This window comes from Mobula birostris, chromosome 22 (assembly GCF_030028105.1).
Source record: "Mobula birostris isolate sMobBir1 chromosome 22, sMobBir1.hap1, whole genome shotgun sequence".
NCBI classification, from domain to species: domain Eukaryota; kingdom Metazoa; phylum Chordata; class Chondrichthyes; order Myliobatiformes; family Myliobatidae; genus Mobula; species Mobula birostris.
In genome coordinates this window covers 15,773,289-16,210,327 of record NC_092391.1, presented here as the reverse complement: position 1 = coordinate 16,210,327, position 437,039 = coordinate 15,773,289, and the positions used below count along the sequence as shown (strand labels likewise).

Here is a 437,039-nt window from a genome sequence, read left to right as displayed (position 1 = left end):
GATGGAAGGTTACCTTCCAGGTGTCAGGGTCAGGGACATCTCAGATCAGGTCCACGGAATTCTAAAGGGGGGAAGGTGAGCAGCCAGAAGTCTTGGTACATATTGGAACCAACGACAGAGGTAGGAAAATGGAGGAGGTCTTGAAGAGAGAATTTAGTAAGTTAGGTAGAAAGCTGAAAAACAGGACCTCTGGGGTAGTAATCTTTGGATTGTTGCCTGTGCCATGAGCCAGTGAGGGTAAGAATAGGATGATCTGGCAGATGAACGTGTGGCTGAGAAACTGGTGCAGGGGGCAGGGATTCAGATTTCTGGATCATTAGAATCTCTTCTGGGGATAATACGACCTTTACAAAAGGGGCAGGTTATACCTGAACCCAAGAGGGACCAATATCCTTGCAGGCAGGTTTGCTAGAGCTGTTGGGGAGGATTTAAGCTAAATTGACAGGGGGATGGGAATCAGAGTCATAGGGCTGAGGATGGGACAGTTGCTATACAAGTAGATACAATGAGACTGTCAGGGAGAACAGGCAAAATTGCAGTCAGTGGGATGAGTTGCAGTGTAACATGGGGATAAAACTGAAAAGGGTGATGAATAAAGGACTGAAGGTGTTATATTTGAATTCACACAGTATACAGAATAAGGTAGATGATCTTGTTGTGCGGTTAGAGATTGGTAGGTATGACTTTTGTGGGCATCATTAAGTCGTGGCTGGAAGAAGATCATAGTTGGCAGCTTAACATCCAGGGATACACCTTGTTTCGAAAGGACAGACAGGTAGGCAGAGGGGGTGGGGTGGCTCTGTTGGTAAAAAATGAAATCAAATCCTTTGAAAGAAGTGACGTAGGATTGGAAGATATAAAATTCTTGTGGGTAGAGTTAAGAAACTGTAAGAGTAAAAAGACCATTATGGGAGTTATATACAGACCTCTGATTAGTAGCGAGGATGTGGATGACAAATTACAATAGAAGATAGAAAAGGCATGGAAAAAGAGAAATGTTACGATAGCCATGGGGGATTTCAGTATGCAGATAGATTGGGAAAATCAGATTGGTGCTGGATCCCAGGAGAGGGCACTTGTAGACTGTCTGTGAGATGGCTTTTTAGAGCAGCTTATAGTCTAAGGGAAAAGCAATTCTGGAATGGGTGTTGTGTAGTGAACCAGATTTGATTAGGGAGCTTAAGGTAAAGGAACCTATAGGAAACAATGATCATAATATGATAGACTTCACCCTGCAATTTGAGAAGGAGAAGCTAAAGTCAGATGTATCAGTATTACAGTGGAGTAAAGAGAATTATAGAACCATGAGAGAGGAGTTGACCAAAGTTGATTGAAAAGGGACAGCAGCAAGGATGACTGCAGAACAGCAATGTCTGGAGTTTCTGGGAGAAATCTGGAAGGCACGGGATGGATACATCCTGAAGAAGTCCAGGATGTTGAAACTGTGGCTGACAAGGGAAGTCAAAAATAGTATAAAAACAAATGAGAAGGCATGTAGTAGAGCAAAAATTAAAGGGAAGCTAGAAGATTGGGAAGCTTTTAAGAACCAACAGAGGGTAACTAAAAAGTCATAAGGAGGGAAAAGATTAAATATGAAGGTAAGCTAGCCAATAATATAAAAGAGGATACAAAACGTTTTTCAGATATATAGAGTAAAAGAGAGGCGAGAGTAGGCATTGGACCGCTGGAAAACAATGCTGGAGAGGTAGTAATGGGGAACAAGGAAATAGCATATAAATTAATTAAATATTTTGCATCTGTCTTCACTGCGGAAGACACAAGCAATATGCCAGTAGTTTGAGAGTGTCAGAGTGTAGAAGCGAGTGCAATTGCTATGACTAGAGGGAAGGTGCTTGGGAAGCTGAAAGGTCTGAAGGCAGATAAGTCATCTGGACCAGATGGGCTACACCCCAGGATTCTGAAAGAGGTAGCAGAAAAGACTGTGGAGGCATTAGTAATGATCTCTCAAGAATTACTAGACTCTGGCATAGTTCCAGAAAATGGAAAATTGCAAATGTCACTCCACTCTTCAAGACAGGAGGGAGGCAGAAAAAAGGAAATTATAGGCTAATTAGTCTGACCTCAGTGGTGGGGAAGATGTTGGAGTTGATTGTTAAGGATGAGGTCTCAAGGTACTTAGAGGCGCATGATGAAATAGGCATGGTTTCCTCAAGGGAACATTTTGCCTGACAAATCTGTGGGAATTCTTTGGCAGGTATGATATTGTGGCCATCACTGAGACCTGGCTAAAGGGTGCATGTCTCTGGGAGCTGAATGTCCAAGGATACACGGTGTATTGGAAGGATAGGAAGGTAGGCAGAGGGGGAGGCGTGGCTTTATTGGTAAGAAATGATATTAAATCATAGAAGGAGGATATAAAGTTGCTGCAGGCCCTCTTAGCAGCAAGTAAGAAATCAATCACTAGAAAATGGCTAAATCCAATACCACCTACATTAGAAGATTGGTACGAAATTATCTTGGAAATATTTAAAATGGAAAAGTTGACTTACTCCCTGAGAACTCAAAAAGAAAAATTTTATCAAATCTGGAATAAATGGATTGAATATATAACCCCAATGCGAGCAGACTTTAGATGACTCTCCTAATGATTTATACTGCTCTTCTCATCAACACAGTAATATTGCTAACGTAAGCACCCCTAGTCATTTTTTTTGTTTTCTTTTGGAAAATAGAGAATTAACACAAGTAAAGGGAAAGATTTGGGAAAGGGATAAAAAAATGAAAAAATTAAGTAAATAAGTACATAGGGATTGGATAATTATGTCTGCGGGCAGGAGCAAGCATGAACAAATTAGGATATAAACACCTACAATGGTTGATACATAGGCTTATATACAACATTTTGGACCAGTGGAAATGGTCCAGAAGGGTTATATGGAAACTATTATTACCATTTTTCTTAACAACTAATTCCATTACTTAGCCTAATAGGTTAGATTTACCACAGTACATAATTGTCTATTTAAATGTTTATTTTCCTTTTATATCATCTCAATGTGTACTTAAGAATGTATAAATAATTGTAGTTTTATACATATAAAAAGTGGAAAAGGTTATATGTGTGAAAAAAGTACATGATATGTGTGAATTCCTTATCCAAATAAAAATAAAATTTAAAAAAAAAGAAAGAGGTGATATAGGATCGGAAGGTGCAGAATCTTTATGGGTTGAGCTAAGGAATAGCAGGGGTAAAAGGACCCTGATAGCAGTTATTTATAGGCCTCCAAACAGCTGCAGGGATGTGGACTACAAATTACAACTGGAAATAGAAAAAGCTTGTCAGAAGGGCAGTGTTATGATAATTGTGGGGGATTTTAACATGCGAGTAGATTGGAAAAATCAGGTCGGCACTGGATCTCAAGAGAGAAAATTTCTAGAATGTCTGCAAGATGGCTTTTTAGAACAGCTTGTTGTTGAGCCCACTAGGGGATCGGCTGTACTGGATTGGGTATTGTGTAATGAACCGGAGGTGATCGGAGAGATTGAGGTGAAGGAACCCTTAGGAGACAGTGATCATAACATGATTGAGTTCACTGTGAAATTAGAAAAAGAGAAGCCGAAATCTGATGTGTCAGTGTTTCAGTGGAGTAAAGGAAACTACAGTGGCATGAGAGAGGAACTGGCCAAAGTTGACTGGAAAGAGACACTGGCGGGAAAGACGGCAGAGCAGCAGTGGTTGGAGTTTATGCGAGAAATGAGGAATGTGCAAGACAGGTATATTCCAAAAAAGAAGAAATTTTTGAGTGGAAAAAGGATGCAACCGTGGTTGACAAGAGAAGTCAAAGCCAAAGTTAAAGCTAAGGAGAGGGCAGGGCATACAAGGAAGCAAAAATTAGTGGGAAGACAGAGGATTGGGAAGTCTTTAAAACCTTACAAAAGGAAACCAAGAAGGTCATTAAGAGAGAAAAGATTAACTATGAAAGGAAATTAGCAAATAATATCGAAGAGGATACTAAAAGCTTTTTCAAGTATATAAAGAGTAAAAGACAGGTGAGAGTAGATATAGGACCGATAGAAAATGATACTGGAGAAATTGTAATGGGAGATGAGGAGATGGCAGAGGAACTGAACAAGTATTTTGCATCAGTCTTCACTGAGGAAGACAGCAGGATACTGGACACTCAAGGGTGGCAGGGAAGAGAAGTGTGCGCAGTCACAATTACGACAGAGAAAGTACTCAGGAAGCTGAATAGGCTAAAGGTCGATAATCTCCTGGACCAGATGGAATGCACCCTCGTGTTCTGAAGGAAGTAGCTGTGGAGATTGCAGAGGCATTAGCGATGATCTTTCAAAAGTCGATAGATTCTGGCATGGTTCCGGAAGACTGGAAGATTGCAAATGTCACTCCGCTATTTAAGAAGGGGGCAAGGAAGCAAAAAGGAAATTATAGACCTGTTAGCTTGACGTCGGTGGTTGGGAAGTTGTTGGAGTCAATTGTCAAGGATGAGGTTACAGAGTACCTGGAGGCATATGACAAGATAGGCAGAACTCAGCATGGATTCCTTAAAGGAAAATCCTGCCTGACAAACCTACTACAATTTTTTGAGGAAATTACCAGTAGGCTAGACAAGGGAGATGCAGTGGATGTTGTATATTTGGATTTTCAGAAGGCCTTTGACAAGGTGCCACACATGAGGCTGCTTAACAAGATAAGAGCCCATGGAATTACAGGAAAGTTACATACGTGGATAGAGCGTTGGTTGATTGGCAGGAAACAGAGAGTAGGAATAAAGGGATCCTATTCTGGTTGGCTGCCGGTTACCAGTGGTGTTCCTCAGGGATCAGTGTTGGGTCCGCTTCTTTTTACATTGTACATCAACGATTTGGATTATGGAATAGAGGGCTTTGTGGCTAAGTTTGCTGACGATATGAAGATAGGTGGAGGGGCCGGTAGTGCTGAGGAAATGGAGAGTCTGCAGAGAGACTTGGATAAATTGGAAGAATGGGCAGAGAAGTGGCAAATGAAGTACAATGTTGGAAAGTGTATGGTTATGCACTTTGGCAGAAAAAATAAACGGGCAGACTATTATTTAAATGGAGAAAGAATTCAAAGTTCTGAGATGCAACGGGACTTGGGAGTCCTCGTACAGGATTTCCTTAAAGTTAACCTCCAGGTTGAGTCGGTAGTGAAGGAGGCAAATGCAATGTTGGCATTCATTTCTAGAGGAATAGAGTATAGGAGCAGGGATGTGATGTTGAGGCTCTATAAGGCGCTGGTGAGACCTCACTTGGAGTACTGTGGGCAGTTTTGGGCTCCTTATTTAAGAAAGGATGTGCTGACGTTGGAGAGGGTACAGAGAAGATTCACTAGAATGATTCCGGGAATGAGAGGGTTAACATATGAGGAACGTTTGTCCGCTCTTGGACTGTATTCCTTGGAGTTTAGAAGAATGAGGGGAGACCTCATAGAAACATTTCGAATGTTAAAAGGCACGGACAGAGTGGATGTGGCAAAGTTGTTTCCCATGATGGGGGAGTCTAGTACGAGAGGGCATGACTTCAGGATTGAAGGGCGCCCTTTCAGAACAGAAATGCGAAAAAATTTTTTTAGTCAGAGGGGGGTGAATCTATGGAATTTGTTGCCACAGGCAGCAGTGGAGGCCAAGTCATTAGGTGTCTTTAAGGCAGAGATTGATAGGTATCTGAGTAGCCAGGGCATCAAAGGTTATGGTGAGAAGGTGGGGCAGTGGGACTAAATAGGAGAAAATGGATCAGCTCATGATAAAATGGCGGAGCAGACTCGATGGGCCGAATGGCCTACTTCTGCTCCTTTGTCTTATGGTCTCATGGTCTAAATAGCAAGCAGGAAAGACAAAGGTGGATGTTGTATACTTGGACTTTCAGAAGGCCTTTGATAAGATGCTGCACATGAGGCTGCTTAACAAGATTAGAGCCCATAGTAAGACAGGAAAGATACTAGAATGGATAGAGGATTAGCTAATTGCCAGGAGACAAAGAGTGGGAATAAAGGGAGCCTTTTCTGGTTGATTGCTGGAGACCAGTAGTATTCTTCAGGTATTGGTGTTGGGACTGCATCTTTTCACGTTATATGTCAATGATCTGGATGGCAGAATCGATGGCCTTGTGGCCAATTTTGCTGACGATACGAAGATAGGTGGAGGGGCACGACTTCAGGATTGAAGGACGTCCACTTAGAACAAAGATGCAGAGAAATTACTTTAGTCAGAGAGTGGTAAATCTCTGGAGTTTGTTGCCACAAGCGGCTGTGGAGGCCAAGTCATTGGGCACATTTAAGGCAGAGATAGACAGGTTCTTGATTAGCCAGGGCATCAAAGGGTATGGGGAAAAGCAGGGGAGTGGGGATGACTGGAAGAATTGGATCAGCCCATGATTGAATGGTGGAGCAGACTCAATGGGCTGAATGGCTTACTTCTGCTCCTATATCTTATGGTCATATGGTCTTATGGGTAGGTAGTGATGAGGAAGCAGTGAAGCTGCAGAAGGACTTAGACGGATTAGGGGAATGGAAGTGTCGGGAAGTCTATGCTCATGCATTTTGGTCGAGGGAACAATTTTCTAAATGGGCAGAAAATTCAAAATTCTGAGGTGCAAAGAGACTTGGGATCCTCATGCAGAATTTCTTAAAGGTTAACTTGAAGGTTGAGTCGGTGTTGAGAAAGGCAAATGCATTCACTTCAAAAGGAATACAATATAAAAGCAAGGATGTAATGCTGAGGCTTTTTAAGTCACTGGTGAGGCCTCACGGAGCACCGTGAGCAGTTTTAGGTCCGTTATTTAAGAAAGGATGTGCTGTCATTGGATATGGTTCAGAGGAAGTTCACGAGAATGATTCTTGGAATGCGGGGCTTATTGTATGAGAAGCCTTTGGTGGCCCTGGGCCTGCACTTGCCGGAATTTAGAAGATGAGCGGGAATCTCATGGAAACCTATCGAATGTTGAAAGGCCTAAATAAAGTGGATGTGTGGAGTATATTTCCGATAGTGGAGAGACTAGGACCAGAGAGGGCACTGCCTCAGAATAAAGAGAACTCAATTTAGAACAGAGAAGAGGAGGTATTTCTTTAGCCTGAGGGAGGTGAATCTGTGGAATTCATTGCCGCATGTAGCTGTGGAGGCCAAGTCACTGGGTGCACTTAAGGCAGAGTTGATAGGTTCTTGATTAGTCAGGGCATCTCACCTTACTGGGAAAAGGCAGGATAATGGGGTTGAGAGGGAAGATGGATAGTTACAATGAAATGGCAGAGCAGACTCAATGGGCTGAATGGCCAAACTCTGCTCCTTTCTCTTATGGTTATCAAAAGTAATGTGTAGCAGGCAGGAAATTAGACAAAACCAAAAGTCACACCCACCATGGTTTTTTGAAATTTAGAGTAAGCCCAAGAGTGAAATAGCTTATTTCTGCTCTTGTGAGAAAATATTACAAATATAAGAAGCAAGAGTAAGAATAGGCACTTCAGCCCTTTAAACCTGCTATACCATTCACTAAGATCACAGTATTTTAATCTTTTAGTCCGACTCTAACTTCTAAACTGTTTTTCAAAATGGTATGAACTAAAAACTGTGACAGGACCTTTAGCTTCTTTTCAATACACATCAAGTCAATTCAGTCAAACAACTTCTCAGCATGTAGAGAGTACTTACAGTCCTCTAGAAAGGATGTTTTTATTTTCTTTATTTTGCTATTTTTAGAGATACACTGTGGAACAGACCCTTCCAGCCCAACAAGCCACACTGTCCATCAGCCTATCCACTTAACCCCAGCCTAATCAGAGGACGATTGACAATGACCAATTAACCTACTAACTGGTATGTCTTTAGGACTATAGGAGGAAACTGGAGCACCTGGAGAAATCCTACATGCAGACGGGAAAGAGTACAAACTTTCTTACAGAGCAACAACCGAATTGAACCCCAAACTCCAATGCCCTGAGCTGTAATAACATAGCATTAACTGCTACACAGCTGTGGCACCCCAAATGTTGCCCCTTCATTTTAAAGTCAGCACCAAGGAACTAACATTACAGTTGCCGGTCATCTTAAACACTTCCATGTACTTGTCAATGATATCACACACCTAGAGTTATTTTTTGATCAGTTATTCTGGGGGTGTTTAGTTAAAATTATGGCACATTCATTGACTGAAGGAGTTTGCCACTGGAGGTAGATATGCTGATGTCATGGTCGGCTACCAGTAGACCTCTCTCTTTGATAGATAGATAGATAGATAGATATACTTTATTAATCCCGAGGGAAATTTGGTTTCGTTACAGCCGCACCATCCAAGAATAGAGTGTAAATATAGCAATACAAAAGACCCCAACAATCAAACAACAAAATGCAAACTATGCCAAATGGAAAATAAGTCCAGGACCAGTCTATTGGCTCAGGGTGTCCGACCCTCCACCCTCCACAACAGTGATCATCACTTCGACAGGCACAGTCCATTCCATGAAAAGAAACAAAAGGATTAGATGGAAGTGAATGTTATAGCTACTGAAAATTCTTCCTAACATTTATTTCTTCCCATGTCGTGAGGCTGAGAGGCATTATTTGTGTTGCTTTCGATTTCTTTACGCAGGAGTGTCCACACTCCCTCCCTGGGCGAATGGCTCTCCTCCTGCTGCCTCTTCCATTAGTGAAACAATCAAGACAGGGAAAGCATGACAGGCGGGGGCTGCCCTTGCCTCTACTGCTGTTCAGAGTAGCAACTTGCAATGTTACTACACACAGAGACCGAATCAATTCAAATTCCACCCCCAATCACCATTTGTGAGATAGTAAGCATAAAGCTGATTACTAAGACTTTGAAACTCACTTAGGAAGCAGCAATGCCTTCCTTGTTCCTCAACAGCAGCTTCATAGGAGTGAGGAGAAGATGGCGACGCGACGCAGTGCACGCCGCCATTCCGAATTGATATCGTATCTGTGAAGTAGGGTGCCGTGCACAATCCTGATTTGATGGAGACAGACGTGAAGAAGCACGGAGGAACATCTGGAGAAACTTCTGAAATGCCTGCTTCGCTGCCGCTGCTACCGTGCGATCCAGAAACTCGGGAGACCCCAAGTCCCCAAATCCTCAGCCTTGCCCATTGCCGGGGCCGGGGTCGAAGTGATCGGTGGAGATGGTGTTCGGTGCATCGGTGTCGGGGAGCTGGTCGGAGGCTCGGAGTTTTCGGACGGACTCGGAGTCGGACTGTGGTCAGATGCTTCTGGGATGCTGCACCAGCAAGTTTGCGGCACTGGAGGTTTACTGTCTGTGTGAGATGATGGGACTTTTGAGAGACTTTGAGACTGTACCGTGCCCATGGTCTGTTCTTTATCAAATTACAGTATTGCTTTGCACTGGTGTAACTATATGTTATAATTATGTGGTTTTTGTCAGTCTTTCAGTCTTGGTTTGTCATGTGTTTCTGTGATATCATTCTGGAAAAACATTGTATCATTTCTTAATGCATGCATTACTAAATGACAATAAAAGAGGACTGCATGTCTTCATAATCTAATCTAATCTAATCCATTTTGGGGCTGTGGGGTAGGCAGCAGGCTGAGTGACCAGCAGCTACAGAGCAGGAAGAGACCAGGTTGTAGGAGACAACCAGAGAACCAAGAAGAAAGAGGGAAAGCTCTAAGAGGAAGGGAGTGAGGGAAAGGTGGTTGAGACACCCAACTCCTCCCTAGGCTTGTCTTTCCTTTGTGGCCCGTCCCCTGATTTATTGCTCACTGTAGTGCACCACAGGTGTATCTCAGCGCCTGCTTGTTCACCAGAGGCCACCACCAACAGCCATCTCACACCTTGGACTTTCCTGCTGTTAAAGGTATCTGCGCAGTAATGGCACACAGTGCTGGAGACGGAGAGGGATCGTGGGGAGGGCTTGGGATGAGGTTGTTGCTGGCAGAAGGGAGAGTAGAGAATACAGTGGAGGAAAGAGAGATGACTGAGGGGCAAGGGGCAAGAATGAGGATGTGATAGAGTGACAGAGGTGAGACTGAGGGAGGGAGGAGTTCACAGTGGGTGGGGGGGGGGGGGGAGGGTTCTCTGAGGGAAAGGAGTACCAAGGATGAAAAGTGTCAAGGGTAAACTGGATCAACTGGTTGGCACAATTGTGGATTAGGGTATGACCAAGATGCTTAAGTGGGATCCCACCACCAGTATTGTGTGCAGCAATACAAATGTGCTGACTGATAATGTGCGTGTGTGTATGTACGCATATGAGTGCACACACACACACAAACGTGCGGTAGAGCATGGAGACACACACATTGCCTTCTTGGAACACCTTGGTCATTGGATCAAGGTTTCAAGCTCTAGCAAGGTGATGAGGAATGGATAGCTCATATTAAGTGTAGTCTCACATGGGCAACTACTTCTCAATATGAAGTTTGAAACCTAGAATGTCAGGGTTATTATGGACCACCCCAACAATGATAAACCTGAACATCACTCTGCTCTGAAAGCCAGGGGAGCTGGGCAAATTGACATTGCTCCCATGAGAGGAATAAGGCAGGCAGGGCATGGCCAGATTTAAAAACAAGGTAATACCCATGCCTATTCTGGAAGGGACTAAGGGAAGAGGAGCACTGCTTTCATGTGGTGAACCCATATTCCAGAGAGAAACAAACTGATCCTCCTTGATGGTATCAAGGAAAATGCACAATGCTCTGCAAGGGCATGATTAACAGGGAGGAAATAGGGAAACCTAAACCTGTGGAATTTTTCTGACAAAACACTTGGAACATTTGTTGTTACCAGCATCTGATTTTGGCTGAGACAAATGCAAGATATCACGACAAAACTCCTTCTTGATCCCACTACTGGCACCTATTCAATATCATTGCCTGAAGGAGAAACCACACAGATGTCTGCATCACCTACATCATAACAAGTAATAACATCGGTTGGACTGTCCACAGAATTGAGTAGGAAAAGCAAAGCACAAGCTGAAAATTACTAAAACTACTTCTGCTAACAGTGTCTGAATTCTAATGCTTTGGGTTTGAACAGTACAGTGTTTAATGGCATTTTAAAAGCAACTTTTGATCACGGTTTTCGTATTGCGTTTATGCTGAGCTATCATGTTTCATCGCCGTGCTGACGATCCCAGCCAGCACTGGGCACAACCTCAAGCACGAACTGCTCATAATTTATAATGAATGGCAAAAATCTACTCTTCCTTTTAATAAGAAAACTAAATTACTTCTCCCAAACGGTGGCCATTCTCCCAATATAGCGCTGATTTTGTTTGATTCCAGTCATGCTGTCTTCAAGGTATAAATAAAGTACTGATTATATTGCAGATCTTCGTGCTAGTTTTATTCTTGACACTGGACGTGAACAAATACAAAGTAATAAGTAGATTTCACAGTCATTTGGTTGTATTAATTTGGGAACTGTTGAAATTTAATAGAAGACAGAACACCCTGGAGTTGAGTATGTAATTAAATCTGAAGGAAGGGCAATTCAAAGAGAGAAGAAGGAACTGCATTTATCTGAGGCAGAGTATCAAAATGTTTCATGGTAAGTAAATTATTTCTGAAGTGTAGTCACTGCCGTTTTGCCAGTTGACCATCGCAAAATCCGATAGATGACTATGGGAGTTGGGAGATAAAGTTGTAGGAGACGGGGAGGCAAAACGGGTGCAATGCAGGAAATATGAACGAAGCAAAAGAAGAAAGTTCAGGAAATTCTCAGCAGTTCAGACAGCACCTGTGGAGAGAGAAGCAGTTAATGTTTCAGCTCTGGCACCCTTACAGAAGGAGGAAAACGAGGTAACATGGTGTGTCACAAACAAGAGAACACCTGCAGATGCTGGAAGTCCAAGCAACACACCAAAAGGCTGGAGGAACTCAGCAGACAAGGCAGTATCTATGGAAAAGAGTAAATAGTTTACTCTTTTCCATTGATGCTGCCTGGCCTGCTGAGTTCCTCCAGCATTTTGTGTGTGCAACATGGCATGTAATCCTATGCAGATTGCGAATAGAGATCTCTTTCACATTTTTAGTATTGACATGGCGAAGGAAGGGTAGTGGGGTGGAGATACATCTCCACCAAAGGAGGTGTAAGGCCTTTGTTCCCTCCACTAGCCTGCAGGTCACCCTTGGGCAAGGTGTAGCATCTGCTTAGCCCCCCATTCAGGGTCACGTGAAGCCATGGGACCAGGTGGTGGATGGTTATGTATCACCAAGCCCTGGTTATGTAACCCCTGATGGCAGGCAGCCAATCTCTGAAGAGTATTGACAATGGCTGGGGTCACCCAGCTTGTAAATCACTTCCCAGAAGAAGGCAATGGCAAACCACTTCTACAGAAAAATTTGCCAAGAACAATCATGATCAAGACCATGATTCTCTAACTTCCGCTAAGGCCCCACCTCCCCCTCATACCCCATCTGTTACTTATTTTTATGCACACATTCTTTCTCTCACTCTCCTTTTTCTCCCTCTGTCCCTCTGAATATACCTCTTGCCCATCCTCTGGGTCCCCCCCCCCCTTGTCTTTCTTCCCGGACCTCCTGTCCCATGATCCTCTCGTATCCCCTTTTGCCTATCACCTGTCCAGCTCTTGGCTCTATCCCTCCCCCTCCTGTCTTCTCCTATCATTTTGGATCTCCCCCTCCCCCTCCAACTTTCAAATCCCTTACTCGCTCTTCCTTCAGTTAGTCCTGACGAAGGGTCTCGGCCTGAAACGTCGACTGCACCTCTTCCTACAGATGCTGCCTGGCCTGCTGCGTTCACCAGCAACTTTGATGTGCGTTGCATGATCAAGACCATGATCACCCACGTCATATGATACGGCACATAGTAATGATGATGATGATGATGATGATGGTGGTGGAGAAGGAATAGAAAGTTGTTTATCTAATTTTGTGGATGATATTGGTATTGTAGTCAGGGGCAGGATATCAGGAAGGAGATAGATTAAACTAATAGAACAGTACAAATGGAACTCACTGGGAGAAAATTTGGGCTGTAGCTTAGAAATAGCTCAGAGGAATTTGGGTATCCACATTTAAATGTAAGTAAATGGTAGTGTTCAGTTATAAAAAGAATGGTCTTTACACTAAGGTAGCTAGAAGACAAAGCAGAGGAATTGAGGTCTATCATTGTTCGTCTCTGGGCATTGCTCCTCAGGAAAGGAAATATAGGAGTGGAGGAGGTGGAAAGATGATTCACCAGTGAGCTCTTGGGGCTAACAGGGTGAAATTGTGATGTCAGTGAGATAGTTATAAATTCCAATAAATTCTTGATTATGGATGTTAGGCCAATTGCTTTGTAATTCCTTTGTGTCTCTCTCTTAGCCTTATTAAATTGAAGAGCGATGTACACAATTTTCCAATCTGGTTCTCAAAACAACAGATGTTGTACCAACAAGAGTGGATTGTAGTTTGGTTATACTGCAACTAATGGCTCAGTTCTGACTCCCCAAAGCCTCCCTGAAAATGACAAGGTGTGTCAGAGGAATAATGGAATGCTCACTGCTTGTTTGGAAGGGCATAGCTCTAAAAACACCCAGGAACCTCAACACCATTCAGATCAAAGTTACACATACACACACAAAATCCTGGAGGAACTCAGCAGGTCAGGCAGCATCCATAGAGGGAAAAGTACAGTTGATGTTTCTGGCCAAAATCCTTCATCACGAGTGGCTTAATCACTTTCCACCACATAACAACAGGCACAAAGAAATGCTATACAGCAAGTTCCACTCCAGCTCATGGACCAAAGTGATCTGGAAATATATTACCATTCCTTACGCGTTCTTGGGTCAAAATCCAGGAACTCCTTCTGTAATTGCAACTGCTTATTAGCATTCTATTTTATTCGTGAAAACAATCCATATTCAACTTCAAACTTTGAAAATCTTTATCAATCACCTCTTAACATCAGCCAGAGAATCAATGTTGAAGATTTTTGTCTGCAGGAGTTACATGGTAAATGACTACCCTGGGGAGTGTTGTAGAACAGAGAGACTTAGATGTGCAAGTACATAGTTCCCTAAAAGTGATGACACAGGTAGACAAAGTGATAAATTGAGCATATGCTTAAGATGGGGTACGGACAGGAAAAATTGGCGCGTCATGTTATAGCTGTATAGCATGCCGGTGAGACCGCATCTGGAATACAGTGTGTAGCTCTGGTAGTCATTCTTTCAGAAGGACAAGGCTAAAGCAGAGAGGTTCACAATAACGTTGCTGGGTCTGAAGGGCTTCCATTATGGAGGAGAGCTTGGATAGGCTTTTCCCTGGAGTGAAAGACTGTTGAGGGGTGACCGCTCAGAGATTATAAAATTATTAGGGGCACACTTTAGACCTATGGATCTTTTTTTTTCAGGGTAGGGGAGCTTAACACTTGAAGGCAAGATAAGAGAGAAAGATTTAAAGGGGTCTTGAGGAGTAAATGTTACACACAGAAGGTGGAAGGTACATGAAATGAGCTGCCAGAGGAAGTGGTAGAGGTGGGTGAAACTTAAATAAAAGAAATTTTGAGCAGGTTCATGGATCAGTAAAAATTAGATGGATATCAGGCAAACGGGACTAGCACAGGAAGATATTGGATGATTTGGGCACAAGAGCTGTCTAACTCGCTGAGAATTGGTGAGGGCATTAAATATTGGTCTTGCCAATGGTTCTAGCACCTCTCAAAAAAAAAGTAACGTTATATTTCTTACTCCCACCCCCCAAAACGTATTGCATCATTGTTGGTAACTGTTCACTCCAATATTACATGCAGCTGAAATCAATGTTGTTTTTGTCTTTTGCACTTTTCAGTTCACTTGAAAGAACATCTCTGCCCCTCTCAAGGGAGCCTGCAACATTCCTGGTCTCTACCTCACATAAAAGCTTTTCCTTTGATTGACTAATCATTTCAATTTTAACACTGCTTTCATCTTAAGTTATAGATTGATGTTAAAATGATTTAGCAGGTCACTGCATTGGTCAAGGTCTGTTGGCTTGAGCTTCAAGAATAAAGCTTCAGAGGATTGTAGCTGACTTTAGGAATATGTCTGAGAACTTTGAAATCCCGTTTGATAATTAACTGTTTCTGCAGGGGGTAGAACTCATTGGACTTCACAAATATAAAAATTATAATGACTAAGCCACTCAACACCTCAGATTGCTCCACTATTAAGATTATTCCTCATTTGACTGCAACTTGAACACATTCTTGCCTACCCTCAGGAACCTTTCACTGTTTTACTTATCAAAAATCTCTCTGCTTCTGTCTTTAAAATAATGAAGGACTCTGCTGTCATCTGCTTCTGAGGAAGAGAGTCCAAATACTTTGGGAGAAAAAAATGGCGGCTCATCTTTGCCTTTTATTGGGTAACGCCTTACTTTACATCTTCAGATGTGGACAGTCCAGCATATCTGTAGATGTGAATTTCCCACTATTCAGGACATTTACAGAGACAGGTGCATAAAAAGGGTTCAAAGGATCATTGGGAACCCAAGTCACCCCAACTACAAACTCTTCCAGCTGTTACCATCCAGGAAACAGTACCGCAGCATTAAAGCCAGGAACAACAGGCTCCGGGACAGCTTCTTCCACCAAGCCATCAGACTGATTAATTCACACTGATACAATAGTATTTCTATGTTATGTTGTACATACTATTTATTACAAATTACTATAAATTGCACATTTAGGCGGAGACATAACGTAATGATTTTTACTCATTTACATGAAGGATGTATAAAGTCAATTCAATTCATTTCAAACATTGCCCACCCCCCCACCCCCAAGCTATATGTTCTCCAATAATAAGACATACTGTATCCTATCTACCTGTCAAGGCTCCTCAGGACTTTGTATGTTTCAATCATATCCCTTTGCTAAAAAACATGAATACAAATCTAGCCAACCAGCCAACCTTTCCTCAGAAGACAATCCACTCATTCCAGATATTAGTCCAGTAAATTTTCTCACTACTTCCAATTTAAATACACGGGTTCCAATGTACTAACAGCCTTCCTTAAATTAGGAGGTCAATACTGCACACTGTGTTCCAGCTTTGTGCAGTTCTGGTCACCCTCATTACAGGAAGGATACAGAGGCTTTGGAGGGGGATCACCAAGATGCTGCCTGGATTAGAGAGTATTAGCTATAAGGAGAGGTTGGATAAACTTTGATGACATTCTCTGAAGTGCAACCTGATAGACGTTTACAAAATCTTGAGAGGCAGATAGTCGGGGTACTTTTCCCAGGGTTTGAATCTCAAATGCTAGATGTCAGAGCTGTAAGATGAGTGGTGGAAGTTTAAAGATGTGCGGGTTAGGATGTTTCCTTACAGAGAGAGTGGTAAGTGCCTAGAATGTGCTGCCATGTCTTACGCTGGACTGAGTTGTGATATGATGTACAAGATGCATTTAGACAGACACATGAACACACAGGGAATGGAGGGATATAGATCATTTGCAGGCAGATAGATTTAATTTAACTTGGCATCATAGTTGGCACATACACAGAGTGCTAAAGGGCCATTTCCTGTGCTGTACTGTTCTTTGTTCTATGTTGCCTCACCAGTGCATTATTATAACTGAAGAATAACCTTCCTGATTCGGAATTGAATTCTCCTAGTAATAAACATCAACTCGCTTGCTGTCCCTGCTAGGCTTGTCCTCTATGAATCATGCACAATGACGTGCAGATCCTTTTGTATCACAGAGCCTTGCAATCTTTCACCATTTCTTTATTCGTTTTCCTGTTAAAACTGACAATTTCCTATTTTTCTGTATTATGCTGCTTTTGCTAGATCTTTTCAACTGACATATTTATCTATGTTCCTTTATGTTACTTTCATAATTTATATCCTACCTATCTTTGTGCCACCAGCAAATTTAGCAAACAGATTTTTGGTGTCTTTTTCCAATCTATATATCTATATACACACACACACACACATATACACATGGTGAAAAGTTAAAACCTTAGCACCAAACACTGTGGCACAACACTTGCCAAGCATAAAAAAAACAATTTATGCCAACTCTTTGCTTTCTGTTAGCCAGCCACTCTCCTGTCCATGCCACTGTTATCTCCTACACTATGTAGCAATAATTCCTCTGAATGATATAATGTAGGCTGACTATTCTTCAATGAAAATGAAGGAATAAGCAATGGTTTGTCTGTCCTAACAAATGGAATTATTGTACCTGTAGATAAACACATGAATGGTAAATTGGCACCACATGAATATATTTTTGATTGACAACATTTCAGCAAATTCTTAATTTGGGTGCAAATTACATGTTTGGGATCAATAAAGTACTTATTATTATTATTAAATGTCAGATGGAGAAGAGAATAAAATTGATTATTCCAATGTTCTTCTAACTGGCCTTTCATATTCCAGCCTACATAAAATTTTGCTACCTCCTGTGTTACATGAACTCCACTTGCTCCCAACTAATCAATGGTTCAGTTTCAATATTTTTGTTTTCAAATCCCTCTTAAGCTTTCCCTCCCTATCCATTCAATCTCCAACAGCCTGTACAAGTTGTCCAATTCAGTCCCCATGTGGCTTCCCCAATTATAATTACTCCATCGTTGGCCATCAGCTGCGTATGTCCTGAGCTCCAACACCCTGACCAGAATTCCTCACTGCCTCCTCCTTGAAGACTATTTAAAATCGACTTCAGCGACCAAGCTATTAATCATCAGCCTAAAGTTGGTGGCTCAGTGTCAATTTCTTTTGTGCCTGTGTTGCTCCTGTGAAGTGCCTTGTCACATTTAACTACATTAACAGATGCTATATAATCACATAGTTTTGCTGCGGCAAGGAGATTTAAATTATGCCATTTAGAAGAACATATCCAAATAGGTAAGGAAACACATTGATCAATGAAGATGAATCCGAGCAATCTCTAATAGTCTGCAATTGATTAGTTAATATTACAGAAGCCAATTTGCTTAGAGTTAACCTGCAGTGCTAGTTCTTGGGAGTGGTAACCATTAATCCCATTGTATTAAGTGCACGGATGCTGAAGGACAAACACGTAGCAAAAGGTTACATTTGTGTGACAGATTCTATTGGAAGCGGTTTAAATTGACATTGCCTTAAAAGATTGGTGTTGAAGTTTGTTGAAGTGCAAGTACACTTAACAGAGAGATAAGGGTAAAAGAGCTGGATGGATAAGCGATGTCTGGGAATACACAGAGTGAGCATGAATGAACAGCTGGATGGAAGGACAAAGAGTGGGGGATGCAACAAGGTGAAAAACAAAATAAAATCCTGGGTAAAATAAAAACGCGTGCAGAACGATGGACAATAGGATGACAGATATTTTGCTTGATTATGCTTGCAGAGTAGTCAAATCGAAAATATTTTATTTTATTAAGAAAATAAAAGCAAAATTAGATTCTTCTGGACAGCTGAACTAAACTGGGCTCTTTTTTTATTGACTGCGTGAAAAAAAACGTTTGCTTGGAAATACTTCTAAAATGAAGGCGTATCACATAATATTTGGTCAATTTTTATTCCTTATATCCTTTTTCTCTGCATTTGTTGCCTCCCTTTCTCTGACAATGTGCATGCCACCCCAAATGCAGGGCATCTTTTCATTGCTCAGCCATGAACTGTGTCACAAGCTTAATCAAACAGTTATGCATGGTTCTGTAACATTCCTGCTCCTCACATCTACCTTATTCCAGCAGGAGTCATGGAATGATGTAACATGGAAAGCGGCCATTTGGTCAATGCCAGATTTTTGAAAGAGTTAGCTATGTTTACTTATTTATTTATTGAGATACAGTGCGGAATAGGCCAGCCCTTCGAGCCACACCATCCAGCAATCCCTGATTTTATCCTAGCCTAATCACAGGTCAATTTACAATGACCAACTAACCTACCTATCGGCATGTCTTTGGACTGCGGGAGGAAACACACGCGGTCACAGGAAGAATGTACAAATTCCTTACAGGCAGCGGCGGGAATTGAACTCAATTTGACTGCACTGTAAAGTGCTGTGCTAATCACTACACTACTGTGCTGCCACTAATCATACTGTAAATATGGTTTTCTTTGGTCATTTATGATACCCCCTTCCAAAAGCATGTTATTGAATTTGCTTCCGCTATTCTATCATTCAATTAATTTCCGATGACGATAAATCATCAAGCCTCAACTCATCAGGACTGGCATCTACAGAACCTCTTGGACTATTTTGTGCACGTTGCTCAAGATTTTTATTATAGACAATAGACAATAGGTGCAGGAGTAGGCCATTCAGCCCTTCAAGCCAGCACCACCATTCACTGTGATCATGGCTGATCATCCACAATCAGTACCCTTTCCCTGCCTTCTTCCCATATCCCTTCACTCCGCTACCTTTAAGAGCTCTATCTAACTCTTTCTTGAAAGAATCCAGAGAATTGGCCTCCACTGCCTTCTGAGGCAGAGCATTCCACAGAACCACAACCCTCTGTGTGAAAAAGTTTTTCCTCAACTCCGTTCTAAATGGTCTACCCCTTATTCTTAAACTGTGGCCTCTGGTTCTGGACTCCCCCAACATCGGGAACACATTTCCTGCCTCTGGCATGTCCAATCCCTTAATAATCTTATATGTTTCAATCAGATCCCCTCTCATCCTTCTAAATTCCAGTGTATACAACCCCAGTCCCTCCAATCTTTCAACATATGACAGTCCTGCCATCCTGGGAATTAACCTCGTGAACCTACGCTGCACTCCCTCAATAGCTAGAATGTCTTTCCTCAAATTTGGAGACCAAAACTGTACACAATACTCCAGGTGTGGTCTCACCAGGGCCCTGTACAACTGCAGAAGGACCTCTTTGCTCCTATACTCAACTCCCCTTGTTATGAAGGCCAACGTGCCATTAGCTTTCTTCACTGCCTGCTGTACCTGCATGCTTACTTTCAGTGACTGATAAACAACGACACTTAGATCTCGTTGTACTTCCCCTTTTCCTAACTTGACACCACTCAGATAGAAATCTACCTTCCTGTTCTTGCCACCAAAGTGGATAACCTCACATTTATCCACATTAAACTGCATCTGCCGTGCATCTGCCCACTCACCCAACCTGTCCAAGTCACCCTGCATTCTCATAACATCCTCCTCACATTTCACACTGCCACCCAGCTTTGTGTCATCTGCAAATTTGCTAATGTTACTTTTAATCCCTTCATCTAAATCATTAATATATATTGTAAACAGCTGCAGTCCCAGCACCGAGCCTTGCAGTACCCCACTAGTCACTGCCTGCCATTCAGAAAAGGACTCATTAATCCCTACTCTTTGTTTCCTGTCTGCCAACCAATTTTCTATCCATGTCTGTATCCTACCCCCAATACCATTTGCTCTAATTTTGCACACTGACCTCCTATGTGGGACCTTATCAAAGGCTTGCTGAAAGTCCAGGTACACTACATCCACCGGCTTTCCCATGTCCATTTTCATAGTTACAACCTCAAAAAATTCCAGAAGATTAGTCAAGCATGATTTCCCCTTCGTAAATCCATGCTGACTTGGATTTATCCTGCCACTGCTATCCAAATATGCCACTATATCATCTTTTATAATTGATTCCAGCATCTTCCCCACCACTGATGTCAGACTAACTGGTCTATAATTGCCTGTTTTCTCTCTCCCTCTTTTCTTAAAAAGTAGGATAACATTAGCTACCCTCCAATCCGCAGGAACTGATTCTGAATCTATAGAACGTTGGAAAATGATTACCAATGCGTCCATGATTTCTAGAGCCACCTCCTTAAGTACTCTGGGATGCAGACCATCAGGCCCTAGGGATTTATCAGCCTTCAGTCCCATCAGTTTACCCAACACCATTTTCTGCCTGATGCAAATTTCCTTCAGTTCCTCTGTTACCCTAGGTCCTCTGGCCACTATTATGTCTGGGAGATTGTTTGTGTCTTCCCTAGCGAAGACAGATCCAAAGTACCTGTTCAGCTCATCTGCCATTTCCTTGTTCCCCATAATAATTTCACCTGTTTCTGTCTTCAAGGGCCCAACGTTGGTCTTAACTAATATTTTCCTCTTTACATACCTGAAGAAGCTTTTACTATCCTCCTTTATATTCTTGGCTAGCTTACCTTTGTACCTTATCTTTTCCCCCCGTATTGCCTTATTATTATTATTGCTGTATTATTTGCAGAATTCCTTGTTGGCCTGAAACATTGACTGTTTATTCCCTTCCACAGATGCTGTCAGACTCACAAAGTTCCTCCAGTATCTTGTGTGGGTTGCTCAAGATTTCTAACAACTGCAGAATCTGTTTTGTCTAAAATATCTTCATGCTGGGTTTGTGTCATGATTAAAACAGGTCAAATGAACATCAATTTAAAATTATTACTGAGCATTTTAGATGAAATTTCTTTATACAGTGAGTGTGGGGGAAAAAAAGGATAAATATTTGGAGCTAAGGATGATCCAAGGCTTTGAGAAGAGAGGAAGGAAAGAAACCTCTTGGATTATTTTAGCAGATTTCTTGCTCCATTATGCAAAGGAGAGATTTGCAACAATTAACCACTACCAAAGAAGTAATACAAATGATTCCAATTAAAATGTAACTTTTGCATAAATCATATCTAACTGCATGGAATCCCAAAAGGGGCCATTAGGTATTACAAACTCAAGTACAATGGACTCTGGTTAATTCCGCTATCGGTTAATTGGAGCAGCCTCTCAATTGGGACAACTTTTAAAAGAACAAAAACTAATTGAGAAAATATCCAGGATTCTATTTGAGATACTATGCCAATTAATTGGGAGAGGAGGCTGTTGCCAAACAGTTTCTAACTGGTATCAGTTGTGTTCGCCTGTAGCGCCATTAGGACACTACACTGTGCTTAGAGCGAATAGTATTTAAATATCATCAATTGCATGTGTTTGTGTTCAAAAAGCAGTGATTTTTGTCACTGATAGTTGGCAAGAAGGCAGTAAGACAATTCAGAACTGTTTTGCTCACTGTGGTTTTAAGCATTGAGTCTTGGAGATATCACAGACAGCAGGGAGTGAAAATGAAACAATTCCACTACTTCAACAAGTTAGGAACTATATAGATTTAAGGTATCAACAATTATCTTGAACGTTAAAGTGAAAGCACTGTATGAAGGCAGTCCATAACCTGCATTAGGTGTCTGTGCTGATTTTGTTAATTTGCAGTAATCAAAAGAACACAGCAACGTACACTGGATGAATTCCTTCATCAATAACTATTAGGAACTAATACACAATCTTATAATACCATAGCAGTATTGATATTGTTCTAATTCATTCTGTAGTTAATTTGAGTACATAATTTGTTACTCAATCAAATGGTAGCTTGCCTTTTTCAAAGCAACACACACAAAATGTGGAGGAACTCAGCAGGTCAGACAGCATCTATGGAAATGAATGAACAGTTGATTTTTTTGGCTGAGACCCTTCTTCAGGAAGAGAAAGGAAGGAGGAAGGCAGCAGAATAAAAAGGTGGGCAGAGGGGAACTAGGATTGCTAGAAGGTGATAGGTTAAGCCAGGTGGGTAGTAAAGATAAAGAGCTGGCGAGGAAGGAATCTGATAGGAGAGGAGAGTAGACCATAGGAGAACTGAAAGGAGGGGGGGACTTGGGGAGAGGTGATGGACGGGTGAGAAGAGGTAAGAGGCCAGAGGGAGGAATAAAAGAAGAGAGAAGAAAACTATTTTTACAAGCAGGAGAAATCGATATTCATGTCATCAGCTTGGAGGCTACCCAGAAGGAATATACGGTGCTGCTCCTCCACCTTGAGGGTAGCCTCATCGTGGCACAAGAGGAGGCCATGGACCGACATGCTGGAACATGAATGGAAATTGGAAATAAAATGTTTAGCCACTGGGAACTCTGGTTTTGGCAGATGGAACGAAGGTGCTTGCTGAAGCGGCCTCCAAATTTACAGTGGATCTCACCAACTTTGAGGAGGCTGCATCGGAAGCACCGGACACAATAGACAATCCCAGTAGATTCGCAGGTGAAGTGTTGCCTCACCTGGAAGGACTGTTTGGGGCCCTGAATGGAGGTGGGAGATGAGGTGAACGGGCAGGTGTTTTATACATTTTCAACCATTTCCATGAAACTTTGGCTAATTGGGCCAAAGTGTACTGGTCCCAATGTGTTTCAATTAACTGGAATCCACTGATTTTTCACTTAAATTCCCTCAGCTGCTGATGTACTTGCTATTCCTCCAAAGTCACCCTCCATGTTTTTGCAAGGCATAAATTTCACAGGATGATGGAAGGCAGACTGATGCTATTAGGGTGGGCAAATTTTATTTCTAATAAAAACACACAGACAATGCTCTGGAAACACACCACCAGTTGGGAAATGGGACTTGGCCATTTCTAAAGAGGATACATCATCCTCACTTACTGCGATGTAATTTAGCAAACTTACATCTCATGGAGTACGATCCAAGGATAGATGACAGACTAGATCTTTATTTCATCATGATGATTGGTCATCTTCAAGATACCATGTAAGAACTGTCAATAAAGGAAAATTGCACTTGTTTTGCATTATTGAATGTTTTTCTCTAAATCAACAGCTAAATAGACAAATATTACTCCTCCTCATTCCTTACAGTTGTCAATCCATGACAGGGAGTGCATTAGAGAACTACCTTTTAATCAGGAGGTGAACTAGATTTTAAAAGCAGAGTTTCACGGTGATTTATGAAAAAGAGCTTTGACCAGTGACTGATCAGTACTTGAGATTGATTAGCAACAGCAAATTAAAGGAAGGCTGTGGCAAGCACAGCGGCCATCATCTGAGTGGACAGATTCAGAGTGGTGATCTTGAGGCTTTAGCTTTTCAAGGCTTTCGCAAAGAGAGGCTTCAGTCAGAGAAGGCAAAGGAAAGAAAAGCTCAAGGTCAAGTTTTTTTCTTCCTTTCTGTCTTTGTATCTGCTCGGCTAGGACAATAGATATGCCAGGTAGGGTAGTGCAGTGCTCCTCTTACAGGATGTGGGAAGGCAGGGAGACATCCAGTGTCCTTGACGACTACAACTGCAAAAGTGCATCCACCTGCAGCTTCTAACTATCTACTTTAAGGGGTTGGAGCTGGAAATGGATGTACTCCAGATCGTTCGGGAGGCTGAGGGGGTGATAGATAGGAAATATAGAGAAGTAGTTACACCCAAGGTTCAGGACACAGGAAAATGGGTGACGGTCAGGAAGGGGAAAAGGATTAAGGAGCCAGTGCAGAGTATCCCTGTGGCCATCCCCCTCAACAACAGGTATGTCACTTTGGTGTGATTAGTGCCCTAAGCTGCATATATTTCAATGCAATAAGTATCAAAGGGAAGGTGGATAATAGTGTTGAAGATAAGGTAACTGGTTTACAAACAGAGGCCATGTGTAGTGAGGAGAGGCTGATGATAGGGTAAAACTGCAGTCAACAGGATCAGTTGCAACATAAAAGGCAGACAAAATCCAAAAGGGTGAATACAGGACTGAAGGTGTAATATTTGAATGTGTGCAGTATACGGAATAAGGTAGATGACCTTGTAGCACAGTTGTAGATTAACAGGTATGATGTTGCAGGCATCACTGAATCATAGCTGAATGAAGATTATAGCTGGGAGCTTAATGTCTAAGGATACACATTGTATTGAAGGGACGGGCAAGAAGGCAGAGGGGGTGGTGTTGCTCTGTTGGTAAAAAATTAAATCAAATCATTAGAAAGAGGTGACATTAGGTCAGAAGGTGCAGAATTTTTGTGGATAGTGCCAAGAAACTGCAAGGGTAAAAAGACCTTGATGGAAGCTGTATACAGACCCCCAAGCAGTAGTAAGCATGTGATCTACAAATCACAATAGGAGGTTGAAAATGCATGCCAAAAGCGCAATATTGCAATAGTCATGGGGGATCTCAATATGCAGGTAGATTTGGAAAATCAGGTTGGTGCTGGATTCCAGGAGGGGGAATTTCTAGAATGCCTACAAGATGGCTTTTTTAGGGTAGCTCGTGGTTGAGCCCAGAAGGGGATCAGCAATTTTGGATTGGGTGTTGTGTCATGAACCAGAATTGATTAGGGAGCTTAAACTTAAAGAACAGCAAGGGAAAGTGACCATAATATGATCAAATTCACGCTGAAATTTGAGAAGGAGAAGCTAAAGTCAGATGCATCCATATTACAGTGGAGTAAGGGGAATTACAGAGGCATGAGGGAGGAACTGGCCAGAATTGATTGGAAAAGAACACTGGCAGCGATGACGGGAGAGCAGCAATGGCTGGAATTTCCAGAAGCAATTTGGAAGACACAGGATATGTACATCCCAAAGACAGAGAAGTATTCTAAAGGAAAGTGTGTGAGGTTACCATAACTAGAGAGAAGGTTCCTGTGAAACTGAAAGGTCTGAAGGTAGACAAGTCACCTGGACCAGATGGTGTACACTCCAGGATTCTGAAAGAGGTGGCTGAAGAGATTGTGAAGATAATGATCTTTGAAGAATCACTAGATTCTGGAATGGTTCTGGAAGACTGGAAAATTACTAATGTCACTTCCTAAATAGTCAAGTCAGTCTGACATTAGTGATTGGGAGGATGTTGGAGACGATTATCAAAGATGAGGTCTCAGGGTACTTGGAGGCACATGATAAAACAGGCTGTAGTCAGCATGGTTTTCTCAAGGGAGAATCTTGCCCGACAAATCCGTTGGAATTCTTTGAACAAACAACAAGCAGCATAGATAAAGGAGAATCAGTTGATGTTGTGTACTTGGATTTTCAGAAGGCTTTTAACAAGATGCCACACATGAGGCTGCTTAACAAGCTAGCATGGATAAAGCAGTGGTTGATTGGTAGGAAGTAAAGAGTGGCAATAAAGGGAGCCATTTCTGGTTGGCTGCCAGCGACTAGTGGTGTTCAACAGGGGTCTGTGTTGGGACCGATGCTTTTTACATTATATGTCAATGATTTGGATGATGGAATTGATGGTTTTGTTTCAAAGTTTGCAGACACTAGGAAGATAGATGGAGAGGCAGGTAGTTTTGAGGGAGCAGAGAGGCTACAGAAGGACAGACAGATTAGGAGAATGGGCAAACAAGTGGCAGATGGAATACGGTTTCAGGAAATGTATGGTCATGCACTTTGGTAGAAGAAATGAAAATACAAAAAACTGGGGTGCAAAGGGATTTGGGAGTCCTTGTGCAGGATTCCCTAAAAGTTAATTTGCAGCTTGAGTCTGTGGTAAGGAAGGCAAATATAATGTTAGTATTCATTTCACGAGAGCTAGAATGTAAAAGCTATGATGTAATGTTGAGAATTTATAAAGCACTTGGAGACCTCACTTGGAGCACTGTGAGCAATTTTGGGCCCCTTATCTTAGAAAAGGTGTGCTGAAACCGGACAGCATCTACAGGAAGTTCATGAAAATTATTCCAGGACTGAATGGCTTGTTATATGAAGAGCGTTTGATGGCTCAGGGCCTGTATTCACTGGAATTCAGAAGAATGAGGAGTGACCTCATTGAAATCTATCGAACAATGAAAGGCCTTGACAGAGTGGATGTGGAGAGGACGTTTCCTATGGTGGGAGAATCTAAGACCAGAGGACATAGCCTCAGAATAGAGGGGTGTCCTTTTAGAATGGAAAATGAGGAGGAATTTCTTTAGTCACCGTGGTGAATCTGTGGAACTCTTTGGTAAGTCTTTATGTATATTTAAGGCTGACGTTGATAGATTCTTGATTGGTCAGGGCATGGAGGGATACAGGGAGAAGGCAGGAGATTGGGACCGAAAGGAAAATTGCATCAGCCATGATGAAATGGCAGAGCAGATTTGATGGGCCAAATGGCTTAATTCTGCTCCTACATTTTATAGTCTTATTTTCTTATAATATGACTATCAGTGTTCTAATCAATGATCCAAATATGAAATCCTTTAAATAGCTTAAGTTCTCACTATAATGGGGTTTTCAGATGTTCCCATTAATCCAGCAGAGTTTTTATCATGTTCCAATGATTGCATTTTCAGTTCTATATGGCATGATGAATAGAGAAATGTTAATGACGCTTTCTGGTTCCTCATGGGAGAAGCGAACTGAAGAATACACTGGTAGGGTTAGGTGAAGAGTAGAGCATGCACACCAGTTTAGAATAAGCAGCACAGTTTTGTATGCAGCATCATTCAAATAAATGGACTTTAAGATCAGCTGGGTGCTTGAGTAAGACAACTGAATCAAACTGGTAGAATGCATATTACAGGCAAGCAATAATGAAGCAATTTCATGGTTTTTGTGACCTTGAATTTACATAGAAATTTACACAAGGTTCTAACAATCCTTTGCAAAAGAACGCTTTCTGGTAAGAGGAATGGATTTGTCTTTGGTCTTCATTATCCTTCTGTTATTGCTTTACTCACATCGCTCTAGTCTGCGACAGTTTGCTGACTTGATGCAGATTATGCTTTTCACCGTACATTTCAGTGTACAGTGCATGACACAAATAAACCTTACTTTAAAGATAAGATTTTATCTTTAAAATGTTAACCTGTTCCCAGTTTGTACCAGTGATTACTATCAATCCACATGGTGGGAGATTGTCATGGGCTTGCTTATGAAGCACTACCCAGCTTTGTGTTTCTTGTCGGTTTGGTGAAGCAAAATGCTGTGTGGTAGCTCCACAGAGTTGAGATGAGGACAGGACAACATGGTGGAATAAGTCCGCATAACCAATGCTATGGGACTACTGAATTATCCTGTATATTAAAGGCCAAGGACTGACCAGCTGGAGGTCATTATGATTATGGAAAGCTAGAACAGATGAAGTAGATTTGTGGAAAAGAGACAAAGTGGAGTCAACTGCATTGAAATTAAGTGGGAAATCAGAAGAGTGATGGATTGTGGTCATAATGAAACATTTAGATGATTTATGGATGGGAAATCTGAAGAAAACTTCATATAGCTCGATTTAGATGAGGATGAGAGAGTGGTATTTGCGTGGAACATGAATGCCATCTTAGAATGAGGGGCATGTCTTTGTAGGCTGCAATACTCAAACAATGGAACTTACCAAGGACAGCATCATAAATAACAATATGCACCAGTTGCGCAGAATAGCTTGCTGTTTTGTAATATCTGTTCTGTACAAAGGAACACAGCTACACTGCCAAATCACAATAATGAGGGCTTTGTACCTGAGATACCTGACCTGACTCCGTGATGCAATTGAAGATCCATTTTGGCCACATTGGAGTCCCTTAAGCACGAAATGCATTTGGTAAAATCACCTTCCTCTCTGTCACCCTACATTCTTATCTGCCAAATTCTGCAACAGGGCAACGGTTGAGATTCTGGCTAAGGAAAATTTGGGAGAGGATAAACATTGATAATGTCAGATTCTGTAATTGGCGTACTGCTGCTCTATAAAGAATATGGCAAATGTTAGTTAGCTTTTCATTTTGAGCAGTGTTTACAACTGTGCACTGACTTTGTAACTGCATCAATAACTGCAGCCCAGGGTCATTAACTCAGATCGCACATTTAAGGCATGGTTTGCTAAAAGCATAACTGCAGTTCCCTTCTGAATAAGTTCCACCATCTTTTATTATCCCATCACAATGTCAAGTAAAAATAATCAAAGTTTTCCTAATTCCAGTTTAAAACTGAAGGGACTAAATGGGAATCTGGTTAAAATAGTATGTGTGAACAATGGAAATAGTGGTGGGTAACCAATTTGATTAATTGTGCTTGCTTTAAAGATAAAATCCCTGCTTCTGAAATGAGTTTTGTATCTTCAAAATATGAAGGATTTTCATAGATTTTTTTTCCAACCTACCTGGTTAATGTGAGATTGAATATCACTTTGCTTAATTTTTTAATATTTTAACAGGAAACATTTTTCAAGAAATTTGTTCTGAAAATTTTCAGAACCCTAAATCCCTTGATTTTGCAGAAAGAAATGTTGTAGAAAATGTACATGCCTTTATGAACTTGGAAAGGATGCTGAAGGACAGTGGGTTGGTAATGGGCAGTGGACCATGGTTGTTGATCTCCAAGCTCTGCTGCACAGAATCAGCCACGTCTCTCCAATCTCTGCAGATTGTATTGACAAATACATCAACACCTGGAGTTCAGCTTCTGCACCTCACTTACCTCTTTAAAGGACGGGATAAATGTTGCAGTTTTAACACTGTGAATGCCAAAAGTGACAGAGGTTAATGGAAGAGATCATATGGTATTTCAGAGAAAAAAAATCATCTCACAGCTGTCCCTTCTGCATGAGGTGTCATGAAAATTTGGACAGGGGTTATTTTCTGTCAATTAATGACTAAAATTTGGTGCTACTTAGGCAGAACCCTTTTAGAATGCATGTATTGATTCTTTCCTGTCATCTCATTTTCTGTGGGTGGCTGGACACAAATGTGAAGATAATCACCCATTGTTAATATATATGAATAACTCACCTTTAGATGGAGTATGAATAACTCACCTTTAAATGAGACACAAGAGATTGCAGACACTGGAGCAAAAAAGAGCTGCAAGAGGAATTCAGCAGGTCGGGCTGCATCTGTGGAGGGAAATGGATGGATGACATTTTGGGTCAAGCCACTTCACGTGGACAGAGAATAGAAAGAGATAGCTGGTAAAAACAGTTGAGGAGGAGGGGTGGGAAAGAGTTGAAAGGATGGGAACAATGAGGAAGGGTTGATTGGCTGATGGAGTTAGGTGGGAGAGGGATTAGCAGGTATCTTGTCTCACCTTAAACATGGATACAAACCTACAGAAGGTAAGCAAGATACATCATGGTAGCATAGCAGTCAGAAATGCTTTAGAATGCCTGCGATCAGTGATCTGGATTCAATTCCTGCCACTTTCTGTGAGGAGTTTGTATGTTTACTTTTTGACTGTGTCGGTTTCCTCCTGGTGTTCTGGTTTCCTACCACATTCCAAAGAAGAGTAGTGTGAACTGCCTTAACGACTATCGTCCAGTAGCACTCACATCTGCGGTGATGAAATGATTTGAGAGGTTGGTCATAGTTAGAATCGACTCCTGCCTCAGCAAGGACCTGGACCTCTACAGTTTGCTTATCATCACAATAGGTTTATGGCAGACGCAATCTCAATGGCACTTCGCACTGCCTTAGATCACCTAGACAATACAAACACCTATGTCAGGATGCTGTTCATCGACAATAGCTCAACGTTTAACACCATCATTCCTACAGTCCTGATCAATTAGCTGCAGAACCAGAATCTCTGTACCTTCCTCTGCAATTGGTTACTTGACTTCCTAATCGGAAGACCACAATCTGTGCAGATTGGTATTAATAACTCCTCCTCGCTGACAACCAACACTGCCGCACCTGAGGGATATGTGTTAGCCCACTGCTCTACTCTCTCTATACCCATGACTGTGTGGATAGGCATAGCTCAAATACCATCTATAAATCTACTGATAATGCAATCATTGTTGCCAGAATCTCAGATGGAGACAAGAGAGCATATAGGAGCAAAATATACTTGCTTGTTGAGTGGTGTAACAGCAACAACTTTGCTCTCAAAGTAGTAAGACCAAAGAGCTGATTTCAGAAAGGGGAAGATGAGGGCACACATACTAATCCTCATAGAGGGATCAGAAGTGGAGAGAGTGAGCAATTTCAAGTTCTTGGGTATCAATATCTCTGAGGATCTAACCTGGTCCCAATATATCGATGCAGTTACAAGAAGGCAAGACAATGGTTATATTTCATTAGGAGTTATGGAAGTTATGGCGATTTTGTTTTTCACCTAAAACCCTTGAAAACTTCTCCAAATGTACCATGGAGGGCATTCTGACAGGCTGCATCTGGTATGGGGGTGGGGGCACTACTGCACAGGATCAAAAGCTCCATAAATTTGTAAAATTAGTCGGCTCTGTCATGGGTACTAGCCCATAGTATCCAAGACATCTTCAAGGAGCAGTGCCCCAGACAGGCTGCATCCATTATTAAGGATCCCCATAACTCAGGACAAGCCCTTTTCTCATTGTTACTATCAGAACGGAGGTACAGAATCCTAAAGGCACACACTTAGCAATTCAGGAACAGCTTCTTCCCTTCTGCCACCCGTTTTCTAAAGGAACATTGAACCCATGAACACTACCACGTTTAATTTAACTATTCAATATACATATATTTATTGCAATTGATTTATTTTTTTCTATATTCATCTTGCATTGTATTGTACTGCTGCTGCTAAGCTAACAAATTTCAAGACATATGCCAGTGATATTAAACCCGTTTCTGATTCTGATGCATGGGTTAGGGTTACTAAGCTACTGGTGCTGGAAGCATGGAGACACTTGCGGGTTTCCCCCAGCGCAATCCTCAGACTGTGTTGGACGTTGACTCTAACAACACATTTTGCTGTGTTTCAATGTTTCGAAGTACATGTGACAAATAAAGCTAATCCTTACCTTTATCTGTGAAAAAGTTGTTTTTAAGGAGAGACAAAATGATGACCGGGAGGTAAGGAAGTTTTTTTTGTGGGGCCTAGACACTGAAAGCAGGTCAATAGGAGGGAAACAAGACTGGATGCACAAAACGTCATCCAGAACAGGGGTTCCCAACCTGGGGTCCGCGGACCCCTCAGTTAATGGTAGGGGTCCATGGTATAAAAAGGGTAAGGAACCACTGATCTACAGGAAAACATAATGAGCATTTGCAGGACATAGCTCACTTCTATTTAGTGTTCAGTATAAGTGAAGAAAAGATGCAGTAAATTTGAAGATTCTGCGACGAGCACGATAGTTTGTCTGGAATAGATTTAGAATTTTAAAAATAAATATTGTTTGGTTAACTGCTGCAGAATCTATATTTCTACCATTTGCAATTAGGCTTTCTTTTCTCCTTACATCACCTGTTTAGATAAAGCTCTCCATGGGCAATAACAATGCTTAAGAGCAGTGGGATCGGGCTGATGAGGTTACATTGAGGATATTTGACACTAACATATTTACGTCCAATACAAGTAGTTGTCTGAGGGTCAATAGAAGTTTGGAGCAAAGGCAAAGAAGAAATATAGCTGAATGTAAGGCATATTTCTCTATTGTAATAAATGAAGCTTTAGCTTCACTATGCAATTTGCTCAATGCAATCAGTGCCCCGAATATCTTCCCTTCCATCACATATCTATCTCAGGCATTACAGATCCTACTGTTTCCCTCATTCACATTGGAACCAAATGTTAAATTCTAGTTGGAACAATGTTTATTGGAAGTCCTACAACATAGTTTTGCCAAAGCTTCTTTCTCTTTGCTCCTTCCTGGCATCTGTGTTCAATGGAGAATCCCTGAACACGGTTGCATTTTTATGTAAATCATTTATAACTATCCACGTTCTGGTCTCAAAAGGCAGGAGGAAGTTACTGAGAATGCACTCACATGCGATTGCCTGGGTAACCTGTTGGTCTCTCTTTCCAGTTCCTGCTTTACTGGTTTTGGTGGGGTATGTTGGGAGGGGGCAGAAAGGTTGTCACTTTGGAGGATGAATGTAATTATCATATTTCACCCACACCAACTACATTAGTCCAAAAAAGCAGGGAAATCAGTGGCAAAAATAAACCAAAGAGGATACAAAACATACACACACAGTGCTGGAGGAACTCAGGAGGTCAGGCAGCATCAATGGAAAAGAGTACAGTCGACGTTTTGGCAGTCCTGGTAAAGTATCTCGGCCCGAAACATCAACTGTACTCTTTTCCATAGATGCTAACCTGCTGAGTTCCTCTAACATTTCATGTGTGTGTGTGTGTGTGTGTGTGTGTGTGTGTGTGTTGTGTGTGTGTATGTTTTGCTTGGATATCCAACATCTTCAGATGTTCTCCTGTTTGCGTTAGGATACAAAATATATGGTGTTCAAAGATAAAAGACTGGAAAGTCTCTGGGCAACCAGGAATGGGTGCATGCATAACTCATGTTCTAATCATTTTGACCACAACCTCCTCTGGTTTATACATAAATTTAGCCATGTAGTTGAAAAATTCATCAGCTTTACTGAATTATGATCTACTTTACCTAGATTTTTTGATCTTTAATCTCTTCAGACTTCCAAATCTGAGCTTCAGCTTTAGTTATCTCAACACTGATCATGAGCATGTTCCCACCTGCCTTCCTTGTAGTAAGTATAGAAGTACTTTGCATATTTCACCCTATTTCCCTTTATATTTGGGATCATGTGAAAATCAGAAAAGATCAAGTCCATTCAGTTGGTCTTCACATGATGTAACAAGCAAAAGATCCAACTACCAACCACAACCACCTCTTCCCCTTTCCAACACTACACCAGAAAATGTGGATCTCAGGTTCGCCTCTACAGTCACCTGAGGATCCACCAATAGAAAGAGACAATCTTTAGCAGAACATACCCAACTCGAGTGATTGTACTACTAAACTCATTACAATAGATGTAACAGGATGAATCAATCATAACATTCCAGCCACCCTGATCTAGTCATGATCTGACAAAAAATTCAGCTGGTCGTGAGCTTAAGGAATTATTGATCCAATCTGACCTATTCTCTCAAGCATCCTGGCCTTACCATGTTATGTCTCAAATTATCATCACAGCTTTCCAAGTTAAGTCAATGCATGATCCCAGCACTTAAGCAGAATTATTTGAATTTTGAACCTTTGATACAACCATCTGGATACACATTGGCGAGGCATATTTTATTAACAGTGCAACATTCAAAAAGATAGAAAAGTGATCCCTCTTTCAGATGTAATATGCAATTGTGATCATACAGATATCTGCAGATCATGAAAGGTACACAATATATGGACATTCAACAGGATTTAAGAGAAAAATGAATAATACATTTAAAAGGAAACATTTTATAAATGGAAAAGGATAAGCAAATAGCAAACAAGTGAGCTAAACTAAGTAACTTATTTTTTTCTGTAAAGATTTTATCATTCCAAGTAAAGAACTTATCTGACATATAATCTGGTATTCCCTCCAGTGCTAGTTGATGAACTGTGGCATTTAACATCTTGGGGTTTTTTGGAGTGCAATCTGTTCACTATTGGCTGGCTATTTCAAGTTTTTACTCATATGCAATTAACCAACAAAGGGGTTAATCGTGCTGAAAAGTACTGGTGGCATTTAGAAAGTGGTGCCTGCTGATATAAGAGATGTTTGTGAAATATTCAGAGAGAATATCCCACTCCGAATGCCTTACATTCACCCTATATTCTCCATTTCATCTTATCCAGTGCAGAGTACCTGCTGACAAGTCAACAAATACCAGAAAACTCTCCAGTGGTGAGGAGCATTGATCGCCATCTGCTAAAGTTCAGTTGAATAAAAAGCCATAGCCACAATATAATTAGAACTTGGGAAACCCCACATAGGGCCTGTGCCTCCCACTCAATATGCTATTCCACAAGCAGGCTTTGTGTTAAAGGGAGTGCATTTTAAAAGTTATGTCCAACATTTCATTCTTTATTTTTTATTTCTTTTCTCTAATTTAACTCTTGAGAGAATAGGGGGTATGTCTACAAGGCCAGTGTTCTGTTCTGGGTGTCAGATGTGGAATTTCCAGGAGACTACCAGTCTCCCCAATGGCCACATCTGCAGCAGGTGCATCGAGATGCAGCTCCTTAGAGACTGTGTTAGGGAACTGGAGCTGATGAACTTTGGCTTGTTAGGGAAAGTGAAGAGGTGATAGGCAGGAGCTACAGGGAGGTAGCCACCCAAGGCTACGGGAGACAGATACATGGGCGACTGTCAGGAGAGGGAAGGGATATCGCCAGGCAGTGGGGAGCACCCCTGTGGCCATCCCCTACAACAATAAGTACTCCATTTTAAGTACTGTTGGGGGGACGACCTACCTGTGGGAAGTCTCTGGCACTGAGTCTAGCCCTGTGGCTCAGAAGGGTAGGAAACTGAAGAAGACGGCAGCAGTAACTGGGGACTCTATAGTTAGAGGGACAAATAGGTGATTCTGTGGATGCGAAAAAGAAACATGGATGGTAGTTTGCCTCCCCGGTGCCAGGGCCTGCGATGTTTCTGAATGTGTCCACAATATCCTGGAAAGGGAGGGTGAGCAGCTAGAGGTCGTGGTACATACTGATATCAATGACATAGGTAGAAAAAGGGGGCAGGTCCTGAAAACAGAATACAGGGAGTTAGGAAGGAAGCTGAGAAGCAGGACCTCAAGGGTAGTAATCTTGGGATTGCTGCCTGTGCCACGCGATAGTGAGGGTAGGAATAGAATGAGGTGGCAGATAAATATGTGGCTGAAGAATTAGAGCAGAGGGTAGGGATTCAGATTTCTGGATAATTGGCACCACTTCTGGGGAAAGTGTGATCTGTACAAAAGGGATGCATTGCACTTGAATCTGAGGGGAACCAATATTCTTGTGGGCAGGTTTGCTAGAGCTGTTGGGAGTGGTTTAAGCTAATATGGCAGGGGCAATGGGAACCAGTATGATAGAGTTGATGATGAGCCAGCAGGTTTACAAGTAGATGATGGGTGTAACATAAATGTAAGGAAGAACAGCCCAATGATTAAGTACAAATGCAGAAAGAGCAAAGAGTTAAATTATAAGTACAGAGGCAACATTCAAAAGGGCAAAGAATGCAGGACTGAAGGTGCTTTATTTAAATGTGTGTAGCATTCAGAATAAGGTGGACGAACTCGTGGTGCAATTAGAGATGGGCTGGTATGACATTGTGGACATCACTGAGTTGTGGCTGAAAGAAGGCCATTGTTGGGAGCTTATCATCAAAGGATATACTTTGTATCAAAACGACAGGCACGAAGGCATAGCCGGTGGTGTGGCTCTGTTGGTAAGAGATGGAATTACAACTTTAGAAAGAGATGACATAGGGTCAGGGAATGTTGAGTCTTTGTGGGTGAAGTTAAGAAACTGCAAGGGTGAAAAGATCATTATGGGGATCATATATAGGCCTCCAAACAATATCCAAGATGTGGGGTTGAGATTGCAAAGAGAGCTGGAAAAGGCATGTAATGTCACAGTTGTAGTGGGGGACTTTGACATGCAAGGGGAAAGTCATGTTGGTGTCAGATTGCAAGAGAGGGAATTTGTTGAATTCCTATGAGATGGCTTTTTTGAGCATCTTGTGCTTGAGCCTACTCGGGGAAAGGCTATCTTCGATTGGGTTTTGTGTAATAGCCCACATCTTATTAGGAGCTTAATGTAAAGGAAGCCTTCGGAAGCAGTGATCATAATATGAATGAATTCATACTGCAATTTAGAGAGGGAGAAGCATACGTCAAATGTATCAGTATCACAGTGGAATAAAGGGAATTACAGAGGCATGAGAGAGAAGCTTGCCCAGGTGGATTGGAGGGAGATACTGGTGGGGATGACATCAGAATAGAGGTGGCTGAAGTTTCTAGAAATAGTTTACAAAGTGCAGAATAGATATGTACCACAGAAGAAGCTCTCAAATGGCAGGGGTAGGCAACCGTGGCTGACAAGTGAAGTTAAGGATTGTATAAAAGCTAAGGAAAGGACATATAAGATGGCAAAAGTGAGTGGGAAGTTGGATGATTGGGAAGCTTTTAAAATCCAACAAAAGGCAACCAAAAAAGCTATAAGAAGGGAAAAGATGAAATATGAGGGCAAACTAGCCAATAATATAAAACAGGATACCAAAAATGTTTTAGTTATATAAAGAGTAAAAGGGAGGTGAGAGTTGATATTGGACCATTGGAAAATGATGCTGGTGGGGTAGTAATGGAGGGGTCAAAGAAATGGCAGATGAACTTAACGAGTACCTTGCATCAGTCTTCACTGTGGAAGACACTAGCTGTGTGCCAGAGGTTGGTGAGTGTCAGGGAGCAAGAATGAGTGCCATTCCTATTACAAAGGAAAAAATGCTAGGCAAACTCAAAGGTGGATAAGTCACCTGGACCAGAGTCCTGAGAGAGGTTGCTGAAGAGATAACGGATGCATTGGTCATGATCTTTCAAGAATCACTTGATTCTGGCATGGACCCAGAGGACTGGAAAATTGCAGATGTCATCCTACTCACTAAGAAGGAAGGAAGGCAAAAGAAAGGACATTATAGGCCAGTTAGCTTAACCTTAGTGGTTGGGAAAGTTGGAGTCTATTATTAAGGATGAGGTTTTGGGGTACTTGGAGACTAATGATAAAATAAGTCAAAGTCAGCATGGTTTCTGGAAAAGAAAAGCTTGCCTGAAAAAATCTGTTAGAGTTCTTCAAGGAAGTAACCAACAGGGTGGACAAAGGAGAGGCAATGGATGTCATTTACTTGGATTTTCAAAAGGCATTTGATAAGGTGCCACACAAGAGGCTGCCTAACGAAATAAAACCCTACGGTGTTACAGGAAAGGTACTGGCATGGATAGAAGAATGGCTGACAGGCAGGAGGCCACAAGTAGGAATAAAGGGGACCTTTTCTGGTTGGCTTCTTGTGACTACTGGCGTTCCTCAGGGGTCAGTATTGGGACTGCTACTTTTCACATTGTTTGTCAATGATTTAGATAATGGAATTGATGGCTTTGTGGCAAAGTTTGCAGATGATACAAAGGTAGGTGGAGGGGTAGGCAGTGCTGAGGAAGTAATGCGATTGCAGCAGGACTTAGACAAATGGGCAAAAAAGTAGCAGAAGGAATACTGTATACTGTTGGGAAATGTGAATGAAAGACATCCTGGTAAAAGGAACAATAATGTGGACTATTATCTAAATAGGGAGAAAATTTAAACATCAGAGGTGCATAGCGACTTAGGAGTCCTCATGCAAGACTCCCAGAAGGTTGATTTACAGGTTGAGTCTGTGGTGAAGAAGGCAAATGCAATGTTGGCATTTATTTCAAGGGGAACAGAATATAAAAACAAGAAGATAATGCTGAGGCCTTATAAGACACTAGTCAGGCTGTTCTTGGAGTATTGCCCCGTATCTCAGAAAGAATGTGTTGTCATTGGAGAGAGACCAGAGGAGGTTCACAAGGATGATTCTGGGAATGAAAGGGTTAACATACGAGGAGCATTTGGCAGCTTTTGGCCTGTACTCACTGGAATTTAGAAGAATGAGGGGGGAATCTCATTGAAATCTACCGCATGTTGAAAGGGCTAGATAAGGTGGATGTAGAGAGGATGTTTCCTGTGGTGGGGTATTGAGCACCAGAGGGCACAGGCTCCAATTGAGAGGCAACATTTTAGAGCAGAGGTAAGGAGGAATGTTTTTAGCCAGAGTGTAGTGAATCTGTGGAATGCTGTGCCACAGACTGCAGCAGAGGCCAAGTCTGTGGGTATATTTAAAACAGAAGTTGAAAGTTTCCTGATTGGTCAGGGCATCAAAGGATATGGCAAGAAGGCAGGTGTGGGGGGTTAAATGGGATCCAGGATCAGCCATGATGGAATGGTGGAGCATACTCAATGGGCTGAACGGCCTACTTCTGCTCCTATGGTCTTATAGTCTTAAGGTCTTTAACTTGCTAAAATTTATCATTCTGAGATGAGATTATTTTCAGCAAGCTACTTGTATTTGGACACTTCCACAAATTGAGATCCAGTGCAATAACTAATGTAATTTTTTCTAGGAGTTCAATGAGTTTTTGCCACACAGAGTTGATGTGATCGTATGTGAAACTGTAGCAAAAGCATTCATTCTCCTGGTAACAGTCAGTGTGAAAAATTAAAGGAATGTTGCAAGTCAAACAATCTGCATTTATCCCCTGAACTCCTATAATCGTATTTCTTAACCATACATGCAGACAAATCAACAAGTATCAATTTATGCTCCAAGTAAATGTGAGAAAGATTGGAGTAATTGCCTTTGGTTCTCAATACAAGCTCTGGTCCCAAGTTACCAATCAACACCCTTGATCACTTGTATAAAATTGAACCAAACTGTTTGCAACCTTGATGCCACATTTTATCTTAAAATGAGTTTCATGTCACATATCCCTTCATCACTAAGACTGCCTGTTGCCAACATATTGCCTCTGTCTGTCACAGGATGATCTACCTTTTAGAAATAACCTCATTTCTCTCCTTCTGTCTTAAAGATAATCCTTAAGCCCTGCCTTTTTTGATCAGTATTTTTGGACAGTCCTTTAATATTCCTTTATGTGGCTTGCTGCCAAATGTTGTTTGATGATGTTCCTGTAAAGGGACATGGGATGTTCTACAAAAAGATCCTATAAGAATTCAAAATTCAGAAATATTGCTTTTGCTTAATTAAGGTCATAAAATGATAAAGAAACAAGAGGAAGCCAGGACAGAAAAAAAGAATGTGAAAAGTCTCAGTTACCTTAACAGTTAAACATTGATTGTCTGAAGCCTATCTAGAAATAATGAGGAAAATGATCCTCTTCTGGTTTTATGAAAGTCTGCTGCTATTTTATCAGTAGCCTAACAAACAACATTAAAGAGCTGGAAGGGTAAGAAACTGGTTGCTGCAAATGCCAGCTTCCCTAGAGCCAAATGTTGTTTCTCCTCTTCTCACCTGCTTATCACTTGCCCCTGGGTCCACTCCTCCTTCCCTTTCTCCTATGGTCCACTCTCCTCTCCTTATCAGATTCCTTCTTCTCCAGCCCTGCACCTTTCCCACCCACCTGGCTTCATCTACCACCTCCTGGCTCGTCTCCTTCCCCTCCTCCCACTTTTTTATTCTGGCATCTTCTCCCTTCCTTTTTAGTCCTGAAGAAGTATCTCGGCCCGAAACATTGACAGTTCATTTTCATAGATGCTGCCTGACCTGCTGAGTTCCTTCAGCATTTAGTGTGTGTTGCTCTGGATTTTCAGTATCGGCAGGCTTTCTTGCGTTTATGGATTCTCCTAGACTGTGGTAATGCAGGTGCCAAAAGAAAACAATACAGTATCGATACTGGGACTCTCCCACACATTGTTAATGCAATATTTAGCAATAAAAGAGCTTATATAATAGACTTGGTGCTACTCTTGTGGAGGGGGAGCTGCTGCACACTGTATGGGGTTGTAGCCACTGGAAAACCTGTCATTACAGATGCTTACAAATGTTATGTGAGATTTAAATAGCTGTGACTTTTATTTAAGTATCTGCAAACCCTAAATTCAAATACAACTAATAATAACCAGGCTATAATTACACTCAGACACTCAAATTGGCAGCCATTCATACCAGATCCCCAAAATAGACAGTCTACACAGGGCCATAAAAAGGGTTTACTAGGTAGACAGAGGAAAAGGGTGTTTTCAAAAACACTTCCAAATTGCGTTGCATTTCTACTGACTTTTGGGAATCCATGGCTAGTGGTTGCTCCAAACACAGGACAGCACTGAGAACCTTCAGTACTTTTATTGGAACACAGAGAACCTCAATGTAACTGGTAGAAAGAGTGCACCTCCTCACAAACTATTCACTCACCTGTCCCATGAGCACCTTCTGGAAGAGTCAGGGTGGTAGGGTCGGCAGTATTAAACACTGCAGAGACCACTGAACTGGAGCAGAAGCAAGTCACCTTCAATTCCTCGGGACCCGCATAAGAACCAAATTAAGCTAATGTAAAAGAAATAACATTAATTCCAACGCTTTACCAAATTAACATCATTTTATCGAATTTGGTAATGATGTATAATTGGAGTTATCAGAAGGAGCACAACAATTATAATCTCCACTGTAAGCAGGCAGAACACTGGCAGATGAAGTTAAACATGAAAGATTCTGCAGATGCTGGAGATCCAGAGCAACACACATCAAATGGTAGGAGAACTCAGCAGGTCAGACAGCATCCATAGAAGTATACAAACAGTCGACGTTTCTGGCTGTGACCCTTCTTCGAGACTGGAAAGGAAGGGAGAAGATGCCAGAATAAAAAGCTGTGGGGGAGAGGGAAGGGGGTGGCTAGAAGGTGATAGGTGAAGCCAGGCAGGTGAGAGAGTAAAGCATTGGAGAGGACAGAATCTGATAGGAGAGATGAGTGGACCATAGGAGAAAGGGAAGGAGGAAGGGCACCAGAGCAGGTGAGAAGAAGTAAGAGGCCACAATGGGGAACTGAAGAAGAGGGGAAGGGGAGGATTTTTTTTTTAACCAGAAAGAGAAATCAATATTCATGCCATCAGGTTGGAGGCTACCCAGAAGGAATATAGAGTGTTGCTCCTCTACCCTGAGGGTGGCCTCATTGGGGCACAAACGGTGGGGGGGGGGGGTGTCAGAAATAGAACAAGTCAATTTAAGGGCAGGGTGGAACTTGGAGGTAAAGTTGCTGAGATTGATGAGCTCAGCATGGGTGCATGAAGCAGCGCCAGTGTAGTCGTCAAAGCAGCAGAGAAAGAATTGGGGAGCCTTACTGGGGAAGGCTTGGAACATGGACTGTTCTATGTAGCCAATGAAAAGGGAGTCACAGCTGGGGTCCATGTAGAGCCCATGGCTACCCCTCGAGTCTGGAGAAAGTGAGAGGAGCCAAAGGAGAAACTGTTGAGTGTGAGAACTAGTTCTGCCGGACAGAGGAGGGTGGTGGTGGAAGGGAACTGTTTTTTTTAATTGAGAAAGAAGTGGAGAGCTTTAAGGCCTTCCTGATGGGAAATAGAAGTATATAGGGATTGGGAAATAGAAGTATATAGGGATTGGGAAATAGAAGTATATAGGGATTAGGCATTAAAAGTACAAAGAACTGAAATATGACCAAAGTCCAGCACAAATGTAGAAGTGTGGGCAAATGGAGTGAAATAGAGTCACAGAGTGCTACAGCACAGAAACAAGCTGTTTGGCCCATCTAGTTCAGGCCAAACTGTTACCAGAACTCCACAGAATACTCCAAATTTGGCCTCATCAATGCCTTGTGCGACTTCAGCATAACATCCCAACTCTGGTACTCAATACTCTAATTTATTTTACGTATTGAGATACAGCATGGAATAGGCCCTTCTGGCCCTTCAAGACATGACACCCAGCGATCCCCCAATTTAACCTTAGCCTAATAACAGGAAAATTTACAATGACCAATTAATCTACCAATCGGTACAGCTTTGGACTATAGGAGGAAACGGGATGATCCTGAGGAAACCCATGCAGTGACAGGGAGAACATACAAAACTCCTTACAGGCGGTGGCAGGAAATGAACCTGGATCGCCTGTACTGTAAAGCGTTTGCTAACCACTACGCCACCGTGCTGCCCCTTTATGAAGGCCAGTGTACCAAAAGCTCTTCCTTACGACCTTATCTGCCTGTGATGCCTTCTAATTTTCTGTGATAGCTACCGAAATCAAAGAATATTAGAAAGTTAAAGAACTTAGCTGACTCAACTGAACATTCCAATAGTGAAAGGCAGTAACCAAAGTCAACAAAAGGTTGAACACAAAACAGGGGAAAAACAAATATACATTAGGTCTCAGTCAAACTGCAGAGTCTGGCCAGGTCTCAGCTTGAACTCTACCTCTGTTCTGATGCCAAGACACAGACTAAAGCTGATTGTCACTTTCACTGTGAGGACAGTGAGTTTCAGTGACTGTGGTTGTAGGAGCTCACATGGTAGATGGTGTGATTCAGTGCTGGCTTTGACTAAATTGCTCATTTCATACCCACCTTCTAAGGTTTCTAAACGACTGCTCCCTCTGTATTCTGTAGTGGCGGGGGTGGAGGGAGATGGATAAATTATTCATTAGTGTGCATTCATTTGTTGTCTGACTTGCTCAGCACAGCTCTCAATCCTGTTGTTTCTATTTCTCCGTTATTGGCACATGATGATATGATAGGAAATACCAAACCAGTCCTGGGAAGCTTTCCTTGCAAATTAATATTTCTTGTCGGTCTCATGCCATCAGAAGCAGGAAGCAATCAGAAGTTAATCTAAATTTGTGGATACGAAATATCATTTAATTTTCCAGGAAAAAAAATTACAGCAAAATGTCATTATCAAATTGTGAAATTTCAGTCCCCCAAGCTGCTTCACAGCTTGTCTTGGCTGATCCTAGCAACAGTCTTCATTAGAATTTAAGCCAGGTGCATTATGCAATGTGAATGTAAATGTTAAATATTTGGAACTGTGTGTTAATATGTGTAAGTATTTCATTTTGGGCTTAGTGGGGCAGTGATAAAGCAGAAATGCATTTTGAAATTTGGTGATGCTGGACTTTGAGGCAGAGAACTAGTGGAAACAACCTGTGCCATTGCTTGCAACCCAAAAGAATTACAAGGCATGATTACATAATTGCACACACAGCATGGAATTTCTGAGCCATGCTGCTTCACATCAAAAGAAATATGTCAAGAGATAATGGTGGTGCACATTCTGACATTCCTGTCAAATACTGAACCAACGTCATTGAAAATGTTTTAGGTTTCAGCAGATTAAAGAAAATGGCAACATGTTACATGGAAAATTAAAATCATCTACTTTGGTGAAAATAAAGAGTATATTTTAAATGGTCGGGGGGTGAAAATTGCTGGTGTTCACAGGAGCTCTGGATGTCTTGGAACATTAGCCACTGAAAGTTAATCTGCAACTACAGCAAGGAATTATGAAGGTAAATTTGAGTGTAAGAATAAAGTTTCCTTAGTAACACACACGAAATTCTGGAGGAGATCAGCAGATTAGGCAGCATCTATGGAGATGATATTTCAGGCTGAGACCCTTCATCAGGTTGCAAGTATTTTAGGTGTTTTACTGCCAGTTACCAGAATCCACAGAATCTCTTCTGTTAAAGATTTCTTACTCCAATTATACACAGGCCCTGGTGAGACTGCATCTGTACTATTGCTTCTGGTTCCTTGTCTAAGGATGGTTATATTTATGACAGATTGATTCCAGTGATGAGAGATTGATTGTTCCATGAGGAGAGATTAAACAGACTAGGATTATGTTCTCTAGAGAAGAATGAGATACAATTTGATTGAATCATATATTATTCTTATGGGATTAACAAGGGACATGCAGAAATGATCTTTCCTCTAACTGGGAGGTCTGTAGCAATGGACTACAATTTCAAAATAAAGTGCCAGACTGAAATTAAAAAATAAAAAGAAGGTAGTAGGTCTTTACAATTTCTCTGCTCAGGAGCTGTGGCAAAGTGCATTCAAAGCCGAGTCTGATAGATTTTTGGGTATCAAAGGAATAAATGGATGTAGGTTAATAGCAGAAAGTGGTGCAAAGTTAAAAAAAATCTGCCAGGATCTTATTGATTAGCAGAGCAGACATGAGAGACTATTGGGAGTTCTCCTGCTTCAATTTCTAATGCTCTTACAAGCCCAATGACTTTTCACTAGAACTTTGATATACATTTTCAATAAACCATTTGGGTTGGTGTATGGAGGGGACAAAAGTTACCCGGGTCAAAACTCTCATGTGCCGACCAGGTCAGTGACTACAAAGCAATTCCTCTCTTTGTTTGGCTAGTAGTTCTCCATGAGGTAATGACCACAATAGGCCTGACTCTTTCATTTAAGAACTACCACAGTACAGATCAAGGATTGAACTTGAACCCCTCCTGGTCTACAAGGTACAATACCACACCCAGGACTCCTTGCATTCACCCGCAGCGTTTTTCATCTACATTGTCAGTGCATGTGAGAAAAGGACTTAATGATCTGCACTGATGTGTTCAGGATGCCTGGTGGACAACCACATGCAACTAATGAGAAATCGTCTAAGGAGCTCAATACACTGCAGCACACAGTAGGAGAGTCTACTCGCACAGTAAGTAGGCCAACTCAAACTTTGTATAAATAGATAAAATAGGAATGTGATTAATTAACAAATGAAGAAGATGAATTGAGAGAAGCACACATGAGTGAAAGCGTGTGATCTCACTCACACAGCTTTTGAAAGTGTTGCATTATGTTGTTAGAATCAGCTTATTTTTATTGGTAGTTGCACTGGCTGTGATGAATTCTTCACATTTATGAAAATGAATAAATAAACAGACTAATCATCTAATGTTGGACTATTTGTTAACCTTATGAGTTACTTTCCTCTAATGAGGCACCAATTATAATAATTCTTATTCCATCATTATATCTAAATATATAACTATGAAGAACAGAAAATAGCAGTAGTCTCATTATGAAACAATTCTTTCGTCGGTACATATATGCCAAAGTGCAAGAGAAAGTATAATACCTCAGTTGATCTGTGAAAACAGCAATAATGTACAGGGTCTCAGCTGTGCATTGGGTTAAATTCACTACCATTTTATGTCGCTATTGTGGTTTGAATCCAATCAAATTGATTGGAAAAACTGTTGTACTTTTGCTGGCTATTTATAAAAGGAATATTGGACAGGTCTAATCCCACTCCTCGTACTAACAGATCAAAGGCTGCACATTGCTGCTAATTCAGCACAAAATGGCAATAATGTTCAGTGAAACCATAAGAATATCGAACACGAGAATTGGAAATGTCACAGTCGCATTACAAGGTATACTTCTGGGGCTTGGTGTAAACCACATTATCATAGTAAAGGGCATGGGGAGGATGGTGGTAAGTGTGATATAATTTTTTATTTTGAAATTGACAGAGGAAGGTTTTCATTTCCTAGTTAATATTTTGATACGCACAACTCCATTATCTAGTCTTTTTTTAGGAAATGATCCTTCTGCTTAGAATTACCTAAGATTTTTCTCAAGTAAGTTGTTGGACAAGCAGCAGTTAGGGTAAACTGCTCAATCATCACAAAGGAAAAGTAGATAAGACATTTAAAACACTGGAAGACATACAGTAAGTTTATAGAGAAGGCGGGCATGGGTATTTCATGCAAAATTATTGCTTAGATTCATTAAGGAGCGACTGATTACGTGCAGCTCCAAGGGAATCATCAAGTATTCCTGTTTAGGATACTACAGCTGAAATCCACAGCCACGGATATTTCAGTAAGCAGCATTGTTTTAAGATAGTGAAAAAAATCTATCAATACTCAAAATCAACAAACCTCAGGTCAAGTGTGCAGTTCCCCTTAAAGAAAATGGAAGCGGGGTCAGCATGCCAATCTGCAAGCATGATTGAAATGCACAGGTTTTACATCTTTCAATATTCTGCTGGCAAATGTGCAATCAGTTGCTCCTTAATGAATCCAAGAAAGGCCTCAGAGTAAGATTGTTCTACGAGAGGGACATCAGGGACTGGCTGTGTACTTTGTTTCATGGAAACATGGCTAACCCTCATCAATTCACTTCACGATTCTCCACAAAGACAGGACAGTTGAGTCTTTTAAAGGCGAAGGAGGTGGAGTATGCTTTATGATTAATATATCATAGTGTGGTTCTTCTCAGTCCTGCTCTCCCAACCCAAGACATTTAGCGGTCAAATGTATCCATTTTATCTGTCCAGTGGGTTTTCCACCAAGATGCTGATGGCAGAGTATATCCACCTCAAGCCAACGTCATGCAGACAATGGAGGACCTGAGAAACATAATTAGAGACATGAAACTGCATCTTGATGCTTTCACTATTATCATGGGAGAGTCCAACAAGGCCAGCCTGAAGAAGTCTCTGAACAACTACCACCAACTTATCATCTGTGGAACCAGAGGAGCCAACACAGTTGACCACTGTTACACTGCTTTCAAGAACACCTATCATGCCATCCCATGCCCACACTTTGGAAAGTCCGATCATCCGACTGTACTTCTACTCCTAGTATATAGGCAGAGACAAAAGACTGCAGCATCAATGGTGAGGACTGTTCAAGGGAGGCGGAAGAGCACTTATAGGACTGCTTTGAGTTGGTAGACTAGACAATATTCAGGGATTCATCTTCGAGTATGAATGAATACGCTGCAGTTTGTCACTGACTTCATTAAAATCATGGATGAGTGTGTGCCTTTGAGAAATATACTGGACATACCCAAACAAAAAGCCCTGGATGAACCAGGAGATTTGTCGTCTGCTGAGGGCTAGATCCGTGGCATTCAAGACCGGTGAATCAGAAATTTACAAGAAGTCCAGGTACGACCTATGGAAAGCTATTTTAATGGTGAAAAACAATTCCAATTGAGGCTAGAGACGGAATCAGATGCACATCCGCTCTGGCAAGGTTTGCAGGCCATTACTTCCTACAAAGCAAAACCTAACATCATGAATGGCTGTGATTCTTCATTCCCAGATGAGCTCAACAACTTTTATGCATGCTTTGAAAGGAAGAATGAAACTACACCTGTGTGAACCCCTGCAGCATCTGGTGACCCTGTGATCTCTGTCTCGGAGACCGATGTCAGAACATCTTTCAGGAGGGTGAATCTTTGCAAGTCATCAGGCCCTGATGGTGTACCTGGTAGGGCTCTGAAAACCTGTGCCAACCAACTAGCAGGTGTGTTCAAGGACATCTCCAATCTTTCACTGCTGCAGTCGGAGGTTCACACCTGCTTCAAAGGGCAACAATCATACCAGTGCTAAGAAATGCAGGGTGAGCTGCCCACTATCGCACAGTGGCACTCACATCTATTGTGATGAAGTGCTTTGAGAGGTTGGTCATGGCTAGAATCAACTCCTGCCCAAGCAGGACCTGCATCCACTGCAATTACAACACGATCATACCCTCAGTTCTAATCAACATGCTCCAAAACCTGGGCTTTTGTATCTCCCTCTGCAACTGGATCCTTGACTTTCTCACCAAGTGACTACAGTGAACTTTAGAAATAACATCTCCTCCTCGCTGACCATCAACTCTGGCAAACCTCCAGGATGCATGCTTAGCCAACTACTCTACTCTCTCTATACCCACAATTGTAGAGCACCACTCCAACACCATCTATAAATTTGCTGACAACACAACTATTATTGGCAGAATTTCAGATCATGATGAGGAGGCAGACAGGAGCGAGACAGATCAGCAACAAACTTGCACTCAATGTCAGTAAGAGCAAGGGTTTGAATGTGGACTTCAGGAAGGGGAAGTTAAGGGAACACACTCCAGTCCTCAATGAGGGATCAGAAACGGAAAGGGTGAGCAGTTTCCAGTTTCAAGTTTCTGCATGTCGATATCTCTGAGGATGTATCCTGGGCCCAACATATTGATGCAATTACAAAGAAGGCATGACAATAGCTATATTTCATGAGGAACTTGAGGAGAATCAATATGTCACTGAAGACATTCACAAATTTCTACAGACATACTGTAGAGAGCATTCCAGCTGGTTGGATTACCATCTGATAAGGAGGTGCAACGGCACAGGAATCCGATAAAGCTGCAGAAAGTTATTAACCCAGTCAGTTCCATTGTGAGCACTAGCTCCCCTCAGCATCTAGGCCACCTTGAGAAGGTGATGCCTCAAAAAGGCAGCATCCGTCATTAAAGACCCCCATCACTCAGCACATGGCTTCTTCTCATTGCTACTATCAAGGAAGAGATACTGGAGCCTGAAGATGCACATTCAACATTTGGAAACAGTTCTTCCCCTCTGCCTTTAGATTTCTGAATGCACAATTAACCCACGGACACTACCTGAGTATTTTTCCTCTCTTTTTGTACTACTTATTTAATTTAATTTCCTTCGCGATACAGCATGAAGTAGGCCCCTTTCGGCCTTTTGAGCGGCACAGCCCAGAAATCCAAATAACCCTAACTTAATCGCAGGACAATTTATAATGACCAATTAACCTACCTGGTACATTTTTGGACTGTGGGAGGAAAGCAGAGGGCCTGGAGAAAACTCATGCATTCCACGGGGAGGATATACAGAGACTTCGTACAGAACAGCACCGGAACAGAACTCCGAACTACAGAACCCCTGAGCTGTAATAGCGTTGCCCTAACTGCTATGTTACTATGGCATCCAATATATATATACCTCTTATTGTAATTTCAGTTTTAACTATTAAGTATTGCTGCAGCAAAACAACAAATTTCATGACATACCAGTGATATTAAACCTGATTCTGATTCAAAAACGAGTATGGGTTGAATTGCGTTGTCTAGTGCTGTACCAATTTTTTTTTGATTCTTCCAGATTAAATCACATAGTTACCAGTCTTATACACAAAATGCTGGAGTAACTCAGCAGGCCAGGCAGCATCTATGGAAAAGAGTAAACAGTCGACATTCCGGGCAGAGACCCTTCATCAGGACTGGAAAAGAGCCTCTGCCTGAAACGTCGACTGTTTACTCTTTTTCACAGATGCTGCCTGGCCTGCAGTTCCTCCAGCATTTTGTGTGTATTACTTTGATTTCCAGCCTCTGCAGAGGTTTTCTCTTGTTAGTCACCAGTCTTGCTGGGTCCCCTGAGAAAAATAAGGAGCACTGCTACTGAATGCCGTGAACACACCCTCCAAATGGCTTACAGACGACACTGTGAGCCACAACTAGCACTTTCCTGCCCCTCTTATAATTTAATATGGTTGAAGGATGGGCACAGCATTGACCTACAGCCCCACCAGTATGATCATTTTAGTGTGTGTTGGAATGAACTACAACAAAAATGCCCAGTAAGCAACATCTCAATGAAACAAGCACAAAAAAAAACTGCAAACTGAGTTTCTCATTAAAGTAATGTGACCTTTAAAAATAAACAAGCCCAATTGTGCTTATTATAAGCACACCTTGTCAGTCATCTCTAAACACTCTAAGACCAATGTGTTAGCTAGGAGGTCCGGACTGCAACTTGAAATCAAATGAGTCAGTCATTTCAAAATCCGACAAATAAAACTCATTACCAAGCACAGTTATTAAAATGAAAATACATCAATTAGTTGTGGTAATTAATTTCAAAAAGGAACTTGCTTGTTTGATTGCACCATAGCAATCTTTCCTCAGGATTTCAGGTTTGATAGCAGAGTGTGAAGCCTAATACGTGCCATTAGCAGAACAAGCAGCTGATCAGTAAAGTGCTGTGTTCTTGCTCTCACTTCATTTGCACCTTCATCCTAGTGACGAAGCAATAACATGTGATAAAAAAAACAGGTCATCTCTCATTTTAGTTTCTTTTTAGAAAATATCAGAGCAAGGAAATTTATCTTTTTGAAAATAAGTTAAAGGAGTTCTTATTGAAACATATAGATGGCCATCTCAGGCAGCTGGTATTGATAATATTTTTGTATTGTAAAATGAAAAATTATGTACAGAAACAGGAAAATAATAAGACTGTGGCATTTGTAGCATGCATTTCAGGTGCAGACACTTTTTGAAAATTACTTACTTCTTGCATTCACACTTCTAAGACCTTTCCAGTCTCACACATTGGTAGTTGCATAATGTGTGAACCAATTTAGTGCTGGGAGCTGATGTGACTGATTCATGCCATGGGATTCTCAATGCTTTCTTATATTTTGCTCCAAGTATTACAGAAGTATAAGCAGCAGTAAGAAAATCTTGCCTACATGATGGCTGAACTCAAGTTCTGACTCAGATCAGATGAACCAGGTAATTAATAGCAACCTGGTGGTAGCAAAAGTTTTGCGGCATAGATCTCACAATGCTAAGGTGTCACAGCTTTGATCTGTAAAGCTGCTGAGTTGGCTGACTTGAATCAGCACAACAGTACAGGTGCTACAATTGACTGCACGTTTCAGGTTCAAGGAAGGAAATATCAGCTAAGCTTCTGTGTAATTTTTATCTTTAATAGTATTGAATCTTCAGGTACACGTACCAGTAGACCTGCTGCCTTACAGGTCAAGGACTTGGGTTCAATCTTGATCTCCAGTAGCGCTTGTATGGAATTTACTCATTCTCCATACAAACATGGAGATGGTCTCCTCCAGATGTTTCAGTTTTCTCCCGCATCTAAAGATGCTCAGACTGATAGGTTATTTGGTCTCTGTGTGTTGCCTGCGACGTGCAGATGAGCAGTAGAATCCAGTTGAGCTTGCGAACATGGAGAGACTAAATGGGCCTAGTGTAAGTCGATGCCTGATGTTCCAATATTTAAGAAAAATATTTTTATTCTACATGGACTCATGAAGGACATTTTCCATTGATGACATACCTATGTTATAGAGTCATGGGGCTTCATGGCACAGAAAAAGGGCTTTTTGGCGCATCTAGTCTGTGCTGAACTGCCTGGTCCCATCGACCTGCACCTGGACCATACCCCTCCACACTTCACCCATCCATGCACTTATCCAAACTTTTCTTAATCGACCCACATCCCCCACTTCTGCTGGCAGCTTTTTCCCACACTCAAAACTACTCTCTGACTGAAGAAGTTTGCCCTTGGATTCTCCTTAAATATTTCACCTTTCACCCTTAAGCTAGACCTCTAGTTGTAGTCTCATGCAACCTCTGACTAGAAATGTTCTTTTATGTAATTGAGGTTGTAAGCTTGAAAAATACTATCAACAAAATCTCTCGTTGCATTCTGCACTGTGACACTTAGTGCTGGGCTAAGAATGCTGTAAGATAGGTTCTTAATCAACTTGAATGCTTTCTCCTGCATGGCCTAAAGTATATTAAGTGTTGATACAGCTGTACCCTCCAAAGAGAAAGCATTCTTCCTTGTAGATGGCAGACAGCCTTTGGAAGGCAGGAAAGTCACTCAATTTAAACTGCCTGTGGCAGCTTCCTGTTTACCCTGTCTGTTTCTTGTACACCAAAACAAGATGAAATTATACCCAATTATGCTACCACTATTAAATGCTCCCAATGGCGTGCGGCTCAAATAGCCTCTGACAACCAAGTCCAAGCTCCTGGCCTTCACATGTGGCTTAGCTATGAACCCAGCTGAACCATTTCTACTGACAGGAAAAAGGGCAAAGGCAGACTACTGGCGCCTTAAATCGGTGACTTTTGGCAGATGGGGCTAGTCAACCATGGCTGGCACTTCATCTAGAAGGAAAACTCTGATCTCAAACCTCTGCTGCCTTTCAGCTATACCCAGTCATGGGAGGTGGAGTCCTAAGGCAGTCCTATGTTGAGTTCAATGCTGACTGGCAACTCCTGAGATGCTACTGGGGGCAAACTGCGTTGGTCTCTATCCTTCCTTTGGGTTCATCAGATACATGGAGAGGAGGACCTCGCTATATGGACAGCAGCTTGCTATCCATATTAATGCAACATTCATGGTTGACTCTGACCAATGGATACCTTATCTCATCTGTGCTTCACTATACAGTGCCTATAAAAAGCATTCACCCACCTTGGACGTTTTCATGTGCTATTGTCTTACAAAAGTAAATCACCGTGGATTTAATTTGACTTTTTTGACACTGATCAACAGAAAAAGACTCTTTCGTATCAAAGTGAAAACTGATCTCTACAAAGTGATCTAAATTAATTACAAATAAAAGATTGCATATGTATTCACCCCCCCCCCCCCTTTAATATGACACACCAAATCATCCAGTTGGAGCCAATTGGTTTTAGAAGTCACATAATTAGTTAAATGGAGATGTGTGTGCAGTCAAGGTGTTTCAATTGATTGTAGTAAAAATACACCTGTATTTGGAAGGTCCAGCTTCTGGTCAGTCAGTATTCTGGTAAAAACTATACCATGAAGACAAAGAGCACTCCAAGCCGCTCTGCAAAAAGGTTATTCAAAAGCACAAGTCAGGAGATGATTACAAGAACAATTCCAAGTCACAGTTGTCAATAATTAAAAATGGAAAGAATACAGCACAGCTGTAAATTAGCCTAGAACAGGCCATCCTCAAAAAACTGAGTGACTGTGCAAGAGGAGACTAGTGAGGGAGACCACCAAGTGACCTATGACAGCTCTGGAGGAGTTACAAGTTTCAATGGTTGAGATGGGAGACATTGTGCATACAACTGTTGCCCGGGTGCTTCACGGGCTTTATGGGAGAGTTTTATGGGAGAATGGTAGAGAGAAAGCCACTGTTGAAACAAACTCACATGAAATCTCAGCTACAGTTTGCCAGAAGGCATGTGGGAGACTCTGAAGTCAGCTGGAAGAAGGTTCAATGGTCTGATTAAAACAAAATCGAGCTCTTTGGCTACCAGACTAAATGCTATGTTTGACATAAGACAAGTAGCACACATCATCAAAAACACACCATCCCGACCGTGTGAAGCATGGTGGTGGCTGTATGGGATGCTTCATTGCAGCAAGCCCTGGAAGGCTTGTGAAGGTAGAGGGTAAAATGAATGCAGCAAAATACAGGGAAACCCTGGAGGAAAACCTGATGCAGTCTGCAAGAGAACTGCATCTTGGGAGAAGATTTGTTTTCCATCAAGGCAATGACTCCAAGCATAAAGCCAAAGCTACACAGAAATGGCTTAAAAACATCAAAGTTAATGTGTGGAGTGGCCAAGTCAAAGTCCAGACCTTAATCCAATTGAGAATTTGAGGCTGGACTTGAAGGTGCCATTCACTCACAATCCCCATTCAATCTGACGGACCTTGAGCAGTTTTATAAAGATGAATGGTGGAAAAACTGCAATGTCCAAGTGTGCAAAGCTGATAGAGACCTATCCACACAGACTCAAGGCTGTAATTGCTGCCAAAGGTGCATCAACTAAATACTGACTTGAAGGGGGTGTATATTTATGCAATCAATTATCTTGTGTTTGATATTTGTAATTAATTTAGGTCACTTTGCAGAGATGTTTTCACTTTGACACAAAAGAGTATTTTTCTGTTGATCAGAGTCAAAAAAGCCAAATTAAATGCACTGTGATTCAATGTTGTAAAACAATAAAACATGCAAACATTCGGGGGGGGGGGTGAATACTTTTTATAGGCACCGTATGTAATAATCAGAAATGAAAAGCAGAAGCACCTATCATCAATCATTTGTGTCCATTACATGAATAAGTCGTGTGCAATGCAAAATCAAATCAAGTACCTCTGTTGTAGTTCATCATCATATCGGTCTTGCTTGCCTGTGTATTTCCTGTATGTGATGATGTTATTAAAGTATGCTGTTTGTGTTGATTACCTACAAAACTTTCAGAGCTGACTCACAGTAAAATAAGAAATACATCATACTGAAAGTAGTGGGTTCTGTATGATTAAAAAAATCAATGGGATATTGCAGTTACATTTTGTAAATTATCTGTTGCCTCCTTTGCGCACGTTGTAACAAAAATCTCTCTCAAGTATGTGATCATTGCCCCAATACTTCTCTGGCTCAGCTATAGCTCATGGCTATCAACCAGACTCCTAGAAAACTTGTTCCCACTGCCACATTCATCTAAACATCTCTAAAACCTCATTATCTCCAATCCCATTGGGCTCTTTCTCAACTCAAGAGAGTCCACATGTCCTTTATACCACCACAACACTGACCTTGACTCCCACCTTCCTCTTCCTACAGCTTGTCCCCACCCTTTCAGACTCTGATCTGTTTCCCATGCTAGTGTGAGCTTTTAACAACTGGACCAATTTCCTACAGGTCAGTATGGGAGTGCCATTGTTGAAGTTCAGAAATCAGGAGTGCCTTTGCAACATTCAGTTTCTATATGGTGTACAGGCAGTATATTCAGTACATTCTTAAAGCAAAGATGTCCCAATCCCACTATTTTTAAATGATTTCTAATTATATATCACTGTTCTGCTCACTGTGAATATACCTTACAAAAATGTCTAAACTCTAATTTTTAGGTAGTCACTTATGCCACATTAGACATTATTAGAGTACTGGGGAATTTGTTATTACCAATGTAAGATCTATTGTGCAGTTGACTTGTAACAAAAACATAAACAGATATTTTCTCCAATACTGAGTTAGAACCTTGGGCCACAGAAAGCGTATATAGGCAAACAGAGGTTAGTTGTGACAAGTAGAGGCAAGAGTTGGTATTCAGCTCTTCTCTCTTGTTCTGTGACTGAATTACATCATGACTAACCTGCATCTCATTTCTATTACCCCTATCTTTGATCTATATCCATTGATGTTACTGCCTAACAGAATTCATTTGGTCGGTCTTTGATAATTTCTGTGAAAGCCTGCTGCTTCCACAGAGGGTAGTTCAATGGTATTTTAAAAATCATTCTTTTTTGGGGATTCTTCCAAATTCTTTTAATTTGGCCTGTGGCATGCCAGTGGCTCTACTTCATGAAGAGTTTGAGAGATACTGGCTATGTCACCAGGAAATCCCTACAGATGTTTGGTAGAAAGCACTTTGACTGGTGCATCACTGTTAATGTGGAGCCCCCAATACACAGGATCACAAAAGGCTGCAAAAGGTTGTAGACAGCCATTTCCATCATGGTCAAGGATATTTTCAAGAAGTGGTGCCTCAAGCATATATCATTAAAGATAGTCACCATCCAGGACATACCCCCTTCATATTACTACTTACCAGGAAGGCAGTACAAGAACCCGAAGACCTACATTCAAAAGTTTTAAGAACAGTTTCTTCCCCTTTGCCATCAGATTTCTGAACTGTCCATGAACCCCATGAAAACTACAGTACCTTGTTATTCATCTTTGCACTACTTATTTTGTAACTTATAGTAATTTTTATATTTTGTACTATACTGCTGCTGCAAAACAGGAGATTTCACAATGTATGTCAGTGATAATAAACCTGATTATGATTCTGAATACAAATTCTCCATCAGAACAATTCTCAGACTTCTAAACTTGAGATTACAGATCAACCCAATCCTGTAACCTGATTTTATAACTCACTTTTTACGTCATATGCTGTATCCTTTAAGGTCCTTCTGGAGCCTGCTCAAGATTCTGCATTACTGAAGCTCACATAACTATGTTGTCAACTAACACTCTCATTAATTACCTTGGCTATCTTAAATTGTATATCTCGACACTTTAATCTCTTTATTTGCCTATAGTTCCTCGTATCATCATTCAGAAGGTGCTTTGTTTTGTCCTCCTTGCTTGCATCAAGACCCACCATCTTACTCCTTGTGCATAGTTTTGCATCCACTGAGTGTCCTTTCTAATATCCTGCTCCCATCTTCACAATTTACTATATCTTCCTAACTTGGGATAAAAGGTGGGTAGGGGAAGAAGGCAAGCACTTGATCTTGAGCAACACATAAAAAGCTAGAGAACTCAGCCAGTCAGGTAGCATCTATGGAGAGGAATAAACAATCAACTTTTCAGACTGAAATTCCTCATGAAGGGTCACATTGCTCTGGATTTTCAGCATCTACAGAATCTCTTGATCTTGATATCCCATTATTAAAATATTTCCTTGTCTATCATCGCTCCATTCCAAACCTGACTCAGCTCAACAGAAAATGAATCTCATGTTTGTATATGGTGACATATATGTACTTTGATAATAAATTTACTTTGAACTTTGTATTGTATTGTTGCTGAGAACCCTTATTTGTGCCATTATTACTGGGACAATCTGACTATTAAATACTTCTGAAAGGCATTCCCCGTTACATCTTCTGAATGTCTGAGATTATCCAATGCATTGTAGGCTACATGCTATCTTGTAGAATACTATGATCAAAGGGAAACAGTGGTTCCTATATTAGTGAAGTTTCTATCTTAAAAATATCACGATTCTTTTATCATTCTTCTCTGTCATATCCCTCCTTATCTCCATAATCAAATACCAAGATATTCACAGTCTTTCAACTTTGGCTTTTTGATTTTCTTCATATTTAAGCTTTTCCATTGCCATTGTATTTTTAGCTACCAGAGCCTCATCATCCTCGTCATATTAACCAGGCTTGTGGTCACCTGCCGTATTTATTTCTGCCTATGTGGCTTACTATCAAAATCTGTTTTATACTATAGCTACGAACTTCTATGAACTGCCTTGGGATATTTAACTACATTTTAGTATTCAAATTTGTTAGGGTACATGACTTTGAGCAAGAAGATCTGTGTCTATATTGAAATGTGATACTTTACTAAAATTACAGAAAACATTAAAGACTAAAATACTTCTTTTAAGTATAACTATTAGATTCACCTTTAGCCTAATCATTAGTGTTCTCTCTGCTTGGGTGAAGGAGTTTTGGATGAAGGTTAGCAGGGTAATGGGAAAAATACACATTGCTGCTTGAGTGGTGTTGCACTAAGAGAACGTTTAGTTCCACTGACTTATCTCCGCTTCTACTGAAGATTAGTTTTGCCTGTTCAACCCTACACCACTGAAATATTCATTTTGTTACAGATCAATAGCTCATCATCAGACTGCTTCCCACAAATCACAGTGATGTATCTATGCTGCATTGCACCTAACGAACTCCACCTCAGGAATTGGTGGTTTTTGATTGAAATAGCATTGGGGACATCCTCAAGCTTCAAAACTGGGATTAGTTTCCTCATCAATTTAACAGTGCACTTGCAGGTTTAAGATTAGCCCCAAGATGAGGACATCATATTGTATTTGGAGGGACAAAAATACACATACACTCAGTGGGCTCTGAGTATTTGCTTGTGGTCTTCTGCTGCTGTAGCCCATCCACTTCATGGTTCGATGTGTTGTACATTCAGAGACGCTCTTCTACACACCACTGTTGTATCGTGTGGTTATTTCAGTTACTGCCACTTTCCTGTCAGCTTGAACCAGTCTCCTCTGACATCTCTCATTAATAAGGTGTTTTCACCCACAGAACTGGTACTCACTGAATATTGTTTCTCACATCATTCTCTGTAAACTCTAGAATCTGTTGTGTGTGAAACCTCAGGAACTAAGCAGTTTCTGAGAAACTCAAACCACTCCATCTTGCAGCAACAATCGTTCCATGGTCATAGTCACTTTGATCACATTTCTTCCCCATTCGGATGTTTGGTTTGAACAACCGAAACTTTTCACCGCGTCTACATGCTTTAATGCATTGAGTTGCTGCTGCAATTGACAGATATTTACATTAATGAGGTGTACAGGTGTACCTAATAAAGTGGTCCTTTAGTGTATATGATGTGGCTTTAAACATTCAACAATTCTGATATTAATGCCATACATATGTGATCTTCTAAACATGGGGATTGTACTTGTGCTTCTTTCTGTTTAAATTGACAAATGCCAGATGTTTCCCATTTTGGAAGTCAAGAAATTTTTTTCTAGTTTGGAATTTCATTTTTAAAGACAAATTTTCATTTCTGATCCTTGAAGTGTTGCAACATTTTCAAAATTAATTGATGCCACTGAAGGTAAATCGCACATCAACAAAAGAATTTACAAACCCTAACTAATCTTTAAACATAAAAAATTATAGCATGAAATGCACATTCAGATTAGGTTACTATCCCGTACCCATCACTATGTGAGTACACCAAGCCGTTGAGGTACAAACTGCTTTTCTTAGGCTCAAAACTTTGAAAGTACAAAATGAAAATCAATAAGCTGATGCTGGCAGCCTGAAATTTTAAAAAAAAGCTAGATTCCTTCAGCAGATCAGGCAGCATCTATAGGGATAAAAAAAAAGTTAATAGTTCAGGTTTGAGACCCTTTGTCAGAACAGGAATAGAGACAAAATAGGTCAGTTTTCAGTCGCACAGAAGGTTGGAGGAGGGAGTGAGGGTGAAGGCAGAGTTAAAAGCCATCCCATTCACATTGCTAATAAATGACATATACAGTGGCATGCAAAAGTTTGGGCACCCCAGGTCAAAATTTCTGTTACTGTGAATAGCTAAGCAAGTAAAAGATGACCTGATTTCCAAATGGCATAAACTTAAAGATGACACATTTCTTTAATATTTTAAGCAAGACTACTTTTTCATTTCTATCTTTTACAGTTCCAAAATAACAAAAAAGGAAAAGGGCCCGAAGCAAAAGTTTGGGCACCCTGCACGGTCAGTACATCTAACACCCCCTTTGGCAAGTATCACAGCTTGTAAACACTTTCTGTAGCCAGCTGAGAGACTTTCAATTCTTGTCTGGGGGGATTTTGGCCCATTCTTCCTTGCAAAAGGCTTCTAGTTCTGTGAGATTCTTGGGCTATCTTTCATGCACTGTTCTTTTGAGGGCTATCCACAGATTTTCGATGATCATGGCAAAACTTTCAGCTTGCACCTCTTGAGGTAGTCCATCGTGGATTTTGAGGTGTGTTTAGGATCATTATCCTGTTGTAGAAGCCACCCTCTTTTCATCTTCAGCTTTTCTACAGACGGTGTGATGCTTGCTTCCAGAATTTGCTGGTATTTAATTGAATTCATTCTTCCCTCTACCAGTGAAATGTTCCCTGTGCCACCGGCTGCAACACAAGCCCAACGCATGAATGATCCACCCCTGGTGCTTAACAGTTGGAGAGGTATCCTTTTCATGAAATTCTGCACCTCTTTTTTCTCCAAACATACCTTTGCTCATTGCAGCCAAACAGTTCTATTTTAACTTCATCAGTCCACAGGACTTGTTTCCAAAATGCATCAGGCTTGTTTAGATGTTCCTTTGCAAATTTCTGACGCTGATTTTTGTGGTGAGGATGCAGGAAAGGTTTTCTTCTAATGATTCCTCCATGAAGGTCATATTTGTGCAGGTGTCAGTGCAGAGTTGAACAGTGCACTACCACTCCAGAGTCTGCTAAATCTTCCTGAAGGTCTTTTGCAGTCAAACGGGGGTTTTGATTTGCCTTTCTAGCAATCCTACGAGCAGTTCTCTCGGAAAGTTTTCTTGGTCTTCTGGACCTCAACCGTTCCTGTTAAATGCCATTTCTTAATTACATTACGAACTGAGGAAACAGCTACCTGAAAACGCTTTGCTGTCTTCTTATAGCCTTCTCCTGCTTTGTGGGCATCATTTATTTTAATTTTCAGAGTGCTAGGCAGTTGCTTAGAGGAGCCCATGGCTGCTGATTGTTGGGACAAGGTTTGAGGAGTCAGGGTATTTATAAGGCTTTGAAATTTGCATCACCTGGCCTTTCCCAACGATGACTGTGAACAAGCCATAGCCCTAACAAACTAATTTAGATTAGATTATGAGGACACTCAGTCCTCATTTATTGTCATTTAGAAATGCATGTATTAAAAATGATACAATGTTCCTCCAGAAAGATAACATATGACAAACCAAGACTAAAACTGACAAAACCACATAATTGTAACATATAGTTACAACAGTGCAAAGCAATACCGTAATTTGATAAACAGCAGACCACGGGCATAGTAAAAAAAAGTCTCAAGTCCTGATAGCCCCATCATCTCACGCAGATGGAAGCACCCGACCGCAGCCGACTGAGTCCGTCTGAAAACTTCGAGCCTCCGACCAGCCCTCCGACACTGAGCACTGAGCACCATCTCTGCTGAGCGCTTCGACCCTGACCCAGCCGCCGAGCAACAAGCAAAGCCGAGGACTCGGGGCCTTCCCCTCCGGAGATTCTGGATCACACAGTAGCAGCGACAGCAAAACAGGCATTTCAGAAGTTTCACCAGATGTTCTTCCATGCTCTCATGTCTGTCTCCATCAAATCAGGATTGTGCATAGCATCCTACTTGCCAGATTAACAAGATATCATTTCACCGGAGTGGCCACTGCAAGCTGCGTCACACTGCCATCTTCTCCTCCCTCCTATACCTTAAGGACCTAGACCTTGGTAAAAGTCATCTGAGAGCTGAAATCTCTTGGGGTGCCCAACTTTTGCATGGTGCTCCTTTCCTCTTTTTCCACTCTAGAATTGTATAAAACAAAAATAATACACTAATTTTGCTTTAAATGTTGAAAAGAATGTTTCATCTTTAACTTTATGACCTTTGGAGATCAGTTCTTCTACTCACTTAACTATTCACATTAACAGAAATTTTGACCGGGGTGCCCAAACTTTTGCATACCACTGTATAGAGAGTATTTATGTAAAAGTTCAACTTTAACTTATTCTACATAATGTTAAATACTTATTTATTAATGTCAGTGACATGGTGCTATAACTTGCTTGCAGGGATCATATTCTTCAGAGGCAAGCCCTACTAAGGTCCAGTTGTGTTTTCTGACCTTGTAAAATCAGTCATAATGTTCATATTTAGAAACTACACATGTCGTCTGCCTCTCTTCTTTTTCTTATGATCTCTGCAAATACTCGTACTGAAGACAAAACACTTCAAAAATGGAACAGCTTCTATGTTCTTTTATGGCTTTATGCTTTTTAGCACACAGGCCTAAGAAACATTTTGAATGGAAGTATCATTATTAATCCTATTGCCCTCTTGGGCTACTTTTCAAACTGGCTAGTTAAACTAATATGCCTTGAATATCTAGAACAATAGATGCCTTTGTCACAATCCCTTCAGTAACCAGCTTGTGTAGGATGTGGGATCTGGGATTAGACATGCGTGCAGTACCGATATTGAAGTGGTCTTTCATTGCAGGTGGTTCTGTTAAGATGTTGGTTGCTGCTCATCAGATAAAATAGGCTTAACAGGCTGCCTTAGATTCTAAAATCTGTCACTGGACATTGAGAAAATCACAAGATGGAGACCTGTATGTAGGAATTTCTTGGGAAGTGGAAGAATTTCCAGGGAATCAATATTCTTAAAATCATCAGAAAAATTAGAATTTTGAAATAGTCCTTTGTGTGAATCATTTTGGAAAAGTAACAGTTCTACATCTAGTTGATAGATGGCATTCTCTGGCCATCATGAGCAAGCTCACATAAGATTGAGATAACAGGTGTTCAGTCTTCCCTACAATATGGCAGAAACATACCAAACAAAATGATGTACAGTCTCTGTCTGGAATTGAAGAAATACTAAAAAGTCTGGGGCCTGATCTAATAAAATCTGTCTTTTCTTCTGATAGATTGGTGGTACAGTCTCAGTATTTTCTCCCATTTCAGATTTTTGACATTTGCTGTTTTCCTTTTACGTTCCATGTTTGAACTCAAGACCTTGAACTTGATGAAATATGGAAATGGTGCAAAGAGAAAAAAGACAGATTTACAAAGCACTTTATCACATCTGACAAATATGTCAGTGTTCTTCACATAGTGAATTACTTCGAAATGCAGCTGTTTGTAATGTAGGCATAAACATAACGGATGTTTTCTTTATTAGTTAAAACTCACAGACCTGCCATCTCCTTGACTGACATCCACGTTTGTCTTCCCTTGCTGGACATTTTAACAGTTGCCAAATGGCCACTAGCTGTTGTGCTACATTTAGAATGGGAAAGATTCACTGCTGCAGTTTCACCTTGCATAAATATACATGCCTTATCACTGATAATCCTTACTGAAGCCCTGATCATAACTGTACTGGAATCTTCAAAGTGTAGTCTGGGAGGGAGCTGAAGGATAATGGTAAACTTGCAAAAATAGGAATGGGGTTGAGGGTGTCAAACTCACATAGCAGAAAATGAATCTGTTTACTGAAGGTTGATGACTTAATCATGGAATCAATACCATTCACAGCACTAGAAGAAAGAGCTGTGAACATCAATGAAAAATGCATGAGTTTTCAGGCAGGACTGGGAATAGAAAATTAAAACCATCACGGCCACATTCGGCCCAATATCACCAGGAAAATTAGAGAATAGAATTTTCTTTCTGTGAAAATCTCAGCCATTTAATTAAACTCGTATTTGTTTTGCTTCACCTTTTAATAAAAAAGGATTTGTTAACCTTCTTCATTAATGAATGACATGACAAAACAAAAAAGTTGATGTAATATATGCAATAGTGACTATTCCCCTGAGTAAGTTCGCAAGAAATAGATACGATAAGTGCAATCTGAAAACAAAGAGAAAACCATAGAAGAAGAAGGAGATAGCTAACCAGGCTGAGAACCTTTACCTATGGACATGTCCTTCTATTCTCAAGGCAAGGCATACATTAGCGACTTACCTTGTTAACTGAAATAAAATTCAAGCTTATGAAATAAGATGTATTCTCTTGAGAGTACTTAGCCACCTGTTCATTCTAATTGAGCTGATCTATAAAATGCAAATGAAATTGCATTGAAATATTTAAATTCTGAGTTGAAATGTTAACAGCAAGGAGAAGAGGTTTCTCACTGCTGATTACTCCATGCACAAAAAGGACAGGGAACAAGTAAATTGTCTTGCAAATTGGTATCAGAATGTGTGAGCAATATTCCTCCTTGGAGCTAGGTGTCAATACGCCTTTCAAGAAATTTGCATGCATAAACTTGCTGTTATTGGATTAAGTGACACCAATGGGAAGTGAAAACGCAAGTTATTTCTAGTAAAAGAAGTGCTCTGCCAAATTCCTAAAAATTAACTGATTATACCCCCAGCGACTTCCACGGGCCATTTACACCCTCCAGCATGAATGCACAGGTAAGTCAAGATTGGAAGTAATCACAGATTCTATGCTTTAACTAAATTATATTAAGGGATAAAATATGTATTTACATACTGTAAAAATGGAAATATTGCTTTGTGTCCACTGCATTTACACATAGATAAAAAGTTGCTGCTTGCTGACTTGCATTGAATACTAGAAATCATAGAATTACTGGGAAAGTAATCTTCTGTCTAGCCCTCCACCTTCTGCTGGGACTTACATTTTTATGAAGAAGCCCTGAAAGTGAAGGCAGTGCTTGTGTAAGCCAGCATCATCTTCTGTTCTGCTGTCTACCCACTTCACTGTACAGGTGGAAATCCCAAGCAGTCCAATGAAGCAATATGACCAAGCCTAGATTTTCCAGCTCTCAGACTTGGGAACTCTGCATGGAATGCCCATGTCTGGTTAACCTTAATGCAAGTACAGTGGTTCCACTGAAACCAAGTGAAGAAATGGTTGCCAGGAGAATAGTAAGTAATAGTAAATAATATATTATTTGTTTTAATTGTCAGATTTAATGTATCTAAATCTTTTTTTTAAGAGTGCAAGAGTAATTTAATGCTTTTTAAAATAGTTTTAGTTTTTAAGTAGTGTTTTTACTTTTCAATATTCCTGGATACTTTTGAAGGATTTAATGATAATGCTCACAGATAATCAAGTTCAATGCTAGCTTTGACAGTTGGTGAGCTAGGGCACTGAGTTTCATTGGCTGTTAAAGGAATTCTGTGAGCATTGCCAGAGGTCCTGCAATGTAATGCACCACACAACGTGATATCAGCCAGCATCCCAGCTGCACTTCAATCTATCCTGGAAGCAGCAACATGCAAATATAGTCACGATCACAGGACAAGGAAACATCTGAATGATTGATTTTATATTTCTATAGATCTAAATGAACCTTAATAGAAAATACATTTGGGACTTCTTTCCATCTTGGAGGACAATCCCCTTCTTGGCTTTGGTGTATTCAGATTGATTTTATTGACTGTTCCAAGCTCCCTAGAACAGTCTGTTAAGGAATTAAGTGCATTGTGGTCCACTTAAATTAGTTGGTGCTCAGAACAAATATGTTCAAACCTCAGAATGGACTTGAGCGAAACCTTTCCTTCCTGTTTATCTCTTGTGATAACTTCTTCCCACCTTATTTGACCATGAAAATTGATTGGAGATGCATCTTGAATCTAAGTTTTAAACAGGAAAGGACTGAAATTCCACCTCCCCCCTTCCAAACACTAGATAAACCTTTGAAAAGCAAGGATGCAGCTTGATCTGAGATCCTTTCCCAGTAAGACTATCCTCTGGGGATTAGTTGTCAGCATCTTCTTTCAATGAAATAAATGTTTACTCCACACCTTTCACAAAACTGAGCAGTCAGAATTACCTTTGGTTGTCAGATTGCTGATTTGTTTTGTGTTTGATGTTTTATTTTCATTGGCACCAGCTATATTTTCTATACTAACAATACAGTACACTCCCTTGAGGTAACTGACACTTTCTTTTAGAGGTTAGCTAGCATAGAAAGAGGCTGCAAGAAGAATACACCTACTTTAACCGAGGTTACATTGCATGGTCCAAACATTATTATTTATTTTATAATCTTATTAGTATTTATCAAGCATGCTCACTATTATGGTGTAGGAAGCTTGCCAAGCAAGTTGCTCACAACTAATGGCCATCTGATCCAGGATCAGGCGCTGGTTTCGGAATAAAATTTGTCCTAGATAAGGAGAAACCATCCCTACTTTTCTTCCCTGATCAGCTTAAATCTTGGTTTGAATGAAAGAAGATGAGAGTTAAACATTTTAATTTTTAAATTGACATCCTGAAACCTTAGCAGTATGATTAGCAGTTAACTGAAAAGAATCACATCATAAAAGGATTACTGGACTTGAAATGACATCTTTTTGTGGCCGGTTCATTTTCTATTAACTGTGCAAATACTGTAACATCATACTGGTCAAAGCATTTTAACAGTAAGACAGATAGCAAGAGGCTTATGAGGCAGAGATATTAACCTGGCATCTGTCTCTAGTTTAAAGTTGAAGTGCTCAGGGTTTGTTGATGCACCTTCAGCTCTCAAGTAGTTTGACAGTAAAATCCGAGCCCTTCAAATGCTGTTTCCAATATAATTGAAGATATTGGTCAATTGTATCAATGTATCAGGGATGGGCAGGAGAGGGTGAGTGCTGAGATAGTACTAAAAGGAGTAAATGTCTGCTCAGTTCAACAGAACCAAGTATAGAGATCAAGAACTCTTAAATTATGAGGAAAAAGTTCAATGAGTAAGGGTTTTTCTCTTTGGAGCGAAGAAGGATGAGAGGTGAGCTGTTAGAGGAGTATAAGATGAAAAGAGGCATAGAGGGAACAACCAGAACCCTTTTCCCAGGCCAGCAATGGCAAATACGAGTGGACATTTAAAGGTGATTGGAGGAAAATACAGGGGTGATGTCAAAAGTATTTTTTTACAGAGACAGAGAGTTGTAAAATGCATGCAACACACTGCCAGGGATGGTGATAGCGGCAGGCACACTAGGGACATTTAAGAGACTCTTAGATGGACACATGGATGAAAGAAAAATGTAGGGCTATATGTGAGAGAAGGGTTGGTTCATCTTGGAGTAGTTAAAAGGTCAGCACAACATCATGAGCCTAACAGCCTGTACTATGCTCCATGTTCTATATAAGAACAGTGGTTCTGTTGATTTTGCAACAACTTGTTAACAGCGGATGTATTAGTCCTGATCCACTTTTTTTATATACATCTTTAAAGAATTGACAAGCAGATAATAAATTATACTAAAATTACTATCATTGTAACTGCATTTACTAAGCTGAATAGACTGAATCTAATGGCTCTTTGTGAATTAATCCATATTGTAATTTTTTTATTATTTCCAGTCATAACTTGATAATAAAATCCCATGGAATTTTAACCACCCTTTTCAGACTCATTTCATGAAGCGATTATTAAACAACGGGCAGAATAGAGCGAAAGGAAAGAAAGTTTCAATCATTCCTGGAGTTAATCATACAGAAGAATTATGAATTTGAAACTCCAAATACTTGCAGAAATTTGGATTGTTCTCTGGAGCAGACGCTATCATTGAGATAATAATGTTATTGCAATGAGTATACATACCCCTAATGAGAGGACATAGTGAATTAATTGTGGTACACAAGCACTGGAAATAGCCAAGCTGCTTTGTAGACTCCTGTGACTGAAAATGCAATCACAGTTCAGTGTTTCACATTCAATTAATTGAGAGTTCAAGTGACAGACCATGACAAAAACAGACCTAACAGCCCCTGGCCAGATTACAGAAATAAATCAGTATCACTTGCTTAAGTGCTTTTGATACCACTAGCTTTCAGTTTGTAATATGACATTTACCAATCTATATGCAGAAATACTAAACTCAATACACAATATAGTTACTAATTTGCACTAACTTTGACTGACACAGAACAGAGACATTAAGTGGTGGGGGTTACTTACTCCAGATGTAGCTTTGATTGGAAACACATCTCTTTAATATGGAAAAGAACTGCAATTCTCAACTAAAGTTCAATGGTATCACAGCAGCATAAGTGGTTTAACATGTATGCGCAGTAAAGGGAAGATACTGGAGTCTACTGTATACTTGGAGAAAGTTGTTGCAAATTTTGGCTGAGTGAGTAGCAAATGAAACTTAACGTGGAAAAGTGTGAAGCCATGGTCTTCAGTAGGCAAAGTCAGAAAGTTGACTTAACCTAAATAGAAAGAGAAAGCAAAAGGGCCCGGGTACTTGTGTGTACAAAACATAAAAAGCTGGCAGGCAGGTGCATCAAGCAAATAGCATTTTAATTTTTATTGTTGTGGGTTGGAATTTAAACGTAGAGAAAAATTTTTTTACAATTATGCTGGATGTTGATGCTGATGCAGTACAGTGGAGTGATGTGTACAATTTTGGTTCTGTTATTTAGGGAAGGATATAATTGTACTTGAGGCAGTCCAGAAGAGATTCATATAGCTGACTCCTGAGATGGGATGATTGTCTATACATGAACAGCGAAAAAAGAGTTAGACCTATATTGTTAACACAAGAGATTCTGCAGATGCTAGAAATCCAGAGTAACACACACACAAAGTGTTGAGGAAACACAACAGGTTGGTGATATGTCAGAATGGCATTGAATTTCAAGGGGAGGAGGCTACATTCTCTTTTAATGAAGATAGTCATTGTGTAGTCGTAATGTTACTTGCAATATCAGACCCGACCTGAATGTTTTACAAATCTTGGTTCATTATCCAAAGACTATGAAAAAAAAGAACAATGTGCAATAAGAAAACATCCCCACATCTGAATTTATTTTCCAGTGAAGCTTATTGAAGTAACTAAAGATAACTGAGTAAAGGACACAGCCTTGTGAAACTTCAGCTACAATGTCCTATTTTGAGAAAATTGCCTTCAAATTGCCATCCCACAACTGGCCACCATGTGTTGAAAAGGCAATTCATCACCTATTTAAGATCAAGTCATAGAACACTACAACTCGAAAACAGGCTCTTTGGCCTACCTAGTCCAAGCCGAACCAGTAATCTGCCTAGTCCCACTGACCTGCACCTGGACCATAGCCCTCTGTACCCCTCCCGTCCAAGAACCTATCCACATTTTTCTTAAATGTTGCTATCAACCCTGTACTCACCACTTTCTCTGGCAGCTTGTGCAACACTTTCGCCACCCTGAGTGAAGAAATTCCCCTTAAACAGTTCACCTTTCACCCTTAACCCATGACCTCTAGTTGTAGTGTTGTAGTCTCACCCAACCTCAGTGGAAAATTCCTGCTTGTATATACCCTATCTATACCCCTTATAACTTTGTATAGCTCTATCAAATCTCCCTCAATCTTCTACTGTCTGGGAATTAATTCCTAACTTATTCAACCTTTCCCTATAACTCAAGTCCTGGCAACATTGTAATTTTTTTTTACACTCTTTTATTCTTATTTACATCTTTCCTGTAGTAGGTGACCAAAACTGCAGACAGTACTCCAAAACAACATCTTATACAATTTCAACATAACATCCCAACTCCTGTACTCAATACACTGATCTATGAAGACCAATGTGCCAAAAGCTTTCTCTATGACCCTATCTACCTGGAATTACAGATAGGTATTCCTAGATCTCCCTGTTCCATCGCAATCCTCAGTGCCCTACCACTCACCATGTAAGACCTATTATGGTTGTCTCCCAAAGTGCAACACTTCACACTTGCCTGCATTAAGTTTCACCTGCCAATGGTCAGCCATTTTTCCAGTTTTGTCACCTTGGACTAGAGAGCGAGTTTGTAAAGCTGGTAGGAGTAAAGCATGCTGGGAATAGTGAGGGTGGAGCACCTCAGGAAGGGTGTGGTACAGGTGGCAGAGAAAGAGTGCCAGGGCGGAGGGTAGCATGGGTGCAGACACACCCAGCACTGAGATACCAGGGAAGATCATTTGATTCCAAACAATTGGTTTAATGATCGTCACAGAATGTTCTTCTAGTGCTTTTCGCTCCCTCCCCTCTCCATTCCCCCTTTCCCAATCATGATTCCCTTCTCCCTGCCCTCTTCCCACTCTCAGTCCACAATAGAGACCCAAATCAGAATCAGTTATATCATCAGTCACATATGTCATGAAATTAGTTTTTTTTTTACAGCAGCAGTACAGTGCAATACATAAAATTACTACAATGCAGATTTATTTAAGAAGGCATAGGTGAAGCACAGCGACATCTTGCTGGGAGTAAACAAAACTATTAACTACTTTATTGATCAATTTTTTTTCTTGGAAATGATCACTGCAATTAATAACCTACTTCCCTTTCGGAGTTGAACTTTTGAACCGCCTGTACCACCTGGTATTTTTGCACTGTGAACTGAAGTACTGAAGGTTCAGCATGGTTGTGGTGTGGTAGGTACAAGCCAAATTGAGGCGTTGGGGCCTGGGCCCGAGAGCGGGGAACGAACCAATGTCTGCCCAATACTGGAATGGACTTGAAGGTGATCGGAAGCAGCAGTACTGAGGCAAGGTGAGGCAGCGAGACCTGGGCCCGAGAAGGGAGAACGAAGAATGATCCGCTGCTTGACCAAGTTAAGTGCCAGGCCACATTGGAAAGGTCCGGTATGGGCTGAATTGAAGCAGCAGGGCCCAGGCCTGAGAGCATGTCGAAGTGACAGGCCCCTGGTCTAATTGCAAGGAACAACCTGAAGTTTGGCCGATTTAAGTGACGGGCCATATTGAAAAGGTCAGGGTGTTCGGGCCACGGGAGGGAGACAGGCCGGCGTTCGGCTTGCTGCTGTTTACTCTCCTCTGCGCTGAACTGAGGCTGTGGCCTGTACTAACGTGCTCCTGGATCAGCTGTAGTGATGACTGCCTTTGTGGCTGTGGACTTACTTTCGTGAACTTCAATTCTGAATGTTATTGCTTGCTTTTATTGTTTGCACGATTTTTGTTTTTTTTCCTCTGCACATTGGGTGTTTGATGGTCTTTTTCACAGGTTCTATCGGGTCTCTTTGTTTTGTGGCTGCCTGTAAGGAGACAAATCTCAAGTGTGGCCTCATCATGGCATTACAGGAGGCCTTGGACTGACATGTCAGAATGGGAACGGGAAGTAGAATTGAAATGGGTGGCCACTGGGAGATCCTGCTTTTTCTGGTGGAGCAGATGCTCGGCGAAGCAGTCTTCCAATCTGCAACCAAGACTCAATAATGGCTACAATGTCATAATTTCATGTGCTGATCTTTTCCCTGAGCTCATCTGCCTTTCCTATAATACTCCTTACACTGAAATATCCACAGCTCAGAATATTAATTCCACCATGCTCGACTTTTTGATTCCTGACTTTGTATGTAGGCTTTTTCCACAACCACTCCACTATCTGTTCTGGCACTCTGATTCCCATCCCCGGCAACTGTAGTTTAAAATCCTGCATGCAGCATAAGCAAACATTCCCACTAGGGTATTAGTCCCCTCCCCCAGTTCAGGTGCAAACTATCCCTTCGGTATAGGTCCCACCTTCCCTGGAAGAGAACCCATTGCTCCAAAAATCTGAAGTCCTCCTTCCTGCACATCTCCTTAGCCACATGTTAAACTGTAAGATCTTCCTATTTCTGGCCTCACTAACACGTGGCATGGGTAGCAATCCTGAGATCACAACCCTGGAGGCCCTGTTATTTAACTTAGCATCTAACTTCCTGAATTCACTTTGCAGGACCTTGTCATCCTCCCACCCATGTCAATGGTAATGATGTGGACCACAACCTCTGGCTGTTCACCTTCGCACATAAATGCTGTGGGCTCGATACAAGATGTCCCTGACCCTGGCACCCGTGAGTCAACATACCATCTGAGAATCTCTTTCTCATCCACCGAACCTCCTTTCTGTTCCCCTAACCAAAGAACCCCTTATCACTACAGCTCACCTCTTCTCTCCCCTTTCCTTCTGAGCCACATAGCCAGAGTCAATGCCAGATACCTGACTGCTGTGACTTTCCTCTGCTAGGTCACCTCTCCAACAGTATCCTGTTGTTGACGGGAATGGCCACAGGGATACTCTGCACTGACTGCCTGTTTCCTTTTTCCCTCCTGAAAGTTACCCAGTGTCCTGCACCTTACTACCATCTTGTATGTCCTAATACACACAAAATGTTGGAGGAACTCATCAGGCCAGACAGTATCTATGGAAAAGAGTAAATAGTCGATGTTTCGGACTGAAACCCTTCATCAGGACTGGAAAAAAGAGATGAGAAGTCAGAGTAGTAAGGTGGGGGAGAGGGGAGGAAGAGGTACAAGGTAGTCGATTAGTGAAAGAGATAAAGGGCTGGAGAAGGGGGAATCTAATAGGAGAGGAGAGAAGGCAATGGAAGAAAAGGAAGAGGAAGTAGCACCAGAGGGAGATCAGGTGAGAGGGGAAAATGGGTATGGGGAATGGTGAAGGGGAGTTGGGGGGGGGGGGAGGCAATTACCAGAAGTTTGAGAGATCGTGTTCATGCCATCAAGTTGTAGGCTACCCAGACAGAATATAGGTGATTGCTCCTCCAACCTGAGTGTGGCCTCATCATGGCAGTACAGGAGGCCCTGGACTGACATGTCAGAATGGGAACGGGAAGTAGAATTGAAATGGGTGGCCACTGGGAGATCCCGCCTTTTCTAGTGGAGCAGATGCTCGGCGAAGCAGTCTTCCAATCTATGATGGGTCTCACCAATATACAGGAGGCCACACTAGGAGCACTGGATACAGTAGATGACTCCAACAGACTCACAGGTGAAGCGTTGCCTCACTTAAAGGACTGTTTGGGGCCCTGAATGGCAATCAGGGAGAAGGTGTAAGGGCAGGTGTGGTGCTTGATGCTTGTTGGGGGGGGGGGGGAGGGAGAACAGGGAAAGATGTGCTTGGTGGTGGGATCCCTTTGGAGATGATGATTACAGAGAATTATGTGATGGACGCGGAGTCTGGTGGGGTGGTAGGTGAGGTTAAGAGGAACCCTAGACCTGTTGGGGTGGCGGGTGGATGGGGCGAGGGCAGATGCGTGAAATGAAAGAGATGTGGGTGAGGGTGGCATTGATGTTGGAAGAAGGAAAGCCTCTTTCTTTGAAGGAGGACATCTCATTAGCTCTGGAATGAAAAGTCTCATCCTGAGAGCAGACGCAGTGGAGACAGAGGAATTGAGAGAAGGGTTGGCAATTTTACAAGTGACAGGGTGGGATGAGGTATAGTCCAGGTAGCTGTAAGATGCTGCCTGGCCTGCTGAGATCCTTCAGCATTTTGTGTGTATTACTTTGATTTCCAGCATCTGCAGATTTTTCCTTGTTTCTGTACGTCCTCCCTATCAAACCCTCAGCTTCCTGAATGATCTGGAGTTCATCCAGTTCCAGCTCCAACTCCTTAACACAGTCTGTTAAAAACTGCAGCTGGATGCACTTCTTGCAGGTATAGTCATCATGGACACTGGAGGTCTCGCTGCCTTCCCACATCCTGCGAGAAGAGCATTCTACTCTCCTGCCCGGCATCCCCACTGCTCTAAATGAGCAATATGAAATAAAGAAAGAATAAATAACTGAAAAGATCTATCTACAGTCTATGCCTCTTCGTGCCAAAGCCTTAACACCCCACTCTAACACTGGCCGCTCCACTTAAACCTATCTTCTTTTTAATGGATCTCACTAAGTGCCTAATTACGCACAATCCAATGTCTCCTTGGGAACTGTGGCACACAAAATGTACACGCAATTGCTGTGGGAGGCTAATAGCTCACCCAACCATCACATCATCTGAATGAAGCACTCGACGATGAAAAGTCCATCAGTTCAATTTAGTATTTTAAAAAAAACATGACATTCAAAACTCACAATGCAATTTGAAATGGAGAATTTCTAGGTTCCAATTCAACATGAAATAATTCTGGCTATGACAAAACAAGATTTATAACAAGCTTACCTGCTTAAACCATTAAAGTAACATTTCTCTTGAAAATGTTGTTGAAGCACTAGATGCACCTCAATCCACATCATTTTCAAGTGAGACAAGTATAGGAATACTCATAGGTCCATTAGAAAAAGCAACTGGTTTTGGACTAAAACTGACATGGAAAACCTGGGCAAATGTAACCACCATTTTGCCTGATCCTGTGGAGTAACCGGCAATCTTTTCCTAGATCATTTCTCTTCAGAAACCTCTCATTAGACTGAGGTTAAAGGCCAATTCAAATTATGATTTTCTATTATGACTCGACAATTTAGTCTAGTTTCTGCTTGCTGTCTCACCAAAAACAGTGCAAAGACATCTTCAAGAACATTCCAGAACCCCATGTTGAAATGTGAATAGACTGATGGGTGTGATATTCTTTCATACAATTATCCGCTACCTCTCATAAAGAATAATTACATTAATTTCCCGAGGTATCAAAAATTAACTGCATATTTCCTGCTGTCCATCAAATGTCTTAGGAACAATGGTGTTGAAACTGAAGTTAATGATGAAATGTTACCTTGAGTCTTATAACTGCAATATAGCCATCTCTACAATCATATGTTTAATATATGTTAATTTAGTTAACGAAATGAAAATATGACTGAGAAGTAAAATGAATTTCAGAATTACATGGTGAGAAGTGAAAACACGAAATAATCTTAAGTGTTTGTGGCAGAAAGCAAAGAATAAGACGACATAACCCTTGGCAAAACTTTGCTGTAAACATTAATGGCTGTACACTTAAATGGAAGAGCCTTATGAATTTCTGATTTTAGCACAGACAGCCGAGTATACAGGTAAAAGAAGCTTGACTGGAACATGATATGAATGCAGAATAAAAAGGACGTGTATTAAAGTAAGTCCTAATGTACACATGTAAACCATGATATAATTTTTTTTAAATTTACACTTAAATGTTAAATTCAATGATTTACATACCCTAATTATATGTAACACTATTCATATGAATTTAAGGTCTTTTATAATAAAATAATTTTTTCTGAATACAAAATTGGTGGAAGAATCATTCTACCCTGCAGGAAATAGTTTAGAATCCTTAAACTAGGCATATCAAATCAATGTCTTTGAATCTTGTGAAGTATACATCATTAAATCCTGATATGATCCTTAGCAACTAGACCAGGAGTCAAATGTTACTGCCTGCAAGTATCATGAAAGGCCTCAAGTGTGCGGAAGTCCCTCCATGTGGGAGGTAGTCCATCCTGAAGAAACTTTCCACATCGCTGGCATGTAGCCTGGAATAATTTAATGTAACTTCGCAGCCAAGTCTGGAAAAAATTAATCAGAGAAACAAAAGATCAACTTTTTAAAAATATTGCAACATTAATTTTAAAATTTCATTAAAAAACCTGCTGCTTATCAATAATTTTAAACAAGAATAACAGCTTGCGCACCATTATGCTCCACTTCAGTTCTTTTACAGATCTCTACTTTTGAAGTTTCATAAGTTAAAATTCTGCAGTCACACAAATTCCAGGATTGACCAGAGGATACCATTTGGAACACCTGTCTTGTACAGCTGCCCAGCTTATATCCTTCACTAGGAGTTCTGCATTTCCAACCTAAAAGGTCAGAGAAAGGTCTTGACTTGTGCTACAGTAATTCTGTGAACACAACCAAAATCCCGTGTTTTTAAAAGATCTATTTTATTCTGATTCTACACAAATGTTGAGGGCACTGACATGTACTCAAAGATGTGATTACCATGAAAGCCGATTTTTATTTTGCTCAAGTCTGATGGAACATACAGGACCCATTAATCATCTTGCTCATTACAGCATGTTTAATCAAACTCCACAGGAAATCTACTTAATCAAAATGTTAAAATTAATAACTTTCACCAGTAAAATAAGAAATAGAGGAAACCTAATTCCAAAAGGGCGTGTGACCACAATACAGAGGTATTGTGAGACTTGAAGATGAAAGAGACTACAGTTGCTGGAATCTAGAACAAAAAAAAACACAGAATGCAGAAGAACTCAAAGGGTCAAGCGACATCTGTGGAAGCAAAATGTATACCTTGGTGTTTTGGGTTAAGACAGTACATCAGGAGGAAGTGGGAAAAGAAAGCAGAACGAGAAAGAGATGGTGCAGAGACTTGTAGCTGATTGGTGGAACCAGATTTAGAGGGGAAAATGGGTAGAAGCAACCAGATGGGGATTGAGGAATGGGGAGGGGATGGGAAAGATGAACAAGGGAGAAGAAAACTGGATGAACAGGTACTAAGAACACTGAGGGTTGTGGGTTACCTGAAATTGGAAAATTTAATGCTCATAGCATTGCATTGTAAGCAAAATAAGATGTTGTTCTTCCAGTTTGCACTTGGCCTCTCCATAGCAATGGAGAAAGCAGAGGACAGACAAGTCATTGAGGGAGTGGGACGGAGAATTAAATGACACCAACGAGAAGTTCAAAATGGCCATGTGGACAGTGGACAAAGCACAGATGCTATGTAAATTGGTCCACGTTTGTCTTCTCCTAATATCAAGGATGCCACATCTTGAGCACGGAATGCATTAGACAAGTTTGTAAGAAGTGCAGGTGAACCTCTGCCTTACCTGGAAGGGCTGTTTAGGTACTTGGATGTTGGTGAGGGAGGAGGTGAAGGGATAAGTGTTACACCTCTACATTTTTGGGGAAAGTACCAGGGGATAGGGAAGGATTGTTGAGATGAGATAAGGGGACCAGGGAGTCATGGAGAGTGTGGACTTTGTGGAAAGTATAAAAGCGGAAGAAAGGGGAAGATATCAATAGGCATGTTGGAGCTGGTAGGAATGGCGAAGATAATATGTTGGATGTGGAGGTTGGTGAGTGAAAGGTGAGGACAAGGAAACTCTTGTGCTACTCTGTTTGGGGAGAGGAGGCTGAGAAAAGACATGCAGCACAAGGCGAAAATTTGTTTCCAGGAAGAAACACATTTCAAAGTTCAAAGTTATATATTTAAGATATTTGATGCATATTTGAGATAGCTGTGGGAGTCAGTGGGTTTATGGAAGGTGTCATTGTCTGTCTCCTGAGATGGAGACAGAGAGAGCTAGAAAAGAGAGGTGTCAGAAATAGCCCAGCAAATGTGAGGGAGGGCAGGGTGGAAGCTGGTGGGAGGTGATCAAATTAATGAATTCCACAGGTGTGCAGAAAATGGCATCAATGAAGTTGTCGATGCAGTAGGAAAGTAGCTGAGGTGGTTGAGGGAAAGGGGTGGGGTGCCAAAATAGTCTTGGAGCAAGGACTATTCATGCAACTAACAAAAAGGCCCATGCAAGTGCTCCTGGTTACCCCTTTGACTTGCAGAAGTGATTGGAATCTTGAGGCCACAAACAAATTCTATCAAACAGATGAGAGAATTAGTGAGGAGAACTATTTGAGTCTTTGTTCAAGAAAGAAACAGAGGGCTCTGATGGGAAAATGAAGCTGCATAGAGACGCAACATGTTTGGTGTAGATGAGCTAGTTGAGATAGGGGAGTAGGAACTTATTGAAATAGTGGCGAGCATGAGAAGTATCCTGGATGTGGGAGAAGAAAGGACAAGGGGTCACACGATGGGAGTCAGGTTTGAAGGTACGAGTTCAATGGGACTAGAGAAGAGAGCAATATGGGCCATTTTGGGTAGCCCTGCCCATGAAACTTAGATAAGAGACAAGAGTGTGAGGAGGGGCACAGTGAAGTTGGAAGGAACATCTTATGATGAGATGAGATGAGGTCTACAATAGTCCCAGAGACACTGTTCTGACTTTGCGTTCATTTTCGTGGTCCACAGTGATAAATAATACATCCCTAATTATGGAAAGTAAGTCAAACACAATACCACATTTATTTTAATAGGGTCAGTGTTAGTGGGTATTGTCTTAACAGATCCATATACATTACTAAAACTCTGACATACAATATCTGTGAACTATGTTGATATTGGTGAAAAGTGGAAAAAATATGGCATCATTTAATATTTCATTTCCACAAGGACCCAATATGACAGAGCCTGCACAGCTGAAAAATACAAATCCTATTCAGGTTCAAACATCAGGGCTGTTTATTACTTACAAAGCTATCTTTAATTAATTGTTTTATCTGTGGGACTCAGCTGAAAAACTCATTAATAACTTATATATCCTTCTGAACCATGATGCTAGTGAAAAGGTAAGTATCACTAAAGCCCTTAAGGACCTTATTGGTAAAAGAGAGCATCCTCCAAAGACCTGAAACTACTATGTTTTAATCTTGCAGATGAGATTATTATTAAATCTGGAGCCACCGAAATGAAAATAGCATAAAATAGATTGCATTTTCTTATAAAATAACTCAAATTTAATGCCAACATTAACCCTGTCACTGTTACTGTAACATAGAACCAACAAAGTAGAGAACGGGAATACATTTTTACTATTTCTTTAGTACCATCACCTTCCCTTTCTCATTAGACTCAGACACACACACACATAAACATATTTTTATCTTTTTGAAGCTCACCATTGAATTAATAGGAAAGGTTTTAGCTTTGATACATCAGAAATGATATTTTCATGTTTCTTTGGCCCCATCCCCAAATTAAAGTCATGTTTTTTTGTGGCTCCATCATGTTGTAAGCAGAATCAGAGACATTCAGTGGAATAAAGAGAGGAACCTATTTTAAAACAACACACACAAAATTCTGGAGGAACTCAGCAGATCAGGCAGCATCTATGGAAAAGAGTAAATAGTCGTTGTTTTGGGCTGAAACCCTTCTTCAGGACTGACAGGGAAGGGGGTGATCATATTTTAAAACTAGTTGGTCTCTATCCTGGAACTTAGGAGATATATGTAGTTACAAGAGGAATATGCAGACTGATAGAGCAGGTTTAAATTACAATGTAGCTCAGCAAGAGGACCTTCAGATGATTTAAGAGCTCTTTGTTAGTTCATTTGGCTGCAGGCAGGATGTGACTACACTAGCGAGAGACCTCCAGTACATAAACTAGTACAGCAGTTCTTACATTTATAATGAGATATCAATTTAACACACACAAAAAATGATTTTTAGATTAACCGCATCCTTTATAAGTTCAGAAAAAGAAAGGGTCTATGGTTAAGGCAGAACCTTTCAGATTTTTTCAGTCTTGAGTAATTACCTTGTACTTCATTTCTTTAAGTTACTTTGTATCTGCAACAATCAACCCATCCTCCACAATACCAAATCAAATCAATATATATCAGTACCTCAGATAATCAAGGAAGTATCAACAGTTGGAAGAAATGTCAATAATATAGAACTAATGGCTGAGATCATATCATAAAATGTATTTTCTTCCAAAAACTACTCACTTGGATGTTGAACATCAAACACTTGCTATGAAGATTAAAGGAAAACATTCTAAGTGAGCTAGTAAACTAAAGCTTTGAGTTTTAGGTTATAAAAACATTATTTATTTATTTGGAGATACAGAACGGCATAGGCCCTTCTGGCCTAATGATGCACACCTCCCAGGAACCCACTTATTTAACCCTAGCTTAAGCACAGGACAATGTACAATTGTTAGCCAGAAAGAACTACAGCCTACAAATCAGTGAATTTGAATGAGTTAAGGACAGTGGAAGCAAACAAACCAATTGTCTTTGTTCTTGCCGTAAGGAAGAAGATGGAGGCTGCCATTTTATGAATAGACTCTCTGTTCTCCATTTGTGAGATCAAGTTGCTTGGCTTGATCAGTGTTTTAGAGTGGAGCCAATTATGCTTCAGGTAATCTGCTGAACAAGAGATCATTTACAAATAAGAAGTTATTTGTGAGGTGTTCTTTGGCTGGTTTGTGACTGTTGGGGTCTGCATTTGCCCTGCATGACTCAAGCTGGTTGCTGATTGAGAACAAAGGGCCATAAGATACCGATTGTCACTTGCTGAGAGGAGGGCGATAAATGGATGCTGGCCTGGAGTAGAGCCAATAAAAAGGTGTTAAAAGTGAGATACACGACCAATAGCCAATGACACTAGAATGCAATATTTGAATTGATAAGAAATGAGTATAAAAGCAGAGGTTTTCACATACAAGACAGCGATGACTCGCCTTTGTGGAAGTGAGATGCCTCACGGACGTGGAGATTCGAAATGAGACTATGAGGAATACATGGCCAGCAGCAGAAACTCTTTTTTAACTTGTTTCTTTTCTATTCTTTGACTGTTTATGGAAGGCCAGGAAAACTTAGAAGTGTGCACACAGATATTCTGTTGTGCAAGTTCACATGTTCTTGACTCAATAAAGGTACTTTATCGGTAATTACAGATTCTCTCTGTTCCTCTCTGACCATTATTACAAAGGGTGATTCTTGTAACACAATGGCCAATTAAATTACTGACTGGTACATCTTTGCACTGTGGAAGGAAAAGCAAATCACCCAGAGGAACCCCATGTGCACATGGGGGAAACTATTTATAGGGGACGCTAGAATTGAATTCCAAACTCCAACACCCTGAGCTGTTGTGCTACCATGATGCCTACTCTTATTTACAGTTTCCACAAAAAGTTCTTACAACTAGTTTATTTCAGCATCATTCAAAGTTCAAAGTAAATTTATTATCAAAGTACGTATTTGTCACCATATACTTTCAAGATTCATTTGTTGCAGGTATTCACAATAGAACAAAGAAGTACAATAGAAAAACTAACACGAAGACTGACAAGCAATTAATGTAAAAAAAGATCATGCTCTGCGCAAATACAAATAGATAGATAGATAATTTTTTTTGAAAGCAGTTAAGTAATACTAAGAACATGAGTTGTTGAGTCCTTGAAAGTGAGTCTGTGCAATCTTGGAGAGGAAGGATACATGACAGCAGATTATCTGTATAGGGCATTTTATAATGTCATGGAAATGGCAGTACAGTATTGGACAGAGAAGTCTTATGGAGTTAATTTCTCTTTTACTCCCACAGAACTCAGTAGGATTATCTAGCAACATAAAAAAAACTGATTTGAAACTCATTTGAGAACCCTTCTGTTTTGGGGTTAAGTATTTAAATATGGGAAGTACTGAGGCCCACTTTAAGACCCATTAAATGCATGAAATTTAAATATCACATAATTGGAGGCCAGACGCATACATGGAGGGTTAGAGAAATCCAGCTGAGTTTCTGATTGTGCATCACTTACCATGAAGGACCTGACCACTACGTCCGGCATTTGAGGCAGCTGATAATGCAGCAATGCTGTAGTGGCATGATCCGTCACCTGAGAGAGAAATGAGAATAAAAGAAAGCTGGAAAACATGACCTTTGAGAGAACTGTCTACAATGTTCAACTGATTCATTGGAAAAATCAGTTATTTTGGTCTAAACTGAAATGTATATAAGTGTATCCAAGAAAGAGCTAGGAAAATGAATACTTTACCTCGTTGCCGAATTTCTGATTTTTATTGGTTTTACAGACAGAATTACAGTTCCAAAATTGCTTTAAAAACTCTTCTATATTTATAGAAATTAACACTTCATTTACAGAAAATAAATCCAATTAAGTATTTTCAGCCTAACATCTGGTTTTCATTCAGGTTTTTTTTATCAGTTCATTGCTGTAATTTTCCAATCTTGTCCTTTCTATTTTTCATTCAGTCCTGTGAACAGTATTTTCCTGGCTTTTGACTGCTCAGTGGTAAGGAAGTAAAGTAGGGAAGCATCTGAGCTCAACTGGACAGATGGGCTCCAACCATCGCCATGGACTAAACATCACTGATAAAATCCATCTCCGGATCACATCGATGCAGTATGACTGGAGAAGAGTGGGACTACCTCTAGTTTGATCTGTCAAAGAAGTGGCAATGTTAGGAAAATTCCCTCCTACCGCCCTGTAGATTTCCATGACCAGAATGAATTGCATAGATTCAAATTAATTTTATCTAAAATGTTCAGAAAGAGATTTTGTATTTGTTTACATTACTGCTTCTTCAGTAGTAAACATGCTATCAAATCAGTACATAATTTTAAAGATAGCTTTTTGTTTGGAGAAAAATGAAGGAATAGACAGATAAAACATTGCTCAGTCAGTTATTTCTATGTTAAATAATGAGATACTGTACATCCCATTCAACATAGTAAAATGCAAGTAAACAAAAAATCTATTTTATATAAAAACAAAAGCCTTCTCTGTGGCCTGTCAATGGAAACTGTCTGGAGATGAAATTTAGTCAATTATGTTTTCCATCAAGATTATGAATAAATGGTTCTTGGGCAATTTTCAGATCGGATCACTTTATAATTCATGAGAGTGGTGTAGATGAGATAATGCGATTGATGGCTTGCAAGCAATCTTCATGCAACATTTCAAAAAATACATACTGTGGAATTAGTGGCTGTTCTTTATGTATTTGCAGTTCTTTAATGTAAGTACCATGGTGAAAGATGATGATGAAAATGTTTCCTGCAATTATCATTTTTTCATTATTATCTGAACCATAATCCAAAAAAGTAATTTTACTTAAACATTAACTAACAGCATGTTTCCTTCCACCACTTTGTAACTGAGAGATAGCCACAGGACTAAATGTAACTAAATTTGCTTATGTAGTAATGAATCCTTTGAAGAGTTCAAGGTATCAGTGCTCTGAAATTTCTTCTTCCAGTTCTCACTTCATGTTGTAGCAGGATTGAGTTCAGTTTTGTGATCATAGGATTGCTGTTTCAGAGGAATCTTTCAATTTCTTGCTTTGAGTCTTTATATGCCATTTCACGACAATTGTCAGTGATAACAAATCTGATTCTGATTCTACCAGGATCATGATCAAACAGACAGAAAACATGGAATAAATGCCAATATATCAGAGTTCCAAACTTAAGAAAATAAACCTCCACTGAACTCTTGACAGTTTCACTCTTACACCAGGCATGAGTGCGGTCATTTTTTCAATACAGGATGGATTCTAAAACGAAATATTGGAAATTCTCGAAGGGCTCAGCCAGCCAAACAAAATCTGCAAAAAAAAACCAGTCAACGTTTGGGTCAAAGTTCTTTTCTCAGAATTAGTGGTAGAGTGGAGGGACATCGCTTTTGAAAGCTGAGCTGGTGGGGGGGGGGGTAAGGGAAGAATGAGGTACAACATGAAAAACAGAATGGAGACTGATTAGGAGCATGAGTACAGTTAGCAAGGCACTATATAGAAACAGCGGTGAAAATGGGACAGACATGAAACGTGGGAAATTGCAAGACAGCAGTTGGAAAATTCATTCATTCCAAAAGATTGCAAAATGCCTAGAAGAAAGATATTGTTTCTCTAGTTTACTTTGGGCCTCACTATACAGTGGAGGAGGCTACAGATAGACCAGGGCGAGAGTAAGAGTGAGGCCTAGAATTAAAGGGACTTGCAAAAGGGTTCAGAATCAGCCCTGCAGATGGAGTACAGCTCTCCCACCAAGCAATCGCCCAATCATAAGATGGATCCTAACTCAGTTTCAAGACCCACGACACAAAATGCTGAGAATACTCAGCAAGTTGGGCAGAACCTATGGAGAGAGAAACAGAATTAAAGTATCAGGTCTGATTAAAGGGAAACATAACCCTCCAAAGATTCTGACTGAACTGCTGAGTATCTTTAGCAGCCATGGTGTTTCAGTATCCAAAAATAATGGGGCCAACATTTTTTGAAATATCCTGAAATTTGCCCACTTTCTGTTAAATTTTTAAAGTCAATACTCCCAGCCGGAAAAGTCAGAATTGGTCCTTGCATGGCTTTTGCTACCAAGGATGCTTGATTTCCGTGAGTTCTTTCATTTTGGGAATTCTTTGCAAATACTTCACTGACCCTGCCTTACAAATATGTCAAGCCTCATGAAAGGATATCAAATGAGGAAACTGAACAGATTTGTGTGCACATGTTGCCTGTCAGTAACTTGCAATTAATGAGACTCTGCACAAGAGATAAAAGCAATGGACACTTAAATCAGAACATGCAACAAAAAAAGACTGCACATTCTTAAAATAGAGCAAAGCTACTTCAAAAGGACCAAGAATAGCAATCATTTTCACTGAGCATCAATTGCAAGAGCAAAAAATGATGCTTATGCTCAGGCAGAGAGAAGAACTGTAATGTGTAATTGTAATGCCTTCATCAACATCAATCTGTTCGCGGTTTGTTTTCTTGAAAGTTCAAGTTTATAGCTCTCATTACATGAAGAATTTAATGGATAATGTTCCTTTCTCTCCCACACATCTGTAACAACATGTATTTGCAAGTTACTAATTCAATTTGCCTAGAAACTGGAATGCACCTTAATTAGTGAATTAAAAATTACTACGTTTAGTACCATGCTCCAACATTTTAAGCCACTGCTTGCCTTTAAGGGATAATGCCGTTCTCTGATTGTTGCAGGGTTGCAATGTTTTAACACTCTTACAGCTCTTACACACTTCTTATTGACTAATTCTGACCTATTGACCAACTGCAATCTTCCCAAAAATTTCAGGATTGGTAAAAAGCAAATGCTCACAGCATAAGTACAATAAGCGAGAATTTATTGCCTTTAAATATAAAGTGATAATTTTTTCTGGGCAACCATACATCAGACCTGCTAAAAATCGATCAGCCCAATTTATTGCCCATGATATCTGGATTTTACATTACAGCTTTTCAAAGGAAACTCCTCATTTTTAACTGTCAGGGTTAAAGAAATGCTTGTAGCCTAACTTAACAACCTTTTGGAAAAGAGCAAGTCTTACTGAAGGAAAAATTATGAGAAATGATCCATTACAATGGTGAACCACCCAGATGCCCGTGCTAAACTAGGCAGAGTTTACTAAAATTTGTACACTTTACAACAAACACATTTTTTGCTACATGGTTAAGCCTTTGTTACAACTTGTTATCTACTTACTAGCAGAATCAGATTTTTTTCACCACAAAAATGTGTTAGTTTTGGTTCTCTGTAACAGTTACCATTTGGTTCCATTCCCTTCTTAAAAAATGTAAACGATGTGTTCATTTTCTGAAAGGCCAATGTAGATTATGCTTCCATTCAGTAGAAAGAAAAAGTCATAAGTTTTTATTCCTTTGTTCTTTTAACCTGTTTAAAATTGAACTCCCCAGTCACTAACTCACTGACCTGGGGAAATAACAATTTCTAACACATTTTCTCAAAATAAATCTTTTTAATTAGTCACAGCAATTATTATGATACTCTTTTAAAATTCAAGATAAGTGAATTATATTATAACATACTTGAATTAGATGCACACACTTTGACAGGGTACAGTATGTCACCAATTTAGTGCTCTTGGATTTTTTTGTTACAGCCTTTCAAAAGAAACTCCTAATTTTTATCTATCAGGGTTAAAGCAATGGCCATTGTCTGACTTAAAATATGCAAGTCCTTGAATATCATATCATGTCAGAGGGTGTCAGTATATTTTGGGGCTGGGCAAAGGCACAGGGTCTCAAAAAACATCAGCTGAGGCCAACACACAACCCACGACAGCCTTTACTCAATCAGTAGTAAGCCAGACCTAGTTTTATTCTATTCATGAAAATGAGATACTTTTGCTGATAATTTTAATGATTAAGGCTAGTCCATTTTGGTGCATCAGATTTTAATGGCATAATTACTGCTAAACCATTCAGCACTGACATTTTGTTACTTATTTCATAAGGTCCTTGTCTGGTGAATTAGAGCAGGAGTCTTGAAGAAACCATCTGAAGATGTCCCATTACTTTCCAAACTTAAATAATTGCCTGTTGTGTTTACTTAGTACTGAGCCACAATTAAATGCACTTCTAACCACAACAACTGTCTCCAATAGGTATCTGGCCAAGTGAAAGTATAATGTGCACTGAGTGACATTCAGTTAAGTTGACCACAAAATAATGGCTTGTGTGTTTCCATGTTTGAGAGGTTTTGTAAAACTAAATCATTTCTCCTTTGACATTTATGTACCTCATTTCAGTGATGGATACATGTGTTTGTGTTTCTCTTGAGAAAGTAATGATTTAATACAGTATGGCCAAGAACAAACAGCACTCTATTTACTAAGAACATTAATAACTGCATGTAAACATCAGATAATTTTACAATTATATTCGTAAGTTATTCTTAACTAGCAACCATGACACAATACATTAAGTACTGTACTCAGTTGCTTCAGCTCAGCAGATTTAGGCCATTTAACCAAAAATACATTGGAAATTCATTATCTATTGATAAAATGGGCTCAATCACAGGATTAGAGGAATTACGATCTTTTTTTTTGTTCACTAAGCAGATGATTAAAATGTTATTCTCTTTTCAATTGAAAGCAAGATGGCAAAAATTACTTGAATTAAATCTCTCTCACTCCATCTCAGTGGAACAATTGGCCACTCGTCTCATTTCAAAAGTCTGCTTGAAGCTGGCATTCATATAAATATGGGCAACATTGAACTGAATATCTTAAAAAGAATAATAGGATACTCACCTTCTGAAAGACTTGATAATTTGACTTGGACCATATGTCCAGCTGTAAAATAAGAGGCAAAAATAAGAGACTGTAGACCACTAAATATAAATAAGATAATTTCTGAATGAAATTATGAAGTACTTCATTTGCTTGGAAAATCATTTATGTGAAATAAGTAGTAATAAATCTAGAACAATTGAATAAAACATGCAGCATGGTAGGTTTGAAATCTATCAATTTATCTATAGATTCCAATCCAACATGATTTCAGATAGAAGTTTGGACTAACAGCTGTTTAGCCTTATTTGGAACAAGACCAGTCATGTTCAATCTAATTTCCAATTGCGTCCACTCTCACCTGCTTTCATACAATACCAGGACTTGTTCATTTCACTCAAGAGGAGCCTGACTAATACACTTAGGAAATAATGGTGAGATTGTGACTGCTCCTTAGAGATGAGGGCTGAAGAGTACCACATACCTTAAATCATCAATGCTGTATGTAAACTGAGAATCCTGTAGCTTGCTGATGTGAATATTCTATTCTTAATTACTATTTAGCTGGAAATAATACTGCAGAAATACCAATCTGACATTCCCAATATAATACTAATTAATGGCAAAGTTATGGTCTTTGGATTTTAGGATTACTCTTGTGGGGAATGGGATTGATTAATCCCATTTTAATTTACAAGGGCAAAACCGACAGCTATTCTACTTATCTCAGCTGAGTTTGAATCCTGATCCATAGATCTGAACACCAGACTCTTACAGACTGCACCATCTAGTCTCTCACTTGTCTCAAGTAATCTGAAAACCAGATTAGACATTATACACATAACGCCTAGCACAAAGGAACATGCGTGATTGGCTCCCTACATCCCACACTAGAGATTCCTTTTCCTACATCACTAGTGTACTGTGATTGCAGAAAGGTGTGGATCCTCAACTTCCTGAAGAACAGGCCACAACCAGTAAGGGTAGGTAGCAAAATCTCCATTATGATTATTCTAAACACTGGTGCTCCACAAGGTTGTGTCCTTAGCCCTCTGCACTCATTACTGTATAGCCAGATTCTGCACCAACCCCATCTATAAGTTTGTGGATGACACCACTGTACTGCACCGTATCTCAAATAAGAATGAGTCAAGTACAGGATGTATGGAAATAGAGAGGTTAGTAACATGGTGTCGTGACAACAATCTTCTCCTTCAATGTCATCTAAACAGAAGAGTTGGCCGTTGACTTCAGGAAGGAGCGGTGGTGGTGGTGGGGGTGGGGAGTGCATATGCCCCTGTCTACATCAAAAGTGTTGAGATTGAGAGGGCTGAGAGCTTCAAGTTCCTAGGAGCGAACATCACAATAGCCTGACTTAATCCAACCATGTAATGCCATAGCCAAGAAAGCTCACCAATGCCTTTACTTCTTCAGCAGGCTATATAAATTTGGCATGTCCCTGTTGACCCTTACCAATTGTCACTGATGTACCATAGAAAATACTGTATCTCATGCAAAACAGCTTGTTATGGCAACCACAGGGATGTGTGCTTAGACGCTGCTCTACTCTACATCTAGGACTGTGTGGCTAAGCACATCTCCAACACCATATACAAGTTTGTGACAACACCACTGTTGTGGGCTGTATCAAAGGTGGTGATGAATCAGCATACAAGATTAAAAATTTGACTGAGCGGTGTAATAACAACAACCTCTCTCACAATGCTAATAAGGCCAAGGAAGTGATAGTGGAATTCAGGAGAGGGAAAGTAACTATAAATTCCTGGGTGTCACTATCTCAGAGGATCTGTCCTGGACCCATCATATAAATATAATTGTGAAGAAAGCACGGCAGCACCTCTACTTCCTCAGGAGACTGCGGAGATTCAGCATGTCATCAAAAACCTTGGCGAACTTCTATAAATGTGTGGTGGAAAATGTGGTGACTGGCTACATTACGGCCCGCTATGGGAACACCAACGCCTTTGAGTGGAAAATCCAACAAAAGGTAGTGGATTCGGCCCAGTACATCACGGGGAAAACCCTCCCAACCATTCAGCACATCTACATGAAATGTTGCTGTAGAAATGCAGCATCCATCATCAGAGATCCTCACCACCCAGGCCATGTTCTTTTGTCGCTGCTGCCATCAGGTAGAAGGTACAAGTACCTCAGGATCTGCACCACCAGGTTCAAGAACAGTTACTACCCCTCAACCATCAGGCTCTTGAACAAAAGATGACACTCTTATTGAAGGACTCTTTTATCTTGTTATTTCATGCTTGTTATTTATTGCTATTTATTTACTATCTGTATTTGCACATTTTGTTTACAGTTTACAGATCCTGTTTACAGTTACTGTTCTATAGATTGCCAAGTATGCCTGCAGAAAAAAATCTCAGGTCTGTATGTGATCACATGTATATACTCTGATAATAAATTTTACTTTGAACTTTGCACATGTCGCAAGAAACTGCAAAGAGTTGTGGTCACTGCACAGCACAACGTGGAAACCAGCCTCCTCCCCATGGACTCTTTCTATACTTCTGGCCTTGATAAAGCAGCCAGCGTAATCAAATACTGCACCCACCCCAGACATTTTCTCTTCTTCCCTTCTCCATTGGGCAATCCCACTGTTATAAGATTATTGAATGATTCCCTAGTAAAATAAGATAGAATTACCTGATCTCACAATATCTCTTGTTATAATCTTGCATCTTATTGTTTACCTGCACTGCACTTTCTTTGTAGCTGTTAAACTTTTTTCTGAATTCTGTTAATATTTTATCTTGTTCTACCTCAATGCACTGTGTAATGATATTTAACCTGCATGAACAGATTGCAAGTGAAGCTTTTCACTGTATTGCGGTACATTCGACAATAATAATCATTCCCATTCCAAAATATATTTTGTAATGGCCCATACTTCCCACATGCCCCATCACCTAGAATGGCATGGGAGCATGGTGGTTAGCACAACACTTTACCGTACCAGAGACTGAAATTCAATTCCCGCCACTGCCTATAAGGAGCTTCTATGCTCTCCCCGTGACTGCATGGGTTTCCTCTGGGTTCTCTGGTTTCCTCCCACAGTCCAAAGATGTACCATTTGGTAGGTTATTTGGTCATTGTAAATTATATCGTGATTAGGCTAGGGTTAAATCAGGATTGCTGGGCGACATGGCTCAACTGGCCGGAAGGGCCTATTCCGCGCAGTATCTCAATAAATAAATAAATAAAGTAAATAAATGACAAGTTAGCAACCACATGGAAAGTCTCTACAGTTCCACTACGTTACATATGATACTGACTAGGAAAGGCGTAATCCTTTCTCTGTTGTCATAGGTCTGGGTCGTGGAACTATCAACCAAGCAACTGAGTGGGAATGTCTTCATTCAGTTCAAGAAAGTGGTGCAGTCATTTCAAGGGTAATTAGAAATGAACAATGAATTCTAGTCTGCCAGTGCTGGAATTAAAGAAACTAAATAAAACAACCATCATATATGCCACACAGATTACATTACCATATTTGCAACGTACTCTTTTTGAGAAATAGCTGACATATCGTCTGGTGGAGAGAAGTTTGCTTTCCAATCATTTAAAAATAATCAAGTTCACTGAGAGAGTCTTGTATCATTGTATATCTATTGCAACACCGAAAAATTTCAAACAGCAGTTTAACTTGTCAAAGCAGCAATTTCAAATGAACAGTTTACTTACTCTGCAAATGTTAACTAATGTGGGAAATATATTCAGTAAAAGATGCTTATTCACTAAACATGTTGGACAGTGCAACTGAATTTGTTCCAGAAAGACATTTTTCACACAAAAATCGTGTCTTAAGACCAACTAACAACCAAATTTTCATAAACACAAGAGAGGAATAAATAAGCAATGTTTCAGGCTGGGACATTTCACCAAGACTCGAAAGGAAGGGAGAAGCCAGAATAAATAGGTGGAGAGGGGAAGGAAATGGAGTGCAAAATGGCAGATAATAGCTAAAGTCAATTGGGTGGAGCAGATGGGATGAAGTGAGACGCTGGAAGGTGAAAGGTGGAAAAGGTAATCGTCTGAAGAAGGAGAGCAGAGTGGACCATGGGAAAAAGAGGACACTAGACAGGGATGAGAAGAGAAGGGGTAAGAGGAGAGCCAGAATGGGGAATGGAAAAAGAGAGGTGGGTGATGGGGGTAGAGATTGCCGGAAATGATTGAAATCATGAGAGACTAGCCAGATAGAAAATGAGGTACTGGTCCTCCAACCTGAGTGTGACCTCATCATGGCAGTAGAGGTGGCCATGGACTCTCTTGGAGCCTATGTGATATTACTAAACTACCACATTTTAATAAGAAAGATCAGCCTTCCCTTATCTAGAGCATTCTGCAAACATGTTAACTTCACCTATAACCATCTTCATTCAAATTAGGCTTTATATATTTCATTTCTGTTGTCTGCAGATGAATTACTTTTCTTGGAATGAAACAAGTAGAAATCAAGATGCAGTTTGCTGGTGTCTGACTTCTCACCCTGAATCTGAGCTCAACCATCAGACTTGTGAAAAGTCTCTTTTGTGTGTGTTTATAGGAATCTGCTGGAAAAACGTATTAGGTCAGAGAGACCCAAACATGATCAGGCAAAACTGAAAATCATTTATTAATGCTCCATTTCCCTACTCCATCCCAGTCCAGCACCAGGTAACTCTTGCAAGTTCTACGTAGCTGTGTGAACTAAACTACAATTGCAGGAAGTGTCGATTACTTATAATCCCTGTTTCTTGCTAAATGGATATTTTCCCAGCTCATCAGTACAAGGGTTAGATTCCGAACTCTTTTCTTCTTCTATGTGATTTAAAATCCTAATATGCACAGGGAAATTGTATCCAAGCTGGATTTTTCTATGTGTAAATTTAATAAATTCGTGCAGAGAGTGACTAAGATTCTTTGCATTGACTGAAGCCCACCAAACACCAACACTTATAATGTTCAGCATTTCAAAATAAGTAACTCATAGCATAAAACAGACTGTATCTATTTCACAGTTAAGTTAATGACCCTGCCTGCCAAAAGGTAGGTGCAAATGAAATTTAAGAAAACGAAGTCTGGATGAGAACTGCCATTCACACCATTGAAGATCATCTTCTTCAGCAACTTCTTTAAAAGCAAAATCCAACCAGATACAGACTCTTAACTTTGAACTATCTCACAAATTATTTTAAACATTTACCAGTTTTTAAGAAAAAAAAGATTTAAACTTATATTTAAAAGTATACAAAAGGAACATCCCATCTACTAATTGAATATTTGATACAAACTTGATTTCTACTAACTTCCTTGTTTTCAAGTTGTAAAACATACACTGTGGCCAATTTATTAGGTGCAGGAGTATATCTAATAAAATAGCCACAAGAGTGGAACTCGATGTCTTCAACTGCTGTAGCCAAAAAAATGTTATTTTGACAGTAAAAAAAAATCTAAATAGTGACAGAATGCAAAGCTTTGAAATACAGAAAAAATGGGTATGCCTTTGCACAATTTTACAAATGTTTATTGAGTATACAAGTAAAGCGGGCAATTTAAAATATTATTGTTTGTTACTGTGGGAAGTTACAGTATGAAGGTATTGGTCAGACTGCAACTAGGCTATTAAGTGATAGCATTAGTTTTCTTATTTTAAGAAAAGATGTTGTTGTGTTGGAAGTAGTTCAAATACATTTTTTTTATGAGAAAGGATTCGATAGAAAAGGCTGGCATCACTGGAATTTAAAAGGGGGACAGATGACATGACTGAAATATACAAGATCCTGAGCGGACATGACAGAGTCAATATAGAGAAAATGATTCTTCTTGCAGAGGTCAGTCGTGTAAGACAGAGATGAGGTAAAAAAAAATCACAAATGTTGGAAACTAGAATGATAAAAATGAACACTGGAAGGACTTTGCAGGTCAAGCAGCAGCTGTGGAGGCAAATAACACGTCAACATTTTTGGTTGAGTCGAAACGTCAACTTTCATCTTTTTGATTGCTGTTTCATGGATGTTGCCACAATGATACTTGCACCATTTGATCTGGCTACAAATAGTCTAAATAGGGACAGGGCTAGGCTATGTAGCCTCTCGAACCTGTCACACCATGACTGATCTGACTGCAATCTCAGTTCCACATTCTTGTTTACCAGTGGTAATCATTCAGTGACTTGCTTCTCAACCTACTACTGCCTTAAAAATATTCAAGGGTTCTGCTTCCACTATCTTTTGAGGAAAGGAGGGCTAGCAGTATGGTTAGTGGAGCTGCTGAAGCACAGTGCCAAAGATTTAGGTTCAATCCTGACCTCAAGTGCTTTCTGTGTTTGAACACTTCCCTGTGGCCATGTGGATTCCTCTGGGTGCTCTGGTTACATTCAACATTACCAAGTCATGCAGGTTAGTAGTCAAAGTAAAAAAAATATATCAAAGTATGTATATGTTACCATATACTAACTTGAGATACATTTACAGGAAAATACAAAAACAAAACAATTTATGAAAAACTGAAAATAAATGAAGTTGATTGGTTGCTTTAAATTTCCCAATGCGCGTAGCTGATTTTTAGAATCTGGGGCTGTCGTTAGGATATACAGAGAACACAAAAACATAAGAAGTAGGAGCAGAAGTTGGCCATCTGGCCCGTCAAGCCTGCTCTACCATTCAATAAGATCATGGCTGATCTGGCCACAGACTCATCTCCACTTACCTGCTTTTTCCCCATAAATTTATGGATGTAAAAGGTGTAAATTAACCTTTTAGCTTGAGGTGAAGTTCAGAACTTAAGAGACATTGAGTTAAGATGATGGTTGCAATAAGCAATAATGTGCTGATGATTTTAAAAAAAGAGAGCAGTTAAGAATATGGAATGCAAGTAGGTAATTTAATTATAACATTCATTTTGGATGAGTATCTGAAAGAGAAGAACATACATGGCTTTTTTCTTCTTCTTCTTCTTGTTTTATGGCAGTTGGCACCCAGCTGAATGGAGACCAGTACACTCTGGAAACGCTGAATGGTCCCCTTCCATTTAGCAACCATTCTGTGACTTCATCATTTTTAATTTCAGTATTCTGTTTTGGAATTTGTAATTACCTCTAATGGTTCATTTCTTGTTATAATATTGTAAGAAATTTGTAAAATTACACCCAACATCTTTAATGGACTCTGTTGATATGTTTAATTAATATTCATAGCCATCCCCTCATTATCATTGTGATTCCTTTTATGAATGCTCTCCTTCTTCTCAGGATTTAACAGGCCAGTCAATCCATTTCGATTTCCAGTCAATCTGCTTTCATGTGCCATTAAACATTTCTGATTGCTTCTTTTTAATGACATTAATTCCCATAAGGACAGCCACCACTTGTGGCTCATGCTAGGTTACCCACCCTTTCCTCAATATCCATGACTTCTCCTAAATAGACAAATGCAATTTTGTCATCAATGGCATTTAGATAGGTGCTTGGACAGGAAAGGTGTAGTGGAATACTGGTCTCATGCTGGCAATAGAATTGACATCACAATCGGCTTGGATGAGGTGGGTTGAAAGCGACTGTTTCTGATTTTATGAAATTATAGAAATTACAACTTTATCATTACACCCAAAATGACCAGCAAACGTACAGATGTGCTGTCTCCTAATCCAGCTTCTTTCACAACCATTCCCCTGTGTTCCAAGAAGCAGTTCTAATTTTCCTCAATTTGATCTTATTAGAGTTCACTACACTGTAAATAATACTGCAGTGATCACCTGTTTAGATTGCTCAGTTTCCCACTGCAAGCAGCTTAATTTAAGGGAGTAGTTAAATACTGACTACTCTAATGCAGAGGGCACTTGCTCTTCGATATTGATTTACAATGTTTTCAAAAATGTTTCATTCTTATGGTACAAACAGGTTGCCCACAATGTGTCTGTGATTTATGACATCTTTGTGGTGATCGAATGTACTAACCATGCTGAGAATTAGTTGGCAAGCTGGTGACCTAGTGTACCACAAAGTACTGCTGTATTAGGGCAATACAGCATAACAACTACAGTCTCATTGTTGTTCCTCAAGCCACCATCAGTTGACCTAAAATATGAACCTCAGTCAGCTATCTAACATCGGTGGGCCAAATAGTTTTCTTTTATCAATGAACTTGTACTAATCAAGGTGTTCTATTTGAAGCTATTTTATTTATTATGTACATGCTTGCACATTCATATTGCCATCATAATATATGGAGCAGTTTTATTGTGTGGCCGCTTGGAACCAATGTAACTGACCCTGTACTGTAAGTCTTTGGAATGTGGGAGGAATCCTAGGCACCAGGAGGAAACCCACTTGATCATTGAAAGAATGTACAAACTCCTTACAGACAGAGGAAGGAATAGAAACCGGGTTGCTGGCACTGTAACGTGTTTCACTAATCACAATGCTACTGCCTCGCACACCAAAGCACCAAGACTGATATATATCCTGTCAATGTCAGATCCTTTCTGTTGCTTTTTTTCTAGCATTCTCTCATGGAATGAGAACAACTCTGCATAAACTGTAAAGGAAGTATCTGGAACACGGTTTGAAGCCTGGAAATTTGTTCAGTGTTTACTAAGCTGATCCATCACCCTAGTAAAAGACTGTAATTACCAATTACAATATCAGTTACCAAATTAGCAATACTTATTAAGGCGGAATCATATCCAGAGCTTTCCTGCATGGTTACACACCGGATAAATTTGTTCTGCCTTGGGGCATGAATACCTCTTTTACGCTTGAAGATGATAACTCATGCTGATAAAAGCTTGTCAGGTACCTGCAGGTTTATGGTTCGTCCTTTAGTTTATTAGCTGAGAATCCAGTCTTCAGAAGAAGTTTTCACAACAGAGAGAAGTCAAAAAAAAAAGGAAGCTAAACTGATTTTTTTTACCCTTCTAATCCTAAGATCACTTCAGCCAAAGATATGCTCTCATTAATGTACATCACAGCATGAACAAAAGCTGACTAGCTTGATTATTCAGAATGACTTGCAATGCTGTCTGCAATGATTTAAAGAAAGAGTTTCTGTGTTTTTGGCAAAATATTCAATTATCTGTAATTTGCACATTTTTCGCATGAACTTAAAACACGTCAGTTATGATGAAAGGAAATATCAGGTAAAAAGGACACAGGAAACGTATACAACAGTAAATTGAATTTACGAATCATCTTGAATGCAATAAAGTTTCCCAAAATGCTTAACAGTAAAATGCTGGGAACCTGAAATTAAACAAAAAATGTTGGAGACACAGGTCAGGAGTTAAAGTTTCAGGTCAATAACTTTCAGTTCCAATGACAAGGTTATTGACCTGAAATATTAAGCCCATTTTTGTCTTCACATATTCTGCCTGATTTGTTGAGATTTATTCTGTTTTATCCCAGGATGCCTTACAGGGACATAATAAAACAAAAATTATTTTCACTACTATGGCAGTGAGCCAATATTTACTCACCTTGAAAGACAATTATTAAGAAAGAGAATGAGCAGATTGAAGAAACACAACCATACAAATTAACTATTATCAGGCAACTTAGGTATAAATTAGAGTCATAGATTTGTACAGCACGTAAAAAATTGTTTAAATTTGATCTACTGGACCTGATATAATACTTCTGGGCAAGGGTTTCTCCTGACCATGTAATCCTGTTGCAATGCTCTCACACCTTCAAGCAATAGATCAAAAGCCAACAAAATAAATAATGCACTTTCACTTGTACATTATTGCTCATTTATGCACCTTCAATCACTGAAACCACAATTTCAGGCACTTTCTGCATCTAAATTAAATCCAAGCTATTTTTGCTGTAGGTTTTTCTTCATGGCAAGCCAAGTAACGAAGGATTTGAAGGTCATCGGAATGATTTCAAAAGGACAGAACAAGTCAAACTGTTCCCTGTATCTAATATCAAACAGGGCTCATGTCAGCACTGATTAATGAACCCACATTCAGCAACACCACCCCCCCCAAAACATATCCCACTTTGAAGTTAGGATGATCGGGGATCAGAAATGACCCAGGAGACAGATTTCAGCATCTTTGAACCTTTGCTTTGAAAGATTTTTTCTCTCTCTGCCATTTTGGGAGGCACTTCCTTGCCCCTGTTACTGCGTAGCTAACAATGCCTTGGCACAAATACAACCTTAGTGATTTGAGATGAAGCTTAAGTCATGGCTGCATGCACATCTTCACAATCAACACAGAAAAATATTTACTGAAGAATTATAAGATCATAGTCTTTTCTCCAATGGAAAAAAAGTGGAATTAACAATCAAGATTTAGCATTTTGCCTGCTTCAGCATTTCAACAAATTATTCTTTTTTATTATTTATCAGATATCACAAAAAATGATCAATAGTCAATTTCAAATAATACAAGGTTTTTAATTATATTCTTGTTCAGCTGGAGATTTTATTCATTATCACTTTCATCATTAAATACAGAACCAATAGTCCAAATACTTTGTTAGTCATCTTTCCTCACCCCTCTTCAGGTTTGGTCGAAGAAGTAGAAGGATGCACTGTCTTATTTTTCATAATGTCAATCAAGGTGAATAAATATTGTGAAAATGCTGACATTATACACTAGTTCTCTTGCGTATGAACTGAAATACAATCAATGGCAACATTATTAGCTATACTTGCTTGTTAACGCAAGTGTCTAATCAGTCACTCAATGTCAGCAAGACCAAAGAGCTGATTATTGACTACAGGAGGAGGAAACTGGAAACTGGAGCTCCATAAGCCAGTCCTAATCAGGGTTCAGTGGTGGAGAGGATCAGCAAATTTAAATTCCTTGGTGTTATCATTTCAAAGGATCTATGGGTCCAGTACGCAAGTGCCATCACAAAGAAGTACAGCAGAATCTCTACTTTTGTAGAAGTTTGCATAGATGTAAAACTGTGACAAACTTCTATAGATGTGTGGTGGAAAGTATACTGACAACTTGGTATGGAAACACCAATGACCTTGAATGGAAAAGAATACAAAATGTAATGGAATTAGACCAGTCCATCAAGTTAAAGCCTTCTCCACCATTGAGCACATCTACAAGGATCAATGTCACAGGAAAGCAGCAGCCATCATCAAGGACCCCCACCATGCTCTCTTCTTTCCTGTGCCATCAATAAAATACAGAAGCCACACAATCAGATTCAGGAACAGTATTTTACACAACCATTAGGTTCTTGAACTGGGGGGGATAACTTCAGTCAACTTCACTTACCCCAACACTGAACTATTCCCACTACCTATGGACTCACTTTCAAGGACTCTTCATTTCATCATAATCTTTCCTTACAGAAATGAATAAAGAGTCGACATTTCAGCCCAAAGTGTTTTCCATAGATGCTGCCTGACCTGCTGACTTCCTCCAGCATTTTCTATGTGTGACTCTGGATTTCCAACATCTGTAGAATCTCTTGTACTTAATCTTTCCTTTACAGTTTGAGGAGAGAGCAAGATAAAAACAAAAGTAATGACACCTCTACCCATGGAAGAGTAATAACATTATCATTTCTCTGTTCAATATTGCTCATACAATAAACATGTCAAGATTCAAACAAGATTATATTGAATCAAACTACCTTGCAACATGTATGTATTCAATGTGGTTAGTAGCGCTTGGAAATGTTTGTTACAAAGCAGAGAAGCAGTAAAACAAACTCACTGTGAAGATTAATACACCAAGTTTATATATGGCAAGGTATTAGTTGATGCTTTGCAACTGGTTTTTAAGACTTTACTATTAGTGATTATGATATGGATGAACAACCATATTTATTTACCTTTTTTGCACTGAGGGCTGTGGGAAACATTTAATTTTCAAAATGATCCATTTATTAGTCTACATAACAGAAGATATAGCTTGACAGCACTTGAGCCCAGGTGCAGTATGAAACATGAAAGCTCAAATTTGCAACCAGGCAGCTAGGAATCAATGATTCAACTACCAGAGTGGCAAAGATGAACTCTGGTGCGAAAGGATATAGAATGTGTCATATTTAATACATCAAAGAGAGTGAATAAGCTGATATGTCAATGAACAAATAGTCCTGGGATACCCTTCAAACATTCATGAGATCAATAGATTACAATTGTTTTGCAGTAATGAATAACACAAAGATGAAAAAAGCACAACACAAGGGCATGGAGAACTCACATTTTCTCCTAATTTGCAAAACTTCTGTGTCAGCACTAGCTTCTGTTTCTACAAAACTGAATCAAACTCTTTTAGAAGTGCTCCCTCCTTTTTAATGTCTTCTAAGAATTAACTGCAACCACCTACTGTGCGATTCCACACACCTTCAAAGTTCAAAGTCCATTTATTATCAAAGTATGTACACAGTACACAACCTTGAGATTCGTCTTCTTGCAGGCAGCCACAAAATAAAGAAACACAATAGAACCTGTTCAAAGAAATATCCCACACAAGACCCAAAGTGTGAAAAACAGAACAAATCGTGCAAACAATAAAAAGTAAACAAATAACATCAGCCGTAAGTCCCCAAAAGTGAGTCCTCAGCATTCTGCCGATGATAGTTGACAGCATTGTGCTGATGGTATGTGTCAATGGCTGCAAACCGCAGCTGCAGAATTAGTTCAGCACTGAAGTGCTCTAATTAAATCATGTAAATAGCTCTAAACAAATAAACAAAAACACAAGGAACATGAATGACAGAACTCTCAAAGCGAGTCTACAACTCTGGAGCGCATTCAGCGCAAAGGCAAGCCCGTCTTTAAGCCCGATAGTTGCAGGTAACAGCCACTTGAGAACCCGGTGGTGTGGGACCCAAGACTCCTGGACCTTCCACCTGCTGGCAGTAGCAAGAGAGATCAGTCAAATGCAGACAGATGGCACTGACCACCCCTGTCTGTTTTCCACTCACGTTGTCCACAATTTAAATCTTGCTTGACACTTTAAATGGCGCGGAGTAATGAAGCAGACCACAGATTTGTGTTCCGCCTTTAGGAATCAACACAGAATCTCACCCACGCCAAATTCCCCCGGAGGTCGCAGAAGTTCCAAATCTATCAGTTGGCCCAAAATACATGCTTAAAAGGGAAATTACAAGCTCTAATCAATCACAGTTCAGAAGAAGAGGTGGAAGAAGTATATTTATAAGAAGAATAGTATTCAGTAGTTTTGTAAGCTATCTGCAAGATGTCACCATTATTTACTCGTGCCATTTTGACACTTCTGTAATGAACTTCTGTCACTGGAATTCAAGTTCCTAACCTTCTTCATCATACTTTTCATTTTTTTTATATAAAGAAAACCTTTTAGTTGAGTTCTGCAATGGATTCCCAAAGTTTTCAGTTTAACTGGCAATCTTCCAGATGGAACTTTGCAAGTGTCCTCTGAAAATTTAAAATCAAGTCCCTTATAGGAACTTCTGCCACCCTTGAGGAGACTCAAGATACACCAGATGAAGAAAACACAATAGATGCGAAGCTCCTGAGTTTTCAAGGACCCACCAACAAAATAGTGGAGAATAGTAAAGTGGAATAGAAACTGGTTAGAAAAACTGCAAACAAAATGCAAGCTGGGAGTAAACAGGAAGAATGTTTAGAATGGATAGCTGTGTTAGTAGAGGTTCCATTCCGAAATTTCTTATGGTCACTGCAAAACAATATTTGTGTAAGATAGTAATAAAAAACTACTATACTTCGGAGGAAATCCTTGCAAGCAAGAAATCAGTGAGCAGCCTCGTAATATTAAGGTTAATGCATGCAAAGGAAAGGGAACACCTTTTGTACAGCATTACTGCTTCCTGTGGGACCAACTATCTTGCTCGCCTTAGGTCGCATCTGGAAATTCCAGTTGGCAGACAATTTCCCTCCACGCCGCTCTGACATATTGGGAAATCATGTACTCAGCAGGTTACAGCAGTGGTTTACCTTTATCTACTGCTGGGTGAGTTTAAAGAGATCACCACCTCTTGCAGTGGATGACCAGGACGTCTAAGTGCCTTGTCGTGCTCTTAGCACTCCACCAATGCCTGCTGGCCTGCCTTCTTAACCGTTGGACCATTAATCGGTCTCCTCTACTCCATCTGCCAGGGCCAGACTTCACACGCTGGAATAGGCAAATCCCCAACCTCACCGAGGGTCGAAGACCCATTGGCTACCCTCACCTGGTTTGGCCCATCTGCTGAGATGAACTAGGTTTTCTAACAACAGGATATAGATTTTATGGTTTAATTGGTTTTAAATTGTTTTGGTTCTCTAATTTCAGACATTTTAAAGCATTAAAAAAGGATCCTAAGAAGAAAAATGGATACTAAAAAGGAAAAAGGATAATACAGCAAAATCTGTGAACACACCTTTGCTGATTGGAAGTTTATTCAAACAAGTTTAGCAATGCAACACACATCAAGGTTGCTGGTGAACGCAGCAGGCCAGGCAGCATCTCTAGGAAGAGGTACAGTCGACGTTTCAGGCCAAGACCCTTCGTCAGGACTAACTGAAGGAAGAGTGAGTAAGAGATTTGAAAGTCGGAGGGGGAGGGGGAGATCCAAAATGATAGGAGAAGACAGGAGGGGGAGGGATGGAGCCAAGAGCTGGACAGGTGATTGGCAAAAGGGATACGAGAGGATCATGGGACAGGAGGTCCGGGAAGAAAGACGGGGGGGGCGGGGGCAGAACCCAGAGGATGGGCAAGGGGTATATTCAGAGGGACAGAGGGACAGAGGGAGAAAAAGGAGAGTGAGAGAAAGAATGTGTGTATAAAAATAAATAACAGATGGGGTACGAGGGGGAGGTGGGGCATTAGCAGAAGTTAGAGAAGTCGATGTTCATGCCATCAGGTTGGAGGCTACCCAGACGGAATATAAGGTGTTGTTCCTCCAACCTGAGTGTGGCTTCATCTTTACAGTAGAGGAGGCCGTGGATGGACATGTCAGAATGGAAATGGGATACGACGGAAGTTTAGCAATGAATCATATAATCACAAGGGATACTAGAAATCCAAGTCAACACACACACAATGCCAGCAGAACTCAGTAGGTCATGCAGCATCCGTGGAAATTAATAAACAATCAATGTTTTGGGTTGAGACTCTTCACTAGTACTAGAAAGGAAGTGTGAAGAAGCCAGAATAAGAAGGTGGGGGAGGAAGAGATAAGCTTGAAGGTGACAGGTGAAGCCAGGTGAGTGGGGAGGGGTGATGGGATGAAGTAAGAAGCTGGGAGGTGTTAAGCAGAAAAGGCAAAGGGCTAGAGAAGGAATCTGATAGGAGAGGAGAAAGGGAAGGAGGAGGGGCACCAGGGGGAGGTGATAGGCAGGTGAGGAGAAGAGGTAAGAGGCCAGTGTGGGGAAATGAAGAAAAGTATTGAATCAACCATTTTATAGGTGTAGCTTGTTTTGAGAATCATATGACTCTATAATGTTGTGCAAGGCTCTTCCACAGCACAGACTCACTATTTGAATCTAGATTTATCCTTTAATACAGTTCATTGTTAAACCTGGACAAGATGAGATTTCTGCCCATTTCTGCAGTGAGCTATTATATTTCTATGTGCTAAATCTTTCAATTTATTGCTCAGAAACATTCTTATTATTTTACCTATCATCAATGGTAGTTAATAGTTGTTTGTAAGCATGAACCCACTGGAGTTTTGATATTTAACCATTATCTTTTAATATATACAATATTATATATTTTTTCCATAAGCACAATGAAAGTTATAAATTTCTCCAGTTTCTAATATAATGCCCATCTATAAAAATACGCTGATAAATTGTTGTGGTAAGTGATGCACATCCTGATTTCTTATCATGAACCAAGTTAATTGCTCAGATGTCCATACCTTCCCATCTTCTGTGTAGACGTTTTCATTGTAAGCCTTAACGATTGTCCGATCAATGAATAGACTCCTCATTACAACAATTGCCTTTAAAACCTTTCCAAGCGTAACCTGTTAGAAACAATAAGGAAATGCCAATCAATTATTAGGGAAGTTTGATTCTTTCCAGATGCAGAAAGTTGCTAGGTATGATCTTGACAAAACATTAGCATGCTTGGTCACAGGATATAATTTTCTCACATGATATTTAAATGCACCCATGATCAGAGATGCTGTTATCTTTAGGGTAATCCATTTATAATAAGCATTTCATTAGATGTCACAGGAACTTATGTCTATTTGGCAGAATGCACAATTAAACAATTGAACTCTTTTAAATGTAGAGACAGCAATGACCTAATGAAAGGTCTCAGCCCAAAGTATTGACTGTTTATTCCTCTTCAAAGATGGTGCCTGGCCTGCTAAGTTCATAAAACACTGAACATAGAAATCTACAGCACATTACAGGCCCCTCAGCCCATAATGTTGTGCCGACCATGTAACCTACTCTAGAAACTCTCTAGAATTACCCTACCACAAAGCCCTCTATTTTTCCAAGCTCCATGTATCTATCTAATAGTCTCTTAAAAGACCCTATTGTATCTGCCTCCACCACCGTCACCGGCAGTGCATTCCACACACACACACCACTCCTTGTGTGAAAAACTTACCCCTGACATCCCCTCTGTACCTACTTCCAGGCACTTTAAAACTGTGCCCCTCATGTTAGCTGTTTCAGCCCTGGGAAAAAATCTCTGGCTATCTACGCGATCAATGCCTTTCATTATCTTACACATCTCTATCAGGTCACCTCTCATCTTCTGTCGCTCCAAGAAAAGGTCAGGTTCACTCAACCTATGCTCATAAGGAACACTCTCCAATCCAAGCATCATCCATGTAAACCTCCTCTGCACTCTTTCTATAGTATTCACATCCTTCCTGTTGTGAGTGACCAGAACTGAACACAGCACTCCAAGTGGGATCTGACCAAGGTCTTAGATAGCTGTAACATTACCTCACGGCTCTTGAACTCAATCCCACAGGTGACAAATGCCATCACACCATACGCCTTCTCAACAACACTGTCAACCGGCGCAGCAGCTTTGAGTGTCCTATGGACACACACCAAGATCTCTCTGATCCTCCACACTGCCAAAATTCTTACCATTAATACTACATTCTGTCTTTTGAACTCCATCTGTCATTTCTCAGCCCAGTTCTGCATCCTATTGATGTCCTGTTGTAACCTCTGACAACCTTCCAGACTATCCACAACACCCCCAAACATACTAACCCACCCTTCTACTTCTTCCTCCAGGTCACTTATAAAACTCACAAAGAGGAAGGGTCCCAGAATAGATCCCTACGGAACACCACTGGTCACAGACCTCATGCAGAATACAAACCACCCTTTGCCTTCTGTGGGCACCCCAATTCTGGATCCACAAATCATGGTCTCCTTGGATCCCATGTCCCCTTACTTCCTCCAGCATTTTGTGTGTGTTATTCTGGATTTCCAGTATCTGAAGAATCTCGTGTTAGTGATCTGACAAAAGCCTTACAATTATGAATTGATTTAACAAGAAGTATATGAACAAAATATTCTGAGTCGTTAGAAATCCAAGCTCAGGAACATAAATACGAAGGATGCTATTTTCCAACTGTGCCTGTGCCATTTTCCTGAGTAATCTAATTCCTAATCCCATAGAGCCAGCTGCTATGGATGCCAAGGATGATAATTTTTAATAGGCAGTGCCTCAGGAAGACAGCATCTACCATTAAGAGCATTTCCCTTTGTATCACCAACATTGGGGACGAGATATAGGAGGCTGAATGAGTTACACAATGATTCAGTAACGGCTTCTTCTCCTCCTCCCCTCCAGTATCAGATTTCTGAACACTCCATGAACCTCACTCTTCCATTTTTGGCCACTAATTTTGTAATTCTATCTTTGCATTGTACTGCTGCTGTAAAACAACAAATTTCACATCATACAAGTTAATGATATTAAATCTGATTCTGAGTCTTTCCCGTAACCTATGCTCTTGCACATGTCCATTAACTTTACCCTGATTCTCTAACTACCCACTTATATTAGAGTACACTAGAGTACCAAACAGTATAGAACTTCAGAGCAAATTGAAGCGTGGGGGGCGGGGATCCTAAGAAATCACAATGGGAACACAGAGAACAAAACAGGAGATGATCACATTAGAGCTGCTGCAGAAGTAAAGCAGTAACACCACCTTATTTCCCTTAGTGAAATAAGGAGGATCTGCATTACTTGAAGAGTGGTTAAAATGTAACTGAGGCAAAGAAATGCTTTTTTCAAAAGGATTTCAAAACTCACTGAGTATATGGGAACGCAAACACGAAGAAATCTGCAGGCGCTGGAAATTCAAGCAACACACATCAAAGTTGCTGGTGAATGCAGCAGGCCAGGCAGCATCTCTAGGAAGAGGCACAGTCAACGTTTCGGGCCGCGACCCTTTGTCAGGACTAACTGAAGGAAGAGCTGGTAAGAGATTTGAAAGTGGGAGAGGGAGAGGTAGATCCAAAATGATAGGAGACGAAGGGTCTCGGCCCAAAATGTCGACTGTACCTCTTCCTAGAGATGCTGCCTGGCCTGCTGCGTTCACCAGCAAACTTTGATGTGTGTTGAGTATATGGGAAGTTGTGGGATAGGGGACAGAGCAATAGAAATTATGCTCTATTCTTGGTTGGTACAGCTGTAACGAAACCCAATTTCCCTCTGGATCAATAAAGTATATCTATCTATCTAAATAAATAAAAGGCATATTCTCACAGCCTCTTGTGTAAGTGGAATATAAGCACACGAAAACTGCATGGGCTGAATGGCCTGTACTGAATACACCATGCAATTCCAAATTATTTTTCCAAAACATAAATGATGGTACTCAATTTAAATCTGTGACTGTTTTCAGAAGCTGAGGGATCAATACATTTTCAAATCACCAGACTCTCACTTCCTGTCTCCAGGCAATCACTGGTCTCACTTTAGCTCCCTCTATAAAATGACTTGGTTAAGATCAACTCGCAGTGTATGACTGGCAAGGGCAATTATTTGTCTGCATGGCCATTACTGTGGAATTTGGTGATGGATTTCACATTGCTGTAGTCCTGAAATATTGTGAAGAACAATAGTTTCTACTAGTAGAAATACAGTAATAAAAAAGAGCAACACACACAAGAAAGGGTATTATTAGTAATCAGCTGCATCAACTCCAGGGAAAACTTTTAGAAACCTGTCAAACACATCTAACATGCACTATATTACACTTAGCTCTCTGCATTAGCTGTGAGAAATGTGGCTGCAGGCTATAATGAGCTTTTAATCCCAAAGAACACTTCAGAAAGTTGCTCAATACACCAGGTCGCACAGCCAGAGGCTATAATAATTACAGAGTTCTGTGAATCTTTCTACTGTGAGTTAATGCAGCTAATATTCTTACAACTGTTAACAATTAATCAGCATATTTAATCAGTTATTACTACAAAAGAAATGAAGTTAGAAGTAAGGCTGTCAACAGTTAATTTTATTAATTGATTGTGCATGTTGCACATGGAAGTCACAACATTTGCCTTGCATGCTGTTCTGGGAATGCCAGTGCACTAAACTAAAAAAAATCAATTTTATCATGTACCAGGAATTAAAATGAGACAGTGCAAGGCACAGTCCAGAAGCGTAGGAAAGTACATTGCATGAGGAATAATTCTGGTTATTACATCATTTTCTTTTTCCTTTTACTCTTGATTTGGAATCAGTTCACAGTCTCTCCTGGCTTTTCTTTGTTGATGTGACTGAAGTAGAATCATTGGTACAAGCAAATGAACCATCATGTTGTGGTTCAATATTTCACAGTAACAATATAATGCATCATTCCTACCCTCAAAAAACCAACATAGTCATTAGTTAGATCATCATTTCAAAGTCACTATAAATGATTCTTGGAAATACTTTATTTGTACTATCCTCTTGAATCCTTCTATCACTTTGAATACCTTAAACACATGAGATTCTGCAGATGCTTGAAATCCAGAGCAATGCACACAAAATGCTGGAGGAACTCAGAAGGTCAGGCAGCACTGATGGAGAGGAATAAACAGGTGACATTTCCAGCCAAGATCCTTCGACAGAATGGGAGAGGAAGGGGGAAGAAGCCGGAATAACAAAGGCAGATCGTGTTGGGTCCCATGGACCTGGTGGATAGTGGGCTTAGGAGCCGTGACCACTGCAAAAGCCTCCACAGTGCTCCTCCAACATGCTTGCCATCATCAAGTCATGCCTCTTTTAATGAGCTGGGGATGTCCTGAGGAATAGCCAAGGTTTGCTGGCAAGTCAACAGCTGAAGCAGCTAGCACAGTGAGAGGCCAGTTGAATCAGAAGCTAGAATAGTGGGAGATGACAACTACAGGCCTAACAGACCCATCCCACAGACCAGATGTTGACTGTAGGCTGTTTGCAGCACATCACGATTCTCAGAGTCCGCCATGTCTTTACAATAAAAATCTCATTCCTCTGCCTTTTATTATGTGGTATTATTCAATAATATGGGCCAGCTGGTGGTGCAATGGACTTTGAGGCAGATGGTCCTGAGTTTGAATCTGACCGGGTCCCAACCTGGGCAGCAGCAGTATCTGTGAAGAAGAAAGGCCTGGCAATCTACTTCAGTGTCTTGCCACAAAAACTCTATGGACAACTACACTATCCATAGGGTTGCTATGAGTTGACGATGACGACTTGACGGCACCCAACAACAACAATTATGCAATATATCCAAGAATCCCAGATAAGGTGTTGAGATCACTGTTCAACCCCTGGTTTTGGTGTTTACCTAACAAAGACATTCTACACATTTTTCACATGAAGATGGGCTTGTTTGCATCAAACAGAAGAAATCTAATGCCCAATAAATTAATTTTTGACAGAGGAGTAAAAATGGCAATAAGAAGGCAAATTTATTTAGTTTTTTTTTGTATGTTCCCAGTTGCAGTCAACCATGTTGGCTTTCTGACTATGTGCAAATCCAATACATATTTTATTTAGAGATTCAGCACGGTAACAAGCCCTTCTAGCCCTAGGAGCACACACCACCCAATTTCACCCATGTGAATATCACAGATCACTTAAGCCCCAAATAGAGTAAAAGAAATCTCTTGAAAAACATTATTATTGGCAAGAAGGCTAGATATATCTTCTTGGGAAATTAGAAGTTAGAACAAAATGCTTGGCTCAATGCCTTAGGAACTTTAACAGCAATTAAAAAGCAATAGTTATTAATGAGACCAATAGATGAAGTTAAGAAACAGTGAGCTGGGATTTTCAATTGGTGAACACATAAAACAAAATTAATTAGAACATAAAACGGAATTTTCTTTTTTTCCTGTTTATCAGAATAATTAATCACATTGGGCCACATGGAGAAAATAATTTTATTACGAAGACTTACAGATCTAGACGAGACGAGATTCTCCTAACTTATTGTATATAGATTAAAAGAATTTTAATTTTTATTGATAAATATGATACATCATTTATTATTATATTGTAATTTGTCCTCTACTGTGCCTATTGTTTAGTTTATTAATTATTGTACTGCCCTGCACTGTTTTGTGCACTTTATGTAGTCCTGAGCAGGTCTGTAGTCTAGTGCAGCTTTTATGTTTTTTTATGTAGTCGAGTGTAGCCTTGTGCTGTCTCACATAGTCTAGTGTAGTTTTGTGTTGTTTCATGTAGCACCATGGTCCTGGAGGAACGTTGTTTCGTTTTTACTGTGAACTGTACCAGCAGCTTATGGTTGAAATGACAATAAACTTGACTTGACTTGATAAAGACCAAAAGAAAGGGTAATAAGTCAAATTTTCTTGAACTCAGCTCACCACCTGTAATCATTGTCAGCCTGCATTTATCTAGACCAGATATGGAGGATCAATCTTGCCCCTCAGTTTTCTCCCAAAATCCAAAAACATATGGGTTAGGGATTGTAAGTTGTGGACATGCTATGTTGTTGTCAGAAGTATAGCTACACTTACGAACGGTCCCCGACACATCTTTGGACTGAACAGGTTGTTAACGCAAATGACACATTTCACTGTACAGTACTGTAGTAATTTTTCATATTGCACTGTACTACTGACACAAAAAAAATTTCATGACATATGTGAGTGACGATAAACATGATTTCTGATATGGGTCTCTATTGTGGACTGAGAGTGGGAAGGGGATAGGTAAAGGGGAATCATGGATGGGAAAGGGGGAAGGGAGAGGTGAGGGAGTGGAAAGCACCAGAGAGCCATTCTGTAATGATCAATAAACCAACTGGGGCAGGTGGTAGCACAGGTGCAGACACAATCAGTCCTGAGACACCAGGCAAGGTCATATGATTCCAAACAATTGGTTTACTAATCATGTTTCAATGTGCATGTGGCAAATAAAGATAATCTTTAATCTTTAGGAGTTAGCAGGTGAGTTCTTAACAGCAGCTGGACTTCAACCATTGATGTTCTGTCCCCAAGCACATTCAGGCTTTCACAGAAGATAAAATTAAGTTTGGAGATTGTCAAATCTGTGAAGTACTTTTAGTAACTTTTTAAACATCTTCATTTAGAGACATTTAACAACAACTGATGAAAACAATAATCATTATAGCATTAAAGATACTATTTAAAACACAAACTTCAGTAAAATAAAGAAAAATATTTCATCCTCCTCTTGCACAGGTGAAGACTGCCAAAATGAAGAAGGTCTCCAATCCTAAACTGCCCCTGATGTGGTTTAGGTTAATTCTCCAGTATGCTGCTGGGTAGATCTTAACAAGACATGTGGATTGCAATGAAAGAATGTTTAAAAGCTCCATTTTAGTGTTAAAAACACTACAGGACTATTAAAACAAAAACTTCACGTCATCTTAAAAGTTTCTTCTCCAGGCAGTTAATCTGATCAACCATTCTAGTTAGCCCCTACCACCTCTATCTATTACCCCTGTCATGCCACTGCACTGTAAACACTTTAAACCATTTTTTTATAATGCTGCTTACATTGTAAATACATGCTGATATTTATGTATTCATGCACATTTTGTTCTACATCTGTACTTTAACCTCTAGCTTCATTTTTAATATAATTCTCTATTCTTTATAATTGATGAATGTTGTTGTTCTCTGCTGCATGTCACGGCCTAACCAACACACCACAGCTAATTCCTAATGCTGTACATCAAAATGTATACAGTGAATAAAGCTGATCCTTGAAATCCTGCGGTTCACTTGGAAAATGCTGACTACAGTCAAGAAAATTCATCCCAATAAAACGCAATAAACAAGAATCAATCCAGTGTTAAAATTTATATCATCAGTAGTTTAACAATGGTTCTGTTAGTCTTTCATAGACATAAATGATACAGAATTAATGATACATAAATGATACAGATAATCTTGTATGTCCAATCCATTGAGCTCAATAGCCTAAAGCGAACAAAGGATTTTAAGGAAGTTCTCAGTAATTTCAGACTAAATGTTAAGCAAAGTCATTGTGGTATCTACCATTACAAACAATTAAGGATGGCCAGCCAATCTAATACTTTGCATTATTTTAATTGAACACTTCAAACCAATTGAATATTGCAATGAATAAGTGTCAAGAAAGTGGTCTTGGAGAAGGCTTCTTCTTCTCCACTTACTGTGAACTCAAATAATAATTATAACATTATTTTAGTATGTTCACTATAAAACTAATAAACACACTAGATATTTCAAACACGAGGAAGTCTGCAGATGCTGCAAACCCAAAGCAACACACAAAATGCTGAAGGAACTCAGCAGGTCAGGTAGCATCTATGGAAAAGAATAAACAGTCAATGTTTCGGGCCAAGATCCTTCTTCAGGACTGAGAAGGAAGGGGGAAGGCACCTGAATAAAAAGGCAGGAAAAGAGGAAAGAGGCTAGCTAGAAGGTGACCAGGTGGATGGGAAAGATCAAAGGCTGGAGAAGAAAGAATCTGATAGGAGAGGAGAGTGGACAATAGGAGAAGGGGAATGAGGAGGTGATCCCAGGGGAAGTAATAGGTAGGTGAGAAGAAGTGAAAAGTCAGAATAGGGAATAGAGGGTGTGGGGGAATTTGTTCACCAGAAGGAGAAAATTGATATTCATGCCATCAGGTTACACAGGGTACCCAGACAGAATACAAGGTGTTGCTCCTCCACTCTGAGGGTGGCCTCATCTTGGCACAAGAGGAGGCCATGGATCAACATGTCAGAATGGGAATGGGAATCCGAATTAAAATGTTTAGCCACCAAGAAGCCCCGCTTGTGGCAGATGGTGCAGAGGTGCTCGACGAAGCGGTCCCCCAAATTTACGATGGGTCTCTCCAATGTAGTGAAAGCTGCATCGGGAGCGCTGGATATAACAGGCGACCCCAGCAGATTTACAGGTGAAGTGTTGCCTCACCTGGAAGGACTGTTTGGGGACCTGAATGGAGGTAAGGAAAGAGGTGTATGGGCACATGTATCGCTTGAGTTGCTTGTAGGCATAAGTGCTGGAGGGAGATTAATGGGGAGGTACGAATGGACAAGGGAATTAAATTGCAGAGGGAGCAATCCCTGCAGGAAGCTGGGGGGGGGGGGTGGGTGGAGGTAACAGATATGTTAAGTGATAGAATCCTCTGGAGGTGGCCGAAGTTGCAGAGAATAATTTGTTGATCGCAGAGGCTGATTGGGTGGTAGGTAAGGAAAAGAGGGATTCTATCACTATTACACCAGCAAAAAGATGGGGTGACCGCAGATGTACGGGAAATGGAGGAGATGTTTGTGAGGGCAGCATCAGTAGTATAGGGAGGAAATCTCAGTTGTTCTGGAATGGAAAGCTGCATCCTGGAAACAGATACACCAGAGGCAAAGGGGCTGAGAAAAGGGAATAGCATTTTTACAAGAGATAGGATGGGAAGAGGTATAGTCAAAATAACCATGAGAATCAGTAAGTTTATGATAGATGACGGCTGATAGTTTGTTGCCAGAGGTGGGGACAGAGAGATCAAGGAAGAGGAGAGAGGTGCCCTAGATGGACAAAGTGAATTTAAAGGCAGGGTGGAAATTAGAGATAAAATTGATAAAATTGATGAGCCCAGCATTGGTGCATTAAGCAGAGCCAGTGTAGTCGTCAATCTAGCAGAGGAAGAGCTGGGGAGTATAACTAGAGAAGGCTTCGAACATAGACTGTTCTACATAGCCAACAAAGAGCAAGGCATAGCTTAGGGCCATGCGAGTGTCCATGGCTACCTCTCAGGCTGATATTTATTAAGGAAGCATACTCCATTTTAACCCAGTTATTTCAAAACCATGTAACCATGGTTTTGTCTCAATCTTCATTCGAACATGACGAGGATTAAATTGGCAGCAAAGCAAGACAAGGTGCTCAAATAAAAACAAAGTTCTGGGACAGTTAGGTTAGGGAGCGTTTAGAATTAGGCAACCTAGAATCAAAATATCAAATCTTCAGGAATGGAAATATTTGCTACCTGGACTAAGAACACAAACTGATTCCAATTATTCTTCAAACTGTTATTTTGATTTTTGTATATTTTACAGCAAGGCTACATACAATAATCAAAACAAAAAAAAAATTCTCAGCATGGACTGAGGAAATTACTTCCCAGTAACTTTACACTGCAATTTGAAACATGAATAGTGTTTGTTTAGGATTTTTGAGAGTTGTTAAAAATAATTATATTTCATCAAGGTTTCATGTAGGGTTTTCTTCCAGCATATAACCACAAAATGTTTGGATTGTCTTGACTTTTGCTGCATTGTGTTTAATATATTTACTTTATCAATGCTATCACCAATAATTAATGAAATGATTAATGTTAAGGAAATAAAGTGTTCCAATAATAATTAGCCCAGGCAGTACCAGTCTTGATAGAAACATAAACATAACCATAACCTGGAGACTGACTGATCTTAGATACACTACTCCCCTTGGCTGGTATGGCAGCTAGGAAAAGTAATAAATCATAAATTTATAATTATACAGGATCAAGATTCCACAAATACTATTGTTTTGGACACTGTAAAATCAATCATGTATAACCATTTCCACAGAACTAAGATAGTGAAGTTTATTTTTATATTGTATGAAAACAATGTGTAAACTCAGCTGTCTTGGTAAAGGCAAAATAAACAAAACTATAGAATGAATATTATCTATGTCTTCTAGGGAACATTTGAAAAACAGAAAAAGCAACAAAACTACAAGAAATATAATCAAAATACAGATCTCCGATTTATGAGGCCTGATTAATTAAAGATTTGCAATTGAATGAATTGAGCACAATTGTGTGATTACTGCACATCCAATTTATCAAAAAATGGAGACCTGGATCACAGTTGGACATATTCCAGGTGAAAAATACTTAATTCACTGACAGATTTCTAGGCTATCCTAAATTAGACAGGGCACAAAAAAGTCAGTCATGAGGATCTATTAGCTAGAGACTCAGCCTGAACTACCTCACAAATCTCTTGACATAATACTTTAATCATCTAGACAGAAATCTAAGACATACAGAGGCTTTGCATGTTCACATTTTTAAAACATGCTGCTGTTTCCAGTGGCAACTTTTAAAGGATTCAAAGATGCCTTCCCTGAAGGTGTGCCCAGCTCTTGGGTTTAGACAATCAAATCCATAATGCAGCTTCTTTGATTGCTTTTAAGAAACACAGGAAAATAGAATGAGAAGGCTATTCAGTCTTTTTGATCCTACTCCATCTTTCAATATGATCACATGACTGTTTGTCTGTCTTAATATCATATTTCAAGTCTTTATCCTTACTCTTTGATGTCCAGAAAATCTATCCATCTCCTTCTCAAACAGTTTCAGTGACTTGGACTCAATGGATTTCTATGATAGAGATTCCACATGTTTATCATTCACCAATTAAAGAAATTTATCATATCAGTTCTAGATATCTCACCTAGTATCCAGAGACTGTACCTCCCTATCCCAGATCTCCTCCAAACCCCCATATACAACCAGCTGAGTCCTCTCAGAATTTTATATTTTTCACTGATATACTCCACTCTAATTAGTGCCACACGTAATCTTCCAACTTTTTAAATTTGTGGTTCTAGATAAAATCATAAAGATTCAATTCCTATGAGTTCCAAAATGCTGTATTTTGCATTTTTCTCCAAACTGAAAACACATCTGTTCATCCTGCTAATCCACAAATGGTCTTCCACTGAATTTTACAGGCCTCATCATAATTTGTCACATCAATAGGAAACTGGAGGATCTGAAGTAACAACTAATCCAAATCCTGAAATGATAATTGCAGACCCAGAATGTACATCAGTCAGCAATTTTAAATGATTTTCTTTTGGTTTAACTCCAAAATTTAAAAAGTATTTTCATCTTCCTCCAATATCCTTTCTGTTAAAATTAAAGAAAAACACTAATCTAACAATACCACAAGATTAAATCTTTGAGGTGTTTCTACAAATGAAGCTTCTAAATTCAAAATATGGTAAGAATTGATTTACTCCCAAGTGTAAGTGAAGTATAAACACATTCCTTGGCCTCTGGGATAGTAGTTAATGAAGCAAAAGAGCTAAGAATTGATGTTTTCTAATCTCCTGACTCATGAAATTCAAATAGGATTCAAAAAGAAAGCGTAAAAGAGAATTATTAGTTAGGCTTCAGGATTAGATCTGGGTACTTCTAAGGGACTGGTGATTCTTTCCATATGCAACATATACACATAACTTGAGTTTAAAAAAAGATAAATCACAAGATGTGGCAACGCTAACATTTAGTGCCCACCTCGTAATGTCCATGGACTAAGGGAACAGTTAAATATCCACACATTGATAGACTTAGAGTTATAAAAATGCTAGAAAGTGTAAAGATGGCAAACTTCCTTCTCTGAAGGATACTGAAGAACAAAATAAGATTTTACAATAATTAAGAAGTTCCATACATAATGTTACTAAGAATCTATTTCTTCCAATTTTTAAAAAAATTGCTTAATTGTTTGAATTTAAATTTCCCAGTTGTCATGGTGAAATCTGAATGTGTATCTCTGGGACAATTCCCCAGTCTCTAGTACAGATCTTGTAAATTAACCATTGTGTTGCCTTCCATGCTTTTCTTCTCTAGCCTGGAGACACTAAGACTAGTTGTGGCATGACTCATTTTCACTTATGTAGAAATACTGACACTGTCAAACTATGATTCATCATTATTATTATCAGGTTATCAGAGAAGATGTCCTCAGTATATTTCATTCAAGGTAAGAGGGCAGTCATAGAAATGTTCCAGGAAAAATAATGTTAATAAAACCTGCTCTAATGGCATAAAGGATTTGTGTAATTTAACTTCACTTACAGTAACCTATTGCTAGTGGCAATGAGCCATTTGAATGAACAGCTAACCAATTAGCCTTGGCAAACGGCAAGTGAAAAGGAGGGCAATTGATTTGCTTTACACATGGTGTGCTCTGTGCATGAGCTGATTTAAAAATTTCCCATTCAGGCAAACCAACCTGAAGTAATAAAAGGACCTTATTACTTCATAAGGAGGAAGGGGCACACCACGAAAATTAGATGAGAAAATTATAAAATGTTCTAACATTTCATAGCAAGTATGTAATCTCAGGTAACGCTATTGTGTAGGTCCTGCGACTTAAACCTACAAGCCTGTTACAGATTTGCAGGAAACAGATTTAGCATATATCTGTATTAACACTGGGACTTAGATTCAGACATAAAAGGCAAATATATGGTCCACTCTCCCCTCATATCAGATTCTTTACTCTCTAGCCCTTTACCTTTCCTACCCATCTGGTTTCACCTATCACCTTCTAGCTATCCTTGTTCCCCAACCACCTTTTTATTTCCTCTTCCTTTCCAATCCTGGAGAAAGGTCTTGGCCTGAAACAGCGACTGTTTATTCATTTCCATAGATGCTGCCTGGCCTGCTGAGTTCCTCCAGCATTTTGTGTGTGTTGCTTTGGATTTCCAGCATCTGTAGCATCTGTAGAATTTCTCTTGTAAATATTTCTGTAGACAATTGGAGTCCTGGTATCTCAAGGTTGTGACCAGTTTTTACATACAAACATACATACAGAAATAGATAAATAGAAAATATACATACACACAATACATACATACATAGATTGAAGGTATTTATATGTACAGATCAATGTGATAAAGGCAGACTGATTGAAATCTTAATTTTTTAAAGCTCATTAACAATAGAAAATACACAAACTCCATTAGCAATAAGTCTATTAGACACAAGAAACAGTTGTTTAAGATCCTTTACAGAACACCTCTACCTGAAATGTTAATTTATATTTTCAGATGCAGATAAAGAAACTAATACCTTCAATTTGCAGCACTTGGAGTTTATATTCGCAATTTTGAAGATAACACTGCGATTTTAAATTTATTTGAAGGAATGTCCATTTTTGTCAATTAAAACCTCAGAGCAGCATAATTAAAATGTTGAGTTTCATCAAATGCAATTTAAAAGCATCCAAGGCAAATTTTCGCAAAAGGTGCTTACAGATTTTATTGAGGATCCAGAACCATTACTAGGCATTATTCTATTATAAGGCAGCTCTTTGATTTATGAAGCATATATGTGGTGGACTTCAAATGGATGCAGGTTTTACTTTGATCCTTTGTTTGCTCCACTCCTTAAAATATGGTGATTCCATGCTGGATTCAGGTTTACTGTTGCTGGCTATCCACTGGTAATTCAGTGAAAAGCCTATGATTCATGTCTTTGGCTTTACATTAACAGCTTCTGTAAATCATACTGCTGATACATCTGCCTTCAATAGTTATCTACATTGGTACCATCTCTGGTATGAAAGTGAACAGTGAAAATGACATCAATTTTTCCCCTAGCTATTATGAGCGCATAAGAAGGTCAATCCTAATTCTCCTCTCTGATCAAACTGAGATCAGCTAACAGAATCACCTATCCAACGGACAGACCACTAGTTAGCCTTATAGATCCTTCAGCTTTACTAAGATGATGGGTGAAGATTTGTCTCAAGACCACTTTACAGCCTGGACCCCACATTCTTTAAAAGCCCAAAATCTACCTTAGCCTTGAATATACTTAAGCACAGGATTCATATACATGTGGGGAAGAAGATTTCAAAGATTTACAAACTGCTTAGTGTAAAAACAAACTCAACTCTGTTCAGCTCCTTATCTTGACAAAGCTTTCTAGTCCAAGATTTTCCAGTCAGTAAAAATATTCTCTCAGCATCTACACAGCCATTCATCTTGTATGTCACAATGAGGCACAGCAGTCAAGCAGTTTTAAATATGCACTTTCGTGTCAGCACATTTTCAATTACCTCTTTCATGAGATTCAGTAAAGGTTCAGTTTGTAGATATCTTCATCTTTGAACAGGTACAGCAAACCTCTCAGGGCTTGCACGTTGGATATTTCTTTTGAAAGATGTTTTGATCCAATATTTATGTGTGTTCAAAGCATGGAGCTTCAAAATTAAATATCTTTAAATTTGAAAATTTTAACACTCCTGCACCCATTTTAAATAACTTTGGATTTTTACAAAAATTTCAACCTGTAATAAGGAGGGATGCTGAGGCCTTGAGTTCAGCTGTGACTTAAAAAATACTTAAATCTAAATTTATGTTAAGCCTTATCAATGAATGGTGACATGCTCACTAAGCATCAAAACCAAATAAGCAGATAAAATTGTACGTCTACCTGAAAGCTCCATTGATACCCAAGTGTTGTCAAAATTTGTTTGAAAGTGCACCAGAAATCTGCCTACAGATCTGTGACATGACATGATCAAAACCGTTAGTTAAACTGAGTTTCCATCCACCAACTGAGCAAACATATCAGTATTTGATTATGCCACACTTTTTCCTCATTGCCAGTCAATACAAATCTGAGGTTTCTGAGCATAAAGACTGGTATTAGTAGTAGCTCAGCAAACTGCTGTGTAAAATGGGATATCTCACAAAGTACACTGACACGATAGCTGATTAGAGTTGTCAAGCACCAGGCACTGCATGATTAAATAAACAAGATGTGCAAGTGAATAGGAGTAGAATGGGAAAACTGCAAGCAGCAGCTTTGAGAATACCATGTTATAGGTGTTTTGCAGCTATGATATGACAAATGAGAAATTCTGAAGTGATTTTTTTCCCTCTTGGGAAGTGTTGGTGAAGCCACGTCCTTCTGTACAAGAACAGAGCAGTGAATGATATTTCAAAGGAGTCTGAGAATATACTTGGCCTAAGATAGTGCTGCTAACAGTGACAAAGCAGAAAGATCCGAACAGAAAAACATATAAAGCGGTTGTGGAGACACAAAAGACTGAAATTGCTGGAAACTGAAGCAAATAAAAAAAAGAGTTTCTGGAGGAATTCAGTGGATGAGGCAGCACCTGTGTAAGGAAATGAACATTTTGGGTTAAGATCTTTCAACCGGACAGAAACAAAACCCATTCTATAGTTGAAAACAGGTCACTTTAACCAGCATTGATCAAGCTTGAAATTTAAAATTTGACATGCAACAAGAAATTTCAAGAGCTGGAGTCAACACTGGTAAAAAAAATAGACACTTTAAGGAAAGCAATGTGCCAAAGCCATTGTTTAAAAAGCTGTATCTAAGCGCACTAGGTAATATTCATTATTCAAATGCCACGTAACCAATATTTTGTTTCACCAATGTAGAGGAGACCACATTGTGAGCACTAAATGCAGTTAATTAATATTAACTTAAATGCCTTGCTCACATCTCAATTATCCTTCACATGTTTAGAAGTCTTCCACTTCACTATTTGTGAAAAGGCACATTATGCCTTGATACTTGCCCTAATTCTCAGTAGTAACTGTATACATATCCATGGAAGTACTGTTTTCCTCACTACTGATTAAAAGATTTTAATGATTTGGAAGCAATTTTTATCTTCCACAAAAGTAAAATTACCTTTAATAGAGTGGACAGCCAGTGTCTCTTCCCCAGGGCACCACTGCTTAATACAAGAGGACATGGCTTTAAGGTAAGGGGTGAGAAGTTCAAGGAGGATATTAAAGGAAAGTTTTTTACTCAGAGAGTGGTTGGTGTGTGAAGTGCACTGCCTGAATCAGGGGTGGAGGCAGATACACTAGTGAAATTTAAGAGATTACTAGACAGGTATATGAGGAATTTAAGGTGCGGGGTTATATGGGAGGCAGGGTTTAAGGGTCAGCACAACATTGTGGGCCGAAGGGCCTGTACTGTGCTGTACTATTCTATGTTCTATAGTTTTGGGTTATGTAATGCTTTTACACAAGCTTTTGATGCTTCTGTAAGACTTGATCCCATAGCAATTTCATCTTGGAAAATGAGCCATTATTGCTTTCACTTTTGATTCCTAATTTCCGCAGTTGCTGTAGTACCAATGCAGAAACTTAGAATCTAGGGTCCAGAGGGCCTGGAAGAGCACAGGAAAGTTCTTTTTATACTGTTAAAATGTAAGTAGACACTGGCTAAGAACATGATTCATGACACCTCCTTTCCCATCCTCACCACATCATAAACTGAGCAGCACCGATGTCACTTTAAGACTGGCCATGTGTTAATGTACAAATGGTTGTTAAAAAGAATTGGGCAAGTAACATTAAAGCACTTGGCCACACAGATTAAAAAATCAGCTCAATCTATGTAACAGACTGTTGCTGACTTCTGAGATTAATTATTCCCAGATGGAAAGTCTGGAAGGTTTGACATATATGGATCTGGATTATCTCATCATAGAAATAAAACTGCTTTGCAAACCCCAACAGTAAAATGGGTGAGTCAGACTGGATTTAGTGGTAGGAATTTGAATGAGTTCATCCAGGTGGAAGAGCCAATGTGTCACAAGCATAAACACAGACATAGAACACCACTTACAATGGTCAGCTAAGGGTCAGTAGGACCACTGTTGATCCAACTAAATTCATCAGTAGATGCAAAAGCACACCAATTTCTCTATTTTGGTAGCCTCTGATATAGCCTCCTTTATGATCAATTAGTAGAACAGGAAACACATGCTGCACACCCTGCTTCATTTTTCAGAAATTTGGCAAAGGACTTGAAATATCCCGTATTTCCTTATGACATGGAAGGAGACTATTTGACCCATTGAATCTATAATTGATCACAGAGCATTCCACTCAATCCCATTCCCCACTTACGTCCCTACAACTTATTCCTTCTCACAGGCCCATTAACCCCTCCAATTCTCCTACCACCTCCAAAATCACTCACAGTAATTAGTCAATTAACTAATTGCACGTCTTCAGGACACGGGAAGAAACTGTGGGAAATTCAGGAGGACACAGGGAAAATATGCAAGCTCCAGATAGACACCACAGATCAAAATTGGAAACAGGTCACTGCAGCTGCAAGAGAGCAGCATTACCAGTTGCAGAATACTTCTTTGCATATTTATATTGCTCCATGTTTGACTTCTGGTGACTTGCCAGGCGTGCCTGTAAACAGCAAGTATCAACATGGCAATACTCTGTCAACACAACAGATTCAAATATCCAGATTCTGGTATACATTATATTCATGTCATGTCCCATCAAGTTAAACTTAATTATTGCAGTTCCACTATAGCACAAGATTAGAGCTCTGAATAAAGATGCTCAAAATAGGTAAGTCCAAAATACGGCTTTCAAGCTAGTATTTTTTCAAAATGTTGAAAACATCTATCTACACAGCATTAAAATTAAAAAATTAAAACAGAAAGGCAACAGAAATCTGCAGACCGAAGGATTTTCAAAATTTAAGTATATAATCAAACTGGAAAAAACTGTAGGTTATTTTAAAGTAAAAAATATACTCTACAGATGTTTAAAAATTATGGATAGTTTCAAGAACCTGGATTTAAAGATGTATTTAAATCTTCATTTATATTCTACAGAGCAAATCTGTCTTGCACTAAACTCTTTTCACCAGGCTAGTGGAACAGAACATTCACAAACTGTAAGATGATAGCAATTTTGTCTAAATTAACAAAATATAGCACCTTTCTATTCAAAATTAACACATCCTGTTATACACATCAGCCATGCACATCAGAACACCTCCCACTACACAGTAGTTTTTGCCCCTTCTCGGTCTTTCAACACCTCCATCAGACTTAAGTGCTCCAGCAAAAAATAAAATGTTGACAGGACATTTTATTTTACTTATGAAAGTCACAAAATGTCCCTGAGACACTTCTCAGCTCTGCCAGGCCTCAAGAACAGACTGAAGTAGGATATGTATGCTCTAAAATAGGTCATCAAGTCCACCCTTATATCTTACAAGAGTTAAAAAATAAAGAACAGCAGCACATGTATGTACTTTTCATAATGTCTCTCAAAATGGCTCAAGTGCTTTATGCACAGAAATTGTCCCTTTCTGAAGCGCTATCTTTGCACTGTAGGCAAATATAATAACCATTTTGCACATTATTACATTCTTCAAGATGAATGCTGGTAGCATCAACCAGGAAAAGAATGTTGCCATAACTCCACAAGGTTTCCCTGAACTTGGTGGAGAACTATGAGGTCTTTATATCCACTTACATTGGTTTCAATGTATTCTTATTGACAGTACAACAGTAAAGATCCAGGACATGCTTTTCGTGGTCCAAATCTCTAACGTTTCTTCAATGCACCTCAAGTCATCATATCCGTCCATTAGAACAATGGAGCAGGAATGAGCCACTCAACCCCTCAAGACTGCTATGTCATTTACTAAGATCAATCAGATGATGATCTTATTCTACATCCAACTCTACATTCTTTTCTTTCCTTGGTAACCTTCACCCCTGTACTAATCAAATACCTATTCCTGCTTTAAAAATATTCAAAGGCTCAGTTTCCATCAATCTTTGAAGAGGGTTCCAAAGACTCATAATGCTCAAAGAAAAATTTCTGTTTCATCTCAATCTCAAATAGGCAACCATATGTTTTTAAACAGTAACTCCTAATCCCACAATCTGTCACGGGAGAAAATATCCTTTTCAATTTCACTCTGAACTCTCAGGATCTTTCATGTTTAATCAAGTCCCAATGCCATTTCACTCTTCAGTGGATACAAGGCTAAACTGATATCCTTTCCTCATAACACAACTCACTTTTACAGATTAGTTCAACAAATTTTCTCTGAACTGCTTGCCAGCAAAACAAAAGAGCTGGTCCTTGGCTTCAGGAAAAGGTGTGGTGCACATTCTTCTGCTTAAATCAAGACAATACCAAGGTCAAGAGAGTTAAGAGCTTAACTATCCTGGTCTAACCATGTTAATGACATGGCCAAGGAAGTTTACCAGTGTCTCAGGAAGAATTGACATGTGTCCTTTGGCCCTCAGTAATTTTTTATTGAGGTACCATAGAAAGTATCATATCCAGACGCATCACCGCTTGGTATGATGACTACCCTGTTTGTGACTACAAGGAACTGCTTGCAGGGGTGGCCACAGCTCAGTACATCACTGATAGCAGCCTTTCTGTCACATAATCTGTGTAATGTCTAGATAAGGAGCACCCACCCCAGACATTCTTTCTTCTTCCCCCACCCCCTCACCTTGAACAGAAAATACAAAAGTCTGAAACCGCATAGCATCAGGCTCAAGGACAGCTTCTATCTCACTGTATAAGACTACTGAATGATTCCCTAGTACAATAAGATAGACTATTTACCTCACAATCTATAGCATTATAAACTTGCACTTTATTGTCTACTTACGCGGCACTTTCTCTGTAACCGTAACCTTTATTCTGCACTGACATTGATTTACCCAGTATTTCCTCAATGCACTGTTTCAATGAATTGATATGTATTAATGGTATGCAAGAGAAGCTTTTCAGAGTATTTTGATACATGTGACAATAATAAATCAATTTACCAATACATTGCCACCATGATGTGGTCTCAGTAATGTTTATAATTGAAGAATCAGAATCACAATCAGGTTTAATATCACTGGCATACGTCCTTAAATTTGTTAACTTTGCAGCAGCAGTACAATGCAATACATGAAAATATAGGCAGAAAACTGAATTAAAGTATATATATATATGCGCTAGTTAAATTAAATAAATAGTGCAAAAGCAGAAATAAAATAAAAATAAAAAAGCAGTGAGTTCATGGTTTCACTGTCCATTCAGGAGTCAGAAGGCAGAGGGAAAGAAGCTGCTCCTAAGTTGCTGAATGAGTGTCTTCAAGCTTCCATACCTCCTTCCTGATGGTAACAGCGAGAAGAGGGCATGTCCTGGGTTGGGGGAACCTTAATGTTGGATGCTGCCTTTTTTGAAGCATTATCTCTCTACTCAAATACATTTATTCAATTCTGGGGACCTGAAGACGTTCTTTTTCTTACCATACTGTTCTGCTCCTGATACAATGTCAGGACACGCTTCCATAGGCACTGCTGCATTCTCCTCGCTCTATTAGATGACTGTATAGTCCTGTGAAAATGTTAATGGCAAATGCTGGTCTAAAAATTACAGAATATGAGTCAATTCTATCTTTATCCAGTGCTCATATTCTGTTACTTCCAGATCTTCATGAGGGGCCAATGAATAGCTATTTGTTCTTTTCTAATGTGTCTTTTTTTGCCAGGATTAGCTATCACAGCATAGATTTGGGGCTAAATTTTGGGCTTTCTTGCACGAGGCAGCACTTGGATTCAGAAACAATGTTACTGCTGCTGGCCAGGCTCTCAAGAGCCCAGAAGCAAGTGTTAGATCTAGGTAATTCTAAATCTATGAGCTTGCCAACTGGCAATGCAAAACAGATGGTACAGCATAAAAAGTGTGAGTTGAAAAAAAGATATAAAAGCAGCTTATTTGAGCTGGTGCAGAGTAAGCATTGAACATGAAAAGGTGCATAGCACACTCATCAGTTTGCACAGTGTCAATGGACCAACTGGATCCCAGATCTAATTGTCAGTCTGTGCTGAATTAGCTGATTTCAACTTTTCTGAAGAATGATGCAAATATTCAGTTTCCTGTGTTAATGAGGGAAAAAAATCTTTCACAGAGCTCTGGATTGTATCTGGTCTCAACTAATGGAAAGTACACATATGCTGCTAAACAGACACCAACCAACCCATGCTAAGGTTCCAAATTAAGAAAACATAATGGATAAGGTACTGGAAGAATGGTATTGGCCAAGAAACTTTAACCAAACAGAGTAAGTGCTTTCAGCAAAGAAAGTGAAAATGGAGCAAAAACCACTGTATTATATATCCTTTGTTTCATTCTGTGTGGATCCACATCTGTATTTCATGAATATTACAAGCCTATTTGTCTTTTTTGATCTGCAGCACCTCTCTTTTTTTGAACTGTGGAACCTTTAAAAATGTAGGGTCCAACTGTATTCATTTCATAATTGTATTTATGGGCCTTTGCAACTCACTGGACTAGTAGCACAGAGTTATCTAAATATATGAATATATATTTGAATATTTGAGAGATGCCTCCATTGTGTGATGTGGTGATAGGTCAGAAAAACCAACAAATCACATCTTAAATGAAAATAGAAATTGGAAATAGCCATCAAGTCAAGCAGCACCTGTGGTGAAAGGAATAAGGCTTCAGGTCAATGATCTTTCTTCAGAACAGATTAATGTCTTTAATCCGGAACTTTAACTATAGTATTGTTTGCAGCTCTGGTCTCCTGTGGTGGCTTCAAAAAGGTTGCGGAAAGAGTTTACCAGGATGCTGCCCAGATTAGAGGGCATGAACTATAAGAAGAGCTTGGATGAACTCAGTTTCCTCTGGAACTTCAGAGGCTGAGGAAAAATCGGTGAGAAGTTTATACAATTATGAGAACAGTTTACAACATTTAAGAAGGCAAATATGACAGTAAAGGTGAAAATAGGAAACCTTAATGTTGGCAGAGCTGTGTATATGAAGCCCAAATGCTGAAATGTAAAGCTTAAATCTATCTCTTGAGTTCAAACCCAAAACCAAGACTGCAAACATCAAAGTCCATTGAGTTATGAATGCCATACACTGGAAAACCCTTGCAATATTCATACAATGCTATCATAAAGCATATTCCAAAACATAACTATTTTTCCTATCAGAAATATTTTAGTTAAACACTAAAACTGTAACGTTCGGATAAATCAGAAAAGGATTTAAGAACAAAATTAAATTTCCTGATAATTGATGGTCTTTTCAGAAGAATCTTTACATTGCTAAGAATACACGGGGCAATCAAAAGATGCTTGCCAGTAAAGGAAATTGCTCATTGCAGCCAAAAAGTTCTATTCAAAAGGTTCAAAGGAAGATGGCCCAAGAATCTCACAAAACTAGAAGCCTTTTGCAAGGAAGAACGGGCGAAAATCCTCCAAACAAGAATTGAAAGACTCTTAGCTGGGTACAGAAAGTGTTTACAAGCTGTGATACTTGCCAAAGGGGGTGTTACTAAGTACTGACCATGCAGGGTGCCCAAACTTTTGCTTCGGGCCCTTTTCCTTTTTTGTTATTTTGAAACTGTAAAAGATGGAAATAAAGAAGTTTTTTTTGCTTAAAATATTAAAGAAATGTGTCATCTTTAACTTTATGTCTTTTGGAAATCAGTTCATCTTTTACTCGCTTAGCTATTCACAGTAACAGAAATCTTGACCGGGGTGCCCAAACTTTTGCATGCCACTGTAGGAGTAAAAATCTTTACGTTACATCTCTGTCTAAATGTGCAATGTGCGATTAATAGTAATTTGTAATAAATAGTATGTACAACAGGACAGTCAATATAACATCGAAATACAATTGTATCAGCGTGAATTAATCAGACTGATGGCCTGGTGGAAGAAACTGTCCCGGAGCCTGTTGGTCCTGGCTTTAATGCTGCGGTACTGTTTCCTGGATGGTAGCAGCTGGAAAAGTTTGTGGTTGGGGTGACTCAAGTCCCCAATAATGCTTCGGACCCTTTTTACACACCTGTCTCTGTAAATGTCCTGAACAGTGGGAAGTTCACATCTACAGATGTGCTGGGCTGTCTGCACCACTCTCTACAGAGTCCTGCAATTGAGAGACTGACAGTGCCCATACCAGGCAGTGATACAGCCGGTCAGTACTTTGCTGTAAATTTAAAAACATATTTGGCAATATTAATGTATATATTATGTAGTCATTTTACTGACAATAATGTCACATGTGCCAAGTTACAGTGAAAAGTTTGTCTTGCATACAGTTCTAACAGATCAAATTTTTACACAGTGCTTTGAAGTGTGTCAAGAAAACCTATGTAGAACGAAGTGTAAAAGCTACGGAGAATATGCAGTGCAGGTAGACAATAAGGTGCAAAATCATAATGAGTTAGACTGCAAGGACAAGAGTCCATCTTATTGTGCTAAGGAACCATTAAAAAGTCTTATAACAGTGGGATAGAAGCTGTCTTTGAGCTTGGTGGTAGGTACTTTCAGGCTTTTCTAACTCTGCTCATTGGGAGAGTGGGAGAGAGGGAATGTCTGGAGTGAGTGGAGTTTTTGATCATGCTGGCTGCTTTACTGAGGCAGTGAGTATAGACACATGGAGGGACTCTTTTTTTTCCCAGTCCTGATGAAAAATCTCGGCCCGAAACATCGACTGTTCATTCCTTTCCATAGATGCTGCCTGACCTTCAGCACTTTGTGTGTGTTGCCATGCGTGTTGCTAGTTTCTGTAATGTGCTGAGTTCTGTCCACAGGTCTCTGTAGTTTCTTGCAGTCATGGGCAGAGCAGTTGCCATACCAAACTGTGATGCATTCAGACAGAATGGTCTATAGTGCAACTTTCTTTTAAACATTTCAACAGGACTGTTTTCTGAATGGAAGGGCAAATGATCAAATTCTGAATTAGAAGGACCAAAAGATCATATTCTAAATTAGAAAAAGAAACAGTAGGAAGGATCTGTAAACAGTAAACATTAACAGGTTATCTTTTTGGATCAGTATCCAACATTTCCAATGCAAAGGTGAATATGTGAAAGCTCGATCTATCCAGTTTTATAATGGCCCATGAAGTTAGCTCCTTCAGACAATCTCTATTTCATTAAACCTAATTAAGAAGGCTACCTAAGCTAGGAAACAGAAGGTAATGTTCTTTAACAGAAGACAGAACAAACTTAAAAGAAAAACACATATACATCTCAGCCATGGGTACAAGAAAACCACTTTAGTTTTTTAACACCCCGACTATTAGAAATTCCAAAGTATTAAGCTTTCTAAAGTTATTATCTGACCTGGAGGAAAAGTCACTAACTTATATCTCTGGATGATATGCGTTGCAGCCTCCATGGTGGTAGAGACAGTGAAATTTAAGGTGGAAAGTTGACCTAGAGTGGACAGATTCAATACAGAAACTTCTATTGAATTATCACAATTCATAATCTTACCACAGCTTCCACTCTAATGCAATGATACTTTCACAAAGGCACTGTAATCTCACAGAGCGAGGCTGCCTATTTGGTACCAATTAGTAACAGTTTTGTGCAGTGGATTCATGCCAAGTAGAAGCTAGTTTAAGCTGCCCAAGCCAGTTTCACAAAAAGATCTTTGTCAGCCAGCAGGTCCATTTATAATGTTGTAACATCAAAACTAAACAGAATTTTATTGAGAAACTTTGTAGCATTTGATTTTAATGAGCACTTCTGAAATTGATAGAATGCCTCGACTTGCGAGGTTCTTGGTTCTCACCATTTGATTTTTAAAAGGTTGGAAAACTTAATGCATGCAATGTGACTATCAATATTCAGCTTCAAACTTCTTGAGACAGAAGGAACAGACAAAAAAAATGCCCCTTTCACAATGTTAAATCTTGATCTCTTGGGTGTGTGACGAATAATTTGTGCACAGCAAGCTTAAGCAATGTGCGTTGACCAGAAAATTTATTTTAGTAATATTAATGGAAGGATAACTATTAGCTAGCATATTCTCAATACTTTGCTCGTTCCATGTTTTTAATATCTACCTAAAGCTACTCATAGGATTTTTGGTTTAACATCCCATTGAAAAGATGTCATTTTTCACATTGCATAACTTAACCAGATATACACTGCACTGTTGGCCTCAAACTTGCACCCTGCAGAACACAAAATCTCCTGACTCTGGACAGATAGTGTCAATGATTGAGCTATAATAATCAAATGCCTTATAGGTGAGTATTTTGTCATTGCATTGAAAAAAGTCTTTCAATAGTTCCTTGTAGCAGAACATAGAAATTGATAATAACTAATCTAATAGTTGAATTAGAATCAGAATCAAACATAAAAACATAAAAAACCTACAGCATAATACAGGCACTTTGGCCCACTATGCCGTGCCAAACATGTAACCACCCCAGAAATTACCTAGGCTTACCCATAGCTCTCTATTTTTCTAAGCTCTAGGTATCTACCTAGGAGTCTCTTAAAAGACCCTATCGTATCTGCCTCCACCACCGGGGCCAGCAGCCTGTTCCACGCACTCACCACCCTCTGTGTAAAAAACCTACCCCTGACATCTCCTCTGTACCTACTCCCCAGCACCTTAAGCCTGTGCCTTCTCATCTTAGCCATTTCAGTCCTGGGAAAAAGCCTCTGATTATCAACACGATCAATGCCTCTTTATCATCTGAGACACTTCTATCAGGTCACCTCTCATTCTCCATTGCTCCAAGGAGAAAAGGCCAAGTTCACTCAACCTATTCTCAAAGGGCATGCTCCCCAATCCAGGCAACATCCTTGTAAATCTCCTCTGCACCCTTTCAATAGTTTTCACATCCTTCCTGTAGTGAGGTGACCAGAACTGAGTGCAATACTCCAAGTGGGGTCTGACCAGGGTCCTATATAGATGTAACATTACCTCATGGCTCTTAAGCTCAATCCCACGGTTGATGAAGGCCAATGCACGTATGCTTTCTTAACCACACCGTCAACCTGTGCAGCAGCTTTGAGTGTCCTAAGGGCTTGGACCCCAAGATCCCTCTGATCCTCCACACGTCCAAGAGTCTTACCATTAATACTAGATTCTGCCATCGTATTTGACCTAAAAAAATGAACCACCTTGCACTTATCTGGGTTGAATTCCATCTGCCACTTCTCAGCCCAGTTTTGCATCCTATCACTGTCCCGCTGTAATCTCTGACAGCCCTCCACACTATCCGCAACACCCACAACCTTTCTGTCATCAGCAAATTTACTAACCCATCCCTCCACTTCCTCATGCAGGTTATTTATAAAAATCACGAAGAGAAGGGGTCCCAGAACAGATCCCTGAGGCACACCACTGATCACCGACCTCAATGCAGAATATGACCCGTTTACAACCACTCTTTGCCTTCTGTGGGCAAGCCAGTTCTGGATCCACAAAGCAAAGTCCCCTTGGATCCCATGCGTCCTTACTTTCTCAATAAGCCTTGCATGGGGTACCTTATCAAGTGCCTTGCTGAAATCCATATACATTACATCTACTGCGCTATCTTCATCAATGTTTTTAGTCACATCCTCAAAAAATTCAGTCAGGCTTGTAAGGCACGAGCTGCCTTTGACAAAGCCATGCTGACTATTCCTAATCATATTATGCCTCTCCAAATGTTCATAAATCCTGCTTCTCAGGATCTTCTCCATCAACTTACCAACAACCAAAGTAAGACTCACTGGTCTACAATTTCCTGGGCTATCCCTATTCCCTTTCCTGAATAAGGGAACAACATCTGCAACAACTCCAGTCCTCCGGAACCTCCCCCATCCCCATTGATGATGCAAAGATCATTGCCAGAGGATCAGCAATCTCCTCCCTCGGCTCCCACAGTAGCCTGGGGTACATCCCGTCCGGTCCCAGTGACTTACCCAACTTGATGCTTTTCAAAAGCTCCAGCACATCCTCTTTCTTAATGTCTCTCTGCTAAGCTTTTCAGTCCGCTGTAAGTCATCTTTACAATCGCCAAGGTCCTTTCCCATACTGAATACTGAGGCAAAGTATTCAGTAAGTATCTCGGCTATCTCCTCCGGTTCCATACACACTTTTCCACTGTCACACTTGATTGGTCCTATTCTCTCACATCTTATCCTCTTGCTCTTCACATACTTGTAGAATGCCTTGGTGTTTTCTTTAATCCTACTAACCAAGGCTTTCTCATGGCCCCTTCAGGCTCTCCTAATTTCATTCTTAAACTCCTTCCTGCTAGCCTAATAATTTTCTAGATCTCTATCATTACCTAGTTTTTTGAACCTTTTGTAAGCTTTTCTTTTCTTCTTGACTAGATTTTCAACAGCCTTTGTACACCACCGTTCCTGTACCCTACCATCCTTTCCCCGTCTCATTGGAACGTACCTATGCAGAACATCACGCAAATATCCTCTGAACATTTGCCACATTTCTGCCGTACATTTCCCTGAGAACATCTGTTCTCAATTTATGCTTCCAACTTCCGGCCTGATAACTTCATATTTCCCCTTACTCCAACTAAACGCTTTCCTAATTTGTCTATTCCTATCCCTCTCCAATGCAATGGTAAAGGAGATAGAATTATGATCATCATCTCCAAAATGTTCTCTCACTGAGAGACCTGACACCTGACCAGGTTCATTTCCCAATACCAGATCAAGTACAGCCTCTGCTCTTATAGGCTTATCGACATATTGTGTCAGGAAACCTTCCTGAACACACCAAACAAACTTCACCTTATCTAAACGCCTTGCTCTAGGAAGATGGCAATCAATATTGGGGAATTTAAAATATCCCACCATGACGACCCTGTTATTATTACACCTTTCCAGAATCTGTCTCCCTATCTGCTCCTTGATGTCCGTTTCTATTGGGTGGCCTATAAAAAACACCCAGTAGAGTTACTGACCCCTTTCTCTTCCTAACTTCCACCCACAGAGACTCAGTAGACAATCCCTCCATGAATTCCTCCTTTTCTGCAGCTGTGACACTATCTCTGATCAGCAGTGCCATGCCCCCACCTCTTTTGCCTCCCTCCCTGTCCCTTCTGAAACATCTAAAGCCTGGCACTATTAAGTAACCATTCCTGCCCCTGAACCATCCAAGTCTTTGTAATGGCAACAACATCATAGCTCCAAGCACTGATCCACGCTCTAAGCTCATCTGCTTTGTTCATGATACTCCTTGTATTAAAATAGACACATCTCAAGTCTTCAGTCTGAGCGCATCCCTTCTCTATTACTTGCCTATCCTCTCTCTCACACTGCCTACAAGCTTTCTCTATTTGTGAGCCAACCGCCCCTTCCTCCATCTCTTCAGTTCTGTTCCCAACCCCCAGCAATTCTAGTTTAAACTCTCCTCAATAACTTTAGCAAACTTCCCTGCCAGGATATTGGTCCCCCTCAGATTCAAGTGCAATCCATCCTTTTTGTACAGGTCACACCAGCCCCAAAAGAGGTTGCAATGATCTAGAAATCTGAATCCCTGCCCCCTGCTCCAATCCCTCAGCCATGTATTTATCCTCCACCTCACTCTATTCCTATACTCACTATCATGTGGCATAGACAGTAATCCCGAGATTACTACTTTTGAGGTCCTGTTTCTCAACTTCCTTCCTAACTCCCTGCAGTCTGATCTCAGGACCTCCTCCCTTTTCCTACCTATGTTGTTGGTACCAATATGTACCACGACCTCTGGCTGTTCACCTTTCCACTTCAGGATATTGTGGATGTGATCAAAATCATCCCGGACCCTGGTACCTGGGAGGCAAACTACCATCTGCGTTTCTTTCCTGCATCCACAGAATTGCCTGTCTGACCCCCTAACTATAGAGCCCCCTACCACTGCTGCCATCCCCTTCCTTTCCCTACCCTTCTGAGCCACAGGGCCAGACTCTGTGCCAGAGATGCGGCCACTGTTGCTTCCCCCAGGTAGGTCATCCCCCTCCAACAGTACTCAAACAGGAGTACTTATTGTTAAGGGGGACAGCCACAGGGGTACTCTCTAGTACCTGACTCCTGCCCTTCTCTCTCCTCACTGTTACCCACTTATCTGTCTCCTGAGGCCCCGGTGTGACTAATTGCCTATACTCTTTTCTATCACCTCCTCACTGTCCATGACCAGATGAAGGTCATCGAGCTGCAGCTTGACATACCTAGTGCAGATGTGGCCATCCGGGAGGCTGGGAGTCTTCCCGGACATCCCACAACTGACACCCAGTACAGAACACCGGCCTCACAGACATACTTCCTATTCCTCACAAGTAACTTACCTTACCTCAACCTGTTAGCACCGAAGCCCCATTGAACCAAAGCCCTCCTACCCTGTCTCCTTCTACTCTGATGCCCGCTCAATAAAGCTGTCTTCTTTTAAATCCTTCCTGCTGGTCTATCTTGCTGACATCCACACACTTGTGCAATCGTGCCTCGATCAAACTGCTGAGGATAAAACTGTCTTCTTTTAAATCCTTCCTGCCGGTATAACTCACTGATGTCCACGCGCTTGCGCAGTCGAGCCTCGATCAAGCTTAATATCACTGGCATATGTTGTGAAATTTGTTGTTCTGCGGAAGAAGTACATTGTAATACATAATAATCAGAAAAAAACTATAAATTACAATAAGAAATATAAATAAAGATTAGATTAAATAAGTAGTGCAAAAAGAGAGCAAATATTAAAAAACGAAGTGAGGTAGTTAATCATGGTGGAAGGGAGGAAGCTGTTCCTGAAACGTTGAGTGTAGGTCTTCAGGGTCCTGTACCACCTCCTCGATGGTAACAATGAAAAGAGGCACACTTTGGCTGTTGGGGGTCTTTAATAATGGATGTTGCCTTTTTGAGACATTAACTTTTGAAAGTGTCCTTGATAATGGGGTGGCTAGTGTCCATGATTGAGCTGGGCAGATTACAATTTTCTGCAGCTATTTCCAGTCCTGTGCAGTGACCCCTCAATATCAGACGGTGGCAGAACCAGTTTGTCTTTAACAAGCAACATAGATGCAAGAAAGCCACCAAGTAAAACTGAGGTATTTAAGAATTTCTTCTCTTAAGAGGATGATGAATCTTTGGAATTCTCTAACTATAGAGCCTTTGATGCTAGACCACTGAACACCATTTGAACTGGAGATCAGACTGTGACACAACTAATTAGAATGTTCTCCATGGTACATCTGTAGAAGTTTGAGTGACTTTGGTGACCTACCAAATCTTCTCAAACTCCTAATGAAATATTGTCTCTGTCATGCATTCTTAGTAGTTGCATCAATAACGTTGGGTCCAGGATAGATCTTCAGAGATGTTGACACCCAGGAACTTGAAACTGCTCACTCTTTCTTTCCATATCTGATCCCTCAATAAGGTCTGGAATGTGTTCCCTTGACTTCCCCTTCCTGAAGTCCACAATTAATTCCTTGGTCTTATTGAAGTTGAGTGCAAGATTATTGCTGTGACACCATTCATCCAGCTGATCTATCTCACTGTTGATCTATCTAATCTTCTAACTAACACAGATGGCTAAGACAGACATCAAAGATCGAAGTGCAGCCACTTCGGTGGTGATGTCTGTTATTTGTCAAGTAGGGGACCGTGCACAATTCTGATTTGATGGAGACAGACGCGAGAGTACAGAGGAACATCTGGAGAAACTTCTGAAATGCCTGCTTCGCTGCAGCTGTTACTGTGTGGTCCGGAATCTCCGGAGAAGGCCCCGAATCCTCGGCTTTGCTTGATTCGGCGGCCAGGATGAAGTCGAAGGCGCTCGGCAGAGGATGGCGCTCGGGAGGCTGTATCAGAGGGGCTGGTCGGAGGCTCGAAGTTTTCGGACGGACGGACTCAGTGTCGGCTGTTGTCGGGTGCTTCCAAGTCATCGGCAGTTGTCAGTGCCCGAAGGTTTATGGCAGGGAGTTTCTCCCTTTGCCACCTGCTATCGGGGATTCGGGAGTCGATCGACTCGGGACTTTGAGACTTTTATTTTTACCATGCCCATAGTCTGTTCTTTATCAAATTATGGTATTGCTTTGCACTGCTGTAACTACATGTTATAATTATGTGGTTCTGTCAGTGTCAGTCTTTGGTTCGTCCTGTTTTTCTGTGATGTCACTCTGGAGGAACATTGTATCATTTCTTAATGCATGCATGCATTTCTAAATGACAATAAACAAGGACTGAGTGTTCTCATAATCTAAAAAAAAGTAATCTTATAAATAAAAAGCAATTACGGGTTAGGAAGGATCAGTACAGATGGGTATTATTTTAATTGCTATAAAGATATGAGGCAATCAACTTCATATCTTTAGACCCACACAGTCATATTATTCAGAACTTTCAGAACAGAAACGCATCATTTAACCCAATTAGTTTTTTCTGATGTGCATGAAGGTGACAAGTCTTTTCTGACTAAACTAGCAAACTAGAGTTCTTGACCAAAATCTCTAGAGACCAAAGTTCAAATCCCACCCTTGTAGCTGTGACATTTAACTTCAGTTTATAGTCTGGAATAAAAAGGGAAATTTAGTCATCAATAACTATGACCACAAATCTACAGATAATTATTTAAAAAGAAACCTAATTTATTCGTACCTTGTAGGAAAAAAATATCTGCTTTCTTTACCAGTTCTGGCGTATACAGTATGTGATTCCAAAGCCACATTGGATTGTTTCTTGAATACTCTGAAATTGCTTAGCAACCCATTGCTGCACATAATTCATACTGAAACATTGTGTTTAGCTTCAATTGCAATGCTGCCACCATTTTAGATGTAAATGTCTCCATGACAAATACTTTACCAAGTAGCATTAAAAGCCACTTGAAAATGTACGGTGCTCAAGAATTGTAGAAAGCAACAATATTTTGTCAGTAAGAAGCAAATCCAAAAGATAAATTAGCATACACTAGGCAGATTCTAGATAAACAGCATCAACTGTTATTTTCTCCTTTTAAGTGTTCCAGATTATTTTTTAAAAAGTGAAAATGCTATAGAGCACAAGTTATTGCTGCTCTGAAATGCCTAATTTTAACCAAGATATTCAGACCCTATTCTAAAGATCTGTTACTTGTTTCCCTGAGATTTGTGATGTCCCACCCCAAAAGCAATCTAAAACTGCTATGAATAGATAATAGCTTCCTTACACAAGTGACTTTAGCTCAATCTACGCTTAATTACTTGGCAATAATGCTAGTTTTTGATTGCAGTTGACTGATTATGAATAATCATTGGTGCTGCAGTTTTTAAGTGCCAATATGAGATGAAGGGAATGAAGCAGCTTTGTTTAGACAACAGGCTTCCACTATAGTGACAGGGTTAATGGGCCTTTTAATTATGACTCTTTCTCCCTTGAGCTGTAGCAATTACGGCTTTGCCAGGCTTAACATATGGCTGCCGTGTTCTTTCATAATAAGTAATAATTGGAATTTATTTTTCATTAGCTTCATTTCTGGAAAAACCAACCAGTTTGCTTCTGGGATAGGCAACGCACTCCAGCACCAGTTTATTTCAAATGCAGCCTCTTTCTCTCTGAACATAAAAACAGAAGCACTGTAGGCCACCAAGCCCCTCAAAGATCCCCAGCCATTCATGGTCGATCTATGCTGGCTTCAACTTCTCTTCTGTACCAGCTCCCCATAACCTTGACTCCTCAATCTTTCAAATGTTTATCCACCTCCACCTTAAACATATCTATAATCAAATCTCCAACACCCTTTTAAATAACTGACCCCTTATTTGCAGCTATGTCCCCCTTGTTTGTGAATCTCCCACAAGTGAAAACATAACAACATCTACCCTGTCAAGCCTCCTCAAGATTGTAGGTATTTGAATTATGTCATCCATTATTTTCTAAACACCAAGGAATACCAACCCAAAATGCCTCTCTTGCTAGGACAATTGTGGATACTTTATACATGCCTTGCATCAGAGATGTAAGCAGTCAAGGAATGAGTAATGCATAGATTTGTTGGAAGTGCCAATTTCTCATTGAGATGTTTTACTGAGGTGTTGTACACCTTCTTTACACAAAGGATTACCGTGGGACAACACTGAAGAGGAGCAACTGATTTATGCATAGTGTCTCGGCCAATATTTACATTCAACCAATACTACAAAAGCTGAAAATGTTTTGCTTCTTTTTGTTGAATTTTGTTTGAAACTTTAATGATTCACTAAGCCAATAATTACCGTTTCGCAAGCTTTCTGGTTAATTTTAGGAATGCAGACTAATTTCTTCACATGAGTATTTCAAACTACTCAAGAATATAAGGAGCAGAAAGGAGATATTTGGACCCTTGAGTTAGCTCCAGCATTCATAAAGATAATCTTCTGCCTTGGCCCCATTTTTCACCATTATTCCCATATCCCTTGATAGCATAATGTCAGGAAATCTACCAGATCCCAGTTTTGAGCCAATAAAGCAAATTAACTTCACTGCCATCCCAGACACAGAATTCACAAATGCCTGAGTGAAAACAATTCACCTCATCTAATTCTTAAACAGTCCAACTCTCATCAGATCTTGGACCTAGGTTCCTTAGTTAAGGGGAAGATGAAACTAAAACCAGAGGAAATTGGAAAAGTAGGCCATTTAGTTCCTCTAGCCTGCTCCATCATTGAATAAGATCTTGGCTGATCAACTTTCCCATCTGTTTCTGGAATCCTTGATTTCCTTACTGATTAAAAATCTGTTTCTCACAGCCTGGAATTATATTCAAGGATTCAGCCAGAGCTTTCTAGAGCAAAGAATTACAAAAGACTCTCAATCTTTTGAGAAGAAAAAATTATTCCTTGCTCCAGTCTTAAAAAGACGCCTTTTTACTTTGAGATCTGCTTCAGTCCTAGACTCTCCCACTAAGTAAAAGCATACTCCTATCACATACTCTGACAGACAACTGAAGAATTATACGTTTAGTCGCCACTTTATTAGGTACCTCCTGTATTTAATAAAGTGGCCACTGAGTGTACATTTGTGGTCGTCTGCTGCTGTAGCCCATCCACCAAGATTCGATGTATTTTACATTCAGAGATGGTCTTGTGCACACCACTGTTGTAATGTGTGGTTAATTTGAGTTACTATCACCTTCTTGTCAGCTTGAACCAGTCTTTCATTATCAAGGCTTTTTTCCCCTACAGAACTGCCACATACTGGATTCTTCTTGTTTTTTGAACTACTCTCTGTAAACTCTAGACTATTGTGTGTGAAACTCCTAGGAGATGAGCAGCTTCTGAGATATTCAGACCATCCCATCTGGCACCAACAATTATTCCACGGTCAAAATTACTTAGATCACTTTTCTTCCCCATTCTGATATTTGGTCTGAACAACAACCAAACCTCTTGACCATGTCTGTATGCTTTTATGCTCTGAATTGCTGCCACATGATTGGCTGATTAGATATTTGCATTAATGAGGTGTACCTAATCATGTGGCCACTGAGTGCATGCTTCAATAAGGTCTCCTCTCATTTTTCGAAGCACCAGTAAGCTCAGACCCAGCCAAACCAACCATTCCTCACAAGGCAATCCTGCCATACCCAGGATCATCATAGCAAACTTTCATTGAACTGCCCCCAACGAGAATATTTCTTCCCTTAAACATGGGAATATGCTCACAGTACTCTAAATGCGGTCTCGCCCTTGCTTGTACAGCTCTTGCTTTTACACAACAATTCAGTTGAAATAAGCACCAGAGCCTTTTAGTGTCCTAGCAGTTGTTCATTGGTTTTCCATGTTTCATGAGGATAACCAAAATCCCTTTTGTTTCACCCTTCTGCAACCTTCCTTATTTATTTATCTATCTATTTATTGAGATACAGTGTGGAGTGGGCCCTTCTGGCCCTTCAAGCCACGCTGCACAGCAACCCATCAATTTCACCCTAGCCTAATCATGGGACAATTTACAATGATCAATTATCCTATCAACTGATACACCTTTGGACTGCGGTAGGAAACCCACACGTTCACAGGGAGAACATACAAACTCCTTAAAGGCAGTGTTGGAAATTGAATTCGGTGGCTAGTACTGTAAAGTGTTGTGTTAACCACTACTCTATCGTACCATGTCATTTAAATAATTGTTTTAGCATTTTTCCTTCCAGAGTTGAACTTCACATTGTTCCTCTTGCCAAATTTTTGCCCACTCAATTGAGCATAAGCATCTGTGTATCATTTTGTAAACTACACTTGCCTCAGCTTGTGTTCACATCTACTTTTGTGTCATCTGCAAATTTAGCTTTTGTACATTTTGTAACAGATTTTTAAATAATTACTATTATTTATATTTTATCTTAACTTCATACTTTTAATTACTAGGCAAAATATATAAAAATGTTAATTAAAAATTCTGAATCAACATACACAAAATGCTGGAGTAACTATGGAAAGAAACAGACAGCTGATTTTATGGACTGAGACTTTTCATCAGGGCTGAAAAGGGCAATGAATTGAATTGAATTGAATTGACTTTATTTCTTACATCCTTCACATACATGAGGAGTAAAAATCTTTACATTATATCTCTGTCTAAATGTGCAATGTGCAATCACAGTAATTTATAATAACTAGAACAGTCAATATAATATAGAGTACACTCAAATCAGTCTGAGGGCCTGGTGGAAGAAGACCATAAGACCATATGACAAAGGAGCAGAAGTAGGCCATTCGGCCCATCGAGTCTGCTCCGCCATTTTATCATGAGCTGATCCATTTTCTCCTATTTAGCCCCACTCCCCTGCCTTCTCACCATAACCTTTGATGCCCTGGCTACTCAGATATCTATCAATCTCTGCCTTAAATACACCCAATGACTTGGCCTCCACTGCTGCCCGTGGCAACAAGTTCCATAGAAATTCCAAGAAGTTGGAATAGATTGTGGTTGGGGTGACTCGGGTCCCCAATGATCCTACTGTCCTTATAAATGTCCTGAATCATGGGAAGTTCACAACTGCAGATACGCTGGGCTGTCTGCACCACTCTGCAGTTCCCATACCAGACAGTGATGCAGCCAGTCAGGATGCTCTCAACTGTGCCCCTGTAGAAAGTTCTTAGAATTTGGGGGCCCATACCAAACTTACTCAACCATCTGAAGTGAAAGAGGCACTGTTGTGCCTTTTTCACCACACAGCTGGTGTGTACAGACCATGTGAGGTCCTCAGTGATGTGGATGCCAAGGAACTTAAAGCTGTTCACCCTCTCAACCCTAGATCTATTGATGTCAATGCCCGTCTCCATTCCTACTGTAATCAACAACCAGCTCCTTTGTTTTTGCGACATTGAGGGAGAGGTTGTTTTCTTGACACCAATGTGTCAGAGAGATGACTTCTTCTCTGTAGGCCACCTCGTTATTGTTTGAGACAAGGCCAATCAATATAGTGTCGTTGGCAAATTTAATTAGCAGATTAGAGCTGTGGGTGGGATACAGTCATGGGTATACAGAGAGTAAAGGAAGGGACTCAGTATGCAGCCCTGAGGGGTTCCTGTACTGAGAGTCAGAGGGGCAGAGGTGAGGAAGCCCACTCTTACAACCTGCTGGTGATCTGACAAGAAGTCCAGGATCCAGCTGCACAAGGCAGGTCAAGGCCGAGATCTCTGAGCTTCTTGTTGAGCCTGGATGGAACTATGATGCTGAACTGTTGTCCAAGAACAGCATTCTCACATAAGCATCCTTCTTCTCCAGATGTGTAAGGATGGTACGTAAAGCGGTGGCTATTGCGTCGTCTGTCGACTGGTTGTGTTGGTAGGCGAATTGTAGGGGGTCCAGTGTGGGTGGTAGCAAGCAGCAGGTGTAATCCTTGACCAGCCTCTCAAAGCATTTGCTTATTATTGAGGTGAGTGCGACAGGGCGCCAGTCGTTCAGGTATGTTACCTTGGTCTTTTTTGGTACAGGGACAAAGGTGGATAATTTGAAGCAGGAGATCATTCTACACTGGGAGAGGGAAGAGATTAAAAATGTCAGTAAACACACCTGCCAGCTGTGCTGCGCACATCCTGAGTACTCACCCTGGGATGCTGTCCGGTCCCGCTTGCAACTGTCCACTCATTGGAAACATCTGCGTACCTCAGCCTCAGAGATGACCAGGTTGCTGGTTGTAGCAGTGGCCTTCCTCGGAGGCTCAGAGTTAGCGACACCAATCCTAGCATAAAAGCAATTGAGCTCATCTGGGAGAGATGCCGCGATGTTGGTGGCACCACAATGTTTGACTTTGAAGTCTGAGATGGTATGCAGCCCTTGTCACAAGACACGTGTGCTATTCGTTGTGAATCTTGACTCAATCTTCTCCCTATATTGTTTCGCAGCCTTGATAGCTTTGCGCAGATCGTAGCTGTTTTTCTCGAGCTCTAGTTGATCGCCAGCAATGTGAGCACAATGTTGCGCACTAAGTGCTGCTCACATGGAACTATTGATCCAGGGTCTCTGGTTCCGGAAGTCCCTGACTGACTTCTGAGGGACAACATCATTGATGCACTTTTGGATGAAGCACGTGACTCCATCAGTGAACTTGGAGACATCTTCATCATGGAAGACATTCCAGTTGACGTCATCGAAGCAGTCCTGCAGCATGGAGGCCAACTGGTCAGACCAACAGTAGGTGGTTTTAACTATGGCCACCTCTTGTTTCAGATTCTGCCTGTATGTCGGCAAAAGCAAGATCGAAGAGTGACACACATAAAAGTTGCTGGTGAACGCAGCAGGCCAGGCAGAACTCTAGGAAGAGGTGCAGTCGACGTTTCAGGCTGAGACCCTTCATCAGGACTAACTGAAGGAAAAGTGAGAAAGAGATTTGAAAGTTGGAGGGGGAGGGGTAGATCCAAAATGATAGGAGAAGACAGGAGGGGGAGGGATGGAGCCAAGAGCTGGACAGGTGATAGGCAAAAGGGATACGAGAGGATCATGGGACAGGAGGTCCGGGAAGAAAGACAAGGAGGTGGGGGGGGACCCAGAGGATGGGCAAGGGGTATATTCAGAGGGACAGAGGGAGAAAAAGGAGAGTGAGAGAAAGAATGTGTGTATAAAAATAAGTAACAGATGGGGTACGAGGGGGAGGTGGGGCATTAGCGGAAGTTAGAGAAGTCGATGTTCATGCCATCAGGTTGGAGGCTACCCAGACGGAATAATCTCCCCCTCCCCCTCCAACTTTCAAATCCCTTACTCACTCTTCCTTCAGTTAGTCCTGACGAAGGGTCTCGGCCTGAAACGTCGACTGCAACTCTTCCTAGAGATGCTGCCTGGCCTGCTGCATTTACCAGCAACTTTTATGTGTGTTGCTTGAATTTCCAGCATCTGCAGAATTCCTGTTGTTATCGAAGAGTGATCTGATTTTCCAAAAACTGGGCAAAGGAGAGCTTTTTAAGTGTTGCATAAAGGAGTATAGCAGTGGTCAAGTGTGTTATCTCCACGAGTGCTCACCTGGATGCACTGACAAAACTTCAGAGAGACTTTCGTCAGCGACGCATGATTAAAGTCACCGGCAACAATGAAGGCAGCCTCTGCGTGTGCAGTCTCCAGAGTGTTGATGCAAGGGCAGAAGCCAGAATAAAAGGGTAGAGAGAGGTGGAGGAGCACAAGCTTAGCAGGTGATAGGTGAATCTGTGAGATAGGTGGGTGGGGGCAAAGGGGATAATGTGAAAGCTCAGAGGTGACAGGTGGAAGAGGCAAAGAGCTGAAGAAGAAGGAACCAAACAGAAGAGAACAGTAGATAATGGAATAAAGGGAAGGAGGTAGGAAACCAGAGGGAGGAAGGTGAAGTGAAGGGCTCCATTGTGCTAACAATTGCCAGTCGTTCAGAGCCCAACACATGTTTGTGATCTAAATTGGAGAGCAAGCTACTCTTTGGCTACTTTCCCTGTTTTTCATATAACCTTATATAGCCCTATTCTAAAAGGAACAAATACTTTCCAGGGACTTGCACACAGCCAGTCACAAATTCTCTTTCTGAGAAGTAAGTTGCCTGTCTACCCTTCACAATTCCTGAAAGATGAAGAGTATTGTATTAAAAAATGATACAAGAGATACTTTACTCTTTTGTCCCAAGTAAGTATCTTGGAAGCAATAGAAAATCTATCACTGCAGTGGGTCAACAGTACAGTATGCCTCTCGTTTGAGAAGAAAGGTAGGGAAGTCCATGAACCAAAATAGACAATATGGGTATTTGGCTCCAGTGGAGTGTCCAGGTGGTGAGTTTTAGTGCTGCTTTGGAATGATTGGCTCCTAGGCAGTCCTTTTATCAGCCCAAGAAAATAGCTCCCTCGAGGGTTTTTTATTAAATGGGCACAATACAAAACAGAAAACAAATCCAGTATCTAGCATGACAAATAAAACCTTACTGTTAAAACATGTAAAGGAAATTCTCAACTGATAAGGTAAAGAGTATTAGGCTTTTAAAAATATTTTTCTGATTATTTGATGTACAAGTAATTGTTGCTTAATTGACTTAAGTGGTAGATCAATTGGGTCAAGATTGAATCTTTTTTCCACGCTGTTGGATGTTAGAATGATGTATTCACTGTTTGTAGCCTTCAGCATTCTGTTTAACAGCTTTGCCAAAGATACTAACTGAACAAAATGTGCATCTAGAAAACATTTAGAGAACATGTAAACATGGAATCAATGGATATATCCACACATTCCTTCAGTATACTTCAACCAATGTGCTGAACAGTTTAGAGGCTAAGATAGCAGTATCTAGATTTTAAATATTGAGCCACTGGGCATAGCATTGCTACATTTAGATTTATATGAAGTTGTGCATTTAGATGCAGTGAGTAAATTTCGTATTAGTCAATAACAATTTCCATTTACATACCATTCACCTAGCCAAAAAAAATTCACTGAAGCATAAAATAAGAAAGTTATATAACCAACAAACAATTTTAGAGGAGGGACTTAAAAGAGGAATGAAATGTAGGGGCTGCTTAAGAAGATGATGATGATTTACCCATTTAGCTTCACTTTTTGGTTTAAACTCACTTCCTGCATGATTTCTTGCAGCTTTATTAACGTCATGAGAACTAAAAATAGCATGACTTTATGGAGGGAATTCAAGAGCTTAGGCTCTTGATCACTGAAGGAATAACTGCAATTATGAAGTGATTAAATTTAGGAATGTTCAAGAGGGCAGAATTAAGATGACATATTTCAGGGGCTATAGTGATGGAGGTAATTACAGAGATAGGATGGGTTGGGAAGAGCATGAATGCATTTGCTCATATCAGTAAAAATTTCAAATTTGAGATGTTGCTTAACTGGGAATTTGTGTCAGCCAGTTTGAGGATGATGGGTGAATAGAACTGTGTATGTTGTGACAAGGGCTTCTGAAATATGGATGCTTTGGAGAGCAAATAAGATGGGCAGTCTGGAGAACACTGGGAAAGTCATCCAGAAATAAGAAAACCATAGGTGAGAGTTTCAGCAAAAGATGAGATGAGCCAAGGCCAGTTACAAAGGTGGAAACTGAGATGCCAAACACACAAGCTACAAATCTTCATTTGAGATCAAGTATGAGTTGGTGGTGTTGTGGATAGGGTAAAAGATTATTTTAAATTGTTCATAGGATGTAGAGCTGGGCTGAGAAGTGGTAGATGGAGCACAATTTGGAAAGTTGAACTTGAAGGCAGAGTACTGTCATGTGTGACGCCAAGCAGAGCTGCAGGACGGATGATGCTAATGAGAGAGATAACAGAAGACAATGGAGAAACATTCAAAATGCTAATAAGAGAGAAGAGAGAGAGTTTGGCAAAAGAATAAATCAAGGAAGGTAGTGCACCTGTGGCTGACAAGAGAAATTAGGGATAGTATCAATTCCAAAGAAGAAGCATACAAATTAGCCAGAGAAAGTGGCTCACCTGAGGACTGGGAGAAATTCAGAGTTCAGCAGAGGAGGACAAAGGGCTTAATTAGGAAGGGGAAAAAAGATTATGAGAGAAAACTGGCAGGCAACATAAAAACGGACTGTAAAAGCTTTTACAGATATGTAAAAAGGAAAAGACTGGTAAAGACAAATGTAGGTCCCCTGCAGACAGAAACAGGTGAATTGATTATGGGGAGCAAGGACATGGCAGACCAATTGAATAATTACTTTGGTTCTGTCTTCACTAAGGAGGACATAAATAATCTTCCAGAAATAGTAGGGGACAGAGGGTCCAGTGAGATGGAGGAACTGAGCGAAATACATGTTAGTAGGGAAGTGGTGTTAGGTAAATTGAAGGGATTGAAGGTAGATAAATCCCCAGGGCCAGATGGTCTGCGTCCCAGGGTGCTTAAGGAAGTAGCCCAAGAAATAGTGGATGCATTAGTGATAATTTTTCAAAACTCGTTAGATTCTGGACTAGTTCCTGAGGATTGGAGGGTGGCTAATGTAACTCCACTTTTTAAAAAAGGAGGGAGAGAGAAACCGGGGAATTATAGACCGGTTAGCCTAACGTCAGTGGTGGGGAAACTGCTGGAGTCAGTTATCAAGGATGTGATAACAGCACATTTGGAAAGCGGTGAAATGATCGGACAAAGTCAGCATGGATTTGTGAAAGGAAAATCATGTCTGACGAATCTCATAGAATTTTTTGAGGATGTAACTAGCAGAGTGGATAGGGGAGAACCAGTGGATGTGGTATATTTGGATTTTCAGAAGGCTTTTGACAAGGTCCCACACAGGAGATTAGTGTGCAAACTTAAAGCACACGGTATTGGGGGTAAGGTATTGGTGTGGGTGGAGAGTTGGTTAGCAGATAGGAAGCAAAGAGTGGGAATAAACGGGACCTTTTCAGAATGGCAGGCGGTGACTAGTGGGGTACCGCAAGGCTCAGTGCTGGGACCCCAGTTGTTTACAATATATATTAATGACTTGGATGAGGGAATTAAATGCAGCATCTCCAAGTTTGCGGATGACACGAAGCTGGGTGGCAGTGTTACCTGTGAGGAGGATGCTAAGAGGATGCAGGGTGACTTGGATAGGTTGGGTGAGTGGGCAAATTCATGGCAGATGCAATTTAATGTGGATAAATGTGAAGTTATCCACTTTGGTGGCAAAAATAGGAAAACAGATTATTATCTGAATGGTGGCCGATTAGGAAAAGGGGAGGTGCAACGAGACCTGGGTGTCATTATACACCAGTCATTGAAAGTGGGTATGCAGGTACAGCAGGCGGTGAAAAAGGCGAATGGTATGCTGGCATTTATAGCGAGAGGATTTGAGTACAGGAGCAGGGAGGTACTACTGCAGTTGTACAAGGCCTTGGTGAGACCACACCTGGAGTATTGTGTGCAGTTTTGGTCCCCTAATCTGAGGAAAGACATCCTTGCCATAGAGGGAGTACAGAGAAGGTTCACCAGATTGATTCCTGGGATGGCAGGACTTTCATATGAAGAAAGACTGGATGAACTGGGCTTGTACTCGTTGGAATTTAGAAGATTGAGGGGGGGATCTGATTGAAACGTATAAGATCCTAAAGGGATTGGACAGGCTAGATGCAGGAAGATTGTTCCCGATGTTGGGGAAGTCCAGAACGAGGGGTCACAGTTTGAGGATAGAGGGGAAGCCTTTTAGGACCGAGATTAGGAAAAACTTCTTCACACAGAGAGTGGTGAATCTGTGGAATTCTCTGCCACAGGAAACAGTTGAGGCCAGTTCATTGGCTATATTTAAGAGGGAGTTAGATATGGCCCTTGCGGCTACGGGGGTCAGGGGGTATGCAGGGAAGGCTGGGGCGGTGTTCTGAGTTGGATGATCAGCCATGATCATAATAAATGGCGGTGCAGGCTCGAAGGGCCGAATGGCCTACTCCTGTACCTATTTTCTATGTTTCTATGTTTCTATGTTAATGAGAAAGAAACACAATTCCGATGTTGGTGTCTGTGACAGGCCGTTTGCTTTGAACCTGAACTGTTTGAAGTTTGATGGACAGGTGATACCCCAGCAGGGGGATAAAAATAGCAGGTTTGCTAAGGCACGGGAGACACACGCCACGAGACCCTGGAAAGAGCAGTGTGCCCCACAAGGTGGTGGGAGTTTGGAGGACCGGTTTGTGGGAATCGGTCAGAGGCTCACAGGGTGTAAAGGTACGATCGGTGGGAACCTGGTGTGTGTGCCCACCCTTGCCTGGGTGCCGGGTTCACCACGGAAGAACGATCACATCCGGAACGGAGGGGTCACAGTCGGTGACCACAGCTGGATCAGAAAGCATCGAAAAGGTTTGCCTGAAACCAACTGCATCTCTCACACTCGCTCGCTCTCTCTCTCTGCAACAGTACAACAACAGCGATTACTTTGAACTGCACTAGTCTGAACTGAACTCTGCTTCACTTAAGACTGATCACTTTACCCCTAGACTGCAATAGAGCTTGATTGATTCCTATTACCTTATTTCTGTGTATATGTGTATACTATCATTGCTAACCTGTTACATTTATATACTTGCGATTAGTGTACTGTATTACTTATTTCTTCAATAAAACTTTATTAGTTCCTAGTAATCACAGACTCCAACACATGTTCCATTTCTGCTGGTTTGGCAACCCAGTTACGGGGTACATAACAGTACAGAGTTAGATGGCAGGATTCTTAGCAGTGTGGAATTACAGATGGATCTTGGGGTCTACATTCATAGCTCCCTTGCAATTTGCTGAAGAAGGCATCTGCTCTATAAAACTCTGTTTAGACTCCTTTGGAGTATTGTGTTCAATTCTGATTGCATCATTATAGGAAGGATGTGGAAACTCTAGAGAGCGTGAAGACGAGATTTACAAGAATGCTGCCTGGATTATAAAGCACATCTTATGAGAAAGGGATGAGCAAGCTACAGCTTTTCTCTCTGGAGTACAGGAAGATGAAAGGTAAATCGTCCTCTCATCCTCCTTTGATAGAGGTGCACAAGATGATAAGAGGCATAGATAGTGTAGCCAGCCACTGTCTTTTCTCCAGGTGGAAATAGCTAATATGACATGGCATATTTTTAAGGTGATTGGAGGAAAGTATAGGGGGGCGTCAGAGATAGTTTTTTTTTTATTTACACAGACAGGTAGGTACGTGGAATGTGCTGCCAGGGGTGGTGGTATACATTAGGGACATTTAAGAGACTCTAGGTACATGAATGTGGGAGGGCAACGTTAGATTGGAGTAGGTTAAAAGGTCGGCACAACATTGTGAACTGAAGGACTTGTACTGTGCAGTACCCAAGAATGTGGAATCTGCTAAAGAAGGTAAAGACAATGGCTTTGCACATGGAGGATTCAGTTGAAGGACTTTTTTACTGATTCAATACTGGATGACAAGTTGAAAATTGGGAGGTCATGAGGGATAGTGGAAGTGTAGAAAGGTGCTATCAGCGTACATGTGGAAAGTGGCACCGTGGTTTCAGGTACTGTTGTTAAGTGTGGTGTGTAAATGAGAAATATGAAGGGGACAAGGATAGACCCTTGGATTCAAAGAGGTAATGGTTCTGGTGCAGAGAAAGAAGTTATTGCTGACAATTCACTGGCCATTGCTTCATTGATAAGGATGGAGCAAGGTATGAACGACCCCATTTAGGTGTTCAATAGTATGGAGGACTTGGAGGAGGCTAGTGTGGTCAACATGTCAAAGACTGCAGAAAGGTTGCAAATGGCCAAATAGGATCTTCAAGAGTGATTAATTAATTGAGCTAAACAGCTTAGCAAAGTACAAGGCTCAGGCAACATTTTTGGAAGCTCAGAAATCACGCATTTATTGAACAGTTTCGGCTCTAATATTCTTTTTAAGGTTTAACAAGGATGTTCCTCAGAAATGGCTCCAATCAGGCTGGCTTGAAAATAATTACATCATTCTTGAAGGTAACTGCTAATGGGCTTTTTTTTGCTCAATGCCAGTTTACTTTTAAACTTCCACAGCTTTCAAACGTAGATTAGTCTGTCATTTCTTCTCAATCAATAGCACCACCAGTCCACAGGGATCCAGGCCTCCATCTCATCAGCATTTTCAAAGCAGACAACTATCACATTTCATCAATCTCTTCCCTAGGAACCCCAGGGAGTTACTCAAGGATTAGATGTGAATTTTTTTTTTTTGTAACGCCTTTCATTACCGTTCATAAACTGTTTTATCTTATCACTGAGGTGCCAGTTCTATTCTTCAGGCCCAGTAATATTTAAGCGCCATGGTCTGCTTTTTTTCCCTCAAAATTTGTTTGCCACAGTGTTTCTGCAACTTGAATCAAGACTTTCACAGTGGTGCAAAAGCCTGCTCAGACAAACGGGTCTAATTAAAACTGGTCACTGTTAACTCTTCACAAGTGAAATCTTCATTTTATAATAGTACAGATGAATTAGACTAGCACTCTGAAAAGGTTATCTATTTAATCTAAAGGTCTATCCCTTTTCCCATGTACTTTCTTCTCAAAAGCTAGTCTGAATTCTGCAATCACAATTGTATTTGGACGGTGAGAAACTTGGACAATGTGGGAGGAGCCAATAGAGAAATTGTTGAGACCCTTCACTTGGTCTCACCTATCAACCTGCCAGCCTGTACTCCTTCCCCACTCCACCCTTCCTTTTCAGTCCTGATGATGGGTCACGACCAAAATGTTGGTAGTTTATTTACCTCCATAGATGCTGTCCAACCTGCTGGGTCCCTCTGGCATTTTGTGTGTCTTAATCAGTCCATATATTTTCTCATCCAAATTGTTAATATATATGACAAACAACGGAGGACTCAACACTGCTCCCTGTGGTACACCACTGGTCACAGCTCTCCAATTTGAAAAACAACTCTCCACTACCACCGAGCTAATTTTGTATCTATTTGACTAGCTCATCATGAATCCCAAGTGTTCTAAACGCCTGGATCAACCATCCTTGTGGGACTCTATCAAAGGCCTTGTCAATGCTGTTGTATGCAGCATCTCCTGCCCTGCTTTCACTGTACTCTTGGACATCTTTTTAAAAAAATCCTTAAATCAAACTCATGAGTCACGATTTCCCTCGCACAAATGCACACTGACTATCCCTATTCAGTCTTTGTCTTTCCAAATGCAAATAAAGCCTATCTCTCAGAATCATTTCTAATAACTTTTCTTACTAACCTGTAATGTGTCTATAAAAATATTCGCCTCCCTTGGAAATGTTCTTATTGTTTTATAACACTGAATCACAGTAGATTTAATTTGGCTTTTTTTGACACTGATCAACAGAAAAGGATTCTTTTATGTCAAAGTGAAAACAGATCTCTACAAAGTGATCGAAATTAATTACAAATATAAAACACAAAATAATTGATTGCATAAGTATTCACCCCCCTTTAATATGACACACCAAATCATCACTGGTGCAGCCAGCTAGTTTTAAATGTCACATAATTAGTTAAATGGAGATCTGTTTTTGTAGACCTGTGTACAGTTAAGGTACTTCAATTAATTGTGATAAAAATACGCCCACCTGTATCTGGAAGATCCCACTGCTGGTGAGTCAATATCCTGGCAAAAACTACACCATGAAGACAAAAGGACACTCCAACCAACACCATGAAAAGGTTATTGATAAGAATAAGTCAGGAGATGGATGTAAGAAAATTTCTAAGTCACTAAATATCCCTTGGAGTACAGTTAAGTCAATCATCAAGAAATGGAAAGAATATGGCACAACTGTAAATCTGCCTAGAGCAGGCCATCCTCAAAAACTGAATGACCGTGCAAGAAGGGGACTTGTGAGGGAGGCCACCAAGAGATCTATGACAACTCTGGAGGAGTTACAAGCTTCAGTGGCTGAGATGGGAGAGACAGCGCATTCAATAACTGCTGCCTGGGTGCTTTAGCAGCCGCAGCCTTATGGAAGAGTGGCATTGTTGAAAAAAAAATCACGTGAATTCTCGGCTCGAGTTTGGCAGAAAGCATGTGGGAGACTCTGAGGTCAGCTAGGAGAAGGTTCAGTGGTCTGATGAAACCAAAATTGAGCTTTGCGGCCATCAGAGTAAATGCCATCAGAGGCCAGTTCATTGGCTATATTTAAGAGGGAGTTAGATATGGCCCTTGTGGCTAAAGGGATCAGGGGGTATGGAGAGAAGGCAGGTACAGGGTTCTGAGTTGGATGATCAGCCATGATCATATTGAATGGCGGTGCAGGCTCGAAGGGCCAAATGGCCTACTTCTGCACTTATTTTCTATGTTTCTATGTTTCTAAAGGCTCTGTAGTTCCCTGGCTTATCCCTGCTGTCCTTCTTAAATAAAGGCAAAACATCAGCTATGGTCCAGTCTTTATGGCACCTCATCTGCAGCTAACAAAGTTACCAAATCTCTGCAAAGCCCCAATCTCTCATAATACCCTAGAATGTACCTGGTAAGGCTCTGGAGAATTATCTATCTTTATTCCTCCTTAGTTCTGTTCTAAAGATTCATCCTCTTATTCAGAGTCTATGCCCTGTCGTCCTGGACTCTCCTACTACTGGAAACATTTTCTCCATATCCATTCTTTGCAGGCACTTCAATATTCAGTAAGTTTCGATGAGATCTCTCAGTCTCCCCCCACTCCCATTCTTGATTTCAGCGAGTATAGGCCCAGGGTCATCAAACAATCCTCATGCAATAACCCTTATATCTCTGGGATAATTGTTGTAAACCTTTAGTGGACCAACTCTTCTTTACACAAAGAGTGGTGAGTCTGTGGAATTCTCTGCCACAGGAAACTTTAGATATAAGGCCTTGTAGTACCGTTAGCAAATTTAATTAGCAGATTGGAGCTGTGGGTAGTGACACAGTCATGGTTACCTTCTTTAGATATAGGGCCCAAAACTGCACATAATACTCCAAATGTGGTGTGAACCTTATAATGCCAACAGGAACTCAAGTAATGTAGTTACGATCTATGCAAAGTCATCAAGGCAGCGAAACGACAATACAGGGACAAGATCCAGACACAACTCTCTACCAACAACACATGCAGCTTATGGCAAGGTCTGTACACCATCGCAGACTTCAAAAGTGCTGCCAACATCGTTGCCTCTCTCCCAGATGAGCTAAATCTTTTTCTTTGTGTTTGGTTTGATGTCGCCAACACTGAGCCCCCAGTGAGAGCTGCCAAAGTGATCTGCACCTTGGTCATCTCTGAGGCCTAAGTACACAGGTGTTTCCCACGAGTGGACAGTTGCAAGGCTGTGGGACTGGATGGTGTCCCAGGGTGGGCACTCAGGATGTGCGCAGCATGAATGGCAGATGTGTTTACAGACATTTTTAATCTCTCCCTCTCGCAGTATAGAGTGCCTCCTGCTTCAAAACATCCACCATTGGTCCTGTACCCAAAAAGACCAAGGTAACATGTCTGAACGACTGGTGTCCTGTCGCATTCACCTCAATAGAAAGCTTTGACAGGCTGGTCAAGGACTACATCTGCAACATGCTACCACCCACATTGGACCTCCTACAGTTCGCCTACCAACACAACCGATCGACAGATGATGCAATAGCCACAGCTCTACACACTGTCCTCAGACACTTGGAGAAGAAGGATGCTTATGTGAGAATGCTATTCTTGGACTACAGTTCAGCACTCAACACCATAATTCCCTTCAGGCTCAACAGGAAGCTCAGAGACCTCAGCCTTGACCCTGCCTTATGTAGCTGCATCCTGGACTTCTTATCAGATCGCCGGCAGGTGGTAACAGTGGGCTCCTTTACCTCTGCCCCTCTGACCCTCAACACAGGAGCCTCTCGAGGCTGTGCCCTAAGCTCCATCCTTACTCTTTATATAACCATGACTGTGTCACTACCCACAGCTCCAATATGCTAATTAAATTTGCTACATTGATTGGCCTTATCTCAAATAATAACGAGACAGCCTACAGAGAAGAAGTTATCACTCTGACACAGTGGTGCCAAGGAAACAACCTCTCCCTCAATGTCGCAAAAACAAAGGAGCTGGTTGTGGACTACAGGAGGAATGGATTTGGGGTTGAGAGGGTGAACAGCTTTAAGTCGCTCGGCAAACACATCACCAAGGATCTCACGTCGTCTATACATACCGGCTATGTGGTGAAAAAAGCATAACAGTGCCTCTTTCACTTTAGGCGGTTGAAAAAGTTTGGCATGAGTCCCCAAATCCTAAGGACTTTCTACAGGGCCACAAATGAGGGCATCCTGACTGGCTGCATCACTGCCTGGTATGGGAACCGTACTTTCCTCAATCGCAGTACTCTGCAGAGAGTGGTATGGGCAGCCCAGCACATCTGTAGATGTGAGCTTCCCACTATTCAGGACATTTACAGTGACAGGTGCGTAAAAAAAGGCCCAAAGGATCATTGGGGACCTGAGTCACCCCAACCACAAACTGTTCCAGCTGCTATCATCTGGGGACTAGTACCCCAGCATAAAAGCCAGGACCAACATACTCCTGGAAAGCTTTTTCCACCAGGCCATCAGACTGATCAATTCACGCTGATACAATAGTATTTCTGTGCTCTATTGACTGTCCTGTTGCACATACTATTTATTACAAATTACTATAAATTGCACATTTATACGCAAAGATTTTTATTCCTCGTGTATGCGAAGCATGTAAGAAATAAAGTCAATTCAATTCAATAAACGTCACCCTTCGACATGCTTTATACTCTAGTCCTCTTGAAATGAATCAGAATCATTTTTATTACCACTGACATATTGATGCAAAACTTGTTGTTTTGTGGCAGCAGTATAGTGCATGACAAAAAAATTAATACAAGTTGTAATAAAATTGAATAAATAGCACGAAAGCCAAATAATAAGGTAGTGCTCATGGATCAATCCGATATCTATAAAATATCAAGTTAAGTTTCTAGTAGGTTTTTTTTTTCCCTCCTTGGTCTATTAATATAGAGCTAGTGAGTTGAGAAGGCACCAGGGTTAGGGGCATGTTCTGTGTGTGAGATGTCAGGAGTCTGGGAGACCGCCACTCTCCCTCATATCTACATCTGCACAGTGTATCAATCTACAGCTCCTTAGAGACCACATTAAGGAACTGGAGCTGCAGCTCAATGACCTTCAGCTCATATGGGAGAATGAGAAGGTGATAGATAGGAGCTACAGGGAGGTAGTCATCTCTAAGTTATAGAAGGCAGGTAGCTGGGTGACTGTCAGGAGAGGGAAAAGGAACAGGAGCCACTGCAGAGTACCCCTGTAGCCACTTCCCTCAATAACACATATAATGCTTTGGATACTGTCAGGGAGGGGGCGACACCAGGGGGAAGCCACAAAGACAGGGTATCTTGCACTGAGACTGGCTCTTTGGCTCAGAAAGGAGATGGGAAGAAGAAGAGTGCAGTAGTGATAGGGGATTGCATAGTTAGAGGAACAGATGGGAAATTCTGTGGATGTGAAAGAGACACACAGATGGTATGTTGCCTCCCGTGTGTCAGGGTTAGGGATGTGTCAAATCAGGTACACAACATTATAAACGGGTAGCTGGAATTTGAGGTACATACTGGTACCAATGACATAGGTAGGAAAAGGGATGAGGTCCTGAAGAGAGAACATAAGGAGTTAGGTAAAAAGCTGAAAAGCAGAACCTCAAGGACCTCAATCTCTGGATTGGTGCCTGTGCCACTTGCCAGTGAGGGTAAGAATAGAATGATTAAGGAAGTGAACTGTGGCTGAAGAGTTAGTGCAGGGCGCATAGCAGATCATGTACTTTATTCCATACACTGCATGCATTCAAATACAACACCTTCGGTCCTGTTTTCATCACCCTTTCCAATTCTGTGTCCATGTTACACTTTAATTCATACCACTGACTGCAGTTTTGCCCTATCATCTGCTTGACATTCCTCATAGTCTCACTACACACTGCATCTATCTTTTCGAGAAATCACTATATTCTGGAATCATTCCAGAGGACTGGAAAATTGCAAATGTCACTCCACTCTTCAAGAAGGGAAGGAACCAGAAAAAAAAGGAAACTAAGCCAGTTAGCCAGATATTTGAATCCATTATTAATGATAAGGGTTCAGGGTACTTGGAAGCACATGATAAAATAGGCCAGTCAGCACGGCTTCATTAAGGGCAGATCTTGCCTGACAAATCTGTTGGAATTCATTGAGAAAATAACAAGCAAAAGACAAAGGACAGCCAGTGCCTGTTGTTTACTTAGATTTTCAGAAGGCCTTTGGCCATGGTGGTCGCACATGAGGCTGCTTAACAAGATAAGAGCCCATGGTATTCCAGGAAAAATAAAGGCATGGATAATAAGATTAGTTGACTGGCAGAACAGTAGAAATAAAGGGATCTTTTCTGGTTGGCTGCTGGTGACGAGTGGTGTTCCACAGGGGTCGGTGTTGGGACTGTTTCTTTTTACTTTGTATGTTAATGATTTTGATGACGGAATTGATGGCTTTGTGGCCAAGTTCTTGTAAGATATGAAGATAGGTGGAGGGCAGGTAGTGTTGAGGAAGCAAGGAGTCTGCAGAAGGTCTTAGACATATTGGGAGAATGGGCAAAGAAGTGGCAAATGGAATATAGTGCAGGGAAGTGTATGGTCTTGCACTTTGGTAGAAGAAATAAAAGTGGACTATTTTCTAAACGGAACAAAAATTCAAAAAGCAGGATTTCCTGAAGTTTAACTTGCAGGTAGAATCAGTGGTAAGAAAGGTAAACACAATGTTAGCATTCATTTCGAGAGAACTAGAATATAAAAGCAAAGATGCAATGCTGTGGCTTTGTAAGGCATTGATCAGACCACACTCGGGAGTATTGTGAGCAGTTTTGGGCCCTTATCTAAGAAAATATGTGAAGGCATTGGAGAAGGTCCAGAGAGGTTTATGAGAATGATTCCAAGAATGAAGCAGTTAATGAATGAAGAGTGTTTGATGGGTCTGGCCCTGTACTCACTGGAGTTTAGAATTAGGAAGGGGATCTCATTGAAACCTATTGAATATTGAAAAGCTTAGATTGAGTGGTTATAGAGAGAATATTTCCTGCAGTGGGGAAGTCTAGGACTTGAGGGCACTGCCTCATAATAGAGGGACATCCATTTAGAACAAAGATGAGGAGGATTTCTTTTGGCAGAGGATGGTGAATCTGTGGACTTTTTTTTACCACAGCTGGCAGTAGAGGCAAAATCATTGTATATACTGAAAGCGTAAGTTGAGAGTTTCTTGATTAGTCAGGGCTTTCGAGCTTACAGGGAGAAGCCAGGAGAATGGGATAAATAAATCAGCCATGATGGAATGGTGAAGCAGACAGATAGTTGAATGGCTTAATTCTGCTCCTCTATCTTATGGTCATATCTGAATCTGTTTCTAAAATGTTGAGTATGGGTCTTCAGGCTCCTGTACTTCCTCCCCGAGTTTAGTAATACGAAAAGGCAAATCCCAGGCAGTGAGTGTATTTAAAGATGGATGTAAAATTTATGGAACTCTGGATGATCCACTTGCCAACTCTTTCAATTCTTTAGGATACAGGTAATCAGATCCTAGGGACTTAATACTTATCCTTCTCATTAATTTCTCTTATAATTGTATTATCAGTGCTAATTTTTTTCAGATTATCTACTTCTATATGACTTTCTGTACCATTCTTTTATTCTCTGATAAATTTCACCGATTTCAAAACATAAGCATCCCATATTTATGATCACTGTTCTTGTCCTTTATGGTTTGTTTTATGTTTCTTGGTCCTGCATCCAGCTTTATCTTTCCTTCTTCATATCTTGTTTGTCCTTTGCTAAATTATGAAATGTCCTCAGACTTAAAATTCTAATTCTTTGAGTTAATACTACACTTAATTTCTCTTGGAGTATCAGTTGTAAGACATTTCTTGCTAGGCTTTTGTGCCTTAAAGTTATATATATTTGCAGTTTTTTTGTTTTAACCTTTGAAGGTTAGAAGTGCCTTCATCATTTCCCTGGATACACAACTAAATTCACAAAGTTAATCATTCTAATTTTCTTTGATGCCTTCCTTCTATATTGTTGATACCTCCATTTAATTCACTGTCACATGATACCTAAATTTCTCTTGTATTTCTGCAGGTTCATTTCTCTATTTATTTTGGGAAATTCCATCTTTTTCCACTATTTCAAAGCACATTTTTAAAATCCAAAGCACATTTATTATCAAAGAATGTATATACACTTTGAAATTTGTCTGCTTACAGGCAGCCACAAAGCAAGAAGTTCAAATAACCCAATTAAAAAGACCAAAAACCACTGTGTAGAGAAAGAGAGAAGGGAGGAAAAACACACACATCATGCAACGATAGAAGCAACCCAACAGCATTCCAAACCAGACCGAGTCCCAGATCCATTCCCGAAGCAGAGCTAGTAGGCCCAAACCTCAGTCCTCAGATTTCACACCAGTGGAACAGAAACACACAGCAGCTAGATGAGTTCACAGACTTGGTGCCGCCGAGAAAGGAATGAATATTCACGGGAGAGCAAGTGAAATGAGTCCGTCACTTGGGCTTCAGTCTGTCTGTGCCTGCGTTTAATTTGTTCAGGCACCGAGTAGTGCCACTTTCCAGGACTCAGATCCAGGCGCTCAGGTACACCTGCGATGGCCCAACTGAAGCTGTTCTCGATGTCACCAAATCAGTTTGGTGCTTAGAGCAATCCAACCTCACACTAGGGTTAGGCAGAGGGGCAATGAAACTCTTCCGCATTGACTCCGCTCCAAATTGCTCACTCCATCTCCAACGGTGATACAAACTTCATCTGCAAACCCGGCAGTTCAAACACGTTGTACTTCACAATGCCACGGCATGGTCATCCCCCAAACCAGTTTCGCCTCCTCCTGCCTTCTCACTGTAATAGGCAATAGTTCACCAAAATTTGCATCATGAAAGATGTTATAGATGATGAGTTTAGTCAAACCTCTTGCTTTATGATTTACCAGTAAGCAGTCGCACATCTTCAGTTGTGCCTTCTTAAACTGGTATATACAGTGCCTACAAAAAGTATCCAACCTTTTGGAAGTTTTCATGTTTTATTGTTTTACAACAGTGAATCACAGTGGATTTAATTTAGCTTTTTTGATACTGATCAACAGAAAGGACACAGCCATACCAAAGTGAAAACAGATTTCTACAATTGTTCTAAATTTATTACAATTAATACACACAAAATAATTAATCACATAATTACTCACCCCTTTCAAGTCAATATTTAGTAGATGCACCTTTGGCAGCAATTACGACCTTGAGTCTGTGTAGGTAGGTCTCTATCAGCTTTGCACATCTGGACACTGCAATTTTTCCACATTCTTCTTTGTAAAACTGCTCAAGCTCTGTCAGATTGCATGGAGATAGTGAGTGAACAGCTCTTTTCAAGTCCAAACACAAATTCTCAATCGGATTGAGGTCTGCAATCTGACTTGATCACTCCAGAATATTAACTTTGTTGTTTTTACAGCCATTCCTGTGTAGCTTTGGCTTTATGTTTGGAGTTATTCTCTTGATGGAAAACAAATCTTCCGAGTCGCAATCCTCTTGCAGACTGACTCAGGTTTAAATCCAGGATTTCCCTGTATTTTGCTATATTCATTTTACCCTCTACCTTCACAAGCCTTCCAGGGCCTGCTGCAGTGAAGCATCCCCACAGCATGATGCAGCCACCACAATGCTTCCTGGTAGGGATGGTGCGTTTTTGATGATGTGCTTATGCCAAACATAGCATTTAGGCTGATGGCCAAAAAGCTCAATTTTGATTTCTCAGACCATTGAACCTTCTTCCCGCTGATTTCAGAGTCTCCCATATGCTTTCTGCCGCAGTCTAACCAAGATTTCATCTGAGTTTTTTTTCAACTGTAGCTTTCTCTTTGCCACTCTCCCATAAAGCTGTGACTGGAAAAGCACCCAGGCAACAGTTGTTGAATGCACAGTCTCTCCCATCTCGGCCACCGAAGCTTGTAACTCCTCCAGAGCTGTTATAGATCTCTTGGTGGCCTCCCTCACTAGTCCCCCTGCATGGCCACTCAGTTTTTGAGGTCAGCCTGCTCTAGGCAGATTTACAATTGTGCCATATTCTTTCCATTTCTTGATGATTGACTTAACTGTACTCCAAGGGATATTCAGTGACTTGGAAATTTTCTTACATCCATCTCCTGACTTGTTCTTATCAATAACCTTTTCATGGTGTTGGTTGGAGTGTTCTTTTGTCTTCATGGTGTAGTTTTTGCCAGGATACTGACTCACCAGCAGTGGGACCTTCCAGATACAGGTGGGTGTATTTTTATTACAATCAATTGAAACACTTTGACTACCCACAGTCCTCCAAAAAATAGGCCTCCACTTAAATAATTATGTGACTTCTAAAACCAATTGGCTGCACCAGTGACGATTTGCTGTGTCATATTAAGGGGGGGGGGGGATGAATACTTAGAAAATCAATTATTTTATGTTTTGTATTTGTAATTAATTTAGATCACTTTGTAGAGATCTGCTTTCACTTTGACACAAAAGAGTCCTTTTCTGTTGATCAGTGTCAAAACAAACCAAATGAAATTCACATTGTGAATCAATGTTGTAAAGCAAAATAACGAAAACTTCTAAGGGGGGTGAATACTTTTTATAGGCACTGTAAATTTTAGTGGCAGAGAACCTGGTGTATACTTCTGTCATCTGTTTGAAAGTTCTGCACCTTATAATTATAATGTGTGTGGACTTCAATTTTTTCTTTGTATATAGGAAATCAACAAATTTCACGACACATGCTGTGATAATAAACTTGATTCTGATTCTACTGAAGGCACGCTTTAACCCTCTGCTCAACTTATCATCCATTCTTGTTTTAATCTTTGCTTTTGTCAAATTTGTTTTTCTATCCAGTTTATATTTGCATGTATTATATATATTTTTGCTGCATTATATACGGAGGAGCAATCACTTATTCTCCTTTACACTTGTGTACTGGAGAATGACAATAAACAATCTTGAATCTTAAATTTTATCCTTTGTGCAGTTGTATCTTAATGCTTGACTTTTCCTTTACTGTAGAAGTTACACTCTTAATATGGGCACAGCCTTCCTTTATCAACTAAAACCAGCTCATTCTATAATACGTACACAGTCTCAGAACAAAGCACAATGTTCAATGAATCTGAATCCTTTATCATACATCAGTTTTCCTACCATGCATTTACTATCATTTCACCAATTTATATCACATTTTCCTTTCACGGCCTCAGTTCTCTAAGTGGCTCCCATATTGTTTCAATGGTTAACTGTCAGATTCAAAAAAATGGTTAAACAAAAGGGGAAGGGTTTGTATTAGCTATTTGTTCACATTGACATTAAGGACCAGCTCAAAGTTGGAGTCAAGCTGAACCTTGTGAATAGTTTAAACATATTCACAGTGAACCACAAATGATCTCGTCTCATCACTTTAATCAATAGCTGCACGCAGCTGACTTCAAGTTCTTTCACCCCTTTCCTCCATTCATTCTGTTTACAGATTTATGTCAGAATCAATTTGAAGCAGTTTGAATTTATAACTCTGGTATTGGCCTTTCTGTAAAAGATGACAACTGTATTATCAATTCCTATTGAAAACACTAGAAATTCACAACAAAAAGATAAATTGTAAACCTTGACATTAAACACCAAAATTTCATTAGAAGATTAAATTTCAGTTCAGTTGTTATTCTTAGCTCCAATAACCTGGACTTTTCACCTCTACGTTTAGTGCAATTACCCTGATATTAACAATACAAGAAACATAGGCACATTGAAGCTTTTACTCACTGAAGAAAGGATTAGTATAGTTTCTGTTAGACTTTTCATCATTCTCTGATTTTGTCCAAATTAATGTCTATTGCTGAACCTTATAATAATGATCTCTTTCACTTAAGATTAGACTGGCTACTTCTCCGAGGATTGTCACCTTGCATAGTGGAGAGGCTTGTCAGTTCCTGAAATCCAAAGAGCAATGGCATCTGGAGTTTGGTCAGCTGGCACTTAGCTCCTGGTAGGGTCACCCATGGCAGTAGGGTCAAGGGGGAAGTTCCAAACAAAGATTGTCCAACCAAGACCTCAGATTCTTGATTGGTCAGGGCATGACGGGATACGGGAAGAAGTCAGGAGATTGGGGCTGACAGGAAAATTGAATCAGCCATGATGAATGGCAGAGCAGACTCAGTGGACCAAATGGCCTAATTCTGCTCCTATATCTTATGGTCTCAGTGGTGGAGCTGGTGGAAGATGATTTTTTTTTTGAATAGCCCTTAACTCAGGAAAGGAGTTATCAGGGCACTATATTCTTGTTTTTACGAGGCTGAGTTGCTAGCTCGACGCTCAACCTGACTTGGATTCGAACTCGGAAACCTTCGCTCCAGAGTCCGGCGCTGATATTATTGCGCCAAGCGGGACAGGTGGAAGATGATGACACATCACAACGGCAGTGAAGGCAGATGAAGAGTGTCCAGTTTTTTTGTATCCTAATCCGTCAAGGACAATGTGGTGGTGGCTGCCTATGTATTAGTCTCCCCATGTTAAATAAAACCACACATAGGTGTTCTCCATTAAGGGAATTCCCCCCTAACACCCCGGATTAAGTCCCATGGCAATCAGCAAGTACTGAAGGGGGGAGGATTGTGAGGTCTGGAAAACTCCTTCCACACTGCATGTGGATCCCAAATCAGCCTCTCTAGCCACTTGAGAACCCACCAATAGACAACCCTTAGGAGAACATCAGACTCGATTCGAGTCATCACACTAATAATAGACTAGCTATGGACAATAACATTCACTTGGCCCAGTGCTCACACTTTAATATGTGCATGTGTGACATGACACAAACAAAACTGTCCACATTTGCTCTATGTGGGTAACACTGCACTGATAATTTAAGCAGCCAAGACATGTCGAACAGGCACCTAAATACCGGGGGAAACTCAAGAGATGGAGAATTAAGCCACAGGCCCATAAGCTAACAGTCAATTATCCTTTAAAATAATGCTACATGATTTCTGAAGGTCTCTTCCTGTAGCAAGATCAACCTTTAACCAAACTAAGGGCAAGTATTGACCTGGTCCACAAACAAGTTAGGAACCATCAGTACAAAGACACTAAGTCTGACCTCTGCAAACTCCTTAGTGAAGTACAGTACCAATCAGCATCATAACCCAGAGGCAATCACAAGTGACTCACAAACATCCAACTCAATGCATGGAGATGCATCATTTGAATCATTCAGTCTACCCCACAGCCTGGTATGCAGTTACAGATTGTTTGTTTGAGCATTCACCAAGCAACATTTGTTCTAGGATATTCCAGCAAATTAAGAAAAACCCAATACATTTCCATCCACCAGGAACTCAGTAATGGCCCTCATTATCAATTAGAGTTATGCCAGCCCAGGGCACACGTGCTTAAACTTCAAAAATAAAACCTTTAATCTTGATGTATAAAGGAAAAATTATAACTCTCAACTGTGCAGTTGTGGTCACAAGGAATATATCACAACTCCCAACCCAGATTCAACCGCAAAGAGAAATTCACAGCAGCCAATTAACCTGCTTCTATGCATGTACCTGTATTTGGAAAGTGCAGAAAACCCAAAGGGAGATCAAAGGGAGAATGTGCAAATTCCATGCTAACAGCACTGGAAGTGAGGAATGAACCTGGTCACTGGAGCTGTGAGGCAGCAGCTCTACTAGCTGCTTAAATTTCATAAGTTCCTCATATCATAATCATGCACTTCAAACACTTCCTTCTAATGTAAAATATCCTGGATGCAAACACAGATATGCAAATATCATCAAAACGCCTTGTTTATCTCTAATTAATGACTCAACAGCTCTTACACAAACATTTTGATATTTAACGTACTTGAGAAATAGGAAATCATTCTTTTCTGGTTGCACACCTTTTCAAAACTACAAATCCAACCACTTAAGTGAAGACTTGCACTTTGCTTGGAAACTGACAGAATAATTAATGGAGCAATTGGTAGAACTATTTATTGTGCACTAGGTAGAATACAATTCCATTTTACATATTTAGATACCAATATAGCATACTGACAAGAGCAAATGCAGTAAATACAATTCAAACTGCAAAGACTATTCCAACAACAGTTTCTTGGAAAGTATGATCTTTTTCTTGACAAAGTACAAGTATGTACTTGTATGGTATAGAACTTGCCTGGCAGCCTCCTTAGAAATACCAGTTAGCACTATTCCAGATCTATTGCAATTTCTACAACATCATTTCAAATAAACTTAATTAAACTCTTCCAAAAAATGTAGAACATAGTAAGAACTGACAATAACAATTGACTCTGACATAAACCCTGCCTTATTTGATCACCTTTGTCACCTCCTCAAAAAACTCTATCAAGACATGAACTAATCTTAATGAGCAGCCAGAGAAAGTAGTTGAGACAGATACAATGACAATTAAAAAGCATTTGTGTAAGTCCAAGTTCAAATTCAATTTATTGTCATTCAACTGTACACATGTATATCACCAATCGAAACAACGTTCCTCTGCATCAGGTGCACAACACAATACATATAACTCACACACATTTAACAACAAATTATTACCAAAAGTAAATAAACAAATAGTAAAGTGTATTTACAAAACAAGTTAAAAAGTAAACAGTATTAACTCTACTGATGCTTCATGTGTGATGAGACCTGGGTGGTGGCATGAAGTTCAGTAGTCTTACAGACTGGGGGAAGAAACTGCTTCCCATTCTAACAGTTCTTATCCTAATGCTACGGTACCTCCTACCTGATGGCAGGGGTTCAAAGAGATTGTTGGATGGATGGGAGGGATCATTGATAATACTAATGGGGCCTATGTATGCAACACTCCTGACAAATATCTCAGATGTGTAGAAGAGAAACTTTGATGATCCTCTCAGCAGTCCTTGCAATCTTTTGTAGGGAGCTGCAGTCAGATGCCTTGTAATTCCAGTACCAAACTGTCAGGACACTCGATGATGCTCCTGTAAAACTTGATCAGAAAGTTTTAGGGTGGGCGATGGAAGAACTTTACTTGCTTCAATCTCCTCAGGAAGCAGAGATGCTGCTGTGCTTTCCTGACCAATGAGGTGCCGTTGATGGACCAAGTGAGATCATCCATTATGTGCACTCCCTGAAACTTGGTGCTCCTAATTCTCTCCACAGAGGAGCTGTGTATGTGCAGTGAGGAGTGGTCAGCTCACACCATCCTAAAGTCCACAATCTTGGTCTTGTTCATGTTGAGACTCTACCAGCCTCATCGTCTCTTTACGCCACCTCGTCATCATTGTTGATGAGGCCAAACATGTATAGGAAGGAAAGGTTTAGAAGGATATTAGATAAATACAGACAAATGGGACTATCTTAGGTAGCCACTTTGTGTGGCATGGATAATTTGAGCCAAAGGGGCTTTGTCTGTGCTATATTACTCTATGACCTTATAATGTATATAAGAAATGCTGAGAAGTATGAGTATAGTGAGAATAAAGGATATTAGTTTTTGAAAAAGCAGTATGAGGGAAAATAGTGACACTGAAAGCTGATAAATCCCAAAGACCCAATGATCAACATGCCAGAATTTTGATAAAAGCTGACTATAGAGACAGTGATGCATCTGATATCATCTTTCAAAATTCTACAGATTCTAGAACAGTTCTTGGAGATTAGAGGGTAGTAATCATGACACCACTACTTAAGAAAGAGACTGAAGCAGAAGACAAGAATCAAGTTTATTATCCTGAATTTATAAATAAGGATATGATGACAGAAAATAGGATTAAGCAGAATGATTTATGACAAGAACATCAGATTTGACTTCCATTGAAAGATGGGACCAGGAAGAATAAAGAACCAGTGGGTGGTGTAGTTAAGATTTTTAGGCAGCTTTTAAAAAGGCCTCATGCAGAAGCTTGGCCAGGAAGGTTGGAGTTCCTGGAACTGGGGTATTGCAGCATTTGACTGAGGATCTAATGTCATATTTCCAAACTTGTTGAGGATATAAAACTGAGTGGGACTGTGAGCAGGCACTAGGTTATAAAGGGATTTCAAGCAAACATGGATAAGCAAGGTGAGTGAACAAGATGTCAGATTGAACATAATGTGGAAAAATTTGTTCCTTTCAGTACATAAAACAGAAAAATATTTTTTTAAATGATGACAATGTTACACTCAAAGGATATATGACTGAAAGCTAATATAGATGTGCAGCAATCAGTCATAAAGGAAAATTTTCTGATAATGCTTATTTACGCAAGAATTTGAAAACAGAAGTAAAGAGGTCTAACAAAGAGGACCATAGACAGACTGCACTTGGAGTATTCTAAACAGTTTTGATTGTCTTACGTTCAATAGATATATTTTGCATATAGGAACCGCAATGAAGATTCACTAGACTGCTTCCTGAGATGGAAGATATGTCATATGAGGAGAGATTGAATACACTTGTCTCTAGAGTTTAGGAGCATGAGAGGTGACTTCAGTGAAATAAAATACTAATGTGTCTCTGGCTAAGAAATCTAGAACAATAGGGCATTTTTCTCAGAAAAATGGGGGTAGGGCATTTTAGACTAAGATGTGCAGGGGTGTCTTCATTTAGTGATGGTAAATCTGTAGAATTCTCTTCCCTATGTTCATTCGAATCAGAGCTTAATAATCAGGGATTTAAATGACATAAGGATACTGTATCTGAGACAGAAGATCAGCCATGATCTTGATCAGGGGTCCCCAACCCTTTTCACACAGCGGACCGGTTTAATGTTGACAATATTCTTGTGGACTGGCCGACAGGGTTGGGGGGGGAAGGTGTTCAAGTACGGTTGCTAACTTTCTCACTCCCAAATCCCAAATAAGGGACAAAAGCAGCAGTCAAATACGGGTCACTTATGTTTACTCCGAGAAAGACTACCATGACCATGATGAAGCCTTGCGTGGGCACCTGTGTGCGCATGCGTGACGTGCGCATGCGTGTACATGTCGATTTTTTTCTACAAATCGGTTTTGGCTTGATCTTCCCGATTCTGTTAAGTGAAACTACACTGTACATACATTATTTCTACTTTATATAGGCTATGTATTTATCATATCATTCCTGCTTTTACTATATGTTAGTGTTATTTTAGGCTTTATGTGCTATTTGGTATGATTTGGTAGGTTATTTCAAGTTCAACAGTGCGTGACAGGGAATGAGGAAAGGTGCAGCTGACTCATATCATTTCATATTGCCAAATCATATTGTTTCCTCGCGGCCCGGTGGTTGGGGACCACTGATCTTGATGAATGGCAATGCAGACTTAAAAGGCCAGATGGGCTAGATCTGCTCTTAACTTTTACTCGTCTTGTATAAGACATAACATAAAATAATTAACCTACAGTTCAATTTATGCAGATCAAAGGTGTCACTATAGCACACAAAATATGCTTTTTATTGTTTAAGAGTGACATTTAAACAGCAATACTGAATACACTCAGATCTGCAGCTGGATCTTCAACTTCCTCACAGACAGGACCCAGGCTGTAAAAATAGGAGACAAGCTCTCCTCTACAATCACTCTGAGCACCGGTGCCCCACAAAGCTGTGTACTCAGCCCCCTGCTGTACTCACTGTATACCCATGATTGAGTAGCCAAGTTTCCATCGAACTCAATATATAAGTTTGCTGATGACACAACAATTGTAGGCCGTATCTCGGGTAATGATGAGTTTGAGTACAGAGAGGAAATTAAGAACCCGGTGACATGGTGCAAAGACAATAACCTATCCCTCAACTTCAGCAAGACAAAGGAATTGGTTGTTGACTTCAGAAGGCGTAGCGAACCGCACAACCCAATTTACATTGGCAGTGTGCAAGTGGAACAGATAAAAAGCTTTAAGTTCCTCGGGGTCAATATCACAAATGACCTGACTTAGTCCAACCAAGCAGAGTCCACTGCCAAGAAGGCCCATCAGCGCCTTTATTTCCTGAGGAAACTGAAGAAATTTGGCCTGTCCCCTAAAACCCTCACTAACTTTTATAGATGCACTGTAGAAAGCATTCTTCTAGGGTGTATCACAACCTGGTATGGAAGTTGCCCTGTCCAAGACCAGAAGAAGCTGCAGAAGATCATGAACACGGTGCAGCACATCACACAAACCAATCTTCCGTCCTTGGACTCACTTTACACCGCACGCTGTTGAAGCAGTGCTGCCAGGATAATCAAGGACACGACCCACCCAGCCAACACACTTTTCATCCCTCTTCCATCAGGGAGAAGGCTCAGGAACTTGAAGACTTGTACGGCCAGATTTGGGAACAGCTTCTTTCCAACTGTGATAAGATTGCTGAACAGATCCTGACCCGGATCTGGGCCGTACCTTCCAAATATCTGGACCTGCCTCTCGTTTTTTTTGCACTACCTTACTTTCCATCTTTCTATTTTCTATTTATGATTTACAATTTAAATTTTTAATACTTACTATCGATTTGTAATCAAGGGAGCAGGAAGCACGGAATCAAATATCGCTGTGATGATTGTATGTTCTAGTATCAATCGTTTGGCGACAATAAAGTATAAAGTATTATCCCATGTAATTTAGGAAAGAAATTCTGAAGTTCAAGAAATAGAAAGATTTATCAAAGACATGTAACAGGAAAGAATTATTTTCACAAAAGGTATATCCACAAATATTTTACACTGAACAGTACATAACAACTAGTGTTGCCTTTTTCTGCTGCATGCCACAATACCCTTGTTAATCTTATATTATCCAACCTCAGACAATTTTACAAAAGAAACGCTGAAGAAGCTTGATCTTGACAATTATATATTTAGCCATCCTTGTATAACTAAGTTATTTAAAAGTTGGATGAAGAAGAAGACTGAGTAAAATCATGATTCCCCATATAACACCTTTGCCTGAATGAACAATGTTGAATTAGTTCTGGAAGAGTACTCCAAACATCTCTTTGGAGATAAAAATCAAGTTCTGACATTGAGGCTCATTTTGCGAGTCTGCTTATACTTGTACATAATTTGCCCAATTAGCATAATAGCATTTTGAGTGGGGGGTCGGGGGGAAGCCAATCTCTGTAGTTGTACGGCATGTGGCTATGTTAATAGGCAAATGTCAGTATAAAGCAAAGGAATGGAGGAATTAGCTCTTCATATGTACAAGTCTGTTCCGCTAAAGGAGTCAGAAACATTTACTATAGAATACAATTTATACTGATATCAAAATTTTATGTAAAAAAGTTTGACTATTTTCATTTCAATTCTTCCTTGATCGTCCATATTCATTTTTGGTCCTGTTTAGACCAGGATTATTCACCAATTAAACCAATTCACTGGACTATTAATTTGCTAATCTCATAGATTTGTCCAGTTTTGCTCATTTTCGTTATTAATTAGAATGTTTTCATCCACAATGCCAGTTTCATGAAATAGTCACAAAAAAATTTCAATTTTATAACTCAGGGAGAGACAAATTAAGTCTTAGAAGATATGGAATTAAGCTGAGAGGGGAGAAAGTTAAAGGAGATCTGAGAGGCAAGTTTTTCTCACACTGTGGGTGGTGAATACCAGAAGCAGAGGAGGTAGTGGAGGCAGATACAAATTCACCTTTAAAAAAGGCATTTGGACAGGTACTTAGACAGGAAAGGAGTAGACAGTACAGGCAATGAAGGTAAATAGGATTAAAGTAGACAGGCAGGACAAGGTAGGCAAAAGGGCTTGTTTCAGAGCAATCTATTTCTCTAGTTCTAGTTGAGAACATATTACAGATTCCTTTATATATTTAACCATAAGTGAGACAGGACAAAAATAATTTTCTTTGGGCTAATAGCAATCACATGAAAAATCCTCTTTGAAGTCTCCTAAATGGGCTTCAATGCAACACAACTTCATAGCAGGATTACCTAAGATTAGGAACTTAATGAATTGGTGAATGGAACTTGTATTGCACATTCTGCCTTAAATGACTCTATGCTCTTGCAAAGAAGAAAAATATGTTTACAATATCTTGCTGCATGATCACTAAGTGCTCATATAGTCCCCACTTGTTAAACATTTTCTTGATTTTTATTCTCACTAGTATTCACTGGTTATTTGAGAAGCACATTATTCACAATGTAGATATCAACTCAAGCAGCGATAATGCTAATAGCTTTTATCGATAATGTGTGCCCTTGCTTTGCTATTTTCAGTTCTCCATTTCTCCATCTAACTGCACTTCAAAAGCATTCAATAGATCTCCTTTGACCCAGAAATGACTAGATCAAGAAGTAGTCTACTATATCAGTTTCATTGCTTTTCAAAGCTTTGGTCTTTATTTGTTTGCAGAGAAAACAGACAAAATTTTACCTCAAATATATTTCACTTTAATGTATAATACTGGTCTGTGGACTTCTAAAATAAAAACACAAGTCATTCCTGTAACGTGCTGAAGAAACTAATCCTGTAGAAGTAATACTGAATGTATATTTTAAAATAAAATGTGTATACAATGCATGTGAAAAACATAAACAGCGCAGGTCATCACACTGAAAGTTGTTTTCCTTATTATGCACAATACAAACTTGTTAAGTAAAACTAGGAGGAGATCTTTTTAATCTATATTTCACGCTCGATTTAACAAGCCTGCAAATTGGGATTTATAATCTGCTTCTATGTATATTTAGGCCCAACTCTGATGTTTTGCTGTTATAGAACTGAATCATCAAATAATAAAACAAAATGGTTATTTGGCCCATCCCCTACCTGCACTGGCTTTATGGAAGGTATCAAATTAAATCCTCTCTGATTCTTTATCCCCATAATACTGCAAAATTTTTTCATACATCCAATAACATTTTGCAAATTAGCATGAACACCACATAAGGTAACAGACTCTACATCACCATAATTCCTTTACCTAACGAAGTAAGTTGCCAGCAAAATATATTCAAAATAGAATTACAAACAAGAGAAAATCTGCAGATACTGAAATCCAAGCAACACACACAAAATGCTGGAGGAACTCAGCAGGCCAGGCGGCATCTACGGAAAAGAATACAGTCGACGTGTCAGTCCGAGACTCTTCAGCAAGATGCCAATTTTGCTTGATAACTTTTTGTGAAGTTTAAATTTTGTTGAAAATGAAATCTTTCCGTTCTCAATACTGAATCCTACAATCCAAACATTTCAAGCCTCCATTCAATAATAAAATGGAAGACGATGGAAGGAGCAAATCACAAAAATACAATATTAGATGCATTTTAATGCCTGGCCCCATCCCACCGGCATCAGTATGAAGATCTTACCAGTAGCACAGCAGATGAACCATTTGGTCTGGATAACTGAAGGGACATGTCAGGAAACATTCGATCAATCCGTGCAATAACATCATCTACATATCTGCATGAAAAACAAAATAAATTGAATATAGCAAGAAACTTATTTAACCATTTTTCAAAAACTAAGGTACAAATTATAAGATTAGTAAAAGATGTTACCACTGAAAACACAAAGAATAGAGACAAGTATACTAATATAGACTAGGCAGTTTCTTGGCTGTTAAGCAATAAAACTAAAAACTTTCACTGTGAAACAACACAACGTTACCAACTGCACAGCCACACATCTCAAATTTCGAAGGGGAAATTCACAACTATTATATTGCAAAATAGAAGATGCACGCAATCTTTCGGAGCTTTTCTAGTCTTAAATCTAGATTTTAGCAGCAGCCATTTCTCAAATTACTTTCATAAGCAAGTCCCAAATCCCAAAGCTTTCAAGTGTCTCAGCACTAACCTTGACATCAAGGCTAACTCTCAGTAATGTATGCAGGAGAATGAACAGATATTCTTTCCATCAATTATCTTAGCTGCTGAAAATATACTTTGCCTCCATAGTCTCCTTTCCTTTATTAAGTGGTGAAAACTTCCACATTGTTTAATTTTAAATCATTAAGCAAATGCATTAACAAAATATGAATTGAATATAATACATATCAAAAATTATTGATTACAAATATGTTTGTACACTACTGTGCAAAAATCTTAGGCACATATATATAGCGATAGTGCCTCAGATTTTAGCACAGTACAGTATTGGTCAACATGGAGCAGAGAGCGAGTTTGTAAGTCTGACAGGAACAAAGGATGTTGTGAATAGCAAGGGTGGAGTGTTGTGGGAGGGGTATGGGACAGGTGGCAGAGAAGGAGTGCCAGAGGAGAGAGGTGGTGTGGATGCAGACAAACCCAGCCCTGAGACACCAGGTAAGGCCACCTGATTCCAAACAATTGCTTTATTGAGCATTGCAGAATGTCTCTCTGGTGCTTTCTGCTCCCTCCCCTCTCTCGCCCCCTTTTCCCAGCCATGATTCTCCTTTCCCTGTCCCTTCCCACATTCAGTCCACAATAGAGACCTGTATCAGAATCGGCTTTATCATCACTCACCTACATTATGAAATTTGTTTTTATTTTGCAGCAGTACAGTGCATATACAAAATTCCTACAGTACTTAATTAATTAACAGGAAGACGAGATGTATTTCAACTATGGAATAATAGACATTCCAACTTCTGTTAGGAAAAACAACATGCTATGCCAGTGGTATATTCTCTTTTCTGGAAATAAAAATTAAATGTAACTGAGAAAAGACAGTAATAATAATCTTTAATTTACCAGGTTCATTTGTCTTTAATTTACCAGGTTCATTTGTGAAATACTGGGCAATGCTGTGACCATGATAATCTACCTTTTATTGAACCATTGGCAAGCAAACTTATTGTTCAATCTTTTATACAAAGTCCCTACGTTATAACAATAAACACTCAAAAAAATTCACCAATTGCCAAATGATTGGTAAGTCCTAAATTTGAAAAATGCCGTATATACATACAAAATTCTTCTCTTTTATGAAGTAGTTCTCATTAATTTAGGCTGAGTGTTAAATTTACACATAAAAGGAAGTCCAAAGTAAAACTGAACCTTTCGATGTTCAAAGGTTCCAATCAGACCCAATACCTTTAAATATGCCTCATCTATAGGCGCAATTGATTTCATTCATCTTATCCCTCATTTACGAACTTCTGCTGTTTTATTGAAGTAATTAGGCTACTGAGAAGAAAAACTTGGCAGTCAGACCCTTTGATGTGTAACTCAACTCACTGTTATAAACCCTACTAATAATAATTGTACAGGATATGCCAGTGAGAGTAGCTTTCATTGTCATTCCATCAATTATTATCGAAACATTACTTCACACTTCAGATTAATGTCAATTTTTCAAATATATTCTCTTTTTATCATACAATACATATTACAATTTCACCCACATTCACCCCAAACTACCCTTCAAATTAGCAAGTAAAAAAGCTTTGACATATTAGTAAGTATTCTTGAATATATGAAGCAAAAGTAATTTATGCAGAATATTTTGGTGACTGACATACAGCAAGGATTTTAATTAACTGCCTAGTTAGAAGATTAATGAACGGATTTTGCTCACAGTGATAAGAGCAATAGCTCTTGCCCCTGACCTTGAAGAAAAATACCCATTAAGGTCTTGTGATCTCTGGCATACATGCACCCCTTTCCAGTATTGGTTATCAGCTCAAGGGTTTCTCTACAACCGAGCAGCACTGCTGCCATCAACCTGCCCGAGCATGGTACACACTAAAAAATTCTCATGGTCTACAAGCCAGAAAATAATGAGCAGATTTTATCATTCACATTTAATAATCTTACAGAAGTGACATAAAGATTAGTATATATATCCAGGGTTAAGATGAAGAAGTTGAAACATCACAAAATAGATTTATTAAAAGTGGAAAAAAATTAAAAGACATCACTTTTGAAATATTTATGAGGCAATTATCATCCACATATAAAAAGTAGCCTTTTTTCTTACACTAGAGGTTTTAATTATTGCCTGGCATGCTATTAGAACATCACATCTCATCCAAAAATGCATGAATTATCAGGCTCATTTTTAAAAAGAGCAATAATATTTCATAAACGCTGTTTATACTGAAGACATTTAGAGAAACAAGGAATCACTGAAAGCAACAGCAGGCTTTCTGTTCCAATTTTGTTCACCACACCATAGGCAAGATACAGTTGCATTGGAGAGGAAATTCATCAGGATGTTGCCTAGATTGGAGGGCCTTAATTATGGTGAGATGTACTCAAGGAAATGCACAAATACCCATCCCCCTTCCAACTTAGTTCAAACACTTCCCAGCAGCTCTAGCAAACCTACCCACAAGGACACTGGTCTCTCATAAATTCAGGTATAGCCTGACCTTTTGTACAAGTTACATCTTCCCCAGAAGAAATCCCAATGATCCCCAAATCTGAGGCTCGGCACTAATTCCTCAACTGCACATTCATCTGCTACATCATCCTATTCTTACCTGCAATAACTTGTGTCACAGTCACCAATCCCGAGATTACTACCCTTGAGGTTCTGCTTTTTAGCTTCCTTCCTATCTCCCTATATTTGCTCTTTAGGACCTCATCACTTTTCATAGCTACATCATTGGTAGCTATAGGTACGACTTCTGACTGCTCTCCCTTCTCCATCAGAATCCTGTGGACTTGATCTGAGACATCCTGATCCTGACCCTGGCACCTGGGAGGCAACATTCCATCCTGGAGTCCCTTTCACATCTAGTGAATCTCCTGTTTATTCCTTTAACTACTGAATTCCCTATCACCACCACTTTCCTATTCTTCCTCCCCTCCCCGTTCTCCTCTTAGCCACAATGCCAGAGATCTGATTCCAGGGGCTATCCTCTGGTAGGTTTATCCCACTCCCCGAACAGTATCCAGAATGGTAGACTTGTTATTGAGTGGAATAGCCACAGGGGTACTCTGCACTGTCTGCCTATTCCCCTTCCCTCTCCTGACAGCTACCTGACCCCTGTAACATAGGAGATACAGGGAGGCAGTTACACCTATCTATCAACTCCTCATTCTCCAGAATGATCCATACGTCATTCCGCTCTAGCTCCAGTTCTTTAACACAAACAAGAGAAAATCTGCAGATGCTGGAAATCCAAGCCAACACACACAAAATGCTGGAGGAACTCAGCAGGCCAGGCGGCATCTAAGAAAAGAGCACCGTCGACGTTTCCAAAATATCAACTGCACTCTTTTCCTAGATGCTGCCTGGCCTGCTGAACTTCTCCAGCATTTTTTGTGTGTTGTCCAGTTCCCTAACATGGTCAGCAAGGAGCTACAGCCAGACGCATTTCCTTGAAGTGCAGACTTCAGGGACAATGGAGGTCATCCTGATTTCCCACATCATGAAGAGCACACCACTACCCTGGGTTCCATTCTTGCTGCTTTACCTGTGCAATAATAAAGGAAAAGAAACTTACCATAAACTCACTTTAGCCCCTGTCTCTTCTCACTAGAGCTCTTGAGCCAATGCCTTAGTTCCTCGGTCTTACTCTGTCCCACAATGGCTGCTCTGCTTAAACCTAACTTCTTTTTATTGGTCCAAGTGAAACACACAAAACGAGACTTGCACCTTTCAATGGTTCCAACTATTGCAAAGATCTATTTCTTGATCCTCCAAAATGAAAGCATTAAAGTAGCTTGATGGCAGTTCAGGCAATGGCATGCCCCTCCTGCAAGATTAAGAGATCAGGAGTCTGCCAGACTCTAAGCTAAGCTGACACACAGAGGGATGAAGCCCTCTCTACCCAACATCTTGTTAGCTCGAGAACAAAATTGAAGACCTGAGAGCAGGATTGCTGTATCATTGGAAAATGAAGTACTGCTGTATTCTGTGTCTGAGTGGCCAAACCAGAAGGCTTCTCAATTTACCAAATAGACCTTACTGCTGATTCAAAAAAGGCAAAAGGTGGAGGTGCGTGTTTCATGATAAACTCTCATTGGTGCTCCGATGTGGCAGTTTTGTTGAATTTGTGTTCCCCTGATCTGGAACACCTAATAGTTAAATGTCGTCCATTCTATTTACTTAGGGAGTTCTCCATAATCCTGGCTGCAGTTTGCATACCACCAGTGGCTGACTATAATCAAGCGCTTGTGATACTGTACAATGTTGTCTCCAAACAACATCGTGATGAATGTTGAATTTCATCCTGATGAATTTCAAATCATAGTCAGGGACTTCAACCAGGCTTGTTTAAAGAAAACCCCACCCAATTACCATCAGCATATAACCTGTAGCACAAGAGGTCCTGACACAGTAGACCACTATTATACTAAGATAAGGAATGTCTACCTCTACATGCCTCAACTACATTTCGATAAACTGGGTTACTTGGCTGTCCTTCTCCTACCTGCATACAGGCAGAGGCTAAAGAGCAAAACTCCAGAGATTAGGGCAATAAGCAGGTAGTCGTAGGAGGCAGAGGAGTGACTACAGGATTTCTTCAAGTCAGTGAATTGGGCTGTGTTGTGGATCTGAATGAAACTACCATGGTTTGTAAAGGACTTTATAAGAATAGCTGTAGACAAGTGTGTCCCATAAAATCATTCAGAGAATTCCCCAGTCAGAAGCCATGAGATCCACAATCTGCTGAGAGCCATATCAGAGGCATTTGAACACAAACAACAGGAATTCTGCAGATGCTGGAAATTCAAGCAACACACATCAAAGTTGCTGGTGAACACAGCAGGGCAGGCAGCATCTCTAGGAAGAGGTACAGTCGACGTTTCAGGCCGAGACCCTTCGTCAGGACTAACTGAAGGAAGAGTTAGTAAGAGATTTGAAAGTGGGAGGGGGAGGGGGAGATCCAAAATGATAGGAGAAGACAGGAGGGGGAGGGATGGAGCCAAGAGCTGGACAGGTGATTGGCGAAGGGGATATGAGAGGATCATGGGACAGGAGGTCCGGGAAGAAAGACGGTGGGGGGGGGGGGAACCCAGAGGATGGGCAAGGGGTATAGTCAGAGGGACAGAGGGAGAAAGAGAAAGAGTGTGTGTGTATAAATAAATGACAGATGGGGTACGGGGGGAGGTGGGGCATTAGCAGAAGTTAGAGAAGTCGATGTTCATGCCATCAGGTTGGAGGCTACCCAGACGGAATAGTGACTAAGAAAGTTCCAAGAGGTCCTGGTACAATCTCCAGAAAGCCATCTCACTGGCGAAGTGGGAATTCCACACTAAACTTCAATAAAAAAGAATGCTCAACAGCTGTAGCAGGGCTTGAATACTCTACATTTTATAAAGTTAAGTCAAGCGACGTAGGTGACCTCAGAGCTTCGCTTCCAGATGAGCTCAATGCCTTCTATGCTCGCTTTGACCATCAAACCATGGAGGAACAATCACGAATTCCCACATCCCCCAGTGATCCCATGATCCCATAGTTCTCTGAGGCCAACATGTGAGCAGACTTCAGGAAGGTGAACCCACGAAAAGCGTCCAGCCCAGATGCGGTACCCGGCCAAGTACTCAAGACCTATGTTGATTAAATGGCTGGAGCATTCACTGAGATCTTTACCCTCTTGTTTCAGAGAATGAAGGGATATACTGCAGACAAAAGGCATTAGTATAGTTAGGTACTTAATTACTGGCTAATTAGTTCGGTTTAGCATCATGGGCAGAAAGGTCTGATCCTGTGTTGTACTGCACTATGTAGTAATCCCGTTAATAATTCCCTCTTGGGTTCCACATGGAAAATTAAGCCTGGATGCAGTCTTCTGGATAGATGGAAAATTCACCTGTATATTTTCAGATCTCTAACCACAGAGTATATGTGCCAGGTAGCACCGTTGAGCCCTCTAGAGACGACATGGGCTTATCAACGAAACGTCAAAGAAGGAGGGTGCCCACCTGATGACCTCGATGACGTACCTACCCTCCCTCCTTGTCACCACTCCAAACCCACTACCAACATCGAGAGTGCCAACTTACCATAGGGATTGAAACATCAAGTTCAAGTAGCTCTACTCTACTGTGCAATTTCTAAAGAAACTAGTGTGCGAATCAATGAAAGGAGACACATCTTTTCATAATGATCGATCACCCAAAATAACTCAGCTCACCAACATATTACTTTTGACCTAATTTTCAATAAAGTAAAAGCTGTAAAGTGTGAGTTTACTTGTGCTGTATGCTAGATCTGTTCAAAACAGAAGTCAAGAAATTAGTTATCTACTGAAATTTTCACTTTGTCTGCATATATTTAACATTTTAGGAGCTTACTTTTGTCAAATGATGGTTTGTCTCTTCATTTTCAAACCTTAAATAGATCTATCATACTGCTGGGAGCCATGTTTAGGATATTTTATTCTTACTTCTTTTTAGTTCGCATTTTCTGGAAAGACACCATCAAACTCTTTGGCATTTATCACTGCTGAATCTCAGAATATTTTATAAAGTGATGATTAAGTATTAAAAACAATCCTTTCAAGCAGCTACAACCTTCTCAGTAATTTCCCTGCAGCTATTTTTCAAAAAAATCCAATTTCCAACAATAAACATAAATGAAGACTTACAATAACTTTGATTGTCACTCTAGTTAGCTTGAATGGATTTAAACTAAGTATGAACTAATGCCAACAGGAATGTTGCAAACTGGTTTACAAACCATTTATACTTTACACATTTTATCTCTCCACTTTTAATATTGATCTAGTCTAAACGTGGATTCCAGTGACATAGGAAGAAATCAATATTCTAATAGCCCCAAAATAAGTATATCGACAGGTCAGGCAACATCTGTGGAGAGAGAAAAGTGGAACCTTTCTAATATTCTGTTCTCTGGTTTCATTTCTTTCATCTAAAGCAGTTACCAAAGACAACATGGTACCTAATTGGTTATGAGTGTAAATGAATAAACAAAAGCTTATGGAAAATAAAACGGTGTGAACACAGCCAAGAGGGAGATTGCTTGTGCAAGTGGCTAATTTATCACTAAAAATTCCACTGGTCTCCTCATGTCTTTCAGTGAAACCAAGTTCTCCCCTCTATTTGATATGGCCTATTTATTGTCTTTACGTGGCAGCAATTGCTGCCATATCAGTGACATCTCAGTACTAAGAGTTCACAGAACTTTTTTTCAGAAAACAGTGCTCACAAACTGATTAAAAAGGGTCACAAGTCGGGTTTCAAGTTCCTGAGGAGAAGAACATAAGGGAAAGAAGGTGCATATTGTACCAGCAACTTCTAATAATAATTTGGTTGTTTTTAGTATGCAACGTGGTTAACAGTACGAATACTCACTGAGCTGTCAGAAAATGCAGCTTGGTAAAAACTGATAATACTTAAACCTATGAGATTTATTGCTCCTGCACCAAAGATAATGCAGCTAAATAGTTAGGATTAAAGTGAGGGGAAGAGAAGAGAGGAAAATGTATATCATATCCCTGCACCAATACTTAGGTGACCAACTTCAATTCCATCTCAGACAGACACAGTTTCATGTGACAAAACTATTTTGAATCTGGTATAAATCAAATATATTGGCATTTCTAAATGACAATAAAAGAGGACTGAATGTTCTCATAATCTAATCTAATCATTATAAAAAATAAAAGCCAGTAGAATGTGCATGTTGACACACTATAAAGTGAGAGGGAAGATGCATATTCAGGAGCAAAGTGGGAAGGGCCCATTCCTTCGCATTGTTGCTTGACCTACCAGCACTGAGTTTCCTTTCATTATTCCACACCCCCCAAAAACTTACATTTTCTTCCTAAATTTAGGCTTGTTTGAGTGAACAACCTCTAATGTATAAAACTGTCATTCTATCCCTGTTCAATTATGCAGATTGATATTTTGCAAAAGAATCCCAGTGATATGTACATCACACTACAAGTCAGAAATCCAAAGATTAAAAACTAGCCTTATTCAAAATTATAAACACAAGAGATTCTGCAGATGCTGAATATTCAGAGCAACAAACACAAAATTCTGGAGGAATTCAGCAGGTCAGGCAGCATCTAAGTAGGGAATATACAGTTGATATTTTTCGACCTGAAACTCGACTGTTTATTCTTCTCTATAGATGCTGCCTGACCTGCTTATTTATAATTAATCCACAGGTTGCTCCATGCATATTCAGGAAGATATGCAAGGAATGGACCATACGTGCAGCGATAAGGAGGAGACAACAATCATTCACAATTCCATTCTGAAGCACAGAATAGGGTCTCGCTGCATTCCCCTAATAATGTTACAGCTCTACGAACAATCTATTCTTTATTTTAAAAGCCAAGTGAAATCAGATTTACATTTACAACAGGGAAATAGATATACATTTACTCTAGTTAATATATTTATATTCAGAAATAATTATTAAACGAAAAACTGTGAATAGCAGAAAACTGTATTAGAGCAAAAAGGGGTAGAAGCACATGTTCAGCAGTGATAGCAGAGAATTACTTTAGGTTTGGATTCCTCAGCTGAGTTCTACCTTTGGTACCCATTAATTTTTGAACTTCAGCATTTTTAGACTTAGAGCCATAAAAGGAGAAGTTGAAGAAGCCAAATGTTCTATCCAGATCATTATTCTACAGTATGACTCCCTCCTGGCAATTGTAGATTACAGGACACCGTATGATAATTTCAGACCTATTCATTAACTACCAATCTTGATTTTCGACCCTTCTTACTGACCCCTCTACTCCTTTTTGAACTAAGGACCAACCCCAATAATGTCATCAAATCCACCAACATGGTGGGGCTATTATGGTTCAGTGAACTGATTTCTACATTGCAGAGCCAAAATGACAGCTTTCATAATCCTCATTATCTCTCCCTCTGGAGATCTGGTCACGGAGACCTTCCCTCCACAGCCCCCAGCCTTAATAGTATCCCAATCTTACATAGCACACCCTTACCTTCCATCCAAGGTTCTCAAGCAGAAATATCCAGCAAACCCTTCTTCAATTTGCATCATCTGCCATTTCCTTGTCCCAACGACTTCATCTTTACAATAAACATCCAACGTTACACCTCCATTCCATGCCGGATGATTGTACTGGCCCTCTAATTCTTCCTTAAACAGAACCCCAAATAGTTCCTTACTAGCAATGCAGTCATTCACCAGGCTAAATTCTTCTGACTATTCAGAGGCCAGAGGTACAACGTTCTTCCCCCAGGACATAAGACTACTGAAGTTCCTGCCACCCCAGGTCTCAGCATGCATCTGCTGCTTACTTTTTAACTTACATTATGAATGCACCTTATTATTTATTAATTTACTAGTAGCAGTAATACTTTACGTGTTATGTGTGTGAGTTATATGTACTGTGTTGTGCACCTTAGTTCAGAGGAATGTGATTTCGTTTGACGGTATACATGTGTATAGTTGAACAACAATAAACTTAAGCTTGAACTCTCACTATTCAAGAAGTCTGAGAGCAGAGGTGTGAGAAACAGATAAAATAAAGTCTCTGTTAACTCTCCATCCCACTCAATGGATCAACCTTTGCAATTTCTGCCACTTTCAACATTTTGAAGGACAGTTCCCTTCATCTCTCCCTGATTAACTCTTCCACCTCTGTCAATCACTCATTTTCATGCAGGAGAGTCAACACCTGTCTATTTACCTCTTCCCTTGCCAACATTAGTGTGGCGTGTGGCCAAGTGGTTAGGGCGTTGGGTTCACGATCTGAAGGTCGTGGGTTCGAGTCTGGCTAAGGCAGCGTGTTGTGTCTTTGAGCAAGGCACTTAACCACACACTGCTCCAGTCCACCCAAGCTGAAAATGGGTACCGGCAAATGCTGGGGGTTAACCTCGCGATAGACTGGCATCCTATCCGGGAGGGAGTCTCGTACTCTCAGTCGCTTCACACCACAGAAACCGGCATAAGCACCGGCCTGATGGGCCACAAGGCTCGGGACAGACTTTAACTTGGCAACATTAAGGAATTAAAACAGTTCTTGCTTGTGAAGCAATAATTAACTTGCTCTTGCTCCTCTGCAAGTCAATAAATATTTGAATAAAAATACATTTTTCACAGTCTGTTTTAGTTTAATTCTCAATCTATTAAACAAATTCAATATTGACCTGGGCTTTCTTCCTGTTGTAGTCCTAATTCTAAGGACACTAAAAATTACAAAAGCAATCTCCAAGGGATTATAAATGCACGATAAGAGTCCTGATGAAGAGTCTCAGCTTGAAATCTCGATTGTTTATTCTCCTCCACAGATGCTGCCTGGTTGCTGAGTTCCTCCAGTATTTTGTGTATGTTGCTTTGGATTTCCAGTATCTGTAAAATTTCTCGTGTTTGAAGGGATTAACTAGCATCACCTGTGCCATTTTAAATTAGTCTTTAACTCAGTCCTTCCCATCATCTCTCTTTTAAAACAAATTGTTCAAAAAAGGATGCAGGTAAAAGGCAGGTAACTCTAGGCCAGTTAGTTTAACATCTGTAGTTGGGAAAATGCTTGAAGCTAATATTAAAGAAGAAATAGTGAGACATCTGGAAAGAAATGGATCCACCAGGCAGACGCAGCATGGATTCAGCAAAGGCAGGTCCTGTTTGACAAACTTATTAGAGTTCTCTGAGGAGACAATGGGTGCAGTGGATAGAGGGGATCGATGGATGGTATTTACTTGGAGTTCCAGCAGGCATTTGATAAGGTGCCACATAGAAGACTTATCCATAAGATAAGGATGCACAGAGTTGGGGATAATGTATTAGCATGGATAGAGGATTGGTTAACTAATAGAAAGCAGAGAGTTGGGATACATGGGTGTTTCTCTGGTGGGCAATCAGTGGTGAGTAGTGTGCCTCAGGGGTTAGTGCTAGGCCCACAACTGTTCACAATATACATTAACAATCTGGAAGGGGACCGAGTGTGGTGTATCTAACTTTGCTGATGATACTAAATTGAGTGGAAAAACAGATTGTGCAGAAAATACAGAGAGTCTGCAGAGAGATATAGATAGATTAAGTGAGTGGGCAAGGGTCTGGCAGATGGAATACAATGTTGGTAAATGTGAGATCATCCACTTTAGAAGGAAAAATGAAAGAGCAGATTATTCTTTAAATGGTAAAAAATTGCGGCATGATGTTGTGCAGAGGGACTTGGGAGTGCTTGTGCATGAATCACAAAAGGTTGGTTTGCTAGACAAATGGAATGTTGGCCTTCATTGCTAGAGAGATTGAATTTAAGAGCAAGGAGGTTATACTGCATCTGTACAGGGTACTGGTGAGGCTGCACCTGGAGCACTGTGTGCAGTTCTGGTCTCCTTACTTGAGGAAGGATATACTGGCTTTGGAGGCAGTGCAGAGGAGGTTCACCAGGTTGATTCCAGAGATGAGGGGGTTAGACTATGAGGAGAGATTGGGTTGTCTGGGACTGTTCTCGTTGGAATTCAGAAGAATGAGAGGAGATCTTATAGAAACATATAAAATTATGAAAGGGACAGACAGGATAGAAATAGGAAAGTTGTTTCCACTGGTAAGTGAGACTAGAACTAGGGGACATAGCCTCAAAATTCGGGGAGTAGATTTGGGACAGAGATGAGGAGGAACTGCTTTTCCCAGAGGGTGGTGAATCTGTGGAATTCTCTGCCCAATGTAACAGTGGAGACTACATCAGTAAACATACTTCAGACAAGGTTGGATAGATTTTTGCATAGTAGGGGAATTAAGAGTAACAGGGAAAAGGCAAGTAGGTGGAGATGAGTCACGGCCAGATCAGCCATGATCTTATTGAATGGCAGAGCAGGCTCAGCAGGCCAGATGGCCTACTCCTGCTCCTATTTTTTATGTTCTTATGTTCAAATCTTGTTCTTGGCAATTACCAATGTATTAATGTTGCTGCAAGTAATTCCAAACCGCAACTAATTCTTCCATATTATGTTGTTTATCTAACATGGATGGAAAACAAGCATAACGGCATATATATGAAGAATTTTCTGGGATTCAAACCAATAGTTTGAGATAATAGAGCATAAATCAAAAAAAGCAAAAAAAAAGTATGGAATTTAACTTTCCAATAATCAGCACTTACAATTTTTTTTTTAAAAAAATTGCAATATTCTGACAGTTCTGAGGTACATTATTGAAAACAAAGAGTCTTAACTACATTCAGCAACCGGAACAAGTTGCTACAAGTTTCAAGCAATGTTACAACTAGTCATTCTTCTAAAACCAATTAACAATGTTTAATAAGAAGAGAATTAGGTGCCAAATTTTTAAGCAAGGCAGCATACTTGGGATAGAAGATGTAATGTGCAAATGGAAAGTAAAGACTTCTATAATTTCTGATAATTTCCTTCACCTCAGCTCTCTTGGTAAAAACTGGATAGTTGCAAAAGTTTTAGGAAGGGTACAAAAAGTTCTTGATCATGTCCAACAGACTGTAATTTTGTGAAAAAAAATCCCATACATTAAAATGTACACTGGGGGGGGGGAACTGTCACTCTTGTTAATGTACTGTAACAGATTAAGTTTTCCTTTTTAATTTAAAGCTAGTTCTTTCCTAGTCTGAATCAATTATATCCCTGTCCAATTAATTTCTATTGAGCATAATCACATGAGAACAGAAAAGTATCCAGACATTCAACTTTATGGTAGAAAATTTTATAACATATAACAATATAAAGAAATGGCTTTTCCTTTATTACATATAATTTTATAACATATAACAATATAAAGAAATAGAAAGAAAATACAAATACTATGATGGCTATGGAGAATCTTACAATGGTCTGGTCCATTCTAATATTTCCCATCTGGTTAAACAAAATCCTACCCTGGTTTGTCCTGGCAAAGTGCAACACCTCACACTTGTCTGTATTAAATTCCATCTGCCATTCTTCAGCCCATTTTTTCCCAACTGATCAAGGTCCAACTCAGCTTTAATGGCCTTCCTTGCCGTCCACTATGCCCACAACCTTGGTGTCATCTGCAAATTTGCTCATCCTATTTACTACATTATCATTCAGATTGTTGATATAGATGACAAACAACAACAGATCCAGCTCTAAGCCCTGCGGTACACCACAAGTCATAAGTCTCCAGTCAGAGGGGCAACAATCTACTCTCATTTTCTGGCTTCTCCTGAAAACCCAATGCCGAATCCAATTTACTACCTCATCCTGAATGTCAAGTGACTGAATCTTCTTGACTGGCCTCCATTGCAGGACCTTGTCAAAGACCTTTCTAAGGTCCACGCAGACAACATCCACTGACTTTCTTCAGCTTTCCTGAAACCTGCTCAAAAAACACTAAAAGATTGGTTAGACCTTCTTTACTTTGCTTAAGATGGGGTTTCATGCTGATATTAGCAGTTCTCCATTACAATTCTACACACATGAGCCTGGACAAGAAATGACATCATACAGTCATCACATGGCCATCCATAACAAATAACAATTCCCAGAATAGGTAGAATAAACATTCTTCACTACTTTTTCCAGTCCACTGCTCAAGGACAGCAGGACTATCTCTGGCAGGTCAAGTTACACCACAGACCAGATCATCTTTCTACTTTGTACAGCTCTGCATCACGTCATGGTCGAGGGTGCATACTGAGCTGGAGGATGAGCAGACAATTACTTAATCTAGTCCCAATCACCAGGCAGAACAATAAAACAAACTGTTTGGCCCAACACATCCATATTGTTCGATTCCACTAGCTGTAACCCTAATCCTAAAATACAAATAAAGCTGAGCATTTGCTGACTGTGTACTTTTGAAACCAAATCTAAACCTTACAAATTTTACTGCAAATCTTTCGGATCAGGCAAAGTCTCAGGTGGACCATTGCGATGAAACTGACTATTGTGAAAAATAAACTCTCACACGAGCCAAATATAAACCTGGAACCATGATTCCTTTTACTGCAATGTTAACAAACTATAATTACAAAGTTTTTAGAAATTTCAGAAAATGCTTCAAATGATGTTCTGGGCATCTCTTGAGGCACTGATCATGCTGCTAAACTTTGCTTTTTTAAACAAAGTATTTACTATTACTTTTAAGGGTGGATTTCCTATTGTTAATTTTTAATGATAATCCATGAGTGAAACCAGTCCTGGCATGAAAAAGCAGTGAACCATTTAGCTTGCCTGTCTGCAAAAATCATCCTGGAAACAGTCATGTATGTACATATGAGTATTAATAGAAAACATTTTTCAGCACAACATTAGCAGAATTAACATTATTGCTGTTCATATCAATATTTGCTACCTCTAGTCATTGGCATCGGTATTTCACCCCAGCAAATAATCTTGTGCCAGCTACATACATGGGTGATGAGATTTTGGAGGGGAGATGGGAATGCATTACTGATTTGGCTACATGATATGATATGCTCAGTTTGAAATTCACTATTCTGGTGGCAGAGGTGAGGGAAGTAATCTTAAAAACGAATGAGACCTGCTTGATTACTCACAGGGAGTGGGGGAGTGAGAGAAGTAAGAGAGAGCGGGCAGGAGGGCATGACAGAGACATTAAATGAACACCTATGTTCTCCCAAGATGGACATTAAAGGAGAACAGCAGGGTGGGTATCCCCAGTGTCCGGAGACCAATATCTACCCTGAAATCAAACTAACTAAAATGGGTTATCTAGTCACTAGTGTGTACAAGCAAGCTGCTTTAGTTCCTACATTACAATAATTGGTTATACAGTTACTGCACTTACTTACAAAGGCTGTTTTCACTTCCAAAGGCAGAACCAGATCTAACAAAGGCAAAGTGGATGGGAACACGACTACTTCCTGGTTTCCCTCCCAGGGACAAACTACCTTGACCTAAAAATATATCAGCACTGCTACATCAATTGAGTTTAAATCTGAGAGACTCTCACTCAATAGTACTGTGGGAGTAACTTCACCAGACGAGCCGCAGCAAGAAGACAGTTCACTATTACCACCTTTCCAAAATATCCAGATTCCAAAAGTGGGGGGAAAAAATCTGGAATGTCTGAGGTTGTGAAAGCACCTATATTAATGTGTTTCTTTTTTCTGCAACAAGGGTGTTAGAATTAAACACATTGTGTATATTCAAGTTATAATAGTGATGATATGGATTTTTAAAAAAAATTAAAATCCCCCCCCATTTTTTTCATATTGCCCAAGGACAATTCCGTAAAATGGCAAAAAAATCAAATAACTGTTTCAAATTGCCTCCAACTGTCCTTGAAATAAAACTCACCACTAACTTGTATTTGTGATAGTAGATTTGTACAACTTGGGCTTTGTCAATGGGTATACATTTGACCAATAAAGGTCAGTCCATTGTGTAGAAATTTTAAATTAACCTGGATCAATATGCGTTACTGTAAATGTTTCACAAGTATAAGGTCATTCAAGAGCTTAACTTTTTTTCCATATTTTACTTGCTTTTTCTGTACAAGTTGCCCATGGAGAATGTCAAAAGCAATGCACCCAGATTGAACTACAAGGGTAACAATAGTCACTAGGCTTAGCAGCTTGCCCCACATATTAGCATTCCCAATCCAATTTACATTAACTGGCACACAGTATTCAGAATCCTAAATCTATGAATCGTGACAAATTCTCACTTCAAATTCTAATGCCACAATTTAATAGAGGGCTATTAACACTGTAACATTAATAAAATGTAAGGAAGATGTGTAAAAATTGAATGCTGTGCTCACAGTAATAATGAAAAAGCACAATTATAGATTTTGTTCTTCCAAAGGTAGTAGTGTCAAGACCAAGGACTTTAAGTTGTTTAACACTGAAATGTAGGTTTACAACTCTGAAGCTAAATGCTGTAAGTATGTCACCACATAAACACTAGAGACTCTGCAGATAGTAAAGTCCAGAGCAACTCATAAAATGCTGCAGGAACTCAGTAGGACAGGCAGGATCTGTGGAGGGGAATAAAAGATCAATGTTTTGGACCGAAACACTTCTCAGGACTGGAAAAGAAGTGGGAGGAAGACAGAATAATAAAGTGGGGGAGGAAAAATAGACTAGGTGAACAGGAATGTGGGTTGGTGGGGAGGGGAGTGAGGTGAGACATTGGGAGATGATAGATGGAAAAGATAAAGGGATGATGAAGAAGGAATCATATTAGAAAGGAGAGTGGGCTATGGGAGAAAGGAAAGGAGGAGGGGTACCAGAGGGAAGTGATGAGCTGGTGAGAAGGGAGGGAGTAAGAGATGAGCCAAAATAAGGGAACTGAAAAAAGAGAAAGAAAAGGGAGAGAAATTACTGCAAGTTAGAGAAATCAATGTTCATGTCATTAGGATGGATGCTATCCAGACAGAATATGAAGTGTTGCTCCTCCAACCTGAGAGGATCCCATTGAAAATGGTGCAAGTTGTGGAGAATGATGTGCTGGATGCGGAGGCTCATGGCATGGTAGGTAAAAAATAGGGGGAACTCTTAATTTGGAGATAGGAAGATGGGGTGAGGGCGGATATCCCGGAAATCAAGAAGATGTAGGTGAGGGAGTGTGATGGGGAAATGGAGGAGATACGGGTGAGGGTAGCATTGATGGTAGAGTAAGGGAAACCAATTCTTTAAAGGAGGAGGACCTCTGGGATGTTCTAGAATGGAAAACCTCATCAGAGAACAGATGTGGTGGAGACAGGGGAACTGAGAAAAGAGTATAGCATCTTTATAAGTAACAGGGTAGGAAGAAATATAGTCAAGATAGTTGTGAGATCAGCTGGTTTATAAAAGATATCAATAGACAGACTATCTCCAGAGATGGAGACAGAGAGATCAAGAAAGGGGAAAGTGAGGTGGTGGGGGTGGAAGAGAGGTGTCCGAGAATTTGCTCACCATGTATGTAGCATGGCCGCGCAATAACTCTACATCATCTATTCACTCAATGATCCCTCCAAATAGACTGCAAACACATTTTCCCCACAAACTATTCAGACTGCATTTTTCATTTCTGTATTATAATAACATAAGAAGTAGAAGCAGGAGTAGGCCATTTGGCCTGTCAAACCTGCTGACCATTCATTAAGATCATGGTTAATCTACAATTGTATAGGAATGCATATATATTTATATTTGTTACATTCTTTATGAAAATGTGTATTTTGATACTGTGTCAGATCTGGAGTAGCAATCACTTCATTCTCCTTTACACTTGTGTCCTGAAGTTTGACAATAAACAATCGAATACAGATGTGGACTCAGCTCCACCTATCTGCTATTTCCCCAAAACCCTTTATTGCATCGAACATTGTAAATATTCTACATACTGATATCATAACTTCCTCTATTAACATTAGACCAAATCAAATTGTTGGTTAAGACATTCAAGTTCTATACTTCTCAAGTTTATTAACAGCAGAAATCAAATTACTATTTTATTAAACTACTTTTAATATATACAGGGGAAGAACTTGATATGAATAAAAGTAGTCATGTTGGTATTTTATTTTTTATTTGAATAGATCTACTTTACTAAACATTACTTCAATATTACTGCAGAGAAGCAACTTCACTGAAGATTCTTGCTTTTTTTAAAAAAGAAACTTAGAAAAGCTGAAATGTTTGAATCATTCTTCACTGATGCTGTCAATTTTTATTGTCTAAATTCAATATCAGAATGGATGATACTCCAGACTTTAATAATTTATTTCTATCGCCTAAGGAATTGATTAGTAGTCATCACTGCTCATTACATAGTTAAAAGTATTTAGGCCTCAAGTCCAAAATAGTTCTGTTGGAGGTTTAATTCATAAATCATGCAACATTCACCTTTATAGCAACTTTATGACATTCACAGCAGATGAGAAATACAAGGCAAATGTCATTTTCACAAAGCTGAGAGCAGAACAGCACAGTATGGACAACAGTTTCTGGTTTAGCGCATTTAAAGATCCATCATATCCTTGCGTGAAGTTGCTGCCATATGAATAATGAGTCACAAGGATCAAAGGACTATTAGTTAAAGTTCAAGTTTATTGTCATTTCAACCGCATACATATATACTATCAAATGAACAACTACTCTCTGGACCAAAGTGCACAACACAGTACATATAATTCACACACAACATGGAGTAATATTGCCACAAATAAATTAACAATTGATGGGATGCATTTACATCACAGGTTAAAAAGTAAACCGTATAATGCTGCTGGCACTTTAGATATGGTAAGACCTGGATGGGGCCAGGGAGTTCAATCATCTCACACCCTGGGGGAAGAAGCTGTTTCTCATCCTAACACCTCACTAGCCTCTGCATCCGGCACATAATTCTCCGTAACTTCCGCCATCACTAACTGGATCTCGCCACCAAGCACATCTTTCCTTCCGCGCGCCCGCCCCCCACCCCCCATAATTCCACAGGAATCACTCCCTACACAACCCTCTTGTCTATCTATCCCTCCCCACTGATCTTGCTCCTGGTACTTATCCTTGCAAACAGAACAAGCACCACACCTGCCTCTACACCTCTTCTCTCACTACCATTCAGGGCTCCAAACAGTCCTTCATCTGTGAGAGCGTTGGGGCCATCCACTGTATCCGATGCTCCTGGTGTGGCTTCCTGTATATATGTGAGACCCAACGTAGGTAGGGAGACGGCTACGCTGAGCAACTACGCCCCGTATGCCAGAAAAAGCAGGCCATCGATTTCAATTCTACTTCCCATTCCAACATGTCAGTCCATGGCCTCTTCTACTGTCACGATGAGGCCATGCTCAGGTTGGAGGAGCAAAATCTTATATTCAATCTGGATAGCCTCCAACCTGATGGCATGAACATCAATTTCTCAAACTTCTGGTAATTGCTTCCTGCCCGCCCTTCACCATTCCCCTCTCTCACCTTATCTCCTTACTTGCCCATCACCTCTCTCTACTGTTCTACCCATTCCCTTTCTTCCATGCTCTTCTACCCTCTCCTATCAAATTCCCCCTTCTCCAGCCCTTTATCTCTTTCATGTATCAACTTCCTAGCTCTTTGCTTCATCCCTCCCCTTTTCCCAGTTTCATTTTCCACCTTCTACTTCTTCCTCCCCTTCCCCCAACTTCTTGCTCTAACTTCTCATTTTTCTTCCAGTCCTGATAGAGGGCCGCAGCCTGAAACATCAACTGTTTACTCTTTTCCATAGATGCTGCATGGCCTGATGAGTTCCTCCAGCATTTAGTGTGTGTTGCTTGGACTTCCAGCACCTGCAGATTTTCTCATCTCGTCCTTACAGTCCTTGCTCTAATGCTAAGGAGCATCCTGTCTGATGGTAAGGGGTGAAAGAGATTGTTGGACAGATGGGAAGGATCACTGAAAATGCAGCTGGTCAAGACATTAAGCCACGAGCAACCCATTCAGCCCATCCAGTGCTTAAGCAGCCAAATGTGACCGATGTGAAATTGTTGTGGTCCCTTGCATGCAGTAATTTAACCAGTAATAAATGTAATAATTTTCCTTCCTTCAAATTAATCTCTTTCCTTCCCTTTCATAAACTTTAAAAACTCGTAATGCAAACAAAATAAATTTCTGTTAAATAACTGGCTTAAGGCAAAATGGGATTAAATCTTTTCTAAAGGTAGGCTTGGTAGATTTAATTTAAATAAGGGTTGTAAATTGATTTTAAATCATGCTATTTACAACATGAAAATTTAGTGACAATGTTGAATAGTAAAGTTACTAAAAATCATAAGCCAAAGCAATTTGAAAAAAAAAATAGCCTAAGACACAATTTAATGCAAGACTTCGAAAAATATTTCCTTACTAAGTGACATGATCAGGGTCAAATACAGGCCTAGCATGTGAAACTCGCACTTGTTTTTTGCCTCACAAATACTCAAGTCTGGGTTGACCTTGAGAAAAGTACATATGGAATTTACCTTCAACTGAAATGAGCCGATTTCTATCCTTGCTCTTGATGCTTGTTAAACAAGAAAAGCTTGCTCACACATGTAAGAAGTTGAAAACTGCAGCAAAATGTTCATTGCTTTCCTGTGAATGGCTGGATACTCTTCTTTCACAGAAATCCAGAACTTGTCCAGGGGCAGGTCAGTAAATCTCTTCTTGAGTGCACAATCAGACTGCAGTTCACAAAGTTCTGCCTCTTGTCACAAAGTCAAGCTCTTAGGCTGAGCAGCAGATTCAGAGAAAGGGTCCCTCATCCAGTCAAACATTTATATCGAAAGGGAGGAAAATACTATTCAATTTTGTTCTGTAGTTCTTCCAAGTGGTTTTCAATAAGGGTACTTTCTGATATCCTTCCTCACTCTTAAGCCCAAGAAGCAATGGAAACATTTCAAGATTTCCTTTTGAAACATGATTTTTACAAAGATTCAGTTTCCTTTTAAATTCAAGAATCTTGTCACTTGAAGTCAAGACATTTTCTCCAGGGCCTTGCAGAGACGTTCAACTGATTCATACGATGAAAAATGTCTGCTAAGTAAGCTAATTTGTGCAGCCATTCTTCATCTTCAAAATCACTCAGCAAAATCTGGCTTACTATTTTCTTGAAAGTACTTCTGCAATTCACCTTTCAGTTCAAACACCCTGTTGAGAACTCTAAGCCACTGCATTTCTGCATGTAGCAGGTGATTGGTGTCCTCTTTGTCTAGTTTTTCACACAGTATTTTAAACATTCGCGAGTGAACTGGTTCTTGTTTAATAAAGTTAACCAATTTTGTAGCATCATCCAGAACATTTTCATTTCATCACCAAGTGTTTTTGACATCAGTATCTCTGTGAAGAAAGCAGTGTCTTTTTTTTAAACAACAGCTGAGTTGCAGAGCGTAATAATTCCTTCCTTACAATGAAAATACCCCTCCGATTTTCCACTGCACCAGAAGAGTTTGTTCACTCCCGTAAGTCAGTTGGCGGCATGTAAGGTGAAATTGGGGGAGATAATTCGGGAGGGAGAGGCTGACATCACAACCCAAGTTGAGTGAGTTCATTTAATGCTTGGAAAACGCACTTCATGTTCCTCATCAGCCCAGTGTACTCCCGTCCATGCAATATAACGCTCACCAATTATCAATGGCCTCCCCTATCTCACATCAAAAACTGAGAATGGACTCAACCAAATAAACACAGTCCTATTGCACACTACTATACAGGGCTGAGCAACACCTAATGAGATTGTTAACAGGGTGGCTCGGTCACTGCCCAACACGATGGGCAATAGCATTAGGCATCACTTGATGTTCAAAAAAAAAGCTTAGGTTTTTTAATCACGATCTCTTGTGGAAGCCCTAGCAACCTCTTGCGGAACCCCAGTTGAGAAATCCTGCTGTAGGCTAATAACCATGCATAAAATCTGATTTCATTTGGCATGCAAGTTATCTACTTAGTAAAGTGCTAATAGTATAGTAGTTAATCTTGCTCCATCATTGAAATATTATTTGAAATATACAGGGAATTAATTTTATTTATTTATTTAGAGATACAGCGCAGAACAGGCCCTGCTGGCCCACCAAGCTAAGCCGTCCATTGACTTAACCATTGACTAATCGTACAACAATTTACAGTGAGCAAATAACCTACTAACCAGAGGAAACCCATGTGCACACAGGAAGAACATACAAACATTCTTACAGCGGACATGAGGAAATCTGCAGATGCTGGTATCTCAAGCAACACATATAAAAAAATGCTGGTGAACGCAGCAGGCCAGGCAGCATCTATAGGAAGAGGTACAGTCGACGTTTCGGGCCAAGACCCTCTGTCAGGACTAACTGAAAGAAGAGATAGTAAGAGATTTGAAAGTTGGGGGGGGGGAGAGAGATTTGAAATGATAGGAGAAGACAGGAGGGGGAGGGACGGAGCCAAGAGCTGGAAAGTTGATTGGCAAAAGGGATATGAGAGGATCATGGGATGGGAGGCCTAGGGAGAAAGAAAGAGGGAGGGGAAAGCCCAGAGGATAGGCAAGGAGTATAGTGAGAGGGACAGAGGGAGAAAAAGGAGAGAGAGAGAAAAAAATTAATAATAATAATAAATAAATAATGGATGGGGTACGAAGGGGAGGTGGGGCATTAACGGAAGTTAGAGAAGTCAATGTTCATGCCATCAGGTTGGAGGCTACCCAGATGGAATATGAGGTGTTGTTCCTCCAACCTGTGTGACTTCATCTTGACAGTAGAGGAGGCCGTGGATAGACATATCAGAATGGGAATGGGACATGGAATTAAAATGTATGGCCACTGGGAGATCCTGCTTTCTCTGGTGGACAGAGCGTAGGTGTTCAACGAAACGGTCTCCCAGCCTGCATTGGGTCTCACCAATATATAGAAGGCCATATTGGGAGCACCGGACGCAGTATATCACCCCAGCCGACTCACAGGTTAAGTGTCGTCTCACCTGGAAGGACTGTCTGGGGCCCTGAATGGTGGTGAGGGAGGAAGTGTAAGGGCACGTGTAGCATTTGTTCCGCTTACAAGGATAAGTGCCAGGAGGGAGATCAGTGGGAAGGGATGGGGGGACGAATGGACAAGGGAGTCGCATAGGGAGCGATCCCTGCCGAAAGTGGGGGGGGGGGGGGGGGGATGTGCTTAGTGGTGGGATCCCGTTGGAGGTGGCGGAAGTTACGGAGAATTATATGTTGGACCCGGAGGCTGGTGGGGTGGTAGGTAAGGACAAGGGGAACCCTATTTCTAGTGGGGTGGCGGGAGGATGGTGTGAGAGCAGATGTGCGTGAAATGGGAGAGCTGCGTTTGAGAACAGAGTTGATGATGGAGGAAGGGAAGCCCCTTTCTTTAAAAAAGGAGGCTGTCTCTGTCCCTCTCACTATACTCCTTGCCCATCCTCTGGGCTTCCCCTCTCCCCTTTTCTTTCTCCCTAGGCCTCTTGTCCCATGATCCACTCATATTCCTTTGGCCAATCAACTTTCCAGCTCTTAGCTCCATCCCTCCCCCTTCTGTCTTCTCCTATCATTTCGGATTTCCCTCTCCTCCTCTTAAATCTCTTACCATCTCTTCTTTCAGTTTGTCCTGACGAAGGGTCTCAGCCCGAAATGCCAACTGTACCTCTTCCTATAGATGCTGCCTGGCCTGCTGCGTTCACCAGCACTTTTTATGTGTGACTCTTATAGCGGATGCCGGCATTGAACTCTGAACTTCAATGCCCTTTGCTGTAATGGCATTGCCCTAACTGGGATGCTATTGTGGCGCCCTGTACTTGTTAAAAAATTACGGATGAATTTTCAGGGGATGATTATTTGGATAAGCAGGGCTTTTTTTTTCCATTCTAACATTTTAACCCTACTTAAACATAAACAGACTGAAATTTTTTGGAGCAGAAGTTGTATTGAAAGATACTAAAAGTGGGCAAAAAACTAGGTGATCATGTCTATATAGAGAAAAAGAGAAACTTAAAGATGGACAGAGAGAAAGAAAAAAGAGAAAGAGGAAAAAGGAAGTAGAAAAAGAGAAAAACAAAGAAAAGGAAAAAAGAAATTTAGGTGGCATATAGCTTAAATAATAAACGGTGCAGGTGCAAACAGAAGATTAACAGGAACGAAATTGAACTTTGAAATTTTATACACAAGGATATTAAAAGTAAAGCTAAAGAAAGCAATGTTGAAATTATTCATCACATTGATTAAGCTATGATTATGGGAAAGTAAAAGGTTAAGCAACGATCATTAATGAGAAATAATTTTAAGAGATATGGAAGAAAAAAATACTTTTATCAATGCATAAATAGATAAATAAGAAATTTAATAAGGGTTAACCTTAGTCACTGAGAGCACAAATGAGATATTTTCTATCAATTAGCATAATAGAAACAATGTCCCATAAATAAAGACACAGCATAAGAGATTTTCAATTAAGCACCTTTCATATTTAACAATTAAGATAGACAGGCTAGCTAGAAAATGAATGTGAGAAATAATGGTGAGACAATCAGCCATCACCACAGGAATAATCTAATAACTCACACACTTGTTCAGTAAAACACTGAAACACAAGGACCTGTCAATAATTTTCTGCTCCTCTCAGAGGCACTGCTGCTTTGCTTTCATTTCCAGTGATATTTTCAGAAATAAATGAAATAACAAGATTGTTACAAATTTTTAAAATTATTTTTCTATGTTTAAAACACTAGTGAGTGACTTTTCTTGTTCCTCCTGGTGTACACCCCAGAGTTCTGAAAGAGGTGGCTAAAGAGATTGTGGAGGCATTAGTAGTGATCCTTCAAGAACCAATAGATTCTGGAATAGTTCCAGAAGACGGAAAAATTGCCAAATTCACCCCACTCTTCAAGAAGGGAGAGAGGCAGAAGAAAGGAGTCTATAGGCCAGTTAGTGTGATCTCAGCGGTTAGGAAGATGTTGGAGTCAATTATTAAGGATGATGTCTCAGGGTACTTGGAGGCACATGATAAAATAGGCCGTAGTCAGCATGGTTTCCTCAAGGGAAAATCGTGCCTGACAAATCAGTTGAAATTCTTTGAAGAAATAACAAGCAGGATAGTTGTGTACTTAGGTTTTCAGAAGGCTTCTGACAAGGTGCCACACATGAGGCTGCTTAATAAGCTACATGCCCCTGCTAGTACAGGAAAGATTCTAGCATGGATAAAGCAGTGACTGATTGGCAGGAGACATCGGTGGGAATATACATTATGTCAATACATTATACGTTATACATTATGTCAATGATTTGGATGATGGAATTGATGGCTTTGTTGCGAAGTATGTAGACGATATGAAGATAGGTGGAAGAGCAGGTGGTTTTGAGGAAGTACAGAAGCTACAGAAGAATTTAGACAGATTAGAAGAATGGGCAAAATGGCAGATGAAATACAGTGTTGGGAAGTGTACAGTCATGTATCATGACTCAACACCAGTTGTGAAGGGTCGGCTACATCATCCATATGCCTGACTCCCGCCCCACCTGAGGAAGTGCCATATCAACCTGAATGGATCGGAAAAACTAGCACAGGATAGGAAAAGCTGAAGAAGGACTGTCTATGAAGGGACTGCACAGCTCGAAGAATACCTCCACTGTACCACTGACACTAAACAGCTTCAATGTAAGGAGAGACTTGTGGATTATGGATTGGACTCTTCGGTCATTGCAAGATCCACAAGCGACCAGATCAACCACCAGGAGAAGAATCATACTCAACTGTGGGTGATCGCTGATGATGGTGATGGTGGTGATGATGATGGGTCATGCACTTTGGTAGAAGAAATGAAAGGGTTGACTATTTTTTAAATGGAGAGAAAATAAAAAAAAACTGAGGTGCAAAGAGACTTAAGAGTCCTTGTGCAGGATTCCCTAAAGGCTCACGAAAATGATTCCAGGATTGAATGGCTTGTCATATGAAGAGTGTTTGATGGCTCAGGGCCTGTATTCACTAGAGCTCAGGGGTAACCTCATTGAAAACTATCAAATGGTGAAAGGCCTTGAAAGGAGATGTGGAGAAGATATTTCTTATGGTGGGAGAGTCTAAGACCAGAGGATACTGCCTCAGAATAGACAGGGATCCTTTTGGAATGGAGATGAGGAGAAATTTCTTTAGCCAGAGAGTGGTGAATCTGTGGAATTCTTTGCCACAGGCAGCTGTGGAGGCCAAGTCTTCATGTATATTTAAGGCACAGGTTGAAAGATTCTTGATTGGTCAGGGCATGAAGGGATACAGGGAGAAGTCAGGAGATTGAGGCTGAGAGGGAAAATGGATTAGCCATGATGAAGTGGTGGAGCAGGCAATTCAGAATGGCCTAGTTCTACTCCTATATCTTATGGTCTTAAGGTGCAAGTAGTTTTAAATGCTGTACCAAGTCATAGTCACTTGTTAATAAATTCCTGTGAACAAAACCTGTAGCTCCAAAAATATTAACTGGTGAACAATCATTCCATAAGCTAATATTTCAAAATTTCATGAGTTTTAAAACAACTAATTTTTTTTGAAGTAACACACATAAAAACTGCTGGTGAACGCAGCAGGCCAGGCAGCATCTCTAGGAAGAGGTACAGTCGATGTTTCGGGCCGAGACCCTTCGTCAGGACTAACTGAAAGAAGAGCTAGTAAGAGATTTGAAAGTGGGAGGGGGAGGGGGGAGGGGGAGATCCAAAATGATAGGAAAAGACAGGAGGGGGAGGGATGGAGCCAAGAGCTGGAAAGTTGATTGGCAAAAGGGATATGAGAGGATCATGGGACTGGAGGCCTACAGAGGGAGAAAGGGGGAGGGGGGAAGCCCAGAGGATAGGCAAGGAGTATATTGAGAAGGACAGAGGGAGAAAAAGGAGAGAGAGAAAAAGAAATTAATAATAATAATAAATAAATAACGGATAGGGTACGAAGGGGAGAAGGGGAGGTGGGGCTTTAACAGAAGTTAGAGAAGCCAATGTTCATGCCATCAGGTTGGAGGCTACCCAGACGGAATATAAAGTGTTGTTCCTCCAACCTGAGTGTGGCTTCATCTTTACAGTAGAGGAGGCCGTGGATAGACATATCAGAATGTGAATGGGACATGGAATTAAAACGTGTGGCCACTGGGTGATCCTGCTTTCTCTGGTGGACAGAGCGTAGGTGTTCAGCGAAACAGTCTCCCAGCATGCGTCGGGTCTCGCCAATATATAGAAGGTCACATCGGAAGCACCGGACGCAGTATATCACCCCAGCCAACTCACAGGTGAAGTGGCGCCTCTCTTGGAAGGACTGTCTGGGGCCCTGAATGGTGGTGAGGGAGGAAGTGTAAGGGCATGTGTAGCACTTGTTCCACTTACAAGGATAAGTTCCGGGAGGGAGATCGGTGGGAAGGGATGGGGGATGCAAATGGACAACGGAGTCACATAGGGAGCGATCCCTGCGGAAAGCGGAGGGGGAGGGGGAGGAGGGAAAGATGTACTTAGTGGTGGGATCCCGTTGGAGGTGGCAGAAGTTACGGAGAATTATATGTTGGACCCGGAGGCTAGTGGGGTGATAGGCGGGGACAAGGGGAACCCTATTCCTAGTAGGGTGGCGGGAGGATGGGGTGGGAGAGATGTGCTTGAGAGCAGAGTTGATGATGGAGGAAGGGTAGCCCCTTTCTTTAAAAAAGGAGGACACCTCCTTCGTCCTGGAATAAAAAGCCTCATCCTGAGAGCAGATGCGGCAGAGAGGGAGGAATTGCGAGAAAGGGATGGCATTTTTGCAAGAGACATGGTGAGAAGAGGAATATTTTTTTTAAAGTTTAGCTTTTATTAAAACATCTAATTTTTACTTCATACTATTGTGGGCTGAAGGGCCTGTAATGTGTCGTAGATTTCCATGTTCTATGTTCTACTATGTAAAATATTTAAAAGTCAAATCATAATAATGCTATCTACTTCCTAGTTTGCCATATGTGAGATTTTTCCATTATGCTTGGCATCATGCAGCAAATGTCATTAAGCAAGGGCAGAGAAATTTGGAACTAATACCTGACAGCACTGTCACTGGGAGAGGGGAAATCCCCGAGCCTCAGAAATTACTCTGCTGTGGTGGGAACTACTTTTAAGTTCAGTCATTTCACTAATGAATGAAATTTGTACCTTGTATGCAAAATAATACGGGGAGAAAGGAAAAGAGGGGATTTTCACAATAAAGATTTTTAATAACCTATTATTAAGCCATGAGATAATAAGTGTAAGAGACCTGACTTTTGCTAAGGTTGTGTACAATAATATTAGTCCTCAGCTCAAAGTAAAATTGAAGCATGTAGCACATTAGATCCCTTTTGCAAACACATGATAGAGGACCTTCCCATTTTAAGATAACCAAATTGATGGGTTCTGCAGCAATACATTAGAACGAAATATGGCTGTGAAAGATTTTTGAGTGGTAGTGAAAAGTACTTCAGGAGAGTAGACATTCATAATGATGAAGGTTATAACTACTAGGCCTACTAAAGTGCTGTAATTTCAAGTCAGTTTCCCAGTACCAGGATCCTCTAATCCAGATACAGGATTTAGAGACCAACTGCACAGTATGCTAAATTTCATTACATAAAATGTTTAGATCCCATTTAATCTTTTTTTCTCCTTCAGACGGGTCACAAAATCTTTTGGAGAAATGAAAAGCTGTCAGTTTATTTATTTGTTTAGCAATACAGCATGGAGTAGCCCCTTCCGGCCCTTCAAGATACACTGTCCCCAGCAACTGCACAACCCCGATTAACCCTAGACTAATCACAGAACAATTTGCAATGACCAATTCACCTACCTGGTAGGTCTTTGGACTGTGGAATGAAACCAGAGCACCTGGGGAGGATGTAGAGAGACTCCTTACAGAACAGTGCTGCAATTGAACTCTGAACTCTGGAATGCCTTGAGAGACTGTAATAGCATTGCGCAAACTTCTATGCTACTGTGACGCCCCATAAAAATTAGTATTGGGGATAATATATTCCTATGTCTTAAAAATACTTCCTAGTGGAAAATACGCTGAAATATGGCAGATGGAATTTAATGCAGAGAAGTGAGAGGTGTTACACTTTGGGAGGACAATCCAGGGTAGGAATTACACAATGAGTGGTAGGAAACTGAAGAGTGTGGTAGAACAGAGGGATTTGGGAATACAGATTTATAATTCTTTGAACGTAGCATAACAAGTAGATAGGGTCATAAAGAGAGCTTTTGGCATGCTGCGGGGTTTCATAAATCAAAGTACGAGTACAGGAGTTTGAATGTTATGTTGAATGCTAAGACATTGGTAAGGCCTAATTTGGAGAACTGCGTACAGTTCTGGCCACCTATGTACCCACAGGAAAGGTATAAATCAGATTGAGAGAGTGCAGGGAAAATTTACAAGGATAGTGCTAGGACATGAGGACCTGAGTTATAGGGAAAGATTGAACAAGTTAGGACTTCATTCCCTGGAGTGTAGGAGAACAAGGGAAGATTTAATATTTGATAATGTCACTTATGTGCTGGACCCAGAACAAACCATCTGAAATGTTAGCACTGAGGAATTTAAAGTTTCTGACCCTTTCCACTTCTGATTCCCCCGATGAGAACTGTCTCATGGACCTCTGGTTTCCTCCTCCTGAAGAGAATAATCAGCTCCTTGTTCTTACTGACGATGACCGGGAGGCTGTTGTTGTAGCACCACTCAACTATGATTTTCAATCTCCCTGCTAAATGCTAATTCATCACGATGTTCGGTTCAGTCAATGACAGTGGTGTTGTCATCCAACGTAAATGAAGCATTGGAGCTATGCTTAGTCTCACAGTCATAAGTATGAAGTGAATGGAGCGAGAGGCGAAGCACATGGCCTTGTGGTACACCTGTGCAGATGGTAATTATAAAGGAGATGTTGCCAACCTGAGCTGGCAGGTCTGCAAGTGAGGAAATTGAGATTTAAGTTGCACAAGGAGGTACTGAGGTCTACGTCTTGGAGCTATTTAATTAGTTTTGAGGGGATGATAGTACTGAAAGTTGAGCTGAAGTCACAGAAGAGCATCCTAGTGTATGCATCTTCACTGCCCAGATGTTCCAGGAATGAGTGAAAAGCCAATGAAATGGACTAGTCAATCCGCTAATCAAACAAAAATGGTCCAGTAATTTACCTAAGCTCTGTCAAATGATTATCTTTTTATCTTTCAGCTTCCTATTATAAATTACAATTGGCATTAATGTATAGTGATGTATAGTATCAGCCTAACAAGTTGAGTTCAATTTTAATCTTCCTTGTTGAGACTAAATGACCTTACCTGAGATATTCGCTATTCAAAATTAACTGTCTATATTTTTTTGGTTGAAATTCAAAAGCTTAACCGACTTAGCTGTTAACTAGACAAAAAAGAACTTTAGACTTGTTTTTTGAGAGATGTTAGGTTGAAAAGTGAACCCTCTTCTATATCCAACTTTTGCAATTGCAAGCATTCTGACACGTTTTATTCCATTTTCATAGATAAATGCACCAGTTTCACTTCAGTTGAGTCAACAGTTAAGTCACGAACCAACATATAGAAAATTTTACATGTAATAAGCTTTAAGTATTTAGGAAAATGATATGCCCCTACTATTGCCGCAGATCGCCTTGTCACCCTTGTTCTTATAAATGACAGCGATATTTGCATTTCTCCATTGCTGTGGGATGTTCTCATCAGTCCAGGCCTTGGTGATGTACTGGTAGAGGGTGTGCATATACATGTGCCCTCTGTTCTTCAGTGTGGTGGTGAGAGCATACAGCAGGATGGGGCTGACTGTCAATACCACCAAGACAGAAGTGGTTTGCCAATAGAGTACCAGTGTCCCACCCACTCTACCTGCCTTCACTGTTGGTGATGAAAAGCTGTCAGTAGTGCCATCATTCAAATATCTGGGGAGCATTCTCTCTGAGGATAGCAGCATTGACAATGACATCCAGAGCCACATTAAACAGGCATCAGCTGCCTTTGGGAGACTTCGGCATAGAGTCTTTCAGAACAGGAGCCTTCGTCCCTCCACAAAGGTTGCCGTATACCAAGCGGTCTGTGTCACCACCCTCCTTTATAGCTGTGAAGCTTGGGTAACCTATAGCCGTCACATCAAGTCCTTGGAGTGCTTCTACATAAGCTGCCTCCAGCGCATCCTGGGAATTACCTGGCGTGAACGGGTGCCTCACACTGAAATACTTGTAAAGACCAACTGCAGAAGTATTGAGGACTGATCACCCAGCATCAGCTGCAGTGACTGGGGCACGTGATAAGGATGCCCCCACGTCGGCTACCCTCCAGAGTGTTATACGGCCGGCTACATCATAGTCGACGCTCAGCTGGAAGGCCGAAGAAGTGCTATAAGAATCAGATGAAGAATGCTTTAAGAAAGTGCAAGGTCAGACCCGAGGACCTGCAGGATGTTGCTGCTGACCATACCGGTTGCGACAGCTGTGTAGGAACGGGGTTCGTATTCTGGAGATGGAAAGAACAACCAGAAGACAGCAGAACACAGCCAGGAGAAATGCAGCCATGGTTGCCACCACTACCACATATACATGTCCCACCTGCAATAGAGCTTGTGGGTCCAGGATAGGACTGTATAGTCATCAAAGATCTCACCGTTAAAGGAGTGGACGATGTCATCAGATTTCGATGGACAACCAGAGAGAGAAAAGATTTTTTTATATACATATATATAAACTGAGCACTGCGAGAAACTTAAAATATTAATACTCTGCTACATCCCATTTCTAATTATTCCGTTAGATTGTGAATATACGTACTTTCATATATTCATAATCCACACTGAAAGACCATGCTGTACTGGGAATGGATTAACATGGGAATCCTTAGAATTTCAACATAAATAAAGAAAAAATAAAAATGCCCCAGTTACATTTTAAAATCCTGTATCTTAAAAGTATACTTTCAATAACTGTGGGGGAATATTTTAGGAAAAAAATTTTTAAAAAACTAAAGACTGTACTAAAGGCATCCAGTATTAGGGGCACAGATGGTGCATGCAAGCAATCCATTATTGCTTGTTTTAAACCATGTTAAGGTTTGAACAACAGAAATCTTTCCTTTGTAATTGATCTAGCCCTTATAGTATAAAGAAGAATGTGCAATAGGCTTCAAACAAAATAACTCGCAGAATGAAAAAAAAGGTCAATGTCTGCAAGTGAAGATGGACCTGGCTTGTTCTGAAATCCAAGGATACTCAACATTAAAAAGATCATTGAATATCACCCTCATAAAAAAACCTTACTTCCTTTTTTTAGTTGTATCCTTATTTCCAGTGTCAAAAACAGACTTGTAACATTTTTAATGGTTAACTATGTTGCTTTCATGCTAGTTCTCAAGGATAGTATGTCCACCTAAAACAGTGGCCACATAACTTCAGCCTAATAAGATGAGTGAGCATCAATATTGAAATGTGACCTTGTATCAGTAACAGAAACTGCTGGCTAAAATATAAATGGAAACAGCAAAAACCTCTGCAAGAAAAACAGTTAGTGAAAGGCAAATTACCTCAGAAATTATTATATTTCAGATGCCAACATAACAAACTAAACTAGATGGCCTCCATTAACCCTTAACAAATAACCTTGTTTGGTTAAGTGTACATCTAAAGATCAGCTACCATCAGAATCAGAATCAGGTTTAGTGTCACTGGCATAAATCATGAAATTTGTTAGCATTGTGGCAGCAATCCAATACATCATATATATAGGGAAAAAACGTAATTACAGTAAATATATGTATATTAAATAGTTTAGTTAAAATAGTTTAGTTAAAATAAGTGGTGCAAAAACAGAATTTAAAATAAAGTAGTGAGGTAGTGTTCATGGGTTCAACATCTACTTAAAAAACAGATGGCAGAGGGGAAGAAGCCGTTCCTAAATCAGTGAGCGAGTACCTTTGGCTTCTGTACCTCCTTCCTGACAGCAACAGTGAGAAAAGGACATGTCCTGGGTGGTGGGGGTCCTTAATAATGGGTGCCACCTTCCTGCGGCACCACTCCTTGAAGATGTTTTGGATACTATGGAGGCTAGTACCCATGATGGAGCTGACTAATTATACAACTTTCTGCAACTTACTTTAATCTTGTGCAGTACCCCCCCACACCACCATACTAGGCCAGTCAGAATTTTACCAATACTGATGCCTCAGTGCTCACCTCAAAAAGTAGGTGCAGCTTTGAATTGTTGTTTATCCGGATTATGGTCTTGTAGATTAAAATCTACATTTTGAGGATGTGACTAAACACATTGATGAAGGTAGAGCAGTAGTTGTAGTGTATATGGATTTCAGCAAGGCATTTGATAAGGCCCCATGCAAGGCTTATTGAGAAAGTAAGGACGCATGGGATCCAAGGGGACATTGCTTTGTGGATTCAGAATTGACTTGTTCACAGAAGGCAAAGAGTAGTTGTAGACAGGTCATATTCTGCTTGGAGGTCAGTGACCAGTGGTGTGCCTCAGGGATCTGTTCTGGGACCCATTCTCTTTGTGATTTTTATAAATGACCTAGATGAGGAAGTGAAGGGATGGGTTAGTAAATTTGCTGATGAGACTAAGGTTGTGGGTGTTGTAGATAGTGTAGAGGGCTGTCAGAGGTTACAGCGGGACATTGATAGGATGCAAAACTGAGCTGAGAAGTGGCAGATGGAGTTCAACCCAGATAAGTGCGAGGTGGTTCATTTTGGTAGGTCAAATATGATGGCAGAATCTAGTATTAATGGCAAGACTCTTGGCAGTATGGAGGATCTTGGGGTCCGAGTCCATAGGACACTCAAAGCTGCTATGCAGGTTGCCTCTGTGGTTAAGAAGGCATACGGTGCATTGGCCTTTATCAACCATGGGATTGAGTTTAGCAGCCGAGAGGTAATGTTGTAGCTATACAGGACCTTGGTCAGATCCCACTTGGAGTACTGTGCTCAGTTCTGGTCGCCTCACTACAGGAAGGATGTGGAATCCATAAGAAAGGGTGCAGAGGAGATTTCCAAGGATGTTGCCTGGATTGAGAAGCATGCCTTATGAGAACAGGTTGAGTGAACTCGGCCTTTTCTCCTTGGAGTGACGGAGGATGAGGGGTGACCTGATAGAGGTGTATAAGATGATGAGAGGCACTGATTGTGCGGATAGTCACAGGCTTTTTCACAGGGCTGAAGCGGCTAACATGAGAGGGGACAGTTTTAAGGTGCTTGGAAGGAGGTACAGAGGAGATGTCAGGGGTAAGCTTTTTCACACAGAGAATGGTGAGTGTGTGGAACGGGCTGCCGGTGACGGTGGTGGAGGCAGATACGATAGGGTCTTTTAAGAGACTCCTAGATAGGTACATGGAGCTTAGAAAAATAGAGGGCTATGGGTAACCCTAGGTAATTTCTAAAGTAAGGATATGTTCGGTACAGCATTGTGGGCCCAAGGGCCTGTATTGTGCTGTAGCCTTCTATGTTTCTAAAATACTCCTTGTTCAACACTACCGGCAAGTACTGGAGTTGATTAAATGTTTAACCTACATTTTGCATTGAAAAATACTAACAGCTTCATTTACTCAACCCATTTTGATATATGAAAGCCATGGTGTCATTATTATATAATTTGAAATATTACTAGCAGAGGAAATAGAAAAGTGCAAGGTATAGGAGGATAGCACTTCAATCCCTAATTAGTTGTGACATGATTTAGAGATTAAAATTTAAGGGACAAAGCACTTTCCTAGTTATCTCATTGGATTACACTCTTCTGTAGATAGTTGTGAGCAGATAACTGTGCACTGAAATATCAGGAATTTTTTTTTGCAATTTTCACTTGCAAAATTATTTTCACATTAGTCTAAGTTCCATGTATCAATAGCAATTGAAACTATCGCAGAATATAAAGTAACATAGAAATTTCAATCCATAATATAGTGACATTGTGTTCCAATATAGTTTGTTATCAGCAAATCAAATTTTAAAATTAGCATAGTTGCATGTTTTAAATGGTTATTTAGCTAGAATAGACCATAAGACATGAGGAAAGAATGAGGCCATTCAACCATTGAGTCTGCTCCCCCATTCCATCATTGACTGATTTATTATCCCTCTCAATCCCATTCTCCTGCCTACTCCCAGTAACCTTTGACACCCTTACCAAGAACTTATCAACCTCTGCTTTAAATAAACAATGACTTGGCCTCCACAACCATCTGTGGCAATGAACTCCACAGATTCAGGACCATTTGGCTGAAGAAATCTCTCCTCATCTCTGTTCTAAAGGGACAGCCTTCTATTCTGAGGCTCAAAGAAATGAATACAAGAAGTTCTTTTTAAAGCCTATGCACTAACAGAAAATATGGAAATATGGAATATGAATATGCAGGGGAAATCTCAGTCTTGGGCAATATAAAGAGCTTAAGTATGACTGAAATCTGAATTTAAAGACATTTTATAAAAGGGGCTTCTATTTCCTTTAATTTTATTCCACGTGTAACTGTGCCCAACAACTGCAATATAACCACTTAAATCTATAATTCCCTTAACAGCTCAAGTGCAAGCAACAGCTGAATGGTATCAAATCGAAGATTCCAGATTTGATCTTGTTCTAGTCTCAGTTTCTTCAATGAAAAAGCTCTCATTCTAAATAACCCTGGAAGATGATACAGTAGCAGAAGGAGTGACGTTGAATTCAGTCCTTGGTCTGATTCCAACTTGGATGACAGTGTAATTGCTACAATTGGCGTCAGCAGCTTTACAATAATGGCCTGGGGTTGTGTGGATGGGTGCAGGAGCAGTGCTAAAGACTCCACTAACCTAATTCACATTCCTAATTGATACCTAGAACTTCAGTTAAAATACATACAGGTTTAACGTAACTGGAGAAATGAAATCCCCCTGTTGCCTACAGCCTGTCAGCTTTCCAGACCTGTAGAGGAATGATTATTGAAGTTGTGACGAGAATACACATAAATTAAGATGTTAGCTGGCCTGGGCTGGCACCAGTGGGATCAGTAGTTGGTCTGCCACCTGTATTCAGGAGAAAGAGAGATAAGGAAAACAATGGAGCAGCATTTGGAGATGTTAATGAAGGGACGGGAGAGAGTAACGGAAGGAGAGCTGTCAAGATCGGCTCCCCCTTTGAACCCTGAACTGTTTGAAGTGATGGACAGGCGATACCCCAGCAGGGGGATAAAAAGGGACAGGTTCGCTAAGGCAAGACACACACGACACCCCGAGGTAACGAGACCCTGGAAGTGGTGCGTCTCCCACAAATCGGTGGGAAGTTTTGGACGGCTAGTCGCTGGACAAGCCATAGACACACAGGGTGGAAAGGCACGATTGGCGGGAACCTGGTGTGTGTCCACCCTTGCCTGGGTGCCAGGTTCACCGCAGAGAAACGATCGTATCTGGAAACGGAGGGGTCACGGTCGGTGACCTCAGATGACATCACAAAGGGCTCGCACGAAAGCTGACTGCGAAGAATATCGAAGGTCTGTGTGTGGAAGCCGTTTGAATATTCATTCGTTTTGCTCTCTCTCTCCTTCCCCCCACTGTCCATCTCCCACGGCAGCGATTACTGCGAACTGAACTGAACTAAATTGAACTGAACTTTGCGTCACTTTGAAACTGGTCATTTACCCCTAGACAACGATAGAGCTTGATTGATCCTGTTATCTTAATTCTGTGTACGTGTGTTTATCATTGCTGAACTGTTGCATTTATTATCCTTTTGATTAGAGTACTGTGTTGCTTGTTTCTTTAATAAAACTTTCTTAGTTCTAGTAATCCAGACTCCAACTGAGTGATCCATTTCTGCTGGTTTGGCAACCCAGTTACGGGGTACGTAACAAAGTGGTTTGTACGAACACAGCCACTATTCAAGGAACAATTTTCAAGCTCAAGTTAAAAATTTTCATGTGAACAGAGCAGAAAAATTGAGAAGATGTAGATAAACATTGTGCAAAACTGGTCATTACTAACAAATTTGATGTACCACCTATCCTGACATTTATCGTCCTTTGAACTGCAGGACAGATTTAAACTAACCACATTTAACTGAGTATATTAATAACAAACTCTGCATTCCTTTACTCAATTACAATTGTTTCTGTTGCAGACTATTCTTTATTTGCGATCTAGTTTATATTGTGCATATAAAGGACCTGCAAAAAGTTTCCATTGTAGATGACCTACCTGCAGTTCTGCGACTTTGTTCAATAGACTCTTCGTCTCGGTACATCAAGAGAATCTTGCAATATTTTTTCTTCACTCCATCTAAACATTAGCCTCCATAATCAACCTATACAGCATCAACACTTCACTAGCTCATTTGGCTAGGCAACTGCCTCCGGAAAATTCCTCCAACTAAATACTGGAAGAATTAAATTCAACGTCTGCAATTCCCCCATCAAAAACTTTGATCCTTGGTAAAGACTCTACCACCTGTTGATCAATGTCTGGTACAGAACCACACATTGACAACCTTACTGTGCATTTTAACACCAAGAGAAGCCCCAAAGCATACCTCAGGCTTCAAGTACAATCTATTATCAGATCTTTTACTCCCAATTCTATAACACCACCAAAACCTATATCTTTCTCAGCTCATCTACTACAGAAGCCCTTATCTTAGATTTGGGTTTTCCAATGCTTCTAGGACAACCTCCAACATCTTACAAACATTAAATCCCTGCTCCCTGCTGCACTAAGACCTGGTAAAACACCACTCCTCTGTCCTACCCAATAGCTTCAATTTTAAATTCTTATCTTGGTTTTCAACTCTTTCATCACTTCATTCCTCCCTACAAATACCTGTCCACATATCAGGAATCTTGCTGTTCTAAAAGTATAGATATACAGCATTATAAGCACAGGAAACTTTATGCCGACCATCAAGCACTAATTCAATTGCATTGCATTTTTTCCCATCTTCCCACAAATGACCTATGCACAACAAGGCAACTTACAGTGGTCAAGTACACTACTAACCAACGCATCTTTGTGATGTGTTAGGAAACTGGAGCACTTGCAAGGAACCATGCAAACTCTACACAGTCGGCACCAGAGGTCAGGATTGCAGCTGTGAGGCGGCAGCTCTGCTCACTTTGCCACTGTGCTTCTAATGCATCTTTAGTTTTAACTCATTCTCTATTGGCACCATCCTTTCCGATGTCTGAATCCTTAGGACAGATCATCGACATTGGTAAGGAGGTAGAAAAATTTAGTGTTATTATCTTCAAGATGTCCTACATTTTGTTTGAAAGCTCTTTTGTGGTAATTTGTGCCCATTTTCAAGATGTGAAACCAACATTAGCTACCAAATATTCTTAATGATGGGATCTTACAGTGACTTAAGTAACTAAAATGTCTGTTTTTATATAAAAAGCAGGAAATACACAGAATTAGATACATCTATGCATGTAAAAATTTTAGACCTAATAGAAAGAGCAGTCGGATCTTCAGACCCTTGGGCCTGCTTCACCATTCAATGGTTTTCATGGTTTACTCAACACTCCTCATCTTACTTTCCCATTCCTCCCCATAGCCATTAATTCCATTATTAAGAACCTTGCTTAGTCATTCTTAATATACACAATGACTTCCCCCACAGTTCTAAGACAAGAAGCTCGAAACTTCATGAAAGAAGAAATGCTTCAACTTGGTCCTTCTCTGAAACTATGCCCTCTGGTTCTGAACTTGATACAAAACACCCTCACAACTGCTGCCCTGTCTGTTTTCTATCAATTTCATGTGTTGCAATAAAATTACCTCTTATTCTTCCAACAAATGGCTGTGCAGGGCAAGTCAGTGCGTATATTTAAAGCAGTGGTTGATAAATCTTCGTTTAGTGAGGATGTCAAAGGCTACAAGGAGAAGGCAGGAGAATGGGATTGAATGGGAATATAAATCAGCCATGGTCAAATGGCAGAGCAGGCATAATTCTGTTCCTATATCTTATGGCCTTAAACTACAATGGGTACAGTCCTAATCCATTTAACCTTTCTCCATAGGACTATACCTTTATATGCATGGTGTTCCTAATGAACATTCTCTGAACTGACACCAATGAAATAACCGTCCCCAAGATGTGGTTTCACCAGTGCCTTGAATAGCTGCAATAAGAATTCACAACTTTTATACTCCAACTCCCTTGAAATAAGGAACAACATTTATTAGCCTTCCCCATTACTGTACCTGCTTGATTTCCATAAAGATGATATACATTTCATGCATATGGACTTTCAATCCATTTGTACTGCAGACTTCTGCAATTTCTCTACATTTAAGTTATAATCTGGTCTTCTGCTCTTCTTTCCAAAGTTAACAACTTTGCATTTTCCCCACTCACTAACCCATCAATATCTCCCTGGAGATTGTTTAGTTCTTCCTCAGAACTTGAGGGGAAAGTTTAAACAGTGTCTAGAAAGGCAGAGAGGAGTAAGGACATAATATGGGCAAATGGTACAGCATAGAGCAGCATCATGGTTAATATGGATGACACAAATCAAAAGAACATTTCTGTGCCATATTATAATTCTTCCCTTGACTTACAGATCTCCTGTCCCTGAACCACTTCACTTTCATTTTTTCCCCCTGTTTTGTAACCACCTTATATTCACCAACAGACTTAACTGTTTCAGCAGATACACCCATCTGTTCTGGACTCATTGGCCCATTTTCCTGGGTATGATCGATTTCCAACGTCCAACCCTGGTCATGTATTGGACCAAATTGCAGAGTTGGGCACAATCTCACCTTGTTTCATCTTCATACCTGATCCCATTTTCTGGGCAGACTCCAACCAATAACCATTTCTACTTCATTTTCACACCTGGCCATTGTCCTGCTATTTTCATCCCTCATCCCTGGGCTCAAGTCCATCTTGGTCTACCTTAATGCTATCAGCCACTTACCATCTCCATAAATGGATGCCCTCCAACTGCCCCATTTCTCATAATCCAACCACAGACCACCTCAAATATCACTGGAAATCATGTTGGCTGACCAGCCTACCCCAACTAACACTCAAATGGTTATGTTGAAGGTGGTTTGAAACTGAATCTAGCCTTTGACCCCCAAAATGCAGAACATGGACATCTTCTCATTGTTACTATCAAGGAGGTGGTACAGGAGCCTGAAGAAACACATTCAACTTTTTAGCAATAGCTTTTTCCCCTCCACCAGCAAATTTCTGAATGATCCATGAACCCATGGACACTACTATTTTTGTACGAAATAGTATGACTTATTTCTTATTATGTGGCCATGAGCTGGAGGACTGACTTGACAAAAACCAAGTAGAAGTGTGAAGAGAAAAACACCTGCCATATGACACAACATACCTTATAATAATTTTTTTATTATGTTGCATGATACTGCTGACGGAAAACAACAAATTTCATGACATTTATCAGTAATAATAAAGCTGAATCTGATTCTGACTGATTTTTTTTTTAAATCACGTTCTTCATCTTTATCATATTTTCATCTCCTGTTTTGGCGAAGGGATCAGAGGGACAAAAGGGTTAAAATCAACTCTAATATGGCTTTATGGTTACTTAATAACTATATATTACCAAACAGCAACTGGATTGGAGTGAAAGTGCTTTGGATTATATGAAGTGAGATGATGCGTTGACAAATGTTGCTGAACAATGTAGCTGTTACTGTTCAGCAACATGGACACTGCAAGAGCTTGAATGCTGAAAGGAAAACACTGTCAAGTTCATGACAAACACTAAAATTACCAGAGTGGGATGAGTAGATATTGACACCATTGGATCTCAAAGATGTAGGTAATAAAGAATAAAATTTCAGAATTAGGAGATATGTATACAGCCCAAAGTGTCTAACATACACAACAAAAGTTCAACTGATTACTTCCTGGGAGGGGACATCTGTTATTTGAGGAGGGATTGAGCACACCAGGCCTACGTGAAAGGTAATCTGATTGAAACATACAGAATTCTTACCGTTTAACAAGGAAGAGGCAAGCATGATGATTCCCCTGACTGATCTTTGGTTCTAGGCATTCCACAATCACAAAATAAGGGGCCAGCCAATGAGGATTTAGATTAGATTAATGTTCTTCACCCAGAATGTAATGAGTTTTTGGAATTCTCTACCCAAGGGAGCTGTGGGGGCTTAATTGCTGAGTTATAATCAAAGCAGAGATTGATATCTTTTTGGATATTAAAAGATACTTCAGTAATATGGAGTTAATGCAGTAAACAGGCACCAAGATAAAATTAGACCTAATGTTACCAATCAGGGAGCAGGACAAAGGGGCAAATAGCCAACTCTGTATCTACTGCTTGCGTTCTTATTTTCAGATAGGAAAGCCATTTCTCATTATAACATGATTTATAAACTACAGTAATACACACTTTTAGTTAACGTTGCAAGTTACTGCAGCTCACTATCAATCCTATTTCAGGGAAAGAAAACTCAATAGCTTCTGTATTAGTCCACTGTTTCTTTATTATTTCTAACACCAACTGTAACTAATATAGAAATCAATTCAATTTATTCTGGAAATCATGGTGTAGTTTACACCTCCATTAAAGAGCAACTTGCATAATCAATAAGGCAATGGATGATAACTATATAATCAATGAAGAAAGGGGAAAAAAGCAAAACTATAGAATAGCAGTTCAAGAAGTCTAGAAAATAAAATATTGCCAGTGAACTAGCATTATTGATTTATAGGATACATGTTTACAGGCTGTAATTCTTAGCCATGTAAATTTACAGAAGTATGACAATAAAGCTGTAAATAAATTAAAACTCTATCAGAATGCAGAATTGCAAACACCCTCACAAAATATCCATGTCTCTATTAGAAAGTTAAGTCACTGTGATGCTGAAGGGAAATAACAATGTAAACTATCGAATGCACAGCTTTCTGCACATCACAGATCAATCTTTGAGATGCAGAAAGATTTGACAGGAAAACTAAAAGGAGAAAGGTTATGAGTGAAATGAAACTACAGCAACACAACATTACTGTTCTCTCAACTGATTTTGTCCTTGAAATCTTTGGGATAACAACACATTTGATTTGTAATCCTTTTATGATAAATGTTGGCATCTCGACCAGATCAAATAATTTCTAACAGCTGCAATGTTAATTGACTACCCTGAAGGGAAAATGAAACTGCGCGAGAGGTAAATGCACTACAGATTGACGGCATCAGGGAGCCCCTCATATAAACAATCAGTAGGTGTTTTAGCATATTTCATCATCAATTGCTAAAAAGGTTTCAAAAATCTGGTCTTCAAGGGAACAAAAACTTATAATAAATAAAACTCATACAAACTTGTATAGAAAACTTCTTAAAAATAAGTAATTCTGTTAAAAAGATAAAGTATAAGACAGAATTGGAAGCCTGACATATAACAATAGAAAATATTTCAGGATTATACACTCTGAGCTTGAACTTTTTGGGTTGCTAATGAGTTTATTCATTTGCAGGCCTTTCTTCCTTTTTGCACAAATATAAATGATATTCTAATTTCTAAATTTCACTTACGTCGTACCAGTACTGTATGCCAAGGTTAAAAGATCCATGTTAATCAAAATGAAAATTAGCAACGTTAACCATGACTGATGACGTGCTGTGCAACTATACAATAAATTTTTTGAAGTAATTTTATGGATAATCAAACAAACAAGCAAAATATAGTTTGTTTCTGGTCTGTAACATACTACAACAGCATATCAGCATAGTTGTTAGCACAACACTTTACAGCAGGGGTCCCCAACCTTTTTTGCCCCACGGACCGGTTTAATATTGACAATATTCTTGTGGACTGGCCGGCCAGTTGGGGGGGGGGGGGTGTTCAAGTAGGGTTAAACTCACCTCAACATGTCTTTTACAGCAGGGGTCCCTAATCCTTTTTTGCATTGCGGACCGGCCGAACCCGGGGGGGGGGGGGGGTAGGGTTGCCAACGGACAAGAGTAGCAGTCAAATACATTGCTTACCCCAGAAAGACTACAATGACCATGAAGTCTTGCGTGGGCACCAGTGCACATGCGTGTATGTGCCGATTTACAAATAGTTTTCAACGATTCTGATGGGGGGGGGGGTGTTAATTACAACCAGAATATAGGTGATAAGTGGCTAATTCACTCAGTTTCATTTCAAACAGGGTTTATCTGACGAATTTAATAATAAACACACAGCGCATATTTTCCTCGCATGAATATAGCGATAAGTCAATCATCAGGGGAGGACAGGCGAGCTTGAAGTAAGTGTTGAACGAACTTCCAGTAGAAGTGGTAGAGGCAGGTTCGATGTTATCACTTAAAGAAAAATTCGATAGGTATATGGACAGGAAAGGAATGCAGGGTTATGGGCTGAGTGCAGGTCGGTGGGACTAGGTGAGAGTACCGTTCAGCACCAGCTAGGAGGGCCGAGATTGCTTGTCTCCGTGCTGTTATGGTTATATAAGTCAATAGCCTCATAACATTTTAAGTAACATTTGGATATTAAACACACAGCACATATTTTCCCCGTATGAACATATAAAATCATTGCAACACACCAATATCGCTGAATCAGTGGGAGCCCTGGGCTTGTTTCCCTGCAACGATACGGTCCTACCGAGAGGTGATGGGAGACAGCGATACTCAAAGGGGGTTCCGTATGTCCAGTCTATTCCGCAATTTAGTTTTCGTTGCATTCATTGCAGAGATATGTTGGAAATGGAAGCAACGTTTTCAGTGCTTTTGTGGCTACCTCAGGATATTTAGCCTTGATTTTGATCCAGAATGCCGGCAGAGATGTTATGTCAAACATACTTTTCAGCCCGCTGTCATTTGCAAGCTCGAGGAGTTGATCTCCTTCCCGCGCCGACATGGATGATGCGCGGGTAATGGCCTCGCGTGCGGTCAAGCTCAACAGTGGGTGACAGGGAATGAGGAAAGGTGCAGCTGACTCATATCGCCAAATCATATCATTTCCTCGTGGCCCGGTAGCACATGCTTTGTGGCCCGGCACCAATCCACGGCCCGGTGGTTGGGGACCGCTGTTTTACAGTTAGGGTTGCCAACTTTCTCACTCCTAAATAAGGGACAAAAGTAGCAGTCAAATACGGGCCACTTGGGTTTACCCCAGGAAAGACTACCATGACCATGAAGCCTCGCGCGGGCACCTGTGTCCACATGCATGACGTGCGCATGTGCGTATGTGCCGACTTCCCCCCCCCCGTAAATCGGTTTTGTCTTCATCTTCCCGACTATACTGTACATACATTATTTCCACTTTATATATGCCGTGTATTTATCATGTCATTCCTGCTTTTACTATATGTTAGTGTTATTTTCAGTTTTATGTGTTATTTGGTATGATTTGGTAGGTTATTTTTTGGGTCTGGGAACTCTCAAAGTTTTTCCCCATATAAATTAATGGTAATTGCTTCTTCACTTCACGCCATTTCAGCATGAAAGGTTTCATACAAACGCTCTACCTTAGCGGGGGAAATACAGGACAAACCAATTTAGCCCAATATACGGGATGTCCCGGCAATTACGGGACAGTTGGCAACCCTATGTTCAAGTTAAACAGTGCGTGATAGGGAGTGAGGAAAGGTACAGCTGACTCCTATCGTTTCCTCATGGCCCGGTAGCACATGCTTTGCGGCCCAGTGGTTGGGGACCACTGCTTTACAGTACCAACATTCTGGGTTAATTTCCCTCCACTGCCTGTAAGGAGCTTATACGTTCTCCCTGTGGCCTAGTGGGTTTCCTCCGGGTGCCCCGGTTTCCTCCCACACTCCAAAGATGTACTGGTTTTAATTAGTCATTGTAAATTGTCCCATGATTAGGTTAGGATTAAATCAGGGAATTGCTGGATGGCATGGCTCAAAGAGCCAGAAAGGCCAATTCCACACTGTATCTCAATAAATAAATAAGCTTTTATTGCTCCTTTATTGGCAACTGTACCTCTAAATCTGCTGGACTCTTTAATTCTCTTCCCAATGTTTCCTTCCCACCTCTTTCAAAATGCTCTTCAATATCTACCTCTTTGATCAAGCTATTGGTCACTTGCCCCAATAGCACCCTGAGAGTCCTGACGAAGGGTCTTGGCCCGAAACATTGACTGTACCTCGTCCTAGAGATGCTGCCTGGCCTGCTGCGTTCACCAGCAACTTTTATGTGTGTTGCTTGAAATTCCAGCATCTGCAGATTTCCTCGTGTTTAGCACCCAATATTGGTTAATGTCAAATTTTTCTCTGACTAAATTCCCCTGGGCCAGTGGTGTAGTGGTATCAGCAATGGACTTCAAGGCAGGTGGTCCTGAGTTCAAATCCAGCTGAGTCCCAACCTGGGAAGCAACAGTTTCTGTGTGGAAGAAAGACCTGGCAATCTACTTCCGTATCTTGGCATGAGACGACAACTACTCTGTGGCACTCAACAACAACAAAAAACTCTGAAGCACTTCAAAAAGTTTGACAATGTTACAGTTGAAGTATAAATACATATTCTTGAACATTTCTTCAATCTTTCACATGGTCCATGTGTTCTCCTATACAATACACATCTTTCAGTCAATTTTGCCTCATTTATTGCCCTGAAAAAGATCAGTATGGTGGAGAAAGTTTTGCAGCCTTCAAGTTAATAAAACATCTTTGCTGAAGAGCCTAGGATGGCAAGTTTCTTGGTGCTTTCAGAATACTCAAAGTAGTTAATTTTAATTATTTTGCTCTTGGAGAGAACGAGGCATGACTATTGCCAGGGTACTTTGTTAAGATAATTGTTATAATTGATATTTTTCCTTTGCTATTTACAACTCACTGCATTTATTCATTTCCTTCCATCATTTTAATTACTGTAAGGAGATAAATCGACATTGACTGCATCTTCCAATTTATTATTCGTACAATGTATCTAGAAGTATCGTGCTCCATGTATGCACAGCCCATATATGATTCACCTCAGAACCTCTGTGGAAGTCATCTATGGCCCCAAGGGGCTGTTTAAGAAGCTCTATGAACCTATTGCCCTACAGACGATATCCACCATTTATAGTTCTTAAATTATAGCCCAAAGCAAGGTCTCAGCATTCTCAGTACTGTGCCAACCAAGTGATGTCTACAACGTGTTTCTTTACTGGCCAAGCACATTTAATACGCAGCAATTTATCCAGGAACTAAACAGTAGTCAGTTCAGCCCCATTAAACTCAGGCCACATGGTTACAGCACATTAAATTCCAAATGATCCTATTTACAGGGTTAATCTGCAAGGTCTAAAACAAATAGCAGCAGCTGAGCTTTTCATCTGACGGCTAGAAAATCAATTATCTTGATTAAATAATCATGATGGATTTATCTCATCACTTCATCTTATATGAGGGAATGCAGAATTGTTCTTGCATTGGAAAAATATGCTATTTTGATGGAACAGTTAATAAAACATGAATAACTACTGTGCTTAATTTCATCGTGAATCATCAAAAATTCAACTAAAATCTTTGGATTTCACAAGTTAGCCAATTTCTTAAATGTAACATTCAGATTACTGTATGTGTCTTTATGTGGACATTAATCAAGTTGAGATACAAGGAGCAATATAATTAAAACTGTCAAATGGAAATGTCAAACAATTCACTCTCTGAGTTCTTGGATTCTATGAATACAAATACGTGTCAATTTTAAGAACGTAACTTACAATGATGCAAAAATGACTCTAATCTAATGTTTGAAAATAACCATAAGACCACAAGACAATAAGGAGCAGAGTTAGCCACCTCCACCATTCCATCATGACTGATTTGTTATCACTCTCAACTCCATTCTCCTGCCTTCTCCCTGTAACCTTTGACACCTTTACTAATCAAGAACCCATCAACCCTCTTTTTAAATATATCCAATGACTTGGCCTCCACAGCTGTCTGTGGCAATGAATTCCACAGATTCACCACCCTTTGGCTTCAGAAGTTCCTCCTCATCTCTGTTCTAAATAGATGTCCCTCTATTTTGAGTCTGTGCCCTCTGGTCCCAGACTCCCTCACTATAGGAAATATCCTCTCCATGTCCACTTTATCTAGGCGTTACAACATTAGATAGGTTTCAATGAGATCTCCCCGCTTCTTCAGAACTCCAGAGCAAGATTGTTTTTAAGGAACTAAAATTTTATTACAAAACTGATAATCAAATTATTGACTCAGCCTGTTCAAAATTTTGTGTGGTCTAAACAATTATGGTTCAACTACAATGAAAGCGCTGACTTAATTCCTACTGGATGGACAAAGCTAACACTTGATAAATAAATGACAGTAGAAATTTGGGTCATTCACAATGCTTTTAAGTCAAGGTGCATTTGTACAGTGATATGATTGGTTTGGAAGATTGTTCAGGATGTGGTTTTGGGGTACTTGGAGGCACATGATAAAATAAGCCGTAGTCAGCAAAGTTTCCTCAAGGGAAAATCTTGCCTGACACATCTGTTGGAATTCTTGGAAGAAGTAACACACAGGATAGACAGAGGAGAATCACTGGATGGCACTCGCGGCTGCTGAAATTCATTACATGAAGGCACTCGCGGCTGCTGAAATTCATTACATGAATTGGCCAAATCAATGATAATTTTGAAGTTCAATGCCTTCAAGCACATTTTGCACCTCATTTACACTCAGCCTAATTCAGAAAATTGAAATATATCAGTTCTTGCTGCTGAAACATCTCCTTGCACAGCAGAATGTGTACACTAATGGGTGGAAAAGAGATGGATATAGATTGATTGGACGCATTCCTGTGATCCACTAGAAGGTCTGTGGCTGTAACTAATACTTTTGCATGGCTTGTCCTTCAATGGGTCTGCTATACTCCTGACTGAGTTTGGCAAACTCTTTATGAAATTAGTAAATGCTAAGGTTACTGCAACACTGGCACTTTAACAAACTAGGCTCAAAAAATTAACTTGCAATATGATACCTTAAAGTGGCTTAAGAGATTTTTCCCAAAATATACTTCATTCATTAAATATACAGTTAAACAATCACAACATAGCATTATTTTCATCCTCTGCAGCAGGCATATTCTTACATTCACTTTCAATATTTGCAATACGTCAATATATCATTAAATGTTCATTCCCAAATATTCCATTTGTAAACCTTCTGAGAGTTAGTGTCTAATGCAGAAGAACTACAAATTCTGGCTTTACCCACAGAATATTTGATGCTGCTGTACCAAACTTCAGTGCATCGCTCTTGGTTTTTAGCCCTACACCGAGGAATATGGTAGACAGAAGCGTCTGCCTGTAACATCTGCCTGGAATGGAAGACCAACATACAGGCAAACTGAAGTACATCCTTAACAAGTCAATGATCTTCCAGGAGTAGTCAATGTTTGTCTCAGTATGTATCTCTGGGAATGGCCCATAAAGCACAGAGACCCTCGTACACAACTGCCTGGGACAAACTGCATCCTTTTCCAAACTACTTTGGCAAATCCACAGTCCATAAGGAGGCGGATGACCATCTCAAAATGCACAGCAGCCACCTCGCAAGTAGAGTGCAGTGGTTTTGACACTCTAGTACTACATGGTCAATCTGATGGGGGGGTGGGAGGGAACACTTGCTGAGATTTAAAGTTATCCAATCGCATCATGAGTAGTTCACATGTAGTATAAGTGGGTTTACAACATAGAGCATTATAGCATAGGAACAGGCCCTTCAGCCCACAATGTTTGTACCTACCATGAAGCCGATTCATACTAACCCCATTTGCCTACACACAATCTATAGCTCTCCATTTCCTGCCTGTCTAAATGCCTCTTAAATGTTGTCATTATAGAAGCATAGAAAACCTTCAGCACAATACAGGCCCTTTGGCCCATAAAGCTGTGCCGAACATATCCTTACCTTAGAACTACCTCAGTTCACCCATAGCCCTCTATTTTTCTAAGCTCCATGTATCCATCCAGGAGTCTCTTAAAAGACTCTATTGGTTCCACCTCCATCGCCGCCGCTGGCAGCCCATTCCACACAGTAACCACCCTCTGCCTAAAAAACTTAACCCTGACATCCCCTCTGTACCTACGTCCAATCACCTTAAAACTATGCCCTCTTGTGCTAGCCATTTCAGTCCAAGGAAAAAGCTTTTGACTATTCACACGATCAATGCCTCTCATTATCTCTATCAGGTCACCTCTCATCCTCCGTCAGGAGAAAAGGCCGAGTTCACTCAACCTATTCTCACAAGGCATGCTCCCCAATCCAGACAACATCCTTGTAAATCTCCTCTGCACCCTTTCTCTGGTTTCAACGTCCTTCCTGAAGTGAGGCGACCAGAATTGAGCACAATACTCAAAGTGGGGTCTGACCAGGGTCCTATATAGCTGCAACATTACTTCTCGGCTCTTAAACTCAATCCCACGATTGATGAAGGCCAATGCACCGTATGCTTTCTCAACCACAGAGTCAACCTGCGTAGCAGCTCTGAGTGTCCCATGGTCTCGGACCCCAAGATCCCTCTAATCCTCCACACTGCCAAGTGTCTTACCATTAATACTATATTCTGCCATCATATTTGACCTACCAAAATGAACCACCTCACACTTATCTGGGTTAAACTCCATCTCCCACTTCTCAGCTCAATTCTGCATCCTATCAGTGTCCCGCTGTAACCTCTGACACCCTCCACACTATCCACAACACCCTCAACCTTTGTGTCATCAGCAAATTTACTAACTTATCCCTCTACTTCCTCATCCAGGTCATTTATAAAAATCACAAAGAGTAGGAGTCCCAGAACAGATCCCTAGGCACACCACTGGTCACCGGCCTCCATGCAGAATATGAACCGTCTATAACTACCATAAGACCATAAGACAAAGGAGCAGAGGTAGGCTGTTCGGCCCATCGAGTCTGCTCCACCATTTTATCATGAGCTGATCCATTTTCTCCTATTTAGTCCCACTCCCCTGCCTTCTCACCATAACCTTTGATGCCCTGGCTACTCAGATACCTATCAATCTCTGCCTTAAATACACCCAATGACTTGGCCTTCACTGCTGCCCGTGGCAACAAATTCCATAGATTCACTACCCTCTGACTAAAAAAATTTCTTCGCATTTCTGTACTGAAAGGGCGCCCTTCAATCCTTAAGTCATGCCCTCTCGTACTAGACTCCCCCATCATGGGAAACAACTTTGCCACATCCACTCTGTCCATGCCTTTTAACATTCGAAATGTTTCTATGAGGTCTCCCCTCATTCTTCTAAACTCCAAGGAATACAGTCCAAGAGCGGACAAACGTTCCTCATATGTTAACCCTCTCATTCCCGGAATCATTCTAGTGAATCTTCTCTGTACCTTCTCTAACGTCAGCACATCCTTTCTTAAATAAGGAGACCAAAACTGCCCACAGTACTCCAAGTGAGGTCTCACCAGCGCCTTATAGAGCCTCAACATCACATCCCTGCTCCTATACTCTATTCCTCTAGAAATGAATGCCAACATTGCATTTGCCTTCTTCATTACTGACTCAACCTGGAGGGTAACTTTAAGGGTATACTGTATGAGGACTCCCAAGTCCCGTTGCATCTCAGAACTTTGAATTCTTTCCCCATTTAAATAATAGTCTGCCCGTTTATTTTTTCTGCCAAAGTGCATAACCATACACTTTCCAACATTGTACTTCATTTGCCACTTCTCTGCCCATTCTTCCAATCTATCCAAGTCTCTCTGCAGACTCTCCGTTTCCTCAGCACTACCGGCCCCTCCACCTATCTTCGTATCGTCAGCAAACTTAGCCACAAAGCCATCTATTCCATAATCGAAATCATTGATGTACAATGTAAAAAGAAGCGGCCCCAACACTGATCCCTGCGGAACACCACTGGTAACCGGCAGCCAACCAGAATAGGATCCCTTTATTCCCACTCTCTGTTTCCTGCCAATCAGCCAATGCTCCATCCACGTATGTAACTTTCCCGTAATTCTATGGGCTCTTATCTTGTTAAGTAGCCTCATGTGTGGCACCTTGTCAAAGGCCTTCTGAAAATCCAAATATACAACATCCACTGCGTCTCCCTTGTCTAGCCTACTGGTAATTTCCTCAAAAAATTGTAATAGGTTTGTCAGGCAGGATTTTCCTTTAAGGAATCCATGCTGAGTTCTGCCTATCTTGTCATATGCCTCCAGGTACTCTGTAACCTCATCCTTGACAATCGACTCCAACAACTTCCCAACCACGGATGCCTTCTTGTGGGCCTTCTGTGGGCAAGCCAGTTCTGGATCCACAAAGCAATGTCCCCTTGGATCCCATGCTTCCTTAATTTCTCAATAAGCCTTGCATGGGGTACCTCATCAAATGCCTTGCTGAAATCCATTTACACTACATCTACGGCTCGATCTTCATCAATGTGTTTAGTCACATCCTCAAAAAATTCAATCAGGCTCATAAGGCATGACCTGCCTTTGACAAAGCCATGCTGACTATTCCTAATCATATCATGCCTCTCCAAATGTTCATAAATCCTGCATCTCAGGATCTTCCCTATCAACTTACCAACCACTGAAGTAAGACTCACTGGTCTATAAATTCCTGGGCTATCTCTACTCACTTTCTTGAATAAGAGAACAACATCCACAACCCTCCAATCCTCTGGAACCTCTCCCATCCTCATTGATGATGCAAAGATCATCACTAGAGGCTCAGCAATCCCCTCCCTCACTCCCACAGTAGCCTAGGGTACATCTCATCCGGTCCCAACGACTTATCCAACTTGATGCTTTCCAAAAGCTCCAGCACATCCTCTTCCTTAATATCTACATGCTCAAGCTTTTCAGTCCACTGCAAGTCATCCCTACAATTGCCAAGATCCTTTTCCATGGTGAATACTGAAGTAAAGTATTCATTAAGTACCTCTGCCATCTCCTCCGGTTCCATACACACTTTTCCACTGTCACACTTGATTAGTCCTATTCTCTCACGTCTTATCCTCTTGCTCTTCACATACTTGTAGAATGCCTTGGGGTTTTCCTTAATCCTGTCTACCAAGGCCTTCTCATGGCCCCTTCTAGCTCTCCGAATTTCATTCTCAAGTTCCTTCCTGCTAGTCTTATAAGCTTCTAGATCTCTATCATTACCAGGTTTTTTGAACCTTTTGTAAGCTCTCCTTTCTTCTTGACTAGATTTACAACACCCTTTGTACACCACGGTTCCTGTACCCTACCATCCTTTCCTTGTCTCATTGGAACGTATCTACGCAGAACCCCACACAAATATCCCCTGAACATTTGGCACATTTCTTCCGTACGTTTCCCTGAGAACATCCGTTTCCAATTTATGCTTCCAAGTTCCTGCCTGATAGCTTCACATTTCCCCTTACTTCAATTAAATGCCTTCCTAACTTGTCTGTTCTTATCCCTCTCCAATGTGATGGCAAAGGAGATAGAATTGTGATCCCTATCTCCAAAATGCTCTCCCACTGAGAGACCTGATGCCTGACCAGGTTCATTTCCCAATACCAGATCAAGTACAGCCTCTCCTCTTGTAGGCTTATCTACATATTGTGTCAAGAAACCTTCCTGAACACATTTAACAAACTCTACCCCATCTAAATCCTCACTCTAGGGAGATGCCAATCAATATTTGGGAAATTAAAATCTTCTACCACAACAACCCTGTTATTATTACCCCTTTCCAGAGTCTGTCTCCCTACCTGCTCCTCGATGTCCCTGTTACTATTGGGTGGTCTATAAAAAACACCCAATAGAGTTATTGACCACTTTTGTACGCTTTTGTCACTCCTCTAGCAGCATGTTCCAGATACCTACTCCATCCTGTGTAAAAAATCTCACCTGATAAACTTCCTTTAAATTTCCTCCGACTCACCTTAAAACTATGGCCCCTCTGGCATTTGACCTGGGAAAAGATTCAGTGTATGCCTTTCATAACTTTACATACTTCAAACACTATCAGGTCACTCCCTCTGCCTCAGGTGATCCAGGAAAAGCAAAGATTGTCCACCTATTGTTATACCTAGTATTCTCCTATGCAGGCAGCATCCTAGAGATCTTATCAAAAGCTTTACTAATGTCCAAGGAACTACATCCACTGCCTTACCTTCATCAATCAATCAATCAATCTTTGTCACCTTCTCAAAAAACACAATCAAATTTGTACGGTACAACTTCCCCTGAACAAAACCATGCTGACTATACCTAATATCCCTACCACTAATGGAAGGCTCACCGGCCTTTTATGTCCTGGTTTGTTTCTATTGCCCTTCTTAAACAGAGAAACATGTTGGTGATTCTGTAGTCTTCTGGGACTTCACTTGTGAACTTCTCTTGAATGCACTCAAATTTCAATTGTCAATCACTTGTTCTTATCAAAATTAAATCCATTTGGTTGGAATGCATCTTAAGACTATATTATACTATGGCTCTTCCTCAGAATGGTTAAAACATTCTGGATAATAATGCAACACACACAAAATGCTGGAAGAACTCAGCAGGTCAGGCAGCATCTATGGAAATAAATAAACAGTCAACATTCCAGGCCAAGACCCTTCTTCAGGACTGAAAAGGGACAAGACACCAGAATAAAAAGGTGGGGGGCATAAAAAGACAGAGGAACTCAGCAGATCAGGCAGCATCTACGGAAATAAACAAACAGTCAACATTCCAGGCCAAGACTCTTCTTAAGGACTGAAAAGGAAGGGACAAAACACCAGAATAAAAAGGTGGGGGGCATCAAAAGACAGAGGAACTCAGCAAATCAGGGAGCATCTATGGAAATGAATAAACAGGTGGGATTCCTAAGCTGTTTTGTGAACAGGCAAGACAAGAGATATAAATGGTGAAAGAAATTCTAAGCAACGGACTACTGACATTCAATAAAATATAATCAAATGTCTTATCAATATTTATCGAAGATTAAAAAAAGGATAATTATAGTATTGTCCTGAAGTTTGTGGAAAGTTCTACATCTTTGTGTGTCATAATCAAGATATTTTGCAAAACTTCAAAAATGATTTTAAAGGTTATTCCAAGAGCTACAATTTACGCTTATTAGTTAGAGCTCCATTAGAAATACTTTTAACTATGACCTGATAGCTTTGGAAAACTTCAAGAATCAATTTCATACTAGTTTTGTTCATTTAGGTTATCCACTAACTAGAAGCAATGCAAAATGATTCAGGCTTCTGGGATTCAGAGGAAACCCTACCAGTACTGAAGTGAATGCTGTCTTGCCAAAGGGACATGCTTTAAAACTGAACCAATGGAACTCAGTATTGAAGCATTCCTTTAACTTAGTACCTAATGTACAAAATTATTTTAAAATACATTTTAAGGCAATATTTCCCAGCAAATTATAATTATGTCTTTTCTTTCAAGAAAAATCCTAGATTACGAACTCTACAATTTATGGTAAATTGAATTCCTGATTCTTTAAAGTCTGTTGTTCACTGCGCCTTGATAAATTTGGTGGTATGCATGAAAGTATCTGTGCAAGTATTTTTCTCCCTCTCCTATGGAGAGTATAATAAATTCCTGGGACAAAAATGAATCATGGAAATGTCCTGAAAGCTTACCATATATCTCGCCAACATATATCAAAGTTTTCTGTTTTAATTTGATCTATTCAACCTGATATTCTGTAGAAACCCAAACAATTCAATCAAAAATGGCACAAGGAAGGCTTATGCCAATAGAACAATAAGGATGGCTAAATAATGGGGTTATAATTCAATGCTGAATAATTCTACATTTCATGGAAACATAAACATCCCTTGAAGGTAGCTTGCAACACAAGTACTTACTGAGGTGGCAGAGCAAGGGTGGTAGGTTGAACTTTTGGTCTACGTTTTGCAGATACACCCATCTGCATAGCTGATCTTTTCAGGGACTGCTGGTTTAACAGACCAGAAGCCAGACCAGCATGATATTGGAGCTAAGAAAATAAAAGAGGAAATGAAGCAATGTCAGTTTAAAATAAAACACAGAACATTTTGCCGTATCTTCTTAATGCAAATATTTAATATTCAACAACTGTAACATGATGACAAAGGGGTTTCAGAAAATGATAACACTAAATAAAATGCAGATGAACAGATACCTTTTAAAAATGAATAAAAGTTGAAATGAATCTCATGTGCTTCTATTAGCATCCCAATATCATATGATACCTGGTACTCCAGAGTTTTAGAAATGTTCTAACAGATCAGAAGATAGTAAGTGTAATCATCACCATTTAAGAAAGAAGGACAAGAGAAAAAATGGAAGTAAAGACCACAAACACAGGGGACTCTGCAGATGCTAGAAATCCAGAGCAACAAACATAAAATGCTGAAGGAACTCAGCAGGTCAGGCATTCTTCTCCACAAGTAAAGACCAATTAGCCTGACATCAGAAGTAGGGAAGATACTGGATACTATTACTGAAGTAGTAGCAGTGCATTTCAGGAAAAAAAAACAGGATATGATATTCTGTGGAGTGATGAAAAGGGCAAAAATCAATAGAATTTTTGAGGTAGTAAACAGCAAAACAGGGAAAAGGAGACCATCTTGTGAGTTATATATACTCAGTGACCACTTTATTAAGTATAGGAGTGTACCTAATAAAGTGGGCACAAGAGTAGAACCTGGTGTGGTCTGCTGCCGGAGTTCATGCACTTCAAGGTATGACTTGTTGTGCATTCAGAGATGTTCTTCTGTACACCACTATAGTAACACGTGGTTACTTGAGTTACTGTCGCCTTCCTCTGAGCTTCAACCATTCTCCTCTGACCTTTCACTAACAAGGCATTTTCACCCACAAAACTGATGCTAATCGGATTTTTTTTTGTTATCGCACCATTCTCTGTAAATTCTAGAGAATGTTGTCTTTGAAAATCCTAAGAGGTCAGCAGTTTCTGAGATACTCAAACCACGAATGGCTGATTAGATACTTGCATAAATGAGCAGCTGTACAGATGTTAATAAAGTGGCCACTGAGTGTGTCTGACTGTGGTTTTACATATGTTTTATGGACAGAAAACCGATTAGCAATAAACAGCTTATATTTGGGTTAGGAAGCTGTGACGGATGCAGGAAGACTGGTACCCCATTTGTTTGCATTCTATATTATAATAATTTGGATGAGAAATTCAAGTATATTATATTCCACTTCTCTGACAATAAAAAAAGTTTGGTGGCAGTGTGGGACAACCAGAGCATGCAGAAAATCTTCAAGGGTTAAGTAAATAGGCAAGTTCAGGACAGGTGGCATTTATTATAGAAAAGTGCAGTGGATGTTGAGAATCTGGAACTTTGCCCATGATGTGACAGAACCAAATCCCACTGTGACCTTCAAAAGGAAACAGTTAGATGATGACGAAAAGTTTGCAAGGCTAAAAAGAAGGAATTGTGGGAGGGGGAGGGTGGAACCAGCGAGTTGCTATGATAGAGAGCCTACATGTACATGATGGCCAAAATGGTCTCCTGCTGTTCTATAACTATTATATACTGTAATTCTCCGAGAGTACAACTGCTGGCGACAAACTATGCAGCCCGCTTAAGCAGAAGTGAAAATGTGGGGAATTAGAGGAGAGGTCATAAGACCATAAAATATGGGAGCAGAATTAGGCCATTTGGCTTATCGAGTCTGCTCCACCATTCAATCATGGCTGATACTTTTTTCCCCTCCTCAATCCCATTCCCTGGCCTTCTCCCCATAACCTTTGATGCCATGTCCTATCGATCTATCGATCTCTGCCTTAAATACACCCAACGACCAGGCCTCCACAACCACATGTGGTAACAAATTCTACAAGTTCACCATCTTCCGGCTAAAGAAATTCCCAAGATCTTAAGGCTCTGCTCGGCATTTGATGGACAGCAATACAGACATGGGACATCTGCAGGCCCCAAGCTGGGATGTCTGAAGTATGCTGGGCCAACAAACCAGTGTGTGTGTGTGAAGGCTGGTGACTCCTCAAGGGTCAGCGAGGTGTCAGTGGGTTCTGAAGTCGGAGCTCCAATACAAGCAGGTTTTGATGTACATGTGATAAATAAATTTGAATCTCAAATCTTGTTCAGTGCAAAGAAAATGCAGCAATTGGAAGTGGTGGAACAGGACATAATTTGTTAATCATGAATCAATCACGAAGTGCAATACAGATTAGAAAGATAATCATGTCTCCCAAATAAAAGAACAAAACAAGTAGTATAATAAATACTTTTCAACCATGCTCTGATTCAATGGCTGAACATCTGTACTTCTCCGCCCTAATCACACTATTCCTTATGGTTCAAGAATCTCTCAACAACTGACTTTTGTATACTCAGTAGCTAAGTATTCATACCTTTCGGGTTTAAGAACATTAAAAGTTCTGCAACTTTCAATTGAGGAAATCTCTTCTCAAGTCAGTCCTATTTCTGTGTGATCATGTCTCAATCTCCCAAATGCCAAAAAGAAAATGTTCATTCTATTCAATCTCCCAAAAAAAACAAACTTCTATGAAAAAAATAAATCTACATCTTCGCTATGGGGACATGATCGATTTCAGCTTCTGGAATATGAAGAAACAAACAGGATGCCAGAAGATCTCAGCAGGTCAGGCAGCATCTGTAAACAGTCAATATTTTGCATCAGAACTAAATAATAGAGGGGAGAGCCAGTGAAATAGACAGTCTTCTCTTTACATCTCAGTCCTAGAGTATCAATCTGAAACATTTGGTATACCTCCTCCTCACTAGGTGCTGCCTGACCTGCTGAGGGAAGGGTTAGATTGAGCTCAGAGTAGGTTAAAAGGTTGGCACATCATGGGCCAAATGGCCTGTACCATGCTGTTCCATGTTCCTCCAGCAGCTTATCATTTCTGCACCCCCCCCCAGCAGAATTCCTTCACCACAGGCCACAGTGGCAGATCATTATCACCTTCTCAAAGATAATTAGGCATGGTCAACATTCTGACCTTACCTTACAAGCCATGAATAAATAATAAAAATATTCAACCACTAAACTGTGCTCAATTCAATAGGATCACAATGTGATGAACTTAAGACTGTCAACTTAGTGACCCTGTACAGTAATACAGTTCGGCCCTGTTGGTTTTATTCATTGATAATCCAAATTGCTAATTGTTCACTGCCATCCTGAGTGGTTGCTCTCTACTTTGAACAGTCATGGGCCAAGGATTCCCAAGAGCTAGTAAAGGTACTTCATTTCCTAAAGAGGGTTTGAACATATCTTTTAATCTGTTTGTAAGATAAGCTCTTTCTATGTCAGAGCTCAGAAACAAAAACTAAAAATGCTGAAGTCGCTTTGCAAATTAAGAAGCATCTGTTGAAAGGGAAGTAGAATTAACATTTCAGATCAGAGAGCCATCATTTGACGATCTACAGGCGCTGCCTGACGCGATGAAGATTTTGCTGCATTTTCTACATTTATTTCAAATTTCAAGCATTTGCAGTTTTCAGATTTTCATTTACTTGGAATAAAGTATCTGTTTTGGCTGTTGGGCATGTGAACGACATGGTCTGCCAAACAGAGTTAAATTATGTAACTGAGCCCCAGTGCTAGGTGTGTTGGCTTCAGATAGGACACTAACACTGGTTTGCTTATTCTAGTGAACTTGGAGGATTCTGCAGAGAAGCTATGGTATTATGCTTCCAATGCCTAAAGCTACCAGATGTACACAATCCAAATCTCAGGCGCTTTTAGGAAGACATGAATAACTGGTGCTTTATAGACCACAAAAAATATTCAACAGGTTGCATATGCTCTGCCCAAGCCCGATCTCAGTAGATCCCTGCTCTGAAAAGTGAAAAAGGAATTAAATAAAAAGGGCAGTGAAAGAGTAGCTACTCTCAGAATTACCTGGGCATCCATTTTCAGGTTAGTTCATCTTCGTACCATTTCTCGGCAACATTATCCACAGCATGTAGATCGATGAAGTTTTCTCTAACTTTCTACTACCAGTCCACTTCATTGATATCAAGCCACATGCATCATCTCTGGAATGCCACAATTTTCTCCATGCAACACCAAGATCATTTTGACTCCTCCAAACAACCCACATGATCTTTAATATTGCCCCTGTTCAATTTCCTTCATAGTGATCAGCTCAGATTGCAGTAAATTATTTGCATTTGTTATATCCATTCCACCTAATCCAACTGAAGCACAGACTATTTCTATCTCCTTAATATTTCGTTATTTACAAATGATGCAGAAGGATATTTAGTCCTTCCAATCTCTCGTAGATTTTTCTCCATAACTATTATCTCCCTACTCATACAAGGAGCTAATTAACCTAACAACCTGCAAAATTTTAAGATGCAAAAGGAAACTGGATCTCATGCAGTCTTTGGGAGAATATGCAAGCTCCACGTAGACAGCATGAGAGACCATAAAATAAAGGAGCAGAGTTGCACCATTTGGTCATCAAGTCTGCTTCTTGTTGATAAATAAATCACGAATGATTTATTTTCCCTCTCAGCCCATTCTCCTGACTTCCCTCCATAATCTTAGACATCTTTACTAATCAAGAACCTATCCTTAAGCAAAATACCTTAGCCTTCACAGCTGTCTGGGACAATGAATTCCACAGATTAACCACCCTATTGTAAAAAGAAATTCTTCAACTCTGTTCTAAAGGGACATTCCAAAGACTCTCCTACTATTGAAAACATTTTCTCCTTATCCGCTCGAAGGTTTTCAGAGGCCAGAATCAAAACTGGTGTAACTGTGAGGCCACTGCACTACTTATAGCACACTGCCTTCCTCAATTCCTTCCTCTAATCGTCTCTACCGCAGATTTCACTTGACAATTTCTCCTGATGATACCCCCAACCTCATTCCTACTCTTCAGATTATCCATGCAAGCACCCTTTGTTCTCTGATTTTGGCTTTCTGCAACCACACTTTCCTTCTGCCTTTCCAAAAGCATCATTTTTAACTTAGCACTCATTTCTAATTCTACCTTTGTGAATTACTATGGGGCATTTAAAGGCATTTTCTCCACTAATGTTATTAGAACCATAGAACATTACGGCACAGAAATAGGCCTTTTGGCTCTTCTTGGCTGTGCTGAACCATTTTTCTGCCTAGTCCCACTGACCTGCACCTTCGTCATATTGTCTTGAAAAATCATTGCAACAGTGTTGGAGTGAGCTCCGTGCTCATACTAATGTCTCATTTAAACCTCTTGCCTCTGATCTTAAACCTTTGTCCTTTTATTTCTAGCACCCCTCTACACCACTCCCCCCCACCCCCGCGACTGGGATAAAGACTATGTGCTTTTATGATCTTATATACCTCTACCGCAATATAAACAGGATTTAGGTCTACACTACAGGGAATGAAGCACTATTAATAATTTCTTTAATTTGTATTTTAAAGCAGTTGTTGGATAATCTGAAAGCTACTGAGAAATGTGACTAGGTTGATAAAAGCAAATTGGAATCTGAAACTCAGGAAGACAAGAGGAGGCATCGTGCTACAGTTACCGGGTCACACAGGTGTTCTTTCGAGGGTTACTCTGAAATTACAGAATATGAATTTGCCCATATCACAAGATAGCACTTTTACTTAAAAGCTGCTCAGATGTAGGTACTAGGATATATTTCAGATTTAGGGTACTGTATATAACAAAATATTGGCAAAGTGCAGAGCTGAATATGCATTGTAGATTAAATTTAAAATGCAGCTCAGAACAGTAAAATGCAGATCAGGAAACAGGCATTTAAGTAATTGTCTACATGTGCATGAATCCAATCAACATCCCGTGCATAGATACAACAGTAATTAACCCTTATCATGTATGTGATGGTGGGAAGATCCAGGCATGTAATTCAAGGGAAGCTTTGTAAAAAGAATAATAATAATATTTTATTAATCCCAAGTAGGAAATTCTTTCATTACAGCGGCAACATTTAAAAACACACTTAGCAACGTGTTTAACTAATAATACAGGCTAATAATATACACAAAAATAGATTTGTTTGAATTGTCCTGATTTTTTTCTTGGATCTTTAGCATATAAAACATCGTGTAGTATTGGGTCAGGCAGACCCCTTGCTCTGGAGCACAAAGAAGAAACTTTTTCTGAAAATAAGTATTACCGCAGGTAGGTTAATGCTCCTGTTAGCTGATTAAAAATTCCAGTGAACCAAAATAATACAATTGCCTTGTCATTAACTCAGATGCTGTCACTCACAGATGAGCACATACAGATTAAAATTAATTCCAACAGCAATTTGGGAAAGATGTCATAGTGCATTTCAAACTTGGCAATAGAATAAATCTATTATAGAACAGCAACTGGGCTCTCTTGTGCCTCTTTGTGGTGATCTGCATTGAAAATCTCACAAAATAAGTCATTCAACCCACAATTAATAAAATCTAGCTCAGAATATCAAATTTCATGAAAATCAATACAAGTTTTAAGTAAAATTATCTGACTTAAGTCAGTTTCACAGCACGTATACTTTCCTCCTACTAGTCATTACCAGCAGTCTCCAACAATTTTATAGCAAGCAGTTTCCAGGAAAAGTGATCTGAATTTCTTTTTAAGATTATTTTGCTTTGAAGAATCATTTATCCAGAATATTTCTTTTAAGTTTAAGTTTTACGGGAATTAAATTCTAATATTACCGTAACCTGATGGCGACTTCAAGTATGTCAACAGGTTTTTCTGGGACTTGGGACTTAAGCCTGATTTATACTTCTGCGTCAAATGTACGCCGTAGGTACCGCGTACCCTACGCCGTAGGGTGACGTGCACCTCCCCTAAAAAAGTAACTCGCGCGTCGTGGCGATGCAGACTGCAACAACTGTGATTGGTCCACTTGGTAGCATCGCATTTCCTCCTACACATTTCCGGTTGCTTTTCTCCGCCATGTCTGTACACTGATGCGAAATAAATGGTTGGAGATGATGAACCAAATCGCAAATCTACCAGCTTACATCCGAAAATATTTGAAATGCATTTCCTCGTCCATGTCTCTCACAAAGAAACTCAACACAGTGGCATAGAAACTCCACCGCCAACTAGTGTTTTGGCGGTGAATTACAGAGTGACGCAGACACAATGCATGCTCGCTATGGCGTAGGGCTATGCAGAAGTATAAATCAGGCCTACGGCGTAGCCCGTACGCACAAGTACAAATCAGGCTTTAATTCCATTGCTGGTGTTTCAACTTTCCTGCACTTAGACATCCTGAAGGACATATCTCCAGCACTAAAGAAGATCACTAACATTGTCTTTGGTAAACTTGCATTTCCTTCCAACCAAATCAAACACATGCATTTTCCCTTGCTTATGAAAGCAACAATTATCATCTGACATGAAATTCACTGGGCTGATCACATCATACAAGGTCTAACTCCAATACCCTAAAGCAAACCTTCCTTTCCGATTCAGGTCAAAGTACAGATTCCAAAACAGAAAAAGCCCTGGAGGACATCCTTGGGCAAACATGGAGAAATACAGCATCAACAGTGGCTTCTGGGAACCATTTGCTAGCACCACTTTACTTGGACTTGCCACCTGCAACAATGATCTCAGCACTCTGGAAACCAGATGAAGGCAACAATCAATACAACAGTGAGAATACAGAATGCCACTTTTAGACTACAGATGGAACATTCCTTTTGAAGCAACCATCTTCAAAGAGAAATTACAAATGAATAAAATTTATGCCCAATTTTATTTTTACCCACACGTAAGGAATTAAGAGAATTTCCTGCAGTTACATAGTACCTTGTCACATTATTAAAACATCACAACATTCTTATGCATAGATTCATATCAAATAATTCAGTAGAAATAGAGGCCTAAGGGAAGGCAAAAGAGCCTCAAAAGTTTTTTTTTCATCATATTCAGCACATTTGAAGTGTACAAAAGGGCAAACACAACAAACTAAGCCTTTAGCATAACTTCCTGGTGTTCAAAATAGTATTCAAAGGATTCATCTAGATTATCTCCTTTCATTGTGACAAATGTACAGTAATAATTAAGTTATTGCTAATATAGCAATCAAATCTTTTTTAATTAATCTACACAGATTCAGATACAGGATGAGGAAGCCCTTAGTATGGAAAGGTCTAAGAATCATAATTGTGAAGTTTCCTAATCCTTTCAAGCATTTTACACAGCATGTCAAATTATTCACATGTTGTATTTCAAAGCATGACCTGAAAAAAAAATCTGTAGCTTGCTTCCACCTTCCTCTTTGGGAGCCTGTTCTGTAGAGGCATCATATGCTAATATAAAAAATGGTTCCACGATTTAATTTTAATTTGCACCTTTTCAAAGTGATAAGCAGTAATGGGCTATGTTATCTAATGCTTTTGAAATCCCGATATCAATCTTCATTTCATTTCTTCCCCTAGTGAGAACACATCCAATTGTTTTCATTGTCTATTAGCTCCTTCTCCCAATCACTCTTTTAGCCATTTTTATCCTATTAAACCCATAATTTATAAATCTCTATCATTGTGAATTTAGTGGGATCCATTCATTAGGTTCGATTTCTATCTCATCAATTGTAGCCATTCAGCAGTAACCTTCATTAGCCTATTTTCACTTTCTTGTGTCCCTCAACGTTCTAGCCTTGGCTGGTGTCTTATCCATCCAGTCTACCCAGAGAATGATCAATATGGCTTTTCTTTCCCCAACCCATGCAATCATCTCTGATATTCATCAAGATTCTATATTCTTATCTTATTTCTAACTTTTATACAGCCTGTCAATCACATTCAAAAATATAATGCAAATTTCCACATCTGCTGTCAAATTAACTTTGGTCCACAAATTCATAAAATCGCTATTACCTTTATGTGCAAGTCTAAACATGGCACAGCTCTACATGTCTCAGCTTATCTGCTGCTCAAACCAATGCTTTGCTTACATCAAGGCTTCACTATTCCAAAGCACTCTAGGCCAGTCTCTGTAAAGATGAGGTAATTGAAAACTTTGCTGTTTGTTTTCTGTCGAAATTTTGGTGACAACCAAGAATACTCTAAAGTTAAAATTCTCATCCTTCCACGAGTCTTCACTTCCCTATGTCTGCAATTACCTCCCATCCTTACATCTCTCCCAGAAATCTTTGTTCTTCATCACCAAATTTAATTGCTCCAATTCTTTATCATGTACATTCAGCTGTTAAAGTTAAAAGATCTGGAATTTTTTTCCAAAAATCTATGTCATTACCACTTTTTTTTTTGCCTTTAAATTGCCTCTCAAAAATACCTCTCTGCCAATTTTTGGCTCATTGGCTAAAATATCTCCTTATGTAGCTTGGTTCAATTTTTTTCTTTCATATCATTCCTATCGCAGAACTCTGGATGTTCTCACTAAAGGAACCAATATAAAACAGTTTTTTTTAAAAAAACACTTTGCGTTGAATTTCATCTGACACCTGCCTGTCTTATTCTAAATCTATTCAAATCCTTCTGTGCTTATCCTTTCCAGGTTTGGAAGCTACCATCCAAACCACAATCTGGTTCAGGTGCCTGATGGTTGAAGGGTAATAAATGTCCCTGATCCTGGTGATGAGAGACCCAAGACTCCTATACTCTTTCCTGATGGCAGCAGCAAGAAGAGAGATGGTGTAAGGTCTTTGATGATGGATGCTGCTTTATTGTGATAGTGCTCCTTGTAGATGTGCTCAATGGTGGTATCAACACACTGATAATGTATTGTGATAAATGGTTAACATTTGATCAACTCTCATCTTCTTCCATCCTCATAGTTGGCTAGCTTAAAATCATTCATAAAATAGCAATCCAGTATAAATATTTCACATCATAATATTTGGTGTTCACTCTTCAGTCTATTTTTAAGTTACAGCTCCCTCTGTTTGCATTTCAATAAGAACAAACACATTTGTATGTCTAGTTTTCCATAAGATTAACCATAAATTCCCTGGCACAACTTGAAAGTGCAGCTCAAACTGGCCAAGAAAAATTATGATAAGTATGTCACCAGAATTAGGTCTATAAGTTAGATAAATACTGCACAGAATTCATAAGTAATTAATTTTGAATGTTACCACAGTATTTGGTTGTATAAACAAAATTTAAAATTATTATTATTCATCTTTTACTTTTAATCCTTCAACAGATGGCCACATAATTCAAAAATATAATCAACTATTTTTGGACAGTATATCTAACATTCCTCCAAACAGCTGTTACATTTTGGTAATTTTCAACCATTTTGTTCAAGCAAAAAGAAACTGCTTAACACTTAATGCATTTGTTTACTAGTTAAAATACACAAAAAATAGGCAACCTAACAAGTTCAGTAAAAGATTATGAAGTCATTCTGGGTTTTAAATGGAAAAGCTTCAGGAAAAGTCAGCAAAACATCTTGGAAACAGACTTGGTTGGCTGACCAAGTCCAGACTGACCATGGTGCATCCACTTAACAGTAATCCCATTTTATCCCAGATTTCCATGAGTTCCTTCTCCAGATTCTACCACTACCCACACACACCTACTGCACATACGAGGATATGCTTGGACTGGAGAGGTAACTGAGAAGTTTCACCACAATATTATCTGGATTAGAGTGTTTTGGTTATAAGGAAACTGGATAGGCTAGGTTTATTTTCCCTTAGAACAGAGTGTTGAGGGGTTACTTGATGGAAGCATGTTAAATTATGAGGAGGATAGGGAGGGTACATAGCAAAAATCCGTTTTTCCATGGTGGGGCTTTCAATTGAGGAGAGGTTGAAGTGAGAGGTACAATGTACAGAGGATTTCTGAGGGGAAATTTTTCACAAAGAGGGTGATTGAAACCTGAAATGGGCTGCCTGAAGGCATGGTAAAGGAAGATGTTCTTAATAGAGCATAGACAGCTGCTGACCTAACTTAGGTAATGGAATTTGCGTAGATAGGTACAACAGGTAAACAAGGGCACGGTGGGGTAAGGGGGCCAGTTTCTGTACTGTATGATTCTATGACTTTATAGCAGCTAAATAATATAACAATCTGCAAGCCCTTTGCATGTGGGAAGAAACCAGCAGAAAACCCACGTGGCCATAGGAGGACAAGCAAACTCCACATAGTCAGCACTGTACATCAGGTCCACAGACATTATGACAACTTATTTTTAAGCAACATGGCCTACTGATGTATAGATATTGACCTACGGATATTGTGCTAAGGGAAGTTAAAGCATTTGAGTGAAATGATTTCTGCTGCTGTCTGTAAGGAGTTTTGTACATTCTTCCCATGACCACATGGGTTTCGTCCAGATGCTCTGATTTTCACCCACATCCCAAAGATATTCAGGTTAGTAGGTTCATTGGTCACTTGGGTATATTTGGGCTGTGTGGGCTTGTTGGGTCAGAAGGGCCTCTTACCATGATGCATGTCTAAATAAATAATTTTATCACAGCACTATATGCATACTTGCTGTGAATACAGCTGCTATACAATTTACCCTAAGGTTTTTCCATACCTATAAGGAAATTGAAAAACACACAACAGATCATGAAGGCCACATACCTGCTTAGCATTACGGTATACTGGCCATTTACAAGTACAACCAAGATTTGCCACTCTTATTTGTAGATGATTAACACTATTGTGCAGCAGGGAATATCTAAAGCAAAACCCTGAGCTTGCAGCAGCTCATGGTCAAATAAAATTACATTAAAAAATATATCTGTAACCCGTGCTTTAAAATATTTTGGCTCTAGTACAATTTTTGAGCATTAGGTCACAGTTCAAATAATCACCAAAGCTTCAGGAGAAAGATACAGGATCTGGATAATCCATAATTAAATTATATATTGCGATGCAGCACAGAGTAGGCCCTTCTGGCCATGCAGTCCGCCGATTTAATCCTGGCCTAATCACGGTACAATTTACATTGACCAATTAACCTACAAACCAGTACATCTTGGGACTGTGGGAGGGAACTGGAAACCTACACAGTCACGGAGAGAACATACAAATACCTTACGGGCAGCAGTGGGAATTGAACCTGGGCCGCCTGTACTGTAAAGTGCTGTGCTAACCACTACGCTACCGTACTGCACTTATGAATTTGATTCATAACTGTAGATATGAGGTTTTTTTTGCAACTTGGAAGAGGAGATGCGGGAATAATAGAAAACTTTTAAGCTAATGAAAAAATACTACTTAAAGCAAAATTATCCAATTAAGGTAAGTTGATCTAGATTCAAATTAGTAAACAGCAAAGTTAAGCCTTAAAGTCAGGAAATTTCAACACATAATATCAAATTTTAGTCAAGGCAAAACATTGGAATCATATAACTAAACTAGTTGAGCAAAGAGGAGCAAAGGTTTGCTAAGATGGTCAATTAATGGTTCATGATCATTGTAAGTCACTGCCATACACAAACAGCATTTGAACAGTCTAGTGGGCATTAATGGATTTAAGAGATGAAAAACAGCACTAACTTATACTCTGACATTTGAAGCTGACAGGAAGCAGGCTAAGATCCATTAAAATCACATTTGTAAGACTCCTCTAGAGGGTTTCTGCAAATTCTGAAATTGTAAACATTTATCAATATATTTATTTGACTTGCTCCAAATATTCCACAGGAGTATATGTCATTTCTGGCACTTTAATTAATTTGTTTTCTAAGTTCCTCCTCAAGAGATTTAAGTTAAAGCTCATCCATGTAACTAGAGTGGTAAGGGTCCAAAGCACATATTTTCCCTTGACACAAGTAACATATTGAGAAAGGTCACATGTAAAATAGTGACCAGTGAAACATAGCCTTTGAGAACCATTCTTGCACACTTGTACATTGAAGCTCCCCTCCCAATTTCTTTCCAGCCAATGCCAAGTTGCTTTTTAGCTCATGGGATAAATTACCCTTTTAAATACTACAATATTTAAACCTAGCTATTTCAATTCCTTCTTTAAGTGGGGTAAATATTTGAAGCTTCCCTGAAAAGGCCACAGGAAATCATTTAAACCTTGATCAAACACTTAGGTAATAAAGATAGATATGAAATCATCCAGGAAATTTCATTGTCAGTTTTAGGGTGTCCATTTCATTATTTAATCAACTTCTAATTCTATTTGATTGAGTGGACTTTGCTAATGGTAGCAAATCTATACTACAAATCAGGCCTCTGACATTGAAAAAGATCAATGGTATTCTTAATATAATCAACTTTGCTTTGACCACAAGCTTTTGCTGGACTAACTATTCATTCCTGAGCAATAAATATTTTGTTTTGCGTGAATTTCCATAATAGGAAATCAATTGATCTTGCGAAGAACAAGTTCTAATGACAATGTTTCAAAATGTCAGCAGCCTCAGCTTCGATCATCACTACTCAAATTTGCAATCTGAGCAATATGCACTGGAATTTATTTAGAAGTGAGAAAGTGGGAAGTTGGCTTCAGTTTCTCTTGGCTTGCAGGACAAATCCTTCTCCATTACACCTTCCACAAAGATACAAGCTCAGCTGTTTGCTACTGCAGGCTTCAAAGTGCTGGATTTTCTATAGGTTGTGTGAAAAGCCATTTCAGCAATATCAGTCCACTGCCCTGCAATGTGAAGCTGGAACAATTCACTTGGTCAATGTCAGTCCAAGTTATAATTCCTTTGTCAATGAAGGAAAATAAATAAACCATTGAAATTACATTGCAAGATAATTGTAGTTTCAGAAAAATTCCAGCAAACTGACATTCCACTACAAAGACCAAAACTGAAGAGCACCTATTGCAACAGTCAGAATCATGAAGCCAATATTCCTCAAAAGAGTATTAAAGTTACCTATAAGGTACATTTCAAAAGATTAGCAATGACTGACCTGACAAGAGGCATAGTCAATAATCCTAGACCAGAACAACCCTCAAATGAACAAAATGAGACAATAATGTCTAAGTACACAGGCATAATGAGAATGTGCTTTAAACATTAATTAATGTAAAAGCCAACCATATTTCACATTTTAAAGTTAAAGATGTTTGTCCAATTAACAGTATTTATTTAACTCAGTGGTTCTCAAACTTTTTTGGGGTTACTGTCCCTTTGGCTCATAGACCACATCCCCAGCGCCCCTTCTCCCTTTCTGGCCATTACAATGTGCAGTGAAAGAAAATAGGAACAGAAAATTCAACCATTGACAAATAATTGCAAAAATTATTTCTTTATTTAATTATAATAGAGCAACAATTCTCATCAACAATTTTAGAGTGCATATTAGCAGTCCAAGTATTCACCTTTTTCACCTTTCAACGAGATGGATGGGCTTGGTGCAGTGATATCAGTTTCTGAAGTTCCAGTAAGGTGGTGGCATGTTTGGTCGCAGCAGCTTCTACGGGGTCCAGAAGAAGTGATACTGTCCTATTTAAATCTATTTTCAATGACTGCGAGATTACTGCTACACATTAAGAACTTAAAATACAGCAGAGTTGCTTGTTGGCAGAGAAATTAAGGAACTGCGCAACAGGCTGCTACCCAAGTCGATAGAGGCTTACAGTCAAATAGCGAGTGGCTGTTGTGGTCACTTTTCCAGAGATCGCAAGACTCTTTTGGACATCGCTAGTCTGGCATGTGCAAATTAGATTCGCTGATTTATAGGCTAAGAGCAGGGGTGATGGAGGAGGAGCTGCATGGACTCAGGTGTAGCGAGGACTAGGCTTCAACCCGCAATGTCGCCTGATTTACACCCTGTGGGAGAGAGACATCTAGTGCATTCCACTGGGGGCTGGAGTCGGGGCTGTATTCATGTATGGTTGAAATGACAAACTTGAATTGAAGTTCTGATGAAGAGTCTTGGCCTAAAATGTCGACTGTTTACTTTTTTCTATAGATACTGCCTGCCCTCCAGCATTTTGTGTGTGGGTTGCTTTGAACTGAATTGAAATGAAGCGTTAGGCTCAGAAGGAGTCTTAGAACCCACAGTGTTCATTTGGCTGAAGACAAGCTCTTTTGTGGTCATCTGAAGATTTCAACGAACTGAGGGTCTGGACTAAATACTTACATATATAATTTGTGTGGTTGTGCTTTTTACGGATATTCTATATGGGCTTGTTCTCTTGTATATCTGGAGACAGGTCCTCAAGCTGGGGTATTGATGGGGAGAGGGGGTGGACTGCGCCGGAGCCGATGCGACTTAAGTTTTCAAAGAGTATTTTGTGTGGTTGCATTGTTTTTCCTGGTGTTCTATATGAGCATGTAGTCTTATATGTGCTTGCCATGTGTTGCCGGGGTGGGGTTGTATAGAGAGTAGGCTGGAGGAATCAGACTCTATTGTAGTCAGCTGTGGATGGATGCCTACCCACAGTAAGCTGTTTCCTTTGGCAGTATTCATGTATGGTTAAAATGACAAACTTGAATTGAAATCTTGATGAAGAGTCTTGGCCCAAAACGTTGACTGTTTACGCTTTTCTATAGATACTGCCAGGCCTTCAGCATTTTGTGTGTGTGCTGCTTTAAATTTAATTTGATGGAAACATCAGCCTCAGAAGGCATCTTAGAACCCCACATTTAGTAATTCGCAGTCTATTTCATTGCTTGGGCCATTCCACTGAAATTGCATTACCTAAATACAATGTTGGAAAAACAATAAAGAACACCTTGATGTTTTTCCACAATGTATGATAGCATTCAGAGATTTCTTTCTGCAATCAAATGTCTTGATATGAATTTTGAATCTTGGCTTCAGTTCAAAGTCAGTTTGTAGTGAGAGAGGTCCTTAGAAACATAGATAACCTACAGCACAATATAGGCCCTTCAGTTCACAATGCTGTGCCGAACATGTACTTACTTTAGAAATTACGTAGGGTTACCCATGGCCCACTATTTTTCTAAGCTCCATATATCTATCCAGGAGTCTCTTAAAAGGGCCTATCGTATCCGCCTCAACCACCATCGCTGGCAGCCCATTCCACACACTCACCAATCTCTGCGTAAAATCATACCCCTGACATCTCCTCTGTACCTACTTCCAAGCACCTTAAAACTGTGTCCTCTTGTGTTAGCCATTTCAGCCCTGGGAAAAAGCCTCTCACTATCCACACAATCAATGCCTCTAATCATCTTATACACCTCTATCAGGTCACCTCTCATCCTCCGTCGCTCCAAGGAGAAAAAGCCAAATTCACTCAACCTATTCTCATATGGCATGCTCCCCAATCCAGGCAACATCCTTGTAAATCTCCTCCACACCCGTTCTATAGTTTTCACATTCTTCCTGTAGTGAGGTGACCAGAACTGAGCGCAGTACTCCAGCTGGGGTCTGACCAGGGTCCTATATAGTTGCAACATTACCTTTTGGCTCCTAAATTCAATCCCACAGTTGATGAAGGCCAATGAACCATATACCTTCTTAACCACAGAGTCAACCTGTACAGCAGCTTTGAGTGTCCTATGGACTCTGACCCCAAGATCCCTCTGATCCTCCACACTGCCAAGAGTCTTACCATTAATACTATACCCTGCCATCATATTTGACCTACCAAAATGAACCACCTCACACTTTTCTAGGTTGAACTCCATCCGCTACTTCTCATCCCAGTTTTGCATCCTATCAATGTCCCGTTGTAACCTCTGACAGCCCTCCACACTATCCACAACACCCACTAACCCATTTACTAGTTCATCCCTCCACTTCCTCATCCAGGTCATTTATAAAAATCACAAAGAGAAGGGGTCACAGAACAGATCCCTGAGGCACACCACTTGTCACCAATCTCCATGCAGAATATGACCTGTCTACAACCACTCTTTGCTTTCTGTGGGCAAGCCAATTCTGGATCCACAAAGCAATGTTCCCTTAGGATCCATGCCTCCTTACTTTCTCAATAAGCCTTGTATGGGGTATCTTATCAAATGCCTTGCTGAAATCTATATTCACTACTTCTACTGCTCTACCTTCATCAATGTGCTTAGCCACATCCTCAAAAAATTCAATCAGGCTCGTAAGGCATGACCTGCCTTTGACAAAGCCATGCTGACTATTCCTAATCATATCATGCCTCTCCAAATGTTCATAAATCCTGCTCCTCAGGATCTTCTCCATCAACTTACCAACCACTGAAGTAAGGCTCACTGTTCTATAACTTCCTGGGCTATTTCTACTCCCTTTCTTGAATAAGGGAACAACATCCGCAAACCTCCAATCATCCGGAACCTCTCCCGTCCCCATTGATGATGCAAAGGTCATTGCCAGAGGATCAGCAATCTCCTCCCTCACCTTCCACAGCATATCTCGTCCGGTCCCAGTGACTTATCCCAATGCTTTCCAAAAGCTCCAACACATCCTCTATCTTAATGTCTATATGTTCTAGCTTTTCAGTCCGCTGTAAGTCATCCCTACAATTGCCAAGGTCCTTTTCTGTAGTGAATACTAAAGCAAAGTATTCATTAAGTATCTCCGCTATCTCCTCCGGTTCCATATACACTTTTCCACTGTCATACTTGATTGATCCTATTCTCTCATAGAGGTCTTTCCTCTATCCTTCCTGTTAATTCCTTATTACAAGTGTTCAGGAATGGATTTATTAATTAATCTGGAATTTGGATTCAGAGAAAATCTTGAAATCTCTCTGACATGTCTTTACATGTCTTTGCTCACCTAGATGGGCACAGCATACATGAAGATTATCATCTGGTATTCTTTCTTTCTCTTGCAAGTCAGAGGCTCAAAAACTGGAAAAGGGTGTAATGGCCAATGTTGCACTTAAATGGGATTAACTTGAACAGATATTTGGAGACAACTGATTGACTTTGATAAGATTCATATAATTTCCTTTCAACTGAAGATTTACGAGGGGTCATTGATAAGTTCGTGGCCTAAGGTAGAAGGGGTCAATTTTAGAAAACCTAGCACATTTATTTTTCAACATAGTCCCCTCCTACATTTACACACTTAGTCCAGCGGTCGTGGAGCATACGAATCTTGGACCTCCAGAAAGTGTCCACAGCAGGGGTGATTGATAAGTTCGTGGCCTAAGGTAGAAGGAGATAAGTTATAAAGCTCTCGTTACATGCACATGCAGTTCAACTCTTTGAGTGATTATGCAGAAAGTTTGAAGTTAATAACTCATCAGTTAGTAACTCATCAGGGGTGATTGATAAGTTCGTGGCCTAAGGTAGACAGAGATGAGTTATTAACTTGAGTTGATTACTGATTCTTCTTCCAAGAATTTTATCAGTTTCAAAAAGTATATGAAAGTGTCTCAGGCAGTTTCCATTTGAAAGGCATCTGACTTCTGTGTGCAACAGCAAGCGTTCAAGCTGTTCATCATTCTCAACACAAAGCTCTTTTAATAGTCAAACATGGGAACTGATTTTATTTACTGCCGTGATAACAGTATTTAATGATTTGTGCAGCTGATCACTTGGGCTTTTTGTGACAAGATGTTGTCTGTGAATCATACAGTGAATAGTCACAGCTTTTTACAAGAAAGTAATCACCCCACAGTGGCATCCTGTCATTGATGATGCCCCATCTGTTGCATAAGCAAGAACGTTGGTAAGTAAAATGTCCTTCGCTTTGAAAAATTGCTCAGCAACCTGAAATACTGACTCCCACTTCAGTTCTATTTTGAATGCCCTTGCAAATAGCAACTCTTGAACCATGCTTTCAGCTTTTATGAAGTGAACATAGCAAAGAGACAAAGACTCTTTGCCTGGCAAAGTTGGTGCATCCAACTAGAGAGCAAATTCTGTCCTAGGTATGCTGCACAATGTGTCTTCTACATTCTCAGAAATTTCATCTATTCATCTTTGAACAGAGTTCTTGCTGAGTAGAATCACTTTAATTATTTGGCCTGGTGACTTACTCAAAACTATATTCAGAACCTCCCTTACTACTGACAGAATCAGTTCTTCTCCAATTGTATAGGGCTTTCCAGATTTAGCAATGAATAATGAAATGCTGTATGGTGCATGCAAACCATCACTGTTTTGTTGTGAAGTGCTGGCAAACATGTTTTGAAGTATTTTCTATTTCTGAAAGTTTTCACAAAGTTAGTGAAAATAAGCCAAGTTCTTGTTTGCTTTATCAAAGTGTATTCTCTTCAAATGTTCAAGGAGCTTGGATAGTTTTATTACCTCATTTGAAAAAGACTTTTCATCCAACAGACTTATTGGCTGTTGTTGTTGATTGCTTGTGCTGAAAAAAATCGAAACTTTAGCTACTCCACGCTATACTGTCTACACTTCCATTTTGTCCGGTCTACTTCTGCCATTTTCATTGTGGACAGACAACCACAGTCAATTGCCTATTATGTAAGTCCAATCTCAAGTGCTGCAAGCAACAAAGGGGAAAATTATGACATTATCATAGCTCAGACAAAACTTCTCTGCCTGAAAGTATATAAAGTGGGGCAGCAATATCTCCGTTGGGCTGTGGGCTACAGAAATGCGGTCAAGATCATTCAAAAGGACAGATTCTGAACTTTACTCTACTGAATGCCATACTCTAATTCACAGGAATTGTGACACTGTGTGATTAGTGTATGAAAATCGTACTAACACTATACTAGAGTAATGAACAGCAATAATGTGCAGGTTGGGCCCAGAAATAACATGATTTCTTCAGTCCAGATTTCTCATGATAGGCTAAATACAGAAGTATCACATTGCTTTTCAACAACTATAATGCACTTTGAGCAAAGTCTAAGAAAATAGTGAGTGAGCAAGAGATGAGGTGACTACATTATCATTGTAATTAATTATGAGGCACTGAAGATCAAATGTTTATAATAAGTAAATCATTTCTTAGATTAAGCCTGTAATTCCTCAGCTGTCCCCCTTGCTACTGAGAACCCCTCTCCACCCTCTTTATCATGATCACCTCCTTAGAAACTCCCACTGCCCTCAGGAGGGGCTATATTGGCCACTTTGGGAACCACTCACCTAACTCCTTTAAATTTGGTAATAAAAGATTTAAGTCAATGTAGGTATCTGAGTAAGGATTAAGGGAAAGTATTGTTACATCCTTTGACATTCTGAGTAACCACCCTGTGTTTTCTGTTTTGTACATAAAATGACATCCAACAGATGTCCACAAAACCATGCTGTTTTAACATATTTTGTCTACTGCATAAGTTCAGTAAGAATGTTGAAACAAGGCATTTTGTCTTTGGAAACAAAGCTAATTTTATTTATAAAGCTGGGGCCATATTTTAATTTCAAAGGTTCATTTAAAGTCAGAGAAAAGTATGTAATATACATCCCGAAATGCTTCCCTTATTTATTCTGTTACTAAACCAATCACCATAGATTTCTTGATTTTGTAGATTACCAGCACATTAGCTGCCCCCACCTTTTTGTCCTGGCATCTTCCTCCCTTCCTTTCCAGCCCCGAAGGAGGGCCTCTGCCCAAAACGACGAGTGTTTGTTCACTTCCATGGATACTGTCTGATCTGCTGAGTTTGTCCGGCATCATGCGTGTTTTGCTTTGCATCTGCAGAATTTCTTGTCCCTATAATACTTTCCCCTTTTTAAAAGGACTTTTTATTCATCTGTGATACTGTCTTTTTTAAGTTCTTTAATATGCAAGGTTACCATCTACCTAGAATCCTAGACCAAGGTCTTTGAATGTAAGAAACAAGAATTAAACCAGAACATCACTCATGGCTGCTCAAGCATGAATCAGGTACGTAAGGTTCCTTGCTATTTCTTCCAATTTCCCCATTTTGCATGCTCTATCAATAAATATGTTGGCAGCTTAGACTTGCATAGTTATTTATTTTACTCTATTTTTAAGAAATTTTCATACACCTGTCTTACATCTATATTTGTTCCTTGATATTTGTGTTACCCATTCTTTATCTTGGTCTGCTCTTTCATACCATTTATTTCTTCTATTTTCTGTGTGTCATTTTCATCAGATACCTCAACCACTTCTCTCCTATACCATTTCTTATCCCAGAACAGATTTAACTACTTTAAATCAATCAATGACCCTGTTTTGGTTCAAATGCAACTTGTTCCAGTGGTACAGCTCCTTCCAGCAACTCTATTGTCAATGTTCTGTGAAAGCAAGTTCAAAACACCTTCTGAAGGATGAGGATTTAGGGAAGAATGATTTAGTATTCCACTAAGGTGGTGAACAAGGAGGGGCTTGAAAACAAAGTAAAACCAGAAGAATACAGGATTGGAAAAACAAGGCTGAAGTAAGCTGCAGTAATAGAGAAAGGCAAGAAGCTCAACAGGGAAGGGAAGATATACTTTTTGATTTAGGAGCATACATGAATTTTTCAATTCACAGTAACACTTTTAACACAAGCAAGCAAAAATAATTTAAATTCACATTGAAACAAAACCAATAGTAAAGTAATTAGCAAAGTCCAAGAGCACAAAAACCTGCATAACTAAGGTATCTAAAGTGACAGCTCCTAAAACGAGCGAACAAATAATTGCCATTCACTAATATTTCGTATAGTATACGATTATATCTTTTCATTAGAGTATTTAACAAAATTATACCAAATCTGGTTTGGAAACTTATGTATTTAATGAGACATGGATCAAAGATTCAGGATGCACTCTCTAAGCAAGATGAAACAATTTATACATCTTTTTAGTTCTAAAGTTGCTGATGGAAAGTCAGTGGAATAGAAACATTTTCAGACTGATCACAGCCCCGAATCCTCACTAATGAGATTATTTTCAACAAAAAATGTATGTCTTTTTATGAGTTGGCTCATTCTTATGAGGGCATTTTAACTCTTTAATTTTCACACAAATAGCTTGAGGTTTTTCATTATTGAGAGAATAAAACCTAATTCTGGAGCATTTAAAAGGCATGCATCAGGTGTGAGTTATTAGCAGCTACCCTTATTTTCGAGGAGGTCATTGTATGGACGGTAAACCAGATGAGGTAAATATCCTAGAATTGGTATTACTTGCTATAGCATTCCTTCCTATTCGATTTCTTCTTGTTCAAGCTTTTTACTGAAATTGTTCCCAACTCTGAAGTTCCATCAACAGGATGTGATTTCAGTTTATTTCTTATTGCTGAGATTCTAAAATCAATGCCAACCATGAAGCTCAAGCATCACAATCCAAGGATCTGTTATTTCACCAGCCTGTAAAGGTCACTTAATTTGTAATTGGGTTTACCTTTTATGGAGATTGGATTCTCTGAGGTGAATATGTTTGTGATTTTGTTGCAGCAGCTGTTGTGGTTGAAATTCCAAAAAAAAAGGTCATTCACGCACAAAGTAAGGGTAAAATGGTCACTCGTCTGAGTGCTACTGGTACCATGTAACCCAGTACTATCTGTCGCATGGTCGGGTGGTTGGCGACTAAACCGGCTCCCCCACCAGGCTTGCCTGGTGAGGAGGGTGGCTAGACACCCTGCAGGACGAAAAACAAGAGCTGTCAAAGGGCGGATGAATCCTCTCGTAGGGTCAACGGCCATCTAGCAAACACGTGCCATGAAGCTCGGGAAGGACATCCCTTGCATCAAAGCTTGGTCTGACCATTCACTGCAACAGAACTTCCCCCAGCCGTCTTGGACCCCACCGTGCTACTGGATCTGGGAGGGGATGTCGAGAGGGTGGGTCTGGACCTGTGCAACCCCCTACTCACCTAAAATCCATTCACGCACACACTGTTCCTTTCTGAGGAGTGGGGTCAACCCCACTAACTGACTGAAAGGAACTATCATCATCCTATGGGATGGATAGCCAGAGAGAGAGATAAGGGTAAAATGAGGAGCATTTCAAATGGAAATAACTTCTCCATTCCCCTTCACTGCTCTTGCAGCTCCCCTGCCCACCCCCACCCCAAGAACTGTATCACTCATACTAAATATGAATAACTCTGAATAACCCTACAATTTCAGCTTCTGGTTCTCAACTTCCTCGTTTCCAGTAACTTACTGTATCCAGTTTAGTGGATTAAAGGTATTTCAATTTCTCCATAACTGGTGAAACTCCTCTTTAAATAGAACAGGTCTTTCTTTGAAAGCATTTCCTGGGGACATCATACTTCACTGTCTGCTAAATAAAAATTTCATTCCACAAAAGCCAACTTGTCACTGTTGGCTTTCAGTTATTTAGAAATCTAAGTTACAATTAGATTTACAACATTAAATACCTGCTGATCTTTGCAACTTACCAGTGTCCATGGTCTTACAAGGAAGTTTGAGTCAATTATAATGGATTATATGGAATTTTCATTCAGTGTTCATTTGTATAACTTACACTGCATCATAGGATATTGTATCACAATTCTGTCAAAACCAATCATCGCATAAAGCACATTATACATTATCACAATCTGTTTTCAAATAGATTCCTCGTCATAACTTGGGCCATTACTAAGTTTTGTGGATCCAACTGGGCATGGAATATTTCTATGAAGTAGAATTTGCTCTTGAGAACTGATCCTTCAGGTTTTACTTACGTGTGATAAGCTCTGGTGGAAGAAGAATATGATACTATTTGCATGACTAGCTGCCTTTTATGTTAAAGAGAACCAGTGTGATCAGCACATGTTGGAATTCACTCATAATTAAATAGATGCACCTTCAGAATGCAGAAATCTGCAAGCCACATACATCAGAAACAAACAACTGCTGCTTTGGTCTTGTACTTCAAAATACAGGCTTATAAAACTAAGTGAATGTGCTGCATTCCTAAACACCATGACCCAATGAAGACCAGTATCTTTATTAAAATCAAAATCAGTGCACAATCACCCTAACACATACAATGTAGGCTGCATCATTCACATTTCTCTATTCATTTGGGAATTTGATATTCATCAGAGAAAAACAATTATTAGTTCTGGATAATTTTGGTTAAAATTAAAATTGTTCCAAAATCTTAATGAAACTTCTCGATGATTTTTATCTTAAAATCCACAAGCTTTCTAATGGAAGCAACTATTTAGTTGTAACATACAGATATCTTGTATTTTTATTCCAAGAAATGACATCATCTTTGAAAGTAGTGAATTTGGTTAACTTATTAGAAATAATGGAAACACAAACATGGCAGCTTTATAAACATTTGTAGCTAATACTATAAGACCATAAAATATAGGAGCAGAAGTAGGCCATTCGGCCCATAAAGTCTGCTCTGCCATTCAATCATGGCTGATCCAATTCTTCCAGTCATCTCAATTCCCCTGTCTTCTCCCCATACCCTTTGATGCCCTGGCTAATCAAGAACCTATCTATCTCTGCCTTAAATGCATCCAGTGACTTGGCCTTGACAGCCATTCGTGGCAAAAAATTCCACAGATTTACCACCCTCTGACTAAAGTAATTTCTCTGCATCTCTGTTCTAAATGGACGTCCTTCAATCCTGAAGCCGTGCCCTCTTGTCCTAGATTCCCCTACCATGGAAAATCACTTTGCTATATCAAATCTGTTCAGGCCTTTTAACATTTGGAATGCTTCTATGAGATCACCCCTCATTCTCCTGAAGTCCAGGGAATAGAGCCAAAGAACTGCCAGATGTTCTTCACACAGTAACTCTTTCATTCCTGGAATCATTCTTGTGAATCTTCTCTGAACCCTCTCCAATATCAGTATATCCTTTCTAAAAGAGGGAGCCCAAAACAGCACACAATACTCCAAGTGTGGTCTCACGAGTGCCTTATAGAGCCTCGACATCACATCCCTGCTCTTATATTCTATACCTCTAGAAATGAATGCCAACATTGCATTCACCTTCTTCACCACCGACTCAACCTGGAGGTTAACCTTTAGGGTATCATGCACAAGGACTCCCAGGTCCCTTTGCATCTCTGCGTTTTGAATTCTCCCTCCATATAAATAATAGTCTGCCCATTTATTTCTTCCACCAAAGTGCATGACCATTTACTTTCCAACACTGTATTTCATTTGCCACTTCTTTGGCCATTCCCCTAAACTATCTAAGTCTCTCTGCAGGCTCTCTGTTTCCTCAACACTACCAGCTCCTCCACCTATCTTTGTATCATCAGCAAATGTAGCCACAAATCCATGAATCCCATAGTCCAAATCATTGACATACATCGTAAAAAGCTTTAGTTCCAACACCAACCCCTGTGGAACCCCACTGGTAACCGGCAGCCAGCCAGAATACGATCCCCTTATTCCCACTCTCCACTCTGCCAATCAACCAATGCTCCACCCATGCTTGTAACTTCCCTGTAATTCCATGGGCTCCTATCTTGCTAAGCAGCCTCCTGTGCGGCACCTTGTCAAACCTCCTGAAAATCCAAGTACACCACATCCACTGCATCTTCTTTGTCTACCCTGCTTGTAATTTCCTCAAAAAATTGCAGTAGGTTAGTCAGGTAGGATTTTCCTTTCAGGAAAACATGCTGGCTTTGGCCTACCTTGTCATGTGCCTCCAGGTACTCCGTAATCTCATCCCTAGCTATTTATTCCAATAAGTTTCCTACACTGATGTCAGGCTAACAGGTCTATAGTTCTGCTGCCCCCCACCCTTCTTAAATAGCGGAATAACATTTGCAATTTTCCAGTCATCCGGTACAATGCCAGAATCTATCGATTCTTGAAAGATCACTGTTAATGCCTCTACAATCTCTCCAGCTACTTCCTTCAGAACTCAAGGGTACATTCCATCAGGTCCAGAAGATTTATCCACCCTCAGACCATTAAGCTTCCTGAGCACCTTCTCAGTCATAATTTTCACTGCTCATACTTCACTTCCCTGACACTCCTGAATGTCCGGTACACTGCACTGTGAAGACTGATGCAAAATAGATAATCAGTTCCTCTGCCATCTCTGCATCTCTCATTACAATATCTTCAGTGTCATTTTCTACTGGTCCTATATCTACCCTTGACTCTCTTTTACCTTTTATATACTTAAAAAAAGCCATTAGTACAGTATCTTCTTTGATATTAGTCGCCAGCTTCCTCTCATAATCCATCTTTTCCTTCCTAATGACCTTCATTGTTTCCTTCTACAAGTTTTTAAAAGCTTCCCAGTCCTCTATCTTGCTACTAGCTTTGGCTTCATTGTATGCCCTCTCTTTTGCTTTTTGGCTCTGACTTCACTTGTCAGCCACGATAGTGTCCTTCTTCCATTCAAAAATTTCTGCTTATTTGGAATATATCTGTCTTGCACTTCCCTCATTTTTCACAGAAACTCCAGCCAATACTGCTCTGCTGTCCTTCCTGCTAGTGTCTCTTTCCAGTGAACCTTAGCAAGTTCCCCTCTCATGCCATTGTAATTTCCTTTATTCCACTGAAATACCGACACATTGAAATTTAGTTTCTCCTTTTCAAATTTCAAAGTGAACTCGATCATATTGTGATTACTGTCCCCTAAGGGTTCCTTAACCTTAAACTCTCTTATCACCTTCGGATCATTGCACAACACCCAATCCAGCACAACCAATCCCCTAGTGGGCTCAACAACAAGCTGTTCTAAAAAGCCATCCCTTAGACATTCTACAAATTCTCTCTCTTGAGGTCCAGTAGTGGCCTGGTTTTCCCAATCCATTTTCATGTTAAAATCCCCAGTGATTATCATGACACTGCCCTTCTGACACGCCTTTTCTATCTCCTGCTGTAATTTGTATACAACTGCCATTAAAGGTCCTTTCGCCCTTGCCATTTCTTAACTCAACCCATAGAGACTCTACACCTTCCCATCCTATGTCATCCCTTTCTAATGATTTAATATTATTTCTTATACACAAGGCCACACTACCCCCTCTGCCTACTAACCTTCTTTCCGATACACCGTATATCCTTGGACATTCAGTTCCCAATGGCAGCCATCCTTTGGCCAAGTTTCAGAGATGGCCACAACGTCATATTTGCCCATCTGCAGCTGAATTTCAAGATCATCCATTTTATTTCTTATGCTGCGTGCATTCAAATATAACACTTTCAGTCCAGTATTTGTTGCTTTCTGTTTTAACTGCACCATGCCTCTATTGCCCTGTAACTCATCCCACTGTCTGTGATTATGCCTCACCTGCTGCCTGTCGTTTCTATCATCTCTGTTGCACTTTGATTTATTTTTGTTTTCCCCTCTCTCAGTCCTATCACTCCAGTTCCCATCCCCCTGCCAAATTAGTTTAAACCCTTCTAAACAGCTCTATTAAACCTGCCTGCTAGGATATTGGACCCCTTTGGGTTCAGGCGTAACTTGGTCTTTTTGTACAAGTTGTACCTCCCACAGAAGAGGCCCGAATGATCTGGGAACCTGAAGCCCTGTCCCCTAACACCAGCCTCTCAGCCATGCATTAATATGCCTGATCATGCTATCCTTGCGCTCGTTAGCACGTGGCACAGGCAGCAATCCATAGATTACTACCCTGGAGGTCCTGCTTCTCAGCTTCCTACCCAACTCTCTAAATTCTCTCTTCGGGACCTCCTCCCTTTTTCTACCTATGTCATTGGTACCAACATGTACTAGGACTTCTGGCTGTTCACCCTTTCCCTTCAGAATACTCTGCATCCGATCCATAAGATTGTACTGTACTTTAAGTTAAGATGAGCTGCATACCTCATTTTAAGTAACATTGGTTTAACTTTGTAAAAATATCCCATCTAAATCTTACCATCAACATCAAATGCTTAACACAGAGGTGCCAACATACAGGAGAAGCTAAAGAACATAGAATACTCATCACAAAAATCTATTCACAAAGATATTACATTTATATCCCAATTAATATTTATCTTAATAAAATTGCCTTTTATCAATAAGACAGTGCATATCTTTGAACAAACACATTATTTAAAGGTAGAAATTAGTAAGTTACGGATCTATTTACTGGAAGTTACTGGAATCTATTATCAGGGCCAGAGTGATTTGAGCTTATGAATAGAAAGAGCCTGAATGGATTATAAAACCAGCATGAATGTAAAGAGCACAAATCACATTTAAAATTTCTCTCTGTTTGATTAATGTAGTCTGTCCATTAATACATATATATGGACATTAAAACAACATTTGATAAAATTCTACAGAGGAATCATCAAAAATGTAAACCATGAGACTGAAGTATGGAGTCAATTAGGAAGTTGGTTAACAGGCAGATGATATATTTAGATATGATGGGTAACCACTTAATTTGGCGAGTTCTGACTGGTATCCCTCAAGAATCACAATGCAGGTTGTTTTTCACTGTGTGAATTACTTGAAAGAAATTAAATGATGTATATTAAGATGTCCTGACAACAAATTAGGTAGCAAAGGAATCAGAACTAAACTATGTGTACAAAATAAAAACTAAAAGGTCAACATTTGTTTCATGGATTAAAGTTATGCTCCTGTTACTTAAAACTTTCATTAGATCCTTTTCAAGGGCTGCTTTCAGTTGGGGCATCAAGTCTTAGTTGAGCTTCATTAAAATGATAACAGAGCTGATGGAAAACATTAAAATATGAGAACAGGATGCACAGGCAAGGCTAGCATTCCTTTGAAACTGGAACAATGAAAGTGGCAAAAGGTATTCTTTCGCCAGAGGGTGGTGAATATGTGGGATTCATTGATATAGATGACAACTGTGGAGCCAAGTCATTGAGTATATTAAGCAGAGGTTGATAAGTTCTTGATTAGTAAGAGTGTCAAAGTTTATGGGGAGAAGGCACGAGAATGGGGATGATAGGGATAATAAATCAGCTGTAATGGAATAGCGGAGCAGACTCAATAGGCCGAATGGTCTAATTCTGCTCCTCTGTCTTATGGTCTTAAAATAATTAAAGGAATAAATAAAATAGATAAAGACAAAAATTCTAGAATTAGGGGAATACAGAATTCTAAAATTAAAGCTTGTCAGATGTTCAAGCTGCACAGGGGCCATCCAATCTGCATTCTGCTTCAACAATTTGAAGAGATCACAATTGTGAACACACACTGCAATACACTAAAAAGGAAGTAGTGCAGGTACATTGACACTTCACCTGGTCAAAGGGTTTGGAGGTAAGTAACAAGGTAAAAAAAAAAGACATGCATTGCACCTCCTGAATGTACAAGGGAAAGTGCCATAAGAAAGGGAGTGATTGGTGAAGATGGAACAGCAAACTAAAATATTGCCCAGGGAAAGGTTGATTTGGATTGTTATGACAAAAGGGGAATGGAAGATGGTGCTAGTGATGAAATCACATTGAAGGTAGTGGAAATTATAGAACCTGCTCAGTAAATATAGACACTGGTGGCCAGGATCAGGAAAAAGAGTAAGGGTGAGATGGAGGAGATGAGTGAAAGTCAAAGACAAGAGACACAATTCAGAGCCCCATCAACCATAGTAGAGGGGAAGCTACAGTTAAGAAACTTATAAAAGCTCTACTGTAGAATCTCTTTTCAGGATATTTGGTAATATACTTGGTAGTGTGGACGAGCAGAGGGATCTTGGGGTACATGTCCAGAGGTCCCTGAAAGTTGCCTCACAGGTAGATAGGGTAGTTAAGAAAGCTTATGGGGTGTTAGCTTTCATAAGTCGAGGGATAGAGTTTAAGAGTCACGAGGTAATGATGCAGCTCTATAAAACTCTGGTTAGGCCACACTTGCAGTACTGTGTCCAGTTCTGGTCACCTCACTATAGGAAGGATGTGGAAGCATTGGAAAGGTAACAGAGGAGATTCACCAGGATGCTGCCTGGTTTAGAGAGTATGGATTATGATCAGAGATTAAGGGAGCTAGGGCTTTACTCTTTGGAGAGAAGGAGGATGAGAGGAGACATGATAGATGTGTACAACATACTAAGAGGAATAGATAGAGTGGATAGCCAGCGCCTCTTCCCCAGGGCACCACTGCACAATACAAGAGCACATGGCTTTAAGGTAAGGGGTGGGAAGTTCAAAGGGAATATTAGAGGAAGGTTTATCACTCAGACAGTGGTTGATGCATGGAATGCACTGCCTGAGTCAGTGGTGGAGGCATATATGCTACTGAAGTTTAAGAGACTGCTAGACAGGTATATGGAGGAATTTAAGATGGGGGAGGTTATATGGGAGGCAGGGTTTAAGGGTCAGCACAACATTGTGGGCCGAAGGGTCTGTACTGTGCTGTACTATTCTATGTTTTATGTTCATCAGAACAGGTAATAAAGAGATGGAGAAACCAGGATAAAGAAATAGTCCTTGCAGGAAATAAGGTGGAGATGCAGTCAAATTAGCCATAAGAATCTGTACCCTTATATAGATATCGGTCACTAACCAATTGCTGCAATGGAGATTTTAAAAAAGCCTAAAAAAGGAACAGTCAGAAAGGACCATATGAAAAAAAGAGCAAGGCAGCAAAGTTAACAAAACCAGAACTGTTGTACACCTCCTTCCTTGAGGTCGGCATAGTTTTAGTCTGTGAAAGTTCTTAACAATAGACAATTTAAACAAAGACAGTGGTGAAGTTATTCGATCATGATGGGGTGTGGTGGTTATTGATATAAACTGGTTGGATCAAGGAGGTGAAAGGACCCCAGACTATCACACTGTGGGATAAAGATCCAGAGGGATTGGTCATTCATGACGATGGTTCTATTACAAATTTATAAAATTTGCCTGATTCAATTTTGGAAGTACTGATCAGCTGATAATCTTACGAGATTATTCATTACATTGATAATATGCCTTGGAGAGTCTAATGCAGAGGTGTAGTCTGGGCTCTATGTCTCTTGGGGGGAAAATGGCCGTGCCGCAATAGCAGGTGCAAACATAGAAACATAGAAAACCTACAGCACAATACAGGCCCTTCAGCTCACAAAGCTGTGCCAATCATGTCCTTACCTTAGAAATTACCTAGGGTTATCCATAGCCCTCTATTTTTCTGAGCTCCATGTACCAGTCCAGGAGTCTCTTAAAATACCCTATCGTATCCGCCTCCACCACCGTTGCCGGCAGCCCATTCCACACACTTACCACTCTCAATGTAAAAAACTTACCCCTGACGTTTCCTCTGTACCTACTTCCAAGCACCTTAAAACTGTGCTCTCTCGTGCTAGCCATTTCAGCCCTGGGAGAAAGCCTCTGACTATCCACATGATCAATGCTTCTCATCATTCTATCAGGTCACCTCTCATCCCCCATTGCTCCAAGGAGAAAAGGCCGAACTCACTCAACCTATTCACATAAGGCATGCTCCCCAATCCAGGCAACATCCTTGTAAATCTCCTCTGCACCCTTTCTTTGGTTTCCACATCCTTCCTGCAGTGAAGTGACCAGAACTGAGCACAGTACTTCAAGTGGGGTCTGATCAGGGTCCTATATAGCTGCAACATTACTTCTCGGCTCCTAAACTCAATCCCACAATTGATGAAGGCCAGTGTACCGTATGCTTTCTTAACCACAGAATCAACCTACACAGCAGCTTTGAGTTTCCCATGGACTCGGACCCCAAGATCCCTCTGATCCTCCACACTGCCAAGTGTCTTACCATTAATACTATATTCTGCCATCATATCTGACCCACCAAAATGAACCACCTTCGTCAGGGTCTCGGCCTGAAACGTCGACTGTACCTCTTCCTAGAGATGCTGCCTGGCCTGCTGCATTCACCAGCAACTTTGATGTGTGTTGATCCAAGGACGGAAATGGGTCTCTTCCAAACAGCTGCAACCCATTTCATATTACTGTAAAGTATGGACTCTGGTTCCAGTGGACACAAAATTCTAGACACAGATGTGGAAACAGTCAATCTCAACAATCAGGAAACCACAATGTTTTTTCACAGTTGGCAAAGAGAAGTACACCAAAACAAGCTTGAAAGGCCCATGTGGGGTGGGTGGGGGCGGGGGGGACTCAAATTATGCACAGTGCAAACAACTACATTGACCATAAGTACATAAAATAAACAGTTATATTGCTTTGCACAGCTTGTACAAGTTTGCAAGGAACAATAAGCTAGCTCCAGCTGTTCCAGCCTTTAATCTCAAGATTTCTCTTCTTAATAAGATGTAAAATTACAAATGGTTCTCATTTAAACTAATCCGAGGAAGTATTTGAGTTGAAGAGATTTCTGGTTTAATTCCAAAGGAAGAGCAACTTATAGTCCAAGACACAGAAACTCCATAGACAATCCCTTTGCAGTTCTATTAAGTGCTCCCAATTTTTCACAAAGTCCCAAAATTTGAAATATATATACAGTGAAGAACATATATATTTACACAGACATACAAAATAATATTTACACAGATCAACCGATATTCAACTTCTTCCTCAGCCTAGTTCACAAACACCAACCACAACTGGTGTCTCTCTCTGCAGGCTACCATACAACATCTACGGAAGAGAGTTTCGGGCCAAAAAATATTGATTTTTTTTTACTCTTTTCCACAGATGCTGCCTGGCCTGCTGAGCTCCTCCAGCATTTTGTGTGTGTTGTCTGGGATTTCCAGCATCTGCAGATTTTCTCCTGTTTAGGGTCTCTCTCCAACAGCACCCTGGGAAATATACTGAGACCCATTTTGTACCTTCAGACCCCTTCAACGCCCCCCCCCCCCCCCAATTGTCCATGATATGTTCCTTCTGCACACTGCGCATGTGCAGCTTTTCACAGATAATACCGCCTGGAAGCAACGCCTCCTTTTTGCCACGACAGACCTGGATCTGCCAAACCACAACAAAATGAACAGGCAAGCAGACCAATGGAGCACTTAACAAACAACAAATGCAACACTAATAAACATTTATGTATGAATAAACTTCACTGTTATTCCCTGTATGTGTTACTTCGAGGCTGTAAAATTATTGCAGTGCTGTCCAAGGGCAGTGACAGAGCCCTCTGTCACAAAGAGTAATCCTGAAATTACTCGATAAATTTTAATTCATTTGACAAATTAGTACTACTAAGTGGTGACATTTTAAATATGCTTAACCCAAAATAAATGTCTGATCCAAGAAAATTGCTGATACACCAGCAAATTAAGATGCATAAAAATCAATTTCCAATCACCTACATTATGCATAGGCCCAGCTCTTGTTGAGCAGTGCAAAGGAGTACAGCTGCTGTAGAGTAAACTTCATGTAGGTGAAACAAGAATGGACAGAACTAACATCTCAAAATCTAACTACTTTTGAAAACCAAAGTAAATACTCAATTTTACACTTTGAAGAAAACTACTACAAATTTACAAAGTGATGGTTCACGTCATCAATTTGGGGGAAAAAAAAACAATTTCCTATATATTGCATTCACCATCCATCAATTGTTAAGACTCTCAGAAAAGGGATACAGAGGGTTGGCTTTAAAATAATTACACTGTTTCACTGATCTGTTTTAACGTGATCAGATTTAAATGCCTGTAGCAAAAATGATCACGTGATTTGATTTGCTCACTGTCTGCACCTAATATCTTTCTTAATGAGACTGATAATGACTGAGCCTGTCTTTAAGTAGTTTGATCCTGTGGGTTCACATACACTGGAAATGTGGTTAAGACTTCTCAGATAATTTTCAGAAAGCATCTTTATCTTAGCTCAATTGTAAACAAATACATTAGGAAAATGCATCACAGAGCCATGGTTAAAGAATTTCACAGTGGGAGCTTAGCATCCAAGGATAGACATTGTATCTAAAGGACTGGCAGGTGAACAGAGAAGGTGAGGTTGCTTTTTTGGTAAAAAAAGAAATCAAGTCATTATAAAAAAGTGACCTAGGATCTGAAGATGTAGAATCCTTGTGGGTAGAGTTAAACTACAAGGGTAAAAAGATACTGATGGGAGTATAGGCCTTCAAGCAGTAGCCAGGAGATTAAAAAAAGGAAAGTAAAAAGGGCATTATGATGTTATGGTATATTTCAATATGTAGGTAGATTGGGAAAATTAGATTGGTACTGGATCTCAAGAGAAGGAATTCGTAGAAATCCCACAAGATGGCTGTTTAGACCACTAGGAAAAATTCTGGATTGAGAGTTGTATATTGAGTTAGATTTGATTAGGGAACTTAAGGTAAAGGAACCATCAAGAGACAGTGATCATAATATGATAGATTTTACCTTGCAGCTTGAGAGGGAGAGTTAAATTTGGATGTATCGGTATTACAGGCAAGTAAAGGGAACTACAGAGGCACGAGGGAGGAGCTAACCAATGTAGATTGGAAGGGACACTAACAGGGATGATGGAAGAGAAGCAAAGACTGGAATTTCTGGGAGTAGTTCAAAAGATACAGGATTGGCTCATCCTAAGGTAGCAGCATTCTGAAGGGAGGGTGGGGAAACCTTGGCTGACACGGGAAGTCAAAGGCTGCATAAAAGTAAAAGAGAGGGCATTTATATAGCTAAAATTAGCGAGAAGCTGGAAGATTAGAAAGCTTTTTAAAACTAACAAAAGACAACTAAAAAGCATTAAGGAGAGAAAAGATGTAATATGAAGATAAGTTAGCCAATAATATAGAAGGGGATGCCAAAACATTTTTCAGATATATAAAGAGTAAAAGAGGCAAGCGTGGAAATTAGATCACGGAAAATATGCTAAAGAGGGAGCAATGGGGAAAAAATGGCAGACAAATTGAATTAGCACTTTGTGTCACACTTCACTGTGGAAGACACCAGCAACATGTCAGAAACTTGAGAAATTTGGCAGGAGGCAGAGGTGAGTGTAGTCACTATTATTAAGGAGAAGGTGCTTGGGAAGCTGTAAGGTCTGAAGGTAGGTACATCACCTTGACCAAATGGACTACATCCCAGGGTTCTGAAAGAAGTAGTAGAAGAGATTGCAGAGGCATCAGAAATCACGAAGTTCTGGAATAGTTCCAGAGGACTGGAAAATTACAAACTTAAGAAGGGAGGGAAGCAAAGACAGGAAATTATAGGCCAGGTGGCCAGACTTCCATAGTAGACAGGATATTAGAATCTAATACTAATTTTTATTTTATTTTATTTAGAGATACAGTGCAGAATCGGCCCTTTTGGCCCTTAGAGTCATTTCGCCAGCAACTGACCGATTTAACACTAACCTAACCATGAGATAGTATACAAGGACCAACTAACCTACTAACTGGTACACCTTTGAATTGTGGGAGGAAACCAGAGCACTCGAAGAAAGGATGTACAAACTCCTTGTGGAGGACACAGGATTGAACTCCAACACCCCAAGCTGTAATAGTGTGACACTAACTGCTTTGCTACCATGACACCCATTAAGATGAAGTTTTGGAGTACTTGGATGCATACAATAGGCCAAAGTCAACTTGGTTTCCTTACCTGAAAAATGAGTTGGAACTCCTTGAGGAAATAGACAGGATAGAGAGAGGAGAGCCAGTGAACATTGCTTACTTGGATTTTCAGAAGGCTTTTAACAAGATACCACATAAGATAAACAAGATAAGAGTCTATGATATTACAGGGAAGACTGGACGACTGGCAAAAGGCATGGTGGGAATAAAGGGGGCCTTTTCTGGTTGACTGCCAGTGACTAGTGGTGTTCTACTTCACAGATGCTTACACTGGTTTCTCTGCTTCTTTCCCACTATGGTAGATTCTCACGTCACCTCCTGAAGCTTCCTGAGTATCTAAAACTAAATAGGTGTGCAGATTCCATAGAGCTCAATCATCAGCTCCTTCCAATGAAATTCAATCCCTCTTGGCTAACATTATCCTTTTTGAACCATGTTTTGTCTTTCCTTTAACAGTTGTGCTTATCTCAGACCACCAAATAGCTTTGCTTCTCTACAGTTTGTAATCTATATAGAAATGCCAATTTATCTTTCTTAGAGTTAAAACAGACGCTCTTACAACTGCTCAGTAATAGTCTTATTTCTTTTCTCCAAGTTTCTTCATACTATCCCTCTAATTTGTCATTTGAAATCCTGGATTCAATTCCGTCATCCATATCAATGACAAAAATAATGAAACCCCAAGGCCCAAGGCCAGATCCCTGTGGAAAATCACTTGACTTACCTTATAATCCTTGACCAATTTCCAAAATGTTAGGAAATCATTTCTAATATAGTGCTCCTCTTTATGCCCACATTCTTTTCTCTGGAAACATCAAATAGTTAAAGGGTGCACAGTGAAATATTTAAGGAAGAACCTGAGGGAGAACTTCTTCAGAAGGTGGTGAGAGTGTGGAATGAGCTGCTAGCAGAAGTGGTGGATATATGCAAGTATATGGATGGGAGGGGTGTGGAGGACTATAGCCCAGGGGAGGGTCGATGGAACTAGGCAGAATAAGACTATATAGGCCGAAAGGCCTGTTTTTGTGCTGTAGTGCTTCATGAATCTAATATTCATTGATACTCCTAAGTTTAAAAAAACTCCAACAAAATTAGTCAGGCATTTAAGTTGATTCAATTAATTGGTTTACATTTGCTATAGTGCACAGACACTCTCTCCCTATTGGCATGTTCGATCAACTTCCTCACACAAACTGCTTTCCCTTGCCAAAACTTTGAAAATAGAAGATGATATTTCAGACAAGGCAAACATTAAAATAGAATACAGAAGGATCCTGTCTTGTGCAGCTGGATGCTGGACTTACTGTCAGATCACTGGCAGGTGGTAAGAGTGGGCTCCCTCACCTTCACTCCCTGACTCTCAACACAGAAGCCCCTCAGGGCTGTGTACCAAGTCCCCTCCTTTACTCCCTGTATACCCATGACTGTGTCGCCACCCACAGCTCCAATCTGCTAATTAAATTTGCCAAAGACACTACATTGATTGCCCTAATCTCAAACAATAACGACGTAGCCGACAAGGAAGAAGACATCTCTCTGACACAGTGGTGTCAAGAAAACAACCTCTCCCTCAATATCGCAAAAACAAAGGAGCTGGCTGTGGATTACAGGAGGAATGGAGATGGGCTTAACAGTGCCTCTTTCACCTCAGACGGTTGAGGAAGTTTGGTATGGGCCCCCAAATCCTAAGAACTTTCTACAGGGGCACAATTGAGAACATCCTGACTGGCCGCATCACTGGTTGGTATGAGAACTGTACCTGCCTTAATCACAGGATTCTGCAGAGAGTGGTGAGGACAGCCCAGCACATCTGTAGTTATGAACTTCCCATGATTCAGGATATTTACAAAGACAGGTGTGAAAAAAGGGCCCAAAGGATCATAGGGGACCAGAGTCACCCCAACCACAATCTACTCCAAGTGCTACCATCCAGGAAACGGTACCACAGCATAAAAGCCAGCACCAACAGGCTCCAGAACAGCTTCTTCCACCAGGCCATCAGACTGAGTAACTCATGCTGATAATGAGTGTGTTTCTATGTTACATTGACTGTTCTACTTATTATAAATGATTATAAATTACTATGATTGAACTTTGCATATTTAGACGGAGACATAGCGTAAAGATTTTTACTCCCCATGTATGTGAAGGATGTATGAAATAAAGTCAATTCAATTCAAATGCAACAGAGATCAACTCAATTTTTTTTTCCTGCACCTACTCAGTTGCATTTAGCTTCAATTGTTATATTTCATTCATCCTCTGATTTTTTTTTCATTTAAGCTCCTCTTTTCTACTCCCTCCCTTCTTAGACTGCTTGGCTTCACATGTGCTCCAAGAACAGCTTTAATTATCAACAGGCTGCTGCCTCAGCAACCTCTGTATCATGATGAGATTCGGCCCCAGGACCTCCTGCCAGTAATCAATGCATTGATCAGCACTGTCCTTGTTTACTGCCCGAGGGTAGCTACTACACAAAAAAAATTACCAGGAACAATTTCAAGTTTAATAAATATGAATTTAAATGTTAGAAACCAATTGTGACAACACAACCTTGTTATTCAGCAAGCGCTAGATTAAAAAGGAGGGCACACAGTACATCTAAGATGTCAGTGCAAGCGAGCAACTGACAATGGATGCAGGAAGATAATTATATTCAAGATCAAATAGAATGGAACAGACAGTCTTCCATTTAGTGCAAAAGACATAGGTTAAAAGGAACACAATTCCAACAGCTTGTATGTGATGCTTAAAGGATTTTTTTTTAAATATATGACCTGAACAGTAGAGATGGATTTAGGGAGCCAGTGACAACCAACGTTTAATATTAAAGATCACTGTAATTAAAAACAAACATTCATTACACCAAGTTTTATGCCCAGCACGTGCCCTCTGACATTATTTACCAGATTTAATTTCTGTATGTCTCTGAAAACTAACTCTACCTAGAACAGCAAACCCACAGGGTGGACTAGCTCAAGAAAATACTTCAGTATTTCTAATACTATAATGGGGTGAGAACTGGGTGGGGTGAAGATGGAAGAATGTCAAAGAGAAACGACTGTATGATAAACACAAGTGTGTGTTGATCTATAGTATTCTTAAATAAATTTCCAATATAATGATCATTTTAAAATATAAGCTGGGTTGTGATACCATGCCGTGCATTAATGTAGCTCAGGTGACAGACTATTAATTGACTCTGCTGGTTGATACACATAAGCAGCATGTGTTAGGTGAATCAGGTTTCAATTTTTGCACACTGTTAGACAGCACTGCAGTTCAGAATTTATTATTTCACTAACAGAGGCAGAAGCTCGACAATGCTTATCACAAGGTACACGACATTCACATAATGTCAATTAGAGACACTCAAATCTTAAGTAAGTACATTTTTAGTATCATAGAACAGTTCAGCACAGGAACAGGTCCTTCGGCCCACAATGTTGTGCCAAACCATGTGAAGATTTAGCAGAAAGCTTGATTGATTGAACATTTGCTCCAAAGTAATGCAATCTTACATCAAATTCCGTTACACATAATTTATAGCAAAGGTGCTCACTGTTCGACGAGGTTTACACGCTTCTGTGTTGACGTGAGGCTGTGGCCCGCAACTAAAGGGCTCCTGGATCGGCTGTGACAGGCTCCTGTGGCTCTGAACCCACTTCCGTGAACTTTAGTTCTGAATGTTATTTGCTTACTTTTTATTGTTTGCACAATTTGTTCTTTTTTTTCGCACATTGGGTGTTTGACAGTCCTTTTTAATAGGTTCTTTTGGGTTTCTTTGTTTTGTGGCTGCTTGAGACTAACCTTGTATATATACTTTGATAATAAACCAAACCAAACCAAAGGCCGTGGATGAACCAGGAGGTATGTCGTCTGCTGAGAGCTAGATCTGTGCATTCAAGGCTGGCAACCCAGGTCTGTACCAGAAAATCAGGTATGACTCGCAGATGGCTATTTCAAGGGCAAAGAGACAATTTCGAATGAAGTTGGAGGCGACATTGGATGTACGACAACTCTGGCAGGGTTTGCAAGATATTGCTTCCTACAAAGCGAAACCCAATAGTATGAATGGCAGTGATGATTCACTACCAGATGAATTCAATGCCTTCTATGCCCGCTCTGAAAGGGAGAATACAACTACAGCTGTGAAGATCCCTGCTGCACCCAGTGACCTTGTGACCTCAGTCTCAGAGGCCAACGTGAGGCTGTCTTTAAAGAGGTCCCGATGGTGTGCCTGGTAAGGCTCTGAAATCTTGCACCAACCAACTGGCTGAAGTATTCAAGGATATTTTCAACATCTCACTGCTATGGGTGGAAGTTCCCACTTGCTTCAAAAGAGGCAACAATTATACCAGTGCCTAAGAAGAATAATGTCAGCGGCCTTAATAACTATTGCCCAGTAGCACTCACATCTGCAATGATTAAATGCTTTGAGAGGTTGGTCATGACTAAACTGAACTTCTGCCTCAGCAAGGGCCTGGACCCACTGCAATTTGCCTTAGCGCCACAATAGGTCAACGGCAGACGCAATCTCAATGGCTCTTCACGCGACCTTAGACCACCTGAACAATACAAACACCTATGTCAGGATGCTGTTCATCCACTATAGCTCAGCATTTAATGCCATCATTCCCACAATCCTGATTGATAAGTTACAGAACCTGGGCCTCTGTACCTCTGTCTGCAATGGATCCTCAGCTTCCTAACCAGAAGACCAGAATCTGTGTGGATTGATGATAATATCTCCTCCTCGCCGATGATCAGCACTGGTGCACCTCAGGAGTGTGTACTCAGTTCACTGCTCTACTCTCTCTATACCCATGATTCTGAGGCTAGGCATAGCTCAAATACCATCTAAAATTTGCTGGTGATACAACCATTGTTGGTAGAATCTCAGACTGAGTCGAGAGGGCGTACAGGAGCGAGATATACCAACTAGTGGAGTGGTGTTGCAGCAACAACCTGGCACTCAACATCAGTAAGACAAGAGGGCTGACTGTGGACTTCAGGAAGGGTAGCGGAGAGAGTGAGCAGTTTCCTGGGAGTTAAGATCTCTGAGGACCTAACCTGGTCCCAACATATCGAAGCATCTGTAAAGAAGGCAAGACAGCAACTATACTTCATTAGGAGTTTGAAGAGATTTGGTATGTACCTTGGAGAGCACTCTGACAGCAGCATCACTGTCTGGTATGGGGTGGGGGGGGGGACTTCTGCACAGGACCAAAAGAAGCTGCAGGGGGTTGTAAATTTAGTCGGCTCCATCTCGGGTACTAGCCTACAAAGTACCCAGGACAAATTTCACAAGCGTGCTGATGATAATAAACCTGATTCTGACTCTAAATGTACTTTGAAATTTGATTTGCACCACATTCAATCCAACTGCTTCATAATGGCGCCAATATTCCACTCCTACTTCCTCCTTTTGATTATATTTATTTTGTATATCACTTCAGCAATGTCACTATAATTACCCAATTTTGAAATATTCAACCTCACCAACATGGATAAAATTGTTTCTGTAGTTACTTCCCTCAGTACTGGGAAAATTATTGTGATTATCATAAATACTCACATTTATTATGAACAATCTTAACAATCAAAATAAAGATGTATTTGTACATATGAGACCATATTAAACCTTACATATCTAGGAATTGTCCTATAAAGTTCTCACAGGACTGCTATAAATTCCCCCGACAATGGCACATGCTGAGCAAGCAGTATTATACCACCGCTCCCCATTAGCAATTTAAATCCTAAAACAGAATAAAAGATGGAACATAAACATATAACAGAATGATGGGAGATTTTAAATTATGGTTATCATGAGAATATAATGTTCATCTCTCACTTACAGCACATCTCGTTTGTACTTAGGTTATTCATTTACATATTATCAAAAACTAATTGTTATTAAGAATCTGCCATGTTGGAGCATGACAGCAACCACATAACAGCAATTGGCAAATTGTACATATGTTTCTGGGTATGATAGTGGTATAGCATTTAAGTTACTGGACTAGTAATCTAATCCTACACTAAGAAATCAGAAGTCAAACTTCAAATACTATCATGGCAATGGTTAGAGCTAGAACTGGATACACGTCAGCTTTGGTAGGGTTTGCAAACCTAAACCCAACATCATGGTTGTGATGCTTCACTCTCAGATGAGCTCAACGTCTTTTATGCACACTTCGAAAGGGAGAATAAAACTACACCTGCATGACTCCCTGCAGCATCTGATGACTGTGTGATCTCTGTCTCGAAGGTCAACGTCAGAACATCTTTCAAGAGGGTGAACACTCGCAATGTGTCAGGCCCCGATTGTATTTTTGGTAGGGCTCTGAAAACCTGTGCAACCAACTGTCAGGAGTGTTCAAGGACATCTTCAATCTCCTGTAATCAGTTTCTCACCTGCTACAAAAGGATGACAATCATCCCAGTGCCCAAGAACAGCAGGGTGAGCTACCTCAATGACTATCGTCCAGTGGCACTCACATCTACTGTGATGAAGTGCTCTGGGAAGTTGGTCATGGCTAGAATCAACTCCTGCCTAAGGACCTGGATCCGCTGCATTTTGCCTATCACCACAATAGGTCTACAGCAGATGCAACCACACTAGCTCTCCACTCGGCCTTGGATCACCTGGGCAATAGTAATACCTATACCAGGCTGCTGTTTATTGACCACAGCTCAGCGTTCAACAAAATCATGCCATCAGTTCCAATCAACAAGCTCCAAAACCTGGGCTCTGTGGCACCTTCTGTAACTGGATCCTTAACATCCTCACTGGGAGATCACTGTTTTGTGTGGATCAGAAATAATATCTCCTCCTCACTGGCAATCAACACTGGCTAACCTCAAGGATGCATGTTTAGTCCATTGCTCTACTCTTTCTACACACTCGACTGTGTGGCTAGACACAGTTCAAACTCCGTCCATAATTTTGCCAATGACACAACTATTAATGGCAGAATTTCAGGTGCTGAAAAGGAGACGTACAGGAACGAGATAGATCAGCTGGCTGAGCAGTGTTGCTACATCAACATTGCACTCAAAATCAGTAATGCCAAGGAAGTGATTGTGGACTTCAAGAAAGGGAAGTTGACGGAACACACCAGTCCTCATCGAGGGATCAGAAGTGGAAAGGGTTTGCAGTTTCAAGTTCCTGGATGTCAAAATCTCTGAGGATCTACTGTGGGCCCAACATTATGATACAATTACAAAGAAGGCATGACAGTGCCTATATTTCATTAAGAATTTGAGGAAAATTGGTTTGTCACCAAAGACACTTGTAAATTTTTACAGATGTACCACGGAGAGCATTCAAATAGATTGCATCACTGTCTGGTACAGAGGGGCCACTGCACAGGATCAGAAAAAGCTGCAGAAAGTTGTAAACTTAGCAACCCCATCAGCCAGGACACCTTCAAAAGGTGATGCCTCAAAAAGACTGCATCAATCATTAAGGACCCCCATCACCCAGAACATGCCCTCTTCTCATTGCCATTTTCAAAGAGGAAGTACAGGAGCCTGAAGACACACACAATGTTTCAGGTACAATTTCAGGACAATGAACCCATGAACACTACTTCAGTATTTCTTCATCCCCTGCAGCACCCCCCCCACCTCATTTTGCACTTACTTAATTTAATTTTTATATATACTTAATGTAATTTATAGTTTTTATGTTGTATTGCAATGTACTGCTGCCGCAAGACAACAAATTTCTCAGCATATGCCAGCGATACTAAACCTGATTCTGAATCTAAATTTAGTTAATAATATGGGATTTTGTATAGAATCAGTTACGATGACAAACCTTCTGGATCAGGAAGAAAATAATCTGACAACCTTATTCAGCTTCTTATATGCAACTCCAGATACATTAATGGTGTTGACTCTTAAATGCTCTCTGAGGCAGGCTAGCAAGTTACCAACAGATTGGAAGTAAATGCTGGCCTTGCTAGAAACATCCAGATCCCAATAATTTAAAAAATGAAATAACCAGATGACTCATCTTTTAATTTTACATAAATTCCTATCATTTTACAATAATTATAATTATTACTGAAAACTGCAAAAACAACTGCAGAAGCAGCAGTTATGAGTAACTGACACATCTGATGTCAAAAAAATCCAGTCTCTTGGCTCTATCACCCAAGACAAAAATATTAAATAAAAGCCCTTCACAAATCATTAAGTTACTAGGCTATTGAAAGTGACAAAAATGAAATACAATTTCAGGTAGTGTTTATTTAACATAAAAATATTAGAATTGTTATTGATTTATTATTGTCACGTGTACCGAGATACAGTGAAAAGCTTACCTTGCATACTGTTCATACAGATCAAATTATTACACAGTGCAATGAAGTGGAACAAGGTAAAATAATAACAATACAGAATGAAGTCCAACAACTACAAAGAAAGTGCAGTGCAGATAAACAATAAAGTGCAAGATCATATTTAGATAGATTGTGAAGTCAAGAGTCTATCTATCAGACTAGGGAACCATTTGCTGGTCTTACGACAGTGGGATAGAAACTGCCCTTGAGCCTGGTGGTACGCGTTTTTCAGAGTTAAACATTTGTCTTCTTCACTTTCATCATCTATGGCCTCAATAATTCTTTCAAATGGGAAGAATAATTCATTTGCACTCTTTCAGTTCGTGTGACCCTGAGTTTCTAGTTATTCATCACTGTAATTCTTCAATTCTCTGTGCTCTCCCTATTCTCTGCTTCCCAGACTACTGCAATGCAAATCAATACAAGCTCCACAAACATCATCTCATCTTTCTGTTTGGTATCTTGCAGCCTTTATACCCACCATCGCTAACAATTTTGCTGCTCACAACTGCATCTCTTCACCAGTCCTATTACTAGCTAGAGTTGTTGAGTTATCTGCAGTGGTTAGCTGCATTGCAATTCCTTGTGGTGGTATGCATCTCAGATCCCAATTCAAAACTATGTTCCTTATTCAAGCACACCTTTTTTTTGGGCTTTGCTGCCTCATCCATTTGTCATGTAATCTTCCATGCTGTCACAGATCTTATATTATGTTTGTGAACGATTATTTTGCATCACTCACTTTAATTTTTAGCTTTAGTTCACTGTAGATTATTATCACTTTAATTTACCTCCCCAGGGAATAAGTTGATGGGTTTCACTCACTGCATTGCCTTATGGCCCCATATTGCTCTTTACTTTAATGCAACGTAATTAGTCAGGGCAGATTCTGCTTTTCTTGTTGACCATGTTTATGGCCAATCATTTCCAGAGAGTTTTCTATCTCCATTTCAGATTTGCTCCCAATCCAGTTCAATTCACAAATGTCAGGGAGAATAAAATGAAATTCTTCAGCCAACTTACCCATTTGCCTGCATTTGGCCCATATTCCTTTCCTATCCATGTACTGTCTCTTTAATATTGTCATTCTACTTGCTTTAACCACTTCTTTTGGCAGCTATTTACATCCCTGTACACCCACCTTGCCCTTCAGGTTCCTATTAAATCTTTCCCCTCTCATCTTAAACCTATGCACTTCAGTTCTTGACTCCTCAGCCCTGGGGAAAAGAATTATGTGTGTTCACAATATCTATGTCCATCATGGTTTTATACATCTCACCAAGATCACCCCTCAATCTCCTACTCCATTCTAAGGAATAAAGTTCATACTTGCCTAATCTCTCCCTGTAATCCAGTCCCACAAATCCTGGCAACAGTCTCAAAGATTTTTTGCACTCTTCCCAGCTTAACGACATATTTCCTATAGCAAACTGCTACCTCACCAACATCTTGTATAAATGCAACATAACAAACTAACGTTTATGTGCAATGCCCTGGCTGATGAAGGCCAGCACATGCCAAAGACCTCTTTCGCCGACCTGTCTCCCTATGACTGCACTTTCAGTGAACCATGTACTTGTACTCTTAAGTCCCTCTGCTCTACAACACTCCCCAGGGAGCTACTGTTCACTGTGGAAGACTGACTTGGGTTTGTCTTCTCAAAGTACAACACCTCACAGTTATTTGAATTAAACTCAATTTGCCATTTGTCAGCTACTTACTGAGCTGATCAAGATCCCACTGTCATTTCTGATAACCTTCTTCACTGTCTATGATATCACTTATTTTAATGTCATCTGCAAACTTACTATGCCCTGTAGATTCTCATTCAAATCATTGATATTGATAACAAACCACACAGGGTGCAACACCAAGGCACACCACTAGTCATGGCCTCCAGTCCAAATAAACAACTTTCACTATGACCCTTTGCTTCCCTACCACCAGGTCATTCAGTATCCAGTTAACTAGTTCTTTCATAAAACCCAACCTTCCAGAGTTGCCTGCAGCATAGAACCTTATCAAAGGCCTTACTAAACTCGATATAGATATGTCTACCACCCTGTCCTCATTGACCTTCTTGCTTACTTCATCAAAAAAACTATCAAATTATTGGGACATGATTTCCCATACACAAGGCCATGATCAACACCCTAATCAACACCCATACTTCCACATATGTGTACATCTTATTCCTTACAGACCCTTCCAATAATTTAACTACCACAGATGTAGGCTTATTGGTCTATAGTTCCTTGGTTTTCCTTTGCAATCCTTCTTAAATAAAGGCATAAAATTAGCCACCTTCGTCTTCCAATTCCTCACAATGATGCATATAACTCATGCAAGACTCTCACAATTTCTTCTCTAGCTTCCAACAGCATTCTTGAATTATCTTAACAAGCCCCATAGATTTATCTACCTTCATACTTCTTAGACGTCCAGAACCTTCTCCAATGTTGACTACCTGTACTCTCAAGACATCCCCATTGGCAGAGGGGGAAGTGTGGGCAGGAATCCATGGGTGAACTGTGTGTGTAGTAGTGTGTTGGTTGATGGACCAGGAGCGTGAAGGGGATGGAGTTTGAGCAAAAGGCGCCAAAACGTGAGGAGGAGGATCAAAGAGGGCACAGGTTGAGAAATAAAACACCAGAGGGGAGTGTTAAGTAAAATCAAAAAGCTCAATATTTATGCCATTGTGTTGCAGACTACCCAGGGAGAATATGAAGCGTCATTCCTCCAGTTTGTGTTACAACTTGGCTGAGGATGGGCCAGTCAGTGCGGGAATGGGAAATGGAAATGACATAGAAACCCAAAAGAGATACCCTATTCTGAACTCTGTGGTGGAAGATTATAAGCAGAAAGAGAGGAAGACTCAAGATTGTGCTCAAAGCTTCCCTGAAGGAATGCAATAACTCCACTGACTCCTTAGAATCGCCTGCTCCACCATTGTTCATAATGACAAAGCAGGAAAAGGTACTGACAACCTTAAGGCCCTGATTTTTTTTTAAAACAAGATATAGTTTTACTACTCCCACACTTTAAAAAGGCCAACTATAGGAGATAGTTTACTGAAGTCTTACCACTAATTCTGAACAATAAATAACTAACCATAATGTAAGGATGGTTTTTTATTGTTCAGATGTGTGTGTGTTAATATAATAAATGCATTTTTAAATTTCCATATTTATCTATTAATCTTGGAAGAAATATTCTATGACATTACACAAATTTATGATTATGTTTTAAAATGCAATGAAAAATATAGTATGGTGACATACCACCTACAACTCAGCATTTCTTATTAGTTAATTAGCTTATTGTGTATTACCTTACAAGTTCCAATGTTCTATTAGGGAAACAAAACATGTTTGCTTTTCATCATTTCACAACCTAGCTCACATCCTCGCTTATTTTTTAGGGTATAATTTATCAACAAATGTAATTTAAAAATAACAGCTTTTCCCTTTGCTACAATCAATAGCAACCATTAAACTGCACAACAGCTTATTTAGAGGACTGGAATATTTCTGAAAGGGTATCCAGATTTGAATGAAAATAGCTTATTTTGTGATTTATGAGGCTTTTTTTAAAACCTAGACAAAAGTACAAGCAGCTTTCAACAGGCTCTTCCATAATTCAGTTCTCACTCTTAAATCGACATGTCAGTCATAAATCACAGTAATGTTTGTACCAGAATAAAACATTGTTGCTTTAGAAATATACAAACTAGGGTATGATCTATAAATCTGCGACTGGAAAACTACACCTCAGAATAGTGGGCAACTATGCAGCAGACAAAGGTTAATTATATGTTTGGAGATGTGAGATGTCATGCTCTGGTATTTTACAAAATGGAGTACTATAAATCAGGAACAAGCAAAACAGGACAGGCTAACAAACTCTGCAAAGAAAAGTAGTTTTTTTTCTACAAATCATCTCAGTATGCCATGATGGAGTACTAAAGTAGGAAAAAATGACAGCAGAGTGAGAGTTTAATAAAGGGTCCAGGATTTCTACAGCGTTGAATGTTACAGCTCTGCAAACAGTCCACTGCTTTCATATTCTTTTTATTTCAAATATAAACCTCAGCATTGATGCAATGCCACAGCAGTACAACTACAACTTCACATAAGGCTAAGTAAAATTGTCCTGTATTTCCATAGTTTATCAAAATCATCCTAACTTGTTCACAGATTTATGTTATAAATCAGTGATGTACTTTTAACCAGAAGAATCTTCAGGCAGGAAAGTACATTCTCTCCATCTAACAGTAACACACTATTAAACATTTTGCTGAAATGGCCCAGAATTTGCAGTCAGCAATCAGCCACCTTCACTGCATCTGACTTGTGTATCAAAAAATATGCTTGTTATTTCCTGATATGGATCTCCTGAAAATAATATGCTCTACAGAAGTGATTCCAACTTCAACGCCAAGGCTCAGCATCAGGGAAGGATCTTGTGTGCAAATGTTATCATGGCGAGGGAGTAAGCCAAAGCAAGACCAACTCCAGGAAATATATTTTTTAAAAATTTCAACAGCCACATACCAATTTTCAAAACACTAAATATGTCTGATATTTAGAAGCATTCATGCAAATCTACATATAAAAAGTAAAGCTATAGTTTGAAGAAAACAAACCATCTAAGCACATTTCCCAATTACAAATACATAAATAAAATAAAATTAAATATCAACTAAAAATTTCTGGTGCTGTAGATAATCAGGAGGATTTTCACACATGATATTGATCAGCTGGAAAACGAGTGGATTGATGGCAGGTGAGACTTAATCTTGGCAAGTGCAAAGTTATATACTTTGGAAGAGATACAAGGGTAGAACTTACATCCAAGTAAATGGTAGGGCCCAAAGGATTGATAATGAAATGAGGGACTTTGGGGTTACAAGTGAACAGATAACTAGAATTGGCAGCACATATATATAGTGGTGAAGAAAGAAATTTGAGAATCTTAACTTCATCAGCCGAAGAGAAGGCTACAATTTTTTAAAATATTGATTATACCACATCTTGAAGCACAGAAACATAGAAAACCTACAGCACAGTACAGGCCCTTTGGCCCATGATGCTGTGCCGAACATGTACATATTTTATAAATTACCTAGGGTTACCCATAGCACTCTATTTTTCTAAGCTCTATCTACCTATCCAGGAGTCTCTTAAAAGACCCTATCATAGCCGCCTCCACCACCGTCGCCAACAGCCCATTCCACGCACTCACCACTCTCTGCGTAAAAACTTACCCCTGACATCTCCTCTGTATCTACTTCCAAGCAGCTTAAAACTGTGCTCTCTTGTGTTAGCCATTTCAGCCCAGGGAAAAAGCCTCTCTCTAGCCACATGATCAATGCCTCTCATCATCTTATACACTTCATCAGGTCACCTCTCATCCTCCACTGCTCCAAGGAGGAAAGGCCAGGTTCACTCAACCTATTCACCAGTGAGAGGGAACTTGATGACGATAAGGACAATATGAGTGAGGGTGATGTTCTGGAACATGTTGATATTAAGTGAGAGGAGGTGTCGGAGTTGTTAAAATACATCAGGACGGATAAGTCCCCTGGGCCTGTTGGAATATTCCCCAGGCTGCTCCATGAGGCGAGGGAAGAGATTGCTGAGCCTCTGGCTATGATCCTTATGACCTCGTTGTCCATGGGAATGGTACCAGAGGGTTGGAGGGAGGCAAATGTTGTCCCCTTGTTCAAAAAAGGTAGTAGGGATAGTCCGGGTAATTATAGACCAGTGAGCCTTACGTCTGTGGTGGGAAAGCTGTTGGAAAAGATTCTTAGAGATAGGATCTATGGGCATTTAGAGAATCATGGTCTGATCAGGGACAGTCAGCATGGCTTTGTGAAGGGCAGATCGTGTCTAACAAGCCTGATAGAGTTCTTTGAGGAGGTGACCAGGCATATAGATGAGGGTAGTGCAGTGGATGTGATCTACATGGATTTTAGTAAGGCATTTGACAAGGTTCCACACGGTAGGCTTATTCAGAAAGTCAGAAGACATGGGATCCAGGGAAGTTTGGCCAGGTGGATTCAGAATTGGCTTGCCTGCAGAAGGCAGGGGGTTATGGTGGAGAAGTATATTCAGATTGGAGGGTTGTGACTAGTGGTGTCCCGCAAGGGTCAGTTCTGGGACCTCTACTTTTCGTGATTTTTATTAACAACCTGGATGTAGGGGTAGAAGGGTGGGTTGGCAAGTTTGCAGACGACACAAAGGTTGGAGGTGTTGTAGATAGTGTAGAAGATTGTCGAAGATTGCAGAGAGACATTGATAGGATGCAGAAGTGGGCTGAGAAGTGGCAGATGGAGTTCAACCCGGAGAAGTGTGAGGTGGTACACTTTGGAAGGACAAACTCCAAGGCAGAGTACAAAGTAAATGGCAGAATACTTGGTAGCGTAGAGGAGCAGAGGGATCTGGGGGTACATGTCCACAGATCCCTGAAAGTTACCTCACAGGTAGATAGGGTAGTTAAGAAAGCTTATGGGGTGTTAGCTTTCATAAGTCAAGGGACAGAGTTTAAGAGTCATGACGTAATGATGCAGCTCTATAAAACTCTGGTTAGGCCACACTTGGAGTACTGTGTCCAGTTCTGGTCGCCTCACTATAGGAAGGATGTGGAAGCATTGGAAAGGGTACAGAGGAGATTTACCAGAATGCTGCCTGGTTTAGAGAGTATGGATTATGATCAGAGATTAAGGGAGCTAGGGCTTTACTCTTTGGAGAGAAGGAGGATGAGACAAGACATTATAGAGGTATACAAGATAATAAGAGGAATAGATAGACAGGGCACCACTGCTCAATACGAGAGGACATGGCTTTAAGGTAAGGGGTGGAAAGTTCAAGGGGGATATTAGAGGAAGGTTTTTTTTACTCAAGAGAGTGGTTGGTGCGTGGAATGCACTGCCTCAGTCAGTGGTGGAGGCAGATACACTAGTGAAATTTAAGAGACTACTAGACAGGTACCTGGAGGAACTTAAGGTGGGGGGTTATATGGGAGGCAGGGTTTGAGGGTTGGCACAACATTGTGGGCCGAAGGGCCTGTACTGTGCTGTACTGTTCTATGTTCTATTCTCATAGGGTATGCTCCCCAATCCAGGCAATGTCCTTGTAAATCTCCTCTGCACCCTTTCTATAGTTTCCACATCCTTCCTATAGTAAGGTGACCAGAACTGAGCACAGAACTCCAAGTGGGGTCTGACCAGGGTACTATAAAGCTATAACATTACCCCTCAGCTCTTAAACTCAATCCCATGGTTGATGAAGGCCAATGTGTCGTATGCCTTCTTAACCACAGAATCAACCTGCGTAGCAGCTTTCAGTGTCCTATGGACTCGAACCTCAAGATCCCTCTGATCCTCCACACTGTCAAGAGTCTTACCATTAATAATATATTCTGCCATCATATTTACCTACCAAAATGAACCAGCTCACATTTATCTGGTTTGAACTCCATCTGCCACTTCTCAGCCCAGTTTTGCATCCTATCAATGTCTGCTGTAACCCCTGACAGCCCTCCACACTATCCACAACACCCCCAATCTTTATATCATCAGCAAACTTACTAACCCATCCCTCCACTTTCTCAACCAGTTCATTTATAAAAATCACGAAGAGAAGGGGTCCCAGAACAGATCCCTGAGGTACACCACTGGTCATCGACCTCCATGCAGAATATGACCGGTCTACAACCACTCTTGCCTTCTGCGGGCAAGCTAATTCTGGATCCACAAAGCAAGGTCCCTTTGGATCCCACGCCTCCTTACTTTCTCAATAAGCCTTGCATGGGATACCTTATCAAATGCCTTGCTGAAATCCATATGCACTACATCTACTGCTCTACCTTCATCAATGTGTTTAGTCACATCCTCAGATATAGAGAGGTGCGGTTTTAGTTGCCACAGTATAGGTAGGATATGATTTTGCGGGAAAGAGTTCAGACGGATTCACCAGAGTTTCCTGGACTTGAGCATTTCATTTGCAAGAAAACTCGATTTGGTTTCCTTGCAGCAGAGAGGGCTGAGCAGTGACCTATGTGGGGGACAAGTAAGATGGATAGTAAGATTTTTTTTTCCTTTGGTGGTGACTAAAAGAAGAGGGCATAGGTATTAAGGGAGAGATAAAAAGTTTGGATTAAACGCAGGTAAATGGGATTAATTAGAAACTTGAAATAAAAACGCAGAAGACTGTAACATCCTAACAGCGACAGTTTTTGTTGGTCTCCCATTAACAAATTTCACAACACATGTCAGTGATACTAAACCTGATTCTGATATCTCTCTATCTCTCTGTTAGTCAGAGAACCTGTGGCATGTCATATTGTCAGATGAACAATAGTTTTTATTTTACTGCAGATCTTGGTGGGCAGTGGATGCTGATGCTTCCTGCTGAATAAGTGTGTGGGGGGGGGGCGGGGTTGATGCTTTGCTCCTGCTTGTGGGTGGGAGGGGAGATAGGGCTTTGGGGTTCTAACATTTTTCTGTCATTCATTCTTGGGGGTTCTCTTCTGCTTTCCTGGATGTTTACAAATAGCAAGAATTTCAGGTTGTATACATTCTCTGTTATTAAGAGGAACCATTGAATATAATGAGTGCAATAGTTATAATGAACAGGATGCATGGGAAGAAGTTTCTATACTGTCCAATTCCTTGCCTCTACGACTCTCAACTTTACTAAAATCCCTTACAACTGTCCCTTCCTCCATATTTAAATGAAAGGAGATGGGTATTCTGTGCCACATAACTTAGTGGCAGCTATTCAAATGATCTCCCCACTAAAAGGGGAGGAATTTTCACTCCATCACTGAATTCCACAAGCTGTCCATTGGTAGAGTATGGGGAAAAATACCACTACCAGCAAAGTAAACAAAGCTTGGTAATAACCACACAGAGAAATACCATCAGTCCTATATTAAAATGCTGGTAATTCCCTGCTGTTGAAGGAAAAGAAACAGAATGACCAAAATGAGACGTTACAAGAGAGTTTTCAGTTTCATGTTGACAGTTTACACACTTACTAAACTCGAAAGAAAACTGGTTATCAACAGAACGAATGAGAAAGAATTTCCAGGCTATTGCTGAACTGCATTTGGTACTACTTAAAAGTAAAATTTAAAGGAAAACCAAAACAAGGAATAAAAATAAGCACACCAGAGGGTTCTGTGATATTGTCCCATTTCTCAAGCTCTTTTACATCTTTCTCAGCTTTTGAGTTATTTGATTACAGGTGGCCCCCGTTTTCTGAGCGTTCGCTTTACAACACCTTGCTGTTACGAAAGACCTACATTAGTTACCTGCTTTCACTAACAGAAGGTGTTTTCACTGTTACGGAAAAAGGCAGCGAACAGCCAAGCTCCTCCCCCGGAACTGCATTCTAGCCGCCATTGCTTAAACACGTGCTTTATCTCAATTTATTTTGTGCATCCGTTAGCAAGGTGAGTTCTAAGGTATTGGAAAAGCCTAAAAGGGCTCGTAAGGGTGTTACACTTAGCGTAAAACTAGACATAATTAAGCGTTTCGATTGTGGTGAACAAAGTAAGGTCACTGTCCGCGCGTTGAACCTCCCTACGTCCACCATTCGCACTATTTATACGCGGAGAGAAAGAATTTTGAAAGCTACCGATGTTACCGTTGGTTCTGCTCGTAACAAAGTGGTCTCTCTTAGTCGGCATCCAATAATGGATAAAATGGAAAGTCTATTGCCTGAGTGGATTGATGGGTGTACAAAGTGTGGTGTTCTGCTAAGTTTTCTTATACTTAAGGAGAAATCAGTCAGTCTTTTTAATAAACTGAAACAGAAAGCACTGGACGATGGTGACGAAAGTGTTGCGAAAGTAGAATTTAAAGGTAGGCATGGGTGGTTTAATCGGTTTCTGAGGTGAGGGCAGCTTCGTAGTTTTAACGTTTACCAGAGAGAGTGCTTCGGCTGATACTGAAGCTGCCAAAAAGTTCCCAGCAGAACTGAAGAAAATAATTACAGAAGGTGGTTATTCACATAAGCAAGTGGTTAACTGTGACGAAACTGCAATTTATTGGAGTCTTCCTGATTCCAGTAAGTGAAACTACACTGTACATACATTATTCTAGGCTGTGTATTTTATGTGTTATTTGGTATGATTTGGCAGCTTCATAGCTTAAAGGTTACTGAGGAGAGTGTTTCTGCCGACAGCACTTTCGCCGTGTTTCCGCCGAGAGTGCTGCCATGAGATTTTCGCTGTGCTAGACAGTGCAGCAGAAAAGTATTTCTACTTTATATAGGCTGTGTATTTATCATATCATTCCTGCTTTTAGTATACGTTACTGTTATTTGGCATGATTTTGTAGGTTATTTTTTGGGCCTGGGAACGCTCACAAATTTTTCCCATATTAATCAATGTAATTGCTAATTCACTTTATGACATTCCGGCTTACGAACCGTTTCATAGGAATGCTCTACCTTCGGATAGCGGGGGAAACTTGTATTAATAAATTTCATCTTTAAGTTTGCTTTGCACTCAGTCCATCAGTTGTATTGTTATCTACAGACCAACAAGTGAATTCCCTAGATCATTCCCTTATCCCATCGTTCCTCTATGATTAAATCAACATCTCTAGCTCATATAGCACAACATGGTAATGCTTTCTTTGAAGATAATTACTTACTTGTTTATCTCAATCACAAGGTACTGAATAGATAAGCATAACCTCTACAATCATTATTAGCAACATACTTTGTTCAGATTTCTAATCATTGTTGGATGCCAGTATTGTGAACTGCTTGGCCCTAAAGGAAGACAAAACGTTTCTAAAAGGTGCTCCAACAAATAAACCAATGGGAGCTCAGTACAATCAATGGCGCATAACGGCGACTCCTTTGCTTGCATCTTCGGAAACAGCTCTACTTCCATCTTTAATATCTCTATTTTTCACTTTCAGGGTTCTTTTGAAGACGCTGAACTGGAGTTACACGCTGACTACCATTCTTTGCGGAAATGGGACCCGCTGTTGTGGCTTCACAACTGGCTGTTATTTGGCACGCCAACAGCGTGGCCTAAGAGCTCATCTCGCCTTCGGAGGGCCAAAATCTCGTGCTCTTGAGACGTGCGGATCAAAGGTTGATGTTCGGGCAGGAGATCGGTGTGTCGTGGAAGATGGAAGATCTAAGGCTGTGTGCCCAGAGACCCGAGATCTTTGGGCACAGAACTTGGAAAAAGCGACGCAGCGGACTTTTAACATTGTAAACCAGCAAGTGTTTTTTTCATATCTCCCCTCTCGCTGTGAAACGGAGACTCCCCTTTCTCCCTTATTGGGGGGGGGGGAAGAGAGAGAGAGAGAGAGAGAGAGAGAGAGAGAGGGAGAGAGAGCGCGCGCGCGCTAGTGGTATGTCAGATACAGGGTGAACAAGCAGTCTTTGGAGTACAGCAGGTCTGTGTCTTTGCTGTTGCGTTGCTCATGCTTGAGTGCTCATTGGCAGGTGCAAATGCATTTTTTTGCTGATGGGGGAGGGGGGATTGTTGCTTGCTGCCGCTTATGTGCAGGACAGAGGGGAGCTGGAAGGGATTTTGGGGTTCTAACACTTAACTGTCATTCAGACAGCCTACAGGGACAAGATCCAGCACCTGCCCGCGTGGTGTGCCGATAACAACCTGGTCCTTAACACCCAGAAGACCAAGGGGATCATTGTGGACTTCAGGCATGCTAGGAGCCACATTTATGTCCCCATTTACATCAACGGAGCTGTAGTGGAGTGTGTATCAAGCTTCAAAATCTTTGGTGTCCACATTTCCGATGATTTCACCTGGTCCTTGAACTCCTCCATGCTGATCAAAAAAGTGCAACAGCACCTTTATTTGCTACGGAGCATTAAGAAAGCTCACCTCTGTCCCAGGATACTGGTGGACTTTTACTGCTGTACCATTGAGAGCATACTCACCAACTGCATCTCAGTGTGGCTGGCAATTGTCCCATATCGGACCGCAAAGCACTCCAGCGGGTGGTGAAAACTGCCCAGTGGATTATCGGCACCCAACTGCCCACCATTGAGAACATCTACAATAAATGCTGCCTGGGCAGGGCAAAAAGCATTATCAAGGATGCATCTCACCCTAACCATGGACTTTTCACTCTCCTCCCATCCGGTAAGCGCTACAGGAGCCTCTGCTCCCGCACCAGCAGGCTCAGGAAGAGCTTATTCCCTGAGGCTGGGACCCTGCTGAACCTCAATCACAGCGCTAAGCAGTATTGCACCCATATTGTACTGTCTCAGTACTTCTGTATTTGTGTGCTGTATCACTTACTTTTTATTCACAGTTATTTTGTAAATAATACTATTCTTTCGCACTTCTGGTTAGATGCTAATTGCATTTCATTGGGTTTGTATCTGTACTCGGCACAATGACAATAAAATTGAATCTAATCTAATCTAATCTTAAATTCTTTCGGGGCACTCCTCTATTTTTCGTGGATGGTTGCGAAGAAAAAGTATTTCAGGATGTATATTGTATACATTTCTCTGATATTAAATGTACCCTTGAAATAAGTAAACTAATGGAAAATACTAAAATACACTGAACAAATACTGTATTTGGATTTTTTTTTCCCCAGATTCTGTGCAGAGTTTAAATTCCAGGGGTATCTCACACACAGCAAAAGCTTAGACATTGAATCTGAAACTTAGTCCACATCAATTAGATCATTTCAGCCAAAGTTAGAATACTACTTCACACATCAAAGTTGCTGGTGAACGCAGCAGGCCAGGCAGCATCTCTAGGAAGAGGTACGGTCGACGTTTCGGGCCGAGACCCTTCGTCAGGATTTCCTCGTGTTAGAATACTACTTGTTACAGTTGGCTTCATTCACTATGGCTATTCATGGAAAACCGTCAAACTTCCTACTGCTGATCGTTTTCCATTGATAATGAAAAGTGTGTATGGCTGTGCATCAGGTGAAGGAATAATATTGTTTTTATTGTTGTCAAATACTAGTTTACTAAGCAAGAAGGCCAGAGGAAGGAAGATAATGACTAACATTTATTTAGTACCTTTAATGTAAAGTTCATCAATATCAAAACATATTCAAATAAATTGTTCATCAAATCAAAGAAGTTGGAATAGCAAGCCTAATCCTCCTTTGAGTTTTCTTTCAGTTAGTCCTGACGAAGGGTCTGGGCCCGAAAAGTCGACTGTACCTCTTCCTAGAGATGCTGCCTGGCCTGCTGCGTTCACCAGCAACTTTTATGTGTGTTGCTTGAAATTCCAGCATCTGCAGATTTCCTTGTGAAGCTGTGACAAATGTAAGGAAGTCCTTACAATTTGGTGCCTACAAAGAGCTTAAAGATTTAAAATAAAAAAGAGAATGTTTGCAGAAGTTTCAATAGGCAATGGGTGACTTAATGACAGCTTTAGAAAGGGAGGGAATAATACCAGAGGAAATGCAAATATTTGCAATGTCGACTTTCAGGAAAGCAAACGGGTGTGTAAGAAACAATTTTCTGGAGGAACTCAGTAAGTTGAGCAGCATCTGTGGGAGGAAAGGAATTGTCCATGTTTTGGGTAAAAACCCTGCATCGGGAAGAATTGTAAAGAGAAGGGAAATGGTGAAAATGCAGAGAAATCGGCAAATCTTCAAATATATATAAAAAAAATGATGAAAGAGTGTAAAGAAAATTTACAAGGATGTTGCTGGGACTTGAGTACCTGATTTATAGGAAAAGGGTGAATAGGTTAGGGCATTATGAGCATAGGAGAATGAGGAGAGGTTTGATAGAAGTATACAAAACTATGAAGGGTATAGACAGGTTAAATGCAAGCAGGATTTTTCCACTGAGGTTGGGTGAGACTAGAAGTCGAGGTCATGGGTTAAGGGTGAAAGGTGAACTGCTTAAGGACAACATAAGGGGGAACTTCTTCACTCAGAGGGTGGTGAGAATGTGGATGAAGCTGCCAGTGGAAGTGGTGGATGCAAGTTCAATTTCAATGTTTAAAAGAAATTTAGATAAGTACATGGATGGGAAGGGTATGGAGGGCTATGGTCCGGGTGCAGGTTTATAGGACTAGGCATATTAATAGTTTGGTACAGACTAGATAGGCCGAAGGGCTGTTTCTATGCTATCATGTTCTATGACTCAATGAAGATAGCAGGATTTAAATCCAATTATTTAAACAAGTGTAGGTAATTCCCAAATGGTACAGTTCTCATACTTACTACACCAATAGCATGAGACTCTAATACAGAGACTCCATTCCCAATTTGTCATTCAAATATGATCATTTTACCAGCAGTTCAAAATGATTTCATTCCTAGTTTTAAAACATGGCTTTTAAGAGGTATAAATAACAAGTCGTTATGGTAACTGACCCTTTTTCATTCAAACTACACAGCCAATGAGCTCTGCACAGTAGCTGAATCAATGAAGCTGCCTTAAGGCACAAGACCTTGTGCGGTGGCTGCATATATCCAGAAAATGTCAAATTGATCATTAATGTCACCTGTACTAAATACTTGCGTCCATTATATGTAAAAAATTCAAGACTCTAGAACTTCACCCATGCAAAAGGTAACTTGAATGTGCACTAGCTCACTTCATGAATAGTCAACCTATTTGGAGGAGGGATGATAGTAAAATATAAATGAAGAAAAAAATGGCTTATCTTGAAACAAGAATGTGTAATATCATCAGTACTCTCAAAAATTGCAGTCCTTGCAATGGTAAATCTATCGCTATGGAGCAAATTATACAGAATACACTAACTACAATAACAAGCTTTCTGATAGGTTCCCATAGGCAGTTTAGCAAATTTATTCAATTGTCAAACTATTAACAACTCACCCTGACATTCTGACACTGATTTTTCCAATCACTGCCTTTCTGCACCAAAAATATACAACTGCTACTTGTAACTTCATCGCAGTATTTTCATCATTGCCAATGCACCACATCCAAACAAAACAAATATTACACACTGATTCCTTGTTTTCTAGGATAAATGATGACAACTAGATTTTGGCTGCTTTGGTTTTTAAACTGATTATTAGAAACAGAAACATAGAAAACCTACTGCACAATACAGGCCCTTGGGCCCACAAGACTGTGCCAAACATGTACTTACTTTAGAAATTACCTCTGGTTACCCATAGCCCTATATTTTTCTAAGCTCCATCTACCTATCCAGGAGTCTCTGAAAAATTCCTATTGAATCCGCCTCCACCACTGTTGCCAGCAGCCCATTCCATGCATTCACCATTTTCTGCGTAAAAAACTTCCACCTGACATCTCCTCTGTACCTACTTCCGAGCACCTTAAAACTGTGCACTCTCATGTTAGCCATTTCAGCCCTGGGAAAAAGCCTCTGACTATCCACACAATCAATGCCTCTCATCATCTTATACATCTCTATTAGGTTACCTTTCATCCTCCGTCGCTCCAAGGCATGCTCTTCAATCCAGGCAACATCCTTGTAAATCTCCTCTGCACCCTTTCTATTGTTTCCACATCCTTCCTGCAGTGAGGTGACCAGAACTGAGCACAGTACTCCAAGTGGGGTCTGACCAGGGTCCTATATAGCTGTAACGTTACCTCTCGGCTCTTAAACTCAATCCCACAGTTGATGAAGGCCAATGCACCGTATGCCTTCTTAACCACAGTCAACCTGCGCAGCAATTTTGAGTGTCCTAGGGATTCGGACCTCAAGATCCCTCTGATCCTCCACACTGTCAAGAGTCTTACCATTAATACTATATTCTGCCATCATATTTGACCTATCAAACTGAACCACCTCATACTTATCTGGGTTGAACTCCATCTGCCACTTCTCAGCCCAGTTTTGCAACCTAGCAATGTCCTGCTGTAGCCTCTGACAGCCCTCCACACTATCCACAAAACCTCCAACCTTTGCGTCATCAGCAAATTTAGCAATCCATCCCTTCACTTCCTTATCCAGGTCATTTATGAAAATAATGAACAGAAGGGGTCCCAGAACAGATCCCTGAGGCACACCACTGGTCACCAACCTCCATGCAGAATATGACTCATCCACAACCACTCTTTGCATTCTGTGTGCAAGCCAGTTCTGGATCCACAAAGCAAGGTTCCCTTGGATCCCATGCTTCCTTACTTTCTCAATAAGTCTTGCATGGGGTACCTTTTCAAAAGCCTTGCTGAAATCCATATACATCTATTGCTCTACCTTCAACAATGTGTTTAATCACATCCTCAAAAAATTCAATCAGGCTTATAAGTTACGACCTGCCTTTGACAAAGCCACGCAGGCTATTCCTAATCATATCATGCCTCTCCAAATGTTCATAAATCCTGCCTCTCAGGATCTTCTCCATCAACTTACCAACCACTGAAGTAAGACTCACTGGTCTAACTTCCTAGGCTACCTCTACTCCCTTTCTTGAATAAGGGAACAACATCTGTAACCTTCCAATCCTCTGGAACCTCTCCCATCCCCATTGATGATGCAAAGATCATTGCCAGAAACTCAGCAATCTCTTTCCTTGCTTCCCACTGTAACCTGGGGTATATCTCATCCGGTCCCGGTGACTTATCCAACTTCTGGATGTTTTCTAAAAGCTCCAGTGTACCCCCTTTCTTAATATCTATACGCTCAAGCTTTTCAGTCCGCTGTAAATCATCCCTACAATCACCAAGATCCTTTTCTGTCGTGAATACTGAAGCAGAGTATTCATTAAGTACCTCCGCTACCATACACACTCTTCCACTGTCACACTTGATTGGTCCTATTCTCTCACGTCTTATGCTCTTGCTCTTCATATACTTGTAGAATGCCTTGAGGTTTTCCTTAATCCTGCTCATTAAGGGATGGGGGCAGAGATTAAAGTACCTGGTCATCATTGCAGCAATAAAGATTGCGAAAGAACACATATTCATATAATTTACAGCACAGAACACACCAGTAGCACAGCTAGTAGAGTTGCTGTCTCTCACTTCTGTGATCCAGGTTCAATCCTCACCGTCAGTACTCCGTGGGGAATTTGCTAGTTCTTTCTGTGACTATGTGGGTTTTCTCTAAGAGTTCTGGTTTCCTCTCACATTACAAGGACATGAGGGTGGTAGATTAATTGGACCATTGCAAATATTGCTTCTAGTATAAGTGGGTGTTTCAACTAATGAGTTTTGGGGAGAAGGAGCTGTAGGGAAAGTTGGTAGGGCAACAGGATTGTCCTGAGAGCTAGCAGAAGCTGATGATCACTTCATGTGGAGATGGTTGCTATGTTCTATTTTCCAGCATGTTAACAGTAAATGCCCATTATCCACAGAGTGAAATGGAGAAAAACAGCAGGGGAGAAAACACATCAAAATAGAAAGATGCTACTGAACATCTTTTCGTAACACTTAAGATGAGAAGGTAGTGTTGGGTCTCTTAATGAGCATTAAGGTGGATAGATCCCCAGGGCATAATGGGATATACTTCAAGTTATTGAAAGAAGCAAGGGAAGAGATGGCTGGGGCCTTGACCATTATCTTCATGTCCTCTCTAGTCATAGGTGAGGTCATAGTGGACCAGTGATTAGCTAATGTTTTTCCATTATTCAAGAAGGGAACAAGGGATAATGCTGGAAACTATAAACTGGTGAGTCTCATGTGACTGATAGGGAAGTTATTGGAAAGAATTCTTAAGGTTAGGCTTTATCAGAATTTGGAAAATCATGGCCTAATTAGGGAGACCCACAAACAAGATGCTGGAGGAACTCAGCAGGTCAGGCAGCATCTATGGAAGTAAATAACCAGTCGACATTTCAGGCCGAGATCCTTCTTCATGGCTGGAAAGGAAAGAGGAAGATGCCAGAATAAAAAAAGCTGGTGGAGGGGAAGGAGGACTAGCTAGAAGATGATAAGTGAAGCCATCATCTTCATGTCCTCACTAGTCACAGGAGAGTGGGTGGAAAAGGTAAAGTGCTGGAGAAGAAGAACTCTGATAGGTGAGGAGTTGGACCATGGTAAAAGCCCTTTACCTACCCCACCCACATGGCTTCACCTGGGATCCATGGTGAATTGGCTTTTTGGATTCAGTATTGGGTTGCCCATAGAAGACAGGGGGTAGTGGGCAAAGGGACTTATTTTAGCTGGAGGTCTGTGATTATTGGCATAGCATGGAGATCTATACTGGGACCTTTGTTATTTGTAATGTATATGCAGGAAATAACTTGGATGAAAATGTAGATGGGTGGGTTAGTAAGTTTACAGATGATACGAAGATTGGTGGTATTGTGGATAACATAGAAAACTAGCAAATAATGCAGATATGAGTTGAGATGGAGTTTAACCTGGCCAAATGGGAAGCGTTGCACATTAGTAGGTCAAATGCAACAAGATAGTACACTGTTAAGGATCTTGTCACTAACAGTGTTGATGAGCAGAGGAATCTTGGAGTCCAAGGTAGTGGCTACACAGGTTGGCAGGGTGGCTAAGAAGGCAGCTGGTATGCTTGCCTTTATTATTTGAGACACTGAGTTCAAAAGTCAGGAAGATAGATTGCAGCTTTATAAAGTCTAGTTAGGCTGCATCTAGACTATTGCATACAGTTCTGGTCGCCCTATTAGAGGATGAATATCAAGGCTTTGGAGAGGGTGCAGAAGAGGTTTACTAGGATGTTCTTTGGCTTAGAGGCCATGTGCTGTAACGAGAGGCTGGACAAACTTGAGTTGTTTTCTCTGGAGCAGCAGAGACAGAGGGGAAATCTGATAGAGAATTATAACATTATGAGAACCATAAAAACAGTGGACAGACAATATCTTTTTTTAAGGGTTGAAATGTCAAATACCATAGGGCATGCATTTACGGTGAGAGGGGGTCATTTCACAGGAGATGTGAGGGGCAAGTTTTTTTAAAATACAGAGAGTGGTGGGTAGCTGGAATAGTGGTAGAAGCATAAACATTAGAGACTTTTAAGAGACATTCATATAGCCACATGAATGTGAGGAAAATGGAAGGATATGGAAATTGTGCAGGTAAAAGATATTATTGTGCGCCTAAGGACCAGTTCCTGTGCTGGAATGAGCTATGTTCTATGTTAACAAAGTTAGCCTTCCAATGGTTACAATTAATTTTTATAAGGATGTTACTCTTTGGTACACACTAAGTAAAGCATGGTAAAATTAACCACACAAATTAAATGAAAACTTAACACACAAGTGGATGCTTTCAACTACAGCTGAGCAGCTACTTTTACTACTTGAATGGAAATTTTACTGAAGGTTTAAAACAATTTACAGAAATAAACATCAACTGCCAAACAATGCAGCGATTTTAATTAAGACACGTCAATCACTCAGTTATAGTATGGAGAAACAGTACGGTTGGTAGCCAGAAATCAAGAGAACATTTCTCTAAAATAACATACATTCCAAAGCTATAGTGTTGAGTATCTCAATGGCACTTCCCCATTCATTGAAACATCTTTGCTTCTGTTAGTCTATCAAACCTTATTAACTTGAAAACATAATTTTGTTCAGACCCTCAGCTGTCACATTGCAATGTCTTGTAGCAGGTGAAGTTGGAGAATGATTGAAATGGCGATGGTTTTGGTTCCACATTTAAAGCCACTGTGAGGCACAGTACTTGTACACACTTCTGCTGTTAATGTATATATACTTAATGTCTTCAAGAATGAAATGGAATCCAGTGATGTGCATAGTTTGAGGAAAAGCTGGCACTACAAGTGAACTTTTTCAATTGGCTACTACACTTACTAATTGTTTGGTGTCGTTTTTAAAAGATTACGAACTGATTTAATTTAAAACAATTCCTTCAATCATAAAGCTCAAATTTACAGCATAGGAAGCCATTTGACCCATCTTGCCAGTAAAACAAAAACAAGAATCTAATATAAATTCCTTACCATCAGTTTGTGGCCTCATAAGTCACAATGCTGATCTGATTAATTTTTAAAAGTATGACAAAGGTTTATATCTCCACCACCCTCCTCTAATCATCTCCTACTCCCAGATTAAGGATCCTTGCTATCAGAAGTCACAAATTCTCAGAGTTAACTTCGTTTGTTACCAAAGTACTTGCAGACCTTTTGGCAACAGGGACATCATAGTAGCACTAGATCCTCTCAGCTAATACTGATATGAATTTTCTCCTAGAGAGAGAAAAAAAAATGAACATAAGCAGAAATCTGGGCTAAATTTATCCACTGTCTGCATGCCAGACATTGTACTATCCATGTACTGTATACTTTATACTTCCCTTTCCCATTTTTCCCCAGTACACTTAATACAAACCAAATGAAAGATTGAAGGTGATCTCACTATTAATCTGCTTTACTATATCATATGTTTAAATAAGCCAAAGAAAGTGATTAATTTAAAATTCAATTATGTAATTACTCCACTGAGAACTATTTGGAGCTATTATCTAAACTGATTAATTTGGTTCAGGACCCTGTGTTCATAACATTCAATATGCAACAATGCAATAAAAATCACAGCTTTATTATGAAACAAACATTTCCCAAGTAACTAAAGGATTTATGAACATAAAAATTATAGTTTTCTTTTACTAAACTTGTAGTATACTGTCTGAAATTAAAAAGCAGTCCCAATCATGACCCTTGTGATTAGCTAGGAAAAAACAAATAATGAAAATTAAGTTCCAAACACCAACTATCAAATACTGTATATAAAAACTCCAAGTTAGAAGTTACTTTAAAATGATATTAAACATCTGGCCAATCAGAATAGAAAATTCTCCCTATAGTCACGTCCAAGACACAATTCAAACTTTCGTTGCCTTAATTGGTATCCCTTCAGTTTATCCATGTGTTAGAGTGGTGAAAATACTTTCAATGGCCATATTACGTACTGGAGGCCACTGAGTGTATTTCTGCATGTTTGTGGTCTTCTACTGCTGTAGCCCATCCACTTCGAGGTTTAATGTCTTGTGCAATCAGAGATGTTCTTCTGCACAACACTATTGTAATACATAGTTATTTGAGATACTGTCAACATCCTGTCATTTTCAATCAGTCCTGGCAATCTACTCTGATCTCTTGTTAATACAAGGTGTTTTCGTTCACAGAACTGCCACTCACTGAATTTTTTTTTTGTTTTTTTGCACCAATTTCTGTAAACTCTGGAGACTGTTGTGCATGAAAATCCCAGGGTATCAGCAGTTTCTGAGATACTCAACCCACCCTGTCTGGCACCAACAATCATTCTATGCTCAAAGTCACTTGGAACACATATCTTCTCCATTCTGATGTTTGGTCTGAAGAACAACTGAGTCACCAGTCTTCTCAATTTATGGTTTGTTCCTGTAGCCAATTTGTCACCAGATGGTACCAGTTCCCCAACCATTGGCGCGGACCTTGTTCATACACACACACACAGCATACATACATAGCAACCTGATATCATCATGAACCAGAAGAGATACAAGTATTCAACATTTGATTCCATTAAGAAATTGAAGAACAGTTTATTTCTCTTAATAGGTAATGCTTGATTTGCTCTGTTCCTTCTATAATTTAAACTGTGCAGCTGACTCCAAGACACCAATTAAACTTATTTAATTTCTTAACCAAAATTATTATGAAATCATCTTGAAATAATCGTCATTACTTCATGCATGAAGAAGTCTTGCATTCTCAACTGTTATCACCCTAAAGAAGGATCTTAAAACTTAATGGCTCAGATTTAGCTGTGGAAATTCATCTAGTATTGGAGTATGTTAACAGATGTTAACTTCTAGTGACCAGAGCACATATAGGCAGCTGGCATGAAGCTGTTATTGCACTAAGAGAATCAACATTAAAGCAGGAACACAGAAATGTCTTATCAGAAAACATTAGAGTATGTCCATTCTGGAAAAAGTACCTTTTCGAACTGCACTCTTTTTTTTAATCATCTCTTGAATTGAAAATTAATTCATACAAACATGGAATCTAATCATTAATAGCAATTTTTCATTTCTTTTGATCCTTCAACCAAATCTTTCTGATTCTTTCTATTTTGCTTTATGGACTTGATTTGATCTAGGGTCAAATATCTGAGGTGAGATTTACTAGTCCTGTCCATGCTGCTTGTTAAAATTTTTCAATCAGATTGATTCAGGTGACACACAGTTGGTTGCCCAATTCACACAGTTTTTCAATACCCTACAGAGTACGACGTTGTTTTGGTTCTCAAAGTCACAGCAAGTTCCATTGCAAAATCCCATATGAAGTATGTGTATTAATACAGTCGGCCCTCCTTATCCATGAGGAATTGGTTCCGGGACCCCTCGCGGATACCAAAAAATGCGGATGCTCAAGTCCCTTATTCAACCTGTGTCAACGCGGTGGACCTTAGGACCCAGCAGAACCCCGGACCTCATTTAACCTGTCTCAGTGCGGTGGGCATTAGGACCTGGCGGATGAGCTCTGAATCGTTTAGCGAATAATGACAAGAAAAAAAAGTCTGTACATGTTCGAACAGCAAATGCTGGAAGAGCTCTTCCAGGTTTTCTCGATTCGCAGTTGGTTGAATTCGTGCATGCGGAACTTGCGGATAAGGAGGGCTGACTGTATGACAAAACCATGATGCTGTTCAAACACAGTGGAAAGCCAAAATATGGTCCACTGAAATTACACTGTTAAAAATGGCAAACTGGGTATACAACTGGATTTGGCTTTGTTATTTTTTTTACAGCAAAAGTATACACATTTCAAAATATTTCCTGTCATTCAAGTGTTGCAGTGTCGCAATACACGTACTAGCAAACAGATATTCAACTTCAACCTAGGCCTGTCAATAGATGCTGTCTAAGTGAAAAGCTGGCCTAAGTGCTGTTCCTCATTCTTCATTCTCTCTGCCCATGCAGAAAATACTTGGCACTAATCCAGTTATTCCATAGTGATAACTGGAACCAAATGAAGGGAATGATAGGCAGATGAAACTAGGTTTGGAGGTGGGGGAATAGGGTGAGAATAGAGAAGACAGAGAGAGAAGCAGAAGCATGTAGATGATGCAGAACCAAATGAGGGAATTATGGTCAGACAGTATCATAGGAGATGGTACAGGTGAACAAAGGAAGAAGAAAACAAGGTGGACGGGTGGGCTTGAGTGGAAAGAGGGTGGCAAGGTAGCATTGCGGTTAGTGTAATGCTTTACAGCACCAGCGATTAGGGTTCAATTCCCACTACTGACTGTAAGGAGTTTCTGCATTCTCCCTGTGACCAGGTTCCCCAGGTGCTCTGGTTTCCTCTCACATTCCAAAATGTCTGGGTTGGTAAGATGTGGGCATGTTATGCTGGCACTAGAAGCATGACAACACTTACAGGCTGCCCCCAAAACATCCTATGACTGTGTTGATCATGACGCAAATGACATATTTCACTGCAATATTTCAATGTAAATGTGACAAATAAAGCTAATCTCTATCTCTATAAAGGAAATACTAGGGGGTCAGTTGCCTTTTAGGAATGGAGCCTGCACATAGGTTTCTTCCATTTCCTCGTAGCCATCCTCTCCCTAGACAAATGAGCAACAGTGTTCTCTTGGTCTTCACCCTGCCATCCTCTGTATCCAACACATCATCCTCTATCAAATCCAACAGCTCCAAAGTCATCACACCACCAGTCACCTCTTCTCCCCTCTCCTCCTTTCTGCTGTCTACAGTGATCACTCTCTTCAAAACTTCCTGGTGCATCACCTTTTCCCCAAACACTGGCATTTTGCCGCCATAACTCTAGGAAGTGCAATACATACCTCTTTAACTCCTCTCCCACCACTATTCAAGGACCTGAACGGACTTTCCATGTGAGGAAGAGGTTCATTTGCATTTTTTCCAACCTGGTCAGTCTGGTGAGTACTCAGTGTTCACAACATGGCCTCCTCCACGTTGGTGAAACCAAACTTCCACTAGGTAACCACATTGCAGAGCATCTGCACTCTTTCCACAAAGGTCACCAGAGCTTCCATTGCTATCATTTTAAAATTCTCCCTCTCACTCATACGTTGTTGGCATGAACATTGAGTTTTCCAATTTCAGGTAAGACATACCCCAGTCTCTCTCACACACACTCACCCGTCCACCTAGTCTGCTGCTCTCTTTGTTCAGCCTTCCCACCTCCTCCCCTTTGCCTGGTTCCATCTGCACATTGTCCCCTCCCCACTTGTTCCATCTATCAACTACCTGGTACCATCCACCCATCATTCTTCGTCATTACATGTTATTGGATTAACTTAATTTAAATACAAAATCAACTAGCCTATCAAACAAACTGGTTTTCTAACACTTCTCTCTACTTAGCAATTCAGTTAATATTTATGCTCTCCCACTGTCAGTGTTAGTAGACAGTAAATTGGCATATGGTGAATCAGCTAATTTCAAAGTCGATTGACAGGAAACAAATGATTAAGAGGATTATTGCAAATAAAGGTAAATAATTTAAAAACAAAATGAATTCCAAAGAAATCGCCTAGGTTTGCTAAACTTGTTAATATTTTAACAAATCAAGATTCAAGATTGTATAATGTTATTTCTGTACACAAGTATAAATGAGAATGAAATAATTGTTACTCTGGATCTGAAGCAGCACAAAAAATAAAGAAGTCAATAATAAAAAAAACTATAAATATAAATACATAAGATAATTTATATACACAGATTGATTGTATGTCCGTATAGTGATGTTAAGCTATTTATGTTCCAGAGGTAGTGGGTGGAGGTGGGGAAAATAACTGTTTCTGAGTTTGATGGTCCTGGCGTGGATGCTACATAGCCTCCTCCCTGATGGGAATGGGATGGTCGATGAGTGTATATCATAAAAGAACAAAGAAGGAGATGCAACAATTATTTAAATCAGTACCTGAAAACAGGCACTTGAGCCTAGGGCTGGCACAAACTAATTTCCTATACATGACTGGTGATGAAAGAATTGTGAACTTTAATGCCACTAATTGCATTGAAAAGACTTATCAATGATTCCAGCTACTTTAACAGCTATTTATTGCAGCAAAATATTGAGCTGTACAAGCAAAAATCCAATTGCAAAGTCTGTCATTCAGTTTCAAAGACAGTCTTTAAACCTGTGTGTTTTTTCTCTAAATCTTCGACAGATTCAAGACGAAACTGCTCTTGCTATCTATTTGATTAAGTTTTTGCTTAGAAGCTTTCAGAAGTAATCCATTAATGAGAATGGGCCAACTCAAATAAATAAACAGACGCAAGTTAAATAATTTCAAGAATAAAATGCTCCCCTCTGATGTTCTGGAGCCATAAATACACATCGCAATAGCTCAGGCATTCTGAGAAAGACTGACCCAGACTGACTATGGGTTGAAACCGGAGTACTCGGACATGCACCAAGATGTGCTAACCACTATACTACTTTGCCCCTCTCGAGACAAGAACAAGCAACTTGTCCAGGAATCATTAAATCTGGCTGATTAAGATCCCTTCTTATTTGACTCAGATTTTTATCAAACAAAAAGAAAGCATATTGTGATATCTCAGTTTGATGGTTTCAATGAATTAATATGTTTAGGTAACGTGACTGAATGCTGATTCAACCAATGCTATATAGAATTGACTCCTAAAGGCCAAAGAGAGTTAAAAAGGAGCTTGTCATCTCAGGCACAGAGCAAGTACTTTGGGCAGTAAAGAATTTCAGGCACCTTTTTGAAATCACACAGGACAGGCAGCCACTCTGATCTGATCACGTAAGTCTTAGTTTAAAAAAAATCTCACTGATCCATTATTTATGAAACACTCTGCAGTTGCTGCTGTGAATGGCAGGATCAAGCATTTCATCCAATTCTGTCAGTGATGCTGACACAGCAGATGCCAAGGCCATTTCTGTACTTTTCGTCTCTTTAATTAAATATAGCAAAAAATAATGTGGTACATATATCACGCACATATTATACATGCAAGCTCCACTTATGAAGCAACAGTGTAACAATAATGACAACAAAGGATGCATTCAATTACACGCCAGATTCCAGACATCCTTCCACATCCTTCAATATAAACTTAAGTCTATTTAACACTAGCATATTAATCTCGCCACAATTTATTCTATTGAAGGAATGAAAGCCCATGTTTCTTCTCGGGCACATAGTTTGACTACTAGTAGCATCTCTAAATTAGTACATTTTTGGGTTTGAATAACAATGAAATTCAACTATGAAAATCTAGTTTGATTGTTTGATTTTAAAGGCATATGCTACACAGTAATGAATTTCCTAATCTCTTTGTTGAGCTAGACCCCAGACCTTCATACTTCTCAGAGATACTTCAATGGCAGGTCCCTAAAAACCACAACACTGCTGTCTGCTAGAGTCAGAGCAGAACTGTAGCCCTCTCTATCAGTCAGAGGAAGGCATAACAATCAGAATGAGGAATGTTGCAAGTACACAGCAGCTTACGCAGTGTCTGTGAAAGGACAAAACCACTTAAGATCTAAGGACAAAGACCTTCACAGCAACTAGATAAGTGAGAAAACACGTTAATTTTCAGCTGTTTTGAGGATTAAATGTATAGGACAAAAGAAATATCATTGATAAAGTCAGGCCAGGATTTTCCAGCTGATCATGATGTTTATTGAGTTAATTAATAAATTAATGAGGACAGTTAAGAGTGAGAAAACAAAGGGGCATTTTAAGGCTATGAAATCCAAAACTAAAATGAGAACACTGGAAATGCCCAGCAGATTGGACAGTATCTAGAGAAAGAAAAACTGAGCTAATATTTTGGTTTGATAATCTTACAGCAGAACTGATCAGTTCTGATACAAACTGAAAAAAGTATCAGTATTGGAATATTACTGTCACAAGTACCAAGATACAGTGAAAAGCTTGTCTCGCATCCTGCTTATACAGATTAAATCTGTATAACTTGGGGCACCATGGTAACATATCAGTTAGCACAATGCTATTAAACTCAGGACGGAGTTCAGAATTCAATTCCGGCATCCTACGCAAGGAGTTTGTACGTCATCTATAGGGAATGTGTGGGTTTCCTCTTGCTGTTCCACTTTCCTCCCACAGTCCAAAGACACGCGGGTTAGTAGGTTAATCAGTCATAGTAAATTTCCCCATGATTAGACGACGGTTAAATCAGTAGATTGCTGTCTGTGAGACTCAAAGGGCCTATTCTACACTGTGTCTCTAAATAAAACAAATTAATTGAGGTAGAAATAGATAAAACAATAACAATGCAGAATAAAGTGTAAAAACAGCCAAAAAAGTGCAATGTAGTTAAACAATAAAGTGCAACATCATAATGAGGTAGATTGTGAGGCCAAGAGTCCACCTTATCATACAAGAGGTCCATTCAGAAGTCTGGTCACAGTGGGCTTTCATATCTTCTGCCCGATGGGAGAAGGGAGAAGGGAGAAGGGAGAAGGTCCAGAGTGGGTGGGGTTGTTAATTATGCTGACTACTTTACTGAGACAGCGAGGAGTATAAATAGAGTCCACAAAGAGCAGGCTGGTTCCTGTGATGTGCTGAAGTGTGGCCACAACTCTCTGCAGTTTCTTGCGGTCACATGCACAGCAGTAATGCATCCAGAGAAAATTCTTTCTATGATGAATTCATAAGAATTGGTAAGGGTCGATGGGGGCATGACAAATGTCTTTAGCCTCTTCAGGAATTGGATGCATTGGTGTGTTTTCTCGGCTGTGATATCAATGTGGTTAGACCAGGACAGGTCACTAGTGATTTTCACACCAAGAAACTTCAAGATCTCAATGCTCTCAACCTCAGTGCCATTGGCGTAGACAGGAACATGTGCACTGCTCCTCTTTCTGAAATCAATGACCAGCTCTTTTGTTTTGTTGACATTGAGGGAAAGATTGTTGTCATGACACTGTGACATTAAGCTCTCTATCCCCTTCCTGTACTTCGACTCATCGTTATTTGAGATATGGCCCATTACAGTAGTATCACCTACAAACCTGTCATTGAGTTAAAGCAGAATTTGGCAATGCCGTTTTGAAGGTTGTAAATGTATCTAAAAGAAAGATTAAATGTTGTTCTGCAAGCAAACAATGGGCCACATTGGAACAGCCTAGGAAAGCAGACAAGGAGGTACCAGGAAGGAGATAAAGCTAAAGTTAATATAAACAGCAGATGCTGGAATTCTGAAATAAAAACAGAAAATGCTGTTCTCCTCCATAATCTCAGTAACATCCAATTGAGTTAGATCCTATCAAGCCATCAGAATTTTAGTATCATTCACATACACCATAATAACTTAATCAGCAACATTCGTGAAATGTAATGAAAATTAGTATACCAATATTTAGACTGAGTTGCAATATATGCTCCCCAATACCTGGACTCCAAGTACAATTATGAATGAATTATAAATTTGATACATATCCTACACATTTGACAATGTAGTTCTTTCCACGTATTGCAGAATTTTAAAACAAATTACGTTTGTGTAAGACGCATTAGATTTATGGCAGAATGATTTTAATAGGATGCAAGAGAAATTAGTCATAATAAACAGGACAAAGTTTGTTAATGGTAAATGGAGGAAAGAGGTTCTATAGGAAGTGTTCAACAAAGAATTTAAAACAAAATAGAATCAGAGCATGGCTCTACAAGCTAAACAAAAGAAAAATATTCTGGAAATACCATGATTATTTCTGTGTTACAGTGGAGACCGAGAAAAATTGAATGACACATTAGTGGTGTCAGAAAGGGCAATGAAGGCTTATTTTAGCCATAGCTAAATCTACTTGGAGGAAACAAGTAAAAGGAAAAGAATAAGGAAAGAGAAAGAACAACATGCAATGTTGAGATTGCGAGGTACATAATAGTTAGATATCTTAAGTAAATGAGATTGCTGAAAGTACTCAGTTGGACAATACCTATGGAGAGAGAAACAGTGAGTTAGTATTACATGTTGACAAACTTAGCCAGAACAAGTCAGTTGTGATGAAAGATCATCAACTTCCAATATTAGCTCTTCACAGATGCTACCTAGCAAGTAGCTGTACACCTACTTACTGTATGTTATATGTTTACGTATCCACAAATGGAATTAAGAAACCGTTTAGATAGAAAAGTTACTAACACCACTTAAAGCTGCATTTATTATAAAATCCAAGTTATAAAAGCCTAACTTTGTTCTCAGATGATAAATTATATTCATAGTCCTGGGGTCATAGTCATGAAATTATATCCATAATCATATTCATATTATAAGACCCTGGTCAGACTGTGTTCAGTTCTGGTCACCTCACTACAGGAAGGATGTGGATACTATAGAAAGGGTGTAGAGGAGATTTACAAGGATGTTGCCTGGATTGGAGGGCGTACCTTATGAGAATAGGTTGAATGTACTTGGCCTTTTCTCCTTGGAGCGAAGGAGGATGAGAAGTGATAGAGATGTACAAGATGATGAGAGGCATTGAGCGTGTGGATAATCAGAGGCTTCTTCCCAGGGCTGAAGTGGCTAACATGAGGGGGCATAGTTTTAAGGTGCTTGGAAATAGGTACCGAGGGGAAGTCAGGAATAAGTTTTTCCACACAGAGTGGTGGGTGCGTGGAATGCATTGCCGGTGGAGGTGGCGGTGGTGGAAGCAGATACAATCGGAGAATCTTTTAAGACCCTCTTATATAGGTAGATGGAGCTTAGGAAAATAGAGGGCTATGCGCTAGGGAAATTCTAGACAGTCTCCAGAGTAGGTTACATGGTCGGTACAACATTTTGGGCCGAAGAGCCTGTAATGTGCTGTAAATTTCTATGTTCTATGTTCTATAGTCCAAAACTTAACATTTGAGAGAAAAGTTTTCACTCCACTAGAATTCATTTTGTGGATACTGCAGATCCTGGAATCTGAAACAACAAACCAGCAGGTCGAGAGAGGAGGAGTGCATGGATTGTCAATACTTCAGGTCAAAATCAGAATCGAGAGTTCATTTCCTTTACTGGAGGACAAACGTACAACTGGTTCTAACACAAAACCAAGAATCAAAAAAGGACTCAGTTATGAATAATCTTTCACAAAAATCAGCAAGAGGCAAGGTAATGTTTATTTATTTATACTTTTATTTAGAGATACAGCATGGATTAGGCCTTTCATGCTGCACAACCCAGCAACCCCAATTTACCCCTAACCTAATCACAGGACAATCTACAATGACCAATTAATCTACTCAGTAAATCTTTAGACCCTGGTAGGAAACCACAGCACCCAAAGAAAACACATGCATTTCACTGGGAGAACGTACAGAGACCCCTTACAGAGGGCGCTGGATTGAACTCCAAACTCTGACGCCCTGAGCTGTATTAGTGTGGCACTACTGTGGTGCCTTCATTAATGGTCCTATTGTTGCTCTAACACTGCACTGAAATCCCAGGTTTGCCAAAACAGAAATGGATTTAAAAAGGCTCTATTAACCTCAGACACTTTGATAAAAATCAAAATCAGATTAGACTGAATATATTTCCTGCTATATATCCATTGAAAACTAAGCTGTGCACATATACATTAAGTAAACTAAAGTGCACATATACATTAAGTAAATACATAGGATCAGTGCATCTGCAATTTCCATACTTAAAACTAGATATAAGAAAGTCCCATTGGAAGGAAAGAGCAAATGGAGGGAACTACTTCCTTATTTCCTTCTGAATTTCTCACTAGGGCTTTAAAATAGCCAGAAGGAACTTAATTTCAAGATAACAATAAGCCTGGAGGAGGCGGGGGGGGGGGTAAGATATTCCCCCTTATACTATTGCAAATTCAGTACATGGAGCTATTACCCATGTCTATAATAGCTAAGACTTTGTTCTAAAATAGCACTGCTACTGGTAAATTGAAGCCATCATGCCAGATCTACAATATTCAGAGTATAAGAACCTAGCTTTTTCCAATGATAAGACTGCACCCATTGACATTACTTCAGCTTTACCATTATGCAGGTCCAATAACATTACTAACAAGAAGAATACAAAACCCCATTTTCATAATGATTTTATGTTTAAAAGGGTTCTAATTCACAAAAGTCCCCAATTATTGAACTATATACATGACTATTAACAATTTTAAAGATCTTCTAGAAAGGCAATCTTCTATTTCAGAATGCATTGTGCTAACCTTTAGCAAGGACACAGCTCCAAAAGCACATCTTATTCTCAGTGTAATATACATTTGAAATTCAAACAATTGATTTTATTCACTCGGACAGTACGGTCATGCAATATGCAAGGGTCAGCAGTTTGTATTTGTTTGAAAGAACAACATCAATACTTACTAAAGCATATTCAAGCAGAGCAGAGGTTTGCTAATTCAGGCTAATCCTCCAGTGGCTACATACCACTCTCTTCTGACTGTGGGAAAATCTAGGAAAACTTTCAAGCGTCTCTGCAGCTTGTGGGAGAAATGGTGAGCAATTCCTCTGTGCAACTTAACATCATGCAGCTCTCATTATCAGCATCTTCACATTTGAACTGAATCCTTTCCTTTTTAAGTTTGTATTTCTCAGTTGTTTTTTTTTGAAAAATGCAAATAAAGAATGCATACCTGGAAGAACGAATAAAGTGAAAGGGTTCTTTTCCTTAACCCAGGGCTCCAGGATTAATTATTCTTAAAATTGACTTTACAGGCTCTGCAACACAGATCAATGTAATTACTCCAGATTTTGGGAGAATTGCATGAGCACCTGAATATAACTAATAAATCAGGCCATGACCTAATGCCAGAAAGCACATGACATATTGGGGGAAATATCCATACACAATGCACTTGTGTCAAAATTATAAGTGTATGCAAATAATGTAGGGTTTATTCAGTGTGCAATTTTATCAATTCATGGATGCCACCAATTAAAACTAGCAAGATAAAGCTTGACTAGAATGAATGATTATTGATTATCAATATGAATTAAACAATATATTTACATTATGAAGCAGAAGTAACAGCAACAACACAATTTACGAAGGTAGTAGCAGGGTGTGTTCTGAAAACGTGACACGACTGCCACCAGTCAAGTATGATACATAGGCTAGACTTATACAGGGAACAGGTACTGAAACCTAAAAAGAAACTGCTACTTTTGTTAGTGACTATAATAAAACCTAGTAATTTCAATTGTAACACACACAAATGTTGAAGAAACTCAGCAGGTCAGGTTGCATCCACAGACAAGAATAAACAGTCAACGTTTTGGGCAGAGACACTTCATCCGATCTTCCATTCATAATTTCATTTGTGGGTGGCTGACTGTGGAAGCCAGCAGGCACAAGCAAATATGAACCAAATGCCATCATTATGCTAATAATTTTATACATTTCTTGCAAACATTACCGATGATTGAAGCAAACAAGTGGCAAAAGATTCCCCATCCTCAAAACTCATACTGAAATACAAGGCCAGGAGCAGCAAATTCTCTCCTGTAGTTCACCACAGTAATTACCATTCCTGATATGAACATAGAAAGAGCATCTACAAAATGTTCAAGAACAAAAGGTATACAGAACACAGCAGGTAAAGCTGTGCAAATTTAGATTCTGAAAGACTTCACTTGACAGTGATCAACAGCATATGTTCTGACATATGTTCCCTTGAACTAGACCAGAATACAACAGTACTGCTCTACTACAGCCTCGGACAAGATTAGCTAAGAGGACAGGACTGAATTTGGGATATTTCCCATTAGTACTATCCAGTTTAATATTGGCATTCTATTTTTTAATTGAGCCCCCAATGAGCAAAATATGAAACATGTAAATTGACTTGTATTAAGCAAATCACTATGCAAGTGTTTTTGAAATTACATCAATTATAAACGCAGTTAGCTTAGGTTACGACGATACCTTCAACTTTTTGATTCCCATGCCATCATCCATCTTTTGATTCCCATAACCGTAGTTCAGCTCCTCTCCGCCCCTTGTGGCACATTGGGTGGCAACCTCGCCATTCCTTTAGCATCTGTCTGTTTTTTTTAAATATTGCTAGCTCAGTGTTCAATCCAGAACAGATGGAAGGTGTGTAAGGAGACAGCCTGATTCGAACCTGGGACCATTCAGCTCAAAGTCCGGTGTGAATACCACTACACCACTCGCTGGCATAGCTGTGGTGTCAGCACACTAACAAAAGCTTCATATGATACTTATTTGATGGTGAAAAAACGTTGAAGGCCAAGTGCTATACAAAGAATGAACTGACAGAAATCTAATATTGGCAACCTATCAGTTACCAGCACAGGAGCTGTTTGATTAGCATAGCTGTTTGCGCAACACTATTACAGTTTGGGACATTGGATTTCAGAGTTTAATCCCAACATCCTTTTTAAGGAGTTTGTACGTCCTCCCCATGGAGTCAAGGGATATGGGGGGAAGGCAGGAATGGGATACTGATTGTGGATGATCAGGCATGATCACAGTGAATGGCAGTGCTGGCTCGAAGGGCCGAATAGCCTACTCCTGCACCTATTGTTTATTGTCTATTGGATTGTGTGGGTTTTCTCCAGATGGTCCAGTTTACTCCCACAGTCCAAATACATACAGGTTAGTAGGTTAATTGTTCATTGTGAATTATCCCATGATTAGGCTAGGATTAAATCAGGGGTTGCTGGGCCACATAGCACGAAGCGCCAGAAGGGCTTATTCCACTCTGTACCTCTAAATGAATAAATATTATTGAAACCTTGATTACCTAGCAATTTTTTTGAAGTCCAAGGTCAAGATTCATACGTATTTACCACAACCACATTGAAACATACAGTGAAATGTGTCGCTTGCGTTAGCAACCAACACACCTGAGGATGAGCTGGGGTAGCCCGCAAACGTAGTCACACATTCATGTAGACCTATTCAAATCATGAGCAGATTATTCCAATTGGGCAAAACATGTTCCATCCCTGCAGGGAAATATTCAGAAATAATAGAGAAAAAGTTGAAACTATTGAAAAGTTCACACAATAGGCTGATCAAGATCTCTAAAGTGGACACACATTTTAATATTCAGTTACTATGTACAGCTTTCACGAATGCTAAAAATTAAGGAACCTTTTGGTCTTTATATATTGTATATAAATATTCAGTCGACTAACTTCACGTACATTACCAACTTTTCTTTTTGATATAGATTAAGTAATTGATATTTGAAGTATAAGTGAAGATATTAAGATAACCACTGGAACACTGCACTGTAAAGGAACCAGGAATTCAGAATGTTGATTAATAATGTTAAATATAATTACATTCTCTGCTTAAACAATTATATTTACCCATTACTTTCCAATTTCATCTAAGATTTGTCCAGACTGCACATTCTCAGTTCAAACCTGATGTGCTTGTTTATTTATTTAGTTATTTATTTATTTTGCAATACAGCATAGAGTAGGCCCTTCTGGTCATCTTCTAAAGCCCATCACTGGAGCTTAGGCCACCAACGGCAGCTCACCAATCCTCCATCTTGGGCAAGTCTTTCAATTAGCCCCAGGTATAGCCCTTCCAGGTCTATACCACACAGCAACCCCACAACCCCGATTAACCCTAACCTAATGACCGATTAACCTACCCAGTATGCCTTTGGACTGTGGGAAGAAACATGAGCACCCAGGGAAAATGCCATGCATTCCACTAGGTACATATACAGAGACCCCTTACAGAATGGCGATGGAACTGAATTCCAAACTCTAGAATGGCCTGAGCTACAATAGCATCATTATCATTGAAAGTAGATGAAAAAAGATCAATGACAGCCCATTCTTGAATAAAAATAAACTGAAGATCTGCAGATACACAAAGGCATGATACTAAATGGAATTTGAGGTACCACTAACAGTAAAGGGCTACCACATCCAGCAATCATGTTGCCAGTAAACTACTACCATCTCTGCTGGCATAGTGTACTGCATCAATAAATGGTTTTCACTTGCTGAACATCTTCCATCCTTTGACAGCCAAACCTGTTCCCTCCTGCTCCAGAGTAGTTTCTGGCTGAAAACAGCAACAATCTCTAACGACAAACTTTACAGCTGAAGTAATAAGAGGGGAAAAGAAATAAACAGGTCATTCTGGTCACCCACTGTGACTAAATAAATCCACTGCAATTCAGTCCTTTAGGACTCTGTTAATCACCTAATTAAAAAATGATTGACTGAACCATATATCAGCCATAGAGACTTGTAGTTAAGGGAAAAAGGGATGCAAATATTGTGATTATGTTCCTTGTGTTCCTCAGAGGAATTTTAATAGAGGTGCATAAGATCGTGACATATCTAAAATAAGGTCAATAGAAAGAAGCTATCCTTAATAACGAATGCTTCAAGAGTAGATCTTAATGGTTGTCTTCTTAAACCCATCACTGGGGTTTACGCCATTGACAACAGCTCACCAGAGACCTCTGCCCTGGACCAGTCTTTCAAGTTGGCCCCAAGTATAGACAATATTCATATGTCTTCTAGATGAAGATCCTTCCTCTTCCAAGGATGAAGCCTTTGGATATTTTACTGCTGTTTCTATACATCTGGGTTTTTACAGAATAGGGTTGCTAGTCCCATGCCCAACCCGTCTCCTTTCACACCCACGCTAGGGAGCATCCATGGTAGAGTTACTTAAAGTGGTAGAGTTCCTTAAAATGGTAGGCAAAATATATTAGGAGAATGTGAGGAAAAACTTTTTTTTAATTCAGAAAAGGATTACGATCTGGACTTAACAATCTGACAGGATAATGGAAAGAGAATGAATCATAGCTTTCAAAAGAGAAGGGAGGGAAAATAACCTGCAGAGTTATAGAGAAAAAAGAGATGAGTGATCTCCAGATCTTGTGATTGTTATGATGCAAGCTTTGCTAAGTGAACGTTCAATTAAATTGCCTATTTATTAGATGTCTGAATAGACAGAAAAACACTCTCCGAAGTAGAGGTTCAACAATCTTGCTAAAATGGTAACAGTGGCATTTATGATAATCAATGCCTTCAGCAAAGATATGGGATGAAAGACAAGGACAGAAAACTTGCAGAAAAAGAACATGAAGGAATACATAATTTAGAAATGGTGATTCAGAAGAAAAATTGAAGAACTGCATTATTTCGTGTTGACTAAATCCTTCTAATATCTGATATCCACTAAGCGCTCTGAGCTTTTATTAATTTTCAAAGTGAGATATTGCACAAGCATTAATAATTACTGTTTTCGCTTTCCCTGCTTATTTAAGTCACTCAGTTACTACAGGTTTCTCGGCGAAATTGATCGCAAATAACTAAAAATCACTGACTATTCAGAGACCTATAATTATTTAAAATCGTATTTGTTTTTCAGTAATCACAGTATATAATTACTGTTTGAAGTGATATCCTTGGCAGTTAATTGAAATGACAGCATGTTATAATAGTTAATAAACCAACTTTTTTGGCTTAAAACTATATTATAAATTATTACATTTTCAGACAGATGTCAACTGTATGTCACTATGCTATCACATTGTCTTGGGTGCTTTTCTGCAAATAAAAAGGAGTAAGTCATCTTGGGGTCATGGTCAACCTTTGCTTATCTCATTGATTTGATTTAGTTCATGGTAAGGCAAGCCAATTTGGATTTTTAAAGAAGTCTTTTTAACAATATCTAAACTTTCTGATACATGTGGCATAAGCCATCATGGACGGTTTTCCTGGAAATCATGCCATAGTTTTCTCTCTTTCAGCCAAATTTTACAGCAATCCAAAAATGAAGAATGTACCTTAGTTCTTTTCACTTTACCAACACCACCTAGCTAAGATAATAAATGTCACTTCCTGTATCGACTGAAAAGTGAGGTGAGCAATGTTATGAAATGCACGCAAGGTTGTGAGTGTAACTATGTAACTTAGCCTGAGGTCAAACAGAATACCAAAATTTGGAATACAACCCAAGATAAATGGGATTCAAGCCATCACCTAATAAGCAGATTTTCTGGTCAAAGGAGACTTAAATCTATCCTACATCTAAGACTTAAGTAATGGATACTGGAACTTTAAGGGAAATGGAATATCAAAAAAGTGACCATTATAATATCATTTGGTATACATAGGGCAGTGGTCCCCAACCACCGGGCCGTTGACCGGTACCAGGCCACAAAGCATGTGCTACTGGGCCGCGAGGAAACGATATGATTTGGCGATGTGAAACGATATCAGTCAGCTGCACCTTTCCTCATTCCCTGTCACGCACTGTTGAACTTGAAATAACCTACCAAATCATACCAAATAATACATAAAACCTAGAATAACACTAACATACAGTAAAAACGGGAATGATATGATAAATACACAACCTATATAAAGTAGAAATAATGTATGTACACTGTAGTTTCACTTAACGGAATTGGGAAGATTAAGCCAAAACCAATTTGTAGGAAAAAAAGCGGCACGTACACACATGCACACGTCATGTATGCGCGCGTCACACATGCACACACAGGTGCCCGTGCAAGGCTTCATGGTCATGGTAGTCTTTCTCAGAGCAAACACGTGTCTAATATTTGACTGCTACTTTTGTCCCTTATTTGGGAGTGAGAAAGTTGGCAACCCTACTTGAACACCTCCCCCCCCTCCCCGACCCCGTCGGTCGGTCCACAAGAATATTGTCAATATTAAGCTGGTCCGTGATGCAAAAAAGGTTGGGGACCCCTGACAAAGGGAATTGAACTTCACAGTTTGAAACAATATCACTAAAATATCACTATGTGAATTCTATAAAAGCCCAGAGGTGTGAACAAAGTATTTAGAAGAGGTGGTAATATTTTCAGAAGAGCAAGTACATACCAAGGCACAACAGTAATGAGGATTACAACACCACCACAGCAGATATATGAGTGTAGCAGATGGTACAAAGTAACAATGCCAGCTGGGATTTGAAGTTGTGTTCAAATGAAATTTATTATCATTGACTTAAGTGTTGTGAAATTTGTTGATTAGCAGCAGCAGTACAATGCAAAGATATAAGCTTACTATAAATTACAAAATTACAAAATAATGCAAAGAAAAAGGAATAATGAGATAGCATTCATGAGTTTCACAGACCATTCAAAAATCTGATGGAAGAAGCCGTTCCTGAATCATTAAGTGAGTCTTCAGGCTCCTGTACTCCTTCCCCTGAAGAAGGCATATGGTGGATGATGAGGGTCTTTGGCGATGGATGCTGCCTTACTATTACTCACCTGTCTGAAAGTAACTGGCATTTATAGATGAAGTACGTATTTTTTCAGAAATATCAGGATGAAGAGAATATTTGTCTACCTTGCAAAATGACATTATAAAGACAACAGGGGGTAAGGGTGACTGATAAGACACATACTAGATTGTTCACAAATCATCAAAGCAGTGTGGTGTTCTGGTGTCAACTTCAGAGTGATGCCTGCAATTCAGTTCATCCATTCAAACTACAGAGCCAGAATTCTCTATGGCACAAGGAGAAAAATGCAGCAGTCCTTGTTTTCTATCCCTCTGCCCATTCATATACAAAGTATAAAATACAATTATCTTTTACCAGCACTCAACATCAATCCTAACTAAATTGACAAAACAATTGCATCAATGCAATCAAAAGCTACCTTAATAGCATTCCACTGCTATTATGCTTGGCATTTAATGGTACTTTACTGCTTCTAACCTAATATTTTGCCCTGATCAATACCACAGAGCAGACCATGCCTAGAGTATTTTGTAGTTTGTTATTTGGTCCCCGAGGCCAAGGATTTATAATTGCTGCCCCACAATAAATTTTAATGAGTAAATATGGCACTTGTGTTCAATGCCAGTTGTGATATTTGAGAAAGAAAAGCAACTAAGAAATCTTCTACAAAGGGAGTTGATAAAAATTTCAGTCAGTTGGAGTCTCAATACTCCAGTCTCTCAAAGGTGTGCTACAATACTTTGAAAGGTCAGAAAAAAAGCTGCAAGTGCTGGAAATCTGAAATAAAATCAGAATAAACTCAAAAATCTCAGTAGGTCAGGCAACATGTATGGAAATGTTTCAGGTCAAAGGATGATTATGCAAAGAAGAGTGGAAGGAGATTGACCAGATGTTGCCTGTATGGAAGGACTTGCCTTCTGATAGGCTGAGCTTGCCGTCCCTGAGTGCAGGAGGTTGTGGGTTGCCTGATAAAAATTATACAGTATAAGAAAGGCAAAGATTGGGTATCTAACCAAAACTTTTCTCCCATGATAAGGGCAACTGAAATTAAAAGGATCTGGATTTAAGGTGAGAGGTAGGAGCTTTTAAAGGGATCTGAGGAGTTTTTTTTTAAAAACAGAAATTGATATCCACAATATGTTCCAGCTTAAGGTGGCACTACCAAAGATGTGCAACAGCTTAGTGGTAAACCATAAGGCAAGACAATTGACTAAAAACATTACTTATCACATCTTTCATGAAGCAAATGATGGTGAATTATTGCTGCAGACAGTAAGGAGGCGAGGCTGGTTCAAAGGATGAGCTGCGCTAGGACATTGTGAGGCACAATACATTTGAGCCGCCAGGTTCACAGACGGAGTTCGCATCACTACTGGAGATGGCGTGAGCGATTTGGAGACAAGTCAATGTGGAAGAGTTTCAATGCTTGTCCACCTAAACCAGGTCGAGATTAGATTGCTCCAAGCGTTGAAGTGATTTGATGAGATCGAGAATGGCTTCGTGTGGGGCGGCCCAGGCATATCAGAGCACCTAGATCCAGGTCCTGGAAAATGGCACTACTCAGTGCTTGGACAATTTCAACACCAAAACAAATAGACTAGAAACCTGTCTATTTGGTTGGGCAGATTTCGCTCACTTCCCCATGAATGTTTATTCCTTTCTCCACGGCGCCGAGGCCGTCAGCTGAAACGGCTGCTGTGCATTTTCTGCCCCTCTGCTATGATAACTGGGGACTGTGGCTTGGCTTCGGCCTACTCTGGCTGCTCCAGAAGTGGATCTGGGACTCAATCTGGTTCAGGATGCTGTTGACTGCTTCTATCGTTTGCACAATGTTTTTTTTTCCCTCTCTCTTTCACTCCACAGTTGAGCCAGCTGGTGGCATAGTGGCATCAGCGCCAGACTTTGGCGCGAAGGCTCTGGAGTTCGAATCCAGTCGGCTCTCTTGCACGCTTTCCGTCCGTGCTGGATTGAGCATCGAGCTAGCAACTCGGCCTTGTAAAAATAAGAAAGCCTGCTTAAAAAAATGCCATCATGACGGCGTCCCAATGACTCCACTCGGAGTTAAGGGCTTTCTCCTTCTTCTTTCACACCATGGTGGTTTTTAGTCTTTTTAAAATTGAGTTATTTGAGTTTCTTGCTTTGCAACTGCCTATAAGCAGACAAATTTCAAGGTGTACAACTTATACATTCTTTGATAATAAATGTGCTTTGAATCTTTGAGGAAATGGTGGAATAAATTAGAATTACTACATTTAAGAGGCATTTTGACAAACACTTCAAAGGCAAGGGGTGGAAGTATATAGTCCTAATGCAGCAAATGGGATTAGTGGAAATGAGGTTTAAAAAAAAGGTTGGCATGAACTTGGTGGGATGAAGAACCCATTTCTCTGCTGTCGAACCCCATGACTCTATAATCCATGCTACACCCACACAACACTATGACAGAGCTGATCTGCCGCAGGTAATTTCTTCCTCCCCCTCCTCCCACTACCAGTAGCCCTGCAATTTTCATTATCTCTGTTTGGCAAGGGTGATGGTGATGTTATGCTTATTGAGTGTACGCACTAGGCTAACGCGTAGCAGTGACACTTTTGTTTATACTTGCACACTCCAGGACAGTGGCATTCTTTGACACGTCCTGGTTGTTGTTGCTTCCAGGTTCAGGGAAAGGAAATGACTGATGGGTGGGGGGGGGGGGCTTTAAAAAAAGGTGTCTGTTTGTGGTGGCACATGCTCAGTGCTGGCTCAGTGGAAGAGCTCATTTTGGGGATAGGGAAGAGTGCTGGCCCCTGGAAAACGGTTAATTGTTAATTGATTTTACAGGAATTCACATCCTTCTTCACAATCACAAATGTCCACAAATACATCACAATAAGATCACAATAACGTTACACAACAAAATCAAAATCCTCAGGCTGCAATCTCCACCATTACTCTAGATTCTAGCCTTAGCAATCATTCTCCCTGCATCTGTGTTGCGCTTTCAGAATCTTGTATATTTTACTGAGATGATATTTTATTCTTCTAAATTCTAGTGAGCATAGGCCAATTCTACTTCATTTTTAAAGTAGCGTTAATCTTTTCTGGAGCACAATGACAAAAAGTAGACACAGCACACAAATGTGCTCTCCACAAGGCATGTCTAACTGTCCCAGGGCTTACTTCTGTCATTTAACTATATTTCAGAAAAGGCAAATTTATAATCTGCTCTCTTAATTGCTTGCTATACTAGCACTTATTTTGCATTTTATTCATCAGTACACCAACATTCACTGGTTTCCCATTGTTTAAACAGTGTGTTTTTTTTTGTATTCTACCATTGTGAATAGCTTCACATTTTCTCATTACTTCATTCCTTTGCAGGCTCTCATCACAGCTCACTTTTCTGTTTAACTTAGTATCATCAGTAAACATGAATATATTCTATTGTCTTTTCATCCAATTTCTTTCTTTATTTATTGAGATACTGTGCAGAATAGGCCCTTCTGGCCCTTTGAGCCACGCCACCCAGCAAAGTCCAGTTTAACCCTAGCCTTATCACGGGACAATTTACAATGACTAATTAACCTATCAATCAGTATGCCTTGACCGCAGGAGGAAGCCAGAGCACCCAGAGGAAGCCCATATGGACAGGGGAAGAATGTACAAACTCCTCACAGACAGCAGCAGGAATTGAACTAGTACTGTAAAGCATTGCACCAGGACGTTACAATGCTGTGTTATCATTAACAGAACAAAATGTTCAGGGTGTGGTACTCATCCCTGCAGCACCTTACTGGTAACAATTCTGCCCGTTAACCAATGTTACCATACACCCCAAAACAGTCCTTTTATGCACTAATATTTTGTATGACATCTTATGACACATTCTCAAGATACCTTTTTTCCAAAAAACTATTACCCTTTCGAAACTCTCTCGAAGACTTACAGGAGATCACCAGTCGCTTTGCCAGTACAGCCAAAAGCTTCGGACTGACAATCAACCAGAAAAAGACGGAAGTTTTATACCAACCGGCTCCTGGCTCAAGCTACGAAGAACTCACTGATGGCACTTGTCTCAATGCTGTCAACAAGTTTTGCTACCTGGGCAGCATAATAACATTCGCAGCTTCTCTGGATGTAGAGATTGAGTCAAGAACCAGAAAAGCCTACTTTGCCTTTGGTCAGCTGAAAGATCAAGTTTGGTCACAGATCATTAGGTTGGCCACCAGGTGGGAAGTATACAGGGCCGTTGTCATATCAACCTTGTTATACGGATGTGAGACATGGTGCCCATATCAGAGACACTTACGCCAGCTTGACCAACTGCAGCAGCTTCACCTACGTTCTCTGAGGGAGATCACCTGGCGAGACAAGGTCTCCAATACCGAGGTCCTCTCTTGAGCTAGAATGCCAGCAGTTTCAACCTTGGTGATGTCAGCCCAACTGCGCTGGGCAGGACATGTTGTCAGAATATCTGACAGAAGACTGCCCAAGACATCTTGTACGGCCAACTATCCAGTGGTACCCGAAAACAAGGAGGCCAGCGACTATGGTCCAAGGATGTTCTGCACAGGAGCCTCAAGAAAGCTGATATTGCCCCATCAACATGGGAGGATGTGGCTCAAGATCACTCACAATGGAGGGACACCATCAGAAAAGGTGTGGACGCTGCTGAGAACAAGCTCAACAAGGCAACAGAGGAAAGGCACAGGAAGGACCACAACAGAGCTTCTGCCCCTGCTGCCCCTCCAGGCCTTACCTGCCAAGCAGTGCCTGTCAAGGATCAGCCTGTACAGCCACTCCAGGACACACATATCAAACCCCACTAATTGACTGAAAGGAACCATCATCATCCTATGGGATGGTTAGAGAGAGAGAGAGAGATAGTGATAGACAGAGAGAGAGAGCCTTTATAAATATGATTTTCCTCAGTAATCTGTTACTACATTCTTAATAATAGGTCCCAGAATTATAATTAACACCTATTAATTACACCTACAAGGTGAAGACAGATGTGATGACAACTAACTGGATGGACAACTAACATCCAATAAAAATAAATACTGCAGACACTGGAAATATGATATAAATTCAGGATCTGTGGAAACATTCAAGATTCAAAATCCAAATTGCTGAGGGACCTAAAAGCTAGTCATTAGCCACTAAATACAGTGCCTTGTAAAAGTATTCAGCCCCCAAACCTTTGTTCACATTGATAATTATCACAACCAAAGATTTTGATCACTTTAACTGATCATCTTTATTTGTGAATCACACATTTCTTTGTTTCACAGTGGAGCCCAAAAAACAGCGAGCATTTTAAAGCATGAAAAATTAAATATTCAAAAACTGAAATGTAAGCAGTTCATTCCCCTTTGCTCAGCACTTAGTTGATCAACCTCTCGTAGCTATTATAGCCAGTAGCATTTTTGGATAAATCTCTATTTGCCTTGCACAACATGATGGAGCAAGGTTTGTCCATTCTTACTTGCAAAATTGCTCAAGCTGTGCCAGGTTAGTTGGGGAGCGGCTGTGGACAGCAATCCTGAGGTCTTGCTAGAGATGTTCCATCAGGTTAGGTCCGTACTCTGACTGGGCTACTCAAGGACATCGATTTTCTTTCTTTTGAAGTCACTCCATGGTAGCTCTGGCAAAGTACTTTGTATCGTTGTCTTACTGAATGATGAACTTCCTACCCAGTTTAAGCTTTCTAGCAGATTTTTATCCAGGATCTCACTGTATTTAGTGGCATTCTTCTTCCCATCAATCATAGCAGGATTTCCAGTCCCTGCTGCTGTAAAAGCCTCCTCATAGTACAATGTTGCCTGCATCATACTTTCCTGTAGGGATGGTGTTGTTTGGCTGATGTGCAGTATTCAATTCACTTAAAATGTAACGCTCAAATAAAGCCTATCCTTGCCCATATAGACACTCTAAAGCGTCATGTGGAATATAATGTAAAGATGTGGAGAAGGTCTTGTGTTCAAATGAGACTAAAGTGGCATAAATCCAATACTGTACATCAGCCAGGTAACAGCATCCCTACTGCAAAATTTGATATATATAGGCAGCATCATGTTATGGGATGCTTTTCAGCAGCAGGTACTAGACATCTGGTCAGTATTGATGGGAAGATGAATACTGATAGAGAGAGATCATGGATGAAATCCTGCTAGCTTCGGCCATAAAGCTTACACTGGGGAGGATGTTCATCTTTCAGCACAATGCCAGAGCAAATATGAAGTAGCTTCAAATGAAGAAAATTGATGTACTTGAGTTGCCTGGTCAGAGTACTGACCTTAACCCGATCGAACATCTCTGCTAGAACTGCTGTTCACTGCCACTTCCCAATGAACCTGGCACAGCCTGAGCAATTTTGCAAGGAGGAATGGGCAAATCTTACTCCATCACATTGGGAAAACCTAATAGAGGCTTAACCAAAAAGACTTCTAGCTCTAATAGCTGCAAGATGTGGTTTGACTAAGTACTGAGCAAAGGGGATGACTACACTTCAACTGCTGACATAGCAGTTTTTGAATTTTTAGTTTTTCATGCTTTATACTTTACGCTGCTTTTGGTCCTATTGTGAAAAAAGAAGTTGGGTTATTCGCAAATACAAATTCTCAATTAAATTGATCAAAATCCCTGGTTGTAATACTCATTTATGTGAACAAAGGGTTGGAGGCTGAATACTTTTACAAGGCACTGTGTCAAATTGTCTCATCAACAGGAGGCAATCAGAGCTAGAGGTCATTCGCTGGTGATGCAGCAAGGAGGTTTAAAAAGAGCTCGGGTGCTTTTGGCTTTTTTTTGGTATGCGGCAATTAGCAGAGGGACAATAAGAAAGGAGGTGTAAACAGAGCAGCCGTTGTTAAAGTATGCCTTTGTTAAAGTGGTCCATCTTTGATTTAACAGGTTTATGTGAGAACAAGCTTGGGCAGGCATAGGTGGAGGTTCTAAGTAAGTAAGAAAGTTTCTAGTAAGTTGTTCTTTTCTGTTAGTAAATAGCTAGAGTGCTGAGAATGGATCTGGAGGTAGCGGTATGTTCCATATGTGAGATGTAGGAAATTTGAGAGCCCGCCAGTCTCTCCGATAACTACATCTCCACGAAATGCATCAAACTGCATCTCCTTAGAGACCATGTTAAGGAACTGAAGTGCAGCACAATGACCTTCAGTTCATATGGAAGAATGAAGAGGTGATAGATTTAGGAAGGTAGTCACCTGTAAATTGCAGAAGGCAAGCCCCTGGATGACTGTCAGCAGAGGGAAGGGGAATATGCAGCCAGTGTAGAGTACCTCTGTGGTCATTCTTCAATAATAAATATATAAATTTGGATACTGTTGGCGGGGATGACCAATCGGGGCTGTGGCAGCAACTGGGGCTTTATCTCTGAGTCTGGGTCAGTGGCTCAGGAGAGAAGTGGGGGAAGAGGAGTGTGGTAGTGATAGGGGATTCCATAATTAGCAGAGCAGAAACTAGATTCTTTGGATGTGAAAGAGACACTAAAGTGGCATGTTGCCTCCCATGTGCCAGGGTTATGGATGTCTCGGATCAAGTCCACAACAATCTATAGGGTGAGAGTGAATAGTCAGAAATCATGGCACATATTGGTACCAATGGCATAGGTAGGAAAAGGGAGGAAGTCCTGAAGAGAGACTATAGGTAGTTAAGTAGAAAGCTAAACACAGAATCTGCAGAGTAGTAACCTCTGGATTGCTGCCTGTGCCACATGCCAGGAAGGGCAAGAATGGGATGAGTTGGTAGATGAATGCATTGCTGAAGAATTGGCGCATGGGGCAGGGTTTCAGATTTATGGATCATTGGAATCTCCACTGGGGAAGGTATGACCTGAGCAAAGAGATCAGGTTACACATGAACTCAAGGGGGATCAATATCCTTGCGAACAACAGAGTGATAAGGCTGAGGATGGCGAACACAAGTAGATGCAGTGTGTAAGACCATAAGGCATAGGATCAGAATTAGGCCATTCAGCCCATCAAGTATGCTCCACCATCCCATCATAGTTGATCCCACACCCTACTCGACCCCATATACCTGCCTTCTTCCATAACCTTTGATGCCTGGCCAATCAGGAAACTATCAATTTTCATTTTAAATATACCCACGGTCTTGGCCTCCACAGCTGTCAGTGGCAGAGCATTCCACAGCTTCACTACTCTCTGGACTAAAAAAAATTCCTCCTTATCTCTGTTCTAAAGGGCTGCCCCTCAATTTTGAGGCTATACGCTCTAGTTCTGGATACCCCCACCATAGGAAATATCCTTTCCACATCCATCTTATTTAGTCCATTGGACATTCAGTAGGTTTCAATGAGATCTATTTACAGCAGTCTTCTAAATTCCAGTGAGAACTGGCCCAAAGCTGCCAAATTCTCCTCATATGTTAACCCCTTCATTTCTGATACCATCCTCGTGAAGCTCCTCTGGACCCTCTCCAATGACAATACATCCTTTCTGAGATATGGGGCCCAAAACAAAGTATTGTCAACCAGTGTCTTAAAAGGCTTCAGCATTATTTCCTTGTTTTTATATTCCATTCCCCTTGAAATGAACGCCAACATTATATTTGCCTGACGAAGGGTCTCGGCCTGAAACGTCGACTGTACCTCTTCCTAGAGATGCTGCCTGGCCTGCTGCGTTCACCAGCAACTTTGATGTGTGTTGCTTGAATTTCCAGCATCTGCAGAATTCCTGTTGATTATATTTGCCTTCTTTACCAGACTCAGCCTATAAATTAACCTTCTGGGAGACTTGTATGAGGACTCCTCAAGTCCTTCTGCACCTCTGACATTTGAATTTTCTCCCCATTTAAATAATAGTCTGCACTTTACCAAAAAGCATTATCATACATTTCCCGACACTGTATTTGATCTGCCACCTTTTTGCCCATTCTTCCAATTTGTCTAAATCCTTCTGCAATCGCATGGCTTCCTCAGCACTACCTACCCCTCTACCTATCTTTGTATCATCTGCAAACTTTGCCACAAAGCCATCAATTCCATTATCTAAATCACTGACAAACAATGTGAAAAGTAGCAGTCCCAATAGTGACCCCGAGGAACACCACTAGTTACTGGCAGCCAACCAGAAATGGCCCCCTTTATTCCCATTCGCTGCCTCTTGCCTGTCAGCCATTCCTCTATCCATGCCAGTACTGTACCTTTCATGTAATGCCATGGGATTTTATCTTGTTAAGCAGCCTCATGCGTGACACCTTATCAAATGCCTTCTGAAAAAAGTAGTGACATTGTTAGGAAGGACAAGCAGATCACAGGGCAAAATTGCAGTCAGTGGGAGAGTTGAAGTATAACAAGGGGCCAAATTCAAAAAGGATTCTGAATACAGGACTGAAGTTGTTATATTTGACAGCATGCAGTTTATGGAATAAGGTAGACGATTTTGTAGCACAGTTAGATATGACATTGTGGGCATCACTGAGTCGTGGCTGAAAGAAGATCATAGCTGAGAGCTTAACATTCACATACACAATGTATCGAAAGGACAAGCAGGTAGGCAGATGTGGAGTGACTCCATTGGTAAAAAATGAAACCAAATCCTGAGAATGTGGTGACATAGGATTGAAAAATGTAGAATTCTTGTGGGAAGAGTTAAGAAACTGCAAGGGTAAGATGACTCTGATGGAAGTTATATACAGGATTTCGAATAGTAGCCAGGATGTGGGCTACAAATTACAATGGGAGATAGAACAAGCACGTAAAAAGGACAACGTTACAATAACCGTGAGGCATCTCACTATGCAAGTAGATTTGGAAAATCAGGTTGATGCTGGATTCCCAGACAGGGAACCTGTAGAATGCCTATGAGCTGGCCTTTTAAGAGCAGCTTGTGGTTGAGCCCACCAAGGGAAAAGCAATTCTAGATTGGGTGTTATGTAATGACCCAGGTTTGATTAGAAAGCTTAACATAAAGGAACCCTTAGGTTATGATGACTTTACACTGTAATTTGAGAGAGAGAGAAGATAAAGTCAGATGTATCAGTATTACAGTAGAGCAAAGGGACTTACAGAGGCATGAGAGAGAAGCTGCCCAAAGTTGATTGGAAGTGGACATAGCAGGGATGATGGCAGAACAGCAATGGCTCGTGTTTCTGGGCAAAATTGAGAAGGCTTATAAATAGACAACAGTGGATAACAGACCACTGGAAAATGATGCTGAAAAGGTAGTAATGAGGGACAAAGAAATGACAGATGAACTTTACATCAGTCTTCACTGTGGAAGACACTAGCAGAATGCCAGAAATTCAAGAGTGTCAGGGGGCAGAAGTGAGTGTTGATGCTATTACTAAGGTGAAGGTACTTGGGAAGCTAAATGATTTAAAGGTAGATAAGTCACCTGAATCAGATGGACTACACCCCAGAGTTCTGAAAGACGTAGCTGAAGAGATTGTGGAGATGTTAGTATTGATCTTTCAAAAATCACTAGATTCTTCAATGATTCCTGAGAACAGGATCTTACTGAATGGTGAAACAGGCTAAAAAGGTCATAGTACATACTTGTATTTCTTCTATTATTTTTCTGTGTCTATGTACCCAATAATAAACATTTCTTGGGATAGGTTGTCATTCATTGCCATGTATGTTATCACAGATCTTCCCTTTCGGTCTTTCAAACGACCTCCCTTGCTCAAACCTATTAGATTTGAAATACAGTTAATTCTGGTTAATTGGGCACATGGTTAATTGAGACAGCCACTTATTTGGGACAAGTCTTAAAGAACAAGAACTAATCAAGAAAATTGCTAAGATTCCCTTAGTTGATTTGGGATGTTATGCTGCTTAATTGGAATAGGAGACCATTGTCGAACAAATTCAGTCGCATCCATTTGTATGGCCATTAGACTCTACACTGTGCTCAGAGTAAACAGTTTTTAAATAACGTCAGTTGCATGTTTGTGTTCAAAAAAGCAGTGATTTTTGTTAATGATAGTTGGGAAGAAATAAGCAGCAAGACAATTCAGAAACAAGAGAAAATCTGCAGATGCTTGAAATCCAAGCAATACACACAAAATGCTGGAGGAACTCAGTAGACCAGGCAGCAGCTATGAAAAAAGTATAGTCGATGTTTCAGGCCAAGAACCTTTGGCAGGCAAGACATTTCAGAACTGTTCTGCTCACTGAGGTTTCAAGCATTCAGGCTTTGTTCGTAACAGCTGGGAGTAAAAATGAAACAATTTCACTACTTCAAAAAGTTAGGAACAATTGAAAAGTATTTGAAAGTATCGACAATCATCTTGAATGTTACAATGAAAATGAATATTTGGAGGAAGCAGTTGTTGATAGCTGTGTATGAAGACAGTCCATTGTCTGTACTAGGTGTTTGCACAGATTTTGTTCATTGCATACACTATGAATTTCTTTGTTGCTGACTTTTTGAAACTAACACAGTTTTACTGTACTGTAGCACTATTGGTAGTATTCTAATTTGTTCTGTATTTGAGTTAATACATAATTTGTTACTCAGTTTGTGTTTTTATACCTTTTTAACTATTTCTACGAAACTTCAACTAATTGTGGTAGCTGCTTAATTGGGCCAAAATGAACTGGTCTCCATGTGTCCCAGTTAACCAGAATCCACTGCATTTCCAAGCAATGTGAAATGACCAATTTTTTTTCCTCCACAGATGCTATCTGGCCTGTCAGTTATTTCCAGCATTTTCTACCATTATTGATCTTTCTGTTCTGTAGAACAATTTACTATTCCATTATTATCTCATATTTCCATCCTTTCTAGTAGAAAACAATTGAAACATTTCAATCTTCCAAAATGTCAAACTTTCAGCAGCCACAACAGGTCCAAACTACTCATTTATTAATTTAACATGGAGTAAAATCCTTTCAATAACTTCTGCTAAATGATGGATAATGTCTAAAATATGTTTAACTTCACAAAAACCATTCTCCTCTAGTGGGAAGACAGTAGACAAGACAGTTATGGTATATAGCTCCCAAAGCAGCCAGTTCCAGTAGAAACTGGTGGAATAGCTTATACTGCAGAGAACCCAAAAGCTGCAATTTACTAGAGTCCAAAAGTTTGCAGCCTGACCTTAATAATTTCAATGAACTATATTATACATATCATAAAGAACCGTAGATTTCAAAACCCTATGCAAGAGTGAAAGTATTACATAAGCAACCTTTCAGACTCTTATCAACAGGTTTAACAAATGATCTCACTTAAAAACACTTGGTGCTCAATTGTCCACTTGCGCTTTCTAATTGACAAACTGAAAAGGAAAGATGTTAAAGCCAAGCAATAGTTTGACGAACATTAAGTTGAAATTTTATTTATTTATTCAGATGCATTGCAGGATAGGCTCTTCCAGCCCTTTTGAGCTACACTGCCCAGTAATGCCCTGAGTTAATCCTAAACTAGGGGTCGCCAACCCATCGATCTTTCAGACTTTCCCAATAGATCCCAAAGAAAAATCAAAAATAAATACACAAATACTGTTGTAATGTGAGCATTATAAAAGTAAGTAATACTAATTAGGATAATGGTAACATAGCAATATTTTCGCTAAAAAGCTGTTTGCAAAGAGAGATTGTTTCTGGGTTGCGGGGGTTTAGTTCCGTTCTTTCTGCCCCATGCGCATGTGTGTAGTTCCCCTCACCATGCACCACATTTTCAGCGTAGCCTGTGCTGCATCAAAGTGACCAATCAGATTAGGGATAAGAGTACTGACTGTCGCAAACATCAATATACGGCAGTGTCCCCAACCTCCGGGCCGCGAAGCAGGCAGGGGTGCAGCGGTAGTTGGGATGCACACAGCACGTTTTTAAGAAAAAAAGCCAAAATAAACGAGCTAATTAACTAGGTGCCGCCTGGTACGTAAATGTCGGCTCAGATCAGAGGCGACGCAATCGGCAATCGCTCGTGATATCCTGATAGCATGGCGGAGACTCCACGAAAGAAGGCGAAAACATACAAATTTCATCCAGAATGGGAAGAGGAATTTCTATTTACCTTGGTAAAAGACAAGTGTGTATGTACGTCGTGCCAACAAACACAAGCACTGACACTGAGGGAATCTGGAGCGGCACCGCAGCACCAACCACCAGGAATTTAAAGACACCTACCCTCCAAAGAGCACAATTCATGCCCGGAAAGTTGCACTGAAATCAGGGTGGAAGATCCAGCAATCGTTTTTCACAAAACACGCTGCTCAAAATAAGGCTGCTATTGAAGTAGCATTTCGTGTAAGTCACCTTTTGGCTGAACACAAGAAGACTTTTACAGATGGCGATTTATTCAAGGAAGCAATGGTCATTACCGCAGAGACTGTTTTTAATGACTTTAAAAACAAACACGGCATCACAACTGCAATACATAATATACTGCTTGGCCCTGCAACAGTGACAAGGAGGGTAGAGTCATTGTCAGAGGACGTGAATATTTTTCACTACAGTTCGATGAATCCCTGGATGTAATGCAAACAGCTCAGCTTGTTGTATTTGTCAGAATGGCTTTCCAGGATTTTACAACAAAGGAGGACTTCCTCACTCTTTTGCAATTAAAGGAAGGAACCAGAGGTGAGGATATTTACAATGAGTTTAAAAAAATGTCCGTGAAAATGACATCCCCGTTCATAAACTGGTGGCAATTACTACTGATGGGGCCCAGCAATGCGCGGTGTGAGCGTTGGTTTTATAGTACTAAAAGTCAGTGCCTACTTCGGGTCAACATCTATGTGAAATTGTATTTTCACAGATGAAAATTATTAAATCTAAGTACAGGAGCTGACTTACTGACAGGCACCCCTCTAGGGTTGCCAACTTTCTCACTCCCAAATAACGGACAAAAGTAGCAGTCAAATCCCGGGATATTTGTGTTTACCCTGAGAAAGACTACCATGACCATGAAGCCTTGCGCAGGCACCTGTGTGCGCATGTGCGTACGTGTTGATTTTTTTACCCCACAAATCGGTTTTGGCTTAATTTTCACTATTTCTACTTTACATAGGCTGTGTATTTATCATATCATTCCTGCTTTTACTACATATTAGTGTTATTTTAGGTTTTATGTGTTATTTGGTATGATTTGGTAGTTATTTTTTTGGGTCTGGGAACACTCAAATTTTTTTTCCATATAAATTAATGGTAAGTGGTTCTTCGGTGTAAAGCATTTCAGCACGAAAGGTTTCATAGGAACGTTCTACCTTAGTGGGGGAAATACGGGACAGCTGGCAACCCTACACCTCACAGACTGTCTCAGACTGGCTGTCTGTAGTTATGAGCCAAATTTCAGGGAACTAGCAGAAAGTATTCAGCCCTAGTCATCACACTGAGTGCAACAGGCAATTTTTACTCATTTATTTTTCGTGTTGAAATAAAATTAAATAATGAAACTCAGAAATAAACATGTGAAGTATTGTAATATTCTTAAAGAAAGATAGCTATGGCCTGTTTGATATGCTAGTTACAGTGTTCTCTTGTTTGAATTATTTTGAAAGTTTGACAAAATTATTTTGTGTAATTCAAATACAATTCGCCCAAATAAAAGGCCTCAAATTGGAAGTACAATCTGAGCTGCTTTTTCTCTAAACCATTTAGTAAGTAGATCTTGCCTTTCACTGAGGTCAAGGTAGGGGATCTTGGGCTTAAAAAGGTTGGTGACCACTATCCTAAACTAATCGTGGGGCAATTTACAATGACCAATTAACAGGCAGCAGCAGGAATTGAACCCAGGTCACCTGTACTGAAAGCGCTGTGCTAATCACTACGCTACCATGCCACCCCACTGTACTAATTAATTATAGAGAACATTCTCAGAATGGGTATTACTTCCAAAAATATATTACAGTAAAAATTAACCCACTCATTTAGCACACAGGAACATATCCATCAAACAGAGAACAAGAATTGTACTGTAAATAGATCTTGGCAATACATGTTGAAGGGAACTTTGCCTTAAATCTGTGATAAACATCTTTTTCCCAAAAATCATTCTAAAGCCAAGTTACTTCCCAAATGAATACAGTTTCAAACTGAACAACTTAATGATCAAAGGGTAAAATATGGCAGATCGATTTTTTTTAAACAGAAGGCCAATTGCTTAACAATGAGATTCATTAATGGCTTGTGCCTCACTGGAAATAGGAATACACTCAAGCTCCGCATAATGCTACCCCACATAGCGCTGATTCATTACAAAGCGGTTATTCAATTCTTTACAGAAATTTTTTAAATGACAAAAATTCATTCCAAGCAACACTTAAAACTTCTCAACAGTGGCTGTGATTACGTTAAACATTCAAGCAGTCAATGAGAGTGCTTTACATACACTCTGAGTCACTCACAGTCAATCATATATTAGTTCACGCTTTGCCTCCCCCGTGCATGTAAACGCTCTTACTCCCTCGCCAATTTACTCCATTTTTTTCCACCCATATTGTTTGGAAAAAGGCCTGCAACTCCCAGTGAGGGTAGTACATCTAAGATGTCTAGGAAAAGCATTAGCATGGATGTGCAACTGCAAGTGATACAGCGTTTGGAAGCTGGTGAGTGTCAGGTTGATGTTGAAGAGTTACTGCAATCTCATGGTGAGGGCCTTAGTAACAAAGAGCTTCAAGAATTGGCAGAGCAACGCATCCTGGATGAACTTGAGGACACAGATGGAGAAGAGGAAACACTAGCAAGAAACCTCACCACAAAATTCCTCAGCACTAGCATCACCACAATCACACAAATTATGGACCAGTTCATCAATATTGGCCCTGACTGGGAGCAAAGCAATAAGGCAAAGAGAGGTGTTCTCAATATGATTTCCTGCTATCAAGAATTGCTTCATGAGAGAAAACTTAAGAAAAGGCAGTCAAATCTCGACACCTACTTGAAGAAGAAGTCAAAGTTAGAGAAGGACCCAAAGCCTGGTCCCTCCTCTAAGATGTAAACACCATTCGCTTCCCTCTGCTGTTGCTGTGATGTGTTGCTACTTCACTGATGTATACATTAGGCCTATTTGCGTGTTTGTTACTCTATGAAGTACTGTGAGTACATAAAATAATATATCATATATCTTGGGCTAGATTTTTTTAAAATCAGGCACACATGTCCATTTATGTAATATTATAATGACCCTACATTGTGCTGATTTGCATGGCGCTCCACCTCTGAGGAATGCATCCTTATCGTTATGCGGGGTCTGAGTGTACTTGTAAAGTGTAATCTAATAAGAACCGAAGAACCATCATCAAGATCTTCTACTTCAAGTCCTGCTTCACCTCCTACATTTTTTGATTTGTTTAACATCCATTGGACTAGTGACAAGAGGTCTTAGATGAACTTGATGACTGAGCTTCTACAGCCCTCTGGGATAGAAAATTCTATGAGTATCCTCAACAGCTGCTTAAAAGCACCATGAGAAGACAACTACCACTGGTGCCATGACCAGGTGCTGAAGACAACAGCAGAGAGTATCTCCTTGCCCATAACAACAGTAAACACCTCCACCAACCCAGAAAGCTTCAGCTTTGACAAAGCTGTAAGGCAACTACAGCTATGGCCCAGATCACCAGCAGGCTTACTTGCCACGGCGTCTGAGTGGCAACCGAAAGTGGATCTTGACAAGCAACTAAAGTTCCCTGAGTTCATCGCATCATCATCACTGAGGCCTGATATGGTCATTCTGTCAGAAGCCTCGTAGCAGATGGTCACGGTAGAACTAACAGTTCCTTGGAAAGATCAGATTGAGGGGGCATTGTAGCTTAAGGAGGCCAAATACCAGGAGATGGCACAGCAGTGTTAGGGATGGGGTAGAGGGCACGTTGTGAGCCTATAGAGGTGGGGTGTAGAGGTTTTGCTCTGCAGAACCTACTCTCTCCATGACATTACAGGGGCTGCAAAGAGAAAAGCCATCAAGACCCTCACAGATACTGCTGGGTGAGCCTCCAGATGACTATGGATCAAAAGGTGTGACCCGTGGACTAGTATTGCTGGGATACAAGCCAGGGCCTGATCAACCCTGGCTGGGACACTTGGGTGAGTGTGTCTGATGGTAAAAGACCCAAAACATCCAATGACCCCAGGTTACAGCATTGATGATGTGTCCCAGCGCATCCTTGGATGCATCTCAGCATCATTAGTACCTTCTGGTACAGCAAAACTAACCAATAGAACAATGTCAATGAAAACACATTCTGCTAATAATGAGGACAATAAATTTTAATCAGTTTGCTTTGCAGCTGCACTAATGTTTCATTCAAACCATGCACTCGAACATTATAGTAGGTGTACAGCCCTCGCTGAGGTGTTGTAACATCAACCAGACAGTCAACAAAACTCTATTCAAAAAAATTACATGAGAGCTAGGATATAGCCTCCTCGCTGCTTGGTTTTATTGCAGACTCAGTGGCATGACATAGTGAATAAGAAGAGAAACTGAAAAAAATAAAATACAATGCAATCACTGCATTGCTCCATTCAGACAAGTAAATACACATAGATAAGTGCCTATTTACTTATCGGTGTAAGAACTTGGTTAAGTTTCCTGCAGGTAAACAGTAAATACAAACCACTTGCATCGAAATTGGTGTCTAATAAACTCAAGAATAACATTCTATATCAGCAAAATCTTCTTGATGCCTTTAGATTAACCTCTAAACAATATAACATCAACTTACAAGCAATATTTCTGCTGGGGAAACAACAGGATGGCTTTAAATAGAAATGGTTTAACTCCTAACATAAATCTCTGGCCTTCCGCCAGCCAACGTGCTTTCCTAGTTACTAATTCCTGATTGCACAGGAAGTGACATAATGCAGATCAGAAACTGCTCATTTCAAAATAAAAGCTGAATTTGTTTAATCACATGTCAAAAGTAAACCAATTGCCTGAAGGGCAAAATAGTAGGGAATTAAGTTAAGTGATTGGCGTTCGTTTCGGTAGACAACTGCCTGCGCAACCAAGAAAACAGCTTGCAATCCATCAACTTCTTTTGATAAAAGATTCCAAAGATTGTTTCAACATATACTGTTTACATAACAGAAAAAAGCTGAAGGAACTCAGCAAGTCAAGCAGCATCTACAGAGGGGAATAAAGAGTCGATGTTTCAGATCGAGACCTTTCATCAGGCCTGGAAAGGAAGAGGATTGAAGCGAAAGTAAGATGAGAGAGAGGAAGCAGTACAAACTAGCAGGTGATAGGTGAAACCAGGTGAGGGGGAAAATTAGTGAGTAGTTTCTATATGAGGGCTACATTTTGAAAAGGAAAAAAAGCTCACTGAAGAATATCCATTCTTTTCGAAACCTACCATTACTATCAGACTACTTGAACCTCAATGTTAAGCATAGTGCTAGCAAATAGTTTCCACAGACATGTTTGCAAAATGTACATGACCAAACAATGAGCTCACAGATAAAATTAACACATTAATCAATGGTATAGTAATGACCAAATAATATGTTCGATGAAACAAAATTAACTGATTGTGAACCACTAAAAAACAACTCTAGAAATCTGTTACAAGGGTCTGAAACTTGCTGGTTAATATCAAGTGTCCTGTACAGAACCATCAACATTTACTCATTTAAACTGCAGCAAGGCCAGGACCTCAATGCACACATGGCACAGTTTAAAAACTAGAAGAATATCAATAAACAATAAGAAAACGTTAATGGCCTGCAGATTCAGCACTTAATTAGCACAAATAAAGCGATATATTCTGAAGAAGGAAATGAAACCATCACAAAATGCCTCAAAAATACAAAGAGGAGGATTTAGGAATGAAGTTCATCTCTACAAAGATCAAATTTCAGAATGAGATGTTATGTTAAACTTACATACCCAAGTTCAGCAGCATGGTGAGTAATGCATTTTATTATGAAAAGGATACTAGAAACAATAAACAAATTTTTACTAGAATTATAAAACAGAGATTAAATTGGTCTTAAAAGACTGAATAGATGCAGCTTCCCTTCTTTAGAAAGAAACTGAGGGTTGACCTGGATGACACTTCTAAAATTCTGAAACTGTTGATACATTATAAGAACCAGTTACTAATAAATTCAGAAGGGAATTCAAGAGAAACCTCTTCTCCCAAGTAGTGGTTAGAAGTGAAATTTACTTGACTAGATAAACAGAAAGGAGGTAGGAGTAATATGAAATGATGGCTTTAAAAAGGGAATGAGGAGACTCACCTGGAACAGTAACACTGGCAAAAGTCACACCAATTTTCACACACTAACACATTACTATCTATGGACCGGATAGAGTTATGATAAAGAACTCCACAATAATTCAATTTTATTTTTGAAATCATGTTACTCATTAATATATTGCATTATGTACAAGATATTCAAAAAATTAGAAACAGACCATTAATAAAACAAATCTTTTTTTCCTCGGGAAAAACTGATCTGGACACATCAAATTTCTGTTTTTGTAAGGACTGGATGACCTTTTGGCTTCAAAACTTCAGCTGGCCAAATTCCTCAACAGATACATGTTTGAAAAGGGTTCCTGGCCTTTAATTCAATTGATTCCACAGGGTTGAGGACATGCCACATGGAATAGTTGCCCCATTTTACAATTATTTTTTATTAAATTTAACAGTTATGCTCCACTGGTCCCTCAGCACCTAAGTCTACCATCACTTAATAGCTCTAAGCATTTCAATAACATGCCCCAGAGCACTTATACATTTTCAATTTCACATTTGATAGGTGGTCTTCAAACACTCTCAATTGACTCTAAAAGTGGGAATGTTCTTGTTGCCAATATGTGCTCCCCAATTCCTACTTACACTAAACAGGTCAAAACCCATTGAAAAGTCTGACAACACACATAAAAGTTGCTGGTGAACGCAGCAGGCCAGGCAGCATCTCTAGGAAGAGGTACAGTCGACGTTTCGGCCCGAGACCCTTCGTCAGGACTAACTGAAAGAAGAGCTAGTAAGTGACATTGGTTCTAGCAAGTTTTTAGACAGCACCCCTAACCAAAACCTGTCTACTCTTGTTCCTATACCAGCACAGGACAACCAGCAGCTGAAACAACGGCAGTATTTTCAGCAGACCCATTGTTTCAGCATGATTTTGCCGTACTGTATTAAAATTGCTTCTCCCTATCCTGACTCCATCCTTTCAATGATGGTTCACTTCATTCCCATTAGGTCTCTGACACTTCCCATTCCTTCTGTTTCTCTAACGTATCCGTTTTCCACACTTTATCTTCTCAACAGATTTATAATCCCTTCACACCTCCAACCTCACCCAGCATGGTCTGAGGGTCCTCCTCTTCTTTCAGCAGAAGAGCAAACCAACCCAACTCTCTCCTGACTCAACTTATTCCCATTTTGAGCAACTTGTCCTTCTATTCCACTCATTTTCTCTAAATCAAAGATGTAACCGTGGGAACCTACTATCTTTTGTGAGAAATGTTTGTTTGATTCAGGATGCAAGCTTCAAAAACAGTATTTCATCTTCCTTATGGACAAGATAACATACTGTTTCTGTTTGTATCAAAACTAGCCAGTTCCCCTGTAAGATTATCCATCTGTAATATTAACCCAGTTTTCCCTTCTAATCTATTGGGCATTTCCAACACTCTCTTTGATTTCAGGTCTCAGCAACCGTTCCAGTCTGATTTCTTTTCCAGTTTGTTTTCTTTTCCAGTTTGTTTTCTTTCCTTAACTTCCCTGATTAACTAACCAGATGATTCTTTAAACACTTCAGCAACGCTGGCCTCATTAGGGATATTCGCTTTGTCCTGGCCTCTACCCTCTCTGGCAGCATACAACTAATATGTCTTCTCATTTTCCATTTCTGATAAAGGGTCTCAAAACTAAATCAAATGCTGCCTGACATTCTATTTTTTTTATTTCAGATCTTTAGCATCTACAACTTGTATTGATCTTCAGCTCACACTTCATCCTGATGTAGCAAAGAAACACAAAATAAAGGTTATTTTGCTGGTGACACAGACATAACAACATGCTACTCAAGTCACAGCACCTACCCTTTACCAACACCCTCCACAGCACATCAACTTCTCAAAATCCAGCCACAGCTAATATCCCATATATTGTTGATATTTTTGAACATATTTTTCTGTTGGAAGCACTATATCCAATTTCTTATTAATAATCTCATGCTTTTTAATAGGAATAAGAGCAGCCAAATTAAATGTGTCCTTGGAATATGTCCTTCTGGGCTGACTCAATAAACTCGATTTCACTGTTCAAGAACAGGAAGCTTTAGACCACACATGAATAATTTCTGAGCAAGGCTTGCGCATTTACTCATGTGTTCACTAACATGTGAACAATCAGAGAGGGGAAATGCCCTTATCTCACCTCATCAAATATACATAAGGCAAGCCATGCTGGGCTGAAATTAAAAATTAAAGACTTTGCTGGGCACAGTGCTTTCAAACATCAACACAAATTAATACCTACCAAAGGAAGAAAATATCTGACCTGGAAACAAGGTTGTTATGAAGATCAATTTAATAAAAAAATTAGGAAGTTAATATTAACAGCAATCAGCTTGAGCAAATGGTTGGCTGTTAACCCAGCTGAAAGAGTGCCCACAATAAATTATAATGGCAATAACAATCCTTAATGGCAAACTGAAGAAATAATTACAAGATGAAAGTGATTCATAATTCTCAAAAATGTGTATATAATGGAACAAATATTGGCTCTATTGATTTCTTCCCCATGTATTCTGTTGTTGATAGAAAACAGTTTTACTTATGGGCTAAAGTGGTTTTACAAAATAACTTGTTATCTTCTAATAATGTAGCAAACACAAAGAAGGTTGTTTTGGTTGAATTATTGCCCAGCAATGAAGAGAACTAAATGCAAGGCAATATAAAATATTTGAAAATGAAAACATCACCAGAGGAAGAACTTTTAGGTGCAGGTACGCATACTTGCTGTATACAACCTTCCTTGGACTACTCCATACAACTGCTATGAGGTGAAATATTTATTTTTCTTAACAACTCGTTATCCTCGTACATAACTTTGGTGACAATGGCAACTTTCAGAAGTTCCAGACTTCAATTACTAAAGAACAGTAGTGAGCCAAATGTGCTCTTAACAACAATACAGTGACTTCATGATTACAATTACTGGCAGAAGTTTTTTTTAAAAAAAAAATGTTCAAATTTGTTAAATTCCTCAGTAGTTATGTTGAGACACGAGATCCTGTGTCTCTGGATTGAAGGTGAAGATACTGGTGGGCAGTTCAGTACCTTAATTGCAATGACTGTGTGCCAAGTAATCTGAAGTGGTGATACGCCATCATAACTGTGTGGGGGTAAGGGATTCAGGAGTAGTAAAAGACTTGACTGAAAATTGAGGGTTTGCCTGCATTATAAATGTTTATAGCTGTCTTGGCAATCTTTTAAATAGTATCACTATTTTTGAATTCATTCCTATTACTTGTGACTTGCATATAGTAGTGCGTTCTCAACCAAAATTTGTCAAAATGTAGTTAAAGTAATGCTTCAAGGAATCAAGTGGAACAACAAAAGTTAGAATTCGAATGATCAGACAAGCAACAGCTGCACCCTTATGTACAGTGGCAAACAAAAGTTTGGGCACCCCGGTCAAAATTTCTGTTACTGTGAATAGTTAAGTGAGTAGAAGATGAACTGATCTCCAAAAGTCATAAAGTTAATGATGAAACATTCTTTTCAACATTTTAAGCAAGATTAGTGTATTATTTTTGTTTTGTACAATTTTAGAGTGAAAGAAAGGAAAGGAGTACCATGCAAAAGTTAGGGGAACCCAAAAGATGTGAGCTCTCAGGTAACTTTTACCAAGGTCTCAGATTGTAAATAGCTTGTTAGGGCTGCGGCTTGTTCACAGTCATCGTTAGGAAAGGCCAGGTGATGCAAATTTCAAAGCTTTATAAATACCCTGACTCCTCAAACCTTGTCCCAACAATCAGCAGCTATGGGCTCCACTAAGTAGCTGCCTAGCACTCTGAAAATTAAAAAAAATGATGCCCACAAAGCAGAAGAAGGCTATAAGAAGCTAGCAAAGCATTTTCAGGTAGCCATTTCCTCAATCCGTAATGTAATTAAGCAATGGCAGTTAACAAGAACGGTGGAGGTCAAGTTGAGATCTGGAAGACCAAGAAAACTTTCCGAGAGAACTGCTCGTAGGATTGCTAGAAAGGCAAATCAAAACCCCGTTTGAATGCAAAAGACCTTCAGAAGGATTTAGCAGACTGTGGAGTGGTGGTGCACTGTTATGCTGTGCAGCAACACCTGCACAAATATGACTTTCATGGAAGAGTCATCAGAAGAAAACCTTTCCTACGTCCTCACCACAAAATTCAGCATCAGAAGTTTGCAAAGGAACATCTAAACAAGGAGTCCTGACGAAGGGTCTCGGCCTGAAACGTCGACTGCACCTGTTCCTAGAGATGCTGCCTGGCCTGCTGCGTTCACCAGCAACTTTTATGTGTGTTGCTTATCTAAACAAGCCTAATGCATTTTGGAAACAAGTCCTATGAACTGATGAAGTTAAAATAGAACTTTTTGTCTGCAATGAGCAAAGGTACGTTTGGAGAAAAAAGGGTGCAGAATTTCATGAAAAGAGCACCCCTCCAACTGTTAAGCTTGGGGGTGGATCGATCATGCTTCGGGCTTGTGTTGCAGCCAATGGCACGGGGAACGTCTCACTGGTAGAGGGAAGAATGAATTCAATTAAGTACCAGCAGATTCTGGAAGCAAGCATCACACTGTCTATATAAAAAAAAGCTGAAGATGAAAAGAGGATGGCTTCTACAACAGGATAATGATCCAAAACACACCTCAAAATCCACAATGGACTACCTCAAGAGGCACAAGCTGAAGGTTTTTTCATGGCCCTCACAGTCCCCTAACCTAAACATCATCGAAAATCTGTGGATAGACCTCAAAAGAGCACTGCATGCAAGACAGCCCAAGAATCTCACAGAACTAGAAGCCTTTTGCAAGGAAGAATGGGTGAAAATCCCCGAAACAAGAATTGAAAGACTCTTAGCTTGCTACAGAAAGCGTTTACAAGCTGTGATTCTTGCCAAAGGGGGTGTTACTAAGTACTGACCATGCAGGGTGCCCAAACTTTTGCTTCGGGCCCTTTTCCATTTTTGTCATTTTGAAACTGTAAAAGATGGAAATAAAAAAGTAATCTTGCTTGAAATAGTAAAGAAATGTGTCATCTTTAACTTTATGCCCTTTGGAAATCAGTTCATCTTTTACTTGCTCAGCTATTCACAGTTACAGAAATTTTGACCAGGGGTGCCCAAACTTTTGCATGCCACTGTAACAGATACCCAAGTCACATGAATGTAGGCACTTACTAATATTCTACTCGTGGCAGCTTTTATCACACCACTACAAAGCAAATTTCTCACAACCCAGGCATAGCCAAGCAATGGTCTTTCACTGCGTTCAAATGACAACAATAATGACATTTAAAATGTTCCCACCTTCACCTAGAATAAAGCTGGCAGAGACTTCTAATGCATTTTAGATGCAATGTAGTATCCTGTTCAGCTACGGTATTAAATTCACTGCTGATCTAGAATGAATTATCAGTAGGGAAATAAACAAGACTATTACTAGGCCACCTATAGATTTATTGACTATGCCCACAAGAAAATGAATCTCAGGGTTGTACTTGGTGCAACAAATCCTTAATCTCTGAAAGATGGCTCACTGGTTTACTCCCTAGACTAATATCTGTAATGAGCCATTGGGTCCTGTTGCTCTGTGTGATGTACATAACTACAAGGCTTGTTTTAAGTTAAAAACAAAAAATTATTTTACATATAGTAATACAAATCTACGACCTAAACTTCTACCCCTCAGATACTCACATCATTCTTCTAAGAATGAGAAAATCGTGTTTTATATTGAATGCTGAATTGATTTCAAATTCCAGGTAAAATCGTGAAACTTAGCAAAATAGTCATAAAAGTCAATTTCTTATCAAAGTACATATATGTCACCAAATACTACTACCTTGAGATTCATTAACATTTAGAGGAAAATAAAGAAATACAATAGAACTTACGAAATACCATACATAGACTGACAAACAACCAAAATGCAAAAGATAAATTGTCCAAATAAATATTACTGAGAACATGAATTGTTCTTAAGTACATGCTTATTTAAGTACCGTATGAACTTAAATCCTAATGACACACTTAGTTAAAGTCTATTATCCACATTACAATTATATAATTTCTATTGTGGGTTTATAATTATTCATTATTCATCTCCCTTCTTCAAGTTAATGTAATGCTTTCTAAACTCTAATTAAACTTTAAGTAAATGCCAGAATGGAAGTGCATTTCAAGATTATTCATAAATTAATTATTTTCAGCTTATAAACTGATAACTTAGGATGTCACGATCATATGAAGCATTTAAATCAGATTGTATTTTACACTTTTAAGTGACATTGTATCTAAAGGCAGGTACAGAGAAACACAATGTACTGACCCAGGTAATGAAACACAATGAATTAATTCAAAGAAGTAGCATTCTCTCTTCGAAATCTGCTTTTTCTCAGGTACTTGGATATCAAAATAAAATTAATTTTCAAATATGATTTAAAAATCTTACAGTTGTTGATATGACAAGGCATTGTTCATTTTACAGCAGGTGGTCAGAAGCTGCTAGTAGAAGCATCCAAAGCGTATTTCTCAGATTTTCCACACTGCCATCCACTGCCTTTATAACAGAACTGCATATCTACTCCAACTGCCAGAACAACAACAGTGTCAGGCTCATTTTGGAACTTACCCGTGACAGACAGCTAACAATGTGAATGCTAATCACAACACCACATTCAAGTGTCAGCAATATTGACATTTAAAATGTTTCTATCTACACCTAGAATAAAGCTGACAGACTTCCAACACATTTTAGATGCAATGTTGTATCCTGTTAAGCTATATTAAATTCACTGCTGATCTAGAATTAATTATTAGTAGGGAAATGAACAAGTTTATTACCAGGGTAGCTATAGATTTATTGACTATACCCGCAATTAAATGAATCTCAGGGTTGTATATGGTGGCATATATGTACTTCGATAATAAATTTATTTTGAACTTTATCTTTTGAAGACAATACATAGCACTACACTGCGACTTCTTTACCCAGCTTTCAAAATCCACAATCCAAATCATTCTCCGTCAAAAAGCAATCATAAGCAGCCTTTTGACCCACTAATTAAATCTATATAACCAAAATTCCTTTCACTCAGGAAGCTACTGAATGCTACCCAATACTGTCCTCAAACACTGTTAAAGACATATTACAGAATAAAGTGTGTATGTTTCAGACACAGCTCAGTAACAATAAAATTTAAATCTGAAATTTGGCACTTAAGTTAGGTTTAACATAAGATTTTCTAAAACTCTCATAGAAGACCCTCGATTGCACATAGCAGTCTAATTTTCATTTTCCTCCATTAAGATTTTTAGATCTATTTCTGAGGTACATTGCTGAGATTTTCTTTTGTGTTGATCATTTTGAAAACATATTTATTTGTCTATATTCAAAATTATAATCCAAAAATGGATTGCCACAAAACAGTGAAATATATCGCAGAGCATCAAACAAATACTGTGTGTATTCTGTGTATAGCTCACTAACGAAACAAGCTAGATTTGGTTTTGGTTTATTATTATCACATCTACTAAGATACAGTGAAAAGCTTGTCCTGCTTACTGATACAAATCAAATTATTATACACTACATTAAGTTAGAACAAGATTATTCAAAAACAATACAGAATAAAGTGTAACAGCTTCAGGGAAAGTGCCGTGAACGTAAACAAGCGGTTCCCAAGGTAGGGGTGGTGCTTAGTAGCAAGAGGTGACAGCTGAGGGATTACAGGTTTAATTTAAGAAATTAATTACTTATGAAGCATTTGAGGATCAAATGCTTATTATATTTGATTACAGCGATCATGTAATCACCTCATCTCTTGCTAACCCACCATTCTCTTACACTTTGCTCGAAGCACAATATAGTTGGTAGAAAACATGTGATTCTTCTGTATTTGGCATATCATTAGAAATCTGGACTGAAGAAATCGCGTTATTTCTGAGCCAGGACCACATATTATTGCGGTTCACTACTGTAGTAGTGTTAGCTCATACGATTCCCATATTCTAATCATGCAGTGACACAATTCCTGTAAATTAGGGTATGGCATTCAATGGGGTAAAATTCAGAATCTGACCTTTCAAATGCTCTTAACCATGGCCCAACCAAGATATCGCTGCTCCACTTATGTACCTTCAGGCAGAGAGTCAGGTTTTGCCTGAGCTATGATGATGTCATAACCTTCCTTTTTATAAATCACAGCATTTCAGGTTGGACTTAAACAATAGGCGACTGACTGTGGTTGTTAATCCATAATGAAAATGGCAGATGCAGACTAAATGAAACAGTGCAGACAGTATAGTGTAGAGTATTTGAAATATGGATTTATACCAGCCCCAAACAACCAACAGCAGCCAAAGTATCTCTAGTGTGGAATTTTTTTTCAAATGAGGCAATGAAACTATGCAAGCTCTTTTATCATTTGAAGAGAATACACTCTGATAAAGCAAACAAGAACTTGGCTTATTTCAGTCACTTCATGAGAACTTTCAGAAACAAAAAACACTTCAAAACATCACACATCAAAGTTGCTGGTGAACGCAGCAGGCCAGGCAGCATCTGTAGGAAGAGGTGCAGTCGACGTTTCAGGCCGAGACCCTTCGTCAGGACTTCGTTAACGCTAATGAAGTCCTGACGAAGGGTCTCGGCCTGAAACGTCGACTGCATCTCTTCCTACAGATGCTGCCTGGCCTGCTGTGTTCACCAGCAACTTTGATGTGTGTTGCTTGAATTTCCAGCATCTGCAGAATTCCTGTTGTTTACACTTCAAAACATGCTTTCTAGTATTTCACAACAAAACAGTGATGGCTTGTGTGCTTCAGACACATTTCATTTGCTCATTGCTAAATCTGGAAAGCCCCATACAATAGGAGAACTGATTTTGCCAGCAGTAAGGGAGGTTCTGAATATGGTTTTACGTAAGTCAACACATCAAATTATTAAAACAACTCTACTCAGCGGCAACTCTGTTCAAAGGCAAATACATAAAATGTCTGAGAACGTGGAAAACACATTGTCAACATACTGAGGATAAGAGAATTTGCTCAGCATCGGAGGAGTGAAATTTGCCAACTAACGAATCTTTGCTTCTTGGTTATGTTTGCTTAATGAACGATGAAAGCATGGTTCAAGAGTTATTATTTGCATGAGGAGTAGAAACAGATATATAGGAATCAGTATTTTGGATTGTTGAACAACATTGCAAAGAGGAAGTCATTCCACTGACCAACATTCTTGCTTGTGCAACATATGGGGCACCACCAATGATCTGTGTGGAATTCACACACAACATCTTGTTCCAAAAAAAACAATGCGATCGGCTGCATAAATCATTAAACATTGCTAACACTGAAATGCCATGCTTACAATTCTCAATTATTTCATGAGCTTTATGTTGAGAATGATGAACAGTTTGAACGTTTGTTGCTGCACACAGAAATCGGATGGCTGTCAAAAGGAAACTGCCTGAGACATTTTAATGTGCTTTCTGAAACTGATAACATTTTTTGAAGACTTGAATGCTTCATTCAGTAATCAACTGAAGAATATTAGGCATTTACAAAGTTTAATGAAATCAATCTTCAGTTGCAAGGACATGATGTGGCTCTTATCAAAGTCAAATCAGCCATCTCTATATTTCTGTCCAAGTTAACTCTACTGGCCATCATAACCTTTTCGAATTTCCGAGCCTCTCTTAAATAGAAGATGAAGGAAGAATTCCAGGTGATGCTCTTCAAGTATACGGTGCGCTCCTGCGTGAGCTGCATAAAGACATGTCAAAGAGATTCCAGGATCTTCTCTTGATCCAAATTCCACATTGGGTAATAAATCCGTTCCTGAACAATTGTAATGAGGAATTAACAGGAAAGATGGAGGAAGAACTGATCTCGCTACAAAATGACTTTTGAGTTGAAGCTGAGGATCAAAAAAAATCATATCAAGACTGTTGGTTGCAGAAAGAAATCTCTGAATACTATCCTGCACTGTGGAAAAAGGTCAAGATGTTCTTTATTGCCTTTCCAACATATTTAGTGGAGTGCAGTTTCAATGCGGTCAACCAACTTCCTTCAAAGCAACGAAACAGACTGAAAATTACTGAATCTGGGAATCTGACACTCCTTCTGAGTGATATTCAGCCTGATGTTGAGAAGCTGATATCACTACACCAAGCCCATCCATCTCATTGAAAGGTGAAAAAGAAATGATGACTACAAATGTATGGTCTAAAATTGCTGAATTCTTTTTTTAATTGTAATTGAATAATTTTATTCAAGTAGATTTGAATATTTGTTTCAATTATTTGTTACTGATTTGAATTTGCAGTTCTTATTTTCTTTCACTGTGCATTGTAAATCAAAAATCTTTATAGTTTTTATGTAATGGTTGGAAAGGGAGGGGCACTAGGGATACGGTCAGGGAACCAAGAGGACAGAAGTTCAAAAATGTTTGGGAACTACAGACGTAAACAATGAGGTGTAAGATCATAACGAATGTTGTGACTGTGAACAAAATCACCAGAGACACTGAAGCTGGTGATATAGAAATCTTTATTCATCACAACATGCAGGCATTCTCCTGGAGACACAGAGGTAGTTTCACAAACTCAGTGTTCACAACATTTGTATACCCTTAAGATCAATGGTAATGAATTGCATATCTATTGTGGGATATACCTCTGAATATTTAATTACCTTTGCTGGGACAAACTATTTGACATTATAGTATCAGTCCGGTCTGCAAGCTTCCTTGAAGTTGTTTACAATGTGAAAATTACTTAAACCCATAGTTGCTTGGATAAATACAGGCCAATTAATACAACCCCATTATAACATTTGGCTGATGCATATACAAAACTCTCAGGGTCACAATTTTGCAAACCATATCTCTTAAACTGTGATCCAACTGGTGCTTTTAACTTCAATTTACTGCTTGCAATGTACAATAAAAACTGAAGACTGGTCTTTGCTTGAATAAAATATGCTATATTCACATAACCCCAGAATATTCCCTAACAACGAGGTAAATTTCAAGGTCGTGTCCAAATTGCCATACTAGTGAACTATTTAATACTTATAACAGCTGGATAGAAACTCTCCGTGAGTTGAGTAGCACATGCTTTCAGGTTTTTTTCAATCTTCTGCCCAATGGAAGAAGGGAGAAGAGAGTATGCCTAGGGTGGGTGGGGACTTTGATTATTCTGGCTGCTTTACTGAAGCAAGTATACTTCTGACCTATATTAACCACAAACAAAAATGGTAAATTTGTGCACTGAATTTCTGCAGAAGATCAAGTATAATTTAAACTATTTAGATGAGTGTATCCAAGAGAAAGAACCAAGTTTAGTGAAATGCTAAAGAAATATCTTACTGTATTAGATATGATTAGAGGTTGTTTACAATTATATTTTTGGATGCTTCAAATGGAATGGGAAAATCCCATTTTATTAATATATTTTTGGCTAAAGTTCAAAGACAAAATGTGATTGCCCTGACAGTGACATCATTAGGCATTAGGCACTTTAGACAGGAGAAAAATCTGCACATTCACCTTTCAAACTCCCTTTACATTTGTCATACGTGGAGATTCCAATATTTAACAACAGTTGAGGAAATGCAAAGGAAAATATTCTAAGATTGTGAACTTATTTGCTTGGATGAGAATACAGTGGCTGACAAAGCAGCCATCGAAACATTAGATCAAACACCGCAAGACCTCAGACACAATAATAGTGGGAGGTGTTCCTTTTACTAGCTGAAGATTTTCATCAAACATTACCGCTCACTCTGCAAGGTATTTAAACAGATAAACTGAAAGTCTGTGTTAAGCATTATATATTTGGGAGAATGTTGAATGACTATATTTGAAAGTTAACCTGCATGCGTATTTGACAGACAATCTATCTGTGAAAGAGTCTGTTTCTAGTTTACCCAAATAGGGAAATTGAGAGATTTAAAGATCAAAACTCAACCGGGATTATTTTGGTGAAAAACTTGGGCCAGTTGCCACCTCCTGATGTGGTGCAAACTGTTTAACCTACTGTCACTCAACATTATTTGAATTATGTATGGTTGTGCAATACAGCATCAAGAACTGACACAGCACAGGCCAAGAATAAAGACCTTCTTTTAAAGCTTCCCAGTCAAGCTATACAATATAAATCTATTGACAAAGTGACAGACATTGATTTCCTTGTTGAATTTTTAAACTCTACCACCATCTGCTGTGGCATCGTGTATTCTTGAACAAAAAGGAGCTCCAGCCACGCCACGTAGGAATATGGATCGAAGAGACTAGATTGTCGATTCAAAAATTACTTCAATGTGTATTTGAAGCTCCAATAATGACCCATAGTGCTGCCCCATGGATATCAATTACACCATCTGATCTACCCTTTCAAATTAAGTGACTTCAGTTCCCTATTGAACTAAGTTTTGCTGTGAGCATAAACAAAGTGCAAGTTCTTTTACTACAAACTTTAGCTTAATCCTGAAACTCAGTGCTTTTCCCATTGTCAATTATATGCTGGTTGCTCTAGAGATAAAATAATCTATAAAAAAAAAGAAATATAGTGTATTATGAAGACTTCAGCACTGAAGTAAATTTACACATTGTGCATAGGTATCTACTTAGAGAAAATCATAACAAATACAATTTTATATATTTATTTATTTCCAGAGTGTGTGTTTTATTGATAACTTTAGTAAAACTACATAATTTTAACCTCCTAATATTTTATTTATTTAGAGATATAGCACAGTAATAGGTCCTTCCAGCTTAATGAGCCCGCACTGCCTAATTGCACCCATGTAGCCCATTAACCTACTAACATGTATGCCTTTGGAATGTGAGAGGAAACTGGAGCGCTAGGAGGAAACCCACACAGTCACAGGGAAACAAACTAACTCCTTACGGACAGGGGCAGAAATGAACCCAGGTTGCTGGCGTTACGCTAAACTCTAGGTTACCATGCTGCCTCCTCTTATAAAGTAAAGGCATCCGTTAGTCTTGCGAGACCATGGAACTGCGCCTGGAAAGTCTTCACTCTCCAGAGCGCAGGTCTGGGCAAGGTTGTATGGAAGACCAGCAGTTGCCCATGCTGCAAGTCTCCCCTCTCCACGACACCAATGTTGTCCAAGGGAAGGGCATTAGGACTCATACAGCTTAGCACCAGTGTCATCGCAGAGCAATGTGTGATTAAGTGCCTTGCTCAAGGACACAACACGTTTCCTTGGCTGGGGCTCGAACTCACGACTTTCAGGTCGCTAGTCCAATGCCTTAACCACTTGACCACATCCTCTTATAATTCATGAAATAATTATAAATGTTTAAGTTAAATTTTATTTCATTTACAAGGAGTATAGAAATAACTGCAAACATCATAATTGCCACCACAATAACACAAGCAATGTTGGGTATAGTAGCAGGTATTGTTATAAACCTTCAAAAGTTCTTTACCAGCTTAAATATTCACTTGTACACTGGGATAAATTCAAGCTTTAGCTGCTAAGTTTGTGAGACATTCACTTGATAGTCACCAAATCAATATATTCACCCTTAGGCCCATCAATGCCACACATCCAAACAAATATTTGGGAATACTGTATAACACATCTGAAGTTTGAAATTCAGAGAAAGGAAAACAATTGGGATCATTGATTGTATATTTGATACACATATTGAAATGTGGCAGTAATCCAACTCAATCTTCACAAACATCCCAAAAAGGTTTGCAAACAAAACTTGAATTAATCAGTCACTGTAAGTTAGGAAATGTGATAACAGAATACATCACTTTAATTCTTTCTAGATATGATGCACACCAACTCTAAACAAAAAGTACTATGAGATCTATTAGTTTTGTTATAGAATGTAGCAATGATTCAAATACACAGTAAACAACTCTAAGTTTGCATCAGTGAGACACAAACATGAAATTTCATAGATTAAAAATAAATTGAATTTAGGACAAATCAGGACTAAAGTTTAAGCTCATATGCATAATGCAACAGCTGCTTACGACAGAAAGTACTATTGATTTGAACAAAAATAATTGTGTGGGAAATTCTGCTGAAATTGACTGGGTTTTAAGAAGAGTTTTTGACAATAATGAAAAGTCAATTTAGCAGGCTTCAATGTCAATATTTCAGTAACAAACAAATTGCAATAAGTTTATCTCCAGCTTTCCATTTTTTTTCTCCCAACTTTGTCCATATAGTTGCCATATTTTAAACCAGAACAGATATGTTTTCTTCAAAGGAGAGATATCTACATTTCTTTTAGGTGACAGGGAAAAAATACATACTGAAATTCACTTAAAGTTCCTGACACATTGAAGCAAACTACCATTATGTTTACTATTTCACTGTACATAATATCGCACCCCCATGGATTTATTTACTTTCACACACCAGTTATTTCCAAATTTGTCAGTACACTTTCATCATGTAATATAAATTCTAGTTTGGAAGACTAATAATCCATAAAGTTTGTAATCACTGAAATACATCAGTATCATTAGTGACTAAATGAGTCTATTTTGCCAGAAAGAGCACAGTTATGAAATCAGAGGGAGTTAGATATGGCCCTTGTGGCTAGGGGGATCAGAGGGTATGGAGGGAAGGCTGGTGCAGGGTTCTGAGTTGGATGATCAGCCATGATCATAATAAATGGCGGTGCAGGCTCGAAGGGCCGAATGGCCTACTCCTGCACCTATTTTCTATGTTTCTATATGTTTCTATGATCTCTTTATGATATCTACCTGCTTTTTACAGTTTCCATCGTTCAATTCTCATCTTTCCTATCATGCAGAGGAAGAAGGGTGCACTTCCATTTTACTTGGTTAGATGTACTGTATGCAGCAACAGTGGAAGTATTTTCAATGATTGACTTAATTTTTGTTAGAGTCATAGAATCAAATAGCACAGAAACAGGCCAGTTGGCCTACGTATCCATCCTAGGCAACACCCTGGAGAAGCTCCCCTGCACCCTCTGCAGTGCAATCATATCCTTTCTATAGCATAGTAACTAGAACTAAACACTTACTTTCCTTTATAGAACTGTGACCTGACTATTCTTATATTGTTGTACAGTATCATAGCTATGCCCTGGTAAATAAAGGCGTATTCTGCATACTCTCTTATCCACTTTATCTACCTGTTTTTTCTGCTGTTTTCAAGGATCCTTAAACAGGTACATCAAGGTCCTTCAGTTCTTTGAAGTTCCTAGTGTCCTATCACTAATAGTGCATTTTCTGAGCCTTCAAATCAATATGTTCTTTCAAAGGAAAGCCTGACCTTTTTCTCAGTTGTAAACAATGAAGTGGTTTGTTGTCTACAAAGGATGAAATACTGTAACTTTTTTGGGGCTGGGGTGGGGGGGTTATTCAAAATATAGATCCTTGGTGTCAAAAGGCTTACAATTCTGGCTGGTAATTCTACATTGACAGAGAAAAACAAATTGTGTTAGCACCGATCAAGTACCTACCTTGTTAGACCATTTGTATGCCTGCAAAAGTTGGCTGTAGAGGGGAGTTTTATCCTGCACCGGATCGAGACTCAATAAGCCACTGTTATGGAGAGGATGGCTCTCTGATGGTCGCCCTACCAAGTTACTCAAACGTTCCAACTCACTGAAAATCAAAAGCAACAACATTAATAGGTCACTACCTCTACAGTACAAATTTACATAGGTCATTTTCATTAAATGAATACTCGCAGATAACAAAAAATAAAAACTTATAATCAATTAACTGGATGTGAATATTCTTTAAATGAGGGATTCATCAAAAGTCAGGATCTTTTTTGTTATGAGTACATGGGGATAAAAAAGGACATACGAATATGTATGAGAGGAGCTGTGAGAAGTCAAAGAGTAGTAATATCATTACATAAAGTACAAAAGGGGAGACATAACAATTGGAAAAAGAAAAAGAAAAGGAAAACACGCATAGGGTTGCTGAAGAACAGGCAGCAGCACAGTTTTATTCAGGAGATCAGCTTCATAAGAAAACCTCCCAGTAACAACAATCCTGCATAATAAAACGTATTCCAAGTAACAACTTCTGTTTCAAAAGACTGGCTCTTCTAACCTAGAAAATATCCTGAATACGCATCATGACGTTCAGCAGCAATTTCAATGGATTTTAGTTCACATTCTGAGAAATTTTAACGTGGTTCACGTTGTGCCTCTGTAGTCATCCACAAGCAGCCTTGAGGATGGCTAAGAGTAAGAAGCACAGTAAGTATAGGTTTCGTTTCCTCTACACCAAGCTTAGAGAAGCACCCAATACCACCAATGTAAGCCATAGTTTCTCCAAAGAGCAATGATATAGTGAAAATATTTAACAGTTTGCTGAACAAATGCATAAAATCAAAATGCATTATAACCCAAGTAGTAACTGTAGAAACTCATTTCACACATGTTTATCCATCCTGATTTAATAGATACAAGTGGAATGACTATTAAACAACTTGGAAAGCATTCTCATCCATGCGCTCGACCGCATCAAATTGGGGCTTTCAAAGTAATTGGATGTTTATAAACTCATTTGGGTCCTAATTGTGGATAAAAGTGAAGGATGAACATGCTGCCTATATAGTACTACAAGAAACTTTCTTTTCATCAATGATGTCCTGCATGTTGGACTCAGGGCTTGCGTTGAGAGTACAATCGTCCAATGAAGAGGAACTCTCTCAGAACCGTCTCTTTGATCTTAGTAATGCCTTGAAGCCTAAGCAGGTTGAACAGCTTGCCATCCATCCTGTATTTTCACTGCATGTGAAAACTTCAGTCTCACCATCAACACAGGAAGTCATGCACCAAGCAGCCCCATTAACCCATCAACCCATCTCGGTGAATAGCCATCAGCTCCAGGCAGTCGACAAGTTCATGTACCTGGGCAGCACCCTCTCAAGAGCATTTCACAGCTCCCTCTGAGGAGTTATATAAACAAAGAACTGAACTTGAAATGGAACACAGTTTATTACTTTCGTCCTCGATTGTAAACCAATTAAAGAAAACAAGAAATGAATTTTATGTACACAGTGACAAAATTGGCAAACTGCTGGCTAATCAATTGAAGTCTAATTATGCTAAATCTCAAATTAATCAGATTTATAACCAAAATGACCGACTGATACTTGATCATGCGGGGATTAATCAAACCTTCTGTGATTTTTATTCTTCCTTATATCAATCAGAGTCTCCTCAAGACTCTAAATATATGAATGATTTTTTAGATAACCTAGACTTCCCTGAGATTTCACAGGATATGTCTTCTATGTTAGATACTCCCATTACCACTGATGAGATTAAGAATGTTATTTCCTCTATGAATTTGGGGAAAGCTCCTGGCCCTGATGGGTTTACCGTAGAATTTTATAAATGTTTTGCACCTTCATTAATCCCTTGGTTCTGTAGGGTTTTTGAGGCTTCATTAAAACTTGGTAAACTTCCCGAATCTTTCAATAGAGCGTCAATCTCTCTAATATTAAAGAAGGATAAAGATCCTGCTCAATGTGCATCTTATAGACCAATATCTTTATTAAATGTTGATTCTAAAGTTTTTTCTAAGTTATTAGCAAACAGATTAGAAAAAGTACTTCCTTTTATTATTTCGGAAGACCAAATGGGTTTTATTAAAGGTCGTTACTCTTTTTATAACATTCGCACACTGTTAAATATTGTTTATACCCCCTCACAAAATGTTCCTGAGTGTGTTATCTCTTTAGATGCTGAGAAAGCTTTTGATAGAGTAGAATGGCCTTACTTATTTAAGGTGCTTGAAATGTTTAATTTTAGCTCGAAATTTATATCCTGGATCAAACTGTTATACCATTCTCCTGTGGTCTCGGTCCGTACTAACTCTCTAAGCTCACCTTTTTTCCCTCTTTTTTGAGGTACTCGACAAGGTTGTCCTCTTAGTCCTTTATTATTTGATATTGCATTAGAACCTCTTGCAATTGCCATTCGAGAATCTCCAAATATTACTGGGATAACTCGGGGCTTAAAGTCCCATAAAATATCACTCTATGCTGATGACTTACTTCTATATATTTCTAATCCTCAAAAATCCATCCCTGCTGTTTTAGAGTTATTAGCACAATTTAGTTTCTTTTCAGGTTATAAATTAAATCTTAGTAAGAGTGAACTTTTCCCGATTAATAAACAACTTCCCTTATATCATAACTTTCCATTTAAATTGATTAATAATTATTTTTCATATCTTGGGATTAAAATTGCTTGTAAATACAAAGATTTATTTAAGATTAACTTTTTACCCTTAATTGACCATATTATTCAACTTTCATCTAAATGGTTTCCTTTATATTTAACTTTGATTGGTCGTATTAATGCAGTTAAGATGTTTTTTTTGCCAAAATTTCTATATATATTTCAGGCATTACCAATCTTTGTTCCAAAATCTTTTTTTGATAAAGTTGACTCAAAAATTTCTTCATTTATTTGGCAAAATAAAAACCCGAGACTGGGTAAAATACATTTACAGAAAGCTAAGAGAGATGGAGGTTTAGCATTACCTAACTTTAGATTCTATTATTGGGCAATTAATATTCGACATATGAAATTTTGGTTACTTGACCAGGATATACTATCCATTCCTAAATGGGTAGCATTGGAATTACAATCCGTTCAGGGCTATACACTTGGCTCTATTTCAGGTTCCTCTCTTCCTTTTGATTTGAAACGCCTCAAACAGGTATCTAACCCGATAGTTAAATATACCTTACGTATTTGGTTTCAATTCAGAAAATTTTTTGATCTTAACCAATTTGGGCTAGCGATTCCTATTTCAGGTAACATATTTTTTCCTCCCTCTTTTACGGATCGTGCTTTTCAAATTTGGAAGACTAAGGGTATTTCACGGTTTTTGGATTTATTTTTAGATGGTTCCCTTATGTCTTTTGAACAATTATCTAATAAATATAATTTATCAAGAATACATTTTTTTAGATATCTACAAGTTAGAAATTTCCTAAGTACTATACTTTCTTCTTTTCCAATGCTTCCTCCTACATACATTTTAGATACTATAATTAACCTTAATCCATGTCAGAAAGGCGCATCGGTTATGATTTATAATATTATTATGAAACTTAGGAAAGCTCCATTTGATAAGATTAGGGTAGATTGGGAACAGGAATTGGGGTCTATCATTTCCGTGGATGACTGGGGGCAGATTTTACAATTAGTCAATACTTCCTCTATCTGTGCTAAACATTCCCTAATTCAATTTAAAGTTGTTCATAGAGCACATATGTCCAAAGATAAATTAGCTCGCTTTTATTCCCATATTAATCCTTTTTGTGATAGATGTCCGGGGCAGATAGCCTCTTTAACTCATATGTTTTGGTCTTGTCCTACTCTGGAAACTTTTTGGAGAGACAGTTTTAATATTATCTCCAAGGTATTGAATATAGATATCTCTCCTCACCCTATTACTGCTATCTTTGGACTACCTAAAATTTCCAGTAATCTTTCTCCTTCAGCCCGGAGAATGATTGCTTTTCTTACTTTAATAGCGAAAAGATGTATCTTGCAACATTGGAAAGAGCTTAATGCTCCAACTACCTTTTTTTGGTTTTCTTAGACGATATTATGCTTGAATTTGGAGAAAATTAGAAGCAATCTTTATGATTCCTCACTTAAATTTGAACAGACCTGGAGATCTTTTATTCAATATTTTCATTTAATGTAATTTTTTTTGTCTCCTCTTTTTTTGCTCCATATTTATATACCCTTCTTGTTTTTTTTTACTGTTTTTAATGGAGGTCGGGATTGAGGACGTGATTTTAAGTTTTTTAACTCTGTTTGGTTCCAAGTTAGCCCATTGCTTTGCTTTGCTTTGCTTTTAGTTAGTTGCACGGTGGTTTTTTTTTCCTTTTCTCTATTGATATATATATATAAAAATTAGTATACTATTATGTTACCTTAGTATGTTATGTTTAAATTACATTGTTTGTATCATTTTTTTTGTATTAATATCTCCTGTAATTTTATTATATTCTAACAGTGTATTAGTGCCTATATGGCTTACCTTTTTGTATACTTATTCAATAAAAAGATTTAAAAAGAAAGAAAAGAGCATTTCACATCGACGACGAGGTCAGCTGGAGGATTGCCAAGGCTAGCGCCAATATTGGGAGACTACATGACACCGGAGACGAAGGGGAATTACTCTGAAGACCAAGCTGAAAGTCGACTGCACTGTCATCTACCACCCTTCTCTATGCATGCGAAACATGGACTGTGTACATGAGACACGCGCGTAGACTGAACCACTTCCACTTGTCATGCCTACGGAAGATCATGAAAATCAACTGGCAAGACAGGATTCCTGACATGCATATGCTGTCTGGAGCAGACTTGCCCACCATCCACATATTATAGACGAAACATCAAGTCAGATGGGCAGAACATGCTGTCAGGATGTCAGACAATCGTATTCCCAAGCAGTTGCTCTTCGGGGAACTGTTCATACACAGGGAAGTGCTCTCGTGGTGGTCAGTGAAAATGATTCAAGGACACACTCAGGGCCCTTGAGATGGATCACACTTCTTGGGAACATGCAGCCTTGAATGCCGGCACAGCCTTCTCGATAAGGATGCCACCAAATCCGGAAAGAATTGCAACACAGAAGCAAAAAGGAAACAACAACAGCGGAAAAAACAAGCAGCAGGTACCTCAACTACAAAACATTCACACACTTGCCACAAGTGTGGGAGGCATTTCCTAGACCGGATTGGACTCATCAGTCACCTCTGGACACGCGAATAACAAACAGACCCACTCAAGGATGCCAGTGGTCCTCACTGCTTATAATGGACGTCCGCACGCACGTGCACACATACACACGCGCGCTAAGGCTTTTGCACAGTACTGTACATACTTTGAACCTTGAACTAAGATGTGTTATTTAAAACAGAGATAATTTATGACATTTCACCTTTCATTTTAATTAAAGTTTAAGTTCTTCTTTTGGATTCTATATAATGTTTAACAGTTAATTATCTCTTGATTTTTTTCTTCGACATTCTATCCATTTAATAATGCTACCCTATCAGCTTGTTATTATCATTGCTATCAGTCACACAGGTCATGTCAAACTAATGGGTGAATGCAAAAAATATATGAAATGATAACGTTCTTCCCAGAGATTGCCAAATCTTTATGTGTGACTTTGCTTGATTGATGCTTGGCATTTGATTACAAATATTAGCCCACTGTTGCAAAATTTCAAGGTTCAGGATTCAAGAAATTATAAATTCATGCTTTTGTTTAAGTCATCGTACAAAGGACTGAACTGATGTATTTCAATCCAGAGAATTACACCTTATTTTTCACAAAGTTTAACCTGTCCAAATTAGGAGCAGCTCCAATATAGGGTCCAAAAATGTTGTTTATATCAGCTGTCAATCTAACAAAGGCAAACCAGAATATGATCAGGACAACATTATCATCAAGGTTGTATAATACATACATACTTTGATAATAATTATACTTTGAACTATGAAAATCATTAACATTCTTTAACATTGCACCAATACATTTTCTATTTCATCATTTAATTTTGGTCACCACTGGTACTCCAGAAGTATCTTCTGGCATAATAAATATTTCCTCAAGACAAATCATATTGTAAAGCATCAAATCTACTACAACATTCCTAGATGTTTTCATACTTCACAATAGCAACCTTAATCTAGTCCCCACCCTCAGAACTTTACCACTAGGATTTGGGAAATTCCTACATTCCCATTTTTATGCCGTATTTGATGGTTAGACTGAAAAAGAGCTTAAAAATGACACTGTAAGATAATAAATAATGTTTAAAACAACAGTTAAATACAGTAATTTAGATGACCATGTACACTTCTAATCCTGCAGCCTGAGCTGCAAACAAACTCAGTCTGGTTTTGAGATGTTGAAAAGTTTCCAACACTTTGCTGCCAGTGTACAAAACATCCACGTGAACCAAGTGTGTGATCTCTACTCAGGAGTGCATTTTTTTCCCAAGAAGTGTGACCCATTACCATATTATGCCAGCTACTATAATCAATTCAAAACACTTGATTAAATCAGCAGCAGTACATAGAACCACAACAAAGAAAAAAACATGCCCCAACAGAAATTCACATGCTGGTCAGAATACAATGTTAATCATCTGCCTGGCCCACGTCTATGTGCACTTTTATAATCATACATTGATTCCAGGTTCTTATTTCCAAATCAAAATACTCTGGATTTTGGAAAACAAACTAAAAGCAAAATACTCAGCAGATCAGGTAGCGGCCATGCAGAGAAGAAACAGACAAGAGGAATCACTTTGCCATTCAGCCCATTGTGTCCAATGCAGCTTAAATTATTAAATGTCAAAAGCACTGCTCGTGCAAAGTGAATGAGAGTGATAAATAGCACAAGAAGCAAATGATAGGGAGAAACAGCAAATGAGAACGGATAACTTATACTTTATCTGAGACTATGAAAGTCTGGAAATACTTCTGTCAGCCAACATGATCATCACTGACTTCCTTCAAATATGAACAGTCCAGAGGTATGCACATTCTACAGTTAGTGACTCAATTCCTCAAAAGCAGAACTTTCAAAGGACAAGTCAGAAGTAATTTATCTCTGACCTATAAAAGTAGAGGATAATGTTCTGGAGCCATCGCTATTCAGTACGGGAGCCATTTCAGCCCACTGTGTCCATGTCAGGGTATAAATCATAAGCATTAATGTGCACTACCATTTATTTTTTTAATGCAGAAAACCTTCTGCATCCAACGTCTTTTTAGACAACTGTCTACCACTAAATTATCCTAAATATCCCCACATATCTTGGTTTCAAATATGTTTACTGTTAAACGTCTTGGAGCATTTTGCTAACTTAAAGACCCTGAATAAATACGCTATTGAAGTTATTAAAACTCCTAATATACAAATGATTTTATCTGTAATAAATCAAAGCCACAGGGAAGCCCTTGTTTCTACTCCAACCCTGCAACTTACTTCAGATCCCTGTTGACAGCATGAAGGTTCTCCTGAAAATCACTGATGAACGCTTTCTCTCTGCCTTCCAACGTCTCTTTGTTCTTCATCCCATCCTTGAGAGTATCAAAAACGCGGGTAACACTGGAGCGAAGTTGTTGAATGGCGTTAATCGCGTGAGCAAATGCATCAAGATTAATCCCAACACTCAAAGAATCCGCCATCTTCCCACCGCTGCCTAGTGACCGCTTCTGCGCAGGTTGATGACGAAAATTCTGAAACTGTTGTCGTAACGAGGAATGATTGGATCGTGTGGGGACCAATGAACTACAATTCCCGGAATGCAATGTGCGCCCTGCTCCCGCGTGTTCTAAAGAGTGCAGCATCGAGATCAAATTATGATTTACCCCGTCACGGGTATCACAAACATCACTGTTATGTAGCGGGTTGACAAATATCCCTGCATTTGTTGGAGGTTCTGATGCACATCTGAGGTGAGAATAAACAGGGGTATTCAATAAATAAAAGATCATTAATACATGCTGGAGGAATTCAGCGGGCAGGCAGCATCTATGGAAACGAGTAAACAGTTGACGTTTCGGGCCGAGACCCCTCATCAAGACTAGGGAAAAAAAGTGAGGTCAGATGTACTTCTTCTAGCCCCTCCCACCACCTTCTTAATCTGATGTCTCATCTTTTTTTCCAGCCTCGATGAGGGGTCTCGGCCTGAGGCGTCAACTGTTTACTCTTCTCCAGAGATGCTGCCCGGCCTGCTGAGTTTCTCCAGCATTTTGTGTGTATTGCTTTGATTTCCAGCTTCTGCGATCTTCTCCTGGTTGTGAAAAAGAAGATAATGTTGGAAACATTCCAAAGGTCAAAAAGCAGTGGCGGCATTGCGGTGGTGCTTGCTGGTGCTATAGCACCAGCAGAAATTACAATAGCACCACTAAGAAATTAACTGAAATTTGACATACGAATTGTGGCTGCTTTCTCTGTATAGTTTTGAATACAGCTTGTTCCGCTAGTTGATCTAGTGAAACAGTGCCCCCAATTACCACAGCACCCACGCAGCAATAAAGTTATAAACTCTGTGCTGGTCTAAGGTTAGATCCACTCTACACTTCTGCTTATTCGTTCATTGTCAATGTCTTGCCGTTGCTGTCCTCCAATCAGTTAAGCTGACCTAAGATCACTTAAGGTGGTGATATCACTCACTGTCTCTCACGTGAGAGATTGATAGTACTGTATATATACATTGTGCAGGATCCAGGCGCACATCCATGGTCTCGTGAGACTAACGGACGCCACACACACACATTGTGCTTTTACAAGCTAGCGGGGGCCTGGCACGTGCACTATTTTGGCTGGCATGAAAAATGGATCGATTTTTAGTGAGGAAACAACCTCATCCAGAGGAATCAGTGGTGTCTCAGCCTGAGCCTGTCTTAACTGAAAGTGACATGCAGAAAGAAGTAAGTGGGGATGAGGACAACAGCAGTTCATCGAAGGAGTGTGAGGGCGAAGTAGAGGAACAAGAAATGGAGTGGGATTCGGAAGAGAACGTGGATGAAACTGCTCTTAGTGTTAGTGGGAATACTGTTAGCGATGTTAGCCAGCAGCCTGAGGAAGGACCCCATCGCCAGCATTGAAAAAGTACCCTTCACAACAATTTGGCAATCAGCAAAGGAGTTTTATTCCTGGCTGGTTTGACCTGAACTCCTGGCTGGAATATTCGATCACGAAAGATACTACATTCTGCTTCGCATGCAGGCACTTCCTGTGTGGAGAACATGGGTTCCATTCTGAGTCTACCTTCACTGTCACCGGTTATCGCAACTGGCGGAAAGCTACAACAGCATTCAAAACCCACCATGTAAGTGCAGCTCATAAGTTTGCTATGGAGGCGTGGGCCGAGTTCAGATTGAGAAAACAAGATAGTTCAAGATTGGGAAATATGCTTGAGAAAGGACATGCAAAGATTGTCCAAAAAAATCGTGAGTATATGAGAGCAGTGGTTGAGTCTCTACGCTATACTGCGTGCCAAGGCATTGCCCAGCGAGGACAACAGGAGGATGATGGATCTAGTAATAGGGGAAACTTTGTTGAGTTGCTCAGTGTAATTGGGAAGTTTGATAAGACTGTAATTTAAAAAAAAAGGACAATCCTGGAAATGCAAAAAACACCCATCACGATATCCAAAATGAAATCATGGGTATTATGGCAGATATGGTCAGATGTCAAATAAGTGCAGAAATCAAGGTGGCTGGACATTTTGCCATCATGGTGGATGAAAGTAAAGACGAGTGAAAAGGAGCCAGTATCAGTGGTGGTATGGTATTTGAATAACGAAACAGTGCTTTAAGAGTTCTTGCACTTCACTCCAGCAGAAGGGTTGGGTGCAGAGTTGCTTCTTAAAAGCATTGAACAGACACTCGCCCAGAGTGTTATTGATAAGAACACGTGTATAAGTCAGTGTTATGACAGGGCGGCAGTGATGTCCGGGTGCAATAACAGGGTACAAGAGAGGTTCAGGAAAGAGGTCCCGCAGGCATTGTATATACACTGCCATGCTCACAGACTTAACCTTGTTTTAGTGGATGTTGTGAGCAATGTACAACAAGCGGGTGAGTTTTTTGAAACTGTGCAGCTGCTTTACAACTTTTCAAACTCTGCTGCCCACGATCTTTTCATGAAGAAACAGAGAGAACTGGAATCAAATGCACAGCCCATGGAGTTGAGGAAATTGTCAGATACTCACTGGGCATGGCAGTATACAGCTTTGTGGGCTATAAGGAAATCACTCCCTGCCAATCTAGCTACACCACAGGATATTATGGGTCAACCAAATGCATGGAGGAAAACGGAGGCCAGAGCTGTAAATGGACTGATTGACGAGCAGTTTGCTTTACTTCTCACTCTGTTTGAGGATTTATTCCGAATCACCAAGTTCATGTCAGACCAGCTACAATCTCCCAGTTTGGAGCTTTCATCAGCTGTGGACTTGGCTCAGTCTGTTATCGATGCACTCTCAGCAAAACGGGGAGAGGAATCATGGAGTGAAATTCAGGCAACAGCCAGGGACCTGTGCATCAAGGCCGGTATACAGAGCAGACCACATGAAAGGAGACAGGCCCAGCCACCCTGCCACCTACATGATGTTGTTGTTGAGGCCCAAACCGAACGCACACCTGTCATATCTTCCGATGACCTTCGCAAGCACTGTTTCTACCCAGTTATAGACAGACTTCTGACTGAAATGAAAAGTTGGTTCTCAATTGAGACTGGGGGTGTTCTGACTGGACTCTCAGCATTGAGTCCCAAACACAAGCTCTTCCTAGACAAGAATTGTCTTTGGCCAATGGCCCAATACTATGGAGTGACTGAAGTGAACCTGACTACAGAGCTACATCAGGTTCGGCGTCTGCTAGAAACAAAACAAAAGCAAGGACAGACAGTGAATGACACAGTGGAATTTCTAGCTCTAATGAGACTCTACCGCGATGCATTTATAGATTTATACAAACTAATCTGCATATCACTGACTCTGCCTGTAACATCTGCCTCATGCGTACAGCGTTTCTGTTGCCTCAGATGCCTCAAAAATTACCTAAGGAATAGCAGCGGCAATGCTCGGAACAGCAACTTGGCTCTGTTGGCCATAAACAGCCGGAGGACCAAAGCACTTGACATCCAAAAAATCATTGATGCTTTCGCCACCAATCACAACATCAGACGGATTGTGCTTCTCTGAAAACATCAATGGTGAGTGCAGTTGATTTTTTTTAAATTTGGGCCTAGACTAATGCCGATTATAACTATTATTTTGTGGTGGATACCCCATAGTCCTTATGTTTCCTGCAAATCCTAAAATACTACATTTACTGCTATTAAGCCTACTGGTTTTGCTTAGACTTCCAAGCAGTGATTCTGTTGATTTTTGTTTTAAATTCAGAAGCCGAATTAATTGAGGTATTGCATGGTCAGAGTACGATTTGTCCAACTCCTGGTAAAGCCTTGCATCTGTTGTTTGCCTTATTTGACTTTCATAATGGTGTATCTGTTGGCATTGTCTGTCTACGTAATGCGAATAGCAGTGGACATTGTTGTGTTTTTCAGCTGAACAACATGCATTTGACGCTGATTGCAGGATTGGTGCGTGATTCATGTTGTGCACTGTGGGTCGGATGCTCGGATGGTTTGTTTGTTTATGCTCTGTGTAGCCCGGGTTGTCTCTGATGCTGTTGACACTGTCACAGTTAACTTCTATATTATATTTATCAATTGCTGTTGCTTGTGAATCAACAGAGGCATTTATAGTAGGCACATAATGCTTGAAACTGACTTTTGAATGCCACGAGTCTGGCCTTGCAAATACATATTATCATACAGTACATCCCTCAGCACCCTCACTGAATAATTCAGCCCCACTGTAGCACCAGCAAGAAAAAATCTCTGGCGCCGCCAGTGTCAAACAATATCTGTGAATAAACACAGATTATGGATATACAGCTATAGGATCATAGAGTACTACAACACAAAAACAGACCCTTCAGCCCATCTGGTCCATGCCGACCTGATCTGGCTAGTCCCATCTACCTACACTCAAACCATAATCATCCTTACTACTCCCAACCTTATCTCTATCCAAATGTTTCTTATATATAATAATTGAACCCTCATCTACTACTTCTGCTGGCAGTTGGTTCCACGTTTGCACTAGCCTCTGAGTGAAAATGTTTCCAGCAGATTCTCCTTAAATATTTGGCCTTTCACCCTAAACTTCCAGTTCTAGCTTTGCCCATCCTGAGGGGATAATGCCCACAGCAATTTACCCTTGCTGTACCCTTCACAGTGTACCTCCATAAGATTTCACCTCATTCTCTTGCGGTCCAGGGAATAAAGTCCGAACCTGTTCAACCTTTTCCTGTAACTCAGGTTCCGAAGTCCTGTCAACAACTTTGTAAATTTTTTCCTGCACTCTTTCAAGGTCATTGCTATCTTTCCTGTGGGTAGATGTCAATAACCTCGCCAACATCTTCAACATAACATCCCAATTCCCATACTCATCACCATGATTTATGGAACCCAATGTGTTAAAAGCTCTCTTCATATCCACAATCAGTTCCTTGGACTTACTGATGTTGAGTGCCAAGTTGTTGTTGCAGCATCACTCAACCAGCCAATTCATCTCAAGTGCTGTACCCTGCTGATCATCACCCGATATTCTGCCAACAGTAATTGTGTTGTTGGCAAATTTATAGATGGTGTTTGAGCTGTATCCAGCCACATATTGTAGGTGTAGGTAGAGTTGAGTAGTGAACTAAGCACGCATTCTTGACGTACACCAGTCTTGACTGTCAGCAAGGAGGAGATGTTATTTCCAATCTGCACTGATTGTGGTTTCCTGATGAGGAAGCCAAGGATCCAGTTGCAGAGGGAGGTACAGAGTATTCACAGTTTTGAAGCTTGTTGATTAGTACTGAGGTTATGAATGTATTGCATGCTGAGCTGTAATTTATAAACAGCAGCCTGACGTTGGTTTTGCTATTGTCCATGTCAAGGCCATGTGGAAAGCCAGTGAGATTGCATCCTCTGTAGATCTAATATGGAGATAGGCAAATTGCAGGGGTTCCAGATCCCTGCTTAGGCAACAGTTCATTCCAGCCACAACGACTTCTCAAAGCATTTCATCAAAGGAAATGTAAGTGCAACTGGGCGATAGTCATTGAGCCAGCTCACCCTGCTCTTTTTGGGCAGAAGATTGTCACCTTTTTGAAGCAAATGGGAACCTCCGACTGCAATTGAAGATGTCCTTGAACACTCCCATCAGTTGGTTGGCACAGATTTTCAGTGTCCAAGGCCAACTATAGCTGCTAATCCAGATATTGAATCATCAGGATTTCAAAAAAATCAGACAGCAGGTTATCAGAGTTTCCATGTTAACACAATTCTCACATCACAGCAATGACTGTATATCATTGGAGGTTGTATATTTTCTCTATGTGGTGAATATAAGAAATGGTAGAATTAGCCAGTGGGTCAGATAGCATCTGTGGAGAGAATAAGATTTATTGATCACATGTACATCAAAGCACACGATGAAATGCGCACACCCAAGGATGTGCTGGGAGCCACCACGCATTCCGGCACCAACATAGATACAGAGAGAAACACAGCACTTAAAGTCAATGATTGTTCACCAGTACCAGGCAGATTTGGAAAACCTGAATGCTTTAAATTGCAGAGACAGGGGGAGTGGAGAGAACAAAGGGAATGTCTGCAATGGAATTGAGAAAACAGATTACACGAATGCTGCTGGCTGAGAGAAGGTGGCAAATGCTTCTTAATGGCAGTTAAACTTTCTGGAGGAGTTGTAAATAAAGAGAGAGTAGAGGAGGGGAGAAAGGTAAAAATAATCTGCAGACTATGGGATGTAGACACAGCTGTGGCTGAAGCTCTGAACGAAAGTAGAATGCAATTAAAGTTCAACAAATTTCACATCATATAACACAGTGATAATAAACCTGATTCTGAAGACAGGTAGCTTCTGTGGTGACAGAGAATCTGACCAGGATCTGAAAAACAAAATGCAGTAGCTGCTAGAACTTATAAAACAAAAAAAAAGTCAGAAGCACTCAGCAGGTCAGGTAGCATCACAGCAGGCAGAACCTGAGCCAGCATTCAGGGTTTCCAGATCAACAATCATTCCATAATATAAACTCAGGAAGGGCTGCAGATGCTGGAAATCCAAAGCAACGCACACAAAAATATGGAGGAACTCTGCAGGTTAGGCAGCATCTACGAAGATGAATAAACAGTCAACGTTTTGGGCCGAGACCCTTCTCCAAGACTGAAAAAGAAGGGGAAGACACCAGAATAAAAAGGTGGAGGGAGGGGAAGGAGAATAGCCAGAAGGTGACAGATGAAGGCAGGTGGGTTGGAAAGATAAAGGGCTGGAGAGAAAGGAATCTGATAGGATAGGAGAGTAGACCTCAGGAGAAAGGGAAGGAAGAGGGGACCACGGGGGAGAAGATAGGCAGGTGAGAAAAGGTAAGAGACCAGAGTGGAGAATAGAAAAAGTGGGGAGGGGGAGGGAAAATGTGTTTACCTGAAGGAGAAATCAATATTCATGCCATCAGGTTGGAAGCTGCCCAGACGGAATATAAAATGTCGTTCCTCCGCCCTGAAGCTGGTCTCATCTTGGCACAAGATGGACTGACATGTCAGAACGGGAATGTATGTTGTTATCAACTTGAAATACTAGTAGCATGTCCCTCCCCAATGACACAGCCCAAATGTCACCTATCATCAATACTCCCTGATCTGACATAAGAACTCGCTATTTTCCAACACAAACTGGAAAAGGAAATTTCTAAAGGTTGGGGGAAGATCAAGGTCAATGTACAGAAGTCGGCTTGAGATAACAACAATCTGTATGCTCCTAAAATCACAACTGTGTTGCAATGTTCACTGCTGTTGTCCATCTCAGCATGTAGTAAAAAAATTGGGGAGGATATTTTACAACTACACATCCCTGATATTTTCAACTTTCTTTTTACCTGCAGTAACAAAATATTCACATTTTCAGGATGCATTAGCCTGTCCTTCAATGAGTAATAACAATACCTTCAATTAACATTTTCTATTCAACAAACTATACAAAAAATGAATATGAAAATGTATATAGTAATACTCCAATTTGTTGGTGCCAAACAAGCAAATTTTCCAGATTTTGTTTTGGTCATCCAACCTTTTCCATACATCTTTTAAATATGAGTAACTGGGTGCTCAATAACGGGAATTTCCAAATAGCAGCCTCTTGGACAATGGTACTGAACCACATAACTTGCAAGTTTAAATCCTTGAAAGTCCAGAAAGCTTTTGAAATTTGGCATTTTTCCAACTGGCCTGTGCCTTTGGAACTAGAGTAGGGGTGGCGTTTAGAACTTATCTCTGGATACCATGCACTAGCCCACATATTAAAATCAGATTTATTTAATGTCAGCAAAAGCAAGGAGCTGATTATAACCAGGTGGAGGACACCAGACGTCCATGAGCCAGTCCTTATCAGAGGATCAGAGTTGGAGAGGGTTAGAAACTTTAAATTCCTCCGTGTTATTATTTCAGAAGACATGTCCTGAACACATCGCTTAAGTGCCATTATGATGAAAGCACGGCAGTGCCTCAGCGACCTTAGGAGTTTGCAAAGATTTAGCTTGACATCTAAAACTCTGACAAACTTCTATAGATTTGTAGTGAAGAGTATATTGCATCACAGCCTGGTATGGAAACACCAATGTCCCTGAATGGAAAATCCTACAAAAAGTCCAGTCCATCAAGGGTAAAGCCCTCCCAACCACTGAGCTCATCTACACGAACCATCGGGGAACCTCGCCACCCAGGACATGCTCTCTTCTCACTGCTGCCATCAGGAGGAAGATACAGGACTCTCAGGACTCACTCCCACCAAGTTCAGGAACAGTTTCTATCCTCAACCATCAGGTTTTTGAATGAAAGGGGATAACTTGTCTCAACTTCACTTGCCCCTTCATTGAAATGTTCCCACCAACCCTTGGGCTCACTTTCAGCGACTCTTCATCTCATGCTCTCGATATTTATTGCTTATTATTTATTATTATTTCTTCCTTTTTGTATTTGCACAATTTGTTTTCGTTCACACTCTGCTTGAACACCCTAGTTAGGCGATCTTGCATTAATTCTGTTATGGTTATTATTCTATAGATTTATTGAGTATGCCCACCAAAAATGAATCTCTCGAATGACATACATGTACTTTGATAATAAATTTGACTTTGAACTTTGAATAAATAGTCCTCCTGCTACAGTCCAGGTTTAGGTTTGAAAAATGGCACATATTCCCATGGTTTTAAATTTGCTTGTTTCCAAGAATGGAATGACTATAAATTAGAAACATCTAGGATGTATTTGTTGCACATAGACCATTATTTTCTTTATCTTAACATGAATTTTTTCACTCACGTCAAGGGTAACAAATTAGGGAAGTTTATGATGCCAATATAAAACTGTTATTTTCATCAAATTTGTAAGATGTTAAGAAATTTATCCAGGCATTAATGTTAATGCCTCACCATTTCCCACACATATTTGCAGTGAGATACGACTACTTCTGACTGCACTTATCTATCTTAGCTTTCCTTAAACTTTCAGAACAATATAACTAATGGAAATGCTCATTAGATCGGGCAGCAACCTGGAAAAAGAGATGCAACCAATGGTTCAGGTCGGAAGCTCTTTGGACAAAAATCATATAATATTGTGCCTAGAAGTCCACCCAAGTTTAAAGCTTTACAAGGCAACTGGGTGACTCTGGAGATTACTTTCATTTGTTGTGTCATTAAATTCCAGTAAGGTTGCTTTAGTTCTTCTCCCTCTCCCACCAACACCACCCTCAAATAGCCTGAAAGGCTAGTGAGTGGGCGTTTTTTTATTTTGAACAACATATCTTCCAATAATAAAATTGGGTAAAGCATTTCAAGACACTGACATAACAATTAGAGTGCAGTGATATTGGTCCAGATCAGGATTGTGTGTGTACGAGAGAGATGTTGGTCCCATGATCCCGTCTCTTGTTTCTCTTTGTGGTAGAGATTGCAGAGTTGGGAAAAGGGAGAAAGCACTACAGAATAAAGCAGTGAATTCCTAAGTTGCATCATATAGTTGATACTTAAGGCATTGACCAGCCTGAGTGAAGCAAAGATCAGGGTTGATTCTCACCCAGTAAATTCCTCAATGCTTTAGCTATAGTTTGAGAAATAATATACATTGAGGCGATTGCAGAGGGCGAGCAAGTGTTCAGCGCCGTCTACCTGCCCCTCGCTGGCATCTGATAGCAACAGTCTGTCACTCACTGCTCCTGAGGGAAGGTCCTTGCATGCCAGTGATCTCTCTCTCCCTTGGTGCTGTCAGCAGATTATGCTGGAGCAAGGTTCGATCAAGGTGGATTGTAGATTTGGGCTCTAATTCAGCTTTAATGATGTGTCCTAATTCCGGTTCTAGTTACGATCGTTCTTTTTGTTACTACTTTTGGACGATTTTTGAATCGGGGTGGCCTGCAGATGACGAATGCTGAGCTGAACTGAACTAAAATATGCCATTTGATTTTGTGTTTTACATTCCATGTTTTCACTTGTTTTGTTTTATGTCGTTTGCACGATTTTTTTTTTGCATGTGGATTTGATGTTTGATATTTTTCTTTGAAGGAGTTGGTTCCATGGCTCTTCTTTGTTTCGTGACTGTCTGTGGGAAGACAAATTTCAAGGTTGCATACTGCATACATAACTTTGATAATAAATGTACTTTGAACGCGCTTACAAGCTTGATATAATTCATACATTTTGACCACATGGTTGGGTCGGGTATGAGCTGAATTGAAGCAGCAGGTCCTGGCCCTGAGAGCCTGTTGAAGTGGAAAGGCCCAGGTCTGAAAGTAAGGAACAACCTGCTGATTGACTGATTTAAGTGTTGGGCCAAATGGAAAAGGTCAGGGCTCCAGGACCAGAGGAGAGGATGGTCCAGTGGTCGTGAGGTTTACTCATCTCTTTGCTGAACCAAGGCTGCAGCCTGTAATGAACGGGCTCCTGGATCAGCTGTGACTGTCTTCGTGGCTGTGGACTCAACTTTGTGAATGTCAGTCTGAACGTTATTTGCTTACTTTATTGTTTCCATGACTTTATTCTGTACAATGGGTGTCTGACAGTCTTAAAATGATTGAATTCACCCTGAAATTTGAGAAAGAGAAGCTAAAGTCAGATGGATCAGTATTACAGTGGAATAAAGGAAATTACAGAGGCATGAGAGAGGAGTTGACCATAAGAACATACGGACGTAAAAAATAGGAGCAGGAGTAGGTCATCAGACCCATCGAGCCTGCTCCACCATTTAATAAGATCATGGCTGAACTGGCCATGGACTCATCTCCACCTGCCTGCCTTTTCCCCATAACCCTTAATTCCCCTATTATGCAAAAATCTATTCAACCTTGTCTTAAATATATTTACGGAGGTAGCATCCACTGCTTCATTGGGCAGAGAATCCTACAGATTCACCACTCTCTGGGAAAAGTAGTTCCTCCTCATCTCCGTCCTAAATCTACTCCCCCGAATCCTGAGGCTATGTCCCCAGTTCTAGAGTTGGCGAGAATTGATTGGAAAAGAACCCTGGCAGGGATGACGACAGAGCAGCAAAGGCTGAAATATCTGGAAGCATTTCGGAAGGCACAGGATACATACATCCCAAAGAGGAAGAAGTATTCTGAACGCAAGATGGCACAACCATGGCTACCAAGGGAACTCAAAGCCAACATAAAAGCCAAAGAGAGGGCATATAATAGAGCAAAAATTAGTGGGAAGTTAGAGGATTGGGAAGCTTTTAAATACCGACAGAAGACAACTATTAAAGTCATTAAGAAGGTAAAGATGGAATATGAAAGTAAGCTAGCCAATAATATTAAAGAGGATTTTATATAAAGTGTAAAAGAGGCGAGAGTAGACCTCGGACTGCTGGAAAACAATGCTGGAGAGGTAGTAATGGGGGACAAGAAAAAGGACGAACTGAATAAGTATTTTGCATCAGTCTTCACTGTGGCAGACGCTTAGCAGTATAGTGGATGTTCCGGGTGTCAGGGGTCATGAAGTGTGTGAATTTACCATTACTGGACAGGAGGTTCTTGGGGAAACTGAAAGGTCTGAAGGTGGATAAGTTACCTGGACCAGATGGTGTGCACCCCAGATTTCTGAAGGAGGTGGCTGAGGAGATTGTGGAGGCATTAGTAATGATCTTTCAAGAGTCACTCGACTCTGCAATGGTTTCCAGAAGACTTGGAAAATTGCAAATGTCACTTCACCCTTCAAGAAGGGAGAGAGACAGAAGAAAGGAAATTATAGGCCAGTTAGTCTGACCTCAGTGGTTGGGAGGATGTTGGAGTCGATTGTTAAGGATGTGGTTTCAGGGTACTTGGAGGTACACGATAAAATAGGCCACAGTCAGCATGGTTTCCTCAAGGGAAAATCATGCCAGATAAATCTGTTGAAATTCTTTGAAGAAATAACAAGCAGAATAGACAAAGGAGATTTGGTTGATATTGTATACTTGGATTTTCAGAAGGCCTTTGACAAGGAGCCACACATGAGGCTGCTTAACAAGCTATAAGTTCATGGTATTACAGGAAAGATCCTAGCATGGATAAAGCAGTGGCTGATTAGCAGGAGGCAAAGAGTGGGAATAAAGGGAGCCTTTTCTGGTTGGCTGACAGTGACTAGTGGTGTTCCACAGGGATCTGAGTTGGGACCAATTCTTTTTAAGTTATATGTCAATGATTCGGCTGATGGAATTGATATTTTTGTTGCAAATTTTGCAGATGATACAAAAATAGGTAGAGGTAGTTTTGAAGAAGTAGAGAGGCTACAGAAGGACAGACATTAGGGAATGGGTAAAGAAATGGTAGATGGAATACAGTGCTGGGAAGTGTATGGTCATGCACGTTGGAAGAAGAAATGAAAAGGTTGACTATTTTCTAAATGAAGAGAAAATACAAAAATCTGAAGCACAAAAATACTGCAGGATTCACTAAAGGTTAATTTGCAGGTTGAATCTGTGGTGAGGAAGACATATGCAATGTACACATTAATTTCAAGAGGACTAGAATATAAAAGCAAGGATGTAATGTTGAGACTTTATAAAGCACTGGTGAGGCCTCACTTTGAGAGCAGGTTTGGGCCCTTAATCTTTGAAAGGATGTGCTGAAACTGGAGAGGGTTCAAAGGAGGTTCACGAAAATGACTACAGGATTAAATGGCTTGTCATATGAAGACTGTTTGATGGTTCTGGGCCTGTATTCACTGGAGTTCAGAAAATGAGGGGTGACCTAATTGAAACCTATCAAATAGTGAAATGCCTTGATAGAGTGGATGTGAAGAGGATGTTTCCAATGGTGGGAGTGTCTAAGACCAGAGGACACAGCCTCAGAATAGAGGGGTGTCCTTTTAGAATGGAGATGAGAAGGAATTTATTTAGCAGAGAATAGTGAATATGGAATTCATTGCCACAGGCAGCTGTGGAGGCCAAATCTTTATGTATATTTAAGGTAGAGGTTGATAGATTCTTGATAGGTCAGGGCATGAAGGGGTATGGAGGGAAGGCAGTAGATTGGGGCTGAGAGGAAAAATGGAACTGCCATGAAATAGCGGAGCAGACTCAATGGGCCAAATGACCTGATTCTGCTCCTATACCTTATGGTCTTTTTTAAATGGGTTCTATTTGGTTTCCTTGTTTTGTGGCTGCCTGTAAGAAGACAAAATTCAAGGTTGTATATAGAATAAATACTTTGTTAATAAATGTACTTTGAATTTTGAAATGCAGCATCAATACAACAGACCAACCTTTGATCTAATATTGATCCAAAGAAAAATAGCTTTCAGTGAGACTAGAACTGGATGTACTCATTCAGACAAATAGTATTACAGATCCAAAAATATCCACTTGTTAAAATGATCATCCTGATCAATATATTCTATTATTCAAGAAGCAAGGCTGAAAACAAAATCTCAGAAATATTCCAGAATTATAAATAAATACGCTTAACTGTTTCCATGCATTTCCCTCCCCCACCTGAACTAACTTGTTTTTGTCTTTCTCAGTTCTATTTGTCTTAGCCCTGAAACATTAAATATGTTTCTTTCCACAGATGTTGTCTGGCCTGCTGAGTTTTTCCAGCAGTTTATGTTCTTACGTCAGATCTTCAGTGTCTGTAGTTCTTTATTTTGACTTTCAAAAAATGTAGGAAGTCCTTTCATGTAGTTATATCCAACCTGCATGACTCATGTGATATTGAACCTATAAATCATGACTCAAAAATCCTTAATCACAGCAATATTGTCTTCTAAGTACAGATAATTTAATCTAATCGTATTTACATTAAGATTTTTCACCTGCTACGTTGCTCCAATTGGATTTTATCATCTGAATACTAACTCAAAGTATTATATAAATGAGAACACTTGTTAGAAGTGAAAATTTGAAATATATAAAAAATGAGAATAATAAAAATTTATTGCACCTTAAGGTTCCAATTGAGGAAAAGAATTTGCATACAGCAATGTCCCACATTGGCATCTAACTATGCAACATCTTAATTCTAAAAATCATGTCCTGTATACATGGCCCTCTATAACCTTTATCATTTCTGTGTCTCACTTTTTCCAGCCCCATTATCTTTTAATACTGGCTTATCAACCATTTGTGTTTTTATTTTGCTCCAACAGAGGCCAAGATCCTCAGATCTGACATTCCCTCCCTAACATTGTCTACACCTCTTTACTCCCTTAAGGCAGTCCTTAAAAATCTGTGTCTTTGGCCAGCATTCTGCCCAACACAGAGGCTGTGTACAAGAAGAGCCAGAGTTGCCTCTACTTCCTGAGGAGACTGAGGTCCTTTGGAGTATGCAGGCCTCTCGTTCACATGTTCTACCAGTCTGTGTTGCCAGTGCAATCTTCTATGCGGTGGTGTGCTGGGGCAATGGCATCAACACAGGTGATGCCAACAGGCTCAAAAAACTGATTAGAAAGGCTGGCTGTGTTGTAGGATTCAAACTGGACACACTGGAGGCTGTGGTAGAACAAAGGACCCTACGGAAAATCCTGGCAATTCTGGAAAACGTTTATCATTCTCTGCATGCTAACTTGGCTGAACAGAGGAGCACTTTTAGTAATAGACTAAGACAACTGCACTGCTCCAAAGAGTGCTATATGAGTTCATTCTTATCCTCAGTCATTAGGCTCTATAATGAGTCAACCTACAGTATAGTCAGGGAAGTGATGACCCCCTCCTGTTAGACTGTTTGTGGTAACACTTTTTATTCTTTCTACTTTTCTTCTAATAGTTATATCTGTGTACTTGTAATGCTGCTGTGACACTGTAATTTCCTTTGGGATCAATAAAGTATCTATCTATCTATCTATGTACTTAATAGATGTGGCTGGGCCTCTGAGTGAAACAGTTTTGATGCTTCACTAGGAGTTCCAATTCGTCATTTGTGTTGCTCCAAAAACCACATTTTGGTGATGACAATTAATAAATTTTAATCAGGGCACTGGGAGAACTCGTTCAGATAATGACTGGGAATTAAAGTCATATAGTACAGAAGCAAGTCCTTCAGCTCACTGAGTCTGTGCCAACCACAAAACACCAATTTACACTGATCTCTAATTTAAAGTTTTATGTAAAACATGATGTCCTTGCAGCGTGCTGCGCCTTCAAAAGACAGCTGCTCCATATTTCTTCTTGAATATCTGAGCTTCATATCCATTCAAAACACAAAGGCATCAAGGCACTAAAATTTACAGACTGCCCAGATTCCTGCAGCAAGGTTATGGAAACTCAGGACTGATCCGGTCAGAGCTAATCCACTCTGGGATGGAATTCTTCATCTACTAAAATGCAATAACTTCATGAAAACCCTTATGCCTCTTCTTTTGGAAGATAAAGGCATAGTAAAGAGAAGCAGGAATCAGCTGTGGGGCTTTCAAATTCCTTCTGTGTGATTTCTTTTATAGAACATAGAATAGTCCATAAGGCATAGGAGCAGAATTAGGCTATTCGTCCCATCAAGTCTGTTCTGCAATTCCATTATGGCTGATTTATTATCCTTCTCAACCCCATTCTCCTGTTTTCTCCCCTTAACCTTTGACACCCTTATTAATGAAGAACTTATCTATCTCTGCTTTAAATATACCCAATGACTTGGCCTCCACAGCTGTCTGTGGCAATGAATTTCACAGATTCACCACCCTCTGGGTGAAGAATTTCTTCCTCATCTCTGTTCTAAAGGGACGTCCCTCTACTCTGAAGCTGTGTCCTCTGGTCCTAGATTCCCTGTTATTGCATAGTACAAGCCCTTTGTCCCATGATGTTGTGCCATGCTTCTTTTGAAGGTTGAGTCTATAGTAAGGAAAGCAAATGCAGTGTTAGCATTCATTTCGAGAGGACTAAAATACAGTATATATAAAAAAGGATGTAATGCTGGGGCTTTATAAGGCATTGGTCAGAATGCACTTGGAGTTCTGTGAGCTGTTTTGGGTACCCTATCTAAGAAAGGATGTGCTGGCATTGGAGAGAGTCCAAAGAAAGTTCACTGGAATGATCCTGGGAATGAGAGGGTTAATGTATGATGGCTCTAGCCCAGTACTCACTGGACATTAGAAGAATAAGGAAGGATGTCATTGTAATCTGTTTGAATATTGAAAGGCCTAAACAGAGTGGACATGGAGAGGATGTTTCCTCTAATGGGAGAGTCTAAAACCAGAAGGCACAGCCTCAGAATACAAGGACATCCCTTTAGAACAGAGAAGAGGAGGAATTTCTTTAGCTAAAGGGTGGTGAATCTGTGAAATTCATTGCCACTGATGGCTGTTAAAGCCAAGTCATTGGGTAAATTTACAGCAGAGATTGATAGGTCCTTGGTTAGTAAGGGTGCCAAAGGTTATGGGGAGAAGGCAGGAGAATGGGGTTCAGGGAGATAATAAATCAGCCATGATAGAATGATGGAGCAGACTCGATGGGCCAAATGGCCTAATTCGGCTCCAATGTCTTATGGTCTAGTCTAAAATCGTTCTAACCCTTCCCTCCATTTCCTGCACCTGAAAATATCCCAACTTGTATTTTCATCAGTTGTTACTCATGAACACCAAGCATCATTTTACTTTTGCTTCGATTTCATAATACACGTTCTCCTTGTGGCCTTTTAAAGAGTATGTCCAACAAGACCTGTCCTGGCAGGTTTCAAGTAATGAAACCTACTTAGATACATGTGATGAGATTCTTACACGCAACTTGCAATTCTATCCCAACCAAGATCAGACCAGACCACTGCGGCCAAAAATATTTTATGAGAAGGAAGACAGAGGAGTTTAAAATATAACTATTAAAAGTAACACAGTTATTCTCAGTTCTAACCATGAAATACATTTTTCTCTCTGAAAATAGGTGAGATTTAATAGATCAGTATTTTGGGAACTGTCTGCCCAGTATGTTTGTCCTACATGAAAAGCTATTAATCTTTTTTTTAACTCTATATTTATTGATTATTTTGTAGCTCAAAACTACCTGGTGAAGTCAATGTTAACTTTTTCCATTCACTTAGAATCAATCACCAAGCTTATAGTCATCTTAATTTGTAACTTTGGCCCATGATATTTTGCTGAGCCATGGAGACAAGCTGTGAAAACGCTGTTGTCTTTGCTAACTATGTTTTTGCTGCCCATGTAGGTGTAAGCAAAGCCTGGAGAGATGATATAATGCTGTGTTTCAGTGTTGGCTATGGCTCCATTGTAGTATTCTCAGTCTTGAACGTAGAACAGTACAGCACAAGTACAGGCCTTGCGGCCCACAATGTTGTGTTAACCTCTTAACCGACTCTAAGAGCAATCTAACCTTTCCCTCCTGGATAGCTCTCCATCTTCCTCTCATTGATGTACCTATCTAAAAATCTCTTCAATGTCCCTAATGTATTTGCATCTTTCACCATCCCTGGCAACACATTCCATGCACCCATCCCTCTCTGTTTTTAAAAACTTACCTCTGATATCCCCCCGCAAGACCCCCCCCCAATCACCTTAAAATTATAAACACAAGAGGTTCTGCAGTATCTACAGTACACGTACAAAGTGTGGGAGGAACTCCGCAGTGCCTATTACTTACAGCCCATTATGCCACTGGCATTTAGGGCTGCAATGAAGGTCCTCTATCTCTGTCTGTCCTTGGCCATTCAGATGTAGAAGGATTTTTCATTGCTGTTTCCATAACAATTTTGTTTTACTGATCAGGGTTGTTACCCCTGAGCTGAACCCCCGAACCTGGAGGACCAGTGCACCACTTTTTGTCTGGCCTCTACCCTTTGACCTGTTTGGCATGAGTGACCCTACCAAGAGTCAAAGCATAAAAGCCCTGACTTCAGCCAACATAACTCTCCAGGTCACTGAGGCATGCAAGCCTCAAACCACGACAAGGTTGTGGTCCTGTTGGAGGAGGCATCATCTATGGAGAGAAATAAAGAGCTGACATTTTGGGCCAAGACCCTTCGTCAGGACCGAAGAAGGTCTCAGGCGGAAACATTAGCTCTTAATTTCTCTCCATATATGCTGCCTGACTTCTGAGTTGCTCCAGCATTTTGCGTTGTGTAACCTTAAAATTATGCCCCTTCTTATGAGCCATTTTTGAGACAGAAGGTTTAATTCAAGAGACTTGAGTGCACAAATTCACTGCAGTACTAATGAACTGGTATATAGTCAGAGATATTGATTTTCAAAGGATCCAGAACACCAAGGCTTCACTTGTCCTCTCAAGTGAATGTAAAAGATCGTTGGGACACTGTTCAAAAGTAGAATAGCAGGCTCTTTCTATTTGCATTTGTTTGTAGGGATGTTTGCCAAGCCTGGAGGTAAGGTTGTAACTGTTTCATCACCAGTCGAGGTGACATCATCAGTGCGTGATTGAGTGTTGTTTCTGCTGAGTGCTCGCCAATCACAAACGAGTCCAACCAATGTAAACATGACCACTTGGCAGAACCAACACTGATGATGCCACCTTGACTGGTGACAAAATGTTTGCGACCTAACCTCCAGGTTCGGCAAACAACCCCAGAAGCAATCAGCCAATCCAAGCTACCAATCATTTCTTTCATGTCTCTCCATGTGGCTTGGTTACTACTGATCCCTCAGCCTACATCATTAATATAATCTAATTATTGCAGAATTGTTGTTTTGTGGACGTTGTTGTGAGTTAATTGGCGCTGTAATTTCCCTTTACTGTGTACTTATTGATGATACCACAACAGCTACTGAGTTGGATCTGCTGCATAGAAATTCAGTTTTCCCAGAAAGCAATGTTGATTTAAAGAGCAGAAGAAATACAGTTTGTAGCAAATTCTCCTATAGAAATAAGAGCAATTTCTACCAGAAACTGCAGCATATATGGAATAGCTTTCTCTTTAGGCGGTTTCTCAGGACTGAGGAATTACCCAATTACCTTCACTCTAAATGTTGCCCTGTAGGGAAGAACGTGTGTACGGGGACTGTGAGGGCCATGGCAAAACCTTCAGCTTGCGGCTCTTGAGGTAGTCCATTGCGGATTTTGAGGTGTGTTTAGGATCATTATCCTGTTGTAGAAGCCATCCTCTTTTCACCTTCAGCTTTTTTACAGACGGTGTGATGTTTGCTTCCAGAATTTGCTGGTATTTAATTGAATTCATTCTTCCCTCTACAAGTGAAATGTTCTCCGTGCCACTGGCTGCAACACAAGCCCAAGCATGATCGATCCACCCCTGTGCTTAACAGTTGGAGAGGTGTTCTTTTCATGAAATTCTGCACCCTTTTTTCTCCAAACATACCTTTGCTCATTGCAGACAAAAAGTTCTATTTTAATTTCATCAGTCCACAGGACTTGTTTCCAAAATTCATCAGGCTTGCTTAGATGTTCCTTTGCAAACTTACGACGCTGAATTTTGTGGTGAGGACGCAGGAAAGGTTTTCTTCTGATGACTCTTCCATGAAGGTCATATTTGTGCAGGTGTCACTGCACAGTAGAACAGTGCACCACCACTCCAGAGTCTGCTAAATCTTCCCGAAGGTCTTTTGCAGTCAAACGGGGGTTTTGATTTGCCTTTCTAGCAATCCTATAAGCAGTTCTCTCAGAAAGTTTTCTTGGTCTTCCAGACCTCAACTTGACCTCCACCATTCCTGTTAACTGCCATTTCTTAATTACATTACAAACTGAGGAAATGGCTACCTGAAAACGCTTTGCTATCTTCTTATAGCCTTCTCCTGCTTTGTGGGCATCATTTATTTTAATTTTCAGAGTGCTAGGCAGCTGCTTAGAGGAGCCCATGGCTACTGATTGTTGGGACAAGGTTTGAGGAGTCAGGGTATTTAAAAAGCTTTGAAATTTGCATCACCTGGCCTTTCCTAACGATGACAGTAAACAAGCCATAGCCCTAACAAGCTAATTAAGGTCTGACACCTTAATTCTGAGATCTGAGAGCTTAAATCTCCTGGAGTGCCCAAACTTTTGCATGGTGCTCCTTTCCTTTTTTTCATTCTAAAATTGTACAAAACAAAAATAATACACTAATCACGCTTAAAATGTTGAAAAGAATATTTCATCTTTAACTTTATGACTTTTGGAGATCAGTTCATCTTCTACTCACTTTAACTATTCACAGTAACAGAAATTTTGACCAGGGTGCCTAAACCTTTGCATGCCACTGTAAATTGTTTAGACCATAAGACATAGGAGCAGAATTAGGCCATTTGAGCCATCAAGTCTGCTCCACCATTCAATCATGGCTGATTTATTTTACCTCTTAACCCTATTCTCCTGCTTTTTCCCATAACCTTTGATGTCCTATACTAATCAAAATCCACTTTAAATATACCCATTGACTTGGCCTCCATTGACATCTGTGGCAATGAAATGCAGATTCACCACCCTCAGGCTGAAGAAGTTCCTCCTTATCTCTGTTCTAAAGGGACATTGTATTCTGAAACTGTATCCTCTGGTCCTAGACACTCCATTCACCAACCTCTGGCTAAAAAAATTCCTCCTTATCACTGTTCTAAAGGAACATTGTTGCATTCTGAGGCTGTGCCGTCTGGTCCTTGACACTCCCACTATTGGAAGTATCCTCTCAATTTCCATGCTATGTAGATATCTTTCAATATTCAGAAAGATTCAGTGAGATCCCCTCCTCATTCTTCTAAACTCCAGTGAGCACAGACCATGAACCATCAATTGCCCCTTTTATGTTAACACTTTCATTCCCAGGATCATTCTTGTGAACCTCCTCTGAACCGTCTTGAGGGAATTACTGGCACATTTGAAGAGTGTTGTGTACAAGGCTGCTGTATTCCTGCAGAGCAAAGTGGAGTTGCCAATGTTGTTCAAGGTACCTTTTTCCAGGATCACTGGCACGCATCTCAATGAAGCTGATACTTCAGTGTGTCCTAAGTCTATTGTCATCAGCTGCTTTATCAATGACCTGTCTTCCATCATAAGGTCAGAAGTTTATTGATGATTGCAGTTTTCAATACATTCACAAGTAAAGCAGCAGACCTACACGACATTCAGGCATGTTCTGAGAATTGGTAAGTAACATTCATCATTCATAGTTACAGAACACTATACCACTGAAGCAAACCCTTCAGCCCATGTAGTCTGTGCCAAACAATAATTCTGCCTCGTCCTATTGACATGCACCCAGACCATAGCCCTCCATATCCCTCTCATCCATGTACCCATCCAAATTTCTCTTAAAGTAAATCAACTACTTGAAGCATCATACTTCAGATTTAACCTTCTATTACCAGCACTAAGAAATATGAACCTTGATAGTAATGGGCATTGATGCCTTGCTGAATTTAATGATAGGATCTCACTAGAGCTGAAGGAGAGCCAGCTGGGAATCTAAGGTACAAGGTAAATAAGAATATAAGACATCAGTGAGATGTGAGCTTGGGGAGCAACAATGAGGAGGAAGGCTCGGTATCACTGGGGGAGAATTCATATCTTGGGGGAATGATCACCCCACCTTCTCCAGCTATTACTGGGAGTATACTTACCTAGCAGAAGACAATGGATGTTGATGAATGGCAGAATTTCTGCCTGATCTTACTCCTTAGCAGCTCAATAGTGGTCAAGTCAGTTACAGAACCTCCAACCAAACGAGACTGATAAAAATTTCGGTCCATGGGTAGTTTTACATTGAAATAACAAACCAAGGGGAGCAGACTTCATCCAGTAGTTGAAACTTAGCAAACAGAGCAATATCAAACTACAAACAGTCAAGGCTTAAGTTTAAAAAGTATATCCGATAACAGCAATTACAATATGGAAGTTGAAATTGAACTAAAACTGATGTATTAGCTCAGTTGATGAATGACTGATGTCACAGTGGGCACAAACTTTAAATTCATAAAGTTCAAGAAATTCAAAAGAAAGACTGCAGATGCTGGTAACCTGAAATAAAAGCAACTTCTAGAAACACACAACAGGTCAGGCAGAGAAATACAAGTTACATCCCTTGACCAGAACTGGGAAAAAGAGAAAAACATAGGTTGCAGAGAAGGTAAAGAGAGGACTAGATAGGACAAAGTAAATTTCTGTGACGAGACCAGGGTTGCTATGGGGATAGATTGTAGTGGCCCTCCATTCGGATGGGTTAATGGGGGCAGATAGAGAGTGATAATACAATTAATGGTGGAGTTGTGAGAATTCAGTGTTGTTTGGAAGGCTGCAATGTGCCCAGATGGATATGAGGAGCTCTTCCTCAAACTTGCATTGGGTTTCATTATAACAGCGCAAAAACTGCACACAAATGGGTCAGAGTGAAATGGGATGGAGAATTAAAATGGCAGACACAGGATCTCAGGATCCAGTAATTTGGAAACTCAAATTCAATTCCTACCAAGGTAGTCATGGACTTTTGTTCATCTGATTACCTAAAGTAAAGAGCTAGTGACCATGAAACCACTGAGTTTTCATAAAATCCATCTAATTCACTAATGCCCATTGAAAAGAAAAGCTGCCTTCTTACAAAGTGATAGAGAAACACTTCCACATGTTGTTCATATTCCTTTGTGGGACTTGGGCATGGCTGGCAAGAGGAGCATTTAATAATCAGTCCCACTTGACTGAAAAAATGTGATGGATCTTCTTGAACTTTTGACGTCCATATAGTGGATCTAAAACTCAGTCTTTAGAGATCAAAGTTTTGGGTATAAAGTGAAGGTGTCCTGGACAATCAGGGCACAGACTTGGACATACCTGGACACAAACTTGTATCTTGACACACGCAGATATACTCTGTCCACGCATGGACACACACACACACACACACACACACACACACACACACAATACAATGATACCTAGAGCTTTTTTCTTCAGTCCAATTCCCTTACCATCCCACCCTGGTCTTCTTCCTTTGCTGAATCGAGCACCTCACTCTTCATTCATCTCTTATCCACTTAGCCTCTTCCCTTTTCCATTCCCTGCTCTGCTGCTGTCACCTCAGCCACCACCCCCCGCCACCACTAACCAGCCGATGGCAACTTGTCTTCCGCAAGAGTGGGACCACTCATCACCCACTGCCGTTCACCCTCTCGAGGGCCACACCCTATTGCTGATTGCCTCCGGTTTCCCCCCACATTCCAAAGGCATACAGTTTAGTGGGTTAATTGGTCACATGGGTGTAATTAGGCAGCGCGGGCTCTTTGCCCCAAAAGGTCCAGTTCCTGTGCGGTATCTCTAAATCGAAAACCTTCCCCAGCAGCTGTACCACACAGAGCCTGTGACTCAACTCAGGACACTTGTGTTCTTTCCAGAAATCCTCAAGCCAATCTACGGCTATCTGCCTGATATTGGCAGATTGTGGACTTCTGGTGTTGTGCAGGCAGGTTGGTAGGTGCCAGAACATAAAAACATAAGAAAATAGGAGCAGGATAAGTCTTTTGGGCCCGAAGCCTACTCCACCAATCAAAATTCAATAGCCCTAATGATCTCGCCTCTAATCCCTCCAGGGTAGAGAATTCTAGACATACACCACCCTGTGTGAGAAGTTCCTGCTTTTTATGTGGTAGCCCCTAGTCTTGCAATGAAGGGTGTGATTTTCTTCCAGGCAATTTCCTTCAGGTTCATTTATCACAAATACTTCGAAACAAATAGTGAAGTGCATTGTTTGCATTAACAACCAACACAACCCAAGGATGTGCTGGGGGCAGCCCGCAAGTGTCACCACACATTCCAGTGGCCACAGAGCAGGCCCACAATGTTCCGCATGAACAGCAACAACAACAAAACAATGATCCCATAGGGATGGGAGAATTTCCACTAAGCTGCCATCATCAGTCATCATCATGACCCAAAACACACAGTTTCTCTGCGTTCCCACTCCAGAGATCCTCTATCTCCCCCATTCTTCCTCGACTCATCTGAACTCCTGTGCTTCTCCTGAACTTGGCGAATAGCCAATACACACTCATAACTGGTTCACACATGTATGAGGTGTGAGACAGTTTGCTGATAATTGTGAGAGCAAGAAGAAAAGGAAATAAATTTATCTGGAAAAAAGTTTTAAGAAGTAAGGACACCCATTACTACTTCAGCATGTCAGTCTTAAAAGGATTGCTTAAAAGGAACCTTGGTAAGTGCTCTGCAGCCTCGATAAAGATTTAGCATTAAAGAAGGAAGAATTTTGCTGTTATTTTGTTGCTTGTTGTGTTCTGTGTTGTTCTGCCAAGCATGGTGGGCATGCTAAATTGGCGCCGGAATATGTGGTAACACTCATGGGCTGCCCCAAGCACATCTTTGGTTGTGTGTGTCAGTGCCAACAATGCAATTCACTGCACGTACATGTGATAGATAAAGTTGAATATGAAGCAGCTAGTAAACCTCCGGTACAGAGTGTGCTCGTTTTCTCTCTTTGACCGCATGAGTTTCCTTTGTTTGCTCGTGTTTTATCTCAGTTTCCAAAAATGATGATCAGAATCAGAATCAGGTTTATTATCTCTGACACAAGTCATGAAAGTTGTTGTTTTGTGACAGAAGTACAATTCAGGCATAACAATATTACTATAAGTTGCAATAAAACTACATAAATAAATAACTGTACAAAAGAAGAATAGCAAGGGAGTGTTTGTGAGCACCTGGCCCATTCAGTAATCTGATGGGAGAAGAGAAGAAACTGTTCCTAAAATGTTGACAGTGGGTATTCTGGCTCCTGCACCTCCTCCCTTAAGGAAGTAATGAAAAAAAGACAAGACCAATTGGTAAGGGTCCTTCATGATGGACACTGCCTTCTTGAGCACTGGATTTTGAAGACGTCCTCAATGGTGGAGAGGCTTCTAATGGAGCTGGCTGAGTTTACAACTCTCTGAAGCCTCTTATGATCCTGTGCATTGGCACCTCCAGTGATGGTAGATTACCACTGTAAATTGCTCTTTAAGGACAAGTATTTATAGTAGTTGTGTTGGAATATTGGGGGGAGTTGATGGGAATGTGAATTAATGGAGGGTTAGTGTAAATTGGTGCTCATGGACTTGGGCCAAAGAACCTGGTTTTACGCTGTATGCCTCTGGGGCTCTAATACTGTGTGTTCAATGCAAGGCTAAAATAGGAACAACTTTGATTAAGACTCAAATTTTGTCCTCACTTGGAAGAAGATGGAAATTTTCAGTGATGCTGGGATCTCTAAACATGAACTCATTTAAGGTATCCTTTGATTCTAAAGGGCAATGCAAATAGTATTGATCCTTTATCAGAGCAGCTTGTCCGAACAGTTCTTTTTTAGTTGGGCAAAGTGCTTTGTATTTCCCACCTGGATCAGCACCTCTGATCAGAAACATTCAAATTGTCTACAACAAGATGCAAAGGATGGTGCTGAGGTGATGCAGCCTTATTAAGAGGTTTCCATCACCAGCCTAACTGAGCAGGAAATGCAGACATCCCACCCTGCAAAAACTCATTTCAGGGAGGTAGCACCACCACCCCCGCCTCCCCGGTCAACCTCCAAGGGTGTATGTATACAGGACATTTGATTATAAAAGAACACAACAATTTATTTGATCACATATTGAAACTATTTACATACACATATGTATATATATATTCCTTGTTGAGTATTCCTTGTAGAGTAGCTCCTTATCAGCTAGCCAGCTAGATAAATAACGTTAGCTATGCTAATCAACAAATGACACCTGTTAAACTCACCTGAACATGTCTTTTACAGTCATTTAACCCACCATGGGCAATAGAAAACTCACTGTTTCAAACAGTACAGTGTGCAACACTGTCATTAGTTTTGACCCCTATTAGGCAGAGGTACACTTTAGTGTAGTCTGGGGTGAAGTACATTTTATATTTTCTTTTTTTGGAACACTCTGCCATGGTGCTGCAGGACACTAAACTGAACTGATGGACTATGAAAGAGAGAGAGAGGTCGACTGTAAAGCCTGCCCACAGAGAAAATTGATAGGTCTACTTAGCACAAAGAGAGACCAATCAGGGTTCATTCATTCATTTTCATTCATTCTCATTCATTCATTCACACACACTCTCTCCCCCTCCCTCGCTCGCTCTCAAAAAAGTCGATTTCCGGGATATTGTATATAATTTGCGGGCGTCAGAGAGCCACTATCAATATGTGGGAGACTCCTGGAACTTCTGGGAGAGGTGGGATGTCTGGAAATGACAGGCAGACTAGAACAGACCCGAAGAGGTAAAACAGATTTTTATTGTTCTGTTTTTCTTGTGAAGCTAGGAGGAGCTTCTCCCTGGAGCTCCAATAGGAGTATAAATGTCCCCTGTACAAGTTACCCACACTGCCCTGAACCTTGTGGACCACCCAGCAGAGACTTTTATTTTGGATTCCTAGCAGCAGTCTTCCAATATCTAACATGCCATTTCAGCCAGTCAATCTGGTGCTTTTTTTTCCCCCTTCCAGGACATTGAAATGGCAACTGTAATGTGATGTGAAGCACAGCCTCAGAGAAGAGAAGGACATCCTCTTAGAATAGGGATGAGGAGGAATTTCTGCTGGAGGACACAGAATCTGAGAAATTCATTGCCACAAAGGGCTATGGGAGCCATGTCTTTGGGTATATTTAAAGTGGAAGTTGATAGGTATATAATTGCTAAGGGCACCAAAGGTTATGAGGAGAAGGCAGAAGAATAGAGTAGAGAGGGATAATAAATCAGCCATGTTCAAATTCTGGAGTAAACTAGGTGGGCTCAATGGCCTAATTGTGCTCATCTGTCTTATGAAGTGAACTGCCTGTGTATAGAAAACTCGTGCTTCTTATGATGTGGTTATGGCAGAGTTGAAAATGTTAATATCTTTGATGGTCCAGAATTAATTGGAAAAATCTGACCTTAACAATGCTGGTCTCTTAAGCATTTTGCATTTGCCGTAGCAATATTATATGTATCTGATAAGCAAAATAAAGTTCAAAATAAACCCTTTCAGCTGATTGATAGCTTAGGTTTTTATGATTAATTCTCCGGAGTGGGACTTTCAGACTCAGGGTTGAGAGTGGTAGCAACTGAACCAGAGTTGACAGTATTGTTACTTACAATTGCAGCACCATTAGCTGACTGGAGCAAGGTCTAACAAAAGAATCAGTTTTTGTTGCCTCAAAACTAGTCCACACAGCAGGAACATTTGTCATTTTACCTCTCAGTCCATTGATCTGTGCTTTATTTGGAAAAGGAATCGACTCAGTAGCAGTTCCAGCTATGCAAAGGCTCTCAGTTTAAAAAAATTTCTGTCACTTGTGAAGAATCTTTGATGTACCTTTTCTCTGCCTATTCTTGAAGTATTTTAGAAACCACACCATCTGCTTTAATTTTCTGTTTCAGACTGTTGCATTGGTGTGAATTAATTTTTTAAATGTGCAAATAAATTTCTATCATAACAGAAATCTAGGTTAATGGCATCTAAAGCCATTTTTTAAAATCTAAATATAGACTTCTGTCAGTTAAAGGGTTTGTCCCATTACTGACAGTGATCTATTATACTCTGAACTAGCTTGGCAGCCAGCAAAAATTGTTTCTTCTGAAAAATAAAATATTAAACTGTACCCCGTGACTCCCTGAAAGATTTTGGCTGTGAAGATCTGGATGATGGGAAGAAACAGTCTGGCAGGTAAGTACTCCAGATGTGCAGGAAAGAGGCAGATTATCAGTCAGACTCTAAATTTGTGAGGTCTTACTCCAAGTTGAATGTTTGGATCACAACCTGTCCTGCATATTTCCCTGTTCCTTGCTTTACTAAATAATATTTCTGAATGCAGCAATGAACTAGACATAAATTTAATCAAAACAAAATGGGGGAATTCTACTAGGAGCTGAGTGGCTCCTGCCCTTATCTTATATGTTAATTATCACCCATTTTATACCATTGCACCTTATAGTTCTAGCCTGAAGTCTGAGCACAGGCATCCTTCCAGAAATCAATATTATGCCTAATGTATAGTTTTATCTGGGTTGTTCATTTTGGATTGATTTTTATGTACAGGATTAACATTGTCACTGTGAACCAGATTGTATCAAGTTTAATGGAAAGAGAGAGTAGAAGTGCAGTCACTGATCTGGATAATTCAATGATTTAGTCATTTTTGTCAATATATGTACAGCAAGTGAATTTTGGCTGCATTTCCTGGATTAGGAGAGGTACTAAAATTCACTTTTTATCTACACCTGTAAGAAACTCTCCTGTGAACACAAGGAGGTTACAGTATGTGCAGCACTGTTGAATTTTATCATAGACCTGATTATGTGCTTTCTGCATGCTGAGTGTGCCTCTGAATGTTTGACCTGTACCAAATGGTGTGGCACAGATATGCACAGGGAGCAGCAAGCCATGGGCAGTGAGCAGCATAAGACTCAACTGAGAACATTAGTGCAAAGTGCTGTTGTGCCAATGAGACTTGCAAATCACATGGGTCACCAACCAGGGGTTGGTGAATTAGTGAAGTGGCTCAAACCAGCTCCTGCTAATGAATTTAAGCAGGTGTTGATGTGTTGGTTAAATAGCTGAAGCCTACTTTGTTAAATAGCTCAAGTTCAAAGTGTCCATCTCTGCTACTTTTTCCTTCAATCTTATGCTTATCTGTCACACAGTTTCCAGTTCCAACATCCCCATGGCACTCTGGATTTCTTGTCAACTCCCACTCTCCCCAACATTTCCTCAACTCATTCATCACCTTAATACTGTCCAAACCGAATCAACGTCACAGACCTCTCAACCTACATTTTTCCTTTCCAGCCAAGCACAGCCTCAGCCTACATTTTTGGTGGCAATTATGGTGAACTTATTAATATCCTGGTCAGCATGAAATATCTAACAGTCTGATTTCATCAAGACCTGCGTGGAGGGGTGTGTGCCTTTGAGAACTTGCCAAGTTTTTCCAAATCAGTAGCCCTGGATGAACTAGGAGATTCACAAGCTGTTGAGGGTTAGACTGTAGCATTCAAGACCTGTGATCCAGAAGCCTACAAGATGTCCAGGTATGACCTACTGTGGGCTATTGTAAGAGTGGAAAGGCAATTCTGTGTGCAGTCAGAGACACAATTGGATGCATGACACAATGGTTTGCATTCCATTACTTCCTATAAGAAACCTACAGCATAAATGTTAGTGCTTCACTTCCTAATGATCACAGAATGATGCTTCACTTCCTGATGAGCTCAACAACTTTTATGCACGCTTTCAAATAATACTACACCTGTGTGAATCCCCACAGTATCCAGTAACCCTGTGATCTCTGCTTCAGATGCTGATCTGAGAACATCCTTCGAGGGAGTGAATCCTTGCATGGCATCAGGCCCCTTAGGTATGCCTGGCCAGGTACTGAAAACCTTTGCTGACCAATTAGTTGGGGTGTTCAGGGACATCTTCAACCTCTTACTGCTAAGGTCTGAGGCTCCCACCTTCTTAAAAAGGACACCAATCATACTGGTGTCCAAGAAGAGCAGGGTGAACTGCTGCAATGACCATCTCCCAGCAGCACTAACATCTACTGTGATTAAGTGTTTTGGGATGATGGTTATAGCTAGAACTAACCCCTGCCTAAGTAAGGACCTGGACCTGCTGCAACGTCTATCGCCACAACAGGTCTACAGCAGATGCAAATTCATTGGCTCTCCACTCTGCTTTAGACCACCCAGATAAGAGCTAAACATACAATACGTCAGGCTGCCATTACATGATTACAGCCAGGTGTTCACACCATCATCCCCTCAATACTCATCAACAAGCTCCAAAACCTGGTCCTCTTTAAGTCCCTCTGCAACTGGATACTCAACTTTCATGTCAGGAGACCATATCAGTGTGGGGCAGAAATAACATCTCCTCCTCACTGATAATTAACACTGGCGCTCCTCAAGGGTGTGTGCTTCACCCACTGCTCTACTCTCTCTACACACATGGCTGTGTGGGCAAGCTTAAATGCATCTATAAATTCGCAGATGACACTACAGTAAAGTCTCAGATGGTGACGAAGAGGCATACGGGGCCCTCCCAGGAAGGTGAAGATGGCGGTGCGACGACAGTGCACGCGGCCACTTCGGTGATGATATCTGTTATCTGTCAAGTAGGGGACTGTGCACAATCCTCATTTGAGGGAGATAGACATGAGAACACAGAGGAACATCTGGAAAATTTCTGAAATGCCTGCTTCGCTGCCACTGTGTGGTAACCAGAACCTCCGGAGCTGAAGGCCTCGAAATCCTCGGCTTTGCATGTTTCAGCGGCCGGGGAGAGGTCGAAGGCACTCGGGAGGCTGTAGCAGAAGGCTGGTCGGAAGCTCAGAGTTTTCGGACGGATGGACTTAGTGTCGGCTGTGGTCGGGTCCTTTCAAGGTATCGGCAAGTTGACGGTGCCTGAAGGTTTATGGCAGGGAGTTTCTCCCTTTTGCCACCTTGCCACCGCTATCGGGGACTCGAGAGTCGATCGACTCGGGACTTTCAGACTTTTTTTTTTACTGTGCCTTTGATCTGTTCTTCATCAAATTATGGTATTGTTTTGCAATTATGTGGTTCTGTCAGTGTTAGTCTTTGGTCTGTCCTGTTTTCTGTGATATCACTCCAGAGAAACATTGTATCATTTCTTAATGCATGTATGCATTTCTAAATGACAATAAAAGAGGTCTGAGTGTTCTCATAATCTAATATAATAGATCAGCTAGTTGAGTGGTGTTTCAGCAACAACCTTGCACTCAAAATCAGCAAGACCAAGGAGTTGACTGTGGGCATAAGAGAGAGCAAGTTGGAAGAACACACTTCAGTCCTCATTGATGGGTGAGGAGCTTCAAGTTCCTGGGCATCAACATCTTGGAAGATCTGTCCTGGGCCCAACACATTGATGCAATCATGAAGGCAGCAAACCAATAGCTCTAGGAGCTTGAGGGGACTTGGAATGCTGCCAAAGACACTTTCAAATTTTGATAAATGTACAGTGGCGACTATTTTGACTGGTTGCATCACAGCCTGGTATGGAAGCTCCAGTGCTCGGGATTGCAAAACGCTGCAGGGAGTTGTAAACTCATTCAGGTTTATTGTGGGCACACCCCTCCCCTCATCAAGGGTGTCTTCAAGAGGCAGTGCCACAAGAAGGTGGCATTGATCACTAAGGAATCTTACCATCCAGCGCATGCCATATTCTCATTACTACCATCAGGGAGGAGGTACAGGAGCCTGAAGCCCCACACTCAACAACTAGAGGACAGGTTCTTCGCCTCTGCCATCAAATTTCTGAACTGTCCATGAACCCTACCTTATTCTTCCTTTTTCCTTGCATTATTTATTTTGTAATTTACACTCAGTGGACAGTCTATTACCTACACTTGTACATCAGCTCATTAAATAGTAAAAAAAAACTATTTATGGTTTTATTACTATTTAATTATTTATGGTGCAACTGTAACAAAAACCAATTTCCCCTGGGATCAGTAAAGTATGACTATGACTATGACTAATGCACATTATCTAATCAGCCAATCATGTAGCAGCAATTCAGTGCATAAAAGCATGCAGACATGGCAAGGGGTTCAGTGGTTGTTCAGACCAAACATCAGAATGGGGAAGAAATGTCATCTAAGTGACTTTGACTGTGGAATGACTGTTGATCATTAGCCTAACCTCAGCGGCTGGGAAAGGGTTGGAGTGCATTATTAAGGACTAGGTTTCGGGTACTTAGAGACTAATGATAAAGTAAGTCAGCATGCTTAAAAAGAAATCTTGCCTGACAAATCTGTTAGAATTCTTGGAGGAAGTAACAAGCAGGCTGGACAAAGGAGAGGCAGTGGATGTCATTTACTTAGATTTTCAGAAGGCATTTGATAAAGTGCCTCACATGAGGCTGCTTAAGATAAAATCCTATAATGCTACAGGAAAGATACTGGCATGGAAAGAGGAAAGGCTGACTGGCAGGAGGCAGGCAGTGGGAATAAAAGGGGCTTTTTCTGGTTGACTGCCAGTGACTAGTGGTGTTCCTCAGGGGTCAATATTGGGACCACTACTTTTCACATTGTTTGTCAATGATTTAGATAGTGGAATTGATGGCTTTGTGGCAAAGTTTGCAGATGATACAAAGATAGGTGGAGAAATAGGTAGTGCAGAGGAAGCAATGAGAATACAGCAACACTTAAACAAATTGGAAGAATGGGAAAAAAGTGGCAGACGGAATACAGTGTTGGGAAATGTATGATAATGCATTTTGGTAAAAGGAACAATAGTGCAGACTATCATCTAAATGGGGAGAAAACTCAAACATCAAAGGTGCAAAGGAACTTAGGAGTCCTCATGCAAGACTCCCAGAAGGTTAATTTACAGGTTGAGTCTGTGGCAAAGAAGGCAAATGCTATGTTGGCATTTATTTCAAGGGGAATAGAATATAAAAACAAGGAGATAATGTGAGGCTTTATAAGACACTAGACAGGCTGCACTTGGAGTATTGTCAATAGTTTTGGGCCCCTTATCTCAGAAAGGATGTGTTGTTAATGGAGAGAGTCCAGAGGAGGTTCATGAGGATGATTCCAGGAACGAAGGAGTTAACATATGCAGAACATTTGGCAGCTTTGGGCCTGTACTCACTGGAATTTAGAAGGATGTGTGGGAATCTCATTGAAACCTAACAAATGTTGAAAGGACTATATAAGCTGGATGTGGAGAGGATGTTCCCTCTGGTAGGGGCATTCAGAACTAGAGGGCACAACCTCAAAATTGAGGGGCGACCTTTCAGAAGTAAGGAGGAAATTTTTTTTTTGCAAAAGAGTTTTGATCTGTGAAATGCTCTGCCACAGACTGTGGTGTAGGCCAAGTCCGTGCGTATATTTAAAGGGGAAGTTGATAGTTTCCTGATTGATTGGGGCATCAAGGGACATGGTGAGAGGGCAGATGTACAGGGTTGAATGGGATCCGGAATCAGACATGAGCGGACTCGATGGGTTGAATGGCCTAATTTGGTTCCTGTCAAGCTGACAGGAAGACAACAGTAACTCACATAACTAAAGTCTTGTGCAGAAGAGCATCTCTGAATACACAACATCCAAATCTTGAAGTGGAAGTCCATGAACATACATTCAGTGGCCACTTTATTAGTTACCTCCTGTACCTAATAAAGTGGGCACTGAGTGTATTGTTTAATTTATAGTTAGTTTTATCTCTTAGCTGTGTGCTGCACAAAAACAAATTATATAAATAAGTGATTATAAACCTGATTCTGATTTCTGCATGACATCTTGCTTCATTATAAACTAATTGATTGAGATATTTACAAGGAATGAACCAACCACTCCTTTATTGCCACCAGGATGGAAAAAGTTAAAAATTGTATGTGTGATCTTATGTTTAATTGTTCCCACATTCCCATACCTGTACCATGTGTTGTTCATGATCACAATTATTTCAGCTTTTCTGAAAATGTAATCTTGATGTTGAATGTTGTTGAGTACACTCAGCAGAATACTTTCAAAGATATTGCATTATTAAAGTGAAGGTAACAGCCGCATCCTTCCATCTGCTACTTCTGTACAGTCCTTTGCAAGAAGAAAGAGATCCTTTAATAGTCATAAAGGAGGCAAGACAACGGCTATACTTTATTAGGAGTTTGAAGCAATTTGGCATGTCAACAAATACGCTCAAAAACTTCTATAGTTGTACCATGGAGAGCATTCTGACAGGCTGCATCACTGTCTGGTATGGAGGGGCTGCTGCACAGGACCGAAAGAAGCTGCAGAAGGTTGTAAATCTAGTCAACTCCATCTTGGGCCTACAAATAGACAATAGGTGCAGGAGTAGGCCATTCAGCCCTTCGAGCCAGCACCACCATTCATTGTGATCATGGCTGATCATCCACAGTCAGTACCCTGTTCCTGTCTTCTCCCCATATCCCTTGACTCCACTATTTATAAGAGCTCTATCTAACTCTTTCCTGAAAGCATCCAGAGAATTGGCCTCCACTGCCTTCTGAGGCAGAGCATTTCACACATCCACAACTCTCTGGGTGAAAAAGTTTTCCTCAACTCCGTTCTAAATGGCCTACTCCTTATTCTTAAACTGCGGCCTCTGGTCCTGAACTCCCCCAACATCGGGAACATGTTTCCCGCCTCTAGTGTGTCCAATCCCTTAATAATCTTATATGTTACCCACATATTAAAGTACCCAGGACATCTTTAGGGAGCGGTGTCTCAGAAAGGCAACGTCCATTATTAAAGACCTCCAGCACCCAGGGCATGCACCTTTCTCACTGTTACCATCAGGTAGGAGATACAGAAGCCTGAAGGCACACACTCAGTGATTCAGGAACACCTTCTTCCCCTCTGCCATCCGATTCCTAAATGAAGTTTGAAGTGACACTACCTCACTTTTTTAATATACAGTATTTGTTTTTACACATTTTTAATAATCTATTCAATATATGTAAGTGATTTACTTGTTTATGTTTTATTTTATTTATTATTATTTTTTTCTTCTCTCTCTCTGCTAGGTTATGTATTGCATTGAAATGCTGCCGCTAGGTTAACAAATTTCACGTCACATGCCGGTGATAATAAACCTGATTCTGATAATTTAGCTAATAAATTGTAGTAATCTTTCACCAATATAATTTTCAACATGCATTTACATTGGTTAACATACAAGTTTGCGTGCAGACACTGCATGACTTACAGCGCATTTGCTGCTGACACATTGCTGGTAACAAAATTCACCTGAGGCATTGTATGCCAATGGATGAAATAGCTTTGAGTGAACCTCCAGTAGCTGCATAAACACATACAGTGGAGCAGCCATGCAGTTCCAACAGAACCAGAATAAGAATCAGATTTATCAAATGATATGAAATTCAATAATTTATATACTGCATTCGGTCCAGCATTGTACACTCAGAGATCGCTTTATTGGGTACCTCCTTCATGGTCTTCTGTTGCCGTTTTCACCCACAGAGCTGCTGCTCAATGGATTTTTTTTGGTTTTTGCACCATTCTCACACTCAAACCACTCCAGCTGGTACCAACAATCATTCCAACAGTAGGAGTAGTAGTAGTTCTTCCTCCTCCTCCTCCTCAGGATGTATAATTATAGAACTTCAAGGAACTCAAATTCTCAAATACAACCTAATCTCGCGTATAAACTGAATGACAGACTCTTCAATCAGATGTTGATTCTCTTGATGGCCAAACAAAGATTGAATAGAAAACCAAAGTAAATTTAAGCCCAATAGCTTCTTGAACAGCATGCTTCTTTCAATTTTGTATCCATTACAGCTCAGCAAAACATGCTAGACTGCCTCTGGACCACCACAGTCACATAATCCAGTAGGATGTTTTCCTATGATCTTTAAATAATAGTTTAGCCCACAATGCCCCAACCTAAGTCTTGTAAATTTCACCATATCTCTACGACTTAAAAGGTAACCGTCCGAGACCTTTTTAACGAGTGGGTGACGAGAAAAATAAGGCCTGCCCCTTAATTTATTTTTTCAGTCCTCCTGCCACCTCTTTGCTATACCTTTTTTAATCCTACTTTTCAATTCTGCTCCGCTTAGGGGAACTCTAGTTTCTACTTGCCTGCTCTGTAAGGAAGACTTTGCAATGCCATCCACAATTTCATTTCCCTCCACCCCAGCATGCCCAGGTATCCATGAAAATCTAACTGTACAACCATCTTCTCTACTCTAAACAACACTAAGAGAATCTCAATAACTATATCAGGACGAGCTTTTGATTTACTCCCTTTTATAGACTCTAAGGCAGCAGCAGAATCCGAACAGATGATAACCCTACATGGTCGAGAGTCTTCTATCCACCATAAGGCCCAGAGGATTGCTAATAATTCTGTTGCAAAGACAGAAACACCATCTGAAACCCGGTGACCAATCTTAACTCCAAGTTGAGACACATACATCCCAAATCCTGCCCTACTGCTCTCTGGGTCCACTGAGCCATCAGTAAAAATCTTCAGATAAGATCCCCATTTATTATTTAAATATTCATTTGTGATCAACGCTGATGAAATTGCACTGCTTCCTTTAAGCTGCAAAAGGAGGAATAGGTCTACTTCTGGTTCTGGAAAGAGCCAAAAAGGGACAGGTGGCAGGCAAATTTGGCCAACTATGTCTTCCTCAGTCAGTTTCAATTTCACAGCCCAGTTATTAACCAAATTTAAAAATGGGTATCTTTTAATTTTACTTTGGCACTCCGACTTCCCCTGCAAAAGGCACTTTGATGGACAGCTGTGATTGAATCCATTTAGCTTTACCCAATACTGCAGGCCCAACTGAATTTGTCTTAAATGCAGAGGCACTTCTCCCATCTCCACACATAATGCCGGGACTGATGTTGTTCTAAAAGCTCCACAACAGAGTCCAAGTGCTTTGGACTGCACAGTGTCTAATTTTCCAAGCACTGCCATAACAGCGGAACCATAAACAATACAACCATAATCTATAACTGATCTAATCATAGCTAGATATATTAAGTACATAGTTTCCCGCCCTACTCCCCAGTCGCATCCAGCAATACTTCTCATAACATTTAAAACTTTCTCACACTTTCCAATTGTTTAATCTATATGAACCCTCCAAGTAAGTCTTTCATCAAACCAGACAGCTAAAAACTTGAATACCTTGACTCTTTCTAGTGGAGAATCATATAGACACAATTCACAATCAGGAATCTTTCTTCTAAAGCCAAAAATCATGTATTTTGACTTGGAAGCAGAAATCCTGAAACCCCATTAATTAGCCCAGTTTTCAACTGATCTTAAAGCCTTTTGTACCTGCCTTAATATATACTTGATGTTTCTTCCTCTTTTCCAGATTGTTTGCAGACGATGGTGCAATGATTTGCCAAATCCTGTCCCTACCTGATCAAAGATATCATTTATCGTGACATTCAAAAGAACTGGACTAATGACACCTCTTGAGGGGTACTATTACCTATTTTAACTGACTTGAAGCTTGTTCCACTTATTCTTACTTGAATTGTCCTTTCCTTAAGGAAATCTTTGATCCAATTAAACATTCTACCTCTAATTCCTGCATCATAGAGTTTAATTAATAAGCCATCCTTCCATAGTGAGTCATATACTCTTTCAATATTTAGAAATACACTTACCATTACTTCTCTATTTTGAAATGCTTTTTTAATATGATCTAAAAGGGCAACAGATTCCATTCTTGACCTTGCAGTTCTAAAAACCATTTTGATAGGCAGCAAAATATCCCTTATTTTCCAAAAAATAAACAAATCTGTTGGTGACCATTCGTTCCATAGTTTTACAAAGCACTGGCGTTAAAGCTATAGGCTGTTACGAACTAGGACTAGACGCGTCCTTACCTGGCTTTAAAACTGGAACTACCACCTCATGCTTCTGTTCTACTGGTAATTTTCCTTCTTTCCACACTGGATTAAACAATGCTAGAATTTCTATTAATACAGAGTCATCTCAAATCTTAAGCAATTCATAACACAGTCCATCCCTACCAGGAGAAGTGTTTGAACCTGATTGGACAGCTTCCTGAAATTCCTGAAGGGAGAAAAACAAATTTATGGAGCGATCATCATCCAAACTCCTGTCCAATTTCCAACTTTCCTTTAACATAATTTCCTTTCTCAAATCACCTAACTCTCCGGAACTGTGTAACGCTTGGAACACCTCTACAAACATATCAGCCTTTTCCCTATTGGTTATAGCTTCAATATCTTCATCCAGCAAAGCTGGGATAGATGCTTTCCTATGTATCCCTGACATTCTGTGAATGATCGTCCATTGCTGCTTTATAGGTGTCTCAGGGCCCAGGGTTCCACAAAACCTTCTCCAACTATCCCTCTTTGCATTTTTAATTACTCTCCTTGCTACTGCTCTTTCCTTTTTATACTCCATAACATTATCTATCACTGGGTACTTTCTTAATTTCCTGTAAGCTCTATTTCTGTTTCTTACTGCTATATCACAATTTCTATTCCACCACGGAACTGATGCTCGAGCCTTAAGTACATTCCGTAGTGGAATAGTCAACTGAGCAACTTTATGAATTATAGAACAGAGGGATTCATTCCAATTATCTATGGAGCCCTCGCTATTAATCTCTTCTATTATATCCACAGCTTTCTCCTGGTACTTATCCCAACGGGCCAAAGAAAAATTATATCTAGCAGACCTCTCCTCAACTTCTACTATTAAATTTCTACCAAATCGACATAATATAGGATAGTGATCACTTCCTAGTGTGTATCTGTCCATAACATCCCATTCCCCAACCCTAGCTAAGTTTGAGGAAGTGATAGATAAGTCTAAGTAACTACAAGTATTCTTTACAATATTAAATCTTGTAGGCCTTCCGTCATTTAGCAGTACCATGTTGTATTTATCTAGAAACTCCTCTATTACCACTCCATTACTATCTTTACTTTCACTACCCCATATAGGATTACGGGCATTGTAATCTCCAACCCAGATTACTGGGGATCTTACCTTATTCATAATTTCATCCAAATCTGATAACATCATATTACCTGGATTATAAAAGTTAATCAAAGTTATTTGACCACAAGAGCTCCAAACCTCCACAGCCACAATTTCAAGGTTAGATTTAGTATCAAGTCTTCTAAACTGGAGTCCTGTTTTTATGAAAGTTGCACACCCTCCACCAGGTTTACCTGTTCTATCAGCTCTCAAGCTATCATAGCCAGAGATCACAAAATCTAAATGAGGCTTTAACCATGTCTCCTGTATATAGATCAACTCAGGCTTGTCTTTAAAAGTTCCAACAAATCTTTTTAATTCTTGACCATTTGCAGATAAACCTTGCATTCCATTGTAATATTAAAAACATCAAAATACTAATTATTGGCCTCTTCATCCACATAAAGCTCTCTGATCCTGACAACTGGGAAGCATTCAGTGATTGTTTGTCTATCATATACTCATGTAATTTTTCCAGCGAAATCTGTTTTATATCAAGGAATCTCTCTGCAGCTCCAACAACCACTTTTATCATATCCAACCTCTTGGCTGTATTTTTAGCCCCGACCAGTATATCAACAACAAACGCCAAAAAACTCTTTAGTCATCAACAACATGCCTGAAGGAACCATAGTTGGAGGACTCGGAATGGACTGACTCCCCATCATTCCAATCTTTTCTGTACTTATCCTTTGCTCTCTATCAACTTTCTTTACTGCTTCAGCATATGATATTTTTTATTGGATACTAACATCCTGAATGTGCTTTGCCTTACTGAAATACTCACATCCTCTGAACGCCGCTATATGGTCCCCTCCGCAGTTCCTGCATTTAGGCACGGCTGCCTTACATGCTTTAATATCATGATCCTCTCCACATTTCATACATCTTCTTTTACCTCAACATGAACCAGCAACATGTCCAAATCTCTGGCAATTATAACAGCATAAGGGAGGCCTAATGTGTTCTCTAACTTGATAAGGCATGCACCCAAGATGTTCTTCCAACTAGAGTCTATCACCTGCAAAAACCAGAAGAACAGGGGAATCCCAATTACCACCTTCTCTCAATTTTAATCGTTTGGCTTCAATCACTCAACCACCTTTAATATTGTCCAAAATTTCCTTTTCAGTTATGCCAGACCAAATACCACACACTACCCCCTTAACTCCCTTCCTTTCTTTCAGAGTAATACACTCCACTTTCACAACCAATTTTCCCACCATTTTAGCACTGTTATATTGGTCAATGTCTTTGCAACAAATTTTCAGCAATCCATTAAACAAAATCTTGGTCTGGAATCCTTTACCTATTTGGTTCTCTAATGCTACTGCCACTTTCAAAGGATTAAGGGCTCTAAATCTTCCTTCTCCTTCCTTCTGACCTTTAATTTTATACAGAACTGTAAGTTCCTCCAATTCACCCATTTTCCTCAATTTGTTGTCCCCCATTACTTCAGGTCTTTCACTTGATGCACCCCTTTTTTGGCTACCCTTACTTCTGGATTATTCCACAGTCTCCCACCCTCCCCCTTCAATCTCAACCCCACCCCCCCCCTCCCTCCCTCCCTCCCTCCCTCCCTCCCTCTTGCAGCCATAGGCTACAAGCTAACCCTTTCCAAACTACTAGGCTCCTCCACACCAAAGTCCCCACCCACTCAATCCACCTAACTAGCCATCCCCAGCCAATTAAGCCTGTTGACCATGTCTGCATGCTGTGATGCACTGAGTTTCTGCCACATGATTGGCTGATTAGATATTTGCATTAACAAGCCATACAGGTGTACCTAATAAAACTGGGTGTAAACTTACTTCTACTGACTTGTCAAGATCTTCCATTGGTGTTGGGGTAAATACAAGCAAGACTGAAATAGTTTATGTTCATGACTTAACAGCCATGAATAAATGTTTGAAACTGAATTTACCTGTAGCACAATATTAAATAGGAGTTTTACAATACAAACAAAGCAATCCAGAAGGTAGATCAGCAATTTTAGCATTAATGCTGAAAATCCAGATTCCATTACGGTTAAAATATTCATTGTTAAGAGACAAGCAAATATTCATGTAGTTTCCAAATTAGCTTAATATATTCATGGCAAGTTCAAAGTAAATTTATTATCGAAGTATGTAAACTGTATACAACCTTGACATTCATCTTCTTGCAGGCAGCCACAAAACAAAGAAACACAATAGAATCCACAAAACAAACAAACAAACACACACCAAAGACCAACAAACATTCAACATACTAAAGAGGGCAAATCATGCAAATATTAAAAAAGGTGACAAATACTACATAGAATGTGAACTGCAGAGTCGCTAAAGTGAGTCTACAGCCCATAGAGTCAGTTTGGTGCTGAGGCAAGTGAAGCTGGTCCAGGAGCACAATGGCTGCAGTGCAGTAACTGTTCCTGAACCGGGTGGTGTGGAACCCAAGACTCCTGCACCTAAAGGTGTTGGTTCTCAATTATTTATAAGGTAAAGTGGTATATAAGCTATTATCAAAAATGGAACCACATCAAATTGTGATAAAATAGTATCTCTGTTCCTCTTGCTCTACATAATATAATTATCAAATAGTTTATGTAACAATCTATGTTATGTAATTATGCAAGTCTTTTTTTTTAAAATGGGTTCTATTGGGTGTCTTTGTTTTGTAGCTGCCTGTAAAAGGAAACAAACTTCAAGGTTGTATATAATATACATACTTTGTACTTTGAGAAACAATAATTTCCAAAGCAACACACACAAAATGCCGGATGAAGTCAGCAAGTTCGGCAGTATCTATAGAATGAATAAATTGTTGACTTTTCGGGCTGAGACTCTTCTTCAGGACTGGAAAGGAAAGGGGAAGATGCCATAGTAAACAGGTTGGGGGGGGGGGGAAAGAGACACAGTTTCCATCCTATTTAACCATTTACCCTCCTCCCAGTTTGTAAACTGCAATGAGATTAGCAGATATTACTAGTTGTCCACTCTGATTTTGTACAATTATTAGAAAGACAATGTGGTCAGCATTACAGCAGCTTTATCCTTTTTTTTAATCTACTTATCCTTTAGGGAATAATGTTCCTAGCTTCCAGTTCTGGCAGGACTCTTCACACATCAGAAATCAAAGCTCCATGTCAGGAATGCAAAAATCACAAAATGAAAGCTAATTCACACAAGTTATTCCAGGCCACAATCATATAATCCTGCTCCTCAGTTCTTTGAAAAGCTGCAAGCCTCTTTTAAAAAAAATACTATTCCTGACAAAATAATACAACCAATTAACAGTTATCTTCTTTTGAATGGATTCTGACCTCTGGAGCAAATGCATTCTCTTGAAAATTTCATGTTTGTAATTTTCATTCATATTGCCACTATAATATAGCAAATGGCAATTCATCCCCTCAGACCAAGTCCAGAGCTTGCATTCCATACTGGCCACCTCAACTTCATCCTGACAAAGGGTCTCAGCCTGAAACGTCGACTGTACCTCTTCCTAGAGATGCTGCCTGGCCTGCTGCGTTCACCAGCAACTTTTTTGTGTGTTGCTCCACCTTGTCCACATGTCCCAATCCTCCTCATACTTACCTGGCTTCTCCTTGTACACATCTGGACTACTGGCCTCTGGTATATCCTGTCATGGTATATTCTGCATTTAAAAATCAGTTTGACTAACAAGCTCCATTCTTAAACTCACTTTTGGCTTTAATAAGTTAGCATCTTATTTTTATGACCCCTGGAGTTAAATAATCTCGACTATGAAGATACTGGTCTCAAACTTGCTTGTTTTAGCTGCTGAATCCACAGTGAGCTCCTAGTACTTACTCTGATTAACTATAATGAGTTCAGAACATTAGCCTCCACGAATCAGTACGATATGGTACATGTGGCAGAATGGCATAGCATTTAGCGTAATGATATACAGTGCCAGCAACCTTGGTTCGATTCTGCAGCTGTCTATAAGGAGCTTGTATGTTCTCCCCATGACTGCATGGGTTTCTTCCAGGTGCTCTGCTTTCCTCCTGCCAGTAAACGTGGAAGAGGCTCAACCCGAAAGAAGAGCAGCAGAGACAATAACTTTATTAATAGACAGCAAAATAACAATCCTTGAGGGGCCACAAAACAAGAGAGAGCAAAAACTAAGCACAACAAGAAACAAGGTAAACAGGGAGAATAAAAGCAAGGAGTGGCTGGCTGGTTCAGTGAGTGAACACGGAGTGGGGTTGAGAACTAGGGTTAAATAAGCTGCAGGTGATGAGTCTGGAATGAGTGACAGGTGAATCCTGTTAGCTGGGTGGAGACTGGGAGGTAGGTACTTCCAGGTGCAGGCTGGGAAATGTCAATGGGAACAGGCCTGTCACCTCCTACATTTCAAAAACATAAATTGCAAAATTGATTCAAACGAATGAAACCAGAACTGAGAATGATGCAAATGGTATGTTGTGGGCATGCTATGTTAGCACCAGAAGCATGGTGACACTTAAAGGCTGCCCCAGCATATCCTTGGACTGTGTTGGTCATTGACACAACACGATAAATTTCACTGTATATTTCAATGTACATGTGACAGATATAGCAAATCTAATCTAATTTTATCTGCCCGAACATATAAATCTCATAGATGGTGACAAATTTTGCTGGCAAATCTAACACCACCTTCGCCATTGTGTTCACAGTAGGTAACATAACTAGTACTTAAACTGAATATCTGGTCATGAAATCTATGATGGTTTAAACCTGGCATACAGTGTGCAAGCCCATTTATCTGTTTGTAGATTTTTTGGCCGAGAGAAAGAACGATAAGAGAAATCGAAGTTATACTTGTTTAAGTGTTTGTGTTTACTGCTCTGTTTTCAAATTATTTATGTGTTTTAATTATATTTAGGTGATAAAAATCAATCTTAGATTATTTATAATTGTAATTACTTTAAATGTTTGAAGCTTCTTTATGGTCTGCTTTCTTGACAGCTCTGACAGATAACAAACCTGGGTCTAACTTATGGCCTTGCCATCTATCAAGTGTTTTCTCAGCTCTTTCAGGAGTAGGGTTTAATCTGGTCTGTCAAAGTAACCTACTTAAATTTCTCAAGGGCTCTAGTTGATCAACTTCAGAAGGCTTTCATGCAAAACTGAAGAGCATAAGAGACAATTGGATATCTAAGTAAGAACCATCAAGCATATTTCAGACCATCGTCTTGGTGTGTCATATCAAACCTTTTCAGAATTTTGAAGAGCTTTATCATGGCTTTACACATTTCTGATTTCTCTTTTCTAAAGAAAGTTCCAGCTTGATCAGCATTTTCCTGGTAAGTATATCCTCACTTCTGATTTCATTCTTTTGAATCAGTTTTGCATTTTACAGTGCCTCTGTATTCTTTTTATAATATGCAATCCATAACTATGCACAGAATTCTTTATGCGGTCTAACCAATGTCCAATACAAATCCACAATTGCTGCTGACTTTTTAGCCACAATCCTTTAAAAAAATTACTTCTGCCGCTTGGTTTTCTTTTTAATGACCTTATTCACCTCTCTGTCTCTACATTTAGTGATTTCCAGATGCATAAATGCAAAGATTCAAAATGCGTTTCTCTTTCCCACTCTATCTAAATTAAATTCATATTATCTGTGGTGGTTATATTTTTTCCATCTAGGTGCACCATGTCACATTTAATGACTTTAAAATTCTTTTGACAATTACATGCCCACTCTGTAAAGGCGTAAAATTATTTTCTGTCAAGAGTTGGTTTACAGAAAAGACGTTCTCTCCTTGGATTCTGTTGGCACTGATTCTGTAGTCGGTGATCACCTTTCTGTACTTAAGCCATATCTCCTGGACTGATAAATTGATATCCAAGGAATAATACTGTGGAACTGCAAAGCAATTAGCACCCAAAATCGCTGGCAGCACCTTAAGGAGAGACTGGAGTGAAAGACTCAAATAGATTACAGAAATGAATGTAGATTCACAACACAAACCGTGTTTTAAAAAAACACATAGACTTGATAATTACTTATTACAAAAGAATGATTGACCCAATTTAATTAGTTCATGGAATATCTCCAAGCTGAAGATTAAGCAGAGATTAACTTGAGATGTGAATAAAAACCATTTATATTTACAAATTTTGAATTATATTGAAGATTCATGGAGTCACAGAACACTAGAACATAGAAACGGGCCCTTCAGCCCATCTAGTCCATGTGAAACTATCAATCTGCCTAGTCACATCGACCTGCACACGGACCATAGCCCTCCACACCCCTACCATCCTTGTACCTATCTGAATTTCACTTAAATGTTGAAATTGAAGCCAAATTCACCACTTTCACTGGCGGCTCTTTCCACACTCACATCACCCACTGAGTGAGGAAATTCCCCCTCATGTTCCCCTTAAATATTTCACCTTTCACCCTTAAACCATGACCTCCAGTTATAGTCTCACCCTACCGTTGTGGAAAAAGCCCGCTTGCATTTTCCCTATCATATACCCCTCATGATTTTGTATACTCATATCAAATCTCCCCTCATTCTTCTACATTCTAGGCAATAAAGTCCTAACCTATTCAACCTTTCCCTATTCCTCAGGTCCTCATGTCATGGTAACATCCTTGTAAATTTTCCATGTACTCTTTCAATCTTATTGACATCTTCCCTGTAGGCAGGTGACCAAACTGCAGACAATATTCCAAATTAGGCCTCACCAACGTTTTATATAACTTCAACATAACATCTCAGCTCCTGTACTCAGTACTCTTATCTATGAGGGCCAATGTGCCAAAAGTTTTCTTTACAACCCTATTTACCTGTGATGCCACTTTCAAGGAATAATAGATCTGTATTTCCAAGTTACTTTGTTTTACTGCCCTCCTCAGTGTCCTACTGCTCACTGTGTATGGTCTACCCTGGTTTGTCCTCCTCAAGTGCAACACCTCACACTTGTCTGCATCAATTTCCATCTGCCGTTTCTTGGACCATTTTTCCAGATGGTCCAGACCCTGTGGCAAGCTGTGATAGTCTTCCTTGCTGTCCACTACACCCCCAATCTTGGTGACATCTGTAAATTTGCATCCAGTTTACTACCTTACCACCAGATCATTGATGTGGATGACAAATAACAACAGACCCAGTACTGATCCCTGCAGCACACCACTAGTCACAGGCCTCCAATCAGAGAAGCAACCATCTATTACACTCTCTGTCTTCTCCTGCGAAGCCGATTTCTAATCCGATTTACTACCACATCTTGAATGATGAGCGACTGAACCTTCTTAACCAACCTATCATGCGGGACCTTGTCAAATGCCTTGTTAAAGTCCATATGGAGAACATCTACCTTATTCTTAGACCCTTTCTTAAAGAACTGAACAACGTTATCTATTTTCCAATCCTCTGGTATCTAACCCGTGGCTAAGGATGTTTTAAATATCTCTGCTAGGATCCCTGTAATTTTTGTACTAGCCTCCTACAGGGTCTGAGGGAGCACCTTGTCAAGTCCTGGGGATTTATCTACCCTAATTTACCTCAAGACAGTAAACACCTCCTCCACTGTAATCTGGATACTGTCCATGATCTCACTTCTATAGACTGTGCCCATTTCCTGAGTAAATTAGAGATGCAAAAAATCTGTTTAAGATCTCCCCCATCTCCAAGCATAGATAATCACTCTGATCTTCCAGAGGACCAACTTTGTCCCTTGCTGTCCTTGCATATTCCTTACATATTCTTGAACCCAAAGAATGGAGTATTCCTCTGCAGCATGTTCCTACATTGTTCAGTCTTCATTAGGAAACATCGCCTTAAAAGTTATTAATAATACAAACATTTGTACAAAAAAGAACAACTATCACAATGCCACGGGACAGCACGGTAGTGTAGTGGTTAACATAACACTTTACAGAGCCAGCAATCAGTGATCTGGGTTCAATTCCTCCACTGTCTGTAAGAATTTTTTATGTTCTCCCGTGACTGTGTGGGTTTCGTCCAGGTTCTCCAGTTTCCGCCTACGTTCCAAAGATAAGCGCGTTAGAATTGGTGAATTGTGGGCATGCTCTGTTGGTGCCGGAAGCGTGGCGACTCCCAAAACATATTTGGACTCTGTTGTTTGCTGATGCAAATGACTCATTTCACCATATGTTTCAACGTATATGTGACAAATAATGCTGATTTTGTTTAAGTAGAAATCCTACATAGGACCTCAGATTCAACTTCGGATGTTTACTGTTAAATATAGATTATTGAGCCTTGTCAATGTCTACTGTATTAAGGTACACACACACACACACACACTATAAATTAATGTAGCCTGGAACAAAAGGCCATACAAATGAGCATCACTGCCAAAGCCATCATTACCTTAGGGAAGGTGCTGATAAATCGCCTCCCTGAACTGCTGCAGTCAATCTGCAGATGGTCCTAACACATTGTTGCTGTGTGATGATTTCCAGTACTTAAATCCAGTGATGATGAAGGAACTGTAGTTTAATCCCTTGCTTAAATGGGGTGTGACTTGCAGGTGATAGTTTTTCCATGTATTGCTACATGCACCTTTCGGGCTTAGAGGTGAAGGAATTGTGGAGCACCAACTATAGCCTTGGCAAGTAACTGCTACGTATTTTGTATGTGCTATGGTGGTGGTGGTGGATTGGGTGTCCTACAAGATACCTGCATTGTGTTCAGAAAACGATAAGCTTATAATAGAATTTGGCTTTAAAACCCTCAAGTTTGAAATAGCCCTACCCAATCCTTTTTTTATATAGTAACTTTTACACACAGAATGTATCAAATGAGAGGAGATATTATGGAGATATACAAAATCATGAGAGGGTATGGATAGGGTGAATGCCTGCATGGTTATTCTTCTCATCTGTGAAACTAGAATTAGAAGTCATATGTTTAGTGTGAAAGTTGAAATATTTAAGGAAAAAGTGAAGAAAACATTTTCATTCAGAGCGTGGTGAAAGTATGGAACGAGCTGCCAGTGAAAGTGGAAGATGTGGATTCAAGTGTAATATTTAAGGGAGGTTTGGATAGATACATGGATGAGAAAGGTATGGAGTGCTATGGTCCAGGTGCAGGTACATAGGATGAGGTAGAAAATTGGGCCAGCACTGATTAGATGGACTGAAGGGCCTGTTTCTGTACTGTAATGCATTGTGATTCTATGCTTCTAAGCATCAGGGGAGAGAGAAGGAGGATGATATTGAGATGGACAATCGGCCAGGAGCAAGCCTGTAAACACAAATGGCCTACTTCTGATATTTCAGTTTCTACATTTTAGTTTATTGAGTCATTTATCTGGTGGTACTTCAGAGAAGAATTAATGAATAAATATATTTTTTCAAACTGGACGTTGCCTCTTTAAGGCTGGAGGACAGTCTGTTCAGAACAGAATGTCCTAGGAGATGCTCTTATGCTGTATCTTCTCACTAATAGATACAGGGAAAAGAAAAGTGGTAAGATTCTGTTTGAAGTTTGAAGTGATTGTGAGTTAATCTTTTTTTCCTAATAAATCAGATTTCACACTTGCCAGCACTTTCACCTCAAAGACTCTACATAAATCCTTTTCTTTGTGAGAGTCTACTTTTCCCTCTGTTCCATAGATCTTCACAATGGTAATCTAATTTAGACTCCAAGATACCCCTAACACAAGAAAATCTACAGAGTTTTGTAATCCAAATCAAGACACACAAAATGCTGGAGGAACTCAGCAGGCCAGGCAGCATCTATGGAAATGAATTAACCAGGGTTTCAGTCCGAAACATTGACTATTTACTTTTTTCCCCAAGATGTTCCTCACGTATCTCAAATCCTTTCAATTATTGTGTGTTGTAACCCCACCCCCGCCCAAATGCAATGTCTTTTACTTAGTTGCAGAATCATTGAACAATACAGCATGGATACAGGCCATTCAGCCCAACAAGTCCATGCCAACCAATGCCCATCCACCTAGTCCCAATTTCCTGCATTCGGCCCATATCTCTCTAAGGCAGGAGTTCCCAACCTTTTTTAGGCCATGGACCAATACCATTAAGCAAGAGGACTGTGGACCCCAGGCTGGGAACCCCTGCTCTTGTGCCTGCCCCTCCATGTACCTATTCAAGTGCATCTTGAATAATAACTGTAGTACCTGCCTCATCCACTTCCTTTGCAGCTTGTTCCATATACACTACTGACCACCCCCTGTAAGAAGAAGTTGCCCCATGGATTCCCCCCCCCCCACCTTAAATCTATGCCCCTAGTTTTGGACTCCCCTACCCTGGGGGAAAATCTGTTACCACTAGCCAGAGAGGGTGGTGAAAAAAGTGTTTTAGCATGCTGGTCTTCATCAGTGTAGGAGTTAGGATATTACACTGCAGTTGTATAAATCATTAGTGAAGCTGCATTTGGAGTAGTATGTACAGGTTATCTATGCCTCTCATAATTTTAAATGTTTTTATGAGGTCATCACTCATACTCTTACAATCCAAGCAGTAAAGACCCAGGCTGGTCAACCTCTCCCTATAACTCAGGAACTCTAGTTTTGTCAACATTCTCATAAATCTTTTCTGCACTCTTTCAGTTTAAATATATCTTTCCTATAATGGTGACCAAAACTGTGCAGACTACTCCAAGTGCAGCTTCGCTAATGAATTATACAACTGCAACATAACGTCCCAACTTCCACACCCATTACACTGACAGATGAAGACCAGCAAGCTAAACGTCTTTTTCAAGACCCAGTCTAGCTATGACACCAGTTTCAAGGAACTACAGAACTTGGCAGAAGTCTTTGGCATATAAATAGCTGGGGTGCCTGAGACTTTTGCACAGACTTTTAAAATTTATCAATGTGGAACAAGTTTGTAAATCTGGCGGGTGCAAAGGGTGCAGGGCACGGTGAGAGTGGAGCACTGGGGAGAGATGTGCATAAGTGGCAAAGAAGGATCACCAGGGCTGGGGGTGGGGGTGTTGCGGGTGCACATCCAGCCCTCCGACGCCAGGCAAGGTCATTTGATTCCTGCTCCCTCACCTCTCCCCCTTTTCCCAACCAAGATTCCCCTCTCCCTGCCCCCTTCCCATTCTCAGTCCACAATAGAGACCCTTATGAAAATCAGGTTTATCATCACTCACATATGTCATGAAATTTGTTCTTTTTTTTGTGGCAGGAGGACAGTGCAGTACATAAAATTACTACAGTACTGTGCAAAAGTCTTAGGCACCCTAGTATTGTAAGCCCTATGCTGGTTTGATTTTCCAAAATGTGTCACTTGTATGCATTGAAATCCATTTGCCACTCCTCAGCCCACTTCCCTAACTGATCCAGATCACCTCTGTGATCTATGATAATCTTCACGATTAATAACACCTCCTAATCTCACATTATCTGTAGACTTACTGTTCAAGCCTATGTGCACTTGCATCAAAATCATTTATATAAATAATGAATAACAGGGGACCTAATACTGACCATTGGGGCACACTAGTAGTCACTGCCTTCAATTCTGAGAAGAAACTTTCAACTATTACCCTCTGCTTCCTACCTCTGAGCCAATTTTGGATCCATCTAGCTAGGCCCCCAACCCCTTCTCCCTGCCAGATTCTAAGAGACCTAACCTTATAGACAAGCCTGTGCCCCTCAGCTATGTGGAGTACTTCGCCATGTATTCAACATGAGCCTGAGGCTCCGGAGGGTTCCTGTACTGTGGAAGACGTCCTGCCTCGTCCCTGTGCCAAAGACGCCACGCCCCAGCGGCCTCTATGACTACAGACCGGTGGCATTGACCTCCCACATCATGAAGACCCTGGAGAGACTTGTTCTGGAGCTGCTCCAGCCTATGGTCAGGCCACACTTAGATCCCCTCCAGTTCGCCTACCAGCCCCGACTAGGAGTTGAGGATGCCATCGTCTACCTGCTGAACCGTGTCTACGCCCACCTGGACAAGCCAGCGAGCACTGTGAGGGTCATGTTTTTTGACTTCTCCAGTGCGTTCAACACCATCCGCCCTGCTCTGCTGGGGGAGAAGCTGAAAGCGATGCAGGTGGATGCTTCCCTGGTATCATAGATTCTTGATTACCTGACTGGCAGACCACAGTACGTGTGCTTGCAACACTGTGTGTCCGACAGAGTGATCAGCAGCACTGGGGCTCCACAGGGGACTGTCTTGTCTCCCTTTCTCTTCACCATTTACACCTCGGACTTCAACTACTGCACAGAGTCTTGTCATCTTAAGAAGTTTTCAGATGACTCTGCCATAGTTGGATGTATCAGCAAGGGAGATAAGATTGAGTACAGGACTACGTTAGGAAACTTTGTCACATGGTGTGAGCAGAATTATCTGCAGCTTAATGTGAAAAAGACTAAGGAGCTGGTGGTAGACCTGTGGAGAGCTAAGGTACCAGTGACCCCTGTTTCCATCCAGGGGGTCAGTGTGGACATGGTGGAGGATTACAAATACCTGGGGATACGAATTGACAATTAACTGGACTGGTCTAAGAACACTGAGGCTGTCTACAAGAAGGGTCAGAGCCATCTCTATTTCCTGAGGAGACTGAGGTCCTTTAACATCTGCTGGACGATGCTGAGGATGTTCTACGAGTCTGTGGTGGCCAGTGCTATCATGTTTGCTGTTGTGTGCTGGGGTAGCAGGCTCAGGGTAGCAGACACCAACAGAATCAACAAACTCATTCGTAAGGCCAGTGATGTTGTAGGGATGGAACTGGACTCTCTCACGGTGGTGTCTGAAAAGAGGATGCTGTCCAAGTTGCATGCCATCTTGGTCAATGTCTCCCATCCACTACATAATGTACTGGTTGGGCACAGGAGTACATTCAGCCAGAGACTCATTCCTCCGAGATGCAGCACAGAGCGTCATAGGAAGTCATTCCTGCCTGTGGCTATCAAACTTTACAACTCCTCCCTTGGAGGGTCAGACACCCTGAGGTGATAGGCTGGTCCTGGACTTATTTCATAATTTGCTGGCATAATTTACATATTACTATTTAACTATTTATGGTTCTATTACCATGTATTATTTCAGGTGCAACTGTAACGAAAACCAATTTCCCCCGGGATCAATAAAGTATGACTATGACTAAGTTCAACTCGCAGGACCTTGTCAAAAGCCCAAGAACTTCTATTCCAAGTCCAAATAGATAATATACACTGCCATACCCTCTTCTACATTTTTGGTTATATAGAACATAGAATAGTACAGCACAGTACAGGCTCTTCGGCCCACAATGTTGTGCCGACCCTCAAACCCTGCCTCCCATATAAGCCCCCACCTTAAATTCCTCCATATACCTGTCTAGTAGTCTCTTAAACTTCACTAGTGTATCTGCCTCCACCACTGACTCAGGCAGTGCATTCCACGCACCAACCACCCCTTCAAAAAACGTGAAAACTTAGCTGAATTAAATTCCATTTACTACTTAACTGACCAGCTAATAAGATTATATCAAGTCAAGTCAAGTCACATGTATTGTCATTTAACTATATACATGTATACCATCAAACGGGACAATGTTTCTCCGAACCAGGTTGTAAAGCACTGTATTATACATAACACACATAACGCATAGTAACTTATGAGAGTAAGAATGAAATCTACAGATGGATTACACATAAATAAACAAACTAAAGGACATGAATTAAATATTGTAAACTACCGAACAGATTAACCAGTGACACTTTGAATGTGATGTGACAGGGAGTTCGGAAACCTAATGGCCTGAGGGAAGAAACTGTTTCTCACCCTGACCGTTCTTGTCCATATGCATCAGAGTCTCCTGCCTGATGGTAGAAAGTCAGAGGATGCTGGATGGATGGGTGGGATTCTTAATAATACCAAGGGTCCTATGTACACAGCGCTCCTGATAAATGTCCCCGATGGATGGTAGGGAGAGCCCTATGATCCTCTCAGCTGTTCTCATAGTCCTTTCTAGGGACTTCTGGTCCAATGCTCAGCTGCTCCCATTCCAGATGGAGATGCAATTGTCAGGATCTCTCAGTGGTGCTCCCGTAAAATACATTTAAGATGTGGGGGGTTTGGGGGGGGGGGGGGCGGAAGCCTCACTTTCTTCAATCTCCTAAGGAAGTGGAGATGCTGCTGCCCTTTCTCATTCAAGGAGGTGATATTAGGGGGTCAGGTGAGGTCATCCATGATGTGAACTCCCAGCAACTTGGTGCACTGTACTCTCTCTACGGAGGAGCCATGTATTAGCAGAGGGGGATGGTTCATCTGCACCTTCATGAAGTCCACAATGATTTCCTTGGTCTTCTCTACGTTCAAGTTAGGTTGTCCTCACACCAGTCCACCAGCCACTCCACTTCCTCTCCGCACTCCAACTCTTCATTGTTGTTGACGAAGCCGACCACTGTTGTGTCATCTGTAAACTCGATGTTATGGTTTGAGCTGAATTCTGCGACACAGTCACGCGTTAGCAGCGTTAACAGCAGCGGGCTGAGCACACACCCCCAGGGAGCACCAGTGCTCAACATAATGGGACTATAGACATTGCTGCCCACACAAACTGACTGTGGCCTTTCTGTTAAGAAGTCCAGGATTCAGTTGCAGGGGGAGGTGTTGAGGCCCAGCGAAGACAGTTTCCCCACCAGTTTTGGGGGTATGATGGTGTTAAATGCCAAACTGAAGTCTATAAACAGCAGCCTGACATATACCATAATCCTTCTGAAACAGACATCGTACCTTCTCCCTGCCAAGAGCATGGCCAACCTTAGTATTGTCACCAAAATTCTTTTATATGTCTCCTGTGCCTAACATAGGGGACCAAGGTGCCTATAAAGTGGATTCATAAATATGATTTCTGCTTACCTTAGCCAGGTCATTTGGACCCCCTTTTATAAACAGAGGTACCATACATTGTCTTGAAAAGTATTCAGCCCCCAGAGCTATCTTCACATTTTACTGTCTCATTTACTAAGTTTAAAATACATTGAAGTAGGATTTTTTGAGCTAATCTACAAAACCCTGTGCATCATGTCAAATCAAAAGAAAAATTCCAAAACCTGTTAACAATTTACTAAAAATTAAAACTCAAAGTTGAGGCTGTCTGTCTGTATCTTGTTTTACGGCGGTTGGCATCCAGCTTAATGGTGCATTACCGCCACCCTCTGCTCCAGAATGTGCACTAGACGTACATTCTAAATCCCTTCACCCAATCACGCGCGCGCACACACACATATATATATATACAAACCTACACTTCACCCTCCCATCTTTGACCATCCTAGTATCCTATTCCTGTTTATTCGTCATATTCTATAAAAAATGTCTGTACCCCTTAAAAACGCTAAAAATACCCGGACTTGTGCTCTCTCACCCATGCCCAGCAACCCTTTTAATGTGAATTCCTGCATCCCCAACTCCCTTAATTTATTTCTCATCATCTCTCTCTGTATCCCATACTTCCTGCAACTCAGAACTACATGTTCTACTGACTCCTCTTCCTGACATTCCTCACACAATCCTATCTGGTGTTTCCCTAGCATTTTCAATGTTTTGTTTAATGCACAATGCCCCAGCCTTAACTTAGTCCACACAATTTCCTCTCTTCTGTTTCCATTACCTACCCTAGTAACTGCAACACTCTTTTGTATTTGATATAAATGCCTCCCTTTCCCCTCCCTGTCCCATCTTTCTTGCCACATTCGGTTGACTTTTTCCCAGATTACACACTTAACCTCTGCTTTACTGATACTAATGTGCATTTCCACATTTTCTTTCTTTAACGCCCTCTTTGCCAACTCATCCACCCTCTCATTCCCCTTCACCCCTACATGTGCTGGAACCCATAGAAATTTTACCTGACCTCCCTAATTTGCAATTCTTGTAACTAACTGAAGGACTTCATAAAGTACATCTTGCCGACTGTTTGTGTGAAAAGACCTTAAACTTGCTAGAACTGAGGATGAATCTGAACATATCAATGCTTTGGCTTGTCTGGCTTTCTGCACCCATTGCAACGCAACCAACACTGCCAGCATCTCCACTGTAAACACCCCTAACTTATTAGATGTTCTTCTGCTGATTCCAATTTCTTTTGCTGGTATTACCACCCCAAACCCTGTCACTCCTGTTTCAGGTTCCTTCGCACCATCCGTATAAATGTGAGTATAATCACTATACTTTTCCATCACATGACAGTTAAATGCATTTACCAAATCTGTTTTATATCTTTCTTTCCTTTTTACCTCTAACAAATGCCAGTCTATGTCAGGCCATACAAGCTTCCATGGAGCTACAACCGGATAAACTACTGAAGGACTTATCCTCAGATCAAATACTCCACATTGTTTCGCAATATCATTTCCTACCCGACTAAAGGTATCCCTCTGAAACCTCCCATTTTCCCAGCACTCCTGCAACACTCCTTTAGTAGGGTGAGAATCATTGTGCCCCTGCAAGTTAGCCCAGTAGTTTGCCATCAGTTGCATCCTTCTTAGTTCCAAAGGCATTATTCCCATTTCTACCTGTAGTGCTGACACTGGTGACGTTTTAAAAGCCCCACTGCACACTCTCAAGGCCTGAGCCTGAATCACATCCAGTTTCCTTATAAGAGACCTAGCTGCTGATCCATATACTATATTTCCATAATCCAATACAGATCTCACTAAAGCCACATACATTCTCTTCAAAGCTGAACAACTTGCTCCCCATTCCCTACCAGTCAAACATCTCATCACATTTATTACTTTTTTACATTTCTCCTCAACTTTCCTGATATGGTCTGCCCATGTTAATTGTGAATCAAATATAACTCCCAGAAATTTAAATGATGCAACCCTTTCTAATTCAACCCCACACACCCTTAACTTCTTCCCTACCTCAACCCTTTTCCTGGTAAAAAATACAGTTTGAGATTTATCTATTGAAAATCTACATCCCCAATCATAACCCCACTCCACCACTTCATCAATTGCTTCTTGTAGTTTCCTGATTATATGGTCCATCTTCCTGCCTCTTTTCCACAAGGCCCCATCATCCGCAAACAGTGACCTACCTATATCCACTGGTACCTTTGTGAAGACATCATTGATCATAATGATGAAAAGTAACGGGCTAATCACACTACCTTGAGGTGTGCCATTTTCCACTATGTACTGTTTTGATAATTCTGATCCAATCCGAACTTGAATTTTTCTACCAAACAAAAAATCTTTAATCCAATTAAAAACTCTCCCACCAACCCCCATCTTGTGCAGTTTAATTAATAATCCTTCCTTCCACATCATATCATAGGCTTTTTCAATGTCAAAGAACACTGCCACTACTGACTCTCTATTTGCCTGGGCCTTCCTTATTTCAGTCTCTAACATAATCACTGAGTCCATGGACTTCCTTCCCTTTCTAAAACCACTCTGATAACTTGCCAGCATTCCCCTTTTGTCAAGCTCATATGATAACCTTTCTGTTATCATCCTTTCCATTATCTTACGTGTACTTGATGTTAATGCAATTGGTCTGTAGCTAGTGGGTTTTGACAGATCCTTGCCAGGCTTCCTTATTGGAATTACTACTGCTTCTTTCCATGCACTTGGTAATCTTCCCTCCTCCCACACTCTGTTATAAAAATGCAGCAACTTCAAGAGCGCTCCTTCTCCTAGATTTTTTTAGCATCACAGAGCATATCAGATCTTTCCCTGGGGAGGTTGGTCTCCATCTCTTTATTGCTCTCACCATTTCTGCTAATGTAAATGGATCATCAATTATATCATCTGTTCCTTCCCTCCTGCTTAACACACCTGGGTGTTGGCTCATTATTCTTTCCCTTCTTCTTCTCCCTTCTTCAGACAAATTTTCTGAACTGTGTATCAGTACAAATGACTTGGCCATGACCTCAGCCTTATCCCTACTGGAGACTGCAGTTTCCTCCTCAGATATCATTACTGGATATTCCCATTCCCTTCTATCTCCTTCCATCCTCTTAATCATTCCCCATATCTCTCCCACAGGTGTTGTTCTTCCTACCTTGTCGCAAAAACTCCTCCAACTTGCCCTTTTAGCTTGACGTATAGTTCTTCTCACCACTGCCTGTGCTTTCTTATATTGAACCAAATGCTGCATATTATGGGTTCTTTTAACTAGCCTGAATGCTCTATTTCTGTTTTTTACAGCCTGACAACATTCCTCTGTCCACCATGGTACCAGTTTTCTAGTCATCCTATTTTTACTCCTAGGTATAGATCCTTCTGCTGCCATGATAATTGCTGAAGTCACCTGACTGTTTAATTCATCTACATTTCCAGAAATATCAATCTTTGTCAACCCTTCTTCACTCAACTTCTGGAACTTACCCCAATCAGCTTTTTCAAACACCCACTTTGGGGTTCCGCCACCTGGTCTTACTTCAACTCTTTCACCCACTGAACACAAAACTGGGTAGTGACCACTGCCTACTGTTGAAGCAGTCCAAACTCCCCAGTTACTAATGCCAGCCAAGGTATTAGACACTAACGTAATATCTAACACTGACTCAGTTCCCGTTGTTATATCTATCCTTGTGCCACTACCATCATTCATACACACCAAATCCCTTTCTTCCATCAAATCTTCAATTACCTTTCCATTTGGATCTGTAATCTGATCCCCCCATATTGTGCTATGAGCATTGAAATCTGCACACCACACTACTTTATGTCTGTTTTGTCCTTGTATCTTTAATAGGCTGTCCAAATCCAACCTTTTACATGGATTGTAGTAGTTAATTATAACCACTCCCTTCCCTCTCTCCCACACTTCCACCACTATGTATTCCTGATCATCTCCTTTTTCCAGTACCCTATATGGTATACCTTGCTTGATTAACATAGCACAACCCCCTCCTCCCCCTAGATTTCTATCTTTCCTTATCATTGTATACCCATATACCACAAAGTCTAAAGTTGGTTTCAACCAAGTTTCCTGAATACACACTACATCCGGTTTTACAACCATTTCTTTAATAAAGTGCTTGAATTCCTGGCTATTGGCCAGTAAGCTTCTTGCATTCCATTGTAAAAGAATCACCATAATTAGTATTAACCAACACATGACACTTTCTGGCTTGACTGATTACTGAGGTTCTCCCTCACTTCCTCCCATGTCAGTCCTACTAACCCTAAATGGTTTACTGCTGCTTTTACCACCAGCTGAATTTTGTCACTTTTTGACTTTACCTCAGCCGTACTATTAATCACTCCTGCAATGAATGTTACTAGAGCCTTTTCGTCTACATAAATCCTGTCATTTGTTCTTTGTTGCATCTCTCGTATCCCTATTGCTCCCTGTTCATTAGGAGCATTATTCTGTTCTCTTGACATTCTTACAGCTTCTGCATAAGTGATCTTTCTTTTCACTCTTATTTCTTGAATTTTAGTCTCCCATCTCACAACCTCACACCCACTATATGCAACATTATGAGCTCCTCCATAATTGCAGTATTTTGGTTGAACTCCTGTTCCGCACTTTCCATATTCATGATCACCCCCACATCTAGCACATTTCCTCTGCCTTTTACAGTTTTTAGCCACGTGTCCAAACCTTTGACAATTATAGCACCTCAATGGCTTTGGCACATACACCCTTACTGGGTAACTCATGAAACCCAGGAACACCTTCCTTAGCACTCTTTCTTCTTCAAATTCAATCAATACAGATTCACTTTCCTTTTTCACTCCCTCCTTTGTTGTTTTCAGTCTTTGAACATTCATTACTTTCCCTCCTTTGATATTCCTCTTTATCTCCTCCATATTTATACTCATTGGTATCCCCGTGATCACTCCTTTACAACCACTGTTTTGTGCTCCCACCCTCCCAGTGTATTCCACCTTGCATTTTCCTATCTCTTTTAGCTTGAGTGCTTTCTCAAGTTGTTCCTCATTCGCACATCTTACCAGTAAGTTGCCATCATTAAGGACTTTTGCAAATACTATTTCCCCTATCTTATTTGTCAGAGTTGTTGTTAGCACAAACGGGTTAATTTTCCTAATATGTCCCTGAGCCTTCTCATTAAACCTAATTATGACAACACCTCCTCTCTGAGCTTGTTCATCTTCCTCACTTTCAGAGCTTTCTCCACTATCATTTCTTATTCTTTTATTCCCTTTGTCTTGGTTTTTATTCATCCGACCCCTCACTACCTCCTCATTCCCTTTATTTCTCCCTTCACAATAATCCACCTCTCCTCAGCTGCCTACCTCTGGTCCCAAGTCTCTATCCCTCTCCTTCTCCACTTTCTTTCCCTCAACCCCACCTCTTATCTTGTTCGCCATTACCAGACCCACACGACCCCCTCCCAGCAATTTCCATTCCTTCCCCACTCTCTTTCCCTCAACAGGTTCCAAACCACATTCACACATCAAGCAAAACACAGCCAGCTTCCAGTCCCAAAGTTGAGGCTGCAAGTATTCAACCCCTTTGGAATTACTACGCTAACTTTCCTCAGCTGCATATTATCTTACTAACTCAATATGTTGATGTAGAAAATTGGAGGATCACCTGTTTTCAATGAATTATAGGAATAAATACCCCCTCTCTCTGTGAGGTCCAACAGTGTATTTCGAGCATAGAAGGTTGAGGGGGGACTTGATAGAGGTGTTTAAAATTATGAAGGGGATTGATAGAGTTGACGTGGATAGGCTTTTTCCATTGAGAATGGAGGAGATTCAAACAAGAGGACACGAGTTGAGAGTTAAAGGGCAAAAGTTTAGGGGTAATATGAGGGGGAACTTCTTTACTCAGAGAGTGGTAGCTGTATGGAATGAGCTTCCAGCAGAAGTGGTTGAGGCAGGTTCGATGTTGTCATTTAAAGTTAAATTGGATAGCTCTATGGACAGGAAAGGAATGGAGGGTTATGGGCCGAGTGCAGGTCGGTGGGACTAGGTGAGAGTAAGCGTTCGGCACGGACTAGAAGGGCTGAGATGGCCTGTTTCCGTGCTGTAATTGTTATATAGTTATATGGTTATAGTATGGTAGATCTTCAACAGACTAAACTAAAATGAAGACAAAAGAGCATTCAAGACAAGTCAGGGAAATAATAATAGAGAAGCACAAATCTGGGGCAGGGTACAATACCATTTCAAAGGTACTAAACATACCTTGAAGCTCAGTGCAGTCCATTATGAAAAGTGGGAAAAAAATTTAAACCACTGCCATACTGCCTAGGTGAGACCCCCCCCCCCCCACCCCCATCTAAACTTAGTCACTGGAGAAGAATGACACTTGTAAGAGTGGCTACTGTGACGCCAACAGTCACACTGGGTGAGGAGCAGAAGTCAGTGGGTGCAACTGGAGATGAAGTTCGTGGCTCCATGATCTCTAAGTCCTTGCACAAAAAGTGTATTTGTGGAAGAGTGGCAAAGAAGAAGCCCTGGCTAAAAAAAAAAAGTTTATCTTTGCCCATAAAGACTTTGCAAAGCTTCACTTAGAGGATAGCATAAACATGTAGAAGCAAGTCTTGTGGTCAGATGAGACTTCAGTGGAAGTTTTGGCCTCAACACTAAGTGGTGCATGTGGCATGACTGTAATCCTGCGCATCAACCAGCTTACACCATCCCAACTGTAAACTGTAGTGGAGGTAGCACATGCTATGGGGATGCTTTTCAATAACAGGGTCTGGAAACTTGGTCAGGATTGATAGGAAGATGAATGCTGCTGAATACAGAGAGATTCTGGATAAAAACCTGCTGGCCTCTGCCAGAAAGCTTAAACTGGGGAGGAAGTTCATCTTTCAGCAGGACAATGACCCAAAACACACTGCCAGAGCAACCATGGAGTGGATTCAAGTGAAGAAAATTGATGTCTTTGAGTGGCCCAGTCATAGTCCAGGCTGTAATCTGATTGAACATCTCTGGCAAGCCTCAAGATTGCTGTCCACTGCTACTCCCCAACTAACCTGGCAGAGCTTGAGCAAGGAGAAATGAGCAAATCTGGAAGAGGGGACTGAGTGTAGTGTTTCTAAGTTTGCTGATGATACTAAGTTGAGTGGAAAAGCAAATTGTGCAGAAGATATGGAGAGTCTTCAGAGAGATGTAAATAGGTTAAGTGAGCGGGCAAGGGTCTGGCAGATGGAGTACAATGTTGGTAAATGCAAGGTCATCCACTTTGGAAGGAAAAATGGAATAGCAGGTTATTATTTAAATGGTAAAAAATTGCAGCATGCTGCTGTGCAGAGGGACCTGGGAGTGCTTGTACATGAATCACAAAAGGTTGGTTTCAACGTGCAGCAGGCTATCAAGAAGGCAAATGAAATGTTGGCCTTCATTGCTAGAGGGATTGAATTTAAGAGCAGGGAGGCTATGTGGCAACTGTACAGGATACTGGTGAGGGCACACCTGGAGTACTGCATGAAGTTCTGGTCTCCTTATTTGAGGAAGGATATACTGGCTTTGGAGGTGGTACAGAGGCTGTTCACCAGGTTGATTCCAGAGATGAGGTGGTTAGACTATGAGGAGAGATTGAATCGCCTGGGACTGTACTCGCTGGAATTCAGAAGAATGAGAGGAGATCTTATAGAAACATATAAAATTATGAAAGGGAGCAACACACATCAAAGTTGCTGGTGAACACAGCAGGCCAGGCAGCATCTCTAGGAAGAGATACAGTCGACATTTCAGGCTGAGACCCTTCGTCAGCCCGAAACGTCGACTGTACCTCTTCTTAGAGATGCTGCCTGGCCTGCTGCGTTCACCAACAACTTTGATGTGTGTTGCTTGAATTTCCAGCATCTGCAGAATTCCTGTTGTTTGCGAAATTATGAAAGGGATAAGAAAGGCAGGAAAGTTGTTTCCACCGTTAGGTGAGATTAGAACTAGGGGACATAGCCTCAAGATTTGGGGCAAGTAGACTTAGGACCGGAGATGAGGAGGTACTGCTTTTTCCAGAGAGTGGTGAATCTGTGGAATTCTCTGCCCAATGAAGCAGTGGAGGCTACCTCAGTAAATATATTTAATTCAAGGTTGGATAGATTTTTGCATAGTAGGGGAATTGAGGGTTATGGGGAAAAGACTGGTAGGTGGAGAGGAGTCCATGGCCAGATCAGCCATGATCTTATTGAATGGCGGAGCAGGCTCGACGGGCCAGATGGCCGACTCCTGCTTCTATTTCTTATGCTCTTATGTTCAAATCTTACTCCACCACATAGTGCAGAGGTAATAGAGACTTACCCAAAAAGACTACTGGCTGTAATAGCTGCAAGAGGTGGTTCAACGAGGAACTGAGCAAAGGGGAATGAATACTTCAGAACTGCTGGCATTTCAGTTTTTGAATTTTTAGTTTTCCATGCTTTACAATTTTGTTTTTTTGGGGGCTCTGCTCTGAGAAATGGAGCATGTAATGCACAAATAAAACTTCTCAGTTAAATTGATCAAGATCCCTGGTTTTAATACTCGTTTATGTGAACAGAGGGTTGGGGGCTGAACACTCGTAGAAGACACTGTGTATTAGCAGTCCTTCATTCATTCAGCTGGCACCATTGCTATAGCAATGGAAGATCCTCGATCAAGCTCCAAATGGAAATATCGCTGCATCTGTCTTAGCAAACACACAAATTATTTTGAAGGTTACTTCAAAATAACACGAGATTCTGCAGATGCTGAAAATCCAGAGCAACACACATAGGAACTCAGCAGGTCAGGCAGCGTCTATGGAGAGGGATAACCAGTTCACATTTTGGGTCGAGACCCTTCATCAGGACTGGAAAAGACAGAGGAAGAAGTAAGAATAGAAGGTGGGAGGAGGGGAAGGAGTACAAACTGGCAAGTGATAGGTGAGAGGAAAGGTAGGTGGGAGGAGTGGGGTGCAGTGAGAAGCTGGGAGATGATAGGTAGAAGAGGTAAGGGACTGATGAAGAAGGAATCTGATAGGAGAGGAAAGTGGACCATGGGAGAAAGTCAAGAAGAAGAGGCACCAAAGGGAGGTGATGGGCAGGTGAGTAGAGGAGAAGAGAAAGGATAAGAGGGGGACCGGAATGGAGAAAGAGAGAAGGGGCGGGGGGAGGGGAGAGGAAATGACCAGAAACTTGAGAAATCAATGTTCATGCCACCAGGTTAGTGGATAGACGGAATATGAGGTATTGCTCCTCCAACTTGAGAGTGGCCTCATTGTGGCACTAGAGGAGGCCATGAACTGACATGTTGGAATGGGAATGGGAAGTAGAATTAAAAAGGGTGCCCATCGGATTACTTGTCAGTTATCTTTTGAGTCCCAGCCTATTTAATTTTTCCAAATAAGCGAAACCACTAATTGACTTATTTTGTACATTCTTCAGTGCCTCCAAATCCAAATTATAGAGTAGAATGGTTTACAGGCTTAATTTTTTTGTGTGTGTGTGAGTGTTGGCAGCTGACACCATGAGGATATCACAGCTAGACCTAACTGATATTCACACTTTCCAGCAGGAGTCACACTTTCCTTTCATAGGCAAGGGCATTGAAACCTACTAATGCAACCATACTGTCAGGGGTCAGAATCAGCTCACTCAGCACATGTTACCAAATAAACCTGAGACCTTCTGATCTGTTTAGCTCACTTATGTGCTGCAGCTGTCTATTGAGAATGCCCTGACAATGCAGTTTTGTGTAATTCTACCCCTTTAAATTTCTCATCAAAATGGTCCTTGTATATTATTCTTGTGTTTATTAGGTACAGAATGTGCCAGTTGGTATGAATCTATTTACAGTACTGTGCAAAAGTCTTAGGCATATATATAGCTAGGGTGCCTAAGACATTTCCACAGTACTGTGTTTGTCAATGTTTGTAAATCTGGTGGAAGCAAAGGATGTTGGAAATGGTGAGGGTGGAGGGGTGCGGGACAGGTGGCATTGAAGGAGTGCCAGGGGTGTGGGACAGGTGGCATTGAAGGAGTGTGAGGGGTGGGGGAGAGGTGGCGCAGGTGCAGAAACCCCAGCCCTGAGACACCAGGCAAGGTTATTTGATTCCAAACAATTCGTGGTTTATTGATCATTACAAAATGTCTCCGATGCTTCCCGCTCCCTCCACTTTTCCCCACCATGATTCCCCTCTTCCTGCCTCCTTCTCACTCTCAGTCCACAGTAGAGACTCATGTCAGCATCAGGTTTATTATCATTCACATGTCAAGAAATTAGTTTTTTTGTGGCAGCAGTACAGTGCAATATGTAAAGTGACTACAGTACTGTGCAAAAGTCTTAGGCACATACATATAACTAGGGTGCCTAAGACATTTGCACAGTATTGTACATCTTAGTCACCAATGCCAGCATTAGCATTCCTGGGTCACTTACAGAGGACATGTACAAAGTGAGCTTGTCTCCAGTCAGTTCATCAACAGCTTGACCCAACATAAAAATACTATTCCCTGTGGCATCATTTTACTACTAAGCAGTTTTGAGCAGACATCATATTAAAGGTTCAATGGGTCTTTTGCTGTGAAGCCCAGTGGTAACACTTCAGACATAATGTTCTCTGCATAACCAGGTGCAACATATCTGGTTCTGCATCGTAGCACTCATGAGACCCCACTCGCCAGCATGGTTAAACCACATGCCTGCACAAATCCCACATTCCTTAATATCCATAACTGCATCTAACTCTCTCTTTTGAATGTACTCAGAGGGTGAAACTCTACATCTCTCTTGGGCAGAGAATTCCAAAGATTCTCTGCTCTCAGACTGTTTCATTTTTCATCTGTAACTCCTGATCCCAGACATCACACCCAAGTAAAATGTTATTCCTGCCCTCACGTGTCAAGCTCTGCATGAATTTTGTAAGTTTCAATGCAATTAGCTCGAATTCTACCAAATAATTGAACACATTGACCCAGTCTCCTTAATCTCTCCTGACCCCACTCCACAAAATCCCAAGAATCAATCCAGTTGCACTTCGCACATCACACATCACAAGTATACCCTTCCTCAAGTAGAGAGACCAAACTTCCACACAGTATTTGAAGTGTGATGCCACCAGTGTACTATTTAATTGCATAAGGAGGATTTTGCTTTTGTTCTCAAGTTTTCTTGTAATGCAGGGAAACATACCGGTGAGCTGAAGCTCTGGAAAAACTACAAATATAAAGAAAGACATGAAAAGTTAGTTGGTCAGTTTCTTTCACTTGAACAATAGAGAATACAGAATGGTATAACGGGAGGATTAAGAATTAATAGTGGATGAAATAGGAAAGGCAGAAATATAATCTTTCTTAACCAAATCTCTGGTAATCCACTTCACTCTTTGCCCTATTTCCATCTCATCAGCAGATTTTGATATTCCCTCTGTCACAGTCACCAAGACTTTGATAAATCTATGTGGATTGTCTTTGATGATTGGCCTGACATTGTCCAATTGATTTGCATAGGGTCTTTGCATGCCTTTAACTTTTGTTTAGTTTTCTCTAACTGTGCTGCCACCTTCAAATACTTAAACTCTCTCCTCCTCCATTGCTTAAGAATCAAGATTTTAAGTGTATGTTTCCTTATATTTTCTTCCATATAGTGATTTCACACTTCTCTGCTTTGAATTGAGTTTGCCATCTAATTGCCTATGCTGCTAATCTGTCTAGGATCTCCAATCTTCCTTACAGTTTGTCATGCCCTTAATTAGGCAAACGTCAATATAATTTCCCTTGTGGCAATGTTCAAATCATTTTTAAGTGGAAAACAACTTCCACTACAGTCCCTGGAGTATATTATTACCAACATTCTGACAATTTAACATCTTCCATTGGCCCCTTAATCCCTGCTTTCTATCCTCTTTCCATCTCCCTATGCAATTACTTTCTCAGTAACAGTTCCTTGCTTAATTTTAAAAACTCTTTTGCATATCTTGCTCTCTGAATATCCAGGTATATACAATATCCATTGGATTTCTGTAAACTGTGGTTTCTTAAAATCAGTTTGGTTTGTTTGGTATAGCCAGGTTTGGCAATCACTGATAACTCAATAGAATGGCCAGTCTAAACTTAGAATCTGTAACCAACAGGGTATCAAAATAGTACGATTCTACTTTTAAAAAATGTTCAAACTATTTATTTGTCCTTATCTTTCGGAAAGATGTATAAAGCGTTTTTACAATATATTGTGTCTTCTTTCACACTTCTTGTTCTGGTGTAAAGTCTATTTGTACCCAAGGAATGCATATAATTCTCATTGATCCCAAACTCGGCAGAACACTTCCTATTTTATCAGTGTTAAATTTCCATTTTACAAATGAACCACTCGCCTCTGAGCATAATTGTCAATGTGTTAGACAATAATAAATTGTGAGACTGAGGCACGTATACCCATGCATGATTAGGTTAGCTACTACTGAAAAGGCCAGGAAAACCAGCATTACTTGTCGAGGCCTGTGAAGGTCAGACTCCTCTCAGTGGGATTTACCATAATTAGATCCCAATTCCCAACAGGAGAAAGGGATGAAAGTTCCAGTTGCATTGTGATCCAATCTTTAGGCAAAGAGTACAAAGATGAGAGAAAATTAATCAGTATTTATTGTCTTTTATATATATATTTCTGGGCTTCACTAGTTTAGTGTTGTGGTAAACCATGTATATAGGTTGTAACTCGGTTACCTGTCTGGACTTGCCTGGACTTGCCTGGACATGCCCCTCTGCTGACTGCTCCTGTGGCTCCTCCCACAGACCCCTGAATAAAGGCGATTGTGTCACTGCCCCTCCCTCAGTCCAGGACAGATATTCAGCATGGACGTGTGTCCATTTTACTGTTAATAAAAGCCTTTCAGTATTTACTCTACTTCCAGTCTTTTGCAGTAATTGATAGTGCATCAAGTGTCCATCCCTAACTGATGCTGAGAATGTGGTGGTGACATGTCTGCAGTCCTTCTGTTGGACTCTGTTAGAGTGGGACTTCTGTAATGTAGACTAGCAGCGATAAAGGAACAGCAAGATGTTTTCAGTTCAAGATGGTGTGCGTCTTGTTGAGAAACCTGCAGTTCTAGAGTTCCATGCTTCTGAAGCCCTTGACAGTGGTAACGATTAAAGTTTGGGTGGTTTTGCTGCAATAACTAATGTGCATTTTATGGTGTATGGACGATAAGACTATAAGACGTAGGACAAAATTAGGTCATTCAGCCCACTGAGTCTGCTCTGCCATTTGATCATGACTGATTTATTTTCCCTGTCAACTCCACTCTCCTGCCTTCTCCCCATAACCTTTGACACCCATACTATCAATCCCCACTTTAAATATACCCACTGCAGGCACTGGGCACCAGCAGTGGAAGGAATAAATACTTTGTGTGATGGATGAGCCGCCAGTCATACAATCCACTCTGTCCAGGATGGTGCCAAGCTTCTTGAGTGTTGTGCAATGGAGCATGCACTAGGCACTTTGGGACCCATTCCCTCACACTCTTTATGTGTGCCCTGTAGGCCGTGAAAAGGCCCTGGAATGCAGGGGGTTGAGTCACTGGTTGCTTCTGACCTGCTCCTTTAGCCACTGTATTTAAGTGACTGGACCAATTTTGTTGATTCCATTATGGTAACTCCCAACCTCTGCCCTCCCCCCCACAATGATGTTCATGGTATGGGAATCAGAACTCCAATCAAGGCCCAATGGCCGGAGACCAAGTCTGCAAATCTCTGCAAGTCTGCTGGTGAAGTCTGAGCCCAATGTCTGTGAACCCATGAATCCACTGAAAACAGGAGGCTGAGACGGACTGTCCTGGAGTTAGAGGAATGTTTACATATGTGGGGGAGGAACAGGTCTTGTTTCACTATTGTTGCCTCATGTGCTCTGTTTTGTCGTGTTCTGTGTTGCCCTGCCAAGGTGGGTATGCTATGTTGGTGCTGGAATGTGTGGCGACGCTTGTGGGCTGCCCCCATCATGTCCTTTGGTGTGTTGGTCGTTACCGCAAATGACACATTTCACTGTACGTTTTGATGTACGTGTGATAAATAAACCTGAATCTAGGTAGCTAGACTCTCTCTTGTTGGAGACGATCTCACAGCCTGGCACATTTTTGGCATGAATGGTAGTTGTCATTTATCAGCCAGTGTCAGCATGCGCGCCAGGTCTTGCAGTATGCTGGCGTGGGTTGCTTATTTGCTGAGCTGTGAATGGATCAAAAATTGTGCAATGCATCAGCAAACGTCCCTGATTCCTAGATTGTGATTGATGAAGCAGCTGAAGACAATTGGGCCTAGGACACTGTCCTGAAGTTCTGGGCTGGGATGATTGACTACCATATTTGTTTCTGTGAGGTACGATTCCAGTCATTAGCATGTTTTCTGCATAGTGCCCACTGACCAATTTAGCAGGGCTTTTTCACACAACACAGTGTGATGCTGCTTTGATGTCAAGAGCAGTCTCACTCACCTTGCCTCTGGAATTCAGCTCTTTGATCCATGTTTGAAGCAAAGCTGCAAAATCTGGAGCTGAGTGATCGGCAAAACCTAAAGTGGGAATTGATAAGTAATGGCATTGAATGTAAAGAGTTCGTTGGAGATAGTCTTGCCTGCCGCATTTTTAGCATGAATGTCACTTGCATCTAATTAGCACATGCCTAATGAATTTTCCTGATTAAGATCAGCATAAATTTAAATGTTTTTAATATTTACTCCACCAAGAGAACCACACCTTGTCGTAGGGTTTGGAGGCTTTCGTGCCTCAATGACCCAGAGAGCTATGATGGTTGGAGTCAGGGACTTGTGGTTCGGCTCTTGGTAGGGGTACCCATGCCAAACAGGTCAAAGGGTAGAGGCCAGACTAAGAGTCGTCCTCCAGAATTGGGGGTTCAGCTCAGGGCTAACAACCCTGACTGGTAAAAAAAAATTGTTATGGAATCCTCATTGAAGTATCCTTCTATATCTGTGTGTGACTGTATGGACAGATGAGATGGAGGACCTTCATTGGTGCCTTAAATGCCAGCAGTGTTATGGGCAGTAAGTAAGTAATATCTATCTAGGTTGAGGGTTTGGGTTTAACAAAAAAAAATCTATGTTCAGGGCATCCAGTTTATTCATTGATATATAAAAGATAGCAGAAATCAAACAATCATGTTGAATCCTTCCTTCAAATGCTGGCCAATAGTGAGCTATTGGAGAACTGTAGCAGAACTTTGGCCTTACACCAATGAAATCCAAGCAAATTTCAACTCAGACGATTGGTGAAATGAGCTTAGACCATCGTTATTTTCGAGAAGCATCTCTACACCAGAAACTGTCTTAAATTATCCAGTAAAATGTATTCTCATTAAAGGCTGTTAAGCAATTGGGATTAAAAATAAAAATATTACATAGCTAGAGTAGACTCTAAGGTCATCATTTTCTTTTGGGTCATACAGTTCTCAAACCAGTATGCCCACTTCTCCCTCTTTTTCCAACACCTACAAACATGGGCAACCCCTTGTGTTTTTTTCCTCAGGTTTCCAAATCTTTGTATCCGTGCACTTGTAATGCTTATGAGACACTGTAATTTCCTCTGGGATCAATAAAGTATCTATCTATTTATATCAATACAATTTTATTCTAACCTTTTGCTGAGATCCTTCTCACTGAGATCTCTGACTCTTCCCACATCTTCCTGGTATCAATCTTCATTTTTTCTCAGATGAATCATCTTCTTTTCACTGTGAACATTAAATTCTTCTTCCCCTCCATTCCTAACTAGACCAGTCTTAGGGCCCTCTCTCCATAATTTCCCTTCCCATTCTAGCCTCCTCCACTTGTCTCAATGAGGTGCAACACATGCTAAAAGAACTGTATTTCCTGCTTCAGTTAGACACGTCTGATTTCCAAACACACAAGTGAGTTAGATAATTTTGGTTCAGAACTGTTGCCTCATTTTTTTCTTTCAGGTGGAAACTGTAAGGAATAATTCTGCTACTTCCATTTATGCCTCATGCAGTTTTGGAAACCCATACCTAAGAAAAGACGTGCTGGCACTGGAGAGGATAAAGAGGAGATTTATGAGAATGACCAGGAATGAAAGGGTTAACATTTGAGGAGCATTGAATGGCTTTGTGCCTGTACTCAGTGGAGAAAGACGAGGAGATCTCAATGAAACCTAGTAAATATTGAAAGGCCCAAATAGAATGGACATGAAGAGGATGTTTCCAATCGTGGAAGTGTCTAGGACCATACCATAAAGAAATGTCTCCTTAGCTCTGACAGCCTCATAATACAAGGACGTTCCATTAGAACATAGACGAAGACGAATTTCTTTAGCCAGAGACTAAATTCATTGCCACAGATGGCTGTGGAGGCCAAGTCATTCGGTATATTTAAGGTGGAGATTGACAGATTCTTGATTAGTAAGGGTGTCAAAGGTTACGGGAAGAAGACAGAAGAGTGGGGTTGAGAAGGAAAATAAACCAGCTACAGTTGAATGGCGGAGCACAGCTAATGGGCTGAATGGCCTAATTCTATGTATTATGGTCTTATGTAGACCCAGCTTCACTTTCTTTGCCTTGTTTCGTTACCATCCCCATTTTCCTTTGACTCAATAATCTCTCCTCCCTTTCGCACTATCACAGACATTGCCTTCTGTTCATCCCTACCTGCTTTCCCTAGCCTTTTCTTGAAACACTGCTACTCCGCTTTGTCCTGTTGAAAAGCCAGGGACATGAAATACTGTCACTTTTTTTTAAAACTTGCTTTTAACATCAGGGGCTGCCTGACCCATTGACTATTTCTGGCATTTGCTATTTTTTTCCTGGAGGCTGTAGCTGAAGCAACATTTACCTGGCAGGGTAGTGCCAGATGCATGACCTTGCAGTGCAGGATGTTAAAGTCATATCCCTGAAATAGAAAATGATCCTTTCACAGTACCAACATGCTTCAGACAGATCAACACAGATCCAAAGGCCTTTTGTACTTTTTGTATCACATTACTAATTAACCACATATTTGATACCTAGCATGTTTAACAGTTGATTTATAATGCATGTTTCCTGTATCTAATAGATTTTATGAAGCATGCTTTTTAGTGTATTTTTCTTTCAATTTACACACACATTACGAGGATGCCTACTTGATCATTAGGGAACACAATAGATTATTCCAAAACTTATTGTTTCGATAAATCCAGGTAAACGTATCATTGGTATCCAGGTAACTCTTCATGCAATCTCTTCAATAATTTATCCTGCAATTCAATCCAATAAAACCAAGGGAAAACACAAGTTATACAAAAGTGATTAGGCTTGTAAACTACACTTGCTGTCTGGATAACGTACAAAATGCTGGAGGAACTTTGGCCTCAGCTTGAAACATCGACTGTACTCTTTTCCATAGATGTTGCCTGTCCTGCTGCATTCAGAATCAGAAACAGGTTTATTATCAGCTGCCTGTGACATGAAATTTGTTAACTTAGCAGCAGCAGTTCAATGCAATACATAATCTAGCAGAGAAAAATAAATAAATAAAATAAAACATAATAATAATAATAAACAAGTACATCAATTATGTATATTGAATAGATTTTAACAACATGCAGAAACAGAAATACTGTATATTAAAATAAAAGTGAGGTAGTGTCTGAAGCTTCAATGTCCATTTAGGAATCAGATGGCAGAGGGGAAGAAGCTGTTCCTGAATTGCTGAGTGTGTGCCTTCAGGCTTCTGTACCTCCTACCTGATGATAACAGTGAGAAGAGGGCATGCCCTGGGTGCTGGAGGTCCTTAATAATGGACGCTGCCTTTCTGAGACACCGCTCCCTAAAGATGTCCTGGGTACTTTGTAGGCTAGTGCCCAAGTTGGAGCATTTTTTACCTGTTGCTTGGATTTCAAAAATCTGCAGATTTTCTCTTGCTGTTTGGATGCAGTGTTTAACTTACCGGGGTGTCATTCTAGTAGAAAGGCTGTGGATAAATTCTGTACAAAGGTAAGATTATACTCCCATACATTTGAAATCTATATTTGAACTCAATTGTAGTGTAGCCATTAGCATTATGCTTTGCAGTAGCAGCTGCAAGATCAGGGTTTAATTCCTGCTGTTGTTTGTACGTTTACTCTGTGACCATGTGGGTTTTCTCTGGGTGCTCCAGGTTCCTCCCATATTCCAAATTATGGTTAGTAAATTGTAGGCATGCTATGTTCACATTGGAAGCATACTAACACATGCAGGCTGCCCCCAGCATGTCTCGGACTGTGTTAGTCATTGACACAAACCACGCATTTCACTGTATGTTTCAATGTACATGTGATAAATAAATCTGAATCTGGTTGTAGGGACTGTAGAAGATTACATGTACAAAAGTAATGCTATGGGGAATTTGTATAAACAATAAATGGTATAAATCAAATAAAAATTATAACAAAATTATTTCATTTATTTGACCAAGTCTTAATACACATGATCGGGCCCACTTCTCTGTTGAAACAGCTAGGCAGGCTGTTTGCAATGTGGCATCCTTTGAGTGTTGCTGAAACTGAAATCAATGGCCATCCAGGAGAAAGTCTTACAAAGGTTAGAGCATACAATATGGAACAAACAGTACAGGCTCTTTGGCCCACAATGTTGTGACATATCAATTAAAATAGTACTCAAATGGCTAACTAAACTAATTCCCTCTGCCTACACAAAATTGATATCCTTCCATTTCCCTGACATTCATGTGCCTATTTAATTGCTTCTTAAAAGTCTCTAATCTATTTGCTTCCACCACCATCCCAGGTACTCACCACCCTCTGTGTAAAATAAAACTAGCCCCTCACAGCTCCTTTGAAATTACCCTTCCTCAGCTTAAATGCACGCCCTCTGATGTTAGACATTTCAAACCTGGGGAAAAAGATACTCTCTGTCTACTCTATGTTTTCATCAAATCTCCTCTCAGCCTCCACTGCTCCAGAAAAAAACAACACAATTTTGTCCAACCTCTCATTATAGCATAAGCTCTCTAATCCATGCAGCATCTTGGTAAACCTCTTCTGCACACTCTCCAAAGCCTTGTTATCCTTCCTATAATGGGGCGACCAGAGCTGTATGCAATACTCCAGATGTGGCCTAACTGGACTTTTATAAAGCTGCAATACAACTTCCTAGCTTTTGAACTCAATGCCTCAACCAATAAAGGCAAGCATGACGTATGCTTTCTTAACCACCCTATCAACCTGATCCCTCCGCTCATCAATGCCAGTATTCTGCACTATCCACAACACCACCAACCTTGGTATCATCTGCAACTTACTAACCCACTCATCCACATTTTCATCCAGGTCATTGATAAGGATCTTGCTCTTAGCAGTGTACTGTATCTACATCTGACCTACCAAGGTGCATCACTTCACATTTGGCCAGGTTAAACTCCATCTGCCATTTATTTGCTCCTATCTGCAACTGATCTATATCCCATTGTATTCTTTGTCTGTCTTCTACACTATGCACAACACCACCAATCTTTGTATCATCTGCAAACTCGCGAACCCCCCATCTACATTTTCATCCAGGTCACGTATATTCATCAGAAACAGAAGAGACCCAGTACAGATCCTGATCACAGACCACTAATTACAGACGTCTAGTTAGAATAAGTCCCTTCGATCACTACCTTCAGTCTTCTATGGGCAAGCCAGTTCTGAATCCAAATGGCCAATTCACCATGGATCCCAGGCATCTTAATCATCTGGATGAGACTCCCATGAGGGAACTTGTCAAATGCCTTACTATAATCCATGTAGACAACAGCCACAACGCTACCTTCATCACCACATCAAAATAATCAATCAAGTTAGTCAGGCACAACTTGTCCCACACAAAGCCATCCTGGCTCTCCCTAATTAGGCCCCGGTTTTATGAATGCTTGTAAATCCTATCCCTAAGAATTCTCTCCAGTAGCTTCCCTACCACTGATGTGTACTCAACAGTTATAATTTCCAGGATTATCCCTGCTTCCCTTCTTGAATACTGGAACAACATTAGTCCTCTGGGACCTCGCTTTTGGCTAGGGAGGACATGAAGATATTGGGCAAGGCCCCAGCAATATCTTCTCTTCCCTCTCTAAATTATTGGGGTATATCCCATCATGCTCTGGGGATGTATCTACCTTAATGCTCTTTAAGAGACCCAACACCACCTCCTCCTTTACGTCAAGATGACCTAGCATATTAATACATTTGGCTCTGATCTTCCTATTCTCCATGTCCTTCTCCTTGGTAAATACTGATGTAAAGTACTCATAAAGGATCTCACCTCCATCCTCCACATCCAAGCTAATGTTTCCTCCTTTATCCTTGAGTGGTCCTACCCTTCTCTAGTTATCCTCTTGCTCTTGATGTATGTATAGAAAGTCTTGGGATTCTCTTTAAGCCTGCTTGCCAAAGAATTTTCATGGCCCCTCCTGGCTTTCCTAATTCCCTTTCTGAGTTATTTTCTGACTTGTTTATAATCCTCAAGGGCTCTATTTGATTCTAGCTTTCAAAGCTTTCCATACATTTCCTTTTCCTTCTTGGTTGAATTCCTCACCTCTCTTGACATCTAAGGTTCTCCTTGCCTTAGTTGTCCTTCTTTCTGACTGGAAAATACAGTAGCTGTCCTGCACGTTGTGCAGTTTGCCTTTAAATACCCTACACCTATTGGATGTGAACTTGCCCAAGAACAGCTTTTCCAAATTAACTTTCCCAGATGCCAGCCTTATATTCTCATAATTTTCCCTGCTCCAATTTAACACTCTCCCACAAGCTCCATAATTATCTTTATCCATAGCTATCTTAAAACTTGCATAGTTGTGGTCAGTTTTCCCTAACGATATACATATTGATTTAAGAAACCCTCCTGGATGCACCTAACAAAATCTTTCCCATCTGAATTTCTCACACTAAGAAGGCCCCAATTTATATTAGGGAGTTTAGATTAGATTAGATCAGATTATGAGGACACGCAGTCCTCTTTTATTGTCATTTAGTAATGCATACATTAAGAAATAATACAATGTTCCTCCAGTGTGATATCACAGAAACACAAGACAGACCAAGACTGAAAAACTGACAAAAACCACATAATTATAACATGTAGTTACAACAGTGCAAAGCAATACCATAATTTGATGAAGAACAGACCATGAGCACAGTAAAAAAAAGTCTCAAAATCTCTCAAAAGTCCCACCATCTCACGCAGATGGTAAAAAGAAGAAATCTCTCCCTGCCATGAGCTTCCAGCGCCGCAAACTTGCCGATGCAGCATCCTGGAAGACCACAGTCTGACTCTGAGTCCGTCCGAAAACTTCGAGCCTCCGACCAGCCCTCCGACACCGAGCACCATCTCTGCCGAGTGCTTCGACCCCAGCCCCGGCTGCCAGAAAAAGGCAAAGCCGAGGATTTGGGGCCTTCTCTTCCAGAGATTCTCGATTGCACAGTAGCAGCGGCAGCAAACCGGGCATTTCAGAAGTTTCTCCAGATGTTCCTCCGTGCTTCTCCCGTCTGTCTCCATCAAATCAGAATTGTGCATGGCATCCTACTTACAAATATGATATAATTCACTGGAGAGGCCATGCGCGCTGTGTTGCGTCACCATCTTCTCCTCCCTCTCCTTACACTTTCTTTAATTTGACTGCATATCTGTTCCTCAGAATCCCAGTGGCTATTGGGAGGGGGGCGGGGGTCTGTATTATAATCTGATCACAGTGATTGCACCTTTCCTATTTCTGAGTTCTACCCAAATAGACTCAGTGGAGTTATTACATAAATTAAGTACTGTGAATTAGTCTCCCTAATTAAAAAAATGTTAGTTTTGTTCAGAGAAGATTTACTAGACTGCTACACGGAGTGGGCCGATTGTCCTAAGAAGAAAGATTGTACAGGCTAAGTTTGCATCAACCGGAGTTTCAAAGAGTGAAAGGGGCTTGATTGAAAGGAAAAGTGGTCTTGACAGGGTGGAGATGAAGGGGTTGCCTCCTAAAATAAAGGGTCATTATTTAAGACAAATGAGGAGATTCATTTTAGGTGATCCCTAGTACATTAAGATGGACGCTTGACTTCACGATTGGATTAGATTAGATTCAACTTTATTGTCATTGTGCCGAGTACAGATACAAAGCCAATGAAATGCAATTAGCATCTAACCAGAAATGCAAAGAATAGTGTTATTTACAAAATAACTGTGAATAAAAAGTAAGTGCTACAGCACACAAATATATAAGTATTGAGACAGTACAAAACGGGTGTAATACTGCTTAGCGCTGTGACGTGAGGTTCAGCTATGATGTGAAGCTCTTCCTGTGCCTGCTGGTGCGGGAGCGGAAACTCCTGTAGCACTTACCGGATGGGAGGAGAGTAAAAAGTCCATGGTTAGGGTGAGATGCATCCTTGATAATGCTTTTCGCCCTGCCCAGACAGCGTTTATGGTAGATGTTTTCAATGGTAGGCAATTGGGTGCCAATAATCCGCTGGGCAGTTTTCACCACACACTGGAGTGCTTTGCGGTCCGATATGGAACAATTGCCATACCACGCTGAGATGCAGTTGGTGACTGTGCGCGCAATGGTACAGCGGTAAAAGTCTGTCAGTATCCTGGGACAGAGGTGAGCTTTCTTTTATGCTCCACAGCAAATAAAGGCGCTGTTGTGCCTTTTTGATCGGGATGGAGGAGTTCAGGGACCAGGTGAGATCCTCAGAAATGTGGACCCCAAGGAATTTGAAGCTTGATACACGCTCCACTACAGCTCTGCTGATGTAGATGGGGACGTGAGTGTGGCTCCTAGCATGCCTGAAGTCCACAATGATCTCCTTGGTCTTCTGGGTGTTAAGGGCCAGGTTGTTATCGGCACACCACGCAGCCAGATGCTGGACCTTGTCTCTGTAGGGCGTCTCATCATCCCCTTTGATCAGGCCAACCACCGTGGTGTCATCTGTGAACTTGATTATGGAGTTAGAACCATGTACAGGAACGCAGTCATAGGTGAAAAAGGAGCACAGAAGAGGGCTCAGCACACAGCCTTGAGGCACGCCGGTGTTCAGGGTGAGAGTGGAGGAGAGGTTGTCTAACTTAACTGATTGGGGTCTGTCCAAGGTCCAATTGCAGAGGGATGAGATGATACCAAGTTGGCGAAGCTTGGCAATCAGCATGGAGGGGATCACAGTATTGAATGCCGAACTAAAGTCAATGAACAGCATTCTGACGTTAGAGTTGGGGCTGTCCAGGTGGGTCAGAGCAGAATGAAGTGCCATGGAGATGGCATCCTCTGTTGACCTGTTGGTGCGATAGGCAAATTGATGGGGGTCCAGAGTAGCGGGCACTCACAATGTGCTGGAGGAACTCAGCAGGTCAGTCAGCATCAGTTGAAAAGATTAGTCGACGTTTCGGGCCGAAACCCTTCGTCAGGACTGAAGGAAGAACTTTGGGGAGGGTTTGAAGAATGCCGGTAGTTGAAAAAAAGACTAATTTTTAAGACAAAGGGGTGGGGGAAGGGAAGCAGGGAGGTGATTGGCAGGAGAACAATAGTAGAAGGAGGCGGAACTATGAGGGAGGTGATGCGAAATAGGGATAGAGGAAGGGAGGGGGAGGGAATTACCGGAATTAGGAGAATTTTATGTTCATACCAAGGGGCTGGAGACTACCTAGACGGTATATGAGGTGTTGCTCCTCCAACCCTTCTATGGTGATCAATGATGCCCTCACCCGCATCTCCTCCATTTCCCGCACTTCAGCCCTCACCCCATCTTCCCGCCACCACAACAGGGACAGAGTTCCCCTTGTCCTCACCTACCACCCCACCAGCCTCCGGATCCAGCACATTATCCTCCGCAACTTCTGCCACCTTCAACAGGACCCCACCACTAAGCACATCTTTCCCTCTCCACCCCTCTCCGCTTTCCGCAGGGATCGATCCCTCCGCGACTCACTTATCCGCACGTCCATCCCCACGGATCCCCCACCCGGCACATCCCTGTAAGCGTAAGTGCTACACCTGTCCCTACACCTCCTCTCTTGCCACTATTCAGGGCCCCAAACAGTCCTTCCAGGTGAGGCAACACTTCACTTGCGAATCTGTTGGGGTCATCTATTGCATCTGGTGCTCCCAGTGCGGCCTCCTCTACATCGGTGAAACCCGATGCAGATTGGGAGGCCGCTTCGTTGAGCACCTCCACTCCGTCTGCCACAACAGACAGGATCTCCCGGTAGCCACCCACTTCAACTCTGCTTCCCATTCCCATTCAGATATGTCCATACATGGCCTCCTCTACTGCCATGATGAGGCTAAACTCAGGTTGGAGGAGCAACACCTCATATACCGTCTAGGTAGTCTCCAGCCCCTTGGTATGAACATAGAATTCAAATTCCGATAATTCCCTCCCCCTCCCTTCCTCTATCCCTATTTCACATCACCTCCCTCATAGATCTGCCTCCTTCTGCTATTGTTCTCCTGCCAATCACCTCCCTGCTTCCCCTCCCCCACCCCTTTGTCTTAAAAATTACTCTTTTTTTCAACTACCAGCATTCTTCAAACCCTCCCCAAAGTTCTTCCTTCAGTCCTGACGAAGGGTTTCGGCCTGAAACGTCGACTAATCTTTTCAACTGATGCTGACTGACGTGCTGAGTTCCTCCAGCACATTGTGAGTGTTCCTTTGACAACAGCATCAGCAGATTATTTTGTGTTTACAGAGTAGTGAGCAGACAGGATTTCAGATGTGATAGAACCAGTCTCTCAAAGCACTTTGCAATGATTGCATTGATTTGGGTGAGTGCAACTGGGCGGAAGTCATTCAGGCCCATGGCATTGGAATGCTACAGCACTGGCACAATGGTGGCAATCTTGAAGCTTGTGGGGACAACTGCCTGGGCCAGGGACAGATTAAAAATGTCCATGAAGACCCCGGCCAACTGCCCTGCACAGACTCTGAGCACACGGCCAGGTATTCCATCTGAACCAGCTGCCTTCCGTACATTCACCCTGCTCAGGGTAGCGCAAACTTCGGAGGTGGAAAGTGAGAGAGACATTTCACCAGGTGGGAGATCCGCTTTGAGGGTGACCTCATTGTTCTCTCGGTCAAAGCAAGCGCAGAAGTAATTGAGCTCATCAGGGAGGGAAGCAGAGCTGGAAGGGGGCACAGCACTAGATGGTTTGAAGTCTGTAATGACCTGTATGTTATGCCACATGCGCCAGGGGTCCGAGGAGTTGAAATGCTCCTCAATTCTCTGTTTATATATGTGTTTAGCCTGAGAGATTCCCCTCCTCAGGTTGGCCCTGGCTGAGCTATAAGCCTCCCGGTCTCCAGACCTGAAAGCTGAATCTCTGACTTTGAGCAGGAGGCCAACCTCTCTGTTCATCCGTGGTTTCTGACTGGGGAAAACTTCTATTTGTTTTTCTGATGTCACTCTTTCTACACACTTGTTGATGTGCTCAAGGACAGAGTTGGCATGTTATGAACTCGTTATGAACTTCACCATATTGATTACCTGCACTGTATCTTTTTCTATAGGTGTTACACATTAATATGCATTCTGCACTATGCAATGAATTTATCTATATGAATTGTATGTAAGAAACACTTTCTCACTGTACCTTGGTACACGCACAATAAAAAAAAACAATTCCAGTTCTAAATTCTAATTCCAAAGTATCAAGAACTTTTGAAATTCTCTTCCTCAATGGGCATGAAAGCATCACCTTTGACAGAGGATTCTTGATAAGAAATTGCATTCCATTTCAAGGTGCTAATTCTGTTTTGTGATTTTGTACAGTACTTTTAGTTACTTGTTCCATTATGTTTCTCTCAACTTGTAAATATATTTATTAATATGAGTTTGAACCATCTAGGTTAACAATGAATCTTCCATCTTTTAGTGAAAATAGGGAATATAATTGGCATCTCATAGAATCACTAGAGAATTCTCCATCATAACTCTACAACAGTTCATGCCCCATGACACAATCCCACTGGGAATAAAGCATCTGACATCATGGAGAATGTTTATTCATGGAAATCCCTTTTGTTTTCTTTTGGAATAGAGAAACCATTTTCCTAGAACCTTGTGTTGTATCTGAGGATAAAGAAATTGATTGTGATTACTTTCAAGGCAAGGTTATACAGCTTGCTCATAAATTGGGGTGCTCTCTTAAGTTACCTGCCGAGGTAACCGTAGCCTTTGGCCAGGGGCAGATGTCAGCAGGTGGTGCCCAACCTTCAAAGAGTGTTTCAACCCTTAACCATTACATTCTCCAACAGGTGGGTCAGCAGTGGTGGCCAAGTCACTGCCCATCTGCTCCTGGCTTCCAGCTCAACTCCTCTTGTCTGCTCCATAACCAACAAGAGGCTCTGTCTGCTTCCTCTGCCATTCTGCGACCTGCTTGGTTCTTGTTCTTTTCATCAAGGCCCAGCGCAGACAGCAACCTCCGTGCTGGCCTTGCTGGGAAACCTCTACAGCCGATCTCCATGGGGAATAGCCACATCTGTCATCCTTTGTCCCTGCACTCCTGGTAACTCGGGGCCTTCCTCTCATGAGCCTCCTCGCATCCTTGCTCCCATCGTACTGTGAGCTCCAGCAAGGTGATTTCCTTGTCTTCGGTGGACCACAGTATGAAGTCTAATCGAAGTGTGGTTTACGCCACCTCTGGGAACTGCAGCTTCTTCCCACATCGACCACCATCTCCCATGATTTGGCAACTTGCAGCAGATTGGATTTAGGCCTCTTTAATATGACTGGCACGGCCCTCTCCTCGATGAAAATGACTGCCCTGTTTGCCTCTCTGCCAGCTAGTCTCTTTTGACACCTTTCCTGCTCTATGTCATCAAGGGACAACAGGACCTTGTCATGGCACCACCTATACCGTCCTTGTGTTAAAGCTGTTTTGCATCCTGACGGTATGCATACCAGTGAGCCCGGAGTCCTTGCTCAGCCCCCATGTATGCAGCTGTGATGGTGTAGGGAGAATGTCATACACGGACTGCAGAAGGAAAGAAATGTGGAAAAGTTCCAGTCGCCAAAGCTCTGCCCAAGTGATCTTGCGCTTGGGAAGATCCCATTTTGTCCAGACACCCTGTGACCCCCAATTCTACTAACTTCAATAGCCACTTTTTGTCCTCACAGTTCCTTACCTCTGCCTGGACCATGTCACGCCTATCCCTTGCATTTACACTCCCTCATTGCCGCAAGTGCGTAGAGTCAAGGCCTTGCCAACCCAGGCATGGGTTGCCAATGATGTCTCTCAATTGCAGGGAGTTCACTGCCAAGTTGGCAGCCCATTTTTGGCCTGATCTCATTGTGATTCCTACTTGATTTATCAGCTTGTCATCGGAGCCCCTCAGTGTCAACACAACTCTACACTTTGCCACCTCGAACGCCTCCACTACCCATGACAACAGGAGCTGCAGCTGGCCTGATCTTATGTAGAGCCCCACTGAAGAAAAACTTGGAGGGATCCCCAGCCATCTCCACAGGTGCTTATTAACTTTCCTCTCAATGCCTTCTGCAGGTCATGGGGAACTTGTATACTGTGAAAATCCAGAGCAGCCTTGGTAGCAGACCATGTCTTAAGTTTACCAGAGAGTCCAGTTTTGTTGATCTTCTTCAGCCACGCTTCAGTCTGCTTTACAGTGTTGGTGATGTTGCTGCAATCTGTCATGATTGCTTTAAACCAAAACCACTTTCCAAGACACTTTACTGGGTTATTCTCCATGAATGGAGTGACTTCTCCTTGCACTTGAAGATGGAACTTGCTAGTAACCTTGCCCTTTTTCGTCACTATGCATCTAGACTTCCTGGCCTTGAAGGTTATCCTTGCAGTTCTTGAACTCAATCCCCTGACCAATGAAGGCATCATACACCTTAACTATCCTATCAACTTGCATGGCAACTTTGAGGGATTTTTGAGGGACCCCAAATCATTCTGTTCCTCCCTACTGCTAGGAATTTGGCCATTAACCATTCAAATTTGATCTTCCAAAGTGAATCACTTCATATTTTGCTGAAGGGTCTCAGTCTGAAACATCAACTGCACTCTTTCCCATAGATACTGTGTGGCCTGCTGAGTTCCTCCAGCATTGTGTGTGTGTTGCTTGGATTTCCAGCACCTGCAGAATTTTTCTTGATTGTCACTACATACTTCTCTGGATTGAACTCCATCAGCCACTTCTCAAACCAGATCTGCATCCTATCAATGTCCTATTGTAACCTACCCCAACTTCTACACTATCCAAAACACCACCAACCCTACTAACCCAGTCTTCCACTTACGCGCCCAAGCAATTTTTTAAAACCACACTGAGCAGGGATCCCAGAACAGATTCCTGTGGAACATCACTGGTTACTGACCTCCAGAATATGATCCATCTACTACCATTAATACTTAAAATATAGTACATGAACACAGGTCATTGCTGTTGGTAGCGCTGGTGTTAGGTGAAGACAGTGGTTAGACTTGTTCTCATTCAGAATGTCATCTCTTGACATGGCAAAAATGTTACTTTTATCACTAATATTTGGGAAATGAGCAGATTTGTATATCTATAGCGGGGAATAAACAGTCGAAGTTTTGGACCGAGACCCTTCATCAGAAAGAGCGAATATTTATTCTCCTCCACGGATTTTGCTTGACCTGCTGAGTTCCTCCAGCCTTTTGTGTGTTCCTCTGGATTTCCAGCATCTGCGGAATCTCTTGTATGGGGAATGAATATCCCTGGTCTGACCTTATACATGTGGGAAGGTCATCAATTAAACACTGAAGATACATGTTCTGAGGATGCTAGCTTGAAGAACTCCTGTGACTGCAATAATTAATCTCCAGTAACCATAACAAAGTTAGAAGTTCAGAGTAAATTTATTATCAAAGTGCATATATGCCACTGTATATTACTGTACCCTGAGATTCATTTTCTTGCAGGCATTCACTGTAAATACAAAGCACAATAAAATCAATGAAAAAAGCCACGCACAAGACCGACAAACAACAACCCACATACAAAAGACAAACTATGCAAATACAAAATTAAACAAAATATTAATAATAATAAATCATAAGCAATAAATATCGAGAACATGAGATGAATAGTCCTTGAAAGTGGGTCCATAGGTTGTAAGAACAGTTCAGTGATGCAGTGAGTGAAGTTATCCCCTCTGGTTCAAGAGCCTGATGGTTGAGGAGTAATAACTGTTCCTGAACCTGGTGGTGTGAGTGCTGATGCTCCTGTACCTGCTTCCTGATGGCAGCAGCAAGAAGAGAGTATCCACTTAAGTGTCAGATGGACAGCCTTTGTTGATACTAATTGTTTGGCAGATGAAGATGACAAATGAGTATCCTTGCTTCTCTGGTATTCAGCTCCATAACCATGTCTTAATTGTGTGAAGAGGCTTAGAGCAAAATCACATTGATTCAGCCTAAAGTGATAAGGTTATTTGTGAGTTAATAATTTGATATAATTATCCTCCATAATTTTATTGAAAAATGGAAGCAGAAGTTACTGCCTGGTTAGACTTGCCCTAGTTTTCTGGGTATGCTGTAGAGGGACAAAATTCCACAATGTCAGGAAGATGCTGGTCTCATCACTATACAGCAAGAAGACCACATGTCCCACAGAGATTAGAAGAGAATTATTAATTTCCCCTGATTATATGAATGGTTTGGCCAACAAACAGATCATCTTTCCTATCAGAGCCAGAAGTTCTCAAGAGTGCATAACTTCTGTGTATTTGATTTTCAGTTTTATCAAAGGACATTATTGAATCTTTATTTTATTTTATTTAGAGATACAGCAGGTAACAGGTCTTTCCAGTCCAATGTGCCGAAGCTGCCCAATTATTAGTCAGCATATCTTTGGAATGTGGAAGGAAATCAGAGCACCCAGCGGAAACCTGTGTCATAATAAGGAGACCGTACAAACCCCTTACAGACAGTGGCAGAATACATATACATTCACACATATATATATATACACACACACACTACCATTAAACTGGCCAATGTGCATATTGATCATCCAATATAGATAACTGAATGACCTATACCTTTAGGGAGACATGCTATCTTTGGAAACAAGCTTACGCTTGCATAGAAAAACAAGAGATCTTAGCAAAAATGGTAATAGGACAAAGGGCCCAGTGACAGCCATACTAGGTAAATTTTAAAAACTAATCAAATGAGATGCCCTTGATAGAAACAATAAACTTTTTTTTTATTGTTAATCCTATTATTTTGTTCTAGACCCACGTGGACCTGAATTAATAGAAATGATTAATAAATATAAAAGTACACCTACAGACTAAAATATGCATGGGTAGATTGGCTTCTTTTGGTTATTCATCCAAAACTAATGATCTCATAGGAAGAGAACATTGAATGAAATTTCTTGCCGACACTTTTTCCCCCTTTCCTTTCACCTGTTTGAGACACATTTCCAACTGTGCAACTGAATGTTTTTACTGTCACCCAGGGCAGTAGAGTTATAATGGAAATTCACCTGAGTGGATTTGCAGATATTAAAATCTAATACTTCACGGGCGACGAAACACCATTCTCCTGCATGAACACACAGCAGCTGATTTTCACACAGCAAGGTTCCACTGTAATCAATGACCAATATTTTATAATCATGATAAAGTTCAAAGTTCAAAGTAAATTTATTATCAAAGTACATATATGTCACCATATACAACCCTGAGATTCATTTTTGTAGGCATACTCAATAAATCCATAATGGAACAATAACAAGAATAAAATCAATGAAAGACCACACCAACTTGGGTTTTCAACCACTGTCCAAAAGACAATAAACTGTGCAAATACAAAAAGAAAGAAATAACAATAAAAAATAAACAAGCAATAAATGTCCAAAACAGGAGATGAATAGTCCTTGAAAGCAAGTCCATACATTGTGGGAACATTTCAATGATGGGACAAGTAAAATTGAAGTGAAGTTAGCCTCTTTGGTTCAAGATCCTGATGGTTGACAGCTAATAACTGTTCCTGAGCCTGATGGTGTGAGTCCTGAGGCTCCTGTACCTTCTTCCTGATGGCAGCAGCGAGAAGAGAGCATGGCCTAGGTGGTGGGGGTCCCTGAAGACGGATGCTGCTTTCCTGCGCCAACACTTCGTGTAAATGTGCTCAAAGGCGGGGAGCGATTTACCTGTGATGGACTGGGTCGTATCCACTACTCTTGTAGGATTTTCCATTCAAGGGCATTGGTGTTTCCATACCAGGCTGTCATTATACTCTCCATTACATATCTATAGAAGTTTGTCAAAGTTTTATATGTCATGACAAATCTTGGGAAACTCCTAAAGACTGTATAGTAGGGCACTACCATACTTTCTTCGCAATTGCACTTACATGCTGGGTGAGCAGGTCAGTGGGAATAGCTTTCTCCCTTTTATATGAATGTAAACCGTGGAATTTTTAATAACAAATAAGGATCAAGGCTAACTAATTGCAGAAACTGTGAGCTTCAAAGTTAGATGTGTTTGTAGTGTGGTAACATGCAATTATATACCATAGAAACCATAGAAAAACTACAGCACCGAAACAGGCCTTTTGGCCCTCCTTGACTGTGCTGGACCATTTCCTGCCTAGTCCCACTGACCTGCACACAGACCATATCCCTCCATACACCTCCCAGAAATGATTTGCTGTGCTAATAACCAGATTATTGGCCTTAATTTGAATATCGTGCATACAGTTGACACCTCTTACCATATATCACTACCTCCAGTTTGTACTCCTTCCCGTGGCGGTAATGCACCATTAAGCTGGATGCCAACCGCCGTAAAAGAAGACACAGACAGTACTCCTTCCCCTCCCCTCTTTCTTATTCTGGCTTCTTCCACCTTCTTTTCCAATCCTGATGAAGGTCTCGACCCGAAACGTCGACTCTTTGTACCTCTTAATAAATGCTGCCTGACCTGCTCCACCCCTCCAACATCTTCTGTGTGTTTCACTACCTGTGCTCTGCCTTGGAGCATTAATCCAGATGTTGGTCTGGAGTGATCTTGAATTAGTATTGTACGTGTGGTAGGGTGTACCTCTTCCTCTCTGGAAAACTCCTCTGATAAAGATGGCAGAGTTTATCACTGAAACGCCGGCTGAAATCGATACCTGTACCTGGCTGGAAACCCGAGAAGAGGTGTTTCGTCACGTACGCCGAGCAAGCACTGCATCCTCCATCCAAGCTCTTCGTTCAGCTGCTCCCGGCACCAGCTAACTAACGTCTCTCTTATTCTACCAGGTTCCCGCCTCCGCCATTAGCCCCGCCCTCCGCCTTTCCCTCTCCGTGGCAACAGCAGAAAAGTAGGGGTCACTTTTGCCACTGTTCCTTGGCGGTACTTAGAGGAGTGGATTGACCGTACAAAATACTGCCCAGCAAAATACACTTTTTTAAAAAAAATGGAGTGCCTCTCCAAGGTAACTTATCAACTGAAAGCACGTGATAAACATGTGACTGAGACTAAAATAAAAAAAGGATTAGATCAGGGTTGAGCGAAGATAAGTATCAAGTGGAAGATGACTGAGAAACATCAGTGATAATTGGAACCTGCTCCGAACATGCTTTAAATGCACAAATAACAATAATGTCAAGAATAGCGACGGTACTCTAAACCCGAGCAGTCAGTCACCTGGCACACATTTCACATCAGATGTGATGACCTTTTCGCGCAGGTTTTAGTGGCTCTCAGTAATGTCAGAAGGCAGTGACCTTTGCCCAGTGACCTTCAAAATCTTACCTCGTGTGTTACTTGCCTCAAAACTAAAAAAAGGCTCAGCCTACGCACGCGCCATTTATCAAAAAGTGAAATATTAATGCCGCCTTTCCCCCTGTGTCTCAAACGAATGGGATCCCAACACTATTTATTGCAATGGCAATGATCTAGCTATAATCATGTATAAAACGTGTTATCCTTTAAAAATAAATAGCCAGATTTCGATCAGAGTTTCAAAACTAGTAAATAATGAAGGCCCATACCTTTCATTAAGAAGAGTGGTCGTGATATGTTTTCTCAGATCAGTCTACAGACGTTGATGGCTAAATAATGTGATGTTGATGGGCGTTCTATACCTGGCCGGGGGGGGGGGGGGGTTCAACCTATCACATGGATAATCAAATAACTTTACACTAAAGTAAAATATCGCGTGAGGGACATGGGAGTTAAAATTAAGTCACAAGACATCACGCAATTTACCAGGATTAGAGGAAGCAATCGGTTACAGTAATGACTTGAAATTCTAATAACACTGGTACAAACGTAACCAGATGACAGCAGAAGCAATATTTATAAGTCTGACTATAAAGGTAATGCTAATAACCTCAGCAGCGATTCTAGAGACGCATAAATATTGCTTTCTATTTTATGCTTGCAAATAAAGTATGGAGAATTATTTATACAGGAAAATAATCTATCTTCCGAAAATTCTTTCTAAAAAAAACACGAGATGCAAGAGTGGGTGATTAGTAGTTCAAAACGAGTGACCTTCCTACCGGAGGTGGCGTAAGGATAGTGAAACTGAACACTGCAGTTCACAGAAAGAGAGAAACCAATAAAGCCACATCCAGATTATGAATGATAGGTTTGTTATAATCGAAAATATGTGTATACCCCCTGCCCTCCCCCCCCCCCCCCCACACACACACACCCTACCACCGGAGAAGCAAGTCAGATAAACTGTATGGCAGTCTAGTCAAATGGAGCAGCAGGTGGAAATATCGATAAATAGATACCCAGGAACACTGAAATAAGCTGACAAGCGGGTGGTATAATTAAAACAACGGCCAATGTTAAAAGATGTACTATAATATAGTTTTATGAGACAACAGCCCATTTTTATTTATTTTAGAGTTATATAACCGCGAGTTTCCAAATATAACTTATTTTATTCTCTTATTTCTGTGAGAATATAAGAAAAATGAACTACGGCCAAAGACTATTTGGCCCATCGTGTTTTGGAATTCTGAGTGCGAAATTCAATGTGTTCAAACAATCTTTACCTCCACAGCAGGATTACAGAGGTCGGATTTTTAAGTGTGTTTAAATACTCCAATGGTCATCTGTTTATTCAATGTGTAAGTCCTTTCTGACAAATTATTTTTGGCTCAGGGATATTTTCAGCCTCTAACCCAATACGGTAGCCTTATTTTAAAACAAGATTTTAGTTTTAACAGCTTAAGCCGCTTAATATTTATATATTTCAGGGAAATTTCGCTCCAGCTGCGCTCACTCATGTATAAGAGTGAGTTTTCTATTCAAAATAGAAAGTCCGACCATCTCGTAATTGAAATCATATTAACACATTTGCGCCTTTTCTACGCGCAGTTTTTATTTTGAATATTGACCACGCTGGCATCTGATAATCGGCTAACACGCCTTCATCTAAACATTGTACCGACTCCGCATGACCTTAGTATTGGCTCTCCAGCTTTATTTTATCTTGTTAAATGTATACATGCTGATCTTGTCAATGGAGGTGCAATTAGACCCGAATAAACACCCCCTTCCCCCAAAAGGCAGTCTTTAGTGTGCGGAGAATCTAGCAATGGGAATCGAGAGGCAATCACTGTGAAAAAGCTGACTAAGTGAAGTACCCCAGTCTCTACTGTAGCTTTTACCACTTAACAAAACTAGGAAAGTACCACCCACGCCAACAAGTGCCCATCCATTCATTACAGGCAGAGCCCTGGTAGTAAAGAAAGGTCTGGGCCCGAAACGCCCCCTGATCGTTCCTCTTCGTAGATGCTGCCTGACCTGCTGACTTCCTCCAGTATTTTGTGTTTGTTCCTCCGGGTTTCAAACATCTGCAGAATCTCTTGTGTTCCTGATACTAATCGTCATGAGGGAGTGGGGGAGGTATTGGGGACGGGTAAATCCATGGGTTAGGGAATTACACCAAAGGATGACCTCACATTGCAAAACTGCGTTCCCTTCAGAAATTTCTTCCAACAAATGTGTTCGTTTGGTCTTCATGTCGCATGTTGGCTTTATGTGTAATTCTTCACATTTGTGTTCCTTATAGCTAGGCTTTATTTGCCTCTTCTCGGCCACTTTTCATATATTTTCCAAATCCTTGCTTTATTACTTCTCTGTTTTAATATTATCCACAAATACAACTATTTTGGCAGATTGAAAGAAAGAGATTGCATGTGGTTTGAAAATGAATCCCTCGAAATCTTTTTCAATAAAAGTCATAACTGCAAACACTGACAAGGTAATGTGAATTTGTGTCAGATTTCGGTTCCGCTTTGCTCCCCTCCAAAAACATTTTTACACGATTTCTTTCTCTGAATAACAAAAAAAAATCTTCTAAAACTTGACATTCCGGTATTAAAACAAATTGTTGAAAGATTGCGGCGAGCGAATATGAGGACAATTGTTATTCTAATGCAAAATATTGCAAATCCTAGATTTCTGAAGTCAAACCAGAAGTAAACTTTGAAGACAGAAACACGTGGTCAGCTTTTACTCATTGGTCGGTGGGTTTACCTCCTTGGAAGCACGTGGTATCGGGGCCGTGCTATAGGGCACCACAAGCCAATGAACGATGGTTAGGTGTTCGTTGTATAGCTGGTACCTGTCCAGTTTTGTTAAGGCAAATAGGTAAGAGCTTCTACTTCCTTAAGGACAATTAAGGTATAGGGCTGGATGCTGGTGATCGGACCCGGAATGAAATACACCTTAATGATTACAGAGATAGTTTGGGAAAGAGAAATGATTAAGAGGATGAAAGAGGGTTTTTTTGGTCTCTTTGTTAGTGCAGGATTAGTGATGCTGATCAAAGTATTAACCTGCTACAACATGTTTTATCAATCCTGGTCTCGTCCCAAAGCGTCGCCTCTATATTCCTCTCCATAGATGCTACCTGACCTGCTGAGTTCCTCCAGCATTGTGTGTGTGTGTGTGTGTATGTGTGTGTGTGTGTGTGTGTGTGTGTGTGTGTGTGTGTGTGTGTGTGTGTGTGTGTGTGTGTGTTACTCTAGACTTCCAGCATCTGCACAAACTTTTGTATTTACAACATATCATATTTTCATTTTATATGGCACGTAAGTTATGAAAGCGTTTATTTTGGCTTTAGTATTTCCCTCGTGAAAGTAGTTGTAGAACCGAATACAGACCATGTTTCAATGATTTATTGGAAATATTCATCAGGACATATAGAGTCTGTGGAGAAAGGATGTTAAAAGTCGGTGAACTTCATCAGAACTAGGCAACATTCGAAAACAAGCACGATTCAAGTGGGGTGGGGGGGGGGTAAAGACTACAAAGGGAGAGTCTGTGAAAGGGTCGAGTTCATAAGACCAAAAGATATAGGAACAGAATAAACCATTCGGCCCATCGAGTCTGTTCCGCCATTCTATCATGGTTGATTTAGTATCTCTCTCAACCCCATTCTCCTGCCTCCTCCCCGTAAGCTTTGACACCCTTACTAATCAAGAGGCTATCAGCCTCCGCTTTAAATATACCCAATGACTTGGCTTCCACAGCCGTTTGTGGTAATGAATTCCACAGATTCACTACGCTCAGGCTGAAGAAATTCTTCCTCATCTCTATTCTAAAGTGACTTTCTTCTATTCTGTGCCCTCTGGTCCGAGATTGGCCCACTACAGGATAGACCTTTTCCACCTCCAGTCTATCTAGCTTTTTCAATATTCGATAGGTTTCAGTGAGATCCCCCGAGAGCCTATGATACGAATAGTGCTAGTGCACGCTGAGAACGCTTGCTAATTGCTGACGAACTGAATGAAGAAGATGTAAAAGGACAAATGAGGCAGAGAAAACTAAGAAGGTTGAGTGCGGACATGGTAATAGGCCCAGCCCAATCGGGAGATCGATGCTGTCTTCTTATGATTACATTAAGCTTCCTTGGATTAGTAGTGAAAGAGAGCGAAGACAGAGCAAGTGCAGGTTGAAAAATTGAAGTGAGAGGCAATTGGAAGTTCGGGTTCACATCTGTAGATTGAACGGGCACGTGGTGCAAAAACAGTAATCGAATTTGCATTTGGGGTCTCTAATCAGGAGCAGCGAAAGCAGCACACTAAATTTGGTGAAACAAGAACGATCCACTGCTTAAACTGTGCTTCACGTTTAATGTATCACATTAATTCGGTGGCTTCCTATACGGTTGGGAAATCTAACGCAAATTGGTTGAGATCTTCATTCGCTATGGAAAATTACCTTAGGTTTTTTTTTTCTGTCTGCTCCTAGAATACTTGTCCCACTCCCATAAGGGAAGAGGCTACGTAGCATCCACGCTAGGGACACCAGGCTCAAAAAAACGGTTACTTTCCCCCAAACAATTCGGCTGATCAACACCTCCACCCATTAACTCGACCATCCACAACCCCCGCCACCACTACTTTATTATTTTCCGTCAGTCACCTTATGTATAGACGCGCCTGTGCCTAGCGTCACTTTATGAACATACAATCAATCTATATATATTTATATTTAATATATTTTTATTATTGTGTTCTTTGTCTACTTGTATTTTTTTTTGCTGGAGTAACAATTATTTAGTACTCCTTTACATTTGTGAACTGAAAATGACATTAAACAAGCTTGAATCTTGAATATTCTCATTTTAGTTCTCCATCCCCTCCCACCATGGCCTTACAGTCTTTGATCTCGAATACTCTTCCAAAGAAACCCAAAGGAACAGCATCTGATATTCCAGTTGGGCACACTATCGCCTCAGGACTCAACCATCTCATGTTTGCAGCAGAGTTGGGCAGTTGCAGTGAAAAATCATTAACAGGTAGTGCTAGCTCCCATTTTCTCCTTCCGTAGCTGCTGCCTGATCCGGCGGAGATTCTCAGCATTTCCCATTTATTTCATATTTCCAGCAAGCAATGTTTCACATCTTACAGGTCAAACGGTTGTTGCATTCCCATTTTCTTCCATCTCCTTCTAAGCACACCTCATCCGGACAGTACATGACAAGTCTTCACCGCCCTGTCTCAAATTACGACCACAATGTTTGCATTTCAATCTCACCCCTATCATAAACGCTCCCCTTCCTTCCGGCCCCCATCCTGATGAACTAAGATGGTAATTCTCTCCACAGGTGCTGCCTGACCTACTGAGAATTTCCAGCATTTTCCGTTTTTATTTCAGATTTCCAGCATCCGCGGGGTTTTATTTTTATTTTCCTGTTTTCTTGCTTGTATACGGTTCTGAACAACGTACATTTAAACTGGGTTATGGGCAACCCCGGGCAAAGCAGGGTTAAGTCAAAGGTCAGTGTAGATGCAACATAGTCCTTTAACTATAAATAATTCATCTTTTGCTACGTTGTTTGCTGCTTAATAATTTTTAAAAATCAATTTGGGTAGCGAAAGACAAATTGGTTCTGTGATTCACAGAATGAAGCACTGTACAACTTGTC

The 437,039-nt window shown here is 40.3% G+C and overlaps 1 protein-coding gene across 2 annotated transcripts; it reads right to left on the bottom strand.

The window, feature by feature from the left end:
* Positions 1-65,997: 65,997 nt before the first annotated feature.
* Positions 65,998-345,534, bottom strand: med27 (mediator complex subunit 27). Of its 2 annotated transcripts, XM_072240110.1 has the most exons (8): positions 345,311-345,534; positions 337,769-337,913; positions 221,472-221,602; positions 166,802-166,895; positions 100,672-100,779; positions 84,849-84,890; positions 79,569-79,646; positions 65,998-73,721 (listed from the first exon to the last, which is right to left on the bottom strand). In XM_072240110.1, exons 1-8 carry the CDS (start codon positions 345,511-345,513, stop codon positions 73,587-73,589), a joined length of 936 nt encoding a protein of 311 aa, XP_072096211.1. In that variant the 5' UTR covers positions 345,514-345,534; the 3' UTR covers positions 65,998-73,586. The 2 variants fall into 2 exon arrangements, with proteins under 2 accessions (XP_072096211.1, XP_072096213.1); XM_072240112.1 differs by lacking the exons at positions 65,998-73,721; positions 79,569-79,646 and adding an exon at positions 79,690-80,212.
* Positions 345,535-437,039: the final 91,505 nt, after the last annotated feature.

Coding starts and splice junctions, on each gene's coding strand:
- med27 (XM_072240110.1), bottom strand. CDS start 345,513: ATGGCGGATTCTTTGAGTGTTGGGATTAATCTTGATGCATTTGCTCAC. Junction 166,896..221,471: donor ACCCTTGCTCTGCCACCTCA/GTAAGTACTTGT, acceptor TTTTTCATGCAG/ATATGTAGATGATGTTATTG. Junction 79,647..84,848: donor ATTATCAAGTCTTTCAGAAG/GTGAGTATCCTA, acceptor TTTCTCTCTCAG/GTGACGGATCATGCCACTAC.